The 508,230-nt window shown below is 39.1% G+C and overlaps 5 protein-coding genes and 1 pseudogene across 18 annotated transcripts; 4 read left to right on the top strand and 2 right to left on the bottom strand.

Annotated features, from left to right (window-relative positions):
• Positions 1-55,794: 55,794 nt before the first annotated feature.
• TTC39C (tetratricopeptide repeat domain 39C) lies at positions 55,795-150,451 on the top strand. The gene is made up of 14 exons (XM_037508728.1): positions 55,795-55,949; positions 93,637-93,685; positions 95,407-95,535; positions 98,910-99,024; positions 106,834-107,188; positions 108,847-109,015; positions 132,177-132,270; positions 134,998-135,105; positions 139,004-139,113; positions 140,414-140,537; positions 146,277-146,374; positions 147,588-147,692; positions 149,322-149,360; positions 149,916-150,451. Exons 1-14 carry the CDS (start codon positions 55,795-55,797, stop codon positions 150,003-150,005), a joined length of 1,740 nt encoding a protein of 579 aa, XP_037364625.1. The 3' UTR covers positions 150,006-150,451.
• A 5,401-nt stretch (positions 150,452-155,852) lies between these two features.
• Positions 155,853-175,040, top strand: CABYR (calcium binding tyrosine phosphorylation regulated). Of its 5 annotated transcripts, none has more exons than XM_037508721.2 (6): positions 155,853-155,949; positions 160,204-160,374; positions 160,468-160,521; positions 169,626-170,771; positions 172,883-173,483; positions 174,882-174,919. In XM_037508721.2, the coding sequence occupies exons 2-5, from the start codon at positions 160,227-160,229 to the stop codon at positions 173,476-173,478; spliced, it is 1,944 nt and encodes a 647-aa protein (XP_037364618.1). In that variant the 5' UTR covers positions 155,853-155,949; positions 160,204-160,226; the 3' UTR covers positions 173,479-173,483; positions 174,882-174,919. The 5 variants fall into 5 exon arrangements, with proteins under 5 accessions (XP_037364618.1, XP_037364621.1, XP_037364622.1 ...); XM_037508725.2 differs by having other exon boundaries at positions 155,857-155,949; positions 169,626-169,970; XM_037508723.2 differs by lacking the exon at positions 155,853-155,949 and adding an exon at positions 156,015-156,035.
• Positions 175,041-175,380: 340 nt separating this feature from the next.
• OSBPL1A (oxysterol binding protein like 1A) lies at positions 175,381-367,721 on the bottom strand. 9 transcript variants are annotated; one of them, XM_054694131.1, is made up of 28 exons: positions 367,705-367,721; positions 341,284-341,406; positions 337,575-337,660; positions 336,717-336,791; positions 323,105-323,216; positions 319,191-319,276; positions 317,906-318,050; positions 308,259-308,320; positions 308,123-308,167; positions 306,973-307,046; positions 306,795-306,858; positions 303,344-303,442; positions 302,334-302,456; positions 295,952-296,033; positions 284,655-284,761; positions 250,386-250,548; positions 237,018-237,174; positions 213,591-213,666; positions 194,533-194,667; positions 193,493-193,590; positions 191,842-192,024; positions 187,500-187,607; positions 186,256-186,345; positions 185,621-185,747; positions 183,190-183,306; positions 182,527-182,650; positions 181,097-181,187; positions 175,381-176,582 (listed from the first exon to the last, which is right to left on the bottom strand). In XM_054694131.1, exons 2-28 carry the CDS (start codon positions 341,402-341,404, stop codon positions 176,480-176,482), a joined length of 2,853 nt encoding a protein of 950 aa, XP_054550106.1. In that variant the 5' UTR covers positions 341,405-341,406; positions 367,705-367,721; the 3' UTR covers positions 175,381-176,479. The 9 variants fall into 9 exon arrangements, with proteins under 9 accessions (XP_054550106.1, XP_054550103.1, XP_037364624.1 ...); XM_054694128.1 differs by lacking the exon at positions 367,705-367,721 and adding an exon at positions 367,614-367,631; XM_037508727.2 differs by lacking the exon at positions 367,705-367,721 and adding an exon at positions 349,575-349,751.
• LOC119243712 (transcription initiation factor IIA subunit 2-like) lies at positions 208,543-209,078 on the bottom strand (annotated as a pseudogene).
• A 14,061-nt stretch (positions 367,722-381,782) lies between the features above and the next one.
• On the top strand, positions 381,783-407,022 carry IMPACT (impact RWD domain protein). The gene is made up of 11 exons (XM_037508720.2): positions 381,783-381,903; positions 382,889-383,017; positions 383,800-383,852; positions 385,049-385,111; positions 390,993-391,078; positions 396,258-396,380; positions 397,636-397,733; positions 398,459-398,532; positions 401,644-401,734; positions 403,003-403,137; positions 404,409-407,022. The coding sequence occupies exons 1-11, from the start codon at positions 381,868-381,870 to the stop codon at positions 404,475-404,477; spliced, it is 957 nt and encodes a 318-aa protein (XP_037364617.1). The 5' UTR covers positions 381,783-381,867; the 3' UTR covers positions 404,478-407,022.
• Positions 407,023-415,438: 8,416 nt separating this feature from the next.
• Positions 415,439-427,805, top strand: HRH4 (histamine receptor H4). Of its 2 annotated transcripts, XM_037509724.1 has the most exons (3): positions 415,439-415,628; positions 421,422-421,585; positions 427,002-427,805. In XM_037509724.1, exons 1-3 carry the CDS (start codon positions 415,439-415,441, stop codon positions 427,803-427,805), a joined length of 1,158 nt encoding a protein of 385 aa, XP_037365621.1. The 2 variants fall into 2 exon arrangements, with proteins under 2 accessions (XP_037365621.1, XP_037365623.1); XM_037509726.1 differs by lacking the exon at positions 421,422-421,585 and having other exon boundaries at positions 427,102-427,805.
• Positions 427,806-508,230: the final 80,425 nt, after the last annotated feature.

The following is a 508,230-nucleotide window of genomic DNA, read 5'->3' as shown; positions in this document are numbered from 1 at the left end:
ATATTAGTTTTTGGGTCCTTCTTCACAGTCTTGCCTACAAACACAGTTTTCTGTAAGTAATTACTGATCACATGCTCGTGAGGTACTGTGTGTGCTCATTGTTGAAACTACAGCTGGGTGGAAGAAGTAATCAATAATACCCTGAAGGAGTCTGCAGTCCAACTGGGGAGACCCCTTGTGTTGATAGAGTAGTAAAAAACTGACAAACCCAATAAATGAATCCAAAATTCCACTTGGCTTCCCATGTAGCCAGTTTCCTACACCCAAGTGTAGATTATGACTATTCATTTCTTACAGGCAAAAACTATCTAGTAGGGGAGCTGGGATGGATATATGAACTATAATTAAAGTTTGCATGACAAGCTAACAGCAATCATTGGAAAGGGGAGTCACTTCCAGTATCATCTACAAAATAAATGAACCCTATACTAGATCACTATCATGACCTATCACATTCTCCCTAACAAGGAAGCCTATGCAACTATTTCTGTATCTGCTACATAGTATTTGTCCATCTGGAGAAAAGTAACAAAGAATTGTAAAATTTGATTATAGTAATCCTGAGTAGTGTCCTCACAGCTACATGCCCTTACCTGTGAAAAGGAGCCACATTCCCTCCAACTCAGTCCTCTTTGTGAGCCTCTGCTGCTGGCTTGCTGGCATGCTTTCCTCCAACCACCTCTATGCTAACAGGGGATGTTCTCCCAGAGAGGTAGCAAGCTCCCCATCACGGGGGTATTCCATAGAAGCTGCCTGGAGGGCTTTAGGGATTCTATGCCATGTCAGAGGCAGAAAGCATAACCCTCAGTCATATGCTTTCTGAAAACAATGGTTTTCAAATGACAACTCCAGCAAATGATCAACACCCAGGAACTAAGACTGCCTGAAGAGCATCCATCCTGCCTGTCTTTGGCAAGTCTACACTCAATTGGTGGTTCTCTTCCAGATTCCTAATTGTATCTATAAAGCCACTCATTCGTGCTGATTATTTGTACTTTCTAGATTCATTATAATGGAGCTGTCAGTTTTTCAATTGTATCACTGGTTTCCCCTTCATTTTGTGGTAGCTTGAAGAACAGAGGTGCATCCGCCTTTGCTGTATATAATCCCAGCCACAGGAAGGCAGCAATGTCACATGGGACGATAGAGGAGCATCAGAAAGCCCTCAGCTTTTCAGACCTCAGAGTGTAAATGTCTGTTGTCTGAAAGGAGTGTTTACAGGTCCTCCACTGAACCATCATGGAAATTATTTGTAAGATCTAAAGTGCTGTACAAATATTATTGCTGTCACCTGGCTCATGGCCTCTCATATGGGCTGACGATGGAACAGGCTAAGTAGGGACAGGGGTTCACTGGTGGTTGAGTGACCAGTTCATGACTGGTCCATAGTTGGTTCCATTTTGGTCCAGGGGAGCAGATTTGAAAAAACCAACAGCACATCTCAGGCAGCAACCACTGGTTACCCCGCACAAAGTAACTAAGAAGAGAGTGTGTCCCTTCAGGGCAACTTCCTTCTGCTTCTCTCAGGGCACCTCTTAAAGATTTGTTTATTTATGCATACAAGAGCTGGGGTGTAGGCCAGAAGTGTCGGGTCAGGGGCAGGGTGGCGGGGAGGGGGGCAGTGAGAGGATTCACCAGAGACAGGGTGGGGAGCAGAACAGGCTAATTGATTGAAATACACTGCTGAGGGGAACAGTGGGCAAGACAGGAGAGGTCTGCTGCACCATGGGTTTAGCTCCCTCACTGGTGATCGAACTCGTGCTACAGTAGCTGCGGATAGCTTCATAATGAATGGTGCTTAACCCCTTGAGCCACCAGGAAGGCCCCTTCTCTCAGGGCACCTCCTTACCACATTCCTCAGTGCAAAGGGTGATTGAAATTTTGTCACATCTTGTAATCCCCTGGACAGAGAAGGCTGACTTTTCCTTCCTCCTGTCAAATCATACCCAATAGGGAGATTTTACGTTCATTAAACAGCAGAAAAACCTATATTCTTTTTCATTGCACATGCATTTCTTTATGAAATCACAATTTTACTACGTATTTTTTATGGCTTTAAAAGTTATATGGTGTTTTCCTGTTCTTTGTAGACCATTCTATCAGATTAATTCACTGTAATATCGTGAACCATCCTTTAATTATTAGACAACTGGACTATTTCAATTTTTTTGCAGATGTAAGGAAATTAGAAAAAATGTAAACTTATTTATCTTCTTAGAATAACTTCTTAGAGCTATAACAACTAGGTCAAAGGATAAAAAATATTTTTATGCTTGTTATTAGGTTGCCACGTGTTCTACAACTATCCTAGGCTGGGTGGGTTCCTCATCGGTTCAGGCAGCTTGAAAGAGAACCTTAGAGCCTTTGGCATAATCCCTACAGATTAGGAGGAAACAAGCCAGCAGGGTTGGGCCCCCTGCGAATCTCTACAGGCTCTTTCCTCTCAGGCCATTCTCCGCTGGTCTCTACTGCATTCTGCTGCATGGTCCTCTGCCATACTCCATTCTCTGTGACGCCGCCCTTATAGGCTCAGCCTCCAGGCTCAGGTGTGCCCACTTATGCACGCCCACACCGTACTCCAGGTGTCCACCATCAGGCATGAGCACCCTGAGCCCATGCTCCTGAGTGCCTCTTGCATTCAAAGCTGCAGGTGATAGCCACAGAGGCCAATGGCACAAAAGCCTGATAGTCTTTAAAAACTGAACTTTTCTCTCCTGCTGCTCTCTGCTCCCCTCAGCAGTGTATTTAGTCAGTCTGCCTGTTCTGTTCCCCACTCTGGCTCTGGTGAATTCTCTCAACCTCCCGCACTTCTGACTGTACCCAGTGCTTGTATAAGTAAATAAATAAATCTTTAAAAAAAAAAAACTGAGTGGGCGGAGCAACATGGCAGCGAGGAGACGCTGCGAGTAAGATCTCCCATTAAAAAAAGTTAATAGGGAGGAAAAGCGGCAGGTCCCAGTGAGAACTGGGACACGGAAGATAAACGGACGACTCCAGCAAACTGCCCAAAGAAGAAAGTTGCCATAAAAGAGGACGAGAAGGGAGGGAAGCGCAGAACCCTGCTCCCCTCCCCCGCCCACAGAGGCGGCACTCTCCGACCAGCAGAGAGGAGGGAAACAACAAACCAAAACGGCCAACAAGAAAAACGGACACAGCAAGCGGGACTGTGAGTGGAAAGGAACTATTGCAGCCACCACACCCCGTGAACGGGAGCTGAGGCGAACCCTGCAGGATCCGCCGCGGAGGTGAGCTCCAGGCGCCATTAAAGAGAGCCCCGCCCCCCAGGAGGAGACCAGCCCCAGCACACAGCCCCGGCCGCGCGGTAAGCCTGCGCGGAAAGTGGCGCGGATCCAGACCGGATCGCAGCTGCCCAGGTCCCCGCGCCTGCGACCTAGGCTTGCATGGAGACAGCGGAGGCCCTCCCTGAGTGAGCAGGAACAAGGCGCCCAGGCAGGGGAGCGGGATTCAAAAGGCGCCATTCCCGCGCCACTGATCTGGGCTACAGCCCGCGTCCTGGAACTGAGGGCTTTGGAACTGAGACCCGGGGCACGAAATTAGGGGCGTGGGTTCCCCACGACGGTGGGGCACAAGGCAGACACAGCACCCCAAAGCCGTTGAGGTGTACCCTACCATCCCCGCTCTGCTCCCTGTCCCACGGGGTGGAAAAACAGCTCCCCAAGGGCTCTAGGAGAGATCTCTGGCGCCACCTAGCGACTTGACCCCAGCACAGGCTACTGAAGGAGCTAGTGGCCAGCTGGGGAGTTAGCCCACACCTGGCTCCTTCTGAACAAGTAGTCTGAGCCCACAGGGAGAGCGAGCACCCACAGCCGGGGCAGACCAGGCGCGCAGAAGAGTGTGCCTGAGACCAGACGCGCAGGGAGTGTGTCCCACATCACCATTTTAGAACAGGGACATTTCTTCAGTAAAGACTACCTGCAGAAGGCTTCCTCAGGAGCCAGAGGTGAGCGGGGGAAGTTCGCCCACGCCAGACCCCCTCTGGCCTGCAGTCCAAGCCCAGAGGGGAGCAGGAACCCACCGCCGGGGCAGACCAGGCGCACAGGGGAGTGTGTCCCCACATCGGCATTTTAGAACAGGGACCTTTCTCCATTAAAGGCTGCTTGAAACTGACAGATGACTCCTGGAAGAACCAGAGGGGAACAGAGAAGCCCACCCAAGATGCCGGCCAGTCCCAACAACACAGTGTCCCAACGCATACGGCAAATTAGAAAACAGACAGTAGGGAGGAGAAGAACCACACGCAACCTAGCAACTCTCCAGAGAAAAAGCACACCACAAAAAGAAAGCCAGCCCCCAGATTGCAAAGACAATAACTTGGAAGAATTTCTGAGCCTTCCAGAAAGAGAATTTAAAATTGCCGTGATTAAAAAACTGACAGAAGTCATAAAGGAAAACAATGATAAGGGAAAAATAATCAACGATCAGAAGAATGCAATTGAGTCCCTAGAGAGGGAAAACAATGGTCAGAAGAAAGAAATTGAGTCCCTAAAGAGGGAAGTAAAAGAAATGCAGGAGATCAAAGAATTAATGGAAGAACTAAAGAATTCTGGGAAAAGCAATGAAAGCAGAATAGATGAAATGGAAGAACGAATAAGTAATCTTGAAGACACAGAAATAAAAAGAACCAAAACAGAAAAGGAAAGAGAAGTACGAAGGAAAAAGAACGAAGAAAGACTTCGGGAACTATCTGACTCCATGAGGAAAGGAAATATAAGAGTTATAGGAATACCAGAAGGAGAGGAGAGAGATGTAGGAACAGAGAAAATATTCAAAGAGATAATTGAAGAGAACTTCCCAAATGTGAAGAAGGAGCTGAAAATTGATATACAAGAAGCAAGAAGAACACCAAACTTCCACGACGAAAGGAAAAATACAGCAAGACACATAATAGTAAAGCTCCCAAGAATCCAGGACAAGGAAAAAATAATGAAGCTGGCAAGAGGGAAGAAACAGATAACATTCAAAGGAAAACCAATCAGGCTGACATCAGACTTCTCCGAAGAAACACTACGGGCAAGGAGAGAGTGGAGGGACATAGTCAACAGACTCCAAGAAAACAGATGCCAACCAAGAATACTCTATCCCGCAAAGCTCTCCTTCCTCTTTGAAGAAAGAATATGGACCTTCCCAGACAAACAGAAACTCCGGAATTTCATTGCAACTAAACCCCCACTCCAAAAAATACTACAAGGAGTCCTAAAGCCAGAACCTCAGAGGGACGAATAACAATGAAAGAAGGCCAAAAAAAAAAAAAAAAAAAGTTATTAAAAGAATAAATAAATAAAATCAAAGGAAAGACAAACACAATGGCAAATACAGATGTTAACATATCAATATTAACTCTAAATGTAAATGGACTAAACTCTTCAATAAAAAGACACAGAGTGGCAGCCTGGATTAAGAAACAAAACCCAACCTTTTGCTGTCTCCAGGAAACACATTTAGCTACAAAAGATAAAAATAGGCTCAAAGTTAAAGGATGGAAAACAATCCTACAAGCAAATGGACCAAAAAAGAAAGCAGGAACAGCTATACTTATATCAGATAAAACAGATTTCAAACTCAAAAAGATAAAAAGAGACCCCAATGGTCACTACATTATGATCAAGGGGACAATACTTCAAGAAGAAATAACACTCATTAACATATACTCACCAAACGAAGGAGCACCAAAATATATCAGACAACTGTTGTCCTCTCTGAAAACAGACATCAGAGAAAACACATACGTAGTGGGAGACTTCAACACACCACTATCAACAATGGATAGATCAACAAGACAAAAAATAAGTAAAGAAACCAAAGCTCTAAATAAGGACCTAGAGCAATTAGGCTTAACAGACATCTATAGAACACTAAACCCCAAAAAACGGAGTACACATTTTTCTCAAGCGCACACGGATCATTCTCCAGGATCGATCACATACTGGGGCACAAGACAAACATCAACAGATACACCAAGATTGAAATCATATCAACCATCTTTTCTGACCATGAAGGCATCAAACTAGAAATAAACCATAAAAAGAAGGCAAGGAACTTTCCTACCTCATGGAGATTAAAAACCACACTACTGGAAGACCATTGGACTAATGAGGAGATCAAAGAAGAAATTAAAAATTTTTTGAATTGAACGACAAGGAGGACACTAATATCCTAAATGTATGGGATGCAGCAAAAGCAGTAATAAGAGGAAAATATATAGCAATAGAAGCTCACATCAAGAAACAAGAAAGAACGCAAAGAAACAACCTCATCTCGAAGCTCAAAGATCTAGAAAAAGAACAACAAAAAAACCCCAAAACCAGTAGAAGAAAAGAAATAATAAAAACCAAAGCAGAAATAAATGAAATTGAAACTAAAAAAACAATCCAAAAGATCAATGAAACCAAGAGCTGGTTCTTTGAAAAAATCAATAAAATAGACAAACCCCTAGCCAGGCTCACAAAGGAAAAAAGGGAGAAAGCACAAATAAACAGGATCATCAATGAAAGAGGAGAAATCACAACGGACACAGCAGAAATAAAAAGAATAATCAGTAACTACTATGAACAGTTATATGGAAACAAGATTAACAATCTAGAGGAGATGGACAAATTCCTACAACTCTACAATCACCCAAAGCTAGATAAAGAAGAAATAGAACACCTAAACAGACCAATTACAATTAGCGAAATTGAAATGGTAATTAAAAACCTCCCCAAAAACAAAAGCCCAGGACCTGATGGATTTACAAATGAATTCTACCAAACATTCAGAGACGAATTAGTGCCTATCCTTCACAAACTCTTCCAAAAAATTGAGAAAGAAGGGACAATACCAAACACGTTTTATGAAGCCAACATTACACTAATACCAAAACCGAACAAGGACAACACAAAAAAGGAAAACTACAGGCCAATCTCCCTAATGAACACTGATGCAAAAATCCTCAATAAAATTTTAGCTATCAGAATCCAACAATGTATCCATAAGATAATTCACCACGACCAAGTTGGATTCATTCCAGGGGCACAAGGATGGTTTAACATCCGAAAATCAATCAACGTTATCCAACACATCAACAAAAAGAAATATAAAAACCATATGATAATATCAATAGATGCTGAGAAAGCTTTCGACAAAGTGCAACACCCATTCATGATAAAAGCCCTTGAAATTCTGGGGATACAAGGAACATACCTCAACATCATAAAGGCCATCTATGACAAGCCAACAGCCAGTATCATTCTCAATGGTGAAAAGCTGAAAGCAATTCCATTAAGATCTGGAACAAGACAAGGATGTCCACTCTCACCATTGCTTTTCAATATAATACTGGAAGTCCTAGCCAGGGCAATAAGACAAGAGAAAGACATCCAAGGAATCCAAATAGGAAAAGAAGAAGTCAAACTATCACTATTTGCAGACTATATGATATTATACATAGAGAACCCCAAAAACTCCACAGAAAAGCTAATTCAACTCATCAATCAGTTCAGTAAAGTGGCAGGATACAAAATCAACACGCAAAAGTCAGTAGCCTTCCTATACACAAACAATAAATCTGAAGAAGAAGAAATCAAAAAGACCATCCCTTTTGTTATTGAAACAAAAAAAATCAAATATTTGGGAATAAATCTAACAAAAGAGGTAAAGGACCTATACAAAGAAAACTATAAAACACTGTTAAAAGAAATAGAAGAAGACACAAAGAAATGGAGAGACGTCCCCTGCTCATGGATTGGAAGAATAAACATTATTAAAATGGCCATCCTACCAAAAGCAATATACAGATTCAATGCTATTCCAATCAAAATTTCAATGTCATTCTTCAAAGAAATAGAACAATTATTGATGAAATTCATATGGAATCACCAAAAACCCCGAATAGCCAAAGCTCTCCTGAAAAAAAAAGAAGGGAATGGAGGCATCAGACTCCCAGACTTCAAACTATACTACAAAGCCATAATCATCAAAACTGCATGGTATTGGAACAAGAACAGACATACAGACCAATGGAATCGAATAGAAAATCCAGAAATAAACCCACAGATTTATGGTCAACTAATCTTTGACAAAGGAGCAAAGAATATGCATTGGAGCAAAGAAAGTTTGTTCAATAAATGGTGCTGGGAAAACTGGGTCGCTACATGCAAAAGAATGAAGCTTGACCACCACCTCACACCATACACAAAAATCAACTCAAAATGGATTAAAGAACTAGACATAAGACCTGAAACCATAAAATATATAGAAGGAAATATAGGCGAAACACTACGTGATTTGCACATCAAAGACATCTTTACAGACACATCACCCAAAGCAGTGATAGTGAAGGCAAAGATAAACAGCTGGGACTACATCAAATTAAAGAGCTTTTGCACAGCAAAAGAGACAATAACAAAAACAAAGAGAAACCCCACCAACTGGGAGAACATTTTTGCACCCAACACTAATGATAAAGGACTGATCACAAAAATCTGCAAAGAGCTGATGAGACTCAACAACAACAAAGAAAATAATCCAGTCAAAAAATGGGCAGAAGAGCTAAAAAGAAACTTCTCTGAAGAGGAAATGCAAATGGCCAACAGGCATATGAAAAAATGTTCAACATCACTTGTCATCAGGGAAATGCAAATCAAAACTACCATGAGATACCATCTTACACCAGTGAGAATGGCACATATTAAAAAAACTAGCAACAACAAATGTTGGCGAGGGTGTGGAGAAAAAGGAACTCTTCTGCACTGTTGGTGGGAGTGCAAACTGGTCCAACCACTGTGGAAAGCTGTATGGAGATTTCTGGACCTACTAAACATAGAGCTTCCATATGATCCAGCAATTCCACTCCTAGGTATTTACCCAAAGGACACAGAAACATCAATTCCAAAGAACACCTGCACCCCTATGTTTATAGCAGCACTGTTTACAATAGCTAAGCTTTGGAAACAGCCCAAATGCCCAAAAATAGATGACTGGATCAAGAAGATGTGGTACATATATACCATGGAATATTACTCAGCATTCAAAAAAGATAAACACATGCAATTTGCAGCAACATGGATGGCGCTGGAAGGGATCATGCTCAGCGAAATAAGCCAAAAAGAAAAAGAAAAATACCGGATGGTCTCACTCATAGCAGGAATCTAGAAAACTTAAATAAGGGACCAGGAAAATGAATAACTATAAGAAAGTGAAAATCAAAATCAACAAAAAACTATGAACCAGAGACACTTTTAGGGGGACGGGAGTGGGAGGGGAGGGATTGGGGTCAGAATGGGGGGGCTGCAATTGTATGGGGAATATAACAATAAAATTTATAAAAAAAATATATATATATAAAAAAAAAAAAACTGAACTTTTCTCCTGATACTAAATGTAAATTCGCCATGGTTACCACAATCTTCAAGACAGAGAACAGCTGTCGGAGATTCCCCTCTCCACCATGCCCCAGGCTCATCTAAGCTGAACTCGTTCCACCTCGAAACACCTGGTCATCGGGTGGGCCCAGATGGGCGATTCTACAAAGCACCTCAGGACAGTAGACTGTTTCCTCATTCAGCCCTCTGAACCCATATGAAGTAAGTCACAGACACAGCCTGGTCTGCAGGAGCTCCAAACCAGCTCTAACTGTGGAATATGGTCCCTGAAGGGAATAAGGTCTCCCCCCCAGGGTCTGAAGAGTGTGCCGGTCTCTCCTCGTGCCCAACCTCAGCCATAGGTCCCACCAGCTTCATTTCTCTTCCACCTTCAGAAATGTGTTTCTTTGTGATGGGCAACTAACTTCTCAGGCAAAAGTTCCAGGACTTAAATGGGTATCAAGACCCTATGCCTCCCATCATCCTGCCCCCTAACAGAGAAATCCTAAGCTGAAACTCTTTCCTTGACATGAGTGATAATAATAGTGGTAAGTAACGGGTGTGGTGTATTTCCATTTTCTTAATTTGCAAGACAATGTGACTTAATTCCTCAGGCTAGATTCCCAGCATAATGACTACATGTGTGACAATTGAAAGCAGAGACATAATTGGAATACCCCTGCTAATCATCCTCAAGGTGAGTAACAATTAATCTCCCAAAGTGGAGGGCATTTTGTCTTGAGATGATGAACACTATTTACTGGAAATGGTCTCTTTTCTCTTACTCATAAAGATTTCTGACCCCAGAAAGTAAAGTGACCTTTCCATTGCCGAAGGTTTTATTCCTCATCAATTTTGAATGTGTGGTTTATTCTAAATTGAGTTCTTGATAAAATAAGAATTGGAAATTTCAGAGGATGAAGAACCAGAACTTTCTGCAGCTCTTCCATCTTGAATGGACATGGATGGCTCTGCACTGATTAAATCATCCCTTATTCAAAAGCTTTTGCTAGTTAATCCAGTAACTTGATATATTTCACACTTAGGAAGCGTGCATTTCTGGACAGTTATAATGGAGCTGGGTGTCCAGGGATGTATCTTAGCAAGTCTGCAGAGTGGTGTCCATTCAAAGGCAGATCTCAGTAGGTATTTACTATTCCTATGGGAAATTTGCTTCTTCAGAAATAAAGTCTATATTCTGGAAAACAAGTGTCAGCATATCTACTATTCAACTGCATTGCTGTCAATAGAGTATAAGGCCTTTAATGCTGTTTTTACAATGTCCTTGGTGAGGGGCAGGCCTCTGTCAGAGGTTGAAGTACCTCCTGGGACTTCGGGGTCACTTCCTGAACCAAAAAGTCCAGCCACTGCTGTGACAGCTCCTGACAAGCCAGTTCCCAGTGGGATTTGTCTCCTGCTCCTCTGTTCCCAGTAATCCATCTCTTACCACTTCCCCACAATAAGAGGAAATTCCTGCAGGAAAACTGCTCCTATGTTCAGGAAAAACCCTTGCTTAAAAAGCACTTGAATCTGAGCCATTTCTTTCTCTCTTCATCCTCTAATTTTAGTTGAGTTTCAAGCATGCAAGCTTCTTGTAATTGGCTTAGAATATTCTTGAAGTTTGAAAACAAGAAATTACCTAACTTCTCAAGGTTTCTCTAAGAGTTAAATGAGATGATGGATATAAAAATGTTTTAAGAATATCAGTTGTTGTCACTGTCAACAACTAAATAAAATATGGAGTAGAAATAGCAGAAGTTTGATACTTCCTTCCTTTTTTTAAAAAAAAAGATTTATTTATTTATTTATACAAGCACTGGGTACAGTCAGAAGCATGGGAGGGTGAGAGAATTCACCAGAGCCAGAGGGGGAGCAGAACAGGCAGACTGACGAAGTACACTGCTGAAGGGAGCAGCAGGCACGGCAGGAGAGGTCTGTGAGCCATGTGGGACCCTCACTGGTGGCCAGGGATCAAACAGGTGCTACAGAGGCCGTGGGCAGCTTCGCAGCCCAGTGTTCAACCTCTGCGCCACAGGGCAGGCCCCAATACTTCCTTCTTATGCCTTTGTTATTTCTAGGAAAGGAGTTCAAATATCCAAAACCATGAAAGTCAGAAACCTAATGAGGAGGCCTCCTGTTCTACATGTGACCACACGCCACTTTTTCTGATTTGTCATTATAAGGAAATAATTGGGAGACTAAATTTTCCCCTTTGCTGTGTAGCACAGCTGTGTACACATATAAGGTATTTTTCAGATAAAAGAGCAACCCCTGTAGTAGAGAGCACATTTTCCTTCACTCTGACACTTCAGGGCACATTGCTGTGCCTTCCGAGTGCCAGCACCACCATTTCCTTGAAGTCTTCCTTTGATGTCTGAAGTCAGCTATGGCCACCTGGGCAGCAGGTCAGCCACCCATATGGATGATTACTACCCCAACAATCCTTGGGAGTTGGTGTCTATGACCCTTGTCCCTATGAGGTATGCCTTCTCCACTGGTTTCACAAGTTTCCAGAAGGTTTACTGTTATAAACCTCAGATCATTGTTGATGCAAGGCAATAAATAATACATTTTCTTGAACTTGGGTAACTAGGTAATCACTGGAAAAATTAAAGAGAGATCCTTACCTTCTACCAAAATTAATTCCAGATGGATTTAAAGATTCAAGTGAAATAAAAAACAAAGGTGATAGGGGCCTCCCCGGTGGCGCAGCGGTTGAGCGCTGGGTTGCCAAGCTGCCCGCAGCCTCTGTGGTGCCGGTTCGATCCCCGGCGGCTCCCCGGCCACCGGAGGAGGGTCCCACATGGCGCGCAGACCTCTCCTGCCGCCCGCTGCTCCCCTCAGCAGTGTACTTTGGTCCTTCTGCCTGCTCTGCTCCCCGCTCTGGCTCTGGTGAATTCTCTCACCTTCCCGCACTTCTGACTGGACCCAGTGCATGTATAAACAAAACAAACAAACAAAACAAATAAATAAATAAATAAAACATGCCTCTATATAAAAAAAAAAAAAAAACAAAGGTGATAGAAGAAAATGTTACATAATCTTAGGTTAAGGAGTAGTTTCTGAAACATGGCACCAAATAAAGAAATTATAAGGAAAATATCGATAGATACAAACACATAATATCACATTTCTGTATGACGAGAAAAGCAATGAACTTAAACTTGGGTAATTCAGGAATGAAGAATGTGGGAATGAGTGTGACCGACAAAGGGAAGAGCATGTGCACAGACACAGAAGAGAGCGAGCATGGTTTGGAAGGGAACAGACAAGCCTGGAACAATAGGCAGCAGGAGGCAGGTATAAGAAAAGAAGAAACAGTGCTGGAAGGTTGACGGGAATAGGTCTGGGGGACTAGGTGACACTTGCTAGCTGCAGCAAAGCACTTGACTTAGCAAGAAGAGGCAGCTGGTATCTCTGGTGATGAGAATTTCAGTGGCATTGTTATAGGGCAGGGAGAGGAGCACCCCAGACCCCACAAACCTGCCTGCTCTCAGTAGGTTCTGCCATCCACCACATCAACACAAAACATGTAAGACTTTAATGAGAAGGATCTTTAATGCAATTAGTAAACAGTACAGGAGGCAAAAAATAGTTTCTAAGTCAAGCACCCAAAGTTACCCATTCCCTCATGGGTAAAAGTCCACCCAAAAGGGATTGGCCCAGAGCAAGGCCCGGAAGCCTGCCACAAGTCTAAAGCATCTTCCAGAGGGGACCCACAGAAAAGGATCAGAAACAATCAGACAAGTCTAGAAGGAAAAGAGCAAAATCAAAATCAAGACAAAAACCGCTATTGTTAAACTCCCCACGGGTTTCTCACCCACATCTGTGTCACCCAGTCCACGATCAAAAGGCAAGCACAGTTTTTTCACGTGTCTCTCGGCTCCATGTGCCTCCTCCAGGTTTCCTTCTGGCTCCATCCTGTTTCCTTCCTTCCTCAGTCTCTTCTCCATCTTCTTTTCTTCTTTTTAGCTCCACCCTCCTTTGGGTGGGGCAGGGAAACTAGAACCTCCCCTTTTCCTGGGGACCACCCTGTTACAGCATGATGGGGTCATAAGTCAGTCTAATAAACCAAAGAGGGGTGAGTGGGAAGTGAAAGAGTGTCAGACACTCATGGAAATAACTCTTTAAAGAATCTTCGTTATGATGAAAAAGAGAAAGAACTCGGAAGACATATGATTAAGGTGTATCGCTCTGTTTTGTTTTAAGAAGGCAAAATAGTGAGTTTTATAAGCTGGGAAAGAATTGGTTTATAGGGGGAAGTTAATGATAAGAAGCAGATGGCAATTGATGCCATTGAAAGGCTGAGAGGGGGGCAGAGAGTAGACTTGGAGGACTCTTGGAGGAGTGGCCTTGATTGAAAAAAAGGAGGATACCTTCTCCCCTGATACTGGAGGAGAGGCAGCGAGGGTAGCTGGAGAGAGAGGGCACTGTGTGGGTAGGTAGGGAACTAGAGAGTCTGTGTTTTCCCAGTGCATTGGGAGATGACCTTGTCTGTGGAGGAAGCTTCAGGAGATGAAAAAAGTGTCCAGGACACTTCAGACAGTTTGAGGGTCAGCTTGCCAGGTTCATGAGCAGAGGTTACTGAGGAGGATGTGGGGCTTATTGTAGACCATGGTTTTAGTTTGTTTTTTTTTTTGTCATGAACCTTTCTCCCCAGTTTTATTGAGATAAAACTGACAAATACAGCACTATATAACTTGAAGGTGTACAGTGTAATGATTTGACTTACATATAAAATGAAATGATTTTGAAAGCTGAGAGAGTAGATCCTAAGAGTTCTCATCACAAATGAAAGTACATTTTTAAAAATATTTATCTATGAGAGATGATGGTATTAACAAAACTTAGAGTCGTAATCATTTCCCCATCACTTAAACTTTTTTTTCAGCTCTCACTCATATAACACTTAGATAAGCAGGGAAATAAAGAATAAAACTGGACTATATGCCTATTTTTTCTTCTATTTTCATTTTCTATTTTCCAGAGGTCAAGAGTTGAATTATTCTCCCTCTAAAGTTTACAGCCTGGTTGTTTTGTCTCACCTAGGGGTTAATACTCATCATGGAGCATAACAGACTTTCAATACAATAACAATGCCCCCCAGATATACGACTTGGGGGGCATTGGGCTTTTACCTTTTTAAAGCATCCCAGGTGATTCTACTGGGCAACTAGGGTGGAGCAACCCTGATCCTGGCCATGTCGGGGGAAGAGTCCATTCCAGTTCCTTGGTGGCAAACAACTGAATATATATAAGAAATGGCCACTGAAATTCTTTTGAACTTTGTTTTATACACGTTGTTTTAACTACAGTGAACATACAGGGCTTTCATTTTAAAGTGTCCTTTTCAACAAAACCTTTTGCATTTCTAGAGTCTTGAGTTGACCCCTTTAAATATTGTTTTAGGTAGTGGAGGAGGGGTAGATGAGCCCACAGATCACCATGGGAACACATCAGCCCCTTCCAACTGTGACAGTTAGGGTCTTGCTTAGTAGGGGACATCCCTTGTGGAATGGGGGCACTTCAGCCTGATTGAAATGTGGGCTCATTACACTAGAGGGACTCCTCCAGAAAAGGAAGTAGGAAAAGGCACCAGGAGCAAGGAAGATGTTGCTGGCTCCATTGTTGTTGGAAGTGGATCCATAAGACCACACACACTTTTGGGCCTCCTTGGTGGCTTAGGGGCTAAAGACAGCGTTGTTGAGCTATCACCAGCCACTTCAGCACAAGTTTGATCCCCGGTCGGCCAGGGAGGTGACCCACATGGCTCAACAGACCTCTCCTGTCTCACCCGCTGCTCCCCTCGGCAGTGTATTTCAGTAGATTTGCCTGTTCTGTTGCCCACTCTGTCTCTGGTGAATCCTCTCATCCCCAGCACCTCTGGCCTGTACCCTAGTTCTTGTATGCATAAATAAAAGGGTCTTTTAAAGACCACACACAATCTCAAGTGACAACAAAGAGTGAGTGTTCCAGCTAAGGGCAGTGGGGAAGTGGACTGAAGCAGTGTGTGACAGGGAGAGCACAGAGTATGTCGAATGATATGCTTCCATCACTGACCTGGAGGACTGCTGAATTGTCCTTGCCATAAAGGTGATATGCAGTCTCTTGCCGTGAAAGTGACATGCAGTCCATAATCCCCAGAGCTCTGTGAAAAACATCCACTGCGCTTGACTTTTTGTCAGTTATATCTGCTGCTGGTTGCCTAGGACACTCAGGACGTAGTTGAAACTATTGAGATAACTCCTGGGGTTGGTCTGAAGTGTTACCCTTTTCACAGCCCCTTCATGTCTCCTCCTGTCCTTGACCTACCACAGGCCACCCCTTAATCTGGCTCAGGGGAGTTGAGCCCTTGCTGTCCTCAGCTCTTGTCTAGGCAGGTGGTAGCTCTTGGTGTCAGCATCCTCTGTAAAGCATCTGCCTGGTTGCTAGAAACTGTTGCACAGTAAAGGATCTGATTTTAACCCAGGGACATTGAAAGTCTATGAGGACAAAAAAAAAAAAGTCTATGAGTAGACAGCTAATGGCTTCGAAAGCTTAAGCAATTCACCGAAGTTCAAAGCCAGGTTCTGTGACCTCACTGCACTTGTTTCCCCTACACCATGCTACTACTGGCTTGTGGAAGAGGGAGAAAAAACTGAACAGAGAAAGCTGAAAGAAAGTATTAGGGACTAATATGAAAAGGCCGTGGCCTTTTTAAAAGAACACCTGAATCGAGAGAAGCTGAGCTGCAAAGAAAGACGTCTGTTGATGGGGGCAGCTGATAGATGAATCTCTCTAGTCCTAATTATCCATACTATTATTGCATCGCCAGTTGCTACGAGCTAACATTCCTTTGGTCTAAAGACGCTGCAGAATAATTACCACCTAGATGAAACCCTGAGGTCAGAGGAAAGGAAAATTTAAAACAGAAGCAACTAATTACTGTCCAGGGCAGTCATTCCCTTGCCTCAACTTCATTTCCTTTTCTTGGCCTTTTTTCTTAACACAAAACTGGAGAGAAATCTAAAATAAAAACAAACACCAGGTATATCACAAGAAAATGGGAGGCACCCTGAGTTTCATTTGTTTCTTTCCATTAAATCCTTTTATGTAAATTGCTTCCTCTCTGTGCCTTGGGCATAATAAATATTCATTGAAGGAAGAAAAGAAAGAAATTGCACAAGTGGGAGATGAACTAAAATACAGAGATTTCAAACCTCACTCTCACTAGCATCGTGTTTTATTACCAAAGGTTAATGGGAAATTGATTCATTCATCAATCAATGGAAGACTTTTCAGAAAAGGTTGGGCTACTCATCCATTCCATGAAGACTAAAGAAACCACTTGTTCTCCTGTGTCCCAAATCCCCCAGGGTAAGTGGAATCTATTCAACCTATGGATTTATAAAAGTGACACCATCTTCTGTATGCAAAGTCCTCTTCAGGGATTTAAAATAATTTAAAAGATAAAAGAAATCTCTGGATAGAGCTGGGAACTATATCCCAAATGGGAGAAACAGGGTGAGGGGGTGTAGGGTAAGGAAAAATGTCAGGCTTTTCTGCCCTCCTGCCATCAGGATAGATGATGGATCCTTGAGGTCCTGAATGCATGCCTGATGGTGGGCACCTGGAATAGGGTGTGGGCATAGGTAGATGGGATTCACCTGGGTTAAGACTGTGCTTTTAAGGGCGGCGTCATGGGGACGCCAGCAGCAGCAGAAGCAGAAAGAGAAGCCGAAGCAGAAGCCGAAAGAAGCCGAGAAGCAGCATAACAAACACCAGAGAACCCAGATAGAGTGAAGACTTGCTGGGGGCTGGGAGGACTGTCAGCCTCCTGGCCCCCCAGCACCCTTACCTGCTGTGTACCAGGTAAATCCCAATAAAAGACCTGCAAAAAAACCACTGAGGACTCTGACTCCTCCTTTACCTGGTCTGCATGGGATCAGAAAACCTGCACTGCGGCCTGTCCTGCCTTTACAGGGGGCACATCTGCCCTTCCTCTGTCAGTGTCCTAAGATACTGTAGGGACAGGAAGGGGACACTGAGCAGGTTTTGTATGATCCCATGCAGACCGGAATAAAGGAGGAGAGAGTCCTGGAGCCCTCAGTGGCTTTTCTGGTCTTTTATTTAGATTTACCAGGCACATGGCAGGCAGGGGTGCTAGGGGGCTGGGAAGCTGGCAGTCCTCCCAGCCCCCAGCAAATCCTCACTCTATCTGGGCTCTCTGGCGTTCTCTCTGCTTCTCTTCTTCCTCTCTTGGCTTTCGTTTGTTCTTGGCTTCTGCTGGCGTCCCCATGACGCTGCCCTTATAAACTCAGTCTCTCAGGCAGGTGTACCCACTCCAGGTGCCCGCCATCAGACATGCATTCAGGACCACAGGGTTCCCTCATCTATCCTCATGGCGGGAGGGCAGAAAAGCCTGATACTTTTTCCTTACCCTACAGATACCCAGTCTCAGACTTTTGTAACAAGGGCTCAAGGCCTGCCATGAAGGGATAAACCCACTTGCCATGTATTGGGCACTCGCAGGTGCTAGACACTGCCAACTCCTTGTCTACAGCTCACTCCACCCGAACAATGGCTCAAAAACTGGGTGTGATTCCTCCCTTGAGCACAGAAAACTGAATCTCAGAGCAAGCCCCAAAGTGGCAGGCCTAGTCTTCACAGAACTATGACTCACATGACTTTCTGATGCTTGGGAGGTGCAAGGGGGCATGCTGACTCTAGAGAAATATAACTCCTCCCAGGGATACCTAATTCCTAGAGATAGTGAAACCTGGGAACATGTCCTTTCAGGTACAAACCAACAAATCCAGAGTCCACTTTCTCTACGAACCTCACACACAGAGCCAATATTCCCCTGCCCGGATACCCCAGAGGCAGGTACTAGACAACTAGAAGCCACCCTTCTGCCCCCAAATCTACTAAAATTATTCAAACTAGCCAAACCTACGCCTGCTTATCTGCCTCACTCAGTGCTTCCCCGCGGGGCCCCCTTGTGTGGCGTGCCCCGCCCATTAGGATGTGTGTGTATATAAGCTCGCTCTTCAGAGCCGATTTGCTCCTGACCTGAATAATAAGTCCTACATTTCAATATGCACATCCAGGTCGTCCTGCACTAACCTGAGCCACAAAAGTAGAACTATGAATAGGAAACGTCACATCCTGTTTATTTTTACTGGTGTGCTCAAAGACAAATCAAGTCCTTCCGGAGTGAAGCTAGTCTAACCCACAAATCCCCTTCAAGATCCAGATCACAGCCATCCATTTCCTGCATGGTTTCAGTGTCGCTGTGATGACAGAAAAGGGGATGTTCCAACTAGCTGGGGGACCTTGACCTGCACCTTCATCAAAAGGGGGTTAGAGAAGGTTGTGAGCAGCAGACCAAAACCACGCTCCTCCTTTGCTGGGTGGGCCCTCCGACATCCTGCAGAGAGTGTTCTTCTGTTACAGATGGAAGCTTTTAAATTAGGGGTATAACTAGCTACCTAGAGACAGCTGGCCAATGAAGCCAACTTACAACAGATAATTAAGCCAAAGACCCCAGTTGAAAATAGTAATTAATCAACAAAATAACTTTCTTCAACCTATCTTCCCCCCGCGGTGCTGGGTAGACATTCACAGGACTGCATTTCCGGCAGCCTTTCTCACCACAACACCACATTTATGAAAAGCAGCTCATACCCTGGTGAGCCTGCCTGCTTCAGCACAGCTCATTCTCATCCTCTCTTGTTTAAAGTGACTTCTGTACTCAACCAGAAAAAAACAGCATATAAAACTCTAAGATCCATGCACTCCAACCCCTCATTTTCTCTCAAAGGCGTCTTAGTCACACAAGATAGAACTAGCTTTCAACCATCTGAGTCACACAGCTAGTGGGGCCCCACTACCCATGATTGACACCCATAGTCACTGCCAACAGGAGCTGCCATTATCTGTACCTCAGTAATGATGGTGCATTACTTGGGGGCCATGGAGAGGCACGTTCTACAATAGGCACATCTAAACCAAGCTTTGTATACACAGGGCTTCCAAAAGAGGAGGTTAGCACAGGAAAAAAAAATGGCATTACTCCTTTTTGTGTCAATCTTCTTCTTCTCTGTAAATGGGGTTAGGGTTCATTCTGTAAATACTAGAAGGCCCCCAGGCCCCACCTGAGAGCCCTTCTCTGTGCACACACTTTCTTCTGAGCTGCTAAACCCCACCCAGACTTGAGAACGTCCAATGGCCTATTTTGTATCTTCCTTTTAGACACCCAGTAGGCACCTTGAGCAGAATATGCCCCATATGAAAATTAATTACCCAGAAATAGTCGCCTCCTGAGTGTCCCCATTTCAGTAAAGAGTATCACTACCTAACTCCTTGCTCTAGCCAAAAGCCTGTGAGTCATCTTTGCTTCCTCCAGCCAGTCTTTCAAACCTATCTCCTAGAGACATCTCAAATTTGTCCCCAAATCAGCCCATTAATCTTTCTCCTGGGCTACCATGGCCAACTTCAAACTGGGCTCCCTGCATCAGCTCTAGTTACCATCTAAATCATTCTTCACCTTTTGACCAAAGTGACTTTTTTTAAACACACAAGACAGATCACATCTGTCAAGAGAATTCTTTATGAGGAATTAAATGTTAGAGACACTATTACGACAAATGTATTAAAAGTTATTTATTTCAATCAGATCTAAAGGAAAAAAACAAAGGCCTGATAATTTCTTAGGGGGAAAAAAGACTTTAAAACCCTTAGGGGTCATAAATAGTAGACTGACTGCAACTTTCTAGGCCAATCAATTAATATATTGCTTTCGGATTGATGGTTTCATTCTAAAGGAAATAGAATTACATTTTAAAGACCTGATGTCTCTAAAACAGTTCTTATAAACTTGTGAGGACATGTTCATCATACTAAGTACAAAACAAGTCAATCTCACACAATGGGCCTTCACCCAACATGGGCTAGGATTACAGAGTAAGGATCTCCAAGTCAAACATCCTATCAATATTCCTAACTTTTAACGTTTATCTATAAAGACTTCATAGCTCCTGTCCAGGCCTCCCCAAGACCGCTGAGTCATCAGCCTCTTACCTTCTCAGGGTCCTTTGCTAACAACTGCTTATTAGAAGGCTGTAGTTTCTGGCTTCATAGTTTTTAATAACTCTTTTAATAGCCCTATCAAAATTATAGGTCTTAGAGTTTTCTATTTCTCTATTAAAGAATGTGGGATTTATAATTACCTGAACACATATTACACCCCTGATTAAAGCTTTTGTGTAGTTTTACTTTGTTTCTAAAACTCTTCAGCCTGAAGGCAAGGCCCTCTGGCCACCTTGCTAGTCTCCTCATCCACCTCAGGCCACCCTCCAGCCCCTCCTAACATACTCTACTTATTCCCTCTGCTGAATGTTCTTCCTTGGTTCTGCTTGTAGCTGACCCTTCAAGCCTCATATTCAGCATCACTTCTGGATTAGCATGGACTCAGAATGTGTTTGGCTGCAGACTAGCTATAGTTTTAAAATCTAGAGAGGTTTATTTTTCCCTCATGAACCATGTTGAAAGGTAGTGATCCACAGGGGTTCAGCAGCTCAATGACATCATCAGAACTCAGATCTTCAGAGATTTCTGCTTGTCAGATTTTTATCTTCATGCTTGCTCTTTTATGATCTCAAAAAGCCTGTTCTCAGTGCAGATGACTCATCCATTTTATCTGAGGGAGGAAAAATGGGGGGAAAGGAAAAGACTTTCTTCTCACAGGGAAGGGACAGAAGCCTTATCCTGGCAGAGAGATCCCTTGAATCTGAGTCTGATGTCTGCTTTTATGCTAGTGACCACAAAGCAAAATGACTGACTTAGCACAATCATGATTCACCCCCAGGGTAAAGGTAGGGGCTAACCTCTCCTGATGGAAGAATCCCATGTGCCTCCTGAACACACCTGCTAGAAAGGAAAAGAGAGGAGGTGGAGGGGCACTGGGAAGCTTCTACCACATCCTATCTCCACAGTCTTGCCTATACTGCAGCAACCATTATCTGTAAGGCCTTGTATATTTATTTATTTCCTTGTCTACTGCCTGTATCCCCTACTGGAAGAGAAGCTCCATGGGGTGAGACCTTGTTCACAGATGTATCCCCAGTGCCTGGCAACTAAAATGTGTCTTTGGACTGATGCGTGTATTCCTGTTGCCATATTTATGACCAGTTTCTGCACATCGGCTACTTTGCATATATTACTGCATTAAATACTCATAACTACTCTGTATGGCCCATAGTTGTCTACCCATTTACCAAGCAGAAAAAAACCTGAGGCTTAGGGAAGAGCTAATACTTGTGAGTGGTGGAGCTTTGTTGAGGTTTGGCATCCAATCTCCAGCCTAAATGATTCTTAGATCACTAAGTGCCATCACTCCATGGATGTAGTAGCTGCCCGCTGCTTGTTTTTGCCTCCTGTTAACTGCCTCTGTTTTGGGGCATCAGTGGGAGACCACTTCTTGCAAGTTCTCCCCATTTTGCGTTGACAAGGTCCGATATACTTTGTGCCCATACACCAAGGTTCACATGCTCCAGCCAGGTGCAGTCTGGAGCGACAGGTGAGTTATTCACAGGAGGAAGTCTCAACCAACAGGGCAGGGGAGCCTGTGGATAAGTTCTCTGGCTCCTGAACTTCAGGTGGATAGTTCTGTTTGCTCCTCAGAATAGCAGTGGAAGAGAATGCTCTCCCCACCGCCCACTACCCAGTGTCCTCATTATAGGCAGAATAGTAGCCCCCAAAGATGCCCACATCCTAACTCCAGAACCTGTGACTGTTACCTTTCCTGGCAAAAAGGACTTTGTAGATATAGTCAAACTAAGTTCCTTGAGGATGGGAGAGAGGATCCTGGATTATCCAGGTGGACCCAATCAAATCACATCCATTCTTAAAAGCAGAGAATTCTTCCAAGCTGTGGTCAAAAAGTGCTTTGAAGACAAAAAAGGGGTCAGAGAGCTATGATCTTGCCAGCTTTAAAGATAGAGGTAGAGGGCCTCCCTGGCGGTGCAAGGGGTTAGGGATATGAAGATATCCACAGCCACTGCAGCACAAGTTCAATCCCCGGCAAGGGAGCAACCCATATGGTGCAGCAGACCTCTCCTGACTCACCTGCTGCTCCCCTCAGCAGTGTTTTCAGTCAATCTGCCTGTTCTGTTCCCCACTCTGTCTCAGGTGATTCCTCTCACCCTCCACACCTCTGGCCTGTACCCCAGTTCTTGCATACATAAATAAATAAATCTTTTAAAAAATATAGAGGTAGAGGCCACAAGCCAAGAAAAACAGGTAGCCTCTAGATATGAGAAGCATAGAGACTTCAGAGAGAAAGCAGCCTTGCAGAGACCTTGGTTTTAGCTCAGTGGAACTCCAGTTAGACTACAGATTTACAGGATCATAGATAATACAGTTATATTGTATTGCATTGGGCTATGTTGTGCCACAACATTTATAGGAATGTGTAGTTACCACAATTATACTGACAACAATTGATTACAAATATATATCTCATTCCCTTAATAATATGCATTTATATTGGTTTTTCTGTCTTCCCTGTCTCTCCCCATTTCCTAACTCCTATTTCCCAGAACACTAAATACCTACACCCAATTCCTGGTCTCAGGTGCTGTTTACTAAGGCAACCAAACTAAGATAATAGACACAGTCTATACTGACCTTTGTATTTCTATATTCCCTACTCCACCCCACTCCACTCCTATACCTAGTTTCCAGTATCTCTGGAACTAATTCAGGAGGTTGCCAAGATTCTAGGTTTTTAGGCAAATTTGTAAGTTGTAATAAACGTATACCTTTATCAAATGAATAATTAACATGCTCTTGGCTTCTGGTAATCTAAAAATTATGTGATCATTTTAAATTACATGTTTTGCTATTTGGAATGGAATCAGAGCCTTAGAGAAATACTATTAAAATGAAATTAAACCCAGCTATTTTAATTGAACTAAGATCTTTTGAAATGTATTAGTTTATACTGCCTAGTGATGAAATCATATTACCGCTATTACAACCTATAATATCATCTGTAACAGCAAAAGCACTATCAAAATCATTCTGCATAGGGAGATTTGTGGAACCTAGTAAGTATAAATCCATGCAATACACAGTGGTTCCATTTAGTCACCTTCCTGCTATTTTCAAATCCTCAAGAATATGTTAGTGTCTTTACATGTCTCCTAACCCAAACGAGGAGCTTGTGCAGAAATTCACAAGGCAGCGAGAATTCCCAGAGATCGCTGCACATCTGTCCTTGGAGACCTCACAAGAGCCTTAACTGTAACTGAGCACCTAGTCCTTTATGTTTCTCTTTCAATAGCTACTGAGTCTGAATGAGTGTCTGAATGAGTGCAGGTCACAGCCTTCAAAAGGATTAATAACAAAGGGCTATTGGAAGCCATAAGTGACAGGAAACCCAGTTCTGGCTCAAAAATTCTCTTGTGTACATCTCTCTGCTGTAAGAGAGAGGTTCTATAAATAGCAGGCTGGGCAGAGCTGAGCTCCCCCTAATGCTTCTGTGATTCTGGACCTGAGCAATTGATTCCCTGAGTGAGCTATGGGTGGGTGGTTGTCTGCAGGACTCACTCTGGCTGGCAGCTGTTCAGCATTAGGGATGGAAAAAGCTGCTTCAGGAGAGCCCTGGACATGGTCAAAGCCACCTCCCTGCAGCAACCCAGTACTTTCACCACTCAATACAGTGCATCTTTGAAAAATTTAGGCTCCAAAAGCTACAGTGGGTCAAAGGGGACTTAAGGTCTGCATGGAATTAGATGCCAAGTAAATAGACATATAAATACCCCTTTCTCAGCACCCCTGTCTATAGTCAGCAGGCAGGTTACAGGCAACTAGCCTCATGCCTCACTTCAGCTTGAGGTAACTAAAGGACTGAAGGTGACTAAACAGCAAGATGAGTAGCAAGGGAATGCCACATGAATACTAGCTGTCAGTGCTCGCTTGAATTCTTAGTATCTTCGTCACAGAGAGTTAGGAGATGGTGCAATGAGCATCAGACACAGACGGGTAAGTTCTGCATCACACCACAGGTGCCCACTTATTTCATGGGAACATGCAGTTAACCCTGGTCATGAAGGGAGAGAGGGGTGAGGAAGAAAGTTACCACAGACAAACTCCACCAGCCATTAACTACACTCTGTGCTCCCTCCTCTGCCCGGGAGTGAGAACTTGTCATTTTCCGAAGCAGCACTCATCTTGTAGGAATTTTTGCCAAATTTCTTTAGATGACTGCCTCAAGTTTCTGATTTCCTTCACTATGAAGAGTCTTTGAGGAGACAAACGAAGTGGATGATAGCGTGCATTCATGTCCATTACCCCCTTATTTGTTTAGTCTTGATCTCAATCTTCCAGTAGGGAACACACTCAAATGAAATATTTGGCTACCCTCTACTGAATTTACTACTTGAACATTAACAATATTCAAGTTGTTCATAACATAAATGCAAAGATTGCCTGAATATGCAGTGATCTATGGGAAATTCAGTTATATACTCTTTTTTTTTTATTTTATTTATTTATTTATTTTTTTAATATTAAATTTTATTTTTATATTCCCCCATACAATTGCAAACGCCCCATTCTGACCCCAATCCTTCCCCTCCCGCCCCCCACCCCCCAAAAAGTGTCTCTGGTTCATAGTTTTTTGTTGATTTTGATTTTCACTTTCTTATATTCATTTTCCTGGTCCCTTATTTAAGTTTTCTAGATTCCTGCTATGAGCATGATCCCTTCCAGCGCCATCCATGCAGTTATATACTCTTAAAGCAAAAACTAAGTTTCATAATGATTTTGGAAACAAGGTAAAACAATGTAAAGGTGTACAACAAAACATTTCAAGGTAGATAAATATAAAGGTAAATCAGCAAATAAAATATACAATATTTCCAAAAGCAATTTTCTCAACCCTTCTTGTTTGGATAACTTAAATTACATCTGAGATTAGGAAAAGCCCCAATTAATTTATGCCTTTTTGCTGCAATGAGATAATTATAGGCACATATGAAGATACTATACACACAAATGCACACTGAATTTTTCTGTTCTTTGTTTTTCATACTTTTGACTTACTGATTACATTTTAATTATTTGCTTATAGTATAAATATCCCTCACACACACACACACATACTAGAATGTAAGCTCCAATATTAATTCATGGCTGAATTTACAATACCTGGCACATAGCAGGCAGTCAATTAAAACAATGTTGCATGAATAAATAAATTATAAGTCTTTTGAAACAAACTATACTTTAAGTGAAATTCAGCACTTTAATAAAATTCTGGAGACTAGTTAAGACATCCCCAACTCCTCCTCACTCTCTAAAACTTAAACTAGCATTTTCCAGAGCAGACCTGGTACTTCAGGGGAACGGGAAGCCAACAGTTGTTCTGGAAAGATCACTAAAGAAGGAGATTAGTGGACTAACTGCTCAGTAAAAGTAAGAATAGCCTTTGCTTTATCACAGAGAAAAGAAAGCTGGAGTAAAAATAGTAATTTCTGTGAGAATTTATTTTTGCCAGAAGATGTTCTGAAAAGAAAGAAATTATTTTAGACTAAATTTTTAGGTACAGATTATTTGGTCTGCACTCTACATTATGTGGAAAATACTTTCAAAAGGAATAGTCTGATGCCAATAAATATGCTACAAACCTCTATAAAAAGAAATATGATTATTGAATGTGTGGTCAAAGTATGAGTTTAAATGAGTTTACCTTTTGACCAGAGCAATTAGTGTGGCCTTGAGCTTGTTGCTCTGTGTCTTGATTTCCTCCTCTATAAAAAGGAGAAAATACCTTATCCCTCATAGAAGATTTTGAAGATTAAATGAGAAAACATCAAAAGCTCTGACTGACATATTGTGATAGCTCTATAAACATTAACTGTTATTAAAATCAAATTCAAATTCACCACCATGGGGCTCACAATATTTGAGTATGCTGTTTACATGGGTGTGTTTCTCTCCTGGATTGTGAACTGTGAAGAGCCATCGCTCTTCTCGCAGCGTGGGGCCCTGGCACTTGCTCATCACGCCCATCTGCTCCCACATTAGAGCATTCCCTCCTTGCAGGCAGGGATGATATTTATCCCTTATTATATGCCTAGCCTTGCTAGTTTATAATAGGGTCTCAGGAAAGATTTACTTTAAGGATAGGCATCTAATAATGATGTTATTATTACTTAAAAATTCAAACAGAGAGTTTAGGAAAGCTTCACTTGAAAATCTAAGACAAACCTACCCATTTAAGCTAAATTTAGGGACTCAAAATTTTTCAGACTTTTGTTTTGGACCAAAATGGACTAGGTGTCATTTTTGGAAACAATAGTCATATTAGAGGAATTTTTACCAAACTTTGGTAGGTGGTTGCCTCAAGTTTCTTATTTCCATTAATTAAGACTTATTCTTTGAGTAGACAAAGTAGGTGATTGAATACATTCATGTTTACAATCCTATTATTTGTCTAGTCTTGATCTTGATCTTCAGGAAGGGAACATAGTAAAATGAAGCATTAGGCTACCCTCTACTGAATTACTACTTGAACATAATGCTATTCAAGTTGCTCATCAGATAAATGAAAAAATATCTTGGTGATAAAGTGATCTTGGGCAATTTGTCTTCTATTACATATTTGTAAAGCAAAGACTAAGTTTCAGAATGATTTTTGAACCTTGGTAAAAAGATTGTAAAATGTTTGGAGGAAAACATTTCAAAAGTAAATAATATAAAGTAGGTCAGTAAAATATAAAACATTAGCAAAAGCAAAATTTTCAACTCTTCTTTCTTGGATCATCTAAGTTAAGGACCATCTATAGTCAAATCCAAGACAAACAAAATAGATGAAACTAAGTTCAGAGCTACTAGACATCAGGTAACAAAGAATTGTGGTCACTGAGAGACAGGAAACAAATGAGGTGAACCTAGGATTTCCTTGAGAGAGTTTCCAGGCCATAACACAGTAAGAGGAAACCCATATAGGTATCAGTAGATTTTGTAAGATAAGATGAAGCTGAGAGTCAGGAGAGTGAGACAGCTAGAATTCACAGAATTCACTTGCTTTCAACATCTTTGCATGTTGGAACAAAACTCAGTAATACTTACAGGGATACAAAAATATTCAGCATCCAATGAGAGAAAATTCACAATATCTGGAATCCAGTAAAAAATTAGCAGATAGGCAAAGAAATAGGAAAATGTGACTCAAGATCATGAGAAAAATCAATCCATTGAAATTGACTTAGAACACACTATTATGTTAGAATTAGCAGTCAAGGACATTAAAATAGTTACTATTGTATTCTATACTTCAAAAAATTAAGTAGATATGTGCAAGATATAAAAAACCCAACCCAAATCTTCTGGAGAGGAAAACTATGACATGCAAGATGTAAAGTACATGGAATCATATTAATAGCAGATTAGGCACAGTAGGCAAAAATGTTAGTCACCTTAAAGAAATAGAGTTAGAAGCCATCCAAAATGAAATAAAGAGGGGCCTCCTTGGTAGCCTATGGTTTAAGTCTCAGAGCTATCACTTCCACAGTCTGACTTTGATCCCCGATGCAGCACACCTCTCTGTCTTGCCTGCTGTTCCCTTTAGCAGTGTATTTCGGTAAATCTGTTTGTTCTGCTCCTCATTCTGTCTCTGGTGAATCCTCTCACCCCCCCTTACCTCTGGCCTACACCCCAGATCTTCTACACACACATACACACAAAAAAAAGAAACAGAGAAAGGAGAATTTCTTTTCTTTTTTTTTTTTTAAGATTTATTTATTTATGCAAGCACTGGGTACAGTCAGAAGCATGGGAGGGTGAGAGAATTCACCAGAGCCAGAGGGAAGAGCAGAGCAGGCAGACTGATGAAATACACTGCTGACTGTTTACAATAGCTAAGCTTTGGAAACAGCCCAAATGCCCAAAAATAGATGACTGGATCAAGAAGATGTGGTACATATATACCATGGAATATTACTCAGCATTCAAAAAAGATAAACACATGCAATTTGCAGCAACATGGATGACGCTGGAAGGGATCATGCTCAGTGAAATAAGCCAAAAAGAAAAAGAAAAATACCGGATGGTCTCACTCATAGCAGGGATCTAGAAAACTTAAATAAGGGACCAGGAAAATGAATAACTATAAGAAAGTGAAAATCAAAATCAACAAAAACTATGAACCAGAGACACTTTTTGGGGGGGGGGGGGAGGGGAGGGATTGGGGTCAGAATGGGGGGATTGCAATTGTATGGGGAATATAAAAATAAAATTTATTAATTTAAAAAAAAAAAAAAGAAATACACTGCTGAGGGGAGCAGCGGGTGGCAGGAGAGGTCTGTGCGCCATGTGGGACCCTCGCTGGTGGCCAGGGATCTAACTGGCACTGCAGAGGTTGCCGGCAGCTTCGTAGCCCAGCGCACAACCACTGTGCCGCCATGGGAGGCCCAGGAGAATTTCTTTTTAATGAATTTATCAGTGAAGTGTAGGACAATTTCATCTGGGCTACTATATGTATAACTGGAATCCTTAAGAGAGTGGACAAAAATAGAAGCACAGAAAAATAGATTGTGGAAATAATGGATGAGAACTTCCAAAATTTGGTAGAAACTATAAAACCAATACAGTCAGTGAACTCCATACTTAAGGTAACATCAGGCATGTTATGATTAAAGTGCTCAGAAACAGTGATAAATTAAAAAAAAATCCTTAAAAGCGTCAGATAGAAAACACATACATACATATACACTACATGCAGAAGACCAAAGATAAAAATTATAGCAGATCTTTTTGCTGTTAGGAGCAATGCAAGTAAGTAGACAATGCAATAACATTTTAAAAAGTACTAAAAGAGCGTTAAATGAGGTAAGCATGACCTTGATACCAAAACCTAACAAAGAAATTACAAGAAAACAACAAACCAATATTGCCTATAAAGTCTGCTCTTTTTATTCACAGAGTACTGTGAATATGATTATTTATGTAGTCAATATGATGGACTCTACAAAAAATATTAGAACTAATAAGTGAGTTTAGCAATGTCATGAAATACAACATAAACCTACCCAAATCAACTGTATTTCTATGTGCTAGCAATGAACAATTGGAAATTGAAAGTTTAAAGAACAATACCATTTACAATAATATCAAGTATATGAAATACTTAGAGATAAATCTGACACTGAATGTGAAAATCTTCTACACTAAAACTCACAAAGTAAAGTTGACAGAAAGTATATAAGCCCCATATAAATGAAGAGCTATAGTATGTTCATGGGCCAGAACAATCTCTGAGAAGATGTTCATTCTCCCCAAATGAATCTATAGATTCAACTAACTGCCAATCAAAATACCTAAAAGCTATGTTTTTGTAGTTATTGGCAGCTAATTCTAAAATACCAGGGACTTAGAATAATCACACAACATTGGAAAAAAAGAGCAATGTTGGAAGACTCAGTCTACCTGATCTCAAGATTTACTATAAAGCTCTGATAATCAAGTTAGTTAATATTGGCATAAAGACGGACAAATAGAGTAATGGAGAGTCCGAAAAAAAAAAATATGGATATAGATATCTTGGAAACTGACTATTGACAAAGGTGCAAAGACAATGCTATGGAGAAAGGATAATCTTTAACAGCAAAGCTGGAATAATTAGCTATCTATATGCAAGGAGTTAAGATGCAACCTATGTAGCTATCTGCAGCCACTGCAGCATGGGTTTGATCCCTGGCTGGGGAGCTACCCACATGGCACAGCAGACCTCTCCTTGCTCGCCCGCTGCTCCTCTCAGAAGTGTATTTCAGTCAATCTTCCTGTACTGTTCCCCACTCTATCTCTGGTGAATCCTCTCACCCCCCTCCACACCTCTGGCCTGTACCCCAGTTCTTGCATACATAAATAAATAAATCTTTAAATATATATATATTTATATACACACACACACACACTAAAATGGACTTTATTCATATCTGGTACTATATAACTTTTTGGACTGATGGATATGTTCACAATCTTGATTTATGGTGATGGTTTCACTGGTTTACATGTATGTCAAAACTTACCAAAGAGTACCTATTTTAATATGAGCAGCATATCGCATGTTAACTATACATCAACCAAGCTTAAAAAATATACAAAGCTAAAAATTATCTGTGAATAATGCTCTTAACCTTTACCCTTAACCTTGGCCAAGATGACCTCTCTTATGTAATCCTCATAGAGAAGGCAGTATCTCCTTCACTTCTGGTGGTCAGCCATGTAGTAAGCAAATTCTTGCCTCTTAATATTTGTAATTCTAGCCCTAAGCTCATAGTAAGTACTTAAAGGGCACATAACAATAATACTTTTTGCTTAGTAGTTACATGGATCTAAAAATTCACCAAAAAAGAACTGTAAAAATGTGATTTTCTGTAAGTTTTATTTGGGGTATTCATGAAGCACAGCACCCCTCCCTGCTGTGTACCTGGTTGCTGCACTACATGTAAAAGCTCAGTAAAAGCCTGAGAAAGCCACCGAGGGCTGCAGGATTCTCCTTTACCCGCCTGCTGGATCATAACACCTGCTCTGTGTAATACCTGCTCTGTGGCCCATCCTGCCCCTACAGCCCTGCAGCCACCTACCTCGATTTTGCTGAACCAGCAAAATCAAATGACGGAAAAATGTTCTCCTCTGGTAGGAAAGCTGAGTGTGACTTGGGTATTAGAAAGAAAGAAATTCAACTTATGAAACACAACAGAACTAAAAACAGAGATTAAAGAGAGCTATGTATAATCACAGCAAATATTTATAGCTGCAATTTTCATTTTTGTGGCTGAGTTCAATACAAAAACCTACAACAGTATTTTTATTTAACATCTGTTATGTGTCAAACATGTGGTAGTCATCTTCAAGACTGTTTAGCATTAGAATAAATTATAGGAGCTAGTGCAATCTTCTTTCCAAGAGGTCTTTATCATTTGGATAAATAAGTGCAGATCTTTCAAGACAAAAAGAAATGGGAAAAGACTAGCGAAGGTACTTTCTTGTCTTGACCTTCTTTTTTTAAATTTATTTATTTATATCTTTTTTACATCATTGTTCATTTTTAAACAATGTTTGCTTCGTCCCCTCGCCCCCCCCCACCTCCCTCAGGTATAGTCCCCATAGAATTTCCTTCACCAATTTCCCCGTGCACCATCACCACAGTCCCCTGTGCTCCTCCCTCCCTGCCTCCTTTCCCTCTCTCTCCCCCTCCCCTGCAGGATGTTTCTGGTTTATAATTGTCTGTTTGTTTTTGTTTTGTTTTGTATTGTTATTATTTTCCCCCAATCCCTTATTTGTTTCCCCTATAGTCCTTCTATAAGTGAAACCATCCGACATTTTTCTTTTTTCTTCTGACTTATTTCACTGGCATAATCCCTTCTAGCTCCATTCATGTTGCTGCAAATGACATTAGTTTATCTTTTTTGATTGCCGAATAGTGTTCCATTGTGTATATATGCCACAACTATCTTCTTGACCCAGTCATCTATTTTTGGACATTAAGTTTTGTGGCATCCCATCTTACATAAATCATTAATAGACCCCATATGTCATGTCCCCCATATCTGGCCCAGTTATTTCAAATATTAACAATCAGGATGCTAGGCTGAGTGTCCAATTAACTTGGTTGAATAAAGACACAATGAATGGGGGGAGAATATACTTGAAAGTTCTTTTCTACAGATAAAATACTACAGTCATCTGTTCACTAAGCAAATAGATACTGAGTTCCCATACTGTCCATGTGCAAAGTGAAACAAAACAGACATATGGTTTCTGCCTTTATCCAAAAATAAATATACAATTGCACAGTGTAATAAATTGAAAAGATGTGTGTATACTAGGTGGCAGAAAAGACTCAGTGTACTGCTTGCTGTAATTGTAGTTCTTTCCTGTTCTTTCCTGAAATAAGAAAGGCATGGCTCCACTAACCCACAATTGTAGCAGCTTTTCTGTATTGTCGAATTAGTGGTAATTATGTGCACTTGACATTTTTGTGCTTGTTATGCGGCAACTTGCCTACCAAGAAGGGCCTGCTTCTTCCTCTGTGGAGTTATTGAGTAATTGGCAGGCAGGCCAGACCCATGGGCTACGCCACACAGATGGTGCAGGCAGCCAAACACTTCAAGCCCAAATGCTTGAAGTGAGATATGCTTGGTACGAGGTACTGGAGAGACAGCCTGAGCCTTTTAATCCCACTTACACATAAACGTGAACCACAATTATGCGAGAAAGTTCTGAGGAAAGCTGGGAGAGAGAATGGAACATTTTGCTACAAGAGCAGAAGCATTCTGAATTTATTGTCAGGTTCACTTTGCTGTCCCTCCTGAACATGGGGTCACTCCATAGCTATATTCACTGTGTACTTTGGGTAGACCACTCCTGTCACTAGCTCAGAAAGGCCAAGTCTTAAAAATGTCCTGTCTTGCTCCCAAGAAATCTCAAGTCTGTGGTAAGTAGCTTCATGAGACAGGATGAGTGATAAGAAGTACCACTGTTATTTTACATGTTTATCATTCATCTCATTGCATTGGGTAAGTTTATCTTCGAAGTTAAAATACTGCTGCAAATTGAAGACATGCTAAAAGGCCTTTCCATGTGAAATGGACAAGTATAGTTAAAAGAAATGCTTCCAGAATGTTTTCATAAAACATGAGAAGACTTTTTTTTCAGGGCCATTCTTCAAAATCTCTAATATTGAGCAAATGTCAGATGAAAGAGCTGTTCCATGGTGTCCTACAGAAGGGTGGTGAAAAGACATGAGTTAACATCAGGTTAGGGTAAGATAATGTCTACCCACAGAAGGTATAAAACATATCGATCAATACATGCCCACTGCACTTGCAATGATTAGTGAATAAATGACTGTGAAGTATGTGGTTGCTTTGTCAAAATCAAATAATTTAGTGGGCCCACACTTATATGTTTGTACTTTTATTTGGGTGAGAACTTATTAACTATATTAAAATGACAAAAAAAGTCATAGTGAATATAAGTTAAAGCTTGTATAAAGAGCTAAATGTGACCCTCCACCTGTGATGTTTGGATTCTTCCACTCTTTTTGAGCTACTACAAATACAACGGCAGATCAAAGTCCATTTTTCATAAATGTTTAAATAATGTCACTATTAGCAATACCACTCTGGATAATCATCTAAAGGCATTGCATATTATAAACCCCAAATCCCTTTTTAAAAATGATAACCCACTTTAATTATCACAGGAAATATAATAGGAAAGGAAAACAATTTGACGGTAGAGTTTTTAGTGACATTACCAACAATCAGCCAGAAAGATTTATATCCGTCTTAAATGAACAGTTATAATTAGCAAAACTTTCATATCTGAGATATGCTTGAAGAAATTCATTTTAGAAAGCAGTTAAAATTATCAGGCATATGAATCTCTGAGATAATAGAAAGTTAAGGCAATAAAATAGCAAGAAAAAAATGAAGGCTAAAACAGGGGTAAACAATCCATGCAAAAATATTCTATTATTTAGAAATATTATTTATCCTTAGATATTTTGACTGAAAATATAGAAAGAAAAATAGTTAGGTCTTTCTCAACCACTGAAATGTTATTTTTATGCAATAAGAAAACTACAGAGATGAAATCCATTGTAGTAACCAAAGGAAAGCAGACTATGTCTCTAAAATCTTTGTGCAAGAGTCCATCACTGTGGTTGGCAGATATTTTACAAACTCTTGGGGAATATATTATGAACCTCACACAGAAAACCAGGAGAGCATTGTATTTGTCCAGAAATCTACAAGATCAAAGGAAAAGGAAATCCAGGGCCCTCATCAGTCTAGTTTGATAGTTCCCAACCCCTCTACACCCCCACCCCCTACCCGCTCTCCCCTTTGCTGGAGTTCAATCTCACACACTGATTTAATGGTACTTGCATTCTTCAGGAAATATTCGACCCAGTTTCAAGGCTTTAAAAGAGCCTCATTGCTATGCAACCAATGTTGGCACCCATTGCCCTGCTGTACCATAGATGACTCTTCTACTCAGTATGATACTCAGCAGATGAAAAACCAGAGGAAGCAGAAGCTACCAAGTCCACCTCCACCTTGGCTGCACTTTTGGGAGGTTGGAAACATGCTGATGCCTGCACTGCCACACCCTGCCCCAGAAATTCTAATTTCATTGGTCTGGCCATCAAGAATTTTTTTTTTTAAATAATTATAGATCCCAGTACTCAAAACAACAGATGACAGTCAAGGAAAAGCCTTGACTCTAAGTCAAATAATTGAAAAAGTAAGTGTGCATTTATTCACTACATATTAAATAAAATGTTGAAGATGTGTATATATTTATTTTAATGAATTTTGGACTACTTCAGCTGAACTTTTTTATTAGCTGACCAACTATCGGCCCTGATTATTATATGAATATGCTTATTAATATAACATATTAATAAAATTAGGTGCATAATTCTAATATAAATATTCACATGTAATTAACTTTATTGATATAAACTACTAATTAATATGCATATGTTATCATGTGCTAGGTTAAGTAAGAAGTTTCTGCAATGTTAATCTATTTTTCTCAAGAATAGAATTGTCAGTATCTTTGCGTACTTTCACAGAACATAGACTATAGATTCGTTACACTGAAGAGCACTTGTTTGCAATTTTCCTGTGAAAAAGTGTTGAAATATTGTACTGATTATTTATTGTTAAATATTTCTACTAAAGAGAAAAATATCACCCCCCCAAATAATAATAATTACAGATTCACAGGAAGTTGCATAGTTTTCTATAATGGCTTCATTGCTTACATAACTGTAGTTACATAAATGCAATATGAAAAATAGGAAGCTGAAACTGTTGCAGTGTGTGTGCATAATTCTATGCCATTTTGTCACATGGACATTTTGTATAAATCACGTTTACCAAAAAATCACATACAGATGTGTATAAATCACCACTGCAATTAAGACAGACTCATTCCATCATCACAGAGATCATTCTTATATTTCCCCAATATCAGGTCACCTAACCCCACTCCCTCTTTTCCAACAAACATTAATCTGTTTTATATCTTTATATTTTTGTCTTTTTAAGAATGTTATATTAATGGAATTTTACAGTATGCGATGTTTTGAGATTGGCTTTTTCACTCACCATAACGTTGTTGAGAGCCATTAAGTTGTGTGTATCAATAGCTCATTCCTTTTTATTGCTAAGTAATAGTCCATGACATGGATGTCCCACAGTTTAACTATTCAGCTATTACAGAACATTTTGGTTGTTTATAGTTTCATCCTGTGTCAAATAAAACTGTTGTGAGCATTAGTAGAAAGGGTTTTTGTGTGGACACAAGTTTTCTAGGTTGCATATTAAGTGTATGTTTAGGTTTTTAAGAAATCTCCAAAATGTTTTTCCAGAGTAGCAAGGCCAATATAGGCCCCCAGCAGCAATGTATGAGAGATCCACTTTCATTCTATTCTTGCCAGCATTTGGTTTAATCGCTGGGATTTATTTTAACCATTCCGATGGCTAGAGTGGTATTTCAATGTGTACAGTGGTATTTTAGTGCGTTTCAATTTTCGTTTCTTCCATGACTAGTGATGTTGAATATTTTTTCGTATATTTATTTGCCTCTTCAGTGAAACATCTGTGGTTTTTTGTCCGTTTTCTAATCAGCTTTGAGCATGGGAGGGTGCATTTTAAAAGTTCCCCATCCAAACTTAAGCTGTTGCACCTGTGTTAATATTAAAATAAGGCCTGTGTGGGCAGGAACAGCTAATTAAGTATGCCTGCAGTGCAATGGAGAGGAAACTAGATTTGTATTTCAGCTCAGTTTATTTGCATATAGTCACCTCAAGGCTAGAAGCATGCCTGAGACTTCCAAAGGACAATTCTGGACATGTGAACCAAATACATTCTGCCTCAGAAGTGTGTGTGTGTGTGTGTGTGTGTGTGTGTGTGTGTGTGTGTGTGTGTGTGTGTGTGTGTGTGTGTGAGTGTGTGTGCACATGGGCAGGTAATATGCCCATATCCCAGGTCCCAAGCCCCAGACTTAATTGAATCAGAACTTTTAAGGGCCTAGAAGTCTGCATACATAAAACAAATTGTTCCTTTGTTCCTATTGTTTTTAAAAATTTGAGACCTATCTTATTCAAGTGTAGGGTAAAGAAAATGTCAGGCTTTTCCGCCCTTCCACCATCAGGATAGATGATGGATCCTTGTCCTGAATGCATGCCTGATGGAGGGCACCTGGAATAGGGTGTGGGCACAGGTAGATGGGATTCAGCTGAGCTAAGACTGTGCTTTTTAAGGGCGGCGTCACGGGGACGCCAGCAGCACCAGTAGCAGCAGCCGCAGTAGCAGCAGTAGAAGCCGAAGCAGAAGCCGAGAAGCAGCAGAACGAACGCCAGAGAGTCCAGATAGAGTGAAGACTTGCTGGGGGCTGGGAGGCCTGCCAACCTCCCAGCCCCCCAGCCAGCACCCCTGCCTGCCATATGCCTGGTGAACCCCAAATAAAAAACCTGCAAAACTACTGAGGACTCTGACTCCTCCTTTACCCGGTCTGCATGGGATCAGAAAACCTGCTCTGTGTCCAGTCCTGCCCTTACATCAAGGATGTAGGGAACCAATTCCACTGTGGGAGTCTACCTTCAGGGCACAGAGAGATGCCCCTCTGCTAAGCAATTAGTTTAAAGAGGAATTTCCTGGAGCCAGTTCAGGGCATAGGCACTGTTTTCCTTCAGAAATGGGGAGAATTTGGGGCTTCCCTGGTGGTACAGGGGTTAAAGGCAGCGCTATCAAGCTATCACCAGCCATTGCAGCACAAGTTCAATCCCAGGGTGATCAGGGAGCTATCCACATGGTGCAGCAGTCCACTCCTGTCTGCCTGCTGCTCCCCTCAGCAGTGTGTTTCAGTAGATCTGCCTGTTCTGCTCCCCACTCTCTCTGGTTAATCCTCTCACACATACCCCCACACCTCTGGCTTACACCCCAGTTCTTGTATGCATAAATAAATAAATCTTTAAAAAGAAGTGGGGGGAGTTTGAAAAGCAAGTTTGCTCACTTCCTAACTGGTCATTCAGAAGCACTTCTCACATGGAACACACCTCTGTGTTGACAAGTAATTATGTGCAGCAATCAATAATGGTAATAAAAATAACTAATAATTACAGAGTACCTAATTAAGTGCTAGGCATCCTAATTCTTATAACAACCTAGGGAGAGATTATTATATTGTCCATATTGTAGAAGAGGAAACTGAAGCTCAGAGAGTTCTGGTCATAAAGCTAGAAGGTCATAAAGCTAGAAGATGATGCAACCTCCTCCATTTGGAATTCCCCCTCATTTTTTTGGACCCAAGCTCTAGTTTTTATTATTTTTTAGAAGACCTATTTGGACCTCACTTAAATAAATAAAGTTATACGAATTTATAAATATATTTACATGACCCTAACTAACCTAACCATTTGCTGTTTGTGCAACTGGAACATCAGCACTACACTGAATAGGATTTCTAAGTAGGATTTCTCTGGTGTAGCTTTGCAGTGTGAACTGTAAATGTGAAAGTGGTTCTAAATAGAGAGAGTGAAGGTCTCAGGAGCACTGAAGTGGTAAACTACTATATAATGTTAAACATTATATACTATATAATGTTAAAGACTATATAATGTCCTGCTACTTAGGAGTGTGATTATGGCAGAATAAGCCACACCCTTTAAATGCACACTTGAGGCCCTTGTCTCCATGTGTACACTTTAAATGGCTGCTTCAGGAGAAAGCCCTTTCATTTTCCAGCTTCTTCCTGAATCATCCAAAGTTATTGCCTAATTTTTCTGAACAGCGTTGACATAATTGATGTTTTCATAATCTACCCTGTCTCTTTGTTTATAATTCCTGGTTGCCTGCCATTTCATGTCTTTGAGCCTCAGGTAAAATGAGAACAGTGGTCACGTGAGTTTGAGTGAATGCTTTCTTCCTTTCCCTTCCCAGATCATAACCAGAAGTCTTCCTCCAAGGACCCCAGTCTTCAGGAATCAAAAGGGGCTAATTTCTATGAAAATTAGCAAAACCTGGTGGAAAAATAGCCTGCAGCAAAGTTTAAGGTGCCAGACTCTATTCTAGAGCTGAAAAGTGGGGTGGGGCTGGGGGGAAGTTGAGTCAAGGAGAAAGTGGGAACAGATGCAGGGTAATGGGTGACAGTGCCATCAGAGAACCACAAGACCACACTGACCCTCAGCCAGCAGGACTCTGGGTAGGTCAGGTGGCATCAGCACATCTTGAAATTGTCAGTCAAGGAGGAAGAAGGGAGATGAACTTATCTGCTGGTTCTGTTACAGGGCAGGGAGAGGGGCACCCCAGACCCCACAAACCTGCCTGCTCTAAATAGGTTCTGCCATCTCCTGCATCAACACAAAACAAATGAGACTTTAATGGGAAGGACCTTTAATACAATTAGTAAACAATACAGGAAAGGCAAACAATATAGTTTCTAAATCAAGCACCCAAAGTTACCCATCCCCTCGTGAATAAAAGTCCACCCAAATGGGATTGACCCAGAGCAAGGCCCGAAATCCTGCCACAAGTCTAAAGCATCTTCCGGTGGGGACCCACAGAAAAGGATCAGAAACAACCAGACAAGCCTGGGACGAAAAGAGCAAAATCAAAATCAAGACAAAACCCGCCTTTGTCACCTCCCCATGGGTCTCTCACCCACATCTGTGTCACCCAGTCCATGATCAAAAGGCAAGCGCAGTTTCTTCACAATGTCTCTCTGCTCCATGTGCCTCCTCTAGGTCTCTTTCTGGCTCTCCATCCTGCTTCCTTCCTTCCTCCGTCTCTTCTGCAGCTTCTTCTCTCCCTGCTCAGCTCAACCCTCCCTCGGGTGGGGCAGGAAACCTGGAACCTCCCCCTCTGCTAGGGACTACTCTGTTATAGGTCCACCACCTCCTAACTCTCACTGGTCACATCTGGTCCCCTGTGGATTTAGCCCTTGGGCTGCTTTTTGCTAAAGTGCAAGATTTTCTGTGTAAGTCTGCAAGTGGTGGGGAAAGCCAGCACCTCAGCCAGTCTCTCTGAGTAGGGCCTGGGCTGCAGCAACCTTGCAGTGGGCACATAACAGCTCTGCCAAAGCCAGCTCTCAGCCACGGAGGGGGTTGGAGGGGTAGTGCACCCCTGGAGCAGGAAGCCAGGGCCCAGCAGAAAGATGGAGCCAACCAAATCTGGGAGGCACAGGGCATGGGCCCAACACAATACCCTTTCCAATTATAATATAGCTGTTCAGTATCAGGGTTCTTGATTGCAGGCCACAGGGATGTGTTCTATAGCTTTATTAACCCAGATAGGAATTTATTTGGTGTATCTTTAAGAGCATTCAGAGACTGCAGAATATGTCCTCTAGAACAAACAATAAAAGCTGCAATACCAGGCAGCAGGAACAGTAGTCTTCATACCCATCACGGTAACAGAATCCTCCGCTGCCACCACCTTAATTACTGCCTCCCCATGAGGCTACATGCCATGGGGAATGCCTCCAAAATAGCAGAGGGGGCTTGAATTGTTTCCCCCCCCCAAATCACATGTTGACATCCTAGTGCCCCGTAACTCAAAGTGTGCCCCTATTTGGAGATGTGTCTTTGCAGAGGTAATCAAGTATAAATGAGGTCCTTAGGGTGGACCCCAATATGACTAGTGCCCTTCTGAAGTTGTACTCCCCAAATTATGTAGTTACATAAATGACTGAAAAAAATTTTAATGTGGAAGAGAAATTGATATATAACTTCAAGGAAAGGTGGGCGGGGGGTAGCTTAGACACAGACATCTGTAGAGGGAAGTCATAGAAGATAACCACCTACAAGACAAAAGGAGAGCCTCCCTCACAGCCCTCAGAAGGAACCACCCCAATGACACCTTGATATGGTACTTCTGGCTTCCAGAACTATGACACAATAAACTTTGGTTGTATATGCCACGCAGATTGTGGTACTTTTTTATGGACGTTCTGGAAAATGAATATAATGCTCAAGCATCAAGAAGAGAAAGTAAAAAAAGAAAATCTTTACCAGTTTGTTGAAATCTTTGTAGATTGCTAAAGCACTTTGATGTTCATTATCTCACCTGGCAGGACTGACTTCTTGGCATGAGACCTGTACAGTCACGCAGGGCTCTCTGTTCTCAGAGGCACCTGGCACTTGGTTTACTTCTATGCTGCCATCTTGAAATTGTTAATACTTTTTCAACAAAATCCCCATAGTTATATCTGGCACTGGGCCCCTTAAATCATGTAGTTGATCTGTCACCTGGTTATCCAGCAACCCTGAGGTAAACAGGGACTTTATCATTATTTGTGTTTATTGATGATGAAACTGAAACTTAGAGAGGTTAAGCAATTTATAGAACTACCCAGAGTTGGATCAAAAAATGAGGTTTCTGTTGCAATGACATCTGTGTTCCATCCAATGCTGAGGTCCTATAACTCTGGAACACATCTAAAAAGAAAAATAATTGGAGGTAAAAAAAACCTTTGCATGGGTACCTTACCTTCACTCAGTTATCTTGACTCTAGTTTAGTATGAAATGAGGTTCAGTGGCCTCTGGATGATCCTTGATGTCCCTAATCTCATCGTTAAGAAGATACTCTGCTAAAATCTTTATTGCTGGTCCTCTCTAGGCCATTTTCACCTGTGTTTCTGTTGGATACCAACTCTCTGAAGAAATAGGTTCTAGCCTGCGTGGGCCCCAGGTCAACCTGGCTTGGGTTCAAATAGAAACTGCCAACCTCAGGTCACTGAATCTGTGCCCTTGATGAAGGAACTCAAGACATATATTCAGAAATCAATTAACTAACCTCTTGCTTAGTTCTAGAAATTCAGCCCCTTGGCTTTTCCTGTGAATTATGGAGTCTCACCATCTTACTCTATCTCTTCTCTCTTCCTGTTCTTGCTTTACTGATGCTTTTCTCTCAGGCTAGTTGTCCTGGTTCCTTGTCTCTTCTTTGATTTCCCTACATTTTTCTCTAACCTCTTTTCTAATAACCTCTAGGTTCTTCATAGCTTTGACCCCAGCACCATCAACATACCCTGGAGGTTTTCAAGTTACATCACCAATGTCCTAAAGAAATATTTAATAAAGATGCATTTAATTTACTCTTGGGTTCCACTCAAACGGATCACTTTCCAAGTCCACCAAAATTTTTGGAAGGGAAAAGAAGACGCTTTGGGGTTTTGAAATTTTTCCTTACTGTAGAATAGAACATTGAAGAGTGAAGGATGGAATAATTATATTTTGTTGTTTTTTCATGCTCTGAGAAAAACATAAGCTGTTTGTATACATTCCTCTTTGGAATTAACTCCCTCTCCATTCTGTAGGTATGGGGGGAGCAGTTAAGTCAGGGTGCTCTACCCCCACCCCCTTACTGCCTCCCTTAGTATGGTCAATATGACCTAGTCTGGTCAACCAGTACATTCCCACCTTCCAGTGATGGGGACAGAGATTTTTATGCAACTCAAGTAGACTGAGCAGAATCACCCTTGGTGGTATAAAGAGATTGGAGAGAAAAATTATTTCCTCAAGAAGCAGTGGACAAACATGGAGACCAATGCTAACAGAAAGATCTGAAAGTGGGAAGTGAGAGTTAAACATAGAAGCTACACCTTGACAAACCCTTTAATATTGGTTACTAGCTGATAGAACCAAGAGCTATTAAGGGGTAGTGGTGTTAGAGAAAACCAAAATCTGGCAAACAGGAGCCTTGAATTGCTCATACCATATTGTATTGGTTCAAGATGGGGATTAGTACCACTCTCAGCAATTTTTTTTAATGTATAAAGATTTCTGGGTAAGAGGTGCTTTTGGCTTTGGGAGGCTAGACTGTCATACAGGACAGACCTACAGAATGAATTGTCCTGTTACCTGTTCTTCCACTGCAGGAGAGAAAAAAGCCAACCTTAATAGAGTCCTGATGTCACTGGGTAACATGTGTATTTATCCCTGAAGATGCTTGAGTCCACGCTCAGGCTGTATCTTTCCACTAAAGCCTGTTTGGATAAGGTTGGGTTACCTGCAACAGTAAGAGAATGAGCAATCTCACATACCAGGAAGTAACAAGTGCCCTGGTTGTCTGCAGTTGCCTCTTGTGAGTCCCTAGTCATGTTCACATTAACATAACTCTTCATATTAAATCAAGTGAATATTATAGCTACCCACAACTCTGGCCTCATCATTCCCATGCCTAAATGCCTCACTGGCTCCTCATTGTCTATGTGTTTCATAGCAAGGCATAGAAAGTCCTAAAGCTCTGACTTCTATTCACATCCCCAGCCTCATCCTGGGCCCCTTCCTGTCTCATACTCTCCATTCTAGAACAACTGAATTGTTACATATTTCTTCTATTTCATATGTCCATGCTACTGTTCATGCTGGTCCCTCTGACACATTTCTACCTCTCTCTTCTAGTCTTAGTTTGATTACCAAACCCCTCACAGGAATCCTAAGAACACACAGGTGGTCTAAAGCACCTCCTCTGTGCTCCCATAGCACACAGCATATACCTCTATTTATGACCATTTTTTAAAAGAATTATTTATTTATGCATATAAGAACTGGGGTACAGGCCAGAGGTGTGGAAGGTGAGAGGAGTCACCAGAGACAGAATGGGAACAGAACAGGCAGACTGACTGAGATACACTGCTGAGAGGAGCAGCAGGTGAGACAGGAGAGGTCTGCTGCACCATGTGGGTAGCTCCCTGGCTGGGGATCAAACTCGTGCTACAGTGGCTGCGGATAGCTTCACAGGTTGTGTCTTAACCTTGTACCACCAGAAAGGCCCCATTTATGACCATTTTAGATGAGATTATCTGTTGGTATATCTGTCTCAATCAATAGAGTAGAAGATTCTTTGATTCAGGGGCTGTATCTCACTCAGTTTTATCCTCCATAACACCCAGCACAGTGGCTGGCACAAAGTAGGTCCTTGAAAAAGATACTATTGAGCTGAGTTGGCCTTTGTCATAAATATGAGAGTCCTTCTGCTATATCAGTAATCTGTCCTCTTGGAAAACATTTGGGGTGACCTACAATTTATATAATGCATAATCCTTAGACTGAGTCACTAGAATACCTAAGACCATGTGCCAGGCACTTACATGAAAAAGAGTTCTTTGTGGGCAAATACTTTTTAAAAATTGCTCAATGCACTTAACTGAAGCAAGGAAAATAATAAAACTGATACGTTAAATGTAAAGAAATGAAAGCAGTGTTTTTTGTTTTTTGTTTTTACGTGATGTCATTGTAGCACTCAGGCAAATATAGCGGGGTAGGGGTGCAGAAACTGTAACACTGCTTTCAGGCAGAGCCGCCAACCCATTAGAATTCATTTCCCTTTCAGGAAGTTAAAAGAAATAAGATTGTGCCTGAACCTGGTAAGTTGTTGTTCTCTGACCTGGTTTTAGGAATGAAGAAACTAGTTCCTGTGGTATCTGGCCATTCAGCTTCCTATCTGTGGATATAAACCCGTTCTCATTTTCCCTTTATCATCTCACAGTATCCCCTTGTTTTCACTGTTTTTGTCTCAGAGGAGATGACAGGGTGAAAAGGGTGAGAAGAAGTGAAGAAATGTGTATTTTTAGCCATGACACAGCTGAATGTTCTGAGTCTTCCTTTACAACCACATTTAAAAATAAATGTTGAGTTAGGATTTAACTGATCTCTTAATGTCCACATCCTGCTTTCCTCCTTAATGAGGGCCTGTCTTCTGACTGGTTATGCTTCTACAGAATTGTTTATTTCAACTCCAGATATATAAATCACTAGCCAATGGAATGCATTCGATTTCTTAAGATATTATGTGAAACACTTCTGTTTTTAAGATTTAGATATATACCTTGAGCCTTATTTTAATAATACAACTGTTCATATTCAAGGATATAAAATGACTTAACATCAAAATCATAACTTAAGTTACACTTTCACTCATTTATTCTTGTAATATTTTTGAAACATATGCTAAGGGTAAGAATCAAGCCAATGTACACAAAGATGAGCAATAACTGCTCTGCTTTCCAGGAGCTGTCATCTAGAAAACTCTTCTGCATAGGGCTGCTTGAGGTTTGCTGACATTAGGATCACCTGGTGTTCTAGGGAAAAAAGATATCTGGGCTCCACCCCAGTTTCAGTGAATCGGATTAGATAATCGGGAGATTTTATATTTGTATGTATTCAAAATGCCTTCTATGAGTATTGATATTCTTATGTTCAGGAAGAGGTACTGATGTGCAGATGGCCCTCATAAAAGAGGGTGTGTGTGTGTGTGTGTGTGTGTGTGTGCGCGCGCTCATGCATGTGCAGTCCTCAGTCAGGTCTCCAGGAGCGACTAGATTTTACTTTAACAACTAGGGGCCTCCCTGGTGGTGCAGTGGATTGAGCACCGCGTTGTGAAGCTGTCCATAGCCTCTGAAGCATGGGTTCGATTCCTGGCCGGCCAGGTAGATAACCACATGGCACAGCAGACCTCTCCTGTCTTGCCCACTGCTCCCCTCAGCAGTATATTTCTGTTGTCTGCCTGTTCTGCTCCCTGCTCTGTCTCCAGTAAATCCTCTCACCCTCCCATGCCTCTGGCCTGTACCCCAGCTCTTGTATAAAAATAAATAAATCTTTAAAAAATATATTAAAACAACAACAACAGGATTTACCTGCTGTGGGCAGTGAGACCTATATATCAAACTTACTCTACCCATACTGTCTGCATGGCCTTGAGAAAATGATCCAACTTCTTTGTATAGTTGGTGGTTGAAAAACATGGATTTGAGGGCCTCCCTGGTGGTGCAGGCTGTTGAACACAGCGCTGTCAAGCTGTCCGCAGCCTCTGCAGTGCCGGTTCGATCCCTGCCGGCCTCGGAGCGACCCACATGGCAAGCGGTCCTCTCCTGTCTCGCCTGCTGCTCCCCTCAGCAGTGTATTTCATCAGTCTGCCTGTTCTGTTCCCCATTCTGTCTCTGGTGAATTCTCTCACCCTCCCGCACATCTGGCCTGTTGTTGTATAAATAAAAATAAAATCTTTTAAAAAACAAAACAAAACATGGATTTGAATACTGGGGGTCCGTTTAACCAGTGACTTTTTTCTACCTGTGTTTCTACATTCATGGATTCAACCAACCACAAATTTCCATTTATTAAATCCCTGGATGTGGAACCCAGGAATTGGGAAAGCACTATAATTTACATGCAGATCTTTGACTGGGGGTCTATATTCCTAACCCTCCATAATTAAAGGGTCAACTGTACTTACTTTCACATCTGTAAACTTGGGATAAATTGCAACTCACAGGTTATTTTGACAATTAAGTGAAACAAAATATGTAGAATCTTAACCCCAGCGCCAGGCTTTTGGTGCTGGCAGTCAATAGCTGTTCTTGATTTATGGACCTGCTGCAAGATGAGTTTTTTTTTTTCCATAATAACCCAGTTCTTTGTTCCCCAGATATTTGAAATCAAAGTTCAAGCCATAAACTCCCTTCTCCCACTATTCTATACCCTGTGGTTTACAATGATTGTTAAATTTTTTAATTAACAGCTTTATTAAAATATAATTTACCTACTGTAAACTTCACTATTTACAGTGTACAGTTTAATGGTTTTTACAGAGTTGTATAACAATCACTGCTATGTAACTTTTCAAGCTGATGGGCATGTGCATGAGCATGTGTGTGTGCGCACGCATGTGTGTGTGCCCTCCTTCAGGAAGTGACCATGTTTAGTAGAATTTTTAAAAACAAATATGCAGTATGATGGACTGCAGAAGATGCTTTCATTTGTACCTTGGGAGAACACAAATGTTTTCTTTTTTAAGATTTTTTTTAAAGATATTACTTTTCCCCATCTTTCCTCTTCTGGAATTATCCTCAAAGTTTTATTCACATTATTTTATTTTATTTTTTTTAAATGTTCATTTCTCTTTTTCTTTTTTTTTTTAAGTTTATTTATTTATTTTTAAGATTTATTTTTATTTATTTATACAAGCACTGGGTACAGTCAGAAGCAAGGGAGGGTGAGAGAATTCACCAGAGCCAGAGCGGGGAGCAGAGCAGGCAGAAGGACCGAAGTGCACTGCTGGGGGGAGCAGCGGGCGGCAGGAGAGGTCTGTGCGCCATGTGGGACCCTCCTCCGGTGGCCGGGGAGCAGCCTGGGATCGAACCAGCACCAAAGAGGCCGCGTGCAGCTTCGCAACCCAGCGCTCAACCGGTGCGCCACGGGGGAGGCCCCTATTCACATTATTTTAAATATCTTCAGGTATGGTGAATATTCTTTTGAAGATAGATATGAAAGTGATCTAAAACTGTGATTGAAATCATTTATAATCGATTAAGGAGTAAACCCAGGAATTAGGTGGATCATCACACACTTCATACCTTGTCTATGATACCACATTGTACTTTGAATGTGTATCTGGCTACAAATCTCACAGTAATGAAGAGACTTGTAATATTTACCTAACTATTCCAAGCTTGTGCCCCTCTTCTGAGTCAGTGGGCACACTTAATGAGTGCTCTGTGAACAACCAATGTCAGGAACTGAGTTCCTGGGTGTTCACACATTCGCACAGGTTCACATATTGGCACAGGTAGGACCTGTCTGGATTACCTGCATGACAGAAAACTGTTTCTTCAACTAATCCCCCACCAAGTTACTGTGTCAGTGCAGTGGCTGATTTCTGGATTGGGATACCTGGATTGCCAGCTTAACCTCAGAGTAAAACATAAGTAATTTATGAACAGGCATACTTTTATATTGACAATGTGTCTCTTTTTGAAAAGATGAATAAAAGATGACTGTGAAAAACATGTTCTAAATACCAAAGAAGATGCATTTAAAAAATTTTCATGCCAACTACTGAGTTCCTTTTTTAATCCTCCACACAGCGTCAAAAACATATCAATGAGTTATTAAAGTAGAAACACTTCAGGTCCAAATGATCTAAAATCTGGATATTTTTACTTTATATTTTTATAGATCTGAAGAAAATGTTCCTCAGATTGCATTAATTATAGCAAACATGTATTGTTTATATTAAAATGGTTTAAATTAATCATCTCCATATGATACATCTGGTTATTTAATTGCACAGATTTTCTTGTAGCTGGATATTTCAAGATGATATTGCTAACTAGTAAAGATATGAACAGAAGAATCCATTCACTTTAATATTAGAAAACTATTTGTTTCCGTATAATGCCTTGCTATTGCAGCTTACAAAGTATATTGGCATATATCCTGTTTCATTTATTTATTGCCTTGAATGTAATGATTATCTTCATAATAAAGATGGGGAAACAGGTTGGAAGCTCTTAAGTAAAATTGTCCCAGGTTTCAAGATAGCATTCTACCTACTTTATGATTTACATTTCTATCCCAGTCACTCTCCCCCTGCACTACCACCCCACCCTCTTGATAACTCAGCTTCACCAAATAACTCATAATTTTGAGCAACTACTACGTGTCCTAGCCAATCCCAGGAAATCTGGCTCTACTTTAAGATTTGGAAACAAATCCACTCTGTGAGGTGAAAGCTAATAGTATTGCAGATACCACTCAAAATAGATTCATCTATATGGGAGGTGAACAGAAAGGTATTCCTCTTGCAGTTAGCAGAGAAGTCTAGTGATTAAAAAGAAAAACTGGGTAGGTACCATTTGTTGTCAGTAACTATAGGAAAGGATTAATAACACCTTAGCATAATAAGGCCAAGCTGTTAGTAAGAAATAATACAAAATTACATGAGTAGAAGGAAAATAAATGTCTTATGTCAATATAAATGGAAGTCCAGATAGAAATTAATCACAGTAGAAGATATGTTTGGCTTTAGGTACAACAAGAGAAAACCTACCTCTGCACTGAGTGGGACCTCCCACACCTTTTGACATCTCTGCCCTCCCTCACCAGAGGTCATCTGCTGACCCAGATCTTGAACCTGAGACATCTTCTCCCTCTACAGAGCAGCAGTGGACAGAGAATTCATGGACAATCACCAGAGGCTGAGAAGGGACCAAAGGAAAGGAAGATTAATTCTGTAGGTGGAGGGAGGAATGGGAGGTCTTAGAACAGTTAATATCAGTGAAAAGGAAGCAGACATAGAAAGGGAACATTACAGGAAAGTAGGCAAAAGAAATGGGAGGAGGAAGGGGGGCAGTCTGGCATCCCTCCTTCAAATGAGTGTCTGTAGAGGCAGGAAGACCACTAAGCAGGTTTTTTGATCCAGCAGACCCAGTAAAGGAGGAGTCCTGGAGCCCTTGGTGGCTTTTGCAGGATTTTTATTGGGATTTACCCAGTACACAGCAGGCAGGGGTGCTGGGGGGCCAGGAGGCTGGCAGGCCTCCCAGACCCCAGCAAGTCTTCACTCTATCTGGGCTCTCTAACGTTCTCTGCTTCTCTCTCAGCTTCTACAGGCGTCTCCATGAGGCCACGCTTAAAAAGCCCAGTCTTAGCCCAGGTGAATCCCATCTACCTATGCCCACACCCTATTCCAGGTGCCCGCCATCAGGCATGCATTCAGGACCGCAAGGATCCATCATCTATCCTGATGGTGGGAAGGCAGATAAAGCCTGACATTTTTTCCTTACCCTACAGCGTCCTAATGAAGGACTTGGGCAGGAGGTATCACTGCTTGAGATACCCAAGGGAGCAAATACTTGGAGAAGGGACAGGATTCCTTCTCCTCCAGTCTTGCTCCTGAATCTATGCAGCAGCAGAGCAATAATCTAATTTATAGGACACATGCTTAGATCCCTGTTGTGATCTATGTTATTCAGTTTGGGAAATGACAGAGGAGGAGGTGTGCAGTTCCCATTGAAGGAATGGTTTCCTGCTCCAAGCCCACTGCTGTGGGCTTCAGGATCGGAGACATTCATCTTGCTGGAGAAACATCCAGGTGGACCCCACATGCTCCTTCCTTAGATGCTAGCCACTCACCTGTAAGCTGGACCCCTTGATCTGCTTTGCCTTCTAATTAAAATTTCCCTTACCTTGTGCCTCCCTGGTGGTGCAAGGAGTTAAGACACAACTTAGGAGGCTTTTTGCAGCCCCTGTGGCGCGGGTTTGATCCCCGGCCAGGGAGTTGCCCACATGGCGCTGCAGACCTCTCCTGTCTCGCCCACTGCTCCTCTCAGCAGTGTATTTTAGTCAGTCTGCCTGTTCTGTACCCGGCTCTGTCTCTGGTGAATCCTCTCACCTCCATGCACCTCTGGCCTGTACCCCAGCTCTTGTATGCATGAATAAATAAATCTTTAAAAAAAATAAAATTTCCCTTACCTTAAGTAGAGTAATAGGGTTGAATTCAGTAGCAAAGCTAACTTAACATGAAAATGTAGTGCCATAAATTTCCCTGCTGTAACTCTTTTTAGAATTTCAGACATTTGGGAACCTGTATTTATTTCAAGTGATAGTGCAGCCTTACAAAAAAGATACATTAAAGCATGATTATTAGCATTACAAAAAATTTTAATATAACATAGGCACATACAATATATTTTTAAGATAGTATTGTCTCTTGTGCCTGGTGGCACAAGAGCTTAAATCTCAGCACTATGAAGCTATCCCCACCCAGGTTGCTGACCCACATGGTGCAGCAGACCTCTCCTGTCTCGCCCACTGCTCCCCTCAGTGTATTTCAGTCAATCCGCCTGTTCTGTTCCCCACTCTGTCTCTGGTAAATCCTCTCACCCCCACGCACCTCTGGCCTACACCCCAATTCTTGTATGCATAAATAAAAATGAATCTTTAAAAAAATAGTATTGTCTCTAAATGTATTTAAAATGTAATTTCAAAGACTCAAAACATGTTTAGGAAGACAAGGGTAGGGGATGTTTGTTGCTTGTCTTTCTGACATCCATTCTGTAGGGTAAATGATGTTCAGGCTTTTCTTCCCTCCAACTGTTAGGGGGAAAAGGATGTCCCAAAGCAAATTCCATATAGGCTTTGTGGACTCCACCCCCACTCCAGGTCAAAGCCAAAGACACTGGGAACTCCAAATCCCATCACCACCAAAGGGAAGGTGGCTGGGACCTGAGGGTGGGGTTAAGCAGCCAGGTGGATACAAAAGGCAGACACTTGGGCTTTGGGGGGCGCTCCATTTTTGGCTCTCCGCCAGCTCGCAGCGTCCGGCTAGCTCTGAGAGTGACTTTGGGTTTCCAGGTCGTCGGATCGGGTAGGACGCATTAAAGACTTTATTTCCCTATTTTCTCCCTGAGTTGTATATTTTCCTTATTTCTTTTTCTCTTGTAAATAAACCTTTTATTAACCCTTTTGCGTGTGTCTGTAGTAGAGTATTCATAAGTCCCTTTAAAGCGCGCGGGTGAGGACCCACAGCCAGGAACCCGTTTAATATCGGGGTTGCTCTATAACACAACCATAAGGATTACCCTGCCTGATGGGGCACCTGCATTTGTTACATTGTTATAAGTTATGTTGTCTACTTCTGTGGGCTATCGCAGCAGTATCGAGATATTCCCCAGGAGAAGCAGAGGCAGGAGAAAGGAGAGAGAAGGGGAGGAAGAACACCAGAGAAGGCCAGAGTGAAGACTTGCAGGGGGCTTGGGGCCTGCAGGCCAACCGCCACCCCCCCACCCCTGCCCCACCCCAGCCCCCCCCGTTCCTGCTGTGTACCTGGTTGCTGCACTACATGTAAAAGCTCAATAAAAGCCTGAGAAACCCACCCAGGGCGCCAGGACTCTCCTTTAGTGGTCTGGTCTGCTCCAATCATAGAAATCCTGCTCTGTTCCACTCTGCTGCTACACATTCCCTACCTCACTTTCCCTAATAGGCCTCAAATTTCCAAGCCATGGACGTTGGAATTGGCTTCCCCTTCCAGATCCTGGGGCAGGCTCTGATTCGTTTAATCCAATCACTATGAAGCACTCTTCCTCCTCCCACCTCCCACTTTGATCTTTTCAAGAACTAGCACCTATAGCAAAAATTAGCACAATAATGGGGCCAATCAAACCCAATGAGATTCAAGTAGGGAATTTTCCCCTAGCACTGGACAAGGGCAAATAGACACAAAGGGACAAGCAGGTAGCCCTAGGGGCTCCAGCATTTGTTTGGGCACTAGGAGAGGAGGGTCTGCCTGAGAATAGAGCCTCCAAGCACCAAGATGGCAGAGGGAAAGGTAGAGAAACTGGTTACTACAAGTATGTCGCAGCCCTTGTGTAGCCCGATTTGTGGAAATCCGCCTCATGAATCTGTACATTAGCTTCTCTGAGGCACCTTGAATCAGGTTTTTCTGTTACTTGCAACCAAGACAACTTATGAAAAGAACAAACACTACCATGAAAGGATAATACGTATGTCGAAAATATTCCACTGATCATTTGGACCTGGAGTTTTATTTTCATAATGAAATCTATGTAAAAACACAATATACTGGGGCCTCCCTGGTGGCGCAGCGGTTGAGCACTGGGTTGTGCAGCTGCCCGCAGCCTCCGCAGCACCAGTTCGATCCCCTGCCGCCTGGGCGAAGGTCCTGTTGTAGAGCAACCCCGATACAAAACGGGGTGCCTGACTATGGGTCCTCACCCACGCGCTTAAAAGGACTTATCAATGTTCTACTGCAGGCACACGTGAAAGGTTAATAAAAGGTTTATTTACAAGGGAAGGGGAAATGAGGAAATGTACAGCTCTGGGAGAAAAGTGGGAGACAAAGTTTTAAATGAGTCCTACCCAATCCGCTGATCAGGAATCCCAAAATGGCGTTCTCAGAGTTGGCCGCCAGCCAGGAGTGGTGAAGCCAAGTGATCGCGAGCCAGAGAGCCCAAGGCCCACGTGTTTGGTTTTTATATCCAGCCTGGCTACCCAACTCCACCCTCAGGTCCCAGCCACCCTCCCTTGGTGGTGATGGGATTTGTCTTTCCCAATGTCTTGATGGCTTTAGTCTGGAGTGGGGGTGGGGTCCACAAAGCCTGTATGGGATTAACTCAGGACATCATTTCCCCCTAACAGTCCCACATGGCACGCAGACCTCTCCTGCCGCCTGCTGCTCCCCTCAGCAGTGTATTTCGTCAGTCTGCCTGTTCTGTTCCCCACTCTGGCTCTGGTGAATTCTCTCACCCTTCTGCACTTCTGACTGTACCCAGTGCTTGTATAAATAAATAAGTAAATAAATAAACACAATATACTGACAATACCCCACAGGAAGTGTCTAGAAAGGACATAGGCTCATTCTCCACTTGATAGCTTTTCTTTTCCTCTCCCCTCCTCTCCATTCTCTTTCTACTAGTGCTACTAGGCTTAAGCCAAGTGCATCAAATCCTACATTAATTCTGCAAGGAGGTCATGAGTCTCAAAATTTCTAGAGCATGGTACCCTAATGTGCTATAATCTAGGCTTTCATAACAAGTTTGCTGTTCTTTTGTTAAATATACACTATGCCTTCTTAAATATTCATCAGTAGCTGCTATTATCTAGTTAAGAAAACAAAATCAACCTAATTCCCCACCTGCTAGGTGAACCTCCAGCCAGTGTACGGCTGTTATAATCACTGGCTCAGGTGTTGTCTCCTTTCAGGATTGTGGGGCACATTTTTTTTGTGTGGGGCACATTTTGAATTCTCTTTGTGTCCCTCATCACAGAGCAAATATTTGAAAATGTACATTCAAGCTGCTGCTGCTTAATCTAATTGTTTTGGTATCTGTTTAAATGCCACTTGGCACATATCTTCTGTGTGTTACTTGGCAGAGTTATCCTCTATCCATATTACCCCTCCCTAACCTATTGTGGGGTGCTAAGCAGTTGCATTGACCCAATTGTTGAAGTTATATTTCTCTAAGTCTGCATGCCCGATTGTGCAAGGTTCTTGAGACAGAACTAGCCTGATGGATTGTTTTATTTTCTTAACCCCTCCCCACACCCTCAGCTGCAGGTACAACATATTAATAATTGGGCCTTCCTGGTGGCATAGGCGGTTGAGCGCCGCACTGTGAAGCTCTCTGCAGCCTCTGCACCATGGGTTCAATCCTGGCTAGCCAGCGAAAATCCCGCATGGCACAGCAGACCTCTCCTGTCATGCCCACTGCTCCCCTAAGCCGGATATTTTGTTCAGTCTGCCTGTTCTGTTCCCTGCTCTGTCTCTGGTGAATCCTCTCACCCTCCCGCACAACTGGCCTATACCCCAGTTCTTGTAAAAATAAATAAATCTTAAAAAAAAAAAAAACATATTAATAGTGCCACGGGCCATGCGTCCTTTTTTCCTTTCCTCAGTAGTGAGGACTTAAAGAACTGTGCTAGCTGCTTTCTCGTGGTGGGGGAGTACAAGCTACTAGTTTAGTTTGGTATTACTCTCTTGGCTTCCCTTCCTGGTTGATTGTTTCAGAGATTTGGGGGTGAATGATTCCACACATTTAAAGTTCAGGCACACTGTTAGAGCTAAGGATGTTGCAAGCCCCTACTACCACTGGAAATGGCCAGGAGTCCCTCCCTGGGAAAAGTCCAATGCAAGCCCCATGGCCAGTATAGCATCAAAGACCTGCTTTAGAGGGCCTTTTCCATGAAAACATGCACACTCGTAAATTAGAGAACACATGGGAGGGTACCCTGTCACTTGGTATCTGACATTCAATGCTGACAGTGGAACCCGGAACCCTCACTATCCATCCTGTGACCATTCATCCATGGGACACTATTCAGGCCCCATGGAAATGCTTATCTCTTGCCCAGTGTCCTAAAACATACAGCCTCTGAATGCTAGGAAAGTCTGTGGCAATGCAGCTGTTTGAGACTAACACTTTAAAATTCCAAGATTGCTTAGATAAAACATGGGTTAATTTGTCCATTCCCTCCAGGATCGCATAAATATAATGATTCCTGCAGTACAGAACATTGCTTCCCAGGAATGAGAATCATCATTTTCTTGCTTCTTTTGGTGTTCCAATTTGTGGCTCTAGATATATGCAAAAATTAACATGGTTTTGTAACAGTTACACATGACAGCTGAGTAACAGCAATTCACATTACTCTTAAATGTGTATATATAAATGTTGGCAACACCATCTGGATTGAGACAAGGAATGGTCTAAATCATGAAATAATTGATAGCAACTTATATAATGAAAGCATTTTATAGCACTTTCTATGATAATTATATTGATCCCATTAGAAGGCTCACACATTGGTTATCACTAAAGCGGACTATTGCTTTAATTAAAAAAAATTCAGTTGTAAATGCTTCATCAGAGCAGTTTCTCCAAATTGAAAACAATACACACACTCTAATTTGACTCTGAAAACATAATCTTGATTGAAACACTTTCAGTGATTTTGCTAAAACAAAGCCTAGAAAAATAATATAATTTCACCCAACCAGAAATACCACCAAAACAATCATAGTCATTTTTGACATTTTGCTGATTTGGGTCCTATAAAAACTATAGCTTTATACCTTTTTTTCGGTTGCATTGGTATTAAATTATAATTGTCAGATGAGAATGCAATGCACTTTAACAGCTTAATTTATAACTTCTAAATATTTATGTTTATGTATAGGCCACATGGGCCTCCCTCATCCCATCATGCAAAGATTGCTGGGGACCAGGATCCCCAGCAGTCTGGGAAGAGGCCAGGCGCTCTCCCTTCCCAGTCCTGAGCGAGGGGCTCCGGGGAGCTGGCTGGCCGCCTGGCCCCGCACGGGCACTGCAGGTGCCTGCAGGCCCCGCCCCCGCCGCCCACCTCCTCGCGGATTAGCCGCCTGGGGCCTAGTGGGCGGCCTGAGGGTCGGGATGGAATCCGGGGTCCCGGGCGCCGGCCCCGCGGGCTTCCCAGCACTCGGGTCAAAAGCGCCGAGCGCGCGCTGTGGCTGGGGCTCGGGGAGTTCCTCGTCCTCTTTTCAAATCCACTTTGCCTTCCCAACCCGCACCACATCCCGTGGCGCCCCCCGACTTGCCGGGACCCCCGGTCCGGCCCAGGGGGAGGGAGGGCGCAGCTCCGAGCCCCGGGGCCTCGCTGGCGTCAGAGCCGCCTCGGCAGCGCTGGCCCCGGGCGGTGGGCGCGGGGCGCCGCGTGGGGACCCGGGCCGGGGCGGGGGGCGGTGAGGGCGGTGCGCGGGGGCTGCAGGAAGCAGGGGCTGCAGGAAGCAGGGGCGCGGCCGCTCCGGCCCCGGCTCGGCGAGGTTAGAGACACCCGGAAACAGATTCCGCTCCGGTGCCCGCGCCAGCCGGGCGTCTCGCAGGGAGCGGGAGGAGCGAGCTCGCCGGCGGGCGGGCGGGCGGCTGCTGAGTAATCCCCCGCCGCGCTGCAGCCGGGCCGCGGCTCCGCCCTCCCGCCCTGCCCCCGCCGCCCCGCTCCGCCGCGCTCAGGGCCGGTAGAGCCGGGCTCCGGGCGCGCGGGGGCCGCAGCAGCTGCCTCCGACTTCGCCTCGGCCCTGCGCGCAGCTTCGCGCGCCCATGGCGGGCTCCGAGCAGCAGCGGCCGCGGCGGCGGGACGACGGAGACTCGGCCGCCGCGGCGCCCCTGCAGGACGCGGAGCTGGCCCTGGCCGGCATCAACATGCTGCTCAACAACGGCTTCAGGGAGTCGGACCAGCTTTTCAAACAATACAGGTGACGGATGCGCCCTGCTCCCCCACCCGGGCCACGCGCACCTCGGGTCTGGCACGCGCGCTTCCATGTCCCGCTGGCCCCCGAGGCTTCCTCCTGTGGGTCGCCAAGCGCTGGCCCATCCGCAGTCCCCGGGTGTCCCTGGGCCTGAGCGGCAGCCGACTTTCTGTGCCTGTGCCACCTCGCCCCTTTCCACCCCCACCTTTCCTTCCCCGCGGCGCGTCCAGTCCGCGCTCCCGCTGTCTCGCCTCACTTTCTCCCCTGCTTCGCCTTCCGCGAGGGGTGCCCAGCGTTTGTCTTCTTCCCTCTCGCGGCTCGCCCTCCCGCCCTCTGGTCCCGAGTTCGTGGGTGTTGAGACCTGGGACCGGATGCGATTTGAGAGGCAGCGACAAGCCCGGGACTACCGGCTCGCGCGCTGCTGGAGCCGGCTTTGTGACTCGACACCACCGGCTGCATCGTGCCTGGTTCCCGTGGCTCGCATCGCTGTGCATCGTGTGCATGCCGAACGCCTTTATTGTTAGAAAACAGATACGCATGATTGCTTTACCTTGCAGGAATTAACAACTCTTCCGAACTTGGCTCTTTTCATCTCTCCGCCTGACTTCTAAAACCCAGCCGTCTAAAACGAGTTCCTAATGCCTTTCAAGCGAGCATGTTTATTTGCATCTCTCAAACTTAAAGAAAATGGAGGGATTATATATGTACATATTTGAGCGTGCACGGAAGAACACGTGTGTTCTCTTGATTATTTTTTATTAATCTTCTTTAAACATGAAGCAAAAGAAGTGAAACCTGGTAGTTTTCTTGTGGGTGTGCCTTCAGTTTCGCTGGAGGACCATTTGCTTTCTGGCTTAGGAAGCGAGTTTGTGATTTGCCCTTTGAGTGCTGACAAGATTGGAGGAGGTTGTTTAGCAGCGTTCTCTGTAGCTGTTGAAGGGCCATGTTCTTCACACCTTGGAAGAAATTACAGGACCAAGGTGGCCTGTGATTGAGAGAGCCCAGTCTGTAAGAAAACGAGGCCATTTTTATGGGTTGGAACTTTGACATTCTTAATGGCAGAGCAAGTTATCTCACTACTTTCCACTAAAGACATTTTACTTTCAAATCAGTTTTTTTTTTTTTTCTGAAAATGAAAACTTCTTAGCTTTACTCAGAACATTTTACTTGTTAAGCATGCAAATCTGATTCAAGCCAGGGTTTTATCAAGGCTCTTCATGGCAGATACATATAAAAGATTTACCTGTCCCACCATCACATCTTAGGGGGGTTTTTATTCCTCTATAAATGTATTTCATGGAAAAAAGTCTGGATGCTTCGTATGCTATGCGATGCCGTTTTTACTTTGTGGTTGGTGTAGTCAGAGAGGATTGGAAACAGGCTTAGAGTCAAATATATCCTTTAGTTGCTGATCAGATACTGTGCTTGCATGTTACTACGCTGCTTGCTTTAAATTGTCTTGGATTACTTAATCTTTATTTCTTCTAACCTGGGTGGTAAACTTTGATACTATCTCATGGGTCCTATATACATTTAAAGCATGAAATAATAGTTTGCCTTGTCTGAAAAGTTGCATGTACTGTGAATAGAGGGCGGATAATGAGTGGTAGAAAAACTCTTCTCACAGGAACTGCAGAGAGATGTGCCTTGAAAGGTGTTTCTCTGTTATTGGACGTGTTGGTAGTGAAGGAGGGGAGAAGGTGTTCTTATGTATAGATGAGCAGGTCTTTGCTTTTATTTTCAAATGAGAACTGAAGGAAAGAAGGGCAAAAATTGTAAAATCGCTTTTCTGCCAAGCACAGTGCTACGTACATTCTTCTATATTCTCACTGTTCTAGTGATAACAAAAGAGTGAGATATATTTTATAATAACAATCTTATAATATGAGACCCAAGACCCAGTGTGTAGCACAAACCAGGACACAAGCAGTGTGGTTCTAAATCAAGGACTCTGCCTGACTCAGTTTATATTTTCTAATTTGCCCTATGGCCTTATTTTCCAACAACTTTTAAAAGCTTTTAAGGGTGGATAGTGGCAGCATTATCCTATCAGCTTTCCCTTAGGCCTCTGATTTATTTGTAATGTGGACAGTCCTTGCGGTCTTCCCACTTCCCAAAATGTGCTTCTGATTCAGGTTTTGGAAGACACAATCATTGTGTAGAGTGTGGTCATGGACGGAGCCCAGCATCCTGCAACTATGGTTGCAATCCTACTCTGCTATTCTTATAGTTGTGACTTTGGTTTCTCAACTTGATTCCTTACCTATAAGATGGGAGTAGCATGTGCCATAGTATGATTATTAGAAGAAATAATTCATGGTTGTAACTGGCATACATAGTGTGAGCACGCAAACTCCAGCTAGCTTTTCTACTTGATGCCTTTACTACTACTGTGTGTTTTATTCTTAAGGCATAGTTTGAGTAAAAGAATAAAATGACCTGTATGTGCGTAGCTTTTATATTTAATGCTGGCTTCACATACTGCATTTGTAAGCTATAGCTTCTCTCTTCATTTCAAAGTTGAGTGCCTGGGACCACATCTAACTCAGTTTACAGCAGAGATAACTGAATTGTATCTCCTTTCTTAGGATTGTTTTGTCACAGAAGATCTCTGTTCCCCTAGGAGTAAACCTTCCAGAATCTTATTAAAGTTTAACAAGAGAATATATTTTGTATCTAGTGTAACAATAACATATTGAAGCAAGAAGGTCATATTCTCCTGCCACATTACTGAGAAGATAAAATGTCCCAACTGTTACCTAATGAGAGATGGCTACTTTATAGAAACAGATTATCATGAAGGTCATTCTGAATCAGTCAAAGTGTGGATTGTATAATTCAGATATACATGTCGAAATTAGAAATATGTGCATAGTAGAAACTTGTCTTTTGACCTAGACGCATGCCATAGTTGGGACTTTAAAATGTGGCTGCCACTTCTATTATGACTTCAGTAGTGTGCTGCTATAGTATTGCGGTGATAATGTAACAAGTGGCCCTGTTGTTGGTGCTGACCCACCTTCGTGCATTTTGAGATATATTCCCATCGGTTGAGACATATTGGTTCTGCTTTGGGACCTTTCCTCTTTGATCCCAAGGTCAAAGGTGTAAGTTCACCTGACATCAAATTCCTGCTCTTATGAAAGTAAACCAAAGCAAACCCTAGACTTGAGTAATTGAGGCTACTAGAGGAGAAGGGTAGGAGGGGGAGATAAGGACAGGGAACCCAGTGGCTTACGGTGCAGGATCATGGGTACTTTGGTGGTGGTTGTGAAAAGAGAGGTGATGCTATATCCAAAAATCATATATAGTGTTTGTTAACCATTGTTACCTCAAAAAAAAAGTTACGAATGGGCTCTCGTTCTTAGGTTTCAGTGCTATAATCCAACTGTGCTCAATTCATACATACAGACCCCCACACTCCCTCTTATCTGATGTTTATCTGCACAGCACACACTCAGACCTTGGGGTATTCAGACACGTGATGAGATAGGCCGTGATTTTGTGTGTTAGCCAGGCCTTGATTCTTAGGTGTGGTGTCAGTAAGACTGGTAGTGTTAGGAGACTGGGAGACACACGACACACATGTGACCTACTGTTGTCTAGAGGGAAGGAAGTAGATGTAAGATCAGCTTGAAGGAAAGCTTTGTAGAGGAAATGGTGCCTGAACATCATGATGGCATGGAAGGAAGTGTTGAAGGAGGACTTAGAGTGGGCAGGGATAGAAGGAAAATGGGAGATGTGGTGCGGTGGAAGTAGAAATCTAAGAGAGGAAATGGTGAAAAACCCACCATTTGGGGATTTGAAATGGTACCTGAAGAAGAGGGATGAGGATCACAAGCCGCCCAGTATTACTACGTTGTCACGTTTGGCGGCTTCTTCTACATTGGTTATTTTCTTCTCAGATCCACTGGCTGGTCTATGAGTCAGTACTTCGTCACAGGGTGACTTTGCTAAGTATCTAGTCACTCACTTTTTAGTGATGACATCATCACAGTGCGTCCCTCACTTTTATAATGAACTCCTCTTTACTTGGGACCTCAGTGTCCTGATGTCACCATTTTTTCTTTCTCGTTTGAGTTATTGCTTAGTGTTTTAATCAGAGGACTAGCCAGAGAGGCAGAGCACACTGAGCTGTGAGGAAGGCAGGAGACAAGGAGCTCCTGACCTTAGCGAGCTTTGCATTCTTATTCCACAGGGCTGACTCCCTTCTCCCTTTTAGACCACTGTCTTCATCTCCTGCTTTAGCTCCTGGCATTCTTTCTGACCTTCAAACATCTACAGTTCTTGTCAATCTTACCACTGATCTCTGACTTAGTAATTGCCAACTAAAACAGGAAGCATATACTGGTTATAATGAATGTTAATTGGTGATAAATATGCCTGGATAAATAAGGATTTTATATAGAATTATTAAAATGACCAAAAATGTATCACAAGCAAAAAATATTCATGCTAGATGTGTGTGTATGATGAATGTTTGGGTCCTAATTTGTTTATCATAGCTGTGATCCATGTGACAAAGCCAGATGACCTGTGGCCTTACTTGTATGTAGAGTTGAGATGGCTCAGTGTAACCCAGGCCTTGCAAACTATGACCCATGGGCTAAATCTGGTCTGCTTTGTTTTTATAAATAAAGTTTTATTGGGACACAGCCAACCTCACTTGGTTATGTATTTTCTGTGACTGTGCAATACAATGGCAGACGGAATCATGGTAGCAAGACACTGTAGCCTAACCAAGACCAAAATGTTAACTTCCTGGTCCTTTATAGAAGTTTACTGATTCCTGGTACAAACCATAGTTCTCCCTGGAAAAATTCAAAAGGCATGTGTAGGCTTTGGCCGGGGGTGGGGGTGGGGGGCACGGTAGCACAAGCATCTGAGCCTCTTCTGTGTCTAAAGCAGTATCAGACCCTTTGGAGGAAAGGAAGAATTTGCAGGCTGCCCATGTTCTCTGTGTGATTTGACTGCTCCCAGGCATGAGCATGTCGATGCCTGGCTGCTGGAGTCAATAGATTGTCCAGAGACACAGAAATACAAGCAAAGGAGAAGTGATGAAAAGCAGAAATGGTATAAGGGAACCACATGGAGAGACAGGAAACTTCATCTGTTGACTTTTTCCCCCATCCTTCTCAGCTCAATGGGACCTTTGTAAAGGGAGATAAAGTATATATCAGGGAAAAATTGAATATCTGTATTGTGATGTGTGTGTATATTTGAGCACAAACAGTTAAAAGATGTGAGCCCTTGAAAGAAACTGTGTACCGAGTCCCCAGACGTATTAACAAGTAGTTTAGTGAGATTGCTTTCTTTCCCTACCTTAGTCAAGAGGAGTGCTACTGAGCAAAATGCAGTTTTGATGAGGATAAGAACAAAATGGAGAGGAAAGTAATATTGAGTCATGAAGCAGCACTTGAGCACTTTCTGTTCTCCGTGTAAGAAGCCATTTGTATATTCCAGAATCTTTGTGTTTCAGGGCTAGACCTTTTGCACCGTCTGTTTTACCTCCTGAAATACTCTTTTCACACCCCAACCCTCCTGTCAGGGTAACTGTCCTGCAGCAACTGCAGTGGGACTCTGAAGAGGCCAGTGCTGCACAAGACAGTATAAAGGAAGTACAGAAAGTAGATGGCTGTGAAGCAAAGATGAATTTCTCTGTTATTTCAAAACTTTGCCTGGCGTCAGCTCTACCTAGTGAAGGGGTTGCATGGGGGAAGAACTCCCCTCTTTCTTAACACTCTCAAGTCATGCTATTCATTCTGGAACAAAGGTCAGATTTGGGGTTCAGTAGACCTTTGTGGGCTAAACTGGGGATGGAGTCACCCCTTCAGGTCTCTTTATTATAGGGAGAAATATACCCCAATTTTGTGAAAAATAACTGACTTTGACTCATGTTTTTATGTGAAATTATTCATCAACTTGCTGTGTAATAAAGTCATGACTTCCTAAAATTGGATGTGAAGCTTGATATAGGAACTTCATGTGTAAAGATGGTTTGCCATCTGGGCCCTGTTCTCTAAGGTCGCTTTCTCCATTTCTTCCTTCTTGAGCAAGAATTTCAGACACAAGAAATATGTATATCCAACAGGTAGTTACTCCTGTCTTACAGGAAAACAGTTATTACAGAGGGGAGCCCCAGAGAGAGTCTATCAGATGCAGGACACAGTGGTGAGAAGCAAGTTCTTGTACCAATGAAAAATTGCTTATTTAATCTTTCCTTAATGCTACCTCAAAGAGTTACTTTATTTTTATTTTTTATTTAAAGATTTATTTATTTATTTATTTACACAAGCACTGGGTACAGTCAGAAGTACGGGAGGGTGAGAGAACTCACCAGAGCCAGAGCGGGGAATAGAACAGGCAGACCGACGAAATACACTGCTGAGGGGAGCAGCGGGCGCGGCAGGAGAGGTCTGCGCACCATGTGGGACCCTATCCGGGGGCAGGGGATCCAACTGGTGCTGCAGAGGCTGTGGGCAGCTTCGCAGCCCAGTGCTCAACCACTGCGCCACCAGGGGAGGCCTTCAAAGAGTTATTTTAACCTTTAGTTTTGTCCAAAGCTGTAGTATCTGTGCGATCACTGACTTAAGTCATTTAATTTTACTAATACATATTAAAATGAACATGTTCTGGTAAATCCTAGATCTGCTTACTGTGAACAGTCACACCCTCGTGCTCCCTGTGTCTTCATCACTTCATCCTCCCCACAGCTCCCTGAGGAGTTTTCTTGCTACTTCGCACTTCCAGAGGAAGGAGGGGATACATAGTGATGTTGAGTGACCCGCCCAAGGGTCTTACAGGACATGAGAACTAGATTTGAACCCCCTGCCCTTGGGCTCCAGGGTCTGTTTAACCAGCATTCTACCTCTCATTTTAAAAGTCAGTAACTTTTGCAATAAGAGGTTTACCTGTGTGCTGCATAAAATCATTTTGGGGCTTGGGGATAAGATCCCCCAGCATATATGTAAACAATACTCTGATATTCGGAGGCTACCCTGTAAACCACTAGTAAGTGTTGTATGCAGGAAATGTCACCCCAAGTGTAGCCTGTGGCTCCCTGTCCACCTTCTGTAGCATGTGCTCAGAGGATCTGGCTTGGCAGAGGATGCCCTTTGATCTGGCTTGTCTGCTTCCCTGCCTTCCTCGGACCTCTCCCCCACCTACTTGTGCTGGAGCATTTTGCATCATCTAACTAGTTCTAACTGCCACTCAGGACACCGCTCAGGTTTCTGTGACATGTTGGTGTGACTCCTCTGTTCTCCCACAGCATCCTCCTCTTTATCCAGGACTGGCTTTAAATATGGACATTGTTTACACATCTGGCAGTCTCAAAGGGCTGAGAGTAGACAGAGGTGATACCTGTACTTACGATCCAGGTGTTCCTGGCCTTCCTGGGGTTGCTGGAGTAATGCGGGCTGTGAGGGGTTTTATAGGCAGCAAGTACAAGCCAGGACATGGTGCCCTTTAGGAGTTCCATAAGCCTTAACTCCTGTTACCCCCACTTCTACAGACATAATGGCCTCTTCTTTTGACCCTAGTGGAGATGCTTGTGTATCACCCAAATGGTGCTCTGCTTCTCCTAAGCAGGTAACAGAACCCTGTGTGGTAGCTCTTCCCTTTGGTGTACCCCGGCTCCACAGAGTTTCGCGTGGGGCTGTGGGGAGCAGAACTGCGGCTGTGCAAATGAAGTTTTGACAGCCACCAAAGAGAAGGCTGATGCATAAATGTGGTTTCCTGCCTCTGCAGTGGCCTCAGGTGTCAGCAGTGCCTCCTCTACCACTGTGACTCCTGGATCACAAGCTCTTTGAGTCACCTGCCCACCGTTTGGTGTGGCCAGGAAGAGGCCTCACCTAACTATCCCCATTTTTCTTGTCTCATCAACCACCTACAGGGCTCTGGGCGGCCCTGGGACAGTGGTGGCGTGCCAAGCATTGGTATTATGTGCCTCTCTGGCATGAGAAGGCAAAAGTATAGCAGCTCCCTTACTCCAGAATCTCTGCCCTGAATTTCAGGATGAACTGGTCTCTGGAAAAACTTGGTAGCTAAAAACGCAAACTTTCTAGAGCAGTGATTCTTGACTCTGTCAGATCTAGTATCTATAATATCTTTTTATTAACATATTATAAATCCCCCTCTGTGATTCTAAAATGAAATTGATCAATGGAATGACCTGCCCATACATACGAGGTCTAGAAGTCAATAGAATGACCAAAATTAATACAACAGAGACATCAAAATTCACAATAATTACACATATTCCAACATACAAATGCTCAGCACACCATCAGAAAGCGGAGTGAAGGAGTTAGATGCTTGCACCTACATATAATGAATAGATTGAGTTTAAGGAAGATCAGAAACCATTCTGATGGTTAGAATTAGAGAAAAGAGAAAACAGGTGTACTCTAAAAGGAGTAAGAGATCGAACCCGTCTGGATATGTTGCCGGAAATAATCTTCATCGAAATAGGGATAACCCTTCAAGGCAAAACACTGACTTTAAGTGGAGAAAATAAGGAAGCATGACATTTGTGTAATGAGCTAGGCTACCTAAATCAGGGTAGTGTCAGAATAATTAATTCTGTTAGGATATTGATGTGTGGTGACAGTGTCTCAGAAAATCGATCTCTCATCTTTAAATCCCTCCCTAAACCATGTACTTTGGAGACCAAATCCTTTAATGGGTGTCCAGAATTAGAGGGTAAATTGGGAGAAAAAAACGGTTTATGAAAAAAATCAGGTCGGATGGAGAATCACAGTCCCTGAGGACAATATCAGAGCGCGGTACAAAATAAGAAAGCAAAAGAAATAACTCTATATACAGTTTTTGTGATACCGATGGCAGTGTGCTACACATTCTTAAGGTGGCAGAAATGAAATATATTAACAAGTAATTGGCATCCAGTATTTCATGGATTTTTAATAATTTATTTAATTTGATATATAAAAATAGGAACTTGCCATTGTCCTGTTAATGTTAGTGTGTGATTCTGGCTAACATAGCTGTGGTGTATGGACAACTCACATGCCACAAGCAGTGCTGGTGACATGATTTTCCAAGATTATGAACAAGATAAAGGGTTTAAACAGCGCTAGGATGATTTTGTGCCTCTGTGTCAACAGAAGTAGGCTTTAGGACTAAATAATTTTGAGCATGTTTTCACCCATATGACTTTTCTGATGTTCAGAAGTTGTGCGGGACTTAGGATGATGCAAGGCACTATCTCAACACATTGCAGGATGTGGTTCCTTCCGTGGCAGTTGTTCTGTCACCCCCAAACTGCCCATCTATTTCCAATAAACACCTTAAGAGCCACTGAGCTTGTGGCCATAAGGTCCCTGACAAGGTTTGGTCCCTGTGCCTGAGATTCCTGTGGCTTTGGGAAGGTATGGGGGTGTCCTCTCTGCTGACGACATAGGGCCTTAGGAAGGGGGAGAGGTGGCCCAGGCCCGTGGAGAAGGCAGTACCTCCATTGCGTTAGGGACCCTGAATGCCAGAGCATAGTCCTTGGGCTGGCCAGGGTTTCTTTGGGGGTAAGGCTCCTTCAGTGCTGGAAACACACGTTACTGCTTGGAAACACCTACTCTTCCAGGTCACACATGTCGGCTTCTAGTGCCCAAACTGTTCCAGGATGGAATATCAGTGCCAGTTCTTTCCTCCCTCACTATGTAAATGGAAAACCCCATGGCCTCTTACCTTCTTCATTCTGAGTGTGAAGGTAAGTTTTGGGACCTGTGTCTCTCCGCCTGGGCTGACTATTTCCCCTACCCCATTCCCCGCAGATCTTTGTAACTTTGCATCTCCTGGTACAAAGTAGACCACATCCTTCCCAATAAATGAGCAAGCTTTTTGCTAAGTAGGTTCTATACACACACTCTCTCTCTCTCTCTCTCTCTCTTTCTCTCTCTCTCTCTCCCAGGAACTGGGGTACAGTTCCCCCATTGTTACCTATAAGGAGACCACAAAATTGATTCTTTTAAAATGGGAGAAAATAGGGTGGAGCGCTTCATGATGACTTTGTCTGGTGCTTAGGAAACACCTACCCCCTGATGGAAGAAAGAATAGACACACCACTTATCTTTGATAGGATGCTTCAGTATGGATATCTAGAACTTCCCTGGTCCAACCCTCAGCCATGACATCAACGGCGCCCTGTAATGCATGTTAACTCAACCTCTTATTACCTGCTTGATTGCACCATCATGTTCCTTGGTGGGTGGGGCTCTGCTAGGGAAGTGTGAGTCTGTGCACCATGCTTCTCTGAGTTTCTGTGGTTGACCAGGAGCATTAGCTGCTTCTCTTTCCACTCCGGCTTTCTTAGTTAAGAAGATACCTTTTGTTTTGGAATTGTACTTCTTGCCTCATTTCTGCAGCAGTCCTCCTCCAGGTTTTATTTCATGTAAATAATCCATATACAAAGTAACCATCACCAGGTAAACATATTTTTAATTTTTCTATCATTTTATGTCATAAGTAAAACTTCTGGTATTATTCTAACAGGATTAAAAAGTGAGGGAAAATAAATTTTTTTCTGGGTCCAACTTGAAATTGCTAAATGACAGATTCGGGTTTTGAGAAATAATTGCATTAAACTAAAATCCATGGCCTTTTGCAGATTGCTTCCAGTATAGTGAGTCACTCTCAAGGCTCTCAGTCTCCCCCACCCCCATTTTGAACAGTGAATTGCAAAATCTTAAGCGATGTGTTGTCAACTGATCTCTGGAGCAAAAAAGAACTTGGTATCTTTGTGTCTTATAAATCATGCTCACCCTTTTAATTTAGGTTGAAAATAATGTTGAATACAACAGCGGCATACTTACTTGGTATGATTCTTGAGCTATCCAAGGTGAGAATAGGACTGCTTTTCTAGGCCTGCAGTTGTTGGAATAATTGAATGTCTCATTTTCTTCCTTCTCATAGCTAGTTTGAGCAATATAATTGTTCAGAAATGAATTTTATTTTTATGGGGAATGCCATTGGCTTCAGCTATCAACCATGTGGATCCCATTTTTGTTGTTATTTCTGCATGGCTGATTGATGAGACACTTTTGAATTATCAAAACTACAAATTGCGCTAGAAATCACTCCTCATGAAGTAGCACATACCTAAAAAGAGGGAAGGGCAATGAGATGGGGGAAAATACTCAGTCAAGAGTCAGTGCTGCAGCAGTGGAATTCATAGAGATTCTAGTTCTAGAGAAATTGCCAATGTAAAAATGGCAAGAAATAGGAGAGTGGGTTGGGTGTTTCTCTGTAGGCCTTGTGTGAAATCCTGGATCTTGGCTGGTTTTATGAGTGAGTAGTTGAGACTAAATTGTCAGCTTTTCTCTTGATAGGAGAATGTTGAGTTTTATTTCCAAGTAAAACAAAACAAAACCTGCTATTCTGCTAAAATCTAAGCTTAGAGTTAAAGAAACTTATGAATAATGAAGTAAATGGAAATGAAATTGTCTTGACTTGTCCTCTGCTAACAACTAGAGGAAAATGTAGGGACCCTGATGAAAAACAAACATTTTCATGTGACGTTTAGAGTTGTTTACTAAGAACTGGTTTACTAAAATTTTATTTTGAATCAGTCTCTAGTTTCAGTTGGAAATGCTTTTTAAATGAAAATGGAAAAATCTAGGGAAATATTGAAATGATTATCTAAAATGGTTTGAGTATTAATAGCTGAGAATGTTTAATCCTCTAAGTATTTGTGAGGCGTGTGGATTATTACCACACATAATAAAGGGACACTATTGTAACCTAAAGAAGAGAAAGATAATGAAAACATGTTAACCAAATCTGTTACTTTTAAAATAACCCTTGCTGAAGGATTGGTTGGAAAGACATTTTAGCTAGTTGATAAATGTGGTTTGGATAATCTCTTTGTAGACTCTTACTGTTAGTATGGAATGGAGATGCTTGAATTGATATTTGTGCTACTTAAGATAGAGAATTAGCAAATGATGACGAATTGGGGAGATATTTAATACACAATAACTGTTGATGATGAAAACTGTGAAAAAAATTTGCCTTTATTTAGCCTGAAGAGTTATTTTCAGAGTATATCAGAAGCTTTAAGTGAGCACTAGACCTTAGCAATAAGTAAATATCAACTGGCAAAGCTAGAGAGAAATTGGAATAAAATTAGAAGTATTACAGTCTTATAATTACACAACTCTCTTTTGGTGTTTGCTTGTTTTGCTGTGCAGAATGATAGTGCATGGCGTGCAGACCTTTCCTGCCACACCCGCTGCTCCTCTCAGCAGTGCACTTCATCAATCTGCCTGTTCTGCTCCCCGCTCTGACTCTGGTGAAGTCTCTCACCCTCCCGCGTTTCTGACTGCACCCAGTGCTTGTATAAATAAATAAATAAATAAATAAATAAATAAATAAATAAATAAATATTTTTTAAAAAGAAAAAGAAAATGTCAACACTAGGACATTTTCTTACTCAGCAGCCTTATTCTGAATTGCTGGGCTTTCAGTGCTCTTTGTCTACCAGCTTCCTTGGTCTTCTGTCAGATTCCCTAGGCATCATGTTGCTTTCTTCTGGGTTTTTTACTTTAGTTTGTAAATGTACGTAGATAATTTGTTAATAACTTTTTAATGAATTTCAAATATCAGAAATTAGTTACATATCACCAGTCCCCCAATAACACAGTTCATATTTCAGTTACCCCTGTGAGTATGAACCCCTGTGAGTCAGTGTATGCACAAGCTGCTACCTCTTTAGCCCACTACCAGTCACCACATTTGTACCAGATGCTCTTCATGCTCTGTGACCAATCATGTCACTTCTCTCAGAGCCTGCCTGTGATTGGTCACTGTGCATCTCCTACTCGGTTCCTACACTGACAGCAAAGTGTGTTGTGTTGTCTCCTACTAGTCAATGCATAAGACATTTTACCAAAATGGGGAATTGAAAGTCGAGCAAAGAAAAAGTGAAAATGCTGAAAGAAAATTTTGAATAAATCATAGCTGGGACTATAAAAAGGAGGTGCTTCCCTGGGGCTGTTATCTCTGCCACTGTTTGAAGAGACTGTTACGTGTGTGGTTGGGTGCCTAGGGAAGGTGAGGTTATCGACAAAATGGAGGAAGGCAGTAAGGAAAGATGGTGATGACCCATATAAGGTGATAAAGGCAAAAAAACTGCATGTTAAAGAAACTCTTAGAGATAGTTCTCCATATTGAAAGCACAGAGCCTGAAGTGTTAGATGCTGATCCAAACTAAGTATGACTATCCACCAAGACCTAGCAAATATTCTCACCATCCACCATAGATTATGTAATGAGAAGAAGAAAAGCACTGTTTAAATCTAGATAAGTCTTTTTTTTTTTTTTTACAAAGAAGTAATGCACTTCAATATCATTGTGTTTCAGATATTTTACACCCTACTAAATAAATCTGTTTCAGTATTTTCTCATTTCCCTGTGTATTTGTAACTGGCAGTTCTTAAAATTATTTTAATCTCATAAAATAGGCATAAGAAAACATTTATCCTTTTAACCATTTTCAAGTGTACAGTTCAATGGCTTGAAGTACAGTTACATTGTTGTGTAAATATCAGCACATTCCATCTCCAGAACTTTTTTTTGACTTTCCAAATGGAGATTTTGTATCCATTAAACATTAACTTCACAGTCTTCTCTCTTTTTCACCTTTGACAACCACTATTTTACTATTTCCCTGAATTTGACTACTCTAGAAAGCTCATATAAGTGAAATCATGCAGAATTCGTTCTTTTGTGACTACCTTATTTCACTTAGCATCATGTCTTCAAGCTTCATTTTGTAGCATTTTTTTCCTGCTGAATAATATTCTGTTATCTGTATTACCACATATTATTTCTTAATTCATCTATTCATAGACACTTGGATTGCTTATGCCTTGGTTATTGGGAATAATGTTGTTAAGGTATGGTTATACAAATATCTTTGAGTTCCTGATTTGTTCTTTTGCATATCTACCCAGAGGTAGAATTGCTGGGCTCTGATAATTTTCTTTCTAATTTTTTGAGGACTTCCATTCTGTATTTTATAAGGGCTATCCCATTTATAGTCCTAGCAGCAATGCCCAAGGGTTCCAATTTACACTTAAATCTTTTCTTTTTCTCCTTTTTTTTTTTTTATAATAACCTCCTTAAAGGGTGTGAGGTAGTATCTAATGGTAGTTTTGATTTGCATTTCCCTAATCAACAGTCAGATTGAGCATCTTTTCATGTGCTTATTAAAAATGTATATTCAAATTCTTTATTTTTTGTTTTGTTTTAAGTTATGCAAGTACTTTTTATATTCTGGATATTAACCCCTTATCAAATATGTGATTTGCAAATATTTTCTCCCATTCTATGGATTGTGGTTGCCTTTTCACTGTATTAATCATGTCCTTTGATTCAGAAAAGTTTAAATTTTAATATAGTACAATTTATTTTTCTTTCGTTGCCTGTGCTTTTGGTGTCATAGTTAAGAAATCTTCGCCAAACCTAATGAACATGAAGCTTTTCGCTTATGTTTTCTTCTGAATTTTATAGTTTTAACTCTTCAATTTAGGTCTTTAATCTATATATAGATAATTTTTGCATGTGGTATTAGGTAAGGGCCTAACTTCACTCAGATATCCAGTTTCTTCCAGCACCATCTGAAAGAGAGTCTATGCTTCCTTGATTGAATGGGCTTGGCACCCTTGTCAAAAATCATTGGGCTATATATACAGGGGCTTATTTCTGGATTCTCCATTCTGTTCCACTGGTCTATATGTTTGTCTTTGTGCTAGCTCTACACTGTTTTGATTACTGGAGCTTTGTGGTAGGTTTTGAAACCAGAAAGTATGAGACCCCCAACTTTGTTCAAGATTATTTTAGCTGTTCAGGGTTCACTGAAATTTCATAGGAATTTATCTGTTTCTTAAAATGCCAATGGGATTTTGATATGGATTGCATCAAAACTGTATGCTTTAAGTAGCATTGTGTTTTTGACAATGTTAAGTCTTCCCATCTATGAATGTGGAATGCTTTTCTGTTAATTGGTGTCTTTGATTTCTTTCAGCAGTGTTTTATAGTTTTCAAGTCTTTTGCCTTCTTGCTTAAGATTATTCTTAAGTATTTTATTATTTCTGATGCTATTGTAAATGGAATTTTTTTTTACATTTCTGTTCAAAGTATTCATTGTTAAAATACAGAAATGCACCTAATTTTTGTGTTGATTTTGTATTCTGCAACTTTGCCTAATTTATTAATTCTAATGGTTTTTTGTGGCATTTAGGATTTTCTTTCCTTTTTTTAAAGATTTATTTTATACATATAAAGAGCTAGGGTACAGGCCAGAGGTATGGGAGGCGAGAGGATTCACCAGAGACAAAGTGGGGAACAGAACAGGCAGATTGACCCAAGTACACTGCTGAGGGGAGCAGCTGGTGAGTCAGAAGGTCTACTGCTCGATGTGGGTTGCTCCCTGGCCAGCTGGGGATAAAACTTGTGGTGCAGTGGCTGCGGACAGCTTCATAGGTTGCGTCTTAACCCTATGCGCCACGAGGGAGGCTCAGGATTTTCTATATATAAGTTCATATCATTTGCAAAAAGATAATTTTGTTTCTGTTTTGGATGTTTTCCAGTACTATTATGTTAAGTAGAAGTGGTGAGTGTAGTCACCCCTGATTTGTTCTTGATCTTAGAGGAAAAACTCTCAGTCTTTAGTTACAGAATATGTGATACTTACTTGCTATGGGCCTAATGTTTTGATAACAATTTTTAAAGGTTATAGGACAAATGTAATTTTCCTCATTTACTATTAGGATCATTTTACATGGTTTTGGTTTTTGGGGTCTTTTTCGGGGGTTCTTGCACTATCATGTTAAATAAGCATTGCCTACATTCCCTAACATAATACCTCACCAGACTGTGCGCCTTAGAATTAAGAACATCATTTGATTTTCCTCCCTGTTGTGTGCCAGCACTTAGCCTAATGTCTGGCATGTAGTAGATGCTCAGTCAGTAAATGGGGTGGGGTACACATTATCTTTGCTTTCTGGAATGAGTCGTGTATCCCCAGTTCTTCAAATGTGTGGATCTCTTTATGATTTGTCTGGGGTATTGGAGAATAGCAATGAGGATAAATAGTATCACTAGAGGAGTGTTAGAGGAGCCTACGAGTTGATACCTCTCATTTATTTTAAAACTTGCATGTATTAGATATCTTCATTGTGTTCATTAGACCTTGTAACCTTGATATTATCCATTTAACACTTAAACTGGATCTGATCCCTTCTGAAATACAAAATCCAGTATGTATGGTAGTAGTAAAGTATAGTTGGTAGCAAGGTCACTCTTGTGAACCCAGTGTTTCAAGCAAATCATAAAGGGACTGTAGTATTTTGCTTTGACATGTGGCTGTGGAAAGCAGGTACCAGGATCAGATCATGAGAAAAGACTTATTCTTTTCATTCTTCAGACTACATGTTGAGATTTCTCTGCAGGGACCTCAGTGTGGAGTCAGTAAAAATACAACAAGAAAGTGACATTTGCTGTACTGCATATCTTTGCCCTCTGAAAAGTCAAATATATGTCTAGCAATAGTATTTAGCTCTTATAATTCATGAATTACGAAGAGTAAAGTTTGCTTAAAATTGCAGGTCATTAAAATAAATCGTCATTTGTAAATTAAAAATTTATTGACCACCTTCAGGGTTAAAATCACCGCCGCAGATGCTTAAAGAAGATAAAAGTAAGATCCAATGCCTGTGCTCAAAGAACCAGTCTGGTGAAAAGACCCACATGACATCTTATTTAAATGGAGTCGCATGATGAGACTAGAAACAACAGGTGTATTAATCTTGGACTGCCATAGCAAAACACCACAGACGGGGTGGTTTAAACAATAAATCTCTCACAGTTCTGGAGGCTGGGAGTTTGAGATCAGTGCCAGCGTGAGGGTTCTGGAGAGGACACTCTCCCTGGCTTGCTCTCTCCTGCCTTCTCATGGTATCCTTGCATGGCCTTTTCTGTGAGGAGGGGGAAAGAGAAGGAAACAGAGACTTCCTTCTTCTTTGAAGATTAGCAGTCCTATCAGAATAGGACCCCATACTCATGATTCATTTAGCCTTAATTACCTCCTAAAAGTTTTGCTCCAAACACAGTCACATTTGGATTTAGGACTTCAAAGTATGAGAATTTTTATTTTGTTTTGTTTTGTTTTAATAGAGGCATGTTTTATTTATTTATTTGTTTGTTTGTTTGTTTTGTTTATACAAGCACTGGGTACAGTCAGAAGCGCGGGAGCGCGGGAGGGTGAGAGAATTCACCAGAGCCAGAGCGGGGAGCAGAGCAGGCAGAAGGACCGAAGTACACTGCTGGGGGGAGCAGCGGGCGGCAGGAGAGGTCTGCGCGCCATGTGGGACCCTCCTCCAGTGGCCGGGGAGCAGCCTGGGATCGAACCGGCACCAAAGAGGCCTCGGGCAGCTTCGCAACCCAGCGCTCAACCGCTGCGCCACCGGGGAGGCCCTGTTTTTTGTTTTTCGGGGGGCTTGCCTGTTGGAAGGTTGGATACCAAACCTTTTATTGAGGATTATGGTGTGCCAGATACAATGTTTCATGTTCTTATTCAATTCCCCTCCCTATAGTCCCTCAGATAGATACTACAACTTCCTCCCATTTTACAGATGAGGAAACTGAAGCTTAAAAGAAAGAAATTGTTGGGCCTCCCCGGTGGCGCAGCGGTTGAGCGCTGGGTTGCAGAGCTGCCCGCAGCCTCTGCAGCACTAATTCAATTCCAGGGCTGCTCCCCAGCCACCGGAGGAGGGTCCCACATGGCGTGCAGACCTCTCCTGCCACCCGCTGCTCCCCTCAGCAGTGTGCTTCGGTCCTTCTGCCTGCTCTGCTCCCCGCTCTGGCTCTGGTGAATTCTCTCACCCTCCCGCGCCTCTGACTGTACCCAGTGCTTGTATAAATAAATAAATAAATCTTAACCCCCCCCCCCAAAAAAAAAAAAAAGAATTGTTTCAGGAGTGAAACACTTTAAAAAAAAAGAAAGAAATTGTTTTTCAAGCTCCCTCACTCTGTAGAGTCAGGCCTTGGTCTCGGGGCCTGGAAATTGAGTGTCAGAGGAGATACCTTGGGGGTGAATAGGGAGGTAGCCTGGGGTATGTGGACCCTGAGGGCTGGTCATCTCCAATACCCGTGTTGTTTTCAGGAGCAGGGGAATTTGCTCCCTGACTGCACAGGAAAGCAGTGATAGGGGTTATGCTGGTAAAAGTAGGTGGGGCCATGTTCTAGCCAAACCAGGGATTTTTAACCTTGACCCTTGGGCAATAGACCAAGGTTCTTTTGGCAGTTTTTCAGTAGAAAAGTGACATAAGGTTTTTGTTTTAGAAAGCTAATTCCAGGGGCAATGTACACAGTAACCTTGAAAGTCAGAAAACAAGTTAGGTAGCAGTTGTGCACAGTTCACACGGGGTTTGCCAGGGTGGGGAGATGCAGGTGTAAGGTTTGAGATGATAGAATTAACGGCATGTTTTGGTTTTGATGGGGAACTTTTTTGGTTGTTGGGGAAGTTGAGAATGTTCTGGGTCACTAGCTAGATAGATGATGCTGCCATTCAGAGAAAGAAGGAATACAGAAAAAGGAACACATTTGAAGTATTAAGTAATGTAACCATTTCTATCCCAATGTGCCCACCAATTGGGAAATGTCACACCCAGTGTTTTTACTCTCTTGAGAAGGAAATGCATGTGGTATATGGATACTGGAAAAGCACTTGAAATGGGTAGATGATTATTTCAAAGGCCTCTTAACTATCGTGATTATGTCACTAGTGATTATTTAATATGGGTGTAATAAGGAAAGAACACCTAGTAAGCATTTTGTTCTGACTTCTGATGTAGGGCCAAAGCCGCTCCTTTGTGAGTTTGCTGATGGATTTTCAATTGACTAACCACACCTATAATGCAGTCCTGTGATTTGCAGTATCCGGGTCTTTAAAGTGGAACCTGAGATTGAAGTCACTGCAAAGTACTCTGCTCTGGGTGGAAGGGTCTTGTTTTTTTCTCCCTCTCACTAATCGTGAAAGGACCTTTTAAACTTATGCACCTTTATCAAGCCATTCAAAGCTCTTAGTTTTTCATATATATATACTTTTTTCATACTCTAATTATTTACATAAAAGAGCAATGAATTATGTAATTGCAATATTGAAGTCAAGTGAAGTCAATATTGAAGTCAAGTGAAGTCAGCAAGCACAAAAGTCAAGTGAAGTCAGCAAGCACAGAAGGAGTCTACTAGCTTCAGTGTTCAGTAGGTGAAGAGCAGCTCATTCTCATATTAGTTAATCTAGAGATTTAGGTGAGTGGATGTTGGTTGAGATTCTCAGTTGTGTATCTTGTATGTGTGTATGTAGAGAAAACAAGAATAATTGTAGACATTAGTATGAAGTGGCAGTACCTGTTTTTTTCTGGGCTACAATTCTAAATCTCTGATTATGTTCTAGAGCAGTGTAGTGGCAGGATGGGCACAGAGCTGGTTCTCTCTGATTCGAGCAGATGGGGTAAAGGAGAGTCCTGGAGCCCTCGGTGGCTTTCTCAGGCTTTTATTGAGCTTTTACATGTAGTGTGTGTCTTTCTCAGGCTTTTATTGAGCTTTTACATGTAGTGCAGCAACCAGGTACAGGACAGGAAGGGTTGCAGGGGCCCAGGAGGTGGGTAGGCCTCCAAACTCCCAGCAAGTCTTCACTCTAGGCTCTTAGGCCTTCTTTCTGCTGTTCTCTCTCCTGCCTCAGCTTCTCTTGGAGAATATACCAATAAGACAGCCACAGCCCACAGAAGTAAACAACACAACAGAAAATAACAATGTAACAAAATGCAGGTGCCCACATCAGGCATGCAATCCTAATGGCAGAGGGCAGAAAAGCCTGAAAATCATTTACACTACAAGCAGTTACAAAGAGGAAGTGTAGGTTTTAGGAAGCATTATGCCATAATAGTTTAAAATGTAACTGATGTTAGCGGAATTTCTCATTAGATTTAGCTGTGAAATGAAATAGATTGAGTTCAAGAAAAAAAGTGGGGGACTTGAGGGACTGTTGGATTACTAGAGAGAGATGAGGGGAAGTATTTCCTTTGTAAGCCAGCTTTATATATGTCATTTCTTAATTTATGTCTTCTTTGGTTCCTAATGCCATTAGTTAAAATGATCATTGCTTCAAAATGAGCCCACCTACTTTCTAGCTATGCTAAAAGCATGGCTAATTGTAGCTTCTAAAAGAGCCTAACACATACAGGCAATTATAGCAGAAACTCCGTTATTTTCCCTTGATGACAGATTAGCATTGATTAGCACAGGAAGAGAATGTAGTTGGCTTTTGAGAATACTTGACTCCACCTTGCAGAGAAACAGCTTTTGATGGAGTTCTCAAGAATCACTGGGCAGTAGATAAGAGTACCCAGCCAGAGGCCAGTGGTGGGTTTGTAATGTAAGAGAAGCCTGGAAGTGCTGTTTGCCAGTTCCACAGAAACTAAGCACATGCACGATGTAGCAAGTTCTGGGATGCATGTAAATCTAGCAGGAGCATGGGCCTTTGTCATTCATTAGGTTACAAATTGCTAGTAACTGTGAGACATCTTAGTGACCTCTTCCCTCTCATCTATTTCCCTGGTTTGCTTTAGTCATTTTAACAATGGAGAGAAATTGAAACTTTAATAATTTAATGGAAGTACAATAGATTTTTTCTTTTAAAATTAAGTACCCTAAACATAAAATCAATACAGCATATTATAAAAATACAAACCCCTTTCATATCCAGTATTTGTAAATGCTGGCATTTGCCATGTTCACTGCAGAATTTTGTTAGAGAAACAAGATACTATAGTTAGCGTTAAGATTCCTTTTGCATTCCGGTATATTTCTAGTTTCCCTCTTTCCCTCCTTAGAGGCGGCCACTGTCCTCAAGTTGGTATGTGGCTTTTCCATCAAGTGCCAGGCACTTATATTGCATGTTTCTAATCTATAAGCAACATGAAGATGTTTTTTTACATGTATATAAGATTCCTTTATAATTTGCATTTTTTTCACTCAATTTTTATTTTTGAAGTTTACCTATGTTGATATGTAAAATTCAAGTATAATCATTTTAAATAATTCAGTATAGTGTTTCATCATATAAATAATATGCATCTTCATTACCAATAACTGTTTATGTGAATTCTCCCTGTTTAGCGCCTCTAGCTGTGCTTCAGTGAACACCTTTATACATGTCTTCAGTGTGTAAAAGGTTACCTAGGAATGTGACTAGATACAGAATTGTTTGGTCAATGGATCAGTGTTATCTTATATTGCCATACCTTTGTCCTAGGGCATTTACTGGGGTGTATAGATTTTTTTTTAATGATCTCTCATCTCCTACATGTAATTTTAATTTTGACATAATAAGACTAAAAAGCAGTAGTAAATGTGCTATATATACTTATATGCTATAAGTAAGGGGTATGCTTACTTAAAAATTAGAAGTTATTCAGTGGTGTACTGAGGCATTTTGGGAGCTACTCTAAGCAATTTGAGAGCAGGTATCATGTCTCTGACTATAATTTCTGTGTGAAGTACATGCTGGTGATAAAAATTATGTGGAGAAAAATAAGGCATGGTCTCTGTTCTCAAGTTTAGAGTCTCACCCAGCACTATACAGTATACACACATGAAAGGTACACTAATGAACCAAATTAAGAGAGCAGAAAATATAATTTGTAGGAATAGCTTGAAAATTAAATGGCAACGGTATACATTGAGAAAAGTAAAATAACAAATTTGGTGACACCATTCTTTTTTCCTTATCCTCCTCATCCTAGACATTTAGAGGAGCAAGTTATTAGAGTTTGCAACACATTTACAAATCAAAGAAGATAAAAAACCAAGCCTACAGGGCATGTATTGGGCTGGAACACTGGGTCAGGCGCTGGGTGGGAGGCCAGGCTCCAGCCTGCTGTGTGGACCAAGCTGCAAAATGAGGAGCTTTTCCTGCTGTCCCATGCTCAACATTTTCATGGATAGTTCATACCATCTCATACTCAGAGACTGCTAAATTCTCTTCCCTTCCATAATGCTCAGGCACATAGAACTCCCTGAGCAACAGGTATGGAGAGATGTGGGAGTGCACTCAGGGAGTTCTAGAATTAATGACCTTGAAGATCATAATACACAAGGGACTGGTGGAAGAAGAAAGAGAAATAAGAAGAAAAAAAAAAATGAAGAAATACTCAGAAGAAATAACCAAATCCATTAGGAAAGGCAACATAAGGATAATAAATATCCCATGGGGCCTCCCTGGTGGCGCAGGGGTTAAAGATAGCGCTATAAAGCTATCACCAGCCACTGCAGCAAGAGTTTGATCCAGGGAGCTAACCCACATGGCGCAGCAGACCTCTCCTGTGTCATCTGCTGCTTCCCTCAGCAGTGTATTTCAGTACATCTGCCTGTTCTGCTCCCCACTTGCTCTGGTGAGTCCTTTCACCCTGCCCCCCAAATCTCTGGCCTACACCGCAGTTCTTGTATGCATAAATAAATAAATCTTAAAATAAATATCTCAGAAGGAGAAGAGAGGGACGGGGACAGAGAATTCATTCAAAGAAATAATAGATGAGGGCCTCCCTGGTGGCACAGTGGTTGAGCGCTGGGCTGTGAAGTTGCCTGCAGCCTCTGCAGCACCGGTTCCATCCCTGGCTGCCAGCGAGGGTCCCACATGGTGCACAGACCTCTTGTGCCACACCCGCTGCTCCCCTCAGCAGTGTATTTCGTCAGTCTGCCTGTTCTGTTCCCTGCTCTGGCTCTGGTGAATTCTCTTGCCCTCGTGCGCATCTGACTGTACCCAATGCTTGTATAAATAAATAAATAAATCTTTAAAAAAGAGAGAGAAAATCTCAAAAAAAAAAAAGAAATAATAGAGGAAAACTTACCAAAGTTAGGGGAGGAAATATACTAGTCCATGATGCCAAAATGAACATTAAAATTTAGAAAGTTGTATTTAAATACAATATGGAATATCATGAGACCTACACCAAGACAGAGTCATGAAACTACCAAGTATTCAAGACCAAGAAAGAAAGACTATTGAAGGTGACTAGGGGTCAAAAGCAGATAACACACAAGGGAAATCCCATTAAGACTGAGACTTCTTGAAGGAAAACCTATGGGCAAGGAGAGAATGGCATATAATGTATTTAAAATACGCAGTGAAAAAAATTGCCAGATGAGAATACTATAACCTTAAGGCTCCCGTTCAGATATAAGAGAGAAATAAAGATCTTATCAGATAAGCAGAAGCTGAGGGAATTTGCCACTATCAGACCTCCTCTACAAGAAATGTTTAAAAGGGCTCGTTTGTTTTTTTAAAGATTTATTTATTTATACAAGCACTAGGTACAGTCAGAAGCGCGGGAGGGTGAGAGAATTCACCAGAGCCAGAGCAGGGAATAGAACAGGCAGACCGACGAAATACACTGCTGAGGGGAGCTTCGGGCACAGCAGGAGAGGTCTGCGCGCCATGTGGGACCCTTGCCTGGGGCTGGGGATTGAACTGGCGCTGCAGAGGCTGCGGGCAGCTTCGCAGCCCAGCGCTCAACCACTGCGCCACCAGGGAGGCCCAAAGGGGCTCTTCTTAAAGAGGAAAGTTTATCAGAAAACGTATAAAGAATTAGATAGAACCAGAGAACCAGAAACAAAATGTCAATCAAAGATGCTCATATATCAATAATTATCCTAAATATAAGTGGACTGAGTTCATCAATCAAAACACATAGAGTGACCAGTTGGATCAAAAAACAAAACACAACTTTCTGTTGTCTCCAGGAGACACAACTGACCTGAGCTCCAAGGATAAATATAAACTCAAAAAGCTGGAAAGCAATCCTACAAGCAAATGGAACCAGAAATAGGCAGGGACAGCCATACTTAATTAAAATAGACTTCCAGTTCAAAAATGATAATAAGAGACAGAGATTAATACCATATAAAGATTAAGGAATCAGTATATCAGGAAGACCAAACACTCATCAGTGTATATGCATGAAATGAATTAGCATCAAAGTGCATAAAGCAACTATTATCAAATCTGAAACTAGACATTGGCAGCCAAACAATAGTGTTTGGGGACTTTGACACCCCACTTTCACCAATGGGCAGATCAATAGACTGAAAATAAACAAGAAAATGGTAGCCTTAAATTTTAGGGGCTTAGGGGACATTTATAGGACACTGTACCCCAATAAAGCTGAATACACATCTTCTTAAGTGCACATGGAACATTCTTCAGGTTAGACCCCATGCTAGCGTACAAAAAAAGAGCAATAAATACTTGAAGATTGAAATCTTATCAAGTATATATTCTCTGATTATGATGGTGTCAAGCTAGAAATCAACCACAAAATGAAAGGAGGAAAAACCTCTAATATATGGAGATTGAACATCAGACTAGACATTATAATTCTCTCATTTACTTATTACACCCATGCATGGCAGTATAATTACTTCAAATTTTCAAAAGAAGAAACACAGACTGAGAGTTAGTATATCTTGCTAGTGGTCACAAAGTCCATGATCAAGGTGAGATTTTAATTGGGGGTCCTTTTCTAGAACCCATGCTTTATAAAACACTGGAAAAAGCTTTTCTTTTTTAAATATTTATTTATATTTTACATTATTCATTTTTAAAAAATGCTTCCCTGCTGCCTCAGGTATAGTCCCCATAGAATTTCCTCCACCAAAAAAGGCTTTTTTGAGTTGTAATGTTCACCTAGCAAAATATTTTACTGAAAGAGTTACCATAATTTTTTTTCACACTAATTTGTTAAACATTTTAGTATTCTTATTTCCTAATAACTCTTTTTTTAAATAATAAATTTTGTTTTTATATTCCCCATACAATTGCAACCCCCATTTTGACCCCAATCCTTCCCCTCCCACCCCTTACCCCCAAAAAGTGTCTCTGGTTCATAGTTGTTTGTTGATTTTGATTTTCACTTTCTTATAGTTATTCATTTTCCTGGTCCCTTATTTAAGTTTTCTAGATTCCTGCTATGAGTGAGACCATCTGGTATTTTTCTTTTTCTTTTTGGCTTATTTCGCTGAGCATAACTCTTAATTTAATTTTTTTCTATATTTCTTTTTTCTTAGGGTAGATTCTTAGAAACATTTGTCAAGTGACATTTAGTCAATTGAGAGATAGATTGGATATAATAGATGATAAATATATAGAACTTTCTAAACGGTTGAACCAATTTTTAATCCCTTCAGTCATTGTAAATGATACATTATGTATTTGGGTGCATATGGGCAAGATGATATATCAGCCATGCTTCTTTAGAAAAAAAAATCATTTAAATGTTTTGGTTTTGTTTCTAATCATTTATTTGACTTTCATTTCATGTAATGATTTTTATATTATGTGATATTTACAACTGACATATTTAGCTATCTTAAATATCAGTTTCTATATTACATAGAAATTTAGCTTGACATTTATGCAGCCCTACTCAAAATTTGAGTTTAATAAAGTCTACAATTTAAGAAGATGCACATTTACATTGATTTATATATTTGAAGCTCAGAATTCTTCTAATAAATTGTGAGTTTTTATGGATATGCAACTTGCCTAACTTTAATGTTTATTTAGGCACTGATTCTAAAATATCTTGGCATCCATGTCATTCTTAGTCTGTGGTATACCTTTTATCTTTTCCTTTCTCCCTTCCTCCTTCCCTATCTTTCTTCCTCTATACATTTTTGTGACAAGAAGGCAGATGGTCTACAGGGGAAAAGCTTGTGAACATTACAGCAGCAATAGCAGCAAAACAACCAACCAAACACTTATTTATAAATGTAATCTTTATTGCTACTTTAATAGAACTATTACAGAAGAAAATATCTCCTGCTGCTAATAATCTGGAATTATGAATTAATATAAAATATAACAGCATTGTATTGGGGATAGGACCAGTAAAGGAAGGTAAAGTATATGAAATAGAATACCATCTTGTTTATTTAGCCATGTTTACTCGATACATTGTCTGTTTATTTTTATCTGTAGTATAGCTTTCCCAAACATCATCACAGCATCTTTAACCTGGCAAGAATCTTTCATTCTGTTATTGAACAGAATCATTTAGAGATGTTATCTATTATATGTGTGATTTTGTGGTTTTGATGATGCCTCTAGTCGGATATAAATAATACAATATTAAAACAATACAGTATTATAGTTTAATAATCTGTGTCAGACTAATAAAACAGTAAATTTAGAAAACACAGTTACACTATGTACTTTCAAAAATATGTCATGAAGTTATGCAAATTTTAAATATTGGATAATCTATAAAGGTATTAATAGAAGTATAAGCAGTTAAGGGCATTTTGTTAAATCCTTTTTAAGTACCCTATTTCTGACTTCTTATTAATAAATGAGGTGTTTTCCCCTGTTGTGTTCTATTTTATGCAAGGCTGCACACAGCACGGAGGAATAGAAAATGAAAGGCCTTTACCATTTTATTTTGAATTACTTGTTATCTTAAAAAGAATGATGTGATAAACATTTGAATTAAATATAATAGTTCTAGTTAAAACATAACTTTTCTACCTCTACTCTTTTGGAATAGCAACTAATTTTAGTGTAACTTTATTGAAGTAGATATTGCTTTCTTTTGTGCACTAATATTCTGTTCATGAAATAATTAGCAGTATTTATCTTTTAAGATACCACTTTCATGGATAGCATCAGTGATTGCTCTTTTGAGTTTTTTCCTTAATTGGACATTTCAGATGCAGAGAGTTCTTTTAGATTGGGGTTCACTATAACTGCAGAAGTAAAAAAAAAATTGACTTTTTAACTTTCTGTGTAGACTGCATACCTTATGAAAATCATATAAAATTATTTAAAATTGAAATTGTTAATATTTTAAATTAGTTATAAAATGAACTATATACTGTATTATTTAATTAATACATGACTCGGTGGCTCTTAAGATGTTTTCCAAAGCAACTTTATATCATAAAAGGAGTCCTAGTTTAGGCCTCCCCAGGCACAGCAGGTTGAGTGCAGCACTGTGAAGCTGTCTGCAGCCTCTGTAGCTTAGGTTCGATTCCCGGCAGCTGGGGAGATACCCACATGGTGTGGCAGACATCTCCTGTTATGCCCGCTGCTCCACTCAGCAATGTATTTCATCAGTCTGACTGTTCCGCTCCCCACTCTGTCTCTGGTGAATCCTCTCACCCTCCCACGCCTCTGGCCTGTACCCCAGTTCTTGTATAAAAATAAATAAATCTTGAAAAAGAGTCCTAGTTTAATAAACTGCCTCTATAATACCACATAATTTTGAGTCCTATATATGAACAATTTAAGAAATAGATCTACAGAGTGATGTTTTAAAGAGCACTAACAATAAAGGCAGAAAATCATTTTAGGCATCTTGTGAACTCCAGGGACCATGCATTCTGTTTTTAGCAGTAGCTTCTTAGGCCTGGAAAAGATTTTTCCCTTATTTATACCGGTGCATTATTTGTTAACTTCATATAACAAACACTTATATTTTACATACTATATGCCAGTCAGTATTTTATTTATACAAGAACTGGGGTACAGGCCAAGATGTGCAGGAGGGTGAGAGGATTCACCAGAGACAGAGCAGGGAACAGAACATGCAGACTGACTGAAATACACTGCTGAGGGGAGCAGCGGGTGAGACAGGAGAGGTCTGCTGTGCTATGTGGGTTGCTCCCTGGCAGGCCGGGAATCGAACCTGTGTTGCAGAGGCTGCAGACAGTTTCACAGCGCTGCACTCAACTGCCTGGGCCACCAGGGGGGCTCCAGTCAGTATTTTAGTGAACATTTTCACTCAGTGAAACAGCTTTACAACAAGAAATAAAAACAATTTCACCTATCACATAGCTACCTTCATTACCACAGAGATAGCACTTTCTTTTTTTTTTTTTTTTTTAAGAGGCATGTTTTTATTTATTTATTTGTTTGTTTGTTTTGTTTATACAAGCACTGGGTACAGTCAGAAGCGCGGGAGTGTGAGAGAATTCACCAGAGCCAGAGCAGGGAGCAGAGCAGGCAGATGGACCGAAGTACACTGCTGAGGGGAGCAGCGGGCGGCAGGAGAGGTCTGCGCGCCATGTGGGACCCTCCTCCGGTGGCCGGGGAGCAGCCGGGAATTGAACCGGCGCCACAGAGGCCGCGGGCAGCTTCGCAACCCAGCGCTCTACCTCTGCGCCACCTGGGAGGCCCGAGATAGCACTTTCTCTGCCTTATTTTAGTTCTTTGTTTCAGTTGTTTGTCAGGCTATGCATTCTCTGCCTCCTTCCCTCTCTGCCTCCCCCTCTCCACTCACTTGTTCTTTTAGCCTGACTCATTCACTCTCTCCCTCTCTCCACCCCTCCTTCGCTCACTACTCATTCCACATGTGCCCATGAGGGTGTTCTAGATGCAGGCCCTGTGCTAGGTACTGTTGTGTCAGAAAGGCAGTAATCATGTGTGAGTTGTGTTCTGAAGAGGGGGGAGCAGTGTGAGCCCAGGGGAGAGACTGCCTCTGACCTGAAGGGTCAGACGGACCTGAGGGCTGGGAAGGGTGGTCTAGAAGCAGCACTGCTTGGAGGACGAGCAGGAGAGTGAAGGAGAGTGGAAAGGTCAGTGACGTGGCAGGGAAGTCTTTTATCTTGCCAAAATCCAAGGTCAAAGAACATCACGTTCCCCTCCTATCATTTTTATCTTGACTTGGGAATATTCAATATTAAAATAATAATGGAGAAGGAAATAAAATGGACAGACTTTCTATTTTCCCTGCTTTTTGTCCCAAGACAAACTTAATTTTTATATAGATATTTTATTTCCTACCTGTCAATTTACTAATCTGTCATATTTTGTAGACCAGGTAATTCTTACATATGGAAGTTAAAAGATGGGCTCCGGGGCTGGAACTGTTCTCCCAGACTTTCATTTCACTTTCTCCATCTCTTCTCATCTCGGTGTCTTCAGTGGTCAGGCTGGCTGGGCGCTGGGGTAGTGGGGCCACCATTTGAAGATAGTGCTCAACTCTCAGGGCAACCTGCTCCCCAGCCTCCCACCCCAGGCCAAGCATGCCCTGTCTTTGGTATTTGTCACCATCTCTTTTGGAATTGCCCGAACCTTCCTCCATCACCAGTTCTAAAGCACACCCCTGAATCTGCTAGTTTTTTCCTTTGCAGCATACCAGAGACAAGCCTGAAAAGTGCAATTCTATTTTGGTCATGCAGTCCATACTTTAAACCACCATAGTGGCTGGGGCCCAGCAGGGGCGGTGTCTTGCCATCTGCATCCTTAATGTATGTACCTCCTTGAAATGTATTGATCAGAATGGCTTTCCACAGGAAGTAAGGATCAAGGGCCTAGTTACTTTTTTCAAGGACTTCCGTGGAGTGGTTCGTTAATTATCTACTGGTAGATAATTACACCTCAAGCCATAGGAACAGACTGTGAAGTTCCTGTTATTCTGCCCCTGTGTGGGGAGGAGACAGTCTCGACCTGCCCCCAGCCTTAGATATCCTCCAGTTTCCATCACAAGCTGATGGCTTTACTGTTTCCAGGGACAGTCTCTTGTGGCTGCTTGGCATCAGACAATGAATTACAAGGCTGTGTTCTGATAAGATGCATAGTCATATCACAAGCAGTTAGTGTCACAAAAGTAAACAAGACACTCTAGTGGCTGTCAATGCAAACATAGCTGCACACGCAAGAGCCAGTCCCTGAGGACTGGCATACTCCTCTGCCTGCCCGGGGCACCCCTGGCCTGAAATTGGGTGCCTCTGTGGGTGCACTAAAGGCTTCCATGTCACCAGGAAGGATTGGTACACGATAAAAACAAGTCTGAGCAGAAGACTGGACCTGCTCTAAACACTGGCTGGTGTATCAGCCACAGACTAAATGACTTGGTGATGTTGTTTCCATGCTGTCCCTGAGATACAAGTGCCCCAAGGATCACACTTTTTGAATTGTGTCTGAAAACTAGGGTTAGAACCATTGCATGAAATTCCCCACTGCTGCCTTCTAGTAAAGGAAACAAGCACATTTATTTTTATGAGTAAAATCATTTTTGTGGGCTCAAGTTGATGACAGTCTTACATCTGCTAATGTTTTGAACCTGTGGAGGAAAAGTCATCTGATGAAATATTGTGAAACATAGATTTTGAGGGAGATGTTGGCTTATTAAACAGATTTGGACTGGGGGCCTGTTACGTGCCAGGCTCTGTCCTGTGTGGTTAGGTCAATGGCACCTGGCAGAGATGAATCCCGCTCTCAGCAAACTTCTACTTGTTCAAGCATAGGCAATAAATAATGAGATAAATATCAAGTAGCAGTAAGTACTTGGCAAATTAAAATTCAGAGATATGATAGAATGATTGGAAGCTTATTATTGTATCCTCTTAAAGAACACTAGAGAAGAGGAAATCAAAGATGGCATGTAACTTTTTTTAGATTTCATCAGATTTAATGATAGAGCAGACCTCATTCCCAAAATTATGGTGACAAAGAATGATTTTGTTAGTAAAACTTATAGCCACCTCTACCCACTTGCCACTAACCATTTATCATCACTGGAATCTTTCTATCCAGCAGCCAAACTGGACTGCAGGCTCTGAAGAGCAGGGGAGTATCTCACTCAAGTTAGATCTCCATTGCCTGCCATACATCAGGTGCTCAGCAAGTATATTTTGAATGGATGAATGAATAAAACAAAGCTAAATTTTAAAGATTTTTTTCTATAGCCCATGTACAGAAGTTACTTTTACATTGAACACTGTCCAGATATGACTTAGGTGTATGATTTTAAAATTAAACATTGGGGTTTTTTTTTTTTTTTTTCAAAAACATCTTTTCTTTTCTTTTTCCAAAGAAAATTTAGTTTTTTCTTTGGCAACTTTGCTGATGGAAGCCAGGAACACCTTGATAGTCATCCATTATCTTTGACTTTGATAGTAAATTGTATTGCCTTTCTTGGGCCTGAGTTCTTACCCTCCTGATCATTTGTCTTGGGTTGGGTTGACATTTTAATCCTTCATTGCGTAGGTTCAGATTCAGCTGTGTGCTGTGGGAAGCTGCTTTCGAACTGGACATTGATCATGGAGATTAGATGATGCGACATTGGGTACACGGACTGGCTAACTAGCTCTCAGCCCTGTCGGGAGGAGGATACTTAGTGAGTGGATAGATCCATTGGGATTCCTGTGGGAATGATTTAACTTTAGAAGAAATAAAGATAATGAATTTTATTCATTTATAATTTATTTATATATTTATATTGTTGTTCATTTCTGTGTAATGTTTGATTTCTCCCCAAGGTATTGTCCCCATAAAATTTCCATCACCAAATCATCCATGAGCCATCACCATAGTCTCTTACGCGCTTCCCTCTCCTTTTTGGCCTCTCCCCCCACCTCCACCCCGCGGTATGTCTCAGATCTATAGTTTGCCTGCCAGTTTTGCCTTTTTTTGGCCCGACTCCTTGTTCAGTTTTGCTATATTCCTCCTGTAAATGAAACCATCCAGTATTTTTATTTTTCCTTCTGAAGTATTTCTCTGAGCACAATCCCTTCCAGCTCCATCCATGTTGCTGAGAATGACATGAATAGGATAATGACTTTTATATCATCTGATTGTAATCAGCTTCAAAAGGGAATATTTTACTGATGCTCTTCAATCATATATTAGATCACTAGAGATATGATATGTAATGTGTAAAGGAAACATTGGTCTTCTTAAGTGGGATGTTTACAGAGTAAATTAGATTTTTTCCTTTTGAAAAATATTCTTAATAGCTTTTGTAAGTCATGTCAGGAAGAAACATTTACATGAACCTTTTCACATTTTATTTTCTGTAGCCAGCCTATGAGGGAAAAGGGCACCTTCGATCTAGAGTTTTTCCTTCACCATTTCCAGGCCTCTTTTCCTTTTCTGCATAACGTAAATGCTCCTGTAAGTAACTGCTGAATGAGTGATAACAGGAATCAGGTGGTGACCGTGTCACTGAACTTCCTGCTTTCACAATCGGAGTAGAATATAATCTTTCCATTTCTTAACTTTTATGCTCAGAGGCAGGCCAAATAGTCCTTTCTCTGTTATTGCTGCAAAATCTTCAAATTAAAATTGAGGCCTCCATAGAACTCACAATAGTATTTTCCCATTTCTGGGTGGTATTAGGAAGCAAGTCCAATATATTTGAAAAACATAGTTCATTGCAGAAAAATCAAATTAATCTTACCTATGGATTGCTAACACAGTGTATAAAAGTTAAAGAACTTGAAATATAGGATAGTAAAAATAAAGTTAATAACCCAGGAACCACAAGTACAAAGTAAGTGAGGTTTATATGCAGGTATTAAGTATCCCTTGAAATTTAGATATTTCAAGGCTTTATTTAGTGCTGACTTTGGCATATTTTTGTTGTCGACTCAGCAATCATTAGAGTTGTTATTACAAAGCCTTTTATTTACTGTTTTTTATTGACAGAGTGGAGAGCTAGGTTGAGGTTAGATTTCACTATTAAAGATGAAAAAGAATTAAATAAGGTAAATAATCCAGATAGTATGAAAAGATATGGTTCAATTTGGTGTCCTACTGGCCTGTTTTTATCTTGAAGGATATACTTTTAAAATTGTTTACCCTGAAACCATAAGTACATAGGAAAAAAAAATAGACAAAATACTCTGTGACATAAATATCTTTGTGAAATATCGGAAATATCTTTGTGAATTCATCCCCAGCAGTGAGGAAAACAAGGGGGAATATAGACACCTGGGACTTTATCAAACTAAAAAGCTTCTATACAGTTGTAAGAGACTGTAATCAAGATGAAGAAACACCCTACTGAATGGCTGCACACCATACATCTGGCAGAGAACTGATATCAATGATCTAGAATGAGCTCATCCAACTCAAAAAAAAAGAAGAAAAAAAAAACCCAATGAAAAAATGGGAGAAGAGTTAAATAGATACTTCTCCAAAGAAGACATGCAGATGGCCATCAGGCACTAAAAAAAATTCATCACTTAAATCACTTATCAATACTAAAAATGGATCTCCCATATGATCCAGCAATCCATTCCTAAATATTTACCAAAAAACCCCCACTAATTTGAAAGGAAATTTGCACTCTTTTGTTCATTGTAGCACTATTTACAATAACTAAGTTATGGAAACAACCTAAATGCCTAAAAACAGATGGATAGATCAAGAATATATGGTATAAACATATTGGAATACTACTCAGCAATCAGAAAAGAATAACTCATGTCATTTGCAGCAACATGGATGGAGCTGGAAGGAATTATCCTAAGTAAAATAAGCCCAAAAGAGAAAGATAAATACCAAGTGATTTCATTTATATGTGAAACATAGAGAAACCAAACAGAGGATCAGACAAAGACAAACTTTAAAACCAGCCCTTGAAAGCTGATCATACATCTGAGGCAGCCAGGAGGGGAGGGTGGGAGGGATTACAGTGGAGGACTGTGGCTGCTTTGGTGGTGGGAGAGCTATGGTGACCACACCTGAGGGGAGAAATCCTATACTGTCAAAAAATTAACAAGGGTGTAAAACAGTGGCACTTCATTTAAAAAAAAATAAGATTGTGTTTACATTACTTATATAGATAATATAAAAATCGATGCCCAAATCATTTACATTTGTTTTTGGAAACAGACTGTTATGAGAGTAACCTCATCTGTGTCTCTACTTTGGGGGCCAGCCCTCTCCTAGCCTGGAGCTAACAGCAGCCTGCGCCACAGCTGGGCACAGTGAAGCCTCAGCTTGTCACTAAGTAAATAACGCACTCCCACATAATCGGGCTTTGGCTGTTTTTGCTGTTGAATTGCTCCATTAATCTGTTTGGTGGCTGGATGATATATTCTGTTGAGAAATTGTATCAAAGCAACAAGTGAATCACAGGGAATATTTAGAACAAACAAATTGACTTATTAAATAAGGCATATTCTTTCTAAAAGGTCTCTGAAGGTACAGAGAATATCTACCATACAGTATTGAAACAAAGATGATTATCAGTGCAGGTGTCGTCGTGACTGTTTATCTCCCCCACATACACACATTTATCATTGAAAAAAATCCCTTTTATTTGTATTGCCCCTCCAACAAATATTTTCATATGTGTAAACAACTCTTCTTTCTACATTAAGTTCTATCAGAGGCATTCTTCTAAAGCAAAGTAATATTCCATTTGGTTATTTTATGAGGCATTTGTTCTGTTGTAGACTTTGTATGTTCAGTAAGCTTTAAGTTGTGATAAAATATACACAACATGAAATCTACCATCTAAACCACTTTGAAGGGTACAGTTTCTCAGTATTCAGGACTCTCGCATTGTTGTGCAACCTGTCTGCAGATGTCTTGTCAAAATGGAACTCTGTGCTCAGTAGGTAACACCCTGACTTACATTTATCCGCATACTTTCCCCAATACCTTCACTCCACTGTTGGTTTGGATTGTTTGATGGTTCCTAAAATGAGCTTGTTGAAATGAGCCAGGACCCACTTGCTTCTCCTCCTCCAGCATTGATTTTAAAGTAGTGATTCTACTTTTGGGAACTTTTCCAAATCTCCAAAATGAATAGGGTTTTTTTTTTTCAATTTTTAAAAATTTATTTATTTTACACAAGAACCAGGGTACAGGCCAGATGCGCGGGAGGATGAGAGGATTCACTGGAGACAGAGTGGAGAACGAACAGGCAGAGCAACGAAATACACTGCTATGAGGGGAGCAGTGGGCATGACAGGAAAGGTCTGCTGTGCCATGTGGGACCCTTGCTGGCCTGCCGGGATCCAACTGGCGCTGCAGAAGCTGAGGACAGCTTCACAGTGTGGCGCTCAACTGCCTGCGCCACCAGGGGAAGCCCATGAATAGGGTTTATGTAGAAACATAGTGAAGGCCAGAACTGGTTAAGAAGAAGCAAATTAATGTAGGATCGGTTGAGGCATGTTGGGTTAAAAAAAAATCAAATGAATGAAACCAGTGCACCTTATTAGATTGTGCTGTTAGAACACCAGCTCATGTGCAGCGCGAGTGCTGCCTGCATATTGATCAGGTCATTACTGAGACTCTAGTGCCCCTTGTGCTGTGGGATGTATAGACCCAATACCTCAAGGAGGAAAAATGTTTCCATTGGGCTGGTTTTTCACTTAAATGGGGAGATGCGATGTGAAATACGAAGGGGTATGCGAGGGTACCAGGAATAATTAATAGCCATTGCTTTCAGAAGTCACATCACATGCATGTTCCTGAAAGGTGGAGTTCTCTCATTCATGCCTACTCTGATTCCTGTTTGTGGAAAGCCTGCTGTGTCAGGCACGATGCTTAGAGCTGAGGCAGAAATGATCATGCTCAAGGGGACACTGATGAGCAAACCAAATGGTAATCTAGAGGGGTGGGAGCTTATAGGAGCTGCAGAGTGGGGAAGTCAACATCCATTCTGGTGCCAGGTGAGGGGTGATAGTCTCTGCTGTTAGAAGTGCTGCGGAGCCCCGTGTGTGAGTGAGTGTGATTCTTCACAAGTGAGGTCACCTTCCCATTTTTTTTTCTTGTAATATTAGTATCCTGTTAATTAGAGGTAAAAACAACTGCTGTTAACTGTAGAATTTGAATAGGTATAAAATAGATGGGGGAAATGTAGTGGATGGTTAACATTCCAAATAAATTGCATTTCTTTTTTTTTTTTTTTAAGATTTATTTATGCATACAAGAGCTGGGGTACAAGCCAGAGATGCAGGAGGGTGAGAGAATTCACCAGAGACAGAGTGGGGAACGGAACAGGCAGACTGACTGAAATACACTGCTGAGGGGAGCAGCAGGCAAGACAGGAGAGGTCTGGTGCTCCGTGTGGGTTGCTCCCTGGCTGGCTGGGGATCGAACTTGTGCTACAGAGGCTGTGGATTGCTTCATAGTGCGGTGCTTAACCCCTTGCACTACCTGGGAGGCCCAATAAATTGCATTTCTGATCTTCTCTACCACTCTGCTCTCTCTCTCTCTTTCTCTTTTTCTCTCACCTAAAATTACCAATAGGGGCTTGAATGAATACTTTATTACTGGCCTTTAAAAAAATGGCCATGTGTTATTTATATAATAAAAAAAAAATCAGTGAAATTTTTTAGGAATACAATTGCAACTTTCCCTTTAGTGCAAATTGTAGAGATTTGGATTTTGTGCTGGTGATGAATTTAAGCAGAAAGTTTACATTGTTAGATTCTTTAAATTGAATTGTATTTAGTTTGATTTAGTTTCATATATGGCTTACATATAAAACTGGGTAGTGACTAGACCAGCAATGCTGTCTCTAGGGAGGGTGTTCTTAGGGGAAAAGTGATTTTGTGAAGTCTGATTTTGTGAGGTCTGACTCAGGGGTAAGATCCTTTCATTTTCTTTTAAACATTGTGTGTTTAAAATTTTGAACAAGTCTTGCATTTAAAAAATGATTATTGGGCCTCCCCGGTGGCGCAGCGGTTGAGCGCTGGATTGCGAAGCTGCCTGCGGCCTCTGAGGCGCCGGTTCGATCCCCGGCTGCTCCCCGGCCACCGGAGGAGGGTCCCACATGGCGCGCAGACCTCTCCTGCCGCCCGCTGCTCCCCTCAGCAGTGTACTTTGGTCCTTCTGCCTGCTCTGCTCCCCGCTCTGGCTCTGGTGAATTCTCTCACCCTCCCCCGCTTCTGACTGTACCCAGTGCTTGTATAAAAAAATAATAATAATAATAATAAAATAAATAAATAAATCTTTAAAAAAAAATAAATAAAAAATGATTATTAATCACCTTCTTTGGCTATATAGTTGTAGGTGTCACATTGGCTTGTTAAGGCTGCCTCTGCTCTATTTTGACTATATTGTTTGCCTTGCTTTGAAAACTCGGGCAGATTCTATTCCGGCAGACAGACCGGTGAACTGCTTTGCCTCTTTAATTTTTTTTCTTGGGGTAATTTAACCTGCACGAAAGCTTTAATTTCTTCTATCCAATCATTAGGAAAATTCGTGAACCTAATATAGCAATTTTTTTAAAATATTTGTCTCAAAATTCATTCTTTATGCTTTAATTTTTTAATTTTTTTATTTTTACAATTTTTTAATTAAAAATTGTTCATTTTTAAACAATATTTGCTTCCCCCCACCCCCTCAGGTGTAGCCCTCATAGAATTTCCTTCACCAATGCACCCGTGCACCATCACCTCAGTCCCCTGTGCTCCTCCCTCCCTCCCTCTGATCCCTCTCCCTCCTCCTCCCCTGCAGGATGTCTCTGATTTATAATGGTCGGTTTTTGCTTTGCTGTGTTTTGTACTGTTATTATTTTTTTTACACTGATGTCTTATTTGGTTCCCCTACATTCCTGCTATAAGTGAAACCATGCGATATTTTTCTTTTTCCTTCTGGCTTATTGCACTGAGCATAATTCCTTCTAGCTCCATCCACATTGCTGTGAATGGCATGTGTTTATCTTTTTTGAATGCTGAATAATATTCCATGGTGTATATGTACCACATCTTCTTGATCCAGTCAACTATTTTTGGGCATTTGGGTTGTTCCAGGTTTTACCTATTGTAAATAGTGCTGCAATAAGGTGTACAGGTGTTCTTTTGAATCAGAACTAGCAAATGTTTTTAAAGCAAAGGTTTACCAAAAAATAATTTTATTTATTTATTTATTTAACAGAAATCACAGCCCACTAATGAGTTTTGGAGCCAGTTTTGTCAGTTTTTTGGTAAGTAATTGGGGAGCTGTGTTGGCGAGAAGGGAACAAATACAAGTCTTTTGAGTGGCTGTTGCCTGTGTTGATACACCATTGTGGACATTTTTTAGAGTTTAAAACTGGAATAAAGTTTTACCTATGTGAGACCCTTTCTTCCCTATTTTTAAAGATGAAAAAGCTTGCGTCTTCTAGAGTATTATGTTTTCCCAACCAAAATCCTTTCAAAAGTGGACATGTAATTGAAAGACCTTTTCAAAATAAAACTGCATTAGAGGGAGGAAAAACAGGCCAGACTTTGGATACTAAGGATTTGCTAAAATTACTGAGTAAATGTGGACTGGAAGACTAATTGACTGAGCTAAACTTCAGTGTTGTATTTTCAAATACTATTATTTAGGATTTGAGGGGGTAGGTTACAGCTAGATTTCAAATTAGGGAATGTAGAAAATGGAATGCTTTTATTTTCCAGAAACACTTAAAACATTATACAAACTTCCTCCAAGTACGTAATTTTTTTAAAAAGCATCGTAAAGTCAAGAGTAGAGAGTGAGAGGAGTCAAATGAAGAAAGCACTCAGATTCAGCAATGCCAGCCAGTGGCAGGGTAGGGGGTCCCCAGCCTGGCCTGCCCAACCCCAGGCGTCAGGACAGCTTCCAGTGACATGAATTTCCTTCCAAGCTCTTTTTTCCTCTTACTTCCAGGTAATACACAAAAATGTCATGACCTACTGTATACAAGAAAACAGTTCCCGACCTTAAGGAAAATAGTAGTATGTGGGACTGGGAACGTAAGTCCCCACATAACTACTAAGACTTTGAGAAGAACATAAGCAAAGTCCTAGCTGGGTGGAGGAGGGGACTAGGTGGGAGAGGCCTGGCAGGGTTGAGATTTGCTTAGGAAGGGGAGTGTGATGGGGAGACTTGGGCAAAGTAGCTGTGGTTCAGTTTGGCAAGTATGGAAAAGTAGGTTAGAGCAACATGAGGAGAGGTCTAGAATGTGCGGGTGGGGCTGGCCGAATTTGATAGGAAATGGAGAGCGAGATACAATGAGTTCACTAGGCCCTTCCAAGAACCAGTGTCCTGTTTCTGCACCAGATGCCATTCAGCTCAGAAAGCTCAGTTCTACTGCCTCTAAGTTGCAGATTTCAGCGCAAAAAAGAAACCTTCCTTACCCAGTTAGATGTGTCATGAAAAAAATTACCAGGATCAGGTGCCAAGAAACTAGTTGTTAGTGGAATTCACTAGGGACAATATAACATGAGTTCTGTATAAGTGAACCCACTGGAATCATTATCCCTGAAAAGAGTGATGATTTTCAAAGAACACCTACGAGCCATGTTTCATCACTGCTTCTGTGCAGTACTTTATGGAGCCAAGGATCCATGTGTGGGCAGGATGTACTTTCTGGTGAAACTGTTAAAAAAAAGAAACTGAATTCAGGGACCAATCAGAAAGTATGTGGGTTTTGTTAATGTGTATGATAACAAAAAAATTGTAGAATAGTAATTTCAAGGATATTTATCACCATATATTTTTCATGTAATAGAAATATAGTCTTATTTCATATTGAAATTATAGGTTTTTTTTAATGACAAGGGTGTGCTGTAACATTCTGATTGTTTTACTTGCCACAAATAATTTTTTTTCTAGTTTAAAGTTTTGTTGCAGTAAATTAGTCTAAATTTTCAGACACTTACTGATTCATTCATTCTTTCCTTATTTCTTTCTTGGCAGAATGCCATGATGACATTTGAGGAAGAAAAAATGCAGTTGGCATGTGATGACTTAAAAACTACAGAAAAGCTGTGTGAAAGTGAAGAGGCTGGAGTAATTGAAACAATCAAGAATAAAATTAAGAAGAATGTAAGTGTCTTTAGATTCTGAACTGTATGTTACTTACATATTTAGAACAGAACATTGCTCATTTCCTTGGGTTTTGGCATCTAGAATAAGACTGAAAGCACTAAATGTTTCTTACAGTTTTTGATTATGTAAAATGTGTTGCAAGAAACAATAGAAGCTCCCTTCAGTCATTAGAGCAATTCAATATGTGTTCTTTTGGTATCTTAAAATTATTTTCCATAACGGACCATGTGGCACAGACTTTTCTAATGAGGCTATCCTATATGAAGTTCAAGTATATTCCATCTTGGTGTATTTCAGGATTTCGGTAGTGTACCTAAATTTTTCCAGGCCTCACCACAAATTAAGTCACCATAACGTCACAAACCACTCCTCTTGATTTTGTTTTCACCTTTCAGTGCAAAAGGTCTAGGTTTGGAGAGGCACCCTCTTACCCCTGATATTTCTGGAGTGCCCCCAGCGTCTTATATTTCACATATTTAGCTGACAACCCAATCTGATCTATTGGTCAGTCATCAAAATTTCTATATAGCGTCAAATCTGCCTTTTCTTCTCTTTCACATCAGTCCAGGCTACTTCTCTCCTCTTGCTTATGGTGTCCACCATGAGAAAGCCACTGATGGGCCAGTAGTGTGGTCTCCTGATGTTCTAGAGAGCCAGAGCTTTCCTTAATTCCCCTCTTTCCCATCTCTGCATCCAGGCTCTCACCAAATCCCGCTGACTCCCTTTCTTAAATATCCCCAGAATCATCTATTTTTCTTAGTCCTCACTACCATTCCCTAGGTCAGTCACCAGTTCTACTTGCCTAAGTCAACCCTCACTGGCATTCCTGCCTCTGCTCTCACTCTTCTCTAATTCCATTTCCATAGTGCAGTCATTAAAATGCAAATACTGTGCTGCTGCTAATTTCATTTTCAGTGCCCTAACCCCCATTATTGCCATAAAAATAAAGTTCAAATTCTTCATATCATTGACTTGGCATTTACTTTTCCTCTTTCTAGAATGTTCTTCTCCTCCTTGACCTCATTTCTACTCATTCTTTTTTTTTTTTTTTTTAAGATTTTTACTTATTTATTTATCTAAGCACTGGGTACAGTCAGAAGCGTGGGAGGGTGAGAGAATTCACCAGAGCCAGAGCAGGGAACAGAACAGGCAGACCGACAAAATACACTGCTGAGGGGAGCAGCGGGCGTGGCAGGAGAGGTCTGTCGTGCCATGTGGGACCCTCACCCGTGGCCAGGGATGGAACCAGCGCTGCAGAGGCTGTGGGCAGCTTCGCAGCCCAGCGCTCAACCACTGGGCCACCAGGGGAGGCCCATTCCTACTCATTCTTTAGTTGTTCCCAGATGTCATTTCCTCTAAGAACTCTTGCCTGAACCCCCGATCCTTGTTGAGTATACCGTCTATAGGTTCCCTGAGCTCCTTGTACCTTATCCTTCAGAGCACTTCGTACATTACATGGTGGTAAGTTCTGCATACCCTCATTAGATGTATTTGCATGTCCATTTTCAGTATCATGCCTCTCATATGTTCATAATTAACATTTGAGATGGAGTCTTGCAATTTAAAAAACATTTTTACCCACAGTGACCTTCCAACAATCCTGCCAGTGTTGTAAGCAAAGAAACAGAAGCATCAATAGAGTGACACTTACAAGAGTAATGAGTGCTGAAGACCAGACAAGTGACCATAAATTATGCTGGCTTAGAAACACGGGAGACCAGTACTTCTATTGTGGATACTCTTTATAGTGTTGTTGTATTTGCCAAACTCCTATCATTTCTTATATCATTACGAAAGCTATTTAGTTAATTTTTTCAAGTTTACTTTGCATCTAGAGTTCAGTGTCCTTTTTCAGACTGATTTTTATTCATTTAGAAACATTCTTTGTAACAAAACCCAACAATTTATAGAAGCTATATTTGTTTTATTTTACTTTTTACTTGTTTTATAGAGGGACTCCCTCTTAGAGGTTGCAACTTAAATTTCAAGTTCCATTTATGAGTCATTCAAAACTCATTTTTAATTCTAAGGTGTTTTTTCTTAATTAAATGCAACCAGATTCCCAACCTCACATCTCAGCTCTGTACATCAAATGAATGAATCCCAGTGTTCATCCTACCTGAAAGTAGATAGCTTGGAAGTGGCTTTTCAGGTTACCTGATTTGGGGAATATTTTATTCCCTTAGTGATTTTTATTTTGGATAAGTAAGAGCTCACATTGTTGTTTTTTTTTTTTTTTTTTTAAATTTTTTTTTTTTTTTAAAGAGGCACGTATTTTATTTATTTATTTGTTTGTTTATACATGCACTGGGTACAGTCAGAAGTGCGGGAGGGTGAGAGAATTCACCAGAGCCAGAGCAGGGAGCAGAGCAGGCAGAAGGACCGAAGCACACTGCTGAGGGGAGCAGCGGGCGGCAGGAGAGGTCTGCGTGCCATGTGGGACCCTCCTCCGGTGGCCGGGGAGCAGCCGGGGATTGAACCAGCGCTGTGGAGGTCGCGGGGAGCTTCGCAACCCAGCGCTCAACCGCTGCGCCACCGGGGAGGCCCTCACATTGTTTTTTAAAAGATAAAACATTGCAGTTCTGGATTGGCTTTCGTGTTTCTCATTAATTCAGTTTTTATCATTTAAAATATTTGTTCTTAAATGAATGGATTAGAAAAATATGGTACGTATACACCGTGGAATATTACTCAGCTATAAAAAAGATGAACTCTTGCCATTTGCAACAACATAGATGAACTGGGTGGGGAGGGGATAATGCTAAACAAAATAAGTCAGAAGGTGAAAGACAAATACAGGATGGCTTCACTTATATGTAGCACGTAGAGGAACAAAAAAGATCAGACAAAACCAAACCAGGAACCAATCCTAGAAATTAAACTGAGTCTACAAGACAGGAAGGGGGTGGGAGAGCACAGTCGGGAGGGAGTACAATGGACTGTGGTGGAGGACTATGCTGCCTCAGTGGTGTGGAGGTGGGATTCTATGCCTATGGATCACATCCAACGCTGTAAAGCAATGTCACCTCAATTCAAAAAAATAAGAGTCCGTGGCTGGGGCCACCACCGGGAGCAGACTCCAACTCTTAGGTCAAGGTTTACAGTATTCTCCTTTACAAATAAGTCACTTGCACTCAAATCAATCCTTATAAAGATTTAAAAAAAAAAAATTTTGTTCTTTACTATTGTGTTACTAACAAGATAAAGCTAATGGGAATATAGAACTACAAGTAGTATAAATTTGGCCTTGGCTTTCACTGCCTGCCATGTTTCACAATTCCTACATGAAAATTTTGTACAGTAAAGTTAGCAGCTGCTTGGAAGGAGCATTTCGCATATGATTTGTCAGTGATCACCTTCCCACTAAACAGGTTGATGCCCGAAAATCCACCCCATCTATGGTTGATCGACTTCAGAGGCAGATCATCATAGCCGACTGTCAAGTTTACCTGGCTGTGCTGTCATTTGTAAAGCAAGAACTGTCAGGTAGGCAGAAGAATTATTTTTCATGACTTCTGTTCTTCAGTGGACATAACTAGTAATGCTCTTTTTTTGAAGAATTTCAGTGTTTGAAAACATGTGGCACCTCTTTGGGATGTGGTGCTGATTTATTACTTGGGAAATTAAAATCACAGATGCTTAATGTGTGTCTAGTAGAGTAGCTTTAGTGCTAAAGTCTGTTGTATCAAGATAATTTTGTCATATTTTGAGTAATTGCCAATGCCATAGATGGATGGATGGGTAGATAGGTAGACAGACAGAAGGCCAATGAAACTACTGGACCTCTTTGGTTAAGACAGGTGCTCTGGCATTTTTTGTAATTTTGTACTTCTTTTTTCTGACATACAGGGCTGCCTTCTTTTTAAGGAGCTAATTTTAACCATTAAGAAAATATCTGTTAAAAGAGAAGGATAATTCAAATGTAGTAAAATGTTAGGAGAATCAGGGTGAAGGATATCTAGGAATTCTATGTATTAATCTTTCAGCTCTTCTCTAAGTCTAAACTGTTACCAGTTTTAGAAGTGTGTATATCTGTCCTTCATTTGTTCATGCATTGTTCATTCAGCAAAGGATTATTGAGTACTTACAATGTGCTAACCTCTGTGTTACATGAGTAAACACAATGGTTCCTTCCCCCGATGAAATTTAGAATCATCAGTTAATACTCTTTCTTTTTTAAACTAACAGCTAAGTATTATTATAAAATTTGGAAAATGCAGAAAAGTGGAAAAGTAAGCAAGTCATCTGTTGTTTTACCACTTGGAAAAATTATTTATTGCCAGTGTTCTACTTTATATTTCTCTCTATTGTACAAAATTGAATCTGTAGAGTTTTGTATGCTCCTTTTCCCCTCTTAGGTTGTTATTTATTTTCCCTGTGACTCAGTTTCAAAATATAATTCTAATAATAGCATATTAGTTTGTCATATGAATGTGCCGTATTTTATTTAACCAATTCCTATTGGGCATTCAGGTGTTCTCTGCTTTGCTTTTTGTTTTGGTTATTAACATGGCCAAACCTGTTCATATATTTTACCCCCAAATTTTATTTCTTCTACAAGCAATCTTTATGGCTTTACCAACTTTCCTAGTTGGTCGCTAATAACCAATTATTTAATCCAGCTTATTATGTATTCTTAACAGTGTTCTTGGGTTTTCCTGAAGGTCTATAATTTATTAGATGTGGATACTGATATTGAAATGAAATTAAAAGATAAACAAAAACATGCTTCATTTGTCTTTCAGAACCCCCTGGGTTATTAAATTATATTTAAAAATATGTTTACTTCTTTATTGGATCCATTCTTGCATTTTTTTTTAAAGATTTATTTATTTATTTATACAAGCACTGGGTACAGTCAGAAGCACAGGAGAGTGAGAGAATTCACCAGAGCCAGAGCGGGGAACAGAGCAGGCAGACTGATGAAATACACTCCTGAGGGGAGCAGCGGGCGCAGGAGGAGAGGTCTGCTCGCCATGTGGGACCCTTGCCGGCGACCTGGGATTGAACCGGTGCTGCAGAGGCTGTGGGCAGCTTTGCAGCCCAGCACTTAACCACTGCGCCACCAGGGGAGGCCCAGAGGACATTTTTTTGACGGATAATTTTCTTGGGGAAGAAACTTCTTGGGGATGTTTGTGCTAGGTGCCCCTCCCCCACCCTGTGAGTGGGTGGCACAGGAATTGGTTGGGGTTCATGACCAGACCTCCCTATGAGGGTGCATGTGTAAATTTTCACAAGGTTCATAGTTACAGAAGTTCTTTTGTGCCTTATCTCATTTGAACTATTTTATAATGAATTGTCCTGTAATTTTCTCAAACTACCTTCTAAGTATCTTTTTAATTTATTTCATTATCCGAAGACTTTTTTTTTTTTTGCAATACGCACATATGAGTTACATTCATAATAAAAAATTAGTTTTGAAACCCATTTTATGGCACTTGCTACTTTGTCTTATCATGTTTCTTTTATTTTTATCATGTTTCTTTTATTTCCATTTAAACTTGAAGGTGGGCCCCTTGTGTTACCATTCTTGGCATAATATATGCTCAATAAATTCTCAAATGTGATTTTTTTTCCCTGTTTTACAGCTTTGGCAGTTGAAGCTGAATGATTTAGCTGAGGTTGAACATGTATACAACTTGTTAGTGTGACAGAACCAGGACCCGAGCCATGGGTTTCTTACTTCATGTCTGAATTCCCAGTGTTTCCACTATTTTTCTGTCACCTTATCTTGGTTATAAAGCCACCAACTTCCAGTGGCTCAGAAACCCTGGCTTCTCAGGGTTTCCTCCCTCACTGCTTGCCCATCTGCTCCCTCTGTTCTGCGGAGCAACAGCCTTTTGTTGACTCACATGCTTCTCCAGGCCACTTTCTCTATATGACCACTGGAGCCATCTTTTGAAAACTTGTTCAACATCTATGCTGTAGACACTTAGCTGTTCTGTGTCCATCTACAAAGCAAAATCCAAATTCCTTCCTTGTAAGAACCTGCCCCCTTCCCAGCCTTTTTGCCTTCCCACTGCTGGGTCTGGCTAAGTAGAACCCCTTGCAGTTCTCAAACTGCCCTTTGTGCCTCCTGACTATGTGCACATCCCATCCCTTTTGTCTTTCTCTCCCAAGTATCCAGGTGCAGCCCAGGTCTACTTCCTTCATTTACTCCTTTCTCAGTGACTTCATCATTTGGACTTTGTCACTCTACATGTGCCTATACATGACTGGTTAGAGCATTTGTCAGCAACACAGATTTTTATGTGTCTGTCTATAGTCTGTGGTATTAGACTATAAACTCCTCAAGGGCAGGGACTGTGTCTACCTATTGTCTTTTCCCCATTTTTTGAGCACTTACTACATGTCACATGCTCTCAGATGAGATGATGGATGTTAATCGTCAGAGAGGAATGAGATGTAGCTCTTTCCCTCAGGAAATTCATGGTTTCTTAGTGGAGGAAGAGGAGGATATGGATTCTAATTCATGGTAATACTTAAATCAGTAGACATGTAAGTTAGTCATAGGATGAGTGATTACCAAGCTCTTCCTAAGCATATCCAGGGACCGTGCTCTTGTCCCAGTGTAGGTTTATAAAGAATGTAAGTCCTTTTCCTATTCTGTGTCCCTGGTACCTGAGATGGTGCCTTTGCCACACACATGTGGGTGTGTGATCCATGAATTAAAGGGAGGGATGGGAGGAAGAGTGATGCCATTAAGGAAGGATTTCATGACACTGAGCCCCAAAGAAGGCCAAGATTAGTTAGAATTGGAGAAATGAATCTATGAGAAGTCTGTTGATTGGGGAAAAGAAAATAATGAGGAGGAAGGCTAACAGGGTGAAAATTAATCACTTTTTTTCTTCCAAAGTCTCTTAGATGAGTCCCAAGGAAGGGTTTACCAACTTCATCTACAAGTGAACAGATAATGTTAGGCTAGGAGCTTCACTGTTACAATCCCTCCTGAAAAATCTACAAAACTTATTCTAAGGTCAATTTTGTATAACTTGCTATTTCCATTTTTCCCATTAATGGGGGCTCCCCACTATGGGGACAGGCCTTTTCTATCTCCCCTCCTTTTCCTAGTAGGCTTACTCTGGCCATAACAGGGGAGGGCATATGGCTTATGGGTTTCTGCTCTCTCTGCCTTCCTCCACAGGCAGATAACGAGGGCTGAATGATTTATGTTTGACCTTTCGGATGAGCCAGATGGAAGGCCATGCAAACTGCGTGGCTTTTGAATACTGTTTTCTCTGCTGGTTGGGAAGATGTGTTCTTATGAGCTGCTCTTCTACACAGAGCTGAGTCAGGCTCCCTCCTGCAGGAGCGGTGTGCGTGGGGCACGCTGTCCTCTGCCTGATCCTCACTCAGCTTTGCTCCTGCAGTCAGGGTCTGTCTGTGTAGATGTTTTGTTTACAGTATTTCAGGTGGGGGGAGTAGGGTGACTCAGGGAACTTAGAAGGTAGTAAAACCCCAAATTTTCTGGATATGCATTTTGCACAAGTTTCAATTTATAATCTTTGGTTTAGTCAAGATTTGGGGGATCTGTTTATCTGACTCAAAGACGACAAAACTTTTTCCTAAAGACTTTAACATGTGTGCTGCAGACATTGGCACCTAAACGTCTATCTTAGACACATGTTGAATGAATTTCATTTTTATTCTTTGAAATTGGTTTTTTTACCATGTTATTTTCTTTGTTCTATCATCTGAGTTCCAAACAGTTGGGCATTGATGCATTTTTACTTTTGTTTTCACTGCTGCCATATTTTTCTATAATTTTATCACCAGAGATGTAAATGACTTTCTGACACTCATTCCTTCAACCCCATAGAGTTCCGTGTTTCCTCAGTCTCAGGTGTCCACTCCTTAGCTGGACATCGGGGGATCTCAGCACCCCACCTCATTTGTCCATTTGTTCTTTCATACTTGCATTCCTGAAATGCTGCCTTCTAAGCGGAAGCCCCAGGTCCTTCATAAAGCTCTAGCAGCCTGGAAAAGACAGGATAAAGTGGAATGTATATCCCTCCAAATTTTCAATTAGGGATGAGGGTAAGAGGGAGTAAAGTTTTCTACTGAAATCCTGCAATATTTAGTTTGAATTTTCTGATTATTTAGCTACTTATTTCATAGAAAACAATTTAATGACAAAGAACAATTCATCCACAGTCTCAATGTTATTTTCATTTTTCTATATATGACCCAATGGAACATATAAAATAAGCAAATGCATACATAATCTACTGTTGCACACTTATTTGTTTCAATTGTCTTATTTTTTAACTTTATTGTGGACATTTGAAGGGCTGACATTATGCCTTACTGATCACTTGTATCCCTCAGGTACCAAGCACAGACCTAAATGCACAGTAGAAATTACATCAATAACTGATTAACATTTTTAGGAGTTCGCAAGTTTTTCCTTTTTCTTTTTTATCTGTAGTCAATAGGTTCCACTTGTTTTCTAGTCTCAAGAATATATATTTTAGTTTAGCTATTTTTCTTTTCAATCTTTGACATTTTTGCATCAGAACTGAAGATCATCTTTCTTGTTTATCTTTGTTAGCTTACAAATAAATTTCAGGTTTTCTCAAATCTTAATTTCCCCACATTTAGGAGGGAAAATGTCTTGGAGCCTTCCAAAGACAGGATCTATATCTTTTATCTCCCTGATTCTTTAAGAACAGTGCCTAAAATGTCATATTTGCTTGGTAAATATTTTTGAAATATTTAATGAAAGTGAATTGTTTCTAAAATATATTGCTTTTATTAAGTTATAAAAATTTTTCCTAAAAAAGCTTTTATAGACTAATTTGTTTCTTCATCTGTCTTACAGCATTCTTTTCAGTGGACTTAGACTTCAGGACATTTGTCACCCAGAATTTATGCAATGGTTATGTTTTGAAATATGATCCTATAAGAGATAATAGTCATCACTTGTCAGAAAGCTACATACATTTAAGTAAAATAATAAATTGATTATATGGATGGGGGTCCCCAACATTGCCCTTAGTTTCAATAATTTGCAAGGAGGGCTCAGCATATAATGATTTCCATGGCTATGCTTTGTTGCAGTGAAAGGGATACAAAGGGAAACGCAACAAAGGGATATGGGATATGAGGTTTTCAAGGAAAAAAAAAAAATCCGTAAACTTCCCAGCATCCTTTCCCGGACCAGTCTCATAGGAGGATGTGTTTAATTCCTTTGGCAGTGAGTTGTGATAACACATGTGAAATGTTACCAACTGGGGAAGCTCACTAGTGACTTAATGGCCACAATTTTTATTGGAGGATGACTGTGTCAGACCTCTTGTCTTGTACATACTCAAATTCTAGATGCCTTGAAGGAAAACAGGTGTTCAGAATAAAACAATAAAACATACTGTGTGTACAAGCAGTGCAGACACAGCGAATTGCTCTTCTTATTGGTTCCAGGAATGGAGGGAAGCCTCTCAAATCCACGTTCCCAGATGTCAGCCAAGGGCAGCCTTGTAAGCAGGCCTACAGCTTCTAGGTCTGCCATGTTACTCTTCTGCATATGCTATATGTTCTTTTTTTTTTTTTTAAGATTTATTTATTTATACAAGAACCGGGGTACAAGCCAGATGCATGGTAGGGTGAGAGGATTCAGCAGAGACAGAGGATGCACCAGAGACAGGCATACTGACTGAAATACACTGCTGAGGGGAGCAGCGGGTGAGGCAGGGAGGTCTATCGCGCCATGTGGGATTCTTGCTGGCCGGCCTGGATCAAACCTGCGCTGCAGAGGCTGTGGACAGCTTCACAGTGCGGCGCTCAACCGCCTGCGCCACCAGGGAGGTCCCTGCTATATATTCTTAGATCATTTCAAGTCCAGAGTTGGACTTTATCAATCAGATTCTATGTTATAAATTTTCTGTAATTTAAAAGTAATTTGTTAAAACCTCCTGCTGTTCAAAAAAGCCTGGAATCTGTGACTTGTTGTCTTCCATTGGTGCATTGGGGTCAGAGCTTTGGTGCCATGTCAGTAACAGTGCTGAGGGGTTAAGCGTTCTTCTGTGTTACAAGAAAATTGTTTTACAGAAAATACCTCACAGAAGACCCTTTTCTCAATGTGGGGAGGATGCAGTCAGATAAGCACAGATGAATTCCATCCCCCACTTCCTTTCCTCATCAGAAGATAGAATTTTCCATGGGAGGGAAGGTTGAAGCATGTCTAGGGGCCAGTGAGTGCCCAGAGAGCGGTGAATTTCATGTACTGTCTCTGATGTCCCTTTGGGGCATATACTCTCCCAAAGACTCTTAAGAAAAATTGGTCTCCTATATTTTCAAACTACTAACCACGTTGTAAACCAGTGGTACCACAATAAAACATTTATTTAAAAAAAAAGAAAAGAAAAGAAAATTGGCCAAGTGGGAAATAAGTGTCTTTAAAAATAAGATTATCTTTCTTTTTTTTTTTTGGTGGGTCCCTCGCCGGTGGCCGGGGATCAAACTGGTGCTGCAGAGGCTGCGGGCAGCCTCACAACCCAGCACTCAACCGCTGCACCACCAGGGGAGGCCCTAAAGATAAGACTTTGAACCTCTGGTGTGAAGTAGCTTCTTTGCCACCCTGCTTCACTAATTTGAGGCAAGGGGAGTGAGGAAGCACCAAAGTCATAGACCAAGTAAGGCCATTTTAGTAAGGAGTGGTTAAACCACACAAAAGGCATTAGATAAAGATGAATTGGGGATTCTTTGTGTTTCTGCATTTAATACAAATTACTTTTTTGTTAATAAACTGACCATTTGTTCATCCAATAAATATTAATCCTTTTGCTTATTTTTTTGGGGGGCAAATTGCCATTCTTGGTGCTTGAGTATAAATTTAACAATGAATTACACTTAGACCTTGCTCTTGAAGAGGAATCAAATACTGGGTAGACGAAGGTAAGGGTTATAATAAAAGTATTCAGAAAAACAGCTTGGTGGCTGAAAGATGTTCTGGAGAGTTCCACAGACTACATGGGAATAAGTTTAATTCAGTGATGCTTGCTTGCTTTCATCCATTCATTCAGCAAATACTAAATACTGTGGCCTAGTTACCATGTAAGGGACTTGAAACAATAATGAACAAAAAATACGTGGTTCTTGCCAAGTGGTCATAAAGTATAGTAAAGAAAAACAGACAAGAACTAAGAAACTTAAGTCCTGTGAAGAAAATAAGGTGCAGTGACACACACACACAAATTTTGCTTTGGTTTCAGATCATTCTTCAGTATCTTTTACTAATACAGAAAAGTTATTTTGAATGATTATTTACTTTTCCTTTTCTCCCCCTTCTCTTTATAGCCTATATAAAGGGTGGGTGGATCCTTAGGAAAGCCTGGAAGATTTACAATAAGTGCTATCTGGACATCAATGCCCTTCAGGAGCTGTATCAGAAGAAGCTAACTGAAGAGCCCTTGACTTCTGATGCTGCAAATGATAATCACATTGTGGCTGAAGGGGTGTCTGAGGAGTCTCTAAACAGACTGAAAGGTGCTGTTAGCTTTGGATATGGCCTTTTTCATCTTTGCATATCCATGGTGCCCCCAAACCTGCTCAAAATCATCAACCTGCTGGGTTTTCCTGGAGACCGCCTACAGGGGCTTTCTTCACTGATGTATGCAAGCGAAAGTAAGGACATGAAGGCCCCTTTAGCTACGTGAGTAGCTATATTGCAATGCTTTGGTAGATAATATAGTGTTGAAAGTAAGTAAACAGCAATCAAAGCCTTTAAAGGAAACTTCAGGTAAAATGCTTGGTGGTTAAAATGATGCCTTGTCTTTTAATGTAATGCCAACGACTGTGGTTTTGGTGGTGTTTTTAAGCTACTTTAGAGAACAGGGCTCTATTCTTAAGTCTCATGAGTCCTACCTTTTGAACAGGTAAAGTGATCATGTTTTTCAACCTGGAATGATTGAAAAAGCAGTGTTTGTGACTTTGACCCATCTCTGGGATTTTTGGTCTTATGGGATACAAATTGGATAAACCTTTTCTATGATTCTGAAATTTTTATTCTTAAAGAGAATCATCTTGGGTAATGTTTGATAATTCTGGAAAGTCCCATTGCCTTCTTGCATATGACTTGGATATTTTATTTTTTTATCAACTGAACTAAGTCATGTTATGATGTTTACTCTATGGGAATGATAATTATTTAAATTGGAGAGTATGGGCAGCAGATATAACTGTCTAGAGCAAGGATTCACTCATTTCTCCTTCAGTTAACAATGATGTAATTTTTTTTCCAATCTAGTAAACATCTACCATTTGCAACATAGGTAATATTATCAGATAGTAGATGTCCTGTGCCATTATACCGCTTGTCAAAATTTTTTTAATGTTGATATCACATAAAAATGAGCTCTGTTTTTTTCTCATGTCAGCATTGGGGAATTTGGATGTTAACTCTTAATTGTTAGCTATTAAAAATCAATTTTTTATTTCAAAAATATTTGTGCTTCCCCAGATTCATTAAATTACACATTAGTTCTTGAATAATTTGACAAAAGAGATTTATAATCTGTGATAATTTGTCTGTTCATAATTTAATATTATTTCCTGAGGAAGGAATAGATTGAATTAATAATTTAAACTATTCTGATCTCCAGAAGAGAGTCACATTTATGAGCATACTAGAAACACACATGCTTGATGTGCTGGTTGACATTTTTGTTCATTAAAGCTGACCTCACTGAATCTGTTTTATGTAGTTTAATATGGTTTTTTCCTGGAAAGGGGTGAATTTGAAGTAAGGAAAACCTATTTGTTGATTTTTTCAAATTGATCATCCTCAAAGACTAGAGAAAGGACCCTTTATCTGGTCCTCTCGCTTCTTTTAACACAATTTAGTATATTTTGTGTCTATGGTTCCTATACTTCAATTTGCATTCTGAGGCTTATGCCATACCATTGTGGACACAGAGAGAACAACATTTTCCTTTCACCAAAAGTCATACCTTTGTTATGAGGGGATAGTAAGTGCACAAATTTGTTCATGGATGAGTGAGGTGCAGAATAGAGATTTTCATCTGTCATCTTCAGTGGCTCATCCAGGAGCCTTAGAAGAGCTCATTGTTTCCATTATCTTGTTATTTCTCAACTCATGGGAATATGCTGATTTATATATTGTGCTGAAGTTGCAGTTTTCCAAGTATTGATAAAATGAAAATGGGGAAAGATAGTCTGATTTTACCTCTTCAGAGACTGCATAGTAAACATTTGGAAGCAGAGTGTATTGGGAGAGTGCATACAGATTTTTAAAAGTAGAAATTGTTTAAGAAAAGTCTTTTGCTTATGCTTCTCTCCTTCTTCCTTTAGATTAGCTCTGCTCTGGTATCATACTGTAGTCCGCCCGTTTTTTGCCTTGGATGGCAGTGATAACAAAGCAGGCCTGGATGAAGCAAAGGAAATTCTCCTCAAAAAAGAAGCTGCTTATCCAAATTCCTCCCTCTTTATGTTTTTCAAGGGACGCATACAACGATTAGAGGTATTGTGCCTTCCCTTCTGTTATTAGATCTATGATTCTCACTTGGGAACTAATATCAAAATGAGCCCAAATGTCAGAAGGCCGAGAAACATTTTGTTCTTGTGCCTTTCATTGCATCATTGCTACAGAAGACTCTTCCAGGAACCCAGGATGTTAGTCAGTTACCTTCTGTTCAGGAGATGTGGGCGAAGCAGGGGTGAGATTCTGCTTTGGTAATGAGACAAGATTAGTGTACTCTACGCTGAGAGCACAGGAGTGTTATTAAGTGTCTTAAGTTGAAAAACAAAAAATACACATTTTTTCCTCTGGAGTTACTGATACTCTAATTCTAAATTTCACCTTGCTAACTATTACTTTATACACAACTTGAAAGTGTCAAGAATAGGATCAACTTTGAAATAGTGATTACTTTTACTTTCTGATGTGTTTCATTTGCTAGGTACTGTGGCTGGAGCGTCACACCCACCATCCCATTTAATTCTCAGAAAAACCCTATGACATAGAAAACCAGGGAACCTAAGGGCTCACCCTGTGAGTGGGGCAGGCTGTCTCATTTCAGAAACAGAACATGACCTTGGCCTTTGGAGGGGACTCTGCTCCTCCTTTGCACTTTGTGTGTGTGTGTGTGTGTGTGTGTGTGTGCATGCTTGCATGAGTGCGCACACATGCTTGATGGCATGAGGGTTTGGACAAAAATGACACAAATCATACTGGTGAAAAAAGGTGACTGTTATGCTTGGTGCACCACCCATATTCTCACAGACAGATGTTTGGAAATCACTGTAAGGTTTTTACCACCCCATGTAAAGCTAGAAAATAGCCCCAGCAGCCTCTGTGAGTAATGGTTTCGAAGACTGCCTTAGAATGCTTTCATGAGAATGGAGGGATTTGCTTATACTTTTTGGTTGGGAATGGAGTATATATTACATCCCAAATAAGTCCTTTTTCTTCATGAAGTGCCTTCTTAAACCTAGGAGCAACCCCTCACCTTTATATATGACAGTTGGAGATTACACGAATCATTTATCATTACAACACAGTACAGAAAGCTCATCCAATTTGAATTATTCAAACCCATATCAGAGTTATTTTTCTTTTCGTTATCTTGAAACTCTTTGGGTTTGCCTTCAAGCTCATGAGGCTTTAGTTGTATTTCTCTTTTTTTCTTTTGCTCTCACAAAAACAGCATTCTCATCAATCTCTTGGGCAATTCAGACTATTATATTCTCTTTCTTTCAAACTCAGGGTCATGGTCTTACAGGTCAGGAAGGATGTTCAGACTGTTCAATTTTCTTTACTCCCTTGGGTTTGTGCAGGAGGAGAAAACACTGTAAAGGGAAAATTTGAATTGACTGAGCCTTCTTACTTCAGTGATCACCTCTGAAATGAGAGGTGGGTGCAGGGCAAGAGCTTTCTTAGATGGAAATTTCTTAAAGGGCAGCATTATACCTGTTTAGCATGATGCTGCTATGCAGTGTGCCACAGACAATCGCTGACAGGGGTGAGACCCTGGAGTTCACACTTAGTTGCTATACAGCAAGACGGCTCCACGTTGCTAGACTTTTATTAGATTTTATCCCTTAATTCCACTGATCCTTGAATATACTAAATCAGGTTTTAAAAAGAAATGTAAAAGTCAGGATTTATATTTTATTTAGCTTGCCATTTTACTTTTTCATTTTAAAACAAATATGCTTAACTTTTAGCTAAACCAGTAACTTCTTTGCAAAAACTTGACATGGTTTTAGTGTGTGCCATAATTCATTCCTATTCTGCACTGGGGGAATGCTAAGAGTCAGCATTCCTTGTTGAGATGGTTCTAGAAAGTGTTCTATTTTAGGTGTTTGGGGAGGTACATAGTTACCATTGTAGCCCTTAGCGGGAGCCCTGTCTCTTTTGGGGTAGATATATGTTATCTAAGTGTGGTAGATGCTAGAACTCCGTCACCATGAAGCATCTTGCTTTCCCAATTGATAATTTTATTTGGTTTTGATTAAAAAAAAAACAAAAACGAGGCATCCATTACTACTCTTGCGTACTATCCTGTAGCCTGAGGGCCAAGGAAAATGTGACTTTGCTATTTGGCCCTTGCCAAAAGTCCAGAGGATGGAAGGATTTTAGGGCTAACTTGATAATATTATCGCTATTACCCTCCAGGGGCACAAGTGGTGGCCTTCATTTGCAGTGGAGGACTCTGTCCAGAGACTGTTGTGTGCTCTCACCACAGGTTTTTTCTAAGGCCTCTAAGGTCCCAACTCAGCTATGAAAACACACATGGCTCAGCTGATAAATTTGCAAAGAATGTTGCTCTTCAGTGAGCATTTAGGTTAGAGACGAAGGTCTCTTGAGATCTCTTTATCAACACTCACAGAACATGATTCGGGGACTTTAATTTAATGAGTGCTATATGGCACTGACTTAGTTTCTTCAGTGACTTAGAATCTGCAAAATCCTTTGAATAGCTGCTTTTGTGGAAGTTATCTGTCATGCGCAGTGACCAGCTCAGTATGTACTGATCAGCTTTCATTTCCCTAAATGCATTATATACACATCTGTGCTCTTCCACTTTTGATTTCTTTAACAACTTCTTACATTATTGGAACTGTTTGGAATCCACAGAGGAAGATGGTCTTTCCATCCCTTGTCTGCAGCTTGTTGCTAACCATTGCTGTAGTGGCTTCATTATAGTTTTCTTAAGGCCTAACTTGCCATAGCAATGGAGGACAGGCCTGGTGGTCCCTGGGGTACCACTGCACCTCAGCAGGGTGTGCCTCTTTGTTCTTTAGGGCTGCTGAAGCACACAAGTCTCTGCCTGACTGCAGGGCAAATTCTTTTTTTACTGCCTTTGCTTCTCCCCACTACTCATCTGTGGTGCCCCACCTCCACATTCTCACCCTCTGTGCTGCTCTTAATTACCTCTTCGTTGACTTCTCCCATGTACTTTTCATGCTGCTGTGAGGAATAAATGAATGTAGAAAGGACATAGCCTGGGAGAAACATTGAGCAGTAGTGTGATGGTTGTTGTTACTCTTACTGAGTACTGAAGCCTGGGAAGTAAGACTGGCGTATGTTCTCTCTTAGAAGAAAGAACTTGTTTTGGTGTTGAAAACTGTCATCAGTAAGCCTGGCCCCGTGGTTAGCAAAATGAGTGTGTGCACAACTCGGGGGGCTCTTGGTACTGAACACCACCCATGTTTATGTCTCCCTAAATCTCCATAATGCAGAAAACGACTAGGAAGTTGACCTGTGGCTTATATAATAATCTCAATTTTTAAATTTGAATTGATATTTATAATTTTGAATTTTTATATATTTTATTAATTTTCACTCAGTGAAATCAATGGTAGCGATACGGTCATTAGCAGACAAGTGATTAATGAATATTTTCTTGATTATTTTTAAATTCTTGGGCTATTTTAAGAAGCTATTTTTATTCCTCTGCATTTCTCTTTTGTTTCCCCAAACAATATAAATTTTCAGTTTCTCTCTTTACTTATAATCTTCTAAACTGAGTATATGGCTTTATATGTATATATACTTTCATACACACACTATTTAATAATGGAACTTATTTTGACAGTCTTATCTCTAAATGCTCAAATATTTGAATCAGTGAAAGTTAATAACATATTCTGTGAAATTGCTATTATGCAGGTGTTTCAAGAATGTTTATTTGGAAACTGTCTTCTGAGCTTGGACCCATACTTTGACTATTCTGCCTTCTAGAGTTTTTAAACTTTAGGTTTGGCTTTTGAGAACAGGCACAAGCCTGGCCCTCACTGTGCATTTGTTAAATGAGTAGTTGAGTCTACAGGCAGTTAATCTATTGATGAATATGAGTGATGTTATTTACTTACTAGGAAAGGAAGTTGGTTGTCAAGGATTTTTGACTTTTCTTGTTTGTCACCCAAACTTGTTTCTGATGCCTGTTCTGAAGAAGATGCAAAATAGACTGATGATTGGAATAAAAGCAGGACCTCCTAAGGAGGGTGTAATCAGTTACTTAAATCCTGATGTATTGACCAAAGAAGTGTGACTTTAAAGAAATAGGTTAAATTTAAATGAATTAAAAAGAGATTAGATTTAAATGAAGTTGGTGCTCTTTGCTGGGAGTACAGAGATGGGGTGACATGAGCCCACCTGTACCCCACAAATATAGACCCTTCCCTAATAATATCTCTCAGACACTTATAGCCATTATAGTTCTGATTCCTGAAGAAAAAATGGCAAGTTTGAGCAAGGCCTAAAGGCCACACTCAGGATGTTATTAAAAACTTCACTGTGTGTGTGTATGTGTGTGTATACCCTTATCATGTCATCTTTCTGTTACTTGAAGAGCTGCCTTCTTTCTGAAAAACACAGTCTGCTCACTGCACAGTTTGCTCCTCTGTCTCCCGCCCCTTCCTGCTGAGAAAAAGGTACAGATAGGATGTGGTTTCCCTGCCCACTAAGCTGCGCTGCAGGGGCCGCTTTGATGGCCGCCCTTCACTATGTGTGTGCTCCTGAGGGTCAGGCGCTCAGCTTTATTTTCTGTTACCTACAAGGTTCTGAGGGAAAGGTCTTCACACCTACCCCAGCGTGTGTTCTCTCTTCTTTCCACCCATTTTTCAGGCTCCCTCTCTTCACCAGAGATACCTTTTTCAAACTGGCTGCAGTGCTTTCTGTCTGTACTTTTATTTAAAAACAAAATTACATTTTTTTGGTCGGTGCTTCCTAGAATAAGTGGGAGGTCAGTGTTGCTTTGTAGACCTTCAGTTCATAGTTGTGACAGAGATGGAAACCATGGAGGTGATCCCTTTGGTGATTAATGTATCAGATGAGAAGAGACAGGAGGCCTGGGGGATCATAGAGAGTGGGGTCAGGCAAATGTGCCAATGTCAGAGGAGGCCGGCGCCCTATTCTCGCCTCTGGGGTATATTGACGTTTGCAGAGCTGTTTGGTAGCAGTGATTCTTTGTATCTGTTGATGAGCAGGCCTGCGCCTGTGTCTGAGCAGTCTGCCTTGTCAGCATGATGTCATGCTGTTATTTATAGAATCAGGAAAAAGGCAATGCAGGAAGAGAAATAATTCCCTGAAGTTCTATTAATTGTAGTCCTCTCTTCCTCCATCCTACCTGGCTCTCTTTATTACTCCAGGCACCAAACAATAGGGTTGCCATTTATTCTAGAAGTACATAAAATGAGAGATTGATTTAATCTGGCATAATAGGAAGGATGGAAGATGTATTTGTCTTCACTTCCACGTGATATAAATCCATATCATGTGGTTTAATGACTCCATTCACTGAAATGAGAAGATGGTAGGCACCCAGATTGCTAGAAAATAAATACACTTACTGTATTTTCATTCCTACCGGGAATGAAAAGCAAGTAGAAGGTTAATATTGTTCTCTTTCCCTAAATGTGCCTAAGAGGATGAGCTTGCCCTTGCCTGTGTTAGCCTTCGTCCTAAGGGGAGGGGTCATAGGCATTATCTGTTGGTAGGTGTCCTTGATAGCAACATGGCTAAGCCTATTCTGCTGCTCAGCACATTAATGCTGAATCACATGGAAGTAAGTGGGCTGTCACAACTTGTCTTTCCATGTGCTACGGGTGACAGGGAGGGCCTCTCATTTGAAAGCACATACTAGTTTAAGATATTAAGTAATAACTTTGTAGGAATAACCCAGTGATATTTACATTCCAATCTGTTTTACTTCAGACTGTCTTGTGATCTTTAATACATATACATACAACTTTTTGCAGTTTTGTTTGCAAATCTAATACATGTTTTAACACGTTTTTTTTTAAATAACTACTACATAGACTACTTAGATTTCCACTGTGCTAATACACTGATATTTCCTTATCACTGGGAAATTGTTATTGGGATATTTGACTATTGTTGTTTCCTTGTTATTTCCCAGTATTTCTCTGTGATAGTAAGTACTGCAGTAAATATCATAGCATATTTTTCCTCTTGTTTTCTTGAGTTTTTTCCTGGGGCTGTGGTTCCACTGGGATCATTATCAGGATCTGAGTAAGAAGAGCTTCATAGCTCTTCTTAAATAGTGAGAGAATATACTCAAAAAATAGTGGGGCAAAATATTATCATTATTGTGTTCCTGGTATCAGCAGCAGTGTCACCACATGGTTATCTTTTTATTTCTATGATGGTGTGAATTATAAAGCAGTTTTAAAGATAGTTCTTAAAATCTTACTGATAAGGCATCCTATCTTCATATATAAGACTCAGTCTTAAGCTGGCAACACTACATTAGTTGCAGCCCCTATCAAAATTGCAGCTTGCCTTTTTTGCAGAAATTGATAAGCTGATACTATAGTTCAGAAACCCAGAATTGTCAGAACAATTTTGAATATGAAGAATAAAGTTAAAAGACAGCTTCCTAATCTGAAAATTTACCACGAAGTATTCAATTCAGTGTGGTGCTGACATAAGGATAGACATATGGATCAAAGAAAGTCAAGAAATAAATCCTTGCATTTATGATCAGTTGACTTTTGCCAAAAGTACTAAGATAAATTAATGGGCAAAGAATAGTCTTTTCAACAAATGGTCCTGGGACAACCAGATGTCCACATGCAAAAGAATGAAATTCAACCCTTACCTCACCATACACAAGAATGAGCTCAGAATGCATCAGAAACCTAAATGTAGGAAGTTAAAACTAAAATCCCTTGAGTAAGCAAGGCTGACTTAGGCCTGACCTCAAAAGCACAGTGACAAAACATAAATATGGAAATTAAACTATATCAAAATTAAATACTTGTGTGCTGCAAAGGATACCATCAAGAAGGTGAAAAAAAGTGAAAAGATAACCCACTGAATTGAAGAAAATATGTCCAAGTTCTAGATCTGGTAAGACATTTGTGTCTAAAATATGTGAAGAACTGTCACAACTCCATTTTTAAAAGGCATATTAAAACATTTAAAAATCAAGCATGGAACTAAGAAAATTTTCCAAAGAAGAAACGCAAGTGACAAAGCACACGAAAAGTTGCCCAACATCGTAATTCATTGTGAAGAAATGCAAATGGAAACTAAGTGAGATACTGCTTCACATCTACCAGGGAAGCGACAGTCAAAAGACAGCCGATAGCAAGTGTTGGCAAGCGTGTGCAGAAATTGGAACCCTTGTTCTTTGCTGGTGAGAATGAAAATTGTACAGCCACTTTGGAAAACAGTTTGGCAATTCCTCAAAATTTTAAATACAGATTTATCATATGACACAGCAGTTCTACTCTTAGGAATATATCCAAGAGAAAAGAAAACATATCCATATGAACCATAGTAACAACGTAGTAGAAACAATGCAAATGTCCATCATTGATCCACTTATCAAATGGATAAATAAAATGTGATATGTCCATACAGTGGCATAATACATTCAGTAATTAAAAAAATGAAGTCCTAATATATCCTACTCTTTGGAAAAACCTTGAAATCTTTCTGCTAAGTGAAAATAGCCAGTCCAAAAAAGATCATATACTGTTTCATCCCATTCCTATGAAATCTCCAGAAAAGGCAGATCTGTGAAGGCAGATATGAAGGCAGATAATAGATTATTGCTTACTTGAATGTGGGGATGGATGAGGGATAGTGTGTAGTACAGGGTTTCTTTTTAGGATGATGAAGGTATTATATAAACTGAGATTATTGTTATGGTTATACAGCTGTGCAAATACATTAAATGCTACTGAAATGTACATTGTACAGTATACTTTGTAGGTGAATTTTATGGTATCTGAATTACATCTCAATGAAAATGTTTAAAAAGAAGTATTACTGAGATTATGTGTTTTCTTTTTTTTTTTTTAAAGATTTATCTATTTATGCATACAAGATCTGGGGTACAGGCCCGAGGTGTGGGGGGTGAGAGGATTCACCAGAGACAGAGTGGGGAGCAGAACAGGCAGATTGACCGAAGTACACTGCTTAGGGGAGCAGTGGGCGAGTCAGGAGAGGTCTGCTGCGCCATGTGGGTAGCTCCCTGGCCGGGGATTGAACTTGTGCTGCAGAGGCTGCAGACAGCTTTATAGGTTGCATCTTAACTCCTTCTGCCACCAGGGATGCCCCAAGATTATGTGTTTTCTTTTTTTTTAAAAAAAAAAGCATTTGAAGATTTATTTATTTATTTATACAAGCACTGGGTACAGTCAGAAGCGCGGGAGGGTGAGAGAATTCACCAGAGCCAGAGCGGGGAGCAGTGCAGGCAGAAGGACCAAAGTACACTGCTGAGGGGAGCAGCGGGCAGCAGGAGAGGTCTGCGCGCCATGTGGGACCCTCGTCAGGTGGCCGGGGAGCAGCCGGGGATAGAACTGGCGTTGTAGAGGCTGCGGGCAGCTTCGCAACCCAGCGCTCAACTGCTGTGCCACAGGGGAGGCCCAAGATTATGTGTTTTCTTTATGACTGCAAACTCTCTTTCTTTGGATACAAACTTCTTGTTCTTACCAAGTTTTGACTTTTGAGTAAGAAATATTTTTCTTATATATTTGCCCAAACTCTAAATTTATACTGAAATCATTAGCGATGTTTTATTTCCCTTCTATTGCTTTCATTTTGAGAATTAGCATTAGAACATTCAAACTTACACTTATTTTTATTGCAGTAGACTTCATTTCTTCAAAAATAAAATTTATCTTCTCTCTAAACTAGGACGTTATAGTCCCTTCTGTTTTCTTCTACATTGTAAACTTGATAGTTTAAATACTGTCTTAATACATTTTTATACTTTTTTTATGTGTGTGCTGTAGGCGTGGTTTAATTCTGAAGCCTCAGGAACATTAATAGGCTTGATTCAAGGGGGTTTCTATTCCCCATATTGAATTAAATCCATGAAATATATGGAATCTCTTTGAAATGTCTATACTTTTTATACAACTGTTTTAAAATTAGTGTTACATAGCTTCCTTAATTTTGATTTTGTCTTAAATATAATTTTATAATGCCTTAAATATAACAAATTGCATTGCTATTGCTTTTAAAAATATGTATTTAGTCTTTTTTATTCACTTGATTTGTCACTTATATTTAACTATCAGTTCCATCAGCTTCTGTATATTATAGGGAAATTTTAATTCATATTATGTCAATAATAGTTCTTATTCATCACTGAGTATATAACTCTTTATTTTTCCCATTATACTTTATACTTTTTTTTGCTTACATCTGTCCTGTGTAAATAAGGGCTCAGATATGATAAATACGTGCACTATATGTAGTTATTTTCATATTAAAGAATTCTGACCCTCTTTCTTGATCTGATTTTTTTCTAGTTTATATCATAGCTTTCATTTGCTAATAAGTCATGTAAAATGATATATAAATCATTAGCAGATATCTGCATTTTAAAAATATGGATATAAATGTAAGTATTAAGGTAGCTTAGTCTTATTGGGCTTTAGAACTCTGATTTTTTTTTTTAATTGTTGGCTAATAGAATACTTTTTTACCTGTGGAAAAGTAAGTTCCTAAAGTAATTAAACAATTAAACATTTGAAAACATTTTTCTGTAACATTGGTATTAAATACGCTTTTGAAATCAGTTCCAGGGCCTCCCTGGTGGCACAGGCGGTTGATCACCGCACTGTGAAGCTGTCCACAGCCTCTGCAGCACAGGTTCAATCCCAGCCGGCCAGCGAGAATCCCACATAGGGCCGCAGACCTCTCCTGTCTTGCCCGCTGCTCCCCTCAGCAGTGTATTTCGTCAGTCTTCCTGTTCTGTTCCCCACTCTGTCTCTGGTGAATGCTCTCACCCTCCTGCCCATCTGGCCTGTACCCTGGTTTGTGTATAAATAAATAAATCTTTAAAAAATAAAAAAAATAAAATCAGTTTCCTTACTCATTTCTTTAATAATGTCTTAATATATTTACTTATTATATCCATTTTGGTTTTTTATTTTACTTTTTCTGTTTCCACATATTACATTTTAAACATTTCAGTGAATACTCTTCCAGATATATAAAAATGCAGTTTTTTTAATATGTGGTATTTTATTATTTATATTTTATAAATTTATATTTCCTTAATTTATTATCAGAATTTTGGATTATCATGTTGGCCTTTACAGAGAGATTAGATTATTTTATCATTTTTTACTTTTCTTTATAGGTTTTTAATTTTTTATTTTATTAATATTAAAACATTTTTGTCTTATTAGAATAATGACATGTTTGCTTTCTGGTTTAGGTATTTGATTGTGTTCCTTGAAATTACCTTGCATTTCATTATTTTCTTTGGGGGCTGTGCTGTCACTAGGTACATATTTGGTCTTTGTTCCCAGTTCCAGGCACATAGAGCTCTTGAAATTTTCTGAGTGATAGAGGTGGTAGGCATGTCTTTTGTGACTTGTAAGGGGCACCTCTCAACCTTCCTGAGTTTATATTGAGATGTGGTGACTGGTGGCTTCTCTGCAGCCTCAGGACGGGGCCTGGTTTCCAGAAGAACCGACCCTGTCATCAGAGAATTGTACTTTCCATCCTACTGCCCTCAGTTCTGGGAAGGGTAAAGAGCTAGAGATGGAGTTCAGTTTCTAATCAATCCTGCATAATTGAACTTCCATGAACACCCCAAACAATGGGATTCAGAGAGTTTAATGAATGTACCTAAGTGCCAGGAATGGTGATGCACCCCAAACTCCAAAGAAGCAGAGCACTCTGAGCTTGGGACCTTGCCGGACCTCATCTTGTGTACCCCCTTCATCTTCATTTCTATCCTTTGAAATAGCTGGCAGTACTAAGTAGTTTCTTTGAGTTTTGTGAGCCATTGTAGCTAATTATCACATTTGAGAAGTGGGTCATAGAAACCCCTTATTTGTCTCCTTATCAGACTCGAGTGTGGGTATGTGGGGAGTCACTGCTGGTTATTGGCATCTGAAAAGGGAGCCAGGCTAGTAAGACCCACACCCTAATCTGCTTGGGACTGCACTAATTCCAAGTAGTTAGTATCAGTGTTGAATGAAATTGTCAGGTACCCATTGGTTTCTGCAAATAACTGGTGAATTTATTGGCATAGGAAAATCCCACATTCACAGTCAGGAGTGTGTTGAGTAGAAGAAATAGTTTTCCTTTAGATAACCTAAAGGTTTAGTGTTATCAAACACTCTTTTGTTATTGTGATTCATCTCATTTATATAATTTGGTAAATTATGTGGTGAGGGCCACTTTGTGTGGTCCCCTTGTTTGAGTCTATGTGACCCTCATGCTCTGCCTGGCAAAAGCCCATACCTGAGAGCAGCACCAGAGACGACTGCCAGACTGAGTCCTGGCTCCTCTACTCTATTGAGTGGCCTTAGATAAGACCCTACATTTCCTTAAACCCTACATTCCTCCTCAGTGAACTGGGGACCCTGGTGGCTGAGGGCATGGCTGTATTGTTAGGATTTAGTGAAATGTAATCTGGGGGGCGGGTGCTGCTCAGCAGCCTGAGTGCTGGTTGTTGTTGGCTGTGACATTGGCACACCCATGGCTGATGCAGAGCTGTGACTCCATTGGTAACAGTGGCAGACCTTCTATACTGGGGGGAGGCATGGAGAGCAGAACTACAGGACAGGCAGGCATGTAAGCAAATGGAGTTGTGGCCAGGCTTTGAGAAACCTAAAACAGATGTATTGGAATATAAAACATGGTGTGGCTCTTCTCTGGGGCAACCCTCACAGCTAGGAAAGATGACCCAGAGGTGCTGGTGGAGGTGTTGGGACTGGTTCTTGAACAGTCAGTAGGAGTTTTCAGGTAGAGGCGAAAGCATGGGAGAGATGAGCCTGCATACAAGTGTAGGTGGGAGAAGAGATGTGGGGGAGACCCAAGGGACTGGAGTATTCAGTGGAGAGAGGCAGGTGGAACAGGGTGATCTGAGAAGCAGCAAATCATTGGGTTTGATTTATCAGTCCAAATCTCCCTTCTCACAGGAGTTCTTGTTCATACTTGATAGTATATGTGTCACACGAATATTGTTTTTCTTTGCCCTTCAGGGTTACAGTTATTGCTTCCATTTCTATAGACATATTTGGGGTAGGTTTCTCCTTAATAGCAAGTCAAAAAAATATCACAATATTGTACTTGTTTTTCTTATAGTTTAAGCCTGGTGTTTACACATCCATGCAGTCAGTGTTCTTGTTGCTAAGTGTCTGGAGGACCCCCACTCACTGTGGGACACAGAGTCTAGCTTTAGGATACAGTTTTTCTGACTTTTACCTACCCATTGTTCAGAATTCTTCTGAACCTTCATATTTTCTCATAGTATCATGTTGACCTTTTCTGTTAATTTTTCTTTATGATCTGGACACTTAATGTTTGAACTTAAGTTGTAATGTGTTACACGGATGTAAGAAACACACTGATTTCTTATATACATCTGTGTTTCTGTTAAGTAGTCCTTGTTTCTCTGTGGTTTCCTGTAGAGAACTTGCTAGCTCTGAGAATGTGTTGTCAACATTGCTTCAGAGCTTCAGTTTTAGATGTATAGCATTGTAGAAGGAGCTCAGGACTTAAAGTCTGGAGATCTGGTTTTGGCTCTGTCATCAGTAAGAACACATTCTACTTCCAAAAGATTGCTTGCACATCAAACAATCGGAGAAAGCTATGAGACCTTGGTCAAAGCTGTTGACCTTCTCCAGCACATTAGGTCTTTGCCTGAAAAATTAGGAGGTTAGAATAAATGTTTTCTCTAGCATCTTCCCTGCAGCACTGACTTGATGGACTAATAGCCCATGTTCCATGAAATAGAGGGTCCATATCAGGTTCATTGGGATATCCTGGTGCATCTCAGAGACTTAGTTTTGCATCATGAGAGAGTATGCAGGTCTGTTATATTTATACAGTTTTCTTGACCTTAAAAGTTCTTTTTCACATAGGAGCCTGTGAGACTAGTAAGGTTCACTAAAACATCTGTTGAGAAACATTAAACTACATACTTTTATGTATAGAAGAACTGGGATGTAGGCCAGGGATGTGGGGGGAGGGTTAAGGCTTCACCGGAGACAGAGTGGGGCTCAGGACAGGTGGATTTACTGAAGTACACTACAAGGGGAGCAGTGGGTGAGACAGGAAAGGCCTGCTGTGCCATTTGTGGGTTGGCTCCCTGGTCAGGGATTGAACTCATAAGTCAGGCCATAACAATGATAGCGCTGAAGTTTAACTCTCACGCCACCAGGGAGACTCTAAACTACAAAATTTTAGAGATTTTTCTCTCACTTTCAAGTTTTATGGTTCTGTGAATATATTAAAAATCACTTAATTGTCACTTTAAAATGATACATTTGTGACATGGTAAATAGATAAATGTATCTCAACAAAACTTAGAAATTTTTGTTATTTTTTTTACTCTTCAAAATGTTCACAACTTTACTTTAACTCCTCTGGGAAAAGAATCCATATAGTATTTTGGCCACTGACATCATTTTCAGGGCACACCTGAAAATGTTTCAGGAAAACCCATCAAAGACACTTTGCTGATGATGGCTTTTCTTTACCTCTTGTCATTCACATCTGTTGCATGTTAGACCTTTCCTATCTGTCTTCTAGAGTTTTCTACCTTAAATTGCTGACGTCTTTTGTGTGGTATGACTTTTTTATAAGTTAGTCTAGTTTGTGTTTCTCTTGGCTTGTTTTTCCAGGTTAATTATATGCTTTATCTTTATCACTGTTATTTTTATAAGTCTTTGATAGCATCTTTAAAATGAGCTCACTTGTTTTAAATGTAATGCCATTTTCTTATAAATTCCTTTTATGTACTTTTCAAAGTCATTGTGGGGCTTCAGTCTGGGCTGTTCTTGTTTAGACAGACTTGTTTCTGGCTTGTAAATCCAAGCAGAAAGCACTGTCCATTATATATTTTGTCAGTCATACACATAACAGATGAGAGACCAAGGGAATCTTGTAACTGGCATATTATTCTGTTTTCCAGCCATTAGTGATAGATTCTGTTACATAACTCATTTTTCAAAGGGATTGCTGTCCTTTATGTGGATGGGGCTGAAAAAATAACTGCTATATTCCATTATTTGTACTTAATCAGAGATTTTGTTGCCTATGATGTAGAACACGGGGCGGGGGAGGGGTTCTAAGAGAAATTGAAAAAGCACTACCCCACTAGAAATTTATATTCTAATTATGAAGATAGCAATGTGAATTGAATTTAATTCATTTTAATTAAGGCTAAGATTAGCAATGTGTGAACAAGGTTATTGCACAAGGCAATGAGCAAAAAGTGCCAGATGAATGGGTGGGGATGACTGGGAAGTGGAGGCGGAGAGGTGTGCCCCAGGGGAGGAGGCAGGCTGTACAATGTTGTGGCATATTTCAGCAGTTCTGCCTTTGACAACTGTGACCTTCAGCAGAACACACAGATTGTCCAGTTGATCCATGGAAAGTGTTCTCTATCTTCCAGGCACCTGGTTCCAAGCACCACACATGTTAGCTCTTAAGATGATGCTGTGACACTAGCGTGAAGCTTACAAGACAGCAATCTTAAACATCTTGGCATCAGAATGTGCCTTCAACTATGTTTTTATTTCTAAATAATGCACAGTCACTTGGGAACAAAGTAAAACACAAAAGTACATCAAGGGGCAGATAAAAATTTCGCATTCCAGAAATGACTACTCTACCTTTTGCTGAATACCAAAACATTGACTATAATTGTCAGGTGGACATCTATGTCTTCTAAATAGTCATCCATAAAAGGTTCTGGGGGAATTCTTTTTTTTTTTTTTTTTTAAGATTTTTTGGGATCCTCACATTTCTTTCTTTTCTTTTTTTTTTTTTTTTTTTTTGACTTTATTTATTCATTTATACAAGCACTGGGTACAGTCAGAGGTGTGGGAGGGTGAGAGAATTCACCAGAGCCACAGCGGGGAGTAGAACAGGCAAAGTGATGAAGTACACTGCTCAGGGGAGCAGCGGGCGGCAGGAGAGGTCTGCCCACAATGTGGGACCCTTGCCCATCGGCTGGTAATTGAACCGGCGCTGCAGAGGCTGCAGGCAGCTTCGCAACCCAGTGCTCAACCGCTGCGCCACCGGGGAGGCCCTCTGGAGGAATTCTTATGTCAGACCATAAAGGACAAGTGGAGATTCACAAAACATCCCTATGGAATAAAATCTATAATTTAGTCAACTGTAGTTTGTGTGTGTAATCAGAAAAAAAAAAGGTATTCATTATAATCCAGTTTTTAGGAATCAATTGAAATACTGTGCTGTATTTCCTAAGAAATACACTTGAAGGTCAACATCATCTTACATCGACAGACTTTGCTGAATCCTTTTCATATCTCCTGTTGTTCACATTGGATAATCTCTTTCGTACATATAGGGACTTTATTAATTGGGAAACTTCAAAGGCCTCTTTTATATCCATTACACTTGCTCAACATTTTCATTTAAAATACGTATTTCTCATCAACCATATTTCTAAGGGGATTATTTCCTCCTTGTTCCTCTGTTCAATGTTTCTCATTTCCTTTCCTTGACTTCAGGGATCTATTATTATTATTATTATTATTACTATTATTATTGTTGTTGTTACTATTATTATTAAAGTAGCATTGGCTTACAATACTGTACATGATCCAGAGGTATTATGGTCACATCTCTTCAGTTGTGTGTTGCCACAGCATCCTACCAAGCAGGCATCCATAGTCCACTGGAACTTTTAAGCTCCTGGCTTTCTGACGTTCCTGCCAATTCATTGGGTACTCCTCCTCCATCTTGTGCTGCTTCCTACTCATCTGCCCAATCTCTGTCTGCTGGAATACCTCAGGTCTTGAACTTTTTTCATTACTACCTTTGCTAAGTTCTTGAGAGATCTCATTCAGCATCATGATGTGTCCTATGTCCCAGTGTCCCCCAAATTTGTTCCCTAGTAAGAATTTCCTCTCAAATTCTAGTCTCCTACTCACCATCTCCAGTAGACAGTTCACCCAAGCTCCTTTCTTGTCCCCAGAGCTACCCTCTCTGAAGCCCCCTGCATCTTGCTTACTGGTAATTGTTCTTCCTGTGTAAAAAATCTTGGGATCATCCTTGATTTTTCTTTCACCCATGTCTCACATCCAGAGCAGTGGTAAATCTTGTTGATTTAACTCTTTTAAAATATATCTAGAATCAGACCCCCTCTTTTCACCCTTCTGGCCCCTTTCCCTGCTCCCAGCCGCCATTGTTTTTCTTCTTGTTGTTGTGGTAGTCTACTGGCACCCTGCTTTTGCTCTTCCTGACCTAGAATCAGCTGTCATCATTGCCATAGTGATTGTGGTAAAATTTAAGTCACATCTTGTGATGTCTCTCTGTAAAAATCCTTAAATGGCTTTGCCCTTCTCACTCAGCATTCAAGGTCCTACGAGCACTAGCTCCTGCATCCTCTGTTGCCTCATCATCCAGCCCTTGGTGCCCTCCCCATCCTGTGCCTGCTTCACATGCCTCTTCCATTCTCAAACACACAGGGCACACTTTGCCTCAGGACCTTGCCACCTTCTGGGTCCTTGCTTAAAATGTTTTTTTACATCTGATATCTGCTCACCTACTCCTTTACCTGCTCCAACTTTGTTCAGGGTTACCTTCTCAGGGAAAATCCTCTGTGGCCATGATAAGGAACGTGTCAGCCTTATTCTCACTGTTGGCCTCTGTATCCTCTTTGCTACCACCAACCACATGTCTGCCCAGATCTAATCCTCACTGGACACACAGCATAAGGTGTTTCCTTAATTGCTTATGGTCTGTTTCTCTGCATAAGATGGGACACACGCTTTACAAGGCAAGGACTTTGTGTGGGTCATCATCTCAAATTTAGGTGCTTTTTGTGTATTTCAGTCTCATAATTAGTAATGGTGAACATTACTCACCAGTTGCCTTCTGAATATTAGCTATCTCTGGACTCTTTCATTCTTGTTGCACACACAAATTCTACTTGCTAAGTACTTAATATATTTTTAACACATCTCATGAATTCTGCCTCAGTCTAACAAACTGTTTGCAAACTAACTGGTTTGTTTTGTCAACTAGTTGTTTAAAACATTTTGAAAGAATGTGACTGTGTTTTACAAATTCTTATATCAAACAGAAATGAAAAGTGGGACAGCTCCCCACCCTACCAGCTGAGCCTTCAGGAACTACTGTTCTTTGATTTGCAGCCACACTGGCGTTTCACCCAGCAGAATGAAGTGATGCCAGCATTATTAAGCTTTGAGCTGAGACCACTTCCAGACTTGGAAGTGGCACAAAAGGAAAAGGCTTGGTTGGGAAGTGGTATCTTGTGTCACAGATTCAAGGAAGTTGGGAACTTGATGTCCCTTTGACACAATATTCTGAGCCAGGCCCTCAAAAGAACTTGTCCTTGTGTCCATTTCCACTTTTTTGCAGCTCTAGGAAGCAGAACCTTGTGCCTGTAGCTGAATGTAATGAATCCTCTTGGCTTATATTGCTAGCAGAAATCTTTGTGTAGAATAGAATGTAACAGTAATGGACCCTGGTCTTACTCTGCTCACTCTGAAAATTGTTTTGTGTGTGTTTTCATTTTTGGACTTTGAGATCTTTAACTTTCCATTTCTTTCTCATTAAACTTTGTTATAATGGGTCTCAAACTTCTGTGATAGGTTTTTGGGCAAATCATTTTTTATTAAAAAGTAATGATTTTAAAAACTAGTAACAAACTGCCTCACAGAAAAAACCCAAGTGATCCACAAAAGATTCTCCTTTCCTTCTGATGGTTTTACGATGCATCATTTTCATTAGTCATCCTTTTCCTATTAAGCTTGACCGGACAATTGAGAGGAATGCTTCTGAGTCCAGCCCATCATTTATTAAGACTGGGGTGGCAGGTACTGGGTATATTCATTTAGCTTCTGGGCTTTATGGGCAGGCTTGGTAATTTGCCCAGCTCCAGCTACCTTCATGTCCGCTGCTTTGATGATGCCCACAGCAGCTGTCTGTCTCATGTCACAAACAGCAAACAAAAGCTTTACCTTCTAAAGGACTTGAAAAGTATTAAGGGGGGCGGAGGGGATATAAGATTAACATTTTTAAAGTTGGGTGAAAATGTTGCTGATTGCCAGGCCACTCTTCCTGTTACATGTTTCATGTTTGTAAATCATGTTTTTAAAACTTTGTAAGTTTCAGGAGTGCATGTCACTCTCCACAAATGCATGTACCACACTCAACCATCAAAAAAGTCTCATTACCATCCCACACCATCCAGTTGACCAATCTACCTGCTCCTCCCACCCTTCACCCTCCTCCCCTTTGATAACCACCGTTCTGTTAGAATCTAAGACTTTGTTTTTGTTTTGTTTGCTTCTGTTCTTTGTATTTCATACATGAGTAAAATCATAGGGTATATTTGTGTTTTTCTGACTTACTTCACTTAGCATAATCCCCTCTAGGTCCATAAATGTTGCAAAGGGCAAGATTTATTGATTTTTATGGCTCAGTTATGTTCTGTTATACTTATATGCCACAAATTTATACATCTTTAGTCATCTGCCAGTGACTGTTTTCACATCTTGGCTATTGTGGGCAGTGCTGCAAATGTCACACTGTTCTTTGTCTTCTTTCTCCAGGTATGTGTGTTGTTTTAGGCCAATAGCATACACTGGTATATCTGGGGTAGAGTATTAAACAGTTCTTAATTATGCCTGTTAGAATCTGGACATTTTCCTGGTGGTCTGAAATAATTTGTTAGAAGCTGAATTGCCACTAACTGCAAGACTTGGTTCTAAATTTTGGAAAACAATATTGCAATTTACTTCCAAGTTTTTTTTTTTTTTGAACAATGTACTTTCCCTAAGTGCATTTTATTGACATGAATTCATTTATTTCAACATCCCCTGAGAACATAAGCAAAAACAATCATTTTCTAAGTCCAAAACTATGCTGATTATGAAGTTGGCACTACAGTTAGATACTATTGACCAAAATTTAATATTCTCTGTTACACTGTGTGTCCATTATAAGTAAAAACTTAAAGTACGGTAATATAAACATTTTACATGAATTATTTAATTGAAAGGTGTGGGTTTATAGTGAACTTGTTGTACACAATTCCAGAGCAGAAAAAAATAATGAGAGTATATTTTGCACATCTGCAAGTTTTGTCATGATCTTGATAATAAAACTCACTGAGGAGAGCACTGAACAAAAATTGTCAGTGTCATTCTGAATATAGAAATTCTAAATAAATATTAGAAAATCAAATCCAGTATTACAATTGTTAAATGCCACATTATGACCTAATAGGGATTATTCCAAAAAGGAAAACACATTGTTCAACCGCAGAAAATGTTTTTCTGTTATTCCTTGTGTGAAGACAGTAATTGATAAAACCATACAATTTTATCAGTAGATGCTCAAATGGCATTTAATGAAATGTACTACCAACCAGATTTTTAAACTATTAGCAAATTAGAAATTGAAAGGAAATCTTTGGTAAAAGTGTCATCTACTAAAAACATGCAGCAAACAATGGATTAATGGTGCAACATTAGAACATTCTCATTAAAGACAGAACACAGCAAGGATGCACATGCCATGCTTGCTGATATCCAGTATTTCAGCTGGTGATCCTAGCCAATTATTTAAGTATAGTAGAAAAGAGTGGACAACACTATCATCATTTTGAATATGTCCCTGGGAAACCTAAGAGAAAAAACTAAAAAAAAATGGAATTCATAAATGTGGCATGTACAAAGTCAACTTGCAAAAATCTAAAGCTTTCTCCTAACATCAGCAGCTTTCACTTAGAGAATAAAATGGAAAAACAAATCCCCTTTACAACTGGTATGAATATAAAGTGCCTAGGAATACACCTGTAGAAAAAGAAGCCCTGAGTGACTGGAAAAACTTATTATATCTCATTAGTAACAATGCAGTAACTATAAATTATGCTGATTTTAATTGGGCAATAAACATGCACCATTTAATTTGGCAAAGACTAGTGCTTTTGTTCTTTATGACTTGCTCTGGAAGCAGATAAAGCTGTGGCTTCTGTGATAAACTGTGTCAGTGTGTAATTCACAGAGAAGTCTGTCTGGTACTAATTCTTGGCTTCATGGCTATTTCATACTAGCCCGTTTTCTATATTCTGTCCGTGCCAAGGCATGTGTACTTTAAAAAAAAAATTAAACTGTGGATCAAGTATCAAGTTGAATATAATTCTCCTTTCTCTGCTGGGTTGTGCATTTAATTTGCAATCATAAAAGCTCCCATGGATCATTTTTATTTTAGGTTATTTTGGTGAAAAATAAGAGGAAATATATATCCACTCTTTTAATGGCTCTTTGCTTTAATTCCTCAATGCATGATCAGAACAGAATAAGAATTAATTTTATTATGAGCAAGTTGTGCTTGCTCTTGGGATAATGTCAGTACATTCTGTAAATGGTCTCATTACATTTAAATTCTTATTTGAGTGCTTTTAATAAAAAGTAGATGGTACTTTCCTGCAGTTTATATTTTATTTTTTAAGATTCATTTATTTATTTATACAGGCACTGGGTACAGTCAGAAGCATGGAAGGGTGAGAGAATTTGCGAGAGTGGGGAACAGAACAGGCAAACTGACAAAATACACTGCTGAGGGGAGCAGCGGGCACGGCAGGAGAGGTCTGTCCCGCCATGTGGGACCCTTGCCCGGCGGCCAGGGATCAAACCGGCGCTGCAGAGGCTGCGGGCAGCTTCGCAGCCCAGTGCTCAACCGCTGCGCCACCAGGGGAGGCCCTTCAGTTTGTATTTTAAAGAAATAGATTGTTTTCATTTTCTAAGGCTATGTAACAAACTGAATTTATTCTCACATACTTCTGGAGACTGGCGTTCATAATCGGCTTCACTGGCTGAGCTCGGGTATTGATAAGGTGGCACGCCCACCAGAGGCTCCTGGGAGAGTCCAATCTTTGCCTCTTTAAGCCCTCGTACAGGCCAGCTTCCCAGGCTGGAGGGTGCCTGGCTTCACTCTGCCTCCTTGTTCACACTGCCTTCTCCTTTGTGTTTCTTAACCCTCTCTGTCCCTGCCTCTTTTAAGGACACTTGTGATTGTATTAGGGTCTACCAACAATCTGCAATACCCTTCACCTCAAGATTTTTAATCATACCTGCACATACTCTCCTGGAAGAAAACATACTCTGGAGGCAATCAGAGCAGAATGAATACTAGTCAATTGCTAATTTGTTGACCTTGGCCAATTTACTTAACATCTCTGAACTTAAGTTTCTTTGTCTGAAAATAGAACTAATGCTTGTCACAGAGAGGGTTAAGAGAAATGTTGATTCCAGTATTACTTGGATTTTATTTTCATTCCTCTTTTTCATAGCTCTGTTTTGAATCGTCTTTGTAGCTCCAAAGCCTCAGTCCACCTGGGCATATAGTTGTACAATAAATGTTCCCAAGTTGTTTTCTGTCCTTTGAAGGACAGTGGCATTGCACTGTCATGCTTTGAACCCAGATAGGGACAATTTGGTGGTGTCCATCCTGAAATATCCAGTGTGTGTTAGTTGTCATTTACTTAGCAAACTGGGCGGGGAGGAGGGTTGGGGCGGGTACATGCCAAGCAAAATCCCTAATGCTGGTTTCTGTGTAACTATGCTAAATTGAGCATATGTATGATGCAGGGAAAGAACTGTTGATCCAGAAAGGGAAGTTAGGGATGGAGAGAGTGCGTGTGCAGGTCTTGCTTTACAGCACATGCACACACACTGCATAGAAGATTACCACGGTTGTTACTTTTTTTGCCGCTGGTATTTTGAGCATGTACTTAAAGTCAGCTTGAAACTTTTGAGTTCACAGTCGCAGGCCTGTTTCACAATCCTGTGGGGCTTCCTCTACCTAGATGCTAAGCTGCTTGAGAACAGGTGATGTGTATCTCCTGTCAGCATTTGTGGATGGTGATGAGGGCTTGAAGGCTGCAGCCTGAACCTCTCTGACAACAGACTGAAGTGTTACTTTGGAGTATGAGCAGGTACTGATCCAGCCATGGCCTTGGTGCAATCAGACATTTGATGTACAGTGTTTCTAAGTCACACACTGCCCTGAGACTCTGCGCTGATGCAGCAGTTCTCTGTTGTGTCCCAGGGGTCTCCCCACTGACCGAGCATCACCGAGGAAGTGAGGAATGTGGTGGAGGCTGGTCCACAGGGTAGCTGGCAGCCTTTTTTTGGAGATCTGTTCTTTTGCTCCAGCCTGGGAGGAGAAGAGGCAGTGGTAGCGCAGAGGAGGCACGCAGGGGGGCACGGAGAGGAGCATTGAACCTGGGCAGAGAGAGCCATGCTAGCACTGGTGGGAGCCAGACAGCAGCGCTCCTCAGCATGCCCCAATCCTTGGAGCATTTAGGATTTTATATCTATATCTCTATATATATATGTGTGTTTGTGTGTGTATATATATACGCATATACACACACACCCACACATACATATATTTGATGAATGCGTGATACGGAACACCTGTCTTTGTTGTGTTTAGATTTTAATCTAACCCTTTTTATACTGGTGATGCTTTTTAGATGTACTTATCAAGGGCTTATGGTATCAGGTTGGCTAGCTTTGAAAGAGATCTTTAGTGGAAGGAAGAAGTAGAAGAGATATTTGGCAGTCTGTTGAGTTCTTGAGAGTGCTAGATGAATGTGAAAGTCAGAAATGCACTCTGGAACCTCAGAATTTCTAAAGAATTGAGAGAGGAGACTTGCTAACTAGAACCAATCAGAGAATAGCATTCTGGATAGCAAATGAAGTGCAAATGAAGTGCTTGTTTGTAGAGTGAGTGGGTGGTTGGGGGACAGGAGTGTGGGGGCAGGACCAGTGGCCTGACACCTTGTAGTCACTCAGTACTGACTGAGTCTTTCAGGCCAGAGTGGGTATACACAGGAGGATGGGGCATCAGCCTACTAGGGGCTAGGTCAGCATTTGGACCACAAGAAGTTCTCTCTTACAAGTTTGAAGAGAGAGCTTTTGGAGAAAGTGGGTATGAGCTGAGCCCCTCGCTCCTGGAATCTCCTGGCTGAGCAAAAGGATCTCTGTTCTTGGGTTCATCTCACAACTGTGAGGCCCATGGCAGTGCTGACCGGAATCTTGGAAACCTGGACTGCTTCAACTGTGTAAACAACTGCTAAGGGGCAAGATGCTCTCAAATTATGATTGTAATGTTTATGACAGATCTTAGCCAGTAACTCTATTTTCACTTTTCCCCTTAGTGTCAAATTAATAGTGCCTTGACTTCCTTCCACACTGCTTTGGAACTTGCCATAGATCAGAGAGAAATCCAACATGTCTGTCTGTATGAAATTGGTAAATATGAAATGCCTGTCTGGTTTCTTGTCGTGAAATAATCTTAATGCAAGTATGCATGTGCTCGCCTATGTCCAGCTCTTGTCATGCAAGTGCTAATGCACCTGTTCATCATTAATGCTATTCAGCTTATATCTTTGTGAAATGCATGCTGGTGCTGCCTTTTTTAATAAGAGGACTTTGGTATCATAGCACAAGTAATTGTTTTCACAATTAATTCTTATTCTTTATAACAATTTGATTTTAAGACAACAGATGATGTTCAACCAACCAATCATTTGTAAATACGTATTGAACTACAACCTTAGAGTTCAAAACTGTTTTCTCCTCCTTCCCCCACTATTTACCTGGAAAGAAGATATGGCTTAGGAGAGAGGTGGGTATGTAGATCCAACCACAGCTCTTGGGGATGCTGGTCAAGTTGAGGAGCCCTGATAGTTGCCATTGGAGTTAGGGTGACTCCTCTTGCAAACGTAAAATCACATGAATGAGCAGGATGCCCTGGCATACCGAAGGCACTCCACATGTTAGTTACTTCCTTCCTTTTTTCCCCTCTTGGAGATAGATTTATAAGCAGACTTGGAAGCATCTGTTTGCTTAAGATTTTCCCCACTTGTTCTCCTAAGTTGTTGCATGAGGTTTTTTACTGATGGCATGAAAATTGCCCAGCCCTGTTACATTAATAATTCTATTATCAGTGTTACAGTTGCTTTTTTTATGCTAAGAAGCATAAACTCAACTTTGGATTGAAAGAACACACATTTTTAATAATGTGTTCATACTTTTTAAAGTTTTGGCCTCAAACTACATACATCATATAGCACATAGTAAAAGAATGAAGGAGGGATAGAGAAAGGAGAACTGGATGAGGTAGTGATGGAAATTAAAAGGGAAACCTGGACTGAAAAGATTACTGCAGGGATGGAAGAAGTAGAGTTCCCTGGGGAGGCAATTGAAATGTCTTTGTGATTCCAGGGTGCATGCTGCTTGCTTTGCCTGCTGTGGACAAAATTGTCTTCCTGAATCTTTTAAAAGAAAAGTGCAAACTAAAAGATGGGAAGCTGCCCAATGAACAGCACTAGGTTTTAAATGCCTGTTATGTTAGGGAGGCAGATGAAGTATAATCCATGTAAAATGTATGTTTTTGTGTAGGCTAAATTCCACTGGAATTCTGTTTAGTGGCCATAATGTAGAAGGACTTGAATGATAAGACCTAGCTATGATGGCTTTTTTCTTGAGACACTTAACTTTTTTCTCCTGGTTTCATTAAGTTGACCTATAATAAATGTATAAGCTGAATGCCTACGGCATAATAATTTTTGTAGTCAAAAGTATAGTTTTAAGACAATTTCATTAATATTTTTCACACATGGAGCTCTGTTTTCTGAGCTGATCTTTGAAGTAGTAAAGATTTGAGAATTTGAGACCTTTGAAAAATTTCAATCATGAATTACATAATTCTGTAAATTACATAACTTTGGCAAACAATGATTAAATATATATAAACAATTATATATAGATATATTACAAAATGGTTGTGGTGGCCTTTTTTAATGTACCGTTTCAAGATCTGTGGCAGAATGTTAGGAAGTTGGAGTTATTAAATCCAACACTAGGCCCTTTAGAAAGTTAACTCAGTGGGAAAATTAGGAAAACCCTAAGTCAGGCTTCTTAGCTTCAGTGCTTCCTCCCACCTCTGTTTTGCACTTAATTCAGATCTTACCCTGATGTCTTTTATAGGATGGAAATAATTAGCCCCAACATTACTCTAAAATATGCCACCTTCATGTCTAAGCTCATAGAATTTAACATGGAATTTTTCTGGAAAAGTGGAACTTACTTATCCCCTTAAGTTTAAATGGCAGTTCTAAGATAACACAACTATTTTGTGATGCACATGATACCAGAATTTTCTTTTTTATGGAGGCAACATCATGTATGTGTTGGCTTTTGATCCTTAGTTCTTCCCTTTTACTAGCCGGTGGCCTTGAATAAGTCTCAAAACCTCTCTATGTCATAGATTTTCTCCTTGGCACACCATCAGCCACCTTTGTAAGTCTGAGCAGGGATTAGAGAGAATGATATCAAGTGCCTGGCATAAGGCTTGGCATTCATTGGGGCTCAGTTGATGGGAGATACTTTTACTAACAATGGGGATCAGATAGCTTTCCTTTTCTTTGCTGCTGCTGCTTGCACAACATCAGTGGCACTGTGTTTTGACCTGGGAAAGATGGGGTCCTTATGCGGCTCCACTACTAACCTGCAGAAGGAAGGCAAGGAGGTACTTTATTTCTGAGTGGATTACTCCCTACTTCTCACAAGGGCTTGAGAATTAATAGTAGCTATTAGTGAGCAGGTGAGTGCTTTAGGACTTTGTGAGATGGTCACTGTGTACATAATCTAATGCTGCTTCGTTTTCTGTGCCTGCTTTTGGAAAAGTACTGCTGAGCCTGAAGTCCTCTCACCACCAGAGGAAGCAAGCTGGAGGGTTTTCCTAGAAACCTTTGCCTTACTCTCTTTTATGCTGTGTGATCGGTTGAGGAATTAAAATGCCTTTTCTTATGCAAAAAATTGCATTTAAAAAATTTAAGAGAAAAAAGATAAACTTTAAACTTTAAACTTTACATATAGCATGCAAGAGCAAGATATCAGCATCTGTGATTTGTTGCTTAAAGCCGGGGTGTGAAGCTCCTTCCTTTGGGTGTACTGAAAATGTTTCTTTCCTAGGATGGTGCAGCATGATAGAGTTGAATTTCAAGGATGCATTTGATGCCTTTGAGAGGCTGAAAAACGAGTCCCGGTGGTCTCAGTGCTATTACGCCTATTTAACTGCAGGTGAGTTGACCTCTCTTGTCTTGCAGTAGCTCAGATGCGTTGGCAGAGGGGAGCACAGTGGCTGGGGTTGTAGAAGCTGCGTTCTTCCCCTGAGATTTTCCCAGCATGGCAGTGAATAGCAGCTGGACTCAGCGTTCACCAACTCAGGTGAATACCATCCCCCTCTCCTGCCTTTCCCCTGGCTGGCGCGGTCGGTCATGTGCTCCCTTATGGAAATTCTTATTGTGAGAGTCTCCCTGGTATTGTGCATTCTGCCTCTAAATAGTGTCAACTTACCCTTACCCCACTCCTTTCTTTTCTATTTTTTTTTTGGTTTACTATGAATTGAAAGAATTTTTAAGACATCAACGTATTAGTAAAATTTTGTTAACATTTGTGTTTCATATAGATTTTGAGTAGTCTGCTCCACCCTCATTTTACTAGTAACATGTTATATTTACAGTATGATTTTGAAACACACACGGTGTTTCTAAATGGCGTATCATTACTGCAGAAACACCTGTAATTTCTGATGTGCGTAGGAGCACTTTGTTTGCATTAGGAGATAAGCGAAGGCCTGCTGCCATCTGGTGGACAAGAGTTGTCAGTGCCCTGAGATGCATGAGGTGCCGTGGTGGCAAGAAGAAACCCAGGAGGTTGAACATTTTCTTTCTGCCTCTTAAAAATGAACTCTCCTTTTCAGCCACATAAGTAATTCCCTTACTTGAAATTCAAACTAAGAAAAATATTTCCTTATTTATTTGAATATTTGGATTTAATGAAACCCCATTAACTGATAATTTGTTTAGAGTCTGGTAGAATTAATAGTCCCACAATCCATTAGCAATCAATGTGAGCTCTCCTGCTGCCGCATGCCTCACTACAGTACCTGCAAGGCATCTGGTTTATTTGTCTCTCCAGCCAATGTTTGAAAAGGATTATTTTCAGTGTGCTGGCTAGTATGCTGTCTCACACCACAAGAATTCGTAGGCATTTCAGATAAAAATGTAGCATCTGTTTATTAAGTGACCTTGATGTGCCCAACACATTCCAGAATGTATGAACCAGAAGACAGGCTTGCACCATAACCCAACAGGCTGTTGAGGTGTAATTGGGTCACACGGTCAGTTGTGAGCAGCTTTTTTTTTTTTTTTTTTTTAAGTCTTTGCTGAGCATGGAACATGAAATATACAGTGCAGCTACATAGAGGAACATATTTATTCTCTAAATATTAGAGATTCCAGCAGAGTGTCAGTTACAGGAGATGATGACAGAACACAAATGACTCTGCTCTCTGCCTCTGCAAGGGATTTTGTGTAGATGACAAGACATGTGAATAGCTCACTATGAGGAATAAACAGGAAAGGAAAGGATTATTTTGTCAAACCAACAGAAAAGGCCTCTTGCGGGGGGCTGCCTTTTGAGCTGGCCGTGGAGGACAGGTGCAGGTGGACAGGCAGAGCTGGAGAGGATGGGATTTGGGAAGCAGAAACACTGCCACCAGGGACTTAGTTCCTTAGAGTATATTTTTGTCATAAAATACACATAGCATAAAACCTACCATGGTTAGCCATTTATTTTTCCATTTTTAGGGGTACAGCTCAGTGGCACTCCTGAGTAACATTCATAATGTCATACAACCATCACTTCTCCATCTCCAAAGCTCGGTTATCCCAGACAGAAACTGCATCTATTAAACAGCAACTTCTCGCCCCCACCCCTCCACCTCCTGGTCCACAATTCTAATTTGCATCCCTATGAATTTGACTTTTAGGTAGCTCATGTAAGTAGAACATACAGAAAGTTTTGTATCTGTTTGGCTTATTTCTGTTAGCATAATGTCTTGAAATTTTATCTATATTTTTTGTTGTATCAGAATTTTCATGCACTTTTAATGATGCTCTACTGTATGTTCATGCTACATCTTATTTACCTGTTCATCTGTTGATGGACATTTCGGTTATTTCTACCTTTTAGCTTTTCTGAGTAATGCTTACTATGAACACAGGTCTGTTGAGACCCTGCTTTCCATTCCTTTGGATATATATATATCCAGAAATAGGATTGCTGAGTCATATCCTTGTATTACTTTTGCAACTCTTCTCTGGGTTTGAAATCATGTAATTAAAAGTTGCTAAAAATAGATTCAAATGTCACTTACAGGTTGTAGCGTAAACTTAGATTAATGGAAGAGCCCAGCTTCTTAAATTGTCTTTAGGTCTCAGATTTAAGGCAGACCAGATATGCACAAGCCTTCACACATCTACATGCTTTCAACTGTCTCTAAGTGTCCGTGGGAGAAGGTGGTGTAATGTATTCTACGGGATTAGGGGTTTTAGTGTAGCAGATCTGAAAGGTTGGCTGAGATACCTGATACTGTTACTATTTATCACTGTGCCTCATTCATAATCTTTCTGTTTTCACTCTCCTTTGTTTGCTCACTCTTTTCTTTTTCACATGATTCTGAGAAGGATACCACTTATTTGAGGGGCACCTCAAGCTAGAAGCTACAGAACTTCTTCGTTTTCATTGGTTAATTGTGTAACCTGAGGCAAGTCGTTGAACTTTTCTGCACCTTTGCATTCTGTGATCTTTAACTTGATGGGGTTGATTTCTAAAACAATCACTAATTTTTTTAAATATTTGGGCTGTGAGGTCATTTTGGATGGTTTTAGATCCCCGAAGCTGGACTAGGGCGTCCCTCGTAACTGTATATAGGGTTGTCCTTCCCTTTGAATATTAGCCTAAACCCTCTGGTGCCCAGTAGAAAACTTTGGACTTTCCTATCACCTCACTGCCTTCAACTTTTCCCAAACCTTGCTGCTTCTGCTTCAGTGGCCCAGCTGCAACCTGTCTACCTTTGACATTACCTGGCCTTGTGTTCTGATTGATCTAGCCCAAAAATGAGAGGGCAGGACCAACCACCTAGTTGTAGGGGTACTTGAATAAAGAAGGAGGAACTAGCAAATCAATGGGTATGCCAACCAGTGATTGAAAAACAGTGCGTGGCAAAGACATCTAACAAGACTACTAGAAATGAAGTTGGTGCCCTAGGGGTTGAGAAGATGATGATAAAGAGTAGGTAAAGTTTCATTAAGAAGGTGGGACTCAAATCAGTGTGAAGTTTGGAGAAGGGAAAAAACAGACATAGCAAAGGGGCTATGATTAACACTTTGCTTGGGACTCTGGGTGGGGTGAAGATGCTCTGCAGACTCTCAAAATCTTACCATCCCCCAAAGCTCTATTCTATGCCTTGGTCCTCACAGCGTCCCTGATCACTCCAAAGGGAAATGATCTCTTTTCTTTCTGAACTTTTCCAAAAACACTTTGATTTTCTACCTCTAAAGGCTGTTATCACCCTCCACATTGTAGTGGAGACTGCATGTGTCTTATCTCTACAGCTAAAATTTAAGTTTCATCAGAGTGCAAATATGTGTGTTTCTTCTTCACAAGCTTGCCAATGGATTGTAGGTGACGGTGACGCGTGACCTTGTGCAGGACTAACTCATTTCCTTCTAGGCACAGGGACAGTCTCCTTCTGCTGTGACACTCTCGTGACCCTCTGGGCTCCTCATTGTCCTTTCCTAGATTCCTTTTCAGTCTACTTTTTGACCATGTGGACTCCAACCACACTGCAAACTGGGGATTTTGTGGGGTGTGAGAATCTCTCCAACCAGAGGATTAGGCCCACGGCTTTCCCATACATCCCTCCAAACCTCTGGCAACTCAGCACCTAGGAAATAATTGTTGAATAAATGGAATGATGGGTGGATGGTATAGTGTTCTGTGTAAGAGTCTTTAAAAATAGTTACTCCCATTTTTTCTTTGGCAACATCTTCCAAATGTCATCCACCTGGGTGTGGAGTGCTTAGTGTCATTTTCCCCTAATACTTAAGAATACGATGATGGTTTCTTGCAGTTTGTCAGGGCGCCACCGGTGATGTGGATGGGGCACAGATTGTCTTCAAAGAAGTTCAGAAACTCTTCAAAAGGAAAAACAATCAGATTGAACAGTTCTCAGTGAAAAAGGTATGTGGGAACCTGATGTATCGTGGCATTGGGCATCTGTAGCTGGTGCTGCCTTGCACAGGCTTGAGGAAATCATTCAAAGCTGGAGCCTTACTTGCCATGCAAAATGCAGTTCTCCACTTGGAGAGGATTTGCTCCCATGGCCACACTTCTGCTCTGAATAGAAAGTGCTTGTGTTGCTGCAAATAATTAAAGCAGTTGTTGTAGTTTTGGATGAGTAGCAGCGTTACAGACCCTGCAGAGCTAATGAGCATATCTGGAGAGGAAAAGTGTCTGTCTAAAGAGCTTGGTAGTTTCTGGAGAATACAAATTGGCAAAACCTGTGTGAGAGAGGCAGACTGTTGGTTCTCAATATGGTGAACACATCACATTTTGACCTAATCAGAAGCAAAATTGTGCATCAAATGTACCAGCAGAAAGACTCCAGACTGTGGGCATAATGTCCATAATTTATTCTCCACTTTTTAAAAAAGATTTATTTTGTTTCTTTATGCATTCAAGTGCTGGGGTACAGGCCAGAGGTGCGGGGGACAGGGAATGAGAGGGTTCCCCATAGACAGAGTGGGGAACAGAACAGAGGGATTGACTGAAATACACTGCTGAGGGGAGCAGCGGGCAAGACAGGAGAGGTCTGCTGCACCATGTGGGTAGCTCCCTGGCCGGGAATTGAACTCGTGCTACAGTGGCTGCCAATAGGTTCAGAGTGCTGACACTTAACCCCATGTGCCACCAGGGAGGCCCTTATTCTAGACTTTTAAGAATAAAACTTACCTGAATTACCCAGGGTTGTATCATAATTCATTAAGTTTTCTATGATTTTATTTTAAACATTTTTATTGAATGGTCACTTAATGACATAATCTGACTATAAACTATATTATAATGTGGAATGCTAACTGAGAGAACCGGGACCAAGTGGAAAGCAAAAAAGTCAATGAAACCACAACTAACACACATTTAGTATGACACCCTCTATATAAACACATTGAGTTATTATATGTCACAGACATTTATAGTTTTCTGCTATTTCAACTGAAATGAATTTAGTTTCATCCCCCCGTTTTCAGAATATACTCTGGATCTTGATAGTAGATTGAGTTGAATAATGAATGAAGGCATATCTACCATAACACTAAAAATTAGAGAGCAAAGTTTTTTTATAGAAATCTTTATTTTCGCTTAATAGGAGAGGATCATTCTTGTCACAAAAGAACTGTGCACTTTTAAATGTCTCCAGAGTATATTCTTCATATGAACTTGTTTTCAAAAAGTGAAGCCTGATTATTCTGTCTACCTGCAGGCGGAGAGATTTCGGAAGCAAGCCCCAACCAAAGTGCTATGCGTGCTGGCGTCTGTTGAAGTGTTGTACTTGTGGAAAGCCCTTCCCAACTGCTCCTTCCCCAACCTACAGAGAATGAGTCAAGGTAAGAACCCAACTCTATACATTCCACCTTGTTTTTTCCAATGCTGCTACTTACATTTTCTCATTAATATTGTCTGGTTCAAAGTACAAGTCTGCCACCCCTGGATAAAAGGTGTAGTGACTAAGAAAATTAGTCTCTTCAGTGATGGGAACAGGAAGGAGTGCAATGTACAAACTTGCTCTCTTTGATAAGTGTATGGCAATGTCTACTGATTAAAATTGTTATTATATCTGTTCTCATGAGGTTGGCTGGCAGCATGTATTTTTTCCTTAAAGCCCTTCATTTCATATAAGTGATTCACAGACAGTAAAATACAGATATTAATGTATGGAGTTCATTGAGTTTTCACCCATCTTTTTAAAGGTTTTTTTTTTTTTTTTTTTTTTTTTTTTTTTCCATAGACGAACTGAGGTATAGGCCAGAGGTGCAGGGGTGGGGTGAGAGGATTTACCAGAGACAGAGTGGGGAGCAGAACAGGCAGACTAACTGAAATACACTGCTGAGGGGAGCAGCGGGCAAGATAGGAGAAGTCTGCTGTGCCATTTGGGTTAGTTCCCTGGCTAGAACTAACTAACTAGTGACAAGGTTAGTTCCCTTGTCACTAGTTTTTGCCCAAATATAGTCTTACCCATGAAATCCCTTACTTTATCATCAGACTTCCCTGCAGATGTCTTGTACTTTTTTCTCAAAAAACAAAGCCAAAGGAAAAGGTCCACTATCAGGCATTGACAGTGATAGCACTGAGACTTAACCCCTTGGCCTCCAGGAGGCCTGAGTTTTTACCCATCTTGAGTGAAATTGCTACAAAGAAATTGTACAGCATAAGTGTACAGTCTTTTATGTGGCTGTACATGCTTATTTCTCTTAAGTAAATGCCTAGGAGTGTAATTAGATGCCTGTATTTGCGATTCAAAATTTTTTTTAAAGATTTTTTTTATTTTTATTTATACAAGAACTGGGGTATAGGCCAGAGTGGCAGGAGGATGAGAGGATTCACCAGAGACAGAGCGGAAGCAGAACAGGCAGACAGACCGACAGCACTGCTGAGGGGAGTAGTAGGCGAGACAGGAGAGGTCTGCCACACCACGTGGGAATCTCCCTGGCCAGCTGGGAATCGAACCGGCACTGTGGAAGCTGCGGACAGCTTCACAGTGCTGCTCTCAACCCACTGTGCTACCGGGGAGGTCCTTTTTTTTTTTCTTTTTTTTTTTTTGGTGGGACCCTCGCCAGCGGCCGGGGAACAAACTGGCGCTGCAGAGGCTGCTGCAAGTCTAGACTATTTACCAATGTCAAAGCCCAGCGCTCAACCACTGCGCCACCAGGGGAAAGGCCCTTCTTTCTTTCCTTTTTTTTTGGGGGGGTGGGGGAGGTCCTTGTTTCAAATATTAAAAAACCATAAAAACATAGGTTATAATAATCTTTTTAAGGTCATTTTTATTATAGTTGTAGGAAAAGTTCTCAAGGAGAATAAACTAAATTTTTAAATAAAATAGGACTGTGTGAGAGCCCTATTTTAAAGAAACACTGTAATATTTCTTAGTTTAAATGGCCAACTCTTTCTTGTCTGAAAGATTATTTTCTTTGCTCCACACTCCAGCGCAGGAAAGTAGGAAGGACAGACAATATTGCCATACCCATTTCATGAGGAAACTGAGGACCAGGACATGCAGGACATGACATGATGGCTCCCCAGGAGTGTGGGTGCAGCTGCTCTCTGGCCAGACTAGCCCTGCCAGGAGAGCTTCCCGCTCCTACACACAGCTTTGTCTTCCTGGGAGTGCAGAAAGACTAAAACCGTGCAGCTCACCATATGATTCCACATGAGGCTGCAGTGTTAAAGTTAAAACAGACATTCAAAAGATGGTTTACCAGAAGATGAATAACTTTGGAAATGTATTCTTATTCACAAAGAGGATGCCCTTTTCCAATAAAGGTTCAGCATTAATATTTTGGATTTATTCCCCAAAGAGTTTGTTAGCTACTGGAGAAAATGTGTCAGATTCTCCGCCTTATCACTCATTTTTGCCCAAATACAGTTTCACCCATGGCATCACTTACTTTATCATCAAACTTCCCTGCAGATTTTTTTTGCTTATTTCCCAAAAAAAATAAAACCGAAAGGAATATATACACAATGGAATATTATTCAGCAATCAAAAAAGATAAACTCATGCCATTCACAGCAACATGGATGGAACTTGAAGGAATTATGCTCAGTGAAATAAGCCAGAAGGAAAAAGAAAAATATTGGATGGTTTCACTTATAACAGGAATACAGGGGAACCAAATAAGACATCAGTGTAAAAAAAAATAACAACAGTACAAAACACAACAAAGCAAAAACAGACAATTATAAACCAGAGACAGGAGGGGAGGAGGAGGGAGGGGGTGAGAGGGAGGAAGGGGGTGAGAGGGAGGGAGGGAGGAGCACAGGGGACTGAGGTGATGGTACACGGGTACATTGGGAAAGGAAATTCTATGGGGATTCAATCTGAGGGGGTGGGGGGAAGCAAATATTGTCTTAAAAAATGTAAAAAAAAAGATAAATGTTAAAATAAAAAAATTTAAAAAAAACCCAAAAGGAAAAGGTCCACTTTTGTAGATCAAAACTTTCATAAACGTTGTTATTCCAGAGATCAAAGTAATGCACCTCCCAAAGTTGTGCGGGGCCTGTAATTAGAGTAGACAGGCAACCCTCCTAAGGAGACTACTTGAAAGGATGTGCAGGTTCTGTGATGTTTGTTTAAAAAGGATATGCATAATTTAAACACATGAAAGTCTAGACTATTTACCAATGTCTAATGCAAAGGAATACTAAAGAAATTTAAGTACTTTCTTAATGCACAAGTGCAGGATCATGTACGTACAGCTAATTAAAACACAAATGCAAATATAAGTAGGCAGTAATTGGCAGGCACAAGAATGATTATCATGTAAAGTGACTTAAATATTCTCTGAACTTCTTCCCAGGTTGCAAAATAAACTAACAACAAGCAGGTAGTCATGGAGAGGGAGCTAGGCTCTGGAATAAAAGTGAGATAATTCTTTAATGTCTTGGTTAAATGTCCACCCAGTTCTGAGAGCTATTAATTAGATTATTTCATTCACCAGTGTTAAGCAGTAATGATTCAAATTCGTTCAACTATATAGAATACAGTGAAAATCTTTGTAGAAAAAGGTAAGTTCCAGGAAAAACTGGTCCTGGGTGACCGTGATCATATTCATCTATTAAACTTTTCCTTCAACCCCACACAGCTTTGTACGTTCAGTTGTCAGCCACCTGTAACTCCCATCAGTAGAATTAAATTGAATTCTCATAATCTTTATTTGTGCTGTTCATCACCCTTCCCAGCCACTCTCCCCTCTCCTTTGCATTCTCCCTGGGTTTTAAAGATATTTCTGTGTGCTCTGAGCACAGCACCCAAACTGTCCTATCAAAACCTAAGTCTCGGGGCCTCCTGGTGGCGCAAGGGGTTAAGCACAGCACTGTGAAGCTATCTGCAGCCTCTGCAGCACGAGTTCGATCCCCAGCCCAAACAGCAGACCTCTCCTGTCTCTCCCGCTGCTCCCCTCAGCAGTGTATTTCAGTCATTCTGCCTGGTCTGTTCCCCACTCTGTCTCTGGTGAATCCTCTTACCCCCTGCACCTCTGTCCTGTACCCCAGTTCTTGTATTCATAAATAAATAAACTTTAAAAAAAAAACAAGCCTAAGTCTCATAATAGCTATTTTGCTGCTCAGAACCCTCTGTGGTCTCACCTCATTCAAAGTAAAAACCCAAGTCCCCTAGTGGCCCACAATGCCCCACAGTCTGGACACTGCACCATCTCCGTGCCATTGCTTCTCACTGCTTTTCCCCTTGCTCACCAGGCCCAGCCAAACCCCTCCTTCCAGTTCTTGAACACAACAGACACGTACTGGCCTCAATGGCTTCGAACTGGCTCTTCTCTTCTCTTTGCGTGCAGATGCTCTTACCCCAACCCCAGGGTCCATTTGTGTCTTTACTGAAACATTACTCTTCAGTGAGGCTTAAACTGCTCCTTTCTGACACTTATCTCTCTCTCTCTCTCTGGCTTTATTTTTTTACCTTAATACACTTCTTTTACATCATATTGTACTGTTCCTTTGTATTGTCTGTCTTCTTGGTAAAATGCTCCTTTCTTGAGGGCAGGATTGTTTTGTCATGTCTGAATTTCAGACGGTTAGAACCGACTGGCATGTGGTTGGTGCTCAGTAGATTTTCAATGAATGAGTAAGTGAGCAAATGAACTGCATCCCCTTTCCTGAATGCTGCTGCCTTAAGCTCTTTGAAGTTCTCTTTGGAGCTGTTCTCCTTAGCTTGTAGACGCATCTGCTGCTTCTCTAGGTGCACACTGTACCTTTACCTTCTTTCCATTCTACCCAGCTCTTCCAACTACTTCTGATTGTTTGGGAACTTTGAGCTCTGTATGTATATTTACACACACACACACACACACACACACACACACACACACGCCTACATTGTTATGTATATATAGCACTGTGGATATGTGTGTGTTTATAAGATCTTATCAAATCTCAATGTCTGTATTATCATTGTTTCCAACTTCCACCTTTTTCATTTCCTTGGAAACTTCATGTCATCCTCCAATAGGAATGTCTGTCCTCCACAGTAGATGGCAAGCTTTTTGAAGTGGAGAAATCAGGTCTGGCCCTCTCTAAGTGCAGTACCTCATACAAACATGTAAAAGCACCCACTGCATGGTTTTTAAAATTAATATCGTTATTTTAACAGACCTTAATTTTTATTTATTAATTGTTTAAGATTTATTTATTTATGCATACAAGAACTGGGGTACAGACCAGAGATGCGGGGAGTGAGAGGACTCACCAGAGATAGAGTGGTGAGCAGAACAGGCAGACTGACTGAAATACACTGCTGAGGGGAGCAGCAGGCGAGTCAGGAGAGGTCTGCTGTGCCATGTGGGTAGCTCCCTGGCCGGGGATCAAACTCGTGCTGCAGTGGCTGCGGAAAGCTTCATAGGTTGTGTCTTAACCGCTTGTGCCACCAGGGAGGCCCCAGACGTTAATTTTTTAAAGCAGTTTTGTGTTCATAGCAAAACTGAGCAAAAGTCTGGTGTTCACCCATATCCCCTCCCCCACTGCCCCATGCACACAACTTTCCCAACTATCAATATCCCCCACCAGAGCAGTACATTTAGCACAGCCAGTGAGCCAACACTCACATCATACCACCCGAAGTCCATAGTTTACATGAGGATTTGTTATCTTGTAGATTCTATGGGATTTGACAAATACATATATCCACTCTTACAGTGTCATACAAAGTTGTTTCATTGCCCTAAAAATCCCCTGAATTCCAATGATTTATCCCTCCCTACCCTCAGACATCTGGCAACCATTGATCTTTTCACTGCCTCCATAATTTTGTTTTTAGCAGGATGTCATAGTTGGAATCATATAGTGTGGAGCCTTTTCAGGTTGGCTTCTTTCACTTAGTAACAATATGATGCAATTTTGAGACTTCTTGGCACTGTAAGGTTTGATATATTTGTTTTTGTTTTTATTTTTGCTAAGGATACTCACTAGTGGATGAGGAAAGGGAGAAAAGCTTTTAAGTGTTGAGCAGAATCATGAACTGAAGAAGTCACCAACACTAATCAATGAAATTCTTAACTTTCAGATTTAGAGAATTAAATGAATGTATTTCTCTCCTGCTGTTTTCACTTCTCTTTAAGCTTGTCATGAAGTAGATGATTCATCTGTTGTGGGATTAAAGTATTTGCTTCTTGGTGCCATTCACAAATGTCTCGGAAACTCAGAAGATGCTGTTCAGGTAAGCAGTTCATGTTGTTGTCATTGTGGAGGAAAATAAACTGAAAAGAGGCTAGGTGCATGCCTCTGAGTAAGGAGAATTTTTTAAGATTTTTTTTAATATATTTTTTTACATCATTGTTCATTTTTAAACAATATTTGCTTCCCCCCACTCCCTCAGGTGTAGTCCCCATAGCATTTCCTTCACCAGTGCACCCGTGCACCATCACCTCAATCCCTTGTGCTCCTTGAGTAAGGGGAATTTAAATGTATTAGCATTAACCTTCCTACTGCATTGTGAACTTTTATTCACTTTATTTGCTGTTAGAAGTTTGATGGTGGTTAATAGTAGTTTTTAATGTAACTTCAGATTCATAGTAAACCTCTTTACTGATGGACTTCTTTGCTGGCATTAGCTATTTCTCAAAATGACAGTCTCAATTAGAGGAGGAGGGATGGACAGTTTTGAAGGAGTAGAGTGAAGCCCCATGGTTAGAAAAAACAAAGATGATCAGGCACATCAGCACGTTCACTTCTCTTTTATTACTGCAGTGCTGGAGGTAAGATCTAGAAAGATGTTTTAGGATATGCTGTGGACATGTATGAAAAAGGAGCATATTCTCAGATATTTGGAGCGATTTTTTTTTAAAGTGTATTGTGGTATTGATTTGAGTGCTCTATGAAAGAGTTCATGTATACTGATAGTCTTTTGGCCTTTAAATCCTGGACCATTGATGTACTTGTATTATAATTTTTAATTAACCTTTAATGTGGGGTTATGATAGTTAATTCCATAGCTCTAAATAACTATATTTCATATACGTAAATACCAGCAAGATACAGTTGAGACACGCATAAGGGATGGTTCTTGGCTTATATGTTGTTTAACTATTAAAGTGCGATAGTTCAAACTTTGAGATGCAAAGATGTTCTTAGCAATAAATCAGTGGAGGCTGGTATATCCACTGGAAATTAAGTAGCACAATTTGGACTCACTAGTGAATAGCATACTCTGAAGGATGTTTATCAGCCAAGCATGTAAAAGGCCTTTTAAGACATGGATGAGGAGGAATAGGAAGAAATAAAGATGCAAAAGAAGAGAAAATCTGATATATTGTAGAATACAGAAATTGCTGAGTTCCTTCTTTTCAGCCTCTTGAAGATGTGATGAGCCTTAGGTAGGAAAATGAAGCTAGGTAGGTAAATAAATTCAAACAAAATTTGTATTCTTTCAGTTCTTTCAACGAGCTGTTAAAGATGAGCTGTGTCGTCAAAATAACTTGTATGTTCAGCCATATGCTTGCTATGAACTTGGATGTCTTTTATTAGACAAACCAGAGGTAAGACTTTGTGTATTCTCTTAAATAATGTTCATCAGTAGAAATGTGAAAACGGACAGGCAGGCACAAAGCACTCTTCATTTTAAAATAGTTTGAGTGCAGTGTTTTGTTTTGTTTTCCTTGATTTCATGTAAAATGAGTCCAAGAAGATAAAGATCCTATCTTTTTTATTTTTTTAAATTTTTTTTAATTTTTATTTTTATTTATTTATACAAGCACTGGGTACAGTCAGAAGCGCGGGAGGGTGAGAGAATTCACCAGAGCCAGAACAGGGAGTAGAACAGGCAGAGTGACGAAACACACTGCTGAGGGGAGCTGCGGGCGTGGCGGGAGAGGTCTGTGTGCCACGTGGGACCCTTGCCAGTCGGCCGGAATCAAATGGCGCTGCAGAGGCTGCGGGCAGATTCGCAGGCCAGTGCTCAACCACTGCGCCACCGAGAGGCCCTAAAGATCCTATCTTTAAATAGAGTTGAAGGACAAATACTTTTTATCTAGAGTTAGAATTAATTACAAATTAAATTTCAGATAAAGTTTCATTTGAGGGAAAATCATTGCCTTTTTAGAATGATGTGATATGATGCAGTGTGCTTATTCAGAAGAACAAAGAATCCCATTATGATTATAGCTCTGCCACTTATTCTAGTGTCTCATTCTGGTTAAATTACTTAACCAGATACCTTCTTCCTAACCTACTAACAGGATAAACAGTATATGTCTTACTAATTTAATAAAGATGTAGTGAAATAGATAAAAATGATATGTGATTGTTTTAAAAATTTTTAATTGTCAGTTTCTATTAACCAATTTTGGGGATTTTTTAAGTATATATCTAAGTTAGTGTAAAAGGGAAGTTGTTTCTTTTTTAAAATAGCATTTCAGTAATGCCCAAATATGCTTGATACCTTCTTTTAGGACTCAGTTATGAAATACTGGCTTTCTAAATTCTAATGTTTAGTTAATTCAACTTGGCTTTCAAAGATGTTGGACCCAGTAAAGGTTGAACTAAATCAACAGAAGTATGATATTAATTTAACCCAAAAATATGTAGCCTATCTTTGCCAAAGATATGCTTTTAGTTGGTAAATCTTTTCATATGGAATTCCAATGTCAAAAATAGAAAATCAGTTTTATGAATTTTGATAGAAATTCCTCATAAGATGTTCTTTATTTTAAGGACATTTTTACTCTTTGTGTAACCTTAACATATATACATAAAATATAACAACACTGTTCTGTTTTTGGGAAAAAAAGTTGATGTTCTCACTTAATAACGCCTTCAAAAGGAGATATAACTTACTAATTCCAAATAAGCCTTTTAATTATCACTAATTTTAGGTTACTTAGTGAGATCTTAACCTAAATCATGACAACTCTTCCCAGTTGTAATATTTCATAGGATAGTAGTGAAAATTATGAAATTATTTTTCAGTTAATGTCTAGATGTAAACTTGTAAGTATCTTCATATGAAAGAAAATTTGAGTCATTATACTTGAATGAGCAATTGACTCATCTCTTTGTCTACTATGAATTGTTTTAATTAACATACCCCATTATGGCATTTTCTGCTTGACTATATGTAATTACATATTATAGATACTAAGACATTTTATCTTTTCTTCCATTCATAGACTGTAGCAAGAGGCAGAACTCTACTTCTTCAAGCAAAGGTAATTTACTGAATCAACATCTTCCAAGTGGTTCTCCTCATCCACTGTAGTGTACACAGGAGTCTGAATTCAAGGAATTTTGTGAGATGGTTGTTCTAGTTGAAAATATTTCTGGAAAGGGAAAGTGATGACTAATTGAATCAGTGAGCACTTGACTTTAAGTGCAATTTCCAAGATCATAAAAAATCAGTATGAACTTGCTCATCCTGTTTTATGAACATGCTTCTTGTTTGCATGGGAAAATAACTTGATTTCATAACTAGGTTCTTAGGATTAAGAATTTCAAGCAGCAGCTCATGTTGAGCAGAGCTTAAGACTAGTGCTTCATGACTAACATGAGGAAAGTTTTCCAACAACATCGATGACATGTGGTTGGCATTTTAAAGATGAACAAGAAGTTTGAGGTTTGGGGCTTAGAAAATGAAGTGAACTTGAGAACTTTAGTAGAAATGTAAGGGATTTTACTTTGGAAAATACAAAACTTAGCCTAGTTCACAGTGCAGTATTACAAAAACTCAGGTCAGAGTCAGTAAATGTCTTTCTTTGGTTTTACAGGAGGATTTCTCTGGCTACGACTTTGAAAACAGATTGCATGTCCGCATCCATGCTGCTCTAGCCTCTCTGAGGGAGCTGGTTCCTCAGTGACAGACCTGGAATTCCCACTCTGTCCCTCCCCACCCAGGTTCTGCACTTTAAAATAAAAACCGAGGACACAGCTCTTGTGAAGATCGGCTTTTCTTCTGAAAACCACCTGTGCCAGGGACACATTTTTCCATTTAAGCTGACATATTAAAGATCTCCTCTTTTAAACATATACCTAAAAAGTAATAATACTGATGATAATAGTAATATAAACTAACCACCTGGGGAGAGGGCTAAGTGACCTTGTTCAAACATTTTAGTTTTGTGATTTATTATTTTTAAAATGCAATCAAACTATTCAACCTATGTTCTTATAGGAACGCCTAATCTTAAGCACACATCTGACTGGGGGGTAACACTAAAAGGTACCTGTAAAATTATTAACAATATCATGACATAGCATTTATATTGTGTTTTGAAAAAAAATAAAAGTGCTTTTTAGTGTTTTACTTTATCCTCAAACTATTCCTGTGAAAAGCAGCACAGATAATGTTTATTCCCCTTTTTTCAGACACTGAAGTTGAAGCAAAGAAAAGCTAATTAACTTATCCTACTTCATGTGGCTTATCGGTGGAACTATGAATAGGGTGCAATTCTCTCACTGTGGACTGAATATTCTTATTGTAAAATAAAAATAGGTTATCACAAGTTTATGCTAAAAAGCATAAACTTGTGCCAGAAACACTGATCTTCAGATTATATACAAAATATTTCAAAATGATGAACACTCTTTTCCATTGAAAGCTACCCACATAGAAGCAAGTAGTTTTGTAACCAAAAGTGTAACTGTTTTGCTAATTTAATTAGAAAGCCTCATCTGTAAACTAGACAAATAATACCTATATTTTTAAAGAGTTTTTCTTTCTTAAAAATTGTCTAATTACCAAAATTTGGAAATCTTTTATTGAGATACGAATTCCTCAAAAGGTTCATTCCTTGGAAAGGTTATTGTTGAATGAACATATGGCTTTTTGCTTCAAAATATTTGATGGCAAAGGGTTTGCTAAGTGCTCTATTACCAGGCTTTAATCATTTTTCCCTTCACTCAGGTTATTCAGTGTTACAAAAGGAGGTCAAAGTTATTTTGCAATTCTTCATTACAAAGTTTTATTGTCATTCAGTTTACTTCTTTATTTAGTATTGCACACCTGTGGGTTTTGAAGAGTATAAATACTTCTGTCACTTTCGCATATTTCTGCCATAATTGTGTGACTAACTTGACTCAGTCTTAAGGTTAAATTTAAGAAAAAAATTATATTGAGCAAAAGACAATCATTTTAGGGTCATTTATTTACATAACCTTTTGGCAGAAGCATGATCTCTTGCAATGTCAGTACTTTTATATTTCTTTTCAAAATAAGACCTGGGAAAAGCAGCTAGAATGTTGGCAGATTTAATTACTTAGTCTAGTTTTGAGGGAGTGGTCATTTTCCAAATGATCCTTCCTCAATAACTTTGCTAAAATTTGTGTATCCTCACTTCCAAGGTATTAATTCACATGGAAATTCTTCATGTTATGAATTTTGCACTGGTCTGAGCTTCTGGCTAAAGAGAAAAGATTGCTATCCTGCATTCAGTGAATGAGTAGATCTGTGAGCTTAGTAGAAGCTTTCTGAAGAGAAAAACTGGTGTCTAAAAATATTAGCCACCTGGTTTCATCAATGCTGAAAGGAAGAACATTATGAATCTTTCACATGTGGCTCAAGCCATTTTGTTGTCTTCTTCATTGCAATATATGTTGCAAACTTCTTGGTTACAATTGTGGAACATTCTGAATCTTGGAAGTTCTTCAGTTTAAACATACTTGAATTTTCATTTTAAATATTATTCAAACTTTTATTCACTATTCAAAGATTACATAAACCCTATACTTTAGAATTCTTTCAAAAAGTGTTCTGCATTAAGAGCTTTAAAAAAATTTATTTCTCCAGAGAGATTTTGAGAGTTTTAAATAAGTTTGTGGTTAACCCACGTTAAGGAGTAGACATCTTTGTACCAACTTCTAGCTGGTTCTCTTAAATAGTTAGAGCAGTCTCTCAGAGGTTTGGTGCATTTAGCCCTAGTATGCATGTGTTCACATGGCAGTAGGACATGGAGAAGGGGTAGATGAAGACTCTAAAATATCAAAGCCACGATGCAAGGATACTATCAGGTTGACTGAAATCCAAGTCTATTTTGAGTTAAGAATTCTTAAAAATTACCTGGCCTGCGTGCCATGACTTATAAAGCCTGTGAACTACTGTAGTCTGCCTGGTAATTTCGCTTGGTGTAAAATGCTCTTTACCCCCTCTGCTGAAGAAAATAATCATATAAGCAGGATTATTTGCATCCACGTGTGCCTTTTTATGTTGACGTCACTCATTCTTCCCCTTTCCTATATTGGAAGCTCTCAAATGGATCTTTTCATTTATAAGTGATAAATATGTTTTTGTATTAGATTGTGCCTATGATGAGAGAACTATCTAATATATATTTTATGTACTCAGCACAATTTTTATACATCAACACACATGGAGGCATGGTCTAATAATAATGTAATAGTCACCTTTGTGGTTATTATACTGAAGATTTTATCTTCTAGGTTAGGTTTTTTTTTTTTTTTTATTTTAGCACATGACACATAAGTACTGAACTGAGTATAGAATTGTTACTTTCAGATGTCACAGAAAATTAGATTTATTGTCACATATTGTGTGAGTCAATTATTTACAGAATTTGCACTTTTATATTTCTGCCAACTAAAATTAAAGGGCAATCCATATCTGATTTTTAAATACACATATGTGTATGTGTGTATATACTCACATATATTTTCCCTGTTGTATAAAATCTAGTTTATTGCTTCTTTAAGCAAATTGTGGTGGTAAAAATTCAAAAATAGCTTTGTACCTACAAAGACATATATTTATGCATTTAGGATGTACTGTTTGGTATTCTTTTTTTTTTTTTTTATCCTTGGTGGTGGTATGTTTTGTAGAAAAAAATGAAGCCCACATTGTCCCAAGAAGATGTATGGTAAAAGGTAGCATACACCCAAAAGGGGTGATCCTATTCCTTTAAATCATATACAGTGTTGTAAACTAATGGTATCTCAATAAAAATGTCAAAAAGAAGCTAAGAGGAAATACAGAAAAAGAACTGGAAGAACAAAAGAATGAAAATTGGTCCATAAAAAGATGTGCCCCTTTAGTAAAGTGTGCAAAAATCACCCAGTACACAGTGAACTTAGCTTTCCTATAAAAACTAGCAGAGGTATAAACTCTGTGGAAATAAACCTAGTTGACTGGGTATGAAATAGAAGCAACATTCTAAAACCCATGTGATCTCTGAGTTACTCTTCATTTCTCCTTCTATAGGCCAGAGGTTTTCAATTTTAGTCTTTTTCAGATTTGCCCTACTCAGATTCTAGTAGGTTCTAGGTAGGGCTTGGGACACCATTTAATCATTAGGATTATTCTAATGCAGGTGGTCTAAGTTAGAGAAACACTGTCCTAGGTTATCATCTTAGTAAAGTTAGTAAGTCTGAGAGAAGAGTCAATTCTACAGAGCAAGCTTGTGCTCAAGGTATATTGTGGGGTTGCCAAGAAAATGCTTCTAACCCATTGGCTTTTCTAATGGGTTTTAGAGCTTGCTGAGTTTTTAAAAAGCATAGATTCAGGTGAAAATGATAACTAGAAGGATATCCCATGCCATGTATCTGTTGAGTAAAGGCACAGAGGTGGGCCTCCCCGGTGGTGCAGTGGTTGAGCGCTGGGTTGTGAAGCTGCCCGAGGCCTCTGCGACCCCGGTTCGATCCCCGGCTGCTCCCCGGCCACCGGAGGAGGGTCCCACATGGCGCGCAGACCTCTCCTGCTGCCCGCTGCTCCCCTCAGCAGTGTACTTCGGTCCTTCTGCCTGCTCTGCTCCCCGCTCTGGCTCTGGTGAATTCTCTCACCCTCCCGCGCTTCTGACTGTACCCAGTGCATGTATAAACAAACAAGCAAAAAAAGGCACAGAGGTAACAAACGGCATGAGTAATCATTCCTATTCTCTAGAGTCAAGTGAGAATCATGGGATGAGGGATGGAGGCGTGCAGAGCTCACACCAAGAACCTTGGACATTTATCCACGTCCAAGATAAGAGGTAAGGATGGGGATAAGGGCAGAGAACAGTAACTAACAAGATAGATTTCAATTTTGGTTAGATTCCTAGTAACAACATAAGGACAAGGTGATTGTAAAACCACATTAAAACATTGAGAGTTCAAGAAATCAGCAAATGATTTAATACTTTTTGATTAAAAGTTTTCACTAACAATTTGCATGTCAGAAGGACTGGGACAAATAAGTCATGAAGAATTGTGGAAAGAGTAAAGGCTTGCCTTCTGAGTTACATATTCTTCACAATTCCTAACCCGTAATTAGGTTACTTGAGATGATACACTGAGTTTGGACTTCACAAACATAAATGTCTCTAATTTCAAAAGACACCATAAATGGGTCTCAGTTACATTACACCTTTGATTAAGTTAAATGTGTTATCCAGGGGAGGGAAGAACATGAGAGAAAATGTGGTTCACGGGTGATATGGTGGTAGAACTGTGGGGACTACAATGATGTAAGAAAAAAATAAGAAAAAAATGTGTTACAAACTGAAAAGTTACATGTGTTATAAATCAAATGGCCTCATCTCAATTTTATCCTACTCTGGGTGGGGCTGGGATCTCTGAGGAAGGACAGACCTACCACTGGCCTATAATCAATCTAAAGTGCATTTCTCCTTTAATCTTGAAAATATAGTCTCTTATACTCTGGTTTCTCTACATGTGGTATAAATCTTTTGCGTTTTAAAAATGTCTCCATGAGAAGATGGAACTTGCATGCCATATAAATGGACAGTAACAATTTAAAATTTTTGGATTACTATCCCCAGAAAAGACTGTTTTCTGCATATATTTAGACTGGCTGTAACATGAAATCATTGTGAAGTGCTCAGGAAGTGCTATTTTTTCTAAATTAAAAAAAAAAGATTTTATCAGATAAGTGCCCCGGTATGACTAGCAAATTGATTTACAATTAAGTCAGTGGTTCTTGTTGCTTTTTAAACATTAGAAAATGGGTTACAATGAAAACTGCTTGTAATCTGATAATCAGGATTATGGTGTTACTTAATGCCTAGCCCAAATATGTTAGGCGGAATAGGTGAAAGAGCAAGGAGTGGGTATTTTTAAAATGAGCCGACATTCCTTTGGTAAATCTAAGCAGAGGTTAAACACAGTACTGGACGACCTGGAACCTGTTACTGACACTGTGATTTGACAGGGCTGTTAAATTGTATCTGAGGTGTTACTGCAAGCCCTAATTACAGAAACGGGAACTTCAGGACTGACGTCAATTCTCTTCCCGCAGGCGAGTGTCTCAAGAGGAAAAGTACTGTTGCCTAAAATCATTCATTCTCTTCATACTTATGTTGTGTACATAGTGGCAGAAATCTTTCTTAGGAAAGATGATTCCAGAGTAACGGATTTGTGGGGAGGAAAGGAGCTTGTGGAAAGCAGTGGCGGTGACAGCAAAATTAAGAACTGTCATAACGCTCGTCCTCCTTCGAAACAAGCGCTTATTTTCGACTGATTGACCACAGGCCGTAGCCTTGACCTACACCCAGACTCCTGGCCCTTCGGAAACACCCAGTTTCCTTCTTTTCCGGGTTTGCCTTCCCCGGAATAGGCAAAGCACGCCTTCCAGGCGCGGAATTCCAGCCTTTGTCCCTTTCGGCTTCCCATTGGCTGGGGCGAAGGCCCCGCCTACTTCCGTGATCATCCAGAGCCTGCCGTGAGCGGGCGGGTCTTTGTGACGCAAGCCCTGACGTCGCCGGAGGGTATAAAGGGACCCCCGGGAGCGCCCTCTCCCTCAGGAGCCGCCGGCAAGGGGGTAGCGAGGAAGCTCCTACGAGTGAAGCGGGAAAGAAGGTGGGGCGAGTCCGGAGAGAAGGCCTTGTGCTGCGGCCCCGGCGGCAGTCAGGCTCAGTGGACGGCGCCTCTAGTGCCTGGCAGGAGTACGGCTGCCCCGGAGTGGGAGGCCCGGGGGCGGAGGCCAGCGCGGCTCTGGCGAGCTCCGGGGGCCGGGCCGCTGCTCCTGCGCCCCGCCCGCCCTCCTGCCCCCCGGCCCTAGTCCGCAGCTTGCGGACGCCTTCGCCCTCCCACAGTGTACTGCCCTCCCCACCAAACAAAGCAAACCAAACGCCAAGAAAATGAGCCCAGACACAGCGCGGGGACCCGAGACCCCAGCCTGGGTCTTGAGGGCGTGAGGGGTGCGGGCCCGCTCCGTTTCCCGGAGCTCGGAAGCCCCAGAGGCCGCCTCTGCCCGAGGCACGGTTGTCCTTGCGCGTTCCCCGGGCCCCAGAGGGGCCGTGGAAGCTACGGTTAGGCGCGGGGCGGGGCGGTTGTAAAGTGTGTTGGTTTTCGACACGTGTTCTCTGAAGGGGAGATTTGAGGAGACATATTAAGCTGTAACTTTTAGGCAATTCAGCGTCTGTATTTGTGGCTTTAGTCACTGATGTAGTCACGTGTGGTGTCAGTGTTTCCCAACCCACTCAGGCCAGCTCTTTGGGACGGCCTTGTAGGATTCTCTGCATTCCTGATCCTGGGGCACTAGGACCCCGCACCTTCACGAAATGTGGGGGTGGGGGGGCTGGGTTGCAACTGCCCAGGTTGAGGATTAGAACTTGGGGATAACTGCAGGGCAGCTATCCCCATGGTAACACCATCTGCTGCCTGCAGAAATGGTGTTTCCTTTGCTCCATCACAGCTACTGGTAAACCACTTTGAAAACGACCTTTCTATTCTCACTGGGGTTGAAAGGTTGCACTTAAAAAAGTTATACAAAGTATATAATGTATGTATAAGTAAAACGCACACACACACACACCACTCTACTAGGTATGTATCATACACATAATCGGTATATTGTACTTATAATTTCACGGGGGTAGAAAACACACGTTTGGGTATATAGGCAAGTAGATAACCTATGTGTATCATACATATAATCACTACCTATGTCCCTTTACATTTAGCATTTTGCCCTGTCAACTCTGCACTATTTTAAAGATGGTTTAATATCGTAAAGTGTCTGTTGATGATACACTGAAAGTAAGTCTTCATTAAGGAATTCAATAGACTTAATTATATTCTCAAAGGATCTGCTTTGGTCAACACAGATTCATTTTTCCTGGCCTTTGGGAAGATGAAATGTGTTTTTAAATATTCAGCATTTTGTGATACATTCGTTGCTTTTTATTAGAGATTGTCCCTTGGTATAATTGCTGTAGCTAAACTCTGCAACTTAGCCCCAAGAAACTCGTTACTCTATTTACTGTAGGATTGTTGTTGAGGATATGGTTCATTAGATCACACTATCCTCCTCTTTATGAGGACCCATAGGAGAAATTTCTCCTGGGTCTCCTTGTCCAGAATAGCTGTGATTCTCCCAAGCAACTCATTTGTTTTTTTATCTCAGAAAACTGAATCATTTAACCACTGTTACCTATTTTGTGATGGTTGCTTGGTAGCTCAGGAGCTGATTTGATACCTCATTTCTATCAAAGTGAAGAACCTGTGGCTTGTATTGAAATATTAACCTTAATTGCAGCATCATCATGTTTTTCCTCCCATCCTTTCCCCTTGCCACTGATTTCCTTAAATATTTAATTTTGTTCTTTGTAGATATTTGTAAGCCCTCTCAAATCTCTTTCTACACACACACACATACACACCCTCTCTCTCTCCATTCACACACACCCACCTCTTTCTTCACACAGACCACCCCCTCACTTCTCTCCATACACAAACCAAAGAAACAATTTCAGATGGCAATCTCTGTAGCTCTGAGAATCACAGGCTATAATACCATCCTCTTGGTAACACTTAAAATCAGGAAAGTCAAGAGAATCCGGGGAGAGGGAAAAATTAGGGCAGCAGTTAGGGGAGGGTAAGTGGAAAGAAGTGCATACAGTGGTGTGTGTCATAATACAACAAATAACACCTACTTTAATGTTAACAGCAAATTTAAAACTAAAAAAAAATGTATAAAGATGGTCAAATGATGATATATTTAGAAATATTAGAGAAAAGATTCCTGTAGAAACACTGCTTAATAACTTTTGATGAATGAGCATAAAGCCACGTAGTTTGAAAGGATGCTGTTTGAAAATAGAGAAATATCACTGCATATAATATTGACTGAATTTTACAGAAATAAATGGGTTTTTTGGTTGGCTTTTCATTTTTTTTATAGTTGCTATTATCTCAGATTCCTTGTAGGGCTCTTCCCATCTACTTCTTTAATAGGGTACTTATTCGTTCTTCCATTTAATCTAGTCTGCTTTCATTGCTTTTCCCAGAGTTCTTTAGTTTCTCCATTAATTCTTTGATCTCCTGCATTTCTTTTACTTCCCTCTTTAGGGAGTCAATTTCATTCTTCTGACCATTGTTTTCCCTCTCTAGGGACTCAATTGCATTCTTCTGATCGTTGATTATTTTTCCCTTATCATTGTTTTCCTTTATGACTTCTGTCAGTTTTTTAATCACGGCAATTTTAAATTCTCTTTCTGGAAGGCTCAGAAGTTCTTCCAAGTTACTGTCGTTGCAATCTGAGGGGTGGTTTTCTTTTTGTGGTGTGCTTTTTTCCTGGGGAGTTGTTAGGTTGCGTGTGGTTCTTCTACTCCTTACTGTCTGTTTTCTAATTTGTGGTATGCATTGGGACGCTGTGTTGCTGGGACTGGCCGGCATCTTGGGTGAGCTTCTCCGCTCCCCTTTAGCTCCTCCAGGGGCCATCTGTCTGTTTCAAGCAGTCTTTACTGAAGAAAGGTCCCTGTTCTAAAATGCCGATGTGGGGACACACTCCCCTGTGCGCTTGGTCTGCCCCGGCGGTGGGTTCCCGCTCCCCCTCTGGGTTTGGACTGCAGGCCAGAAGGGGCCTGGCGTGGGCTAACTTCCCAGCTGGACACTGGGTCCTTCAGGAGCCTTCTGCCGTTTTCAAGTCGCTAGGTGGCGCCAGAGATCTCTCCTAGAGCCCTTGGGGAGCTGATTTTTCCACCCCTTGGGACAGGGAACAGAGCGGGAATGGTAGGGTAAACCTCAACGGCTTTGGGGTGCTGTGAATGCCTTGTGCCCCACCGTCGTGGAGAACCCACGCCCCGAATTTCGTGCCCCGGGTCTCAGTTCCAAAGCCCTCAGGTCCAGGACTCAGGCTGTAGCCCAGTTCAGTGTCTGCAAAAATGGAGTCTTTTGCACCCAGCTCCCGTGCCTGGGTGCCTGGTTCCTGATTACTCTGTGAGGGGCTTTCACCTCAGTGAGGGTCCCCACGCGTCTCCCCGCAAGCCTAGGTCACAGGCGCGGGGACCTGGGCAGCCGCGATCCGCGTTACTTTTCAAGCGCGCCGCTTTTCCGCGCAAGCTTACCGGCCTGCCCGGGGCTGTGTGCAGGTCTCCGGGGGGTCTCTGTTGTTCTCTAATTCGCTCACCGCCACGGCGAATCCTGCAGGGTTCTCCGCAGCTCCCATTCACGGGGTGTGGTGGCTGAGATAGTTCCTTTCCACTCCCAGTCCCGCTTGATGCGTAGTTTGTTCTTGTTGGTCGTTTTAGTTTGTTTTTTCCTCCTCTCTGCGGGTCGGAGAGTGCCGACTCTGTGGGTGGGGGAGGGGAGCAGGGTTCTGCGCTTTCCTCCCTTCTAGTCCTCTTTTATGGCCACTTTCTTCTTCGGGCAGTTTGCTGGCGTCACCTGTTTATCTTCCCTGTCCCAGTTCTCACTGGGACCTGCCGCTTTTCCTCCCTATTAACTTTTTTTTAATGGGAGATCTTACTCGCAGCGTCTCCTCGCCGCCATGTTGCTCCGCCTCCTCTTCGCGTTTTCTTGAATAGATCTACTTCTTTAATTTTGTAACAGGGTGGTCCCCAGGAAAGGGGGAGGTTCCCTGCCCCACCCAAGGGAGGGTGGAGCTGAGCAGGAAGAAGAAAAGCTGCAGAAGAGACTGTCCTATAACAATAGGACTAGCTTGCTCATCTTTTTAAACTATGATAAAGATTTATCCCATTTTACTAGAGTAAATGCCTAGAGATTTGAATCAAAGCTAAAAATTCTAGTAGATTTGTCCCAAGAAACTGTAGTTAACACATAATAAATGATAACATAATATTTATAAGACTGTTTTTTTCCTCATTATAGTTGAGATTAGACATCCTGCAAAAATGATTTCTTCAAAGCCCAGACTTGTCGTACCTTATGGCCTCAAGACTCTGCTGGAGGGAGTTAGCAGAGCTGTTCTCAAAACCAATCCACCAAACATCACCCAGTTTGCAGCAGTTTATTTTAAAGAACTTATTGTGTTTAGAGAAGGTTTGTTATCCCTTTAGATTATTTATTTGTTGTTTTAAAAAGAATTTTAATTGGGAATTTTATGTATCTGATTTCCTGTATTTACTTCTTCAGGGAATAATACTCTGGACATAAAAGATCTGGTTAAACAATTTCATCAGATTAAAAGTAAGTACTCTAAGTGGTATTAGATTTTTAGGAATGCTAATTATAAATTATATCATTACTAATACATTCAAACATAAGAATGATGCCTACAAATATTTTTTTAAAAATCACATTGAGGGCCTCCCCGGTGGCGCAGCGGTTGAGCGCTGGGTTGCGAAGCTGTACGCGGCCTCTGCGGCGCCGGTTCGATCCCCGGCTGCTCCCCGGCCACCAGAGGAGGGTCCCACATGGCGCGCAGACCTCTCCTGCCGCCCGCTGCTCCCCTCAGCAGTGTACTTCGGTCCTTCTGCCTGCTCTGCTCTCTGCTCTGGCTTTGGTGAATTCTCTCACCCTCCCGCGCTTCTGACTGTACCCAGTGCATGTATAAACAAAACAAACAAACAAACCAGCAAACAAATAAATAAAGCATGCCTCTATAAAAAAAAAAAAAAAAAAAATCACATTGATGTTTAAATCACATTTATGCTTTACTCATTATTAATCAGTTTTTTAAAAATCTAGAGACTGATATTTTGAGGAATTCCAAGTCTTAAAAAAGGAGGAAAAAAAAGGGACATTCATGTTTTGCAAACCATTTGGTAGAACTGTGTGCGCAAACTGGTGCAAACCTTTCCAATATGCTCTGTCTTTAGAGAACTACAGTGAACCTTAAGAGAATTGAATTTCATAGAAATAAAGAATCAAGCTATACTGAGGTACATTACTTACAAGAATTATATAAGCAGTGTTCTTGGAAGAGTTTTTATGAAGAAAAGTTTAAGCATCTTCCTCTCCCCATCCCCAGCGATTGTTTAGCTGCTGTCCAGGTCTTAGGACAGGGAATTAATTAGGTGTCACCATCTATTTTGTTCCGGAGACTTTGTCTATTATGGAGAATTTTTTTCATGGCCTATCTCTATGACACAAGGCTGTCATTTATGTAAAAGTTACCTTTTACACATAAATGCCTGCATTATGTGAAACTGAGTTGATAGAGAAGCAATGAAAAAGGTTAGAGGGGAGAAATGAGAAAAGGAAAATTTGCATGATGAAAAGTTGGAAGGATCACTGTTAAGTAAAAGAAGATACAATGGTCAGATCCCAAGCACAGTTACATGTCTAAAAATGGTAAGAATAAGCTTTTGACAGAATTTTGAGGAGAAAATAGAGACTCGTGGCCAATGTGCAAAAGAAATATTTCTTGTTGCATTCACCAATGTTTTGGAATGATCACAGAGAAAGAAAAGGAAAGATCAGTGAGCTTTCATACTATCTCTCTGGCAATGTTAATAAATAACATAGCCCAGATAGGAAGACATCAGGAGTAGGACCTAGGAAAATGTAAAAATCTTGAGGGTTGGATCTGCAGTGAAAAAGCCACCCCAAACAGAAAGCCACATAAGGACTAGCAAGAGCCAGCATTTCCTGGGGCAGGAGTGTGAGCAGCCCTGGCTCAGGCATATTTTATTATGTAGTCTGGCTGCTTTCCTGCAGGGCCTTGATGGCATTCTCAGCTCATCGTGGGAAACAAGTCTGGGATTTGCTTTCTACCAGGAGAATATACAGACAAGGGCAGGAACTTTGCCCCTCCTGTGAGCCTGGTTTCCCAGCAGTTGGAGTTGTTAGGGGCCTTTGTATGTACTTGCATCACTCTTCTGGGGGCTCGGTTTGAGAGGGCTGGGAGTGTGTGTGCAGGCTTTCTATGTTTGAGAATGGTGATAAAGGCAGTGAATCTTTATGATAGAAGGTAACTAGCTGGTAGCTTTTGAGATTGTTTACTGGAGAATTTAGACAGCACTCAATTTAGCAAGTGACTAAACTAATGTCGATTTGGAACTAGCTAGGTTAATGTCTTTCAATCTTAGGGTTCAACATTCACATAGCAAACTAATGAAGCAGTCTGAAGGGGAGTTTTGAAGGGGAGGAAGTACTGCTGCTGTTTTTCGCTAGTAACTATATGCATCAAGAAAATGGGCAAAGGGCCTTCCTGTTGGTGCAAGGGGTTAAGCACCGCACTATGAAGCAATCCACAGCCTCTGAAGCACAAGTTCCATCCCCGACTGGCCGGGGAGAAACCCACATGGTGCAGCAGACCTCTCCTGTCTCGCCTGCTGCTCCCCTCAGCAGTGTATTTCAGTCAGTCTGCCTGTTCCCCACTCTGCCTCTGGTGAGTCCTGTCACCCTCTGCATCGCTGGCCCAGCTCTTGCATGAGTAAATAAATAAATCTTTAATAAAAAAAAAAGAAAGAAAATGGACATAGCATGGAGATAATCCTAAAAGTAAGCTCACAGTTTGACTGTAGAAATATATTGCTATTTAGGAATGGAATAGAAAGGAACATTACTTGTTCTAGTTTACCAGGGTGATGGGAACATAGCATGAAGGTGTGTCTACACATAGAGTTTAGTGTCACTAATATCAACTTGATTCATTTGTCTTTCTGTCTTTTGTTGTTATCATAAATGCCTAAATGTTTTTTTTTTAATTAAAGATTTATTTATTTATACAAGCACTGGATACAGTCAGAAGCGCGGGAGGGTGAGAGAATTCACCAGAGCCAGAGCAGGGAACAGAACTGGCAGACTGACAAAATACACTGCTGAGGGGAGCAGTGGGCACGGCAGAAGAGGTCTGCACGCCATGTGGGACCCTCACTGGTGGCCGGGGATCGAACCGACGCTGCAGAAGCTGTGGGCAGCTTTGCAGCCAGGGGAGGCGCCTAAATGGTTTCTTAATGGACAAACAGTATCCATTAACTTAGGTCCTATTACAAAGTCTGCATGGGTCTACCTATATCCAGAAAAGCATCACCCTGGGCTAAAGAGGGACTATCTGGGGATATACACACACTATAAGGCTCCCACTTGGTAGGGCATTTCCTCCCCCGAGTGACATCCTCCTGCCTTCTGAATACTTTAATTCCCCAGCTGCTGTTCCTGTGGGAGCGCTGGGTAAATTTGGCTGCAAGATAGTTCAGCTCTCTACAATAAAAATATAGGTATAACAGGTGGTATCTTCTCTTTCCTCTAAGTAGAACTTCCCTTACATAGATCCCAGTTTTAAATACAGATGGTAGCATCTACAATAACCTACATATTCTGTCTGTTGGACCCAAGGACTGAGGCTCACTCAGGCTTTCAATAATTTAAATATGGGGAAATGAACCATTCTTAGGGACTAAGTCAGTTGTTCCTTATTCTAGTAAGGCTAGATTCAGTCTAAAGATAGCACCAGTTATTAGAACTTGGTGATGTGGGCAAGAGCTAGCTGCCATTGGTAGTACTCATCTCCTGGACATCAAGTGAAAGATGTGTTTCATAAAAATGCTCACAAGAATGCTGTAACTCTAAAGTTATTTCCCAAATGGCTAGTTTGCTGCCTAGTGGCATTACTACTGAGCTGCCCACATGCATGGAAAGCAAGGGAATAAGTATATCCTTGTACATATCATTTGTTTTGAACATTCTGGGATTTTTTTTTTCTAAAACAAGTCCCGTTTTTGTAGGTCTCACCATAGGGTCAGTAGTGTTTATCAATATCCCCAGTACCTTTAAAATCTCATGCAGTCAGGTAGTGAGGAGGGAAGAAGAAGAAAAATCAAACTTTTCGCACTTCTCTGTTATCTCTCATCATTTCTCCAACTTTCTAGATCCTAGGATCTAGATTTCCCTGGTGCTATGGAGGCCTTTCACCCACATGTGCTATGGAAGCATTTCACCCACATGTACCTATTTCCAAAGCAGATCATGCTATGGAAACTCTTTCTTGAATCCTTTCTTTTCCTAAAATTTATTAATCAGATCTCACTATCACATGAATCAGTGAAAGTTGCCATACTTCTCAATCTTCTCATAAGAATTCATTAATCCAAATGAATCATTAATTCAGGGGATAGTATGAATTCAGATGATATTTTCAGGCCAAAGAGTTAGGATACATCTTAATTTCTACCTCTTAGTATATGCTAGAAAAAGGAGGGAATGGACTTTATGGAGTAATATGTTGTCCTAGGCACTCAAAATATATTTTGTCAGTTATGACAACTTTATAATTTTATCATAGGTGATGTTACTGCAATTTTACTCGAACAATATGCTTAGGAGTGATTAAAAACTCCAAGGCTTCCAAATTTTAATTGATAGGGCTAGGATCTATACCTAGCTCCTCCTAGTAGCAGGATTCATGCTCTTTCCACGCTAAAGTCACATTCTATAGGATCTTTCTGGAGAAACCTTAAATTCTTGAACTCAGAGTTAAAGAGGAATTACAACTGTCTTTCCCATAATATCCCATTATTTTACTTCTCCCTGCCTGTCACCTTCTCGTGTGGAACCTGAAGCCCAGATTGTGCTAATTCTCATCTCTTCACTGCTCAGTGAAGAGAGCAGTGCTTTCTCCTGCAGAGTGGCAAATGGGATCTCAACACCACTGTCACTTTTCATCTTCCTAAGCCTAATTGAGTCCAGTTTCCAGTATCAGCCCTATCTTGGCTTTCATCAGTGGCAAGAACCAGCCACCTCTTTGAAGAGTCAAGAAGGCCTACCCCATCTCGATTCCCAAGTGAATGACTGCAAAACTTTTTAACTAACCCTGGACATCATTAGCTGGGCCACCTAAAAGTAATTACTGTCAGGAACTCCTGCTAACCTGGAGTCGAGCTTCATTTCCTATTACATGTATCTTTAAATCTCACCTTGAATTATTTACTCATATACTCTTAATAAATGTTGCCTTTATTTCTCACACCAAATTCTATTTTTATGTCTTTTATTGTTGGTTAAACATACTTGTGGCTATCCACTCTTATTAAACATACAGGGCATATAGCTACTTCAGGCTTATGCATACTAAATTTCATGAGGGACTAGTGCTATTATTCTCTACTTTCCTGAGGTTTTTTTTTAAGTAAGCCATACTGATTCCCTAAACAGAGATGGGTATTATGCATTTATCTAGGCAGGGTGGGGATTAATTTGTACCAAAGCAAGCATTTCATTAAGTTTTAAAAAGGTTTATAAGAAAGCTGCCAAAATCCTGTCATGTAAGCAATGAATCAGATAGGTCCCAGGATTGCAATAATCCCTTGACACCTCTCATGGTAAATAAATCATTGGTTGGGGGATTTCATATCATCTGGGGGAAATAGTTAGAGAAGCCTTGAACTGGGGTGTGTGTGGGGTAGGTTTATCTAGTCAGGGGTTGGGTTTGGCTTTTGTTAAGCCTAATTTTACCTTCACTGCTCTATAGGCCTCAAATTTTTCTAGCAGTGGGCTGCTAAGGTGGGTCTAGGATGCCAAGGGTGTTTCCCTCTAGTTTTGAACCTTCCCCACCAGCCTGGCCTCAAAGGACATTTCTCTCTACACTCTTGCCCCCTCACCTAAAGGCTACTTAGTGTTAGGCTGGTGTTTGGGTCAGGGCTGTCTCTGCCCTTCTAGACCTGCCTCAAGACTAGGTTGGCCCTGTGCATCTGGGTCTTGGGGTGGAGCTATCCTACATTTCCTGCTGGTCAGGCACTCTGCCTTGTGTCTGGTCAGTCCTGAGCCAGTGGTTCCTGCTTCATCCCCAGTGGTAGGAGACCTCTGACTGGTGTTGCTACGTGATGTCTCACTCTGAGTTTCTACCCCGCTTCCCTTTTTCATGTGAGGCCCGCAGAAAAATGCTTGTGAGGGAGCAACATTCCTGTGTGTTTGGACTCTCAGTCTAGGTCAGATGGACATCCTAGCCCCATTTGGCCTTTACCAGAATGTTTAGATTTTAACTGATGTCTTTCCAGCAAGGATGGCAGAGGCCTCCCCTTACCGAGCTGCTACGGAGAATTCTTGTGACTCTTCTCTCCATGAGGGGCTAGTTCCTCTTTGAAAATCAGGTTACTTGATTACCTTGTGACCTCAGCTCTCTGATGATGCAAGAAAATGATGATTTTGTGGATTATCTTCATTTGTTATGTGATTCCTCCCCCCACCTCCCGCCCAGCTTTCTCTACCCTAAGTATAAAGCCAGGCTTTTCTAAATAAACCTTCCTTTATTCCTTTCAGATAGAGTATTTTCCTCCTGTGTTGCGAGCCAGCCGCAGCAGTCTGGGTGTCAGGGGTTCCTGAAGGATGGGAAGGCGTCGGCGCAATTGTAGAGAAAAATAGTAAGGGAAGGGGGAGAGGGAATGAGGAGACGCAGACACTTGATCAGGGTGCTGACATCATCCTACTGAGGGTCTCAGCAGTCCTTTATTTATACTAAGCAAATTGTGAGTACACAAGCACAAGGTAGGAAGATAACAATTATCACATGTCCCTTTTCAGGAGCCGCCAAGGGTCTGTTTGCCTTCCGGCAGAGGTGTAACATTTATTATTTTTTGTCTTAAAGAAGGCACAGATGCTAAACAAATGTTTTCAAAATAGTTATTTACTTTACACAATTTAACAGTTATTGTATTACTGGCAAAAAGTGTATGTGTCTACAATTAACATTTCTAAGTTTGTCATGGTGAACGATTAACTATGGGCTGAGGGAAACAAAGGGCAGGAAGTTACCTGGGGGAAGGGAAACAAAGATTATCTCTAACTAACCTATGAAGTTTAGACCAACATACAACTAATTGATTAAAGTAAAAAACAGAAGGCTTTTATTTAGAAATTATTATTTATATTGTTTTAGCTCTACCAGTCATAAAATTGCTGTTGACTTATTCTTGAATGCATACTCTAACAGCTACCATACCAATTGTCACCTCCAGAGGAATCAGCCCTAAACAAACAGGAAGAATTTAGCAGGAGTTAGCTATGGCGCCTCCTGGCTCATCAGGAATGTTCTTACACTTGGAGCATGGATCACGTCTGCCACCCAACTGCTATCTTTAAAGTAATGGAATTTCCTTCTCCAATTAGCTCTTGCCTCAAAGGACCACATCTCCATATTAAAGACTTGGCCAAGGGATGTTTACAGCCTTTTGTTCCCAGAAGTTTTTTGACTTGTTAATGTAAGGCCAAATGTTGACTGCCTTTTGGCAGAGAAAGACTAATTTTATAAAAAATGTAATATTTGTATCATGCAGTGTCATTTGCCATCAAATTAGTTATTCATTAATTGCTCAAAAAGCATTTGCAGTTTTACTTTTAAATGCGTATTTTTAGCAATGGTAGAGACTAGCCATAAACAAATGAGGAGAATCTTGGAGTCAGCTAACGAGATTCCTGATTTTTCAGAAATCTGCCCCATGCCCGGACTTTTGTCAGACGACATGAGTAGCGCGGCTCCCATTACTCCTGAACTTCTATAGCTCTTTTTTAGGACCACCATTAGGTACTTTTTTACCTATAACATATATATCTAGTTCACCCCCACTATCGAACATAAACTTTATGAGGTCCTAATAATCTTTATGTCCTCAACAGTGACTGCCCAGGACAGTGTCTCAAACACAGCACAAGAACTCCAGTGTATTGGCATCTTACTTGAATTTACAAGAAATCAGCCATTGCACAGAGAGATACCATAGAGAAATATTCTCTGATAAACAGCTGAGCCTGTGAACACGTCTCCAAAATTTTGACTTGAACCAAACACATTCTTGCAAAGCAATTTCTACTTTTCCTGCAGATTTCATTATATTAGGGAAATGTTTTCCTGAGAGAAAATCCTCAGTAAACGGATGTGAAAACTTGTGATGGGTAACGACTAAGGCGATTAGACAGGTGTGAGGGTGACAAGCAGAATGCAGAGTCCAGTACATGACTCTACAGTAATTTCCCAGCACTAAGAGTTTCTGTGCGTCATTAGCTGTCTTGACTTTCCAAACCAGGAGTCACTGATTTCACACTGCGGTTCCAGAGATCTCTTTCTGCTTTCACTGCATTATCATACCTCTCTCGGCGGGTGCTACCACTGTTAGGTTATCTGGCATTTCCTAATGTAAAAATATCCTGTAGTCCCCTAGTTTTCCAATTCATTAAACTTTGTATACCAATTTTCTTAAATTGAGCAATGCCTTCATTAATATAACAGGATTTGTTTCACTACTAAGTTGTTCTAACACTAGTTGGATTGGATAATCTATTGCACAGATTGAAATCTTCCCCTACCTGCTCCCTCAGTTTTGTGTGTTTGGATTAAGAGTTTTCTCTATGGAGGTTTTCAGCTTCCTTGTTTCTAGGCCGAGTTATGATCTGTGCTGATCAGCTGAAGATGGTATCTGATTGTCAGATGTCACTACTCAGAGTTACTAAGGAAATGAGCTGAGTCTTGAATAAACCTAAGGACAGGAAAGTTTTATTACCCATACTAAATCAAAGGTGCTAGAAAATAAAGCAGAACAGGCAGTCCGTGACTTACAATGGCTTGACTTAAAATTTTTTGGCTTTTAAGATGGTGTGAAAGTGTTAGGGGGAAAAGGCAGTCCCAAAGCTAATTCCATACAGGCTTTGTGGACTCCACCCCCACCCCAGTGTTAGGGGGAAAAGGCTGCCCCAAAGCAAATTCCATACAGGCTTTGTGGACTCCACCCCCACCCCAGGTCAAAGCCAAAGACACTGGGAACTCCAAATCCCATCACCACCAAAGGGAAGGTGGCTGGGACCTGAGGGTGGGGTTAAGCAGCCAGGTGGATACAAAAGGCAGACACGTGGGCTTTGGGGGCTCTCTCCATTTTGGGGCCCTCGGCCAGCTCGCGGCGTCCGTCTAGCTCTGAGAGTGACTTTGGGGTTTCCAGGTCGTCGGATCGGGTAGGATGCATTAAAGACTTTATTTCCCTATTTTCTCCCTGAGTTGTACATTTTCCTTATTTCTTTTTCTCTTGTAAATAAACCTTTTATTAACCCTTTTGCGTGTGTCTGTAGTAGAGTATTCATAAGTCCCTTTAAAGCGCGCGGGTGAGGACCCACAGCCAGGAACCCGTTTAATATCGGGGTTGCTCTATAACAAAAGCAATCCATTCAGTACAACCTGTAGTATAGTATTGTCTGGTTACATTGGGTGGTAGCAGCGAGCTGCAGCTCCCAGTCTGTTTTTTTGACTCTCGATATATTTAACTTATGATGAGTTTATCGAGATGTGTATTCAACCTATTACTGCTTTTTAAAAAAAATTCTTTTTTGGAGGAATATATGCTTATTAACCCATCTGGCTCTTTCAGTAGAGAGGTGGGCAGAAGGAACGACACAAGAGAAGAAATCAGAATATGTGAAAGAATCAGAAGGAACGTCTACAGTTTCCCAGGAACCTACACGAATGGAAAAATCCACATACACAGAGGAGGACAATATAACTGGACCAATATTTAGCAACAAAACCACTCAGTTCCCATCAGTTCATTCTGAGTTCTCAGCATCTGAGGAGACAATTGAAGCAGTTCGTGGTCCTTCAAAATCTTCCACCCCTAAGGAGTCCACCCCACCCTCATCACCACCTCCAGCAGCTGTTTCACCAGAGTTTGCCTATGTCCCAGCTGACCCAGCTCAGTTTGCTGCTCAGATGTTAGGTAACGTTTCATCTATTCATTCTAATCAGTCTGAAATTTTAATGGTGGATGTGGCAACAAGTATGCCTACTGTTTCGGAGGAGGTGCTGAGCCAAGCATCTGTTTATGTAGATGTAGGTTCTAAACCTAAAGACAGTGAACTATCAACGGCTTTCTCGTCCCCCTTGCAGGATGAACAAGAACCTCCTGCTTATGATCTCGCTCCTAAGGTCTCTTTGCAGGCTGATGTTGAGGTTACATCAACTGTTCATATATCATCTATCTATAAAGATGAGCCTGTGACTGAAGGAGTTGTTTATGTCCAGCAGATACCAGGACAAATAGATAGCCCTTCTGCTGCTGATGTTTCGGGTCCTAACGAAAATGGGCAATCACCAATTAGCTCCAAACCTGTATCAGGCAAAAAAGCCTCAGTCATATCTGAAAAATCTGTAGGTTCTACAATAATTTCACAGGAGAGTGTGCAGGAGGAGGAAATAGCAAGAGTTATGCTCACTGACATCTCTCAAGGTCAGCCTGCACAACTCCTGGATGCAGGAGGCTCTGAGAAATCTGTGCAACTTGAAATGGATATGGCCATAGGCCCTGACTATACTGGGCAGGAGGAGTCATGGCAATTCTCTGCACCCCAGGAGATGGAGGCCAGTCCTGTGCTCTCTGAGGAGGCTGCAGAAGCAGCATACTCAGGTGCATCTGTAAGATCATCTAGTGGCCCCACCCCTCCTGTTCCAGAAGGTCTTTCTGATCCAGAATTCGAACCAGATGAGGAAGAAGCACCTGAACAAGGTTTGATGGAGCCAGGTAAGAAAATTAAATGCTTACAAAAATTAAAAATTACATTTCAGTTGACATCTGTGTTTTGGGTAACCATCTAGGTAGGCTCCCTGCATGTAGGTTGGTCAAGTCTTTAAGTTTCGAAAATGCCAAACCTATTTAAAGGTGTTGTTGTATTTAAGATTTTACTCTTATGAGATGAGTGATTTTAAAGTGACATCACCCAAACTTGACCTGTTTGGTCACTGAGCAATTTTGTTATTGTTAGACATACTGTACAGTGAAACATTAAAGCCTATTGTCAGCTATAAAATATATGTATGTGATCTGAATATTCCAGTTGGAAGGGTGTTGGTTTGAAATTTCTCATTTGTGATTGTAAAATCAAACTACAGCAACACATTTACATAGGCTGTGGCATTACAAAAATGAAAGAAATGGTGGTGTGTTTGACTCTGCTTTCGCACTGAGTCAGGAGAGCTCTGTAACTAGGTCTGGGGAGCTGGATCAAGCACTGATTTCTTGCCAGGGCGCTTCCTGCAGCTGAGGGAGCAGCTTCATAGCTGGATGGAGAGGGCAGGGCAGGTTGAAGTTCTGTCACACAGGGCAGCAGGTCGGTAGCAGCAGCAGAAAGGACAGGCAGGCACTTGAAGAATGATGGACACAGCTCTGATGACTGGCTTCTCTCCACCAGGTGCCCTGCCCAGTGCCCAAATCAAGTTGCCTTCTCGGCTGCTGAGTATTGTCAGTGCTTTCCTGTGATGCAGACAGATCTGACCTCCCTCTCAATCTAATTATGGCATTTGGTCTGCCCCTCTCCTGCCCTAGTCTGGTCAAGCACAGGGGTCCGTCTCTTTTTAGAGATGGATGGGACATGCATGAGCCAACCTCCCTCATTCCTTTTACAGGAACTCTCTCAGCTTTGACTCTTACCAGAGCCAAAATGGTGAAGTGTCGCCAAAGCAGGTGTTTAGAGATTAAATTCTGTCTGGCAGTGTGATGGGGATTCTGCACAGCTGAAAGGCCTCGAGGGCAGTGCTGAAGTACAGCCTGTGGGACTGGCATTATGTTTGTGGCTGAAGCAGCACTTCTACACTAAGTCACTCTTCTCAAGTACTCAAATAGCCTTTTAGTGCTTCAGAAAGTTAAAACAAAAACTGAGACTGTGTTATCAAACTCTCTCTACAAAACCAAAGACCTGGCTTAGGCTGATTTTTTAATGAGCTTTTAAAGAAAAATAATTGAAAGTTATCTGAAGCTACTGAAAACACAGCATTTTAATCATGTGCATAGTGTTATTTTCTGAGGGAGAAAGTCTGTAGATGGCCCAAGATGTGCATCCCCTCCATCTTGTACCTTTTCTGTACCATCCCATCTTTCAGGACTCAGTTCTACGGGAGAGTACTGTCTTCATTAGGCAAATCAAACTCGACATTATAGGTTTCTTGGTGTGGGTAGATGGATGGCACCCCTAGACCTTCTTTTTCCTTAAAGGAATCCTGTGAGACCAACTAGACTTTTACTGCTGCTTAGGACCGATCATTTTAAGCCCTGCCTAAAAGGATTGCTTTCTGGGGATCTCAAATTATGTAATGTTTTGCATGTGGTGCAAGTAATAGGGAGATAATGGTGCTTATGAATGGCCACTTGGCTTATAAATAGCTATTTTTGATTATGTGATCAAAAGATGACACCCAGTGCAGACTTCTCTAATAAAGAAAATCACTATGCAGATGCATTAAAGCTTTTTCAGTGGCTGGCACACACTTCAACTGATTGTTGGGAGGGTAAAGCCGGAAGTGTTGATTGTCCATTCTCTCTCTGAGGACCCTACAGAAGCCATGTCTGAAGTCTGAGTACCTAGAAACAGCTACTTAGAATGAGAATGCTGCTTCTGCCACAACTTGAGTGTCCCCGCCGCTTGCTGTCACAACAGTGTCCTCACCCTCCCACTGTAGAGAATCTTTCACATTACCAAACACAATTTACATAGCCCTCTCTATAGCATGCTTTATCGCACATATTACTACAGCTGTTTGTTTATATGTAAAAGATGTTTACAAAGACATTTCTGTGCATAGCGCCTGATACAGAGACCAAACCTTTAATGCCTGCAAATTTTTTTTTTTTTTTTTTAGCAATAGCAGCAAGCGAAGCAGGACAACCACCACCATATTCTAACATGTGGACCCTTTATTGTCTAACTGATATGAATCAACAAAGTCGCCCATCACCGCCACCTGCACCTGGGCCTTTTCCCCAGGCAACCCTCTATTTATCTAATCCTAAGGATCCACAGTTTCTGCAGCCTCCACCGAAAGTTACTTCTCCAACTTATGTGATGATGGATGACAGCAAGAAGACCAGTGCCCCACCTTTTATTTTAGTAGGCTCAAATGTTCAGGAAGCACAGGATTGGAAACCTCTTCCTGGACATGCTGTTGTTTCCCAAGCAGATGCCTTGAAGAGATATGCTGCAGTACAAGTACCCATTGCTGTTCCTGCAGATCAGAAATTCCAGAAACAGACCCCAAATCCCCAGAATGCTAGTCCTCCAAGTGGACAAGATGTCCCCAGACCACAAAGTCCAGTTTTTCTTTCTGTTGCTTTCCCAGTAGAAGATGTAGCCAAAAAAGGTTCAGGATCTGGTGACAAACGTACTCCCTTTGGAAGTTACGGTATTGCTGGAGAAATTACCGTAACTAGTGCCCATGTTCGCAGAGCAGAAAGTTAAAAAGGGTAGGTAAATTTTCCTACCATATATGTGGGACTAACAGACCTGAGTTTTCAGGATTTTGATGTTGACCTGGAGATTGGATATGTTTAAAAACTGTAAGATCCGCAGTAAGTTGGGGGGATACTCAATCTGATGTGGCTATTGTCTCCCACTTCCTTACCACCAATTATTAAATGCACATGCTGTGCACTGTACCATAAGTCACACCAAGGACACGGTGTCTAGAACACGAGCCAACCAGTCCATGAACTCAAGCACTTTTGCATACTTGGTTCTGTGTCTGGTCCTATGAAAAATGGTAAAAGGGGATTTTTTTTTTTTAATTTCATATGGGGAATGTAATCTTTATAAGGCAGGGGCACAGACAAATATGAGATCTGGGAAGAAATGGTAAACAAGGTAATAAGAGATTATACATGAAGTATAATCTAATATGTCTAATAAGTTTGATCCCTCCTAAGAGTGAATATTTACAGAAGAGTGAACAGATTAAAAACACATTAACAGATATCAGGCAGTTTCACTCCATTTAAAAATATTCCATTCAGCCAGTACTTAATGCCATGTCCTGTGCTAGTCTTTCTCCCACGAGTGTATAGCAGTGTGCAAAACAAAACCCCACACCTTAGTGTGGATGAGGGGGAAAGACGGACCAGAAAGTAGGTTACAATAAGAAAAGCATGAAGGAAAAAAGGTACTGATGCAGACCCTCCTTTACGAGAAAAGGGTATTCGGGCTCAGATATAAAGTGATACCAGAGTATAAGACAGGCTCATCCTCAAAAAGAGTCCTCAGCACCCCAGGCAGGAAAAAGCACAGGGGGTGATGTGGGACATGCAAGTAAGCCAGACAGGCCGGCCAGGAGAGAAGGAACACAGATGGCGGAAAGGGGACTTAACTACATGGATTCAGAGTCCCGGCATACTAAAAATAGCTGAACTTAAAGTTCAATAGGAAGTCAGAAGAATAACATCCCAGTGCTTGCCATACAGAAAAGGATTAGAAGTCAGCAGGAGGTCAACAGAGGAGGCAGGGAAGATAAAATTAACAATGCCAGTGTTACACCAACAGATTCAGTTAAGACTTTTGTGATTATTTCAATCTGAACTGATGGATTAAAGCTACATTTCATTCAAAGAAAGTTAACTACTACAGTTACTATATTTAAGGGAAGCAATTCAGTTCTCAAACTCTCTTCGGGCTATGTACAGTTCACCCCCTCTGTAGACTTTTAGTAGCACTGTCAAAATGGCTATTTCCGCATGAAATATTTTAGTGCAAATGCACAGGTAACTGATGAGAACAGAAAAAGAGGCTAGGCCTTGTTTCTGATCTATTCTTCTCACCTGTTGATTTCATGATTTTATTTAAACAATTCACTGTTTGTATTATTCCGACAGATGCCCCAGATGACTCTGTTTGAGACGACGTTCAAGGTGGAGTTGGCCACCAGGCGTAAAGTATCAATAAACTTCATGCAAGCATAAAACCCTGTATTTTTACTTATTTTGTAATTGAGGAGGTATACAATTAAACACAAAAGGCCTTAAGTTTTTTCAGACTTGTCATGCAATAGCATTTTCCAACTCTCTATACATAGTAAAACTAAAAAATTAACTGTTCCCATGCCAGTCTTCAAATCACAAGTTTTCGAGGCAGATGTTCCCACTTGATAATTTATTTGGCATTCACACTAAACAGAGTAGCACCTCACTACAATAATAAGCACCTTACTAAGTGCTAACTGCCTACTTAACACAGGTTAAGTAGCTGGTTAGCTCTTTGGCCCTAGAGACAGTGGCACCCCACAAATTTCTTTGTAAGGACACTTGGTAATTTAGGGTAGTATCAAGTGGCAACATTAGTCTGTTTGAAAGTTTAAAAGAAACCACACTTTCTGGGAATATTCTAAAGCCTTTATTTAGCATTGGATTAATTAATTAAAACACTTCTTAACTTTAAGACAGCAATTAAAATAATTTACTGGCAGCTACTTAAGGACCCTCGGGGCACTATATCTCAGTCTGTGGTTGGGTGGATAAATATAAGATTAATATACCCCGATTAAAGGGGCAATGCTAGTACTGTACAGTAGGTCTCCATACATATTTAAAGTACAAGGAGCCTTGCTAACTTGAAATGCACAAGACCTCCTTTGATATAGTTTGATACTTATAATACATATATGAGTGCAACTTAATTTCTCTGGTGGTATTTGCTGTTGAAAGTTGAAGCATTTAAAAGGGTATTTCATTATGTAACAATGGCGATTAAAATCTATTTCTAGGGCATTTTTGTAAATCACTAGATTTCATACATATTTTCAATTCAAATGTACAATTTACCTTTTAATTCTAATGACACTGATTATACAAAATTGTAAAGTAAACTCAGAGCGGTAAATAAGCAAATAAAATACCTTTTCCAGTTTAATTCTTCAGAGTTTTCAAATCAGGAATACTTATTCTGAATAGTGACACAATTTTTCCTTTTTGGAGGTGGGAAGTGGTAAGGTTGAGAGGATTAGTATAAACAGAAGCTGTCTTATCATTGTAGCCTTCTCTACATTTTAGCACATAAAACACTGTATAGAATTCTAAACATTTCAAAGTTACATCTAAAACATTCAAGCATTACAGCATAAAAATATTTAAAATAACTTGATTCGGAATCACTAATTTCATAAAGCTAATGTTACATTTAGGTATAAACCTTCAGTAAATATGGCAATAGCAACCATAAAAAGCATATTCATCGGCAGTTTCTCTTACTACTATATAAAATAGTATTCCCAAGTATATTTGGATAGTAAAATTATCCATTTTTTCCTAAGGCTTTCATCACCAAATTCACCTTTTGTCCTACTTTTGTTGGTTGAAATGCAAGTTATTCATGAGTGATTTTTCATTTTTGAAAAGATGAAAAGAAACCAAGGAGAAAAAATTTAAAACATAGTTTAAGACTTATTTATAGATTAAAGCCCTGACTAGTCTGTATTTTAGTAAATGTCAGGCAAATTGAAGTAGTTTCTGTCCCAATAGTTGCCAGAGTAAAGCCAGTCCTGGGCTCCATTGTAGGGATTAGGACCTTGATGGAACCACCTGTTTAAAGAGAAATGACAAGATTAATGGGGACAATCTGAAATCACAACTTTTTGCTGCTTTACTAGCTCACAGCATTTCCCTACTGCAGCAATTCACTTCATTTTCTGAGTTTGGGGTTTTCAAAGAGACTTGAGAGAAGTGATACTGATTTTAGGAGTTTGATGTAACCTTCCAAAAGTTATAATGATACCGCACAAAAAAATTATGGATTTCCACAATACTTAGCAATAGCACTTTCACAGAAGTAAGATCTTTTGTCTAGCAGGCTTAGAAAATATATTTCTCCATTTTATTCTCTAGTCTCATTCTTTAACTTCCGTTAAAAGGCATTCTTTAACACAGTTAGGAATTAGGACAAGAGAGTTAACTTTTTACAACATACCTATAGTAATGTGGAAAAAAGTTGGCTCAGAGTAAATAAATGTCCCTTCCCCAAACTCTTAAAACTCCAGAGAAGATGAATAGCTTGTCCAATATCAAATTAAAGCTTTATTTAATAGTTTGATTTTAAAGACTATCCCTGTTCAAATATACTACACTAGAAGATAAATATAGCATGATCCATAATCTACTAAAATTATTCCAAATCTTCTTGGATCTCATTTTTTTCCCATGCTAATATGGATTTTTTAAATTACATCTAGTTTTTAACATCTTAATCCATCTAATTCTGGAAAATGCTGCCCTAATCATCATCTTGCCCTTTAAAAAACATGCCACCCATTTCCAATAGCCGTAGCTTGCTTTAGGATAATTAAAATATTGCTTAAAAGGTTCACCCATTTGTGTGACATTTTCTAAATATGATTTCCTTTTCAGATTAACATTTATGAAAAAAGTTTTCAATGCCTGTCATTCTTTCCAGAGTAAATTGCTTCTAAAAATATTTAAACAAACCTAACCTTACTTGTTAAATCCCAATGTTCTTATTATCACTAGAGTAGCACTAAAAACTGTAAGAGAGAAAATATACTTTCAGATTGGACAATTCCTTAAAAGTATTATAAATGTGCACTACTCCAAATTTTCTAGAATATTATATAATTTCTTAATTTGGCTTTTAGGGCTTTTCCCTAATTAGAAAATTTAAGTCTACTTAAAATGATTAAGAGGTAGTATTCAGAGTTAGAAAACCAAACAAGAAATAAATTAAGGAACTAAATATTTGGTCAAGGTCACAAAATTTTTGTCTAATATGAAGTATGTAGTTATACTCCTTGGGGTCTCAAAAGTCCAAGCAGTAAAATCACCTCTGTAGTCAGGCTTAGCAAAGTCAACCACATCAGAAAAACAGGCAAATCAAAACCAAGGTCATCAAAAGTTATATTAAATATTAACCAAGCCTCAGGCCCTGTGGCATAGGATTTCTTCCATATAAAATGGAGAGCAGGGAAAAGCCAAAGTTGCCAGGAGACATTTCACAGAAAGGTAAATTTAATAGCAAAGAATGTTTTCTCGTTCATATATAAGCAAAGGTCTCTAAAGACCAGGTCTGCAGGCCTCCCTTGGATGAGCCCTTGTTCCTGAGGAGATTGCAAACAAAGCGCAAAAGTTGAGCGTGTCAGAGATGATGGTGTGAAGCAAAGGATTAGGGTTTCTTTAACTTCTAGTTCTAATTTTGAGCACTCACGTCTGGTAATATACACCCCCCAACCCCATTCAAAAAAGTTTAACTTCTAAAGTCTTTAATTTTTAAGAACTTTTTTAAAAATTCATGGGCAATAGGAAATAAGAGGTTGGGATATCTTTGCTATATCTTTCCAATGTCTTTGAGTCTACAGAGTCCATGGGTCTATATCAATAACATATTCTATAAAATATTCTGCAGAATGCTCATACTGTAGGGGGAGGCAATGTGATCAATTATTTTGCCTCAGCACCTACCTTCTTCTTTAAGACCTGTCTCTCAATACTCCTCCACTTCCTCCACATATCCCACTTTAAAGTCTGCATACTCCTCTAGGAAAACAGGTCAGGATCAAAAGTAGCCATTTTCTACTCATCATTACTTTTCCGGGAAATGCAAATCAAAACCACAATGGTATACCACCGCGCACCTATGAGAATGGCCCATATCAAAAAGACTAGAAACAAATGTTGACAAGGGTATGGAGAAAAAGAAAACCTTCTTACACCATTAGGAAGAATTTAAAATACTGAAGCTCCTATGAAAAACAATATGGAGGATTCCCAAAATATTAAAAACAGATTGTCCATAGGATCTAGCAATTCCACTCCTAGGTACCTACTGGAAGAATGCAAATAACTAGTTCAAAGGGATAGATGCACTCCTATGTTCACTACAGCATCATTTACAGTATTCAAGCTATGGGAACAACTTAAGTCCCCAACAACAGAAGAGTAGATAGGTATATATACACAACAGAATGCCACTCAGATATACAAAAAGATGAAATCTTGCCATTTGCAACAGTATAGATGAGCTGCAGGGAATTGTGCTAAGTGAAGTTAAAAGAAAAAGACAGATGTTGGATGATTTCACTCATGTGGAATATGAAGTAACAGACAAATGAAAACAAGCCCTAGAAATAGGACTGCAGAAGTGAGGCTCCCAGAAGGGTAGGTGAGGAGTGGGAAGTCTAGGGGATAGGGTGGAGGATTATGGGTAATTTGGTGTTGGGTGTGGTGGGGCAACATACATCTGAAGAGGTGTGAACCCAGTCCCCTAAGTCACATAAAGTGTTGTAAACCCATGTTACCTCAATACAAAATAATAGCCATTTTCATTAGCAGGGACCACAGTTTAGAGCCTGAAAAATCCTGAAATCTGATCTTCAAGTGAGTAAGGCAAATACTATTAGAAATGCCAGTACTTTAGGCCAAAGAACTTACGTCAGATGATAAATTTCTGGGTTTGACTTTTATGAGGGTTCATGAGTGCTACCTAGCAGAAAATGTCCCTTCACGAAAGTGCCTCCGTCCCTGTCTCTTCTCAAACTGAACCAAGCTATTCAAAAAGACCACGAGGCAAAAGAACCAAGTCAGTGAACTTGCAATCTTATTACCACCACTAGGAAAGTGCTCAAAGCACATAGTCTTTTGACAAAGGGATGGCAGGATCGTCGGAAAGATCAGCATAATCACATAAGAACTACTGATGCTAAGTGAAGACAGCTATGGAAGAAAGCATACGTAAGGCTCCAAATTATGCATCACAAATCTGGTCTCTACTTGTTATTTTAAAATAGTTTTTAAGAGCTGTTGGATGCTCGGTGCTTTCTGGGTACAAAAATCATCTGCACTCAGAGGCCTGACAGCAAATTTCTTAGTGAATATTTTGCTTTCATTATGTACCTGAAAATATGACCAGAAAATTAAGTTACAAATCAAAAATATAGTACAAAAATGGGATTTCTGTAAAAGAGACTAGAACAGTGATAAAAATGGATCAGATCTTTTCAAAAGTGATCACAGTACAGCAATGTGGCCTCACCTGCAGGACTGGTGTTAGGGGGCTGGGAGACCTTAGTCATATGTCTGCCCCTTCCTAGCTGCATGCTCTTGAATAAGTCCTCAAAATGAAATCCATCACCATTTGCTTTCCTCCAGTACAAGGAGGTATCTAGCCTGGATGGTTTCAAACTGTATTCCACAGAGTCCGAGGGTGCAGGAGTGAGGGTGGGAGAAGCAGGGGAGTGGCTGAAGCCCTGCCCTTGGCAACCATGGCAGCTTTGATGCATGTGTTCTAGACTTCCATATTCTTTGTGTGTTCATTGGCAAAACGGATGTTGAGGATGACAAAACAGTGAAAAGCCAATAGACTAGATAACCTCTAATGTCACTTCCAGTTATAAAAATTACTTTTCTGAGAGGAAAAAGAACTCCTAAATACCTACTAAAATGCTTTTCAATAACTCTGAACTATGAGACAATGGTTTCTGTTTTGGTATACAAATATAGACAATGTTTTTATTCTATTCCTACTTATAAAAGATACTATTACTCAATATAAGTGACTACTAAGTACTTTCTGATTCTTTAAAATTTTTTTTTAAAACTTAGAAATTTTATCTCATTTTTTATTGCGGAATGGAATTCAAGATACTACTTTATATAAAATGTATTTCCATTACATGTCAAAACCTTTGTGTTTGTAAAAGTAGCAGCACTGTCTAAATACACTTGATACAGGATGGATGTATAAACAAAACAGCCCTGTGGTTTTCTCAACTAATGAGTGGCTCTATTTCCATGCTAACTCTAATTTGGGATTTTGATTTTGCTAAACAAGGAAGAAAGATAGTTTGCTTAACTGACATTGACTTGAGAAGATTGTATGGGAGTATTTTAACCCTAATTTCCAAATACTTTTCTTTCTGTCACATGTAACTCTTTCAGCCTGAATATTTAGTCACTAGAAGTAACTCTCAGCCTGGGAACAACCTGGCAGGGCGTATGTCCGACCTTCCTTGGCAGTTCACCATGTCTGACAACCCCGTCTCCCCCCACAGCAGCCCGTCTTAGGGCTCAGCCCTGAAAGTGCCACACACCTTGTCTTCCAGTCCTCTTCTGACTTTGACCTGTTTTTGCGAGCTGTTCTTTGTTTTTCCTCAAGCCGTTTTTTTTCCTCACTAGCTTGATCTAAAATAAGAACATCAATGAAAAATAGTTATTCTATAATAGAGACCATCAGGTATAGTGCTAAGCACTAGAAGTTTATGGAGAAGCACCACCCGAAAGTATGGCATGATTTGCATTTTAATAGAACACAAACACCACAGCAGAACATCAAGTTAAAATATTAACACCTAAGTAAGTAATAGGAAAAGCTGGCAGTCAAGATCTAGTCACTGTCTTCCTACAGCCTATATCCTTAAGAACCATTTACCAAAATGGGTCTGCTTATTCTTCTGATGGTCAAAAAAATTATGTTAAAATGCTTCAATGAAGGGCCTCCCCTGGTGGCGCAGGCAGTTCAGCACCGCACTGTGGAGATGTCTGCAGCCTCTGCAGCAACGGTTCGATCCCGGCCGGCCGGCGAGGGTCCCACATGGTGCAGCAGACCTCTCCTGTAGCGCCCGCTGCTCCCCTCAGCAGTGTATTTCGTCTGTCTGCCTGTTCTGTTCCCTGCTCTGTCTCTGGTGAATCCTCTCACCCTCCAGCGTATCTGGCCTGTACCCTGGTTCTTGTATAAATAAATCTTTAAAAAAAATGCTTCAATGAAAAATTAAGTGGAAAAAAACAGAATAATTTTCTTTCTTTTATTTTTTTTTTCTAAATTCTTAGTGAGACCTCACAGGGCTCCTTAAAATTACATTCATAAGAAATTTAAAAAAAAAAAAATTCCAAAACCCTTATGCACTGTCTGATCATCCAAAGACAGTATCAGAGAAGGTAGAGTAAGATTTCCCAGTTGTGGCACCACTGACAGTGGCCTGGATGATTTTTTGTGGGTGGGCATTCTGTGTGCAGTTAGCAGCTTCCCAGGAGTGACAACCAAAGTCTCCAGACATTACTACATGTCTCCTGAGGAAAAACTGCCTCCCCCGCTTTGAGAACCAGTGAATTAGAAGAAATTTAACACCACAAGATAAAAATGCTATAATTAGTCAAGGAGAGGACAAGCTCTTCTTCATGGCTCACAAGTAGACATTTAAATTCTGAAATCTATAATGAAATAATCAATGAGAATACAGTTTAAAACTGATGCAGATGCTGATATTTTCTCCTATCTCCTTCTGACATATAAAATCAGCCTCTGGCCATATGTAATACATTATCAGGGAATATCAATAAAATATAAGCATCAGCTAATAAAGTCTATCTCATAGTTCCAAATTGAAAACAAGTTACTGAGTTAAAATTAATTCTAACTCAAAAATCTCTATGAAAGACTTGGTGAACAATCACTAGGAATAAAACAAACCATCATTCTCAAAGACATTAATTTTCAGTGGAAGTACCATCAACTACTATTTACCTATTTCTCCATTTTCCATGGCTCTGATATCAGGCCGCAACCTGCAGTCTGTCTTAGGAATAACACTCTCCATTTCCTTGTCTACTTCATTCAAGACCATTGCAAAGCTAGTAAAATTATACATCTGGAAAAAAACCACACACACAAAATGTTAAAATTAACATGTTCAAATTAACAGTAGGACTGATATGACCTGACCGCCCCCTTCTTTTGGTGACAATTATGGCTGGCCTTTCTCAGGGCACGTATCTAAATGTTTTCTCTGAAGTCTGTGCCACCCACAGGTATTTGTTTCAAAGAAATCTTGAAGAAGACCTTGCAGGATACATATCCCCTATCGCTGCTAACTTTCAGTAGATATAAGCAAAAGCCAACGTTCTATTCTTGAAAAAAAAAAAATATTAGTAGTTGGATCTGGGAGGCCTATACCATATAGGTTATATCACTTTTTATTTAGCAAGAGTCAGCCTAATAATTACCACTAAATAATTATTAAAGAAGCCACCAAAAGTCCCACCCTAAACATCATCCCCAGCCAGATGACAGCAGAGGGACAGGCAAGCAGCATTTTTGTGACGACCTGCCCACTTGTCCTGTACGTGCTGGGGGCTTAGCCCTATTGAACAGAAACAGTGAGGCCACATTCAGTAGGCCCAGGCTCACCTGGGCAGAATTGGGAGGCCGTGGGGCTATTCGCCACAGGAGAACACTTCCAGGGATAACAAATACACTTTCAGAGTCTGGCATTGGCATTTCATCTGACTCTTCAGAGGAGCTCACCTATATGAGCCAACAGATGAACAAAATTAACATGTTTTAAAAGGAGTATACTTCCAATTTGTAAAATAACAACCATTAATCACACACCTCTAGAATGTATACCACCCGAGGGCTGGGCACCGTGCTTTTCTCATTCTTAGATCCTTACCTTTCATCACAGGATAGGGAGTCAATAAAAACCTGTGGAATGACTATGTGCTACGAGTCTCGTGAGCTTTATGTGTGTGACACTTTGTATTACCAGTATTCAAGGCATCAGCATCCTCGCTCTTTAGTGTTTTGATCTTTTAAAAAATCCTATTTTTAAGACAAAGTAACTCATTTGACTATTTACTAGATTATGAGAACAAGAAAGGATTAAATTCTTAAGGACATTAAATTTATCAACAATACAAAACCAAAAGGGAGCCAGCAAGCATTTGATAAAAAGACAATTTAAGAAGACATTTGGCTAAAAAAAGGAAAGTAACAATTCCTTTAGCTACCCCTTGCCCCCAATAGGCCAGAGTTATCCTAGGAGCTCTCTCAATGGGTAATCCTTACACAATGAATTTCTGTGCATGTATCACCAGCTTCACATATAAAGAACTGAAGCCTTTTGGAGCGTAATACTCCCAATATCACACAATTATCAAACCTAGGACTACTAAGGAAAATACTCTCAGGAACATACAGTATAAACAGCAGGAGCAAAGGGATGACAACATAGATGACGACAGACTTTTCACAGCATCTGAATATGTTCAGAAACATCAGCCCTCTGTGGACATCAGATGCCCCGGAAGGAGAGACACTTGGCAAGCAGTGAAGGTGTGAGGACAAACGCTAAGTAGTATGTGTGAGGCCACTTCTCTGCACATATGGAACTGGGATTAATGGGACATGGAGGCCGTATTATGGAATTCTACCTACGTCCCTTGTTGCCATCACTCCCCTGTGAAAAGCACATTTGTTGCTGAGATTGTCTTTGCTTATCTGCCTCCTACTGGCCAGAGCTGCTCCTGAGGAGACCATGTCAGGGCTCTAGGACCTGGAATACTTCCTTCCCAGCCCCATTAGTGTCATAACTGCTGTGGAAAAGTGTGAGTCTCCTCAAATAAGCAGGCAGGCAACATGGGCTGTGAGGAGGAGGGCAGAATTTTGCACACAGAGATGAAGGGAAACAAAAAAGGAAAAAAAATCCAAAGCCACAGGAAAGCGGTACATTCTCATCATTTAATAGAACACTTTTCATCTCAGAACTCTTAGCACCATGGCATGGTTAACGTGATTTACAAAGAAAGTCACTAATAATCACACCTTCTGTTTTTGAGGAAGATTAGGGCTTCTTAAACTTTCATATGTGCTAGAATCACCCTAAAAGCACCAAATTCAGGAGGTCTGAGCTGGGCCTGCGGCTGCAAGCTCTCAGGTGATGAGTAGTCCACCCATGTGCATTGAGCAAAAAGGACTTTATGAGTCTGTAATATGAACTGATACTATTCTGAGCTTTTTACATTTGTCAACTCAATTGAGAGGTAGGTGTTATTCTTCTCCCCACCTTAGAGGTGAAAGCACTAAGGCAGAGAGAAGGTGAGAAATCTAAGACTATTCCACTCACCAGTGTTGGAGATATGATTCTAGTCCAGAGTCTGTGCTCTTAACCATGACACTAATTATTGGAAAGTAATCAGTTCTCAATTATTTCCTGTCCAAACAGGCACAGTATTTCTTTAGCTCTCAGCTCTTTTGCTGGAAAAAAGAAGTGAGTCTGGCGAATGTTAGTGCCTTCTTGGGGCCCTGCAACAAGAAACTATGTGCATCTTGTGTGGAAAATTCTATCATGCCATTAACTGCCCCACAGGAAAGAAAGTTCAGTAAGAGAGGACAGCAGTCCAGTAATGACTCCCTAACTACAATGGTCTAAACTTCAGTGATTTAGTGCTTGCCAAGAGGCCAAGAAAAATACTAATATGGAAGAGATAAATTTGGAGGTATTTTTAAATATTATGATCGCAACTTCTAATACACATAAACAGAAAGGAGGAAAAATTTGTCTAAGATGAACTCCAGCTTTCCAAAACTATGAATTCTATCAAGCCCCAATTATGCATGCAGCTACAAAAGTGGCATACATCCAGATGCTAGCTAAGATTGTGTTGAACATTCACTAGTAAGACAGATTATCTTTTCACTAACTTCGAGAAAAAAATACATGCATTAGCAACAAGAAAAGAAAGAGCCAACTGTAACCCAACAGCAGGCCACCTCCTGGAGAATCAGCACAAATTGAAGGCTCTATGATTCCTCCCATACCCCTTTACAGGATGGTCACCTGTTTGCTGTTCTTTTTCTCTTCAGTATTTCTCTTGTCATTTTTTTTGTAAGCCTCAAAAGTGGCAGGGTCAACACTGTATAAACACTCAGTCCACTTCCCATAGAGGGCACAGAGCTTCTTTTTGCTGTCAAGAGAAATTGCTATTTAGTCAACAATTAAACCAGCGTTTTGTTGTAACCTAACCAAATTCTTTACAGGAAAAGATATTGCATATAGCAATTTGCAGCAACATGGATGGCGCTGGAAGGGATCATGCTCAGCGAAATAAGCCAGAAAGAAAAAGAAAAATACCAGATGGTCTCACTCATAGCAGGAATCTAGAAAACTTAAATAAGGGACCAGGAAAAAGAATAACTATAAGAAAGAAAATATCAAAATCAACAGACAACTATGAACCAGAGACACTCTATGCGGGGTAGGGAGCAGGGAGGGGAGGGATTGGGGTCAAAATAAGGGGGTTGCAATTGTATGGGGAATATAAAAATAAAATTTATTAAAAAAAAAAAAAGATCTTGTATATAGACCAAAGATTTTCCCCCTCATCTTTCCTAAGTTATGGAAAACTTTACTATTGATATTTTACCCAGTGAATGACATCTATACCATTCAATATTTAAAAATGGAAACTTTACCTTTTATCTTGAATGTAGCCTTCAACTTTGTGTAATTCCTTACCAAAAAGGCCACATGGCTTAAAATTCAGCACACATTTGTCCCCAGTCCTATGAAAGAGGTATTAAGCTCAGATTACTATTCAACAGGTAAGAGGCAGTAGAGAATAATGACGATGATCACCTTTCTAGCAGCTGCTGTTTAACACTTTTCTAATACATGCCAACCTCCAGAAATTACCGTAATTCCTTCTTAATTAGTAGTGGGCTCACCATGAAGAAAAGGAAGGCAAGGTGCATGAAGAGTAAGTGACTTGCTCCATAGAATGAATGTCTGTGTCCTCCCCCTTCCCCCAGTCACATCCTGAAGCCCTGATCCCCAGATGATTGTTGTTGGCCATTACGTCATGTGGGCAGATGAACGGGATTAGTGGCCTTATAAGCAGAGACAAGTGAGATGCTCTCTCTCTGCCAGGAGAGGATACAATGAGAAAGTGCCCATGAGCAAACCAGGAAGGGACCCTGACCAGACATATATCTGACAACACCCTCATCTTAGATTTCTCAGCCTCCAGAATGGTGAGAAGTAAATTTCCATTGTAAAGCCACCCTGTCCATACTGATGAGAGCCTGAGTTGACGAAGACACCTGTCTAAGGCCAAGTAGGATTTAAGCTTAACTCTTTTTTTTTTTTTTTTTTTTAAACTTTTTTTTTTTTTTTTTTTTTTTATAGAGGCATGTTTTTATTTATTTATTTATTTGTTTGTTTGTTCGTTTGTTTCGTTTATACATGCACTGGGTACAGTCAGAAGCACGGGAGGGTGAGAGAATTCACCAGAGCCAGAGCAGGGAGCAGAGCAGGCAGAAGGACCGAAGTACACTGCTGAGGGGAGCAGCGGGCGGCAGGAGAGGTCTGCACGCCATGTGGGACCCTCCTCCGGTGGCCGGGGAGCAGCCGGGGATCGAACCGGCGCTGCAGAGGCTGCGGGCAGCTTCGCAACCCAGCGCTCAACCACTGCGCCACTGGGGAGGCCCTAAGCTTAACTCTTAACTTTTATGTTCCTCCCACTTAACTCCCCTGTGTGAATACTGCAAACAGTCTTCTCTGATAAATTCTGTTCAGTAAATGGATAGGTTTCTATTTACTCAAGAGTTATTGGCTTAGTTCTTAAATTATCATCAGACCATTCACACTTAAAAAAAATGGAGTGCCCTGGAACAGTATGACAACCAAAAGGAGAGATAAGTATTTGAAGGTGTCTTACTTGTGATTTGTGATTTCCACATTGCCGTACTGCTCAATCCAGAGTTTACCCACAATGATATTATGTACACAGCAGGTAGGATTTGTCCAGGTGTATGCTTCATTGTGCCTAGAAAGCAACAACCAGGAAAATAACTGAGAAATTCTTTTGTTTAAAAAGTGCATTTGTCTCAAACGCCATTACTCATAATAAGTCAGACTGCTGGTGATAACTAAGCTCCAAGATTTTAAATACTCTACTGGTGTGCAACAGGTGTCAGCTGACTACTCTGTTTCTTAAAAGGAGGCAAAAGTTAAGGAAAAATGACACTCCCACCAAATCCTGCATAAACTACATGCAGTCATTTTAAACATTCGAAAGTTAGGTGAAAACAAAGAATTAAGAGGGAGAAAATAAAAACGAAGATCCATTTAATACTTCCCAAAGTGCTCTATAGATCACTAAAAGGAAAAACTCTTTTACAGGTCTCCCCACTATCTTTTCCGGGTATGCAAATGATACCACCAATGATTTATATAGGAAAATTCTAAAGTCATCGAGACTCCAAAAATAACCTACTAAATCACACCAAATAGGAAAGTTCTACTTTCAGATAGTATGTAAAACCTATTTGTGAAACATCCAATTTTACATACCCTTTGTTTTTGAAAGTATCTGTTTTATATTCTTCGCACTTGTATCATTTGGACCCTTATTTTTAAATTTACAAAGTTTACATATACAGTTCTATGTGTTTTAATGCAGTTATAGATCTGGTACCACCACAATCAGCATACAGAAAAATTTCACCACCATTCAAAAGATTCACACTTGCTGCTACTGTATAGTCAAACCCTTCCTCATCCATAATCTCAGAATTTCTGACTCAACCCTACTCCCTAAACAAGCAATTTGTTACCCATTCCAATCCCTTTGCCTTTCAAAGACATCAGATAAATGGGATGATATAAGATGGTAGCTTTTGAATTGGGCTTCTTCAATGCGTATAATGCATTTTAAATTCTGCATCAATACTTTATTCTTATTGCTGAGTAGTAGCCTACTACACAGATATGTCATCATTTAATTATTCAGGTAAGGAAGGATATTTGGGTTGCTTACAGTTTGGGGTGATCATGACGACTAACTGCTGTAAGTACACGTGTACAGGTTTTTGTGAGAATGTAAGTTTTCACTCAATCTCTAAATACCTAGGAATGGAACTGCTGAGTCATAAAATAAACACATGGACAACTTTATAAGAAACTTCCAAACAATTATCCAAAGTGGCTCAACCATCCGGACCCCCACCAATAATGACATCTCTAGTGGCTCTGCATACACACCAGCACTTGGGATTGTCCGTTTTTAAATGTTTTGATTTTAGCCATTCTAATAGGTGTGCAATATTTCCTTGCTGTGATTTTAGTTTTGTATTTCTTAAATGACTAATGCTGTTGAACACTTTTTCATGTGCTTGTCATCCATCTATCTCTTTTGATGAAATACCTGCCCACACTTTTTGCTCAATTTCTTATTGCATTGTTTTCTTATTTTTGAATTTTGAGTTTTATATTTCCTAAGACCACATATGATTTGCAAATGATTTTTACCTGTCTACAGCTTGTCTCATTCTCTGAGCATTGTTTTTCATGGAGCAAATGTTTTATTTTGATAAAAACTAATTTATCAATTTTGGTTTTTTTTTTTTTTTTGAATTGTGCTTTGCGATTGTATCTATAAGACATCTTTGCCTAAGCCAAGGTCATACATTTGTTTCCATATTTTCTTCCAAAAGCTTTAGAGTTACATATTTTAGTATAGTAGCTATGAGTTGTTTTTATATAAGATATGAGGTATAAGTTGAGGTACATTTTTTAACAAAGATGTCCAATTGTTCCCATACCATTTGTGGAAAGGATTTTCCCATTTCACTGAATTGCTTTTGTGTCTTTGTGAAAAATCAATTGGCTGTATCTCAGTGGATAAATTTCTGGACTCTCTCCTATCGTCCACTGATGTGTCCATCCTTTGGCTAATACTGCACTTTCTTGATTACAATACTCTTAGTATTAAAGTAATGTGAGTCAGTCAATTCCATTCTTTTCAAAATTGTGTCGGCTATTAATGTGGCCTTATAAATTTTAGGGTCAACTTCTCTATCTATTATAAATCATCTTGGGACTTTTAGTTGGATTGTGTTAATGTAGACTGCTTGTAGCTCAATTAGAGGAGAACTGATGCCTAAATAGATGAAGGTTTCCAACACAGGATATCTCTCCAATACCCAGATATTCTTTGATTACTTTCAACATACTTTGTAGTTTTTAGCATACAGACTCTGTACCTATTTTATCATCTTCATTCTATTAAGTTTTTCCTAATAATTCTCTTTTTATTTTTATTATATGTATATATTATTTATTATATTTTTCAGTACTAAGATTTCCAAAAATACTTCCATTTCTTTGCTAAAGTGTCTTTCTATTCCTTTTGAATGTCTATCTTTACCCCAAGGAACATAGTTATAATAGCTGATTTAAAGTCTCTGATTTAAATTTCAATATCTGAGTCATCTTGGGGTTAGGGTATACTATTTTCTCCACTGTGAGTTGTTGAGATTTTCCTATTTCACTGTATGTCAAATAATTTTGAATCATATTTCAGACATCTGAATAGTATGAGACTCTAGGTGCTTTTTAATCTTCTGGAGAATATTGACTTTTATTTTCTTTTAGTAGGTAATTAACATAATTTCAGTCAACAAGTCCTGACCCATGTTCTCTAGCCTTTGTTTTCATTGCCAGTTTAATTTTCAAAGCCTTTGTAAGTAATATTTAGATGTACCCCTCTGTAGTCAGCTGAGGTACTGGGCTCTGGTCTACACAGCATTTCAGATCTCAAGGTCTTCAGTGTGCTATTTCAGGTCATTTCACTGCACGACCCTCAGAGTAAGATTAGGAAATCACACATAGCTTAGCAGGATCGTGTTCTCTAGTTACCGCCTCTGTGGTTTTCACTTCACTCTTGGGTCCCAGAGGATCTTTCCTCGGGGGCATTAGCCAGGAAGCCGGGGTTTTTAGCCTCTCTTCTCTGGCTTGTAATTCTCACAACTGGGTCTGTCTGGGGCAAAGATGTGAGAAAAAAGTAACAGGAATACTTCCCCCCACTCTCTGGACAACAGGAGACCCTTTATTCAGCTCCTCTGGCCAACAGGAAGAATTTTTTCTGAGTTCTGGGTACTTCTATGCCCCAACTGCTGCCACCAGCACTACAGCAATGTAACTGTGGATCCTGGAGCTCGCTTTACAAGACAGGAAGAGAAACAAAGGACTGACTCTGCTCTCTACAGCCTGCAAGAGTTTCCTTTTAGGTGCCATAACTATAAAGAGAAAGCTTCTCAGAATTTTTTGTCTCTACTGTTTAGTTCGAGGATTTGGGCTGCTCTAAGTCAGGAGATATTATAGGGTAGGAAGAAGAAAACTAAGAAACTCATTGCCATATGGGTCTTCAGGTTTATTTCTCTCTCATATGGCCCTGCTGCTATTTAATTTTTAGAACCTCAGATAGTTGCTTTATGTCTTCTTTCCATGTTTTCAGTTGTATCAGCAGAAAAGACAGGCTACAGTGTGCTTACTCTATCTTAACTAGAACTGGAATTATCTTTGAATTTTTTTTTCTACTGCAAAAGAAGGTAGGTTCTATCATACCTAATGTCTAAAATGTGCCATATAGGGCCTCCCCGGTGGCGCAGCGGTTGAGCGCTGGGTTGTGAAGCTGCCCACAGCCTCTGCAGCGCCGGTTCGATCCCCGGCTGCTTCCTGGCCACTGGAGGAGGGTCCCGCATGGCGCGCAGACCTCTCCTGCCGCCCTCTGCTCCCCTCAGCAGTGTACTTCGGTCCTTCTGCCTACTCTGCTCCCTGCTCTAGCTCTGGTGAATTCTCTCACCCTCCCGTGCTTCTGACTGTACCCAGTGCATGTATAAACAAAACAAACAAACAAACAAACAAATAAATAAAACATGCCTCTATAATAAATAAATAAAAATAAAAAAAAATAAATTGTGCCATATAATTATTTCAATATTCTCAAAGTGAATTCATTTTGGAAGATGGCTAAACAAAACATTATCACCATCATCTATAGAAAATTTGTTTCATAAGTACTGTCAGAGTGACCAACTCCATTCTATTTTTAAGTAAAACCCAAAACAATAGTCAACAACCAGGTTAAGACTCTTTAGACACACCCAGATTGATTGACAATGGCTTTTGCCATGTTTCTCACACCTTATAAAAGCTGTTTATCTCCCACTTTTGAATAACAAGGTCTAGAAGAGTATAATGGACTGACAGCAACTTACTCAAGAAGCTCCAAGGTGATGGTTCCTTTGGGTTCTGCTTCTACGCTCTTACCCCAGAATTTCAGTTTGGGATAAATTGAGCCATGAAAGATGAAGTCATTGTTTAATCCTTCAGCATGAAATGCGCTGATAGGTGGGTGATGACTGACCTGCTCGGAGATGAGTCTGAAACCAAGGTCATCTCTTAAGATAAAAAAAGATATAATTAATTCTAATTATGGAATGTGTACATGGTCATTCGAGTTAAAAAATAAATGTAAGAAGTATTAAAGAAAGTGGTTTGACAAGTCAACAATTCTTTGTTATCCCGATGCAAGAACAACTTTGCATATGAGGAATTGTACAGATGTAACAAAACTACTAGAGCCAATGCTGTTATAATTCCAGCTACTTGGACACAGTACAATAAAGAACACCCACATCAATTTAGGTGATTTGCACGAAATACTATACACGTGAATTTAAAACTTAATATTCCATTCATATTAAGATTAAGATAATGGATACATGTGTCATTAGGGGACAGATGAAGTCAAAACCTGTGCAGAGAAGAGGAAGATTCAGAAAAACTAAAGCCAAATGAATTCCCTGATTATGTGTATATATATATACACACACACACACACACACTGGAATACTATTCAGCAAAAGAGAGAGAGAGAGAGAGAGAGAATGCCATTCAGCAACATGGATGGAGCTAGAAGGGATTATGCTAAGTGAAATAAGTCAGAAAGATAAAAGAAAAATATCAGATGGTTTCACTTATAGGAGGAGTACAGGGGAACCAAATAAGGGATCAGGAAAAAAAAAATAATAATAAAAAGCACAACAAAACAAAACTAATTAGACAACTATACATCAGAGACATTCTGCAGGAGAGGGGGAGGGAGAGGGATCAAAATGAGGGTGGGAAGACCACAAGGGACTAAGGTGATGGTGTACGAATTGGTGGTGGAAATTCTATGGGGACTATACCTAATGTAAAATATATACAAACAAAGAAATTAATTAAAAAAAAAAAAAAGAAGCAGGCTACAGCAGGCAACAGAACTGTACTTGAAGATGCAGTCATTGTCTCCATGCCAGAAGTACAAATTTATGCTAATATACCTTACATGGCTATAAAAAACTGATGTCTTAAGATGTGATGATAGTAATTAATCACACATGATCAGGGATACTGAAATCCTCATAATTACTTCACTTTATGTGTGTTGCAGTATTTTTTGACAGACTGTAAAATAATAAATAACAGGTGTGGAGTGGGAAGAAAGGGTAGCAGGGGTCCAGTGGACTGTTGGGGAGGGTAAGTTGGTACTTTGTGCTGGGCATGGTATGGTAACATATATCTGAAGAGGTCTGAAGCTGGAATCCTAAAACATACACAATGCAGCAAATTGTTATCTCAACAAAAACAACTGAAATTAAAAAAAATATTGTCAATAGTTAAAATTTTTATCTATTGGTATATCATTAAATTTATAAATGAATTTGAATATTATAACAAGTATGATAGACATCAAAATTGTTAATTTGCTCCAATCATACAAAATTGCTGGTGATATTCAAAAATATTTTTCCCTTTTTCACCTGAAAAGCTATATATTATGCAAATTCAACAACCCATCTGGAATAGAGTGAAAGTTCTTACCGAACTAACTCGTAAGTCTCCCCCAGAAGTGGATTGAAAGGCTTTCCAGTGCGTTCCCACTGGGAAGCAACAGCAGACACAGCGAATGCAGCTACACACTGTGGGTCAGACCATTAGCAGAAGTTAAAAATAGCCTCACTTGCTCCTCATTCTTTCAGGAACTGAAATTTTGCAAAAGGCAGTAATTTACCAGATTATTTTGAGGAGTTTAACTGCTTTGGATTTTTAATATGGTCTAGCAGCTTCATACAGAAACTGGATGTTCAGAATGAAAATAATTCTGAGTCTTTTCCTATAGTGTCAGTCCCAAATGTGGTTTTTATAATACTCAGAGTGCTACAAATTCTCTCAAGAACTTTAAAAAACCCTCAAACCCAAAATTACTTTTGATTCCTTTAAAATTTCTAATATGTACGACAAGCACCTTTGGGATAGGGGAGAAGAGATAAAATTCAATAAATTCACATTAGGCCAAACAAGGCAGAACAGAAAGTTTCCACTTAGAATGCCTGCAGTTGTTTGAGGCAGAACAATGTATCTACTATGCCCTACTTGTATCTAGCCCATCCTCAGAAAGCACAATTCCTTGTAGTCTTTTGTTTTAAGTTATAGTAGAGTATATATATACATTTACATACACATGTAAGCATCAAACATACTGATTTGTGTGTGTGTGTTCATTCCTTTTTAGAAGCACCCTTCTGAGAGTTAAAGGAGAATTGTTGAAACCCTCTACCCCAGCACATGCTCCTTTCTAAAATGTAGGCTCAGACAGAAACAGCTCAATAACATCCAGATTTGGTAATGGACCCAATCTCTTGAAATTCTCATTAGTCTTTCCACTATGGCAACACTCTGCCTAAAGGACAGGCAGGGGAAGGAACACAGAATACTCCCAACATGCTGACTGAGTTTTAGTAAATTTCCCCGAACTCCTAATTACCTTAACTCTAATTATATAAGGGTAGGGGCAGAGAAGGGGAGGAGGCAAAAAAAGTCCCAAATATTTAAGCCCTTTCCAGTGCTTGCTTGGCACATACCTGCATCCTTTCCACAGGATCAGAAAACGAGCTGGCCTTGTGGATGAGGTATGTATGCTCCATATATTCAGTGAGTCGCTGGAGGAAGCTCAAAGGCTCATTAAATATAACTGGCATTGTGATCTTGGATAGTTCCTATTTTTAAAAAGAAAATAGAAACTCTTATGTCAAATATAAATTTTATATATATATATATATATATATATATATATATAGCAAACTTATATGCAGCTATCTTTATATGCCATGTTCCTGGAAAGGAAGTAACAGAAAGTAGCAACCCATGATATTTAATATTAATTCAATTTCATAAGTGTTCCCATAACACCAAATAATATGGTATATGTTGTTCAAGGCCTTGAAGGAAACACAGAGGGTAGCCAAACATTTTCCTTGACTTCAAGGAGCTCAAGGTGAGCATGGGATAATGACTATTAATAAGACTGACTTGGATCAGAATTAGGATATAGAATATAAGGTTAAAGGGAATATAAAAAAAAAATCATAGCATGTTAAGAATATATCATTTTTGTGGGTAATTTTCCAGAAGAGGTTTCTGACTACTTTCAGCTGACAATATTGACATTTCTAAATTTAAATTCTATCTGCCAAAATGACACAATCACAACGGGCTTTCAAAATCATGTTAATGATAATGAGTTGAACTGCAACCTTTCAACTTTGTTTACTAAATCCCACCAGCAACTGTCACGAAAACCTTTAAAAACTCACTATGAAACACACTTATCTTAGTAGTCTAAGGAATATCCTGATGATCTTCCCAACTTTCTAACTACCATTATTTACCGATCCTGTGATAATCGGGCCTAAAGTCTCAGGGTCAGATGAATATTCCCAGAATGCCATCCAGGTTAAATGTCATATGTCTTAGCTCTTTTTCCACTTAAACATGTACATTCTCATTTATTGACACAATTTGAAAAAATGTAATGTTCACTACAACAAAGGAACATTAAAAAAAATAAGTTCATACAAAACCATAAAATGCTGTGGAACATTGAGAGATTTGCAACGGCTCAAGCTAATTAAAAGAACTGCAGTTTTATTGCTGCCTCCATGGGAAGACAAGGGAGAACCAGAAATTTATCTACAGAGAAGGTTCTATTATATATACCCTGAGATTTCATCCAATGCAGAAGTTCACTATTGGGGCCAAGTCAAGAAAACTGTAACTACTAAGATTTGTCTAATTGAGATTTCCCAAACCCTATTTTACTTAAAAATATTTCCTTTTCTTTTCTACAAAAATTAATAGGGGAATATATAACTCTCAGTATAAAATTTTACAGAGCAATAAAATCATGAAAATGCTGCTCTCCCCAGAAGCAAAGCACTATCAACAGTTTGGTATACACACTGTATCTATACACACATACACATGTGTATAGTCACAGATATCTTATTTTTATTACATGAAATGATTCACTTTATGTACAGACCCATGACTTGTTTTTATTTTTTTCACTTTTACTGTGTTGAATGCCATGTCAAATGGAGGTCTTACATGCAAGTCAGGACTATGACCAGGAAAATCTTTGCTGGTTTCCTCATTAATAACATGGCACTAATCTAACAGTATCAACCACAAAGCACTGTCAGAAGTCTAAATTTGAAAAACACTTAGATCAGTTCTGGGCACTTAGTCAATGTTATATGCATTTATTAAATACAACAAAAATCTCTATGTATATACACCAATCTTCTTATAGAACAAGGGAATATACAGCTTTAAAGTCCATTTCTCTATGTAGATTCACGGCTCAAAGTATACTCATTTAAAATCCTTACAGCTACTACCAAATTAAATGTCTCCCCAAAAGGATTTACCAATTTATGATCCCATGGTGCTGCCTGAGCATCAGTTCTTCTTTTAATGTGAAAGGGAGGAGTAAAAAGGCACACCTTAGAGATACTTCAGATTTGGTTCCAAACCACAGCAATAAAATGAATATCGTAATAAGAAAATCATATGAAATTTTTTTTTAAGATTTATTTATTTATTTATACAAGCATTGGGTATAGTCAGAAGTGTGGGAGGGTGAGAGAATTCACCAGAGCCAGAGCAGGGAACAGAACAGGCAGACTGACAAAATACACTGCTGAGGGAAGCAGTGGGCGGGGCAGGGGAGGTCTGTCACTCCATGTGGGACCCTTGCGGTGGCTGCCGGGGATCGAACCTGTGCTGCAGAGGCTGTGGGCAACTTCGCAGCCCAGTGCTCAACCGCTGCGCCACCAGGGGAGGCCCTCATATGAATTTTGAAAAATTTCTCAATGAATATGAGAGTTATGTTTATTCTATACTGTAATCTGTTAAGTGCCTGTAGCATTATGTCTAAAAAAGCCAATGTATACAACTTAGTACTAAAACTAATAAAAAATACTTTATGGCTAAAAAATGCCAACCATCATTTGAGCCTTCAGGGCGTCCTAATCTTCTTGCTGGTGGAGAGTCTTGTAAAAACACATTATCTTGAGGTTCAATAAAACCAAATATAATAAAATGAGGTATGCATTTACTGCCAATCTGTTTAGTTAGGTTCAATCTTTACTCATATGTATTTAATTGAAGAACACTCTAAGTCATGCATACCTCTAGTATGAAGATGAAAAAAGTAAAATAACTATTGTTATTTTGATTGTTAATGAATATACAATGTAAAATATGTAAATTGTGATATCAACAACAAAATGAGGGAAGAGGATAAAAATAGAGCTATCATATTAAAATATAAGATGTTATGTTTTGTGTCTGCTCAAAAAGCACAAAGCAAAACCTGTAGTAGATATGCAAAAGATAAAAAGAAAGGAATCAAAGCTTATCACTAAAGAATATCATCAAATCACAATAGAAAAAAACAAAAAATAAAACAATTACAAAACCAGAAACAATTTTTAAAATGGTAAAAGTTCATGTTTATCAGTAACTACGTTAAATGCAAATGAACTAAATTCTCCAATCAAAAGACACAGAGTGACTGAATGGATTAAATAATATGACCCAGCTATAGGCTGTCTACAAGGGACTCACCTCGCATGTAAGGACACACATAGACCTAAAGTGAAGGAATGGAGAAAGGGAAACCAAATGAAATCAAGAATAGTTGTATTACATGATATGCACATCAAAGACATCTTTACAGACACATCACCCAAAGCAGTGATAGTGAAGGCAAAGATAAACAGCTGGGACTACATCAAATTAAAGAGCTTCTGTACAGCAAAAGAGACAATAACCAAAACAAAGAGAAACCCCACAGACTGGGAGAACATTTTTGCACCCAACACTAATGATAAAGGACTGATCACAAAAATCTACAAAGAGCTGATGAGACTCAACAAAAACAAAGAAAATAATCCTATCAAAAAATGGGCAGAAGAGCTAAAAAGAAACTTCTCTGAAGAGGAAATACAGGCATATGAAAAAATGTTCAACATCACTTGTCATCAGGGAAATGCAAATTAAAACTACAATGAGATACCATCTTACACCAGTGAGAATGGCACATATTAAAAAAAAATAGCAACAACAAATGTTGGCGAGGTTGTGGAGAAAAAGGAACTCTCCTGCACTGCTGGTGGGAGTGCAAACTGGTCCAACCACTATGGAGAGCTGTGTGGAGATTTCTTGACCTACTAAACATAGAGCTTCCATATGATCCAGCAATTCCACTCCTAGGTATTTACCCAAAGGACACAGAAACATCAATTCCAAAGAGTACCTGCACCCCTATGTTTACAGCAGCACTATTTACAATAGCTAAGCTTTGGAAACAACCCAAATGCCCAAAAATAGATGACTGGATCAAGAAGATGTGGTACATATACACCATGGAATATTACTCAGCATTCAAAAAAAAAATAAACACATGCAATTTGCAGCAACATGGATGGCGCTGGAAGGGATCATGATCAGCGAAATAAGCCATTAAGAAAAAGAAAAATACCGGATGGTCTCACTCATAGCAGGAATCCAGAAAACTTAAATAAGGGACCAGGAAAAAGAATAACTATAAGAAAGAAAATATCAAAATCAACAAACAACTATGAACCAGAGACACTCTATGGGGGGGTTGGGGGGCAAGGAGGGATTGGGATCAAAATAAGGGGGTTGCAATTGTATGGGGAATATAAAAATAAAATTTAAATTAAAAAAAGAATAGTTGTATTAGACAAAACAGACTAAGTCAAAAATTAACAAGAGACAAAGTCACTATATAATGAAAAAGGGGTCAATTCATTACAAAGTTGTAATGGTTGTGTTTAGGCTCTCAACACAGGAATTCCTGAATATATACAGACACTCACGGACCTGAAGGGACAAACAGGCAGCAAAACAGTAACAGAAGCCTGTTTTCAACACTGTATAGATCATCCAGACGGACTACAGATACATGCAGGGTACTCCGTCTAACAGCAGCAGAACACAAACTTTCCCGGAGTACTCATGAACATTCTCCAGGATATATCACATGTCAGGTCACAGAACAAGTCTTACTAAATTTAAGAAGACTGAAATCATATCAAGCATATATTCTAGGTATGAAACTAGAAATAAATTATAAGAAAACTGGGAAATTCAGAAATATGTGGCAACTATCATGCTCCTAAACAACCAATGGGTAAAGAAGAAAATTAAAAAAATTAGTAAATATCTTGAGATTAAAAAAAAAAAGTGGAAATACAACACAACTCATAGGTTGCAGTAGAAGAAGTTCTAAGGGAGATTTACATTTCCTACATTAAAAAAAAAAAGAAAGATCTCAAATAAACTTTACACCTCAAAGAACTAGAAAAAGAACAAGCTAAGCCCCAAATTAGAAGAAAATAATAAAAATTTGAGTAGAAATAGAGACATAAGACAAGAGAAAAGATCAATACAATTAAGAACAGATCTTTGTAAAAATAATAAAATATAGACAAGACTTTACCCTCACCAAGAGAAAAAAAAGAAGGGATTCACATAAAATTGGAGGGGTCTCCCTGGTGGCGCAAGGGGTTAAGATGCAGCACTATGGAGCAATCTGCAGCCACTGCAGCATGACTTTGGCTCCCCCAAGCCAGCATGACTTTGGCTCCCCCAACCATGTGGTGACCCACATGGCACAGCAGACCTCTCCTGTCTCACCCACTGCTCCCCTCAGCAGTGTATTTCAGTACATCTGCCTGTTCTGCTCCCCACTCTGTCTCTGGTGAATCCTCTCACCCCCGACATCTCTGGCCTGTACCCCAGTTCTTGCATTCATAAATAAATCTTTAAAAAAATAAAAAACAAATAAAATTGGAACTGAAAGAGGAGACAACACAACCGATCCCACACAAACACAAAGAATCCTAATAGTGTAAGTATATGCTAATATATTAGACAATTTAATAGAAATGGGCAAAAGCATACCAGATAGCAAGAATGAATTAAGAAGAAACAGAAAATTTGAACAAACCAATTATTAGTATGGAAATTGAATCAAAAACCTCTCATGATTGCAAAGCGATCTGCATTCACATGTTCATGGCACATTATTAATAATAGCCAAGTGATGGAAACAACCTAAGTATTCATCAACAGATGACTTTATATATATATATATATCATAGACTCTATATCCACCACATTTTTTTTGATACATATATGCATATGGAATATAACTTAGCCTTAAAAACAGAACAACAACAGAAAAAACGGAAAAGGAAAGTTGGCCAACATGGATGACCTTGGTAGGCATTATATGAAGTTAAATAAGTCAAGTATCACCTATACGTGGAATCTTTTAAAAAAAAAATAGAACTCATAGAAACAGAGCAGAGAAGTGGCTGTCAGGGACTGGGAGTGGGGGGAAATAGAGGGTGTTAAAGGGGTACAACTTCCTATTTCAGGATCTAATGCATAAAGTGGTGACTATAGCTGATCATGGTACTACCGAACTACTGAAATTTGCCAAGTGTAGAACTTCAGTCATACACAAAAATAGGTAAATATGTGATGTGATGGATGTGTTACTTAACTTGATATATACATATATAATGTATTGTACTTTACAATGTACATATATACCCAACCACCTCCATGTGCATCTTATGTATCTTACAATTTTTCAATTATACCATAAACTTCAAGATTACTCTTCTAAAGCAATCTCGCAGTGTGGAATCTGAACATAGAAATAAAATTGTTTCAAAATATCTTCAAAAAAAATTTAACTGAGCACCTATGTGATAGGCACTAGATTTAAAAGAGGCTTTTTAACCAATCTTGACTCAGAATGCCCTGTTTCTCTCTCTTAACTTTTGTATTCCGATCCATATTCAAAGCTCAGTTCAAATCTCCCAACTATTTTAGCACTCATTGATTCTGTACTTCTTCCAACTCTTGAAATACCAGAATGTATTGTTCCCAATTTTAATTTGATCACATATTAGGCTTTTATTCATGGGTATTTACCAGCTGATCTTGATAACTATCCAGTAACACAGCTGCTACAGGCAGGCAAGGTATCTTACATGCTGCTTGAGCCCTCATCCCCTCAGGGAGAGAGGAGCACACTGCAGGCGCCCCAGTCTCATGTGCTCCCATGCATTCCCACTGTACTGGGGGGATTATTCCATTTGGGCATTTATTCCTGTCTCCTTCACTACAAGCTCCTAGAAGTGAAAACACCGCTTCACAGTACACAGTAGTTCTACTGGCAAAATGTTGAATAAAAAGCAGGCTATAAAGCAACATGTTCAGAAGTATTCTAATTTTGTAAAATAAGTGTTTTATAGCTATAGAAGCAAATATTAGCTACTGCAGCAGCAAAAATGAACAGCTGTTGTCTCTAGGAGTTAGTTGCATAAGTATCTTAAATTATCTTCATGTTTTTCTGTATTTTCTAAACTTCTTAAAACAAACATGTATTGTTCTTTCAATCAAGAACCACAGACATTTCAGACATTATTTTATTATTTTTTTAAGATTTTATACATGCATACAAGAACCAGGGTACAGGCCAGATGTGAGGGAGGGTGAGAGGATTCACCAGAGACAGAGTGGGGAACAGAACAGGCAGACTGACTGAAATACACTGCTGAGGGGAGCAGCAGGCGAGACAGGAGAGGTCTGCTGCACCATATGGGTATCTTGCCAGATGGCCGGGATTGAATCCGCACTGCAGAGGCTGCGGACAGCTCCACAGAGCTGCGCTCAACTGCCTGCGCCACCAGGGGAGGCTCCAGACATTATTTTAAAACCTAATACCTTCAGCCTGACAAAAGAAAAGGATAGGGAAGCTAACAATTTGCACCATGGAAACTGGACCACCTTACAACTTACACAGTACATTATGCTAGTCACAAAAAGTATAAAAGTAAAGCAAAAGTGTAAGTGGCTTGATGGAAAAAAGGAGCAACAAAATACACAGGCTCTTCCAGTCCTCAATTCCAGGGAAAATAAAGCACTGTGGTTAAAAGAGTGAGTCCTGGACAGAAGGCAGAATGGTGGTTGCCAAGGGCTAAGGAGAGAGAGGCAAGAGGAATTATTGTTTAAGGGCTACAGTGTCAGTTTTGTCAGATGACAAGCTCTGTGGGTGGATGGTGGTGATGGCAGCACAGCAATGTGAGTATCCTAAGGCCATTAAATACATACTCCAAGAGGATTAAGATGGCCAATTTTATGTCACATGTCTTTCGCAAAATATTTTAAAAAATGGGCTGAGATCAAACACCCCTCACTACCTCATACATGAGTAAGCCCCTTACCTCTCCCCAAAGTGGGGACTTCATTGTGTACCTTATAGGTCTTGTGCAGATTATATTAATTGAATTCATATCAAACACTTAGAATAGTGCCAGAGAGCAGCATGGCTCGGGAGTTCTGAATTTAAAAGGCAAGGGAGTGAGGGAAAGGACGTCTGCTCTTCCTGGAGCCCCATACAGGATGGTAGCTATAATCCTCACTGGAGGGGTCTCCATGTTGGCTGGTGGATGTCCTGTCCAGTCGTCAAGGGGCAGGGTTCTCTGCAGTGGCTCTATCACTTGGCTCGGATATGACATAAATTACACCATTTCTGGCTCAACTCTTTTCCTGTTTTGTATAGTTCAGTTTGTGAGTTATGAAAGGATGAAATTTATTTTAAAGGAATGTAAAGATCTGTTCATTAAAGGAGTGAAGCACTTTCACTGTATGTTTAATTCTGACCTCCCCCCTCTCACTCCACCACCCAAAGAAAAAAGCAACAACTACTCTCTGAACTATAAAATGCTCACTAAAGAAATAAGAGATGTGCTAGGGATGGCACAGCATCTTGGCCCTTAAAAAGGTGGATCGGATAGGAATCACAGTCTAAAGACTTAATCTTTCAACTCTAAAGCAACACTGTATATGTTATCATTTCCTCACATATATCTGACAAAATATACAACTTAAGCAGAAGGCTGCTGCTACACTTTACATATGTTAAGTCAATGAAAGAGTATGGTATAAATTCTGGAGACTAAGACACATAGGATAGGATACAGTTTTGCCATCGACTAGATTATTTTGCAATCACTTGAAAAGTTCCCAAATAAAAAGGCTTTAAATATAATTTTGCATTCTGAAATAATTTAAGCAACTTCTTACCTCTTTTGTCACTCATAATGTAAGCATTCAAGGAAATGAAAAAGCACACATCTGGACCAAATAACAGAGGCACTAAAAAGAGAGGCCTAACATAGGCATGTAACCCAGAACTGCTGTAAATAACACACCTTTGACCTCAAAGAGTAAAATGTGCTACTTTAAAATATAGCAAAATACTTGAAATTTTATTGCTTCTATTCATCTATATTTTTAAATAATCTTACAAATATTTTAATTTTTAAAATCTGCAATTCCCTAGATATGTAATGAAAAATTCAGTGAACACAAATTATATTTCATTCCCTCCTGGAAATTCACAAATTCCATTTTCATTTCTAATATAATGAGTTTGATGCTTCAGTCTCTAGATACTGTATACAACTAATTAGTTTTATGTATATTCCAATAATAGAAAAAGCAACAATGCACATTATGAAGGTAAAGTATCAGCAAGAAACATTAGCTACAATACTTTTACCACTGAGACTTCAGTCAGCTGGAAAAATTAAATATTTATACCAGGCAACTCTACCTTGTGACCTAGCTAAAAGCAAAGTTTAAATTTATCCATGCAAATTAGCAGCAACCAATGATGAAACTGAAGAAACTCTTAATTGCAACTGCTCATCAGCTGACAAACTGAGAAGGGAAAAAAAAGACTTTTTCATCACTTGAACACTGTATAAAAAACTGAAGGCAAGGCCAAGTTCTACAGAAATGGAAAATATTTATAAATGTAAAGCCTAGAATCTTATGCCATTATGTACAAATATTTAAGACCTGGGTTAGAGAGAGAAAAACGCAACTTAAGTCTTAGTCCAAGTCTGTCTGCTCATTTGCAGTCAGCGGGTTTCTAAGCTGTCCATTGATGAATACGGATGTAAAAATCCTCAACAAAATCTTATCAAACCAAATTCAAGAATGCACTAGAAGTATCATATACCATGACCAAGTGGTGTTTATTCCAGGGTCATGAGGATGGTTCAATATCCAAAAACAGATCAATGTAACTAACCACATCAATGAAGGATAAAAATCACATGGTCATAGCAACAGATGCAGACAAAGTATTTGATAATATTCACCATCCATTTATGATAAAAACCCTCAAAAAAAATGGGATAAATGGACCATTCTGCAACATAACAAAGGCCATACATGACATGTCCTACTCAAAGGTGAAAAGCTGAAAACTTTCTCTCTAAGATCTGGCACAAGACAAGGGTGTCCAATTACCTCTACTATTTAATGTAGCACTGAAAATCCCAGTTGGAGCAATTTGACAAAAGAAAAATATAAAAAGAATGCAAATTATGAAAGAAGTAAAACTCTCACTAATTGCAGATGACAATATACATTGAAAACCTTAAAGATTCCACTCAAAAACAATTAGAGAAAATAAGCTAGTTTAGTGAAGTGGTAGGTTATGAAATCAATTTGCTAAAACTTGTGTTATGCAAACAAGCTAGAAGAGAAAGAAATCAAGAAAACAATTCTATTTACAATCACATCAAAAAGAATTAAGTACCTGGGGGGTAAACTTAACCTGAATGGCTTGTGCAATGAAAAGTCTAAGACATTGTTAAAAGAAACAGAAGAAGACACAAAGAAATGGGAGAATATTCCTACTTCTAGGACTGAGAGAATTAACATTGCTAAAATGGACATCTTGCCAAAGAAATATACATAGTGCAATCCCTACCGAAGTTTCAATAGCATTCTTTTTTTTTTTATAGAGGCATGTTTTATTATTTATTTGTTTGTTTATACATGCACTGGGTACAGTCAGAAGTGCAGGAGGGTGAGAGAATTCACCAGAGCCAGAGCAGGCAGAAGGACCGAAGCACACTGCTGAGGGGAGCAGCGGGCGGCAGGAGAGGTCTGCGTGCCATGTGGGACCCTCCTCTGGTGGCCGGGGAGCAGCCGGGGATCGAACCGGCGCCGCAGAGGCCGCGGGCAGCCTCGCAACCCAGCACTCAACCGCTGCGCCACCTGGGAGGTCCTCAATAGCATTCTTCAAAAAAAAAAAAAAAAGAAACAAACACTATGGCAGTACCAAACACCCAGAGTTCAAACTACACTATAAACTACGGTAATCAAAACAGTATGATACTGAAATAAAACTAGTCACATAGGTCAATGCACTAGAATTGAGAGCCCAGAAATAAATCCACACTTCTATGGATAGTTAATTTATGACAAAGTAGCCAATTGTATATACTGGTGAAAGGAAAGCCTTTTCAACAAATGGTGCTGGGAAAACAGGACAGCCATATATAAAAGAATGAAATTAGATCACTATCTCAAAGTATCCATAAAAATACTTTGAGCTAAAGATTTGGATATAAGACCTGCAACTATAAAATACATAAAAGAAAACATTGGCAAAACACTCCACAACTTCAATAATGTCTTTGTGGATGCATCTCCAACAGTAACAGAAACAAAGGAGAATATAAACAAATGGGACTATACCAAACTGAAAAGATTCCACACAGCAAATGTCTAAAAATAATGCTAAAACAAAGACACCCTAATAAGTGGGGTAAAATATTTGTACATCATACACTGACAAGGGGCTGATATGCAAGATCAACAAACAACCCGTACAACTTAACAAAAAGAAAGCAAACAATCCAATCAAAAAATAGGCAAAGACCTAAATAGACACTTTTCTATTTTTTCATTTTTAAATTATTTTTTATATCATTATATATAAAAAATATATAAAATATTTTTTATCATTTTTTTAAAAGATTTTATTTATTTATTTATACAAGAACCGGGGTATACTGAGAAGCGCAGGAGGGTGAGAGGATTCACCAGAGCCAGGGCGGGAACAGAACAGGCAGATCGACAAAATACACTGCTAAGGGGAACAGCGGGCATGGCAGGAGAGGTCTGCCACGCCATGTGGGACCCTTGCTGGCGGCCAGGGATCGAACTGGCGCTGCAGAGGCTGCAGGCAGCTTTGCAGGCCAGCGCTCAACCGCTGCGCCGCCAGGGGAGGCCCTATCATTGTTCATTTTTAAACAATATTTGCATCCCCCCCCAGGTGTAGTCCCCATAGAGTTTCCTTCACCAATGCATCCCTGCACCATCACCACAGTCCCCTGTGCTCCTCCCTCTCTCCCTCTGATCCTTCTCCCTCCTCCTCCCCTGCAGACTGTCTCTGATTTAAAATTGTCTGTTTTTCTTTTGTTGTGCTTTGTATAGTTTTTTTTTTTTTTACACTGATGTCTTATTTGGTTCCCCTATATTCCTGTTACAAGTGTGACCATCTGATATTTTTCTTTTTCCTTCTGACTTATTTCACTAAGCATAATTCCTTCTAGCTTCATCCATGTTGCTGCAAATGGCATGAGTTTAACTTTTTTGATTGCTAAAAATGGAGCTACCATATAACCCAGCAATTTCACTGTTATGGATCTACCCAAAGGACACAAAAACATTGATTCAAAAGAACACTTGTACCTCTATGTTTATTGCAACACTATTTATAATAGGTAAAACCTGGAAACAACCCAAATGTCGAAAAATAGATGACAGAATTAAGATGTGGTATATATACACAATAGACACTTTTCTAAAGAAGACATACAGATCTCCAACAGCCACATGAAAAATGCTCATCATCACTTATTAAGTAAATGAAAAATCAAAACCACAATTAGATACCACCAGATACCACCTCATATCTGTGAAGATGGCCCATATCAAAAAGACCAGAAACAAGTATAGGCAAGGATGTAGAGAAAAAGGAATCCCAGACCTGATTCGGCCCCTATGGAAAACAGTATGGAGACTTCTCATAATATTAAAACTAAATCTACCACACATTCGAGAAATTCCATTTCTGGGTGTCTACCTGAAGAATGCAAAAACATCAATTTGAAGTGATGTATGCACTACTATGTTCACTGCAGCCCAATTCACAACAGCCAAGTTATGGAAACAACCTAAGAGCCCAACAGATGAGCAGATTAGGAAGTACATTTATACTGTAATACTCAGCTATAGAAGATGAACTTTTCCCATTTGCAATAACATTGATGGAACTGGAGGAAATGATGCTAAGCAAAATAAGTCAGAAGGAGAAAGACAAATACTTCGCAGTTTCACTTTTATTTGGAAAATAGAGAAACAAAACAAAGGGTCACAAAACCAAACTCAATAACAAACTCCAGAAATCTAACTATTGAATTGAGACTACTGGGAGGGAGGCGAGCAGGGCACGGAGGTGACTTAGTGGACTATGGCAGCAGTCTACGGGTACCCTGGTGTGGTTCCAGTGTAGGAACATACACCTGAAGAGGTGCAATTGTATACCACTGCATCACACACAGTGTTGTAAACCAATGTCACTGCAATTGAAATAAAAGCGAAACAGGTCTTCCAGTTATTTCTCCCCATGTTGGGATATTCTAACCTCAGATCATTGTACAGTGTGGTGGTAGAGATGCTAAATTTACTTTACTTTGCTACTTATGTCCTCAATCTCTCAAGTCAGTATTTATAATGTACCAGATTTGGCAAAATTCCAAGTCTTATCTAGATTTTTATTTTAGATTTAGGATTTAGGAGGATAGTTGTCACAGTGGCATATGCAAATGTGCTTTTGAGACCAGAAATATCATCTCACTCTTGGGAGTGCTCAGGATGTGTCTGCCCACTGCTATGTGGCAGGCATTCCACAGCAAGTGAATGAGCTAATTCTGAAAATTTGAAGGAAAATTTTTAATGTTCATGGTAAGATAAAAGAATTTCATCCAAAAAAAATCTACAAACATGGGTTTCAAAAAAGTTATTTCCGTTTTTTCCACCCTTTATCAATACTGAAAGGTGTATATGAGTGAGAGGAAAACAGTGACATGAACTGAGAGTTCAGAGTCCTGATACAGTTCTTCTGGTACATTCCCAGTGATTGGAACACCTGTGGTACAAGTGAGGGCTTCCAAATTTTTGTTTTCAATAACACTGAAAGAAGTCCTAATTGAGTCGTCATGTTATGGATCATACAAAATTATTTTTGATATTGTTATGTGATTTTTGGCATGTAGTTGGGAAGGGGTCAAAGAACTGAATGATATTGCTAGATATTTAAAAACCCCCACAAAACTCCTACTCCCATCTGCCTATTAATATGAGCAAGGTTTCTTAATCCTTGAATCTATTAAGAAATAAAACCCTGTCTTATTCTAGTAATAGGTGAAATTAATTCTCAGGTGTCTATGTCAACTGAAAAAAATCTATTTTACGAATAAACATTTTACCTTTTATATTATTTTGTGTTTTAAAATGAGTTTATTCAAGAATGTTCAGACAATAATGTGTGATTTGTCACTAAAACAAAGTTCCATTTCTTCATGAAATCAACATTATATAAGAGGTTACAGAGTTATAAGCTTCTTTCTATACTGGCATTCTGGTAGTACAGCACAGTGAAATCATTTTTGCAAAAAAAAAAGCGTTTTCTATGCTTCTCCTGAATAAGTGAGGAATAACAGAAGTTGGCATAAAAAAGTCAATTTTTTCTATTCATTTTATAGTGCTGGAGCCAGTATTTTTACCTTCACAGGCTACAATTTTCATTTTATCCACTTTAATAAATTCTTTGAATTCAACATCATTTGATACAAAAGTCCACACATTATCTCGAAATCTCTATGTATTTAGAGAGCCCCTGAAGATGACTCTGCTCCTTAGTCTCTGAGCCAGTGCTGACCTTATAGCAGTATCACACTGAAGTAGAACTTGAGAGATAAGCAGGGGTGATCTGTTGAGACTGTATGAGCTCATTGAAGCTCTCTTGGAGACTGTTTCTCAAAGTGGTATTTCAGTGTAACTGAAAAGAACTTGGTGTAGGAGGAAGAAATTGTTTTTCTGATTCAGGCTGGCACTGATATACAGTGGGGAAGGCACTTCCCACCATGGAACAGACAGAAGTATTCAGAAGCCCAGTAGGAGAAGCCTACTTCCTATACCACCTCTTCAGCCACTGCTTTTATGTTAACTTTTTCATAAATTTTGTAATGCTTAGTTTGATCACATACACTAATATCTTAAGAATAAACTGATGCAAAGAAACCTTTACCACTAAAATCCTATGATTAAAGGGTATAATTATTTTATGTGTCATTTTGTGATAGCACAGTATAAGGTAATAAACAGAAGACTTTCAAAGATAAAAAAAATTAAGTTAGGATAATATTCTAGAGCAAATATGGAAGAGAAATAGGAGTTAAAAGAGCAACTAAAACTATAAGTGTCTCAGATCATAAGTAACATCTTGCTCTTGTTTTTTTTTTATTTTTTAATGGAACGATGGTATTCAAGTCACTATGGTATTTGGTTCCACTGGATACCTTTAAGAGAGTGACATAACACCCCCACTTTTTTTTAAAAAAAAGATTAGTATGTGTAATGTTTCCAACCTTTTTCATCTGCTATAATAATCAAACATTAAGGGCCCCCCCTGGTGGCGCAAGGGGTTAAGACGAAACCTATGAAGCTGTCCACAGCCACTTCAGCATGAGTTCAATCCCTGCCCAGGGAGCTACCCACATGGAGCGGCAGACCTCTCCTGACTTGCCTGCTGCTCCCCTCAGCAGTGTATTTCAGTCAATCTGCCTGTTCTGTTCCCCACTCTGTCTCTGGTGAATCTTCTCACCCCCTGCACTTCTGGCCTGTACCCTAATTCTGTATGCATAAATAGATAAATCTTTTTTTAAAAAGTAAACATTAATATTCTTTGAAACCCAAGATACATAGCAAACAGAGGTTCAGTATTTATTGGCCCTGGACAGAGAATTTACTCAAACTTTGTGCCTGGGCCCTAGCCTGCCTCAATCTGGCTTCCTGAATCACTAAATACGATCATCCCCGACCTAATTTCCAGGTGAGTCCTGCTGAAAAGTCCAAAGGGGTTGGAGTAAAGAGAAAGAAGAAAACAGGGAAAACAAGACAATGGGATTATGGGATTAGATTCCTTCAACAAAAGGGCAAAGGTTAAAGAAACAAGGAACAAAGGTTTCAAACTATTAACCAATATCAGTGTTAAATTCTGAGCTGGGAATTTGTCTGGTAAACATTTCAGTCACAAAGAGATTTAGGATTGAATTCCAGTTATGTAAAGTATTCATTTCAAGTGGTATAAACCAAGATTTTGGTTAACATAATCCCATGCAAAACAGATTGGGAGGAAAAAGGAAAGGTGCCATTAGTTTTAGAAATATAAGTCTTTATACTCTTTTTAGAGAAAAGCAAAGAAAAACGTGTATGTTTGTGGAAGTGGAGGATGGGGCGGAGAGAGCATCGCTGGAGCAGGTGCTGCAGGGCACCTGAGTCCAGCATGAGAAAGGGAGAAGATACTCTGGTTTTCCTTAATAAAAACAAGTGTACTCAGGCCACACAAGGCAGATAAGCATCTATCACGAGTTCCTAAATGCTATGTATTTTGTACAATGGCACTTCACTGTAAAACTAGATCATCATATCATAAATAAGGGGCACTAATTTTAGAAAAAGTATGGATGAAACCCCAGTTCCATACAGAATTGTGAGGCTGTCACCTGCAGGAAGTTCACACTCTTCATGCTGATCTGGCACGCTCCTCAAGTCAACAGAGACATAGTGAAAAGCTACTGTTAAATATCAAATTCCCTCCACTACTTTCAAGATTTACTACTATGAAATTATTAAGAAACTGGGAATGTGAAGCAAAAGGAAGAGTAGCTGAAGGATACAATCATTGCTTTTAGGCTTTTGTAACTAAGATCTGCCTACTCAATACGGACCTGAGATGAAGTGTCTGGATTGTTCATTGTAACAGAACCATGAAAATACTAGGGATTAGGGCCTCCATGGTGGCGCAAGGGGCTAAGCACTGCACTGTGAACCTATCGGCAGCCTCTGCAGCATGAGTTCAATCCCCGGCCAGCCAGGGAGCTACCCACATGGCACAGCAGACCTCTCCTGTCTTGTTCGCTGTTCCCCTCAGCAGTGTATTACAATTAGTCTGCCTGTTCTGTTCCCCACTCTGTTTCTGGTGAATCTTCTCACCCCCTGCACCTCTGGCTTGTATCCCAGTTCTTGTATGCATAAATAAATCAATCTATATAAAAAAGAAAATATTAGGGATTTGAAAAATGCCTTCACTTCTAAGTGAAGTGTAATAAAAAGTGTGGTCACTAAAATTTTCTAAGTTTTGACCGATTTTTTCTTTGGAAGGTAGAATGAGGCAAATACTGGAGGAGTCAACACCAAAAATTTATTCTAGTGATATTTTATTTCTCACTCAAGATACACCCCACTTTTAATCTCTCTGCTTACACTTTTTGAATGAATGCCTGTGGGATCCTATGAGAGTACCTAAAGAACATTACATTAATACACATTGATAAATATCTTCTAGAATATCAGTCTCTTATAAAACCTCAGCAGGACACTTTCCAAAAACATTATTTCCCCTGCAGCATTTCTCTGTGATTTTATTCATAAGTGAGTTCTATAGATAGAAGTTCCAAAACATTTTCAATCCAGTTCTGCTTTATGATTCGACTTATGTGTTTATTTGTGTAAATAAACACATGAGCACCTAAGAATAAAAGTAAGACCAGTCTTCTAGAGAAACAGAGTATCTTTCAAAGTATGACAGGTATGACCTAACATACCACTATTTTCCATCTCTTAAAAAAATGTTTTTCTCCCTTTACACAGAATGCTTGCTTTAGCTATAAACAGGACAGATTGTTGATCTATGCCTGAATAAACTTATGTCACCTCCACTAAGTCTGACACCCAGTGAGACAGGAGATGGTAGGGGACAGACTCAAGCAAGAGCAACATTGTGTTTTCCAGGGTGGCCAAAAGGACTAAACCACATCTGAGATTTTCATACAAACTCTGTTGACCAAATTGTTTCAGACAGAATTGGTAACTATTACGTAGAAACTATTTCTGCAGACTAGAAACCCACTTAGGATCAGCATTAATATAATGGAAAATATCATTTGCTATAATGAATGGTGAGTATTTCTCTGTGAAACTGGTTTTAATTTTAAACACACACATATGTATTTGCATACTGGATCATAATGTTTTCTAAGGGCTGAAGATAGACTGACTCTGTAAACTATACATAGATATTATAATTTTTATGCTGAAAAATCCCAATTCTACAGAGATTAAAATGTATAATTAAGATCTTATATAAGAATATATACATTTGTCTATACACATTTGGTTTGTAATGATGAACTTTAATAGAATTGAAACAGGATTAACTGCGGATGATAGTATTAAACATTATGTTAAACCAGGGACTATCCTAGGCATTTTACATAAATTATTTTATTGTTCAATACACCTCTAAGATACAAATTATTCTCCTAATTATACACAAGAAGAAACACTACTCAGGAAGGTAGGACAACTTACTTGCCTGGGGTCTCAAAGATCAGAAGCAGAACTGGAATTAATCCCACATTATTCAGTTACAGTGTTTAACTGAGTTACAGTGTTTAACTGAGTTACAGTAGAATTAGAAATACTTGTTTAACATTAATGTTTCTGTGATTAGCTCCTTGACATTACATTTAGGAAGTCTCAGAGGACAGGGATGTAGAAACATGCCAGAGTGGGCACATCACTGGTGGAAAGGAATTCCGGCATCAGAATAAAAATCTTTACAAAGTGATTATACTTCTCAGTGCATGCAAAATTCCCAGCATATTCCCAGCTTGCACACTAAATTGCAAAACTTAAAAAGGTAATGTTTGGGCAGATTTGTAAGCAGCTTAGGATTGCTTAAGAATGCTAAGTCTTAACATTTTCATCATTCCCGTTGGTCAAAGGTCACACTAGAAGAATTACAAGAACTCTACTCAAAACTTCAACCGATATCACAGGGTGGTGATGTGGACTGCTATTTTAAAGGGAATCCAAGAATTGACACAATAGTAAAATTTGCCATTCACCATTTTACCCTCCAAAATCAGATTTGCCTGCACAGGTAACTAAACAGAGACACATTTCAAATGTCCAATATGCCACATTTTCAAATTCAAAACACAAAACTTGCTCTGTGCAAAGAAGTATAAGTGAAATTATATTCTACACAATGGGAGTCTGTTTTTGACAGAATTTTTTGGTAATTCTATGAGGAAATACAAATGTGCTCTAACAACTAGAAAAGGGCATTTTTTCTTCCTATTTCCCAACAATGAAAAGAAACATTAAAGCCGTATTATATTAAGTGGCAAAAAGAGTGATTCAAATTCTGTCAGGAAAACCTAATACTGGACGTTTCCTGTTTTCTGATTCTCAAAATTTCAATAAACAGTTAGTCATCATTTTTATACAAATACTAAGGGTCCCTCTAAAAGATATACAATGAACCACAAATGTGCTTAATATTATACTGTAAAACTGATAGTTAATTTACCATTCCAATGCATTTTCTGAGGATGCTCCAGATACTGAAGTCATTTCTGGAAAACATTGGGGAGGGCAAACTTGTTCTGAAAAAGGAAAAGAAAAATATTTCATTTTAATACCACTGACATTTAGAAGGAAAAACCGTGATTAATGTGAGAGCTACAGGCATACAAGAATAAACACACCTTTAAAATGTCCATCATCTTAGAGGAAAACAATGTCAACCTGAGGTTGTACCTCTGTTCACAGCAATCCTGGGCCCCTGGAAAATTTCATAGCAGATTGACTGGTCCTAAGTCTTTGGTTTTGTTTGGATTTGAATTCTTCAAGTTCAACTTTGTTGATGCCCAATTGTTTGGACCACCTCGGAGGGACCCTGTTACTTAGTATAAGACACACCTTCCGTATGCTGATACTTAACAAGTTATTTTACTCTAGGGCTAAATAATGCGACTGAAATGCCACTGACAGAACCTAAAGATTTTTTTTTTAAAGATTTATTTTTGCATATAAGAACTGGGGTATAGGCCAGAGGTGTGGGGGGTGAGAGGATTCAACAGGGACAAAGCAGGGAACAGAACAGGCAGATTGACTGAAATACACTGTTGAGGGGAGCAGTGGGCAAGTCAGGAGAGGTCTGCTGTGCCATGTGGGTAGCTCATGGCTGTAGTGGCTGCAGATAGCTTCACAGACTGCATCTTAACCCCATGCGCCACCAGGGAGGCCCAGAACCTAAAGATTTGTAAGAAATTAAAAGGGAAAATGCAAACTAACTATAAGAGCCAAAGTAAAACTTAGGCCCTGCATCATATATCAGTACTTTTCTAAGGACTGACATGAACATATTTGGTAACTCTGGATATATTGGAAAATCCCTTACAGATTAATCTCTACAAGAGGAGCATTATCAAAGCCTCTGCAGAGAGTTAGAAACAGCAAGAAGGATAGTGGCTGTCAGTGGCAAGAGGGTCAAGAAGTTAGACAAGCAGCATTTCAGGTCTCAAGCATCCTGAGACCACACTCCTGGTTGGTAGGAGCCAAGTCCACTTCCAGAGACCACAAGAGAACATCAGGAGGAGGGGTAAGAATTGCCCAGAACAACTCTCTAAAACACAATTGCAATAATGCATTATTTTGTTATCTCAGGCTGTGACAAAGAATGGTGTTTCCCAAAATATACCCATGTCACTAAAATTTTAAAGCAAATACTAAGCAAAAAATTATCTTCTAAAGAATCTATTCTATAAACCTCTTTGAATTAGAGACATTTACACAAGTTTCAGTTTTTAAGTAATTTTAAAATCCTCCATGATAAAATTCATATTTCTTTCCCTTTCAGGAACACACACTGCTCATTTGGCAGATTTGTCATTGAACCAATCTGCTGGATAAGTGGCCACAGATGGTATTTAAATCACATTCTCCACAATCCAAGATCATCAATTTCTGTGACATGCACAATGGATTCCAGGGATATAATCCCTGCCATTATCTACCATTGTACATTTAATACAGCTTTAGAGAAGTATATTAAATTTTCTCTTTTCTATGAAAAAAATCAGTCAGAAATACCTAGGAAGTTATAAATTCAAAATGAACTCTGTAAAGACTAAGAGAGGATCAGGATCCACCTCTCTACCCCACAACAAATTCTTACATTAAATGTAAAGGCAAGAATAGCAGAAAGGCAAGAAAAGCAAGAAATATGTTGGAGACAAGACAGGAAAGCAAGGGACACCCAAACTTTTTTATAACTCTCAGTTTAGAAACCATCATAGGACTGCCAGTCAATCCCTCCCAGAAATATTCTATACTTATTTTGATGCATATATCTCTTTGTAGTGTTTTTTGAAATGCAGTAATTAGTCATTTATGAAGAAGCCAGGTTAGAACACACCCAGAAAGCAAAGGTGATGGTAAAGGGCTACAACAAGAGCCCAGCTATCTTCTTGTGTACGACACAGAGCATGACACAAACTTCCTTCAGACCATGCTGCATGCACCAACAGATCAGAAGCAGCAGCTCATAATCTAATCAGAGAAAACGCTCAATCTTCTGCAGTGTTACAGAAACTATTGAAACAATAAAGTTTGATAATTAAAAATTAGATTGCAGATTAAAATTTTAACAAATTTATACCGAAAAGGACACATTTCTATATTTTAAAATTTTATTCCCTCACCAAGGGGAAACAAAGAATTCCCTAACGATATTGGATGAAGGAGGTGTTCCTCCAGGCAGAAACAGAGGAGAACAACAATCAGAATTTTCAGGCTGAAAGCACAGATCAATTATTCTCTTCTCTTGGAGTTTATCTGAGAGTCATTATCCTGAATTCTATGCTTCCTTTTTCTCTTCACACAGAGAGAAAACACCCTGTGCCAGGAACTGAGGGTGATATGCCCTGGTTCTATTTCAACCATACAGATGACATTATAACTATCTACCCACAACACAATCACTGGTTTTAAATGAAGAGTCACTACAGTTGTTTTATCGGCCTGATACAAATGGCTCAGCCTGTAGCCACCAATGCTCCATACACTGAGTTGTGCACACATCCCAACTGAGCCATGTGGATTTGTGAGGTGATTCATAAATGCTGTGCTATAGAAGACCCCCTATTCTGAAAAAAGGTGCACAGGGTCAGGAGCTCACTATCCCCCAAATCTTCAAAGAATATTTTTGGATGCAGAAACTATATGTAAGGCTCAGCTTGCAGAGCCTCTCAAATTCATGTGACTTTGAGATTCTCAAATTCACAGATTCTCTCAATCCACCTGAAGGCACTGGACCCACTGCCTTCCTGCTCCTGGCTCCCTGGATTACTAGGATAAGCACAGAACACTTGTTGCTCATGGAAATGCTCTGGGGGAAAAAAGCAGGCAAAATTAAGCTTAGCTAGAATTAGGTAGCTGGTGTATCATGCTTTTCAAGTTTGCTTCTTAATTTTCCTGAGGCCACATGTGCCCTTCTGGGTCTGTATATAGCTATGTGTATTTGCTACTGAAATGTTATGCAGGAGGCTCTTGCATGGAGGATGTGAAACAACTGTGGGATGGCACAAAGGGCCAGAGTGTACTTTCTTGCCACAGCCTATGTGGGGCCAACCCCCAGGTCCAGGCCACAAGGCTATATTATAAGCTAAACTAAAAAAAGCAATGCCAGGAACAACCGGAGTCTTTCAAAAATGAAGATACAGTTTCTTACCTGATTATCAGCTTAAAGATTTTTAAAATTCTTTGTTATTTTTATTAAGTATTATATTTGGTTAAAAATATTCATAGCCATTAGAGATACCTGCTCGCTGAATTAGACTCTCAACTGGTAAGACTTCTTTGTATATTGTACTTTATTTAACCCACCTACATTACAAATAACTTTCTCCGAGTTAACACTGGTCTTCTGATTCTGTTAACCATATAATTTGCCAAACCAAATCTACCAACCTGGTAAGGCTAAACATGGTATCATCATGATCTATATGTGAAACATTAATTAAACAACTTTCAGTGGTTTCCCTATGGATAAGATGAAAGCACTTGGCTATTCTATTAATAGTTACTCAAGAAAAAAAGGTAAGTTTCTCTCTCTCTCTTTTTTTTTAAAGATTTATTTATTTATTTATACAAGCACTGGGTACAGTCAGAAGCGCGGGAGTGTGAGAGGATTCACCAGAGCCAGAGCAGGGAGCAGAACAGGCAGACTAATGAAATACACTGCTGAGGGGAGAAGCAGGTGGCAGGAGAGATCTGTGCGCCATGTGGGCCCCTCCTCCGGTGGCAAGGGATCGAACCGGCACTGCAGAGGCTGTGGGCAGCTTCCCAGTCCAGTGCTCAACCGCTGCGCCACCGGGGAGGTCCAAAAAAAGGTAAGTTTCTTAAAATGGCTTTGGATGGGCCTCCCCAGTGGTGCAGCGGTTGAGCGCTGGGTTGTGAAGCTGCCCGCAGACTCTGCAGTGCTGGTTTGGTCCCAGGCCGCTGGGCGAGGGTCCCAGCTGCTCCCCTCAGCAGTGTATCGTCAGTCTGCCTGTTCTGCTCTCCACTCTGGCTCTGGTGAATTCTCTCACCCTCCCGTGCTTCTGACTGTACCCAGTGCTTGTATAAATAAATAAATCTTAAAAAAAAACAAACCCAAAAAACAGTTTTGGAATCTCATTTTTAATTTTTTTAAAATGTAAATGCCATATCAAAACCAAGACAACACATACAATAAAAACCATCTTCTTACACATTTACCAAATGCAATTAAATATGGGGGGTATGTAGCTCATTTTTCAACTTACAAAATACATTACTATGAAACAATACACAGAAAAAAAGCAAGCTGGTTATCTCTTCCCGCTCCGATACAACAATCTGAAGAGCTTCCTTTCATGCCTTTTTTCCTTGTATAAACTATATGGGTGTGTGAATTTTACTTGAAATATTACCATACAGGTCATTTTATTGTTTCCACTAAATAGTAAGGCCCCTTTCAAATTGATTGATACAACTATATCTATCTTCCAAATACTTTTACACACCCGTTATGTGCACATACATGTAACTTAGTAGCATCTCATGCATTCTGCCCACACCCCACTTCATCTCTGTCACCACTGTACTACACTGTAACCCAAATTAAGAACTGGATAGGTATCTTTTATGCATTTTTACATTTTCTCAAATAATCCCACACAGGGCATGCATATGTACACAAGGGGGCTTCCTGACTTTATGATTCCAACAGAGAAATCCAAAAGAGAAACCAGTTACACAAGCTTTTCTATGGTTTGCTTTTCCCATAAAATCCTTCACATAAACTTGTTCAAGTTTATGGCAGACTAATTCTTTCAATGAAAGAATACTACTCCATGACAAGACTACTGTATATTTTGCCATAGTCCATGAAAGGCATTCAGTTTTCCTCTTTTATTAATGACAATGTAGCAAAAACATTTTAATACAATGTTTCAATCTGATGCTTTGATTTCTATAAGATAAATTACTGGGAGTGAAATTTCTGGGTCAAAAATATCTCTATCCTATATTTCCCAGATATCAAATACTCTCTGAAAAGGTTTAAAAAATTTCGTATTTCAGGTTGAGCACTGCGCTGTGAAGCCGTCTGCAGCCTCTGCAGCGCTGGTTCAATTCCTGGCCGCTAGGGAGAAACCCACATGGTGTGGCAGACTTCTCCGGCCTCGCCCGCTGCGCCCCTCAGCAGTGTCTTCGGTCCGTCTGCCTGTTCTGCTCCCCACTCTCTCTGGTGAATTCTCACCCTCCCGTGCCTCTGACCTGTACCCCAGTTCTTGTATAAATAAATAAATCTTTAAAAAAAATTTCATATTTCACTAACAATCTATGAGAGTATATTTTCCTACATCCCCACCAGCAGCAATACATCTCGAAAAGCGTAATTATTCAAGTGTTGTCAGTTGGATTACTAGTAAGTTATTGTATTGCTTTGTTTTTCCTTGAATACCAGTGAATCTGAACATCTTTTCATGTTTAATAACTATTTGCATATACATCTGTAGATTGCCTATTACATCGTTGATAACACGGATTTTTTTTTCTGTAAATTTCTACGAATTCTTTAAGTAAGCCAGTTGTTAATTTTTTGACATCTTGATTGCAAACAGGATCATCTGCAGGTTAAAAAAACTTTTGTAGTCAAATATGTCTTTTATCGATTATTTTTGTAGCTTTGGGGGTTTTATGTGGGGAAGACTTCTCCCACCCCAGAATTTTTTTCATACTCTAATTCTTTAAATGACAAACATATGTCTATCAAAAATTCCTATCTCTACACAAAAATAGCTAGGGGCGTCTGAGGCAGGTGCCCTGGCTTGTTCACTGGGCCATGCTTGCTATCTATCGGCTAAAATGCCCTCTGGCTCCTAGGTATTTAAGGGTGGGGCCTGCTAACTCACCCAGCGCCCTTTTTCAGCTCTCCAATACTTCTCTTACCCACAATTCCAGGAATCTTAATAGTCTACATTTTAATTTAGCTTTATCCCACCTCCTATCTCATTTTAAAAGACACGTGATCATTGGTTTGTATGCTTCAGAGAGGTTTTTAAGTTTTAGTTCAAAAGTTATTTTTTAGAAGGCAACACTTTCATAAATGCTATTCATTGTATCACTCACTTTAAATGAGTTCTGCCAATATGAAGTGTTCGCATACTAATAGCTAACATTTAGTTGGTATTCACTTTACAAGTTTAGTGAGTAGTTAGAACTGAGATTCTTCAACACCAGACTATTAGTTCCCAGGTTTCAGAGTCTTGGCTGATACTTACTGAGGGTATACTTGAACAAGTAACTAACTGTTCTGAAGCCCAGTGTTTCTACTTAGAAAATGGAAATACTACTTCCACAGGTCATGGAGAAGTTCCCAAGAGATAATGGGTATACAGTATTTTTAAAACTTCATTGATGGTTTGTAAACTCAATTAGTGGTTCACATAATAGTATTAAAAAAACAAAATAGAATACATCTAGTAAGGATAGGTATTGTAAATGAAAATTTTGTTTCAGTAGTACATACACCACTCATATGTATATTGCATTATTTAAATATATTTTTTTCTTATACTATGGGACTTTATCACTGACCTAGAACATTCACTTTAGTGCCTGGAGGGTAGAAAGTCTCAAAATAAGAGGACATTGAGCTATCATTTCAGGGGGAAATCATCTCATTTTTCTGTTTGAGATGTTAAAGATTTAAAATTACTGTATTCTGAGTGGATAACTTACTTTTTACTTACTAACTTTCCAAAAATGATCTAGGAGTAATGACTGTTTATTGAACAATATGCGTAACTATATAAATGTTTGCAGGGAGAACTAGGTTAAGAGTTAAGATTTCTTCTATCAAGAGAAGCTTGAGCAATTGTTTCCACCCTTGTGCTACTGCCTGGCTAGGAAGGCTTTACACAGGGTTGAGGGAAGGTTTAGTTAGGTCAAGGGTCTCATCTGCCATCAAATACCAGAATGAGCTGAGCAAATTTTTCAAATTCCATACCCTGGGCTCTAGAACTTCTAGTTAGAGGGTGGGGGGATCGGCAACAAAGGACTTTTTTCGTTAAGGAGCAATCAAACAATCTGGGCAAGGCTCTACACTTGTAAAGTCCCTTTCTTTTTTGTGACTTAAAAGCTCTTGGTAGTCTTTATTTATTTAAAGATTTGTTTTTATTTATACAAGAACTGGGGTACAGGACATTGGCACAGGAGGGTGACAGAATTCACCAGAGACAGAGCAGGGAGCAGAACAGGCAGACGGACAGAAGACGCTGCTGAAGGGAACAGCGGTTGAAAAAGGAGAGGTCTGTCGCACCATGTGGGAATCTTCCTGGCCGGCCAGGAATTGAACTGGAGCTGCAGAGGCTGCGGACAGCTTCACAGCATAGTGCTCAACCCGCTGCGCCAAGGGGGAGGCCCAGTACTCTTTGTTTTAATGTCATACCAATCTGGGTGAAAGTACTAGAATGCTTCTATCTGAATGACATTTTTAATATATGATGAAAGAAATTAATAAAACCCCATTTTAATTTATTGTGCTTTAAGAATTCCATCAAAATTTTTAAATGGCACTAAAACTGACTCCTGTCTTTAGACTTGAGGAAACTTTCACCAAATATATCCTTGAGAGAAGGCTTCCAGCATTCCAAAAGGCTCCTCCATTCAGGCTTCTCTTCAGCACCTACTTGGAGAGCAATCTTAAATTCAAGCAAGCTGTCAGCAGTGAGAATTTTAAAAGTAACTTCAGTATTTGAATTTAAAACACTGTGGATGGCTAGTGTTCCATGTTCTACTTAAATCTCACAATTGATTTTCCTATGTTCATCCATCCTTCTTCATTCACTAGGTTGTAATTGCCCCTAAGGTTAGAGGTGATGTCTTTTCTTATGCGCCCCTCACAGTGCTGAGTATTCTGCATGCAACAGATGCTTAATGTTTTAAAGTAAATGATTTTCACTAATGTCTTTTAGGTTAAATTTGTGCCAAAGAAAAGAAAAACAGTGGGTAAGTGTGAAGTAAGCAATGAAGAATACAAATAATCTAATTTTCTGCCTCTAAGTCACACAAGAAAAAATTTTTAAAAAACCAAAGTCCTTAACACATACTTTCACTTAACAATTGCTCATGTTATTAAATATTCTGAAGGAATCGTTTTTAAATGGCAGAATGTTCATTTGGATATTTGGAAAAGCAAGGAAATAACCTACTTCTTCAACCAATAAAGAAGTAATGAACTAAAAACATAAAAAATAATTTCACAGAGAAGCAGACTTCAACATATCTTATAATATTGATAATTTCTGTGTGTATGTCTATATATGTTATGTATTTGGTACTTACATATATATTTGCAATTTCTAGATACTTACCTCTTCTAAAATCTCAGAATTCTTTCTCCAAGTCCCACAATTTAAATAGAATCCTAATAATCACAGCCTGTATTTAATTTACTCATCTTTGACAACTTTGCACTACAGATGTTTATCAAACACCCACCTGAAATATAGTCTTCCAAGTTAGGAAGCCAATGGGAATAAACTACGCAATTACAGTCTTAATACTAATGACCAGGTATTAAAACAATGGTTATAGGAATATAGTTCACAAATATGTTATTTAAATTAGGTTGGCAAGGAGGTGATATACAGTATAATAATCTTATCATTGGCTAAACATAGTCTCCCTTACAAATCATGTGAAAATATCAATTTCCATTGTTGGAAATTTACCAATCCTCTTTATCCTTTCTTCCTCCTGGTTAGGACACAAAGAATCACATGAGTGCAACTAATTCTTTCCATTTGAAAGGTAAGATTTTCTAGCAAACACGATTATTCACCCTCCACTCTTATCTAGAAAATATGCAAGGTTGCTATTGGGGGTTAACTTACATTCTTATCATACTCAGGAACACAGCAAGTGCATAGAAATGCTGCTGAGCTAAATGTTCTGCCAGTTACTTTTCTATTAATTAGGGTTCTAGCTTCAGTAAATTTTCCCACAGTGCATTTATGAGATAACATCATCAGTAATACTAGAGAGCCCAGAGTAGTGGTTAAAAGTTGGGAATAAGCAAAAATTTCTTAGAATACAAAAAAGTCCTAGTGTCAAGTAAGGATTATAAAGTTGACTTAACCAAAATAAAAAATTCCTGTTCATAACAAAGTGGAGGAAAACATGTCCACAATAAGGTGTAAGATCCCACAGCAGCTTTTATAGAACAATTAAATTCCTAAGACACAATGATTCCAAAGTGGAATGAATCCAGCTGTCCATGACAGGGGTGTGGACGAACTCTGCCCGTCTCCCAGCAGCAGCACATCACTCAGCAACAGCAAATGATGAGCCCCAAAACATACAGTAAGGCTGAATCTCAAAACATTAGGACAGACTCAAGAAGAGTACCCATTGTATGATTCAGTTTATAATGCAATTCAAAAACAGATGAGGAACCTACAGTGACAGAAATCATACAGAGGCTGTTATGGAAGGTGAAGCTGACTGGAAAGCAGTTAGAAAGGTTTCACATCTTGATTGGGGTATTATATAGGCATATACATTGCCAAAACTCATCAAATTCTATCTTTAAGGTCTGTGAATCTCACTGTATGTAAATTTTACTACACCAAATACACGTAAAGAAACTGTGTTGGTACACAATATTTCTCAAACTTTTTTGGTCTTAGGAGTAACTGACTTTAAAAATTATTTACAACCTCCAAGAGTTAGTTTTCTTTAACTGTGGGATCTATCACTATATTAGGGAAAAAAAACTGGGAAAAAATTTTACTTATGAATAATTATAATATCAATATATTAACTTAGATAACATTTTATGAAAAAATAACCATATTTTCCCAAACAAAAATAGTTTAGTAAGAAGAATGCTATCATTTTACATTTCTGCAATCTCTAAATCTGTAGCAAAGATAACCTCCTTCTGTATTCAGTCTGTCAGACACACTGCATGTCATCACTAGAAAATGCCACTATACACTTAGTGATAATGAAGAAGACAAATAAATACCCTAGTTACACGTGAAAATTTTTTTAACCTTATGGGTTCCTCTGAAAGGGTGCTGGGACTCCCCCATCCCACCCCAAGGTTCACAGACACCACTTTATAGAACTGCTGGCACAGAGTCAGCAAAAGGGCACTTGCCTTCTCTGAGTATTTCTTTTTTTTTTTTTTAATAGAGGCATGCTTTTATTTTTATTTATTTGTTTGTTTGTTTTTTGTTTATACAAGCACTGGGTACAGTCAGAAGCACGGGAGGGTGGGAGAATTCACCAGAGCCAGAGCGGGGAGCAGAGCAGGCAGAAGGACCGAAGTACACTGCTGAGGGGAGCAGCGGGCGGCAGGAGAGGTCTGCACGCCATGTGGGACCCTCCTCCGGTGGCCGGGGAGCCGCCGGGGATCGAACCGGCGCTGCAGAGGCCGCGGGCAGCTTCGCAACCCAGCGCTCAACCGCTGCGCCACCGGGGAGGCCCATTCTCTGAGTATTTCTTTAAGAAATTTGGAACAAGGTAATTTTAAAAAAATTCACTCAACAAATGTTAGATGAATTTCAACTAGTACAACTGGTTTTGAGGATAAGAGGCTGCTTACTGTTGAGATACTTCTGCAACATAATGTTATTTCATTTCCAGATTCTGCATTAAAATGTTATTATCCTGACACTTCTTAGTTAAATGGGTTTAAAGATATTTGGAATCAATGAGATTTTTCATGTTACCATTTAAATCTGGGAGTAAAACAAGTTTCTTGGCCATGCAACTCAGAGAAATTCAACTTAAATTGATCCAATCTGGTGTTATCATGAATATAATGTTTTCATATAAGGAAAATAATGTTTGCCTTCCAAAGTTGATGCATATTATCCGTCAGTCATGTAACATCAATGAAAGTTGTAGTTGTAATCTATGTGGAGATTTAAGATCTTCAAAGTTATCATACAAAAGAAATGTTTTATAAATTTCATGTATTAACATCAACACAATAGGACTAAAACTTACTTACATATTAATTAAATTCCGAAAATATACCTATCCCCATTTTATTTATTTACTTTTTAAAAGATTTATTTATTTATTTATACATACAAGCACTGGGTACAGTCAGAAGCGCGGAGGGTAAGAGAATTCACCAGAGCCAGAGCGGGGAGCAGAGCAGGCAGAAGGACCGAAGTACACTGCTGAGGGGAGCAGCAGGTGGCAGGAGAGGTCTGCGCGCCATGTGGGACCCTCCTCCGGTGGCCGGGGAGCAGCCGGGGATAGAACCGGCACTGCAGAGGCTGCAGGCGGCTTCGCAACCCAGCGCTCAACTGCTTTGCCACTGGGGAGGCCCCCTATCCCCATTTTAACAGAAGCAAGCTTTGACAAGTCTTAAAGAGTGCCACATCACTTACAACTCCTTTTTTGCATCACTAATAGTGTAATATGCCTTCTACCACCATCCAGGTTTGCACTCAGATGGACACAGAAATCCAAGTTCTTGCTGCATATGTAGGATGGCATTCTGAAGCATCATATAAATCAGTACCATAACACAGGGCTGAGTCCCAGATGAAGGTGATAAGGCTGCTGGACAGCTGGGTATTTAACTGCTCCTACACATCTCCATCTAAAATCAGCCTAGAGCTTAAGAAGGAGGTCAGTACAAGTTTAAGATGAAAACTCTAGACTAATCCCAAGCCTTTCTGGTGACTAAACATCTTTCAAATATTCATTTTTAAAAAGATTTATTTATTTATGCATATAAGAACTGGGGTAGAGGGCAGAGGTGCGGGGGGTGAGAGGATTCACCAGAGACAGAGTGGAGAGCAGAACAAGTAGATGTACTGAGATATGCTGCTGAGGGGAGCAGCGAGCAAGGCAGGAGAGGTATGCTGCGCCACGTGGGTTGCTCCCTGGCCGGTGGGGGATCGAACTCGTCCTGCAGAGGCTGCAGATAGCTTCATAATGCTGTTCTTAACCCTGTTCACCACCAGGGAGGCCCTCAAATATTCATTTTTATGCTTACTATGATAATTTATGTAATTACATAATACTATTATTTAACTGCTGTCTATTTTCATAATTTGAGACTTTTTCATTTTTGATCTCAAATTAGAAAATGTCTATGACTGGCTCTGTATAGCAAAGAGGTTAAGTGGTTATACTTTATTTTACTTGCTTTGATTTTAATAATTTAAAATTTAATGTTCAAAATTTCAAGCTGATTTTCATCCTGGATATCCAAAGTTTAGAATTCACTGTCAAACTTCAGTGACATAGTAAATTTACCTCCCACTCTTACCATCACAGTGAGTGGACTGATTTGAAAACCTAAAGAAACATCACATTTCCAAACCCAAAAAAACTGATGTGTGTACCTATGAACCCATCTTTCGGTTTAGAAGGAAGATGTCTTTTGGGGCAGTAGGATTCCCTCACTTCAGGAGAAAGGCAGGAGGGTACAGAAAGGCAGATCTTAACCCAGGGCAGGGTGCATATTCTTCTCTCACCTTCATCATTTCTTCGGATAACTAAGGTTTCATATAATGGATGCTGGACAGAGATGAAGTAATTAAATTGAAGTAGAGAGTAAATCATGGTAAGGTCATTTGACCTAAAGAAAATGGTCTAAATGATGGAATACTGATGAAATACATGGTGTGTGTGGAATAGATCTGAGTCAACTATCTTTCTGTCTCATATGAAGACACTTAATAAGCTCCTGCAGTGCTGACTGCTACGGTGCAGAGCAGCATCAAGATGGCAAGTATGAATCTTCCACTAATTCTTCTTCACAATCCATGGTAGATCTGAGGCTGCTCCATTGCTAGCAATTCTATTGGTGGGGGAGGGGAAGACTTTCCTGCCAAGAGAAATTTTTTGGACTCTAAACAGATCTTCCTCAACTTAAAGAGTTGCATCCCAATAAACCCATATTAAGTTAAAATATGTCTAAGTTGGAAAAGGTGCATGTAATACACCTAACATACCAAACATCATAGACTAGCTTGTTATCTTAAACATGCTCAAAAAACTTTTACTTGCCTAGAGTTGGGAAAAATCAGCTAACACAAGCTTATTTTATAATAAAATGTTGAATGTCTCACACTGATGGGTATTTTTCAGCTAGAAAAGAGCAAAAGTCAAAGTTTGGTTCCTAATGATTGCATATTGCTTTCATACCATCTTAGTCAAAAAATCTTAAGTTGACTGACAGTAATTAGCAACAATTTGTATTTAAAAATTCCCTGTCTTGAACCTGGAGTGCACACCAGCTTGGCAGTAGGCAGTGTGAGAGATACAGCAAGACTTCAGAGTTCTCTATTAGAAGGGAGATTTCAGTGCTTGATGGCAGTGGCTGATCCTTGAATACAACTCTGCAGCAAGACTTTTTAATAGTCTCTACTAACTGGAACACTGCAGACAAGGGCTTCTGATCTCTGAAGCAAGGATTTGGGGACTATCTAAAGTTCAGTTAACAACTGAAGACACCAAGAGCAGTAGACTGGACTGAGTAACAGATTGTCCCTCTGCAAATACCACTCTCTTTCCTTGGCTCTGAAATATCTAGACTTTTTTCCTTTAAACTATATTCACTTTTCAAACTGAATGTAATTTACGTTCAGTAGTTCAACAGAACAGATTTGAAACAGTTTTTAAAATGATATGAGAACATTTTGACTGCTTACCCTCAGAGGGATAGCATTTCTAGGGAGAGTTGAATTTCTGATTCCTTCCCACTCTGTGACACCTAATACCTACCTTGTGTTATCTGACATAAACGTTAGTTTCCCTTCTGTTTCCTTTCTGATTGCTCTGCGGCAGAGTGAAATATCTATACTGCAAAGAACAACATTCTTCCTCTTTTCTAAGAAGGTTTCTTCAGTTAAATATTACAGTGTCTTAAAGCACACAGTCAGATCCAAGGAGCTTTCCTGGCCTCTGAGGTTTTATTTCTGATAGGATACAGTACATCAATCATACCCTGAAGGATTTTGAGAGTGGCTTTCACTAATAAGAAAATGCATAGTTACTGAAGAAAAAGAATTTCCAGGAAAAATATTACACCTTTAACTATTCCTGTACCTGTTGGAGTGTTCTGTTATGGTAGAAAGTTGGTGGATATGGAGATTATAGGAAGAGAGTATAATTTTTTCCTTTAGGATAGTTTAAGGAAAACAAATTTTTATCCCATATCTGTTTAAACTGGCATAACTTCCTATGCACTGTGTGTTCTTTTGTATGTTCATATTAATACAATTGGAAACTTACAAAGTTCTGTGTCCACTTCAATTTGCTATTAGTGCCCAGCAAGAGCCAACAGAACATGGATGCTTAACAAATGCTCTGAAGAGGGTGTTGGTTGGTTGGTGATGGGTGGGGTGAGATAAAGTTGATGAGGTAAGAAAATGTACTCTGAAACCTATAGTATTATAAGCCTCAGTAATAAGTAAAATTAAAAAAAAATAGTGCTTTGGGACTATTATGTTAATTCTCTGTAAATTATTAAACAAAAGAAACAAAGAAATCACATTAATTAAAGAAAAGGACAAACTGTCTTAAATTTCAGAGTATGGAGCCTTTTGGCCAGGTAAGTAAATCTCTTTTATTCTAAACATCTATAAAAATTCTAAAGCTTAAGAGTAGAGGTTCTGGAGTCAGAAAACCTGGGTTGGATGTAGTCCTATCTCTTATTGACTAAGTGATCTTGAGCAAGTCAAACTTTCTGTGCCTCAGCTTCTTCATCTGTAAAACTGAGGGATATGAATAATTGCCTACCTATCACTCAAGATATTTTGAGGATCAAAACTACAGAGTTTGTGAAAATACTTTATAAATACAAATTTATAATCCAGATGTTGGCTGTAGACATTATTATTCACACAATACTGCAGCACACCTTGGGTCTGAAGGTGATATGGGACAAGAGGAAACCAGACAGACTTGGGTTCTAGCCATCTTGTTCCTACACTATTCTTTTGTGAGGTTTGCTCATTTTAGAGCAGACACAGCTGAAGTGAGGGTAGAGTAAATGCTTACTAAGGCCACATAAGCTATGCTAAATCACAGAACCAGACCTATACTCAATAGAGGAAGAACATTAAGGCAATGGTTATCAATAACCTTATGACCACAGTAGATCTTTACCTGCTTGAATTTTTGACAACATACTCAAAGTATTAAAAGACTCAAAACATTGAGCCACAAGAATAAAATACTGCAAAGAATCTATAGTTATAAATTATCTACTTTGTTCACCTGCAGAAGCCTGTTTTGCTAAGAACTGTTAACTGTGCCAACTGTACTCCCTTAGAGTTCAGAAAGCACACTGGTTTACTTTAGCACTGATAGATTAAGGTGCAACATTTACCACTTCCTAAAATCTGGTTGTACCCTGCTCTACCACAAAAACATTATCAATGTTTCATCAGGTCTAACAGTTTGCATTCCTGGTTATAACCATTTATGTTTTCCACATTCACCAGATACGTTGGCAGTGCTTCCTGAGAACCAGGATGTGTAATTGTGTGAGTCACTGCCACATTAACAAGTAACTGGGGTTCAGAATACTTACTATGGCAAAATGGAAGTTCATCCCAATGTTTCAAATCCTGCTCAACACAGTGTTATATCAACAGGACTTGACAGCAAGCTATGCTCACAAATTAGGCTCTATCACACTTTATGCAAGGGGTGTGTTTTGAAGAACTGTGTATAAACCAAAATTTACTAAAGATTTTAAAAGCACGAGGCAAACAAACAAACCTTTAAAGGATCTCTATTTTAAAAACAATCACTTTCTAATTTATTTACCTTGTAAATCTTATTATATAGTGTTTTCTGAAAGAGGAAAATTCCTCCTGAGCTTACACACAAAGCAAACAATACCTAAGAACTTTATGTCCCCTGAGGCAGTTTTCTTCTTTAGGCAAAATTTAGATTGGCACAGCTCCAGTGGGAATGAGACACTTCAATCTATTTGCAAAGAGCAAAACGTATGCCCTCAGAAGTCAAAATGCCCAATCTAAGAATTAGTGTAATGACGAAATGGGCAGAGCAAATAGATTAAACCAAATCATAAAAAGTTATACCAAAAGATATTTCCTAGGCATTCAAAACTCTGTGTGTGTGTGTGTGTGTGTGTGTGTGTGTGTGTGTGTCTGTCTGTGAAGGAGAAAGAGGAGGGTGCATCTTCAAATAAAGCAAGCTGCCAGACAAGAATATACATTTTAATATTTAACTTCTTTCAACATTCTTAGGATTATAAGTATTTATAAAGCAAACTTGAAATAGAAATTGGATATTTACCTGTGAGATTCAAAAAGCCTAGGGATCAAAAGGAGAAGTAATGAGACCTCTGTATGGGGAAAGAAATATCAAGGGACCAAGGAATGAACAACAGAGCCTCCAACCTCTAGTCACCTCTTGTTTACATGTTTGACACTAAGTTTACAACCAGCTTTGTGGAGGCCAGCAAAACCTTTGCATTCTCAACAGGAAGAAAGTCATGTTTCAATTTCATTAAACTGTGAAGTATCCTTACAAAATTGGATATGAAAAATAGGAGATAGCCAATGTGAGGACAATTTTGCTTATTTCTAAAGAAAGCAATGCTATTCTCTTCATATTCCATTCATCTGCCTCTTTCCCAAATTTTAGTTTTGAAAGACAACATAAACTTACAAAACCCATTCAAAGACCTTAATAGCAAAAAGAAAGGAGGAAAACATGGCACTTGCCGACTGCTATTTAGGGATTGTTAGTCTTCTACATGTAACAGCAGCAGACATTTAATTAGCTAAAATCACTGATAGCTTTTCAGAGATTATCTCATTCAATTATTGTAATAAGCCAAACATGTAGGTTCTATTATTAATCCATTTTACCGATGAAGGTGAATTTCAAAGAAACTATAACTCGCCTAAGGAAAGAGGTGTAAGTTCATCATCCACATTATTTTTTTTAAAAAAAGAAAGCATATGCCCACAATGGATGCAGTAACAGGACATACACATACTGTAGGTATGTATCTATTAATTTGTACCAAAAAATTTTTACAATTTTTTTTTTTAAGATTTATTTATTTTTATACAAGAGCTGGGGTACAGGCCAGAGTGCAGGAGGGTGAGAGGATTGACCAGAGACAGACCGGGGAGAACAGGCAGATGGCTGAAATACACTGCTGAGGGGAGCAGCGAGTGAGATAGGAATCTCCCTGGCTGGCCGGGAATCGAAACTGTGCTACAGAGGCTGCGGACAGCTTCACAGCGCTGCGCTCAACCCTTTGCACCACCGGAGTGGCCCATGTACCAAAAAATTTAAATCTGGTCAAACCACTACACATAGCCATCAGCTTGCAAGGTAAAAAGATATATGAAATAATTCAAAGGGAACACAACTAGCAATCTCCTGACTCTGGAATATTCTACAAGACAAATGATCAGATCTCTTCCACAAATAAATAGCAGGAAAAAAATGGGGAAGGAGAAAGGAAATCTAAAAAGCAAATGAAATTTAAGAGACATATACAAAATGCAATATGTAAACCTTTAGGATATTTATTATGAATGCCATTTCAGATTCAATTATAACTGACTTATGATAAACAGGGAAATCTGAATATTAACTAAATATTTGATGGCAAGTAAGAAATTTTGGGGGGAAGTGGTTTTCATTTTTTTCATTGTACTTACAGCAAGGATTACTATATAACTCCACCCTTGTGATGTTGGCCACAAACTTGCCCCTCATGTAGCAGATACTGTGGTTTTTAGAGAAAAATAAAAGGATTCCCAATGTTTTAGAGAAACATACTGATTAAAGATGAAAGGGTTTATCTTGGATTTGCTTTAAAATTATCATGGAGGTGGGAGGTTTGTTGATGAAACTAAGTTAGGCAAATGATAAAGAACAAAGGACAAATGGCAAAGATGAATGATGAGAATGAAGGGTTCATTTTTACTATGCTATGTTTGAAATTTTCCATAGCAAAGTTTTTAAGGGGTTGTACACCTGAAACATATTTTTCTTCATCTTCCAAGCAAATAATAAGTTCATTAACTATTTGCTATTTTGTTCACTCAAAATATGGCTTTGCAAATTATGGTTGCCCTCAAAAACTACTCTCATTTGCCCATGATAATCACTGACCTTGAAGAGAATAAGTCTTGAGAGTGACATGAACGTGTATCTCACCATCATCTGCTTATGGAATGCTAGGACTGGTAACCATTTGTGGATTTCCAACTATTTCCAACTATTCTGAAATCCTAAAGAGGTATTTTAGAGGTCAAGGGTAGGATAAGGAGGCAGACCTGAGGGGCCTCTGAGCCTCAGCACCTGCTTCCAAAAGGGAAACTCTTCTGTTTTTTAACTAGGGTGGGATGAAGTAAATTCTATAGGCCAAAGTCTCAAAGTTTTCCTAGAAGTTTCTGGCACTAAGTGCAGCAATTCAACCTGATTCTCTGAAGGTAATTATCTAGTTCTCTGAAGGTAATTAATCATGAATCTAGACTCACACTGTCCATTTTTTTCTTTCTCACATGGCTGAAGTGACTCCAGGCACTCACAGCTTAAGTCCTAGGTAAGGTTGCTACATATCCCTTTTGCAGGATAGAGCCCCCACCTGCCAAGCTGGCACTCCCTTTCACTGACTGAGGAATCTCCAAATGTGTCTGTGTAAGAGAGATGGTGTCACATGTAATTAGAGTGACTTGCTAGCTTTTATTCCTCTGATTTAGCCATTGCCATCCAACCTGCAATCTGGGACAGCCCAGGTGTCCAATCTCTGCTGCCTGCTGATGACAGCTATCTCGTTTCAAGATGGCCGGTAGTCCGCCTACACCACAGCCTGGCTGTGCCTTTGCCTGACTTTAATGCCTCTTCAAGTATCAAGCATCACCCTTTTCTACAGCCCCTCCTATAGCGTCAGTACCTGTTTCTTGACTTTCAGTGCCCTTCTCTCTCTCCAGCTACTAAAACAGGATTGTGTCCAGCTTGTTAAAGAAGTAGACCCCACAGGAGCTGCATGACCATCTCACGATACTATAGTTTTACCACAACTCTTGACTTTCCAGAGCAGTGAGTAAGTACTTATAGCAGAGAACAGGGTGAAAACATAGACTCATAGCATCCTTGGAACTACCTGCTCCCTCCAGTACCCAGGACCTACTGCAAAGCTGGCTAGCAATGGGCAGGACTCTTGCTCCTCCTCCTCTGACTCCTGGGTCGCTTGGAAATCAGAAATGAATTTTGACTCCTGCCTAAGTGACCCTCTCACTACATGAAAATAAGGAGCCATTCCAGCTATTTCCTGACACATTTTCAGCCCAGGGAGCCAAAGGACCACTCAGTAGGTCATACAAACGCTATGTCCTGACCTCATACAAACACTATGTCCTGACCTAAAAGTCTGACCAGATTATTTGCTCTATAAAATATCCCAAAGGGCCTCTCTGGTGGTGCAGTGGGTTGAGCGCAGCACTATGAAGCTGTCCGCAGCCTTTGCAGCATGGGTTCAATTCCCAGCCAACCAGGGAGATACCCACATGGTGCAGCAGACCTCTCTTGTCTCACCCGCTGTTCGCCTCAGCAGTGTATTTCATCAGTCTGCCTGTTCTGCTCCCTGCTCTGTCTGGTGAATTCTTTCACCCTCCTGCACCTCTGGCCTGTACCCCAGTTCTTGTATAAATAAAAAAATAAATCTTTTTTAAAAAGTCCCCAAAAAATGTTAGGGGATTTCAAAATCAAGTTTATTTTGTTCTACAGATTGAATATACTTGGAGTTAATTTTTTTTTAAATACCAACAACATTTTCTTAATGTAATCTTACTTGGACCATATTGTCTTAGCTTTTATTTTCAATCTCTTTGACTCCAGGTTGTCAGTATATTCCTTGTAGGGATGTTTTCATACATGAAAGAGAGCTGGGTTTTTTTTTTTTTTTTTTTGTTTTTGGCTACCTAATAATTCAATTCTAAAGCAGTCATGAAGATTAAATAAAGCATAAACTACAATTGTCTGGAGTCCTAATCTACCATTTCAGTAAAATAAACATTTGTGATTCTAAGCCACATTTACTAAGGATAGCTTTTATTCAAGTAAATACATCAAGTACAAGCATATTAATTAGAATCAGATTAAAAACTTAGTCCCTATCAATTTCTGTTGTAAAAGAATTCCTTCCCTGTTTCAAAATTGCAAAATTAATTTTTATTTCCTTTTAGAAGTTTTTCAATTATGCCTTTTCACATTAATGTTAGTTAGCAAAGAGTGATTTTGTTGGAGCACTTGGGATGAATTAAAAAATCAATGTCTGTACTTTGATTATAGGAATAGACTCATTTCATTTTGGCATGCTCTATTTTATATTAAGTTCAAATGACATATGCCCTATAGTTTATGTTTCTCATGTCAGCTTTTCCACCCCATGACATCACCCCACAATTATGGAGTGGAAAAGGAAATTAGAGAGCAAAAGTCCTTCATAGTGAAACAAATCAGCCCCTTTGAGGGGAGAGGGAATTAACAGCTAAAACAGGTCATTTACACTGAGTGTTTCCTGTGGGACAGGAATTCTACTAGATGTTTCTATACACACAAATGTTAAATAGGAAGAGAAATAGTTTGGAATTGTTTATTATGTTATATTCAAAGGGGCAGGAGGAACTATTGTTTCTGTAATAGATACTCCAGAGAGTAAAGCTTAAATATGTTTTGGACAAGGCCATGAAGTAGATGATGTATTGTTATGATTCCCACTGAAGTAGCAGACTGGAGGTGGTGGGGAAAGACCTTTATCAGTCTCTGAAAGTGGTTGAGATTTTAATGGTGTCCAGACTGATTTTTGATTGCACAAATGGTTCCATGGCTAAAAAAAAAAAATATGATTGGAAAACCCTTGTTTTATTTTATCAGCAAATTAGTTAGGTCATGATTTAATACTTTCCACATGAGCTATAATTTCCAAAGTTTATCATTTCCCATTTTAAAATATATTTCTCTACCTCTTCAAATTTTTTATTCCATATTCTTCCCATATCTCTCTTCTTAAATATAAGTGTATCTAACCCAAATGGTAAGTGGTAGCATGGGATGAGAGAGAAATGTAAGATTTCTATGGTAGAGTTAAGTGGTAAGTAAATTATTTGTTAATATTTAAGGAAACAAATATATGATAAGGTCAAATAAAAACTTCACCTTACTTTTAAAGATAAAATAGAAAACTTCAAATAAATTCCAGAGTCACTTCAGGTCAGTCCCCCAATAACAATATACAACTACTTTACTGAAACCAACAAATTACTATTCATTCAAATTACCCTTAATAGGAATATAATATTTGCCCATTATAAACACAATTTTGCACACAGGCAAGAGAAATTTGATAAAGTTGAATACTTATTTTCTTATTCTAAATGAAGGATGGTGACTATAATTAATGATACTGTACTGCATATTTGAAAGTTGCTAATTTTTTACAACTATGTATGGGAATGGATGTGATCTAGACTTAGTGTGGCAATGCTTTCTCAATATATGCAAGTCTCTGATCAGCATATTATACACGTGAAACTAATGTAAAGCTATATGCTAATTATACTTCCATTGAAGATATAAAATAAAATACAACTTTTAAATTATGTGTGGCATATACTATATATTTGATGATGGAAAATTTAAAGAGAAAAAAATAGGTTTAAAATTGTAACAACTACTTGTTAAATAAACTGTTTTCTCATTTACTTGATCACTGACAATTTTGTAAATTGTCCTCTTTTTCTGCTGAATAAATGAGGAAGTTGTTTCTTTTACATTTAAAAATTTAATCAGTTGCATCTTGTTGACCAGTTTTACTTTTCTGATCAGGTAACCATATCTAACTATATTTCTTTATAGTTTTCCTTAGTAACACATCCCACTTTCATTTTTTGAACAATTTCTTCTTAACTTTCATGTGCGTATATACCATTCTGGTTTGACTAAGATAGAATTTAGGATATATTATATAGTATAATACATTTCTTCCAAATGCATAATAACTAATGTGATGGTTACAGCACACATAAAAAAAGGGTACTGGACCCTGCAAAGCAGTGTGAAATCTCTCTCCAGCAATAATATGTGCCAGCATCTAAACACAGTGATCTTTTTAACGGTTTTATAGTGTGAATGCTTCCCTGAATATTCCAAAGATTTCACCTATGTTCTCACTGGATTGTACTAATGTATACATTAAGTAGCTGAAGGTTATCTCCTCTCTTTGCTACCTCTATCTGATCAGATTTCCTGTTAGGTCTGTTATGGCCTGCACAGAATTCAGCCCTGGACCCTCCCAGCAGCTATCAGCAGCTGCAGGAATGAATCTGGAAAGACACTCACTGTTAGTCTCATAATTTGCTATGTTAAGCTCCGTGAAAAGATAAACACCAATAAGTATGTTTAGAGGATACCCTCTAACTGAAAAAAGATAAACTCTTATTTTCTCCAGGGATCTAAAACTCACTGTTCTTTTCAAAATATGTATAAGACATTTTTATTACCAAAGAGCAAATACTCATCATCTGAAGTGTTATGGGCTTTTTTTCTAGTAGGACAGTAATTGTGATCAATTATGGTCAGATTCGTGGTACAGAAATGGGGTTAGAGTTACACAATCTACTAACGTTAAAAGAACAAACACTATGATGTAGAAACTAACAGTTCATGGATTCTTACCCTAAAAGTACCATTTTACAATGACAACAGGATGTATCCATCACTGATAATCTGATAAAATATTTCACTCTATGAACATCAGCATGCACCCATGTCACCGTATCTGTAAACTTGTGTAGAAACCAGAGAACTCTAGTGTCTATTACATCTCCTTACTTTTGGGACAATCTCTAGGACTAAATCATCAAGGGAATAAAAAAGATATTAATGTTATGAGATAGTATAAAATGGATATGTTCAACAAACCCTGAGTCTTAATAAAAGACTTTGTTTAAATGTAAATTGTATCAACAGGCAGACAACATTACCATTCATTCTTAATAAAACCAACAAGAAGATCAGATGACTAGAAACTAAAATAGCACTGGGAGGCAGAGCCATAAAAGATGTATGATGAAAAAGGAACACAGCATCAATTTCAATAGGTGGTTCTGAACAGCCATTCTAAATTGCAAACTAAAGGATTTATGTTGCCCTAAAACCACAGTTGCTGAAACCATGTTTTGGGCTTTGTTACTGCAATTACAGATGATGTTCTTCTCTTAAATGGCTGAAGTACTTAGTAATGAAATCCTTTCTTTGAGGTGATATAGCAATATAAGTATCTAATACAGACAAAAGAAATAAGAGAAGGTATACTTTTCTTTATAAACCCAAAGTCACTTTATAATCAAAAGACAACGATGATAACAGTTAAAGGTTATCCTACCTGTGCTTTTTGATGCCATTGGAGAGGGCATCTCCACCACCACAATCCTTTTCTTCAGACATTCTGTGTTTCCTATGGCTCAAAAGCTTTTCTTGCTCTTCAACGGAGTGCGCTGTCACAGCCTCTAATCTACTCAAGGACTGTTCAGACTCAGAATCTGTGGCAGAGCAGGTTGATAGTCAATGAATCGAACTTTGGTGTGAGGGCTCAGTAACAATGGTATCTCCTTTGATGCATCAGGCTTTGAAACTTAAGCAGCTTACTTTGTCTTTCAACAATCCATCCCTTAACTACCTCCTTAGAGATTTCAGAGAACCTGTACTCAATGAGGCTACAGTACATTTATGACATAGACATGTAAACATTTAAACAGATTTTACATAAACATTTAAACAGATTTTATATAAACATTTAAATAGCTTTTACAAATTGAAATATTTCCAAAGCTAACCTAAACTCTCTAAGAAATCATATTCAGGTTCCCCCAACCCTCAAGTCTACTTTTTTCTTCCCTCTCAAATAATCTTAAGCATACCTTTCAAAAATAAAAAATAAAAAAAAAGTAGTTTTTAAAACTCATGTATAAGGGGCTTCTCTGGTGGTGCAGTAGGTTGAGTGCAGTGCTGTGAAGCTGTCTGCAGCCTCTACAGCGCGGGTTTGATCCCCTGGCCCGGTCATGGAGATACCCACATGGCGCAGAAGACCTCTCCTGTCTTGCCCGCTGCTCCCCTCAGCAGTGTTGTCGGTCACCTGCCTGTTCTGTTCCCCACTCTGTCGCTGGTGAATTCTCTCACTCTCCTGCGCCTCCAGCCTGTACCTCAGTTCTTGTATAAATAAATCTTAAAAAAAAAAGTGTTGGCCTGAAACGTCTTCAAAAACAAAACAAAACAAAACAAACTCATGGATAAGGACCCATAACCCTCCACCACAGTCCACTGGACCCCCTTTCATCCTTTCCCTCTGTCCCTAATAACTTCAGCTCTGCTACTGAAATCCATGGGTTTGTTCTGTCCTTTTGCTGTTTCCTTATATTCCACAATCACTGTTGTAAACCAATGTTACCACAATTAAAAAAAACAACAACAAATCGGTATAAGGAAAAAACTATATAATTGTTAAAACTGTGGGAAGCTTAAATCATATCTAATACCACAGGCTTAAAGGCAAAGGTAATTTTTAAAGTACTTACAAAATACTGATGCTGGTATATTTATTTAAATCCTCTAGAACTAAAAGTCTGAAGTATCTATGTAAAGTGTAATTATCAAGCAGGCATTTTTTGGGATGGAAATGCTAAGTTCCTAATTGACTTGTGTTCAGAAAGGAAACATCTACCTTTTGGGGAATAATTAGACAATTTATTTTTATATAATACATTATAGTTTTCAGACACATTTACATTCTTCATCTTCATTCCACATCTCCAAGGTGCTTTGGGAAAAGGTGAGACAGGACTAGGAGGATAACAAAGATGCCAAAGGATTGCCTGGCTTGTGAGATCTCGGAGACAGAATTTGAACCTGACTGTTCTCACACCTTGTTTAACACTCTGTATGTGACAGCTTGAAGTAGGAGTCACTCACTTTTCATAAAACTTTCAATGGTACCTACATTTTTAATAAAATGCAAATTATAAGTAACTTCTAATTTTCCTTTTTAAGTAGATGGCTATACACTCAGCTGTCTTCAGCTTTAGTGAAACCTCTTACACACCAAACTTCCTTAAATACATTTATCCACCATCTGCTCAGTATCTATTATAGCTACACTGGTCAGGAAATCAAAACATTTAGTACTTTCATTCCCCCAAATGCATTCCATAATGTAGTCCAAATCAGGAACCTATTTTTTTGAGTTGATTAGTAACAAATGTTGGACTAGCACTATTACAGGTTGGGCAACACACCCTGAGTTCTGAACTCTGGACCCTCAGAATGATGTAAGTTACTTGCAGAAGGACTTTCAACCCTGGTAATTTTTATTTTATGTAAATACAACTTTACTAGACTGTCTGAAAACACAGCTTTGTTCTGTCATATACCTTATAACAAAGAAACAGATATTTGAATTGCTATCTATTTCTACTGTCAATTTTTTAGCTATAAAACAGTATTAAAGAAAACCTGTAAAGACAACAGGGTGACAGTCACCCATCAGATAAAATAAGACACTGTTAAATTACATTTACAAAAACAATTTAATAAAATAGAAAAATACTGTTAACATAACATGAAGACAAAAATCAGGATACCATTTTGTAACTATGAAATATGGAGCAAAAAAATAACTTTAGCATAAAGAAACACAGTCTGGTTCAGGTAAACAGATAATGTGCACAAACAACACATTACAGTGGCACTAACTTATCTCGGGCACAGCGAGGCAAAGAGGGGGTTAGTCAGCTTTCTGGGTAGGTAAATGAACTTTAGAAAAAGCTGCAGGGAGGGGAGTTGCCACAGGTAAAGCTTAAAGCAAAACGGCACTCGGGTGGAGGTGACGGAGGGGTGCTCGGGGGAGCACATGAGCAAAACCTGAACCAAAATGATGACATGGTCGTGGGCAGTGGACCGGGGTGGTTTTCTCATTTATATATTTTGAAGTTTGTTTCATATGAAAAAAAATAAGTTTAAGGAGTTAAACAAGTTAATTTTCCCTGTGTTGTTATTATTGAAGACACATTAGTACTTTATAATTTAGATTTCATGACAACCAAAAAGCACTGAAGCAAAAACCTCAAGCATTTATTAAGCACCAATATGCACAGAATAATGTGTTTTCTATGTAACAGATACAAATCATAGGACAGATACTTGTCTACCTAAAAAGAAAATTCTTAATAAAAAGCAGATTCATGGTAAACACCAAACAAGAGATAAGGCAATTATGAAATTCTATGAAGCAACAACATTTTCTCCAAACAAGATTTCAACTTAGTGAAGAAGGCCTGCTAGGGTCTTCCCCGTCACGGGACCACTGTGCATACCTCTGGAGATGTAGCTTCACATGCAGCACAGGCCCCTGTCCTCCTTAGCAGTGCTTAATCTTCTCCTGTTCACTCTCACTTCTCCTTTCCTCCCAGATACTACACCTTTCTCTCTCCCCCAACCCTTCTTCCTCTCTACTTTATTCAGAACCTCCTACTCTCTCTAATATAATGTGGTTTTCCCTACCCTTCCCCTGAAAGGCTTTGACAAAGGTCACTAATAAACTCCATATTGCAAAGTCCAATGGTCATTTTTCAATTCTTATTGTGACTCATCCACCATATCTGACACTGCTTAATTGGTTTCTTCCTTTATCTTGTGTTTAGTGTAAATACGTATAGAATTTCAATTTGGGATGATGAAAAAGTTCTGCAGATGGATGGTGGTACCAGCTGTACCACAATGTGAAGGTACTTAATGCCACTGAACTATATAGTTAAAATGGTCAAAATGGTAGATTATGTTATCTATGTGTATTTATATGTGTGTGTGTGTATGGTAAGCACCATATATGTATGGTGTGTGTATGTAAGCACACACACGTATAATCACAATAAAACAAACAAGAACAAAACCTAAACAAGCAAGAAAACACACAAATGTCAAGTCAAAGCCAAAGTGCTACCATGTTGGATTCATGAACTATATCCTACTCATATTATCTCTTGTCTCAATGCCAATGAGTCTATGGGAAAAAAAGAAAACACAGAAACAAAACTGGTTCATTTTTACAGACATTTTTAAATGCAGCCGAAGAGATTTTAAAATAGATTTTAAATATATTTAAAATAGAATACTCAGATTTCAGAGAGTTAGCCTTTTATTATTCCTTTTCTTCCCTACCATATTTCCCTTAAAACATCAATTATTTCTAAAATAAATAAAGCCACACTCCAAATTTCAGAATACTTCAATGATCCCTGAAAAACAGGGTTGAGGGATTTATGAAATAGTTTGTTATTTTCTGAAATTTTGACGGGCAATGAGGAAAATCTGTACACCCCAAGTAATGATTGGAAATGAAATATTTAGTATGTAATTACTTGTAGGTTAATTCCCATGTAATTCCAAAAGGATTCTGGTAGTTTGACAATTTTTTTTAGAAAAGTATTTTCTGTTTATTGAAACATGTATTTAAATATATCTAGAACTATGGCTCTCCAATCTAAAACAGGCTATATTTCTATATGTTATAGAAAAAAATCATAGAAAAACAGACTATATTTTACAAGATAAATGCTCTAGGCCTACTACCAACCATTAAACTGGACAGATTTTTTTCAGACTAATTTCTCAATTTAAACAGTAGCATCAGAGCCTCCCTGGCGGCACAAGGGGTTAAGCACAGCACTATGAAGCAATCCGCAGCCTCTGGAGCACCAGTCCGATCCCTGGTCTGGCCATTGAGCAACCCACATGGTGCAGCAGACTTCTCCTGTCTTGACTGCTGCTCCCCTCACCAATGCATTTCAGTCAGTCTGCCAGTTCTGTACCCCACTCTGTCTCTGGTGAATCCTCTCACCCCCCACACCTCTGGCCTGTACCCCAGCTCTTATATGCATAAATAAATAAATCTTAAAAAAAAAAAAAAAACCAAAACAGTAGCATCAACAGAAAATTTGTTCTGACAACAAATTTCTGATGACCTAGATCTTTTAAGCTCTGTCCAAAATAGCACTTAGAATTATTTTGAGCACACTTCAGACAGAACACAGTTCACTCTCTCATCCAAATAGCAAAGAAACCAATAGCTGTGATTGGGTTAACATGGCTAGAACTTTGCTCATCAAGCCACAATAAATTAAACATGTACCTTTCTTTTATGTCAATCATACTTCAATGAAGTAATTTTAAACAAACTTTAAGAAGATCATTCCTCTATCCTACTTTTTTGAGTTTTCCCTCCTATTAAAAAGCTGAAAGGAGAAGTTTGAAGTTAATATAAACATGTCAACAATTCTTATAAATTATCCTGATAATCATTTAGGATGATTTTTGTAAACTAGCTTGAGAACAAATAATACAGAGAGCAAGATGTAGAAGAACTATAGATAATGTCCAAATCTTGTCCACTGTTATTTAAGGTAACAGGAATGGTTAAGGGAGAAACACATGTAATTTAATATCTGTTTTTTTGTTTCTCCTTGTATTAGGTATGTTCTAAGAATGTCTAAAGTAAGGCAAAGTAAGCCAAACTTAAAATATCAGTGCTAAATTATTACTGAACTTTAATATACAATTTATGTAAACTCAAAAATAACAGTAAATATGAAGAACACACAGAAAATAGATGCAACCTACCACATTTAAAATAAATTTTAAACTGAAAAACAGGATAAGTCGAGAAGGAGCTGCCAAAAGACTGCTACAATAATCTTCTGAGGAAGTGACAAAAGCTTGAAACAGAATCTTGGCAGCTAGCAATAAGAGTCAGAGACATCTTAGACATATTCTCTCTGAATGATATCCAAGGTCAAATTAGCCAAATGGTAGTGTTGCTCATGACAGAGTTCCTTAAAGGATGGCTTCTTCCCAAACAACTAAATCTACTATTTTCTACAACTTTCAAAATCTGCACAAGTGATGAAAATGAGGAAGTATACACACCATATATGTGGGCTACTGGAACTCTTATGTTTATCTATTTTGGATTAGGAGCTGACATCCTGAAAGTTTTCTTCAAGGTTGCCTGTGACCTTGAAGACCTACAAAAAGTGAATACTCTACAAAGAAAATAACTAGAAATAAAAATCAATTATAGAATCCATAATTACAAAATAAAGTATTTTCATGTGACTTCATGGTTAGTGAACTGACATTTATGAAGTACCTACCACACATCAGGTAAAAGACTAAGTGCTGAAACCATAGAAAGACTAATGAGCTTGGTTGGTGTCCTCCAAGTATTCAAAGTCCAGTGTGGTGGAAGAAGTCCAAACACAAGCAAATGTGTTTATACAAAGCATATTTGTGAATAGTGGAAGAAATAACTCTTAAGGGAGCCAGAATAAGTTTTCAAGCAGAGATAACACCTGGACGGCAAGAGTGAGTAAGAGTTTAAGGTATGAAAAGAGATTACTAGTTGTGAGAGGAAGAGCAAAGAACCCCAAGATCTGAAAGAAAAAGGTGTGTCCAAGAATATCTGGCAAAACTAGAAAGGAGGGTAGATGGAAAAGATGGTTTTAGAGAAAAGGCTTTAAATTGGGTCAGATCACAGAACTTTACAGATAACTAAGAGGTATAGTGTCCCATGGACACTAAAACGATTGCCACAGACATAATGGCCTAAAACAACAGGAATTTAGTCTTCCATAGTTCTGAAGGCCAACAGTCCAAATTCAGTTTCACTGAACAGGACTACCATCCACTGGGGTTTCTAGGGGAAGCTATGTTCCTTATCTCCTTCTGCAGTTCTGGTGGCTGCCTAGACTCCTGGGTTTGGGGCCACCTCACACTAATCTGCCTCCACCTTTACCTGACCTTCTCTGCATGTCTATCTAATCTGCCTCTGCACTTCACTTCAAAGGATATTTGTGAGAGCATTTAGGTTCCACCCAAATAATCCATGATGGCCTCAAAATCCTTTATCATATTTACAAAGTTTCACCCCCCCCCAAAAAAAAATGACAGAATCCAGGGATTAAATGATAGACATATCTTTGGAGGCATTCTTCAATTTCCCACACCTAACAAGTGCAATGTGGAAGAGACAGGTTGGAAGGGATGAAGTCTAAAAACAAAGAAACTTGGTAGGAGGCACTGTCATCATCAGTGGGGTCAGCAGGTAAATGATGATGGATGCCATTCGCCAAGACAGGGAGGACGGGAACATAGATAGGCAGGCAAGTCCTGTTCCTATCATACATTTTATGATGTTTTTGAAAACTAATTTTCTCTACCTTTGTACATGCTGATATCCTCCACTGAAAATTGTTCTCCCCCATCTTATCTGGAGAACTATTTACTGTCTTCAAAACACCATTCAAATGCCATTTATTTGGAGATGCTTTCTCCAACTCCTCTAGCAGGTAGCTGCCTCTCTGAATTTCTGTAACACTTCTTATATACCACTGGTAGTTCTTATTTAATAACTAACCTAACAAATATTTACTGGAAACCTCTTCCTTCTGTAGCGCTATTCTAGGGGTTGGGCAACAGTGAACTAAACAAGAAACTCCCTCACTGAGTTTACCTTCTACTCTTGGGAGATCAACAAATTAGAACTAGGTGAAAGGTGCTTTGGGGGTGGGGGGGTTGGGAGGGCTAGAAAGGAAACCGAAAATGACACAGTGAAGGTCTCTCTAAGCAGAGCAAAGAGGAATTGAGGGAGTGAGCACAGTAGAAATCTGGGTTGTGGGAGTTCCAGACAGAGGAAATAATGAAAAGCAAAGACCCGAGGGAGAACATACTTGGCAAATACATGAGTGGCACTGAGGTCAGAGTGACAAGAAAGTAGATGAGGACAGAGGCAGATTTCAGAAAGTGGAAGAGAGCCAGGTCATCTAGGACTTTGGCTCTTACTCCAGCCGAGAGGCAAAGTCATGGGAGGATTCTGTGCAGAGAATTGGTGTGAACTGATTTAGGTTTCAAAATGACCACCCTGAAAGCTGTACGCAAAATTATTGCCAATAAGGACACAAGCAGACAGTTATTTAGAAACCTTCTGTAATAAAGCCTGGCAGAGAAGATGGGGGCTTGGGCCCAGGTGAGAGGAGTGGAGAGAGGAGCAGTAGCAGGTGCTGCTATATTTTGAAGGTAGATCTGACAGAAGTTGTTGTTGAACTGAAAGGGAATGTGAAACCAAAAACAAACAAAGCCTGTAATGGATTACTCAAATCAACTGGAAAGATGACTCTTACACCAAAACTTAGAAGACTGCAGAAGGGACAGGGTTGAGCAGAAATCAAGAGTTCTCTCCTTTTAAGACATTTAGGAGATCATTAGACATTTAAGTGAATCTTAAACACTTGGTTAAGATAATCAGACATGATTATGAAATTTTGGGGAAGACAGGCTGGAGACACAAATTATGGATTTATTGGAATACAGACAATATTTAAGGGCAAACGATTAGGTCATGTAAGGCAATGCTGCTCAAGAGCTAAGTTGAATAGGAAGATAGAGGCAGATTTCATGTAAATTCCATATAAACCACAATATCAATTCATATGAATGTCCATGTTATTTGAGAAATGAAGGTGCTTATTGACTAGGTCAGAATTGAGGGTCTCAGATTTCCAACAAGCTCCCAGGTGATGCTGATGCTGCTGATCGTCAGCTACAGTGAGAAGAGAGTCTAGAGGACTAGAGAAGGAAGGAAAGAGAAGTTCAGTGCCTGCACCCTGAGACATGCCAATATCTATAAAGGAGGAAAAAGACAAAAAGAGATGCAAAGGAAATCAAGGAATAAAAATCAAATGAGGGCCTCCCCGGTGGCGCAGTGGTTGAGCGCTGGGTTGCGAAGCTGCCCGCAGCCTCTGCAGCAGTTCGATCCCCGGCTGCTCCCCGGCCACCGGAGGAGGGTCCCGCATGGCGCGCAGACCGGTCCCGCATGGCACGCAGACCTCTCCTGCTGCCCGCTGCTCCCCTCAGCAGTGTACTTCGGTCCTTCTGCCTGCTCTGCTCCCCGCTCTGGCTCTGGTGAATTCTCTCACCCTCCCACGCTTCTGACTGTACCCAGTGCTTATATAATAAATAAATAAAATAAATCTTTAAAAAAAAAAAAATCAAATGACAGTGACATTCTGGAAGCCAAGAACAGAAAGTGTTCTGTGAAGGAGGGAGTAACCCACAACTTTCAGTATTGGTAAAACGTAAAGAAGGATGAGACCTGAGGAAGGACGGAGTGGAGACAGAGTGCATTACAAGGGTGACCTCATCAAGAGCCATGCCATTGAAATAGTGAAAATAAAGAGAGAGAGTATGCAAGAAAGAAAGATAAGGAAAGCAATATGGGAGCAAATATATTTCATAAGACAGAACATTTTAAAAGATAAACTAGCTGAGGAGGGGCAAGGATAACTGATATGTGGGAAAGAGAAGGAGCTACAAGATAGCCTCTGATAGGGCCTCCCTGGTGGTGCAAGGGGTTAAGCACCTGCACTATGAAGCTATCTGCAGCCACTGCAGCAAAGAGTTTGAACCCCGGACGTCCAGGGAGCTACCCACATGGTGCAGCAGATCTCTCCTGCCTCACCTACTGCTCCCCTATGCAGTGTGTTTCAGTCAATCCACCTGTTCTGTTTCCTGCTCTGTCTCTAGTGAATCTTCTCTCCCCCCCCCATACTGCTGGCCTGTACCCCAGTTCTTGTATGTATAAATAACTCTTTAAAAAATAGCCTCTGCTAGATCAGAGGAGGTGAGTTCCTCATAGATCAGAGGAGATGGAGTACCAGGCACTGAAGGAGGAGTGGCCTTCAGGTAGGGACACCGCATTCATCAATGTAAAGTACAGAAGAAGAATATGTGGGCACAACATCCAAGGGTGTAGGTGGCTTTGACAGCAGGAACATGAGGAGTTCTCAGTTGTGTACACAGTATCATCAGATGGAGGGCAGAGGACAAAGTCTAAGAAATTTCAGGTGAGGTAAGTATGAAACAAACATGTAAAAGGGACCAACTAGAAAAAGATGGTATGATTTCAGGGCAAGAAAGGGTGCAACAGACGTGTACAGTCTTGGATCTAAACTAGACTGGCCAGCGTCTCTGACTTTACCTAGAAACATGGGAAGTGGTTGGAAATGGGGGGGAATGAAGTGGAGTTTTGCCAGGAGACTACAGTGCAAGGAGAAAAAGGCAGAGGGCAATTATTTGCTGCCCTGTACAATCTGAGCCTGGAAAGGAGGGACATGAGGACACAGGGGAGTGAGGGACAGTAGAAAGATGGATGTCATGTGGTTGGATCAGGGTTTTAGAGTGGGCTGAAAAACATGAGGTGTGGTCAGTCAGATACAGTGACTGAGAGAGGCCAACAGGAGGATTGAAGATGCAGTAGCTGCAGCAGCCTGAGCACCAGACACCTTTCATATTATACTTCACCTTCCCATGACTTAGTCTTTTCCTCTAGACTGACTACATTGCACCTCCTGACTTCAGGGACCAGATCTTATTTACCTCGCCCCCACTGTAAAGCTCCTGGTACACAGTGCGGACTCAATAAATGTGTTGGGGCAATGAAATCCTCTCTGAAAACAGCAGCACAAAATGCACATCATTTTACAATATTTAACAGACATTAATTAATAAAAACATTTTGGAAAATGAAAATGAGCCCAGAAGATCAACCCAAAACCTACTGGATAAATTACTTTCACAATTATCTATCTGTAACAGACACAATATGAATAATCTGCATAATTTTTCAATGCTAGAAGCAAAAAACTAGGAAGAGCCCCTGTCACTACTTAGATTTTTTGCAAAATGCTGAGCATAACAGAATGACATGACTACCTATTATGTACAGATGTTTAATAACAGTCATGTTGTATGGTTCTCAGTTTGGTGTACATCACATCATTTAATCTGCTTTGAGTTGGCTAACAGATAAAAGTTTAAGAAAAACATGGTCTCTAGCCATAAGGGAAATGCAGTATTGTTGGGAGAGATGGAAGAAATACACAAAAAGTTATATAATGAGAGAAGGGACAAGAGCAAGACACTTTGGCACATCATCAAACAAATGGGGATGAGAGAAGTGCTAGGTATGAAAAGGTGAGATCACCAGGTCCTTGTCAGGTCCACACTATAGAAAAGACACACACACAAAGCCCAGCTAAGAAATGCCCAGCTATTTCAAAAATAAACGGTAGGAGGAGCGCACACTGGGCCTGGAAACATAAGGAACAGCACGCACTGTGTCTTACACAAAGGCCAAAATGCACTTCTGCGTTCCTACCCACAACACTGACCGCCTCTACTCATGTATCTCCTACAGTAAAATGTCACTCTCCATTGAGGGTTTACTTTTTTCAAACATTACCTGCTTTATTTGCTGGATTAAACTTTATCTGGCATAGGTCATAACTATTCCTGTGTTACTCTTCTCTAGACAAAACTAAAATCATTATGTTACCACTTTCCATTTTGAAAGATTTGATTTAAAAAGACATGAACACCCACCCCTTGCAACTGCTGGGAAATGCTAAAACTGGCTTCAATTGCATGAGAATCTATTGGTTTTGTGAGTCTACATTATTGGATCGTATGCATTATTCATGCACATTTTGACCAAAATAGCATTAAGAAGAAAACCTAGCAAGAAAGTTTGCCTCAACAAGCAACTGATCTCAACAAGTTTCTAAAAAGGAAAATGAACAAGCAGTTAAGAAAAATACATTTTGAAACCATAATATTCAAAAGGCAGTAATTTTCATGAAACTGCTATCTCAGACTACTACTAAGGAATAACAGCAATGAAATTGCTTGTTTAATTGGTAATATTTCAAAAATAATTCCTTAAATTGTTAAAGATTCATAAAGTTATGCAACTTTAATTTTCTCCCCCTTAGCTAGCTTTCCACACCTCTGGCATGTGCTCTTGTATGCATAAATAAATCTTTAAAAAAAATAAATAAAACAAAAAACAGATCCAGAACAATTATACAGATACTTCATTTATGATTGTTAAAATAAATCCATATGCACAAATGCACATTTATATTTGAAAGCTGTAAAAGTATGGGAGTGAGGCTACTAGGCTTTTGGAAGCCTCTGAGGAGGACTGCATGATTGGATAAGGAATGAAGGGAAAATTTCATTGCACACTATAGATACTTTCATATTGAACTGACTATAACAAATTTTTAAATTTTTTTTTAAAAAAAGAGAAAAAAGATGAAACATCTGGACTCTTTTATATTCAGACAACTTTGCATTTAATCCAATAATTCCTCAAGTAATAATTCTTTTTGGATGCCCCACACTGAAGGACTACAGGCGATAACTGTCCCATGCTGGGCACAAGGTAGATATGAATAAATGTCAGCAGCCTTAAAAGTCATTCACTCTCCCCACCTCTAGCGATAACTCACTGCTTCCTTTGCCCTATCACTCATTTCACTGCTTTAAAATCCTATCTTTACTTTGGTTTCCTTGTATGAATCACTCTTTGTAAACACTGTATCTAATTGACAAAAGCCTCATCGTAGCTTTTTCTCTAATTGTCCCCAAATCAGGCTGTTAAAATTATTTTTTCTTTCTATTATCATACTTATAATAATGTTCCTATTTGTGTTCATTTTACATCATCAATCTCTTCTCCACAAGCCTACTAAGATTATGTTCCCTGTTATACATAATCTTTTTCTTTAACTTCCTTAACCTCATCATCTTTAATTTTCACTTCTACCTGCACTTTCTTTAATTTCCTATTATAAAGTTGGTCCTTTACTCCATATGCACTGAGGCCTCCTGTTTCCACAGGTAAAGTTCAATGAAACCCAGTAATTGTCTACATTCATCTATTATATAATGTAAGGATTTCATTTCCTTCCATGAAAGAATTATTCTTAATCACACTGAACTCCAAACACTCCCATCCATGCTTCCCCTTCCTGCCCACACTGTCCTCAAAAATTCTAAACTAAATTAAAACTACTTAGCAGTACACCCCTCTCGCAAGTCATTGTCAACTCTCCATGTTTTGTTTTGTTTTGTTTTGTTTGAGAACCCAGAATACAGCAGGGACGGCCCTAAGCACTACTTAAACATATGGACTCATTTAGTCCACACTCACCTGTTAAAATGGATAATTATGCCCATTACAAACAGGTGTAAACTGAGAACCAGAGAGGTCATGGATTTTGTCCTAGGTCACACAGCTGTCTAGTGTCAGAAACAGGATCCAAACAGCTGGCTCTGGAGTCCATGCTGATTGCTGGTGGGCTGTGTTTTTCTCTGGCGTGTGCTTCTGAGGCAAAGTTAAGCACTTCTTTCTCTCTGCTTCAGGGATACCATGGATTCACCTCTAATTTGACACTCAGCATTTCATACTGCTACTTATCGGTATCTTAACATGGACAGAGGTCTCTTTAAGGTGAGAAACTGCCCATTTCTCTATCCTTCAACCTGTACTTGCACCTGGCACTAGAAGGTATTTCACAGTTACAGGGTAAAGAGTAACACAAATCTGTGCAGTTTTAACAGCATTTCAGCCACACTATATAGCACACACAGTCATGGTAAGGCCAACTCAGTGACAACTTGCATTCCAAATGGTTAGGCTCTTGTCTTAATAACATAACACACAAATAGTTTAGAAGAACTATCATTATATATCAGTCTACTCCAAGAGTAAATTTAAGGTGATATCTACCCTAAGAAGCCAAGAAAGTAGTGGACCTTTAAATCACCAACAATACCATGCCAGGCAGGATTCTAGAATTACCTGAAAGCGCATCATAGAACTCGTCCTCACTAAAGATGCTGAGAGGTGGCGAGCCTTTAACCAGAGACTGCTCTAATTCATGATGTTCTGTGGCCAGAGTCTCTAATGCTTCTGACAAAATTTTGTTTTTTTCCTGTTCTTGTTCCAATTTAAAATTCCTCACCTAGAAGAAAACATACACAAAGACTTCAGAGGGACTAGAAACACTGACATTTGCTTTTGATCCAGTTCAATTGCAACATCAGAAAAGGAAACAGTCATGTTATACACACATGGATGAATGAGTAAAATTACTAATTTTGTTCTTCCCATGGGGCCTTTCCTCACAATAGCTCTCGCTAATGAAAACAGATTAAGAACTAGCAAATAAATTCAGATCAAATGATTAGGATCCTAATATAAGAACATCAGCCAACTGAGAAATCATATAAACATTTTTTGAAATTGAATATATCTCTCAACAGTAATCATGAAATTATGAAGTCAGCAAGTTTTTGAACAAAAGGATTAAGGTTGCTCTAAATGTTAAAGTGTGTTCTTAAAGCATAAGATATAATCCTCCAGCTCACTTCCTAAACAGACAATATATATGTGAAGAAAACAAGATGGCAAGGTTAATGGTTAGTGTAATAACACTTTGATTTCTGATTTTTCATTCCTTGTTTTGGTTTTGATTCCTATTTACCTTGAATTTAATATACTTAAAAATTTATAGCAAAGGCAGCCTGCTTTTATACTTCAGCCTATGAAAGAAAGTCTATTCCTATCTTATTCAAGAGATTCTGATGCGTTGCACTTGACTGAAACCTTCTAAAACCTAATGTTCATATAAAATTGCAGGTATTAGTTTGGCATGGACAGTCTCACTTATTATTATATGAGAATTCTGGAAATCTTAGTTATTCTGTAATCTCCCTAAAGTAGTCCCATGTGGAACTTTGAAGAGTCAGAAAAATTGGATCTACTATCACTCACTAAATTCTCTCAGAAACTCCTGTTCCTCAGTTTCCTCACCTACAAAACAGGCATTCTAGCATGTAATCTAACCAGCAGTCTTCAACTCAGAGGTGTTGAACACTTTACTTTAGCAACAGAACTGATTCTCACACATGACCCCATGACATAAAAAAGGTGTTTGAGAACCAGACCTATGCTAAGAACACTGGGTAAGGATTAGGAGCCCGGCCTCCTTGACCTTCCCCTCCCCTTCTTTCCTGAGGTCACATCAATATCCAAAGTCAAGGGCTGTTCCAACAGTGTGAAAAGTATAGGGTGAGAGGACCTCCCAAACCTCCTGCAGGGCTATCTCTGGGTATGGGGGTGGTAGCACTCTCTCACCACCGTCCTCTGAATGGGTCTCTGTTGGATCTCACCCTCTCACTTCATGACTCCCTGCTCTCCTCCTCTTAGCTCTCCTAGCTGCCAAAGATGAAAGACTCTCCTCTGTTCTGGGGCCTCCCTGGTGGAGCAGGGGTTATAAACAGCACTGTCAAGCTATCACCAGCCACTTCAGCAGGAGTTCCATCCCAGCAGGCCAGGGAGGTGACCCACATGGCACAGCAGACCTCTCCTGTCTCGCCGGCTGCTCCCCTCAGCAGTGTATTTTAGTCCACCTGTTCTGCACCCTACTCTCTGGTGAATCCTCTCAACATCCCCCTACCACACACCTTTGGCCTACATCCCAGGTCTTGTATGCATTAATAAATAAATCTTAAAGAATCTCCTCTGTTCTAACTCTAGAGCACTCTGTTCTAACTCTAACTCTGTGGCCTGAGTTCCTGAGAGCTACACATTAGACACAACACTTCAAGAGTCCCAGATTGAACTTAAAATAATGGATTTGTTGAAATGTGTAGTTCATAACAGAAAGTTAAATCTTTATGATCTTAGGAATAGTTTCTATCCTCAGGCATCTCAGTATTTACTGTTAAAACAAGAAGACTATAGTTGTGATAATGATTTGAAAATAGCAACAAACAGTAAAACAATAATGGAAAAACAACATACAAAATTGAAAAAGAAATACTTATAGGTTACACTTTTCCGGAACCTGCAAACCACATGCAAGTATTCCTATCATCTAAATTTTATCTCCTGGAAAGAAAACTTTTACCATGGCTGGAATCAACTTAAAAATAAGAATGTCTTTCTCACATTTGAATGGTTAGACAATTCATTTGTCTATAAACATGGACTACAAAACTCAGCAGAATGCCCAAAATGATCTATCCCTTGAATGGAAAAGACTTTGCAGTGCTGTTCTATGTGCACATTCCAAAATCACCACCTCAAGATTCGAACTCTCATCCCCGCCCACCCACCCTTTTCCCTTTGAGCTTTAGCTTGAGTTCTTCAAATATCAAAATGCAGATGCCCTGCTAACATTATCTTCTCACGTAAGAACCAATTAAATTATCCCTTCTAGTTAACAAATACATGCATTTTAAAATATAACTTCATCCAGATTTCAGCAAAGTGGCATAAAAACAAAATTTTATTCAAAACCCAATTTATCCTTTATCTAAAATAAGTTTCCTTTCACTTCTGCCACCTCGACATCTGTTCTCACTTGTTCTTAAGAGGAGTGAAAGGAGTGGGAAGCAGAAGCTCTAACCTTGTTCTAGTTCTTACCTTGTATTTATCTTTAAATTGATCTGAGAACACATGTGTGTCAGTTTCAAGAATTAACAGGATCTTCTGCACTGAAGATAATTTACTCTATCACTACCCACTAAATGACAATTTTTCCTGTCATGTAAACTGGTAAATCAGAGAGAACAGTAATACATCACAGAAACTGCTAGTAAAGAGCTCTTTCAGAGCTACTTTAGAAAAGCATCTAGGAAAATACTTAAATCTAACATATTATTTTAGCCAACTAGAAGAATCACTGAAACAGTGTAATGTCAAATCCCCTAAATCCCAATGTTTTAATATTACAATGGAGGTTATTATGCACTTAAGAATTCATGTAGAACTACAAATAAACTCGTAAGATACAAGTTCATAAAATCCACATTTTACTTTCAAACTGTTTCCAAATTGTCATTTTCCAGCTCAGAAACCTTTTATGCAGTACCTTTCATGCAATGCCTATTTTGAATTCCAGGCACAGGGCTTCATTTCATTATGTATCAATGCAAGCATGTTATTATGCTTTTTTCAAATTCTTAAACTATAATAATTGTCCTAGTTAATATTAAAAGAACAAAGAATTTCCTTCACAAAACCAGTGGAGCCCAACATATGTATTTATAATTACATTAGAACATTTTTAGAATAAGATTGATGATTTATTTTTCAAATTCACATAATAAAACTTATACTTCAGTCCTATAACTTTCCCACACAAAAATGAACATGTAACCAAGTCAAACTTGATAAAAGTCAAACTTTTTATAAGGAAAAGATAACTGAACCACTTTGCACACTCAGTGGTGAACATATACACTGCTCCGTGTCTGCAGTCTCTTAAACTAATGCAATTGTAAGCCTTTGCAGTAGTTGTCCCAAATTGCTTCAACCTGATAATCTTTCAACTTACTCTACTTCATGCTGGTAGGTGAAAGTAACAATGGATACTTTTAAAGTTTTCTTCACACCAGCAGTGAATGCATGCCAGTAAAAGAATCTGGAGTTTTGAAAAATGGTCATGAGCTAGCAAGCAAATATACATCTTGTCTACTCTCTCATTCTACAAAGTATCCTGTATAGTGGTTAAATCAACAATAATGGACATCATCAACAATAATCAACAATAGTGGGTAAATCAACAATAACCAAATCTAGGAAAGACATACCCCTCAGTGGGAATAAGTGGTATTCACAGAAAGCTATGTCGTTATAGCATTGTAGGGCAGGTAACTTTTTCAACAGCATAAAACCTTATTCATTTCTTGTGACTGGATATATGGCTACTAATAACAAAGAATGTATTAGCTTGAGAGTGGATTAGGAGATCTTGAGTTTAAAAGTATAACTTCACCTCTCAGGAGTTACAAAGATAATTATTTCTGGGATAATAGGACCCACAATTACTGACTTCAAGAATGTTTTTAAAGATAAGTGTTTTAGGGGACTACTGCTAATGCCACATTGTTGTTCAAAAGTGAGTGGCTGTTTACATCTGGCAAGGGCTCTTCTGCTCACAGAAGACCAGTGCCCTTGTGGTGGTGGAGGAGGGAGTGCGCACATGAATACAAATGGTCAATGTTACTTCTGACAGGCAGAATCACTTTTTCACCTCCAGGACCCAGGAAAATTAAGATTTGATCCCATGTCTGTGGCAAAATCAGTGTGGAATCTAATCTCATGACTGTATAGTATACATTTGCTTTGTTTTACAGATTTACAAAGTACCTTTCCATACATTAAATTTGGGGGTTTTCATTAATTGTAATGCATTTCTGTACCATTCCATCACTGCTTTTTAAAATGTAATTAATTTCCTTATGTTCTTGAAGCCTTTTTTCAGTCATTCCTACCACTTAAAAAAAAAAAAAAGACATGTAAAAATAAATATGCATCAGTGGCCAAGGCAGATTTGTCAGATAGGAGGAAATGGAGATGATGTAGGATGTGCAAGTAGGTTGTGGGTGGGGAGAGGGGGCTGCAAAGATCTTATTGCTTACAAATCACAGTAAGAAGTCCAGTTTTAACTGAGTGACATGGAAGCCACTGGAGGATTGCAAGCATAAGATTATTATTTGCTTTGGATTTAATATGCTCTCCCTGACTGATATGAAGAGACCTAGGGAGAGGTCAAGGACAGAAGAAAAAAATATTCCCCACAAGGCTAGTAAGTGGGGGTTTTAAAGAGCAAGGTGATAACGGACTGATCTAAAAATAACCTCCATAATAATTAAACCAATGGGAGACTGGTACTATTTACAAATGACAATGCAACATGTAACAACTGTAGTTTTTATATTTGTTAAAGAGAGAGGGGGGTCTTCTGAATCACAAGTACAGCTCACTTCCCCACTATGCTCCAATAGCAGATTCAGTGTACACTTAACTCTACTGCCTGTCTATTGGTTCTGATATTTAAAATAATTTGGTACAAGATATAATTTCTCTTTAAATCACAAAGCTGAACCGCTTGACACTGATTAGAAAATTCACATAAGGAAAACTTAGCATCTTTTTAAAATTTCCTAACTGTGTAAGATTTTACATTCCAGAAGTAGAACTTACTGGATTATATTCCTAAAAGTACTATGTACTTCAATGTATAATTTCCATACTACTTTAGATTATAATGTATTAAAAGTTTCAAAAGATTTTTATGTATCATGTAAATTACAAAATAGAATGTTAAACTGCCATGTAGTGGCACCCACAAAACACACTGCAAGTGACTTTCAAGATAATACAATAAATTGGTGGTGGCTACATAAAAATGGTAAGATTCTTTAGAAAACCTAAAGAAGAGACCAGGAAAAAGACTAATCAATACAAAGTAAAAATCAAAATCAACAAGCAACTATAAACCAGAGACACACTACACTGGGGGGGGGGGGGGGGGGGGCGGGGAGAGGAAGTACTAGAGTCAAAATAAGGGGGGGGGGTTGCAATTGCATGGGGAATATAACCAAAATGAAAATGCATACATTGTGCAAAGATGAAAAAAGATGTAAGAATTATATAAAATAAAATATTTAAATAAAAAAATAAAATAAAAACTGAAAAAAGAACAATTAAGTATGAAAGGTAACTAGAACTTGAACACATAAACTACATAAATGTTTCTATGTAAATTTACTCTTTGAATGATTAAGACAGCCACATAATTTTGACAAAGCTTCATGTCCGAGCTGGACTCTGGTTTTCAACTATGTCTCCTCTGAAAACTGAATACTTTCTCATACTGAGATGTTGCTTCCAATCTAATATCAGAATAGCACCCATTATAAGTTGTTCTGTCAATGGTTGTAGGTGCTCACTAAACTATTTTGCCTTTGATTGTGATTTCCCAGTCCTCTGTGGTCCTACTACAGGGCATGCTGAAATTTTGGCTTCTGATAAATCTCTTTAGGATGACATCATTCCAGTCTCTTCCAGAAAGTTATTAAAAATCCATAAAATAGTAATTAAAAAAATGGTAAAATTACAAGTCAACCTATTTAATAAATATTCTCAAATTTTAAAGTTTATCTTTTATCACATCTTTTTAAGACACCATTATGTTTAATAGTTTGTAATTATATTCCCTCCTGCCTGGAGGGGGACCTGATACATGCTCAAAGATAAGTAAGTTCTGAAACTATTTCTAAATGAATGATATTAAGGTAAATAGTAACAAGAGAGGAAAGAGGAGGGCTAAAGCAATGCAAAATAACTTTAACTAGTATTGTTAATTATTTCAAAACTTGCCAAGAAAGCAATCATTTTAAGTGCATGTCTTTAAGAAAAAAATGACTGAAAATTTCATTCTCAACTTCAGTATGAGAGAGTTTAACAAAAAAAGGACTTGAACTTCCTACACATTTGTGCAAACAATGGTTCTGCTTACACAGGACAACTTCTATCTACTACTGATAAACTATATGCATAACATTTTAAAGTTTAAAAGTAGGTCACGGGTGCCTTGAGGGTGGGAATGATGTGAGGACACCCATCTGAAGGGAGAGGATCCCATGCCTCTGAACTACAATATCATGATTGAATGTAACCTCAGTTAAAAAGTAAAAGTAGCTCATTAATTTCCCTAACAGGCTTATAAGGAATGTACACATGTGAATAAACAGAAGATCATAAGTGCAGGGCCTCCCTGGTGGCGCAAGGGGTTAAGAAGCAGCCTATAAGGCTCTCCGCAGCCACTGAAATACAAGTTCAATCCCCTGTCAGGGAGCTACACACATGGTGCAGCAGACCTCCCCTAACTTGCCCGCTACTCCCCTCAGCAGAGTATTTTGGTCAGTCTGCCTGTTCTGTTCCCCACTCTGTCTCTGGTGAATCCTCTCACTCCCGCACATCTGGCCTGTGCCCCAGTTCTTGTATGCATACATAAATGGATCTTTAAAAAAAAAAAAAAAAGATCGTAAGTGCAAATGACTTGCCAAAGGTTTGCAAAGGAATGAGAACAAAACAGAAGCCAAATCCCTAACCTTTCATAGTGTTGCCAATGATTAGATGGCCCAATAGCAGGGCTGATGGAGAAACATGACCAGGAGTCTTAGAACTACAGGGTCCCACCTTCTGGGGAGGAAGGGCACTGGGGAGATGGGAACACCAGTGATTAGTGGATTGATAGAGCAGGCAAATTAGGGAAGTGTGCAGGAACTACAGCAAAGCATTTGTTAAAACCATCCCTTAACCCCCTGTCAGGGATTACAGCACCTTAAAATTACAAATTCATTAGGCAGATCAGCAACCTAGCTGAATTCATACCCTCGAGGAGAAAAGTTTCTCATTCCAAGAATTAGTAGATCAGGCCCATTCAAAACTTGGCTTAGAGTCAAGGTTGAGCTGTAAGGTTGGTTTGATTTTTTTTTGTGTGTTTTTTTTTTTTTTAATTAGAAGACCTAGTTCTAGCCAGACTTAGCAGAATCAGGACTTCCAAGAAAGAGGGAGGTCTGTGTATTGTGACAGATTGTCAGCTTTTCCTAATATCTACTCGCCTCTCCTTCCTTAATAAGAACCCCAATTTGCTAGCTTGATACATTGCCACCCTCCAGCTAAAAGACTACTTTTCAGTCTCTCTGGAAGCTTTGCCCATATGACTAAGTTCTGACCATGAAGAATGGAAGTATTGTGAGGACTGCACCAGTTCTCCTTAAAGGGAAGGGCACACTATTTTCTTCCTTTCTCTATGAAACAAAATGATTAGAATTTGGTATTTGGCACAGACCTTAAGACATAAAGTTACTACCCGAGGTCCAGACTGCTAATCTCCTATCTTCTTTAAGGTGAAAAAAAAATTCTCTAACTTATTTAAACTAATGTTATTTGGTTTGGTTTTTGTTTATTCAGTGATAATACTAACAACTAATGATAGTATTTTTTTCAAAGTATCGAAGATTATTCTGATGTGACTCCTAGATAATTACTGATTTAGAAGAATTTCAGTTTAGTTGAAAATATTTACTGAACATCTACTACTTCAAATAAGTGCTTGGGATACAGAGCAGAATACGATTAGTTAATCCTTGCAGAGAGTATAATCTAGTGAGAGAGAAGAAGACACTTTGCATTTTGGGCCCAGCTCATTTTTAAAAACAGGAACCCATCATTACTTCCTTATAAAAGCTTTTCAATGGTTTCTTATTGCCTTCACTTACAGTCTCCAAAGTGAAGTGTGTTTACCCATGTACTAATATAGTGTGCTATGTAAAGGTTGGCTATGGTGTCCTCACATGTTTCACATTTCACGTAACTCAGGGAGGAGGGGCAGCTATTCAGGGACTGACAGAAGCACCTCCTCTCAAGGCACCGTGATGCACTGCAGTTTACCAGAACTTGGATACAAATATTTACAGACTGTATTATCAAGTTTTAGTTAACTCAAAAAAATACACACAGAGCATCAAGACTATTGCAAAAGCACTCCAGATTGTGATAATACTAATGATGCAAACAAAGTGAACAGAATAAGACAAAGGCTTTCACAGCTAATGTGAGCTCTTTGTTAGCTACCCTGGTAAAAATATGTCACATGCAATCAGATGGGACGCCAGTCACTCCTCCAGAAGACTACACACAGCGTGGATGTGTGGCTATAATGTGGGCTACTCTGATATTTATGTGCTGTTATTATGCCTTGAAATATGACTTAATAGGCCTATGAAGTCACCACATTTAGCCTTACAGTTAAAATCTAAGCATCCAGAGGGTAAAGGTAAATCTCCCCAATGTTATATAAAGTTATATGACAGTTTTGTTCAACACTTCAAATTTCTTCACTAGGTGTATTAAATGTTTTTAAAACACCTTAAATCCTTCTTAATAGAAAAAGCAAAAACCACAAATCACTTGTGGAAATACTCTACAACTACAAAAAAAGTCTGAAACAGTAAACAGACAAAAATATAATGAAAAGCTGAAATATATCCCTTTGTCAGGAAATACTGCTTTAAGATAGAGACGAAAACTGCTGAAAATAAGAATGATTTAGTATAGGATATTTGTTCTGTGAAAAATTGAGCTACAAAAACTACTTTTTAAATGAACCCTGAAGAAATATGTACCAAAGAAGATATATTAGCAACAATAAAAAACTAAGTAAAAATGTTTTATGGAAAAAAGTACTATGTGGAAATGTAACACACTGAAAAGGTACTTATTTTGACCAAAATTTTAAAAATATTTTAAAAATATAAAAATGTGATTAGAAAAATACAAGAAAGGAAAACTGCAGCACTCTCAATCAGCAATTGAGATAAAAATTATAGTAATTCTTAATGCTAATAAATTTAATATAGCACACTGAATTATGCATAAAAAGGAAATATATCATAACTGAATTTATATTTATTCAAGAAATATAAAATGAACTGAATTTTTTAAACATCTATCACTATACAGAGTAATTCAATTTCTACATTTCTATTTAATGTAGAAAAATTATAAGATCATTATAATACATGTGGGAAAAATCATTAAAGTAAAGCAACTAAAAAACTAAATTTAAAGAATTATAGTTATTGGGCCTCCCTGGTGGTGCAAGGGGTTAAGATGCAACCTACAAAGCTATCAGCAGCCACTGCAGCACAGTTCTATCCCTGGCCAGGTAGCTACCCACATGGCGCAGCAGACCTCTCCTGTCTCACCCACTGTTCCCTTCAGCGGTGTATTTCAGTCAATCTGCCTGTTCTGTTCTTCACTCTGTCTCTGGTGAATCCTCTCAACCTCCACACCTCTGACCTGTACCCCAGTTCTTACATGCATAAATAAATCTTTTAAAAAAAGAATTATAATTATCTACGTGTGTGTGTATGTGTATAGTAAAGTAGTGAACTTCTTTAACATGAAACAACCTGAAAAAAGTCTACAAAAAAAAGATGTAGAGCAAGCCATCTTACTCAGTGCTAAGATAGTAAGAGCATTGCTTTTAAAGTAAGGATTATCACAAGTTGTTTTCAACAGGTTATCTCATGAAGGCTAGTAATACAATTAGTCAAGAAAACAAAAGACAGAAGAATAAAAACTATGATTTTCAAAAGCTGTATCTCTACACATAAACATTTAAAAAATTAAGAACTGTTTACATTTAATAAGAAAGTTTAGTGAGGTTGTTAGATTAAGAGCAACATACAAGAATCAACATTAATCACAAAGCAAACTGCAATTCCTTCCACAGTGAACTGCCTTGGCATCTTCATCAACAATTAGTTGAACATATGTGTGGGTTTATTTCTGGACACTCTAATCTGTTGCCTTGACCTCCATGTCTACTTTTTCATCAACACACATACTCTTTCAATTATTATAGCTTCAAAATAAGTGTTGAGATCAGGCCGGCCGTGGAGTTATGTAACTTTGTTCTTTCAAAATACTTTTGCTGGGGCTTCCCTGGTGGTGTGGGAGTCAAAGCCTCAGCACTATCAAGCTATCACCAGCCACAGTGGCATGATATTGCCCCCAGCCAAGGAGCCAACCCACATGGAGCAGCAGATCTTTCCTATCTTGCCCACTGAAGCCCTCAGCAGTGTATTTCAGTATATCTGCCTTTCCTGCACCCCTCTCTTGTCTCTGGTGAATCCTCTCACCCCCTGCACCTCTGGCCTATACCCCAGTTCTTGTATACATAAATAAATAAAAATAAATCTTAAAAAAAACTTTTGCTATTCTATGTCCCTTGCATTTCTATATAAAATTTTAGAATCACTGTTCAATTTCTTTAAAAACTGAACTGCTGGAATTTTGTGATTATTTTGACTATAGATAATCAATTTGGAGGACCTGACATCTAAACAATATTGAGTATTGTGATATAAATAGAAGATAACTTTGTCTATTTTGGTCTTTAGTTTCTCTCAGTAATAAAACAAAAACCACATACAAAAGCTCTTAACAGATCTGAGACCCAAATGTAAGTGCTGAAATTAGGATGCTTCCAAAAGAAAACACAGGAGAAAATCTTAGTAAATATGTGTTTGGCAAAGATTTCTTAAGTAGGTCACACAAAGCATCAGATAAAATAAAACTGAAAATTTGACTTAATCAAAATTAAAGCTTTGGTTTTTCAAAAGATAATGTTAAGAAAACAAAAGGCAAGCAAGATCCTGGGAAAAAATATTTGCAATACATTTATGTGTTCATAAAAAGACTTGTATAAAAAACTTAGCGACAGTATGATGACCCAATTTAGATGTGGGGAAAGGGCTTGAGTAGACATTTCTCCAAAGACATATAAATGGTCAATAAGTACATGAAAAGATGCTCAACATCTTTACTCATTAGACTAAAAAATCATTGCAATAGTGAGTTGTCACTTTATTCCCACTTGAATGACTATAATTAACATGGTAACAAAAAAAGAGGAAATGAGAAGTGTTGGCCAGGATATGGAGAAAATGAAACTCTTGTGCACTGCTAGTGAGAATGTAAAATGTTGCCACCACTGTGGAAACATTTGCTGGTTCTTCAAAAAGTTAAATATAGAATTACAAAATTTCATTCAAGTAAGACTCAAAAGAAACCGAAACAGATGTCCAAATACTTGAACCAAAATGTTCTGAGCAGTACTATATACAATAGCCAAAAATTGGAAATAACCCAAATGTCCATATGGATGAATGGGTAAAGAATATGTGATATACTCATGCAAAGGAACATTATTCAACCATAAAAAACCCTATGATGCACATAAGCCTGAAAACAGGTGAAAGAAGCCAGACACAAAAGATCACCTCTCATATGATTCCATTTATATGAAATGTCCAAAATGGAAAATCCACACAAAAAGAAGATTAGTAGTTTTCAGGAGATAGGGTCTAGGTTATGAGGGGGAGCAACTGCTTAATGGATATTGATTCCCTTTTAGGGTGATGTTTTGGTAGTGAATAGAGGCAACGGTTACACAATATTGTGAATTACTAAACGCCACTGAATTTTATGCTCAAAATGTTTTTAAAAAGGTTTTCCCTTGAGGCAACATAGTTTTACAATGCTGTATATGATTTAAAGGTGTAGGATCACAACATTCAGGTGCATGTTACCACACTATATACACTACCAAGGCACCAAAAGTCCTCCACCATAGTCTATTGTGCTCTGCTCTCCTCTCTCCCCCTCTGGTAGACTCAATTCCACAGCCAGATTTCCAGGGTTTGTTTATGGGTTTGGTTTTGTCAGACTCTTTATTTTGACTCTCTATATTCCACATATAAGTGACACCATCTGGTATTTGCTTTTCTCTTTCTGACTTATTTCACGTAGCATAATTCCCTCCAATGTCATTCATGTTGTTGCAAATGGCAAGAGTTTATCACCTGCTATAACTAGGTGGTATTAACTATGTATATATATCACATCTTCCTAATCCACTCATACGTTCATTGGGTGCTTAGGTTATCTCCATGACTTGGCTATTGTAAATATACTGCTGTGAATATAGTGCATACATCCCTTTGAATTAATGTTTTTGCATTCTTTGGGTAGATACTTAGGAGTAGAATGGCTAGATCATCTAGTAGATCTATTCTGAGAAACTCTCATACTGCTTTGCATACAGTCTACATTTCCACTAACAGTGTATGAGGGTTTCTTTTTCTCTACATTCTTGCCAACATTTCTTGTTTGTTTTTTGTTTTTTGATATGGGTCATTCTCACAGGTGTGGGTGGTATCTCAGAGGTTTTTATTTACAATTCCCTGACAATAAGTGATAGTGAACATTTCCTCATGTGCTTGTTGGCCAACTGTATGTCCTCTTTGGAGAAATGCCTGTTTAGCTCTTCTGTTCATTTTTTTGATTAGGTTATTTGTTTTCTTTTTGCTGAGCTTCATAAGTTCTTTGTTTTTTTGAAAAAAAATTAAAGAAAACCTCACAAACATACATTTCCCTTATGACCCTGCCATTCTATTTACTCCTAGGTATTTACATAGGAGAAATGAAAGATTATGTCCACACAAAGATGTGTACACAAATACTCATAGTTTTATCTCTAATAGCAAAGAAAGGGAAACAATCTCAATGCCCATGAGCAGGTGGGACAAACAGATAGTGGTACAGTCATAAAGTGGAATACTTTTCAGCAAAAAAAAAAAAGAACTATTGATACATGCAACATCCCGGATATCAAAATAATTATACTGAGTCAAAGAAATCAAACCTTCCTTATCCTAAAATACAGAATAATATGCTTCCAAAGTTGTACAAAATGCCTACTAATCTGTACTGATAGAAGACTACCAACAGTTGCCTCCGGAAAGGAAGAGGATAAAGAGTGGGAGATATTATAAAGGGCAGAAATAAACTCTTGGAAGCACCAGAAGTTATTTCTTATCTCCACAGTGGTGATGGAATAGCGAGTGTACACATGTCAAAACTCATAAAATCATGCTTTAAATAGGTGCAGTTTATTTCTTATCAATTATACCTCAATAAAGTTGAGAAATGATAATATATGCAACATTAAGGACATAGTGAAAATGAAGACTGTTCATATATTGACAACAGGAGTTAAAACATTTCTTATGCAGTCAAACATTTTCAAAGAGCATGTATGACAAAGGAAAAACACTGATAATATGGAAAGCAATGTAGGACACTAAACAGTAATATAGAGTATATATGTGTGTTTGCACACTAACATGAATAATACCAAAACACCAAAGTCTTGCCAGCAATTGCTAGCTTTTGGATTTTATATTCATCTCTATACTTTATAGAAAATAGCTTTCTGTATACACACCTATATTTTATATACACACATCTTTCATACTCTCTCATATTTAGCAAAAAAAAAACAAAAACCACCACCTTTAATTATATCTATTTAGGAACTGATGTTTGCATCAAACACAAAATGAAGTATAGAATCTAACTAGATTCTCTTAAGCACACTCCTCTCATCATAGTTGCAAAGCTTCAATCTAAAAATATCTTACTCTTATATAATCGCTCACTACAGATTTGTATATTTTATGTATCTTGGAAATACATTTCTGTTTTAGGGCTATGCTACAAGAGATAATCATTTTTAAAACCAGTGAAGCTTAATCATAATCTAACTAAATCTTACTTTCAGAAGTCATTCTAAGGTTCTTCCAGTCAATAGTTCTGCTGATGAAAATTCCTAGAAAAAGTTATATTTAGCAGAAGAACACCCTACCAACTCTAATTTTTAAATTAAACTTTACTGACAGATTATATGCAATAAAATACATCCATTTTAAAAGTACAGTTCAATGAATTTTCATCAATGTGTACTGGCGAACTGGCACTAACACCATTCTACAGAACATTTCTACTCCTCAAATTTTCCTCTGCCCTTCACAGTCACTTTCCATATTTTCCCCACCTCGAGCCCAGGCAGCCACTGTTGATTGCTACAGCCATGCATTATATGTGTCTGCTCTCAAACTTCACATAAGTGGAATCATGCAGGACATACTCCTTTACATCTGGCTCCTTTCACTCAGAGAATGTTTTCCAGATTCATTCATGTTATTTCTTTCTTTCTTTCTTTCTTTTTTATTGCTGAGGACTATTCCCTGTATAGCTAGACAATGATTTCCAACTCCACTTTTTAAAATTTCTTCAACTTTATCTCTGGAAATATCGTAAGTCCAGAAAGATAACAACTTCGCTTTTACAGAAGTTTGATGTTCTATTGTTTGACAAGTGTTCTCATGATCCTAAAGCCAGCAAGGAAAAAACACCTTACATATGCTCAGTAGGTAGTAATTCCATCTGAGTAAATCATTTTAAATATTTTAAAATATTACAGAAAAGGTGTTCAGTATCACTAATCATTAGGGAAATGAGAGTCAAACCAATTTCACCTGACACTGTTTAAGATGACTATTATGAAAAAGACAAAAGATAACAAGTTTTATAGCAAGGATGCAGAGAAAAGAGAACCCTTGTACACTGTTGGGAAAATCACTATGGAGGTTCCCCCCAAAATTTAAACTAGCATATCATGGGACCCAGCAATTCTACTTCTGGATATTTATCTGAAGTAAATGATATGTGCACCCTAGTTTACTGCAGGATTATTCAAAATAATCAAGATATGGAAACAACCTGTATTCTACAATGGATAAATGGATAAAGAAATGAAGTATATACACAATGGAATATTATTTGGCCATAAAAAATGAAATCTTGCCATTTGCAACAACAAGGCTGAGCCTGGAAGGCATTATGCTAAGTGAAGTCATTTAGAAAGATAATTACCCTATGATTCCATTATATGTGGAATCTAGAAAATACAGGACAAAGAAACCAAGATCATAGACACAGAGAACAGACTGCAAGTTGTATGGGTGTGAGGCAGTGGGGGAGTAGAAGTGGGCAGAAAGGTACAAACTTTCAGTTACAAAAAAAATCTGTCCTACATATATGAAATTTGCTAAGAATAAAATTTAAGTTTATCACAAGACAAAAATCATACCTATGTATGTTATTAAATTTATTTCAATCATTTCACAATATATACAAATATTGAATCATGTTGTAAATCTGAAACTATTAATTATATCTCAATTTCAAAAATAAATATTGAAACCAAAGCTTCCCAAGTTTCATAAACTATGGCCATAGAGAAAATGATCTTCATATGGCATGGGGGACTGCCCAGTTTTGAGCTTGAAAAGATCATTTATTTTAAGCCTACTACTTGGAAAGTCCTGTTAAGATATATGTGAACAGCAACTAGTCTTGTTTAAATAACCTACATTTATTTTTACAGAACAATTTTATGAGCAAATAAAATTACATGTAAGATAAAATACTGATTTATTGAGCAACCAAAGATATTTGAAAATCCCCAAAGTCCTGAAACAATCAATGAGTTTGGCTTCTTATTTTCCCTCCTTTAGGTCCAATTAAATTTTTTCCTGATTCTTTCAAAAGAAAAATAAGTTGGTCAATGACTGAACAGGTGCCCAGGCATCCCTTCAAAGTCCAGAATGATGCAACTTCTAAGTTCATTCCACTCTGCTCTTTATGCAACAAATATTCATCGGCCTCCCACACCATGCCATACATTCCAGGCCACAGGCAATCTGATAAATAAAACAGACAAAACTCCCTGTACTCAGAGAACTTACATTCTTCTGTGGGGAAATAAGGAAGGTAAATTACTGAAATATTTCACACATTAGAAGATGAAAAATGTTAAAGACAAAAATAAAGTTGGGAGGAGGCAAGGAAGCCCTGGGACACAGGATGGCCAGTGGACTAAACACTCACAAAGAGGAGAGGAGGGACAGGCAAGCAGAAAAGCATCCTAGCAGAAAAAGAGCAAAAGTTCAGATGTAGGAACAGACACAAACAGGCACAACAGGAGACCACAGACCTCAGAACAAAGCCAGCTGGGTGAGAGTGGAGCAGAGAGGTGCGAGAGGCAGGGGAGCAGGGCCGACCCCACGGGGCTTTGCAGGCCCTGGGAGCAGAATGGGAAGACAAGCAAGAAGGGCCGGGCTCTGCACTCAAACTTCATGTGGAACGTGAGACTCATTTCTGGATGGCGTTTTAAGAAAAAAAAGAAGCACGGGTGAAAAGTGAGAAAGGAAGGAACTAGAAAAGGAACAATCGAAGGATGTTGGAGATGGTTAGCCAGGGGAAAAGCAGAATTTACTGGTTGTTCCAAATAGCTGAGGAATTCTCATGAGAGAAAACATTTTTTCGCAATGCTTCAGAGCACAGACTTGAAACCACAAATAAAAAATATAGGAAGATAAAAATCTTCCCTTAATGTAAAGTTTAATTCTCTAATATTTACAGTTCTCTATACATTGGAATGAGTGGCCCTAGGAAGACATGATTTATTTGTAATAGTAGCAGCACAGAGCACGAGCTAATATCTGTGTGTTTACTGTGTATCAGATGTTATTACATATACTTGGTGTACCATCTCATATAACCCTCCCACAATCCTGTGGTATTATCACTGATGTATAAACTCAATCTTTTTTTTTTTTATTTTTTAATGTGTTGATATACAGTTTTTAAAAATTATTTATTTATTCATGCATACAAGAACCAGGGTATAGGACAGATGTGCGGGAGGGTGAGAGGGTTCACCAGAGACAGAGCAGGGAACAGAACAGGCAGACTGACTGAAATACACTGCCGAGGGGAGCAGTGGGCGAGACAGGAGAGATCTGCTACGCCATGTGGGTATCTCCCTGGCTGCCTGGGATGGAACCCACACTGAAGAGGCTGCGGACAGCTTCACAGCACTGCGCTCAACCACCAGGGAGGCCCAAAAACTCAATCTTAATGAGATTTTATGACCTGTGTAGGATCATACAGCAATAGGTGACAGAGCCAGTACTGAATCCCAGGTCTGTCTGGCTTTAGCTCCATGCTCTTAACCACCCAAGTACATTTCCTTATGTCCACTGAAAGAAGTGCTTACATAGCATGTAAAATGAACATCTAGCTGGCAGGAAGTTTGGAGAGATGATTTCTCACAAGTGAAAGAAAATTAGATGACCTCTAAAACTCCTTTTTACAATTTTGTGGTTATATTTTTCTAACTTATTTTTAAATTTTTCTTTGGCTCCAAGGTTTATTCAAATTCTGTACTTCTGAATATGACTAAAGATCAAATGATAACAATTTCATTACACAATATGTTAAATTCCCTGTTTGATTCTAATGTTCAGGTTAATCATTTTCTGGTTTTGAGTAATTCACACTTTATTGCCTCCTATGTGCAAGTGAAGAAAGGCTTGACTTTTCTCAAGTATATCCATTTCCTTGTCTCATATTTTATATCTGTGATTCATATTTATATCTGTGATTCAAACATACAATTACTCTCATTTTCCTAAGTCAGCTCTATAGACAAGATAAAATTCTTTTCAATTCAGCAAACTATCCTTCAAAATACAACAGCAGATCAACATTTGATATCTAATCTAAAGAAAGATAACATAAAAGCAAAATACAGATACATAGACTTAAACCAAGTCTGAAGTCCACGGAAACCTCAAGAACATTCCCTGCTTTGTGCAGCTTCATTTTTCTTAATTGGAGGAAAAAGAGGGGACTAGGAGGGTTGGGGCTGTGGAACCTCTACCACACTTCAACCGGAGCAAGTTTTGAGTGGTTTGAAAAATAATGGAATAATCAATGCTTTGCAGGGATACATGGGCTAAAGTAAGAAGAGATACTTTACCCCTGAGGTTAACATTTGTATGGAAAACATGACTAGCTCTACTAATAAAAACTTGGGTGCATATTTCAATCAATTAGGATGTCCACTATTAAAAACAAAGGGGAAAAAAGAACAAGTGTTGACGGTGATATAGAGAAATTAGAACCCTTGTATACTATTGGTAGTGATGTAAAGTGGTTTTGTGACTATGGAAAATAGCATGATGAGTCTTAAAGAAATTAAAAACAGAATTACCACCTGATTCAGCAATTCCACATCTGAGTACATACCCAAAGGAACTGAAAGCAGAAACATGGAGATATTTGTATATCTGCGCTCAGAGCAGCAGTACGCACAATAGCCAAAAGTTGGAATCAAGCCAAGAGCAACATCAATGAGTGAACGGATAAACAAGATGTGGTATATTTATACAATGGAATATTATTCAGTCTTAAAAGGAAAGGAAATTCTAACACACGCTATAACATGATGAACTTGAAGGCATTATGTTAAGGGAGATAAGCCACCATCATAAGTGTTATGATTCCACTTATACAAGGTTCCTGAAGTAGTAAAATTTAGAGACATAGAAAATGGAATGGGGGTTGCCAGGGACTGGAGGAAGTGGGGAGTTATTGTTGAATGAATAGTGTGTCAAGTTTGCAAAATGAAAACAGTTCTGGAGATGGTGGTGATGGCTGCACAACAATGTGAGTGCACTTAATGCTACTGACCTATATGCTCATAAATGGTTAGGGTGATAATGTTATGCTATGTGTTTTACCATAAGTAAAAATAATTTGAAATTTCCCTCCAAAATATTGAGCTAAATATATATATATTTATATATATATTTATATATTTATATATATATATATATATAGGTTGTTTTACACTTAATGTGAAAAAAGAAAAAGGCTCCTATTCTAACACCTGTTTTATATTTTAACTTGGGTCCTTGAAATTACCCACAACAAAGTCAACATTAAATGGATATGCTCCCATATATGAAAATGTACACATACAAAAGTATATACAGAAAATAAAATCAAAGAGTCAAGTACAAATCTATTCTTAACATTTTAGCAACTATTTACTTAGGACTTCATTACTTGCAGATAAATCCCCCAATACAATCATTGTACCTGAACACACTCTGCACATTCAACTAATTCATAACAGAATGCTGCAATCAGTTATTTCCAAACCATAAGGCTGTAAAAACACAGAAATATTTGATACAGTATGAAGGTAGGACCTACCAGTGATGGAGCCTACACAGATACTGTGGACAAACCACAAATCTAGCTATGAATTCTCTTAAGCACAAAATAGAAAGAGAAATACAATTATGTCCTTTTAATTGTCCACGAAGAAAAAAAAAAATACCAGTTCTTTAGGGAAAACAAACTCCCTCTTTGCCCTTAGCTATAATTTCTCATTCAGGATTATATATAGGGGAACAAGAGTATTAGAGGGCAAGACAATAATATCATTAAAGGTAATTTTTTTTTTTTTTTTTAAGAAATTGAGGGCATCCTCCAACATACAGCTCAGTGAGGGCCATTTATCAGGACACCAGGAAGATTTAGCTCAGGCTATAACATTCTGATAGTTTAATTTTAGGATAAAATTTAGAATATCCAGAGAAATGGATGAATTCCATATGTTCCATAGATGTGACTTCCATCAAGTATATATTTTCACAAATAGCCGAAACAGTACTGAATAGCATTTGCTGCTGAGAACCTGGAATTCAGGTATTTTTTGCAAAATCTGAAGACACTGCATTATTTGAGTTCATCTGTTTATTTCTAAAAATTTGACATCTTTTAGTCAAATTGAGAAATTAGTTTATAAATGGTCACATAAGCATTTGAAACCATCTTCTCTGATGGATGAATTTTTCTAATTCAAGCAGCATGTGTGACCTGCTGGGTTATTCTTCAGCCCTAAATGTGGAGGCAGAAACCAGGGTTACACTCTAGTTAAGCCTCCACCTAGCTATAAAAGCTTGGGGAAGAAGCTCACCCTCATTTCAGGACTGAGACTCTCCTCTTCAGAAACATAAAGGAGAACAGGTCAATCATTGAAAACTGTTTTACTGGAGGTGGTTCAGAAGGTGAAGAGATGTTCTTACTTTACCTGTTTTTTGTAGTGGTATTCATCTTAGACCTCAATAAAACCTTTGAAATCGCCAAGCTGGATGCTCTACAATCTGTGATTGATTCTATCACTTTAGGATTTTTAAACAATGAATCCATAAAACAAAATATTCAAAATGAAATCATTCCTATCACAGGAAAGAAGTTATACTAAGGAGAATTACATTCACAAACTTCATTTCTAACTGAGCTGTCCAGTATCCAGAACAAGAAAAACTTCCTTATAGAAGCTCAAAAAGGCACAATATCCTGACCATAGCTGATAACACATAAGAAATAAATGATATCACTACAACCCGGCATCCAGTCACCAGATGACACAGAAAGTCCATGTTTCCAGATCCCTTCTACCAGAAGACTGACACTTTCTTGAATCTGTCTCAACCACTGAGCTAAGCATCTTGTCATTCTTATCATCACCTACTGCTCCCACCAGGGTTTCTTTGATCCAACACCCCATGCCACAAACCACTATTAATTCCACTTTACTATACATGAATTGAGCACAAAATCCTTGCAAGGTATTTTTTAAAAAATAAAACAAGTGAAGACTATGTTAAATAAAACTGTTGAGTCTATCCTTATCTCATTTGAGTCTCACAGCCATCCCTGAAGTAGAGAGAAGAGGTCTGTGTTAACAACTTTGTGTTACACAGGAGGAATGTGAGGCTTTGGAATAAGCTGCCCAGAGTCATATCATCAACATGGTCACCAAACCTGGAGCTGACTGAAACTGGCACCACGAGGCTACAAATAATAACAGTTCATATTCTAAAATCTGTACTTTCTTCCTAGGTCTTCCCCATACTCTCCCTGTCACCATTTGGATTGTACAAGGAATAACAAAGATCAGAAGGTAAATACTGGTAAACCTTTGAGCAGCTAAAGAAAATCAGACAGATTATTCACTTTTCCTCTCTGGTGCTGGAGCCAAGGTTCTAAGGAGAAGGAAAGGGCAAGGACGGAATATGTTGAGCATAAATGGGAAAATTCTCCAAGTATGTGGGATATAAAATTAGAGACAGGGCCTCCCTGGTGGCGCAGCAGTTGAGCGCTGGGTTGCAAAGCTGCCCGCAGCCTTTGCAGTGCCCATTCGATCCCCGGCCTCTAGGCAAGGGTCCCACATGGTGTGCAGACCTCTCCTGCTGCCCGCTGCTCCCCTCAGCAGTGTATTTCATCAGTCTGCCTGTTCTGTTCTCCCCTCTGGCTCTGGTGAATTCTCTCACCCTTCTGCGCTTCTGACTGTACCCAGTGCTTGTATTAACAAATAAATCTTTTTAAAAAAAAATTAGAGACAGAACAAAAAAAAAAAAATGGGAGGGGGAGCGGGAAAGGGAAGGGGCGTGGCAAGGGAATGGTAATCATTCTTCTGCCATGTAAAGTATCAAGGTACAGAAAGGAAAATGCATGAAAAAAGGAAGAAGGAGGTAAGTAGCAAAGTACAAAAAACAACTGGAAAGAAATGCCAAACAATAAAAATAAGTAAGACTCAAGTAAGAGAAAAAATTGGGAATAGTCAAAACCTTCCAGAAGTTTTAGGTTCTAGTTTTAAATATTAGGAGGGTAGTTCTCAGATGGAAATACGAAGCCTAGGAAATACATTATTGAAGTAAGTAAAATAAAGTAGTGGATAAAGCTAGCAGTGATATATTCACTAAATTATAATGTAATAAAATTAGGAAACATGCAACTTGAAGTCTGGAAAAAAAATTGGAACAAATTATCCACTCTCATGGGACAGAGGATAATAAATGTATAGATACTAGGGGAAAAAAATCAAAGAAACATGAATGGGACAATTAAAATTTAATTTTAAAAAGGGGAAATAGAAAAAAAAGGTAAAGAAAATTCTTTGAAAACTAAACAAAGCCTTAATTAGACTGATTTTAAAGAAAGAAATTTACTTGGAGTTATCCAAATAAATACTAAGAAAAAGAATGAAAAAAGATTAAGAAAGGGAATATATAATTACAGATCAAACATAAGTTAAAAAGACAATAAAAAATATTATGACATCTTTACACAAATTAATTCCTAGATATTAGGACTAGCCAAAACTTACTCAAAAGAAATAGAAAACTAACAGTCTTATAACCATTAGCTACATATAATTACTAGTAAAAAAAAAAAATGCATTCTTAACAGTGAATCATTAGAAGAATGGCTTTTTTAAAAATCAGGGCTGAACATGGATTCCCACGCTCTCAGCTTCTACTCAACATTGTCCTGAAGGTCCTAGCAAGTAATTAAGAAGAGGAAAAGATAAGAAAAACAAATAAGAGGAATGAAGATAGAAAGAAAGGAACAAAATTGTAATTATTCACAGATTTTGACGGTCTACATAGATGTAATCAGTCTATTATTTGTGCATTTTCACTTGCCATGTACTCCTCTGCTCACTGTAAACCTAATCTAATGGACAAACTTCAGTTGTTATTTGACCTTCTCGGGCCACTTGTCTCCCTTGGCCTCCACCATTCTAGACTTCTGTTTCTCTGGCTGCTTTTTTGCAGAGCTTTCTTCCTCTTGTAAACATCAGTATCCAATGCTTTAAGACTTTTTCAAACGCTATTGCTCCTCACTGGTATTATTTACTCCTTCAGTTTTATCTCTGTGCTTATTCAGATGACTCTCAATACTAATGATGCCCAAATTTTTATTGTACAAGTAGGTATGACCTTACTTGGGGGTCATCATTTCCATAGGTAAACTCATTTTTCCCTACTCTTTTATTTACTACTTTAGTCCCCTTCTATCTAGCAACTTGTACAGTAACCTGAGAGGCATCTATGAATCCACCATCTTCATTCCTCTATAATCAGCTTCTATTTATGTTGTTTACTTCTAAAGTTTCTGTATCTTCCATTCCTTTTCCATAGCCACCAACTTTATTCAGGTTCATCCTGATCATCTCTTGAATTCCTATACCTGGTTGCCCCAGCTTTCAGGCCTGTCCTCTAATCCTTCTTTTAAGGAACAAATCTGATTAAATCTCTCCCCAGATTAAAATATTTTAGTGATTCTAACTGCCCCAGATAAGATTCAAACTATTTATGCACATTTTACAGTCTTTCAAGAGGACCTTGCTTCTGTTCACCTGAACTTGACTTTCTCTATGCTTCCCTCGCTGTTTCAGTCCTTTTTTTTTTTTTTTTAAGATTTATTTATTTATACAAGCACTGGGTACAGTCAGAAGTGCGGGAGGGTGAGAGAATTCACCAGAGTCAGAGCGGGGAGCAGAGCAGGCAGACTGACGAAATACACTGCTGAGGGGAGCAGCGGGTGCGGCAGGAGAGGTCTGCCATGCCATGTGGGACCCTCGCTGGCGGCCAGGGATCTAACCGGCACTTCAGAGGCTGCAGGCAGCGGCTGCAGGCAGCTTCACAGTGCGGCACTCAACCACCTGCGCCACCAAGGAGGCCCATGTTCCAGTCTTAATGAACTATTTGCTAGAATTCATTCTTTTCTATTCCCTGTCAGGGTGCTGTGCATTTTTTAAGAATTCATTCAGTCATCTGTTTTCTGAACACAGACTGATACGGTAGTGTCTGGCAAGGTAAACATTCTGTAAATGTTCAATACTTTCTGAACTAAGAAAAAATTCTTTATAAAAAGCAATAGACATCAAAAATATCATGGATCATTATAAAAATATTGGGAATTACATCCTTAACATTGAGTCAAATGAAAATAAAATTGTGTCTATCTATAACTTAAGCCTAGCTGCTTCAAACATTAATTTGTAGCAGTGTATTTCTGGATTAAATATACAATAACTTTTAAAAATATATAGGCATCTATGTTGAATGTGGGTAAAATACAAATTCAAAATTTGTACTTTTTAGAGAAATTACAATTTTCCTTATCTAGTCCTCATGAAACTGTTACACAATCATATCTGAATGCCAGAAATGCTGAAAAATCCATGAAATTTTAAAAGAATGTATATAGTAAACACACACTGTACAGATTGTAGTGTTGCATAATTACCTTATTCTTAAATATTTAAAATATGCTTGGACTATCTTTATAAACAACCCTGAATACCAATATATGCTTTTGTTTTTATTTTTTTAATTTTTTTTTATTTTTGAAGAATATTTGCTTCCCCCTCCCCCTCAGGTTGAGTCCCCATAGGAAATGCTTTTGTTTTTAATATGGAAAGCCTAGTAAGCTTTTTAATTTTCCTCCATTCTGCAAGGTGCATAACTGAGGGTAAAAAGATTATGTGGGTCACTTTTACCAACAATTAAATGCAATAGTAAACCTTTTAAAAGCTTCTAGAGAAGGCAAACTAAAGTTCTGCAACTATATTTACAGTGATACAAATTCCTTTAAGACCTCAGACTAGTAAAAATAATACTGGCACAATGGTTCTCCAGAATTCATGCTCAAATTAATATCTGCTCAAAAAAACTGAGCTAACTAGCCACGTCATCATCTTCAAAGCTGAAATCAAACATGATTTGGACCCGAGATTAACTTTGGTTTGTTCTCAAACTGAAAAGAAAATTTACATTTAGATGCTCATATTTTATCCTACTCACATTCCACCAACACATTTCAAGCATTTTTTCTCTTTTGAAAGAGTCCTGCTAGCAACTCTAAGTCTTCAGGATGAAGTGCCTTCATTCTGTCTTTGATCCCGATTAAAATTAAGAAACTTTTAATAGCTTTAACAACTCTCAAAAGCTCTTCACTGGCATCTTCCTCTCTTACTACCCTCCCCCTCCAAATCCAAAAAGGGGGGGTCGGTGAGAGGGGAGAAACAGCAACAGAAAACAACTAGCCACATGCTCTGAATGTGAGAGAACATGATTCTCCACTGGTTCAGGCTACAAAGAAGCCTATGAGCAATCTAAAATCCCAATCAAAACACGCAAGTTAAAAGTCGCCTCCCCCAGTCCCCAACTCCAGAATAATTTCCTCTCTCCTCAATACACGCATGCACTTCCCCTCGTTTTCTTGGAAATTTAGTGGCCTCAGAACACTGGATGGTTAAGTTCATCTCAATGTCAGCCAGGGCAGAGACATGCAAAAAATCACTAACTTGGAAGGTTATTTAGGACAATAATGTCTTTCACTGTCTTACTCCTCCCACTCTAGTCCCACTTGACCTAATACCAATGTTTAGTGAAAAAACACATCACCAGGCTTTTCCCCCAGGGGCTCTCGCCGATGCAAACACACAGGGCAGGAGGACCCTGCTAGGCAGAGAGCCGGGTCTCCCAGCTTCCCGCACCCCTCCCCACCAGCCACGGCTGCACCCCGCTCCGCAAGCCAGCCAGCAGCCAACTATTCTTGGATCTACTTACATCCCTAAATCTCGGCTGGCCTCCCCCCCACCCCTTCCCCAGTGTCCTCCGTTGTCCCTGAGGCTGACCCAGCAAAGCCCCAGAGCAAACACACACCCACACACCTGGGCCGGATCCGGGGATCCCAGCTGGCGCTCTCCACCCTGCGCTCCTCCGCCAGCTCCGGCACGAATGCGCTCGGCTCGGCCTGTTCCTCCGCCTTCCCTCGGCGACCCAGGGCGGCACCGCAAGGTCTCCCTAAGTCACCTTCGGTGGCCCGCCCCTGGCTCCCGTGAGGTCCAACAGGGGCGCGGCCCGCCCACAGCCCAGGACTTCCACCCAGGCGCCAGGAGGGCCACCAGAGTCCCTGAGCCCCTCGGCCGCAGAGCCGCCCTCCAGCTCGCGGGGAGAGCGCGGGCAGCGCGGCGAATGGCCTGCGGCAGGCGGCTCCGCTGCTGGCGTCCTCCCTCCTCCCCACCCCCTTCCAAGTCACCGGCTGGCGGAGGCGCAGGTAGGGACCTGCCAGGGGGCAGCGGGAGCCAGCAACCGCCCCCACCCGCCTAGCATGCCGGTGGCCTGGAATTTTCGGGGAAGAAAAGGCTACTCGCGCCCCGAGTCCATCCCGGCAGAGGCTCCGGCGAGGTCCTAGAGTGGGCGCTGTGTGGCAGCCCTCGCCTGGAGAGGCCCGCCCCGGCAACTTTTCAATGGCTAGCCTGCGCCTCGCCAACAGCCTTTCCTTTCTTTTCCACCTGGAAGAAAACTGACACTCAGGCTTCCACTGAAGAGTTACTATTTCTGATTCCAAAATTAACATTTTTAAATCCTTTTTTGGGCTACGATTTGAGCATAAGGAAAACAACGGAAATAATCTTATTAATGTGAAACCATTTTACATGCAATAAATGGTTTCGTATTCCAGTTAGACTTGAAAGGCACTCAAAGCACAGGAAACCCACCTCATAAACCCCACATTTACATGTGATGTTAAGGCCTGTGAGATGTCTGGTTAACTATGAGGTTTTGGTGGGGGAAAAACACAAACTCTGTTCCAACGGTAGTTTTAAACCTTTTTAATACACGTAAGTCTGTCCTCAGTCTTTAAAGGATCGGAATAATATTAAACATGCCTTTGACAAGATCCCAGGGAACGGCAAATTCAGTTCCAACAGAGGTTGGTTATATTTTCACTACAGCTCTAAAATCTGTAAAAAGAAAGGACCATACTCAGAAAATTTGGAGAGTCAGTGAGGTTTTATGGTGTCATTGAAAAGTTAGTTTTCCTTTTTTTAAATTCTAAATTGATAATTAAATATGAATGGATTTTGAAACATCACACTGGCATTAAAAAGGAATTTCTGCTACAGACTCATTCTTCCTAGACCCTGAAAATTTCAGAATAAATGCCATTTACAATAGTAGTACTAGACAGCAAAACAAAACATTAAACAACAAAGACTACTTTGTTTTAGAAGGCAATTTACAGAGCACCCAAAATATGTTAGGTACTGTGCTGGGGAATTTCAGATAAAATAACTCATTTGTATTCTTATTTTCAGATTTGGAAACAATTTCCAGAGATGTACTAATCTGCTCAAGGTTGAGGTAGCAGAGTTAATGGCCTGGTTGATCTTAAAGCTTATATCCTTTCCTCTCTATATTCATTATTCATTCAAATATTCACTCATCATTTACTATATGCCAAATAGCTATAAAACATAGAGTTGCTTACTCTAGGCACTCCAGTTTAGTAAATATATAATGATATCGGGTAAGTGCTACAAGAGAGAAGAACTCATGGAATAGGAGGGACAACTAACTCAGTTCTGAAGGGTGAAGCCTGGATTAGGAAATGATGGCAGTTATCCAACAGCACAATACTGAGAACTTTATATAATAGAGTGGCCATGGAGAATTTCTGTGTTGGGGTGAGGGAAGAGGAAGTTAAAAGAGATAGACAACTGAAATACAGAATTAAAATGGCAGGACTTGATAAAGGTAGGGTTAAAAGAAGAAGGATAAAACAAAGATAGCGCCCATATTTCTGGCTTGAGTTATGGAATAAGTGCTAATTCCATCTTTTGGTTGAATTGATAATTTAGTTTTAGACACTTTGGTTTTTAAATGCTTCTGATACAACCACATGTTCAAAAGGCATATACAGGATATACTGGTTCGGAGCTCAGGAAAGATCTAAGGTGGAGATACCTGAGTCATGATGGATTTCTGGTTGAAGGAGTAGGTGAGATTAGCCTGAGAGAATGCTGAGTGAGAAGGCCACCCACAGAAACCTCAAAGCATAGGCAGAAGAAAAGATGCTTTTGGGAGGGATGAGAATGAACTTCTAAAAAGGAAAAAGTCCCAGAAGGGGGAGGCACTGTGGAAATCATAGAGAAGAATTCCACAAAGCAAGAAGCAGTCAAATGCCAGATCCTTCAAAGGGTCAGCAGGTAATTTAAAGTTGTCATCTGATTTAACAATCAGGAGATACTGACGAGAATAGTTTCTGTGGACCAGTTGAGCAATAAAGAATAACAGAAGGTATCATATTTTCAAAATTGGAAATGGAAAGGGATGTAGAAAAGCAGAAGCTGTAAGAGAGCAGAGAATTCAAAATGTAGAGAAGACCTGTTTTGAAGCAGGATGGATCCAGGAGACATACCTCCAATAAAAGGAAAGATGAGTTGAGAGTGGAAGAGACTGAGAGCATATGCGACAATTATCTAATGTGTTAAGGAATTTTGCTCAGATGAGAGGGAAGTGAGGAAACTGTTGAGTTAGAGGTAAAGGCTTGAAAGATGTAAACTTCAGAAACAAAAATTAGAAACACAAAATGATTAAGTCTTTGAACACCCCAGAAAGCTACATAAATATTACAGACCATGACTTTATAGAATTATAAGCCCAAATGAGTCTGTGATTTCTCTCCAAAGCCATCAGCATGTAATTGGAGAAAAAATGCCTTTTGGTTGCTTCCAATTTAAATTCTGAGTCTTTCCAGTATACCACACACTTAGCATTACTATCACCCAATCATACATTTGATTTGCAGCTCTGTAGCAGTCAGGAGATTTAACACGGAAGTATAAAATATAAGTGAGCTGAAATGAACTTTAAAAGTTCATGTAAGTGCAAAAAGTGATTATAAGAGAGCTCTGAGCAAGTACATCCAGCTGCCTTTTCCTACTTTGGAAAAGCAAATTTGACTAATATTAAGGGAACTTGATAATACACAGAACAAGGAAGGCACCAGTGATTGCTTCTGTGTGACAAGTTAACCATTTCCAATACCACCCTCTGCTGAGAAAAACTACAGACCCAAAAATCATTCATGAAACCAGTTTCCAGTCTTATAAATGGGACTTTCAAACAATATTAAAGAAAAAAAATATAGCATGCACATTCTGTTAAGTTTCTCAAATACACCACCCTACAAATTCAAATTTTCAAAGTTACATTCATAAGGTGACAAACATCTACATTTTCTTTAGTAGATCACAAACTTTACAGATTATTTTACACATTACAGTTTTTTCAACAACATTAAATAATACCATTTGCAAGTAAAATATGCCTGCAATACTACTGCATTTATGTAGAAGTCATATGGATACCTCAAGTATCCATGAGAGCATGCACGACAATAATCTAATGTGTTAAGGAATTTTGCTCAGATGAGAGGGAAGTGAGGAAACTGTAGAGTTAGAAGTCATATCAGATCATGCCCATTTGAAGCAAAGAACACCCACATAGCACAGAAATAAAAGGGTCCACTCCCAAATCTAGGCACTAAAAAACTCCCTACATTTCTCAGAGAAGCCAGTTTACTCGTATGATGGCCATAATTTTGCTGAGTTTGATTATCTAGAGATTGGAAAGAGTAAATCAGAAAAATGATATCAACATTCCACTTTTTTAAAAAGATTTATTTATGCATACAAGAGTTGGGGTGCAGGCGAGAGATGCAGGGGGTGAGAGGATTCACCAGAGACAGAGTGGGAAGAGAACAGGCAGACTGGCTGAAATACACTGCTGAGGGGAGCAGCGGACGAGACAGGAGAGGCTGCCTCACCATCAATATTCCACTTTCAGAGACAGAAACACAGTTAATCTAAAAATCAACAGAGAATTTTTAGAGACCCATAAAAACTCAAAAAGCATTAACAAGACTGGCCCAAAATAGAAAACACAGAGTCCTATGGGCATTATTCACTTAAGACATTTTTACATTAAGACACATAGTTACACTAACTACATCATTATGTCTGCATTCATGTAGCTAATTAACATATGTGGACCATTACTTCTTTTCAAAAAAATGAAAAATGATGTAAGAGTTATATAAAATAAAATATTAATTAAAAATTAAAAAATAGAAAAAAAAGTTGATTATAATAAAATGATAAACCCAGGTCAATGTTTAGTATAAAATGTATAGGCTTGCTTATGAGCTCATTTAGCTCATTGAAATTTGGATTCCACAGGCCTTGGCTCTTTGTGAGTAGTGGTATCTGAAATTTCTTAACTGGCCATCTGTTTGGCACAGATTAATAAGCACTGATGTAATGGTCATTGCATTCTATGCCTTCTATTTCCCTGCAATGGTCAGGCTAGTAATGGCTTCTGGTGTTTGACTGTATATTTTTAAGAATCACCTTTAGCCAATAAAAGAATAAGTAATCTGCTGATTCTGATTAACTTAATAAATATATTTGACTTCTTTGGAAGCTTTTGAGAAAAAAAAAAAAAGACATAGTTACAGTCATGCAACAGGACAATTCTGAGGCATAGAAAAAGATAAAAATAAGTTGTAGAATTTTAGCTTAAGTAGTAAAAGTTATTTAGAATAACTGCCATCAAAAAACTACTTAGTGAGGGGACTTCCTAGGGATGAAGTCTCAGTGCTATCACCACAGTGTATTTCAGGAAATCTGTCTGTTCTGCTCCCCACCATGTCTCTGGTAAATCCTCTCAATCCCCACACCTTTGGCCTACACCCCATTCTTTTACACACACACACACACACACACACACACACACACACGAAACTACAACCACAATATCAGTGAGTGAAAAGAATAAACTCACCCCATTTGCTACAACATGAATGAAGCTGGAAGGGATTATGCTAAGCGAAACTAGTGAGAAGGAGAAAGACAAACACTGGATGGTATCAATTATATGTAGTATATAGAGAAACCAGACAAGGGAGCAGAGCAAGCCAAACTCAAAAACTAGCCCTTCGAAACAGACTATAGAACTGAAACAGTCAGGGCCTCCCCGGTGGCGCAGCGGTTGAGCGCTGGGTTGCGAAGCTGCCCGCAGGCTCTGCGGCACTGGTTTGATCCCCAGCTGCTCCCCGGCCACCGGAGGAGGGTCCCACATGGCACGCAGATCTCTCCTGCCGCCCGCTGCTCCCCTCAGCAGTGTACTTCAGTCCTTCTGCCTGCTCTTCTCCCAGTTCTGGCTCTCGTGAATTCTCTCACCCTCCCGCACTTCTGACTGTACCCACTGCTTGTATAAATAAATAAATAAATAAATAAATAAATCTTAAAAAAAAAAAAGAACTGAAACAGTCAGAGGGGGAGGAGGAAGGAGCAGGTGAAGCATAAAATGGGGAACACAATGGACTATGGTGGTAGACTATGGTGCTTTGGTGGTGGGAATACTATGGAAACATCACCAGAAGCAGGGGAAACCTATACTTCCAAAATATAAACAACAAAGTAAACCAAAATAATCTAACAAAAAACAATTAGACTAGAATAAAAATAGCTTGCCTGTTGTGGAAGCTACAATCATATTTACTGGTTCCCTATTTTGTGTCAGATACTATACCAAGTATTTTGCCATTACAATCTCATTGCTCTTTAAACTTTTTTTCGGTTGGTCACCACTTTAAAAAGGATATTGTATTTAAAAACTAAAGTGAATACATTAAATAGCAGAGCCAGAAATTAGAGCCAGGTCTATGTGTGGTAGGTTCAAAGCTTATGATTACCCTTTCAATAAAATGTCCAGATAATAGAAATATAATTTATGTCAGATAAATAAGACATTACAGTACATAGTTATTCTTCTCTGACTTCAATTAAGCTATTAAATTCCTATGTTGTAATTCTTAGTCATTTGAAAGGCTAACTTTAATGATGCCATTTATCTTTCAAATATTTTGTAGGCTTCTCATTATCTATAATCATATTTCTCAGAAGGAAATTCATAAATTCTGAGGACCTCATGGAGTTTATATTTCATAGAATATGATATTGTAAAGATACTAAAAGTAATTTTAAAGATACTAAAAAGAAATATTAAAAATTAAAGTTTGGAGTAATAAATGTCATTTATTAAGTGAAAACTGTGTGATATACAACATGCTAATATGCTTTATATACATATAAATCAATATATATACATATATGTGATCCCAAAACCATACTGAGGTGTAATATATTTTCAGTTTACAGTAATTTGCCTAAGACCCCATAACTGGTTATGAAAAACCTGTTTCAGAGAGGTTCACTAGACTTTCCCATCAGGGCTCTTAACTATTTTTTTTTTTTTAAAGATTTATTTATTTATTTATACAAGTACTGGTTACAGTCAGAAGCGCCAGAGGGTGAGAGATTTCACCAGAGCCAGAGCAGGGAGCAGAACAGGCAGACTGACGAAATACACTGCTGAGGGGAACAGCGGATGTGACAGGAGAGGTCTGCGCGCCATGTGGAACCCTCCTCCAGTGGCCAGGGATCGAACCAGGGCTGCACAGTCTGAGGACAGCTTTGCAACCCAGTGCTCAACTGCTGCGCCACTGGGGAGGGCCAGGGCTCTTAACTTTCTATATGGTCTTCCTTATTTGAGTGGTATCATGATTCAGAGAACACATGAAGGACAGAACACAATGCAAACATTCCACAAATAATCAAATAAATTTTCTTTAAGAAAGTACCACCTCCTCCGAAAGCAAAATAAATGCAATGTTAATGATGCAAAAGCTCCAAGATAGCATCCCACATTTACAACTTGACTTTTTCCTCAGGGCTAACTGTCAGAAATTACAGTAAGCATTTTGCTTATATTATCTTATTTAATCCTCATGATAAAATTTAAAGGCTAAAAGAGGTTAATTAATCTAACCTTTAGGCTAATACTCTTGCACATCTAAATTTTCAGAGAGACTAGTTTTTAAGTAGTTTAAAAATTAGCATAGTTTGGTTTCTCCAGTAATTAAACACACAGTAATATAATACTTCTAATTTGTGTTCAATTTAAAACTATACATATCAAAATCCAAAAAGCATCCTACATCCATCAGGTACCACATACCTGAATAAATTTGGTTTTAATATGTACTACCTAACACCTGAGATATATGACATCATAATTTGTTCTGCAATGCTATCATCCTGTTTAAATACAGGTAGATCACTAAATCTAAATCTAAATTCCTCATTTAAATAAATTAGAATATAAAATCTGCAAACCACTTAAAATAGAAATGCTGAAAAGGGATGTTTTCAAACAGCATTAGAAGAATCAACCATCTAAAATATTTAATGAACAATTGTTCAATTTAATGAACAATTTAATTTCCCATTAAATTTAATGAACAATTTGTTATCTCTGATAATTAATACCATTATACTGAAATACTTTCTGCACGTTTTATATGAATTCATATTAGTATTTACAGATGTTACCTATTTTCCAAGTAAAACAATATACAATATATCAAGGCTGTATACATAACACACATAGCATTTTAAAAATTTGTATGTGAATTCACAAGGCTCCAAATCAAATCATGAGAAAATAAAATTTTAGATAGATGTAAGAAAAACATATAAACCATTTTAATCTATCATGTTTTACCAAAACCTAATTTCTAGCCAAAAGTTACAAATAAATTATAATAAGAAAAAGAAATTTAGGATCTTAATCTAGAAAACTGAAGATTCAACACACATGTAGAAGTCAATAAAATAAAAAGCGGAATGTTATTTGGCGTGCATTAAAATCATGAAAATGGAAAAAACCCAAAAATATAAGAAAAATCTTAGTTTAGACAACTCAAACATATATTTCCCACTATTAAGTCCTTAGAAAAAATAATTACTAATGGATAGCATACATTCTTACTCTCATTTGGAAAAGCAAAATGGCAAATTTTTGAATAGGAGAGTACAAGAGAAAAGCACAAAAAATTATTTAATACATTGAGCTCAGTTCACAAAGGTAAGTATGATAGCACTAGATTTTCTAACTAAAAGAATTACATTCTTCGCATATAAAATAGACCAACTTTATTTGTTAAAATATGGCAATATAGATGAGATATGAACAAAAGCTATTTCAGAATTATGCTGCTTAATCAATACTAAATAAGTTCTGACTTTTGGTGCAAACAGAAAGCATTCATTTCCTTTGTTTAAATTATAGTCTCTCACCTTTGAACAATTTGAAAGCAATAACTTATTAGCTGATCCAGTATGTGACACACAATTATGAAAAAATTCAATTCTGAACTACGTACCCCTTCTTGTTTAGTGAAGAGATTAAGGCAATCACTCAAAGCTACACAAGTTTCTCTAGAAGCTTCAGAGACAACTTCAACTTTCTGAAGAAATGATGGTAGCATTTCTACAAAAACAAAAACAACAAATAAAATGAGTAGAATTTTATGTAATCTTAAAAACTGCAAATATTTTTATATCTACTAACTTCATGTTTCCTTCAGCTGCATTAAGCAAAGCATATAACATGCTCTTGGGCATCATTAAGTACCTACTGATGCAGGGCACATTACCTGGTACAGAGAAAGGATGAAATCCTGTCCTAGAATGGCTTATATCCTTCACAAGGAGAAGAGTCAGTACTATAAAAAGGTTTATAGGCACAGATAATAATATAATGTGTAAGCAACTGATAAGGACTGACAGCACAATTTAAAAACTTTAAACATTTCCTTTCATGATATTCTATGCTAGGTACATAACTTTACTCAAAACAAAAGGCTAAAAAAAAAAGACAAAAATAACTATGTGATTGAAATGATGACTAACATATTTGATGGTGGCTTTAACTCAACTTCCTTTAGTTTTTATTTGGATAATCTAAAAGAGATCATTTCACACTCAAAAAATCTGTCCCTGTGAAGGTTCAGTATCTTTTAGTCTAAGCTGGGAACAAAATAACAACAGTAATATCAAAAACTTCCCTGATTCCCTAAGAAATTCTTAGTCTATTTACTATCATCAAAAAAAACCCAAAAAACCCAAAATCAGATTTTTGGCAAGAGAAAGATGAAAATACATACATACTACTTAACAAGTAAGATGTAATATCCTATCCAGATGTGAGAGAAATATACTTAATTGAAATAGTTTTGGACTTCATGTTATACACCGAGATCCTTTACATGCATCTCTTCTATCAAAAAAAAAAAAAATCAAAACATTATAAAAAAATCAAAACAGATGACAAGTCAATCTGTAGCATGCTTTGTATTTCAAATAATCTTGATTTACTTAAAACACTGTTCTTAAAGCATGACCCACAAGGCCACTGACAACAACAATGAAGCAAATCCAAATGTCAGTAATTTGTAGTTATTAGGCCATCAAACAGTGAGTCCCATAAAAAACAAAATTTTCAAATAGGAAATGAAAAGGAAATAAAATCTACTAAGAACATATAACAAAATATTTACAGTCATTATTTCTAGGTGTTGAAATTATGAACTCTTATTTTCTAAGTTTTCTATAAGAACATGAGTTAGAGCTAAGAAATGTTCTTTTTTTAGAAAAATTATTTAAAAATATTCATTAGGCAAAAGTGGGCAATGAAAGAAAAGATCAGAGTAAATGTAGGTATGGATAACCTGCTCACAAAGACCAAAGGACATTTTCTCTTACTTTCCATCTTACAGGAGACAATTTCCTAGTGCTTCCTATTCTTAGTAAAGCCAATTATTGAAAACTACTATCTTCTATAATAAATTTAGTTTCACATACTTTATTTTTCATTTTGAATCTTTGATATACATTGTGAAGATTTATCCTGTACTTAGTTGCTAAATAGCAAAAAAAAGAGTACCAGATGCTAGAAGCCGTATGACTTAAATAGCACTTCAACAGATGTCTCACGCTGAGCTGCTGAGCTGCAGACCAAGTACTTGAGGAGATGTGTAAGAAAAAAGAGCTACTGCTGCCATGAATTTTCTGGGTAATCTAGTGATTTTCCACCTTCATGGCACAAGTGATAGGAAGTCAGAAGCACAGTCATTCATGGATATGTGTCTTTTATTAAATACCATCACATGCTTGATTGCTGGTTTTATCTATGTTTTAGATATTTCACACTTTAGATGCTTGTTAATTAGCATTAAAAACACTGAATGTCAAAATAAGTTTTTAGAACACTTATGAGGTTTTTTTCCATTAAATTTACTTTTAACTGAGTTAATATTTGGACACCATCATCAGCTATTACAATCGAAGTGCACCCACCACCAAATCACCCATAGTGGACCACCACAGACCACTGTGCTTCCTTCCTTCTTTGTTCTTACCCCTCCTCCACTTACACACCCACCCTGCTAGTGCTTCAGTTCTGTAGTCAGTTTTTAAGGGTCAGATTTTAGGTTTTTCTTTATCTCTTAGTTACCAGTTTTTAAACAAAATTGACTGCAAGTCTTCAAGAGACACACCAAGAAGTATATATTAATACAAGTTTTTGTAAGAACACATTGAGAGTCAAATTCTTTTGTTCAAGAGTTATGTAATTTCTCTAACATTCTAACGTTCAAATATGATTTAGAAATATTAACATGCACAGTGACCCAGTGGAGTTACTGATGAACTGTGGCATACAGCTGTGCAGTAAAGCCCTTCGAGGGCCTTCTTACATGTCTGCATGTTGCGACATAAAAAGGAAGAAATGGCTAAGATTCTAGAAAAGTTAACTGGAAATCACTGCAGATATGTGTTAGCCAATAAATATTTAGAGACTAAACTGTAACCAATAAATACAAAAAGGTCAGGCATGTTACCATATTTGGCTGACAACAGAATTGGATGCTATTAATTGAGGAAAAGTTTTTATACTAAAAATATTTTTATACTCAGGAAAGATGCTAGCTCATATGTGAAAAATTTAACTTTAGAGACATGTATAAAAAGCTTACAATCTGTCGTTTTCATGATTACACTGTAATTTTTTTTAATTGGCTAACTTTTGAAAGTAGAAGGGAAGTATTTGCTTCTTTTTATGCTAACAAACTGAAACCTAACACAGATGACCTCCATTGACCTCTAATAGAGAAAAAGTCTACTCTCCTTAGTGTAACTTTTAAGGCACTCCATAGACTGAATAATCAAATTCAGCAGACTGTTTTCCTGGAAATAGCTCTTTTCCCAGAAATATTCTTCTTGTCTACTTACTCTAAATCTTTATTCAAGATGTTCCTTCTTCCCTGAATATTGGAAATAATTGTTCATATTCAAGAAGTCTCCCTACTTAACCAAAATGATTTTTTGTCAAAGCCATGTTCATCTTCCCCATGAAGTCTTCCCTAAATATCCCTGTGGGAAGCACCAGACTTACTGGACTGCAAAAGCAGCCAAATTCATTGTAATAGAGAACATGGGCAATGTATATATGTTGGGGGAGGTACCAAGTTCCCCATCCCATTCACATGAAGCTACTTTGGAATAGCTACTGGGAAGTAGGGAGCGGAGCTGAGCAGCTAGGTTAAGCTATGTAACATGGAAGACAGGTTGGGGGAAAAAAGCTAACTCTTGTTCCTAAGGCCCAAATTGTACCCTGGTACTGCTGAGGAGGAGACAGGTGGAGGACAGACACATGGGTAAGAGGCCTTTGGGAAGGCCGGCAATGGCAGGTGTTATGTTGATTTGGTATCTCCTTTATCCCAGCTTTCTGGGACCTGCTGCAGAACCCCTTTCTTTCTTATGGTTCCCTACCAGAAGGTAACTATATTTGTGAACAACCTTTCAGGTCTTAGTGGCACTGCTTCAAGCTAACCCTGTTTTGTTGGGCATTTGCCCAGGAGGGTATGGGGTATTTAGTGATTCATTGAGAAAAATATCCTTCTCTCTATGCACACTAATTCTATTAAAAATCTTTCAAACCACACATATGCCTTGCCTTTATGTTCACTTATGGCTGTGTCCCCTTAGAGCATGTAAGTTTAGGGGTACCTGAGTTCCCTTTAGTCACATGCTAACATAGGTGGCATATCTTTGCTATCCTATGTAACTCTAAACCTCATTAATCCCTCAAATTCCCTGCATTGACAAAAGACTCAAGTATTTATTGAAAGAATAAGGAAATGAATAAAATATTTTACTTGCATTGCTTGCATAGAAAAGCCAAGTGACTTTGGATTATATTATTTTATAGCAAAAGAATTGCTGTGCTTTAGTTATAAATAAGGTGGTGCTTTTTTATTCTATTATTGGGTTTATTAGGGAAGATTAAAAAATAGACCTTTTTGAACTACATTTTCTTTTTTTGCTTGACACTGCTCAAGTATTTCTATCATTGGGGCCAAGATATTTAAAAGAAAAAAGCTGGATGAAAAGTGTTTCATTTCCTCACCCTTGAACTTCTAGTAATGGTGCTACATTTTTTTTTTAAATAAACACAAACAGGAGAGAGAATAAATAGTCCAAAAACTATCTATTTACAAAGCTAAACATCACAAGAAATAAATACTTAAATGAGACAATTACTCTTTTGTGGTGGAAAAACAAAATAAATGCATCTATGTATATGATAAACATGACTTAACCTGCATGAGAAGAGGCATTGTAAAAATTCACTTTCATACCTAATTGGAATTATCTAAGTGCCTCAAGAAAATCAGTATTCTCTCCTCAAAATGGAGAAAAATATATTTGCACATAAACATTAACTAATCTTCTAAAAACTTCTACTACATGAAACTAACTTTAAGATTGAGAAGTACCACTATGTAAGATGTAGACCATAAATATATTTCTTCCTCAAATTAAAATGATGAGCTTGAATACAACCATCCACTAAACAAATACTACAAAGCATTCTAATTTTGATTAATTGCAATATAAACTACATAGTTCAAAATAAGCATGTGCTAAATGAGTTAAATAAGAATAAAACAATATCAAGGATGTTATAAGATGGAGCAAATGAGTTGCAAATACACAAAAGTTAGATATTCAGAAATAGGAGTTATCACTATAGGACAGACTAATGGTGATTGATTAAAAAAAAAAAGTGAGACCTGAGTTGGACCTTGAAAAATAATTAATATTGTTACTGCTAAATATAATGTCTGATAAAACAAATCTAAAATTACCATAGAAAAGAGTAGCCCTGAGAAGAGGATAGTGTCAGATATATGATCAATGAGAACTATAAAGAAGTGAAAGGATTTGCATCTGCCATTTATTAAGTGGTTTCCATGTGGCAGCCACGAGGTGCTGGGGAGAGAGGAGACATAGTAGAGAAAGTCTTTGTTCTTATAGACCTTGCAGTGTAGAAGGAAAACAGAAAATAAAGCAATTACTATTGAATGAACAATACCAATTAGAATAAGAGGGGAGGTGTATGATTAGTTGGAAAATTTTTTTTTTTTTTTTTTATATAGAAAAGGGTACCAGGGGCCTCCCCGGTGGCGCAGCGGTTGAGCGCTGGGTTGCGAAGCTGCCCGCAGCCTCTGCAGCGCCAGTTCGATCCCCGGCTGCTCCCCGGCCACCGGAGGAGGGTCCCACATGGCGCGCAGACCTCTCCTGCCGCCCGCTGCTCCCCTCAGCAGTGTGCTTCGGTCCTTCTGCCTGCTCTGCTCCCCGCTCTGACTCTGGTGAATTCTCTCACCCTCCCGCGCTTCTGACTGTACCCAGTGCATGTATAAACAAAACAAAGAAAGAAAGAAAGAAAGAAAGAAAAAACATGCCTCTCTATATAAAAAAAAAAAAAAAAAAAAAAGGGTACCAGTTAAGGAGACCTTCTGGGGTCAAGAGGACAAGTCAGCAGAACTTTGGGAAGTATTTAGCATTCTTTTGCTGATAAGGGTGAAGGGAGGCAATAAGATTCATCTTAATCAAACTGAGTAAAACTGCCAAAGATTATAATTAGATTTGCATCATTCCTAATTTTATTGTCTTGGAAATAGATTCCTCACCTCATGGTAATGATCCTACAAGAAAAACCAGTCAAGGAAGTAAGTTGTAATTAGGGTAGAGTCACTGTGACCTATAGCATTCCATCTGTGGGAAAGGCTGGAAAGGAGTGCAGCTATGGTCTGTGCCACATCAATGGGATGAAGAGAGAAAGAACTTGATGATACATAAAACAGTTAACTTAGCTCCCAGCATGATGCTTGCCTGTCTTTGCCTTCTCTGACAGACTCTGGGTGAAATAATAAATCACTTAGTTTCACAACCATGTTGTCCCATCTACTTGATTCCTCAGCCTTGCAGCCTGAAATCAAGCTTGATAAAGACAGAAGCTCCCCCATCCCTATTCTATTGGTGTATGACAGATGTGAGCAGAAACCACTGTTGAGGCCGTTACTTTTAAGCTGATCTTTCGCTGATTCTAAGAGAGAAGGCTGGGCCAACCCAAAAGCGGTAACACAAACAGGAAGAGTTCAGTGAGGTGGTCAGTGCCACAACAGGGTCAAATCACAACAGGGCGATTTGGAGACACAAAATATGCATACTTAGTCTTAGAAAGGTCAAGGAAGTTCCTGGAAGTTACTTTTGAAAGATGAGAGAAAGCAGTGTCTTACACTTTGGTAACAATGTATGTTGAGACCCTGTAGCATAAGAAAAGTTTAGTATCAATGAACAGAATAAAAGGGAGAGAGACTACTGAAGGTGATGCAAGGCAAATTTGGTCAAATTGGAATTTGGATTACACTCGAAGACTTCTGGTAAGGGTGTTTCTATTTTAGAAGCATCTCTGTTCCTAACCATGGAACATCCCATGGATCATCATCTGGAAGCAGGATGATCAGATAAAAAGTTGCTGCTATACCCAAAGGGGAAGGTGGCTGTGGTCTACTTAAGCATATTGGTGGGTGGGAGAAGGAAAGAAAGTAGAGAGATCCAAGAGATAGAAGAGTATCAGACCAAGAAAAAAATGACATGGGGAAAAATAGATTTCTTGAGGATTTGGAAATGCTGTTTTACATCAATCCCATCCTACCTCTGAAATAGGAATAGGAAACTAAGGATTTAAACAATACCTCAACTATAACAGCCTCGCTAATTCGATTGTCTTCAAAAAATTCCACCTTTAACTGCAGATCTAGTTATAAATAGATACACTTTTCTAGCCCATAGATCAGATATTAGGGGCAAATGCAAAATTCTTGACTTATTCCAGACTTTCTTGGTTAAGAGCAGACTCTGGGGCAAGGCTGCTTAGTATCAACCCCTGACTTTGTTTTTTACCAAAAATTAAAACTTTAAATCTCTACAGAACATTCTGGCAGAATATGAATAAGCAAAATATGAAGAGATAATGTCTAAGAACTTTCCCAGATTTCTAGATTAAAACAGCAATATAGATAACAAAATTCAAGCCGAGAGAGAATAAAACTAACGCCAAAGACAAAGTGAAAATCTTTGAAGCAATGAAAACATTAAATAAGATTGCCTACCAAAGAATCATCACTGGAATATTAGAAGCCAGAATTCTGAATCACATCTTCACTGCTACTGAATGATTATATAATCCGTGATTATATAGAAGTGAAATATTTAGATGAGATAGAGATTCTACCCTTCATAGAATTATTAATTCTACCCAAGTCAAAGAATTACTCAAAGATTTGCCTTAGAAAATAAGCTGGCTCTAGAGGTAAGGAAGATATAAAATCAATAGCATAACTATGGAACCCTTATTGGTAAAAGAATGCAAAACACACCAGAGTGCTCATGGCTTCTTCCCTATTTTATCTCTGTAAGGTCTCATTGGCTTGAACTATCTTTATACTTATAAACTGACAGAACAAATTTAGGACTTATTTCTCCTTGTGTGCAAGAGAATGAGTTAAATAAGTAGCTTATTCACTTCAATCATTCACTTAAAACATGCTGTGCACTGTTTAGGTGCTAAAGATAATTTGTGAATAAAAGGACAAAAATTCCTGTTTTTATAGTGTTTATACTATAACAGGAGAGGCAGATGATCAACTACACACACAGTTATCAGGAGGTTTGATGAGTGGCAACTTAAAAGTTAAAGGAAGGTGAGAGGATAGCATGAGTTGAGGGGAACTGGAAGTCTGGATAGGCTGTTATCAGCAAGAGCCCTGGCAGGGAAGAACTGGCAAGGTCAAGGGAAACTGACCCTGAAAATAATTTAAAAAATTTACTCACAAAGGAGAGGAGAGTACATAAACAGATTGGTATGGAGAACATTTACCATTCTGGGACAGGAGGCAAAGGAAGGGAACAGTGTCACTGGAGTCACATAACGAAGCAATCAGCAGGTAGGAGCCCAGACAGCAGTGGTAGACTGGCTGGAGGGAGGAGGAAACTTTTGACCTACTTCTCTAGCCCCCTCATCCCCTTTACCAGTTTTCAGCAGGGTCTCCCATTTGCTGAAGCTAGTCAACAGTTGGAAGGCAAGGAAACCATGGAATGTAGTCCACAGTGCTCCATGGCCTGGGGCACCAGACATGTCAGGGCATGGACATGGAGACACAAACCAGTGCCAACAGAATGAGGAAGTCTCCATCAGAGGCCCTGTTTGAGTAAAGACCTGGGGAGATTAGGAAGAGAGTAAGTACCCTAAAGAAAAGCATTCCAGGCTGAGGGGCCTGCATAATCCAGTCCTGAGGCAGGAGCATGCCTGGTTTTGAGGGAGAGCAAGGCAGCCATTGAAGCTGGAGAGGAGCAAGCAGAGGGACTAGGAAATTAGGACAGAAAGGTAAAAGGGGACTGGAGACATTTGCAGGTCATTAGAAGGACTCTTTCGAAATAAAGTGAAAATGACCTGGAAGCTCTTGGATGTTTTAACCAAAAGACACCATTCACTGATGACTCAGAAGGTTCCCTGGGTGATTTTTTTTTTCTGCAACCAGGCTTTTGGTTCAGATAAAATAGAGATTTTAATGCATTCATTGAAACTTATATGATGTGTTGTCAATGCCGGGTACATAAATTTTGACATTTATCCAGGCAGAAATTAAGTTTAAGATCCATACATCAAAATAAAAGTAGTATTTCAATAGGTGGCATTTGAAATCAAAAGAGTATTTCATCAAGTTTTTTTTCAGAGGTCATGAAGAATAATTATAAATTAAGCTGAAAAATCAAGTTGTCATCAGACTATGAAGGTCTTTAAATTCCAGGTTAGAATTTGCATTTTATTTTAAAGTTATAAGCACCCATAAAAGAATTTTTCAACAGGAAAAAAAAACAAAACGTAATTTTCTAAAATTAACCTGGCTGCAATACTGCAGTATTTCACAGAATCCGAGTTTGTAGTTTCCCTAAAAGTCTTATAATTCAACTCCCCTTAAGATTAAATGAAGGGAGATGAAGGGTACCCCAGAAGTTGGGAGACTAATGGGTAGACTGCTGGATTTGAGGACAGAGCTGAACCCTATGGCAGATGTTAAAATAAGAGGACAGGGATCTGAATTTTAAAGTTCATACAGTTTTATACTAAGATGTAAGACAACAATTTCAACTGCAAGATTTGGAGTGTGTCCAAAATCATTTTAGATTTTTGTCTTGAAAAGTCATTGGCAAACTTTGTAGACAGTTTGGAGCAGGGTGTGTATGTATCGGCTTCTTTAATAAAACACACGGTGCAAGATTATAGCATAATCCCTTGGCATGAATAGCAAGCAGGTACAGTTGCCTTTAACTCTCTCCATTAAATCACCTTGATACTATTTACATACTATTTATATAAAATGTAGTTTTGCTTAGGCAAACTGATCTTTTAGAAAATAATGTTCATAATTATCTGTGCATATGTTCATAGAATTTTACTGTACATATATGGAATAGGGTTGTCAAATCATAGTCAAATATCTCAAAGTCTCCCAGATGGCACTGTCCAAAATGAAGTTATCTCTTTCATGGTTTTGACTATTATGCATATCTCTAAGGGCACAATAGGTACATACCATCATTATGAGTAACATGTCATATATATAATCTGAATCAAGAAATTTGACTCAAGGCTTAAAAATAACCTCAATAATTTAACTTGGTTGTGATGTAATCTTTTTTTCAGTAAGTTTAAAGGAATTAATCTTTATACTCTACCTCACTCTGAACATTTCCTACATATTTTAAATATTGTTAGTATCTCTTCTTTCTTTTGATGGTTCTTAATGAAGATGGCATTTTAAAAGCCCACTGCTAGTCGCATAACTAAAAAACACTAGTCCATAAAAAAAAACACTGAGTGGTATATTCACATGGGTGAATTTTAGGCTATATGAATTGTCTCTAATAAAGTTGTTGTTATTTAACATTGAGCTATTGTTATTTAACATTATGAGTCCCTTGAAGGTGAATAGTGCTGAACAATATTCTAGCCTACAATTAATCAAAATTATTTGATATCCTTCCCAAAGCTATCATTGTTGACATAAATGTTTATTGAACTGAAAAGGAAAATTCAAGATACATTTGGCTAAATACAGAATACTTATGGTCAATTTACTCTAATATTAACATTTACTCACATTCTCTGGGCTATTAAACAGAAGCTAGGAGTCCACTGAGGGAAACAAATTCTTAATTAAAAGTGATAGTTATAAAACTCAGACAACTAAGTCAATTATATTTCAGTGAAATTATGTATAAACAAATCACAGCTGAAGTCTAAAGCAACTTACAGGAGTCTAAGACTATGAAACTTTTTTTAATATATATATTGAGCAGTTTTTTCTCAATACTTAACAATTTACAATGGATTTAGAATTTTGTGTATTTACAGCCTTTTGGTAATTCAAAATTAATAGAGAGTGAGGACAAAGTTACTATTAAAAGTTAGATCATTAGGGGCCTCCCTGGTGGCACAGGGATTAAAGTCTCAGCACTATCAAGCTATCACCAGTCACTGCAGCATGAGTTCAATTCCTGGTCAGGGAGCTAACACACATGGTGCAGAAGACCTCTCCTGTCTAGCCCACTGCTCCCCCTCAGCCATGTATTTCAGTAGATCCGCCTGTTCTGCTCCCCACTGTCTTAGTGAATTTTTTCTTACCGCCCCAGCACCTCTGGCCTACACCCCATTCTTGTATGAATAAAATAAATTTTTTAAAAAGTTACATCATTATCTATAACAAGTTCATGTCTACATTAAAATAGAATCATAAAAGGCCAAGACCTGGAAATTACCAGCCTCTTCATTTAATAGATGGGGAAACTGAGGGTCAAGTAAGTAATATGTCTTATTCAAAGTAACAATTAGTAAGTGACAGTAGGGATTCAAACCCAAAACAGTCTGATTCCCAAATCCAAGTCTTCTGGGACTTATAAATAGAATTATCATTATGTAGTCAAAATGTTATTTATATCATCAAAATGTTAACTTGAATTTTGTTTCATTTTTTTCTTAGATGAATAAAAACATAACTAATCTATAAAGGAAGCTTCCTCCATGAGCAGAAATTTTAAAAAGCTCTTATAAAATTTTTAAATAATTTTATCAAATACAATTCTGAATTACAAACCAAAACTTTTCTAAAATGTAGTCAAACAAACTATAGAAAGTCAATATATATGCTAATGGGCTGTGGTAAAGAGTGGGCTTTTGGGGATAGTGTTTGTCTTATTTGTATATTTTTACCTTTAGCCATGTCACATTCCTTAATCATTTTGAGAAAGCTGGAAATTTCCCTATCTAGTCTCTGTTGGCATGTTTGTGCTTTCTGAAAAAAAAAAATGACAAAATTAAAACACAGTAAGGGAATTTTACATTATATATGCTTTAATGTTTATATCAAAACTTTTAGTTCATAGGTGTAATAATTGAGACTTACACACCTAACAGACAGACTGAGAAAATTTCCTTAGATATTGGATATAAAACATTTAGTTAGCCATGTATAGAACAAAAATAAACCAAAATTCTAAATATATTCAATATGTGTCAGATAGATAACATACGAGTGCCTAAATTACTTCTAGCTCATTACACCATATACAAGCTGAGGAGTTAGATTTCAATTATCTATTAACACTTTTAGTAGGTATGATTAAATTCATCAAACTATAAAATGTATTCCTTAAGAATATATATTTTTTTTAGAAGTGTCTGATTTTATTTATTTTATTTTTTAAAAGATTTATTTATTTATTTATACAAGCACTGGACACAGTCAGAAGTGCGGGAGGGTGAGAGAATTCACCAGAGGCAGAGCGGGGAGCAGAGCAGGCAGAAGGACCGAAGTACACTGCTGAAGGGAGCAGCGGGCGGCAGGAGAGGTCTGCGCGCCATGTGGGACCCTCCTCCGGTGGCCAGGGAGCAATCCGGGATCGAACCAGCATTGCAGAGGCTGTGGGCAGCTTCGCAACCCAGCGCTCAACCGCTGTGCCACCAGGGAGGCCCAAGAATATATTTTTTAAATGCCTTTTGTTTTTTAAAAAATCCAGATGGTACTAACATTTGGAAACCACAAGCTGATTTTTGTTCAGCAATCTATATGTATACAACCCCACAAAATCAAATCAATAAAGATATTTTCCTAGTAAGCCAATGCTTATCAAATAAGGTAAAGTCAATTATGGAAAGTATTCTTATAATTTGAAACTTCTACATATTTAGATCTCTAAAAGCAAAGTATAAATATGCACAATATGAGCTGTATCTTATTTTAGCACAGATTTGGAAATCTAAAATTAAATCAGATAAGTTCATTTTTTGGCTATATTAGCAATGCAATTTTTAAGTGAGATTTATTTATAGTTTCCCTTTAAAGAACTAGGGCTAATAAGAAATTTATCACTGTAAAATTGGTTGGTTATGGCAATAATAAAAAATATTCTGAGACTTGACCAATGTAATGTTATTTGGCCTTATGAACCTTCACTACTCTGTACTCTTAATCTCAACTGGTTTACCAGTAAACACTTCTGCTCTCTCCCAATCAAACCTACTCTAGCCAAACACACCAGGGTGACACAAGTAAGCAGCCTTTCTCTTCTTTACAACTTATAAATATTTTAGTGACTATGAAGCTTAGCTTGACCACAGCAGAATTATTCATGGTACTACATTAGTGGCAGGTAATGTTCTTTTAATTTACATTACTGCCATAATGTGTATTCATGTAATTCATGTTTTTGTGGAGAGGAAGAATACCTACACTAGCCAGTTCAAAACCCCATAGAGAGGTAAATGGTATGCTGGACAATTTCTTCAGACATAGCCTGTGGATAGAGTTTGAAAGTGGGGGGAAAAGTCAAACTGGAGGATCTGAAAACATGCACTCCAACCAAATGTAGCACTCATCATTTATTAATAGAAAATCATCATTTTCTTTCTATACATATTTAATAATCCTGCCCATGTGCAAATGAACACTATGTTTTCTCTTTTCCTTTCTATGGACAGAATGAGCTGGATGCATAAAAGTGCTGGCTTCATTTGCTGACTGAATCTGCAGCAAACATGATTGGTCCTGAGGTTGTAATTAAAGACAAGAAACACTCTAAATAGCATCATCTAGGAATACTTCATCTTTAGCACATGGGACGTTTGCTAAAAAAATAAATTTCCTTGATGATTTACTTGTTCTAAAAGGTACATAAATTAGCTGGAAAAGATTCAATCTACATAGTCTTTTATAGTTGGGCACAACATGTATCTTCTGTTCTAAACAGTTTAGTGTCATTTAAGTGATATTGACAAGAACAGATTATTAATATAATAATTATCCAATTTGCTATAATTTCCTCTAGCAGCTATGGATTACAATATGAAAACCCAAAAACCTGCTTGATGGTTAGTGCCTTTAAGTTTTTTGCATTGTGTCTCATTCTTGACTTCTAGGCCATTCATCTTATGTAGGGACACTTTTCTGGTTTTAATATTTATTTATTCTAGATAAATAGGATCACATTCTGCACTGTGTTCTAATACCTGACGTGTGACCATACTTTAAACCTACATCACAGAAGAACAAGATCAAACCCATGGACAGGTGAGAGACACTCAGGTGAGCAGCTAAGCCTCATTCACAACACAGGACTGCTGCTCCCAATTCTGTTCACCCAGACTTCTACTGCTGGTTTTATTTGCTTTAATTTGATGTCAAACTACCTTATGATCCTTGATCTATGAGGAAGCTAACAAATATATATCGTGAGAGTTAGCATTTAGGGAAGAGTGTACAGGGTAGAAGAGAGATAATTCCAGACAATCCACATTTGGCTAATTAAGAACAGAAGCAAACTGCTTTCTGAATCAGCAGTAAAAAGTAATGAACTATTGATATATAGAACATAATGAGTAAAAGAATTCAGATACCAAAGAGCACATATAGTATGATTCCATTTACATGAAATCCTAAGACACGCAAAACTGAATGCCTATAATGACAGAAAGTAGATCAGTGGTTGTCTGAGATGAGGTGGAGGGTACTCTCTGGCAAGTGACACGAGAAATTTTTGAGATAAAAATATTCGAGATATTAATAAGAACTGTGGTTACACAGTGCACATTTGTCAACACACATCAATTGAACATGTCAAATGCACTCATTTTGGTGTATAAAAGCAAGCCTCGGGCCTCCCTGGTGGTGCAGCGGGTTGAGCGCAGTGCTGGGGAGCTGTCCGCAGCCTCTGCAGTGCCAGTTCAATTCCCGGCAGGCCAGGGAGCTACCCACATGGCGCAGCAGACCTCTCCTGTCTTGCCTGCTGCTCCCCTTAGCAGTGCTTTCCATCCATCTGCCTGTTCTGCTCCCAGCTCTGTCTCTAGTGAATTCTCTCACCCTCTAATGCCTCTGACCTGTACCCTAGTGCTTGTATAAAAAAAAAAACAACAACAATTGTACCAATTTATTAAAAAAAAAGTTAGCCTCAATAATAAAATTTTAAAATAGATTGTTGAAACCTGATAACTTTCCTCTTTGTAGAAAAGAGCCAGTTTGTAGGTAGTGGTGCCCTTGCACTCATCTCAAATTTTTCTAACTAAAGCTGTACCCATTTCAAGGATAATCCATCTTCCCTCAATTTAAGTCATCCATAGCACATCTATTCTTCTTGATGCCCGGGGGCTACTATGGCCCTACGTTGTAATCGTCACATTTTGCACTAGATACTCACTTAAAGTTAAAGATAAAAAATAAAAATCAAGATATACGGAGAAATGAATTTCTTCACATACCTGGTTCTCAGTCCTAGAGTTCCTGTTTCCCACCTTTCTCAGCTCAAAGCAACAACTACTAATAGATTTTTCTTCTTGGGATAATCTAAGCTTACACAAAAGTGTGTGTGTGCATCCCTGACTTCTTTCTCCCGGTCAGTAGCCTATTATACACAACAATGTATGCTTTGTCCTTTTCATGTGACTATATATATTTAAATGTAAACATTAAATATAATATTTATTCATTTATTATCAACATTCATTTATTAAACATTAAATGTAATAAATGAATATCCATTATTAAATATTAAAAGAATATTTATTATATATTGCTATATTTATTAAATATAACAATATTTAATAAATATACAAATACCTGCCTCATTTTTTCGTGGATGTGTCAGTCTATCATGTTGATGTACATTCAATTTTTCTGTACGTTCATTTCACTAAGGAATCATTTATTCTTTTATCAGAAATATCTGATTACTTGATTAAAATAATCATCTATTCATTACTTCTTATAATGGAGATACAGTTCAGATCCTACATAATCAAAGTATTTTTAAAAAAATATTTTTAGCACCACCCAAAATCTAAGAGGCTATCTCAGCGCTATCCAATACAGGTTTCTGTGATGATGGAAATATTCTATATCTATGTTGTCCAAGATGGTAGGCACAGATGACTGGTGAGCACTTACAATGTGTGTAGTTACAACGAGGAACTGAATTAAATTGTTTCTAATTAATCTGGATGTAACTAGTCACCTATTTCTAGCAGGGATCATATTGAGACAGTGCTGTTCTATCGCAATACTGTGCTTGACCTTTTCTTCCCATTTTTATTTCTGAAATATTTTCAAGTTGTCACTAATGTAACAACCACGAGCCCAAAATTTCTGTGACTTCTCCTATTTATTTCCCTGGAGGCCTAACCGCAAGGCAGTGACATCTAAAAGTTTTTTTTAAGTTTTTGAAGGCTCTCATTTTGTGTGGAGATAAAAAAAAAGGGGGGGTCATGTGACAGTTGCTTTTTCAGTGCACATTTTATAGGTTCATTTGCTGCTCCAAAAGCATGTTGAGAAAATAAGGTTTCATGTTAACTGAGATGATTTTATAGTATTCCAGTCCTAGAGTTCCTCATTTCCTATTGAAAGTATATAGACATCTAGAACAGATCTATTTCAAACTGGTCCCAGAATTTCTTTGCCACTTAAGAACCCAAAGATCAGGGGCATTTTGGAGCCTATCAACCACAAGCTATAATCAACATACTTAAACACTCAATTCAAATTTTACCTATTTTGGACCAACCTCCAGGAGTTGAAGCAGAAGCATAATTCAAAGTATTAGCATTCAAATTACTTGGACAGAGATATGTCTATAATTTAATAAGAGTGGCTAAAACTCTCATTGACTTCATGTACTATAAAATTTAGAAGGCAAAACTCAATTTTAAAGTTACATAGGAACACAATTCTCGAATAAGGAATAAAATGGAATGGGCTGTTAAGATTGATAAACTGAAAATTATGCTAAAGAAGCAGCATTTCTTTAAGAAAGTATTTTTAATGTTATGCAAGTTAATATGCTTTTATTACTTTCCATTTCAAAGGTCTTAAATTACTATAAGTATGGGAAAAAAATCGGTACGTTTTAAAAGTCCTTCTAGATTGGTGAATATGGAAGGATTTCTTTTCACTTTGGGAATACAGAGTAAAACAAATCTTTCACAACTTTATTTTTTACTTGTTTAATATGATTTCAGCCACAGATATTTAAATCTCCTTTATTGATTCAAATAAGCTTTCTATGTTATTTAGGTGCTCTGGTAGATGTCACTTTTGTAATGTTCACTTTTGTAAACATTTCATTTATGGTTATCATATAACACTTAAAGCTAGTAGTACTGGCAATGCAACTGTCAGTAAATTCTGAAGAATGTCTTCAACCAACCATGGAAGAGCTTCAGTTCTTTAAATGTTCTATCATAAATTAAAATTAGGAATAAAAACAGTCAATATTTATTTCTGATTTAAGTTTATTAGGCCCATAAGTCAACAAAACTCTTAGGTGCTAGCAGTTACCTTCAAAGTTATTGATTTACAAATATTCAAATTCAGCAACTAGTTCATTTCATTACAACAAAAGGATTAAATTTAGTAGGCAAATTCATATGCTCTAACCTAATAATTTCAATCTAAACTGATCCTTTTGCAATTCTAATTCTTCCAAATCCAATTCCCATTTAAAAGGCCCAGCCAGAAAATGATACCAAAAGAAGAAGAAAAAAAAAAAAAAAAACCATTTAATTTCAATTATATATGTTGACATTTCTCTATGGATGAAACATTAATCTCATTTCAGAGGAAGGCCCTTTCAATCATTAACCAATGCTTTACCTTACCTCTAATCAATGCAGTTACAGATTCTAAGTGGTTTTAAGTGAAAATACTGACCAGAAAAGGTATCACTATGGTTTCATTATTTAAAGTCTGAAATGTGCAGTGAAGTCATAAAGGGCAGCAAGTGAAACCACTGTGCTCTCTCCTCGAGGTCGCTGTTTTCCAAAAGCATGACAATCTGATACCAGCAATGTAAAACTTCCAACATAAAAAGATACATGTAGACACATGCCTATCTTACTGCACATGTACAGATATTTGATAGTGTTATCATAATGAAGGCAACATAAATAGCAATAGAATATTGCTGGACAAAGATAAACACTATTTCCAATGTTGCCCAAATTTTTTTCCAGAAATTTTAATTTTGTCCCTCACATATGTAAAAAAAAATCTTGGTAAAACCTGAGTGACAGAGTTGGCCATAAAGGTCAGGTCGCATTTCCTATTTACCTCTAAGGATTCCTTCAAGTCTACAGCAGAAGCCGCATCTTCCTCTTCATCATCAGTCAGCTGGTCCTGGGAACAATAGTGCGTGCTGTAAGCAGAATGTTCTTCTATTGCTTCCAGCCAGTCCTGAAATAATTGGTGATTGATAATTTAAAGTTATAGCATTTATATTCAAAAAGAAATAATATGAAAACAACCTGGGAAATATTTACATGCAAAAATATTATGGCTTCAAAGGAAAAAAAGCAATCAACAGTGAAATAGTGATGCAGGTCTCTTGCCTATGACATATGTGGATTAAAAAAAATCCTATTACTCTAATAAAAATCATCTGTAAGTTTGCATACTCATTAATATTCAAACACATTGTAGAAATTGAATAATGGGTGGAGAATATCACTTAAAATTAGTTTCTCAACACTGTTGAATAAGTTATTACATTATAATGGATCCAGAAACATGTTTTACTGACAATGAAATTATAAGCACATAAAATGCTGATCATATTAAGAAAGTAAGCAACTTTTAATACTTTAATTTCCACTATATTTATTGAAAATCAGATTTCATGAAAAGAATATTTGCCTAAAAATACCTATTATCATTTCTTTCTCAATTCTTGTACTATTCAGAGTCAAAACTTACCATTTTATGAAATGTTGACACAGTCATGATTTGGGTTGTCCAGGGTTCTTTGCAGAGAACCCTGAAATGAACTTTACTTTGGAAAAACTTAGTATTTTAAACCCTTACAAGATTCATAAAAAAACAAAACAGGCCTATGACCACTGTTTTGATCTAAAGGAATATGGATTTTCCATTAAATAATTGCACTATGAATTTCTGTCAGGTGAATCCCTTTTTTTTTTTTTTTGGCTCAAAAGCATCACATAATTGCCACAATAAAAAGGGAAAATCAACAGAATTTTAGATGCTAATATTGACCCTACCTTATATTCCATTCTTAAATGTTCTTTAAATTTTATGAACGATAAATGAATCCATAAAATTACCTCTCTTGACTGTTGAAGACTGTTCTTAGGAACCCGGAAGCCATGAATAGTGTCATCAAAGCATTTAATAAAGAAGAGGCCGCTATCAGTGGATTTTACCTTGGACATAAAGAAGTCAGTAAGACAACACCATTCACACACATAAAATAGAGCCCTAACATAATAAAATGTGGTTAAAAGTACTAATATGACTTAATTGTATCCAACTGAACATATAAAATAGTTATTGATAAAAACCGGGAAAAAAAGAGATACACTGGGAGCATCAAATGCACTGCAACTTTATATCAAATCTGATATTCACATTCTCAGTTATTCAGAGTAAGCACTAATAGTCCATTACGTATGTAGTTTTAATTTTAGCCTTTCTGTTAAATATAACAGCATGCACTTGGGCTGTAAATCCTTTAAATACCACGGCTCCAATTTCTTACTCATACTCTCCTAAACCTTTTAAGCTAAGTGTAAGAAGTATTTGAACTGAGTACAAAAGAAAATGAGTAGTAAGACTGACATATAGAGGAAAAGGCTCATATAGAAAAATAAGAAATAACTGTCATTTTGAAATATAAATCTGGAAATTGATGGTATCAAAAAATGTAAAAGATAGACTTTGGCATCAAAATCCTAGCAGATGACCCTCCTTGCAGGAAACAATGATAAAATCTAGATATAAAACCAAAACTTCCCCGCTAAAGGAAAAGTAAAGTGAACAAACAATGACAGCTCTGATGGGGAATGCATGATTTCTGGGAGGAAAGGAAAACAAGGAGCTATGCAAGTGTGTTCCAATCACCAAGGTCTTTCATTGGGCAATAAGCACCATCCTTGTGGTGACAAACAGCATGAAGGGCACAGGTGGAAAAAAAAACCCTATCTTTGGAAATTAAAAAAGCAAAGCTGGGGAGCCATTAAATCTAAAGAAAGTAGGGGAATCCCCCAAGGAAAAGATACAAAGATGGCATGTCTATACCCTATTCAGATCTATAACTCATGTACTTTTCAATTTGTTGTAAGTCTTTGGTCAATTTCCCTTGTCCTGACATGGTTAATTTGATTGGACCTGCATAGGATGTAGAGAAATTGAGATTCATGTGCATTATTGGTGTGAATATAAAATAGTACAGCTGGATTGGAAGACTGTATGAAAGTTTCTCAAAACATTAAGGACTGGGGCTTCCCTGGTGGCATAGAGGTTAAAGTCTCAAAGCTATCAAGCTATTGCCAGCCACTGCAGCATGAATTCAACTAACTCACATGGCATAGCAAACCTCTCCTGTCTCGCCCGCTACTCCCCTCAGCAGTGTATTTCAGATCTGCTTGTTCTGCTCCCAACTTTGTCTCTGGTGAATCCTCTCACCCCCTGCACCTCTGGCCTACACCCCAGTTCATAAAAAGAAATAAATCTTGAAAAAGACAAAACAAAACATTAAGGACGAAACTACAATATGACCTAATGATTTCACTTCTAGATATATATCCAAAAGAACTGAAAGAGGAATCTTTTTTTGTTCACTTGATGAAATTTACCATGGTTAAAAACTACACAAAGTTCATGCTAAAACATTTTGCAATGAAAGCAGAATCTTAGAGATATTCGCATACTCATGTTCTATGCAGTATTATTCACAATAGCCAAGAGGTAGAAGCAACTCAATGTCCAATGATAGATGAATGGGTAAAGAAAATGTATATACCAAAAGGATTATTACTCAGCCCTAAAAAAGGAAATCTAGCCACACATGCTTCAACATGGGTGAACCTTGACATATTTTGGCAAGTGAAATAAAGCATAAGCAGACAATCCTGGCTACATTTACATAAGGTATCTAAAGTAGTCAAACCCTTAGAAACAAAGGAGAATGGTGTTTGTTAGGGGTTAAGGAGAAGGGAAACAGGAAATTGATGTTTAAAGGGTATCCTTTCAATTTTGGAAGATGAAAAACTTCTAGAGATCTACAGTGAATATAGTTAAAGGCACTGAACTATACACTTAAAAATGATTAAAATGGTAATTTTTATGTTACGTGCTTTTCCACCACAATTAAAAACTGCTACAACATAGATGAAGTTGAAAACATTATGCTATGTGAAATAATCCAATTACAAAAGAACAAGTATTATACGATTTCACTTAAATGGGTTATCTAGGGAAGCCAAAATCATAGGGACAGAAAGTAGAATGGTGGCTGCTAGGGACTGATGGGAGACAGGAATGGGAATGTCTGTTTAGTGAGTACAGTTTCAGTTTGGGAAGAAAAAGTTCTGGAGATCAATGGTGGTGACAGCAGAAAAATAATGGAGACATACTTAAAGCCACTGAACGTCACAAAGTTACATGTATTTTACCACAATTCAAAAAAAAATATAGCTATAAACATTAGAAAATAAATGATTTCAAGTCAATAATCTTAGCTTCCACTTCAGGAAACTAGAAAGTGCTTATGCCCATGGCTTTTACTGACAAGCAATTCATACACATTGGTTTCTTCTGGAATTATTTGCCTAAGTTTGTTAAAACAAGACGAAGCATAATCGAGCAGAAACTAAGCAATTTAAAAGACGTTAATAACCAAGAAATTTTTAAAAGGTGGGTGGGGGTAGCAACTTATTTTAAGGTAGAGAAAAAAAATGAGACAAAGGACTGAATTGAGGCTAAACTTGGGATTAAATAGATGAATCAAAAGGAGGAGCAAAAAAAGAATGGACAGGATTATATCAACACATGAAACAAAAAGGTGGGTAAGATTAGAGATTCTTTTGCCCCTGGTCTAACTTGAAAGGAGGAAGGGATATGAGGACATGGAAGGGAGAAGCTTGTATAATTAGGTTGTCCTGCTGGGCTGTGAATCAGCCTGTGATTCTCCAGAGCAGATACTGAGGATCTTCTCAGTGTATTCACATAGAGAACACAGGTGCTCTGAAGAGCAGATGGACTGCCAGGGCATGTTGACAGCTCCAAAGGAACTCCCATAGGAAACAAAGTATGTCTAGGTTGTAAGTCTTAGACTAATATTTAAAGAAGGAAGCCTCACTTTTTCTCCTGCTTAGTAAGTGTAAAATAGACATAAACTTTTTTTTTGACACCAGAAAAAACATCTATTATCCAGATTTACCCACGTACACACACACACCACATGCAGACATACACGAATATGATACATGCACATTTATACACACAGACATACACATATAAAATTTTAAAAGTTCTATGTAATTTTGGATCACTCATCTCTCATTCCACAATATGTAGAGATAAACAAAAGTTGGTTGTATTTTTAAAATGGAGATTATACAACTTAATAATGGTTCTCAAATAAAATACATGCAAGTGCTATCTACACCATTCCATAGAACTCCAAGATTTACAACAGAGCTTACACAAATAATTTAAGACAATAGCTTGCAGAATTATTTCACAGCTGAGTAGAAGATGTGTTTGTCATCCTACCGTGCATACTGCTTGAGTGAGATGTTTGCATCCCTGTCGATAAGCATTATGAACAGCATCCTGCCTTTAAAATAAACATTAAATTATCAAGGCAAAAAGAAAAGAGGTAAGTGAAAACTTATAGTCTTTCAAAATTTAGATTCTGATATGTAATATGTATAAGTATCACAATACTTACTGTTTCCTATACCATGAAAGGACTCCATGTTCCAACACTACCCAGAATAAGTTCCACCCAAAAAATCTTGAACTCTAAGAAAAAAGACAAAGATTTCCCAAATTGAAACTTCCAGATTCAAATATTTGACTGATACAAAGGAATTAAGTGATGGCATTTCCATCTGAGTCTTTTCTCTAGAAAATACTGCTGATACTAAATGATCAAACAAGGACTTGGGTATGAGCTGCAATACAGAAACAAACCACTACAGGGTGACAGGAACAGAAGAAATGCCAGACTGATAAGATGGATGAAGAACATTGCTCTGACAAAACCGTTCAAGAATATTTATAGGAAATAAATATTGGCCTTCAAAGAAACTGCCTCAAAGTCCTGAATAACCTTCTAAAAAGAATTAACCTGAATTTTATGCAGTCAACTATGTATATAAAGGTCTACAGGAGTACTTGTAAATACAGAAGAAATTATGTGTTCAAAATAGCTAATTCTGAAACAGAAGTTTTTAGAACCAGAAAGATGCTTATATCTGTGCTCTGTGACGATTTAAATTCCTCCCAAGTCTTCCATGGTTCATTGTTCATAGCAAAAATATTGTAATTCTATGATTAAAGAAAAACATACTCCCTCCCACTCTGTTCTGTACCAACTTGGTCACCAATAAGCATCTGACAATCAGTAAAAGACAGTAATTGCTGCAATTAGTAGAAGTCTAAATAAGTCAAACAGTATGAAAATGGTCTACAGAAGAAGAGCCAGAAATGATTAAATCACATATACACAAGAAATAATTGGAAAAAACAGAAACAGCACCGAAGAATACTTCTTCCAGTTCTATGATCAAAAAAGTATCCCTGGGCCTCCCCTGGTGGTGCAGCAGTTGAGTGCAGCGCTGTGAAGCTGTCTGCAGCCTCTGCAGCACCAGTTCGATCTTGGGCTGCCAGTGAGCGTCCCACTTGGCATGCAGACCTCTCCTGCCACATCCACTGCTCCCCTCAGCAGTGTATTTCATCAGTCTGACTGTTCTGTTCCCCGCTCTGGCTCTGGTGAATTCTCTCACCCTCCCGCGCTTCTGGCTGTACCCAGTACTTGTATAAATAAATAAATAAATCTTAAAAAAAAAAAAAAAAAAAAAAAGCATCCCACCCACCTTCCAGAGAGGGCCTTCGTATCGTTTCAGTACTTTGTGGATGACCTATTAAAAAACATGTTTCTGTTAAACATCCATCTATGTATTTCAAAATTTTTTCCTAAATATTATACAAACGTAATTTATTAATACATACCTTATGACCAATAAAAATGTGTTTCATTTCAGCACCCTGGGCAAGGTCAAGGGGTTTCTGATCTGTGCAAAATATGAGGAAAAAGGTCATGAAGAACTTAACTGTACTATAATATTGATGCTGCAATTGCAGCACATATTTTTCATTATTCCATCAACTACCCCTTTAACCTCTTCCCCCAAATTACCTAGCTGAAATTGCCATTTCTCAATTCTTTATGACCTCCTTTTTAGTAGTTATTAAGTGAGTCACCCTGTATGTATTTCATAATCCTTCAAGCTTTCTTAAGTCACTGTATTAAGTGACTACTATAACAAATTACCACAAACAGTGGTTTAAAACAGTAACAATTCTCTTACAGTTGGGGAGGTCAAAAGTCCAAAATCAGTTTCACTGGACCAAAATCAAGGTCTAAACAGAGTTGTATTCCTTCTTGAAAATGCAGGGGAAACCCATTTCCTTCCTTTTTCCAGAGGCTACCTGAATCTCTTGACTTATGATTCCTCCCTCCTTCTTCAAAGTACACCATTCTAACCTCTGGCCCCATCCTTATATTTTTTCTCTTAATATTCTGATTTCCTGCCATAGGATTCTTGTGGTACACAGGGTCCATCTGGATAAATCAGGATTATCTCCTTATCAAGACACTTATCTAATCACATCTGTTGAGGGCCATTACTCAGTATACCACACCATTCTAAAACGATTTCCCTGGAGAACACGTAGCAGGACAGCTCACAAACTAAGGGTATAATAATGGTCCACAGTTGAGGAGAAGAGGAAAATGCAGTAATAGAGAACACAACTAGCAAAGTATTATGGTAACTTTCTCAATGTTACATAAGCAAGCACTTTGTTTTGTCAAAGAACCAAAATAGAATGTTTTGTCAGTTATTGAGCTCTGAAGTGAGGCAGCCACTATAGGATAGATGCAAGCTAAAATAAAAAATCATCCTGTAGCCTCAATAGCTTGTAATTGCTAGAGAACAAAAGCTACACATTAAAAATTAAAGAAATAGCCCTTTCAAAATAACATGTCAGACTGGAATTCTACAATTGATTATGCAGTGAGTTAATATTTTCTATCAAATAACCTTTTTGTAAATACCGAATACCTGGTATGTGCTGGGCAGTGATTTATATAAACCCCTCCCAATGAGAGTCTATTATGTACCAATTAATATGTTAGGCACTGGGAATTCAACATTGAACAAGGCAGAAAAAATTGGATGGGGCTAAGGGAAGCCAGGAAAGGAATAAGAAAAGGGAAAGAGACAATAAATAAATGTTACAGCAAACAGTCAATATGTTTTACCAATATTTTTTAAAGAAATGATTTCACAGAGAATGACTGGGTTACCGCTTTAGAACTCGGGTTCAGGGACTGATCAGAAAAGTCCTCTCTGGGCCTCCTCTGGTGGCGCAGCGGTTGAGCACTGGGCTGCGAAGCTGCACGCAGCCTCAGCAGCGCCGGTTCGATCCCCAGCCACGGGGCGAGGGTCCCACATGGCGCGCAGACCTCTCCTGCCGCCCGCTGCTCCCCTTAGCAGTGTATTTCGTCAGTCTGCCTGTTCTGCTCCCTGCTCTGGCTCTGGTGAATTCTCTCACCCTCCCGCGCTTCTGACTGTACCCAGTGCTTGTATGAATAAATAAATCTTAAACAAAACAAAACAAAAAAAAATTTAAAAAAAAAAAAAAAAAAAGAAAAGTCCTCTCTGAGGAAGGGATATTTAAGCTGAAAGCATATGTCCAGCCCTACGAAAGTATAGGAGAAAAGCATTCCAGCAGAGGAAATGGCTAACACAAAGGCCCTGAGGTAAGAACAATTTAGTGAATAAGATGAAATCAGAGGCAGAAAGAGATCAAATCACATAAGTTTTATAGGCTAGACCTCTATGTGCCAATATAAGGAGTAAGTCACTGAAGAGTTTTAAGTAGAAGAGTAATGTGGTGAGAGTTATGTTTAAAACTCTGCCTGGGACCGTCTGGTGGCACAAGGGGCTAAGACACAACCTATGAAGCTATTGGCAGCCACTGCAGCACAAGTTCCATCCCGGGCCAGGGAGCTACCCACATGGTGCAGCAGACCTCTCCTGTCTTGCCCGCTGCTCCCCTCAGCAGTGTATTTCAGTCGATCTGCCTGCTCTGTTCCCCACTCTGTCTCTGGTGAATCCTCTCACCCTCTATACCTCTGGCCTGTACCCCAGTTCTTATACACATAAATAAATCTTTAAAAAAAACTGGGGAAAAATCGACTTTACCTATTTGAAGATTTTGATAAGCTATTACATTAAAAGGATCATGTTATTGTGGTTGCTATTTTAATTGATCTACTGAGATATTTACACATTTAAAGTGTACATTCAATGGTTTATAGCATAGAATTATGCAACTATTATGTGTGATAATACATGTTTCATTAAAGAGCCTGTATCTTTTACAAATATACTGAAATATTTACAGATAAATGCTATATCTGGAATTGCTTCAAAATAATCCAGAGAGTATGAGGTGGATGGAAAGAGCCAAAAGGAGAGTGAACATTGGTAATTCCTGAAGGAGGGTGAGGAGTATGTTAATTATATTATTCTATTTTAAGCTCTGATAATTTCCATAATTAGAATAAAAAGATCACTATGGTTGCTGCACAGAAAATGGCTAGTAAATGTAGTCAAGAGTAAAGCAGGGATACTAGCTACAAAACGAAAATCCAGGTAGGAAATGGTAGACCAAGAGTCAGTAGTAAAACTGAGACAGTAAATAGTATGAAGAGAACTACCTGTTATGTGATTTATTTTATAGGTAGAGTTATAGAAATGCTAATGGGCAAAACTGGGGTTGATCACCTTATGACTTCTCTAGTGGGGAAAAAACTTTATAAAATATTAACTGAAAAATTAACAATCACTTTAGGTTTTCTAGTTAGCACAAAGGAAGAAGTCTAATAAAAAGGCAGCCAAATCTGTCTTCATTCTATCTAGACAAGATTTTTGAGAAATTATTCCTTTATGCAGAGAGGAGAGATGTCATTTTTTTTTCCATAGAATTTTGTCCTAATACCAGAAATAAATTCTGAACTCCTGCCAACTAGCTGAAATCCAGTTAGGAACCAGTTCAAAGCGTGAACTGCCTGGCACACAGTAAGAATTAATAAAATGCTTTTTAAACTGAATGAAATAGCCTTGTACCTGGATGGGCACCATAACCAACTGTTTTAAGATTGCATTACCTCTCTTACCAACCACAACAAATTTAAAAAAAAAGAAATGATCCAATATTAAAATTCTGCAGATTTATCTCTTAATGGGAACACTAAAAAAATAAAAAAGTCAACACTCCTCACGCCAATTTACATAGAAAGCCACTTCAATTAGATGCCAACAGTATTTTTACTAGAGCTTAAGAAAATATGTTTAATGTCATCTGAAAGGATAAGCAGATCATATCAAAGAAAATCCTCAAGAGTTGTAAGAGGATACTAGAGATATTAAAACATTTTTAAAACCCATTAAGAGTACAACATTGGCAATAGACAAGGTAATGAAACAAAACAAAATTAAATTCTTAAAAAGTATGAGAAAGCTAAAAATGAAACATGAAAGGGACTGCTGGATAACTGGCATAAAAATAAATGATTAGCCATTTGAAAGTCCTAAAATAACTCACATCATTTTTCCTGCTCCACCCCTACCACACTTACAAACAGGGTTGCTTTCCGAAATTATCTGCCTCTCCCACTCCAGGCACCCTGGCAGCTTTCTTCTTCAAATATGCCAAGTGGTGTCCTATACCAGAGTCTTTAGAATTGTTAGTCCTTTGCTTTCAGTGCTCTTTGCCAGTGATCTTATGGCTCAGTCCCCTACTCAGTGTGGCTCTTTGCCCAAAGTGCCTTCAGAGAGGACTTTTCCTCAGGCCCCTTCCAAAACAGCAACGTCTACTCACTGCCATCCATTCCACCCTATTTTATATTTCTGCACCTCATTGTCTGACAACAGTCCTTGGCACACAGCAGTGGCTCAGCATTAGGTGAATGAATGGAATGTGATTACAGATGGACTAGGAGACAACAGAATCAAGTATTTACCAAATCTGTTACCTAAGTTGAAAAGCATTAGAAGAAACCAAAGCAGAGGATCAACAAATTTAATTACCACTTTATTTTTTTTTAGATTTATTTTTATTTATTTATACATACAAGCACTGGGTACAGTCAGAAGCGTGGGAGGGTGAGAGAATTCACCAGAGCCAGAGCGGGGAGCAGAGCAGGCAGAAGGACCGAAGTACACCACTGAGGGGAGCAGCGGGCGGCAGGAGAGGTCTGTGCGCCATGTGGGACCCTCCTCCGGTGGCCGGGGAGCAGCCGGGGATTGAACCTGTGCTGCAGAGGCTGCGGGCAGCTTCGCAACCTGGCGCTCAACCGCTGCGCCACCGGGGAGGCCCTAATTACCACTTTAAACACCCTTGTTTTATAAAAAATACACTAGGCAAATTTAGGTGTATATATCTATATATACACTATATCATCCCAGTCCTTATCATTGAAGTTTTGGGGAGGAAGATTCTATCTGTGTGAATACTATCCAGAGGGTGTGCCATGAAGACTTACTTTCCATACTGTTGTGGTGTTTCCAGAATATGGAAAAACTATTGATACTTGATTAAAAAGTAGGATTTTAATAAGTCAAGGCTATTTATAACCTATAAACTAAAAGAAAGAGCAGTCACTGAGCTGTGTGCCAGCCCACACTCATTCAGTATTCTCTGAGCACTGCCCTGTGCACATCACCAGGCAAAGGGTCTAATAGCCATGTCTGTGCTATATGGCTCTCGTCTCCTAGCAGCTGACTGTGCCACGGGCACGCATCTAACACAAGTGGATACCATCAGATTATCTCCCACTGAAATTTAAAACTGAGGCCAGGAAATCCTGGTCAACTGAATGCAATTACAAGGTAGTCATCTTCCGTCACATACACAGGAAAACAAAAAGGCTCATGTGCTAAGAGACAGAATGAGAGACTATGCAATAAGAAAAATACACCTTCAATGAGTGGCAGCCCTGTTGTTTCCTAACAGCTACCTGGTTCCTGATTCCATCCCTCTGACTCTTGAACAGCATTTCCTGCTTTCGAATATCACCAGATATCTCTGTACTCCTATTTTAATAATAAATAAGATCTTTATTTGCTTACACTTATCTTTAATACTTAAAAAAGAAATCACTAGTCTACCATAGAACATTAACAAATAAAAGATAAATATTTGGATGTTTGGGTTATAGACTATATTTTGGTACCTTTATTTCCCTCATTTTGACCATAAACAAGCATTATTCAATTTAAAATGCTATAAAATAGGTATGAAAACAGATTAGAAGGATACACAATAGGCCAAAGTAATACTGGCTAATTTGTGGTTTATTTTCTATTTTTAACACCTTTTAACATATATATATATATATATGTGTATATATATATACACACTAGTACTAATGAATAGTAAGAATACTTTTTCAGAAGCTTCTTGACTTATCGAGAACATTTTAACAGGAACGTTCAGTTGTGACTACTAATGTAAAGTATAGGGTAAAGTATAGGATGTATTTGAACACCAATAGACACCAAATGTTTACAGGGATTTTAACTTAGATTGATATTTAAACTATTAATTGAGTCTTTGGGATAATTTTAAAATCTAAATTTCTAAGGAAGAATCATAAACCACTCCACACAAAAACTATTCAAGGTTGGGAAATTGTCAAAGACACTAGGAATCAAACTAAACATCAATTTTATGTGACTCCTTTAGCACTTTTAGGATTCCTTTGCTTAATTCACAGGTAGGAAAATAATTTAACTTTATTTCCTAGTCACCAATTATGTAATGTGTTACTCTCACTGCTCCACCACAGTTCATACAGCCAATTAGGGGAATCCTTTTCAGATATCTGTGCCCACTTTCCATCACTTTTTAAAATTGGACCCTTCAAAGAATGTTCATCCATTCTGCAAACTGCTAACTTTCAATGCTAATAATTTTTTTTTCACTTTTACTGTTTTTAGGTTTTGCATCCTGCCATCCCTAACAAAGTAGCAAACCTCTAGACACCAAACACATTTCCAATCCCCTTTCCCTGTCTTCCTCAACTCCTCCCCCCCCCCCCCCCGCCCCTGCCTTACATTCTTGATCACATCTGACTTAGTAAATAACTGCCTTTTTTATTTGCTTACTGGCCCTCCCCTACTAGGATGTAAGCTCCATGAAAACAGGGACTTGCCTGTTTATTTTTTCAGCACTTTAGATCCCTAGTTCCTAGAATTGTATCTGACACATAAGCACTGAATAAATACTTAAATGAATATTTAAATTTCCATAGGTTCATAATTAGTCTTTTATCAAGCAGGGCAAGTCCCCCTCTTTCTTCCCTTTACAATTCTCTACCCCAGGCCTCCCCAGTGGTGCAGCGGGTTGAGTGCCGCCCTGTGAAGCTGTCCACAGCCTCTGCAGCACAGGTTCGATTCTAGGCCAGCCAGGGAGAGGTCCCAGACCTCTCCTGTTGCGCCCGCTGCTCCCCTCAGCAGTTCTTTCGGTCCGTCTGTCTATTCTGTTCCCCGCTGTCTCTGGTGAATCCTCTTACCCTCCCGCACATCTGGCCTGTACCCCAGTTCTTGTATAATCTTTAAAAAAATATTTTTAAAGAAATTCTCTATCCTGGACTTTCCTATATAATTTTAGAAGCTACTAGTTAAGTTCTGTGAAAATTTTTTGAGGGTTCTAGCTGGAATTTCTTTAAGATTTCTAAATTTAAAATGAATTTGGGATGAACTGTTTCCAATATTGTTTTTATCAACCAAATATAGGGCAGGTCTCTATTTTTTAGTTCATCTTTTAGATCCTTCAGTTATATTTAAAATTGCCTCCTAATCATTTTTATCAAATATGTTCCTTTTTCTTCCTGTTACCAAATCATTGCCTTTAAAAAAATTATACTTTGTCACAATTAAGTGATCAAGCTTCTATTGTGCTTGACTTTAAACAGACTTAATTTTCCCTTCACCTGAAAAAATTTCTCATTTGTCTATGGGGCCATTCCTTCTCAAATACTACAAAGGAAACTGCTGCCTCAGTCATTTATACTTGACCTACCATTTGCTCAATTACCCAGTAAAAACTGTTCTTGCAGAAAGGACCAAGCCCTGAGCCACTGACTTACACAGTCTTTTCTCAGTAACATCCTAACCTTTACTCTGCATTTTATTTTCTCCTTTGGCTCCCCCGGAATTGTTTTCCTCACATCTCCTGAGTGCTTTCTCTTCTCCATCCCATAATTGCTTTTTAATGTTTCTTCTAACTTATTCCAGGAAGAATCTGTATATATGCCCCAGAGATGCTTTCTCTGAGAATGAGATAACTCTTGAAAAGACTAGGGCTTACCAAGTAAACAAGCAGGAAAAGCACATTTCTGGCACAAAGAAGTAATATAAGGTGAGAACAGCATGGTGAACCAGAGAGCTTCAAACAGTTTGGAAATAAAGGAGATGCAGAATATTCTAGAATAAATTTTCTTTGTTTCTGCTACCATCTATGTCAAATTTCAAATCCTAATTACCTCTCCCCCTTGAGTGTTGGCCTGCCACAACCTATCTGAAATACTGTGATCACATTAATCTTATTAAAGCATCTCACCTCTCCATTGCTCACCTATATTTCAGGGCCTCTGTGACTTTCCAAATTAAGGGGCAAAATAGTTTGGCCTTTCCAGGCTTTTCACTACACAGCCTAATTTCCATTTACATGATTACCCAGTACTGCTCCCCTTTATCTACCTGAATGTGCCAAACTGGTTTTTACCTGAACTTGTCTTATGTTTCACTTTAACACCACCCTTTCATAATCCTCCTCCTTAGTACACTCTTTACCAAATTTCATATTAAATTCTTACTAGATAATAATGGTACTGTTTATATTTTTAAAAGAAAACCATAGGGTGGATGTTTATGTTAGAAACAAACTGAAATATTTAGACATGGAAAAAATCTTCAATCATACCAGGACTTCAGGGTCTACATCAAATGCCTAGTCCTTCATGAGGTTATTATTTATTACTCTGCACCTTCAACAAACATGTAATGTGTAGAAAGCATCATGTGCTATTCATTACATCATGTACTATATATTACAACATGCTGGGAAAACTAGACAGTAAAATATTAGCCATCCCCTTAGGGATTCAGTCTCATGGGAGACAGCTACATAAGCCAGTAACTACCATGGAGCATGATTAGACTATGATGGAGGCGAACACAGGGTCTCCTGGGATCACTGACAAGTTCTAACCCAGATGGGTGGTAAGCATCTATACATCTTAAAAAGTGACATATGAGGTCCTCTGAAAATGTTCCCCCTTTGAATACCTAGGAATCTTTTGTAGTTCCTCTTTGATAATATGCATATAGAGTAGATAATGATAATTCCGGGTTCCATATTTGCAAATATGCCAATTACTAAGATTTATCTATAACCCCCAAATCAACATTTATGGTAATTCTTGGTCATTTGCAAGTGTGTCCAGACTGGTGAAAAATGTGAGCCATCTGATACACCACTGAATGAGCTTCCAGTTGAGCTGAATAAGGTGATGTTTGACTGGCTGGTTTCAGCTCTCATTCTGTAAACAAGTGTCCTCGTCATGATTTATCAAGTGCTACATTTTCCCCTATTGTTTTTTTTTTTTTTTTTTTTTTTTTTGATTTCCCTGTTGAAACTCGTCCTCAGGGCTGCAGTGTAGTCTAGTGTTACCAAGCACAGGAAGGCTGTGATGTGCTCTGTGGAGAATGGGTGTTAAGAAAGTTAAGCTCTGTTCAGGCATGAGTCACGTGCTGTTGGCAGCAAGTTCAATGTTAATGAATCAGTGATATACATTAAATAGTGTTCTGAAATAAAATCACACAAAAAATTATGTATTGGGGCCTCCCTGGTGGTGCAAGGGGTTAAGCACCACACTATGAAGCAGTCCGCAGCCTCTGCAGCACTAGTCCGATCCCCAGCAGGCCAGGGAGAAACCCACATGGCGCAGCAGACCTCTCCTGTCTCGCCCACTGTTCCCCTCAGCAGTGTATTTTGGTCAGTCTGCCTGTTCTGCTCCCGGCTCTGTCTCTGGTAGATCCTCTCACCTTCCTGCATCTCTGGCCTGTACCACAGCTCTTGTATGCATAAATAAATAAATCTTAAAAAAAATATGGATTAATTAGGTGATATAAATGTGAACAGAGACTCACAGGAACCTAACTATTTCTGCTGGAGCAATGATTCAGTATTCAGAGCTCGGAATATGGACTTTATAGAATATAACTACCACAAACAAGAATCAACTGTGTGTGCGTGTGCATGTTTCTTTGAGGGAAACAGTCATCATGAGAACCTCCTATGGAGCAGGCATTATTAAACATTTGACTTTTAACTGGAAAGCAAATAAATAAGCCTATTTGTGTGTGTGAGTGTGTGAATGCCTTGACATCAAAATTAAATGGGAGCCATGCAGTTTAACAAAGACTGGATATTAAAAGAAAACACTTAATTTTACATGGCACTGACTAGTTTTTTATCACTTCAAAATGACTAGCAATGGTTTTTATCAACATGCTTACCATTTTTGTTCTTCATGTTAGGGTCTGCTCCATTTTTGAGAAGCTTTAAGGCACACTGCTTATGAGCCCGGTAAGCTGCACAATGCAAGGGGGTATTTCCTAACTGATCCGAACAGTTAACATCAGGAGGATTGGGCCTGTTGAGCTAACAAGTGAAGAAATACAACACCGAGTTATATATAAAAAAATAGCCATTCTCCCACACAACACTGAGGAGATGTCTGGGTGCTCAGGTGGATTCTCATACCACAGAGTCTGAGGAACAGCTGGGTTCCTTGGCATCTGGACTGTTTAGTGGCTTCTTGCTCATTAGACCAGCCAGCTTGGTACCCATGCTGGTCCTCAAGGGGTCACAATGTCCAACAACAGACAAGCACATTACATCAGTGCCACCCAGCCCACCTCTGGAAACTATATTTCACCCAGATTTGCTAGCTCCAACCGGTTTTGCAATTTACACTTCTTATTACAGCAAAATTACAAATTAGTCTTCTGAAGAGATCATTCAGAAGACTTAAAACCATAAATGATAATGTGTAAATGTTAAAGTTCTATTGAATTTGTTGTTCCCAACTGACTGCTTTATAGGCTTCTGTGTAGTCTCACTTTATGAAGTTTTAAAAATGTTTTGGGCACTAATCTTAGAAACCAAAGAGACCTTTGTAAGTGAGCTAAAATAACTTTAAAGCCAATGGCAATACTTCAGTCTTGAATTTAGATCAAATTTAGAGTTTCATGTTTAATGAGACTATGCGGGGAACAGAAACTGAAAAGCAGGTCTCCGAAGAGGGAAAAAATGGGTAAAGCCTTAGTCTATTTTGACACAATATTCATATTCCAAAATATTGTCCCTTCTGTGTATGTTTCTTTCTAGAAGTTTAGTATACCTTTCAGAAAGTACTCCTTAATATTAGAGAAACTTATTCCTTTACAGGTTCTGATTTATTGTATTTCAATTTTAAATGGACTTAATCTGAAAAAAGGTATTGCCTTTACATTAAGTATTTGCCTTGAAAAAAAGATCCTTATCCAACAAATTTGCAGTAGAGGACTAAGGGTGTAAATCATAAATTCAGAAAAAAGTCTTTAAAATGTATCCTGCTGAAGCTATTGTCATGTAAATTGTTTCTGTTACAGGTTTTCAAGGACTTTCATTCTACTATATGAACTCCAGTATTTTGGTCCACAATTTGACTAACCTATGAACTTAACATTAAGTAAAAATTTTTCTGATGTGCAATGTAAAGAAATAATGAATGTTTGGTTTTTGTTTTGTTCCTTTTACCAGAGCTGTGAGTTCTGTGGCTTTGCCTTCTCTTGCTGCGGCCAAGAGCAATTCTTCAAACTTTCTTTGCTGAGTCCTTTCTACAGCTGCAAAAGGAAAGCAAATATTACTTTATTTCTCTACTTCTAGTCAAGATTCTATCAGCAAATTCTCATTACAAAGATACATAAAGATCAAGTTAAGTCACGATGTTTTGAAACATAATTCAAATGCAAGTAGACTTTATTATTATTCTCATTGCCTTAAAGTTCAGATTACAGACTTTAAATTCTTTCAGGCTTGGATAAATTTATGTTTTCAAGTTAGAGATCTTTATCCTAGTCACAATACCCATCACAAATAATTATGCATTACTTCTGCATTTGGTAATACTGTTACATATCTGCTTTGAAAGTTAGGTAAGTGGGGAGATGAGTTCTTACCTCAGAAACTTAAGATGTGAAGAGTAATAAGTAGCTATACAAACCATATATACATATTTAGGCTCACATATACTTATATACTTCCAATAACATATATTTTATATTTTTTTATCAAATACTGTAGCACATAAGTCCCAGATGCTACTCAAAGCACTTTTAAAGTATTTACTCATTAAAGCCTCAAAATGAATATTTAATTCTATGAAGTAGGTGCTATTATGCTGAATTTATTCATGAAGAAACTGAGGAACCAAAAGGTTAAGGAACCTAACCAAGGTCACATAGCCTGGAGGTAGAAGAGCTTGTCTTTCAACTTGGGTAGGGTGGTTGGTTCCAGAATTCATTATTTCTATGCTACACTGCTTCTCAAATCATACTTGCAGAGAAAGAGCAACTAGCAATGTGATTTGTTTAAGGAACTGGAATATGTAACTAGGTCTCATTTCTGCTACATTTCTCTTTTGACTTACAGAAAAGCATATTTATGTGTGTATGGCCTCCCCACAGATTATTAATTACAAAAGGCAACAGTACCCTGACAGTGGGCCACCAACTGATGAGAGTTAACATCACCAGCAGTGGTACAAAATGACGTCATGTGCTCCTATGTGAGATGCTGGCAAAGGATACAACCTCAGCTCTATAATATTACCACCAGGAACACATCTGTTAACCTAACTATATGAACAGAAAAACCCATATTTTTGAGGGATATTCTATAAACAATTCTACAAATTCCTTTCTCTACAAAAAGGTCAAGAGCATGAAAAAACAAAGGAATTATTACAGATAAAAGGAGACTAAAGTAATGTGACAAATATAATGTAAGCCTAGATTGAGGGAAAATACACTACAAGAGACATCTGGAAATTGGCAAAATTTGAATATGAATTGTACATGATGCAAATATTATACTCATGCTAAATCTCCTGATACCAATCACAATATTGTGACTATATCAGAAAATACCTTTGTTCTTAGGAGAATCATACTGAACTATTTAGCGCTAAGATATTGATGTCTATAAATTGTTCCCAAATATTTCAGCAAAAAAAGTCAAAAAAGGGCCTCCCCTGGTGATGCAGCGGTTGAGCACTGGGCTGCGAAGATGCCCACAGCCTTTGCAGTGCCGGTTCGATCCCCGGCTACCGGCGAGGGTCCCACATGGCGTGACAGACCTCTCCTGCCACGCCCGCTGCTCCCCTCAGCAGTGTATTTCCAGTCTGCCTGTTCTGTTCCCCACTCTGGTGAATTCTCTCACCCTCCCGCGCTTCTGTACCCAGTGCTTGTATAAATAAATAAATAAATCTTAAAAAAAAAAGTTAAGAGAAAACATTAAACAATATATTAAAAGATAAACCAGATGGAGTAAATGTTAATGATTGGTGAGTGGATGTGAAGGACATACAAGTACACATTTTACTATTCTTGAAATTTTCCCATAGATAAGAAATCTCTCAAAATAAAGAGACAAATGATATGTGAAGGATGATATTCCTCTCTAATACCTGATGAGTAATCTGCCCTCTCCTGAATATCTCCATCATGGGAAACTCACTACATTTTCAGGTAACTCAAGTCTTATTACAATACAATGGACTTGAAGATGATATTCCATCAACTGGCCCTGGTCCGCACAAATCAGATTATTTGTCCTCCAATATAACAGCTCTTCAGATATAACAGATGCTTAAATATGATGTCATTGTGTTTACCAAAGTCTATTTTTCTGGAGTGAAACATCTCCTATCCCTCTGTGCATTACCCTATGATATGGTTTCTGGTCTACCTGTGGACTGGTGGGTTTCTGGATATACCCTTGCAGTCTGACCCATTTAATAAACTATTCACAAATGATACAGCTGACTAAGGCGACCTCACCAAATAGAATCACTCAACTAAGTTTCTATTTTTATTTCCCAGGCTAGGAGCATGTTAGCTGACAAATCATAGTACCCATAAAATCAGCTAAGCCCTTTGTCCTTAGTTTGGATTTGGGAGAGCCTTAGCCATCTTCTTATTGTTGGCCCCATTAAATGTAGACTTCTTAGGCTAACCTAACATTCCAGTCTGTCAGGAAATTCTCAGTTTTGTGTTCTCATCTTGTTACAGTTAAATGACAGGGCAGGATCAAAGACAGTATTTCATCGTCCCAATTAGGTCACTATTTATCAAAGAGCTGGGATCCTCTCTACCATGTTCAATCTCCCCAAAATTACATAATACAGACTTAAAAATTTTTGTGTTGATTTGCTTGCTAATTGAGAATGAAAGGGTTCCTTTTAAATGCAAGATTGAATTAAGATATTGGTCTAAAGTTATATGACAAGCAACATTATTTTGCTGTTACCAGAGAACAAGTGAGATTTTAGTTTTCAAGGCCAACTGGAAAGTAATAAAAAGATCTTGGTTTTTAATCAGATAAAAATAGCAATCATTACAAAATTAACAATCAATATCCTTTAAATACAAATTTTTCTTGGGCCTCCCTGGTGGCACAAGGGGTTAAGCACAGTACTATGACGCTATCCATAGCCTCTGCAGCAGGAGTTTCATTCCCGACCTACCAAGGAGCTACCCACATGGTACAGCAGACCTCTCCTGTCTCACCCACTGCTCCCCTCAGCAGTGTATTTCAGTTTGTTCTGTTTCCCACTCTGTCTCTGGAATCCTCTCAACACCCATACCTCTGGCCTGTACCCTAGTTCTTATATGCATCAATAAAAAAATCTTTTTTAAAAAATACAAAATTATCTTGCCCTTCTCTGAAATGCAAAGGACAGAAATCGGGTATGTATGAAATTGCAAATTTAATTCAATATTCTTAATTCATAAATGAGTAAAAAAATCTCTTCTCTACAACAGAAATAATCACATAAAAATAATTATAGCAAAGCTGACCATTTGGAGGATAATTTTAATACCTGAGCATTTCCCAGTGGAAGCATTATTTTAGTTTAAACTATTTTAGAGAAATCCCTGCATTATTGCAGACTCTTACGTTTTCCTAAATGTAATTTAATCTTTGTAGTTCATAACAATGTAGCCAATCAATCAAGAAATGACTGCCAGCTATTGTACTGTAATGAAATACTCAGGACAATGGAGCCAGCCAGAGCCATCTTCCCTAACATCAAATAACTAAGAGGTGCAGTTATTTGTAGTTTCTGTTCTGCTCTTTGATATTCTTTCATATCCATGCTTCTGTGAGCCTATCTGTCATACTCCCATATGTCTCTAATATTCTACTTTCAATTCTGTTGGCAATTTGATCAACAGATTTTTTAAACTTGCCATAATGTCAAACAAGTGTTTAAAAGTTATGAGAACACTCATAGGTAATTTTGTTCTAGTCAACGATTTTTAAATTATGTTATCTTTATTGCATAGGCTCGGTGTCACTATCTCAGATGCAACTTCTACTTATAATTTGGATGTTGGTTACAAAGAAAGTAAATGTTATTTCAGTTAATATTCGTAATATTTACTTACCTTCAAGCATGTTCCTGATTTCTTTGTCATGAGTGACTTCTTTTGCTGTCTGTCCACTCCCATTAACAACAGTAGCATCAGCATCATATTCTAAAAGAAGCATTACCAATTCCTAAAAACAAAGAAATTAGTTTTAGCTATTAAGATATTATTATATTACAGTCCTTTTCCAAATTTCTAATTAGCACAACAGAAAAGTCCATGTAGGAATCTTTATATAGTATCAGTTATGTTTACAATTAGCAATTATTAAGTAACTACAAATTGAATGTCACAATTTAACTAATTCTAGTAGTGGATGCCTAAGCATTTGCTAATCTACAATATACATAGACAACTTCTATAATTGATTTTTAAAGTAAGTTAACTGGTAATATTGCCAAATTGGTTCATCAAAATAAGAAAGTCATTTGAAGTAGAGCAGATAGCACATTCATTGAACATTATTCCACTCAAACCTGTGAGAAAGATTTACTATACAAACCTAGATTTTTTAATAAATTTTTATGCTTCTAAAAAAATAGAACATTATTTCTTAAAGTGATATAGATTTACAGCATATACCACTAGCAAAGGAATGGTTTATAATGAAGCAAATGATCTTCTAAAGTCAGTACTCAACAATGGAGATAATCTACACTGATTCATATTTACTCTAAGTGACTACTCTTTTAGGAATGTCAGTTGATTATTAATGTACATAAGCCCAGTATTACTGGTTCAATTCAGTTATACAATAAGGCAGTAGAAACAAAAAAGCAGGAAATTTGCAGGAGAACATTAGAGATATAAAGGTTCATTTTACTGGCACGTGCAGCACCCACACAGGAGAAATGAAGTACCGGCTGCTTAGCTCTCAAGCAGGAGGAGGTACAGCGCTGCTCTCATGTCTAGGCTGATAGGTGCACTGACACTTTTGAGGTGACACCCTGTTGTTACACAGTATGTTTTCCTGTGAGTTTCACTGTTCCTTTGGGCCATAAGACTTCCTATGCTCTTTTAATGCAAAAAAAAAAAAAAAAAAAAAAAAAAAGTTGTAAAAATGCTTAAATCTACAAAACAGAGACAGGAAGAACAAAATACCCTGGGCTAGATACCATATGATCACAAAAGCATTTTGCGTGTATTTTTCTTGCTAATCATTTTTCCTAAGCATAGGTTTGAGATTTGAAAACAGAATTATATGACACAGTTGCTTATTTTATGCTGCTATCACATAATATGTTTTTCAGGATACTATATAGTGTTTACAAACATATTTTTCAAGGCTGAATGTTATTTAAGTACTATCACATTTTAGAAATAATTAAGTTTCTATTTTAACAAAATGAATCAATAACTTAGCCTCTTCTATCATTTATAAAGGTAACATTTTAGGAGAAGAGTTTTTATACTTTATGTAAAAAGTTCAAATTAGTAAAAAAGTTAGAACAACCTGGATAATGATAGAAAATATTTACACATCTTATCTAATAAGGACTTGCATCCAGAGTATATAATTAACTCTGACCACTCAGCAATAAAGAGACAAATAACTAAATTTATAAATGGCTAGAGCTAACAAAAATATATATAGAAGGAAATTAAGAAAAATAATCCCATTTACAATAGCATCAAAAAGAATTAAAAACTTAGCAAAGAAAGGTGGACCCAATGGACTTTGGTGGAGGACCATGGATGTGGCATGATACATGCATCTAAAAAGGTGTGAAACTATTACTTTTTTAAATTTTATTTATTTTATTTTATATATTTTTTACATCATTTTTCATTTTTGCACAATGTATGAATTTTCATCTTGGTTATAGTCCCCATACAATTCCCACCCACCCTGATTTTGATCTTACTCCCTTCCCTCCTCTCCCCCCGCCCCTGCAGTATGTCTCTGTGAACCTATTACTTCTGAACCACATACACTGCTGTAAACCAGTATTATCTTGATGCTTTTTAAAAGGAATGCAGGGCCTCCCTGGTGGTGTAGGTGTTAAAGTCTCAGTGTTATCAAACTATCACCAGTCACTGCAGCATGAGTTCGAGCCCCGGCCAGAGAGCTATCCGACATAGCACAGCAGATGTCTCCTGTGCTCTCAGTGTCTCGCCCACTGTTCCCCTCAGCTGTATATTTCAGTAGATCTGCCTGTTCTGCTCCCCATTCTGTCTCTGGTGAATCCTCTCACCCCCTGCACCTCTGGCCTACATCCCAGTTTTTGTGTGCATAAATAAATAAATCTTTAAAAAAAATAAAGGGGCCTCCCCTGGTGTCGCAGGCGGTTGAAAGCGCAGCGCTGTGAAGCTGTCGGCAGCCTCTACAGTGCCGGTTCGATCCTGGCTGGCAAAAGACACTGAAACTGTAAAATATTGCTGAAAGAAACAAACTGGAAGACATCTAGTGCTCACAGTAAAAGATATAATATTGTCAGGCTATGTATACTACCCAAGGTAATCTACAGGGTTAGTGAAATCCTTATCAAACTGACATGACATTTTTCCAGGGGAAAAAAGAAAACCTATCCTTAATTTTACATGGAATATAAAGGAACCCCAAATAATATGGAAAAAAGAACAAAGAAACTCAAGACCTCACAGTCCCTTATATCAAAACTTACCTCAAAACTACAATAATCAAAATAATGGCATAAACACAGATATACAGACCAATGAAACAGAAAGTCCAGAAATTATCTCTTGCATTTATAGTCAACTGTTTTTTCAACAACCATTCAAAGTGGAATGGGCAATACAAATGGTGCTGGGAAAACTGACGATCCAAATTTAAAAGATGAAGTTGAGGCAGCAGTCCTTCTGCCCACCTGTGACTATGCATGTGCTTCTTTACACCCACTCTCTCCCTCCTCAGGGCAGCAGCTTCCTGTCTGCCCATAACCTATACCATTCCAGGGCTTCTCCTCACTGACCTCCCTCAGTGGAGGCAGCTCCCCTCAAGGCCACACTCCTGCAGCCATGAAGGCCTCTCTCAGCAAACCTGTCCCTTTCAAGGGCAGCACTTTCTGCCCGCTTGTGTCTATGCAAGAGTCCTTCACTTTTCTGTCCCTTTTTGTAATAAAGCTGCTGAGAGGAGAGGGGAGGGGAGGGGAGGGGAGGGGTGGGGAGGAGAGAAGAGATGAAGTTGAACCCATGCCTTCTACCAAATATAAAAATTACCTCAAGATTGGTCAAAGACCTCTAAATGTGAGGTCTAAAACAATAAAAACCTTAGAAAAAATGTAGAAGGAAAGCTGCATAATTATTTATTGGGTATGACACCAACCACATAGGCAAAAAAGAAAATAATTGGACTACATCAAAATTTAAAACTTTGTACATAAAAGGGCACTATCAAGAGAGTAAAAAAGGCAATTTGAAAAATGGGAGGAAATTTTTACAAATCATACATCTGATAAGGTACTTTATCCAGAAGATATAAATAGCATCTAAAACTTAACAAAAACACCCAAATCATCATAAAACAGCCATTTTTAATTCCTAAAAGACACATTTTACTTAAAATATTGCTGGCCAAGATGGTTATTGGACATATTGGTCAAAGGGCTCACTACTATGAAGAGAAATAAAGTATGCACTTTGAGTGTGGCATTTTTCTTCACAATTTTAGAAAATGGGTGCCACAGTAATATGCTAAGAATAGTAGCACACAACAAAGGTTAGAGCAAAGTTAACAGAGGCCATGAATAGACTCCCAATTATCCTAACTCCATTCTGCACAGTAAACTGTCAGTCATTTCCTTACTGTATCAGTATCTTGCCATCTTCATCACACAATTCATTTCAGATGAAACACTTAGGGAAAAATCCCTACACAGACTAATAAGTTATTAAGACATAGGTCATTTACTGTAAATTTTACCCTTCTAAAGTATACAATTCCATGACTTTCCTTGTAGTCAGAGGTGTACAACAGTCATCTAATTGCAGAACATTTTCAACACCTCAAAAAGAAATCTTGTACTAAAAATCACTCTCCAATCCCTCTTTTTCCATGTTCCTGACAATCACTAATAAACTTTGTCTCCAAAGATTTGCCTACTCTGAATAGTTCCATAAATAGAATCATCCCCGGTGGCGCAGCGGTTGAGCGCTGGGTTGCGAAGCTGCCCGCAGCCTCTGCGGCGCCGGTTCAATCCCCGGCTGCTCCCCGGCGACCGGAGGAGGGTCCCACATGGCGTGCAGACCTCTCCTGCCGCCCGCTGCTCCCCTCAGCAGTGTACTTCGGTCCTTCTGCCTGCTCTGCTTCCCACTCTGGCTCTGGTGAATTCTCTCACCCTCCTGCGCTTCTGACTGTACCCAGTGCATGTATAAACAAAAAACAAACAAACAAACAAATAAATAAATAACATGCCTCTAAAAAAAAAAAAATAGAATCATCCAATATGTGGCCTTTTGTGTATGGTTTCTTTCATTTAGCATGTTTTCAATGTCCATTTGTATTGAGCAAATGAGCATATCTTTTGCATTGCGGAATAATACTTCATTGTATGGGTATACCACTTTTTGCTTATCCATTCATTAGGTGAAAGATATTTGTGTTGTATCCACCTTTCTGATTATTATGAATAATGCTGCCACAAATATTCTCATGTTTATTTTGGGTTTTCCCCCACATCTTTAAAGATTAATTTTTTCTACAGAATCATCTACTTACTCAACAAAAATTGCACATGAAAATTTTACTTCTTGTCATATAATCAACACAGGTTTCAGTTCTTATCAAAGTTAGGAGGAAAAATAATTTCTACAAGTTATATTTATAGACTTTAAAGAGAAGTTCAAGAAACAACTTAAATCATGAGTTGTAACTTTAATACTGGCTAGGCCTGGCATTCAGAACTTAAGAACAGTGAAAATAAATGGGTGTTGTTTTATGCTACTAAATTTGTGGGAATTTGTTATAGCTGCAATAGAAAATACACATTTTAAAAATCTAAAGGTAAACAAACAGCAAAGACAAAAAAAAAAAATGGCACTAAAGTCTAAAAACTTTTTTTTTTAGCTGGGCTTATGGCCAATTAGAATAAAGACTACATTTCCCAGCTGCCTTCAGCTAGTGTAGCCATGTTACTATTTTAGCCCATAAGATTAAGCAGAAGTGTCACATAATAGCTTTCTTAGCCCATACTTCATTTCATCTAGCATATTTCCTGGAATTGGGATGCTCTCATACTGGGGGATGCTCGCAACTAGATGATTAAGTCAAAGCTACACTTAGAACAAGATAATATAATTCTGAGTATTTTCCATCTGCCCTGGACTACTAAAATGAGCTCTCAAATGTGGAAAAATAAGCTTTTGCTGCAAGTCACTGTTATTTAGGTTATCTGTATTTCTATTACTAACGGCTATACCTCCAAAGATTAGAAACAATTATACTACACACAGAGAGCCAGGAATAAGAATAACCCTAGACTTCTCAACAACACTAACAGCTGGAAAACAGCAACAAGGCCTTGAAAATTCTGACAAATTTCAATAAAGAAATATATATGTAGTCAAGATATAATTCAGACACGAGAGGCATTTTCAGACACAAGAATTCTCAAAAAAATTATTTCCCATGCAGCCTCTCAAAAATCTCCAAGGGACAGAAAAAAAAAACAAAACAAAAACAAAAAGCAAACAAACAAAAAAAAGATGTGGGACCCAGGAACCAAGGTAGAGAATTTGCAGAGTAAATGAAAAGTAAATCTCTAATGTGACAACCATATCCCAAGCTCTGCAGGGCACCCTGTCCAGGACAGAGCAAGGGGAAATGGTCTCCAGGAGGGAGCACTGACCTAGGACCATGAGTACATTGTCTGGCATAGAAAAACTAGCACAGTCATGGCAACAAACTCATAGTACCTATTAAGCCAAAATCTACTCACAGGTTAAGAGAATGGGAAATGTGAACTGGTTTTGGCAGAGATTAAGTCAGGGAGAAACAATGAAAAATCAAACCTTTCAGAGGTAGGGCAACAGAAAATCTAAAACTGGAAAAAAAAAAATGAAGTGTAGCTACGTATATTATTTAGAAACACGGAAGTTAAAAAAAACACAGAAGAGATGAAATTATTAAAGTAGTTGCCTCTAGGAGAGTGTGACTCAGTGTGCAAGCATGAGGCAAAGGTCATGAGTTGTTCATTACAAGTCTTATAAGTGTTTGATGTGTAAAGTAAAACACACACACAGGCACATACACAGATGTTTTTAAATAAGACCCAATGCTCAAAGAAGAAAACTCTTAACAGATTAAGACACTGCTGTCTTAACAGATTAAGACACATTAAATGACAGACACAGTCGACCAAACTAAACATTTATCTAGCAATGTCTCTGAAATTGCCACAAGAAAAGCCCATTTCATAACTTAATTGGAATTTCCAGATACGTTCGCCTAGGTCTTAGAAAGCCAAAAGGGCATCACCCCCAATCTAATAAGAAAAAAGCTAGATAAGCTCCAAAACTGTAACTTCTCTTGAACCCAGTGGAGAACTTTGATGGCAAAACACTACAGCTAGTCTGAAATTTATGAAGTAAACCACTCCAAGTAGGCACTGACTACCAGTAGGTATGGGAGTGAGATGGAGTCTGACAAAAAAGCTGATAAAGGAATTCAGCTCAAGAGTGTGACGCATTGCCAGGCTGAGAGCAGGCTAGCCCAAGACTGCAGAACCTCAGAGCCACAGATATGTAGACACTGATAAAGAACCATCATCTGAGGCAGAAGCACAAGGCCTAAAAGGAGGCTGGACTAAGATGACAGAGAACTCCCTTGTGCCCTACTTCCACCTCAAGGCTAGCATGAACAAACATTGTATTGTTGAGGGGAAAGCTTAGAGAGAAACTGGGTGACAAGGTAAGGCTAAGTGAGGGTAAAATAGTAACATCAAGGAAAATCCCTCCAGCAAATCAGCCTGCACCTTATGCAGAAACAATACTGAATTTGGACACATCACACTGAAGGAAACCACAACCACCGCAAACTCAAGTTCAGTCAGTTCCAAACTAGTTTGACTCAGCCTCCCCAACCAAGAAGAGGTATGCCCATTTCCTCATCACAGAACTATTTATCTCTGTCTTTACTGTCACCACAGTGTTTTAACATGCAATGAAAAAAATCACCAGACACACAAAAAGTGGGAAACAACCCAGTGTCAAGAAATCAATCAAGAAAATGACACAGAAATAACCACGATATGGAAATTATTGGACAATTTAAAATAGCTAAGACTATTAAGTTAAAAGGTCTAGTGGAAAAGATCAACATGTTTTTAGATGAAAAATTTCAGCTATAAAATAGAAAATGCAAGTGTGAAAAAATACTATAACAATCAACGAGAGTAAACAGAGATAAAGAATATCTTGGTGGCCTCACAGTAGCTGAAAGACAGTATTTGGCTAATTTCTATTGACCTTAAAGGAGAGAGGAAGAGAAGGCGCTTGGGAGGAGGAGTAAGAAGGAGAGAATAGAAGTGAGAACACACAGTTATGGGACAATCATTCTAACAAATGTATAGTAAGTTAATTGAAGAATTTATATGAGGCAGTATTTTCTTAATCCAGCAGGAAAGGATATAAAGGGGAAAATGACGATGAAAGCAGCATCTGCTCCTTTTGCCTATGGAATTTGCCCTTAGGAATGCAGGTCTGCTAATCATGTCCATAGCTCTCTTCAGGTCAGTCCTTGCCCCTCTGAACCCCATGACCATAACTGCATCCACCTGGCTTCTGTTTGCATGTCCCCTCTGGGCCTCAACTGTTTCAAGTTTCTATCTCCTCCCCCTCCTCACTGTTATCAGAGAACCAGGTTTCCGTGCATTTTACAATGGCAGAAATAACCATTGATAAATAAGCATTGATAAATTCTTCAATGATGCTGGTGCCATTTTCACAGGTGACTTCTGCTCTGGTAAATGGCATATCCGCTAGACCCTTCATGTCACAAAACTAACTGGTATGATGTTACAAATCCAACCTAGCATGCCTCCTTATTGAAGTTCTGCTGTCTGCAATGACAGTTCTGGCATTTTGACATTTATAGCAGGGCTCGTTTGCTTTTTCCATTAACAACTGTATTTGTACCACCAAAAGACATCAATGATGAATGATCAACTTGTCTAGTTTGTGGACCTGAGTCAATTTCGGGCCTTACTGAAGAAGAGGGGATCAGTGGCCATTTACTTAAGTAACCATACACTGAGGAAAGGGAATACCCAAACATTTCCTGCCTCCTTCCTTCCCTTCCACAGGTGTGATCCCATAGCACTCCATAAACTTGTAACACACTAATCTCCATTCAGCCCATTTTCTGGGAAATCCAGCCTAGAACTAGTAGCAATATTTATACATGTATTTCAGGATTGTCATTTTCCGTTAAATGAAACAAGGCTTGCCAAGTTAGTTTCGACAGTGTCTGACATGTGACTAGACCTTCAGTTCATAAGTATGAGAAAGGGTATCCTAGGGAAGATAGAAGAGTCTATATAAACCCTAGGATTACAGGCATTTCTATATACCAGAAGAAATATGTAATTCCCAAGACAAAGAACATAGAAAGTATTTGTTTCCAACATATTCTCAATTCTGTTGGAAAACAGTATTTCAAAACAAATGTCAGTACCACAATGCAACTGTTAACTATTTTGATTATATCCCTATTTTAAGCTGATTTTAACAGATATAAAATATTCAGAATTCTAACAGTACTTGAAAAATAAAGGAACAAATGCTACATATTTTTAAATTCTGGAACGTTAACTTTTATCAAAGAACACTAGGGGGTGCTACTGTGCCAAGAAAAGACTAAAGGTCCCTCAAAATTTGGTAGCAGTTTTATTTATATACTCCATAGAATGAGAATTTAAAAATCCTTTATAATAAATCAATCCCTTGTCACCTTATCATTCTCATTAAATCACACAATCTTACTTATTTTTTAAATTATTTTCATGTTTAAAAATCACATCTGAACAAGATAATATGATTCCTTTTATGAGTACAATCAGAAAGTAAACTTTTTGCAAAATTCAATCCTACCTAGCTATTGATCACATAAACTTTCCTATATAACACAACCATTTAGCTGCAGCTAAATTTAATTCTCTAATACAGGACAACATAATATGGACAAATCAAACCTAAGCCCATTTAGCATGGTCTCATATTCAAAGTGAAGAAAACAGCAGAAAGGGCCAAATATTTGAAGACCAGACCTAGACAAATGAACTGATTTGCGCTAGATAATTATAGAGATGGGCAGTGTAACTTGTGTTCACGGAGGACACAAAAATTAAATGCTTTCATTCCTGAAGAATAAAATTACTGCAATCCACTAGTAAGATACATAAACAGTAACTATAATACAAGGTAGACAACGAGTAAACATGTTCTAATGTGCTCCAGGTATCTGGAAAACTAAAGCTACCTTGTAGCTGCAAGAAGTTGGGAAAGTATTTATAGAGATAGCATTTGAGCTACACTTTCAAAAATGGGGAGATTTAGGTCATGTGAAAATAAATGGCAAAGAATTTTCTTAGGTATCTATAAAAGACTGACAAAAGCAGGGTGATAAAGGGAAACAGCAAGTAGGACAGCTATGAGTGAGGCAAATTAAACTATTGCAGCTCATTTTTGAATTCCCATAAAGTCAAACACTAATCTACCCACTTTGCTATTCACTGTTTATTATAAAAGGGACACTTTTCTTACCTTTAATAAGACTTCTCATGCAGTTCACAAGTATCAACATATAAATAAACCACCTGAAATGGTGTGAAATGTACTAAAACATGTTTAGCGCATACAGAATTGATTCACAATTCCTATTAAAATTAGTGATATCTAAACACTAGAATAATGAAGTGTTAAACCACATGGTAAATTCAGTCTTCCTCAGTTTGTGATAAATGCATATATATCTTCCAATTACGACTACAACAACTTTTAGGAAATACAAAATTTTTCTAAAGGTCACAAAAAAATCTCATGGTTAGTAATCAGGGTTAAAAATACACCCTATGTCACAGTTCATTTACTAGATCATTCAAATAATCAAAAACCTTATCAGAAAAAAAGGGGGTAAAGGAACTTTTGGCTACAGTGACAAGAGTTCAGATAACTGCTATTCTAAAAAATGAACATAATACTAGACAAAACTATAAAAATCATCATTCGTAGTTCTGGATAGCTTCTAATGACAATCAAAGAGTTTATTTTAATTTCTCAATAAGAAATAGAACTTCAGGGGCCTCCCTGGTGGCGCAGCGATTGAGCGCTGGGTTGAGAAGCTGCCCGCAGCCTCCACGGCGCCGGTTCGATACCTGGATGCTCCCCGGCCACCAGAGGAGGGTCCCACATGGCGCGCAGACCTCTCCTGCCGCCCGCTGCTCCCCTCAGCAGTGTACTTCAGTCCTTCTGCCTGCTCTGCTCCCCGCTCTGGCTCTGGTGAATTCTCTCACCCTCCCGTGCTTCTGACTGTACCCAGTGCTTGTATGAATAAATAAATAAATAAATATTTAAAAAAAAAAAAAAAAAAAAAGAAATAGAACTTCAGGGAGAAACATTAGTAGTTTTTATTAAGCCTCCTGGCCAAGGAGACACCCATCCCTCCCATCCCAGAAGTGTGGCCAAGCCTGGCCTAGAAGCGAAAAGCAGTAGCTTTGCTACCAGAGAGAATGGACCTAATGTGGAAGAAAAGGTTAAGAGGCAGTATCAGCAAAAGTAGCAAATTCAGAGGGAAACATGTGGGGAAACCTACAGATCTAATAGCCTGAGGCTGCTTTTCCCATTACAACATTAGCTTTCTATTGGCTCTGGGACAACTACCATGAATTTGGCGGCTATAAACAATACAAATTACAGCTTTAAACAATACAAACAATACAAATTACTCTTACAGGTCTGTACTTCAGAAGTCTAAAATGGATCTCAAGGAACATCAACAGAGTTACGTTCCTTTGGGAAGCTCTACAAGAGATTCATTTTCTTGCCTTGTCCAGCTTCTAGAGGTTACCCACATTCCAGAGCTGACAGTCCCCTTTTTCCATTTTCCATGCCAGGAAGGTTGTATCTTTCTGACCATTGTTTCACATGCAATTCTCTCCCTCAGATTTTTCTTCTGCCTCTTATACTTTTAAGGAATTTTGTCATTACACTGGAACTACCCAGATAATGCAAAATAATTTTCCTACATTAAATTCAGTCAATTAGCGGGGCCTCCCTGATGGCACAAGGGTTAAGCACCGCACTATGAAGCAATCCGCAGCCTCTGCAGCATGAGTTCGATCCCCAGGCGGCCAGGGAGCAACCCACATGGCGCAGCAGACCTCTCCTGTCTCGCCCGCTGCTCCCCTCAGCAGTGTATTTCAGTCAATCTGCCTGTTCTATTCCCCACTCTGTCTCTGGTGAATCCTCTCATCCTCCACATCTCTGGCCTGTACCCCAGCTCTTATACACATGAATACAAATCTTTAAAAATAAATAAATAAATTCATTCAATTAGCAACCTCATTATCATCTGCAACTTTAATATTTCCCCTTGCCATGTAACCTAACATAGCCCCAGGTTTTGGGAATTAAGAACAGGTCATCTCTGAAAGGCCTTTTTCTGCTTACCACATAGGGCAAATAGCAGAACAGCCTAGAGATGGGAGGACCAGAGAAGTGCCAGGTAAGCTACCTAACCATACCTGGCTAACTGAGAAACTCCCACCCAGGAGCAGGGGACTTGGGTAAGACAAAGTCTGGTATATAGAAAACCCTACACCATCAACAAAATCCTACAATTAATAAACAAGTTCAACAAGGACACAGGACACAAATCAAATTTTTAAAAATCTTTCCATATAGGGCCTCCCTGGTGGCACAGCGGTTGAGCACTGGGTTGCGAAGCTGCCCACAGCCTCTGCAGCGCCGGTTCGATCCCTGGCCACTGGGCGAGGGTCCTGCATGGCGTGCAGACCTCTCCTGCCGCCGCTGCTCCCCTCAGCAGTGTACCTCGGTCCTTCTGCCTGTTCTACTCTCTGCTCTGGTGAATTCTCTCACCCTCCCACGCCTCTGACAGTACCCAGTGCTTGTATAAATAAATAAATAAATCTTTTTTTAAAAAAAAGTAAAAAAATTAAAAAAAATCTTTCCATATAGTAGCAATAGAAATAAAAAATAAGAGCCTTTCCATTCAAATAGCATCAAAATGTACACAACACATAGGAATAAATTTAACATAAGGGGTATAAGATCTGCACATCTGCACACTGAAAATTTCCAAACATTGCCGAGATAAATTAAAAAAATTTCTAAATAAATGAAGAGTCACGTTCATAGATTGAAGACTCAGTACTGTTAAAATGGAATTTCTTCCCAAATTGATTTACAAATTCAAGGCAACACATTCTTATCAAAGTTCTAACAGGTATTTTTATAGTGATTGGTGAGATGATCTTAAGACTTGTATGGAAATACAAACTTCTGACTGAAAATAGCCAAAAAAATTTTTATAAAGATTATTAACTAGACAATATACACTCCCTGATATGAAAACTGAATGATAAAGCAACTGTGAAAAAGACTGTATGGTATTAATATAAGGATAGCTATAGATCAAATGAAGAGAACAAAGGTCAAGAAATAAACCCTGACATTTATGGTCAACTCATGTTTAACAAAGGTGTCAAGGCAATACAATGGGAAAAGAATCTCTTAATAAATCATGAATAGATTTTTAATATGGTATGTAACCATACAAGGAATATTTTTCAGCCATAAAAAGAAACATAATATGGGGCCTCCCCAGTGGTGCAGCATGTTGAACAAAGCACTGTGAAGCTGTCTGCAGCCTGGGTTCTATTCCTGGCCAGCCAGGGACAGTCCACATGGCACAGGAGACCTCTCTTGCCTCGCCCACTGCTCCCCTCAGCAGTGTATTTCAGTCTGCCTGTTCTGTTCCCTGTTCTGTCTCTGATGGATCCTCTCACCCTCCCGCATCTCTGGCCTATACCCCAGTCCTTGTAAAAATAAATAAATAAATAAATCTTTAAAAAAAGAAACATAATATGAATACAGGCTACATGTATGCATCATTGTAGGGTGAACCTCCACAATGTTATGTTAAAGAAGTCAGACACATGATTGCAGTTGTAAGAAATTTTTTAGAAAAGGCAAGGATCTAGAAACAGAAAGCAAACCATTGTCCTAACTCAGGGTTTAGGACAGGAGCAGAGAATAAATGCAAATGGCACAGGAAAGACTTTGGGGTTATGGAAATGCTCTAAAATTGGATTATGCTGATGAGTGCACAATAGTGTAAGAGCGGTTAAAAAAAAAAAATCACAGAAATGTATACTAATAGTACGTGAAATTTATGCAACATATATTGTCTCAATCAGGAGTTTTCCATCCCTGGGTACGCAGCAGAGAAAGCAAACTCCTCTCAGGGGCTCTGGAGAAGAGGTCTCTATGACCTGAGTGCTTTGAGCTTGCTGCCCAATTCTAAGGCCTTTAGAACAAAGGCTGGTTTACACATTTCTGTGACTTTTCCCATTTGCTACTTATAGCTATAAAGGAGAAAACACTAGATTGTTCTTCCAGACATTTCAAACACCAAATCTGGAACATTTTTCACCTTTCGTCCTGTAAAAGCAGCTCGATGAAGTGGCGTGTCTCCCATGTCATTTAATACATTTACGTCTGCACCAGCCTGGTAAACATGAAAACTTTAAACATCTTCCACATATCAAGAAATACACAGTGTGAAAATCATTCCTTGAAGATAAATTATACATTTAAAAAATTAAAATTTGTTAATATTGATCCATTGTCACTACCAAAAATAGATTTAATCCCAGAGTAAAAATTAAACTTCTTGAAAAGTAACAACATGCCTGATAGGAAGGAAAAAATAAAAGTAAAAAGGTACTTCTCTTTAAAAATCTATATATTGCCACTCTACTTTAGAAACACTTCTAGTGAAAAAAACTGTCTCTGAATGAAATACCATATATTCTCCACCAATTTAATGTTTTTAGGAAAAAAAGATGCCATTCTTTAAATGTACAGATTAATTTTAAGATGCAACCAATTTCAGAAATATAAACATGTGAAAAATTACTCATCATAGACATCGAATTGAGAAATGAGGCTTAAATAATGCAGTGCTCACTAAAACATTCTACCATTTTTGAATTATTTATAATGTGCTTTGTTTTTTTTTTTTTAAACGATTGCTCTCAAACTAATTCCATTAATTCACTTTGACAATTTTAAAAGGTCAATAATGACAAGGAAATGACTGAATTTGAATGATTTAATTTTAATTAATAAGGCTAACCTTAACATATTTAGAAAACAACATAATGTCTTTAGTGATGAGTTACTACCTTAAATAAGCCATTTGGCTCAGATGTATTTTCAAAGATTTTTTATAATTTCTATGACAGCAATATTTATTATTCTCATTTCAAAATTAAAGCCATAAATATACCTTTAACAAATCCTGAACCACAGGTCTATGCCCAAAATAGCAGGCCAGATGAAGAGGTGTCCAGCCCAAATTAGACTTACTTCTTCCTAAAAATGGGGGAAAAAAAGATAAATCCCTTGTAGACACGATTTAGGGTATTTTACAGTAAAATTAATTTCTCCCTAACAAACTTTTGTGATATACTGGCAATGGTTCTCTTTACACTGCTCTGCCGAAGAGCAAGAAGCAAGAAAGGTGACAGGGTAACCTCACAACTGTAGCAAGTGTGGGGGTCTTGCACTCGAGAGACCTAGAATCTCGTGCCATCTTCCTTATGTGAAGTTCTCATTCCTAAAAGGTAGGAGACTCGAAGTGGGGTTACATTCAAACTGGGTCATCCCAAGGAGTCTGCTGGTTCCAGCATTCTGCTATCTGGCTATCTTCTGGCTATCTTCATCTAGCAATGACATGGTTCTTTCTCTCTGCATAGAATTCTATGAAAAGCAACTCTCTGGAAGCCTGTACCATGACAGGAGGGTGAATGGGAAAAGGGAATTGATTAAAAAAAAAATCTTTCCAGAATCGGGAAAGCTGTGGCACTTCTTCCTAGTGTCCTTTTGAAGCTCCACATTCTGTGATTAGTCTTACATTCTCGGTGTCTCAAATAATGATATGTCCTGGCCTTTTCCACTGCTTAATTGTTTATATGTTGTTGACATCAAAATCCCTATTTCCAACTGTCTACCAGACAACTCCTTTTGGGTGATATAAGAATACCTAATGCTCAAGAGATAGAAAGTTGAACTTACTGGTCATCTACAATATACACACTCATACTCACACAAAAGCTACTTGCTGCCATTCCAACCTTTGTTTTCACAACAAAGTGTCCCATTATTCACCTCACTTCTCAAGTCAGAAATAAGTTTAATCATTCTTGTCTGCTTTCTACTTATCATGCCCTCTGCACTCAAACAGTCCTATTGATTCTACTTTCCAAACATTAACTATATATACACATTTCTCCACTCCATTGTGTCTGCTCCCATCTGACCTACAATAGTCTCCTCTAAGTTACTATGGTCTTTCATTTGGTATTTCCAAATGAGATTCTGGATCAAAAAGTAGGAATTTCTAAAACCCTGGGTTATTCTTAAAATACTTCAAACATTCTTTGTGTTTTTTATATTTATGGGTAGTTGAAAAATATTCATTAAATGAGAAAGAAATATTGAATTTAGGAATATTTACAAAGAACCCTAATAGAATATTGAAACACTGGGAAACACTAGCAAATAGTACTAGCAACATTCAAATAACATCATATTCAGACCTTCCTGCGAAGTGACAGTGCATTATGTGTTGAAATTGCCATTATAAGTTCTTATTGTGCCCCTAAAATGTATTATTTCTTGGAACATCACTCACGGAATTTATATAAAATATAATATGCATATATATATATATATATATATATATAGTCATATTGATTTATTTGCAAGAATATTAGCAACAGATATAAGTGTGTTCATGGCCCTAACACAGCAAGAGCTATAAGCATTTACTGCCTTCGAGTGAATTGCACTGCATCTGATCATGCCATCCCTCTACAAAAACTCTGAAAACTGACAAAATCTAACAAGACAATGAAGGTGAAAGTTTAAAAAGCATTAACAACTGTTTCTCAGTTTTACATTTTCAAGTAGGTGACTTTCCACCAGTTAGCCTTAGGCAAGCATGGGTGGGAGATGGGAGATGTGGATAGAAAATGGTCACTGAGGATTAGCAAATCAAGACTAACATTCAGCATTCAAAATAGAATGTTTTGAAGGAAGTGGAAGATTTTTTAAAAAATTGTCTTTAGCATACCAAGAACCAATACATACTATGTCAGTTTCTACACATTTCAGAGAGTGGTACCCCCCCCCCACCCGGTGCAAGAAGGTAACATTCTTTTCCTATGGTGAGGCCATGAAGTCTGCTGCTCTAGAACAGAGAATGTGACACTGAAGAATGAAATACACCCAACTGGGACAGAGAATTGTAGGAGCACAAAAGACAGAAGGTGAGGCATGTGGCTGATATTAAGCCCAGAAAACAAGATAAATTGAGGGACACTGAGAACAGGCAAGACCCCTAGCAGGCCACCCGGTCTAGTGCCCCACTGCAGGGGGTCCACATCAAAGTCAACTTTGTAGTCCCGGCAGAGGGAAAGACAAATTTGTGGCTAACCAGAGTTACCTTTAGCGTCCATGTGTCATAGTTCCCTCATGCCACACAGGAATGTGCCTGAGTAGAGCCAGCAAGCCTGGGCCAGGTGCCAAGGGAAGATGTGAGAGAGGCTCAGGATTGACATGAAGCCAGTAAGAGCCGTGGTGAATGATCTGCAACAGTCAACGAGTACCGCCTGCACTGTATGACGAACTGAGAAACCCTAGTTGTGACCAAGTTACACTTCCACTACAAATGCTAAAGGAGCACTGAGGAACCAAAGGCTTTGAGGACCCTTTGTCTCCACTGTACAAACATATAAACATATTAATCTCTACATTTAAATGCCATGCTTGGGGTGGAAGAAAGAGGTAAGGGGCTCTGGAAGACCAAGAATTTATCAAAAAGCTACTGAGATTGAGGAACCCAAAGACCAGCATTTAGTCTTCCATACCCCCAGAATGAGAAGATGCTTATTGCAAGACAGAGCCATTTTAGTAAATTTTATTTCTCTACACTCCCAAGTGTAATATACAGCAACCTTGGTACGTAAGGCAAGTTATGATTTGCAGGCTGCTTACTCACTTAGCCTTCTCCCTCACCCCTCTAGCCTGCAGCCCTAGTCATTTAGGCTCTTCTCACCACAGTGTCTTGGAATTGCTGTTCCTTCTGCCTTGAACCCTTTCTTTCTCCATTTTCTCCAGGTTAACTCCTACACACTCTTAATGTATCACCTAAGAATCATTTCCTCTAAGAAACAAATCCTTCAAGTTCCAGTTACAGATCTTGCATACAAGTTCGCATGATACCCTGCACTTCATTACATATTGTGTAATGTAGGTTAATCTGATCTATTAATCTAATAGGGCAGGGATCCTGTCTGACTCTTCAACGCTATCTCTCAGGGGCCTCCATATGATCCTGGGCATATAGGAAACACTCAAACCTGCTGGTTCAACTACAACATCTACAAGAAAAAAAAAAGTTATTACAACATGAGGCTTGTGAGCTCATGGTCACGTTTAAGATTTATGGTTATTTAAGGTTTAAGATCTATGACAACTTTAAGGTGGATCTCAAGTTCTCTTAGGTGGCATTAGGAGAGATGACTTACCAACTCCTGTGAGGATCTTCCTAGGATAAGAGATGGACATTTTTTTCATCCAACATGAGAAAGGCCAGTGTTAAGTAAATGGATAGTGCAAACAAGTAAAAGAAAGCTACAAAAAGGGCCTCCCTGGTGGTGCAAAGGGTTAAGCACAATACTTATGAAGCAATCTGCAGCCTCTGCAGCACAAGTTCGATCCCCAGCTAGCCAGGGAGCAACCCACATGGCGCAGTAGACCTCTCCTACCTCGCCCACTGCTCCTCTCAGCAGTGTACTTCAATCTGCCTGTTCTGTTCCCCACTCTGTGTCTGGTGAATCCTCTCACCCCCTTCCCCTCTGGCCTGTACCCCAGCTCTTGTATGCATAAATAAATCTTAAAAAAAAAGCTACAAAAAGGTATTCAGTGCTTACCTTTGCAATTAATATCAGCAATTATTTCATTCTTCTCCATACTTTCTAATAGTTGTCTCACTTCTTCAATGTTGCCATTTCTGGCATGATGGAGAAGCTGTTGTTCTGCTTCTGTGTTCATTTCTAGATTTAAAAGTAAAAATATTGCTATTATCTAAGAACATGATAGTTTTTAAATATTATCTAAACCAAAAATAGGAAAAGAATCATCTTATTTTGCAGCTAAAAAGAATTGATTAAATGAATCAGTGGCAGGGCCAGAACTGGATCCTGACAGACTTTTTGCCTATTGTATTATTATCAAAAGTGAGCACTAGGGCCTCCCCGGTGGCGCAGCGGTTGAGCGCTGGGTTGCGAAGCTGCCCGCGGCCTCTGCGGCGCCGGTTCGATCCCCGGCTGCTCCCCGGCCACCGGAGGAGGATCCCACATGGTGCGCAGACCTCTCCTGCCACCCGCTGCTCCCCTCAGCAGTGTACTTCAGCCCTTCTGCCTGCTCTGCTCCCCGCTCTGGCTCTGGTGAATTCTCTCACCCTCCCGCGCTTCTGACTGTGCCCAGTGCATGTATGAACAAAACAAACAAATATAATAAATAAATAAATAAAAACATGCCTCTATAAAAAAAAAAAAAAAAAAATGAAAAAAAAAAAAAAAAAAAAAAGTGAGCACTAAACATTTGTGTGAGTTTCTTAATCTCTCAAACCCAAGATTCCTCATCTGAAAAATATGATCAGTTTTAATAGCTATAATAAGAATCTATGAAAGCATTGTCAAGAACAAAATATTATATTAACACTAGATATAAAGTTAAATATGGACATTTATGTAGGAATATTATGAGACTTGAAAATAAATTAACACAATTAAAACCTGCATGAACATTCTAAATAGAATAAATTTTGATAAGGACCTTGGAGTAATTCTTACAAATAAATTTTTTTCTCACTTATATTTCCTTACCAAGTCCCAAGCCAAATATTGAGAACTATAAAAAAGGCACATTTACAGGGCCTCCCCTGGTGGCGCAGGCAATTGAGCGCAGCACTGCAAAGGTGTCCATAGCCTCTGCAGTGCCAGTTCGATCTCAGCTAGCCGGCGAGGGTCCCACATGGCACGGCAGACCTCTCCTGTCATGCCTGCTGCTCCCCTCAGTAGTGTATTTCATCAGTCTGCCTGTTCTGTTCCCCATTCTGTCTCTGGTGAATTCTTTCACCCTCTCGTGCATCTGGTCTGTACCCGGGTTCTTGTATGAAAGTAAATAAATCTTTAAAAAAAAAAAAAGGCACATTTACTTAAAAATATTATGAATTACAATCTGAAGGAATAGAAGTTTATTCTTGATAATCAAACAAATGCAAATGTCAAATGCAAATGATTATTTTTTTGTCTGCCAGATTAGCAACTATAAAAGATTAAACATATAATGCTGGCAAGAACAGGAAAACTGCACTTTGATAAATTACCGCTGTGAACGTAAATGCATATAACCCTTCAAAAATTGCAGGGGGAGAGATAATGAATTGACAACATCCAATTTCAAAATACACATATACCAAGGGAGGAATCTGGAAAGATAGCTAGGTGGAAGGATGCAACTACTTTGGAAGTTTATTGAGCTTACTACAAAGAAAGACCTGTATGGTAAGTTATGGTTGATGTTGGTCAATTTTAGCTCTTAGCACAGTACTAACAACCTATTCTCTACCCCCAGCTGTATGGTATACAGTATTCCAGGAAAAGCTCATAGGAGCTAGGATGGACAAAAAGGATCTTGTCCTCCATATATCAGAGATCCACATATTGATCAACATTGGTTAAAAAAAAAAAGAGGTGGGTAGTCATTGTTGCAAGCTCCTCACTTTCTCACTGAAATCACTGCCAAAGGACTTAGGGGCCAGAGTCCCTTTTTTGTTCCCCTCTTCATTTTTCAGTTTCCCAATTCTAAGCCAAACATTGAAGACTAGGGTATTCAGGAACAACTGTACATACGGTGAAAATTAGAATATAACTGCTCATGCACAAGGAAAGACTCAAAAGATTAAGATGACCTTAAAATTTTACATCTCAGGATGACCCTCAGCACAGAGGCAGACTACAACAATCAAAACAAAAACAAAATAGTAAACCCTAGGTGAATGTAGGAAAATCTGATCTTCATACTTACCACACTTAGATTCAAATGTCCAGCTTTCAAAAATAACAAAACCACAAGGCATACAAAGACACAGATATGTATGACCAATTCAAATGAAAAAAAAAAAAAAAATCAATAGAAACTGTCTCTGAAAAATGCTTGAAGACAGATATACCAGACAAAGACTAAAAATAGTCTTAAAGATGTTCAAAGAAGATATGAGAGTGATCTGGTTGCTATACCTGTCACCCCATTGATCACCAGGGTTGACTCAGCTGCTCTAATTGGCTAGGCAAGTGTCTCCTTTCTCCCTCACTGTGCCATGTGCATTCCTCCCAACGCTGTATGCTCAGGACAGTAAGAGAACCTTCCTGAATAGAGAGACTGAGGATATATAGTAGCTGTACTCCCCTGCTAGAACCTCTAAATAAGCTCTCAGCTAGAACCTCTAAATAAGCTCTCAGATGCTCAACAAACTAAAAGAAGTTAAGAAAGTGATCTCAATAAATAGAAAACTGAAGAAGAAACCAAGAAGAAATTCTAGAGCTGAAAAATACAATAGTTAAAATGAAAAAGTGACTACAAAGACTCCAAGGAAGATTTGGAAATAAAAGATAATATGCTTCCAGGGAAGAAAAAAAGAAAAATCAAAAATCAGGAATTAAACGATTTTGAGTTCTCCACCTCAACAAAAGCCACTAAAAGACAATAAAGCAATGCCCTAAATATCAGGAGGAAAATTATTTCCAACACCAAAATCTGTAACAGTCAATTAAATGCAGGGGTCAACTGTTCACACCCAAGACATACACAGATGGAAATTTACTGTCCTCTCATTACTTCTCAGACAACTACTGGAGGAGATGATCCACCAAAATTCATAAGCCAAGAAAGGTAAATAGGGATAAGTCTGATCAAAAAATCCGAACAATTGTGGAATTCATCCCACAGTCTTACTTAAAAGGCCAACCCAGAAATTCAACCCCACTTTTCTCAGTGGCTCACACCCCAGTTCAGGTCCTCAGTTTGAACAGTTCTCTTCACTCCAAAAAAGACCGTAACAGCAGCCCCATTTGCCCAAAGACATTGCCACCAGAAACACCCAGAAACTCAAACTGAGTTGACTATCTCTGCTAAGGCAAACCTGTAAACAGGTTTAATATTTTAATCAAATGAGCAGGTACCAACATCAGGAATTAAGGATCATGCAAAAATCAAGTAGCTATCGTATCTCCAAAGGAAACTAATCAGGTTCCATTTCCTGATTTTAAAATAATGATCTGTGAATTGTCAAAGTTTTCAAAATAACTCTTGAGAAATTTAGTAAGCTATAAGAAAACAGCCAAATGAAATCAGGAAAACAATGTATAAACAAAGTGAGAAGTTCAATAATGACAGCTACTGCAAAAAAAAAAAAAAAAAAAAGGAGAGCTGAAATACTAGAGTTCAAAAATTGAGCAAATCAACTGAGGAATTCAATAGTTTCAAAAACAGACTCAACCATGCAGAACTCAAGCTCAACTTCCTCACCTTGAGGACATTTGAATTTACAGAGTAACAAAAGAAAAGGAGTTAAGAGAGCCTAAAGGAATTGTGGGGAACAAACAAAGAAAACAACATCCTCATTATGGAGATTCCAGGAAAAAAGAGAAAAGGACAGAAAGTATATTTAAAGCAATAATGGCTGAAAATTTCCCAAGCCTGGGGAAAAGTAATAGACATCCAGATCAATGAGACCGAAAAGGTCTCAAATAGTTTGAACCCAAAAAGGCAAACACTGAGACACATTGGAATTAAATTGTCAAAAGAGGAAGGAATTCTAAGAGCAACAAGAGAATAGAAAAATTAGGACTCCCCATAAAACTATAACCAGATTTCTCAACAGAAACTTTGTATGCCAGGCGATAATAGAACAACACAACCAAATATTGAAAAGAAAGTAAGTAACTATCAACCAAAAATTATGTACCTGGCAAAACTGTCCTTCATAAATTGAGGGATCAAGGCTTTCCCCCAATGAAAGCTGTGAAAGTTCACTACTACCAGATCCACCTTACAAAAAAAAATCCTAAAGGTAATTGAGTGGAAGTAACAGCACTAATAACATCATGAAAACATTAAGGGATTGTGTAAATCTCACTGGTAATAGTAAATATATAATCATTGTTAGATTCTGCAATTTGATAATAGTGGCACATTAACTTTTTTAGCTTAAAGTTTTAAAAATCTAGCAAAAAGAACCAAATCTAGCAAAAAGAATCACAACAATCGTCAACTAAAAATCTTCTATAGTCTATGCAGACTTAAATATTTAGAATAACCACTAGCAGAAGTATCTAAAGCCTTACTCCTTTTGTGGGCATTCAGGTAGCCAGCATGGCTGGCTGTGTACAACATGACATCCACCAAAAGCTACTGGTTCCCCATCACCTCCTGGGCAGGCAACTAAGATCACACAAAGAGATGAATCAATAAACACCAAATTAAGGTTAGATTTAGACAAGCATAAAAACTAACTCTTGAAAGCTAACAATAGTACTGAGGCCTTCAGAGGTGTGGGGAAGGGGTTAAGAACAGAGAGGAAAGGAAGCACAATGGACCATGGTGGTGGATTATAGATGATTTAGTAATGGGAACACTGTGGTGGTGGTATCTGATAGGAGAGACCCTAAAGTCACCTCAGTTTAAGAAGTAAAATAACAAAACACTTGAGAGCCTACCATATACATGCCAAGCATTATTTTAAACCTTGATGACACACTGATGAATACAATCAGGCCTTACATTAGAACTTACAAATGCTGTATGAAAGACAAGGGTACAAATAAATTACCACAAGGTCTGACATGCCCTCTCCATCCCCAATCAACTAGATTCCTTTATAAACACTGAAGGTACCTTAATTTTGCCACAATGTATCAGTTTGTAGTATTCTTTGGTCATTTCTTTGGCTCTCCCTACATTACACTATAAGGCAGGGTCCGTTATCTACTATGTTCCCCTATATCTAGTACCTAGCAAAGTGCCCACAACACAGTAGACAATCAAATATTAAGTGAATAAATGGATGTGACTTAGTGGCCAATAGAATTAAAGGCAATGTTCACTGTGAGTGGTATACCTATAGCTAGTGACAAAAATGATATAGATGCCAAACAGACAAACTCCACTGGTTATCAGTTCCCTTCATTAAGTTGAAACTTTTAATGTTTATCAAAATTGTAGAAAATTAAATAAGCTTCATGGCCTTGTTTTTTTAAAACTATTTAACCTTAGATAGCTATATAGTTTACATGTTTCAACAACAATGCACTCCTGATTTGAAGTTAAACTTGACTGATCCTGAAAACTTAACCACTGTTCAAAACAAGTAATGTTTTGGGTAAACGGAAAGCAAAGGGCAGAAAAGTCCACAAGTTAGATAAATCTGGTTTTAGACAGTAATACTATTACCTTTTTATTATAAAATTCTTGAATTTTGGACAAAGTATTTCCCATTTTGAATCCATGTTTGAAAATTCTTCCAAATTTAGTGAAATGCATATATAACATACCAGTAAGTTATCTACCATATAGCCAAGAAGTTTTTCTTTTAAGGAAAACTTCAAAGAAAGTAAAAACACATGGTTACTTTCCATTGTTACATGATAAGAAATGTATGGTTAAACAGTACTTTCACCTAGTAATTTCCTGGTTGCGGGCTGATGGATACAAGAAGTCAGAGTGATGGAATAAATCCTCTTACTAAAAGTATTAAAATTATTTCTTATACTTGACCACATATTTATCAGGGAGTAAGGAAAAATCCAACATTTCTAGGGATCAAGAACATTTCTATACGATTTATATGTTGTACAGAGTGCAAGACAGTAACTTTTTTGACACTTCATTAATGAATTCTGGCAAGATTGGTACAAAGTGACACCTATCCTGCTAACACCTATCCTCTTTCTAGGAGCTGGAAAGAATTTACTAGTCATCAAAAAGTCCTGATTAATATCAGTCTTCATAGAACAAGTTCAGGAAGGTTCTGAATCGCTTCAGATTTCTCACATGCACTTTCTATCTTATTCTCCCTCCTCCATGTGTCAACCTGATTTCTATTTGCTACTACTTTTCTCAGAAAATACATATAATGCACAAAAGCTTAACTTCTAGGATTGTCAAAAAGGTAAGACACTGCCATTCAACAGTTTCAACTTTAAAATACTGTGTATCTGAGTAAAATAATTTTTTTATTAATAAACATTATACCATGTTATCCCCCAAAAGAAGCTGGCTGTATTCTTTCTTCTACCTTGTTTGGTCTAACAAGTTATCACAGCCCTTTGTTTTAGGGGAAGAATAGAGGATCAGTGTTTTTGTAGATAGAACATCTAGATACTCTGAATTACAGTTCTGCCTGATGCTCAAATACCTGCAAGACTGCATGGCCTCCAGCAACAATTAGCCACCCGGCCAAGACAAAACAAGAAATAATTTAGCAAGTGCCATCTGATCAAACCCTTCACTGATATACAATAATTGCTTCACATAAATCTACTTCACCTTGCAGCAGTCAACTCCTATTTTTGTGTATCACTTACTCAGTGCTGTGGAAGAAGTGCTCTACTTGGGGTGGGGGGGTAACATTTTTAAAAGGAATATTGCTGACAATTTCCTCCATTGTTTTTATACACACACATACACCACCCCCCCATAGACTGAAGATAGCCCTTAGTTTAGAACAAGTAGGTGAAAAGAGAGTGGATTTTGTTACTGTTCTGTAATTAATACAGAAATCTCTAAAAATATCAGTTGTGGGATTCAGAACGTTCACTTAACACACTGAATACAGAAATTCATTGTATCAAGATGAGGTGGGGCAACTAGGCAGGGCTGGGTGGTTGCACCCCTCTCTTCCCTAACCCTCCCCTCCCAAGGTTTGGGAGGCAACCAAGGCCTTCAACACCCCGTTAATCTTGACACTTTCTCTGGGCTCTCTCTGGCATTCTCTCACGGTTTCACTTCTATAATCACACAGCTCTCCCTCTCATAGCCTCTCTGAATGACCCCGCCCTTATATCCCTGGCTTCTGGGCTCAGGTGTGCCCACTTACATGCTCAAGGTGTCCACAGTGAGACAAGCAAGCCCGGAGACCACGCTCCCAAGTGCCTTCTGTATCAACACCATCAAGGCCGCAGGTGATAGCCACAGAGGCTAGTGACGCAAAAAGCTTGATTAATCCATTTACCCTACACAAGGTTAGAACTCAATCACTACCAGCCCTCAAAGCAGATCAACAAATTGCTTTCCAAATGCTAAGTAAAGAAGTGAGGATATTCGAAACTATATCCAGAATGCATCAACTGCAATGCAAAAAGTTTTCGGGGAAAACGTCACTGATTTTAAAGCTGACTTCAATGTATTTTCAACTATCCACAGGCACAGGATACATTTGAAACATTCAAGCAGTCTTGTTAAAGACAACTTCACAATACCGTCCTCCTTAATTCAACTTTGACAACTGAAAACTCTTAAGATAACCCTTTCCAACGCCTGCCAATCAGTAGGGCCACCTGATAAGTGAATTGTTTCTATTGTGCAGCTGCAGTCTTTCATACTGTTTCTGAATCCCGTTGAGATCTTTCATGCTTGTCAAATTGACCACGCGGTACATGAAGACCATGATCACATGAACAGCTCGTGACTTATTGTGAAGCAAATCCTCCTCACGGGTGGCAAACTAAAAGTTAACGATGCTTTTTTTTTTTTTTTTTACATCAAAGTGCCAAGAAAGTACGTAGTGGATGACTTCGTGGGAAATGCAAGTGTCACCAGCACTATGTCTTAGCATCATGGGTGTAAGTACTGAACAAATGCCAACATCTTGCTACTTTTAATAACTAACTTCCTTGCAGCACAGGAGCAGCCAGCTTGCTGCCAGGAAGCCCAGCTCTGGCTTGGAGCCCAGCATCACCCCGCCACGACCCTGATCATCCAGAGGTGCGGGAGACACGCGCGCGCGCGCACCCCTCCCCGACCACCACCATCACCAGCAGCAGCAGAAGCGGACATACCTCCCCGCAAACCCACCGGCCTCGAGCATCAGGTAGGGGGGAACCCGCTCGCATGGGAACCAGCCTGGGACTCCAGGCGGGTACGGCCGCGAGAAACTGACCTATGCGGCCACCCGGCTCCCAGAGCTCCCGGGCAGGGGCCACGACCGCAGGCTTCCCGTCTGCCCGCCCTCCGTCGGGGAAGCGGCCTGCACCGACACGCGCACGCACTTCCCGACGACTGGCGGCCAAGAGGAGCGGCCCAGAGTCTCTCGGGTCGCGGCACCGGGAAGAGAGCGAGGCAGCCGGGCGCCGCTCCAGGAGGTGGCACCGCCTCTCGACGCCGCCAGCGCCCCCAGCGCGCGCGCCCGAATTATTTGCGCCAGGCCCCGTAGCACGTCACCGGCGCGCGCGCCCCGCCCCGGCCCCGCCCCCGGCGCGCCCCGCCCCCGCCACGCCACGCCCCGGCGCCGACCCCTCACGCTCCAGTTCCGCCTGGACCACTGACGAGCTTTCCGGGCTTTGCTAACCGCAAGGAGGAGGGGCCGGGGCTCCGCGCCCCGCCACCCTCGCGGCGCCCTCCCTACCGCGCCCTGACCCGTTGTGGGTTGGACGTTACCCCAAGGCTGCTCTTGGCGGGAGAGGAAGCCCCTAAACAGAAATAAATGTAAATGCTGAGTTAATGCTGTGGCAATTTGTTATTAAACAAATACATCACGGTCTCTGCTTTGGTTGCCACTGGACACACAGGGGAACTTAATTGGCAATGTAAAGTAACCACACCCCTTTTTCATTTGCCAAAGAAAGGATAGCCTTAAAATGTCCTACAGGTGTAGCGTTTGTGAGACAATACATATATAGTATATACATATGTATATATATATACACATATATGTGTATATATATGATATATATACGTATAGATGGGATAGTTAAAGGGATAAAGATTTACAAAATGTCCTTCCCTTCCTCCCCCTGCAACAGGGTGGTCCCCAGGAAAGGGGGAGGTTCCCTGCCCCACCCAAGGAAGGGTGGAGCTGAGCAGGAAGAGGAGAAGCTGCAAAAGAGACTGGGGAAGGAAGGAAGCAGGATGGAGCCTAGAGACACGTGAAGAAACTGCGCTTGTCTTTTGGTCGTGGACTAGGTGACACAGATGTGGGTGAGACCCGTGGGGAGGTGACAATGGCAGCTTTTATCTTGATGTTGATTTTGCTCTTTTCCTTCCGGGCTTGTCCAGTTGTTTGTGACCCTTTTCTGTGGGTCCCCACTGGAAGATGCTTTAGACTTGTGGTAGACTTTGGGGCCTTGTTCTGGGCCGATCCCATATGGATGGACTTTTACCCACGAGGGGATGGGTAACTTTGGGTGCTTCATTTAGAAACTAGACTCTTTGCCTTTCCTGTATTGTTTCCTAGTTTAATTAAAGTTCCTTCCCATTAAAGTCTCCTATGTTTTGTGTTGATGCGGCGGATGGCAGAACCCATTTAGAATAGGCAGGTTTGCGGGGCTTGGGCTGCCCCTCTCCCTGTCCGATAACAGATTTGGTGTCCACCAGGAAAGGGGGAGGTTCCCTGTTGCACCCCCATCAAATAATTTTTCTTAAATAGGACATTTCAGGTCTAGCCTGTAACAGGTCTAGTCAGGAGTTAACACAGTCTATAATGTGAAAGTTCAAATTCTAATATTATTACAACTTTTTAAAAAAGAGCACATAACTAAAAGAGACAAAAGAAATTATGAACATATGAGAACGTTTCAATGTGTATTTTCCAATGTATTTAATGAACATGTTTTTTGACATGGAAAATTAATAACTCATTTTTTTTGTGTGTGTGGGACCCTCGCCAGCGACAGGGGATCAAACCGGTGCTGCAGAGCTGCGGGCAGGCTCACAGCCCAGCGCTCAACTGCTGCGCCACCAGGGGAGGCCCAATAACTATCATTTTTAAAGAATGGTAGTTTTTCAGTCAATTCAAGTCTAGTGACATGTATCGAGAATCTATACTGGGATAGTGTGATCATTTCCTTACGTATTGTAGGGTAAGTAAAAAGGTATCAGGCTTTTCTGCCCTCCCACCATTAGGCATAATGATAGATCCTTGTGGTCCTGAATGTATGCCTAATGGCGGGCACCTGGAGTAGGGTGTGGGCATATGTAGATGGGATTCACCTGGGCTAAGACTGGGCTTATAAGGGCAGCGTCAGGGGAACACCAGCAGAAGCAGAGAGAACAAGAGTGAAAGAAAGGACTGAAAGAGAAGCAGAGAGAACGTGAGAAGGCCGGAAAGCCCAGAGTGAAGACTTAGCTGGGGCCTGAGAGGCCCCCAGCCTGCTATGTACCTGGTAAATCCCAATAAAAGCCTGAAAAGCCACAGAGGGCTCCAGGACTCTCTCTTCTCCCTTACCCCGTCTGCTAGAATCATAGAAAACCTGCGCTGTGCACATTCCTGCCATTACACATACGTTTTATCACATGGCAGAATTTCTTTGGAGAACACAAGCAACTTGCTTGTGTAATCCACAATAACATCTGTAGGGTAAGGTAAAAGGTATCAGGCTTTTCTGCCCTCTCACCATCAGGATAGATGAGGGAAACCTGTGATCCTGAATGCATGCCTGATGGCGGGCACCTGAAGTGGGTACACCTGTGCTAAGACTGTGCTTTTTTTAAGGGCGGTGTCACGGGGACACCAGTAGAAGCCGAAAGAGAAGAAGCCCGAAGCAGAAGCAGAGAACACCAGAGAGCCCAGATAGAGTGAAGATTTGCTGGGGGCTGGGAGGACTGCCAGCCTCCCAGCCCCCAGCACCCCTGCCTGCCACTTACCCGCTGAACCCCAATAAAAACCTGCAAAACCACTGAGGACTCTGACTCCTCCTTTACTCGGTCTGCATGGGATCAGAAAACCTGCACTGTGTCTGTTCCTGCCCTTTACAACATCCTCTTTTATTTATTTAAAAAAGACACATAGGGCCTCCCTGGTGGCGCAGCGGTTGAGCGCTGGGTTGCAAAGCTGCCTGCGGCCTCTGCGGCGCCGGTTCGATCCCCGGCTGCTCCCCGGCCACCGGAGGAGGGTCCCACATGGCGCGCAGACCTCTCCTGCCGCCCGCTGCTCCCCTCAGCAGTGTACTTCGGTCCTTCTGCCTGCTCTGTTCTCTGCTCTGGCTCTGGTGAATTCTCTCACACTCCCGCGCTTCTGACTGTACCCAGTGCATGTATAAACAAAAACAAACAAATAAAGAAAGAAAGAAAGAAAACATGCCTCTATAAAAAAAAAAAAAAAAAAAAAAAAAAAAAAAAAGACACATAACTTCAGTTGCAAAATTTGTGGTAACTAAGGCAGTCACAGTTGCCAGACAAAGAAGAAATCTTAGGACTTATTTTCTAAGCATACTAAGTTTTCTTCACAGCGAAAATAAAAATTGTTGAAATATTCCAAATGAGTCTGTTAGGGGAAAAGGATGTCCTGAGCTAATTCCATACAGGCTTTGTGGACTCCACCCCCACTCCAGACCAAAGCCATCAAGACACTGGAAATGATAAATCCCATCATTACCAAAGGGAGGGTGGCTGGGACCGGAGGGTGGGCCTTGGGCCAGACATGTGGGCCTTGGGTCTCTCTCTTGGGCTCTTGGCTCTTCACCAGCTCTCCGTGTGCCATTGGGATTCCTGGTCGGCGTAATGGGTAGGATGCATTTAAGACTTTATTTCCCTCTTCTCCCTGAGTTGTACATTTCCTCATTTTCCCTTCCCTTGTAAAAATAAACCTTTTAGTAACCTTTTGTGTGTGCCTGCAGTTGAGTATTCATAAGTCCCTTTCAAGTGCGTGGGTGAAGACCCACAGTCAGGCAACCTGTTTTATATTGGGGCTACCCTGTAGCAGTTTGGGGTCCAAAGTGGTTTCCAAGTTACACCCACAGTTGACCAGCCCAAAGGAACTTTCCTTGTGTTGGTCACCATAAGTGCACTAGGTCTGGAGGACTCACAGTGTAATCTTTGTCTCAAGTCTTGAAAAGTCTGCTTTTTTCCCTTGCGTACAGCTCTGTCTTGTGGGTGTGTTTTTGACCCAAATATGGTGTCAACTATGAGCTTACACAGTTTTATCCCTAGCTTGAGTTCTTTCAGTTGTTTTCCGGCCTTGAGTTTAAGTAGCCTTTTTCAGTTAAATATTACCACCAGTTTTATAAATGTAAATAATTTGATAAAACCTGGTATATGGCATATGATTTTACTTCTGTATACATACATGGGTGGTTTACAAGCCATCGCTTTACAATCTGTGCTTCTGGGTGTTTTTTTGGTAATGTGTGTAAGCGCCATTTGCTACATTCTTGGTTCTATGAGAGGTAGATGTTATTTCACATACTGAGAATGTGCAACAACAAATTCAGGCTCTTAGCTATGTAACAACAAAATCAGGCTCTTGATTTAACTATTAAGAGTATGAGGGATGAAAACCATACTGTTTTTGAGTCAGCATTTAAAAGTATGCAGGATCAAGCTTTTAAAAGTATGCACGACCAGCTACAGGCTGCCCTCCATAAAGTGGATGTGGCAGAGGCTCGGCTGATGGCACAGAGATGGGATAAACCTTCCCCTTCCCATGAGGACTGCAAGAGGGCAGAGTTAGAAGAGGAGGAGTATCATTTGTTAAATACCTTAAATATATCAGGACAAAATCCTTCTCCATGTGACAAGGCCCCTCCTGCGCAGATGACTGAGGCTTCACAGCCTCCACTGCCCTCCCGGGAGGAAATTAAAATGGCGTCTCCTCCCCACACTAGAAGCAGCACCCACTTTGGCAGGAAGGGTCACCCTGAGGCAGGACAATTTCCTCTCTGACAGATGCCGATGTGTGGCTTGAATGAACATGGGCAACCTGCTGGGTACTTTTGGTCACACCATCCTTTTCGCACTGCGGACCTCCTAAATTGGACGAGCTCTGTCCCCTCATACTGGCAGGTTCCTAAGAGGATGACAAACTTGTTTGCCTCTATCTTTCTCTCCCACCACCCTAACTGGGCAGATATACAGTCCATTCTACAAGCTTTACTGACTCTGGATGAGCAGAGAATGGTATTCAGGAAAGCCAGGGAGGAGGCTGGCTGTCTCCACCAACAGGGCAGGGAATCCCCAGAGCCAGAGATGGTTGCCCCAGTGGCAGATCCCGAGTGGGACCCCCAACAATGAAGGAATGGTAATGTTAGAGCTGTATAAAAAGTGTTTACTGGTAGGACTGCAGCAGGGAATCCCAACAAAAAAATTTAAACAAAATATTACAACTTGAACAAGGAGCTAATGAGGATCCATCGGAGTTCCTTGAAAGAATTATTCAGACGTATACCGACCATGTGGATATAAACCCAGATGCCCCAGAAAATGCTCACCTGATCACTATGGCGTTCATTACACATAGTGCCCCTGACATAAGAAAAAGTTAGCAAAGGTGGATGGCGTCTCAGAGATGAGTCCGTCCCACGTAGTGAACTTAGCATTTAGGATTTATAATAATAGAGAGGACAGGAGGCCAAAACCTGCAACGGTTTTCGTAAAAAGAGAGCACAGAACAGGATTTCAGGGAAACAGTAATGAACTGAGACGTGAACCCAGGAGAAGTGAAACCCTAGGAAGAACTCAGTGTGCTCACTGCAGGGAAGAGGGGCATTGGAAGTACAGTTGTCCTAGATTACAGGGAAGCAGCAGATGAAATAATTACAGAAGACAGGACAGAAGACTGAGGACACCATATGATGATTCATGCAGGGGTTATAGGAGGGACTATAGAAGGAGAACACAGAACCAGGAACCAAGGAGAGAGGAAAGGAGACAAATGATAGCACAGAGTAGAGGCTCAGGTGAAGATAGGAGGGAATATGGACAGAGTAGAAGGAATCAAGAGCCAAGTATATAGGAAAGGAGACAAATGATAGTACATGGAGAAGGTTCAGATGAAGAATAGGGGTGCCCTGGGGCTCCACTAGATCTAAAGAAGCCCATTAGAATAACCCCCTCAGAGCCCCGGGTAACACTCACCGTGGGGGATCGTCTGATTGATTTCTTAAGTGAGCAAAGAGATTATACCAGTCACTGGGATTACAGGAAGGCCACAACAGAAAGCCTTCTTGCAACCTTTGGAGTGCCGGCTGGGCACCACACAGCTCCAGCACAGCTTCCTGTACATGAAGAGTGTCCAGTCCCTCTGCTTGGCCATAACCTTTTAAGCAAGCTTAGTGCACAAATTATGTTCTCACCCAAAAATCAGAGATTTCATCTACAGTTACCCCAGAGCATGCTCTGCAGTTCCAAATGTTACTTACTCAAGATGTTCCACCAAAAGGTGAAGTTCTACCTTCAGAAATCATTGAACGAGTAAGTAAATTGGTAATGGGCTGATTGGACCCCAGGAGAAATGCAGAGCCTGTAAAGATAGAAGTGATAGAGGGGAGCAAAACCCCGAGGAGGGAGCAATACCCCTTAAAGGAGGAGCCCTTGAGGGGAATTGAGCCAGTATTGAAAATGTTCCTTCAATCTGGACTCACTCAGCCCTGCTGCTCACCGTGCAACACTCCGATTTTGCCAGTGAAGAAACCCCGTTTTGTCCAAGATTTAAGGGCCATTAATGACATTGTTCGGGATTTACATTTCACTGTGCCTAATCCCTACACTTTATTAACTGCCATACCTGGTGACTTCGGGTGGTTTTCAGTATTAGACCTTAAGAATGCCTTTTCTGTATCCCAATAGATGTCTAGGATCCACTGCTTTTTGCCTTTGAGTGGCAAGACGTTAAGTCCCAGAGCACTCTCCAGTATTGCTGGACTGTGCTTCCACAAGGGTTTAAGAAATCCCCAACTATTTTTGGGGAAATACTGGCCAGGGATCTCAGGAAGGTTCAATTAAACCAGGGCATCTTATTACAATATGTAGATGATTTATTGATTGCAAGTCCAGACTATGAATCTTGTCTGGAAAATACCATAGTGGTACTGAACCACCTGGCAGAATGTAGCTATAAGGTGTCACCTAACAAGGCATAGATATGTAAACAAACGGTGACATATTTGGGATATGAAATTAAGAAAGGCAAATGGAGCCTGATGACGGAAAGAAAACAGGTAATTTCAACCCTTAAAGTCCCCAGAAACGGGTGACAGTTGCGCAGATTTTTGGGTATGGCTGGGTTTTGCAGGAGGTAACTAATACAGTCACCAAGTGAAGCTTCACCAAGTGAAGCTCCTGTTGGAATAAGATTACCAATTCTACTCTCTTCTTACAAGTGTCTCTTTGGAACTCATATACATAATATTTAGGAAACTATATCTTCGGCATGTTTATTACCAGCTAGTACAAATAAAAACGCAAGTGTGTAATAATCTTATTTTAGAATGCTGCAGTCCAAGGGAACTTTCTGCAATGATAAAAATGTTCTATGATTCCGTTTTATCCAATAGAGCAGCCACTAACAATGCATACACACAGAGCACATGAAATGTGGGCAATTTGACTAAAAATTTGAATTTTATTTCATTTTAATTTAAATAGCCACAGGTTGCAAGCAGTTACTCTATGACCAGAGTAGTCCTAGAACAGAGCAATCACTATATTGTCCTTAGGTGTATCATACTCTATTTTGAGGAATATTTGGCTGAAATTGAACCTCTAAAATCTCTATTTTCTCCATACTCTTTTCTGAGCTACGAGCAGGTAAATATTTTAACTTTGCAGACAGAGCATGTTCAAATTCTATGCCATTCATTAATAATGTATGTAAGTAGGAATAGAAATGAAGCTCTGGATGAAAGGAAAAGGTATTTGGGAGTAGCTAGCCCTTTGCCCTTCATTTGCATGCTGGCCTGATCCAAATGTAAAGCTAATGAGGTAGCATTATACCACTATGCGCTTCATCAGAATTGCCCATTGCCTAGTGCAGACTGGATCTACCTAGGACCCTTATTTGTGTGTTTCAGGAAACTTAAGAGAGTTCACAGCTTTCTACTACTGTAGTCTTCTTACTTCCCAATGATTCCCACCAGATTATAGAACTTGATATTTGTGTCCCTGCAATTTTGTCTTAAGCCTGAAACACCCCAGAATGCACGTTACATGTTTTAAAAACACTCCCCTGGTGCCAGTGTAACTTTGAAGTGCTTCCAGGAACACTCTAGAGGCTTGTTAAGTATTATTAAAAGGAGGATTTTATGGACTGAGACTTTGGGGAGGGCTTTGGGTAATTACTGCCTGGAATGCTAAAAAGTAGGTCAGATGTCATCAGGCAAATGCAGATAAATTGTTGAGTTGGGGGAAATTAACCACCTATACTCCTACATATTAAGCACTTTGTAGTTATTACTAACTCCAGATCATCAAGACTATGAGGTCACAGGAATTCTTTTTCTTAAAAAAACTGACTCATCAATTTTTTTGTCATTTGTGCCATTGTAGCCAGTTTATTTAATAACTGAAATAAGCGAGTTGTATTTCTAGATACTAATTTTTATCTAGACTTAATTCTGTGCCTGTCCCTGTTTTCTAGAGGAATGACACATAGAACTCTAAGCAACTGCTTGCACCAACGATAGGTTTTGGTGGGTCACCACACAAAAAATTAAAAAAGATCCTTCCATCTATAAGGTTACTTCATGGTAAGCAACAATCACTGACAATGTTACTTCAGCAAGTAGGGGATGTATTGTATCGCATCGATGAAACAGTTGAAAATCTGACTTGACAAAGGCAGGACTTAAGCCCTTCCAGAGATATGGGTAGAAGGAGCTCATCTGCAGTTTTTCCAAGGTGCTACACTGGTGTAGGGTAAATAATTGTCAGGCTCTTCTGCCCTCCCGCCATTAGGATTGATGATGCATCCCTGAGGTCTGAAAGCATGTCTGATGGCCTGCACCCGGAGTAGGGTGTGGGCATGCATAGGTGGGCACACTTGGGCGGAGAGACTGGGCTTATAAGGGCTGTGTCACGGGGAACCAGCAGAGTGAAAGGAACAGCAGAACCGGAGGGAACGAGAGCGGAGAGAGCGAAAGAGAACTACCAGAAGGGGAACAAGCAAGAGAACGCCAGAGAGCCCAGAAAGAGTAAAGACTTGCCCACCCTGCCAGCACCCCTGCCTGCCATGTACCTGCTAAACTCAATAAAACCCTGAAAAAAGCTACCGAGGGCTCCTAGGACCCTCTCCTTCACCCGTCTGCTCTGGTCATAGAAACCTGCCCTGTGCCTGCCCACCCCTACAAGTGGGAAAGAATAAATCCCAATAAGTTGTTTCCCTCTCCTTTTGTCTTTCTACAGAAGAGGCAAGAGAATGAGAGTAACGGACATAGAGAAAGACTGAATGTTTGGCTTACAGGGTAGGGGACCTTGGTTTATAATCACACAAGACTACCTTCTGTAGGAGAGGTAGCTCCGCATCTACACACACACACACACACACACACACACGCACGCGCGCGTGCACACACACACACTATCCTGGTGTGATGCTTGTCCAGAAAAGGGGCACGGGACAATGGGCAACACAATCACAAAAATGCCTGTTTCAATCTCTTAACCTTTTAAATTTTCCAGTCAGTCTCTTCTCTTTCATAGCTTTTCCAACGAGGCACAGACTCCTTCAGAAATAGTTCTAGCTCCACCTTTACCCTTCGCTCTAGTCATCATGAACTTACCCAGCTTTTTTAAATCCACAATTGTCTGGTCAAGCAGTATGCCTGACAATTACACTACCTCTTTTGGATCCTCAGTCTGCCCTGCCCATAGCTCTCTAGATGGCTTTCCTGAGCAACTTACAATTCTTGGCTCAGCAGAAGTCGCAGGGGTGGGACCTAATGAGGGGCACTTCTCTGTCAGGCTTACCTGAAGGCCTCGTATCCTACTCTGCCCAAGAGAAAATCTACTGGGTGCCAGAAAACCACCTAGATCTGCTCTAAGCCTGTTTCACTGTTGTGGACTTCTAGTGAGTCCGAGACCTGGGACACGACAGTGAGGAAAATCAGACATGGGGGACTGTCATGTCCAGCATGCAGCAAATTTTTATTGTCTTAGTGCTCATTATATACTATTATAATTGCAGCGGGTGTAACATCAAAGCATACCATATAATGATAACACATGTGAGTGATTTTTCTACTTTCTTGCTATTATCTATTTACTTCAGACAGTAGGGTACCAGGTGGTTAGTTCTCACGCACATAATCTTATCGTCCCCTAGCAAGAACCTGGGAAGTTCGCTCATTATTTTTGTTATTCTCAAACTGTGGAGATGTACGCAGGTCACTTCCAGGCTCTCAACACCAAGTCCTGTCACCCAGAGGTTTTCCTCCGAGACACATGTGTTTTCACATGCCTTAGGGACTCAGGTCAAGGCCCTTCTGCTCACTGCGCAGGGTCTCTCCATTTTGTTATTCTCAGACTGTGGAGATGTAGAAGCCTGACTCCACGCAGGTCACTTTCCAGGCTCTCAACACCAAGTCCTGTCACTCAGAGTTTTCCTCCGAGACGCATGTGTTTTCACATGCCTCAGGGACTCGGGTCAAGGCCCTTCTGCTCACTGCGTGGGGTGTCCTCCAACAGACTGTGAATCATACAAAGTACATTCTTTAGCCAGAGTAGATGCAGAAAGGCACATGAAGGAAGTGAAGGCAGAGATGAAAGAGAAACTGAGACAGCAAAAAAAAAAAAAAAAAAAAAAAAAAGAAAGAAAAGAGATAGAGAGAGAGTGAGAAAGAGAGAGAGAGAGAGAAATGGTCCAGAATCAAGGGAAAAGAAGATGCAAACAATCCCAGAGTATGAAGACATGAGAGAAGGGGGGAAAGGGTGATGATCCTGTGAGAGGGTGCCAACTGGGGACTGCAGCCTTATCTTCACAAACTTTCAGAGTAAACATGTTTCTGCTTTCATCTCTCCACATTGTTGCAATGAATTTCCACTCTTTACCTGACAGAAACTGAGTGTTTCTCTCTTCCTTGAACCCAGAAATAGCTACCCCTCCACTTCCTGCTGTCATCTCTCTTGATCTTCAACAATCCACCTAGTCGATGTCTTTTTTCAATACCCACCTCTTCCTTAAGAGTCTTTACTGCTCTTCTTAAAAGTGCAAATACAAAATAAAACTGGGGAAGGACTCTGTTTTCGTAGGCCACAGTACCCTACCTTCATTAACTTAACAACTCCCCTAAAAGGGCTCCACCATTCCCCTGCTGAGTTCCTTTGTCCACAGATGAATCAAGGAGATAAGATGCAGAGCACCCCTTAAGCAACAGCAAGATATCAACTGGCACCTGGGAAAACTCAGTTGTAAGATATTCTTATACAAACCCTACTCCGAGGCTTAAAAAGGAGATAGTCTAAGGCACGAGCCCACCATCTTCCAGATACGCCAATTTTCTGAATAAACCCAGCATTCCTAATCCCAGCCCTTGTCTCTCATATGTGACAGATGATGGTGTGCTGCTGAGAGCTTGGGTCTCTAAGCACTCTGAGCCTTCAAAAACACCTCTTTTCCAGATCCTTGCTAAATTTCAACATCTATTGCTGAGTAACCCTCAACAACCAAGACAATCAGTTCAAAGACTCCTACCCTCCATGAGTTACTATAGCATGCCATTTGGTTCATTCACTGAAGTCATAAAGATTTAAGCGAAGGCATCCAGTGGACCGGTCTTTGGGCCTGAATTGGCAGTGTGGATCAAATCACAGACTCTTGGATGTTAGATTTGAAAGAGTCATCAAAAGTCATTTAGTCCAACCTGAACCTTGAAGTGAGATTATCCTCAACCACACTATGAAGTGGTATTTTCCCAGCCCCAGACTGGAAACCACATAGACTGAAGATCACTGCTTCACAGTACAGCCTAAACCACTTTCCCCTAACATTATCGACCTCACAACTTCCTCTTATGGAGGCAAATGCTGGTGCCACACACCTCTCAGCTGGTGGTCCTCAATAAAAAAACTGAACAGAATAAGTTTAATTCCCCTTTAAGAGGCCAGTCTTCTGAAACTTTATAAACAATGAGTTTTATCAACCTGAACTGGGTCATTTCATGTGTTACTCAGAAAGCCAAAGACTGAACCACAAGGAATTTCTGCAAAGGAAGTTATTACTCAGGTAGTGGGAGCACAGGGAGCATAGTGCAGTTAGATTCCAAAGAGCTCTCTCTTCTAGCCACTATTTGGAGTGATATATAAAGGGTAGGGAGGTGTGTGCCCAAAGCACCACCACCCCCACAGCTTCAATTCTACAGCTAGATTTTTGAGATTTGTTTTGGTTTTGTTTTGTCTGTTCTTTTGTTTTACTGTTTTCCCCATATGAGTGAAATCATTGATTGGTTTTCAGCTTTTTCCTTCTGACTTATTTCACTTAACATATTGCTCTCCCTCCATACACACTTCTTTGTTTTTTTTTTTTGTTTGTTTTTATACAAGAGCTGGGGTACAGGCCAGAGGCGCGGGAGGGTGAGAGGATTCACCACAGGCAGAGCGCGGAGCAGAACAGGCAGATGACCAAAGACACTGCTGAGGGGAGCCGTGGGCGAGACAGGAGAGGTCTGTCGCGCCATGTGGGATTCTCCCTGGCCGGCCGGGACTCGAACCGGCGCTGCGGAGGCTGAAAAGCGCTCCACAGTGTGGCACTCAACCCGCTGCGCCACCGGGGAGGCGCACTTGTTTGCTTTTTAACTGTCACGTTAGCACTCTTAGATGGTGTCTATGAGGCACAGATGTAACCCATCACCTTGGAAAACACAGAAGCAGTCCAAGAATTTTATATCATGAACGGTTGGTTACCTCCCACCTAAAACTATACTGTTTAAAAGAACAATGCTGGGGAAGGGGTGGTCAGCAACCCCATTATATTCGTTTATACTAAGATAAAGAGAACTCTTAGTAAGTCCTATAATCATAAAAACTTTGCTAAACCTATATAGCCTTTTGTTCCAACCTTGTTCTCTCTGGCCTCTCCACTGCCCTCTGGTGGTCAATAATTTTTCTTCTCAGCTAAGAGAATCCAAGAGAAATCAAGACATTAGAGAAAGGAAGGAGCACAACAGAAAAAGTGATACATATATTTACAAATTCTTGGTCTCCTGAACTTTATAATCTAATTTGGGAGGTAAAGCATAAAATAGAAACTATCCCAAAAAGGTAATCCATAACACCTGGAAATGATAATTAAAATGAATTCTAAAAATTTGAGAAGCCTAGATCAGTGAAGGCTAGAATAGAGTGGGCATTTAGAAGTGGTGGCTTTTACACTCAGCCTCAACTTTAGATATAAAACACCAAGAAATAGGAAATGAGTATCTTCAACATAGTACATTTGAGAGATGTCACAAAAAACTGAAGCTATAGGAATATATTTGGGAAAAACGTTAGGGATAGAAACAGATCTATAAATCACCCACAAATATCCATGATATTGTATAGAGTTACCATTGGAAAGAAGATTGGAATAATCTTGCAATCTTTAGTAATGGCTTACTAAAGCAGAGAATGTGTCATTCACCACTGATTAATTCATTTATTCAGTGCCATATACTTGCATATAGAAGTAGGCAATTTCCATGCCAGATATCAGCAGTGGGGAGCATTTTACATTTATCTCTTGGATGACAATGAATCAAAGAAAGTAATTCACTGTTCTTGACAGCTACATCCATTATGACAGCTATTTATCCATTATGATAAATAGTTGTTTGTATGCTCATTTACAAGTTTGGCCCTCCTGAGATTGACCACTAGGAATGGTGGTCATCAGAAGGCACAGCTGGACACCGATGTGCCTGTGTCACACATCCACGTGTGCATTTTACCACAATATATAGAATACATGTGCTTGTGCCTCTCTAAAATAATGTTTCAGGCAATTCCTTCCATTCCCCAAAGAACCAAATAATGATAAATGATAGCTTGTCCTGGACAATCTTCTGTCTGAGTATACACTCATGAAGGGAGGGGCCCTGTTCTTCCCCAGTCTCACCTGTACCTATCATAGAAAGTCTTCAGTTGAATGGTGGTGGGATATAGCAATGCTTGAACTTACAGGATAGAACTGTACTCCAAATTTTAGAGTGTGGTTTGGGGATGTGGAAGGTGAAACTATGGACAGATGTGGAGTATGTTCTGTGTTGTCCCAGATGTGTCTGTGTTCTGAGAAGTTTGGAGATGGGTCGGCAGTCTGTCCAGGTTCCAGTAATTTTTTCCATAATAATGGAATCATTTATTCCACCAACCTTAACTTTTTATGCACTGGAACCAGGGTGCAGCTTTTCTATGCACTGGAACCAGGGTGCAGTGCAGTGGGAGCAAAACCTTCATCCACCTCAAGGCAGGTGCCCTCTGCTGAATCAAACCCAAACAGCAAGGAAAGTTATATGAAAGTGAGCTTAATTTAACCAGTGTCACATCATCTACAGCAATGGTGGTGTCCTAACTAAAATCTTTTTGCTAGGATTTAAGCTGACTTGGGTTTGATAAAAAGTTGACAGAAAAAAAGAGAGAAAGGAACAATCTTTTGTAGTTTCTATTTTCTTTTTAAAGATTTATTTATTTATGCATACAAGAGCTGGGGTGTAGGCAGAAGTGCAGGGGGTGAGGGGATTCACCAGAGACAGAGTGGAGAACAGAACAGGTAGACTGATTGAAACACACTGCTGAGGGGAGCATTAGGCGAGGCAGGCGAGGTCTGCTGTACCATGTGGGTCACCTCCCTGGCTGGGGTTCAAACATGCTGCAGTAGTTGCAGATTGCTTCATAGCAAGTGCTGGCACTTAACCCCTTGTGCCACTAGGGAGGCCCCTAGTCTGACTAACTTTTATTCCAGCTACATCTCTATTTCTTGGCCAAACAAAAACCAATCAAACAAAATAACAACAAAAACCATATTCAAGGTTTACACTTTTTAATGTTTTTTGTTTTACTGTAGTGTCTGCATTTCAAATATGCACTTGCATGTAAAGGGGGTTTTGAATAGTATCATCTGGTATAAAAAGTTTCCCCAAGAAACTACAAAAGGGACTCCTTAGTGACACAAGGGCTTAAGTGTCAGCACTATGAAGGAATCTGCAGCTACTTCAGCATGAGTTTGATGCCCAAGCCAGGGAGCTAAACCACATGGCGCAGCCAACCTCTCCTGTCTCGCCCACCCGCTGCTCCCTTCAGCAGTGTATTTCAGTACATCTGCCTGTTCTGCTCCCCACTCTATCTCTGGTGAATCCTCTCACATTCCATCCCCCGCACCTCTGGCCCTCACCCCAGTTCTTGTGTCAGTGTCTTTATAAAAAAAAGATTTATTTATTTGGGCATACAAGAACTGGGATACAGGCCAGAGGTAGGGGCAGTGAGAGGATTCACCAGAAACAGAGTGGGGAATGGAACAGGCAGACTGACTGAAATACACTACTGAGCAGGCGAGACAGAAGAGGGGTCTGCTGCAACATGTAGGTAACTCCCTGGCCAGCCAGGGATCAAACTGGTGTGGCAGAGACTGCAGATAGCTTCTTAGTGTTGATGCTTAACCCTTGCACCACCAGGGAGGCCCTGCATAAATAAATCTTAAAAAACAAAAAAAAAACAAAAATACAGTGAATCAGACTAGAAGATTCCAATCTAACACTGTTTTTATGGATCAAGGAAGTTGTATAAGCTTTAGCAGAAGGTACATTTTCACCATCTTTATATATGTCATAGTATATTATACATCTTCATTACCAAATAGTTGTTCCCTTCCCACCTTGGACCTTATGCCCTTAAGTGCATTCAGGTTCCAAACCTGATCATGCTTGTTTAATCCAATTATCATATTCTTCCAGGGATTTTTTTTTTCTGGTCTAAGGCTGGAAATGTTTTTTCTGTTTCATTATTTTTTAAAAAGATTTATTTATTTATTTATTTATTTATACAAGCACTGGGTACAGTCAGAAGCACGGGAAGGTGAGAGAATTCACCAGATCCAGAGCAGGGAACAGAACTGGCAGGCTGACAAAATACACTGCTGAGGGGAGCAGCGGGCACGGCAGAAGAGGTCTGCATGCCATGTGGGACTGGGACACTTGCCGGCCAGCCGAGATGGAAGAGATGGAACCGGTGCTACAGAGGCTGCGGGCAGCTTCACAGCCCAGCGCTCAACCACTGCGCCACCAGGGGAGGCCCTTAAGACTTTTCATGAGTCAAAATTGTTTCAGCAATTCAAATCTTGTAAATTCATTCATATTTTAAAAAAATTACAGGAAGTCCATGCAAAAGTTTTTTAAAAAATGCCTCTGCTTTACCTGCAATGCACACAATGTAATTTAACTTGTCTCTAGTCTCATGCATGGTTGCTAGTTATTTCCTTGCTTTCCTTAAAAAAAACTTATTTAGAGCAGTAATCCAAAAGATTCTACCACTTACATGGGATTAAGTGTAATCATTTAGTCATTAATAAATTAATGGCACAGAACAAATTGATATTTGAAGTTTTCTCTCCCTTTACCAGTCATAAATATATCCACATGTTCCAGGATTTATTTATGTTATCTCCTCCTCCTGATCTTGTATATAATTTATATTATGTGTAAGTTAAACATTTTATTTTGAATTTGGGATGTTCCCAGTAACTTCACTCAGCAGGCTGTTTTCTGCCTTGTTGGCATACAGTAATAACAGAACATGACATGTATTTGCTACCAGTTGGTAAGTGGTGCCTTTATTGTAGGATGAGGAAAATCTCAACAAAGCATGTTTCGTTACTTTTCTATTTGGGGGGCAGCCTAGGCCAAAACATCATTGTAACCTAAAAACGAGACACTACTAGTAGATGACCAACTGGAATAACTGGAAGACATTACGTTAGAATCAGCTGGTTGCAAGGTTCTGTTGTGGCAATTTCCCAGAGAAATCAGGCAGCACTCAGAGAGGTGGAGAGAGATTTAATTGTCATGCCAGCGGGCTCAGTGGGATCGCTCCCAAAAGGCTGAGCACCCAAGAGCAAAAAAGGCATGGTTTTATATCGTTTGTGTGAGGAAACTTGCTACCCCATCCATCATAGCATAAGCATTCTTTATTGCTCGGGAAGGGGATTGTGGGGTAAATAAAGTATTAGGCGTTTCTGCCCTCTCGCCATTAGATTAAATGCATGCCTGATGGTGGGCACCTGGAGAAGGGTGTGGGCATACATAGGTGGGTACACCTGGGCTGAGATACTGGGCTTATAAGGGTGGTGTCACAGGGATGCCAGCAGAATGGAACTACCAGAGTGAAAGAGAGACCAGACCACAGCAGGCGAACAGAATGAGAGTAGCACCAGCAGAGAAACAGAGGCCACGCGAGAATGCCGGAGAGCCCAGAAAGAGTGAAGACTCGCCGAGGGCTGAGAAGCCAGCCAGCCTCCCGACACCCCCGGCACCCTTTCATGCCATGTACCTGGTAAAAGATCAATAAAATCCTGAAAAAGTCACCGAGGGTTCCAGAATTCTCCTTCCTTACCTGTCTGCATAGGGTCATAGAGATCTGCTACAGGGGTCAAGGTAGACCTGGCTACCACCGAGGACAAGCAGTACAGTACAACCAACAACTTCTCTGCTCCAGCAAGCAGCAGAATCAAAGCAGCAGACTCCCCCAAGCAGCAGACTTGGGAAATTTCCTTCTTCAATTCTAAAAATGCAAATACAATTTATCTGTCCATTTCTCTTCCTGCCCCACTCTTTTTTTTCGGCCTTCTCTTTCTCAGTCCTTACTATCTCCACAAATGTCTTCTACTAGAAGACATTTCTTTTGCATTCAGTTACAATTTAGTTGCTTTGAGGTATGTGTTGGCCTTGAGCTAATTGAGCTAATGGCAGCAGACTCATTGGCCTACATTTGACCCAGGAATCACATGTGTAATGTAGTAAGACACAGTCTAGCGTCACCTCCTAGATCATATAAGCTTTAACTGACTCATGAGACAGGAGCCAAGTACCTTATGACTGCCAAACTGTGACTTCCTAAGGTGTTCCCATACAGAAACATTGTCTTTCTGGTGTCCTGGGCTAGTTAAAAAATCTGTCTCTACCAGTAGACTTCTAAACGTCATTATTTATAGCCTTTCCCTCAACTTTGCTATCTTCGATCATTCTTTTGCTCAGACTATGCCTTTGTAAATATAATTCCTAATACCTTCAAATTGCCTTTTCCTTACTTTTCAAGGAGGAAGTCATTTGTAAAACACGTCAGTGGTTAAATCTAAGTGATTGTGGTTTTCTCTCACTCCAAGTCTTTTAATGACTCACAGCCTGCACCATGTGTTGACTTTCCCTCTTCAAATCTGCTCCAGTCTCTGACTTCTTCCTTGGGAGCTAATCCTGTTTCACATGTTAAATCTTTGTCAGTGATCAAGAGCAGGACTCATTGTGGCCTTATCGTTCTTTGTTGATAATTGTTTATTGGCTTTTTCTGGCAAATTCAATTACTCCTGAGTACTAGTATTCTGTTCTCTATTGAGTCATTGAAGAAGTCCCTACTCAATGCTTTCTGTTTAGAATTTAGAATTGTTTTCAGCGCTGCTTTACTTGTAATGGGCCATTAGTTTCCTCTTCCTCCCAACTTTGGTATTTATTTATGAAATTAAGTTAAATTAACCTTTAACAAATGAGATGTTTTTGAAAACTAAACTGTTCCTTATCTAGCTTTGAAGCTCATAATAATTTTCCAAGTTTATGGTTTTATTAAAATGAACTTTTTTTTTAACTGTATATTTTGGTTGTTTCTTTTCATAAAATAATTAAATATTAGATTATAAAACCCCTTTCCTGTCTTTTTATTGTAAGACAAAGAATGTACTTCTACAGGTACTTTCCCTCTTATTGTCATTTTTCTTTTTTCTTTTTAAGATTTATTTATTTATTCATACAAACACTGGTGTAGGGTAAAGAAAATGTCAGGCTTTTCTGCCTTTCTGCCATCAGGATAGATGATGGATCCTTGTCCTGAATGCATGCCTGATGGCAGGCACCTGGAATAGGGTGTGGACATAGGTAGATGGGATTCAGCTGAGCTAAGACTGTGCTTTTAAGGGCAGCATCACGGGGACGCCAGCAGCAGCAGTAGAAGCCGAAGCCGAAGCTGAGAAGCAGCAGAACGAACGCCAGACAGTCCAGATAGAGTGAAGACTTGCTGGGGGCTGGGAGGCCTGCCAGCCTCCCAGACCCCCAGCCAGCACCCCTGCCTGCCATATGCCTGGTGAACCCCAATAAAAGACCTGCAAAAAACCACTGAGAACTCTGACTCCTCCTTTACCCGGTCTGCATGGGATCAGAAAACCTGCACTGTGGCCAGTCCTGCCTCTACAACTGGGTACAGTGAAAAGTGCGGGAGGGTGAGAGAATGCACCAGAGCCAGAGCGGGGAGCAGACAGGCAGAAGGACCGAAGTACACTGCTGAGGGGAGCAGCAGGCGGCAGAAAAGGTCTGTGCGCCATGTGGGGTCCTCGCCCGGTGGCCGGGGATTGAACTGGCGCTGCAGAGGCTGCAGGCAGCTTCGCATCCCAGCGCTCAACCGCTGCGCCACCGGGGAGGCCCTTATTGTCATTTTTCATACCGCAAACTAAAGACTGAAATGATTTGTCTATTCTATATTATTTATCAGTAGTTCTTTTGTCCATTTCAGTGTATAATTTATAGTCATCTTGTCCTCCTATTGTAATAGAAAATGGCTCCTCCCCCAGATGCAGGTTATGTGGCTCATAAAGACGCTCTTCCTAGGATGGTGACTTCGTCAGTGCAGTGTAGTACATTTGAGGCATTTTTTTAAAATTCAGTTTTAGAAGTGTACCTTAAGTCCTCATGATCCTATGCATTGTCAAAAAATATGCACAGCGGCTGAGTCTATGACCCTGTATGTTATTAGTTCCATTGAATTTATCATGTCTATTGGGAAGGCAAGCAAAAAGATTTAAATGTTGAATGTCCTTTTTATTTTAAATGATTTCAGAGCTGAACATTAGCGTAATATTGAACCTTCTGCTGACTTTCATTAAACTGTGGGAACATCCTCATAATCATGTTAATTAGTGAGCTATTTGTCACTCTTATTGCACAAACATTTGCATTCATAACTAGTTAGTTTTTTGTATGTTTTAATGAAACTCACACCTTTTATTGCAAACACAACATCATTAGCATACAGGAGGGTGTAGAGAACCAAGCTAGGTTTTTTTTTTTAAAGATTTATTTATGCATACAAGAGCTGCAGTACAGGCCAGAGATGCGTGTGTGTGTGTGTGAGAGAGAGAGAGAGAGCGAGAGAGAGAGAGAGAGAGAGAGAGAGAGAGAGAGAGGATTCACCAAAGACAGAGTGGGGAACAGAACAGGCAGATTGACTGAAATACACTGCTGAGGGGAGCAGCGGGCGAGACAGGAGAGGTCTGCCTCACCATGTGGGCTTGTCCCTGGCTGGCCGGGGATCGAACTCATGCTGCAGAGGCTGTGCATTCCTTCATAGTGCGGTCCTTAACCCCTTGCGCCACCAGGGAGGCCCCACCCTGGGGGTTCAGAGCTGGACTCTCATTTGCCTTCTCAATCTGTTCTCCACTCTTCTCTTCCCTGCTCTCTGTCCTGAGAGGCTGGGCTCTAGGGATTGAGCCACCTACTGTCCTTGCCCTTCCAGTTGGCTTCTGAGAATGAGAGGTAATGGCAGGACACTGTAAACAGGAAGAGAAAGTTGATCTAACCACACCCTTAACCATAATCGTTTGTTAAGAATTTCTAGTAGTGGCTGCACCTTTCTAAAGCCACAGCTTCTGGTGAGCAGTCCCTGTACCATGGTGGAGCTCTTGCTGGCCTCCCATAACACTGTTCCTTCCTTTCCAGGCATCTTAACAGCTTCCTGCAGTTAATAGCTCCTGGCTGCTTTTGTATTCCTTGTGGGTTTCCAAACCTTGTCCATTCTTCTATAAGCCATCCCTACCTGGGCCTCCCCTGGTGATGCAGGTGGTTGAGTGCCGCCCTGTGAAGCTGTCCGCAGCCTCTGCATCGCTGGTTCGATCCTGGCCAGCTGGCAAGTGTCCCACATGGCGCGGCAGACCTCTCCTGTCTTGCCTGCTGCTCCCCTCAGCAGTGTATTTCATCAGTCTGCCTTTTCTGCTCCCTGCTCTGGCTCTGGTGAATCCTCTCACTCTCCTGTGCATCTGGAATGTGCCTCTGTTCTTGTATAAATAAATAAATTAATTAAAAAAAAAAGATGGACTTAAAAAAAAAAATCCCTTCCTTACTCTCTCTTCATTTAAATTCCTTCAGTGTGCCACTTGTTTCTTTTCAAAACCCTGACACACTGTTGACTAGTTCACATTAATTCCATTTCAAATACCAAATAGTCAAAACTCAATTTTAGAATCTCATCCTGAAAGTTTTAAGTCCACACATTCAATAGCAAGAGAGACTCCTTTCTTTTCATTAGCTTGATTTTGGTGATGGTTATGTTTGATAACTACAGTCTTTATCCAAAACTAATTTCTCCATAAAGTGATCTGAGCCACTTTATTCTTTCTCAGTAATTTTGTTCTTCCTTTTACTGGTAGCAAGAATAGCTTGAGATAACTAATGTAGGTCACAGGACCTGGGAAAAAGAGAAATTGGTTTCACAGATAGATTTAGAAATAGTAGATAAGAGGTTTAGTTTTGTTCCCACCATGTAGCAGGTGCTAAGTTCCTCAGTGGTAGGAAATGCATCTTACTAATGTTCATATCACCAGCAACTATTATGAAATGTCTACAAGCAAGTAGCAAAAAATATTGACTGAGTTGGACAGTGAAACTTCATAATGTTTTCTGTATGGAACACTGTGAAGATGTCTACTGTAAAATATTATTAATTATCCAGTTCTGTAAATTATGATAAAAATAGAATAATATGTATAATAGCAATATATCATAATGTAACATAATAAAAAATAATACTGAATATTTATGTCATGGGCAATATGTTAAATCTTTCACATAGATTAGATCATTTAATTTTCATAAATAGAAATGGATACTACATTGTCATCCCCAATTGTAGAAAAAGAAATTGGAGCACAAAGAAATTAAGTTACACAGTTAGTCACTGGCAAATTTGGCATTTGATCTTAGTATCCTGACTGAAGAGTCTACATACTTATTGCAGCTTACATGTATACCTGGTTAACCTTGTAAGATGGTAAATAGTGTCTGCTCAAGGCTAAAGATTTTGAATCTCTTCAGCACAAACCAGGTAGGAGCTATATGTACTACACAGTTGAAAGTAGATCTTACTGAAAAGTTATGTCTTTTCCTTTACACTGTCTTAACCTTCTTGAAAATGAATTGCATGGTGCTTGTATATATCACAAAACAGGCATTTAATAAAAAATATTGAATTCAACCAAATTAGTAACTTTTCTGTAGCATTGTAAGAAAAAGTATCAGATGGCATTAAAAACAAACAAGTAGTAAACTGCAAATAGGAGGTACAAACATAAATCATCATTATTGTCTCCTAGATATATTTTTTTGCTAGATTTGGGGAAATGATTAATGAATATTTTCAAGACTATTGTTTAAAACTTTAACATTAGCAGAAATCCTATTAACCTGTAATGCTTACTTTGGAAACTTCAGAATGATTTCCAAATACACCATAGTATTTTAATGAGAAGCATTCTTTCCATATGTAAGGGAATCTTAGGACTTCACATTTAAACAAAAGCTCTGAGTAGGACATTTTTTATGGTGGTCATTGTATGAAGATGATTGAAACAGTAAACAGATTTTAACATTCCACAGTCTCATATGACATGTTAGTTAGAATTCAGGGCCTCCATGGTGGTGCAAGGGGTTAAGTCTCAGCACAATGAAGTTATCTTGCAGTCATTGCTGCATGAGTTTGATTCCTGGCCTGAGCGCTAGCCCACATGGCACAGCAGACCTCTCCTGTCTCTCCCACTGCTTCCCCCAGCAGTGTATTTTAGTAGATCCGCCTGTTCTGCTCCCCAGAATCCTCTCAACCCCTCCTCACACCTCTGGCCTATACCCCAGTTCTTGGTAGTATCTCCCAGATTAGATAATTTATCACAGGTGACCGGTAAGCCCCAGAAGTGACCTGAAATGGCTACACCATCAGGCATTGTTAGGGGGAAAGGATGTCCTGAGCAAACTCCATACAGGCTTTGTAGACTCCACCCTCCACTCCATCAAGACACTGGGAACCACAAATCCCATGATCCCCAAAGGGAAGTTGCGAGGACCTGAGGGTGGAGTTAGGAAGCTATGTTCTCTGTTTGAGTATTTAACTGGCCATCTGGCCTGGGGTCTCTCCCTTGACCCGCATGCTTGTTTTTTCGCCAGCTCGGTGGATCATTGGGATTTCAGGTCAGCAGAACAGGTAGGATGCATTTACAAACTTATCTCCCTCTTTTTCTCCCTGAGTTATTCATTTCCCCATTTCCCTTTCCCTTGTAAATAAACCTTTTATCAAGCTTGTGTATGTCTGCAGTTTAACATTAGTAAGTCCCCTTTAAGCTCCGAGTGAGAACCCACAGTCAGAAAACCCGTTTTATATCAGGGTTACTCTGTAACAGCTTATGCTTTGACACTTCCTTCCTTCCCCTCAAAAACCCCTTTCTCATCTCCAGATGAGCCCTTTATTTATCCATTCAAGTAATATTTATTATTTACCAATAACTGGGGTTGCTTTTGATCTTGAAGACACAATTGAATAAGAACATAATATCGTGCCCTCATTGAATTTATCACTATAGATTGAAGAAGACAGAGCATGCATGCATTAAAAATACTTATTAGATAATTTTTGGATACTTATTCATACTATGAAAAAAATGCTAATGGGATAAAATGGGAAAGAAAAAAATCATCTCCATTTTCCTGGGAGCCAGACTGGCACCCCCAGCCAATCTTTGATAGTCTCCTGTCTAACAGAACAATTTCATGGCACACCAACAGGAGATAAGGTCATTCTGGGACCAGCATGGAAACAAACAAAAATCGAATCTGTTATTGTGTCTGAGCATAGACAAAAACAAGTGTACTGTACAAACCATGAAAAGACCAAACAATCCCCTCTCATAGCTAATGAGTTCTACTTTTTTTTTTTTTTTTGGTGGGACCCTGCTGGTGGCAGGGGAATGAACTGGCAGCCCTGGCAGCCTTGTAGCCCAGCCCTTAACCGCTGTGCCACACCAGGAGAGGCCCTGAGTGCTACTTCTTTACCAACTGTAGCTTTAGCCCCTCTTTGCTCTTTCTGCCTCCAAGATAAAATTCATTAAGTTACCCAATCATAAATTACTCCCATTTCCCAACAGTCCCACAATCCAGAGTAAGCCCCACTTCTATGAACACAAGTCCCTATCCTTAACACGCTCCTTGTAAGGCTTGCTTACAGAGACTGGGGCCAGAGCACCTCCATTTGGTCACAAACTCTCCCCTAGGCTAACAATTAGGACTAAGCAGAATCACACTGTAGCCACCCTTTGTTCTCTCTCCACCCACCCTTTAATTTGTGATTAACGTTTAACTTGCAACTAATACATTTGTCTCCAACTGCATTCCCAGAAACTTGGAGAACTGATTGTGTTACATCCCTAACAAATATTCCCTGTGCCCCCTTGAGCTTAATTTAGCATCAAGAACAAACATCTGCAGATTGTTGCGGCATGATGGCCCCAAGAAAACATGCCCTGCCCCCAAACACTGTGACTCCTGACACGGTAGACTGCCCGGCACCTCTTAGGACCTGGCAAACACTCTTTTTACACACTTCACTTCATTTCACACTCTTCACATCTCACACCCCATTTTCCGATCCCCTTATATATATAATTATGGCACTTCCACCATTAGAGGAGCCAGCTTCTAGGGTACCAATCCTTCCAACTGCCTTGGTGACCACCTAAAAAAAAACTACTATGTAAAAAGACATCTTTGTGGCTCAGAGTTTGAGCTTCTACACAGCCAGCAAAAGGCCAGGCTTGGTTGTCCCATTGGATGGCCCAGGTTTTGCCCAAGTGTGCTATGAGCATCAATAAATCCAACATTGTTGGATTACAGTGTACTCCTTGGTGAACTCTGATTATTCAACAAGGAGGGTTTAGACTGATCAGGGCAGTCTTAAGTAAAGAGGCATCACTGTGGTGAGAGCTGGAAAGGAAGGAGAAAGGAATTTAAAGATCTGGAGGAAGAACATTCCCATTAGAGGGAAAAGTGAGTAATTTGTATTTTTATTCAATACATTTGTTAAATTTCACAGTTATCTCCTAGAATGCTGGTTTGGGGAAGTGGGAGGCTAATCCTGTTCTCATTTTCTACTTTTAATCTGGAAAGGCTTTTAGAGAAAATGGCATTGGGTAAAGAGATAAGGATGTAGACCATGGAAGAGACTTGTTCCGACAGTGTAAGTTTGCATAATGCTGAGGAAGGCTTATCCCAGAGCTTATCCCTCTCCTCTTCCTCCCCAGAACCCTGTTCTCTGTCCTATCTGGGATACAACCCTTCCTGTAGCTTTAACAAATGATTAACAATAGAATTTGTAACTATCCCTTTTGACAAGTCTATTCAGAAGCAGTTTCTTGGAAAAAAAAATTTAAGTCAGAGTTACTATTTTTGACAAATGGAAAATCCAGTCCTTGTAAATGCTGGACTAGAAATAGAAAGAATAGTGACCTTGAACTACTAACACCAGGGGAACAAGAGGTATATGTTACTAAATGGGTGCTGTTTATCAATGAGTGTTCTAGTAATTCTACTATTCCAAGATTTTAGGGAGTGGGAAGGACAGGGAAACTAGTCAAATTCTTTGTAGAAAGATGTAGACTGTTGTCTTTTCTTAGAGGTTTATATTGTGCATTAGAACATTAAGGTCTTTGAGAAATTTAACAAAAAATTATCAGGTGAAGTGTGTTTAATATAGTGATAACAAATGTTTGACCACAGCACATCTTCTCCTCTACACCACTTTATAGACTGAGGGATTCATTTCTGGGGGATACACATTTGGACATACTATTATTGGGAAATCAACCACTGCCCCAGAGATCTTTGAAGTGATTGAAGACCTTGTTAAGTGATGTAGCTACCTATTTCTGAAATGGTGGTGCTGACGGTATAGCTGCTGTAATAGGGTCCTTATCACACAGTTCTGTAGACATTGCGCTTCTATTCTCTCACATTTCCAGAAGTCAGCAAATGCATGACACTACTATTTTTTTTTCCTTTTGGTTATTGTTTATACAATTGCCAGCAAAGATTCCCAGACTGCAGTGGAATTTATGATGACATTATAAAATTCAAGGATTTCCACCCTTTCCCAATTGCTTGCCAATTTTGACTGTTTCCTTGCCTGTCTCTTTCACAGATCTTCCCCATAATACATACATCTTAATAATCAGCATGCTAATCTCCTGTTGTTTCTCTTTCATTTTTGCTGGCAAAACTGGTGGTCAAATTGATGGCCAGAACACAATAAATGGCTCAAAGAGAACCTAGACCTTAAGTATTCATAGGAATGTAATCTGCCACACTGGCTTTCATTAGCTGGGAGGATAATGGAGAAACTCATTATTCAGTAGTTTTCCAAGGGGTGTGTGTGTTTGTGTGTGCATGTGTCTGTTGCTTCTTAACAATCTTAGGAATGTTCTTCCCTAAGAAAAATATTTCAGAAACAGATATTACTATAAGATAATATCATATGGGAAGAATTGACCTGTGTTACAGTTTGTGCTGGTCAGGGTCCTGGAGGGGGAGATGCTCCAATGAGGTTAAAAGTACATGAAACTTTTGGGGGAAATACCTGGGAGAAAAAAATGTGGATGTAGTCTGAAGAGATTCTGAGAACCATCAGACTGGTGCAAATCTAACCCTGAGTGAATTGGGAGAAGGAAGGAAGTTTTTGTGGCAGGAGTTGTTAGGAAGCTCAGTAAGATCTTCCAGGAGTCTTAGAGTTCAAGTTCCCCTGCCGAGGAATGCTTTGTCTTTGATGAATGGGTCTCCTTGAGTAATTCTGCTATGCTCCTGGCTTAGCGAGGCCCATTAGGGAACATGGTCTAGTGTAAAGAGAGTCACAGATCTCAGCATGGCTGGGGTCCTCAGTCAACTACTCTCTCTGCTTTCTAAGATCTCCAGGTGCTTTCTCATGGTCATCACACAAGACTCCCAAACTTTAATGTGCATAAAAACCATCTAGCCATCTTACTAAAATGTATAGAATAGGGAGACTGGGGCATAAGTTTCTGTCTCTTTAAAAAGCTCTCAGATAATATGATGCTGTTGGTCCACAGATCTCATTTGACTAACAAGGTCCGAAGGAATAAACTTTTCAAACCATTGGGATTAAGTTGGGTTATGAAGAACCCTCCACAGGCTTACTCCCGCACTCAGGTGTGACAGCTACCTCTGTTGAGGTCAGGAGATTTATACATTTCTTTCTGGGCTAGGTTTTGTCCATCCAACCAACTTGTTCCCCTTGCCTCCAGTATCATGTTGTTAACTCCTTGTTGTCATGCTGTTTTTACAACCCCTTAATGATCATCTCTATACACACACACACACACACACACACACACACACACATATTCATTTTTGGTACCTAGAAGTTGTTAGTCCTTTGTAGCTACAATTACATAGTGCCTCCCCATCCAATTACTTGATTTCTACAATTTGTTTCTTAAGCAAGAGCAAAAAGTTTCAAGTTCTTTTTCCTAGCCATATTGGGTCATCCTTACAGAAATTCTGGTGTAGCCACTTGCCATATTTCTCTTCTATGGGAGTATCTGAGGAATCTGTCCCCATCACCCCTCTGGGTCACCTGAAGACTTCTGTGTGTGTATTCCCCCCAAAAGTTTCATGTTGCTTCCTCATGTTGTCCTCTATCCTTAAAAGGATCTGCTCCAGTGTTTCACTCTAGTCACTGTCCTCTTTGTGTATCTTAATTCCCTAGACACGCTCTACTGTATGAAATAGCAATTTTCATACTTTTTTCCTCTAAAGTCATGGAATCCTTTTATCAAAGGGAGTTTAAGTAAAGTAGATCAGGCTGATCTGGCTGAAATATGCATTAGAGAGGTAGCCAGAAATATACTGTGTGTTAGGTGTTTAGGTGTTACTGTGAAGTTTATGAAAAGCAAGTAAAGAATTTCAAAGAAGAAGACATGATCAAGCTTGTATATTTTGCATGATTTCTCTAGTGGAAGTGAAGAGGATAACTTGAAGGAAGGGTCCAGTAGAATTAGAAGGATTAGGAAGGATACTATGAAGAATATAAGGGGTATTAAAACATCTGAATCATCAGAACTTGCTCTCTGGTATGGAGGCAGTGAAAGAGATGAGTGTAATGTCTCCCAGGTTTCAAACTTGTTCAGTAATTGTCTGCCAATTACTGAAAAGTGGGGAGGTAGGAGGTGATAAAGGTTTAGGGCAAAATATTAGGTTAGTTTTAACATACTGAGTTTGAAGAAGACATCCAGTAACCATTTGGTAAATAGATGTGGAAATCAGCAGAATCTGGCTTAGAGAACATGCTTTTATCGTCTTTGTTTCTAATGGCAATCAGCTCTCAACTTTGCTTAGGCAACTATTCAAAATTCATACAAAGTAGTCTTTTGCACCTGAATTGTCTATGGAGTCTTGCTTTCTTCCAATATAGTCTGCAAATGGACTCTACCTCCTATACTTGTTACTTCAATAATTACTTCTCTCCTCTTTCTCAGTGCTTCTTGCAGATCTGAATCTGGGGTCTTAAGGAAGGTTTTGTTTTGTTCCCATTTTTAGAAAGTAATTTCTGTTTAGAATCTGAGCTTGAAGATTCAAAGGTTCTAACTATGAGAAAATATGAATCAAAAAATCATAGTGTCTGCAGAAGATAGACTTGTTTGCTATATGTGGTATGAAAAGAGGTACTATGTGTAATAAACTGTACATTATGCTTTGTTTAGAATGTTAAATTATGCTGTATATTATTTTCTGTTACATTGTAATGTGTTACTTTTCAAATTTGGGTTTTTTTTTTAAGGTTTATTTATTTATGCACATAAGAGCTGGAGTGCAGGCCAGAGGTGTGGGGGTTGAGAGGATTCACCAGAGACAGTGGGGAACAGAACAGGTAGATTGACCCAAGTACCCTGCGGAGGGTCTACAGCGTCATGTGGGTTGATCCCTGGCCAGCTGGGGATTGAACTGAACTTGTGCTGCAGAGGCTGCAGACAGGAACATAGGTTGTGTCTTAACCCCTTGTGCCACCAGGGAGGCCCAAATTTGGGTTTCAAGTCTTTGAGAAGGGGGCTCTGGGAGAGGCAGGGCTCTTGAGCTGTTGATTTCAGGCCTATCATCACTGTTTTAATCAGAACAACTTAAATGTTTTACATAAGCTAACACTGAAGTAAGGATTCCATAGTTATTTCTTTTTTCTAAGTGGAAAAAGGACTATATTATGCAATTAAATTGTGAGACATATGTAGGGTAAGGAAAAATGTCAGGCTTTTCTGCCCTCCAGCCATCAGGATGGATGATGGATCCTTGCAGTCCTGAATGCATGCCTGATGGCGGACACCTGGAATAGGGTGTGGGTATAGGTAGTTGGGATTCACCTGGGCTGAGACTGTGCTTTTTAAGGGCGGCGTCACGGAGACGCCAGCAGAAGCCAAAAGAGAAACCGAGAAAGAAGCAAGAGAAGCAGAAGCCGAGAGAAGGCGGGAGAGCCCAGATAGTGAGGATTTGCTGGGAGGCCTGCCAGTCTCCCGGCCCCCCAGCACCCTTGCATGCTGTGTACCGGGTAAATCCCAATAAAAGACCTGCAAAAACCACTGAGGGCTCCAGGACTCCTCCTTAACCCGGTCTGCACGGGATCCTAGAAAACCTGCACTGTGTCCATTCCTGCCCTTACAACATATGATGAGGTTAGTGAAGGAAGAGTTCAGAATGAAGGAAGGAAAACAGCTGGACATCCAGGTGGTGTTAGGATGATAACTATAGATTTCAGACAACTGGAGATGCACTGTGGCAAGCCCCCCTCAAAATTTCCAGGAAATTCCTCACCTCAGAGAGAAATACCATGAAGGACTGGCTGTAACATTGACTTTGGGACCCAAGTTGTTTGGAAGGAGGAGTTTGAAACTATTTTTGCTCAAGATAAAGAAATAATATTATGTCCAAACCAAACAGTTGAAGGGAGGGGATGTGACTAACAACACAGTGCTCAAGCCCTCCAAGTCCTTTCATGGAACTAAAATGTGCACATCTACAGAGATAATCATAAAAGGCTTAGACAAGACATATGGCAAGAGGGGTTAACAGCTTTCATATCAGAGATAACAAACTACATCAACTACAATTTTTTGAAGTGAGCTGAATTGAGCTACAATTTTTTTTTGCCAATATTTTTCTTCCTCTCCAATTATTCTACCTGTTTTTCTACAACTCACTTTACACTTTTTCTGGAAGCCCAATGAAATTTGGATGAATGGTTCTGTTATAGGACAGGGAGAGGGGCAGGGAACCTCCCCCTTTCCTGGGGACCACCCTGTTACAGTTCTTGTGTTACTAACAAAACAGGACATAGTTCTAGCCCCGACTGATTAGCTTTTGTTGCCCTACAACTTTGCTCCTTAGAGACAATGCAGGACATCTGATTTTGCTTCTCCATAGCTTAGCATAAGAGCCTAGTAAATGTCTGTTTAATTACTAAATCCACAGCGTTATAGTAGCATCTCCTCTAAGTAATTTAGACCGAATTCTTTAGGTACTCAGGGAGTGCATGCTTGACTCACTAGAGTTTTTTTTTTTAAATTTTTTAAAGATTTATTTATACATACAAGCACTGGGTACAGTCAGAAGCATGGGAGGGTGAAAGAATTCACCAGACCCAGAGCGGGGAGCAGAGCAGGCAGAAGGACCGAAGTACACTGCTGAGGGGAGCAGCGGGCGGCAGGAGAGGTCTGCGCGCCATGTGGGACCCTCCTCCGGTGGCCGGGGAGCAGCCGGGGATTGAACAGGCGCTGGAGAGGCTGCAGGCAGCTTCCCAACCCCGCGCTCAACCGCTGCGCCACCGGGGAGGCCCTCACTAGAGTTTTAAAGGAGAATTTAAAAAATGCCCACGATTAAGGATGAGGGGAGAGGAAAGATGTAATATTTTAAGCTTGTGTGTGTGTGTTTGTGTAGAAAGTGAGGCAAGAGGGAATTAAAAAAAAAAAAAACCTCTGTAGTAACTGTTATGGGGCAACCCTGATATAAAACGGGTTGCTTGGCTCTGGGTCCTCACCCACGCGCTTAAAAGGGGCTTATTAATATTCCACTACAGGCACACACAAAAAGGTTAATAAAAGGTTTATTTACAAGGGAAAGGGAATTAAGGAAATGTACAACTCAGGGAGAAAATAGGGAAATAAAGTCTTTAACGTATCCTACCCCATCAGCCGACCTGGAATCCCAAAGGCACTCTCAGAGCAGGCCGATGCTGCGAGCTGGCAGGGAGCCAAAATGGTGGACCCCTCCAAAGCCCACGTGTCTGGCTTTTATACCACACCTGGCTGCTTAACCCCACCCTCAGGTCCCAGTCACCTTCCCTTTGGTGGTGATGGGATTTGGAGTTCCCAGTGTCTTTGGCTTTGGTCTGGGGTGGGGGTGGAGTCCACAAAGCCTGTATGGGATTAGCTTTAGGACATCCTTTTCCCCCTAACAGTAAGAGATTAAGTGATTTGATTTAAGTGCCTCTTAGAAGGTGACAGATGGTAATTCACAAGCAAAATATTAGCATATGTAAGTTGAGACAAACTGATTCAAAGTTTTTGGATAATGAAACAATGATTTTTATGCTGATTGGCATAACTAGGGTCTTGAACAAAAGCTGCTCCTTAAGGAAATGTTTCGGAACATCCCAGAAAACCTAACACAAAATAACAATGAGTGGGTTTCCACACGTTGTCAAAATGATCTGCCCTCTCCTGCTCTTGGTAAATCAAACCCATCTTTGCCAAAATCAGATACAATTTCTTAAAACACGTAAAAAGCCCCCGCCCTGACATGCCAAGGCAAGTCTGGGGCTGTGGGTTGAGTCCCTTCCTAGGGTGGAAGTTAACCGATTCCCCCACTTCTCTTGGGGGGGTCCGATGATGTCGTGGCTGCAGTGGGCGGGCAGCAGCCCCCAGCCCGACAACATTCCAGGACACAGAGCCAAGAAGGCCGCCGGACGCGCCAGGAGCGGGGTGGCTTCCCTCCAGACGCAGCCAATGGGCAGCGGCGAGCGGGCACCCGGCCAGCCCCAGGAGCCCCTCGCCACCTGGCGCGCGCCCCGGAAGGAGAAGCGGGCTGTGCGGCGTGGCCAGGGTTGCGGTTCCGGGTCAGCCGCGCAGCAGCCAGCGCTCAGCTCCCCGCACCGCCCCGCCCCCGCGCTCCGGACCTGGGCTGGCGGCGGTCATCGGGCCGCACCTGGGCCACATGGCTGAGGGGGACGCAGGGAGCGACCAGAGGCAGGTGAGGCCCCGGCGGGGCGCTGACCTCCAGGCTCGGCTTGGCCTCGCCTTGCTGCCCCGGGCCTCTGACGCCGAGGCGTCCTCCGCCCGGACCGGCCTTCTGGCCTGCGGGCACCGCCCGGCCGCCCCGAGTGCTCCGCCTGATTTTATTTCCCCAGCGCTTGCTGTCCGCTGGCCCTCGAGGCCCGCAGCGCCCGGCGACGGCGGCCTCGGCCTGCCCGGGACGTGCCATCGTCAACCATCAGCACGCGACTGAGCGGCCCCGGGCCGGAGGCAGAAACTGGGCTCTGCTCCCGCTCCTGTCGCCGCAGGGTCACCTTGGAAGAGCCACCAGGGAACCCCTGTTTCTGCCTTTGCAGAAGGGGCTATGAAGGCACAGCCCCTGGAGTACCCCGAGGGCCCCCTCAATTGCTTTCCCCTCTGCTCTGCGCCATCCCCAGCGCGGCTCACGTGGGCGTGCTTAGAACCTTCCCCGCTGGGCTCTGAGGACAAAAGGAGATGAGGCAGTTGAAGGCGTGCTTTCCTGCCCATTTTCACGTTTAGGTTCAGGTTATTTTCCTTTTTTTCGCCCAATCCAAAAGAATTTCTGAAATGTTTTGAGGTTTTGATTACCGAAAAGGTCGAAGCCACTCGGTTCTGTACCCGAATCCAAAACAAAAAAACAACAACAAATGAGATGGGAATAAGAGCTAATATATGACAGTGCTACTGGGCGTGAGGGTGGTATTATCTGTTTGTAAAAAAAGAAAAGATGGAGCAGAGAAGATAGGTTTGTCTTTTCTTTTGTGAATCTCCTGGGGTTATAGGATGTATAGGATGAATACCCCCCTAATGTAACAGCCTATGCTAACCGTGTTCTGACAAAGGATCCTAATTCTGGGATCCTTTGTCAAGGCTGATGAAGTGCATGACTTATAAAGGAATAAGGAAAACTCAGGTTTTGGGGGTATGCACGTTCATTGACTTTCCCCATCACCTTCTTTCAGAATGAGGAAATTGAAGCAATGGCTGCTATATATGGCGAGGAATGGTGTGTCATTGATGACAGTGCCAAAGTATTTTGTATTAGAATTAGCGATGACATAGATGACCCCAAGTGGACGCTTTGCTTGCAGGTATTTCCCCTCTTTATCTATAGTCATTTTACAGTTATAACATTTACACTATATTATTTACTACTGTTGTATTCTTGTAATGATTATACTATTGTGTGATATTTCTAAGTTGTCTTTTTTTGTTGTTGGTTTTTGTTAACTGTTGATTATCTGAACGTGGGTCATTAAATCTCAGATCTTTAACTTAAGCTTTAATTGATAGTCTCAATCTGTCCTATCCCAGTTCTTTTAATTGTTTGTGTTCTTAATATATGATTGACAAAATTGAGTCAGAATTATCACTAATAACATATTTAAGGGAGGGGCCTAAATATGAGGAAGGAGTTCTTTCGGAGATTTAACCAAAAATTGATCTTGTTTCTTTTTTTTTAATAATTTATTTTTTATTTATACAATAGCTGGGGTACAGGCCAGGGGCGTGGGAGAGTGAAAGGATTCACCAGAGACAGAGTGGGGAGCAGAAAGGGCAGATGGACTGAAAGCACTGCTAAGGGGAACAGTGGGTGGGCCAGGAGAGGTCTTCAGCACCATGTGGGCATCTCCCTGGCTGGCAGGGAATTGAACCCATGCTGCAGAGGCTGTGGACAGCCTAACAGCGCTGTGCTGAACTGGCTGCACCACTGGGGAGGCCCTGATCTTGTTTCTTAATGTGGCAAGATTAGTATTGTTCAGTGGCCAGCTTTAGAAATATAGTTTATTTGTTCAATGGCTAGCTTTATAAATGTATACATTTTTGATCCATGATGAAATGTGAACAGATTTATTTTAAAACTGCTTTGTAGGTGATGCTACCTAATGAATATCCGGGTACGGCTCCACCTACATATCAACTGAAGTAAGCTGTATTTCTTTATTTCTATTTTTAAAAGAGATTATACTTTTCAAGGATTGTTTCTCTGTTCTGTATGTGTGTTGATATAAAATACTACTCTAAACACATGCAGTAACTTAAAATACCTTTTGGATTTGGCATAACGCATTTAAATGAAAAATTATATAAAACCATGTTGAAGTATGCCACTAGTATAAAAGAGTAGCAGTCTTTGGGGTCACAGGAATAAAATGGCTATAGAATTAATTGTCTTGAGATATGGGAAAGGAAACCTTCCTCTTTAGATGCCTTATTCTTTAGACCTAGTAATCCAGAAACCCCTACCCATATAGAGTGTCACCTAACCTGGATCTGCTTACCTAGTCACAGATCTTGACATGCCTCTGCCTAGGACTGCCTGCCTTCTGATAATTACCCAGTAGCACTTCTGTTGCTTCTTTTTCCCTTTTTCCCTTCTCTGCTGCCAGACTTTACCTAAATGAGTCAGACTTGCAAGTGACCTTTGATCAGCCTTGCCCCATTACCTAGTAACTGCAAAAACCCATGGGAACAGAATTACATAAAAATCTTAATTACTAAAATTTTAACCCACTATTTACTATTACTAAAATACTTAAGTGTTTAATATTACTAAAATACTACCTACTAGTATTTTAAAACCATAGCTGTAAAATTTGCTGTTAGTAATTTTTTCTTTATTGGAAATGATAGGTATAATATAGAATGCTTATCAGCCTATATGTCCTTTTCAGAAAAAGTTAATTTTTTTTTTAAATAGTGATGTTATCAGCTTCTTAGAGTTGTTTCTCAGGCATCGTATAGAAAAAATTGGGGATTCTTAATAGTGTGACAAAAATCTGTGAATCTGGAAATTAAGATTCTAGAATCTTTGTTGACACTGATATAAACTTGGGCAGGTTTATGACATCCTGTGAACTTATCCTAGTTTTAAAATCATTCCATTTTGATTGAATAATATTGATGTTGACTTTATCATGATTTTCTAGGAAGATTGAATGAGTTAATGCCAGTGAAAGCATTTTGGAACTGTATCAATTTATACAAATATTGAATACCATGTTATTGAAATAATTTTTTAAGTTGAACAAAAACTAATATGTGGTTTAAGCAGTAATTTCTCTGTTTGTCTGCTTGAGATATAAACAGTCCTTCAATAATCTTTAATGTGTTTTATTTAGCGCTCCTTGGCTTAAAGGACAAGAACGTGCCGATTTATCAAATAGCCTTGAGGAAATATATATGTAAGTGACAGGTGATTAAAAAAAAAAATTCCAGTGATTCTCTTGTAGACTTTCGTTGAAAATGATATGTTAAGACCTTTTCTAGTTTTTTTGTTAAGCTGCCTTTTCATTAATAAAAAGGATGTGTTTCCTTGAAATACTGGCTGTATAGTTTTATATATACATGTGACATGACTATAATGTAGATATAAAAATACAGTAATTAGAACGAATAGCTATAGAAATACTTAGCCAGCTTGTGAAAGAAAACTCAGAGGCAGTACTCTCGTTTTGGTATTTTCATAAGCTATGTTGAATGAAACTGATAACAGCAGAATCTTAAATGTAATTGTTTATTAAACTACACTATATTTTTAATGGTAATATTTTTGTATTAGACCTAAGACTGAAAATCTGTTGATATACAGTATTTTTCCTTCTATCATTCAGCAATGAATAAAGCATGGATATAAGCATGGATATAAAAATGGAAGTGGTCCCCTGTTTTCATAGCATTTAGAATTTATTGGTAGGAGAGATACTACTTATCACACTGTAAAAATCAATGTAAAACTACAGCTATGATAAGTTCTATAAAAGAAAGATATTAATGTGCAGTATTAATTGAATTTGAAACTACACTTAACTTAGTATGGGCAATCAGGGTTGGCTTCTTTGACTTACAGGCTGAGTTATAGAGATGAAGATAATGCGAGAGAAACCACAGTATATAAAAAGCCTCTGTGTCAAGAAACTCAGCAAATTTCAGAACACAAAGTAATGGTGGTATGAAGTGAGAGAGCAGGAAGGAAGGGGCCAGGGTGGGAAAATGTTCTAGAGAAGAGACAGGGAAGTCATGCAGTGTCTTGTAGGTCATGTTAAGGGTTTTTATGTATATCCTAAGACCCATGGGAATCAGTGAAGGGTTTTAAATGAAGTGATGATATGATAAAATTATCATTTTGAAAGCACTAATCTGTTTCTGTTTAGAGAACTGATAGCATGAATAGGTATGTGACATTAGTTAGAGGCTAATGTAATAGTCCAGAGAAGATATTGTTACAGGGCAGGGAGAGGGGCAGCCCAGATCCCCCAAACCTGTCTGCTCTAAATAGGTTCTGCCATCCACCGCATCAACACAAAACATATGAGACTTTAATGGAAAGGAACTTTAATACAATTAGGAAACAATACAGGAAAGGCAAAGAATCTAATTTCTAAATCAAGCACCCAAAGTTACCTGTCCACCCAAGCAGGTAAAAGTCCACCCAAGCAGGACTGACCCAGAGGTAGGCCCAAAGCCTGCCACAAGTCTAAAGTATCTTCCAGTGGGGACCCACAGAAAAGGGTCAGAAACAACCAGACAAGTCTGGAGGAAAAGAGCAAAATCAAAAGCAAGACAAAAATCGCCATTGTCACCTCCCCACAGGTCTCTCACCCACATCTATATCAACCAGTCCACGACCAAAAGGCAAGCACAGTTGCTTCACTTGTCTCTCTGCTCCATGTGCCTCCTCCAGGTCTCCTTCTGGCTCTCCATCCTGCTCCCTTCCTTCCTCAGTCTCCTCTGCAGCATCTTCTCTCCTTGCTCAGTTCCACCCTCCTTTTGTGTGGGACAGGAAACCTGGAATCTCCCCCTTTCCTAGGGACCACCCTGTTACAATATTACTGTGATTTATAATAATTTTAACAAGGTCTTTTAGTTTAGTGAAACAAAAAATATTCTGAAATATTAGTTTTACTCTAATCCATGAACTGGCACCCCATTTGGCAGTGAAAGGACGCCTGTATATCACTGGAATCCAGGCCAGGTGTTTTTATTTCCCGAAACATTTAATTAAAAAATGGTTTATCTGCAAATGGAATCGATTCCGTTTGTTCCTTCCTTGAAGAAGTGTAGTCTCCTTTAAGGATTACACTTGATTCTGGAAATAACGAAGAATTGGATAGACCAATGGGGATGCTCCCATTTAGTGATTCCTAAATTAATTGTTTTCACACATTTGTCCCTAACTTTACTGGGCACTCCAACTTTTGTCTCCCCAACACAATTCTTTCTGTAATCCTTTTTTTAAAAAATAGATTGATTTATTTATGCATACCAGAACTGGGGTACAGATGTGCGTGGCATGAGAAGATTCACCAGAGACAGAGTCAGGGACAGAACAGGCAGACTGACTGAAATACACTGCTGAGGGGAGCAGCAGTTGATACAGGAAAGGTCTGCTATGCTGTGTGGGTAGGTCCCTGGCCAGCGGAGGATCAAACTCTTGCTGTAGAGGCTGCAGATAGCTTCACCGTGCTGTGCTTAACCTCTTGTGCCACCACGGAGGCCCTCTTGCTGTAATCCTTTATGTGTATTTATCAGTATATCTCTCCCTCTGAAAATTGAATAAGTTAAATTATACTACACACTTGTTCATGAGTAATATTGTAATTATACGCTGGTCATTCTTTAGTTCTAGCTTACATGACTTCTGTAACTTTTGGTGGTATTGAACATTTCCTCTTGGCTTCTATTTTATCAGTCATATTCATTAGTTAGTGTTTTTTTCTCTACTCATACACAGTGTCGCTTATGCTGAAATGACTTACTACCTACTTTTCTAATCAAAAAATCCTCCCCTTTGCTAAGAGATGCCCTCCCATAGGATAAAACTTGCTGTTTTTCCTAAGCAATTCAGTTGAGCTGTTTGAGAATTAGAGAGTATCAGAAGTTATAAAATTGTTCTGAAGATCAGTGTGTCATACTGTGTACTTTATTAAAGATGCTTCGATAACCTTGGTCCTATGGTATTTTCAGAATACATATTCTGTTTTAAAAAGTTTCCTGTGACAACTTGTAATCATATTTTTCCATATAATTCCAGCAGAGGGCAGCAAGTAAAAAATACTGACCTTTGAAAACCAAAAGTGAGATAAATGTATAAATGTATTTCCTAATGTTTACAGTTTTTTTTATGATCTAAATGTAGTAGCACATCGAGATTTTCATGTTTAGCATAATTTTGAATGCTTAATTTGAATTTTATGTAGATAACATGAACTATGGTTTGTTGCCTTTTATGTAGGGAGGTGAGAAGAAAAACCAGTTTTTCAGGTAAACATGTATTAAACATCTCCTGTATACTGGCACCCTCTTAGTTTGGAATTTGAAAATTAAGATAGAGGTGTACCAATAAAATATAGAGTGCATTAGTTAGTGAGAAATTTGGACCCGGTGTTAAAGTAGCACTTTTTACAGTTTTTTAGCAAAAACCTATCTCTGCTTATGTAGGTGAGGTCATAGAGGAGGGTTCCACTGTGAAGGTGATCTTTGAGTATGTTTGCTGCATATTCAGAGGGAAAGAGGTTTTCTGCAAATGTGTTTCCATGTCAATTAGGATATCCTTGTTTGCTAATTATTCCTATCAGAAATTAATTTCCTATTCTTCTACTGAGGCTGGGAGCGAGGGTCACTGTCTTCCTTGATGACTGCATCTCAGAAGTGACTCCCACTCCTCTAAGGTGTTATCAGCCTCCCCACCTCCCAACAATAAACTATGACTATAAATGTGTTTTTCTAGAGAGAGAATTTTCCCGTCTCAAACAGTGGTTATAAGGATCAAGTGAGACAGCAGGTCTTGTATGTAGGAGCTGCTCAGTGAACACTAGATATTAACATTACTACTCTTGGTAGTGATGATGTGAAGAATTCAGTAACATGATGTTAGGAAAAGAGAAAATTACATATAAAACCATAAATTTGTAAGGATATAATTATAAAAGCTGAGATAAGGGACTCAGTTTTCTCATTCACTATATACCCCCAGGGCTGCATCCTTATGTTGAGTAAGATAAGGTAGGTTTACTTGAAAACAAACTACTTTTGGGCCTCCCAGTGGTGCGCAGCGGTTAAGCGCTGGGTTGTTAAGCTGCCCATAGCCTCTGCAGCGCCCGTTCGATCCCCGCTGCTCCCCAGCCACCTGGGAGGGTCCCACATGGCCTGCAGACCTCTCCTGCTGCCTGCTGCTCCCCTCAGCAGTGTACTTCGGTCCTTCTGTCTGCTCTGCTCCCCGCTCTGGCTCTGGTGAATTCTCTCACCGTCCCGTGCTTCTGACTGTACCCAGTGCTTGTATAAATAAATAAATAAATCTTTTTAAAAAAAAGAAAACAAACTACTTTTGTAAAGTATAGATTTGAGATTTTAAATCTCTTTTTTTTTTAAGATTTATTTGTACAAGCACTGTGTACAGTCAGAAGTGCGGGAGGGTGAGAGAATTCACCAGAGCCAGAGCAGGGAGCAGAATAGGCAGACTGACTAAGAAGTACACTGCTGAGAGGGGAGCAGCAGGCAGCAGGAGAGGTCTGCGCGCCATGTGGGACCCTCGCCCCGCAGCTGGGGATCAAACCGGTGCTGCAGAGGCTGCAGGCAGCTTTGCAACCCGGCCCTCAACTGGCCCTCAACTGCTGCGCCACCAGGGGGAGGCCCTTAAATCTCTTTGACAGATAAGGAACAGATTCAGCGTTCAAGCAGCTTCCTTGCCTAAGGGTGCAGCTGTTGGATTGGAGAGCAAAATGCAGAGGATGGCTTGAATTTTGGATTGCCTTCACATTCTGGCTCTGCTGTTAATGCTTATGAGACTTACTAGAAAAGTTGATTGCTCTTTCTAGATCTGTTTTCTCATTTGTAATGGGAAAATAATATGTACTTCTTTAGGCAGTTGTATTAAATGTGTTGAAAGTTATTTCTCTCTCTCCTTTTCTCTGTCTCTCCTTCCTCTCCCTCCCTCCTTCCTTCCATCTTCTTTCCCTCCTTCCCTCCTTTTCCTTAGTATTGATTCAATAGATTGTACCTTCCTCTGTTTCTGTACTGCTGTCTTTTATTGAGAAGAGAGGATAGAGTGGTGATTGTTTAAAAGAAACTCAGCCAACATTCTCGAATTTTGAAAACCTTTCAAATTTAATTTTGCTTTGTCTAAAAAGATAGGCTACAAAAGAGCCCAGAGATTGTTTCAGTGCTGAGGCATTATTGGTGAGATAAGAAGGATTGAGAATACAGAATTATTTTTAAAGCAGTCTTGTTTTCTTTTATACATTTCTTTTGAAATTATCCTTTGGTGGTTGTTGATGAATAGTGATAAAGATAGATAATAGTCTGCAGGGTACTTTTAAAAGAAGTGGGTAAGATGTTGTTTATGACCTACAGTAGTGATTTCATTAAAAACATACTAAAACTTATTGATATTGGTGGCATTTCCTAAAGACACTTGGGCTTTTGTTTTATTGCTGTCGCCATATGAACCATGACAAATTCTTTTTCTCCATGATCCTTTGAGATGCATTTGGTTATCTAAGGCAATCATAATTATTTGGAACTAAAAGGAATCGATTTGGGCAATAGACTATTTTGTCAAAACAAGATATGAATTAATGTTGAATTTCTTTTAAGTCTTGTAAATGTACTCTATCAATGAGTTCTCTGCAAATTCTTTGTAGCCTTCTTTGTTGAAGTAAGTATACCAAATAAGTGGTCTGAAATTTTTCAAAAAGTTTAGGAAGGCAACGAGTGATTGGATATCAATCTCGAACTATATGCTTTGACAAACTAAATCACATTTGCGTTTATCTAATTCATCCAGTTCAAGTTTGGAAATTTTCTTTCCCCTCTATGATGACCATTTTTTTGGTTATTTTAAGTGAACAGTATTACTCCTGGAGCCAGTTAGAATTTTTTTTTTTTAATATTATAAACAATCTGTTAAATACTCATCCACAAATGTTAGTAAATTTCATATTTTTATGAAATCTTTTTTAAAAGGCATAGCTAGTGTCTTAGATTGTAAATATGTCTGAATTTCCTTGAATTTGAGAAGGAAAATTTTTTAATTAACAAAATTTTTCCCCTCTTTATTTTGTTTAGACAGAATATTGGCGAAAGTATTCTTTACCTGTGGGTGGAGAAAATAAGAGATGTGCTAATACAAAAATCTCAGACGACAGCACCAGGTAGGAATGAAAATTACTGTCAGTGCTCTTTTACTATAGTGCTCTTTTAACTTACAGTAATGAAATTTTAATGTTGATATTCTAATTGAAATTTTTAAAAGATTTATTTTTATTAATTATTTTTTAAAGATTTATTTTTACGTATTTATGCATAGAAGAACTGGTGTGTAGTCCAGAGATGCAGGAGCAGAATAGGCAGATCTACTGAAATACAGTGCCGAGGGGAGCAGTGAACAAGACAGAAGAGGTCTGCTGTGCCATGTGGGTCACCTCCCTGGCCTGGGATAGAGCTCATGCTACAGTGGCTCCCAATAGCTTTACAGTGCCGAGACTTAACCCCTTGCGCTACCAGGGAGGCCTCTAATTTAAATTTTTAATGGAACTCTATATTATGGTTTATATGAGATAGAATACGTTTCTTTGAACAGTTCATTTACTCATTTAATTATGATTTTTTCTGTAAGTTTTAACCTTGTTGGTTTCATATTATATGCTGATAGAAATAGAATCTTGTGGTTAAAGGACTTGAATCAAAAATCTGTCCTGAGGGGCCTCCCTGGTAGCCTAGGGGTTGGCTCAGTGCTGTCTCCACTGTGGCCTGAGTTTGATCTCCAGCCAGGGAGCTAAACCACATATGGTGCAACAGGCCTCTCCTGTCTTGCCCTCTGCTCCCCTCAGCAGTATATATCAGTAGATCTGCCTGTTTTGCTCCCTATTCTTGTCTCTGTTGAATTCTCTTACCACCCCCCACACCTCTGGCCTACACCCCAGTTCTTCTATGCATAAATAAATAAATAAATAAATAAATCTTTTTAAAAATCTGTCTTGAAAAACAAACAAATGAAGCTCATGCAGACAGAGAATATATTGGTGGTTGCCAGAGGTGGGGAAGAGGAGGTATAAAATAGGTAAAAGAGAGTTAAAAAATACTTTCCAAGGCATAAAACAAAGAAGTCATGGGGATATCTTATATAGCATAGATATTATAATTAATAATACTGGATTTTTGTATATTTTAAAATTGCTAAGAACATGGACCACAAAGTTTTCATTATAAAAATATTTTTGTATTGGGATAGATGTTAACTAGATTTACTATGCTGATCATTTCATAACTTGTACAAATATTGAATCATTGCATTGTATACTTAAAACAAATGCTACATGTCAGTTATATTTATATCTAAATTAAAAAAATGCTATTGCAAAGATTATCTTTTTCAGTAAAGAAAATAATTTTTGTATGTTTTCGTAATTAAGGTAATATGAACCATCTAACATTCTTAATGAATTACTGCACTATATAAGTTAGACATTAGCTTCAAATAAGTGTTTATACAAAAAAATCTTTGGAGAACACAGTGACCAAAATTTAGGATATAGAAAAATGACTTTGAAAATTGTGATATGTAATTCACATACTATAATTATTTGACCTTTAAAAATGTATAATTCGGTGCTTTGTAGTATATTTCAAAGTTATACAACTATCACCACTATCTAATTTCAAATCATTTGAAAATTAATTAACATCTGCTCTATTATTGTTCTTTCACAGAAACATTAAATGTATGACAAAATGGAAATTTTTAATATTTCCAGTTACTTTATTCGTCTTGATTCCATTTACCACAAAGGCCTTTTAAAGAAGAAAATAGCTTCATTTAATCTGATTTTATTTCTGAAAGAGTATTGTTTTTCTTGATGCAACCATTTTCAACTTGTGAAAAAGAGGATTAAGAAACAAAAACTGAGTAATGTATTTACAGTTTTTAAAAGGTTATTTATAGGGAACCATCCATTTATGAATTTCTTAGCAAAATCAGTGTATATTTAAAGTTGATAGTATTACATCTTTTTTCAGAGCATTTTACTAATCATAAAAATATTTTTGTATTGGGATAGAGCATTAACAGTGTTCTTACTGTTTCCATTGAAATGAAGATAGTTGGTCCATATCACAATCTTTTTGAAGTACTTTCTTTTTATGATCCATATTCTGATTGTTCAGCCTTTTAGGGCATTTCTAAGAAAAGTGGTCTCAAGGCAAAGTTGATATTTTGTTAGTTAATCTACCACTCTGGAGGGTGGGATATTTCCCAAAATGAAATGTATACTAGTAGAAATTTAGGACTCCAGAAAGTTTAGAATCACTCAAATCTTATAAATTTGTTAAATAATTAATCTTAAAAATGATATTTTCCTTTTTCCACCTTTACCTATTATTTAGTTCAGCCACTCTTAAAGTTTTGAAATTGTTATTTACATTGTAATATTTATAATTTTGGGAAATATCGTTTGGAATTTTTTTATGAAAAATTGTTTTACAGATTTGATATTAAAGTGGAAGGATTAATGATTTTGAAGAACTAATAATAAGTACAAATTCTAAAAAAAGGATATCTCATGAGAATTTTCCCTTTCCAGGGCACCCATTTGACAAGAAATTTATTTTTTTAGTGTTACTCTTTAGTACAGATGTATTTTTATTCTATCATAGTTTTCTACTATGGAAACATTATATTTATATACAGATATTTATACTTTTTAAAAAATTGAAACTAATTTTAGACTTATATAAAAGTTGCAAAAACAGTACAGAGAATTCCATTACATCCTCATTCTGTATCCTCTAGTAATGTCTTACATAACCATAGTATAATTATTAAGAATAGAAAACTAGGGCCTCCCCGGTAGCGCAGGGGTTGAGCGCTGGGTTGCGAAGCTGCCCGCAGCCTCTGCAGTGCCAGTTCGATCCCCAGCTGCTCCCCAGTCACTGGAGGAGGGTCCCACATGGCGCGCAGACCTCTCCTGCTGCCTGCTGCTCCCCTCAGCGGTGTACTTCAGTCCTTCTGCCTGCTCTACTCCCCGCTCTGGCTCTGGTGAATTGTCTCACCCTCCCACGCTTCTGACTGTACCCAGTGCTTGTATAAATAAATAAATCTTAAAAAAAAAAAAAGAATAGAAAACTAATATTGGTTTACTGTAATATTGGTTTAATATTCAAATACCCTAAGCTTAGAGTGTTTGAAAATATAATATTTGTTTAATATTCAAATACTCTAAATTTAGAGTATTATGCCAGTGTCCTTTCTGTTGTTATAGGATCCTGTCCAGGAGTCTGTTGCATTTAGTTGTTATTTCTCCTTCATCTCTTCAAGTCTATAAACATTTCCTCAGTCTTTCCTTGACTTTTATGACCTTTAAGGATCTTGGTGCTTTTGAAGAATTTTGTTCAACTGTTTTGTACATCTTTCAATTTGGGCTTTTCTGCATTGTTTTCTTAAGATTGGAGTATCAGGCATTTTTGACAAGAGCACTACAAAATGCATCACAGTGCATTAATCCTTGATCCCTTAGTTAAGATGGTTATCTGACAGATATTTCCATTGTAAAATTATTGTATTAGTTAATGTTCTTCATAGAAAGATATATATGTTTAATATATATTTAATATATATGTGTATGTACATGTATATGCATGTATATATGTGTATATTTGTGTTTTATTTATGTATATTTGGGGAGGAGAGAGAGAGAAGGGGGAGAGAGGAGGGAGAAAGGAAGAGATTGATTTTTAAAAAGGATTTGGCTCACAAAATAATATAGTCTGGCAAGGTCAGAAATCTGAAGGGTAGGCTGGCAGGCTGGAGATGTAGGGAAGAATTGATGTTACAGCTCAAGTTTGAAGGCTGTAGACTGGGAGATTAATCTTCTCCAATCAAGGCCTTAATCTGATAGGCTTCCATACATTATTGAGGGCGACCTGTTTTACTCACTGCCAACTGATTTAAACGTGAATTCCATGCAAAAAATACCTTCATAAAAATATGTGGAATAGTGTTTGAACAAATGTCTTGGGTACCATGGCCTAATCAAGTTGACATAAAATTAATCATTACAGTAACTATCTTTTCCTTTGTAGGTGATAAGTATTTTGCAGAAGATACTTTCAGGCTGTGCTAATATCCTATTTCTCTTTAAACTTTTACCTACTAATTTTATTTTATTTTTATTTATTTATTTATTTTATACATGAACTGGGGTACAGGTCAGAAGAGCGGGAGGGTGAGAGTATTCACCAGAGCCAGAGCGAGGAGCAGAACAGGCAGACGGATCAAAGACACTGCTGAGGGGAGCAGTAGGTGAAGCAGGAGAGGTCTGCTGTGCCATGTGGGGTTCTCCCTGGCCGGCGGGGAATTGAACCAGCGCTGCAGAGGCTGTGGACAGCTTCGCAGCGTGGCGCTCAACCGCTGCGCCACCAGGGAGGCCCACCTACTAATTTTAGTATCCAGTAGTTGATCTTATCAATAATATTTATTACTATGGTATTTGCCTAATGGTGGTTCTCCATTTTCTCTTTCTTCTACATTTACTAGTTGGAATTCTATTACAAGGAAGAGATTTCTTCTTCCCACTTACTCGTTATTTATCTGATTATTACATCTACCAGTATGAACTCATGTATATTTTATTCCATGGATTAAAATTTCTTTCTTTAATTATTTTGTTCCTCAAATTGTACCAGGTTTGACATTTAGGAGCTCTTTCAAAGCTTGGCTCCTATTTTTTTTTTTTTTTTAAATAAACTTCCATCTTTTTTTGAGCAGTTTCTTACTTTCTGGACTCATGAGATGTTCTCTGCTCATCTTGTATTTTCCTCGCTCCAGTCCTGGAATCAACTGTTGCTCCAGGTGTCCTGGTTCCTTTTATTGAAGAATGGTGTTTAGAGACTAAGACTAATGACTTTTTTTTAAAGATTTAAAAAAAAAAAATTATGTATACAAGAACTGGGCTGTAGGCCAGAGTTACGGGTGGTCAGAGGATTCACTAGTGACAGAGTGGGGAGCAGTACAGGCGGAGCTACTGAAATACATTGCTGAGGGGAGTAGTGGTTGAGACAGGAGAGTTCTTCTGTGCCATGTGGGTTAGCTCCCTGGCCGGGGATAGAATTCATATCACAGTGGCTGGTGATAGCTGATAGGGCTGAGACCTAACACCTGTGCCACCAGGGAGGCCAAAACTAATGATTTTTGTAGCCCTATCACTAAAATACCAGTAACCATTCACCATAATCCATAATCACTTTGCCCTTTTACTCCCACCCTACCCCACTTTAAGTGTAATTTCTTACTGTCTTCCTGAATAACTCATAGTGAGTGTCTCATTATCCACATAGGCCCAGAGGTAAAGAAGAAAACGGAAGAGAAAGATGTTGAATGTGAAGATGAACTTACTTCAGCAAGTCAGCCAGGAAATCCAGTTAAAGCACTGGATTTTGATATCCGCGAAACTCGAACAGGTATAATGTTACTAACTTGTTTCTTTTGAGGAGAGTAGAATGGTAGTATTATATATCATTTTTGGAATGGTTTAGAAATTTAGCAAGCTCTCACATGTTAGAAATAGTTATTTGAAGAAAATTGAGTTATTTTCTTCCTGCCTTCTGACTATTTTAGCATTTGCTAGGTCTATCAGAATGGTGAGGAAAAAATAGAAATTTACAATTTTTTCCCACTTTCTAGAGTTTTGAAGTAGTGGTGGGAGAAATTGAAACCAAGAAAAAAATGTTAATGTTTCAGTTCATATCCTCTTTATATTTTTATTTCAAAATCTTAATTTGTCTCCTGATATCTTGGAGTTAAATTTTAATTTATATTCACAGATATAAGTAAAATAATCAAAAGTGTAACCACTGAATTAAAACTTATAAAATGTCTTAAGATTTTAGTTTATGCCTAAGCAAATTGTTCCTTAATCAAGTACTCAAAATGGATTGATGTTGTAAATCAACTTTGTTTCTACCTAAAAGTACATTCCACTTTAGTATTTTAAATACTTAATGATAGCAGTTTCCTCAAATCTCTTACAAAAAACATGATAGATCAGATGAAACATTAAATTCATTTTTCCTGATTACTTTTCATCTTAAATTAGATAGGGGCAGCTGCTAAAATGGTTGGTAAGCTTTCAACAGAATTAAGAGTAAATCAGTGGTTCTTAAACTTGTTAAAGAAACAGGATAACTGGATATCATGATACTCTATGAATACCCATTGGATATATTATTGACATATTTAATTCAGTCCTATGAAATAGCAACAGTTTTATTAGCAAAAGACATGTTATACAGAATAGTCATAGGTTTCCCAACACAGAGGACCAGTAACAGTAGATTGGTTAATTATGGTATATTAGTAGCTGTCATTTTTTTTGGTCTCAAGATTCCTTAGACTCTTAAAAATCAGATATTTACTATCTTACACCATTGTAACAGTTTACCATTTGCGTTTCAACATACAATTCCCACCAGGTGACCTTGAGATATAAAGATCATTCATACATCAAGTAGTTCTATCTTTTGTACAATATGTTTCAAAACTTCTTACTTAAATTACAATTTGAAATTTTAACATGTAATGATCACTATTTGGGTTGATTTGTCATTTAATTTACATTTCTTTCTCAACTCCCCTCCCCTTCCTTACCTCTATCACCAGTCATTCAGTATTTGAATGTAAGAATTTGAATAATAATATTATTCTTTAAATTTATAGAAATAGAAGAAATACCTCCGATTGATCATGGCATTCCTATTACGGACCGAAGAAGTACTTTTCAGGCCCACCTGGCACCAGTAGTTTGTTTCAAACAGGTAAATTTATTATGTCCAGCTCATTTTGATGTTGTTTTACAAAGTAATTAAAGTAAATGGTTTTGTAATAATATCCTTGTTTTTTTCTATTTTGTTTAATTTTCATGTATTACAAAAATTATTTGAGACTCCAATTTAACTCAGAATCCTTTATTTCCTAAATCTGGTGTATTTGCATATGCTCTTTCATCTGAGTGAAATGGCTTTTTCCTACCCCAGCCTCCTCTGCCCTTTTGATGGAGAAGAGTAGCTGTTTATCTTTCTAGACCTTTCATGTAATCTCTTGGATATACAGCTTACTTGACTCTCAGAGACAATTTTGGTTTTATAATATTTACAATGTACCAGGAGGGGTACCTGTCACATTGGATACATAAATTTGGTAAATTTTCAGAGTTCATTTTAAAAAATTCTCATTTAATCTTCTCTACATGGGGTACTTTTTTTCATATACAGGTACCTTAGACACAGATAGTACTCAAATATTTGTTGATAATTGGTGAACAAAATTCCAGATCTGTCATATTTATGCCAATTGAGAGTATCAGTTTTTGTCCCTAAAGTTAAGAGAAACTTGAGAATTGTTATTTTTAGAGTATAGTAATTCTTTGAATAACTATTTCAGTATGACTATATCAGTATGCTTTAAGATATTTTTCTAGCATTTATTTGTAAAGCAAATAAAAAGTACACAGTAGTTTATTTATATTACTGCTGTTTTTAAGGTGAAAATGGTTCTTGGCAAATTGTATGAGAATAAGAAAATAGCTAGTGCCACCCACAACATCTATGCATACAGGTGAGTGAACATCACCATTTTAGGAATGTGCAATTTGTAAAAAGTGAAGGAAAACTGACATATGTTTTAAAAAGTAAATGTAATGTGGTTTTTTTTCATTCTAAAAGTAATAATCATGTGTAGAGTATTTGGAAACTGCAGAAAATAAAAAAAAAGAGTTGGAGGGAAAAATAGCCATTTTCTGCCATTAAATTTAGTGATAATATATTTTTTGTCCTTTCTGTGCAGTTTTTTCAGTGCTTTGCCCAATATCCTATTTTTTTCTTAATTTAACAAAAGCAGTTTTCCATGTTATAATTGCTTTCTAAACATTATTTTAACGGTTATATAATATTTACAATATTTATTATGCAGTTCCATACCACAATTTAACCATTTCCTTTTTTGTTTTCAATTATCATATTTTGCACTGTTATAAAGAGTAATCCCATGGACATCTTTATATACTTCTTGTATTATTTTCTCAAGATAGATTCTTTTTGTTTCAGATTCTTTTTTAAAATGGAAATGGGGATGTAGTTAAGAGAAGATAAATTCCTAGAAGTAGAATTATCAAAAAGTATGAATAGTTTTAAATTCTAAATACATGTTGCCAAATTATTTCAGAAGTTTTTCTTTTGAACCAATTATGCTCTTGTTATTGAGGAATTAAGTATGCTTTCACATCACATTTTCGGTTTTGAGTATGGAGGTTTTATGTTAAGTGTTGCTGGTTTGTTAATGAAGAGATGAAGGGAATATTTTTAAGTATGCAAATTAATACAGACTTAACATAGTTTAGGATTAAGATAAATTAGAATATACACATAGGGATTTGGTGCACATTTGAAATGTAGAGACTATCCATGAAATGCTATCTGAAACTCAAAAACTAACAAAAAAATCCATCACTTTGGATAGATGAATTTTTATTATTACATTTAAGTACCAACACTTACAAAAGATTATTTATCTAATTCCCTACTTACCAGAATATCTTTGGACAGAATTCTGAATTTCTTAATGAGCTAGGATCAATAATATGACAATGAAGAATTAGACTGCACTTGCTCTCAATGATTAGGATAGCCTGTGTAAGTATTAATAGTTGCCATTCATTCATCTCCTCACATGTTTACTGCCTACTCTGTGCCAAGAGTTTTTACAAAAGTTAATTCTGATTATTTTGGCAACTGCCACTGTAACAAGGTTAGCTTTTTCACGATCACATAGCTGTTAAGTGGTAGAGCTGAATTTGATAATCTAATTTTACTTATCTATTCCCTTTTTTAAAGATTTATTTATGCATACTAGAACTGGGGTGCAGGCCAGAGGTACAGGGGGTAAGAAGACTCACCAGAGACAGAGTGGGGAGCAGAACAGGCGGATCTACTGAAATACACTGCTGAGGGGAGTAGTGGATGAGATAGAATTGGTCTGCTGTACCATGTGGGTCAACTCTGTGGCCAGCCGTGCATCGAACTCATGCTTCAGTGGCTGGCGATAGCTTGGTAGTGCTGTATCTTTAACCCCTGTGCCACCAGGGACACCCCCATACTTACCTATTTATTCCTATATGACTGCTTGGCTGAACTTCAATTATTGCTGTACATAATGTTGACCTTGAGTTTTCATAAAGTTAAGTAATATGCCAGATGTTCCATTTCAAGACCCAGATTTTTAGGTTTTTAAGTTCTTATGAATATTTTTGTGGTTTTGCATGTTAATAGGTGATCAACTGTCACTTAACCACAAGTGTTATCAGTTTAGTTTATCAGGATTGTGTGTCAGGTAATTCTAAAAGGCAAAAACAGAGGCATGAAGGACACTTTGCCGTGAAATAAATGACCTTCACTTGGTACATGGACTTTTTGTTGTGCCTTTTGAATGCTTAAGATCCTTTTAAGGTTACTTCCTGGTTCTCGGGCTGTGTTCCCACTTTGAAGTTATGGCTACTGGTATATACAGCTATTGGATGCTGCATCGTTAACTTCCTGGCATGTGAGGGAAGGGTCAGTGAAAATGTCTGTGGTTTCATTTTTTTTAAAAAACCTAACACTACTGACTTACATAGTTAAATTTTCTTTATAACATTGTGGTGTTAGATTATAATTACAAGCCTAATATAGACCAATCTCTGACTCCATTTTTCCTTGCGTATGCCACAAATTTGCCACATAAAATTTGTTTAATAGTACTCACTTTATCTTCTTCAAACAAGATCAGCGCTGAATTTAAAATAATAGGGCCTGGTCATAGTAGGTTGGCAGTAAATAATTATTGGATAGCTTGAAGGAATAAATGAATGAATGGATGACCATGATTGCTATAATTAATAATCGACTTAAGTGTATAAAGTAAATCTATCTTTTTATCGCCACAGCTGAATTTTTGTTACATCTGCCTAGGTACCTCTTGTAGGTGTTTAAGAAATCCACTAGGTGGCATACCTTAACTGACACTTATTTTCTTTATTCAAACTTATTCAACTTCAGTGTAGCCCTACATTATTGTTCCAGATGCTGACTTTCTACATAATTTAAGTAGATGAAAATACCATAATTTATTTGGGGGAAAATTATATAGAGAAAAATTAATCTTGTAATTCTTATTCAGAATGGGGAAGATGGAGAAATACTTGATTGCTAGAATGAGATGTAAGGAAAATATAAAATACGTTGATTTTTATCAGCTTTATATTTTTATATTCTTTTTGTATATTTAACTACAGCTTAGGCTCTTTGAAGACAGCAGTATTTCTTTATACATTTCATATACATTTCATAGTGCCTGTTGTGTATAATGCTTTTATACAGTGTATTCTCATAAATGCTTATCAGTGACTACTCTAGAATCTCATCACTTCAAGGTTAAATGAGGGGGGCAAGTGTCAGATATGTGTAACTCATCTTCCCATAATAGTATCTTTGATTTAAAGGCGGTACCTTTGAATCCTAGCTTTATCAAATATAAAAAGTGAAGCATATTGGATAATAAATCCAAATAAATATATTTTTTTTAAAAAACAAATATGCCAGTTGTAGAAGTAATCATATTAACAAATATGAAAGAGTAACTTTTATTACAATATTTTAAGGTTTCAAAGTGTAATGTTCTTATATGTATTTCTAGAATATATTGTGAGGATAAACAGACCTTCTTACAGGACTGTGAGGATGATGGGGAAACAGCTGCTGGTGGTCGTCTTCTCCATCTCATGGAGGTAAGTATAAATTAAACCCTGTTAATCCTTTTCCATGAGCCATCGAATTTCTCAGTGGGGCTCTACTTAGGAGTAAGTACATCAATTAAGCTATGTAACATAAGATATATTGGTTTAATTAGTAGTTAATTTTAAAACTTTGAGAGAAAATTTTAACTTGGATATGGGGCAAAAAGTAAAGCGTTAATAATAAGTGCTGTGCTTTCAAGCTCTTTTAAGTCATAGGCAACAGAAAATTGTCTTCAGCTCTGAAAAACTTTGTATTTTTTGATGGTTTCATCCTCTCTGTTTTCTCTGTTTTGTTCTTGTAAAATTCTTGTTAGATATTGGACCTGGGTAGATCCTGAATGTTTCTGTTTTTATTAAGTTGTCCATCTCATTGCCTTATGTTCTTGAGACATTTTCTGACTATCTTAAAAATTTCTATTGGATTGATTTTTTTGTAGCAACCATGTGTTTAATTTTCAGAGTTCTTAATCTCTATTTTGCCTTTTTCATAGTGTGCTATTCTGGTTTTATGGACACAGTATTTTCTAAATTTCTCTGAGTGTACTAACTAAAGCTGCTTTTTAAAAAGATGTTCTCTCTTTTAAATTTTTCCTAGTCCATTTTAGTTTGTTTATCTTGTCCTTTCTCTTTCATGCTGCTGGATTTTCTTCATCTGTCTGGTGATCATTGCTTGTCCATTAATTTTTAAGAATGGATTGTTTTTTTCCCTAAGGTAGTTGCTATAGTTTCCTTGCTGTTGTTTGTGGAGGTTCTGTTTTCTAACTAGGCCCTTCCCTTGGTAGGAACACTATATGCAGTTGAGGCCTATAGACTGATGGGATTCATGTTAAGGGCAGCATTTGACAAATGTGAAACTGAGGAAGACCTAACTGGTTGGCTCCAGTGATTACTCATGCAGCCCTTGTTCTCTCTAGCAGTTTCTTGAGAAGTAGAGTGTGTGTTGTTGTTTGACCTAGGGGTAAAGGGCTGAACTATTCTGGTTGAAGTCACCAAGAACTAGAACCCTAATTGCATGGTCCATCCCCTTCACTCAGCCTGGTTGCCCCAAAATTTGGAATTTAGGTACACTGTGGAGCACTGTTTGTTTTCCAAATTTCCTTCTCATTCTGACATTCCATCCCTGAATTATTAGTAATCACTCTTTACACATGTGGTTCTGCCAATATTGTCATGGGGAAATTTTATATGCAGTTTTACATATAAAACTCACCTTTGTACATGTCTCTATATGTATCTAATAATGCTTCTGAAAATAACAGATTTTGAATGTGAGGAATGTCATGGTGGTGGTGTCACGCTGGTATGGAGGAATTCTGCTAGGACCAGATCGCTTTAAACATATCAACAACTGTGCCAGAAACATACTAGTGGAGAGGAACTACACACATTCCCCAGTAAGTGATTATTGGTATTATGTTTAGAACGTTTCTTTCTTTTTTTTTTTTAAAGATTTATTTATTTATGCATACAAGAGCTTGGGTACAGGCCAGAGGTGTAGGGATGAGAGGATTTACCAGAGACAATGGGGAACAGAACAGGCAGACTGACCAAAGTACACTGCTGAGGGGAGCAGTGGGTGAGTCAGGAGAGGTCTGCTGTGCCATGTGGGTAGCTCCCTGGCTGGCCCGGGGATCTAACTCTTGCTGCAGAGGCTGTGGACAGCTTCATAGGTTGTGTCTTAACCCCTTGTTCCACCAGGGAGGCCCTCTAGAATGTTTCTTACCACTACCTGTGAAATTAAAAAAAAAAAAAAAAAGATGAACATTTAGAATAACTCAGAATGTTTGTTGTGGTTTAGGTAAAACTTCAGACTTTTAAACTGAGCACTTGGGTTCTAGTCAAAACAGTATAACTGGTTTAGTTGTGGACCTGAGTACATCACTCCATGTTTTATAATCTAAATTCCTTGGATTCATAGAATTTGATTTTTAGAACAATTTTTAAATACCAAATACTTTCTACTTCCTAAAATTGAGACCCGGGAAATTGTAATGTTATAATAAACTAGATGTTCTTTAAACACATGAAATTCTAATATTCTCTATTAGTGTAAAAACATGCCTTTGAGGCATGATTCCTGGGGTCTTTTTTTAGTATTTTGTAAGTATATTCTTATCTATTTTTTAAAAAGATTTATTTATGCATACAAGAAGTGGGGTGTAAGCCAGAGATGCAGGGGATAGAGGATTCACCAGAGAGTGTGGGGAGCAGAACAGGCAGATGCACTGAAATACACTGCTGAGGGGAGCAGCAGGCGAGGCAGGAGAGGTCTGCTGTGCCATGTGGATAGCTCCCTGGCTGGCCAGGGATTAAACTTGTGTTGCAGTGGCTGGCAATCACTTGATAGGGCTGTCTTTAACCCCTGTGCCACCAGGGAGGCTCCTTCTTATCTGTTTTATTTAAACTTTACTGCCTTGCTTTGGAAAGTAAACAGTAGATTAAATGCTATTGAAATTAATGAAATAAGTCTGTTAGATGAGCGTTTTCCCTTATTATCCTTGATTGTTTTGGAAATGCTAAAATAGATTATAAATGAAAGAGTACTGTAGAAAAAGGAATGTGCATATACTTACTTTATTATATGTATTCTGTATGATCCTATTTACGGTTTCTAAGACAGTATCTTCATATAAGTGGATACTAAATTAACTTGTGTCTTTTTCAGGAAGATTCATCTAAGGCTTTGGGAAAGAACAAAAAAGTAAGAAAAGACAAGAAGAGGAGTGAACATTAGTAGCTGAAACTATATGAAAGGTTAATTTGTCTATAACTATATACACATTCCTCAGTCATCAAGGAGTATATTGTGCAGAGAAAGGATCCTTGACTGCTCAAGCCAGCTAATTCATTGTGGACACCAACATTATCTTTTCTTCTTTGGTTATATCATCTACCAAAAATAGAAAACTTTTGACATATTTATGTATGTTTCAGGCTGATTCAGAAGAATTAATTTGAACTTAATCACCACTTCATTTAATTTTAGGAAGGTAACAGTTGCCCAGGGCAGTACCTGAATTAACTGTCCATTTAAGTACGTGTCAAGTGCCTTTGTTAGGTGGGGAAGAAATGTCTCTAGAGGATTATAAATACATGATTTCTTATCATTGGGATCCTCATTTTGTTAGATGAATATTGCTTTTACCCCTCTTTATGGCTTATTGGAATAAGAGCTCATTGAAGATTGATCTTGGAGAGTTTCTTCTTGTGATTTTAGTTCATAAGTATGTCACCTTTCATTTTATAGTGTTCATTACTGAATAATGGGTTAAGTGAAAATTCAGGAATATCCATCTGCAGTTCTGTGCCAAAGTGATAATTCATCTAACATAAGTGTTACACTACCATTTCTGTCACAAATTGGTGATTGTGAAATTTCAAAAAGTGATTTTCTTGTTGCTACCATTTTATTTAATTATTGTAATGTAAAGTAATAAATATGGAGTGTGAGTAGGCTTTCCTTTGCCCTTAAAATGTGTTGGTGTAATATGTGTTATTTTTCAGCAACTAGAAATTACCTTTCTTGTGATCTTCATCAAGGAATTAGAACTATGCTAGGAGCTATGTTCTGGTTAATGGGACAGTCATAGAATGGGATAAAGCTGGAAGAACCACATGGGGTAGGGCGAGAGTATGTCATATAGTTAAAGAAATGTGATGCCCATTTCCCACCAGCACTCTAGCCAAATCACTTAATTGGAAAAACAAAGAAAATCCCTCTTTTTTCCTAATCTTATCACATCTTCTTTGTTATCAGTGTTTTATGTTCCAAGTTACGTGATTTACCTCTAGGCAGCTGGATAAATTTACCTTTGAGGTATATAACAATAAGTCATTAACTGTTCCTTTTCCAATATGACTGCAACCATTTGCAGTCATATCTTGCCTATAACTATATACAAATTATTGTTATTAATTAATCACAGATTTGCCAGAGTTTCCCTTGTAAAGACAACTTGGAATGGTGCTGGAACATGGAAAAAGCTTTGGAGAAAGTGGACACAGGGTTTTTTCTATTCTCTGTTGTTTTACTTTTAAAAGATCCCACATCTTTTTTTTGATATATTTAATAAAAATATAGCAGATAACTTTAGACTAGGATGACTTTTGAGAAATAAAGCTAAGTTTTATTTGTTGTGTTTAATGTTGGCAGGTACCAAGATTCCATGAAAAGCTAAGTATGCCCTGTGTATTAACTGTTGAAATAATTATAGAAGTTAAATACCACAAATTAACATTAAAATAATTGTACAATTTTGGCATGTCAAGTCTGTGAAAGAACATATAAAACAGGGAGAATTTAAAATGAAATGTGAATTTATTTTTTGCAACACTGAATTTGATTTTTTCTTGCTAAATGAATGCATTTATTTAGGTCTTTATAAAAAAAAAGCACATTTATCTGTGATCTCATTTTCCCATATTGAAAAAATTAGTTTTCTTTCCTAAAAAATTATTAACCACATTTCCTAACTAATAAGCTAATCTCCTTTTTTCCAATGTCATCTAGTTAGAAAAACCCAAAATTCTCCAATTCTGCAACCTGAGTTATTTCAAACTCTGCTGTTATGGACCCCTAAGTAATGATAGAGTCTTTTTTCTCTCTTTAAATTTTATCTTGATTAGAGGATTTTCAAGTTCTTCAAATAATTTTCTATAGTCAGATCTGTGCAGTAGCATATTTTATAGTATATTGTACTAGTTAAAAAAATACTCTCCATATGTAAGAACAAGTAACATTTACTTTTAAAATGGGTATATCAATCTGATTTGGAGGTATGTATCATGAAACAGAAACTGAAAAGAATTATATCAAATTGATTCCATTCTAAGAATAATAGCATAAAGAAGGTACTGTTTGGAGAGCAGGTGAAATTTATTGAGGAGAATTGTATTTTCACCTCAAATTCCACTATTTAGAGATAATCATTATTAACATTTGGTATGTACATCCTTCTATTTTTTTCCTGTGCATGATTTTGTATATATGGCTATTTTTTCCCACAAAAATGGTATTAAATTGTATATACTGTTTTGTATCCTGCATATTTCATATAGAAGTATATTGTTAACATTTTCCCATGTCAATAAATATTCTTCTATGGCTTAATGTCTTATGGCTACGTTATATTCTATCCTCTGGGTATCTCATAATATACTAACTAGTCCTGACTTGTTTCCAATTTTTAAGTTGTTTCTCTGATTTTTTAATATTATGAACAACTGAAACACTGTATCACTATATGAAGACCTTTGCATACATCTCTAATTGCTTTCTTAGGATAAATTGCTCTAAGTAAAATTTCTTGATCAAATGTGCAGTCTAGTAGCTTGATTGGTTTATATTCCTACTAGCTTTGTGTTGTGAAATATACTTCGGATACCAGTCAAATGTGGAAAAAGGGGCAGTTTTGTAGCTAAACCTCCAATATCTTTTTTAAAAATGATTTTTTATTTTGAAATAATTATAGACTAGTAAGTTGTATAATCAGTAGAGAGATCCTGTGTGCTCAGTTTTCCTTAGTAATAACACATAACAAAAGCATATTTGTCAAAATCAAGAGATATATTCTGGATACAAGTTTTGTTGGGTATGTGATTTGCAGATACCTTCTCCCAGTTTGTAGCTTGTCTTTCATTCTCAACAGTTGTTCTCAGTAAAAGTTTTAAATTTTGATGAGATATAATTTATCCTTTTTATCTTTATCATATTTTGGTATCATATGGAGGGACTTCCTAGCCCTAGAAGATGAATTTTCTTCTGTTTTTTAAAGTTTGTATTTTCTGTATAGATTTATTATCCATTTTTATTTTATTTATTTTTTTAGATTCATTTATTTATGCATACAAGAACTGAGTGTAAGCCAGAGGTGTTGGGGTGGTTGAGAGGATTCACCAGAGACAGTGGGGAGCAGAACAGGTAGATCTACTGAAATACACTCTGGAGGAGAATAGCAGGAGAGGTCTGCTGCACCATGTGAGTCAGCTCCCTGGGGATCGAACTCATGGCAATGGTTGGAGATAGCTTGACAGCACTGAAACTTTAACCCCTGTGCCATTAGGGAGGCCCTATCCATTTTCAGTTAATTTTTATTGTGTAAGATTTGATTTGAAATTCATTTTTTTTTGCATATGAATGTCCAAGTATAGAAGTGACATTTTTTAAAGTGAACTTTTTATTGATGAATTTTCATAAAATAGTTTTATAATTAGCACTTAATTAAGAAAAAGAGACAACATTAACATTCCAGAATCCCCTTTGTATGTTATTCAGTCATTATCTGGACCTACTTTGTAAATTCCCTACTCTATCACCACCCTGGTAAACTTAAGTCTATGAATGTATGAGGGAACTTCTTGCTTATAGTTTCCTAATATGTAAAAATGTGAATTATGACTACTTCATGTTTGGGATATTTTAAGGGTTAAATGAAGTGCCTTCCATGGTGCTTAGTATGTGGTAAGCAACTGATAAAGTCAATAAATAAATATTATTTTTTCTTTGCCGTTTAGGGGAGAAAGGTCCTATAGCAATACCTCTTATTTAAGATAATTTCTGGGGATTTTAGCAGTGACTAGACTTTTAAGTTGACATTGAGATCACCAAATTGTTAAGCTCCCTTAGGAAGGCAATATAGCATGGTAGCTTACAGTTGGGTCTCTGGAGTATCTCAAATTTGAATCCTATTTCTGCTTTTTGCTAGCTTGGCAAGCTTGGGCAAGTTATCTAATGTCTTTGTATTCAGTTTTGAAAAGTTTATAAAGACCTAAATCTATAGGCTGCTATTGAAAGATTGCTTAATTAGATTCATGGAAAGCTCTGGATCTAGTCAAGGTGTATAGACCAAGGATTTATTTATTTTTTAAATTTTTAACATGCATGAAAAACATGGTTACATTTTATTTAAATTTTATTTTTATATTCCCCATACAATTATAACCCCGTTATTTTGACCCCAATCCCTTTTGACCCCAATCCCTCTTTTCCCCACTCCCCACCCCCCATAGAGTGTCTCTGGTTCATAGTTGTTTGTTGATTTTGATATTTTCTTTCTTATAGTTATTCTTTTTCCTGGTCCCTTATTTAAGTTTTCTAGATTCCTTCTATGAGTGAGACCATCCGGTATTTTTCTTTTTCTTTCTGGCTTATTTCGCTGAGCATGATCCCTTCCAGCTCCATCCATGTTGCTGCAGATTGCATGTGTTTATCTTTTTTGAATGCTCAGTAATATTCCATGGTGTATAGGATTTATTTATTTTTATTTATTTGTTTATTTTTAACTGAAGTAATGTTGGGGTATCCCCATCAGGTAATGCCACCATAGAGCACCCCACCACCAGCTCACCCAAATAAATTGTTGGTATTAATTTGAGTAAACTCAAAATGTTAGATCAGTTAGGAAAAATGAAAGTTTTTATTTGCCTTCACATTCCTTATTCAGTGACCTTCCTTTCTTTATGAGGATTTGAGTTTCTGACCTATATTATTTCCTTCTCTCTAACATTTCTTTAGCATTTCTTGCAATGCAGGTCTACTGGCAATGCAATTTCCAATTTTTGTTTGAGAAAGTCTTTATTTCTCCTTCATTTTTTAGAAAAGATTTATTTATTTATGCATACAAGAACTGGGCTACAGGCCAGAGGTTCAGAGGGTGTGATGATTCACCAGAGACAGAGTGGGGAGCAGAGCAGGAGGATCTACTAAAATAATACTGCTGAGGGGAGCAGCAGGCAAGACAGGAGAGGTCTGCTGTGCCATGTGGGTAGCTCCGTGGCAGGCTGGGGATGGAACTGGTGCTGTAGAGACTGTGGCTAGCTTAACCCCTTGTGCCATCAAGGAGACCCTTCTTCCCCTTTGAAGGATAATTTTCACAAGGTACAGAATTGTAGATTGGTGTGTTTCCCACCCCCCCCCAACTCTTTAAATACAGTAATGTGTCACTTATTGACATTTTCATCAATGATAGACTAAATATTTGGTGGTGGTCCCAATAGACTATCTGAGGTAGCCTGAGTGGGTAGTAAGCTATACCATTTAGGTTTGTGTAATTCTACTCTATGATGTTCACACAATGTAGAAGTTGCCTAATGATGTGTTTTTCCAAAGTATCCTTGTTATTAAGCCATACACTATTGTATTACACTCCACTCATTTATTGATTGCAGGATTTCTGAAAAGTTGAATACAAATCTTATCTTTTCTCTTCTATAGATGTTTATTTCTTCTCGTTTCATTCAGGATTTTTTTCTTCATCTTTGATTTTCTGTGCTTTGATAATTACTGGATGGTCTCTCGTTTGTGGAATATAAATAAAGCAAATGAACTAACTAATATGGTGGTTACCGGGGAGGAAGGCAGGCAGCAGAAGGAATGGGAAGAAGGGCTCAGTCTATTAGTAGGAATGACCCTGGAACTTTGGTGGTAGGTGTAGTGAAGCATACTCCCCAAATTCATATAGTATTGTAAACTAATGGTAAGTAATAAAAAAGTAATAAAAAAGTAATACTAAAAATTAAAAAGAAAGAAAATGATGCAAGGGCAATTAGGTGGCAAATTGAAGATGCTGGGCTCACCTTTTCCACATACAGCCAGGTTGCAGCAGAACAAGGCCAATATACTCCTGAAGGAAAAGCAGATGATTACAACACACGCTAAGAATAGCATCTGGAGGTGGGGTCCCCAGCAAGCAGTGGAACAGGCCAAACAGGTAGCCCACTTGGGTGAGCCAGGTGAGCCCTGGTGCCGTGTGGTGGGCCCTGAGAGCACAAAAGTACAACTGTCAAGGCCCTTAGGTATCCCTCCACGGACCTTGGCGAGCTCTTGGGCAGGTCCTGGAAGCAATCCCACCATAGTCAATAAAGGAAAAAAGAAAGAAACTACTCAAAAAATAAGGTGTTTTTTAAATGGAATAATTTAAATGAAGGATAACCTTAACAATATAAGATGAATTTCTTTAAATCAGTGAGAAAATATAAAGGCATCTAAAGGAATCCAAGGGAAAATGAGTTTAGATTAGAGAGGAAAACTTTCTAATAAACTTCTAAGAAAAATATAGAATACCCTACCTTGGGAGCTCTTAAAATAAAATGCTGATTTAATGTGCATGATTGGGGATAGATCACAGGCTAGAGATGTAAATAAAAGACATCATATTTGACCTGTAAATAAATAAAGGAAAAAAATGATATGCCTAGGGATAGTTTTAATTTTTTTTTTCTGTTTATTCTGCTTGGAATTCTCTGAGTTTCCTCCATGTGTGATTTGGTATTTGAAATTAATTTGGGGAAATTCTAGTCATTATTGTTTCAATATTCCTTTTGTCCTCTCTCTTTATTTTCCTGGTTTTCCTATAATCTTTTGTAGTAACCCCACAGTCCTCAGATATTCTGTTCTATTTCTTTCCATTTTTTGTTCTCTGATGTTTGAGGATGTTGTTGACAGATCCTCTAGCTCAAATATTCTCACTCAATCATATTCAGTCTACTAATGAGCCCATAAAAGGTATTTTTCATTTCTGTTACAGCATTTTTTATCTCTAGCATTTATTTTAGGTTGTTTCATAGAATTTCATATCTCTACTTACATTGCTCATCTAATCTTGCGTGCTGACTACTTTATCCATTAGAGTCGTAGCACATCATATTTATTTTAAATTTCTGGTCTGATTATTTTAACATCCCCATGTATTCTGTCTTCAAATTGTGTTTTTTACCTTTTGGTTTGCCTTGTCATTTTTTCTTAATAGCTAAACCTGACAAGAACAGCTGTAGATAGGACTTTAGCAATGTGATGGCTAGGTGTGGGCTCAGTCCAGAGCCCCGGGGTTAGATCCCAGTCTTCTAATGAGTTTGTCCCTCTTATGGTGGGAATGGCTGGCTAGAGTGGGTTGGGGTTGGGTACTTCTCGTTCTCCATTTCAGTTACTCTCAATATACCCAGCAGGTTAATCTCTGATTAACTAGTTTCCCTTGAGCACAGACCTTGATAAGAACAGAATGCTCTGTACAGAAGCTTTTTAGTGTAATGTAATCCCAGCTGTTTATCTTTTCCTTCACTTTCTTTGCTTTGGGGGATGAGTCTTTAAAGATGTTACTGAGATGTATGTCATGTAGTGTTTTACCTATATTTTCTTCTATATATATTTATGGTTTCAGGTCTTATGTTCAATTCTTTTATCCACTTTGAATTGATTTTTTGTGCATGGTGTGAGGTAGTAGTCTATGGTGATGGTACATGGGTGAATTGGTGGTGGGAATTCTATAGGGACTACATCTGAGAGGAGAAAGTAAACATTGTACAAAAATGAATGATAATGTAAAATATATATAAATAAATAAATTATATTGAAAAAAAGAACAGAATGGCCTGGCCTATTTCAAAATGGTTCCTTTTCTTCTCCCTCTGCAGAAAATATAAGGGGACATTTCTCTGTTAGCAACTGTGTGAACCCTAGTCAAGCTCTTGGAAGTAAATTTATGGCTGGGCACCCCCTGGAGTTTTAAACTCTCAGACGTGTACACAGTGAGCCGCCAGCAATTTTTCACTCACAGTTCATATTTTCCTGCTCCAATGTTGGTTCCTACAGTGTCTTCTATTTTCAGAGGCTGCTCTGTCAACTCATGGCTCCCTGTAGTCTCCTGTCTCTCCAATCTCATGAACAGTATTTTGTCCTTTGTCTTTCCCTTATGGATCCAAGAAGAGTTGTTGATTTTTGAATTTTGTTCTGCTTTTTACTTATTGTTGGTACAGTTGTGACTTCCAAGTTCTTAACACATAGAACCATGCTTGGATATGTTAGCTAACTTGTGTAAATATCACCATAGTGATCAGATTTGGAAGTGAATTTTTCATTTTTTACCATTTTAACAACATTTAGATTTTAAACATCAAAGTATATTTCAAGCTCATGAAGAAGAAATTTAAAATGACAGAATTTTTTTTAGGAAATACAATATTAAAGAGAAAATTCACTGATTCTTCAGATCAATGTGAAAGCTCACTAGCATTCAAACAATGAGGATTCTTCCAATATCTTATTTAAAAAAAACCAAATAGCACATCGATGTAGTTGACACAAAGACCAGAGCAGTGTGATTTCCACAGTATATATAAGAGCCTAGTATATGAAGAAATTTTTACAATTCAGCAAGAAAGTAATGAAAAACCCAACTGAAAAGTAAGCAAAGGACTTGAATAGACTTTTTTTTGAGTAGACTTTTTTTGAAGACAAGACGCACATATAAAAATGTTCTGTACCATCTGTATCTTTTCGAGAGGATGAGTGGTAACTGAGATAATGATAATTGCTTTAATGCCCTTTGTTCACTGCCTTGTATGAGGGTATGGCAGAGTTCTAATATATATTTTTTTAGGGTTAATCTTTAACTGGTTTAGTTAACAATTTGTTAGTGTACATTGTGTGTACTTGTGTTTCTTGGTTTTTAAAAAGAGTCCTTGAAAGCTTGGCTTTTCCTGTTTTTCATCAGATAATATCTTCATTTGGAACCTGAGTAATTTATTCATTAATATGAAATGTTGATATGTGACTCAGAAGATCTTGGGCTTTCACACTTGTAACACGAGTTAAACTATAATATAATATGCTGATGACATTTAATTGACCTAGCCTCTATATAATATTGTTGTTTCTCCTGGTTTTAGAGAAGAAAGAATGTAATAACACCACATAATTTTTTCTTCATATGATATGCAGAAGAAGCTGATTGAGAATGCAGGAGCAACTGTAGGGAGAAGCATTCTAATCACTGATATGAATCACTACAATGAATTACATTGAGGGTAATCAAATAAAATAGATCATCACACCATAGTGCTTGCACAGAAAGTGGTTAAGTTTGGCATATTGATAATACAGGTTAGAAGAAATATGAATATGAAAACAAATGTGTAGGTATTTGAAATATGAAATATGAAAACGAATATTATACTGAATTTAGCCTTGTGGGAAAAAAATAAGTCACTTTGTTGGAAAAAAGTGAACTGTCTTTTATTTCTGTGGGTTTTTTTGGGTTGTTTCTATTGCTGTGTGTGCAAGTTCACCAATCTTCTGCAGTGTTTGATCTGTCATTAATCCTTTATAGTGTATTTTTAGTTCACATAGTCTAATTTTCAGTTCAAGAAACTTGATTTAGGTCTTTTGAAAATATCTTCTCTATTGGCATATTGACTTTTTAAAAATACAAAATACAGATATAATAGTTTTCATGTTCTTATCTGTTTATTCTAATTTCTCTCAATTCTGGATGGTTTCAATTGTGTTTTCTCCCAATTATGGGTCATCTTTGTCAGTTTCCTGCCATGCCTGATAATTTTTAATTGAATTTTAGACGTTTTAAATTTTACCTTGTTGGAGACTGAATAGTATGATGTTCTATAAATATTTGTGAATTGTGTTCAAGGCTACAGTTAAATTACTTGGAAACAGTTGGTCCTTTAGATCTTCCTTTTAAGATTTGTTAGTCAGGATCCAAGCAATGTTTAGTAAAAGGGAAACTATTCCTGTCTACTGAAGCGAGATCTTCTTAAGTAGACCACCCAGTCCCCAGAAATTAGGAGTTTCATCAGGCTGATGAAATCATCCTGGGAACGATCTCTGTAACTGGCTCCCAGTGAACACTGGGTACTGTTCCCTCTACTATTTTTAAGGGTTCTTTTTTATGCCTCACAACATTTCCTCACATACTGTACTAATTGGTAAACTGGTGAATTTTTTTTTTTTAAAGATTTATTTATCCATGCATACAAGAGCTGGGGTACAGGCCAGAGATGCGGGGGGTGAAAGGACTCACCAGAGTCAGAGCAGGGAGCAGAACAGGCAGATGGACCGAGGACACTGCTGCGGGGAACAGCGGGGGAGATAGGAGAGGTCTACTGCGCCACTTGTGTTCCCCCCCCCAAAGGTTGCGGATTGCTTCATAGTGCGGTGCTTAACCCCATGTGCCACCAGGGAGACCCAAAACTGGTGAATTTTTGAGGAAGCTCCTTTGCAGATCTTTTGACTTCCCTCTCTAGGCAGCTCTGTGACAAGAGTCCTGTGTGGGGTTCCCTGACTCTCATCATCTAGCCAGTCAGCTGGACTCCCTCTATTTGTCTCCACTCTGCTCAGTGCCCTGGATACTCTCTCTCGAGAAAGTAGCTTGGGGCAATGGCAAGGCCTACTTCATTTTATTCCCTTCTCTCAGGGTTTAAAATGTTCACTGCTGACATCCAGTGCCTTGAAAAAAATCACCTCATTTATTCTGTCCACTTTTTGTTGGACAGGATGGTGAGCTTAGTCCCTAGAGCTCAGATCTATGTTAGTTTTAAAAATAAATCCCATTTAATCCCAGTTTTTTTTATCTAATCAATATAACAATTGTATTTCAAATATATATTATTACTCTATTAAAGGGAAATGGATAAATTACATTAAATGTTTAAGATCAAACCTTTCATTGTCTTTTAGATCAAACCTTTCATTGTCTTTTAGAAATAAATTTTTAGTGTTAGTTAAAGGGAAACTGTTACTACAACTTTGCTTTATCAAGATTCAGGAAGTGCTATGAGATTAGATTCTGAAAAATGTTGTGAGTAGGAAATTGTATGTTTTAGATATGTGATCAGAAACTGTTCTTGTAAGAATCGACTTACTGGATTAATTTGCTGTATTGAGCTGCTTCTACATCATTGGGTGTGATGTCAGATAATAGCACAACAACTTATTCACCAAGCACTCGCATTACTTTAGCATTTTTAATGAGCTTGCTAGCTTTTGCTATAATGGTAGGAAATGCCATAGTCATTATTGCTTTCGTGATGGACAAAAACCTTAGACATCGGAGTAATTATTTTTTTCTGAACTTGGCCATTTCTGACTTCTTTGTGGGTAAGTTATATATCTTTATATAAGATAATCTTTCCCAACTATAATTTATTTCTAAAACCTTTAACTAAACTCTTGTTAGTTTAAGAAACTGAAATTGGGGATGATTAAAAACCAAAAAATTAAGGATTAAAGTCATGGGGGAGGGGAGCTAAATGGCACTTCAGGGAAATGCTATATAATGTGTATATCAGTTTTGTAGGGGAGATTTTCATAGTTATAAAATTGTCTAGTCTTAATGTCATTTATTTCTGGAGTTATTTACCTTGTATATTTAGGTTCATAAGTATTCCTCTTTAAGTGAACATAGATTTCTTATTATCACAGAGTGGGAATAATAGGAAATAATGTACATACCGGTAACGAGTAACAAATCAAATGATGAAGCATTCAGGTCAGTTAAATAGTATGGCTAACAATATTATTTTATGACATGGTATAGAATAATATAAAATACATTAGCACTAAACTATCTTGCATATAATGGCATGATAACACCATATAATCACAAGAGATAATGCAAGTCAAATTAACCTTTATTTGGAAACATGCACTTTGTAATTTCTTACTGTTCAGTGATCATTTTAAAACAATGTTTATTATAATAAGCAAATGTGTAGAAATGTGAACTGATGATATTGTTTTAATGGAGCTTTATAATTTAATGTCATTGTCTATAGCGTATAAATGCTTGCATTTATGTTAAAATGAAACAAAACTCAGAGAATGCTTAGTTTATTGCCTGGAACACAATGGTTGCTCAACAAAACATGTTAGTTCCCTTCTCTTCACATTTTGCTGCAGATATGTTTCATCTCAAACCAAGGTTACAAATATCAGTAGAGAATCTACCATGTGTAAGTACTGTTAGGTACTCAAGCCTGACTGGATATTGAGGAGATATACAGAAGGTTTTTTTCTTCAGTAAGTTTCAAAAATGGTATGTAGTATGAGGGAAGTTCACAAATTACAACGGTATAGAGTGATGTGGAACCCATGAATACCTACCAAATGCTGTGGGCACTAAGAGGAAGAGAAGGCACGTGAGCTTCAGAGGATGGGTAGAATTTGCACGATAGAAAGGGAGTGGATAGGAGAACCCCTGGAATCCTCATGGGCATGCTGGTAGAAGGTTATTGTGTGCCTTTTTAATTATGAGCTCAGGGCTGGCTGGTGTGCTAATGGCTGTATGGAAACAGCTGGAGTGGTCGGAGTCTGTATATGAAGACTTTGAATACTAGTGTGAGTCTTGATTGGACTTTTCTCAGCAGACCATGTGGAGATTTAAGTATTTTTAGAAGTGAGTGATTGGATGGATTAAAATTTTATGTTAAAAATTTTCCCCCAGGCCGTGGGGTTTCTCTTCTTTTGGTTACTTTCTCTTTTGGTTACTCTCTTTTGCCTCCTCTCCTTTAACTCCCTTATTCCCATCCCCCTTATTTAAACCCTAATCCCTCCTCTCCTCCCTCCCCTAGTCCCATAGTGTGTTTGTAGTTTATAGTTGTTTGTTGATTTTGATTTTTACTTTATTATAATTAGTCTTTTTCCTGGTCTCTTATTTAGGTTTTCTAAATTCCTGCTATGAGTGAGACCATCCAGTATTTTTCTTTTTCTTTCTGGCTTATTTCGCTGAGCATGATCCCTTCCAGCTCCGTCCACGTTGCTGCAAATTGCATGAGTTTATCTTTATTGATTGCTGAGTAATATTCCATGGTATATATGTACCACATCTTCTTGATCCAGTCATCTATTTTTGGGCATTTGGGTTGTTTCCGTAACTTAGCTATTGTAAATAGTGCTGCTATAAATATAGGGGTGCAGGTGCCCTTTGGAATTAATGATTCTGTATCCTCTGGATAAATACCTAGGAGTGAAATTGCTGGATCATATGGAAGCTCCATCTTTAGCAGGTTGAGAAATATCCACACAGCTTTCCATAGTGGTTGGACCATTTTGCACTCCCACCAGCAGTGCAGGAGAGTTCCTTTTTCTCCACACCCTCGCCAACATTTGTTGTTGCTAGTTTTTTTAATATGTGCCATTCTCACTGGTGTAAGATGGTATCTCATTGCATTTTTGATTTGCATTTCCCTGATAACAAGTGACTTTGAACATTTTTTCATATGTCTTTTGGCCATTTGCATTTCCTCTTTGGAGAAGTTTCTTTTAAGCTCTTCTGCCCATTTTTTGATTGGATTATTTACTTTGTTTTTGTTGAGTCTCATCAGCTCTTTGTAGATTTTTGTGATCAGTACTTTATCATTAGTGTTGTGTGCAAAAATTTTCTCCCAGTTGGTGGGGTGTCTCTTTGTATTGGTTACTGTCTCTTTAGCTGTACAGAAGCTCTTTAATTTGATGTAGTCCCAGCTGTTTATCTTTGCCTTCACTATCACTACTTTGGGTGATGAGTCTTTAAAGACGTTGCTGAGGTGGATGTCATGTAGTGTTTCTCCTATCTTTCCTTCTATATATTTTATGGTTTCAGGTCTTATATCTAGTTCTTTAATCCATTTTGAGTTGGTTTATGTGCATGGTGTGAGGTAGTAGTCAAGCTTCATTCTTTTGCATGTAGCGACCCAGTTTTCCCAGCATCATTCATTGAACAAATTTTCTTTGCTCCATTGCATATTCTTTGCTCCTTTGTCAAAGATTAGTTGACTGTAAATCTGGGGTTTATTTCTGGATTTTCAACTTTTTATTTATTTATGCAAGCACTGGGTACAGTCAGAATCGCGGGAGGGTGAGAGAATTCACCAGAGCCAGAGTGTGGAACAGAACAGACAGACTGCTGAAATACACTGCTGAGGGGAGCAGCGGGCGCGGCAGGAGAGGTCTGCTGCACCATGTGGGACCCTTGCCGGCGACCGGGTATAGAACCAGCGCTGTAGGCCGTGGGCAGTTCGCAGCCCAGTGCTCAACTGCTGCGCCACCAGGGGAGGCCCTGGATTTTCAAGTTTTAGATGGCACTGAGCATTTAAAGTCAATTATGTAGTTTGACTATTCCAAAGGGGACTAGTCTGTGGTGGTAGGGAGGATGAGGTAAAACTGTACCTAACTAAGGGGGCCTGTGCTTGAGATTTCTGAACAAAGATGTTCCCAATAAGAATGGGGTGTCTCCATGTATGGCCACTGAAGTGCGGAGTGTATAGTAGTGGAAATGCAGACAAAAATGTCTGCCCTCATCATCCTTCTTTTCCAACTAGAAGCAGGAGTGGTGAAATAGATGATTAACAACAATAATAAGTAAATAAAATCATATGGTATTTTAAAGGGTGATCATTATTTTATTTTTTTTTAAAGATTTATTTATTTATTTATTTATACAAGCACTGGGTACAGTCAGAAGCGCGGGAGGGTGAGAGAACTCACCAGAGCCAGAGCGGGGAGCAGAGCAGGCAGAAGGACCGAAGTACACTGCTGAGGGGAGCAGCGGGCGGCAGGAGAGGTCTGCGTGCCATGTGGGACCCTCCTCTGGTCTGCCGGGGAGCAGCCAGGGATCGAACCGGTGCTGCAGAGGCTGCGGGTAGCCTCGCAACCCAGCGCTCAACCGCTGTACCGCCGCGGGGAGGCCCAGGGTGATCATTATTATGGAGGAAAATCTAGCAGAGGTGAGGGAGAGAAGGTGCATTAGAGATTAGGTTTAAATTTAAACTTTAGGGGTTGGGTTCACTGAGAAAGACGCATTTGAGCAAACAGAAGGAGCAATCTGAAGGAAGAGCATTTCATGCCCAGGAGCAAGTGCAAATATGTGAGGGGGAAGGCAATATATTTGAAGCCAGGGGGCTGGAGTGGAATGAGGGAGAGGTGGTGTTTGTACCGTAAATTATTACTGGCATCACAAACGTCCTTCTCATCCCATGGAGGAAATGAGTGTTTGTGTGGAAACTGCACTGGGGACTTTGGAAGCCACAGCTCTGGGCCAAAATAAAATGAATGTCTCTGTTTTTAAAGATACTTTGTTTTGTCTTAGGTGAAACTGGTGACCTATTTCATACCTGAGGTGTGCTTTCACACACACATCTTTGAGATGGAAGGCTCCACAAGGAAGCTTATTTATCATTAAAATATAATTGAAACATAAAACAAGCAGGAAATTTGAACTACAAATAAAAACTGACCACCTAGCTCTTCATTTCTGTGGTGACTTGTCTCGTGTATTTGTATGTAAACACAGGCCCTAATTCTGCATTCACTCCTACAGATTCTGAACCCACACTGTTGTGGCCTCATGCCATCTTGCTCTGGGAGAATTCAGGCTTTTCTTCACCCTTCTCTCTCTCTCTGTCTCTTTTTTTCCATTTCCTTTCTTTCATCTTTGCTATTGTTCTTCATAATAGACTGACTAACTTGGTTCTCATATGAAAAATGGGAATTCCTGCCAAGTACCTATAAAATATGAAGATACTAAACACAGTAAGATTTCAACCATGCTTCCACTTACTAGATTATGTTCTCAGTGAGTAGTTTCACCTGTCTGAAATGTCAGTACAATTAAAAACCCTTACAAAACTAAGGGGAAGGGAGGTGAGGTTAGTCATTTTTAATAGTTAAGCCGTTTCTGTGCTGAGCTGAACCACTTCTGTATTTGTTCATTCAATGAAAGGTAGCAGTTAAAGTCAGGAGTTCTGAAGTCACATTGCCTGGTTTCAAATCTAGTCTTTCACTTAATAGCTGACTGGATCTTGGGCTGATTTTGACTCTTTTTTGAGCTTCAACATCATTATATGCTAACTCAGCTTGATCTCTAACTCACAATGTTTCTATGACTATTAAGTGAGATGATATATGTAATGCACTTAGCACAACCCCTGGCATGTACTAAGTATAATATAATATAATATATATTAGCTGCTATTAATTTATTTAAGTTAATGTGTAACCATTGTACTACTCTAGATGTGAGAGATATAAAGTTTAATTTATAACATGAGAAGTTAAAAGATGCTATGATATAAAGTAGAATGTATTTGCAGGAGGGGAGAGTGGAGGAGAGGGAAATAAAGTGCCAGGAGAGTACAGATGACAGAGGGGTCACTTCCATCAAGGACATTCCAAGAAAGACGAAAAGGAAGAAACCATTTTTGAACTGGGTGAAGGATGAGAAGGAAGTAGACAGACTCAGTGGAAGAGAGGGCATTCTATGAAGTAAATGATGTTGGCAAAGGCAAAGAGATGTGAAATGTGGGGTTTGTTTTGGAGGACAGATGGCTTAACCTCTTTGGATTTGATCATGAACATAAATGGTCATGATCATGCTGTAAATGCTAAAAATATATGTCAGTAACTGAATGTAGTTTGGAAAATAATAGGGGACCATTGAAAGTATGATGTTCATGACAGCTATTATAAAAATGCTATTTAGGGCCTCCCTGGTGGCTCAAGGGTGTTAAGCACAGCACTGTGAAGATATCTGCAGCTTCTGCAGCATGAGCTTGATCCCTGGCCGGCCAGGGAGGAACTCACACGGTGTAGCAGACCTCTCCTGTCTCGCCTGCTGCTCCCCTCAGCAGTGTATTTCAGTCAATTTACCAGTTCTGTTCCCCATTGTCTTTGGTAAATCCTCTCACCACCTGCACCTCTGGCCTGTACTCAGTTCTTATATGCATAAATAAATAAATATTTTTTATGCTATTTAAAGAATGTGTAGGAAATCAATCCTGAGTATGTTGAGGAAATGCAATAAATTGCTAAATTATAAGAAGTCATTTGTGGTCAATTCAGATACGTTATTGTGCCATGTACCTATGTATTCACTCATAGGAGCTTTTTTTTACTCTTATTTTTCCCTCTATACAGGCATGATCTCCATTCCTCTGTACATTCCTCACACATTGTTCAACTGGAACTTTGGAGATAAAATCTGTACATTTTGGCTCCTTACTGATTATCTTTTATGTACTACATCTGTGTACAATATTGTGCTCATCAGCTATGATCGATACCAGTCAGTCTCGAATGCTGTAAGTCAAAACATTAATTTATCTTTCTCAGATGGTTATATACTTGTACATCCCGGTGCCCCCACCCCAGTCTTTCAAGTTTAATTTTTTGTTTAATTAACAAACCTTTAGGGAACATGATGATCCTTTTGTAACCTACCACAAAGTTCTTGTTAACCCTTAGTGAATATTTATGTATGTGATTTGGGTAAGTCACTCCCCTCTGTGCCACTAAAAGTGAGAAGGTACTAAAGAAACTCTTAGGCATACTGAGTCCCCAATAGACTGAATATATTTGAGATTCTCAGTAGGCTTATCAGTTTCATTCCTTGGACAAATTGAGACTAAATTTTTTTGCTCAAGATGGAAGTAGTAAAAAGACTTTGAAGCCTTTTGATTGCCAAAAGATCAATTTTGAATTGTCAAAAGAAAAGGCAGCTTACTGGGGAACTGTCTTAGCCAGTGAGACGGATCAGAAATATCAAGTGCCCATGCCACATTAGGACCCATCTCAAGAAAATCTGAACTTCCGCAAGCTTTGAAATAGCCTCGTCAACAAGTTAGTGAGAACTCTTAAGCTAAATTTATCAGCAATATAACAACGGAGAAAGCAAAGTTGATTTAAGTAGTACATGATGGAAGGGGGCCATACTATTGGGCTGTGGTCTGAAATCTTTCAGACCTCCATGGACAACTTCTATCATTCCTAAATCCCAGGGACCCAAATCCTGCTACTGTGTGGCAGGATTTTGCTAAGTACTAGGATGAGAAATGAATGCATCAGCAGTCTTATTTTTGAGGAACAGAATAGTTTAATGAGGAGACAGGTCCATAAACAAATGTGTTCAGGACAATGGACTCAGTGTGGTACTGGAATTGCGGAAGACAGTGCCATCTCTGGCTGGAAGGACTGTGCCTTTTGGAGTCAGCAGGCTGAGGATAAGGCAAAGAGATTGCTGTAACAAAGAGACAACAACATGGTGAGCCTCAAACAAGACAGAAGTTTATTTTTCACTTGCAGAACAATCCAGAAAAGTTAGATGGCTCTACTCCAGAAACTCATTCAGGGACTTAGGCTAATGGTGTGGCACTATCTTCTAGGGCAGGACCAGCAAACTTATATATAAAGCCAGATAGTAGATATTTTTAACTCTGTGGGATTTATCGTTTCTGTTGCAACTGCCCACATTTTCTGTTATTGCGTGACAACATCTTTAGATAATGTGGAAAAAAAGTTTCATTCTCTTCCGAAAAATCTATTTATACAAGCTGGTGGTGGATCACATTTGTTCCATAAACAGTAATCTGCTGGACTCTGCCCTAGGTCATTACCCTGTTCTGCGAAGTCAGAGCCAGATTGTCAACCCTCCAGGTACTAGACACGAAGGACAAAGGGCAGAAGTCTGGCGCAAGGGATTTTCTTTTAACCAAGTAGTGCAGAATCATACAGTCATTTCTGCTCACATTTTATTGGTGAAACTTAGTCTCACGGTCCCACCTTGATGCAGGGCAAGCTGGGAAATGTGTTCTCCAGCTGACCCAGCACAAGGCCAGGAAGAAGGGGAGAGCAGATGTGCGAGGACAGCTAGCAGAGGACAGTCAGTGAGTACCTCACTGACACCAGAGTCCACCGCAGTTTATACTGGATGAACTGTGAATTTGGATTGGTAATTCAGACCCCTATAATCTTATGTGTTTCAAACTGTAGAGCTTGCCCCACTATTGAATCAATAAATCCATTCAGTGGGTTGTATTCAGTTACAATTTTTTAAATGAAAAAATATAGAAAGGAGCAAAGTAGAATGGAACAAAGATTAGAGAATAAAATATCAGAATGTTTGCACACAGTAAAGGCAAATTTTTTTTTATGAATACTTCTCTCTGCCTATAGTCTTTGTTATAATGTAAAATGAATTTAGGTCACAGTCAAAATGTTGGAAAACTAGTCCTCTCATTCATAGTCTTTCCCATCTGTAGTTAAAGTTTTTCCTTTCTTTCTGGGTTAATTTTTCTTTTTAATCTTCACTGGAACTTGACTGCACCCTCTTTGAGGAACATCTGAGTTCTTGAATCTAGCTCAGTTTCATTGGACGGTTGCTCATTTAGAAACAGTGCTTGGGGGGGGGCCTCCCTGGTGGCTCAGCAGTTGAGCGCTGGGTTGCGAAGCTGCCCGCAGCCTCCGCGGCGCTGGTTCGATCCCGCCTGCTCCCTGGCCACCGGTAAATAAATAAATAAATAAATCTTTAAAAAAAGAAATAGTGCTTGGAAGTTAGGGAGAGATTAGTGGGGTCCAGAAGAAAGAAAATGGGTGGGCTGTTTCCTTCTCTTGGCTCTGGAATTCCCCTGATAATTCAGGCTGTAAACTCATGAGGGCCCAGTGAGCGAGCCCCCACCCCCAGAATGGAGCAGGAGCCAAGAAGGTAAGGAGCAAGTGCAGGTTTGTGGGTCACTGTCCACTGGCGGCACTCACAACCCTGGCACCTCTGTTGGTTGTGAGCTAGACACAGCTGAGGCCAGAAGGAAGCCTTCAAAGATGTGGTGAGCTCTTGGAAGTGATAGTGGGGAAGCTGAGCTCTTGCAGCTGAAAGTGGAGAAGGCAGCGTGATAATGCAGAGCAGTGGGCTGGGCCTGGGAGAGGAAATCTGAAAATAGGCCTGATTACAGACCTCAGGCAAGTTTTCTGGAAGGTGAGGGGAAGTAGAACAGCATAACTGGAGGGCATGGGAATGAAAATGTATGCAGCAGAATTGAGGTAGTGAGGGGAGAGGTTTTCTTTACTTGTAGAGGAAGAAACAAGCTTGAAGGTAAAATCAAGACTGTGAAGAATATCATCGTAGGTGGGCTAGCTTGTCTCCTAGGACTGCTGTAACCAAATACCATACACCAGGACTGAAAGGAACACTCTTATTTGCTCCAGTTCTGGAGGCTAAAAGTTGGAAATTAAGGGATAGGTAGGGCCATACTTCCCTTGAGCTGGTTGCCCAACTTTCTCTAAGCTGCTGTCATTACGGGCCATCCTTAGGGTTCCCTGGCTTGTAGATGCACCACCCCAATCTCTCCTCCATCATCACCTGGTGTTGCCCCCTTGTGTCTATGTATCCTCTTATCTAAGGACACCTGTTTTACTGGGTTAGGACTCACTTTGATTTAATTGAATATGAATGTTAGGACTTGAACACATCTTTTTGGGGGGGTACACAGTTCAACCCATAGCAGGCACTTAGAATGACTCTGCACCCCCATTTGTTATAAACGTAAGCAAGTTCTAGGGCAAAAGCAACCTGACTGGCAGAATGTGTGGCTACCTTACTGGGGCAGTGGAGGGAGCAGGAGAATGACAACCTTCTGCATAGGGGCATATTCTAAAGAGGATGAGAGGTGGGCCATTCCAACTGGCTTGGGACTGGATACAAGACGTCTTGAGCTGTCTATCTGTCTTGAGCTGTCTATCTGTCAAATGCTACCCAGAGATGAAGAGATTGGCATTGTCTTCTCAATTCCCTGGGATGTGCATTATCCCATTTGACCTTATGCATAATAGAAAAGAGATCACCTCCAACATATTGCATCATATCATTACAAGGCTGAACAGAGCAATTAAAAAAAAAACCTAAATGCTGTTTTATGACCATCTGGGTATTGTTACCATTTTCACAATCATTAGATTTCATGCAAAAGACACATTAATTAGTGGCATGACAAGCAGAAGGCAAAAAAGTACATTATGCGTGGAAGTTTGTGGTCAGCACCATATGTGTTTTAGCTTAGCCTCAGAAATACTCATAATTTGGGGAAGAACACTTCCCTGTGGTTTAAGAAAAAACTTAGTTTTGTTTTCTTTACTTTTTCTACCTCCTGCCAATTGGTGATGCCTTCTCAATGAACATATACAATTCATAAAAGAAAAAAGAAAGAGCTAGGTAATGTTGAACCCTTTAGATGAAAGGAGAAAATACTGTATATGAGACTTAAAAACCCAGAGACTTAAAAACAAAAGAAAAGAGAGTCATCTTCTCATATCATGGATAGATCACTTTTTTTCAGGGAAACAAGGAACATTGACGCTGAATGGAATCTCACTGATTTGAGGAAAAAATAAGAGAGATTGTTCCAGCTATCCTTAAAAATCTTTTTTTCAGGGCTTCCCTGGTGGTACAGCGGTTAGTCTCAGTGCTATGGCTAGCCACTGAGGCATGAATTCGATGCCCCGCCAGCCACTGCGGCATTATTTCAATCCCCAGCCAGGGAGCTAACCCACATGGCACAGCAAATCTCTCCTGTCTCAACCATTGCTCTCCTCAGCAGTGTATTTCAGTCGATCCACCTGTTCTGTTTCCCACTCTGTCTCTGGTGAATCCCCTTATGCCCCGCACCTCTGGCCTACAACCCAGTTCTTGTGTGCATAAATAAATAAAATAAATCTTTAAAAAAATCCTCGTTTTATATTTTTATCCTTCATATAGGGTGATTGGCTTTAGGTATCTTTAGATTTCTTTAAGAAGATACTAAGTATTTCAGGATCTATCAAAGATCAGGGGTCCTGTGATTTGAAAGCCAATTCTCCCTCATAGATTCTCTTTTTTCCTTGCAGATGACAGCCCTTGAAATCAGGTGGATCTACAATATTCTTCACCCTTAAAAATGACTATGATCGTACCACCGTGTCTCAAAATGGCTGGTTACCACAGCTTAGCACCATTTTTTTTCAGGTGGAAACACTTGTAGAGAGAAGTGATTGTCAACACTGTAGTGTTCTGCAAAGCAGATATAAACTTCTTTCTTTTTATGGTTTACCTTACGAGTGATGTAAGGGTTCTTTCTCTTTCTGACTCCCGCCTTGAAGTCCCAGTATAAATTACAGAATAGATTCTCCTTGAATATTGGAATTGGAACAGCCAGTGGCTTTCATACTTTTTTAACTATGACTACTGCGAGGAATGCATTTTACAATGTGATTTCTTTCTCTCTATGTATATCTTTATTCCCAAAGCAAAAGTTCCATCATACCTTACCATGTGTGATGCATTTTGACATGGACTATCTTATTTCATGAAAACACACCAACAATAACTTGCCTTGGCCTGACCTGCAGGTTGAGAAGCGTTGTGTAAGGGTATATCCAATTTCAGTTGTTTTACAGTTTAGATCAGTGGACCAGGAAATACAGCTTCTTTATTTTAGATATTGACCTTGGTATTTTCCATAGTGTCAGGTGTTTAACCTTGAGGGTTACAGCCTTGCCTTTGAAAACCACTAAGAAGCTCTACATCTTGGTCCAGGCTCCACTGGGTCCCTCTGGACCCACATTGTATTACCCAGGTCCAGGTAACAGCCCCCATCTCTTGCACATCCCTGAAACTCCTGGGGACCTGTGGTATGCTTTCTGTAATCAATAGAAGTTCATTATACTGAAAATAATTTATTCCATCTCTTTTAGGTGTCTTACAGAACGCGGCACACTGGGATCTTGAGGATTGTGGCTATGATGGTGGGCGTCTGGGTGCTGGCCTTCTTAGTGTATGGGCCAATAATTCTAGTTTCAGATTCTTGGAAGAATGAGAAGACGAATTGTGAACCTGGATTCCTTTCAGAATGGTATATTCTTGCTATAACGTCATTCTTGGAATTCCTGGTCCCAGTTTTCTCAGTGGCTTATTTCAACATGTACATTTATTGCAGTCTATGGAAGCGTGGTAATCTCAGCAGGTGGCAAAGATATCCCAGACTCACTTCTGTCTCTTCCATTAACTGTGGAGACTCATTGAGTATGTCAAGAGTGGCAGTCCTGGAACCGAGGGAAGCAGCAAAGTCCCATCGTTCTGAGAGACAAGACAGGAAGAACAGCCTCTTGCTTTCTTTAAGAACCCAGATGAACAGGGGTGTAGCTGCTTCCAAAATGAGTTCCCTCCACCATTCAGATTCTGTAGCTTTTCGACAGCGGGAACATCTCGAGCTGCTTAAAGCCAAGAAATTAGCAGGGTCTCTGGCCATTCTCTCGGGTGTTTTTATCATTTGCTGGGCTCCCTATTCTCTATTCACAATTATTCGTTCAATTTACCGCCGAGATCAGCATCCTAAATCCATCGGATATGAAATCACATTTTGGCTTCAGTGGTTCAATTCCTTTGTTAATCCTTTTTTGTACCCATTGTGTCACAAGCACTTTCAGAAGGCTTTCTTGAAAATTTTTTGTATAAAAAAGCCACTTGTACCATCACACAGTCAGTTAATGTGCTCATAAAGAAAATTTTCTTGCTTACATAAATGTTGGTCTCTCACCTAAATTGATTGGATGTGGCTTTCATCTTTCCCTTCCCATGCTACTAAGAAAGTCCATAAAAATCAAAACACCTGAAAACTTAAAAAAAAAAAATAAGAATCTGGAAGACAATGGAAAATGATTCCAGTGAATAATAACGGTATAATTAGAAATGCACAACAATATTTTGTGAACTGATAGCCACAGAAAGATCACGTATTTTCTAGGCCATTACCTCTTCTTTGTCTTTTAGATCTTGATAAAATCTTGATTGTGAAAGTGAGGCATTTTTGTTTTCTTTCTATGGTCAGTGTTTGCTACAGTCTTAAGAGAATTTCCCTTTTTATTTTACAGTGATGAAAATGTGTCAAGTTTTAAAATTATTTTCTGATATCTACAATAAAAAAGGACCATATTACCCTCTTTGCTGGGGGTGAGCAACTCTTATGATCAGTGGGCAGGCTAGTGGGGGTTTCACTTGGCAGGAGCAGGAATGAAGGTGTCCAGGTACAGGAGGAGAGTGCACATGAACTTCCAGATTTTATATTCCTGATCTCAGGAGAGCAGGAAGTGTGGGGTGGAAGGGGAGATCAGATAAGCACATTTCTCAAAGGTCCTCAGTGAAGTCATCCTGGAGTCCCAACATCAATGTTTGGAGGGTGAGGGACAGGACAGGGTCACCAATGAGTTGAAAGGATGACTTTCCCTCTAGAGCTCCATTCTTCCAGCTTCCACATCAGCTAAAAATTCTCCATGAAAAAATATGGTAGAAAGAGAAAAGTTTAGAAATGGCAAGAGGACTACCTGATTAAACCTGGTGGCTTTCTTTATCATTAATAAATGTAGCTCTATTTATTTGAGCAACATTTTGTCTAATCGTTGATAGCACAGTGTTCAGACTGATTACCTGAGAAGAGCAGTCAGCATTAACTACTATACTTCACAGATGAGTCAGATTTTATTTCTCTGGTGATGTTTTGTTCTTTTGATCATATTAATTGATTTTTCTCTTCAGTGTTCTTTTCATGTCTTTGTTATAACATTTTATTTGGTTTCATATTTAATTTCATCTCTCCTATAAGGTTTTAATCAATGTTTCTTCTATAATTTCTTACACAATTTAGTCATTTTCATACTTCCTAGATCTTATAAATCCATGGTTAATTTCAAACACTAAAACAGGAAAGTTTTTTAAGTACATAAATGCTTAGAAATGCACATAAATTTATATAATGCTGACTTGCATTAAGTTCAGAATAAGAGATACATGTTTAATGTTCAATAGTAATTTGAAAATTTTGAGAAATGAAACTGTAAGTGCATGTGTTCTTATAAAGTTGTTACACATTGGGCCTTCCAACATGTAACGTTGGGTTAAGCAAGGGGTTAAGCACCACGCTATGGAGCAATCCACAGCCTCTGCAGAATGAGTTCGATCCCCAGCCGGCCAGGAAGCTACCCACAGGGCTCAGCAGACCTCTCCTGCCTCACCCACTGCTCTTCTCAGCAGTGTATTTCATCAGTCTGCCTGTTCTGTTCCCCGCTCTGTCTCTGGTGAATCCTCTCACCCCCCACACCTCTGGCCTGTGTCCCAGTACTTGTATGCATAAATAAATAAAATTTAAAAAAAAAGAATCTATCACATATAAGCTACTTATTGTAAAGATGTCTGTGAACTTTGCCAATAAAATTTTGATTCCCCTTGGCAAGAAGGAAACTTTGGGATTTCCTTAGCATAATGGGGTTTCTTTAGTAAAATGTACCTCATAGGTGCTCAGTAGATAATTGTCAAGAAGGCATGTATTTGACATTTTCCTTAAAAAATGGAATGTAGGGGCCTCAATGGTGGTGCAGCGGTTGAGCGCTGGGTGCCCCGCAGCCTCTGCGGCGCCGGTTCCATTCCCCGGCTGCTCCCCGGCCACCGGAGGAGGGTCCCACATGGCGCGCAGGCCTCTCCTGCCGCCCGCTGCTCCCCTCAGCAGTGTACTTTGGTCCTTCTGCCTGCTCTGCTCCCCGCTCTGGCTCTGGTGAATTCTCTCACCCTCCCGTGCTTCTGATTGTACCCAGTGCTTGTATAAATAAATAAAATAAATAAATAAAAATAAAATAAAATAAAAATAAAATCTTAAAAAAATGGAATGTAAATCCTAGTTTTTAAATCCAAGTTTTAAAATTTGCACTTGAGGGAACTTAAAACACTTTTTTTCATTATAATAAAATTCACATGTACCTAGCCTATAGAGAAAAGACAATGTTAAAACAATTCTTATACTCAAAAGCAGTCAATTAGTAAATTGGTGTAGATGTTTCTAGAGGAAAACAATATAACCCCATTTTCTGGAAACACATGTTTGTATATCTAAACTATTCCTTAAACTTCTGAAGATAACTTTTGGTGAATTCTTTCATGAAATGGAGGCTCCTTTCTCCTTTCTAGTATGAGTAATTACCAGCCCTGCTCCAAATAGAGCTGTTTATAAATATTTATTAAATTTTAAATCAAAGTATTTAATGTTTAAGTTTTTTAAAATATGTATTTAAATTAAAAAAAAAAACCTATTAGCTCATCTTTTATCCAGACTAAACTTCACTCACAAAACATTCCTAATAATCCTGGTTCCTAAGTGTTGGCGTCAGTTGGCCTGTAGAGAACAGACTCCAGAGGAGGGAAGGCAGATGTAAGCACAGAATGTCAATTATAAATGACATTTAGGTTTTTTTATCAGTCACAAAGGCTTTAAATATAAATAACAATAACCATAGAACTATTTTACAGAACTGCTTTTTGGAAACTACCCTGCTGACACCAGGATCTTGGCACTTAAAGAAGCTGTTTCTTATGTTATGATTCCAGAAAAAGAGAAATTCCAACATATGAAGTAAACTTTTTATTCTGATCATTAGCTATTAGGGTTGAGTCAAGCAACAGAAAACATATTAATGATTTCAAATCAAAGGAATTTTACCAACACAGGGTTTTGGAAGACTGAAAATACAAGAAGGGGATGCTGACATAGCTCAGAGATGAATAACTTAAGATGACAGCTGCCCTCTTTAAGGCTAGAGAGAATAAAAGAGAAGTGATATTATCATAATCCTGGAACTTGAAAGTCCCAGGAGGACTGATGCGTGGAGCTCTGATTGATGTGTGGTGCCCAATGGTTAGGGCTTGGACAGCCAAGTGGTGGGGACAGCTGGGGCTCGGACTATCATGGGGGCGCGGGGTGGGGCAGTGGAGGCTGCTGCCACTATCTCTGATGGGGTACAGAGGCGTGCCTTCCAATCTCTTGCCAGTGCCTTCCATTTGTGGAACCCAGTAGAAAGTCCATTGGCAAAGGAGTCTGGGGAATGCATGACTACCAGCCTACAGTGCAGTGGATAAAAGTTAGCCTTGGAGATGATAGACAACTGGCAAAAGCATCCTATGTTTAAACATAATAAAACAGGATTTGGGGATTTAGCATTAACAGTTTCAACAATTTATAGGCAGCCCCTAGTCCATAACATTATAATTAATAATTTTTCTTAAGGCACACATTCTAATTTGTATCCTTAGACTATATGCTAAGTGACTTGGCTGTTAAGCCCAGCAACTCATTCCAAGAAAGTTTTCTCAACCTCTATTCTTGTCACATGGACTGCAGTGCTAACAATGGTCAACTCTATATTGGAAGTGAGGGGGAAGGAAGAAGACCCCGGGAAGTGTGGGACTCAGCGGGGGTCTGTCCCCTCCTTGATAAGTTCGCTATACATTTAATGACAGAGATTCGAGTTGGTGGTTCGCAGAGGTCTGGTCTGTAAGAGGGGTTGATTTCTCTTTGTTATCTATAAATTGGGGAATTTAACATTAAAATTAAGATTTTTGGTTTGTTTAGAAATTGGAAGATCCAGAACATGGGAATTCCATTCCCTTTTGAAAATTTTCTGACTCTGGGTGGTAGTTACCTCTTTTTCTTATTTAGTCACTTCCACTCACCTGTCTATGCCTTTAACATCTCAATCCCTGCACTCTATTTAAAAAGAAGAAATGATTCTCAAAGATAGTTTAGTGAGTATCCCAGAAAGTATAATGTTGCCTTTTAAGTCTGGGGTCTTTTCCGGGTATGATTACTCTGTTCCAAGAGACAGGAACAATTTGTGAGAGTATTGGTTCCTATTACCCAAATGCATAAAGACAGTGGTGGGGCAGCCAGGGTGAAAGAAACTAGAGCTGGCATGACAGCTCTGATGTATATTGTGGCTTCTTCCCAAGGCTGCGATGATGAATATTCATGTCTTTTTTAACTGGAAAGAAAATGGGCCTTTACCAGTAGCCATAAGAAAAAAATTCTCCTAAAGATCAGTTGAGGGCCCTGGGTATCTTGTGTGGATATCTTGGGAGCAGTCCCTACAGGAGAGAGGGGAGACTAGTATTACCCACTTAGGTCAGTTCCCCATTCATACTAATCTCTGTGGCAGGGAGATAGGATCAGCCCCTTTCAAACATGTAACCAGAAGAGGGAGGAAAAGTTTCTTCAAATGAAGAGCGCAGAAGGGGGTAGAGATAATAAATTTCTAGTCCTAGGGGTGTTCAAAAGTTGGGGACTTTGTGCAGATCTGATCATCTTCTTCATACATTTTGAAAGACTGCCCAAGTCTCTATCCCTTGTTGGGTCCCCACCCTTTGCAATGTGACTTTGAAGCTCTTCCCATCAAGAGGGATTTACTTTGGCCAATAAGCTGCTGCTAACAGCCAGTTAAATAAGACCATGTGAGTGTCAAGCTTAGGCTTCCAGTAACCTGTGCACATTGTTCTGTCTCTTAGAACCTTGCCCGACCGCCTGATGAATGCATCCCTCCCCCGGCCTGCTGCAAAATGAGGACCTCCTGGAGCAGAATCAAGCTGCTGTAGCTGAGCCCATTTTAGAGCAGCCAGCCTCCAGCTGACTCAGGAGCTGACTGGTGATGCCTCGGCAAGTGCAGGCTAAACAAGGCCAGTTGAAAAAAAGCTGAGCTTGGCCAAGACCAGAAGGACCCCTCAGCTGGCCCAGGGATTCCTGAGTAATGACAAAATGCTGCATTTATACTTAGCAACAGTTGTGGCAAGTGCCTGCTCTACTCTCTATGAAACATAAGGCTTGAAAGTTGAGTACAAGAGAGAAGTAGATAATGACATCACTCTTTTTTGGTAGCTGAGGCAAAAGACGAACATTATTATACAATAGAACACACTTTTCCTTTTAAGGTCGAGACTATTTCTCTTCATGAATATAGTCATTGCAAAGTGACTTGGTAGCAAAGATCACTGATTTTGAAACATCATAACTTATACAATATAAATAATAGTAGGCTAGATGCACCAGCAAGAGTCAGGTTACACTGTGGGGTGGAAGAAAAAGGGTTCACAGGTTAAAACATGCTGTTCTTAGGTAGCTGCATCTACCCCTTAATTGCCTTCTTAGATTCCAAGTTTTCATCTTAAGTCAGACACCAGTTACACAGTTTTGGATGTTTTTCTCCTTGCACATGCCTATTGCCATTTCTTTTCTTTTTTTTATAATTTTTTAAAAAAGATTTATTTATTTATTTAAATTTATTTATTTATTTATTTATTTATTTATTTATTTATACAAGCACTGGGTACAGTCAGAAGCGCAGGAGGGTGAGATAATTCACCAGAGGAAGAGCAGGGAACGGAACAGGCAGACTGACGAAGTACACTGCTGAGGGGAGCAGCGGGCAGCAGGAGAGGTCTGTCATGCCATGTGGGACCCTCGCCGGTGGCCGGGGATTGAACTGGCGCTGCAGAGGCTAAGAGCGGCTTCGCAGCCCAGTGCTCAACCGCTGCGTCACCAGGGGAGGCCCCGTATTGCCATTTTTTTTTTAAAGATTTATTTATTTATTTATACAAGCTTTGGGTACAGTCAGAAGTGCGGGAGGGTGAGAGAACTCACCAGAGCCACAGCGGGGAGCAGAGCAGGCAGAAGGACCGAAGTACACTGCTGAGGGGAGCAGCGGGTGGCAGGAGAGGTCTGCGTGCCATGTGGGACCCTTCTCCGGTGGCCGGGGAGCAGCCGGGGATCGAACTGGCGTTTCAGAGGCTGCGGGCAGCTTCGCAAACCCAGCGCTCAACCGCTGCGCCACCGGGGAGGCCCTATTGCCATTTCTTTATGTGCATAAATGTCTACTAGGGAATAGGAGGAGAAGGGAAAGAACTTTAAAGAGAACTGGCCGCTTTGGTTAATGATGAATAGCTCTGTGGACAGGCTAGCCAGAGAATTTGCATTCATCTCTCATCTCAGATTTCACTATTTTCCTGCTCTCTAACTACAGATCATAAAGAGTTGACTGCAAAAGAAATCAACCTGCAGGAAATGTTTGGGTAATTATTAGTTAGCCAGAGCCTAACGCTGGGGTGTTCATCAGATCCTCACTGACCTGGGGAAAGGGGTGCCCAACTCCAGCCAGCTCTGGTCATCTCCCAGACCAGGGGAAGCAAATATCCAACAATACTTGTGAAGCTCATGATGCAGGGGCATTAAAAAGACAGATCTAATCATGGACTAGAGAATGCTTTCTCTCCCCTCACACCCCAACACCATATCACTAAAGACCTATTTACAGCAGCTCCCTTTACCTAGTCCATCATGTCCAGCAATCAACAGCAGTGACAAGCTGTTGACAAAGGCAAACAAGAATAAGCTCAGAACCAGATGTGGCAGGGAAGTTGGGATGATCTACTGGGAATTTAAAACAAGATGATGATGTGCTAAGGACTCTAATGGATTAAGTCGACAGCATGCAAAAGCAGGTGGACAATGTAAGCAGAGAGATTGAAATCCCAAGTAAAGTTTAGGTAACTGTTGAAATATTTTTCTGACATTTTACCCTTCATATAACTTTTTAATAGTCAAGATAAAGACAGAGAAGATATGCATTTTCCTCCATAGACATACTCTTATCAAGCAGTTCCTTCTTAGAAACTGGAAGACAAATGGTTTTGAAATGGTTACTCATCCTTCCTGTGTGCTTGCCCTGAATGAGGGGGTTGGGGTCACAGCCACTGTGGCAATTAGGCAACTGGCTTGCTGTTCTGCCTTCATGGGCTTCCCAGTTCTAGGACCCAGTGGTTTTCAGTTTAATCCATAGTTTGAGAAGTTTTGTTCCTCTGTATTGTGTGGCTAGGCTGGCACTAGGTCTTTGTGATCACTGAGCTCGGAATGGCTCTCAAAAGACTGCTCCCCCTGGTGGGGAGTTGGGCACCTGGCCTGCCCCTCAGGATTCCTTACTCTCCAGGCATCCATGAAGACCAGGAAAAGGAGGGCCTGGGGTGTGAAGGCCTTGCTCCTCTACACTCTTCTCTGGACTGAGGACAGTGTATATTGCTTTGAGATACATAGCCATACCATGCAGTGGGTGCTGGGGAACAGGTTAGGCAGAGCCCTCGTCTTTAAGGAGTTATATACCATCCGACTTGAAATCAGCAGGGACATGCATGCTGTGGTAAAGTCACAGCATGATGAATTATTTCTTTTATCGTGATGTTTGTAGCAATGCAAGAGATAGCAGCCTATAGCTATCCTGCATAGAACGACCCTGCCTGGCCTGATGTCCAGGCATCCCTGCCCGTCCAGGGCAGTGCTATGTACTGTGCTCCTGGAGTGGTATGGACATAGCTGTGACTGGAGAAGGCTAGAGCAAGATTTGCATGGATAGAGCAGAGGAGGATTTGCACGGATGATGTAGAAACTTAAATGCGGTGCTTTTTCTTTGCCAGGCAGTATTCCTTATTTTTCAAAACACTGTGTAAAATGGATACCATTGTTATTTTTCTTCACATATGAAGAAATAAAGAATAAAGAGCATTGATGACATGCTCCACGTGATATAATCAGCAGGTAATGAAGCCAGAATTTGACTCAGAGAGAGTGAAGTGAGAGTCCAGATGTATAAGCTCCATTCTATATTGCTTGTCAACACATGAGATATCTGCTTACTTCTTCTACACAGGGAGTTAGTGAGTTAGAGATTTTAGAAGGAGGTGATTAAGTGAACTAAATAAAAATCAAATAAAAAAAAAATCCAAAACACAAATCTAAAATTCTTTTCTCAGACCTCCACAACAAATCTTTATTTTGTTCACTAGATGGCAGTAATTCCACATAGTTACTTTATTATTCTGTTTGCGCAACCTCTGCATAAAAAAAATGGGTAATACTGTTTTGTGTTACAATTTAAAGAAATCTGATAACAGCCTCACTTGTCAATATTTTATATTGAATTAAACTCAAAATCAGTTAAGGCTACACAGACTCTATAAAAAATAAAACAACAAAATGACTCTTTCTACTCGAAAGTAAGCCTGTCCAAAGTGGCTCATATTTGGGGACACATGTGTACACACACACACACACACGCACACACATACACCCCTTCAGCTCCTCAGGATATGCTCCCACATCCACTCACACTCATGTATCCACACATACATTCACACACCATTTCAGTCTATATGTATGTCTACCCTGTTCCACATTTACAATCTCTATCCACATAGACACAGATACACATCAACACACACACACATTCCAAGTGGAGGAATCCCTTCTCAAATAATCCCAAAAAATCCCTTATAAGGAAAGCATGAAACTTTTTTCTGTGCCTCTTTCATTGATGTCATTTGCTAATCTTTCCTTCGTAAAAACAGTATAAATTATTGCTTTAAAAAAAAAGCATTGCAGGCATCCCCTGGTGGCGCATGTGGTTGAGCGCCGCACTGTGAAGCTGTCCACAGCCTCTGCAGCGCGGGTGCCATCATGGCCGGCCGGCCGGGGAGGGTCCCACATGGCGAGGCAGACCTCTCGTGTCTCGCCCGCTGCTCCCCTCAGCAGTGTATTTCGGTCCTTCTGCCTATTCTGTTCTGTGCTCTGTCTCTGGTGAATCCTCTCACCCTCCTGTGCATCTGGCCTGGTTTTTGTATAAAAAACAAAACAAATCAAAACAAAACAAAACAAAACAAAAAAACCATTCTGCCTTTACCTCCACCGAAAAAGAGTATATAACTCTTATCTTATACATACACAAACTCACATCCATCTCTCCTAAACTATTGTTTTATTGGCATTTTGCTTATATTTACTTTTTACATTACTCATTGATCTTCCAAATAGCTGTATATCATTGGAAGAGCCATATTCCAAGGTCTCCAAAAATTAAGGGGAACTGTAAACTCATGATCTAATTTCAAATATCTTCATAAGGTATTGTCAAGATATTGTCTTCTTTAAGAAATCACCACCTACTGGCCAGATTTGGTATTTCAGTTCACTTTTAATGTTCAACCTCAAAGAAACAATGGTTTCTTTTGTAATTATATGATCTGCATATGAAAAGGGAATATTTTATCAAAAAATAATCTATAATTTCATATTATACTGGGTGCTATAGTTACATTAAAAAGTTTATCTTACAAAAAAAGGTCCAAATTATTTAACTGGGATACTCTCAAATCTTTTGCTTTTATAAGATTATGTATTTGATATTACAGTGGATGTTAATGTACATTTTGGTAAAAATTGCTCTATTGCCAAGTTTTCTGGAATAAGTCTATTTCATAATGTGGGCATTATTTATGACTCACAACATAAACATCTTTCTGAAAGTCTCAGCTTTTTTTTTTTTTAATTTAAAGTTAAGTGTTGGCAATGATAATAAGCTTTTTAGATTTATACAAAATTAAACTTACTAAGAAGAGTCTCAGATTCTGTTGATGCAGTTGCTTTCCTTCCATCCCTGTCAATTAATCCTTGTTTCATATATTAGAAGATTGTGAGGTTTATGCCTGCAATTTGGGAAAGAGAAAAAAAAATATTTTAGGGGAGAAATCTGGGAAGAAAGGAAGAAACAGAGAAGGGTGGATAACAATGCATATTTATCTTCCTGGCTTATATTTGGGCTCCTCTAGAGAGAGAAACGAGGATCACAGTTAATAGAACCATTTTAAAAACAAATTCCCTTCCAGGGAAGGGTTGATCCCCAAGTTGACAAAGTGTTTCTAGAGAGACCTTGTGATTCTCTTGACATTGAGTGCCATAGTGGCCGGATGTTAAATGTGACATAGCTTGGAAGGGAGCCATTCTCCACCCTGCAAGGAACACAGCATTGTTGAGACCCGCCCTGGCACACTGGGCTCACTTGAGGCCGCGCGATGTCTGAAGTCCCGTCTGGCCATGAGGTTCCCCTGACAGCACTTAGCCCTGGTTCCCTCCCCAGAGGGCTTCGTGTGCAGCGCACAAGGACAGAGTCGAGCTGCCACCGGCCAGAGGAGATGGTGACTGTCTCATGCTGAGTGCAACTGACAGACTGGCTCGTGAGCGTGTGGAGGGCAGCTCTTTGGAGACTCAGAAATGACAGGACAGTTACAAGAAGGGCAATATCAGGAAATCAGACAAACGTGGGCTTAATTTGCAGAATTTTGTTTATTTTTAAAACAAGTATTTTTTTTCTGGAGATATAGATTCACTATTTTTATGATAAAAGTCTATATATCGTGTATGAAATGATGATATACCTGTGTATAGATGTACACTTCTACACAGAGACAGACACATAGATGACTATAAAGTAGTCACAGGCTAATGAGGGCACTGGCATAGCTGGTGGCTTCCCCAGATGCCTTGTTTCCCTGGTGCCAGTGGCGCAGGGAGTGGGATCGTGACCCCCTCTGCGGGAAAGAGACAGGTGAACACACTAGGGCGTCTCTCCCAGCTGTGTCCGAGATCGGGTGGGAAAGAGAAGGGGTGTAAACATGTGGAGAGTAGACCAGGAGAATTTTCCAAACTCATGCCTGATGCTTAACCGTTTGCCTCTAGAAACGGGCATTGATCAGGGTTAGCATGGCCTTGGTTCATCCTTCTGACAAGCACACATTAGTTTTCACAAAAGTTTGTCAAACGTCTAAAGTAGTAGAAGAACAGTCAGGAGTGAAAGGTGATGAAACACAGGCCCTGGCTGGGCGCACTGTATGCCTGGGCTGCTCTCCACACACGGACTTCAAGGGGGGCTCTGTGACCGTCCAGGGACCTGGCCTCCTCACCCCTCATCATATTTTGAGGTGGACAAGATTTGCTTTTGAATCAGGAAGCAATTTTAAAATCAGTCATGTTTTGATCCCACAGGCCAGTTTTCACCTGATTAATAAGCCCTGTTTTCAAGACTTATCCATTTACCTCCCTCTGGTACCTCCCCTCCCCAAACCCACGCCCCAAGCGTCTGCCAACAGGACCCCCTCTTCCCCTGTGACTAGCAATAGGATTCTTTCCCCAGAAGACCCGCTAGGTGCCCTGCGACCTTGCCAGGAGGAATTTCTCTTTCCAGCTCGATTTTCCTTCTTGTCTACCTTCAGGCCTTGACTGCTGGCCATTCTCCCCTTTGACCACCCTGAATAAATCTTCCTTGCATCCCTGACAGCTGCTGATTTGGCTTCTTTCTTATTTTTTTTTTAATTGAAAGTAAACCTTCAAAGCGCCCAGGCCACCTGAGAAGCTCTGCAGTGCGATGCAGCCGGGCCAGTGAACCTCAAACAGAAACTCTGCATTTTACTCCGTCCCCTCCTGCCCCAGGGCTGGGGGGGTGCAGGGGGCTTTGTGGGTTGCCAGGTCCACTCAGCTTTCAATTTAGCTTTTGCATTAGAAGATGGGGATGTGGACATAAAGTGGTTGTGGAGAGATTTTGAAAGTGGCTGTGAGAGATAGAGAGGCTAGCAGAAAGGGGGTGAAGGGGGAGGAGAGGGAGGGAGACTGAGATTTGCAGAGGGAGGTGTGAATTTGCAGGCATAATGCACATTAAATTTATATATAAGAGAAATCTGAGATGTCTTTGTGCAGTCTGGTTAGACTATTGGGGTATGTAGCAGAAGGAAATTAATTTAAAAGGTGTATGCAAATTTAACAACGAGTTTGTAACAGCAAGGAGGCAGTAATGTGGCATGGTACAGAGAATTAGGAGTCAGGATGCCTACATTTTTTCCTAGGGTCTTCTCCTTTGTTACTTTATCATTCTAAGCTGGTCATCTCAGGTCTCTATATCCTCCCCCACCCCAAACAGTTTTTTTTTTTTAATTTTAGAAATTTAATATTCAGAAAAATTGAAAATATAGTGTATCCAATACCTAGATTCAACAATGGTTAACATTTTTTCTTCATCTCTATGCATGTCCATCTCACACTTACACATTTGTGAAACCTTTTCAAAGTGAGTTACAAATGTTGTGACACTTCACCCCTAAATACTGCAACAAGCATTTCCTAATATGGACATTCTCCTACATAACCACAAATAAATATCACATATAAGAAAATTAAAAAGCAACTCCCTAATAACATCAAACATTCATCTAAACTTCTCCAATTGTTCCCAAATTTTATTATTGGTTTTGTTTTACACCAAAAACCACTCAGGTCTTATCGATAAATTTCTTTGTCTTTTTTAGTTTTGCTATCCTGTTTCTCATTGAGATAGAACCTACATTCAAAGAGTGTAAATCTTAAATGTATACCTTGATGCATTTAAAAAAATAGATTTTATTTTACAGCCATTTTAGACTGTAATGATTTTTTCTTACTTAAGTATGTAATCTCGAACTGATCGATAAATAGGATGTTTCCATCCCTCATACCCCTTCTTCTGTCAATAGTTCCTCCTCCTAATCCCTCAGAAGGGGCAAGGATATGAAACAACTGGAACTCTCCGATCTTTTGGCTGGAAGTGTAAATTGCAACCACTTACAACAACTGTCAGTTCAGTATATACTGACTCTATGACCCAGTAATTTCATTCTTTATTATGGCCAACTATCATTCAGTATGTGCAACTGTATGTTAGTGCATATGCCATTAAAAGACCAGTGCAAGAATACTCATAAAAACTTTATTCATAATTTCTCCAAACTGAAGCTATTTCAAATGTCTGCCAGCAATAAAATGGACAACTGAATTGTGGTATATTTATACAAAGGAATAATACACAGCAACAAAGAAGGAAAAAGATACTGAATCATCAATAGTGTGGATGAATCTTAGACATTATGTTAAGCAAAACACCTTGATCCAAAGAGAATATATACTGTATGAATCCTAATAGAGAAATGTATACATAAAAGCCTCCTATTGTAAGATAAGTCATTAATTAATTTCCTTTAATTAACAATTTCCACTTCTTTTTTCCTGACATTTTCTTTTTGAAGAGACTAGGTGAATTGTTTTATAGAATGTCTTACATACTCTATTTGTGTGGCCTTTTCCTCATTTACTTGATTCTTAACAATTGGGGATCCATGAGAAAATTGAGGTGTAATATCCTAAGACACCCCTTTTATATAATGAATTTACTTCTATCCTGTGCATTTAGAGTGATACTAGTTCTGCTCTATCCTTGGGAGAATTGAATAAATTATTTTCAATTCATTTTCTGTGGTCCATAATTCAGTCGAGGAAGTCCTGTTGAGAAAAGCTTACTGAAAGTTCAGTCTGAAGGCTGATTAGAATCAAGAAACCTTTTTGGCAAGAATTTTTACAGGTGATACCATGCACTTCCTTTTGTATCACACTGAGAGGCATTTAATGTCAAGTTGTTCCACTATTAGTGATGAGGATGTGGAGTTCGATCACTTGGTTAAGGTGGTGACAGCTAGGTCTCTCCATTTTAAAGGATGTTTTCCCAAGTTCCCACAGCTTAACAGCCTCATTTGTCAACATGAAACACTCATAGGTCAGTATCTCCCTCTTGATGGAATAGTTTCTTTCCAGCAAAGGAAAATGAAATTTTACCTTAGTTGCAAGGTAAAATTGTTCAAAATGGTTATGTCACCTTTGATAGAGCTTCAACCTAAAATGGGAGTTTTATACCATGAAAAAAAAATACATATTAACTGTAATAGTATATTTTTAGTCTTTGAGATTATTAGGTAACATTAACTGAATTCCCTTTCTACTTGAGATAACTTGATAAGCATGGCATTTTGGATATTAAATTGCTTACATTTAAGACAACTTATACTGTATCTAAGTGCATTATGTGGTGATAAATATTATGGGAGATAGTATTTAAATCTTTGGTAGAAACTAAATTAAGGATTTCATGCATATACTTAGATCTCAGACCCGGAAGAGATGTGTTTTTGTAGTTTAAAAAATTACTCTTAAAAACTCACTTCTGTACTCTAACTCAACCAAAGGAAAGTGGTTTATGCATTATTATCCACTGGCTTCATAGGAAAGGAGTAATTTCAAGTGAGTCAGATGGATTTTGGTGCAATAATATCAAACCAACCCAGAGTAGGTTGGTGGAAAAACCAAGGGTCTAGCCTCACTTTTTAGCTAAGCAACCATGGTCAATTCAGTGTAAGCATTGGCATCCTTAGAGCATTTTAAAGATGGTACATTGACTGATGTTCCTCTCATCCAAAGAGGGGGTGCGTGATTGCTCTCCTTGAGTACAGGTGTGCACAGGGACTGCTTTGACCAACAGAATACAGCACAAATGATGATGTGAATTTTTCTGCCCTCAAGCCTTGAGAAACTGGGATCTTCTATTTCCTCTTTTGAACTCCCCACTTTTGACATCTGGCTACCAGGATGTAGGAAGCACAAGCAGCCCTGTGGAGCAAATCATGTGGCGAAGAATCCTTAGCTGCCATCCTAAACTGAGCCACAACTGACAGTCACCTTGCTGACCATGTGAGAGAATTATTCTTGGAAGTGGGTCTGTTACAGGACAGGGAAAGGGGCACCCCAGAACCCCCAAACCTGCCTGCTCTAAATAGGTCTGCCATCCACTGCATCAAGAAAAAACATATAAGACCTTTAATGGTAAGGCACTTTAATACAATTAGTGTACAATATAGAAAAGACAATATTAAAATCAAACACCCAAAGTTACCCATCCCCTCATGGGTAAATGTCCAGCCAAACAGGATTGGCCCAAATCAAGTCCCAAAAGCCTGCTACAAGTCTAAAGCACCTTCCAGCAGGAATGCATAGAAAGGGGCCAGAAGCAGTCAAACAAGTCTGAGAGGAAAAGAGCAAAATCAAAACCAAGATAAAAGCTGCCATTATCACCTCCCCCTGGGGTCTCTCACCCACATCTGTTTCAACAAGTACACGACCAAGAAGCAAGTGCAGACTCTTCACATGTCTTTCTGCTCCATGTGCCTCCTACAGGCTCTCTATACTGCTTCCTTCCTTCTCCAGTCTCCCCTTTAGCTTCTCCTCCTCTCTGCTCAGCTCCAACCTCCCTCGGGTGGGGATATGAACCTGGAAACTCCCTTTTCCTTGGGAACCATCCTGTTACAGATCCTCTAGTCCTCATGAACCAACTAATGCTCCATGGGGCAGAGATGGCTGTCCCTGCCAAACAGTGCCCATAATTGCAGATTAGTGAGGAAAATAAATGAGTTTCTTCTTAAGACACTGGGTTTTGGAGTAGTTTGTTATGCAGTAGAGTTAACTGCCACAATCCTTATTAGAAATATGATGATAAACCCACTTCTCTTATGTACACGGAGAGAGTCAAATAGGCTGGGGTATGCAAAAGTCCTTTGCAAATTACAAAGCGTTTCCACACCAATTTAAGTGATAGTCTTTGAAGTAATTGACAGGGTGACAGGATTCTGAAAATGTTACTGTAGTTGGCAATTTGCTCTAATTTCTATTGACGCCACTTCCTAAACTTAGAAAGCTGTCACTTTTTTTTATTATTATAATGAGGCATAACATAAAATTTCCATCTTAACCACTTTTGCGTGTGCGGTTCAGTGACTGCAGTCCACTCCCAGTGCTGTGCAACCATCACCACCATCCATCCTCACAACTCCAGGTACTTTTGACAATAAGGAATATATCTTCTTAACAAGAATAAATTCCTCTTGTAGATTTGACATGCAGCTAAATCATCTCAGTATGTAGATGATGATAATTTAAGGAATGAGCCCACATGCTGTAAGGATAGGTTTCCGGAGAGACTAAAGGTTGGTGGCCCACAATCTGCAGTGGGGCCCGAGAAACTCTCTTCCTTGCCAGAGTCTGTTCCCTTTCTATAGAACTTCAATTAGTCATTAGTCAGCATGGGGATGGGGGAATATTTAGAGAGAAATGAGCACTTATTAAAAAGGGCCAAGAGAGCAGGTTTTCAAAGTTAGAACATTCCAACAAAACCCTTTTACATATAAGCAGGCCCTCTGGAATTAGCACACATACTTGCACCTGGACCCCACCTGGACATAATTAGTTTCCCTGTGCTCAGAGCAGAGAAAACACCAAAGAAAATGATGTCAAAAACTTGAGCAATCTATCATGATCTGTGCTGCACAATTAAAACAGTGTGCTCTCTCTAAGAATTATGTAACACAGATGACATGGTATTTAGATAGTGAAGATTGGAAAGCCATCTGGTTAAGTTTGACAACTATTATGTCTAATTTTTGCATCGTATTGTGTACTTTGGGATGGGAGTCACAGAAAGGAAAGATGAAATGCTCTTGGTTGAGTTGTAAGAAGATCTCTTATCTACTTGCAAATACAAACATTCTTGGCAGGACTTTTAATTCTAAGCAAGTAGAATCCTTAGTGCTAGAGGACTAAAATGTGCAGTGGACAAAGACTGGGTAGGCCCAGGAGCCACAGCTGCATGTGCAGGGCTGGAGAATGGTTACTACACCATGAAGTAAATGGAAAAATGTATTCCATAGCCTATCTGAGCCATCTGCCCACTTTCTCCTCCTGGACTCTAAGTTCCTAGGACTGCATCCCATTTCCTCTGTACTGTGTTCATTTTATCACACTGCACACCTTCTTCCTCTTGCATGAAAATACCTGTTGAAACTGGGCCACTGTTCCCCTCATCAGATAATTTCATTGCTTATTGAATCAGTGTTTATTCACCAACCATGTGTGCCTGGGAATCCTAATTTCCTGAGGGGTCACATGAGAATAACTAGAAATAATTTATGAGCAAATCAAGAGAGATATGTTCACAGGCAGCAGTTAGGGTAGAATAATCCTTAATTATTAAGGTCAGGCAGTGTGGACCAGGGGAGCCTAAAAATGAGTGATAATCCACCATCAGGCCCTTCTTGCCCTTTCAGGTACCTCTCTGAAGCCCTCCCCCTAAAGCAGACCATGGCTAGGTTTGACCTGAGACCTGACCTGAGGTTTGCTCAGCTCCCTCACATCTGGTTCCTCACTTCTCCACCAGAATATTCCCTATAGTGATTGCTGCAGAGATTGCAGTTCTTAAGGACCAAGGTAAAGATTCCAGGAACATTTAATAGGAGGCTGCTAGTTCACAGCCAGCCAGCTGCATGCTGCCACAGGCCCTTTTCACAACCCTGGGAGACAGCTTCATCCCCATTCCAGAGGTGATGAGAATAGGTCCCAGAGAGATCACATCTTTGATGAATGAGGAGCCAGGGCCTCAGGCACCTGTGATTTGATAAGGTGGTGCCCTTTAGGAAAACTGAAGGAAGTGAGGAACCAAATGTGAGGGAGCTGAGAAAACCTCAGGTCAGGTCTCAGGTCAAACCTAGCCATGGCCTGCGTTAGGGGGAGGGCTGCAGAGAGGTACCTAGAGCCTAAATCTGACCCAAAAGTTGTCCACTGAGGTAAGGTCATCAGACTTTTGTACCCCAGCCATTAACAAAGAAACAGGGGTTTTGGGGAGTGGGTGGTATCACCTTCCAGGCCCTTGGGCCAAGAAGGCCATGTCAGTGTGCCAGTCAGGGCTTCAGGGAAAACCATGGGCGGGGCCCATTACCAAGAGACCTGGAAGAGGCACTTTGCAGTCAGCAGGAGCCCCATGTGAGTGAACCCTATATTCTCACCTTCCTGCTCACTCCCTGAGCCCATATATCCATGTCATTATTTGTCTTGCTGTCTTTACCAGTCCTCACCTCTCCTGAGACTGTCATGGTGACTGACCCAATCAGTCCATGTGTGTGCAAGAAATCAGTCTGAGGAGGAATAAGTGCTAGATAAAAGTGAAAATGAAGTGAGAATTTATTTATTTATTTTGATACTATTAGTGTGATTTTTTTAATATTTTATTTTATATATTTTTTACATCATTTTTAATTTTTGCACAATGTATGCATTTTCATCTTGGTTATACTCCCATACAATTCCCACCCCCCTTATTTTGACCCTATTCCCTCCTCCCTTTCTCCCCCACTGTAGTCCTGTAGTATGTTTCTGGTTTATAGTTGCTTATTGATTTTGATTTTTACTTTATTATAATTAGTCTTTTTCCTGGTCTCTTATTTAGGTTTTCTAAATTCCTGCTATGAGTGAGATCATCCGGTATTTTACTTTTTCTTCATGGCTTATTTCACTGAGCATGATCCCTTCTAGCTCCATCCATGTTGCTGCAAATTGCATGAGTTTATCCTTTTTGATTGCTGAGTAATATTCCATTGTGTATATGTAGCACATTTTCTTGATCCAGTAGTCTGTTTTTGGGCATTTGGGTTGTTTCCATTGCTTAGCTATTGTAAATAGTGCTGCTATAAACATAGGGGTGCAGGTGCCCTTTTGAATTAATGATTCTGTGTCCTCTGGGTAAATACCTAGGAGTGGAATTGCTGGATCATATGGAAGCTCCATCTTTAGCAGGCTGAGGAATATCCACACAGCTTTCCATAGTGGTTGGACAAGTTTGCAATCCCACCAGCAGTGCAGGAGAGTTCCTTTTTCTCCACATCCTCGCCAAAATTTGTTGTAGTTAGTTTTTTTAATATGTGCCATTCTCACTGGTGTAAGATCAAGAACAGACACACAGACCAATGGAACTGATAGAAAATCCAGAAATAAACTCACAGATTTACGGTCAAGTAATCTTTGACAAAGGAGCAAAGAATGTGCAGTGGAGCAAAGAAAGTTTGTTCAATAAATGGTGCTGGGAAAACTGGGTCGCTACATGCAAAAGAATGAAGTTTAACTACTACCTCACACCATGCACAAAAACCATCTCAAAATGGATTAAAGAACTAGACATAGGACCTGAAACCATAAAATATATAGAAGGAAATATAGGCGAAAAACTACATGACACACACCTCAGCAATATCTTTAAAGATGCATCACCCAAAGCAGTGAAGTGAAGGCAAAGAAAAACAGTTGGGACTACATCAAATTAAAGAGCTTCTGTACAGAAAAAGAGACAATAACCAAAACAAAGAGAAACCCCACCGACTGGGAGAAAATTTTTGCACACCACACTAATGATAAAGGACTGATCACAAAAATCTAGAAAGAGCTGATGAGATTCAACAAAAACAAAGTAAATAATCCAATCAAAAATGGGCAGAAGAGCTAAAAAAGAACTTGTCCAAAGAGGAAATGCAGTTGACCAACAGGCATATGAAAAAATGTTCAGCATCACTTGTAATCAGGGAAATACAAATCAAAACTACAATGAGGTGAAAATTTAAAAGAAAAAAATGGATTTGAACTAGGGAAGAGAGAGAAACTGGAGGTGACCTAACAGAGTGTTACTTTTGAAAGTTAAGTAGGTCAAGAGGCAGCAAAGGGGATTTCAAACTAGAAATAGGTACTTGGGTGTGGAAGGTATGATACATTTGAGAAAGAGTGAATTCTAAGTGTTAGATTCAGATATCTGGAAGGCTATTTTGGCCTGTAGATATTGTTTGGGTCAGACCTTTGAAACTTTCAATAACCTACTAAGAGGCTCAAAGTTCACCTTTTTACAAACTATGATTTAACTTTATTTGTATGCTTTTCTGTATTTTCACATTGTAAGTAATTGAAAGAAAAAAAGTGTGTTTACGTTGTAATTGAGTAAAGGTTGACTCTCGTAATATTCCTAGACCTTGCTTCAGAACACTAAGGAAGTCCCCTTTAAGAATAAACCAGTTTTGGGCCTCCCTGGTGGCACAAGGGGTTAAGATGCAGCCTATGAAGCTATCTGCAGCTACTGCTACACGAGTTCGATCCCTGGCCAGGGAGGCAACCCACATGGCGCAGCAGACCTCTCCTCTCTTGCCCGCTGCTCCCCTCAGCAGTGTACTTCAGTCAATCTGCCTGTTCTGTTCCCCACTCTGTCTCTGGTGAATCCTCTTCCCCGCCCTGCACCTCTGGCCTGTACCCCAGTTCTTGTATGCATGAATAAATAAATCTTTTTAAAAAACCAGTTTATTCTTAGCAGAAACCATGCAAACCTTTGAGGAGGAGGCTGATGTAATTGTAAAATATTTCTGGATACATGCATGGTGGTGATACTTTGAAAGAAGAACAGGAAAAATGGGCTTCTGGGGGTACAGTTACAATTATTCAAGCAGGAGATGGCAAAATGAGAGGCCCAAGTGACAGAGATGATAGATATTTAAGGGCGGAATGGGGAGGTCTTAATGACTGGATGTGAGCAATTAAATAGAAAGGATAAGATTCAGGTCTAGTATTTCCTGAAAGGATGGTCAGGAGGATATTGGCAGCATTAACTCAGCTGGGGTGTTGGGGGCAGATTTTGGAGTTAGGTGGAGAGTTTGGTTTTAGATGTGTTGGGTTTGAGATAAGGAATGGAATTTTAAGTGAAGGTGTTTAAAGAAAGAAGGAAGAAAATTAGGAGTGAGGGCTGGAGATGTGGACTGAGGACAGATGTGGATTAAGTTCAGTGTGAGAAAGAAATAGGAGATGAGTGGATTCACCCAGGGTGGGAGGTGGTGGCGGGAGAAAGAGTGAAGCAGTTACTGGCCTGCAGCTCAAACCCTGGGTAATCCCTAAATTTGAGGATCAGTTTGAGAAAAAGAAGCCAATGGGAGAAATTAAGAGGGGATAATATTCTGGCACTGAAATGAGGAGGAAGATCCAGGAGCACACTGGTGAGAATCCTCCACGGAGGTGAAGTATGACTAGGATTTCTGGGTAAAATACAGGCAGTCTAGACAAATTTGATTTTCAGATAATAATGAAAAAAATGTTTAGTATGTGTTTATTACATGCAGTGTTTCAGATATACTTACATTGGAAACATTTAGATATTACATGGAATATATGAATAAAATACAAAAAATTAGGATAATGAATAAAAGTTGTTTACTTGAAATTAGATGTAACTGGGCATCCTGTATTCTTGCCAACTCGAACAACCCTAAGCATGATTTGAATTAGAAGATGTCATTAGTGAACTTGCCAGTATCCCAATGAGCTTACCATAACCCCCTTTTTTATTTATGGGCAGAATGACAGGAACCCCTATAAAAGGGGTCTGGATCTGTTATTAATAAAGCTCCAGATTCTTGTTTCCTATATACCTGTCTAAATTTCCTTCTCCACTGGTTACATCTTTGCCTTCAGCTCCATCATCACCTTTCTTCCTCCTGCCTCTGCATTAACTGCTCTATTGGTCTTCCTTCCCAGTTTCTAGCCATCAGTCAGCCTGGGGAAGATCCATGTTCAGTGTTTTAGGGATTGGCTCGTGGGGTCACTGGGCTGCATGGGTTTAGGAGTCTGTGTGAGATGAACATATGGAAAGGGTGAATTTAAACAATCTTGTCAAGAACCAGTGTGGCAAAAACAAAGACTGGTGAGTTAAGGGAGAGAAACAGGGTAATGAGGCTTAACTTCAGATGAGGCCAGAGAAAGGATGAAAAGCCAATGGGAGCATTCTTTGAAAAGATTCTAGCAAAACTGAGAGGGGAGGTGGGGACAAGCAATGAGGGAAAGTCTTGAGACAATCAGAAAGAGGACAGAAAGTAAGTGGACCTAAAAATACATTTCGGTGGGGAAGAGAGGGCTTGAGGAATATTTATTGCTTATATTTACTCAGCGAAGAGGGAATTGACCTTACCAGTAATAATTTTGGGTTGGCATACAGGTCAAAAGTTTGAAAAAAGCACATGTATTTGATTCTTCCAGAGACTGAATTTCCCTCTCTGATATTTGTCTTCAGCTTTTGAAGACTTTCTTCCACATGAGTGCATAAAATATATTGCTGTTATGGTTCTATACTAATTGTCACCCAGGGGTGACTCACCATTTCACTTCATATGGTATCTCAACAGGTATCAATTAGCTTGTTTGTAAGTGGAGAGGGGGAACCTGTGTGATCTTAGGTTTACAGTGGTATCCCTTGATGTTACCAGGTGTAAGATAAGAACACTAGGGAACACCTGTAATTAAAATTAAGTTAGAGTAAGTAACTAAAGTGTGGTGGTGTCAATATACTTTCAAACCCACTTTGGACTACCCCCTTCCTCTTTTCTACTACCATTTGTGAAAACTGCCACTTCGGGCTCTATGAATAAAAACGGCACTCAGTGTTAATGCTAGGATGGTTGTGAAAGCAACAAAAAGGGAAATAAGTGTTGATGAGTATGTGGAGAAACTGGAACTCCTGTGCATTGCTGGTGGGGATATAGAATGGTGCAGATACTGTAGAAAACAGTTTTTGGAGCTGGTTTTTCCAAAAGCAAAATACAGAATTACCACGTAACTTGACTACTCCAGGCTTGGCTTATTCCCAATGGAATTGAGAGCAGGGATTTGAACAGACACTTGCACACCCATGTTTATTGCAACATTATTTATACTAGCTGAGAAGTGGAACCAGTCCAAGTGTCCACCAACACAAGAATGGAAAAATAAAATGTGGTGTTTACAAAGAATGGAGTCTTATTTTACCTCAGAAAGAAGGAGATGGAGGGAACTTATGTTATATGAAACAAACCAGTCACACAAGCACAAATGTGGATTCTGCATGTACGGGGCGCTTAGGAAAGGCAATTTGTAGTGACAGAAAGTAGAAATAGGGGCGGCCTGGGCCGGGAGAATGAAAGTGGAGTGTTATTGCTTCATAGTTACCGTGTCTCCATTGGAGTGATAAAAGTTTTAGATGTGATGATGATGGATGCATAAAATTGTAAATGCCACGAATGCTAACTGTTTGCTTAAAAATGGTTTAAAACACATTTTACATTATATATTTTACCACAAATTAAAATATTAATACCATAATATACTAAAACCACAGAATTGTATGCTTAAAATGGGTGCATTGCACAGTATATGAATTATATCTCAATACTGTTGTTCATACCTTAAGGGCACTTTCCTTTAACTCTGCACTCAGACCACAGGGACCATGAAAAACCTGAATGTAAAAATAATAAAGTGTGAGTCATGGGGGAGGGCGATCTTGTCACAGCTTGAAGAGATTCAGATAATTAACTCAGAAACTTGCCCTGCGGAAGAGGCTGAAGGCCATGGGATTCGGCAGAGGAAGAGAGGATGGTTCAGGACGGTGTTTTATATTGTCTTGTACTTTGTCTTAATGTGGGTAAGGGTAATCTCCTGAAAGGTCACCTTACTAGCATAAAGCTCTTTAGAGAATAGTCACTGTGTGACAACTGAGTGGGTTTTGGTTTGTAGTTTAAGGAGAGCCATCTTTTGGGTAGAAGCCTGAACTTTCACTGGCCTGAAAATGTGAGTTTGAGTTGAGGCTGATGAACTATTTCCTCTTGCTCTTCTGTGTGATATTATGTCTGGGATGGAAGGTGATCAATTTTTTTTTTGAAATGTGCGTTTGGAGTTTCAAGAGAGGCCATCCAAAGTGTCCACAATGTCACTGAAGGAGACAAAACCATTCATCCGTTCAACAGCAGCACAAAGCAGCCCATACCAAGAAAACAATACATCCCCAAACAGATCAAGCAGCTGCTCATCAATCTGGTGTAAGCTGCAGGTTGCCTGACTAAATTACTGTCGAATCGGCAGACGAGCACAATTTGTCAGTCAGCATTGAGTTTAAATGAGCAGAGATGCACATAAAGCCAGCAATGCAATTGTAATTAAGAATTATAGGCATCAAGTTTCAACTAGTGCTTTCTTAAGGTAGCTGTGACTGAGCTCTAAGAAGAATACGAGGAATCCAGAGCAGAATTAAAGCCAGACCATGGTCTAGCTAGAGTCCTCTATAATTTAAGCAGCTCATTATGCTTGAAAATGATATGTAGATGATGGAGAATCAATAAGAACTCAGGCTTAATCTTTCCTATTTAATTAAAAAATTGCACATCACACGTATTAAACAGTGAATGATGATAATGATGACAAGGATGATGACGCTGATAATGAGAACTCCCCGAACCCACAACTCAAATTAAGAAATAGGACATCTTTGCTTTAATGGTGGTTGAAGTTGTGAGAAGTGACACATCTCTGGATGCTGAGTTGATGAAGTTTAATAACTGTTGAGGGCTGACAATGAGTTGGTGCTTGGACAAATAAGTAAAGATAAATAAAAACAGGCTTGCATCAGAGATTTTACAGTCTGGAAGGAAGAATAAAATGCCAACACAATTAGTTGTGCATCTGTGAATTCCCTGGAAGAGAAGGCTTGTCATAGAATGGTGTGCTACAGAGGCTACAGAGGCTCAGAGGCTGGATCAGCTTGGATGGGGAGGACTCTGAGGGGAGGAGCTCAGAGAAACCTTCATGAAGAGAGTCACACCTGTGCTGGACATCAAAAGTAAGAAGGAATTTTACAAGATGAGAAAGGGTGGGAGGGAGCATTCCAGGTGAAGGGACTCAACACAAGCGAAGACAAGAATCTCAGGTAAAAGAAACTCTAAATTATTGTGTCTAAAATAAAAGTGTGGTAGAAGATAAGTTTTGACAACTGTCCTGAGCCAATTTCTTATAAAACTCCTATATCCTTAGGATACATTCCACCCTTGAAGAGCTCACTTTGCTTATCACCTGAGAACTCAGGGCTAGCACACCCAGAGTCAGTCCCCTTAGGAGATGTTTGAGGAAATTTCGTTGATTTGAACCCCTCACTATCCCCTCTGCCTTCCCTCCAGCACCCCTTGCTTATTTGGGTAAATCCCTCTTTCCTAACATTAGCCTGAGTAAAATGACGTGGGGTTGCCGCAGTTCTTTAGCTAGGGGTTAAATAAACTTCTTAACTATAGTTCAGATAAAAGAAAGTGACATAGTTTAGCCCATTAAGAGCAAGCCCAGGACTCGGGAGAAACTGTCAAGGAAATCAAACATTTTCTTCCCTGCTAGTTAGAAAGCAGAGAATGTGAGAGCTAGGGCTTGTGCAATCATCTTGTCATGGTGTGGGGAGATCCTGAATTGGAATGAAGTCAGCACATGGAGGCAGGGTCAATATTGCACATTTGATAAAGGTATGCCAAGGGCAGCAATCAATGAATATTGACACCAACTATTATGCTGTACTGGGATTCTTCCTGGAGAAACTCGTAACTTAAAAAACTTTTATTATGATATAGCATCTTTAACACTGTCATGTAATGGTCTACTTATGATTTTAATTTTTACCTCACTTTGTGATATTGCACCTAAAAATATTTGCTATAATTTCTTAATGCCATAGAATATGTAGATTGTATTCTATTAAAAAGGATTCTTTAGGCTGAAAACAGCCCCTCCAATTTCTATATCCTTTTAACGCAGAGCTCAGATCTGCAGGCTGGGCGCAGAGCCGATCCTATCTATATTGCTGCATTTATTTCAGCTCTGTGCTTGAATACAGGCTCCATTACTCTAGAAAAAAAAAAAGATCTTTGAAGGGTGATTGGGGATCAGCCAGACACTTAAACTTATTTTAGCTCAACCGTCACCTTGGCTCTAAGCCCTTCACATAGTTGGAGCTCAGTATATATTATTTCTCTTTAGGTTAAGACATGAGGTGATTGCAATTTTAGAAGAGTCAGTGTCAAAGCAAGAACATACTGTTGCTCTTTTTATGAGTATGTTCATGGACGAGATCTGATTGCATAGTCTGGGGAATATTTTATATTCTGAACACATTTTTGGATGGGACCTTGCAACGTTATGAACAGAATGTAACTGTTTTGTGCTATTGTAGTTTCAAAATAAATGTTAGTGATATTTAAAATGTAAGATATTAGATTTGCTCATATGAAACTGTTTTGTAGGTAAAAATAATGTTCAAGTATTGGTCATCAATTATGGTGCAAGTGAGAATTGTTTTTAAAAGGGCCAGTTTAATTCAGTCATTCCTGAAAGGGAAGAGAACAGGATGGATTGGAAGTAACACGAGATATAGGTTGGTGATTGTGGCCCCTCATCTTCCCCTACCCACAGCTCTCCTCGTTCCCATTTCCTTTTAGCCATAATGCTGCCTTCTGACAACCTAATGTTATCTTCTAATCCAAGCCAGCTCTACCTACAGAGACCTGATTCTAATACTACTTTTCACTTTTCTTAACAGAGTTTGTCTTTAACCTAAGGGGGATAGCATCCGATCAAACTCTTCTTGCCCTTAGGATGTGAATAACCGGTAGCCTTGTTTAATGTTCTTTTGTATCATTAATGTTGTTCGAAAATAATTGGTTCTCGTTTCCTGTTGGGAAAAGAGTCACCTATGCATTTTTCCTTTTTTGCTCTCCTTTTGAAGTTAGATGTTGTCATATGCCTTGATGTAGTCAATAAAATGTGAATGGAAATGTCACATGCCACTTTCAGGAGGAAGCTTTAAGAAGGGTGTAATTACAAGAACTCCATTTCAACAATAGGGGTAACTGTGAAAGTGTGTGCTACGATAATGTCTCTGTTGGCCTGCATTCCTGAGTTACTACCAAGAGGAGCATGCCATGCCAATCTATCACTCATGTCCCAGCCAATGTCATCAACGGGGTTGATTAATGACTAATATACCTAGTTATTCAGGAACCCAAGATCCATCCAAGATCCTGGCAGTCCCCCTAGGGCAGGCTTTGAAAAACTCTGGCCTGTGGGTGAAATTCAACCTGCTTTTAAAAATGAAATTTCATTGACACATGGGCACATTTAATTTACATATTGTTGATGGCTGCTTTCCTGCTGCAATAGCAGCATTTAGTAGTTACAACAGAAATTGTATAGTCCCTTTACAGAAAAAGTTTGCTGACTTCTGCTGAGAGTCTTGGAGTTTCCCCCTTAATCCTCTGAGTCTGAAAGGCATATGAAGGAAGAGAGAAAATGGAGTACAACATGGAGGGGGTTGTAGTCCATTCCTAAAGGTGGAGTTTATCACTTTGATCCTCACACCAATGTCCAGGACCCAATCACCTGGCCACATCTCATTGCAAGGGAGGCTGGGATATGTAGTCCAACTATGTGTCTAGGAGGAAAGGGCACATGATTTGGTGAACAATCCCTGCCACTAGCCAGTTTGTTTGCTGTGCTCTCTCTAATCAGCTCCAGTTAGGGGAATAGCTGTTGAAGGTTTGGAGCGATTTCTCTGTTCTTGCACTGAGCTTTCTTGCTCTGATTGACTGTGGTAATGGAAGTCATTTCTCAACCCTCTCCTCACTCAGGGACTACCCACACACCAACTCACAATGAATGGTGTCTGGGAAGGTCTAGCTGAACCTTAGACTTCTCTCTGTTCTGGGAAATGCACCATTGTTAGAGCGAGTTCTGCATCACAGTGCAAGAAACTGTAGTCTGGTATTGGGAATGTTTTGATCTCATACTTGGAATGCAGAACATAATGGTATCAATCTCTGAAAATCAAATGAAATCTTGTGGGAGTAGGTTAGGTCCAATGAATAAAATTATATAAAACAATTTCATACTTGACATTTACTGAGAGGGGCTTAACTTTTCCTACATACTTTAGTCTGTACAGATGGTATTATTTATTCATGTCTCTTTCCCCATTTGGTTCACAATTTATCTTTTGGGAGCCTAGAATTAAACTGTAAAAATGTATATATGCTAGATACTGTTTTATGTTCCATCAATGGGGAAGTCATCAAAATTTCTAACAGAATAAGATTCAGCCTATTAGAGAAGTGATTTAGCTGAAATAAAACGTAATGTTTAACTCAGAGAAGCTAGAAAAATGAGATTTAGGAATGTGGAATTGAATAATCAGTTGGTGAAATGACAGTAGTTTCTGTGTCAATCTCCCAGTTGAAAGAATATTAGGATATCAGGATTATGAATTGCCAGAGTCAAAGGAGGATTCATGATAACCCAGCAGGACAAGACTGGCTTCTGATGCCAATGATGACAGACTGGCCCCTGGCACTGACAGGGTTAAAGAAGTCCCAGGGGTGTGAGACTTTTGAGAATGTGTGAATCTAGTCCTCCAATAATCTACAGTCATGCAAACCAGTGTGATCTTAAATAAATTACAAAAAATAAATAGAAAAGAAATCCAGTGTTTACTGTCAAAGCAGACTTTTGTTGTACTCTCATGTTTTGTGGTAGGGAAAGAATTAATGTATAGAGAATGAAGGAAAATAAAATAGGACAGTTTCTGATAAAGGCCACTGACTACACATTTCTTCTGATGTTCCATAAGATGAGGGAAGGTTCATGCACAAAAACATCAGAGACATTATTCTGGGGGTCGGGACGGGGCAGGGGTGGGGAAATGGATTGGAGAAGAAAAATCCAGAATGGATATAAAGATCAGCATAACAATTCTCAGCACTGATGTAACAAATTACCATAATCTGAGTGGCTTAAAACAACAGAAACTCAGTATCTCATAGTTCTGGAAGCTAGAAATCTGAAATCAAGGTGTCTGCATGGCTATGCTCTCTCTCAAGGCTCAATTGTTTCTTGTTAGTTTCTGGTGGTTGCTTTGAGTTCCTTGGCTTGCAGACACATCACTTGAATCTTTCTCCATTGTCTTATGTCATTTTCTTGTGTGTGTGTGTGTGTGTGTGTGTGTGTGTGTGTGTATTCTCTCCTTTAAAAGACATTAGTTATATTGGATTATGGTCTATGATTGCAACTTAACTTGATTACACCTTATTTCCAAATAAAGCCACACTCACAAATTCTGGGGGGTTAGGACTTCAACATATCTTTTCTGGAGACACAATGTAATCCACAGTAATCAGTAACTAAAGTTGTCTGTGATGATGTTGTGAGATGGATGACACAGTCCACAGAAAGGGAACAGCCATTTTGAACCATCACGCGTGATGCAAAGCAAGGGGGAAATGGATCTTCAGTAGAGCTGATGATGACAATAACAATGAACACTTTCAAACACTCACTCTGTACCAGATATTCTAAACATCTTACATGTGTTATTTAATTCTTGCAATAATCTTGTGGTATATGTACCTTAATTTGCCTGTTTTGCAAATAAGGGAACTGAAACACAGAGAGGCGAGTGTGGAATTGAGGAAAATATCCACTAAAATAAATAGGAGAGGGGATTTCAGTGGCAGGAAATTTCAGGTAAGGCCGGCCCAATGCATTCAGAGAAAGGTAACTGCCCACACATAGCAATTTGGAGGCCTTGAAAAGTTTCCTCAGCTGGAGTCTTTCCCAATTTTAGATTTTTCTACATACTTAATGGGGCCTGAAATGCCACAATAGATACTTTATTCATTGAACCAAATACTTGGGTCTCAACCCATTTGGAAGGGATGGTGGACATTCTGTCATAAACTGGGGAGTGCTTTTTTACAACGAGTGTGTGTTTGGAAATCTTGATGACTTGATACACATTACTTAGACCCAGAGAATGACAGATCACCTGCCAATATATTTACTCTTCTTATCCCCTGAAGTTATTTTGAAAGAAGTCTTTGGGTGATGAGAGATGAAGGTATTTATAAATATTCAGTGAGTCCTCACTTAATGTCATGGATAGATTCTTGGAAACTGACTTTCAGTGAAATGATGTTAAATGAGAAACGGTTTTCAAACATTGTCATTTCAGTCAATATTGGTTGGGAATTTTTTCCTCATCAATATTATTATGAATGAATGAAACAAAGTTGAATGATATGACATTATTAGAGGATCTGCTGTTGTAACTATAATTGTAAATCCAGAGACAGTGGACTGTCACAATTAAAATCACAATTCTGAAATTGGATTCAAATTCAGGCTCAGTCTTCTAAGCCTTGTGACTTGGAATGAGTTATTAAAAAAATCTCTGTGCTTTTGTTTCCTCATCTATAAAATGATAATGAAAATAACACTGCCTCACAGAGTTGTTGGGAGATTAAATGTGTTAATATGCATTTTAAAACAGTGTGTAGCAGTTAGAAGTATATAGAAGAACTGGCTTTTATTGTTATAATAAATATGTTATAGATGAGATAAAATGAAATGACATTTTACCTTTTATTGTTGGACACCAGGAGAAGGTGCTAAAAATGCATGTTAAGTGGGGAAATTTAGGGATCACCATATTTTATGTAGGTACTGTCACTTGATATGTTTTTGTTGATCTGAAACTTGATACCATTCTGATGCCCAAAGGTAGCTGCCAGTCCTGGAAAGACAAACTCACCAATCTGCTCTACTTCTTTTCATTGTTAGCCAACACACCACAACATTTTATGCTGCCTGAGTAGCAGAGTTCAAAATATTTTCTGAGGGGTAGCCCTGGTAGCGCAAGGGGTTAAGTTGCAGCACCATGAAGCTATCCGCAGCCACTGCAGCACTGTACGAGTTGAGTTCGATCCCCAATCTGCCAGCCAGGGAGCTAACTCACATGGTGCAGCAGACCTCCCCTGTCTTGCCTGCTGCTCCCCTCAGCAGTGTATTTCAGTCAGTCCTCCTGTTTTGCTCCCCACTCTGTCTCTGGTGAATCCTCTCACCCCCCACACCTCTGGCCTGTACCCCAGTTAGTGTATGCATAAATAAGTAAATCTTTAAAAAATATTTTCTGTTCGCATCACCAGATTCTTAGGGAACATCATCCCCTAACAAAGACCAAAGTATAAAGATGAGTGTCCTGGGGTAGCCTTAATCTCATCTCATCTTATTGGCTGGTTTTTAGTTGATGGTGGGATGTTATGAGCATGTAAATGATTAATAAAAAATATTTTAGCCCTGCTTCACTTAGGTGAACTTGTCTTCTAAAATGGATAATTTGTGGAATCATCCTTTAGTCCTTTCTCACCTGTTGTGGAGTTCCTGCTGTCACTGTCAGTTTGAGGAGTTCCTCATTGCTTCCTGTAGTTGAGTAGTAAGTGGCGGGGCAAGGACATCAACACCTAATTCAAACAAGTACCCCTTTAATGATTTCCAAAATGCAACATAAAAAAAGGGTGTGTAGAGATTTCTGGACCTACTAAACATAGAGCTTCCATATGATCCAGCAATTCCACTCCTAGGTATTTACCCAAAGGACACAGAAACATCAATTCCAAAGAACACCTGCACCCCTATGTTTATAGCAGCACTGTTTACAATAGCTAAGCTTTGGAAACAACCCAAATGCCCCAAAATAGATGACTGGATCAAGAAGATGTGGTACATATATACCATGGAATATTACTCAGCATTCAAAAAAGATAAACACATGCAATTTGCAGCAACATGGATGGCACTGGAAGGGATCATGCTCAGCGAAATAAGCCAAAAAGAAAAAGAAAAATACCGGATGGTCTCACTCATAGCAGGAATCTAGAAAACTTAAATAAGGGACCAGGAAAACGAATAACTATAAGAAAGTGAAAATCAAAATCAACAAAAAACTACGAACCAGAGACACTTTTAGGGGGGCGGGGGTGGGAGGGGAGGGATTGGGGTCAGAATGGGGGGGCTGCAATTGTATGGGGAATATAAAAATAAAATTTATTATTAAAAAAAAGGGTGTGTAGAATGGATATTACATGAAAAGCACAGGCAATGAAGAAAAAATAGATAAATTGGACAATGTCAAAATTAAAAACTTTTGTACATCAAAAGACACTTAATCTGCAGAGTGCAAAAAACATCCCATAGCCTAGGAGAAAATATTTGCAAATCATATAAGGGGTTACAATCCAGAATATATTAAGGATATACATTGTAATTCATTAACAAGAAACCAATCTATTAAAATGGGCAAAGGACTTGAATATTCTCCAGAGAATTATACAAATGGTCAGAAACCTCATGGAAAGAATTTCAACATTAATCATTAGGGAAATGCAACACAAAACCACAATGAGATACCGCTTCACACCCAGTAGATTGGCTGTCATGAGAGAGAGAGAGAGAGAGAGAGAGAGAGAGAGAGAGAGAGAGAGAGAGAGAGAGAATGACATGTAGGTGAGGATGTGGAGAACTAGAATCTTTGTATACTTCTGGTGGGAATGCAAAATCATGTAAACACTTTGGAAAATGGTATGGCAGTTCAAAAAATTAAAAATAGAATTACATGATCCAGCAATTACACTTCTGCTATATACCCAAAGGAATTAAAAATGGGGCATTGAACAGATATTTGTATGCCTATGTTCACAACAACATTATTCATGACAGCTATTGATAAAAGGTGGAAATGACCTAAATGTCCATTAACAAAGCAAATAGATAAAATGTGGTATGTACATACAATGGAATAATATTCTGACTTAAAAAGGGATAAAAGTGGGTCTCCCTGGTGGTGCAGGGGATTGAACACAGAGCTGTAAAGCTATCCGCAGCCTCTGCAGCACAGGTTCGATTCCTGGTCGGCCAGGGAGATTCCTACACAGCAAGGCGGACCTCTCCTGTCTGGCCCGCTGCTCCCCTCAGCAGTGTTTTTGATTTGTCTGCCTGTTCTGCTCCTTGCTGTGTCTCTGGTGAATCCTCTCCCCCTCCCACACCTCTGGCCTGTACCCCAGTTCTTGTATGCATAAATAAATAAATCTTTAAAAAAAGGGATAAAACTATGATATGAACCTTGAAAACATTATGTTACGTGAAATAAGCTAGTCTCAAAAAGACAAGTACTGTATGATCCCATTTGCATATGGTATGTAGATAATTTCATAGAGACAAAAGGGAGAAATGTAAGTTACCAGATCCTGGGGATGGGGGTGAGGAAGAGAGAGTTAGTGTTTCATGTGTATAAAATTTCAATTTTAGAAGATGAAAGAAGTCCTGGAAATGGATGGTAGCAATGGTTGCACAACAATGTGAATGGACTTAATGCCACCGTACACTTAAAACTAATTAAAATGGTAAATTTAATGTTACATTTTTTACCACAATAAGAACAAAAAATATATATATAGGAAGGTTCTGGTGTTCTCACTACCAGAAACCAATTCTCTCTTTTCAGAATTATCTTCCAGTGAGCACAATAATCTCATATCCAGGGTGGGTTCCAAAATAATCAGCTCATTTCATGACTCTCTGGCTTCCTATTTTCTGTTGTTGGCTGCTCTTCAGTTCTGGGATTCATTTGTAACCTCAGGGAGAGGGTCCACTTGGCCATTACCACTGTGGCCTCATGTTCCCTCCTGAAATCCTCTGCCCAGGGTTTTCACCCCGTCCCTTGTTCACACACCCCAAGTCTCACATCGTCAATGCTTTCCTAATGCCATTATTCCTTCCATATTTATTTGTTGGCTGCCTTCTATAAGAAAGAGGCCTCCCTCCCTTCCTTTCTTGCTTCCATCAGTATCTACTTCAGAAATTCTATTTTATTAAAAGGGTGATCATTAATTACTATCATTATTTATTTTGATGTTCAAATTGCCCCAGATTTGTCCAGGGAGGCCTCTTCAGATTGGCTTCTGTGTTCATTTGGCATAGCTTCCTTATTCTTCTAGCAGTTATTTACTTTCTGGGATAACAACATATTCCAGGAGCATCTTTTACTTTCCCTGTCCCTATTCTAGGTAGAGACTGTCGTTAAAGGAACTTTTGCTTCCTTTTAGTGAGAATAGTGTTTAGAAATCAAGATCATGTTTCCAAACTTTCTTTTGAGTTTAGCTATGAAATCAAACCACTTCTGGTCAATGAGAAATCTTGAATTATTGCTCTGTATAAAGAATTCTGAAAATTGACCTGGTCTTTGAGGAGTGTATACAAATCTGGAGGCCTGATGATCTGGAGATCTATTGGTCTTGAGCTCACTCTGACCTTCCCCTTCCCAACCTCCCCTTCTTTCCTAGGACAGGCTGCCCCCCCTCCTTCAGGGCATCAGCACTAAAGTTGCTATAAAGTCTCTGAGGTTTCCTGCTGGTGGGGAATTCAAAGGCAGCATAGTCACTGTGGAATTAATGCAGAGAGAGTGAGCAAGAAGACCTCAAGTCACATAACAAAATTTCAAACTATTGGGAAACAACAAAAGCAGATAATCTGTAGAGAATTTAGTTTTTTAGGAGAGTTTATCTTCATGTTTTAAGTCATAGTTGAATCAAAGGCAAATTTCTCTTTTGAAAATCTTCTAATATCAAGGATTGAATGTGTGCCAGGCACTGCGAGCTGTGCACTGTACATGAATGATCTCATTAAATCCCCAAGGCAACGTTCCAAGGTGGGTCTCTTGCGTCTGCATGAAAGCACAGAAAAATTAAATAAAAATGATGGTATTGGCATGTGTATCCAAGTAGACTGACTCCAGAAACTGTCATGCCGTTGAACTCCCAGCCTCATGCCAAGGGTGTGATGATGAAAAGGTGGGTAACAATCTTTTCAGCACTCAGTGAAAACTTAAAATGAAATTACTTCTGGTAGGAGACTACTGGCAAGCAGAAAACAATGTTACAGGCAATCTATGATGAATTCTCAGGGGAGATGTTTTTCTGAATCCATCACTAGTGAGGTGATTGTGAACAAGGCACATAGATATTAATCTTCATTAAATATTTTCCTGATTACTATGATTAAAAAAATCCCTGTTTGGAAAAATAATAATCTGTACAAAGTGCAAAGGAAAAAAATGTCCTGTAATTGCTAAAAGATAATAACATAGATATTTTAACGTATTTTCTATGTGTTTCTACTTGTAAGATCACAATAGATAAAAGTCATAAAGGGCCTCCCCGGTGGCGTAGCAGTTGAGCACTGGGTTGCGAAGCTGCCCGCAGCCTCTGCAGCGCCGGTTTGATCCCCAGTCGCTGGGCGAGGGTCCCACATGGCGTGCAGACCACTCCTGGCGCCCGCTGCTCCCCTGAGCAGTGTACTTCGTCACTCTGCCTGTTCTACTCTCGGCTCTGGCTCTAGTGAATTCTCTCACCCTCCCGCACCTCTGACTGTACCCAGTGCTTGTATAAATAAATAAATAAATCTTCTAAAACATAAATAAATAAATAAAATAATTTATTTAAAAAAAAGTCATAGAGGCACATTTCCATGTTGCAAAAAGCTCTTCATAAACATCATTTAACACAGTTGCATAATATTCCATTTTATAAATGAATATTATTTTCTTAACTGTTTCCTTAGCATTAGATATTAAGGTTGTTACTATTTGCCAATTATTAAGTCAAAACAAACAAAATCCCTTGTGACAAATATCTTTGTGATATTCTTTGGTCTGCATTTCAGATTATTTCTTAAAGACCTAGTGTTCTTACTGCTTTAAAGTGTGGACGTGCTACTTTTATCACTTGAAATAGTTTGCCAATTTTAAATTATTTAAATTATTTTAATAAATAATATAAATATGTGTAAGATATACATTCAAAAGATGCAAAAGTTCATACAGTGAAATCAGATCTCTTTCTCACTCTGTCTCCTGGGCACCAGGAGTTCAGCTTCAGATTCCTGTATTTCCTTTCAGAGAAAAATCTTTATATTGTGGGCACATATATCCTGGAGATCATTCCATATTAGAACATAAAAAGATTCATTTTTCTTTTTAATAGTTGTGTTTTATTTGAGTGTATGTCTCTTGCTGATGAAAACATCCATAGATCCTAATCTTCTAAACACATGCTGCACTGAATATCACTGTATGGATCTTATTTCCCACAGCATAAGATCCTAGGAGTAGAATTGCTGAGTAAAACTTACGAACAACTAACATTTTGATAGGTATTATAAAATTTATTTCCGTAGAGGTTATATCAATTTATATTTCTATCAGTAATATGAGTAGAGAGTCTGTTTTCTTATTTCCCCATCTACACAATATATTAGAAAATGTTTTGATCTTTGCCAGCTTAAGAGGTTAAAATGTTATTTCACTATCATTTTAACTTGTTTTATTTTGAAAGAGGTTGAACAATTTTTAGTAGCCACTTTCTTCCATTTTCTGGGCTATTGTAAATGGGGTTTTCTCTTTCATGCTATGATATAACTGGTAGTTGTACTCTAAATATACATGTCTATTAAATATATAGTACAATTTTGTTGCTAGGCAGACATTTTCTTAGTTTTAATAATAGTTTTGCAGGGTGTTTTTGGGGAGTGTTTTCTTTAGAGTTCCTAGTTTTTTCTTGCTAATTTGTAAATATTATCTTACATTGATAAAGTATTAACTGCTTGACTGCAATATCATTTGCGAATTTTTTTTTTGTCTAAATTATCTTCTCAGTTACTTGTCTTTTATTTTGTTTGTTTTGCCATTCAGGAATGTTTTATGTGTTTGGTTGTATTTATCAATGTTTTATTTTAAGGATCTTGAGTTTTGTCTAATAGAAAGTGTTTCCCCACTTGGAGATTTTAAATATATTATTCTATTTTCTTTTGGTAATTTTACGAGCCTATGTTTTACATAAATTCCCCCCTCATCTACAATTAATCATTCTGTAAAGAGTGAGGTAGGACTATAATTGGAATATTTTCAGATAATGAAAAATATCATTTGTTATATAATCTATATCACCCTCATTATTTAAAAATGCCAGCACTATCATATCTTTTATTTCCATGTATTTTTTCTTTCTTTCTCAGTTTTTATATTCTTTTCTATTTGTCTATTTTTTCAAGAAATGTACTATTATTTTTTTCTACTTTTATAATAAATTTCAATATCTAGCAGAGCTAATCGCCCCTCTTTATTATTCATTTTCATATTTCTTATTTTTGATATACTTGCCCATTTATTTTTTTCCATATCAACATAAGAACTGCTTTACATGATTTTCTTCCTTAACCCTATAGGTGTTTTCATTTGTATAGTTTAAAATTTGATTTATTTGGTGAGAAATGATATCCTCATAATTTGATTATCTGTTTCAAAAAATGTTGGGCTTTCATTTGTTTGTCTTTATGAACTTTAGCAGCATTAAACCTTTTTTTTTAAATTGAGGTAACATTGTTTTACATCATTTATATTTTGAAAGTGAGAATTCCCCCTCATGTCCTTTAGCAGCATTTTATTCCTAGGTATTTTAAAACCATTTTCTTTGTGCTATTGTAAATGGGGTCTTTTCTTTCATGTTATGATATAACTGGTAGTTGTACTCTAAATACATGTACTCTAAATACATGTCTATTAAATATATGGTACAATTTTGTTGCTAGGCAGACATTTTCTTAGTTTTAATAATAGTTTTGCAATTGATTCTGTTAGTTTTTCTTAGTAAACTATTAGACCACTTCAAATAATGATAATTTCATTTCCTCTTTTCTCATTTTATTATTATTTTTTAAAGATTTATTTATTTATGCATACAAGAACAGGGGTACAGGCCAGAGATGCTGGGGTGAGGGGATTTACCAGAGACAGAGTGGGGAACAGAACAGGCAGACTGACTGAAGTACACTGCTGAGGGGAGCAGCAGGCAAGACAGGAGAGGTCTGCTGCGCCATGTGTGTAGCTCCCTGGCCAGCCGGGAATCCAACTCATGCCACAGAGGCTGCAAATAGATTCATAGTGCTGTGCCTAATCCCTTGCACCACCAGGGGGTCCTCTTTTCTCATTTTAATGCCTCATTTCTATTTCTTGTTATATTGGCTGGTATCTTTAAAATGATGTTGAATAGTTGCTGATATAATGGATATCTTTGTCTTGCTTCTCACTTATTAAGCACATATGTAGTTTTCTCCCTGGTAAGTATGATGGGGTTTTTGCATTGAGGAAGACATGTATGTGTTAAGGGAGTATCTATCTTTTCCTACTTTGTTAAGGTTTGAAAAATAACAAGCAGATAATGAAATTTTCAAATATTCTTTCATTTAGAGACAAATGTGTGAGCTTTCTTAGCATTTATGGAATAATCCCAGTGGTATGAAAACCAGAGATGCACTGTCTAAATTGTTGCACTGGTTTATAACCCTGCCATAGATGTATCAGAGTGCCCTCAAACACAATGGGACTAGGTCACTGGTGATCTTGTGCAGTGAAAATTTACCACTAAATAGAAGGGGCGTGAGTAGATATTCAACTTTAGTCTGTTACTGGGTAAACCATCTGGGTATAGGCACCACACATCTTTGTAATATACAGCTAAAGCACAGAAAATTCAAGCCCTGCCCACTTTGAGCCATGATACCAAGCGCTTATGGAATACTATTTGGGGTACTTATGGGGAGAATTAGATATATCATTCAGGAATGCAGAGAAGCAAAGTACAACTAGCACTAGCACAAAAAAAGATGTATTGGCTCATACAACTTGGAAATATGACTTTAGGTGCAGTTAGGTCCAAGAATTCAAACATTATTACTGAGATTTTTCAGTTTTTGGCTCTTGGTCACTTTTGTTGATTTGATGTTTAGGAAGACATTTTCTACACTGCAGCCAAAAAAAAAAAAAAAAAAAAAAAAGGCCAACAGCTATTCTAGGTTTACATCATCCTCTACTGTTCCTGAACTGAGAGAGATACCCTTTCCCTTCTAGTTTCAAAATAATTCTTACAAAATAACTACAGTCCTGCTATGTCATAGGTCTATTTGTTTTCCAACCATTCCACCCAGGAAATGGAGACATTATTATTTTGACTTGTCTGTCTGGGTGATGTATTTATCTCTGCAGAGGGGAAGGCAAACAAACAATTAACAAGTCAAGATGACCCCTGAAGTGGAGGAAGCAGAAAATTCAAGGAGCTTCCTGGCATGAGATCAAACCTTCACCCTGTGTCTTGACAGAAATATTTCCTCTAAGTTATGCAAAAAAGATACTGTGGAATTTTGGATGACCTAAATAGTCTCTGAATTTTTTTTTTTTTTTTTGAATAGAAGAACTTGGGTCCAGGCCAGAGCAGGGGGTGGGTGAGAGGATTCACCAGGACAGAGTGAGGAGCAGAACAGCAGATTGATTGAAATACACTGCTGAGGAGAGCAGCAGGCTAGACAGGAGAGGTCTGCTGTGCCATATGCGAGTTAGCTCCCTGGCCAGGTTTGAACTCAGGCTGTAGTGGTGAGAGACTTGAGACTTAACCCCTAGGCCACCAGGGAGTCTCTAGCCTCTGAAATTTTAATAGTCTTATCTTCTGTTATTCAGATCATGGGAGGCCAGCATCTTGCCTATAGATATACATGAATATTATATGAAAATCCATTAAATAAAACATACAAATACTTAGCAACATGGGATTGTCAGGAACTTGACTGTTGTCTGCAACATGTCAGGAAATACTTGGTGTTGCTTTCCTCAACAGTGACAACAATGACAAAGAAAATAAATTGAAATTAATTCTTTTTAGTTGATTAACTTCATGGCAATATGATGCACTTTGGAGGTTAAGGAAGCTGGGAAAACACACATCCATTGAAGAAGAAATTGAATAGAAAGACTTGGAAGAGGAGAACTCACAAGTACAAGTTAGAGATGTTTTGACAGTAATGGGACTATCAAGGGCTGAATTGGCCCTTAAATTGTGTTCATTAAGTGTTGTGTGTTTCTTTGAGGTTTATTAAGACCCTTGAGAGGAGAATAACAAATTTCAACACAGAGAAATAAAGATGCTCATTTAGGACTATAACATATCTCCCCTGAGTTTTTTTTTAATGTAATTTTTGACACACTTTTTAGGCATCTTGACACACTGCTGTTGCAGATCCAGTCACAGCACAGTGCCTCCATTAGACAAAACAACAGCACTCCCCCTGCTTCCAAACAAAAAAGAGTTTGAAGTGAGACTTTGAATGGATTCTTTTGAAAGTTCACTGAAGGGAAAGAGTTGAGAAAGTAAGATTAAAGTTATATTTGTGTGACAAGAGGAGCCAGACCCTTTCTCCTGAAAGCCAATTTCTTCCATCTGAGTTGCTGTGGGGGATGAGGTCCCAGTAGCAGCACATCCTTGACCTTGTCCTCAGGCATTCTGGAAAGCAGAAGAACTTCATACAGGTGCTGTGCTTTTGCCAGAAGATGGAGGAAATTTGGCTTTTTGCCAGGGAAGAAACTTTGAGAATAGCTTCTCAAGGTGGCTGTCCAGTTGTCTGCAATCGAAAGTCTCTGACAAGAGTTTCGCTGGACCGTGAGGAAATCTGGGATGTGGAGAGGCCATTTTGCCAGTGTCGTAGGGATATCTAAGCTTTGAAAACAGCTGTCATCCAAATCCTTTGCTTTTCACTTTTCCCTTAAAATTTCCCCCTTTCTGTGAATAACAGTTATAAGGCCCCGAGTTACAGTGAGACACACAGGATGTGTACTGTCATGCTGAACTGAATCAGATATGCCCTCAGAGCCTGCTCACACAGTGGGCTACTGAATCAGATATGCCCCTAAATCAGATCTACATTGTTAGGCCTGGAGAAATAGTCTTCCCTTACTTGGGCTTCCATTTTCCAGTTTATAAAATGAGGATGATAGTATTGTCTCATGGGGTTATTGTGAGACTTAATGCACCCCACACAATGTTTAGCATGGAGCAGATGTGGAACCAATATTTGTTTCTCTTTTTTCCTTTGTTTGGGGTAAATGAGATGTAGGCACATAAAAAGGTGATTAGAATTAAAGGAATATTCTCAGATACAAAACTTCTGATCTAAACTGTGTTCACCAAGAAGAGCTGTGACTTTGGAAGACTAAAAATATTTTTTCTGTAGTGACACACACCCCACTTTATTTAATTATGGCAGAGCGAGTATATATATATATATATATTATATATATATATATCTACACATACACACAGACAAACACACACACAAATCCTCTAAAGAGAAATACAAGTTAAAATAATTGGATTGTGTTAAATGGATAAGAATGGGCTAATAGAGGCGTAGTATAATAGACTGTGGCAGTTAGGTTACCTGGGTTAAAATCCTAGCTTTGCTTCCCACTCCTTGATGAACTTGTTTAGATTGTGTTCCTCATTCTTCTCATCTATATATGGGGATGCTCACACAATGACAAGATGAGTGTGAATAGAAGTAGTGAGTATAAAGCTGGCTTGGTGCATAAGTCTTTAATATTAGCCATTACTAATGATACAAAATGCAAACATGAGCAAAGCTGTTTGCATGTTTGTGAAGGAACAGGTACAAGAAAACAGTTTCTAGCACAAATCAGGGTGTTTTTCAATACAAGCATTGATTATTTCAAAGGGTGTTAGGGCATTTGGGAGGTTGTTGTTTGGAAGGGATTTAACCAATGGTTAACATGCCTACTTCCCCCCCCTTGCAACATAGATCAGTGCCAGCTCTGTGCATGAAGCATTACTCATACTGTCTCTTTACACAGCAGTTAACCTTACTTGTCACTGCTTCCGGTGGGAGATCAAGAGCATTGAAATTATGGAGGTGGCACAATAAATCATGGTCACTTCCTGACATGGCCAGACGAAGCAGCTGGAAAGAGCCTCACCACAATGTCAGCTCAAAGTTGAAATGCAAAGTTTTAACATATTAATTCTCTCCCTTTTTTTCTTATACTGAATTTTCTTTCGTTCTCTGTGACTCACATGAGTGAGTAGGAGATTGATCTTGGCAGCTTGGTGGGTTAAATCACCATGCAAGGTTTTGCTTTCCTTTTTTAATCCAAGTGTGAACATTGTGACTTAAGAATGAAATAATTGAGTAAACCTAACATGAGGGAGTGACAGAACTGTTTTCACCCATGAAATCTCAAGTTGCAGTCCCTTACTTTCAAAGCACAAATTCCGTTAGGCTATATCCCCGGGACCCAGCAGAGCATCTGGGACCTAGCAGGCTCTTCATAAATGTTTGTTCAGTGCGCGGGCAGTAGGCCTGTTCTTCGGGCTCTATCAGGCTTGCTTTTTTCTCCTGTTCTTTACCAAGTTCTCAATTGACCCCATAAATGTCTCTCAGGTTTTGAATGGTTAAACATGTATAGAAGATGTGCCTTCTTGGTTTAATTCTTTTCCTACCCCACTTGGTCTCCAAGGTTTATGATTTTCACTTCATCTTAGAATCCTGACCCATCTCCACTAAGTAATCTATTTCCTTGGCTCCTACTATCAGGCAGAAAAATGCACAGACACACACTTCACACAATTTTGGTATATGATTGTTTTTTTCAACCTTTTGGGAGCACATTCGTGTTTCCAAGATAAAGACTTGAACTTTTGCAATTGTCTGTTCAATGATGGGTAGTAGCTGCTGAACTCTCCTCTCCTTGAGGGCAGGGAACAGGTCTTTTTTAACTCCCTAATCAACCTACTAAAATACGGCTTCTCACCACCAAGTCCAAGTCCTGAAAACTACTCTCCACAAGGACAGGCGTGCCCCAAATCATCTACCTGCCAAACTGTGGGCCCAGTACGTAGCTACTTGGTGGCTCGGCAGCAGTGACATGATTATTATTCTTCCAGCTCTCATTTCTTGGCTTTCATGCTGCTATTCTTTTTTTCATGTCTTTCCTGACTTCTCTCTGCACTCTCTACCCTTAAATCTTAGCTTCCTAAAGCCCCTATTCTTAGTTTTGCTTCTTCACACTCTACATGCACTTTCTGAAGAAGCTTAACTACATTCATGGTTTCAACCACTATGGTAGAGTGATGACATTGCAATACACATCTTAGCCCAGACCTCTCGCTCCTGGAAATTCCCCATTTATTTTTCTTTATCTTCCCACAGAATAGCTCCACTGAGATCATGTGTGGACCCTTAACACCCTTTACACCTCAGGTTTTTTTCCATGGGCAGGATATCCATGAGCATAACACTCTTGCTATCCCCTCTCCACTTCGGAGAAGAGAAACCGCTCTGATTGCTGAGCTGTTTCAAAGAGCACGTGCTCCTGATTGCTCTGGATCTGCAGGAGGGCTAGTGGTGAAGACCTGCTGGAGTGGAGCTGGGGGGTGCCTAGTCCTCCCAGAGTGGGGAAATGGTCATATCCAGGGGCCCCAAATCACAAAGTCTACTTGCCTGCAGGTATAGACTATAATCTATAATATCAACCTTATTTGAAACAAGGAGGACATTTTGATTTTTTATTTGCTTTCCTCTTTTGTTTTATTTAATAGGTTCAGAACTTCAGACTTGGAAAAGGCACGTGTTTGGCCAGGGTAGGGGTAGGATTAAGACTTCAAGTGCTAGTGTTACTCCAAACTCAATCCATCATGTTGTCATTCTTTTTCTCCAGAATTTGCTTCCCCTCTGGTTTCTTTTATCTTTTTCAATGTCAGATCTCTTTTGAATCTTGTTATTCTTTCTAGAACTTAACCACTTGCAAGAAAATTTTCCCAAAAGCAACTTTAACCTCTGTTAATGGAAAAACAGATTCCTTCCTACTTGCCCATTATGTCTCAAGAGTACAAAGAGACACATGGATTCTTTTTAATGTTCATGGAGGGAAGAAAAGAAAGACTTCTTGGCCATGTCTGATGACCCATGATTAGTGCAATTTCTCTAGGTACTATGAGGCAGTTTAAAGGAAGTAGAAAACAGATTTTGCTGTCATAAAGTTTAACATTTAAGTAGAGGAATTATGTGAACAAAAATCATATGATAAAATCACATAAATGTTAAATATCATTATATACAGGACATAAAGGAAGGATTTCAAATTGAATTACAAGTGCTGGCATGATTGGGTTGGGAGCTGAATAAAGGTTAGCATCTAGCAACCATTAACTACCTCTATTACAATCCATGGAAGAGATCAATGCATGGTTGGGTGAGTTGGGAGATCTGATTTGTTCTTTCTCTTATGTCCAAAACATGACATTGGACTCCCAAGACTTCTTAGGTTGAGCTTTTCTCTGCTTCTCTACAGTTTTAGATACCTTTGCTGGCTTACTGTGTAGATACAGATGTGGTTTCTGCTTTGTGTTGTTCTTTCCCCAAACTTTATATGCATCATGTTGTAATTATAATGGGTATAAACTCAGTCCATAAGCAACAAGAAATGTCAATCCCATGCTTCCTTTAAATTAACATAAATTTGTCAATGAGTCCCTATTCCACAGGGCTATCTAGAAATTCAATGTAAGTGGTTAGTAAGACTCTCTGTGGGCTTCCAACCTGAATTATATAAGGGATTTGGTACTTAGAGTCTCAGGTATCAGGGGAGTTCATCTAGCATCGGCCAGTCTATTCCACTGACCATAAAAGTTCCTAGTTTCTGGTTTTCAGGTTGGGAGGTTCTGTTGTGAGTGGTGCTTAGCTTAAAGGAAATTTGGAGGAGTTGGTGGCTGGCTGGACAGAGGTCTCTCCACCCTGGGTGTCTCAGAGTGACTCCTGTTAAGTCGCATCACATCCCTGGGTCTGGGCTGCCCCAGAACTCATCAGTTCTCTCTATTCCCCCAAAATATATTTCTCTGGTGTAGGCTGAGTTGTATCTCCCCTAAATCCATATGTTGAAGTCTCCAGGATGTGAAAATATGACTATATTTGGAGACAGGCCTTTCAAATGATAACTAAGTTAAAATGAAGTCGTTAGGTTGACCCTAATCCAATATGACTGCTGTCTTTATAAGACGCGCTTAGGACACAGAGGGAGGGGCATGTGAAGACACAGGAAGGAGAAGACTGCCATTTACAAGGCTAGGAGAGAGGCCTCAAAAAAACCAATTATGCTGACACCTTGAATTTGGATTTCAAGCCTCCAGGACTGTGAGAAAATAAATTCCTATTGTTAAAGCCTCCCAGTCTGTGGTACTTTATTAAGGCATCCGGAGCTGACTAATAAACTTTGTATTCTTCTTTGGATTCCCTCAGGCTTTTACTAGAGGAGCAAGAATCTTTGACTTTAAATAGCTTCTGTTTTCTCTCCGAAATTTCTGCTGCAAGGAAACAGTAAGGGCATTGCTATTTGGAAGGGGGTGATAGGTTGGAAGAGGGGAGGAAAATTCAGTGAGAACCCAGGTGAAGTGCAGTCTCTAGAAATTGCTCTTCCAGTCTACTTTCTATTTTTCCACCTTTGTTTTTGCACTCCTACCTGTTTTTTCCTTCTGATGGAAAAGGTTTCCTTGCCTCATCTTCTCTGATAAGATCCTAATTAGGCACCTGTTTGACTAGTGCAAAGCTCTAGAGGTATATTCTGCTTTGAGCTGCATCATGTAAGAAGGATTGAAAGATTCAGAGGTAATGACATCCCAGGTCCAAAAATGACTTTCAGCCACATTTATGTTCCAGGAGGTGAATGGGGTTTTACAGGACTTGTCCCAATATGGTTACTCAAAGGTTATTCCATAGAAGCACCCTGAAAATTTATCGAGGCTCTGGCTGTGCTATTAACCAAGTGAGACAACAGATTGAGTAGCCTGGTTTCCATATTCATATTAAAAGTCATTTGTGAAAGACGGGATTTTCAAGAAGTTTATAGCTCAGTTTACTCGCCTTCCTTTCTATCATCCCATGATTTTGGTAACTCTATTACTCTGATTGGAAAAAGTTGTTGTCTAACGATATTAGAAAGTACAGCTGCTGATAAACTGTGATCACATCTTGGCTTTTTGCAAGATCTGGGAATAATTAAGATGTCATTAAATATTTTATCTCCATTCCTTCATGCTATGACTTTAATGCTGTGTTCAAAGATCATTACTTAGTAACGAGGGAGAGTCTCTTCTCTTTGAAGATATTCTTTATAAGAGCATGTAATATTCATTATTGCTCTCACTGCCTGCTTTTTCACCCATAATATTCTTCCTCCACTCCTCCCCTCCCAAAAGGTTTCATTGGGGTAAATTATTTTAGGTAGAACATAGATATTGTCGCAAATTTTAAGTAAAACAGTGCTTATTTTCCATGGAAATTGTAAGGTGTATTTTAGAGCAAAATGTGTTGTTGTTTTACAGCACTGAGGGTTCTGGATAGTAAGAAGGCTTATTGATTTGGGGGTTGGTGCTGAGATTGTATACATGTACAACTTTCAAAGAGTGGGTCCATAGTAGTAATTCTTCATCTGTAGGAAGGGAGCAGGGTATAGAGAAACAAGAAGGCATGTAAATAAACTGTGAGAGAAGGAATGAGAGGAAAAATGTTTTCAGAGTTATGAGTCACTGGATAATGTTTCCAAGTTTCCCTTCCTAGAGGTTACTTTTTGACAATGGGAACTGACCATGCCCTACTTTGGAGGGCTTTGGTATTGCCCCAATGAAAATTCAGATAAAAAAATGGATTCAAGTGCTCTCGTGGTCCCATTTGGATACAGCTTTCCCAGGAGGCATCTTTAGAAGGATTATTCTCAGGACTTGACCCAGCAGAGTTGCTCTTGAACAGTTTGGTTTCACTCTCACTGCTAATGGTTGTTCTGATGTGATCACTAGGAAGCTGGAAGTCAGCTCTGGGATCACCTCTTGAAACCAGCCAGGAGCCCATGCTATGCCCATCTGTGTCTGTCTCATTCTGATTTTACCTTGGCTTTTACTTTCTATCCTCTTTACCTTTGGCCTGATTCCTTCAACTATTTTATTCTTTTGTAATATACATATTTTTGTAAGTTGCCCCAAATCCTTTGTGGTTTGAGGTTAGAGTAAATATAAGCAAGGAAAGAAAAATGATGTATAGAGTTTCCATTGCCCTGATAGTTCTGTGTAATAGGACATTGGGAATTTGGCCATAAGGCAGGACTTCTGTTTCCAAAGTATTTTGTATTTAGTGCTTATTAGACACTTGTAGCTATTTTTGGACATGAAAATTGGGAAATATTCTGAAGTAGGGCCTGATGCAATAATAATAGGACAGAATATTTGCAATAGGCCTGGTAAATAAAAGCCGAATGGCCATAATATTCATAGATTAGATGAAACAGAAAAAGCAAAGAAGGCAGGGAAGTAAGAGAAACAACATGAATTCCTACAGTTGAAAAAGTTTATATTTATGTGAACAGTTATAGGAATTTTAAAATTCATAACATTAAATTTTTGCTTAGAATTTTTTTTTAACCAAGACATATCTTTTGGAATGGAGGTATTTATTTATAAAAAATAAAGACTTTTATTTTTCTCACATGCCAGCAAATAATGCATTGAGATGAATTTTATATTCCTTGAAGTATAAGATCTGAAATCTGAAATCCTTTGTGGCAGCTCATTCCCCTTTTAAGAACAGATTGCTCCAGAACAAATTCAATATCCCCTGGATGCTAGCAGTAAGAATTTAACTCATACCAGGACAAAGAGGTAGGTTTAGGTTAGCTACTGGTGACTTGGCATTTTGGCTCTAATTCCAAGTTTTATGGTGCACCAGTGTCATCTTTTTTTTTTTTTTTCCACAGAGCAGAGAGGCAGGGAAACGCCTTTCACCACATGCACCCTGGAGACCCACTGCCGCCGTCAGCCTGCATTCCAAAGCACTGTCTCAGGGTTTCTCCTGAGGTTTTTGGAGTTAATGAAGTAAATCAAAATCTCTGAGTAAAATGATTTCAGTCTCTAGAGGTCTGTATGCCGTGTGGGATGGTGCCCAGATAGGAAACTATGATCATGTGTCCCAAGGCACAGGACTAAGCTAGTGTGGACTGTGAAAACCTTCATCTTGAAATGTAAAAGGCTTTGTGTGCAGTTTGTTGAAATGCAGTTCTCCATCCTCAGTAACGTTTTAGGCAGAATCTTGGCAATACAAAACATTTGAATAAAAGCAGCGATGATATGAGTCACCATCCACCCTTGTCCCTGAATCTTTAGGGGTGTGCGTGCATGACGTGCATGCTAAAATACACTTAATTTAATCATCTCCGGAGATTGAGAGGCATGTACTCATATAAATGTCAAGTTGGGACATAATTTAGCTGATCTCTGGGGTTTATCACTATTGCCAGACCCTCTCTTTATTTGATCTGGTGAAACAAATGAAATGTGTCTCTTTGGTTCTAAACCAGGTAAAGGCAGGAGATTAGAATCTGTAAGTTTCTCATTTGGCTATAATAATCATGCAGCCAGTGCTAATTTAAGGAGGCTGCAAGGTCCATTGTGTGTCCACATGGGAACAACAGAAAGGAACCCAGGTCAAAATGATCTTGGCCCAGCTGTTATCCACTAGTTGGTGGTTGTCTCCTTGACAACATTACTAGATGTATTAAATGTAGTGCAGCAAAGGTTAATTAAGAAACAAAAATAAAATTATAGCTAAATATATATAAATATACCTTCGTGTATGCCTGGCACTGGTCATTATGCTTGACCATCAAATGTAGTAAAATATCCAATTTATGACATTTGAGATGCTTAGATAAGGAGAGCTCCAGAAATATACTGGCCTCTGGAAGATAACTATTGACCACATGTCAGGAAAATTACGGCAATTTATGCCTGCCCACAGGGCTTAGAGAGTGCGTCTTGAAAAATAGCCTAGGGCATTGTTGTCAACAGGGGCATATGGCACTATCTGGACACATTTTGAATTGACACATTTAGAGGAATGTGTGTTACTGGTGTGAAGTGAGTAGAGGCTAGAGATGTTGCTAAACATCCCAAAAAGTAAAGGGCAAGTCCACAACATCCGACTTAAAATGTCAACAGCATTTAGGTTGAGAGAATTGGGCCTAGTGGAATATTTATATTCTTTTTTCTTACAGTGTAACAGCTACTGAACTAAATGAATGAATAAAAAAGAAAAAGAACTGACTCATTTTTAAAAAATAAATGCAAGTTATATGATAACTTGGGCATTAGTATTCTAGATGCACTGCAAAGACAAATTTTCAACTTTGTACTCTTTCTGTTATATCTCTAAGCACAAAGCAAAAACATTATGATGAAATTGCACAACATAGCATATTTTTCTAATGGCATGAAAAAAGTAAAACAAAACAAAACAAACAAAAAAAAATATGAAGGTTCTGTTCACAGTTTGAGTTAGCACATCCAAAATTTCAATTTGCAGCATCCTTAATCTTATACTCCTTAAAATATATTTGTAGGTATAGTTACAAATAACCGTTCCAGACGTGTCACTATTCATGAGAACTTATTTCGGTTTCCTCTATATGTAGACCCAGAAGGGAACATCTTAGTGATGGGTTATTGCGTAAAGCAGTCAGTGCCTTGAGAATGGATCATTTCATAAAGTGGCGCTGTAAATATTTCTATTCAGTACACAAGTTTCGGTTGGCAGGTCCCTCCACTCCTGTGCCCCTGCTGAAGCATGCACATTTCTTCAGGCCCTGCCTTCGTGGAAACTGCTTGCTGCATAAGCAATCTCTATGCAGCCTGGTAAAGGCTTAAAATAACCACCACTGCCTTCTAGTCATAGTTTTAGGACAATTAATTCACTTCATATGTAATCATCTCATAGAACTGACTTCTCAAATGGAATTGTTTTTTCTTCTTTTTCATTTATTTTGATCCTGCATATTGGTTTTAAGAGAAACTGTTCCTATTTAGTGATGAACCAGATATGCATTTATGATTGTTGGGTGTTTTTTATTAGTCAGTGTTGATATTCCAATTATTTTATTTTATTTTTCAGGATGCTAACAGTAGCTGGCTTATTTTAATCCTAAAGGCTAAATTAATGTGAAATCAACCTGGAAATCTCTGAGGTGACCAATGTTCCTTAATACCGGATGTGGAAAATAGTGTAGTTGCATTTGCCTTTACCTTAATGATATCCGATAGGGCTTCGTTTTCATGAGACTAGGAGTCAATGAAATGATTCAAACAGGAAGGCATAATAACATAGTGATAAAAAGCAGTGGTTTTGGAATTGTGATTTTAACATACAGTGAACTATGTGGATATTGAGGGCATTAATTTATCTGAGTTTCTTCATTTGTAGAACAGAGATCATAATACTGCATACAGGATTATGAGAATGAACAGTGCCCAATTAATAGGAGCTTTGAAAAGGAGAAACACAGATGTCATCAGTTGGAGACCTTTCCTCCACTTACTTTCTTATATCAGTGAGATACCTTTGTCAGCTGTGAGAGCTAGGTACCCAGTCTTTCACAGTATTCCCTTCCATAAATCCATTGAGGACACCAGTCAACTTTCTCCACATCCACTTTTCATATGCAGATTCCTATGGCTGTTCTCTGTCAAAGGACAGAAATCCTCAGACCTTCAAGTACCTTAGTGCTGTACATACACTTTACATCCCTGCTTCCCACCACCTGAATGGGCTCTCCATTGAATCAACCAATCTCCTCTGTCCAGCCTGACTCATGCCCAGGTTTCGTTTCTGCTTTCCCTGCTCACGCCTAGGGCCTGATCATCTTTCTCATCATAGCCTGGTGATAGGCCTTGTTTCTTTCTGGCATAATCTGAGAACTGTGATCTTGAAAGGCCTTCCTGATATCCAATGCTCCCTTGTATTCCTCTCTGAATTTATTTTTATTTTTTTTTAAGATTTATTTATTTATGCATACAAGTGCTGGGTGTAGATCAGAGGTGTGGGGGGTGAGGAGTCACCAGAGACAGAGCAGAGAGCAGAACAGGCAGAAGTACCGAAATACACTGCTGAGGAGAGCAGCGGGGGAGATAGGAGTTTGCTGTGCCCTGTGGGTAGCTCCCTGGCCACGGATTGTGCTGCAGAGGCTGCAGAAAGCTTCATAGTGCTGAGACTTAACCTCTTGTGCCACCAGGGAGACCCCCACTCTGCACTTCTAAGGCCAGTTTTCTCCCTTATTCCGCACCCATTTTTGGGTAACTGGTCTGGGTTGGCCCATGTTTGCATGCGACTGATAATTTGAAGCTGCTTCCTCAAGTGGGAGCTTTGACCTATCTTGTCATAAGACCTCATCCTCTTTCTTCTTGACATTTGGAAAGATAGGATGTATCCTATTTTCATAAAATTTAGAGCTAGCTCTGCAAACTTTGACAGCAATCTACCAGATTGAGGACTTTTGGGGAACAAAAACTTGTTTTGTTCATTGTTTCATCTCAGACTCCACCACTAGGTGTGAAATAAATACTTGATATGTGAATGTAGGGAAATGGAGACAAATGAGTCCTTTATTTAATTATATACTTGTTAGGGATGTTGCCTGTTCTTCTGCGAAATTATCAGGTAGGTGGGGCATATGAGGGGATGGCAGAAGCGAGGCATATGGTGGTCAAAATATTAAGGCTTAATGTGCTATTTAAGACAGTTGAATGATGGGGGATGGGAATACACTGTAAAGATTTTAGCTGAGGACCTTTTTCTAGTTACTAAAAAGTCTATTTCAGTATGTCTGTTTGCCTTGAAATCCTAAAAAATACTCAGTTAAAATTATATTATATTAATGGAGATCATAATAAAGTCAAATAAGGAACCTTTGTTTAACAGCTGTATTTTTACATAGTGTCTTCTATGTGTTATGTAATGATTAAATGAAAAAAATTGTGGACGGCATTCATAACTGTGGATGCAGAGGGGAGGGTCCTTTTCTGTGATTTCAGATTATTTTCTGTTCTCTTTTCTCTGATTTTTGGACCTTGAGAGAATTATTTGTGAGAACTAAGAGCTGACTTCGTTCAGGATGCTGCACTTGCCCTTGGTGTTTGTGGGGATTATGCATTACATTAGTGTGCAGAGGACATTTTGCTAACTGCAAAATTGTAGTGTACTCCTAATCATTCATTTTTCTGCAATTCCTGACCCTCACAAATCTTTATTTTAATCTAGACTGCAGCCCATCTGCACAGAAGACATAGTAAAATCTTTAAATGAATTCATATGCACACTTTAATTTATTGGTGGTTGTGACGTTGACATTATCGTATTTCATGTAGGGGAAGAGTATAATAATTGTACTAACAATTTATATACATGTGACTTTTCAAAAATTAATAATTCTTTAGTAATGGCTAAGAATTATCTCTTAACACAGATGTGTTACTATTACAAGGCTTTGTGCTCTTGCACTAATCACAGTTTTAGGAAGAAATTAGCTTGGATTTCTCTATATTGTTTTATAGTTTGAATCTCAAACATATACTGTTACCAAGAATATCCCCCGCCTTTTGTTGTGTTTTTGTAAGTTTATAGAATGATGAATTGTTATATGAATTGGAAATAATCATTTTGTCCGTTTTAAAATAGATCATGCAAAAATGCCCTTTGATGTTGTTTTGGAGACTCTAGGGCATTAAGAAAAAAAAAGCCTTTTACCTCCCAAAGGGGGATAGAGAAAAGAGTAGTATAACATTATTTGGATAATTTAAAATATTTTGCTTTGTTCGTGAGTACTGTATCCACATATTTATGAGTAAAATCTTCTAAACAAAAATTTTCTTTCTGTATAGCTGACTCCTAAAATGTTTTAAAATTATTTATATATCGCTTCTTGGCATTTTGGCTAAGATCAAGTGTAAAATTATTTATATTGAATCCAATTTTCTGTTAGAGATATTTTATTTAAAATGAGATAAGCTATCTAAACAGTTTATGCAAAACCACTACAGATCTGCTCTTTAGATTGGTCTCTGATAAACCTGGCTCTCATGACCCCTGTGACCTTGGGGGCTGCTGCTTGTCATAACTTCCCTTTCCTTACTCTGGGGTCACTACTTCAGTAGTTACTTCCTCCTGTGTCACTAGTTCAGTTGTAAGTCAGCCACTAAACACCTGACATAAGCTCAGTTCATGAATTAGGTAAATAAAAATATAGCTTCTAAGTGTAAACTACACAGATATGCAATTTATGTTGATTTAGTCCTTAACACTGCTTATTGTTCTAGCCTGTTTTACTCTCCACTAGTCAGTCCTTTTGGAGTCTTTATCCCTACTGGTCTCCAGATGCAAGCTCAAGGACCAACCTTTGGATCAAAACTGGGCTGTGCAGATTCACCTAATCCTTAACTGTCAGATCCTGTGGGACACAATGCCTAGAGAATATTTAATTAATTAATTCATTTATTCAGAGATTGAAAAAATATCTGAGCTCCTGCTATGTGCTGGATATTGTGCAACGCACCGAATACACAACAAATAGCCAAAGGCTCTCTCTTCAATGCAGATCTCTGCCTGAGAGCATTAATCTGGCCTCATTCTTTCAGCTTTCCTTCCTTTGTTCTCAGTTTGACTTATGGAATACCTTCTCTCCTTTTTTTCTCCGGTGTGCGTTTATGGCTGTCCTCACACACTGTGCTTCCCGTGGCAACTCATTGCTGGCTCCAATTTGGCAGGTAGTTTATTACCTGCTCCATTTTATAGATGAGGCAGTAGAGAGTTCTTTTTTCTACACTTGAGCAAAACCTGTCAGCAGACACTAAAGATACAAACTAGAAGATAGAGAGAAAAAACTATTTTCTGTGTTTGAGGACACAAAAACTCAGGCCTTTCCCAAAGTTCCCAAGAGGCCAAAATTGAGTTGCTCAAAAATTAATTTTCTTGGTGTAATTAGTTCTAGGTTGGGAGCAAATTACAGACCTCATCCAGGTGTAACCTAATTGACCACTGGATGTCACTATTGCTCCATGTAAGTATCTGGACACAGTCCCTGGGTTCTAGAATTTGGGAGGTTTTGTAGGCCTGTCTTTGCGTTTTTAACATTCTTGCTTTGTCCATTTTGCATTACAGTCACCTCAGAGGTTCTTTGAAAAAAGGTTGGATTATAAACAACTCAACAAAGAAATGAAATTCATCTTAGTAAGGTGCAGCCCTGGCTGATGATCTGATTTAGGTGACAAAGAAATGCTTGGACACTTGCAAATCATTACTCAGAACAGCCTGAGGGAAAGCCTTCATTTCCCCTTTGTCTGAACATCTTGATTGTGAAAGGTCTGTGAGACACATAGATTTAGCACACTACTTGTGGAACTGAAGAGCCACATTTTAGAGGTCACCTCTTTCAACATTCTATCGAATGCAGGAATCTCCTTGAGGACCTGAAAGAATGACCACTGCCTCTGTTTGAAAGCCCTAAGATCACTCTCAGATTTACTGGGCAGTTTGTTCTATTGTCAGAATGCTGGAGTCCAGTTGGATGGGTTAGGAAGATTTTTTTCAGTACACATTTTTGCCATTTTCTACATGATACTTGATACTTGTTTGCAAAGGGCACTGTGGAGTTTAGGAAGGGGCTTGACCCAGCCTTGCAATGGTGGGAAGGATCAACTTCAGAAGGTTCAGTTTCTGGAACTGGTTAAGTGGGGCTGAAAGGGAGACTGTGGGCCTTCTGGCGGGCCTCCATCACATGATGTAGTAGATACCTACTCTGCCTGCTTGCGGACACTGTGAGCTTCATGGAGATGCCCCTGATAAGCAGAGGAGGGGTTTGATGAATTCAACAGTGGTTTAATTTAATTAATATTGTTCTCTCACCCTAAAGCCATTTAAAGGTGAAATCCCATACATGAATCCCAGTTTTGTACTGACCTTTGGTATAGAACTGCAGGACTACTGTGTAGACAGGGCTTTGCATTTAAACCCAGGAGAAAGGATGGCCTAACCCACAGCTTTTCCTTCAGTGGAGACTGTGGCTCACCTATGGGTGGGGGCCTCTCTCCTCTAACACTTGAGGCTGACATGGTAACTGTAAATTTCAGAGTGGCCCCACCAAATGGGAAAAAATCAGACTGTGGCATTCATTCACATAAATAAGCATTTTTGAAAGTCTTTTATTTGTTGGACATGATACTTGCAGGAAGCCTTCAGTCTCTGTTCAGAGTTGACAGTCAAGTGACCAAAATATCCCAACACATAATTATAATATGCAAAGACAGTAGCAGAAATATGGTTAGGGGTTAGGCAGTATCAAATATAGAGACTCAAATTTCCATGGATGCAAATTTAATATAACAAATGCATCTAATTTATTTTTTCACATGCTGGATTCTGTTATTGCAAAATACGGGAATTTGGACTATGATAAAGAGGTGGTTATATTAGCAGGCAGACCAAGGGATATCCTGGGATCCCCAAACTTGCATGCTCTAAAGAGTTTCTGCCCTTCTTTGCATAAAGGCAAAGCATACTCTTAGTGTGAAAGATCTTTAATAGAATGATTGTGCATAGAGAGCAAGAAGAGAAAGAATATAGTTTCCCAATGAAATAGCCAAATTTACCCAATCCCTCATGGATACACGCGTAGCCAAACAGGGTTGGCCCAAAGTGGGGCTGCTGATGCCTGAAAGGTTGCCACAAGTATAAGGCACTTTCTGGCAGGGAAACAGGAAAGGAGAAAAAGGAACAAGGCAACTCTGGGATAAAAGAAGCAAAATTAAAGTGCAAATCCAGATTTCGGCTGCTATTGTCAGCCTCTCCATTTGACTCTTCCAAGTGTCTCTACCTACTTCAAGTTCCCTGTCTCCTCTAAGATCCACAAGTCCCTGGTGCATGTCCAAAGCAAAGAATCAAAGGGGCCCTTCTCCATGGGTCTTTCTCCACCTGGCCGGTCAACTTTGCTCCTCATTATGTGGGGTGGGGGGCAGGAGGGGGGGAGCGGAACGGGAACCTCCTCTCTGTATGGGGATTCCTCTGTTATAGTTGCATAAACATGGCTTCATGCATAGTCTACAGTGCCTTTTCAGGGCATGGAGCTATTAAGTAAGCAAGACATCTGAAAGATGCTTTGGAAAAATGAGACTTTTATGATCCTTCACCATATAAATGTTTATGTTCAGAGCAATAAAATTAAGATTACCAGAAAGACACCACAAGCACATTCATTTTTCCAGTTGACAATACCTCTCCCCTCTGAATATACTTCCTGTCATTCTTGCTGGGCTTTTACATAAATCAGCTCAATGTTTAAACCTGTTTAAGCTTTATATGAGTGCATACTGCATAGATTAAAAAAAATATGCAGAATCAATTTCCCTTTACTCAACTAATTATTGTAGTGGTGCTATTTAAATTACACACTGGTAACATTGCCCCTCAGGCTACATCCTTCTTGACAAATGTTGAATGTTGAGCTATTGTTTTTATCTACTCCATCTAAAATGTTAATTGCAGCCATGATTTCAGAATTTATTTATCAGCAGCATATTTTTACAACTGTTCGTTTAACTAATATTATTGAGTACCTACAATGTACACTGTACATCAAACATGAAATTACAAGACGAGTCTCTTTTTTCACCTAACAAATGTCAACATGGTCCTTCAGTCAACTTCTTTGTTTAACATGATGTAGGCAATATCTGCATAGAGATGATAACTTAAAGAGTGTGTTTCCTTCAATATCAAATTTATTGAAAGTTTTATCATGAAAGGATGTTGAATTTTGTAAAATGCTTTTAATGCATTTATTGAGACAATCATGATTATTTTCCTTCATTTTGTTATTTTTTGATTTACATATGTTTATGTTGAAAATCCTTGCATTCCATGGAAAAATCCAAATTTGATTATGGTACATAACTCTTTTAATATGCTCTGGAATATAGCTTGCAACTATTTTGTTGGGGATTTTTTGCATCTATGTAAATCAGGGATAGTGGTCTTTCATTTTCTTTACTTCTGGTGTTGTTGCCTGACTTTGGTGACAGGATAATTCTGGCCTTATACAATGTTTTTTGGAATTAATACCCTCCTCTTCAATTTTTGGGAACAGTTTGAGATGGATTGATATTAAATTTTAATTATTTGGTAGAACTCACCAGTAAAACTATCTAGTACTGGAATGTTCTTTGTTGAGAGATTTTTGATTGCCAATGCAACCTCTTTACCTGACATTGGTCTGTTCAGAATTTTCATTTCTTCATGATTTAGTTTTGCTAAGATACACATTTCTAGGATTTTATCCATTTCTTCTAGACTATTCAAATTGTTTTGTGTATAATTGGTTATAATAGTCTTTAGGATTCTTTGTATTTGTGTGTTATCAGCTGTAATGTCTCTTCTTTCATGTATCATTTGATTTGTGTCTTTTTTTCTTTGTTAGCTAACAATTTGTCAGTTTTCTTCATCTTTTTAAAAAATCAACTCTCAGTTTCACTTATTTTTTTAACTGTATTTCTAGACTTTCATTTTTTTCTTTTTTGGATACTTATGGCTTTCTTCCTCCTACTAATTTGGGCTTAGATAATTTTTTTTAAAGATTTAGCTTTTTTATTTATGCATACAAGAGCTGGGGTGTAGGCCAAAGGTTTGGGGGGATGAGAGGATTCACCAGAGACAGAGTGGGGAACAAAACAGGCACATCCACTGAAGGACACTGCTGAGGGGAGCAGTGGGCAAGATAGGAGAGGTCTGCTGTGCCATGTTGGTTAGCTCCCTGGCCAGGGATCAAACTCATGCTTCAATGGCTGCCGATAGCTTGTTAGAGACTTAAACTCTTGCGCCACCAGGGAGTCCTGGGCTTAGGTAATTTTTCTATTTCCTGTGGTGTTATGTTCAGTTGTTTATTTAATATTTAAATTTTTTCTATTGTAAGCATTTATTGCTATGAAATTCCTCATTAGAATTGCTTTTGCTGATTTTCATAAATTTTAGCATGTCATGTATCCATTTTTTTTTTGTCTCAAGATATTTTCTTTTTCCCTTTCTTCTTTGACTCATTGGTTGTTCAGGAATGTGTTGTTAAATCTCCATCTCTTCATGAATTTTTCATTTTTCCTCATTATTGATAACTACTATATTTCCAATTTCATAATCAATTATGAAATTAGAATATTGAATATAATTATGAATATAATTTAATATAACTCAATTTCATATTGAATTATAAATATAATTCAATAAAATTTCATTGAGGTCAGAAAGATCTGATGTGATTTAATCTTCTTAAATTTGTAAAGAATGACTGCTCCATGTATACTTGGGAAGAATGTCTATTCTGCTGCTATTGAGAGGAATGATCTTAATATGTCTATTTTGTCCAAAGTGTAGTTCATGTCAAATATTTCTTTATTGATTTTCTGTCTGGATTTTTCCACTTTTAAAAGTGTGACATTGAAGTCCCACTATCATTATATTACTTTCTATTTCTCCCTTCAGATATGTTAATAATTAGTATATATATTTTGGTGCTTTGATGTTGGGTATATATTTACTATTCACTAGTATTATTCCCTCTTGGTGAATTGGATTTTTGTCACTCTTCACTCTATAGTAATCTTCTTTATGACAATACTGACATTATTATATTTTTTGACTTAAAATCTATTTTGTTCTGATATAAGTATATAGTTACCCCTGCTCTCTTTTGGTTTTCATTTGCATGGAATATCTTTTTCTATCCCCTTAATTTCCGAGTTTGTCTTTAAAGCTGAATCAGGTCCCTTGATGGTAGCATATAGTTGGGTCTCTTTTCCCCTTTTGTCCAGGCTTCCAACAGGAGAATTGAGTTCATTCACTTTTTGTGTTGTGAAAAACCCTTTTGTGAGCAACTAAATGTGTCTTATATACAAAGGGAAGACAAAGGCTGAATTTAGACATGGAAACTAGAGAGGGGAAGCTGAATTTCTCTACCTATTCAAAAAGAATAGTTGGGTCCCCAACACCAACCTGGGATGGAGGAACCCTAAGAGGATGGAAGGAAAGGGGGAGGGAGGGAGCAGGAAGATGGCCTTGTGGCTTGTTATCCTTTGGCTTGAATGGTGAAGGAACAAAATCCTTCATGAGGGTAAGTAAAAGGTTTATGAAAACAAGAATGTCCAAGACTTGATATGGTATAAAGTTTCTTTCCATTTGCATTCAACATGAGGACCAATGTTTTGTATAAGTAGTTTATTTTTATTTTTATTTTTTAGGAAGATTTATTTATGCATACAAGAACTGGGGCACAGGCCAGCAGTAAGGGGGTGTGAGAGGATTCACCAGAGACAGAGTGGGGAGCAGAACAGGCAGATTGACTGAAATACACTGCTGAGGGGAGTAGCGGGTGAGTCAGGAGAGGTCTGCTGCACCACGTGGGTAGCAACCTGGTCGGGATCGAACTTGTGCTGCAGTGGCTGCAGATCGCTTCATAGGTTGCATCTTAACCCCTTGTGCCACCAGGGAGGCCCAGGTTTTTTTTTTTTTTTTTTTTAAATGAAGACAGTGTTTATCACTAGAACAGCATTGCACACACAAGTCCAGGATGGCATAAGTAAGCCCTGGGAGAGAACCATAAACTGAACTAGTTAAGGAAAAGCTCTCGATGACACATAATTAGGTTTATTAACTTTATTTTGTGCTTCAGTTTGGCCTTGAACTTTTGTAATCTTTAGAAAGTAGGTTTAAATTGCTCAAATGTAGAACTTAAGGGAAATGTAGATTTTCCCAGCTAGTATTTGGAGCCCACAAAAATGATGGTATTCTTCCATGATGGCTGACCCATTTAGACACACTGGATGGTAGCAACTATTTATCACAACAATACAGAGAAACCACCCGTTGGTGCAGAATCTGACTGACATAACACTTTTGTTTAGTAAATAGCAAAGCCTATGGCTTCTACTTCTAAAGCAGTTGTGAAAAACAGAAGTCATTATGTAAAAATTCACAAAAGGGAGAGAATCAGTTTTATCCTAAATTATCCATTATAAAATATTTCTTCAAATTTCTCTCTTTATTACGGACCTTATGAAAACCAAGACTTTAATATATTTTGCAATTACGTTTATTTTGAAAGTCTTATTAAACTCTCATCTATAAAATATCTCATTAAGCACTATATTTATGTCAAGGTTGAAGGTGGGAAATGAAGCAAGGTGCCAGTACTCAAAAAAACATAAAAGCACCTAACTTGTCTTTCTTAATTGAACATGGTGTACAAGATAGTCCGATAACACTAAGATATCCAATGAGGCTGACACAATATTCTGTAAGTTTTAGCTATGAACTACACAGGGAATTTTAAAATTCATTTATATTTTATCCATTTGAATGGATAGAGAATTTAAATAGGAAAAAAGCTACCTCGGCATTGGTTAGAAAATCTAATAAATGAAGAATATGCCACTTTGGTGTAAGAATTACTGTGTTTAAGGCAATCGAATAGCAGTAGAGACAAGAAAAGCTCTCCATTCTCTCATTATTTGCTAAAAGCAGGATATAAATTTGCAAAGGTGTTCCCCCCACCCCAATCTAGAAGGCAAGAAGTTAATTATAGTGAAAATTACAGACCCATATCAGCACAGGAATGGTGCCAGAGGAACCTACATAGCAAACTTTACAAACTGACCCTTACGGTTTTCCTGTATATTTGTCATCCATGATTTGTCACACTTAGAAGCTCAAAGTTCTGTTCCTTTGTCTTGTAACTTCTCTGCAAATTTATTATTCTTTGCTAAGATGCTACATAAATTCAAGTTCTAGCCACCCTTTTGAGTTACTCACCTCTGAGTATTCTATTGTATGTGCAATGCATGTAACAATAGACCTGTTTTTCTCTCCTGCTAATTTGTCTTCTGTTAATCTAATTGACAGAGAATGAAGCAAAGATGAATAGAGGAAAAAGAATCGTTTCCCCTTTTTTATAGCACAAGGTGTTTAGATTTGTTTTATATGAAGGAAAGTATAGATGATAAAAGTAATATATTTTCTATACAAGTCTAGGATAAAGAAGCTAACATATCCAAGTAAAATATCTTAAAGAAATTTGTATTCAGCTATTCTGTTTCTTAAAATGAGAAATATTTTTAGTTTGACCCAGATTGTTTAGAATGTAATTTTATGTTATAGAGTTAACAAAACACAAACACACTGTAAAATCCAAATATTCTTGGATTGGCTACTTTCAAAGTAGCCATTCTTGTTTTCACACAGAGTGAAAAAAAGCTCTACCAAATTTGAGTCATTGTGCATATTGGGTTGATTTCTTATAGCAGATAAAGTTAGATAGTAGATAATTAGAAAAAGAGTTCATAGCATTCATTAGAAAAGCAAAGGAACTTATAACCATAGATAGTTATGGACCCTTGAATCATAGTCTAGAAGCATAGAAATTGTAGAATGATTTTGCTGGAAGTAAATTCTGAGATTTCTTAGAGACTGGGGCATGGTGGATTTGGTGGACAAGGGGATGAAGGTAAGTGAGAAGTATCGTAGGGTTATGACAAATGTCGTCTTTAGGAATTCTTTTAGTCTCCTCTTACCTAAAGTCCTTTTCCTGAGGAGGGCATTTGGAATGTGTCCAACTACATTAAAATCTACATTTAAGTTGAGAGTGGTGAAGTACCTCACTCTAGATCTTAGTTGTGCGCATCCACAATGAATTAATGTGATGCATTAATTCATGCTGTAATGTTCATGACTTGGATGTCATTTCTACAGTAGCATTTGCATTTTAAAGGAGACATGAAGAAAGGAAATTTTTAAATTCCAGATTCCTTTTTAAGCTGTTTGCCCTTTTGTGGTGTTTTCCAGGTGTTTTAAGACCTGGGTGCAAAAGACAATCTTAGGAGGTTTCAGAGATGCTGTGTACTCACATTATAGGTACATGTCAATCCTGCCTATGTGTGAAGCCATTTATGAAGTAGAAGGCTCACATAACGGGAAAGGAATACTTCATGTCACTTGCAGGGACTAGAGATCATCTGAACTATTGGGGCTATAGCATGGAACAAAAGGGTCAGATAGCTTTGAGAACAAGAAAATGTAAAAATATCCAAGAAATCTTTGAAGAGGCCCTCAGTGGGGGATCATATTATATTTCATTAGCAAAGAATAGTTATTTTGGCTACAATATTTTTAGGCCAAAATTTTAATTAACCATGCCATTAGTTCATATTTTCTTTTGAGAATTTAATAACTAATTGTGCAACCAAGTCTCCTGAAAATTGCATTAGCAGAATGTTTTTGTATTCTGTTATAAATTAAAAAGTACAGAGGACTGCCTTTAGTTTCTTTCATTTCCTTCTTGATAAATGTATTGGTATATGTTAGGATTTATATGCCTCATTACCTCATTTCCTGCCTGGGCCTTACCTGCCCATTTCCTTGTTCAGTTTTTATAACTTTTTTGATGCCTGGAAGCTGCTGATTTACCTCAGGATTTGAGGCTGTACATAGAGTACATTGGTTTTAGGTGTTGCTCTGATTAACGCCTTCCTTACTGGGCTTATAAGTCTCTAAAAGCTATGGCAATTTGGAAAACCAGGGTCCTGACTTTAACTAGCCTTGAGAGACAAAGTGATGTTTGCTGGCAGCATTATCTCTGGAAAGCACCCAAGTTGTAAGAAACAAACGTGTAAATCCGGAAGAAGGGGTTCAATGAGTTAATGAGGGGTTAAATGGGCAAAGATTTAAACAATGGGGTTGGTGTTTGACAAGGGAAAGAGAGCCACCATTTTTCAGGTTGGCAGCTGAGGAGTTAAACTTTTAAGAGCTCCTAGAGCAATGGGGAAACCTTAGAGAGCCCCACCGCAGTCTGACCTTCATCTCCAGGCCCATATCCAGACTAGGGTCCTAATTAGCTACAGAGAAATCTAGAGCTTTGGCAACACACCAGCAGACACTAAAACAAACAAACAAACAAACAAAAACCCAACAAAACCAACCAGTAAATAAAAGGCCTGTTTTTTAACAAAACACAAAATTTAAGGGGGGGAGACCATAAAATTTAAATAGCAGTATTTACATAAATTTTTGGTGTTTCTGTTTCTCAATTTCTCCCTTTTTGCCTGGGCTCTCTATGCCAGCTTACTTTTTTTCCATGACCTTCATCTTATTCCCTTTGTTTTTTTCTTTCCTGTTTATAGTTCCCTCAATCTCCTGAGATGATTTTTTTTTTTGCATCGTCTATATTTTTATTAAAAAGGAATGCATGCTTGTTGTATAAACAATTTCCAATAAAGCAAGATGCATAATGTTATAAAATCTTCTCCTGTGTCCATGATTTTTCCTCTGCATTTTATATAGATGTGTGTATTTACAGTTGACTCTAACCACACACACATAAAATTTTTTTTCTATGAAGAAAGGAACACATATTTATGCATAGATCTTATTCTATTTTTATACTGGATTTATAGAAGTAGTGTTCTCTTATATATAGACATTTTATTTAAAAAATTCCAGCATGAATTTTTAATCCCTGATCAGAATATTTGAAGTTGTATATCCAATCAGATGCATGTAGGTATTATGATTTGTAACATGGTTTTTATTTGTAAGTTTAGTTTGTATATTAATGAGCTCTGCTTATTATTTTCATAAATTTATTGGTAATAGTTGATAATTTTAGTCCTCATCATACTTTTGAAAACATTAAAAATTCTGTAAACATGTAAACATACTTAATTTTCAGTCACTGTCTTGCTATTCCAATGTCTGTAAGTTTGTGGTTCCAATATCTATGGTTTGCTGTTTCTGCCAGTTACTTAGTTTTTTTGTCACGTGTCTGGTGATTGTGAACTCATGTTTGTTGCAATTTTATTTGTTCTTTGAGGTTCAAAATGTGATTTGCCAGACAGGATTTGTAGATTCACTAAGACCACTTCAAAATAAATTTTTAACTTGAACATTCTTGGGTCCAACAGTAAAGAATTCTGTGCCCTAACATGGATGAAAATAAGCTTTTGTTTAAACATTATTGGGGAAGAATCTTCTTTATTATGTTCTAGACAGAGACAAGCCTGAGATATGCACATTCCTACCACATCCTTTTTAGAAATCTTTTTAAGAACTACACCCACTGAGGGTATCATTGTTCGGAGTCTTTAAGATATGTTCCCTGCCTTACTCAAATGCAGGTTTTGTTGCTTTATTTGCTGTCTATGAGCAGTTAAGACCCAAGATCTGAATATCTGTAACTTTCTATACAAAATGCTCTCAGAATTTGGTTACTTTGTTGAGTCTGAGATTTCTCATCAGATATGATTTCAAGGATTCACCTTCCCTTCTCACCAACTTAACCATGCATTTAAAAAAATACTTATTCACTATATCAAGTTAAGAAACTTCTGTGTATCAAAGGACACTATCAATAGAATGAAAGGCAAATCATGCAATGGGAGAAATGCTTGCAAATCATATTACTGATAATTTGTAAAGAATATATAGTTTAGGGTGTCCCCGGTGGCACAGCAGATTGAGTGCAGTGCTGTGAAGCTGTCTGCAGACTTTGCAGAGTGGGTTCGATTCCTGGCCAGCCAGGGAGATTCCCATATGGCGCGGCAGACCTCTCCTGTCTTGCCTGCTGCTTCCCTCAGCAGCGTATTTCAGTACTTCTGCCTTTTCTGCTCCCTGCTTTGTCTCTGGTGAATCCTCTCACCCTCCTGTGCTTCTGACTGTACCCAGTGCTTGTATAAATAAATAAATGAATAAATAAATATTAAAAAAAAACTCACACGTATATATGCACATATACATACACATAAATATTATACCAATATAGTATACATTTATACATACATGTCTATAAATATATATGTATATTTATGTATATGGAATAATAAAGAACTCTTACAATTGAACAACGAGAAAACAACCTGATTAAAAATGGGCAAAGGACTTTACTCTTTTCCAAGAAGATATATACATAGCCAGAAAACACATGACAAGATGCTCTACATCACTAATCACCAGAGAAATGTGAATCAAAGCCATAATGAGATGCCACCTCAAATACATTAGGATGGCTATTATTAAAAAAAAAGCAAATAACAAGTATTGACGAAGTTGTGGAGAAATTGGAGCCCTTGTCTGCTATTGGTGAGAATGTAAAATGGTGTAGCTGCTGTGGAAAACCATTTAAGTTTTTTAAAAAAATTTTTTTTTCAAAATAATTACTCTTTTTTTTTTAAAAGATTTATTTATTTTTATACAAGAGCTGGGGTACAGGCCAAAGGCACGGGAGGGTGAGGATTCACCAGAGGCAGAGCAGGGAACAGAAGAGGCAGATGACAGAAATGCACTGCTGAGGGGAGCAGCGGTCGCAACAGGAGAGGTCTGCCATGCCTTGTGGGATTCTCGCCGGCCGGCGGGGATGGAACCCTCACTGCCGAGGCTGTGGACAGCTTCACAGCACCGCACTCAACCCATTGCGCCACCGGGGAGGCCCCAGTTTTTCAAAAATTAAAGCAGGGGCTTCAACAGATATTTGGATACCCATGTTCATAGCAGTAGTATTTACAACAGGGGAAAACTGGAAACAGTACATGTGTCCATCAGTGCATGAAAGGATAAACAAAATGTGGCACATATGTGAAAATGAATATTACTGAGTTTCAAAAAGGCAGGAAATTCTGACACATGCTTCAACATACGCAAACTTGAATACATGAAGCAAAGTAAAATAATCCAGCCACAAAAGGACAAATACTGTACAAATCCACTTACATGAGATACCTAGAATAGTCAAATTTATGGACATAGAAAGTAGAATGATAGTTTAATGAACACAGAATTTCATTTTTTGAAGATGGCAAAAGTTTGGAGGTGGGTGAGGCTGATGTACTACAATGTACATGCACTTGATTCCACTGAATTGTATACTTGAAATGGTTAGAATGACAAATTTATTTGTCAAATAAAAATAAATATGCTTTTTATATTTTATTCCAATTTTTTAAGGCTCTATTCTGAGATATTGAGTCTTCCATATGTTGGAATTGTCAGTCCCCACAGGACTCACTTTTCCTTTCTGTTCATGGTGTCTCATGGATACCATGCTATGGAAAACCATTTTAACAGTTTTTCAAACATTAAAAATGAAACTATAATTTAATTACAACAATTCTATTTCTAGAGATATACCACAAAGAATTAAAAGCAGGGACTTCAACAGATATTTGTATACTTATAGGAGCAGCTAGGTATGGACACGCAGCCCGGTCCCACTACAATAGAAACCAAGAGGGTAACCTAGAAATTTAGCATTTTGCACTGTTCTTCTCCCAAATTGTCCCTAAACATCATTTAAAATTACATTATTTATAGATGTTCCATGAAGATTTTTGATAATACCCTCTCTCCTATTCTCCCAAAATACGGATCCATATTTTGCATCAGAAGAACATGGATAAATTTGTGTCAGAATAATTTGACTTGAATTCTTATCACAGTGTGTGTGTGGGGTATGCGTCATTCATTCATTCACTTATTTTTCTATTCTAGACACTAGGTAGGCACAGAGGCTACAGAACTAAAACAGACAAACTTCCTGCTCTTATTCCATTGAGGGTAGAGACAGTATCCATAGCAGCAAATAAGTAAACAAGGTAGTTTTAGATAATCAGCCATGAGGAATAAGGAGCAGGGTTGTGGGAGAGTGTGTGACAGTGAGCAGGGTGCAGCAGCGGCTCTGGTGGTCAGGAAAGGCATCTCTGGGGAAGATATATGAGCTGGGCTGGATGTTAATGATGAGGAAACTGCAAATATTTGGAGTAAGACCTTTTCATGAAGGGCGAATAGTAAGGGCAAAGAATTTGAGGAAGGATAATTTTGATTAATTATCTGAATGCTCTCAGATAATTAAGAAGAAGTTTAACCTGGTATATATTATCATTAATGCAAATGACTTCTTAAAAATATGTTTATGGAATAACCATAGCCAGCTGATCCATTTAATTCAGCAGCAACTCATTTTCAACACTCAAGTCAGAAATTTCTTCCACCATTTCAGCCACTTTAAGCAATGGGAGGAGACTTCATTACTTACTCTAGAGGCATCTATTTAGTGGGCAAACTGTGAGGACTGTCATGTCATGGTTTTGCTGAGGATTTTATAGTGAAGATTGAAAAGAAACTTAGCTTGAGGCTCCCTGGTGGCCTAGGGGTTAAGTCTCAGGGTTATCATCTCTACAGCCTGAGTTCGGTCGCAAGCCAGGGAGCTAACCCACATGGCACGGGCAGACCTCTCCTGTCTTGCCGCTGCTCCCCTCAGCAGTATGTTTCAGTAGATCCACCTGTCCTGCTCCCACTGTGTCTCTGATGAATCCTCTCACCCCCTGCACCTTTGTACACCTCAGTTCTATGAAAAAAAAAATTAACACAAAGTTTATTAAAAAAAAATAAACTTAGCTTGTGTATGGATGGAACATTATAGCCTATATTAGTCATCTAGAGTTGTGATAGGGCTTGAAAATTCCATTTGAGTATATCAATCAAATTTACTATATAATGAATGCAAATATCACCTCCTTTTTATACTTTATAGACAAAAATCACAGGTATAATCATAAAGATAGCATAGCCCATCAGTCAATTTGCCAGTTCCGTTTTCTTTCACTGGGAGCAACTACTAAGCCCTGAATGTGTTCACATTCTGTGTTTCTGATTTATATACTACTCAATTAGTGCCCCACTTAATTGGCTCACCTGTTGTTGCTTTTTTTCTGAATTTCCTGGCTCTGTTGTTTTAAACTCTCACATACATTTTCAGAGTGAGACTGATTACTGAAACCCCTTGGTTTGGGGAAACTTGGAACACTGCCACACTGTCTAAATTGCCTGAATAAAGAAAAGCAGGTTCCTGTAATTATTTTATTTTCCCCAGCTTGTGATTTGTTATCAATGACATAGGCATTGGCTGCTTTCTTCATCAGGGCGGCTGATCCTTCCACTGTGGTATTAATGTCACTGTCACTCGGCTTGAAGCTATAGTTTGTTAGGCAACTCTAGCGTGGGGGAAATGAGCATGTAGTTTTTAATGTATTTGAAAATGCTACACCATGACACATGTTCCCAGATGATTGCTGATGTCATGACTGAGGCTCATACAAAGCCTGGGAAATTAAAAGAAAGGTGAAAATGTTCACCTTGGCTTCAGAAGAAAAGATTATAGAGGCAGACAAAAGGAAATTTTTGAAAAAAAAAACTTTTAATAATAATAATGCAAATTTCTTTTAGGTCTGGCTTCTACCTCCTCCCCTGCCCTGAACAGGGATGTATTCAAGATATGCATTCAAAACTCAAACTCTTAAATAGGAGAAAATTCAGTATTATGACAGCTATTCTTTCCTGGCCCTCTTATACAAAGTAAAACAAACGTAAACAAACAAACAAACAAAACACCCGAAAGAAACCAAGATGGTCTCCCCCTTCCCCATCAAAAAAATGTATATCACAGTGTTTACTTGGTAGACCAATTATTTTAAAAACCGGGTTTCAAGGAAAAAGTCACTCTTTGGCAGAGACCTTACATGACAAGTTCTGTTCCACAGTGGATTAAAATGGCTGAGAGAAGATGCTAACATAACTTCAACTACAGCAGTGTGAACACACCACTGTAATAATTCATTTAGAATGATGACACCTGAGACCTAATTTAAAAGTCCTAGATGAATACCAGTCTCACATTCAACCCTGAGGGCTGCTGCAAACATACCTAAGAAAGTCTAAGAACCATAGTGAGTCTAATTGAATTGGACTTAAACGGACCATTGAGATGGCCTCACTGAGCTCTAGGGAATTCATATTGTCTATACTGTATCAGAATCACAGCTTGAACTGAATAACTGGTTACATTCAATCATGTTACTGTAACTCATGCTTGAGGTAAAGGGGAAACCTTTTGCTATCAGCAAGACTGGATGGAAAACAATTTCAAATCACTTTAAACCCAGTTGGCAACTACTTTGCCAATTATGGAATCCAGTGGGAAAGGTGTGTGCGAGGGCTTAGGACTAAATGATTTATGTCAGGCATCTGGGCCTCCCGAGGAATGAGGGCGAGTGTGGGAAGGAGGGGCATGTGGCTAATTATTTCTCCTAAGAATACTTTAGCGAGGTAATTTGTGCTTGCAGATGAGTCACTCTGCAGGCTGGATAAAAGGCGAGGTAAGCACAGAAAGTCCTAAGATCCCATTTAGAGATGGATAAAGAGGGAACGAAGGATTCAATATACTTTCTCATCTCTTCACTCTGAAACATTTGGAGATATAAAATATAAAGAGCAAACCTAGTTCTCCCTTCTAACGGCCAAGTTGGGATCAAAGTCTGTAATTTGTACTGCAGATATTGCATTGGCTGCTTTCTAGTGCAGAGTTACCAGCACCGAGGACATACTATAACTCATCAGATGGACAAGTGTGAGTCTGGGGCCCTTTATAATTACCCTCCTTTTTTTTTAAAGTCCTAATTTACTTTTGATGACTTCGGTTGTAGAGATGAGAATTCCTATAACATCTAATACTTTCTCCGGAAGAATGTCCACTTTCCGCTGGAATTTGTGTGTGAAACCATACAGCTGAGAAATGATCCTGAAAGTTATTGGAAGGATGATGAGGTTCCCCACCCCAAACAGAATACAAGCAATGAAAGAATTCTACACAGTAACTTACAGTGAAGGCACACAAATTTATTGAAGTCTTTTAAGATCTTTTCACTAACCTAAAGGATATTAAAGATGTTTTTAGTAATCTAGAAGTGATTATAATGCTCCCATTATATTAAGACTGTTAAAACCTCATGCAAGTGGGTTGGCACAAGGCTAGTACTCCCTTGACTTCTTGTCTGTCCTCTCTTTGAGCAGCTGCCTACCACCGTTACCGTTAATATAGCGGATTAAACTTTTGGGCTAGCTGGCAGCTCTGAGCATCTCTCTAATGGTTTGCATTGTGCACATCCCTAGAAAACACTTCTGACCAATGAACCCCTAACTGCAAATGACACAGGCAAGCTTCATTGAAAATGACACCACTGGAGGGAAACTTGCACTCATTTGGGATGTTTTCTCACTGGGGAGAGAAGGCCATTTCAACAGTTACACCAAAGGGATATTGTCTCGTGGCATTTACTTTTCTAAGGCACTGAATGAAGCAGTGTGGTGGTGTATGTTCCTACATGCTAACTGTGTGCTTAGCTGAGTGATGTCCAAATAAGAATCCTAGCACATCCATAGAGATTGAGAGTCTTCCTAGTTTATCCTCACAATGGAGAAGGTGGATGCTAGACATTGTAAACTAAATCATGATGTTTGCCTGGAGTCAATTTTGTTTAAGTAGAGATTGTGACAAATGGGAGTCAAGTGCTGACAGAAAGAGGGAGGACTGGCTTTGGGGTTTTGGAGAGACCTGGATTCTAAGTCTTGACTACAAAGATATATGATGACTTCGGGTGAGTTTCTTCACCTCTTTGGGTCTCCCTCGGTTTCTTCTGAACATGAAGGAGGAGACAAGATGGTTTAACCTAATTTAATAATTGTTCATTTAGTATTCGGTTTGTGCCAAGATTTGTGCTGGCCAATGGGGAGACTATTTGAATAAATCCAATAACGTCCGTCCTTCTGGATTGTATAGTGTAGCAAGTTAGACTAACATTAAGCAAATAATTGCAAGGTGATACATTTTAAGACGTGGATGTGCAGGGCACTATGGGGAGAAGTGAGCAAGTTTGAGAGTCCAGGAAGGTTTCTTGAGAAAAGTTGTTGAAGTTAAGATTTAGGAAGTTTATGTTGAGAAGACTAGACTATAAGGAGGAGCTGGCCAGGAAAATATGGGAGTGGGATGAGACAGAGGGGCATTTCAGACATACAAATAGCATTTTTGTGAAGGTTCTGTAGCAGCAGTGAGGTTGGAAGGGGATTATGGAATAGGAAGAAGAAAGTGGGTCATAGGAGGGTAGCCCCTCATCCTGAGGGCAAATGGAGTCACTGAAGGATATTCTGCTGCAGAGTGGGGTTGATTGGAGTTTCTCTCCAGAACCCCTGTTCTGTTGCTTTTCACATGGTTGTTAAACTCAAAATCCATCAGAGAGATTCAATATTTGGAAGCAATTGAGAGAACACCAAGCAGTGACTACAGAAATTTACTTCCAATCTGCATCTGGTTGGGGTCTGGAATTAGGTGCCTTTGGCCTTGGCCACCAGGGCTGCAATTAGCTGGGCCCAGACTCCAGATTACACTCTTTAGTTCACTGTAGGACTAACCATCTAGACTTCATTCACCAGCACTAGGTCGAATAATGAAAAGGCACGATTAGGTGAAGGTGTTTTATACCCCTTCTCCCATTTGAAAGTCTCAACAACTCTGAGTGGTAGGTAGGGCAGATAACTCACTTCACAGATGAGGACATGGAAGCTTGGGAAGATAGGCACCTTGTCTACATCAAGTAGCTTCTTAAGGGGAACTCAGAATCAAGCCTGACATTGCAAACATGGAGATCTAGATTCTCCAAACAGCCCCATGCTGCCTCCATGGAAACTCTCTGGCCTCATGGGGTGAGAGAAACATGTATTTCAATTTCCCAATATGCTTGGTTTTCTTTCCTCTTTCTGAGCAGATGAAAGCAAAACAGCCCCAGCTGGAAGGTATGTCTGTAGGTGGCTTAGGTGGTGGATGACTATTTGCACTCACCTGTCCCCACGCAGGTAGCGTCAACCAGCGCAGGTTTGTTTCTGCTATGTCTGGGCAGAGTGTTAATTATCCCCTTGTCACAGGGCTTACCCTGTTACTCTCCGTCCCTTGGAGAGATAGGCCACATGAAGGCTTTGGGAATTGTCTTTGTCTTTCAGGAAGAACTTGAGTCTTCAGTTAGATAAGGCACCTCCTGCCTTTGGAATCTACCCAACTGCTTTCTGGTCTCTAAAATTAACAGCAGAGGTGGTGATAAGAAAAACCCTCACTTGTGAAATTAAGTGTGCCTTTCCAGTTCTTGTGTGTACTCTCCATTTAGGCAGGCTAGAGGCCCTGCCTAAATGTTCTAGAAATAAAGCAAAAATGAGAAAAAAGTTCTTAATATTCCCTGTTTTGCGAAGAGTTATTGTTATCATTCTTTCTTTCAAGCAAATATATGGTGTGATTTGAAAGGAAAGCCGGTAGCAGCCACAGTGCTAGAGACCCTTTTCAAGTTGTCAGTTCTTTGTGATTTGTGTGCTAATGTATTTCTGATAGAATAGCATCCAAAAATGAAACATATATCTTTGTATTCAGAGACTAAATGGTGCATAAGTAGGACATAGCAAAAGATGTAGATTCTTCAAAATACTAATAATAACGATTAAATGTTTTAAGTTTTTGGCAGAATCAATGTAACTTTTTTTAGTGATAAATTATCTTAAAATTATCTTTTTTTATTTAAAAAAAGATGCCCAGAGAATGATTCAAGGTTCAAGAAGCAATTTTGTGGTATGCTGATGTTGGTCAGTAATCAAATCTGACAGTGTTTCCTCTAAATGTGTCAAGTGTACCGACATTACCTGGGAGGGACTTACATTTTGCATTAGCAGAAAACTCTGCCTGCTTTAAGTTAAGATGAAAGGTTCAGTTCTGTTAAGTCAGTGAGGCATCGAAGAACAGGTTTCCACCTTGGATTCCATATATAATTATTTTCTCTTGTAACAGGGTGGTCCCCAGGAAAGGGGGAGGTTCCCTGCCCCACCCAAGGGAGGGTGGAGCTGAGCAGGAAGAGGAGAAGCTGCAGAAGAGACTGAGGAAGGAAGGAAGCAGGATGGAGCCAGAAGGAGACCTGGAGGAGGCGCATGGAGCCTAGAGACACGTGAAGAAACTGCGCTTGTCTTTTGGTCGTGGACTGGGTGACACAGATGTGGGTGAGACCCGTGGGGAGGTGACAATGGCAGCTTTTATCTTGATGTTGATTTTGCTCTTTTCCTTCCGGGCTTGTCTGGTTGTTTCTGGCCCTTTTCTGTGGGTCCCCACTGGAAGATGCTTTAGACTTGTGGCAGGCTTTGGGGCCTTGCTCTGGGCCAATCCCATTTGGATGGAGTTTTACCCACGAGGGGACGGGTAACTTTGGGTGCTTCATTTAGAAACTAGACTCTTTGCCTTACCTGTATTGTTTCCTAGTTTTATTAAAGTTCCTTCTCATTAAAGTCTCATATGTTTTGTGTTGATGCGGCGGATGGCAAAACCCATTTAGAATAGGCAGGTTTGCGGGGTTTGGGCTGCCCCTCTCCTATAACACTATAACACTCTGACTGATGAAAGGGACTTCTCTATTTCTGGGCAGAAAAGTTTTGTTTGAGGAGTGTGAACAGTCTCCCAGTCCTGGTATTTCTCCCACAGGGATTTGATAGAGGCATATTTTTAAAAAGGCATAATAAAAATAGGTGTTTTTTGTTCATTTTACTGTTTAAAGTTTGCTGAGCAATGAAAGGTATAATTCCAATCCACTGATTCATTAGCAAAAATTGCTTTGTCAGATACTTTGAGAGGCACAGTATAGAGCCAAGCGGGGCTTGAGAGAACAGCACAGTGAGCTCAGGTGGGGCAAGATGGAAGGCAAAGAGGTTGGAAATGTGGGATCTGTGCTCCAGAAGGGTATTCCAAGCTCCCGTCCCTCAAGATATATGTTCAGCCTGCATGAGGTTTGCACCTAGCAGGATGTTGAGCACTGGGAATACAAAGGTAACTAGAGAGTCAGCCCTCTGGGCAGCCTCAGTCAAGCACCTCAGGGACTGGTGAAGAGAGGTTGCTTGCACCGATAGTGGCAGCTGTGGAGGGCCTAAGGCATGGGCCCTCTCCTTAGGGCGCTCTCCCTGTTTGAATTATGAAGACCAAAGCCAAGTCTGACCTGACTGGGCCATCTCTTGGGAATGGGAACTGTGGGGGTGGGGTAGGGAGAGGAAGGAGCTCCAAAGTCATAAGTGCCCCACCCCAAAATGCCTACCTACCTGGAAATAGGCCCATGTGGGTGCTTGTCATGGCTCTCCACTGCAGCTGTGGTGTAACAGGGAACGTGCAGAACCCATTTAGAATAGGCAGGTTTGCGGGGTTTGGGCTGCCCCTCTCCCTGTCCTATAACAGTGGGACCTCAGTCACCTCTTGGGATTGTGCCCTTTAGCACAGGGAAGCCCTGACTTAAGTGCTCACTCCTTGTCCAGTAGATGCACCATACATTCTTTGCCAACTGTCTCCTCAATACCTAAGTTATTGATGATAAGCCTATTGTGTCATCAGAAAAAATAAAATCACACAAAAAATACAAAAGGGACACTAATTTAAAAGGACATAATGAAATATACTTTCTTTTTTGCTAAAATTTTTTACTTCACTAAGAGAGGTATTGTTAGGGGGAAAAGGATGTCCCAAAGCAAATTCCATATAGGCTTTGTGGACTCCACCCCCACCCCAGGTCAAAGCCAAAGACACTGGGAACTCCAAATCCCATCACCACCAAAGGGAAGGTGGCTGGGACCTGAGGGTGGGGGTTAAGCAGCCAGGTGGATACAAAAGGCAGACACGTGGGCTTTGGGGCGCTCTCCATTTTTGGGCTCTCGGCCAGCTCGCAGCGTCCGGCCAGCTCTGAGAGACTTTGGGTTTCCAGGTCGTCGGATCGGTTAGGACGCATTAAAGACTTTATTTCCCTATTTTCTCCCTGAGTTGTACATTTTCCTTATTTCTTTTTCTCTTGTAAATAAACCTTTTATTAACCCTTTTGCGTGTGTCTGTAGTAGAGTATTCATAAGTCCCTTTAAAGCGCGCGGGTGAGGACCCACAGCCAGGAACCCGTTTAATATCGGGGTTGCTCTATAACAGTATCAGTTTCTAAAACCAGGAAATAGTTGTAACTGAGTTTTGCATTGTGTTGACAGAGGGAGCTTCTATCTGTTTTCATTCTAGACAATGTGTATATCTGATAACACTTGAGCTACGGTTAAATGTTCCATTACAGGCCCGGTTCTTATTTTTCACCAAGCCATCTAAGCCATATTCTGTGCCAAATAACAAAATTCTGTCTACCATCTCTTTCCCACTATCAAATAGCAAAAAATTGTCAAAAAAACCCGAAACAAAACAAAACAAAACTTGTCAGGCATCATTTAACCACTCCTTTGAGGGGATAGGAGGACTTTGATTTCTCTTTGCCTCCAACTTGTAATATTTTGTGGTAAAATCAGAAAAGATGTGTTTAGAAAACAAGCTGTTGTGTCTAAATTAGGTAAAGAATTAGTAACCAGTGCTCTGGAAGACTGTTGTGAACAACTAGCTGCTTCTTCAATTTGCCATAGCTTGGTAAACTTTTGGTTTTGACAGATGGGAGGGCTGACTGTGCTCACAGAAGGATTTGCAAACTGATATGTCCTCATTTTCTAGTATAGTAAGTAGGCAATCTAGTTTTAAGTTTATTTCACACTTTCAGCATATTTTATCACTGTATTTTTATACTTTTGTGTACTACGTCAGTTGAAATCAAACTCAAAACCAAACTGTCAAGCTGAACTGTCAACCATTTATTTTATCTTTTACAGCAAAATTGCCTTATGGCTAATTAGTTATCTGGCAAAAATACTTGGGGCAAAGAACTTACAGTGAACCTGCCTAGAACTGCTTGTTCCGCTGGTCCCAGGTCTTTTCCAACTCAGCTTCAAGGACAGAGTGAATGCAGTGGAGTGTGTGTCTCTGTCTGTACTCACACTGCTCAGAATCTAGTACTCTGGTAACTTTTTTGGCAATAGTTTGAAAATCTCGCTTGTTGAAACCCAGTTTCACAATTTCCTTGCTTCACTTTGCAAAGAGCCAGGGCATTTTATTTGCTACCCACTGCTTAATTGTGGTAACTCTCAGCACAATTAAGGTCTTATTGAGGAAGAAAAGGCTTTGATCACCTTTAACAACTCTTGGAAATCCCTCTAAGTGCCTCTGCTAATTCTTACCTCTTTTAATAGGGTAGATATGCTCAGTCACCCCTGTCCCACCCGCTCACAGACCCTGCCAATAGTTCCCCAGGCAGAGATGTTCACTGGCTTAATTATCAGGGAGGCTATTGTTAAAATAATATCTGTGATATCAATAGCACTGGGTGTCCAAATGCAAGCTTGTGGGGATGAACAGTGTGGTGAGCGCATCATTCAGGGGCTCATTCCCAGAACGGAAGGGCTTCCTGCCCTCCCGTGTCATGGAGACAGGGGAGATAAGAGTCCAGTTCTGTTTTCTAGGTCTGGGGGATAACCATGAAAATGAAGGGGTTGGGGCTGGGATGAGGAACTGAGGGGTCACACCTAGTCCAGACTCTTGTGGTTCTTTCAGGGGTGCAGAAGAGATTTGCCTGCTTTGGTGGGGGAGATCCTTGTAAAGGTGTAGGAACCATTACTAACATACCTGTGAGGTGCCACTTTTTAGCTCCCAAGAAATGAGCTACTGATTGAGTGGATGTTTTAGAATATAGCGCATTAACAGAAAGTTAGATATTAGTGGGTCAACAGATCAGAGATGCCTGCAACTGAACAGAATTTGTCACTCACATTTCCCAAGGGGGCATTTGTGCAATCCTCTGGGGTCACTCTGGAGCAGAAGTAGAGCAGGAGCCTTCACTGTGGTTTCGGCAAGAGCTGGGCAGGCAGGGGACCATGTTCTTGACTGACCAACTTGAATGGTTTCAATGGGTCCTGGAGTGTGGTGGCGCTCTTTATTTGTCTATACCTGGCCCTGGGCAGTAGATGAGGGTAGGTGGGTAGTAGCCTAGAGTGTGACAACCAGAATAGGAGGAAGAGGGCTCTGGAGCAGTGGTTTTGGATTTGAAAAGCATGCTTGTGGATAGGTTGTTTATTGTTTCCTATAGTATAATATGTGGATTTTGTGAATTATACGTAATATAATATGTGGAATTTTGTAAATTCATTCCTTTTTTAATTCTTAAGTGATATTACATTGTATTTCATCACAATTTATTTACTCACTCATCAGCTGATGGATAGCTTGGGTTGTTTATAGTCCTTGGCTATTATCATTAATGCTGCTGTGACATAATTGCAAAATCACAAGTTTTTGTATGGGTGTGTAGGTTCACTGTTCTTGGAAATGAACCCAAAGGTAGATTTACAAGGTAACCCAATGTTTCACATTTTGAGGAATTGCCAAACTATTTCCAAGTAACAGCACCACTTTACATTCTCCCAGCAATTGATGAGATGTCCACCTTTTCTGCCCCCAGTCAGCACTTGCTCCTGTCGGTTTCTGATCACAGCCCATCTAGTGGGTGTGAAGGGCTCTCTCCTTTGGCTTTTAGATTGCCTTTCTCTGATGACTAATGATATGGAGCATCTTTTCCTGTCCTCCGTGGTCATTTGTATAACTTCTTTGGTGAAATGCATACTCACATCCTTCATACATTATTTTACTTGGGTTATTTATCTTTTTATACTGAATTGTAAGAATTCTTTGTATATTGTAGATATGATTACTTTAACAGATATTCAAACCCCAAAATTTCTGTCTCATTCTGTGGGTCATCATTTTACTTTCTTGATTATATCATTTTAGCATATGAGATTTAATTTTGATGAAGTCTAACTGAATAGACTTTTATGTAGATTTTTGTACTCCTGTGCCAAGAATATCTTCAGGACAAATTTAATGAGCTGAAATTATGGAGTCAATAAGACAGAATACCAGTTTACACTCTACATGGATCAATAATGTATTAATGGATTTTTTACCTTTCCTAGGAAATATGAAATGTTGCAATCTTGTGTCCAATAATCTTGCTTATTTTATCAAGAGTTAATTTAGTATCTTTTCATATTTTCAGTGACTCTTCCTTCCATACTTCCCTGTTTTCCTTTTTTTTTTTACTGAACATTGCTTTTCTTCTTAATTTGCTCACTGTGTATGTTGTTTATATATTAAGGAGATTAGCCCCTTATCTTTTGTGTTGCAACTGTTATGCCATTTTCTTTTAAAAGCTCTTGTTAATTATATGTGTGTGTGACAATTTTTTCTATCTAAATTTTATATTTAATGTAGCGGGGATATTTATTCTTTTTTAAAAAAATATGTCTAGGTTTTGTGTCTTTCTTAGACCTTCCCAAATTGAAAATTTCTTAATTTCTCCACTATTTGAAATGACCCCTTTATCATATATTCAATTATCTTATCCATTTTGATCTATTATTCTCTTTTGTTCCATTATCCTGTCTACTTCTTAATATAGAAAGTACTATGCTATTTTAATTACTGTAGCTTCATAATAGATTTAAATAGCTGATGAGCCAACTTCCTTAATTATTCTCCTTTTTCTATTGTTATAGCCATTCTTTCAAGTTTATTTATAGAAAAGCAAGTTTTATATGTTGCAATTTTAAAAGCTACCCTTATACATATATATCTTACATATTCTGCAACACTATTATATGTTTATAATTATGTATTTAAAAATATAAATATATTTAGAATATATAATATATAAATACAAAATATAAATGTTCTCATATTTTATAGGCTCATTGACTAAAGCTATTGATTTTTGCATATTGATTTTTTCCAAGACTTTAAAAATTATCTTGACTCTTTTTGTCCTTTGATATCTTTAGGCTTTTTACTCAGATATTCATATCACCTAGAAGTAAAAATTTGGTTTTCCTTATTAATTATTAAGTGTAATTTCTTTCTCTCATTGAATGTTTTTTAAGTTTAAGTCTATAGAATAATATTAATAGCAAGTCTATAGAATAATATTAATAGCATGATCATGGACATTTTCATTTTGTTTCTGCTTTAAAAGGATAACTTTTTTCTAATTATGCAGATGTTTTATTATATGATTTTTGGACTATGATAAGACCAGTTTCTATGCTATGCCATACTATTCTGCTTTTGACATTTATGAGAATTAAGACAAGAGTCCAATGGAAGCCCTAATAATAAAACTGTAAATATTTTATTTTTATTTATTTAAAAAGATTTATTTATTTATACAAGCACTGGTTACAGTCAGAAGCGCCGGAAGATGAGAGAATTCACCAGAGCCAGAGGGGAGAGCAGAGCAGGCAGACTGACGAAGTACACTGCTGAGGGTAGCAGCGAGCGGCAGGAGAGGTCTGCGCGCCATGTGGGACCCTTGCCTGGCGGCTGGGGATCAAACTGGCCCTGCAGAGGCTGCGGGCAGCTTCTCAACCCAGCGTTCAACCGCTGCCCCACCGGGGAGGCCCAATCTGTAAATATTTTAAAGTTATCAATGAAGCTAAAACCTAGTAAGTAAATAATTCTTTTTCATGACAAACATCCTCTATAAAGACCTGAAAGCCAGCTTCAAATACAGAATTTTAGGGTTCTTCAGAGTTTGAAACGGAATGTAGTGGTGTAGAGAAAATAGTCCTTTTTGTCTGATTTCTTTGCCATCAGAGCTAGCTTTGACCCAAATATAGAGGCTTAATGTCTAGCAGATATATTGGGATATTCCAGTGAAACTTCTAATATCATTTTGTAACTTTTTAAACAGTCACTCTGGTTATCACCAGAGCCCTACTGTGGTGGGGTACAGCCTGCCCATTGGATGATGAACCCAGGGAAGAGATTGTATTATCTCAGAAATGGGCTTGGGGATATTTGGGGAGAGGATTTTGTGTACCTGGATACCTGAGAAGGTCTGGAATGGGAAGGGTGAAAAGTACATTCTAAAGCATGAAATTTAGGGCAAGGATAGTACTAAACACACAGAATATGCTTAAAAAATCACTTTTGGGAGTGATTTTATAATTCTATTACTGTTAGTAGTCTTTATCAGTAATGGCTACTGAACACAATCAGATGTATTTTCAGAATCAATGATATAATTGTATATTTTTTCTCTTGTTCTATTGAAATGGCTCATTGTATTGATAGAGTTCCTATATTGAACCATCCTTGCATTCTTGATGTAAATTCTGTTTGACTTTGATACAATTTTATTTTCCCAAAGTTATAGTTAAAGCTAACTATATTAAAATATAACAGGGGCCTCCCCTGATGACACAGCAGTTGAGCGCTGGGTTGTGAGGCTGCCTGCAGCCTCTGCAGAGTCAGTTCAATCCCCAGCCACCAGCAAGGGTCCCACACACACAAAAAAAATAACAGAATTACCTCAAAATATAAAACAATAAAGTTATAACATCTATGACAAAGTTATTTCAGTTAATAATGATAATACTCAGAAAAATGCCATGGAGAATATTTTCTGCCAGTATTTGAAGTTTAAGGGGCATCAATATTATGAGAAGGTGAAGTCACTAAGAACTTTGAGCCTCTAGTGACAACCATTTTGGGGAGAAGTACTTTCCTCTTGAGATAAATCAAGTGCATTGTTACTTTGGATCAAGAGGAGCTATGTCAGTTGCTAATGCAAAATCCATTTCTTGTTTTGAACAAGAGAACAAACTGACTGCAATATGACAAATCTAAAGTTCAGGAAAAGTGAAAAAAAGTTTGATCCTAAAATTGCAAAGATGATCAATAAACTTTCAGGCCTTTATCTTACCTTTTATTTTATGTTACATTCAACATTTAACACAGACTCACACTGGAAGATTTCCAAAAGTCAACTCTGGACTAGAACTTGGGACTTGTCTTAGTGGTGTTGTGCACTGCGCATATTATATAAGAAAAACATAGTCAACCTCAAATCAGTGAAAGAGTTCTATTACCTCTTAGTTCAGCCAGCTTAGGTATGTCATTCTGACAAGAGAGTTAGAACTTTATTATTGTTAGAGCCTTATATGACGTTTCAGGCTACTAATTTATTTAGTATCTTCTACTTAGGTTTTTCTCACTGTTTTTAGAGGAAATAAGTTTTCTGAAGAGATATTAAGATGGAACTGTTTGTCTTATTTGCCCTATAGAATACTGTTAGGCAAATAATTGATGCATAATAAATATTTGCTGAACAAAAACATATAAAAACATATATTCTCTATAAATATTCACAACTTCCTTGCTTTGAAAAACAATCCCCATAGCAAATAAAAATTCCATAAGCCTTATCTTTGTCAATACAGTCAAAGAATAGTTT

The sequence above is a fragment of the Talpa occidentalis genome, unplaced genomic scaffold, assembly GCF_014898055.3.
Source record: "Talpa occidentalis isolate TD23 unplaced genomic scaffold, MPIMG_talOcc4v2.1 talOcc4.13, whole genome shotgun sequence".
NCBI lineage: Eukaryota > Metazoa > Chordata > Mammalia > Eulipotyphla > Talpidae > Talpa > Talpa occidentalis.
This window is presented reverse-complemented; position numbering and strand designations above follow the sequence as displayed.

Coding starts and splice junctions, on each gene's coding strand:
- IMPACT (XM_037508720.2), top strand. CDS start 381,868: ATGGCTGAGGGGGACGCAGGGAGCGACCAGAGGCAG. Junction 391,079..396,257: donor ATCTCAGACGACAGCACCAG/GTAGGAATGAAA, acceptor TTATCCACATAG/GCCCAGAGGTAAAGAAGAAA. Junction 396,381..397,635: donor TATCCGCGAAACTCGAACAG/GTATAATGTTAC, acceptor TTAAATTTATAG/AAATAGAAGAAATACCTCCG.
- HRH4 (XM_037509724.1), top strand. CDS start 415,439: ATGTCAGATAATAGCACAACAACTTATTCACCAAGCACTCGCATTACT. Junction 415,629..421,421: donor CATTTCTGACTTCTTTGTGG/GTAAGTTATATA, acceptor CCCTCTATACAG/GCATGATCTCCATTCCTCTG. Junction 421,586..427,001: donor ACCAGTCAGTCTCGAATGCT/GTAAGTCAAAAC, acceptor CATCTCTTTTAG/GTGTCTTACAGAACGCGGCA.
- TTC39C (XM_037508728.1), top strand. CDS start 55,795: ATGGCGGGCTCCGAGCAGCAGCGGCCGCGGCGGCGGGACGACGGAGAC. Junction 99,025..106,833: donor TGTAAAGCAAGAACTGTCAG/GTAGGCAGAAGA, acceptor TTCTCTTTATAG/CCTATATAAAGGGTGGGTGG. Junction 132,271..134,997: donor TGTCTGTCTGTATGAAATTG/GTAAATATGAAA, acceptor TTTCTTTCCTAG/GATGGTGCAGCATGATAGAG.
- OSBPL1A (XM_054694131.1), bottom strand. CDS start 341,404: ATGAACACAGAAGCAGAACAACAGCTTCTCCATCATGCCAGAAATGGC. Junction 319,277..323,104: donor AATCAGGAACATGCTTGAAG/GTAAGTAAATAT, acceptor TTCCTTTTGCAG/CTGTAGAAAGGACTCAGCAA. Junction 303,443..306,794: donor TCACTCAAGCAGTATGCACG/GTAGGATGACAA, acceptor TTTATGTCCAAG/GTAAAATCCACTGATAGCGG.
- CABYR (XM_037508721.2), top strand. CDS start 160,227: ATGATTTCTTCAAAGCCCAGACTTGTCGTACCTTATGGCCTCAAGACT. Junction 160,375..160,467: donor ACTTATTGTGTTTAGAGAAG/GTTTGTTATCCC, acceptor TTACTTCTTCAG/GGAATAATACTCTGGACATA. Junction 170,772..172,882: donor ACAAGGTTTGATGGAGCCAG/GTAAGAAAATTA, acceptor TTTTTTTTTTAG/CAATAGCAGCAAGCGAAGCA.